This window comes from Carcharodon carcharias, chromosome 12 (genome assembly GCF_017639515.1).
Source record: "Carcharodon carcharias isolate sCarCar2 chromosome 12, sCarCar2.pri, whole genome shotgun sequence".
In the NCBI taxonomy this organism is placed as follows: Eukaryota; Metazoa; Chordata; class Chondrichthyes; order Lamniformes; family Lamnidae; genus Carcharodon; species Carcharodon carcharias.
The window spans coordinates 95,742,248-96,318,963 of NC_054478.1; the positions used below are offsets into that span (position 1 = coordinate 95,742,248).

The 576,716-nt window shown below is 41.8% G+C and overlaps 1 protein-coding gene across 3 annotated transcripts; it reads left to right on the plus strand.

Moving 5' to 3' along the window:
- Positions 1-43,306: 43,306 nt before the first annotated feature.
- gulp1b (GULP PTB domain containing engulfment adaptor 1b) lies at positions 43,307-472,186 on the plus strand. Of its 3 annotated transcripts, XM_041200977.1 has the most exons (14): positions 43,307-43,409; positions 111,415-111,483; positions 142,157-142,291; positions 244,762-244,926; positions 267,618-267,693; positions 307,502-307,563; positions 338,552-338,623; positions 389,770-389,868; positions 399,173-399,310; positions 402,491-402,607; positions 411,567-411,659; positions 453,463-453,598; positions 454,086-454,180; positions 465,987-472,186. In XM_041200977.1, the coding sequence occupies exons 5-14, from the start codon at positions 267,666-267,668 to the stop codon at positions 466,056-466,058; spliced, it is 912 nt and encodes a 303-aa protein (XP_041056911.1). In that variant the 5' UTR covers positions 43,307-43,409; positions 111,415-111,483; positions 142,157-142,291; positions 244,762-244,926; positions 267,618-267,665; the 3' UTR covers positions 466,059-472,186. The 3 variants fall into 3 exon arrangements, with proteins under 3 accessions (XP_041056911.1, XP_041056912.1, XP_041056913.1); XM_041200978.1 differs by lacking the exon at positions 244,762-244,926; XM_041200979.1 differs by lacking the exons at positions 43,307-43,409; positions 111,415-111,483; positions 142,157-142,291; positions 244,762-244,926 and adding an exon at positions 204,174-204,213.
- Positions 472,187-576,716: the final 104,530 nt, after the last annotated feature.

Consider the following 576,716-nt stretch of genomic DNA (forward strand, 5'->3'; position numbering starts at 1 on the left):
CAAGGAAATTCAAACTTCCTATGGTCCTCAGAATGAGGGCCCCAACCTCAGAAGAGGTGCATGTGGTGTTCATACTCAAGGACTTCCTGACCCATGAAAAGGCCACACCAAAATAGTGCTGGGTCAGGAAGGCAAGGTAAAATGGAATTTTCAGTCAAAAATTCCAAATTTTTGATCTTCCTGACCCCATTCCTGCCTCTATCAGGAGATGAAAATCTGGACTTCTCTGGCAAGCAGTAACAGCAAACTCTCAGAAGAAAGGCTGTGAGCACCATCCTCTCACTTAGGCATGGCTACTGCTGTTCAGTTTCACTATTAAAATGCTTCCCAGCCTGTCAGTTTCACTGAAAAAGCACTCCCCGCTGTGCACTTGCCTAGTTGACCCTGCTGAGATGCTTACAGCTCAAAGTCTGTGTGCTGGCCATTGAAACTGGAATCTTTGCTTAAAACAGCAGTTAATTACATATTTACATATGCTAAAACTAAAGTAGTCGACAGCACCATTTAACTAATAGAGAGAGGACTATGTATATGTGGCATGAAATAATGACTGTCAATTTGTTCCACATGTACTTATGACTATGACAATACCCATCTACATATAGATTGGACAAATTAGATTGGCAAAGTAGCCAGGATGATGAGTTTATTGAATGTCTTCAGGACAGTTTCTTAGAGCAGCATGTTTTAGCACTAACCAAAGAGCAGACTATACTAGATCTGGTAATATGCAATTAGACAGGATTAATTAATGACCTCATAGGGAAGGCTCCCCTAGGTAGCAGTGATCATAATTTAACTGAATTTCATGTTCAGTTTGGGGGAGAGAGGAGTGGATCTAAGACTAGTGTTTTAAACTTAAATAAGGGCAATTATGAGGAAATTAAGACAGAGCTGACTGATGTGAACTTAGAAATTAGGTGAATGGATAGGTCAGTAGAGATTCATTGGCAAACATTTAAGGAAATATTTTTTAATACTCAGAAAAGATACGTTCCAGTGAGAAAGAAAGACCCTAAGGGAAGGACACACCATCCGTGGCTAACTAAAGACGTTAAAGATGGTATCAAATAAGTGTATAATTCTGCAAAGCTGAGTGGACAAGACTATAAAGAACAGCAAAAAATGACTACAGAAAAATGAGGAGGGAGAGTATGAGAGAAAGCTAGCTAGAAATATAAAACAGATAATAAGAGTTTCTACAGTTATTTTAAAAAGTAAAAGCGTGAGTGTTGGCCTTCTAGAGAGTTAGAATGGGGGATTAATGAAAAATAAGGAAATGGTGGATGAATTGAACAGATATTTTGTGTCTGACTTCACTGTAGAGGATACAAATAACATCCCAGAAACAATTGTGAATTAAGAGGTGAAAGGGAGGGAGGAACTTAAAACAATTACAATCACCAGGGAAAAGGTATTGACAAAATTATTAGAACTAAAAGCGACAAGTCCACATGACCACTTTGGCAGGAAGAATAGAAAAGCAGCATATTATTAAATATAAAGAGATAGCAGAACTCTGAGGTCCAAATGGATCTGGGTAACTCGATCCATGAATCAAGAAATGTTAGAATGCAGGTTCAGCAACCACTTAGGAAGGCAAATGGAATGTTGTTGTATATTGCACATGGAATGGAAAATAAAAGTAGGGATGTTTTGCTACAGTTATAATGTTGGTGAGACCACATCTAGAGTACTGTGTACAGTTTTGCTCTCATTATTTAATAGGGGATATAAACGCGTTAGAGACTGTTCGGAGAAGGTTCGTGTGATTGATATCTGGGATTAGGGGTAGCGGTGAGGGGATTATTTTATGTTTTACATAATTATAAAGACCCAAATTTTGCACTAAATGTAATGGTGTAGTTATCAGCACTCAGCAACTACCAGCAACCACACAATTACATTTAAACACAGTAATCAGAAAATTGCTTTCCAAGTATCCCTACTCCTCCAGATGTTCAAAATATCAGTATCTCACAGCAATGGCTGAATGAAGTTGCTGTTCTTATATGATAGATATATGCTAAACTTATAAGAAAGGTTAGGGCTCACCCATTCCTGTGTATGTAATCTTTTCATGGCATGATAAGTCATAATTATTCCCACGCAACCTCTCTGGCACTGAAAATTTACTTACAAAAATTTAGAGTGTCATTCCTCCTGATGTTAATTATTACTGGAAAATTGAAAAATCAAAAATCTAAATACTTATTTTTAACATTTTCCTTCTGTCTCTTTTACATTTCTTAAACCATATTTCATTCCCTTTTCTTATTTTGCTTTACTGCACGGTTTCTCATTGAATTAAATATTCCACTGGAATCTTCCTGGTTCAGACTCTGTTCTGCTAATGAAGCAATATTTGATTGGATAAGGAGTTGCTTATCCTGTGCATGCAGGTCCCTAGATCACCTGCAGACAGCACTGTGTCTAAATAGCTCACGAATTGCAACAACTTGTCCACAGGAAGGCTGGCATCATTCATTCATCACTGACCACAAATTTGAACCAGAGTGCTATTAGAAAAAATGTAAATTTATTTTAATGATTAAAACCGCTAACGGTGGCCAATGCTGAGACTGCAGTTCTAGAATGAAGATGAGGCCCCTCAATGATGAGGCATCCTCAAAATGCAGGTAGAATTTCTTTAGGAAAGCTGGAGCTAGGCAGGCAGGGCTTGGCAAACGGAAATAATTGTCATGATACACCACATGCTGTCGCTGCAGTGACAGTCATTGCCACCAGAGGGGCCCCTATGTGAGCCATGGGAGCGTCCATAAAGGAGGTCCTCCGGAACATGTTGGGATGCCACTAATGTTTAAGGTTGGCTGAAAGATTTCACTTTTTAAAAATTTGTTCTTACATGGGTGTTGTTGGCAAGGCCAGCATTTATTGCCCATCCATAATAGCCCTTGAATTATGTGACTTGCTAGGTCATTTCACAGGTCATTTAAGTGTCAGCCACATTACTGTGGATCTGGAGTCATTGGTAGGCTAGACCTGCAGTGATAGCAGATTTCCTTCCCTAAAGTACACTACTGAACCAGATGGATTTTTATAACCATTAACAATAGCTTCACAGTCACCATTGTTGAGACTATCCAGACATATTATTTGTGTTTAAATTCCGCCAGCTGCTGTGGGATTTGAATGAATGCCTCCAAACCATTAGCCTGACCCACTGAATTACTAGTCCAGCGATATTACAACAGCACCACCATCACCCCTTTACATCACAGTATGACAGACATGGCTATATGAACTGAGCCTGATTACCCAGTGCCTCAGCATTTGCTCCACATAAAGTCATGGCTTCAGAAAAATACAGACTATGGTATCCATTTGTTAAAAATAAAGCATTATATTCCCTTCGTTATTTTTGGTTTAATGGTTTTCATTTTTCAAAGTTATTCACTAGTTTTTTGTTATGTTCCTCCTTGTTATCTGCATTTTTTTCATTCATTCTACCTTTTTTAGCATTTGGCCAATTATCTGAATCTGGTGTTAATCTAACTCTACCTTTTTTTCTTTTGTGATTTTCAACTTCTACACTATGTGAGCTTTGTCTCCCTCTCTCTGATTTGTTCAGTCTTATATCACTTATAATATCACTTTTCATTTTCTTTCACCATGCATCATAGCAAAAGTTACAACGACCAGCAATCAGTGTACATTTTTACACATCCAGAAGATTAATTCTCTCCACCAAGCCTTGTGTAGACAGAAAACTGACTGTCCCATCAAAATAGATCATCTTTCTTCACCTAAATTTCACCAGTTCCCCTTCGGATGTCGAGAAATCAACTTCTAGTCAAAAAATAGAAACGGTGAAAAAGTATTAGTGAAAAAATTGAGCAGTCAATCAGGCATTGCGATTTTCTATAACATTTTAGTATCAGTTATGTGCCACCCAGTATATAGGTGTACAAGCAGTTGTATAACTGAAAATCCAATGGAAACAACATTTTCTAAATTCTAGTTCTATATTTTAAGCCTTGAAAAAAATGTAAAGGATTTTGTTTGATAAAAGCAATGCATTGGAATGTTCTACCATATTATGCTTGGCTGTTTGGAAAAAGTACAGCATTTGGATATCTATTACCAGTGACTGCAATAGAAGGTTATTCTGATAGCATTAGATGAAGAGGGATGGAAGAAGGATCAGGTGAAGCATAAACACCAATGTGGACCGGTTGAGCCAAATGGCCTGTTTCTGAACAGTACATTCTAAGTAATTCTATGAAGTAGACAGTTATGAGTTCCTTGCTATTAGCAAATCAAAATAAGATATAAAGCGTAGGTACAAACTACCATCCAGAATCTAAGGAAAGACAATGTGGCTGTTGCAGAGTACATACTCTGCCCCTACTGAAATAAACAAAATTGATAAGACTTGGAAATAAATTCTATCCTTCATGTTGAAAGAGATTTACAGAAGTAATGAGGCAAATAGGAACATTAAGAAATAGGTACATTAAAGTGGTTTCCATTTTTAAAAAGGCCAGAAAAATGGGATCAAATTAACTTCTATCAACATCCATAAAAAATAAACTTTTTGTTATTTTATTTCACTCAATATGAGGAAAATTGCAATTTCAGACCTTTTTACAACCGGAAGTGATTAAATTCAAGAGTGGGATGGACATATTTTTGCTAACTTTGATTCTATCATATAATAATCATTCAAGGGTTATGTAAAAATGTGGAATTATTATAATTGATTATATTATTGATATAATTAATATCAATATTATAATTAATTAAAATAGGGAGATCTAATTTTCAACTGCAAGCAGAAGAGCTTTGAGAATTTTCAATAAGTTTCTTATTAGCTGCAAGCTATTCAAAGAAAATTTCTCATTTCCACTTAAAACTGGGGCAGTTAAAGATCTCAAAGTTCACAATTGCCACAATCATTTTTCTAACCAGGTATAAATAAAATTGTGCTGACAAATTAGTGCTAAAACGTAATTCAATATTATTGGAAATATATCAGCTTACTGTTTGTCTGTGGTGAAAGACTTTCAAGAAAAAAAATGAATAAATTATTGCCAACTTTCTTCACAGCTTATGAAAAGGCAAAGATTCAAGGTTTTCTGTGTTTGGTACAAATTTTGTCAGCATCTGTTACACAAAATGGATTAGTAACAAATTGAAAGAGCCATTTGAGCTACTGACTATGCTATAGTGTATCATGACCACTAGGAGGAGAGCAAAACCAGTGAGGGACAAAGACATCTGCATCTCCTGAGTTCCAGAGAGCAGATGGTTCGCTGCATAATGAGGCCAGCTGCAGCAGAGTCCATTGCATCCACGCCAATGAGAACTCTGAGAACAATGGTATATTCTGCTTTAAGTGCCTTCTCAACTCCCATAGCATCCTCATCTTGCTTGAATTCTGAAGAAGAGTAATTCAAAACACTCAAAACATTAACTCTGTTTCTCTCTCCACAGATACTGCCAGACCTGCTCAGTTTTTCCAGCACTTCCTGTTTTTATTATACTAATTTTGCTGCCTGACATGATGTGCAAGCTACTCATTGTGTGCCCATCGACCCTCTTGCTTTCCACTCCACCCTCTCCCTTCCCTCACCTGAACCATCCCCTTCTGATTTTATGATTTTTTTTTCTGATTTCAGGTATCCAAGAACCGCCACCTGCCCAGACACAGCAACCTCACCCAATTTGACATTTGGAGCCGTCAGCTCAAATACTGACTGCGCAAACTTTGGGGACTAGAATCGAGATCTGCAGGTGTTGTGTCACTTGGAACGAGCAGCCTGCAACCAGGCCAGGGGGAAAGAAAGGGTAGCTTCCATGCCAGCACTTCAGATGCTGAGGTCGTGCATGAGTTCTGCCGCAAGGAACTCAGATGAGGACTTTAACTTGGCGGCATACAGGAGAATGCTGATCAGCATGCATGATGATATGCTAGGTGCTATGCAAGTTCTGCCAGACAGCCTCTTGTTATGGTCAAGGAGTATAGTCAAAGAGTATGGAGGAGTCCAACTCCAAGTGGCAGAGGGCAGCACACAGGGCTTGGAGTGTGGAAGTGGTGATCAACTACATGACTGCACTTGCAAATTCAGCAAGGCAGTGTCTGATGATGGAAGTCTCAGCTTCTACTACAGCGCAGGCAAAATCCACCCAGCATCTCAGTGCTGCAGTGGAAACTCCGACAGGGGTCACGCAGGCTCAGACTTCTGTCATCATGGCTGAGAAACTCCGTGCTCAAAGAAGCATGCAGGCTGTCATAGTCCAGCAAACAGATTAGTAAAATTGCTGACATGTCACTCAGGGGAAATGACAGTGACACAGTAGAGCATGAGCTTGCTGTCCTCTCTTAGAATGACAACCTTTGTGCTGTCATCACTACCACTCCAGCAGTGCGATTGCTGTTGCCCCTCAGCAAGCCAGCTCAGACTGGATGGTGCAGTGCCCTGGAGGTAACCCTGCAAGGTGATCTACAGTCTCTGCCAGTGAAAGCTTTCCACAAGCCATGCTGTAGCCACTGGTGTGGCACCATGTGGGAGAACTAGGATGGACACCAAGGAAATGCTCACGGTTGTGTAGCTCATTTTTACTTGTATAATTGGATGTGATGTTTGATAAAGACATCATGGCAAGGGTTCGTGGTGTCTTTTATTGCAGGAATAAGGCTAAGAGGTCAGTGTGATGGAATGTCACAGATCAGTGGAAATGTGGGGTATAGTGGAGCAATGGTCACAAAGAGATGCCATCTTAAAGGAACCAGAGACTGAGTAGATGCTAACCAGCAGGCTGTCAGGAGAGAAACCACCCAGAGTGCCTTTCCCTGCCTCCTCCTCTTCCCCCTCTATGCATAACTTCCCTGCGTCACAGCCTCTGCTCCATCTCTCTGTCATGTTGGAGACCCAGAGGCACTCCCTGCCCATACCTGTTTCAGCCTTTGTGTTGACAGAACACCAAATCTGCTCCTGCAGATGTGAGCCAAAATCACCTTATATCGGATGCCTGGTTCTTTAACTAGTGCTAGTGAGGGGTTTTCCTCTTGCAGTTGAAGGCATGATCTTTATTGTGTGGATAGGACATGTGTGCAGTGGACCTGCATAATCCAAGATTCAATAAAGTGCCTGAAATCAGCTAGAATGGCTGTTTGACATCACGACCTGACCAATTGGAAAGTTTCTAGTGCATGCACTTCACATAGACACCAACAGCTTTCTCAGCTTCCATTACACCGTCGTCACTAGCACTATGGGGCCAAATTTCTAGCTCGAGAAATTTCAGTTGAAGAAAAAATTGACAGATGAAAAGAAAATCAGGACATTTTTTGAGGTATTGTGAGAAGCTAATGGTCAGAATGTACAATCACAGAGTGAAATGTTCCCACTGCCAGATCATACCCACTATATGTCACACAAAATGCACCTTTAACATTGAAAAGGTCGATACAATGTCACCTACAGGAGAAATGTGTACTGCTAGTACTTTTAATGAGTTTTCAATTAAATGTGTGACCATATATTGAATTTAAGATATATAAAAGATAAATGATTTTTATGATTAACATAAATTACACTTTACATCTCTTGCACTCTCTTTCATATAGATGCAGATCATGAAATGCTCCATGTTTTGCTCCATCTTTTCAAGTGAATCCTGGTTCCACAAGATATATGAATTCTTAATGATCCATCACTCAGAGTAAGCTGCACTTCTCATCTCCAACCGGAGCTCTAAGTGAACCCATCATTCATTTCAAGAATGATGAGCAATTACACTTCATAACCTCAAAGGGATATTCAGTTACATTCTGTTTTTCATAATATAATTTTCCTATTCTTATAAAGTAGTGTTTCCTCTGGTGTGCCATGAACAGTAGCAAAGGATAAGGTTTCAAACATATTTTAAAGTAGCTATTATGTGAAGTTGTTGACACTCATGGCTATTATAGTAACAAAGGGGACAAAATTATGCAAGGCAGATAATATTGTACATGAATTTCAATTAGCATAAAATATTTCAGGAATGTTTAGGCATTATTTATTTATGATAAATATGTACAATTTTTGTGCAACATTGTTAAAATAAATTTTAAAAATCATACTTTTCCTGAGTAGAGTTTCTAACCTATTGATTGTGTAAAGTTTTGAGCTAGCCTGTCATGATTGTCCTCACAAAACTTATTGATTATTTTTGTATGTAGCAGCACACTGAATCCTGAGAGCCAACTATCCTTACAGTAATTCTGCTATCATTGTCTGCCATTTGATGATCAATGCAAATGCTGTAAGTACAGAGGAAGTCTCCAGTCTCACTGGTTATTGAGACAAGGCCTGGTGGACATACATGTTTCAAATTTATTTTGGTTGAGTTTGTATCTAAGCCTATATTTTATTCTTGGGCTCTAAATTCAATCATTGTTTTTCATTTTTGATCAGATTCTTTGATTGTATATCACTGTACATTGTTGGGCTTTCCTTTGATCCAAGGACACAGTTGGCTTGTTAGACTGTAAAAACTTGTGTACTTAATACAGATGTTTGAATTGCTCCTGTTTTACAGATGATATCTTGTAAATTAAGATTTCCACTTTGGGATGTGTATCGCTCATTTTATTTGAACTTATGTACAAAGAATGATTTGATTTGTTGCACAACTCTCCTATGCTAAATTGCAAAATTCCATTTGATATTGATTGATGTTATCCAGGAAGGAAATCATCTGAGGTATCGCAGAAATGCTTGGTTCCACACCAGCAGAGATAAAAGAGGGAAATTTAGCACAATAGAAGAAGTTTTCTGAAAGCTTGTGGCCTGGAGAGGTCATCAACTTCTCTCTCGCAGGAAGTTAGTTTTGGAGTGCAGACCGGCAGAATTCATAGAGCAATATCAGCTACTCTGACAACATCCTGGCTGGAGTACTGAAGATTTGTGCTCCAAATCTAGCCACACCTCCTTCGAAGCTGTTCAGGTACAGCTACAATGCTGGCATCTATTGGACAATGTGGAAATTGAATAGATATATTCTGTCCAAAAAAGCAGGACAAATCCAATCTGTCCAATTACTGCCCCATCAACTTATTGTTATGACCAGGTGAGAAGGGTGAACTGGCTCCTTCTCAATTGGTCACAACAAAGGATGAAGTTTCTTTCTCATGAGGATATGCCTTTCCCAAATTAAAATGTATTCAACTATTTAAGCTATGAGCAATAAGCAGCCAATCAAACAAAGTTTTCTTGAGTCAAAAAAACAGTAATTTTATTAACTACTAGACCCAAGAAAAATAATAAAAATGTGGTGTCAACCATTTGGTCCCCAAGCAATAATTTGGCCCACACAGGTATGCAGGCATTAGAAAAAGGGAGAGTTAGAGTCCAATAAAAAAAGGTTAAAGAATATACAGTTAAATATCCTTTGATTGTCCTTGAGGCATAGATTTTAAACGTTGCAGTCAATTTAGGTTAGATAGTTTCTAAGATGCGGTCAGATGTAGAAGATGTTGCAATTATTACGAGATCTTGGTTCACTGGTAGGTTTCTGGTAGAGTTGGCTCCTCGAACCGGGTGACACACTTGTTCCAAAAGAGAGAGAGGGGGAGAAAGAACAGCCTTTAGCTTGGTTCCTCTGCTGAAGACTTTCTTGACACCACCCTTGTCACTTGCAATCTCTTCTTACCTTGAAATACTCACCCATTGTGTATTTTCAAGAGATTTTGGGTATATCTGTCTGTGGCAGGCATTGTTTCGATTTGCATTTTTCAGATCTTTTCCTCAGACAGTTACGAGCTTCAATGGATATCTAGATTATAGGAAATGTCCCTCTCTTCACAGTCCCCTGAGAGTGATGTTTGTTTCTCAACTTCACCTTGGAATGTAGCCTTGCATTTTAAGCAGTTTGCTCTGCCTCAGTTCAGATTACAAAGTTTCCAGTCAGTTGAAGGTTGAAAAATTATGTTTTTAAAAATACAGGGACATAGCCTCATGACACAATTCTCAATCATCAGCAAAGTGATGGAAGTTGCCATCTACAGTGCTATCATTTACTCACCAGTCGGCTCCAGATCTCATTTCATCCTTGTTCAAACATGGACAAAAGAGCTGGATTCCAGAAGTGAGGTGAGAGTGACTGCCCTTAATATCAAGGCAATAGTTGACTGAGTTTGGCATCAAGGAACTCTAGCAAAACTGAAATCAATGGGTATCAGGAAAAACCCTCGACTGGCTGGAGTCATATGAAGGAAGACGTTGTGGTTATTGGAGAACAATCATCTCATCACCAGGGCATCGCTCAGGAATTCCTCAGGGCAATATTCTAGGCCCAGCCATTTTCAATTGCTTCATCAATTATTTTCCCCACCCCATCATAAGGTCAAAAGTGGGTGTGTCTGCTGATGGCTGCACAATATTCAGTTTTATTTGCCAGTCACTAGATAATGAAGAAATCTGTGCAGCATGACTTGTAAATCATTTAGGCTTGTGCTATTAAGCTGCAAGTAACATTCCTGCCACATAAGTGTCAGGTAATAACTACCTCCAATAAGACAGAGTATAACCACCTCCCCTTGGCACTCAACAGGAGTACCATTGTTGAATCCTCCACTATCATATGTCATGAAGAGATATTAATGTATATAAGGTTATTAGAAATTTTTAAAATTGGAGTTGTAGTAGGGTCTGTGTCTGTGTGTGGCTTAATTGGATTAAAGCCAGCTAGTCTGGGTGTTTGATGTATAGTAGTTTGAGATGTTAATTAGATAAACATAAGGCTAGAAGGTAAAGAGTACATTTGTATTCGTTGAATAAACCATTCAAAGGAAGGGAGTAAATTCATGCACCTAGCTGGGAGGCACCAAGCAATGTGTTTATATTCTGAATAAAACTGATGCTATGAAAGGGGATTTATTGTTAGAAGAGGTGGCGTTCAAAGACCTAGTGATACAATGAGAATTTGCTTTCAAGGGGAAAGTTAGGTATAAACAGAAAGGAGTTTTGTTTGTACAGGTCAGAGGCATGTAAGATCTAAGCAGCCTGTAGACCTTACAACTGTGTCTACAAGGAAACCAACTTGCAAGGGATCTCATTTTGAATTTATAAGATCAAATGTTCTTTGCTTGGTGTCTGTTTAAAGCCTATGGGCTATTGTTGCCTTGGTGAAAATTTACCTGGGAGTGATTAATTTGGAGGTTTGTTTAAAAGTTATTATGGTAGTAATCTGTAGAAATATGCATGTGGTTAATTTCCTATTAAGTTAATAAATGTTTAATTTAGTTTATATAAAAAAAAGTCTTGAGTCTTGCTGGTTTCATTTCTGAACTCAGAGCTGTACCTCAACCATATCAGTTGTTCAAGGTTCCCTCTGAGATTTAAACAACTCAGCCTTTACCAACTGCTGTGTCATAACACATCTTAGACATCGCCATTGAATGGAATTCTGACCGGACCAGTCACGTAAATACTTTAGCTACAGGATAGTAATAATAAATAAAGTTTATGTTTAAAAAATCTCTAAGAACAATTTGCTACTTGCTGGAATTAGACTCCATGGACTGTGTTTTATGTGCTCCTGCTGGGCATGTTTTAGGCAGGGATGACATGAAATAGGGTGGGTGCTGCTTTACCACATTCCCACCCACCTCCGAGATCATCCCCATAATATGGAGGTTGGAGGCGTGCAGGCGCCAAAATCAGCAGCCTGCCTGTTGTATGCAAATAAGTAATCAAGGGTCAATTAGGCTTGCTACCAAGTCAATTTTATGGCGCTGCCCACGCCATAAAATGTTTGGTGTGGGAAGTCAGGTGGGAGTGGGCAGTGGGCAGCCTGATTTTTTTAACAAAGTTCTTCAATAGGTGAGAAGGAAGGATAGGGGTTGATCTTCAGTGGCGTGGGTGGGCTTTGCCGATCAGGCGTGGCCCCTCCTAAAATTGAACATCCCTCCCTTCCTACGTGCCTGTAGCCTTAAACCTACCCATTCCCCTTCCTCACCACCCCCTCCCTGACCTGCCCAAACTTTCCCTGCCCAAGACCCCAGGCCTGTTTGCTCTGGGGATCCATAGGCCTTCCTTCTTCTCTTGCAGCCCCAGCAGCAGCCACTGATGTGCTCTTGGTATTGCTGGGACTGATGGAGCTGCCGACCAGTTAGATTCATTGGTAGATCCAGAGGATGGGACTTCCTCCACAGTAAGGGGTGGAAGTGCCACTGGCCCTCGTTTAGCTGCTCCGCAATGCTTCATGGCTGTGGGACAGATCAGTGTGGAGCACGTCGGCTCCGTGCCGACTTTACTTCCGGGGGCAGTGGGATTGCGGGGGTTGACAAGCCCACGTTATTCCATGATTTCAATTGTTCTCTTTTAAGGTCAGAGAGGTTGAGTCACATTACAAGAACATAAGTCTCATCATAAAAGCTGTCTTTGCATCATTAAGTACCCATCCTAACTAACAGTGGCGAGATTAGTGCAAACGCAGCAATTTCTTGACATTCATGGGAAGGTTGATGTCAAGCTACCATTTTTGTGGGGTTAGTGGTGAGTATTGCAAATTTTGCAGTATTCTTTGGTGATTCACAACTCATGCGATGTCTCTTCCTCGCTACAAATTATACACTAATAACAGCAAGTGTGTTTAACCGCAGAGAGCTTAGGAAATTCTAGGTCAGTGTTGTGGAACATTCATATAAGCAAGTTGTCCTGTTACAACAAACATTTAACTGAAGAAGCGAAGAAAGAAATAGGTGTTTTACATTTTAATATGTCAGTGACATATAAGAGAGACCTTCTGCTTGGATGGTTATCTCACACTTGTGGGGCAGAACTTTCCCATTGGTGTGCGGGGGCAGGCCCTGCACATCCGCACGTAAAATACCGCACAGTGACGTCGGGCGAGTGTCCCGACGTCACCGCATGCCATCGCAATATTTCGTTGGGCGGGTGCGCGATAATATCCGCTGCGCGGTCATCATTAATGAATGGGCCACTTAAGGCCCTTGACTCACCAATTGCGCCAATTTTTCAACACCTGTTCAATCTTCAGGTCAGCACACGAGTGCAACAGGTTGGCGGGTACGACACATTTGCAAAAACCTCATCCACGAGTGGGATAAGAGTACTTACGGGGTCGCAAGTGTGCTCTATCAAGTATTTTGATTTTTCAAAATTCTTGAAACTTGCCTGTGTGATCTGCAATGCTTCAAAACGCATACCAGCTGTTTTGTCTGGACTCTTAACCCTCAGGTCAGCACTCTACAGTGAGGAATCTTTTTTGGGCCTGCAGGGTTCAGGAAGCCTTCCCGTAGCCTAGGAATGGGAGCTGAACTCTCCATGAAGGCACCTCCTCTGAGGAGGAAGGGAGGTCCAGAAGGGGGAGGAGGCCAGGAGTGCACATTCAGCCTCCAGGGGAACCACCTTTGGGAGGGCAGGCGCAGGCACTAGGGGCGCAGGGCCAAGTGATAGACCAAAGCAGAAGGGGCCGCAGAAACACCACTATCCTGCTACCACGGTATACAGGCGGAGAAGCAGCTATCTCAATATGTCTGAGGTGCAGTGCCGAAGGAGGCTCAGTCTCTCAAGAGAGACAGTTAACTATATCTGTCAGAGGATTAGGCCTGAAATCTCCGCTAAACATGTGGGTGGACACCCCATGCCAATGGCTCTGAAGGTCACAACTGCCCTCAACTTCTTTGCCTTTGGCTCCTTCCAGGGGTCGGTGGGTGACCTTTGCGGTGTCTCCCAATCAGCTGTCCATGCTTGTGGCAGTTTACAGACACTCTGTTTAGGCATGCATTGACCTTCATCCACTACCATTGGGACAAGGCAAGCCAGACACAGTGAGCCAGAGGTTTCGCGCCCATTGCTGGCTTCCCCTGTGTCCAGGGTACAATAGACTGCACATATGTGGCCATCAAGGCACCAGCAGGTGAGCCCGGTACCTTTGTCAACAGGAAGCGCTTCCATTCTATGAACGTGCAGATAGTGTGTGATCACAGGATGCTGATTCTACAAGTCTGTTCAAGGTACCCTGACAGCTCCCATGATGCCTACATCCTCAGACACTCCAGGTGATGGAGCTCTTCAGTGCTCTGGCTCGGCTGGATGGATGGCTGCTGTCCCCTCAGACAGTGGCTCATGATGCCTCTCTGCCATCCAAGAACAGAAGCTGAGCAGCGGTACAATAGGAGCCATGTCTCCAGAAAGGCTGTGGTGGAGAGAGCCATCGGTCTTCCCAAGATGCACTTCTGATGCCTGGACCGCTCAGGGACGGCACTCCAGTACCCCCCAGATCGTGTGTCACTGATATTGGTTGCACAGTGTGCTCTCCACAATCTTGCGCTGGAAAGGGGGGACACAGTTGACGATGAAGACGTCGATGCAGTGGCTGCGGCTGCACACGATGTGTCCAGCAGTGAGTCCGAGGATGAGCACGCACAGGGGAATGCTGAGGGGGTAGATACTGAACCGGGCATACTGCAGGGAGACAGGGGCACCTGGGAGGCTTTAATCCAATGAACCTTCAGCTAGCACATCATAGATGGACCTCCAGGACGAGCCTGGGTTGTAGGCTCCATACTCGACACCTAAGTGCCAAATCTTCCAGGTTAGGAACAGTAACTAAGGGCCATGTTAATAAAGCTCAATGTCCCACAAAGCACTCCTAGCATTTTTGGAAACCATACGCATGCAGAAGAAAAGAGGTAACCTCATCCATGGTCACGTGTCTGAATTTAATATCACAGGCAAAGAAACTTAATGAAACAAAATGACAAGGGTGTTCCAATTCAAAGCAAATCATAAAAACCTCATCTCAGGCCAACACAAAAGCACCAGTGATAAACCTGTGGTGTGCCTAAGGTGTCTTATGTTTACGTTTCCAGGTGCTACGTCTTGATGCTGACCCCTCACTGGGAGTGGCATCCGAGACAGCCTGCTGACTATGCTGCCCTGTTAGCCTCGATGACCTTGGCGGTCATCCTCTGGCCCGTGGAGCCTGTGCTGGCCCCGCCTGGGAGGGATCTGCCAGTTCCACAGCTGGCATCTTCCCAGTCATCACAGACTCACCGGATGCTAATGTCACCGGGACAGGTGCAGAGGAGCTGCCGCCCCACTCCAGAGCACCCTGAGAGGTGCCCACAGGGATGCCAGCAGCTGCTGCGCCAACATGAGGTCGCTTCGGACCTCCCTGCTTACCGTGGATGGATGGGCACCGAGCTGGGAAACTTGGTGCCCACATCATCTCCCACACCGGCACTGACCAGCTGAGGTCAATGCCGATGTGAGGGCTTGCTGGTCAGGGCGCATCCCCAGGAAGCTATTTTGGGTCTCCGGGAGGAGAGTCTCCACAAGAGTCGCCACTCTCTCCACCGAGGACTCATGGCACTCAGACATGGGGCTCGTTGCTTTGGCGCTCGTCCGCGTAGACTCCTCCACCACAGATACCAACCTAAGCATAGCCTCATGTATCAGCACCAGATGCTCCCACACACCTGGCCGCATTTCATGCTCCTGTTGCGTTGCAGATGACTCCCGAGGCACATCATCAGGCAGCGACTGAGCATGTGCCTGGTGCCCTGCAGCCCTCCCACTGCTGGCGCCATGGGCGCTCTCTGTCTCTGCCAGCTCCTCTAGCGACTGTGAAGTGCCCTCAGCACTGTGCCCCAGGACACTAGCCGATGTTCTAACTCCCAACGAGGTGGTAGTATCTGCACTGGCATCTGTCTGACAGAGATGGTGTGACACTGGTGAGACTTCAGACCCCTCGGGTGTGAGAGGGGGCCACTGCTGCTCCTCCTCCCGGCCCTGCTCCGCTGATGCTGGAAGGAAGAACAAGGACATTAAATCAGTTAACATGGAGACAATGACAAAATGTATCCCTGTCACCCAGATCTTTATGCGCTCATCCTTCCATAAGCAAGGGTCAAGCCATGTTGCAAAATTAAATCGTTTAACATTCAGCACTTCTATTGCTCACCACTCCGCCACCTCCACACAGGCATGTTTCGTCATGTGGGGGGGGTGGGCCTCCTCCTCCCGTCATGGGGAACCAGCAACTCCCACCGTGCTGCCATCTCCTCGAGGAGGGCAGCAAAACAATCATCAGAAAAACGAGGGGCACACTGGCCCTACCCTCTGGCCTGGCCTGCCCGATGGCCTACCCTCCAGACTTGAATAACCTCCATTGCCCCTTTGCAGAGCCCTTCACCCAGCCATTGCCTGCAGCCTTTCCAAGGCTGCCAAGCCTTCCTTAACACAGGCCACCGGGTCACCATTGGACCTAGTGGGCTGGGCACACCCACCGCTGCCCGCCCGCTCCCGCTATGCACGGGAGTCATGAAGCATGCTGGGTGGGCCTTAATTGGCCCGCCCACATAATATGGCGGCGCGGACCCAAACACGAGCTGTAATCAGGTCTGCGTCCGCCTGCATCCACTCCCGCTCCCACTCTGCCCCATCCCACCATCTAGAAAATTCTGCCTGTGGAATAAACTCAACCTTAGGAAATTAAGTATTGGTCCCAAGGACCCAAAGTTAGTATGATTTCACCATTATTAGTAAGCCGACACAATATATTGGCCTAAAATGATTTCACGTGTTAACTGTAATATTATTTGAATATTACACCAAAATCCTGATGATAACAGTTTTAAACAGTGTAACCAAAAATGACCCAAAAAGCCACATGAAGAAACCTGAACAAATTTACAACTGCAAATGAAGCATCAGTGAATCTCATTCTTACTTTCATAGAGAGCAGTCTCCGTTTATAATTAGTTTACTTAACTTTAAAAATGATTCCTTCCAGATTTACCATTTGTCAATTTTATTCCTCAAGTACTTGCTGTTGTTAGCATTGCAAACAAGGACCCAAGATAAACATAGAAAGTTAAACATTACTATTATCTCTTTTTTCCTATGTTTTTCCTGGCCCCATATTCCCACCCTTCAATTTTGCTAGTGTTTAATTTTAAGTTTCCTGTCTGAAACGCTCACATGCTAGCTTTTATAGTTTCAACTTCTCACCGACATTTTAGCTTGCCAGGAAATAAGTTTGTATGTGTATCTGTATACATGCATGTTTGTGTACACTTCTCCCTCTCCTTTATTTACTCTTTAGAAGCATGAAACTCTTGTTTGGGGAGTGTGAAAATGCAGACCTTTAATGTACGTGATTTCTGAGATTACGATTCGGTGAGCAGGTGTTTAATTAGAAAAAAAATGGAGATTCTTTGCTAAAAGAGAGCTCCTGCTCGAGATATTTCTGCCCATTCAGTAACGGTAAATATTTGGTCTGTTATACACTTCAGATAGCTAAAGATGAAAGGTTTAACTTATAGAGCAGAAATCAGACAGCTCTTCTGCCAATGCAATACTTCACTGGATATGAGTCAAAGATAGAAGTACAGTGTTATATTGCAGCTCTGTGGCAAGCCAGAATGTACTTCTGTTTCTGGGCACACACAGCATGCATATCTAATAAGCCCACTGCAACAGAACTGAAACCTTGCAATATCTGCTCTTGGATCTATATTATGGCTTTTACAGAGGAAATTCACAAAGACTCCGAGACACAATTGTAACAAATAGTGTCAGATATGGATTATCATTAAATTGCAGAGTAACGTTATGCATCGTAACATCAAAAAAAAATTACACCTAGATGCAAATTAACAGTTGAACCAAAAAAATAAAACAAGTGGAATCTTTTTAACCAGGTAGCCTAATAACATCAAGGGTGAAAAATGATCAGGACATCAGTGAGTACATAACACTTGCAAAGGAAACCTTTACAAAAATGTCAGACCTTTTCATAAATAAAAACCTCTATGGAAAGCAGAATTAGGTTACTAAAGTGCTACATCTAGTCAACATTACTATTGGAGTGTAAAACTTGGAATATAAGCAAGACAATGCAAAATAAATTAACAGCATCGAAGATGTGGTTTCTGAGCTGTATGATGAGGATTAGCTGGACAACACACAACGAGTGAGGACATTTTGAGGAAAGCAGGCACACAGGAAGAACTTTTGCAGATCACCACCAAGAAACAACAAAATTATTTGGGAATATACTTCAGTGAGAAAAAGTAGAACATTTAGGTACTACCCGGCAAAATTGAGGGTAGTAGAGCAAAAGGAAGAGAAGGCAGGAAATAACTGACAGTTTAAAAGCAGAACAGATATAAGATTTGAGAATAACACAAAGATGTTGGCAGCAGTCAAAGACTGTGAAAGTTGGAGAGCTATGGTCACTGACATTATAAAACATAGTGCCTGAAGAAGGGTCTCCCTTCGGCCATTTCTATGCTTATTAACTAGTTTATCTGACATAAACTCATGATATTTTGCTCTTAATCTATGAAACAACAGAGAGGATATAGGTTGTTAAGATTAGATCAATATTTTAATGTTTCATTCATTTAGCTTCAGGGCAGTTTAGGCAAATACTTCATGCAATTTTCTCTCATGACATAACATAAAATTATTTAAAAAAGAAAGAAATTGTATTTGACAAATTCATTATGTCCTAAAACATTTTATAGCCAATCAGATACTTTTCAACTTTAATTAGTGTTGTAAAGTAGGAAACATGGCAATTAATTTGTGTATAGCCCAGTCTCATACACAATAATGATATAATGACCAGATAATCTATTTTAATGATGTTGGTTAAGGGATGAATATTGACCAAGACATCCTGCTCTTCATTGAAATAGTATCACCTGACTGGGTAGACAGGGCCTCAATATAATGTCTCATCCTCTGCCAGTGTAGCATCCTGTCAATTCTGCACTAATGTATCAGCTTAAGTATGTGCTCAAGCCTCTGGAGAGGGACTTAAACATACAAACTTCTAACTTAGAAGGGAGTGTGCAACCTTTGAACCTAGGTTGATACCGAATAGAATGATATAGGGAATTATGCATAGTCTGTGGAATGAAAGAGATTAATGGGTCAATTGTCCTTTTCCTCTCCAAGCATTTTTGTACATCTCAGATAAATTGTTGGCCTGGATTTTGAGGTTGTAATGACAGCAAAACTGTCAGCATTCATTATTATTGCCTTTAGGAAATTGACAGTGACTACTGGCATCCACACACGTGCAATTAAATGTGAAAATCCAGAATTTGCCATCAGTGATTCCCTATTCCTCCAGATGGTACGATGTTGAGATCCCCACAGATGGAAATCAATTGAATTAACATGAACTTCCACTTTTATGCTGTTCATCTCATTGTAAAAACTCATTAAAAAGTTGCATCTTGTTGAATGAGGTGTAACTGGATTTTTAACGGTGTACTAAATTCATAACTGCTTCTAAACAAACTCTCTGGCCCTGAAAAGCCAATTCATATTTGTGGACTGTTGAATTTCTTCATTATGCTAAAAATGCTCTACAGGTTTTTAATGTAATAAAAATTATGTATTTTACAGTTTTTCAATTACATTACAATTTCTTCCTTATTCCCATATGTCCCAATCTTTATTTTGTTTTCTATGAAAATTGTAAACAGTGAGTGATAATCAGTGCATTTTACTTTCTGGTTTGCTGTATGTGAGAATCCGTCAATGTGATTAGCTGCTTAGCTCACTTGATGATATCTCTGTTGCTGAATGCCAGGGATCCCTTATAGTTGGCGCCAGAATCAAATTAACATCAGGAAAGGTGAAATCTACACTGTAGAAATTGCTAGATCCTTGTGGGCAGCTTAATTCGAGGTCAGTGGTGACTACGTTACTTCTCCAGTGATTACAAAATTGTTCTATGATGCAACTACTAAGAGGGCATGAAGCAAACTAGAAGGACATTGGTCACTTATTTTGCCCCTGCTCCTACAGAAAAATGAACAAAAAACATTTGTATGCTCTTATCATAGATTATTTTTATTAAATGACATCATTATAGCTTTGAAGCAAAAAAATAAGAAGGACATCATTTACGCATGATTTACTTCACTAATTGTCAGCTATTTCAGATTGATGGCAACAATTCCCTAATAACTTTGTACTACAAGAGCTGGCACTTAGTTTACCAACTAAAGCAATTAAGCTGATTGACATGATCTGACAGAGTTTGACGGCTGCTATTAGTTTGGCGAAAGAGTGCTCTAAACTGATACAGAATATATTGTTTTTTTATTTTCCCTGACATTTTCATTTTCAACTTTCCATCTGATCTCAATATTGTACCATGAAATCCAACCATAACATACGTATAAAGCCTTGAGCTGAGAAAGCATTGCTTCCTGTTCTCTTTATTCACAGCCAGTAGGTGAAAAATCTAAATGAAAATTTGATTAACTGCCCAGCAATTACGAATCTTACAATGTGTACTATTTTACATTTACATCCAAAGAGCAAGTTATAATAAAATATGATGAAATTATGAAACATAAATATTATCCTCTGTCATTACGTGGCCGGGACTTTGAATCATAGATATCACTGCTTGGAAGGCAATTGCTGACTGTTCAACTGGAGTTATCTTCTCTAATTACATCTCCCTGTCCTTTCCCAAATCCGTTTATGTACTTCCTTTTCAAATACCTAGATGATTCAATTTTTAATGCTATTATAATCTCTGTCTCAATAGCTACGTATGCCCTAATGACGCTGTGTTAAAACAATTATTTCTACCATCCCTCTTCATTTCCCTTGATGATACTCCTTAGCCTATGCTTCCTTGTTACGCACTAGTGAATTAACAGAAACAATCTTACATTATTCACATTCTCAACACTTCTGATTAATTTGAAAACCCTGGTTTGTTTCTTCTCTCATCTTCTTTGTTCCAGTGAGATAAGACCAAATTTTGAGAATCTTTCTTCATAATGGTAACTTCTCTTTCTGAGTATCATTCTAGTGAATCTTTTCAGCACTTCTTGCATTGCTCAAATATATTTTCTATAATGGGGGACACCCAGAACATCATGCATTATTGAAATAGTGACCTAACCATTCGTTGTCATTCAAGCACACTTCATACTAAAAAAAAATTCTCCTTCAAAAAAGAAACAAAAATTTAAATCCCTCAAATGGTCAATCTGTTGTAAAAACATTTTTATTTCACTTTTGACATCAAAGGCAGATTTTCCTGTATTAACCTATTAAAACTATCAAAAATGTGAACACAGCCCCCTGCTGAGATAATTGGTACTGGAGCTTTTGAAATGCAGTTAAACATTCAAAATGGGCTTAGCTGTAGTAACAAGCCAATGCAGTTCATAAACAATAAAGCCTATTGAAATTACAAAAACAAAAACACATGGCCATGGTTTTTTTCTAAACTATACCAGATGGCCTGTTAATCAATGCACTCCAGCAGCAGGTGTCTGCTTTTTTAAAATCTAAGTGAAAGCTACAGACTTCTTTTTAATTTTGAAGGGCTGGGACTTAAAAGCACTTCTGATCGTAACACTTAGTGTTCCAAAGCAGTGTTTTCTTCCATTTTGAATACATAATTTCCTATTGTGGAAAGTACTCTAGTGCATCTCAACAGTTAATATAACTCACAATGCTGGAGAATGTAATGGTCAAATTACCTTGGCAGGATAGACGCCTACAATCAATCACTGAAGTAGAAACCTAGCCGTCTTACAATACATCTTCTAACTATTGAAACTGAAAGAACAGGTTTTTTTTTGTATTTGAAAGCCTGTCAATGACAGGAGCAGGTGACTGTTTCTGTTTGTTCCTCTAATGTAATGCAGTGTTCTCCTAATGATAATGTAGTAATAATATGCCAATGAATGAAAGATTTTATGCAAACTCCACATCCTCATCACCTTTACTTTCTCTATTCACCCTGGACAATAGCCTTAAAGTGAATAGCCTGATCAGCCTTTATAAGGGGAAAAGGGTGTGAATGTGATAGTTGGCTGGCTGACTGTTGAAATGAGATGTGTTGGTGGGGCATGGGTTTCTGATGGAACTCCCAAATGGCTGCATGTATACATATTAAGTGAAGTGTGTCTGGTTGAGGCCATTGTGGATTTCTCTCACGGACAGTTACATGCAACATGGCCATATCTGGCTCCTTCTCTCCAACCTCCTTTCCTTCCTCCATAGATGCTGGCCACTCTCCACCTTGCCTCTGCTGCCACTTCATTCCTCTCTGTAGCAGGCATGAGAAGGGCACAGCAGACCACGGCAATGCTGGAGACCCTTAATGGGGCATATTGACTGAAGGGCATCTCCAGATCTGTCCAGCCACCTGAACTTTAAACTTGAACAGCCCAATCACTTGCTCCATTATTGCCCTGGTGATGTTGCTTCTGTTATATCTCTCTTCTGACTCAGGCTTCCTCACAGGGATTAGCAGCCAGCTCTACAGTGGATACCTCTTGTCAACCAGCAGCCAGTTGTTGCAGCTCTGTGATAGAGAGAACACCTGTGGCAAATATAATAGGCAAAGAATGAAGGAATCATTCACTCCCTGGATATCTGGTGCAGACATGCATGATCACCTTGTGGTGGTCACAAATTAGTTGGACATTAAAGGAGAGGAAGCCCTTTCAATTCATGAAGACACTTGGTTGATCTGAGGGCGCCTTGATTGCCATATGGGTAGAATCAATCATCTCCTAGACTGTTGCAAATTCAGCCACTGTAGTGAGACTTTCTATGTTTGATTGCTTTCATCCGTGGAAAAATTACTATAATTGGCAGGCTTGGTGGCCTGGGTGATGCAGTTGTGGGAAGCTGGCAGTGTTATGCTGGAGATGTCTTCAGTAGATCCCTGGAAGAAACTGGAGGAAAATAAATTCAGGACTGTGGTAAACTTGAAGTCCACTGGCAATGCATGAACACGAGATCCTTTTCAAGGGTGGCTTTGCTTCAGGAAACTGCAAATGTCAACAATGACTGGTACAAAAGCCCACGCCTCCTGAAGCACTGTTGCTCTGACATGTTGAGGAAGCTCACCCTCGGCTTTTATACCATGTACCGGGATATTCCCTCCTTGAGCTCTGTGTCTATTCCCCTGTCCTTGTATTACTGCTGGTGATGCTCCCCTTCAGAAGTCCAGGCTATCTTTACATAGGTTGCTCCCATGCTACAGTTGAAGGTTGACAGCAAGGAAGTTGAAATGCCCATGAGTAGACTACAAGCCACTTGAAAGTAACTCTGAAAAGTTGCAATTGACTCTTCAAAGTAGTGATTTCAGACTGGCAGAAATAATCCTGTAAGCACAAGTCTTTTTCTGTGGCTAATCACAAGCTTACCGATTTCAGTCTTTGCAACCTTCCCAGAACATCAATTTCAGAAAGCAATCACTCCTTGCTGTGCTTTTGCCTGTTGCACCCTGGTGAGATGCAAAGAGATTGTGAAACCCATGTGCTGGCTGTTAAAGCCAGGATACAAGATTAAAGACATGCTTAATTGGCTCATTGGATATTTTAATTAGTTTCACAATGCCTGCTTGGGAGATCCCCATTTACATCTGTATCCATAAAGGTCAAACCCAGATGATGTCAAGTTCTCAAATCAATGCCACTTTTCAGGTATTTCACCATGTACTTGCATCTGTGCCAACATCCCCTGCCTGTTAAAACTCCCCCCAGCATTTATCTAGTGCCTAAATTCTATTCATGTATTTAAAAAAATGGAATAGAAAAATGGTCTGAGCACAGGTTATTGAGTCACACAAGTACCTAATCCAAAACCAACATTCAATTATCCTTACCTTTTCCTTCCTTCCTCCAAACATCACTCTGTCTAGGCATCTATATCTGTTTTAATGCATGCCTTCATTTTCATAAGAAGCCTTTCAGTTCAGCACCTTATATGTCTTATGAAAATCCATTCATAAAACATCCTTTGTCAATACATTCTATGTCTTTGTCAATTCAAACTAATTCAATGGAATTAGTCAAACTTAATTTTCCATTGTATGGAAGAAGAGATGAAATTTCTCTTTTAAAGAGCGAACTGGGAGGATATAATCAATGACCTAACTAAATAGCATACTCAGAACTTATGTATTTGAAAGTTGCCTTTTGCTGTAACTTCATATATGGGCTTTTAATTACGAACAAATATAGGAAACATATTTTCATTAAGGTCAAAATTTCACCCCAGACTGTCGACGAAGAGTAGTAAAAGATAGCATAATTAAAGAACTTTGATCGAACTTGGTTGAATGCGCACCAGTTTTCTCTGCCAGTACAGCTATAGTGAGCATTACCTCTCACTGCTGTGATAAATACAATAGGTTGAAGGATCAGCGAGTTTCAGAAAATGCTTTCATTACTATCCTTTGGTGTCAGTGTGCAACAGGCTTCAATAAGTGATGCAAGCAAGGAATGCAACAATACTGCCTTAATAATATTACAAAGCAAAGGTCCAAAAGACATTTTAAAAATCCTACTTAATAAAGAAAGAAGATAGTACAGTGTGTTCCTGTTTTGACAATTCTGAGATCTGATTTCAAACATAAATCAGACTGATAGAAAGAACATCTCCATTGTATGAAGACACATCATGAAATTAGTTTTGGGTACTCTTAACTGAGAACTGTAGCAGAAAACTGCAAAAGCTTTTTAAAAATTGATATTACATAAATACTCAGTCATGAGGCCAAATGACTGCCACCATGCTGAATTTAAAAAAATCACATTGTATGAGCAGGTGCTACTTTTCTTTTTATAATGCAATTCGAACTATAGATCCTGCTATAGAAATGTTAGCATCCACCTTTTTTAAAATTTACTTGCTACTGGGATTTGAGTGTCGCTGCCAAAGCCAGAATTTATTGTCCATCCCCAATTTCCTCGAGAAGGTGATGGTGAACCGCTGTGGTCCATGTCCATGTGCTGTAAATACACTCACAGTGCTGGTCAGAAGGGAGGTCCAGGTTTTTTTTAACTCAGAACATGGAAAGAATGGTAATATAGTTCCAAGTCAGGTTGGTGAGTAGCTTGAAGGGGAACTAACAGTGATGGTGTTCCCATGTATCTGCTGCCCTTGTCCTTCTAGATGAGAGAGGTGATGGGTCTGGGTGGTTCTGATAAAGGAGTCTGCTTAGCTGCTGCAGTGCATCTTGTTGATGGTAAGCACAGTGCCTTGGTTTAATGGCATCTGCAACAATGTAGCAATCCCTCAGTATTACACTGAGGTATAAATCTATATTACTTTATCAACATCAATTTCGTTTTAGCAGGTACACAATAAATACAATTGCCACATTGTAGTGTTACCATTTTGAAAATGAGGAGAAGGAGGTGGGAGGTGCAGTGAAGTTTGTTTGTAGGGGAGTAAAGGGAAGCAGGGGATGGAGGGAATATTGCGAGTAGTGCAGGTATGAGGAGAAAGAGAGTAGTTGAGTTGAAAGATAAGATTTTTACTTTGACAACTCTGGTGAGATCATTAAACTACTTCAGGCATTGCGTGTCTTAGCAGCTAAGCTCCTGGCATTAACATCCTCAGTGGCCTCTTACCACACTCAAAGGAAATATTGCCTACAGTAATTTCTACTTCCCTAGGGGAGGATACGATTTTCCTCCTTCTGTCACCGCATGAAGCAGAGCCTCTAACACTGCATCTGAAGTCCTGATTGCCTGCCTGTGAACCTCTTGCAGATATCCCTTCATTTGTGAAGGTTTTTCTGCTGCCTCCAGTCAGATGCTGGCAGCCTTTACATGGAGACAGTGAAACTTGATTCCCTGTTTCAGTCCAAATAGGCATAGAGCCAATGAATACCATGTGTAGAGCTGGCTGCATGCCTGACTCATGAGAAAGCAACACCAACTTCACAGGGTCAGAAAAGTGCTAGAAGCACTCAACAGGTCTGACAGCATCTGTGGAGAGAAAAACAAAGTTTTAGGTCTGTGACGTTTCATCGCTTCAGCATTTTTCTGTTGTTATTTCAGCTTTGTGACATGAGAAAAAACTTTTCAACACAATGAGTGGTTCAGGTCTGGAATGCACTGCCTGTAAGTGCGGTGGAAGCAGCTTCAATCAAAGCATTCAAGAGGGCATTGGATTAGTATTTGAATAGAAACAATGTGCAGGGGTATGGGGAAAATGCAGGGAAATGACACTAGATTATAATGCTCATTTGGAGCAGACACAATGGGCTGAATGGCCTCCTTTTGCTGTTAAAATTCTGTTATTCTGTGATTTCCAACACCTGCAGTATTTGCTTTTGAATTTCATAGCCCCCCTCTGACCATGTGGATTGGCATATACAACCTGCTCCCTGTGTGCCCATTTTTGTATGCAATCAATTTTTGAGGCCATAAACCTGAGAAGTCTCTGACTCCACTGATTCCTATAAGTACTACAATGTCTTGTAAAACTTCAGTTCTGTTACTAGGTGTATACCAGTTTCACACATTTCATGCTTAAGTTTATTAAAAATTCCTTGTATTAATTTTTTGGTAAGATTAATGTCAGACATGGCTCAGTTGGTAGTACTTTGCCTCTGAGTCAGATGGTTGTGGTTTCAAGGCCAATCCAAGACTTGAGTACAAAAATCAATCCCATGCAATAGAGGCTATGCTGCATTGGCAGAGGGTCTTGCAGCATTGTTTTGAAGAAGGACAGGGGGGTTATCCCCAGTGTCCTGGACAATATTTATGTCTCAATCAACATCACAAAAAACTATTTTCTGGTCATTGCCACATTGCTGTTTGAGGGAGTTTGCTGTGTGCAAATAGGCTGCTTTGTTTCTAACATTACAACCTTCATGATCCAGATTATTATGAACTTTCATTTAATACTTTCTATTTAAAAAATGAACAAAAGGTAGCAATAGATGGCCTTCCTCAGGAACACCTGACTTCACTTGTGGATTGAAAGCACGTCTCTGTCTCAAGAGGGAACAAAAGGAACCTTCTAGACTGATGATGTATCAATGACCTTTACTGAAACACATTCCAAAGGGTAATTTCAAAATGAATAGGTCAACACTGGCTGTCTCAAACTCTCAAGCTTAGTCTAATCATCTAGTAGGACAGGATGATTAGACTAAAAAGACACATCACCCTTTGTTTCAAAAAAAGAACTTTGAACTTATGAAAGTCACTTGATGAGGAAACTGTTTTGATTGTTGTTATTACGTGGCAGATGATGAGTGCTAAGCAGATCAAATCCATGAGGGAAACTTGATCATGCGGTCATAACTGTTTTGAAATTTGTATTTTACTTTGTTTAGAAAATTAAATTAAACATTTATTAACAAAAGAAAAGATTTCAGGCACATACATAGGCCTACAAATTACTACCATAATTCCTAAAACCCCTAATTAACCTGGCTCCCAGTTACACCTCCGTTAAAGCAACAGTAAAAAGAAATAGATTTAAACAGACCCAGGCGAAGCAACATGATACCCTGGACAGTGAGTTTCAAAGTGAGCTTTCTCAGATTCAGTTCCTCTAGACAGCAACTTGATGCACAGAGGCTGGAGGCTTTTCGCACTTGTCTTAGAATGTCTTCTCTTCTGACACATGGCCTCATCTCCTTTATACATTTTTCTCCCTTTTAAATGTATATTCCATTGTTATGATATACCTTTGGAACTTTACCCCTCTCATAATACAAATCCTTTCATAGTACTAATTTTACCAGTAATCTTTGGGAAAATAAACACACTGGTTGGCTTGGCTTGGCTTCTTCTGGCTGGGTGTGTTACCATCTCTTTGAAATTCAAACTAACCTAACTTATCTGAAAATGCAAATGTTCCATATACCTCACATTCTAAAATGTCAGCCATGTTTATGTACTTAGCATTTCAAATTTAGATGCATTTTTGATGCATCAAAGCCTCCAGACCAGCTATCTCCAATTCAATTAACACACACACACAGAAACAAATCCAAAATCCCACAATTAACCCACTTGTACAATAAATCACAATAATATGATGAAGATTATATTTTCATGACACCCCCCCCCCCCCCCCACTCCTTACTGGAAAATGAACCACCATAATTTTAAAAGACTGCTTCATTTTCTTAACCCATCTTACATTCCCTCATGTAGTTATATATACATTCACACTACAACATTACCAGATGCATGCATTAACATAACAATAGATATACAAATCCTTGGTATCAACAGAAATCATTTCAGTCCAGGTTTTTAAATGCCCAATGTTCCCTTTGAGCTTCAAACTCTTGACAATGCATCTGTAATTAGATTTTCCCATCCCGCCACATGTATAACCTGTAGATTAAGTGGTTGCTGTAATAAACTCCATCTGAATAGCCTTGCACTTCTGTCTTGAAATTTGTCCAGAAACTTTAAAGGATTATGGTCTGTATAAACAATTGTTCCTAATGAATTGTTTGCAATGTAAATCTCAAAATGCTGCAATGCTAACACCAGACCCAAATTCTTCTTTTCAATCGTTGAATATCTTCTCTGTTTTACAGTCAACTTCCATGAAAACTATCCTTTCAGTTTCTCAATTCCAGTTTCATTTTCTTGTAACAGTATGGCCCCAATGCATCAAGGGCCAACCTAAATTGCTTGGCATAATTGGGTACTATCAAAACTGATCTAGTCAATACAGTTTTCAAACTGTCGAATGCATTCTGACACTCCTGTGTCCATTGAAACTTCTTGATCTTTTCTAATAGTTCAGTCAATGGAGCAACCACACTGCTAAAATTTGGTATAAATTTTCACTAAAACCCACTCATGCCCCGAAATCTAAAAACTTATTGTTTTGTTGTAGGCATTGGGGATATCCACGATAACCTTGACTTTAATATCTCTTGGAGTCACCTTAACATGTCCAATGGTATGGTCTTAATATGTAATTTGCACTATTGCCACTTCACTTTTAGCCAAGTTCATCACCAAATTAGCTCCTTGTAATCGATTGAATAGTTCTTCCAGATGTTGTAAATGTTCCTCCCATATTTGACTGAAAACTATCAAGTCGTCAATATAAACAGCACAATTGCTCAGCCCTGCAATTGCTTTGTTTGCCGGTCTTTAAAATGTTGCAGGTGCATTTTTCACACCAAACAGTATGACATTAAACTAATATAGTCCATCTTACATCACAAAAGCCGATATCTCCTTTGCTCTTTCCAATAATGGTATTTGCCAATATCCTCTTAGCAAGCCGATCTTTGTGATAAACTTTGAGTGTCCCACTTTCTCAATGCAATCTTCCAACCATGGTATAGGATATGAATCTGCTTTTGTCACTGCATTCACCTTTTGATAGTTCACACACTGGGTAGAATCTTACCTATGGTGGGCGGGCTGGGCAGGATGCAGGGGTGGGCGCTGAGCAAATCGCCGTCCACAATCAGCTGCGTGCCGCCATTTTATGCAGGTGGCCAATTAAGGCCCACCCAGCATAATATGCGGCCGGCAGCACTTAGTGTTACCTGTGCAGGTGTGGGGAGGAGGAAGAGTCAGAGCTTGCGCTCTTTTGCATGCAGCAATCTCTCTGAGGCATGGAGCTACCTCAGGGAGATTAAGTAGGTAATAAAAGTTTTTTAAAATAAAGCCAAAAATGATTTAAACATGTCCCCTCATGTGAGAGTGTCACATGAGCTGGAACATGTTTGGAAGTTTACAAAATTTATTTACTAATTTTATAAAACCTTCAGGAAACCTCATCCCTCCCATGGATGAGGTTTCCTGGAAAGAGTGAAGGCCACTTGGGCTCTTCCTCTGCCCGCTATCCTTAAGGTTGGACGGGCTGCATTGTTAAAAAGGTAAATTGCTTTCTTAATGTCCATAATAGGCCGTTGACAGTTTGGCGGGCGTGCAGCCGCTTCTGGCGTGCACCCGCCGAACACAATATTGAAATGATACGTGATGATGTCAAGACATACACCTGACGTCCTCTCGCATCATTTTAAGTGTCGGGCCTGCCTCTGCACGCTGACGGCAATATTCTGCCCATAGCCTTTGTGTTACATTTGGTTTCCATACTATCACAATGGGCGAACTCCAGTTACTGCAAATTGAAGCACAAATTCAATTTCTTTCTGTACTTGTGATAACTTTGCCGAATGTAATCCATAAGGATTATGGATTATCGAAGCTGAAACTTGCACACGCACATGTATAGCTAAATTTGTCATCCCCAGCTTATTCCCACAAATAGCTTTGTGTGACAACAATAGCTTCTCCAAGTCACTTTGACACTTGTCAGAAGGTAACTCAATATCATATTTAAATTTTCAAGTAGCCCTTCATTATCTATTTTGATTAAAGGAAAATCAATTTCAGAATCCTTCATTTCTACTTCTTTCTCCTTATCCACGACCACTAATACCTACTTCTGGTTATCCTCCCTGTCAAAGTACTTTTTAAGCATATTTACATGACACACCCTCTGCTTAGTTGTTCTATCTGGAGTATTTATTAAATAATTTACTTCACTCAGTTTCTTTTCAATCCTATAGGGTCCAGTAAACCTTGCCTTTAATGAGTCACCCAGTACTGGTAACAAAACTAACACTTCTCCCCCAGCAATAAAACTACGAGCTGTAGCTTTCCTGCCTACCTTCATTTTCATCACTTGCTGTGATATCTTTAACTGTTCCCTAGTTAACTCATATGCGTTGTCCAATCTTTATCTGAAGTTTGATACATAATCCAGGAGTAGTTTCTGAATTTTGACCTGCCAATTTCTCATAAATCAATTTCAGTGATCCCCTTACCTCATAACCATAGACTAATTCAAAAGGACTAAATCCAGTCGATGCATTAGGAGCATCGCTAATAGCAAATAACAAGAATGGAATTTCTCAACCCAATCCTGTAGATAATACTGACTATATGCTGTCATCATAGTTTTTAAAGTTTGATGCGATCTTTCGAAAGCCCCTTGTGACTCAGGATGATAAGCTGTTGACCTAAACTGTTTTATCCCCAACCTGTTCATTACTTCCTTAAATAGCTGTGACATGATATTTTAACTTTGATCCGATTGTATTTCTTTTGGTAAATCATATCTTGTAAAAAATTTAGTCAACTCTTCCACAATTCCCTTTGTTGCAATATTTCTCAGAGGTATTGCTTCAGGAAACCTTGTAGACACACCCATTATTGTCGGTAAGTGCTGATTTTGACTTTTAGTCTCAGGAGGGTCCAACACAATCAAGCATGACCCTAGTAAAATGCTGGAATTGGAATTAAAGGTGCTGGCTTAATCACCGCTTGTGGTTTCCCTGACATGTGTGACATGTTCTACAGAATTTGATTACATCTCAATGCAAGCCAGGCCAATAAAAGATGTTTTTGTATTTTCACCAGTGTCTTTCTAATTCCTAGATATCCCCCCATTGGAATTTCATGAGCTATTCGCAGGATCTCATTCCTATATCCAAATGGTATAACAATCTGATGCACTTCCCTCCAGTTTTCATCTGCTGAAACATGATACGGCTGCCACTTTTTCATTAAAACATTACTTTAAGGTAATAACATTCTGGAAGACATTCTGCCTCTGGCTCTGAGTAAGTTGTTTCATATAACTGTTTTATTTGTGGATCCTTTTTTATTGTAACTCTACAACTACCTTGAGCTAAATACCTCAGCTGCGTTATCCTCCATTCTTCCTTCCTGAACAATCTTATAAAGAACAGTGTCACTGATTGGACTTCCACACTTATTTACTCCTTTTAACTTCCTGTTCTTCCTGTTTCAACCTGTGAGCCTGTGATCTTGTTACCACACAATCTGGAAACAATCCAGGATGCACTTTCTACAACACTTCTGTTGAAAACACCTCTATAGACTGCTCAACTACCATAGGCATCACTCACATCTGTGACCCAGCCAAATCATTACCTAAAATAAATTGAACCTCTGCAACAGGCAATTTTCCCACTACTCCAACAATCACCTCACCTGTTTTCCACTTATTTCTTTAAATTTACCTTCCACAATGGAATAGGTTTAGCATCTCCATGAACCCCACTTATTATCATCTGTTCCTGCAACACTCCCTCTGAACAATAAATATCACTATCCCACAACTTTAAGGGTTGCTTAGCTCCTGTGTCTCTTAAAATGTTAATATGCCTACCTATTCCACCCTGTACACAAGAAAAGACTTTCCCTACACATACAAAATCTTGAAACATTTCTGCAACCTGCTCCTCAGAATTCCCTTGGGTAAATTGTGAACACATTCCTCATCTTCACCTATCACTGATTCTTCCCGTTTTACCTGTATGCAAACCACTAGTTTTCTTCAGTGCCCGAACCTTAGAACCCACAATACTTTTATATGCAGAATTTTTCTTCATCCCAATGATCCCAACAGATTTTCCCTGTAATTTCCTACACATTGACTTCATGTGCCCGACTTTATTACAATGAAAATACCTCAATTTTCAAATGTTACTTCTACCCTCATCACCTTCCTTTTTATTCTGAGAAAAAAATTTCCTGGGAACTTCCATCTACTCCTCTTCCCTGATTACCACCTTTCTTTCATCTTCCCACTTTTTATCCTTCTCTGGTTTAAAAAGGTGACAAAAAAAGTTTAGATCTATGAACTAACTCATAATCATCAACTATCTCTGCTGCTTGTCTTACCATTTTAGCTCTGTTCCTCCACATGAGTTCTCATTACCAAAGGAATTGAATCTTTATATTCTTTCAAAAGAGTTGCCTCTCTAAAAGTGCTTATGACATCTCTATCTTTAATGCCTGTATCCGCAACTGAAAATTACTTTGTTTTATTCTCTCAAACTCAATATAAGTTTACCTAGGCTGTTTTCTCATATTCCTAAATTTCTGCCTGCATGCCTCAGCAGCCAACTTATATGCACTCAAAATAGCATTTTTAACCATGTCCACTGACATTTCTTCTGACAGTGAAGCATAAATCCCACGTGCTCCACCCACCAACCTAGATTGTAACAACAATGTCCAGTTTCCTTGTGGCCATTTCATCTGTTTCGCTATCTTCTCAAATGAAATAAAGAACGCCTCCACATCTCTTTCTTCAAACTTCAGAAGAGTTTGCTCAAATTTAAACATCCCTCCACTATGTTTTAGGTTAAAGGTTTTCTCATCATCACAAATTTCCTCAGCATCTGATGTCTCCTTTTAAAAATCCAGCTTTTTAAGCCTGTGCATGTCTCTTTACTTAATTCTCTCTCCCTTTTCTAACTTCACCATTTCAAATTCCCTTTCTTGTCTTTTTTTTTTCTCCTGCCTTTCTGCCATTTCCCTTTGGAATGCTTTTTCTCTTTCCTTTTCTTTCTCTGCTCTTTCTTTTTCTGCTGCCTCTAGTTCCAATTTTTTTTCATTTCCAATTCTTTTTTCCTTTTTGTTTGCCTCAAATTCAAATTTTTTTCAGTACCTTTGCTTGTTCAAATTTAAGCGTCTTCACTTCTAACTGAAGTCTCACCACCTCCAGCTGTGACTTACTAGTGGCAGGTATCCCCACCAACTTCAAATGCCTTGTCTGCTTTCTTTGCCCCTACAGGTAACCTCAACTGTAACTCACCACCAACTCTGTTAACTTACCCTTTGATACTTTTTGTAACCCAGTCAGAGTTATATATTCTACTTTCAATAAGTTTTAGCCATGGTGATGCTCAACATGGAGGAGCTCTGATTCATCAGCTGAGGGAGAGCCATATGTGAGGAGGTTTCCTTGCCTATGTTTGACCTGATGCCATGAGACTTCATGGCGTCTGGAGTCAATGTTGAGGTATGCCTCATGGCTTACGGAGAGTGGAGAAGAAGAAGAGAGTGGCAGAGGTGCCTGACTCGGCAAAGGAGGAGCACCTCCCACAAGATGAAGGTGCAGCAGGGCCTGCTTCTCATGCAGCTGAAGATCCACAGAGAGCCATCAGTCATAGGCGCCTTGCTAGACCCAGGGTCCATAGACAGTGCCTGTCATTCCTGCAGATGACTGAGAAACATTGTCGCCGTAGACTGCACATGTCAAGGGAACTGGTCGGTCACATACACCACCTGCTTCTTAAGGTGGTATTCTTTATCTCTTTCCTTCAGTCTCTCTTCCTTTTTAACTTCACCATTTCAAATTCGCTTTCTTGTCTTTTTTCTTTCTACTGCCTTTTTGCCAGTTCCCTTTGGAATGCCCTTTCTCTTTCTTTTTCATTCTCTGCAGTCTCACCACTTTGAAAATACCTCACACTTCCTGAATTTAAAGTGCCTCTCGTACTCGTAACCTTAAGATTCACCAACCCAACCTAATCAAGGAATTTCAAATATATCCTGCAAAGAGCCCCCAATTTGTTATGACGTGGCGGATGATGTGTGCCAGGCAGTTCAAATCCATGTGGGAAACTTGATCATGTGGTCACAACTGTTGTGCAATTTGTATTTTCTTTTGAGATGTGTGCCCTGAATTCAGAAGTGATAAGACTACCATGACTTCAGAGGTTTTTTAAGAAAACAATATTAAACATTTATTAACAAAAGAAAATATTTCAAGCGCATACATAGGTTTATAAATTACTACTATAATAGCTCCTAAAACCCCTAATTAATCTGGCTCCCAGTTACACCTCCATTAAGGCAATAGTAAAAGCAAACAGATTTACTAGACTCAGGCAAAGCAACATGATACCCTGGACAGTGAGTTTCAAAGTGAGTTTTCTCTGCTTCAGTTCCTGTAGACAGCAACTTGATGCACAGAGGCTGGCGGCTTTTCACACTTGTGTTAGATCTTAGAATGCTTTCTCCTTTGACACCGTCTCATCTCCTTTATACATGTTTCTCCCTTTTTAATGTAACTTCCATTGTTACGATATGTCTTTGAAGCTTTACCCCTCTCATTAGACAAATCTTTTCATAGTACTACTTTTATCAGTAATCTTTGGGAAAAATAAACACACTGGTTGGCTTCGCTTCTTCTGGTTTGAATTCATCTCTTTGAAATTCAAACTAACCTAACTTATCTGAAAATGCAAATGTTCCATATACCTCACATTCTAAAACTTCAGTCATGTTTACGTATTTAGCATTTCAAACCTAGATGTTTTTTTGATGCATCAAAGCCTCCAGCCCAGCTGTCTCCAATTCAATTAACCCCCCCCTCCCCCACATGCACACATGTACACACAGAGAAACTAATCCAAAACCCCATTATTAACCCACTTTTACAATACATCACATTAATATTATGAAAGTTATTATACTTACATGACCATTGTCTGCTTTTGAACCAGCAGAAACTGCTTGCAGATAGGGACAATTCTACAGAAATCCATCAAAATAGTTGCAAGTCAGCCAAGCAGCCAAAGTAATGTACAACAATACTTTAAAAGTGGGAGAAGGACTCCCTCAACCTGTTCCAACTTCCTGCTGACCTAAGAACCAACCTCCCAGGTTACTGAGAATCCTTTTGACTTTTTCTTCAACTTTAAAGCATCAACTTCATCTAAGGAACTATAGGCCTGCCATGAAAGTGACTGATATAATTATAAGTTGCAGCTGTATTGTTTTACCTTCATCTATATCTAATTTTTGTGTACGCGAGAGTATGTGTGAGGCAAATAAGTGACACGTGGGATTTTAGAATCCGGGGCTAGCCTGTGACAATAAGTAGCCTCTTTTATTTTTAAATTCATGATAGGTTTGCTGCTGGAAATTATTTAATTGGAACTCACGCTCTGAGGGTAAGAAAACACAGCACTCTTACATAAACAGATTGATCACATTGGAAGGAAATACATAAATTCTGCCTGTGCCACAATAGTGACTGTACTTCAGAAGTACTTCTTTTGCTGTAAAGCAATTTGAGACAGCCAGTGGTCATGAAAGACACTATGTAGGTGCAAGTCTTTCTTCATTACTTTTCTTCAATTAGTTTTGAAGTCTAATTATAACAATTAGCTGTCTGTTGAATAGATCTCCTTGGTCATGTATCCTCGGGGTAGAACAAATTTACAGTCATAGCTAAGGACAGCTGGTGGTATTGGAGATTATAGCCTCAAAATCCCAAAGGGGAAAATTAGCATATTAACTGCATCAGTTCAAGATTGCTTGGCTAACTGCCTCAGGCTTTTTAAGGGTTGCATGCAAGCAATTGAGCTGACTTGGGAAGCAGATAAACGTCGTGATCTGTAATGGCTGACCCGTTGGGAATCCTCTTGAAAGGAAGGCCGCTGTTGGCTCAAAAAATAATTTTTATAACATGAAAAGCTTTGTTTCAGATTTGACCTAGCAAATGCTTCTTCAGATAGACATAGGATTGCATTCCACCTCTCTATTTATTCACAAAATAGAAATATTATATTATTACTGTTCAAAAAGAACTGAAGACATCTTCAAAGTAGCTGGCTTCTACTTCAAAGGAAATGAACAGCGTATCTGAGCAGCAGCCCTAGGTTGTTTAGTTCATTCAGATTAACCTTTTATCTCCCTGTAATGGCACTGAAAGGAAAGTCCTTGGGAATTGGTTGTTTCACTTAAGCATGATCGAAAGACGCAGTTAAAATATGAAGAACAAAGAGGGTTCCACCTACTTGAGAATGGAAGACCATGTCAGCCACAGGGCTGCTGCAGGAGCCTGACATTCCCCTGTAGATGGCCTTCAGCTAATTCTATGGAAATCTGAATGGCAACATCCCAGAGTGGTAATGGGAAAAACTGATAAAATATTGCAACTGCGTACACCATTGACTTGTGGAATGGGCAAGCAGTGATTGAAGCAATTTCAATTCAAAATAAAAGAAGAAAGAACTTGAATTTATATAGTTTTATACATTTCATCATTTCAGGATATCCAGAAGGTCTTTCATCAACAAATGGATTTAAAGTCAAGGTCACTGTTGCTAAGTTAGTCTTTAAGTTGATATTAGGTTTTTCCAATAATGAATAGTTTGGACAGGGTAGATTTGAAGAGAATGTTTCCATTTGTGAAAGAATCCAAAACTAGATTTTTACATACAAGATAGTCACAAAGATAGATCCAAGAGGAAGATAAGAAGAAATTCATTTACTGCGAGAGTGGTTATGATATGGGACTCCCTACCACAAGAAGTGTGTGAAGCAAGTAACTTAGATGCATTCAAAAGGAAACTAGACGAGTACATGAAAGAAATTGGAATAGAAAAACATGCTGATAAATTAAGATGAGGTAGATGGAATGGGTGAAGACTTGGGTGGACTATAGATTATTGGGCCAAATGGCCTACTTCTATGTGCGATATTTTATGTAATCCTATGTAAAATTATAAAGATATGGAAGCCTCTGGAATTCCTTTGGAACACAGATCATTGCATCCAGGGACAAGCACTATTGTGGTCATGGGTTTTACTGCTTTTGAATCAGAAAACAGCTGATGGTTGAGGGGTCAGATAAACAATGTATGGTGTGGAGTTTGTGCAGTTGCTTTGGTGTTAATAATACTTGGAGCACAAAAACTTTAACAGCAAGATGGCTAGAGGTCTTCAATGCAGCAGTTTGGTAGTGACCGTAACAGAGCTTTTGTAAATCAAATGTACAAACTTATGTAAAGAAATTGGAGCTTAACCAAGTAATGACAAAAAACACAGTACTATAACTTCTTGCTTCTTTAATAAATAAACTCTTCCCTGTGCTATCCAAAAAAGACTTCTTCTAAAGTTTTATTAAAAAAAAACATTGGATTAAACTTTAGTTAAAGATCAAGATTATTTGGCTTTAGTTAAACTGGCCCTTGTGTTTAGATTTTTTTAAAAATTGTGTAGCAAGTTCCTGAAAGTACAAGCTGATAATGTAACACTGAGGAAAACAGCAGTGGCATATCTCCTTAATCAATCGGATTGAAGGATTGTGAAACGAACAGTATAAGGACTGAGAAGAAAGTGTTATATAGCCTGAGTGAATTCAATGTCAAATCAGATACAGAGAAATAAAGAAAGAGGTTGTATTTTAAAAAAGAGAAAAAGGGGCAGAAAGGAATACAAAAATAAAGTCTTCAACAAGAATTAAAACCTGAACGAATGTGACTCTATATATGTGACAGTTACTTTTTAGGGCTGGCAGGCTGCAAATAGCACTTATCACATTGCTAAAGGAATATTTACACTGAAATGGACAAGACATAACTTTCTCTGGCATAGCTGGCATTGTCACTGAAATAAAAAAGTCAAATTGTTTTCAAGCTGTCTGTAGGTAATACTTTAAGAGAAACCTCTTGTTTTCCCGTATCACAGTTATTTTGTAGTTGGTATTGCCCTTTCCTTTCTTACTGTTTATTTATGCATAAAAGCATACTAAGAATACTGATTAAAAATATTTCCCTTATCTGGAAGTATGACTTGTTTTCTTTGGTCTTTCTTCCAGTCCCTTCCATTCTTTCCACTCTCATCTTTTAGGTTTCTGAAAATATGTGATGTGTGGATGTGATCTGCAAATATTTGAATAAAGCTTTGAAGGTATTTGGCAAAATTAAGGAACATATTTTCTTCAGTAAATAGTGATAGACCAAATGTGTATTATTAACTGATTCCTGGTAACTGCTATAACTTAAGGCTATATAGATATTATTTTAATTTTTCTGTTTGTTGAGATTTGAACTCGAGGAAATGCAACTTAAGTATGGAAAATGAAAAGTACTTACAAAACAAAGACATATGAATCAATAGAAAAAGATCAAGGGATAACAGTCATAGCTTTTGTTTTATAACACCTTTTTTAATATATAAAAAAATATTCTAAGGCATTTAAAAATCATGATGGTGGAAAGGCAGGGGTGGCAAAGAAGGCAGATCTAAGAGTAGATTTATAAGATATTTTTTGGAATAAAGTAGAAGGGCAGTGGGATTTAGGGAGAACATTCCAGAGTATGAGAGTGAGAGAATAAATATCTTGTCATCAAAAGTGAAATGGTAGGAACAGGAGTATAATGGAGGCAAGAATAGAAAGAATGGAAGACACATGCTTAAACCCAGAACTGAGATAAGTATCAGTAACAGGGAGGGATGAGGTCATGGAGGGACTTGTAGCTGAGACCAAAGATGTTAAAGTGGATGCATTGAACAATGCAAAGCCAATGAAGACTGACTAATGCAGGGTTGACAGGGATAAAGTCCAGGTAACATGGTTTTAGACAAGTTGCACTTTGTGAAGGACAGGAGGTTAGAGAATGACAAAAAGAATATTGGAGTAATCAAGTCTGGAGATGACAGATTTATGTATAATGGTTTTAGCAGCATTAGAGTTGAAAAAGGACCAGTAGATGATGTTGCAGGAGTAGAAATAAATAGTATTGTTAGTGGCTACGATGTGGGGTTGGAAGCTCTGCTAAATATGAAGTAGAACACTGAGATTGCACAGCTGAATGTGCAGTAAAGGTTGGGGGACCGGGTGAGGTGATTAAGATGCTAAGTTTTTCTTGTGGAAGCCATATGAAATTGTTTTGGTCTTTCTGGTGTTGAGTTAATGGATGTTAAGACTCATCCAAACTTGGTTTAGTGGCCAAAGTTGTTTATAGAGTGGTAGACTTGGGTGCTATCAACATATATGTTAATGCTTACCTGCACATAAAAATGATATCGCTGAGGAGTAGCATGTAAATAAAGAAAAGGAGAGGGGTAAAGATGGAACTTTGGGGTTTACCTTAAATATCAATTTGAGGTTGGAGGGTAAGCCATTGCAGGAAATATGCTGTCTTTGCAGGATAGAAAGAAGTGAAACCAGGTTAAATGGTAGAGGGGTGATAAAGAAGGATAAAATGGCGAATTATGTTGAAAGCCTTATTAATGTCAAAGAGAATGAGGAACCTTGGCCACAATCACAGCCGACATAATTGATGACTTTGTCCAGAATGCTCTTGGTAGTGCAGGCTGTATAGAAGTCTGATTGGAGGGATTCAAAGTACTACGAGAAGTGGGCATGGAGCTGGGTGGTAATGACATGATCAAGAAATCAAGGCATGGACCGTTGGAGACAGAGCAACAGTTGGGGAGAAAGAGTTCCTGAAAAGGGGCTGATAACAATCATTTTGAAAGGTGAAGAGGACAGAGCCCAAGGAGACAGAAGTAATGATAATTTCAGCAAGCTTTGCAAGGGACAATTGTGTGCTGAGAAGTTGGAACAGTAGAGACCCTTGAGGGCAAGAGGTGGGCCGCACGGAGGTAATGAGCTTGGTGAGAGCTGGGGAGAGCATGGCAGAGACACAGGAGGAGCTGCAAGGTAATAGGAATTTGAGGCAAAGACCTTGGGGAATATCATTTTGCTTTAGGTGATGCAGCCAGGTCTGGTGATAGATAACTAGTTCTGCACCAGGTTCATACCAGTCTGCAATTTTATATTAAGGATAAAGAAGTAGGATTTTACCAGGACAGCAATTTAGACGAGAGACAGTGAGGAACTTGGTGACAACAAGAAATTTGAAGATTAAAGTTTGGGAACTGTTGACTGCATGGTAGTACTGAAATAGCTGGTGAACCCAAACACAGTGAATTAGAAATAGGAGTTGGAAACATACAATAAGGTGTCATGCCCAGTACTGGCCTGTCATATTGTGAACTTTCAGGCAATAGTTTTTATAAATTGGACACAAACAAGCTGTCAAGATGACTGCCGTAAGTCATATCACTATCAACATCCTGGGGGTTACCATTGGCCAGAAACTGAACTGGACTAGCTATATAAATACTCTGGCTTACAAGAGCAGGTCAAAGGCTAGGAATCCTGTGATGAGTAACTCACCTGCTGACTCCCCAAAGTCTGTCCACCTTCTACAAGGCACAAGTCAGGAGTGTGATGGAATACTCTCCACTCGCCTGGATGAATGCAGCTCCAATAACACTTAAAAAGCTTGACACCATCCAGGACAAAACAGCCCACTTGATTGGCACCCGATCCACAAACATTCATTCCATCTACCACTGACGCACAGTGGCAGCAATGTGTACCATCTACAAGATGCACTGCAGGAATGTACCAGGCCTCCTAAGACAGCACCTTCCAAACCCACAACCACTACCATCCTAGAAGGACAAGGGCAGCAGAGACATAGGAACACCACGACCAGGGAATTCCCCTCCAAGCCACTCACCATCCTGACTTGGAAATATATAGCCAATCCTCCACTTTTGCTGGGTCAAAATCCTGGAACTCTCTCCCTAACAGCATTGTGGATGTACCTACATAGACTGAAGCGGCTCAAGAAGGCAGCTCACCGCCATTTTCTCAAGGGAAATTAGGGATGGCAATAAATGCTGGCCTAGCCAGTGACATTTACATATTTTGAATGAATAAAAAAAACTTTTAGCCATTTGGGCTGCAGACAGTATCAAGTCTCCAGTGAATTGCTAATTAAACATGGACATACACGAGAGTACCTCACAGCTATTATGAAATTCACAAATTCCTTTGTTTAAGGATGGACCAATAGAAAAGACTATGGATTTTCCAGACTGCCTGCCTCCAGGCTTCATATTGGACAAAGAGGTGGATTAAAACTCAATTTGCGGTAGATGGAAGTGAATGGCCTCTATCAACCTCCCATTGTATCACAATGGCCTCCTGCATCCAAACTAGGCTGGGTAAGCTACAGAAGTGTTAATCAACAACACAAGATGTAGAATCAACGTGCACACAACACTTTAATTAGAAAGGACCTTAAACTTGTGAAAAGCCACATGGTGAGACAGCCATGTTTTCTTTGTCTGTTTAAAAGATCAGCTAAGAGCAGTTTGAAGGCTCTGCTGTATCTCATCAGTTCAGCCAGTCTGTGAACCAGACTTGGAAACTAGCTTTGAGACATCAAGCAGTCAAAGTACTTAACCTTTCCCAGTTTTCAAAGTTCACCTGAAAACCAAATTCCTTGATACACAAGTACAAGAAACCTCACAACCTGCGGTGCATCCTTCACTTTAAACAACCCTCACTTCAACCCTAAATCATTGAAACCATTCAAGTAACCACAGGCCAGCCATGTGGGAGACTGGAAATTATAAATCAGAGACTGAATTAACTGTAATCTGCAAAGGTGCATTATCTTTATTTGTATACAATCTTTGTGTGTGTGCGTGCGTGTGTGAGACCGAGTGTGTTAATTCAGCATGTGTGTGAGAATGAGTAACCTTTATTTTAAACCCTCAAAAGTATGATGCTGCATTATTTAATTGGAATACAGCCTGCAAGGGTAAGAAAAGACACACCTCTTTCCATACAAGGTATACTGATTTCTTGCAGTATGAAAGCAAATACATTATGTCCGTAAAAAAGGCAAATGAATAAGTTGCCCAGAGATAATACAAAGACACCAAGCAACAATGGAAAGACACTTATAAATGAATGATGCTAGAGTAAAACTGAATGTGCAGGTAACTCACACTATCCCTTTAAGCCAGTTCTGATGAAGTCATGAACACAAAGCAAAATATTGCAGATGAATTTGAAACACAAATAGAAAACATTGCAAATACTCAACAGGATGGGTGGTATTTGTTGAGAGAGAAGCACGTGTTGGCTGCCTGTACACTTGAGGCATTCCATGACTGATCCGCATTGCAGGATATCCAGGACGTGAATGACAATAATCATTTTTATTATTTGTTGTTGTGATGATCTAGGGTAAGTCCTCTGCTCATTTCTCCACATATTATTTGCACCCCTCTAAAAAAGAGGCACTTCTGATAGTTTTAAAAAAATGTTTAATAACACTTAGTCAACCCAATGTCTCTGTATTGTTCAATTAAGAAAAGGCATCTGGCAAGGGAACACAAGTCTCTGTATCAAGATAAAAACAAAAAACTGGGGATGCTGGAAATCCAAAACAAAAATAGAATTACCTGGAAAAACTCAGCAGGTCTGGCAGCATTGGCGGAGAAGAACAAAGTTGACGTTTCGAGTCCTCATGACCCTTCAACAGAACTAAGTAAGCTTATATTTCACCCCTCCTATTTTTACATAGTTCTGTTGAAGGGTCATGAGGACTCGAATCGTCAACTTTGTTCTTCTCCGCCGATGCTGCCAGACCTGCTGAGTTTTTCCAGGTAATTCTGTTTTTGTCTCTGTATCAAGTGTGGAACCTAGATTACGCCAGCTACTCGCAACGCTGAGAATGAATAATTTCATACTATTGCTTTCACCGTTTACAGTATAACAATCCTTCAAATAGTGTCAATAGCTATTCAAATGCAGGACTTTCTACTTTGACTCCGACCTTGGATGATCAAGCATGTTTTTTTTCCTGATCAATTTATCAAGCGTTGCGTCGTTTTCCAACAACATGCATAGATATCCCGGCTATAACAAACTCAAAAGTCATGGGTAGAACAGAACTCTGAATGATATGCAAATTGACATGTTGTAAATACGCTATGCCCTTTTCCCTTTAAACAGAATGCACATGATCGCTTTTGAAGCTGGCGCCTTGTCGCTGGGGTCTGTGCCTGGTTTTACGTCATTCAACTTTCCAGCGCCAGAGATTCCGGAGGAGGGAGGGGAAAACCTAGTGATAAACCTAGCAACAACCAAAAAAAAATCGGTGCAACTGCGAATCATCCACAGGAGCAAGACTGAGACAAAGTAGGCGTTACTCGCAACTTTTAAAATCTTTTAGTAGTTGACTACTGCAAATTACTTTTTCAGAGCGTTTTTTGAATTTAGATGTGTCCGGTGAAGCTGTTTTCTATGTGTGTGTGTGTGAGAGAGAGAGAGACAGAGACAGCGCGCGGCTGCAGTGCAGTCCGCTTCTTGAAACTTGAGTGTAAACACCGATTGGGAACAAGTGCAGCCATGGTCTCCAACAGCAAGGGGACAATCTGCCGGCGCTCTGTTCATCTCCGGGGCTGGCCTGTTTAACCAGGAGAAGGGCAGTGGCTGCTGAGGGCGAGAGCGCCTGAGGATGAAAACACTGAGAAACTTCTGCTGGAGATTGTCGGTGCTCCGGCTGTGACTCCGGCTCCAGGTCCCTTCACTGGAACTCAAGGCGCAGAAAGTTACCCGGCGCTCCACTTCTGTCTGCTTTCGGCTCTGAAACTTTACCGTAACCATTTTAAATGTTTCTGTTTGGTGGCAAGGCAATTCATTTAGTGTATGTGGAAGAATAGGCGGTGACGAGCACACTGCGTGCTCGCGCGGCGGGGGAAGCGCGCGCCCCCGTGCTCGGGAAGGAAGCTGTCCCTGAGGCTCAGGAGCTCAGCTGAGTGAGTGCTGGCAGAGGTCCCCCACATTCTAACCTCTTCGCTTTTTAAGTCTGTTGTTTAAAGGGCCTACATAAGTGGCTCTGTCATCTTTGAGGACTGGCTATTTCTGAGGCTGTTATTCAGTTCAAAACCTTTTTGGGATTACAGTTTTAACAGGAGGTATTGGAATATGTTTCTGTTTATATCTAGAGTCTGTAAAATTAAATAACTGCTTCATTAATATTAAATAATTATATATATAGTTATATTTTATATATAATTTGCCAAATTTACTTAAGGAAGTCCAGAATGACAGGTTGGAGTAATCTATATGTTCAGATAACAAAAAGCTCAGTAGAAGGGTGGGCCCTTTCAAGACTTGTACTTCGCTAATGGGTTCATGTTTATAATTGATGGAGTTTAACTGTTAGTATTAAAATAGTGTTTGAGCTACAAGTGAAGCATTTACTCATGCATTGTTTCATGATGCCTGTTTATTTCAAAACTCTTAGAAAAGCGCTAATAACCAGTATAGTCTTGATTTTTTTGCAATGGGGAAGGTTTTGTTATAAAAACAGAATTACCTGGAAAAACTCAGCAGGTCTGGCAGCATCGGCGGAGAAGAAAAGAGTTGACGTTTCGAGTCCTCATGACCCTTCGACAGAACTGTCGAAGGGTCATGAGGACTCGAAACGTCAACTCTTTTCTTCTCCGCCGATGCTGCCAGACCTGCTGAGTTTTTCCAGGTAATTCTGTTTTTGTTTTGGATTTCCAGCATCCGCAGTTTTTTTGTTTTTATCTAAGGTTTTGTTATTGTCTTGGGAATTACTCGCCTTTTGAAGTTGACCATTTACAGCAATGATTAATCATTATCTGTCAAGGGATTGATTCTGCATTTATTCTGATTTTCAGCATGCCAGCACCAGGAAGAGTTATAACAGTGCTGGTGAGAGCTTAAGGAGAATAACCTCCAAGTGATAGTTTTGTTCTGCCTTTGTCAGCTTCTAATGGTGTTGAGGTGATTTTAAACTTCCTTGTCATGCATTTAAAAAAAATATTGTTTTCTACAGACTACAGAGGTAAATGAGAGTCACGTTCTCATTAGCTCTATTCAATGATCACAGCCTGTGTTGAATACAGTACCGCTGCCTGCATTCCATACCCAATTTACATTGTAACTCTGGATGCAACTCTACAGCATGAACAGGGCAGCACTTGGAAAGTGGTTTCACTCCCTGTTTCTCTGAGTAAATCACTAGTGGTGGAAAATGTAAATGATAGCTGCTGGTGCTCCTTGTTGTGATGGTAGCTGCGATTCTTACTGCGTATGAACTGAACATCAGCCTGACTGTACGTATCAGAAAAGTGTTTTTTTTCCTCATCACTCTCAACATTGGAGAAGGTCTGTGGCCAGAATGCTACCAGCAACAGTGGATGTGCGCATTATGTTTTTGAGTAACCTTGTCTGTCTTGCAATATAAATGGGGTGTATTTTGAACACAAATCAGATTATATTGGATGAGCACTTCCATTGGAAGTGATCCTGCAGTATTAATAAGAGCATGAGATCCTGATCCCTTCGTGGAACTCTTGTCCTCCTCCAGTGATGTAAATATACAATGTAGCTTTGGCTCCTCACTTGTATTTCTGCTGAAGTACTTTTTGAACTGCATCATTGGATAAAGTGTACCGGCAATTCATTTGTTGTAGTCAGTATTGTGTTTTTGAAGTTTTCACTGTTGAGGGAACAAAAAGGGAAGTTATCAGTAATGAGTAGTAATAGTTTAAATATAAGCCTCTATTTGTTTCCTTTACTCCAGACTGATGGTGCAGCAAATATGCATCATTTAGTAGTTGGGCTGCAGGGGACTGTTCGGTGTCTGATCAATTTAGAAAATGTTACCTTTAGGAGCCATATGAAAAATGTTAAAGTACGGAATTGTCTTCCTTCTTCAGTAGTAAACATTTCCTCTGTTTTTGACACACTTTGTTGAGGTGACTAGCAATGATATGTAACAATACAAGCCTGAGGGCAGATGATGTGCTCTGTGACCAAGTTGTCAGGTCTCCGTTTCTTTATGCCTGTTGAATGGAGTGCTGAAAGATTTATAGGGGGAACCGATTAAAGCAAGGAGAGTGAAATTTAGAAAGAAATTGGGTAGCAGAAGACAAAAATGATTTGTGAAGGGACAAAAAGGAAGAGCTGTATTGATAGGGTAGGCTAGCATAGACTGAGAGATCATCATGCAGGGCTGCAGATGGCTGGGCTGGGCAGCTGCTGCTGGTGGGTATTTGTCAACTCTATTCTCAGATTTGCTCTATTCGGATTGTTTTCGACTTCTGTCTTTTTCTGATTCTAATCTGTGCTGGATTATTAATCAACATCTTTTTGAACTGTTCAACACAAACTCTGCTAGTGCAGTGCCAGTTGACATTCAGCACCATCATTTAAGAACTTTGTGTGATGCTGTTACTGTCCTTCTGCTTTAGCAGAAGCGATCCCCACATACGTCCTTTGACTACTTTGTGCCTGCGCCTGTAATAATTTAACTCTTGCCTGAATTGGGGTTATTTTAAATTCAAAAATTTTTCTTTAATAAATTCAGTATTTTGGCTATTTGTTAAGTCAGCAAGGATGAAATCAGGCTTGTTACCTTGGTAATTTTTATCAGCTGCCCAGAGGGGGAATTGCAGCTGGTCTATCTTTCAATGTCCGAACAATGGCATTGTGTATATTGCATGCTAGTGCGGCTTTTGAAACAGTGGGAAGACCTGAGGAGGTCAGTCAGTTGTATGGCCAGTGCATCAATTTAAACATTTGAGGTTATGTCAAAAAGAAATTCTCATTCAGTGTTGTTGGAGAGCCATTTTAGAGTAATGAATGGGCAAAGAACAGCATCAAAGCTCACAGTTTTCCAGGTAAGCGCTTGACGCTTGACAGCTCGATGGGCGGAGATTTGGAATCTGATGCTTGGTTGGCACACCATTTTTCTGAGAGACAAAAGTTTGGAACAGCTGTGCTTTGAAAGTGAGTGTAAGGAGTCATCTAAATTTGTCATAAGCCAGCTTGCCATGTTCTTCAATTTTCGCTGTGAAACTAAATTCTGTTCATCCATTGATTTATTTTACACAACACACGTCTGTTGGTTTCACATCATGCCTTGTATCAGTGAGCTTCAAGTATGCCTTCTATAAAAATGACAACATTACAGTACTTAGTTGCTCAAAACGTCACTGTTGTTATGACCAGGATGGGAGGAGCAAGGGAATTTTCAAGCCCCAGTGCTCTGCAGGCCATAATTCAAACGTTTATTTTCTCACTGAAATGACCAGTTGTGCACCTATACTTCTAGCACCCAGAAGAAAAGAAACTCTGACCAGGCTTCTTTCAGAAAGCTCAGAATGATTAATTTATTATAAAACAAAACTCCTTTTAAACCAGTTTCAAGAGCTGGTTGACACACGATTGTAGTCCAGAAACTTTCTTATAACAAGAAAAAAATTTAAAGCTCATGGAGGTCCAGCGCTGTCGGTCTGAAGTTCCATCGGGTGAAGACATGCCGCTGGGCCCAGTAGGTGTCGGCAAATTCATCAATTATGCTTCAGAGTGGAGGAGGGTATAGCTGGACCAATTCTTCCTGTCTCAGCTAGCAAGTCCAAAATTATGCAGACAAACTACACTCAGATGAGGATTATCTGGCTACAGGCCAAAAACCACACACAGTTTCACAAAGCAGAGAGGGGAGGGAACACAAGTCAGGGTAGCCTTCTGTTCTCAGCCTTTCTCCAACAAGACTGAAAGCAAAACCACAGGTTCAAACTTAAGGTTTGCCGCTGCCATGTGGTTGCCTTTTTGCCTTCCAGATTTTCATTAATTAAACTCCTTTGCAATTCAAAACAAACTACTCCTTTTCAAGTACCATATAGCTCAGGTGATTTCTTGGAAGAGGCCTACTTGTTGACTGTTCCAAGGTGAACTTTAAGAAAAAAATTCTTCAGCCTCCAAAGACCAAATAATGCAATGTCCCCATATTTTAGAAAGAGAAATTCAGTTTAAAGTGATATGATTCTAACGCTGTAAGACAGTAAGTGACAACTAGAATATTAGTGCGCATAAAACAAGAGTTTTTTTTTCAAATTTATGAAGGGTATCGATGGAGCAAATAGTGATAGCAAATGTTTTGTTATCCTTGGGCCATGCTATTAGAACTATAGGACCATAGAAAAGTTACAGCACAAAAAGGCCATTCGGCCCATCTTGTCCATGCCAGCCCGAAGACAGCCAGGTGCCCTTTCTAATCCCACCTTCCTGCACCTGGCCCATTGTCCTGCAGCTTAAAGCACTTTAAGTGCAGATCCAGGTACTTTTTAAAAGAGTTTAAAGTTTCTGCCTCTGCCACCAACTTGGGCAGCGAATTCCAGACACCCACTATCCTCTGCGTAAAAAAAATTCTTCCTCATGTCCCCCCCTACACCTTCTGCCACTTATCTTGAATCAATGTCACCTGATTCTAGAATTCTGAACCAAGGGAAACAATTTTATCCTGTCCACGCTATCTTCCCCTCATAATTTTGTACACCTCGATCAAGTCACCTCTCAGCCTTCTTTGTTCTAAGGAAAATAACCTCAACCTATCCAATCTCTCCAAATAGCTACACTTTTTTAACTCTTATCTTCTCTGCCGATGCTGCCAGACCTGCTGAGTTTTTCCAGGTAATTCTGTTTTTGTTTTGGATTTCCAGCATCTGCAGTTTTTTGTTTTTACACTTTTCTAACCCTGGCAACATTCTTGTAACCCTCCTCTGCACTCTCTCCAGAGCTATTATGTCTTTCCTGTAATGTGGTGACCAGAACTGTACACAATACTCCAGATGTGGCCTCACCAGTGTTTTATACAATTCCAACATTATATCCTTACTTTTATATTCTATACCTCTGCCAATGGAGAGCATTCCATATGCCTTCTTTACAACCTTGTCTACTTGAACTGCTGCCTTCAGGGACCTGTGTACTTGTACGCCAAGATCTCTCACTTCATCTACCCCTCTTAGTATATTCCCATTTATTTTGTAATCCCTGTAACTGTTTGACCTTCCTAAATGTATGACCTCACACTTCTCATTGTTAAAATCCATCTGCCACTTTACCACCCACTCCACCAACCCATCTATATCGTTTTGGAGATATGGCTATCCTCTACGCTATCCACTACTCGGACAATCTTTGTGTCATCTGCAAATTTCCCAATCGTGCCCCCCACATTCATGTTCAAATCGTTAATATATAACACAAACAGCAAGGGTCCCAACACTGAGCCCTGTAGAACACCACTTGAGATAACTTTCCATTTGCAAGGGCATCCATCGACCATTACCCTTTGTTTCCTGTTACAAAGCCAACTTTTTATCCAGTTTGCCACATTACCCTGAATCCCATGGGCTTTTACTTTCCTGACCAATCTGCCAAATGGGACCTTGTCAAATGCCTTGTGAAAATCCATGTACACAACATCCACTGCACTACCTTCATCAACCCTTCTTGTCACTTCCTCAAAGAATTCAATCAAATTTATGAGGCAAGACTTTACTTTAACGTGCTGACCATCCCTGACTAGTCCATGCCTTTCCACGTGACAGTTAATCCTATCTCTCAGGATTGATTCTACTAATTTGCTCACCACCGATTCAAGACTAACTGGCCTATAATTGTTTGGCATTTCCTTTGATCCCTTATTGTTTAATGAAGTCTTGGGTAATACTAGATGCACTTCAGTTTGTAGGCAGTGTGAGGCCCATTGACCAGAATGACCGATGAAGTTGAATGCAAGAGAATGTTTATTGCAAAACCCAAAATTGTTATCACAGCTTATGTTCTAGTTTTTTTTCCCTCCATTGCTTCTTGGTTGGAGTTCTTTTACTGACTTGTTTTCAATATCTGTCAAAACATTTACGAAATGTACTGAAATGGCTTCAGATGATTTACTAGTGTTTCATTGCATTTGTACTGAAAGCTTACAGTACTCAAGCTACTTGGCCTATTTTGTCTGTGCCAGCTCTATTAGTCCATAACCAATCCCACTGCCATAGTGCTTGCTCATAATACTGTTTTTTCCCATAAAAGCAGCAGTGGCGCCTGTAGCAATTGTTCCCATTTGGGCATTCTATGTTCCAACAGCCTTTTGCATGAAGAAATTTCTCCTAGTCTATTTCTTAGAGGCTTAGCAATTTAAAACTGTGACTAGAATTAAATATTAACACAAGGAAATATTCTTTCACTATTTGCTCCATCAAAAACCTTCATAACTTTAAAAACTCAAGTGCTTGTACACATTAATATATCAGTTCATTGTCACTTGCTTCTTTACATTGTGACACTTTGAGAAACCTATCTTTTCTGTTTTGTCTTACTCTTTCAATAAGTAATTTTATTTGTTTTTTTTTTAGCAGAATTTAAATTAAATTAATCATTTGACCAGTTGCTAAATGTACACAAATAACTTGGGATCACCTCCAATCCACTGGAATATCCATTTTTTTAAACACAACTTGGTGGCATTCGTAAACATGGGCATCTTCAAGATCATTAGCATAAAAATAAATGTCAGAGATCAGAACTTCAGTGGGTTTAACAATTTATATATGGGCATTTGGGACTATTTTTTCTTCTTGTATTAAGCCAAATAACTATCCAATTTACAATTCATTTTAAATTATATAAACTTGTATTTTAACATTAAATACGGTCAGTATCTATTTGGGTGTAAAAGCGTTTCGGCCTCTTTCTTTAGCTTCAAATAAGCAAAATGCAGGGAGCATACACTGGGAACCAGAGGCTCAAAGCCCACCAAAAATTGGGCCTCTTGTTACCATTGGATTGTTGGTGAGCTTTGAATTCCACACAGGTTTCAAGAGACAGCATACCAGATCCAGAGGGGCGCAGTTGGTTCAACTGCCCCTCAGGTCATTGGAAGGGAGGGAGGGAGGAACCCAGCCCATGCATTCTTAATTATTCATTCACCTATGTTTCCATATTATTCATATTTTCCTTTGTTTTAATGCTGTGCCAGTTATTTTTCCTCTATTCATTTTAATCTGCTCTACCTTGTTCCTTTTCTTTGGCCTTTGTTGCTCTGCTTTCCACTTGGAATTCAAATATAAACTTGGCAGCATTAACTGTTTGTTTTAGTTGACTTCAAGCTTCTGTTGCTTCATGACATATGACTTTGCAATAGCATGTTAAGTAGTATTTGCTTTTCATGGTATTGGTCTCAAGTAATGAAGGGCAAATTTTGATTTGAAGTATGCAAAACAGTGTTTGTACAAACACAGTAGCCTTGAATTTCCTCCATTGCCTCAAGAAACAAACATTCTGGGAATAACCATGAGGCTTGAAAGGTTGTGGAACTTTAGGCATGAGCTCAACTTTCCTTGATCCTATACAGCCATCTATTGTCCCTCTGCCCCAAAGTAGGCTGCAGCCTAGGTTACAAACCTTTGTATGCAAGTTTCTTGTGCTTGCAATTGCTCAAAGGCGCTATTAAAATTCTGAGCAGATTTTTGGGCACGACACAAAACAAGTTTTCAAGAATTTTTAAATGCACGTCTTGAAATAAAAATACAAATTGCAAATACAGTTGTGGCACTGTTTCAAATTACCCTCTGGGATTTGATCAGCTTGGCATTTACCAACTGCTGTGCCATAACAGCATTTATATTTAAGCATATTCTAATTTGATTCACAGGAAATTTGAGTGTAGCTTCTCATTCCGTAGTGGGCATAGAAGTGAAGTGCATTTTCATTTCTAACATCAGGACAAACTAGCTCATGAGTGGCTGGAAACTACCAAATCAATTTGAGCCCATGACCTACAAAATCTTGTTTGTGTGGTCCAACATTAGTCATTTGTTGGGAAATCTATCAAACCTTATATTAAATACACACCTCAATCAGAACATTTTGTCTTATTTAATTGGGAAAGTATATCACCTTGTTTTCTTTATTAAAAATGGAAGTTTATTACTGGTGTTTCCAAACTGCATTCTTGTTACTTCTGGGAGAAAATGCTTTAATATGAACTACTTCTGATGCGATTTTATCATCTCAATGCTGCTCATACCTCTCTGTTCCGATGCATAAAGTCGAGTAGAATTATTATACCATTTGTGATGACTGTGTCTCAGATCATAATCTCCTTTTACATTTTTAAGGAATTTGTAGTTGTACCAAGTATTAGAGTTTGAAAATGTCTTCTGTGAGTGATTTTGGTTTGACATTGAAATGCAGGGGAAGGAGAGGAGAGAATTGGCTCCATTTTGTCTTATTAACAGTCCCTAATCCGAACCAGTTTAGTAAGATAAGGAATTTAGGTTTATTATATACCAGGCTGCTAGTGTAAGAGGGCTGCTCAGATCAATGGTAGAATCATGGAAAATACTTTTTATATAAATGTCTTTGGCTATCTGGGTGCATGTTGTGTCAGAAATTATCTCTGTTAAAATGGATTCAGGGTATTGCTGCCAGTCAAGGTGATATCCAAGCCCTGTCTAGCCTTTGTGTCTTTGGTGTGAATTCTTGATTGGCAGGTCTTTTGCTAAACGCTGGGAATAAAAATGGCAAGCACTCTTAGTTCTCCAGTTCCTGCAGTTCTGTCACATATATACAGGTCACTGTGGTACGGCAAGACTCGGAAGTCAGTAGCGTGTGCTGATGCAAAAGGTATCTGAATAGATTGCCATTATTTTATTTTGATTTAAATAGAACCATTTCAAACAAAGTTCCGAACTGTATTTTTTTCTCTGTTAGGATATTCACTATAAATTGTATTTTTAATACACATTCATTTTTCACCTGAACAATGTAGTTTGTCAATGTAGTTTTCACTGGCTCAGCACAATCTCAGAATATATGCTGAATTGGCTTTATTGTTTCCCAATAAACAACTTATATATTTATTTTTCCCATTTATATCACCTCATTACTATAGTAAAATAGCCCAAAATGTTTAATGTGGAATGATTTACCTTGTTACTATCCTATCCCACATATTTTGCACACCATGTCAAACTTTGGCTGTCATAAGAATAGGTTTGATAATGGAATTTCACTTCACTTTTGCAGAGAGCATGTGACAGAAGAGAGAAAGTATGCCTTTCCTCATCCTGATTTGAGTTTTTTGGTCAAAATAAAATAAAACAAATTAGATTGAAAGCTTCTCAGATGAACTGGCTCTGATTGCCATCAAGTATGTTTTGATAGAAAACATAAACATTCTAATTAACAACACAGATAACTTAGCCTTAGTCATGAGGGTCCATAGGCATCTCTCTCTTGGGGAGAGACAAGTGGTTATTTAGCTTAAGGGGAAGCACTCTGCATCAGACCTCCATGAGCTACCACGGTCAGTACAGGGATTGAACCGGCACTGTTGGCATCATTCTGCACCGTCTAGCCAACTGAGCTAACTAATCCCAACTAAGCTAACCGATCCCCATAACAACAGAGACAGACATGCCCAAAGGGTAGTCACGAAACACTGAATATAATAGGAGCTCATTTTTTATTGTTTATCCTTTCATAGGATGTGTGTCCTTTTCCCCTACATGGCATGGGAGATTCTGTTGAAAAGCATCAGCGAGTAGCTCTAAGTGCACCTTGTAAATAATAAACAATACAGCCATGTTGCACCAGTGGTGGAAGGAGTGAACGGTAAATGAAGTGCCAGTAAAGGACGCTGCTTTCTTGTGCATGGTGGCAAGCTTCTTGAGTGTTGCTGAAGCTGCTGTTATCCAGGCAAGCGTATTCCATCACACTCTTGTTTTGTGCCTTGAAAGTCTTTGGGGATTCAGGAGGAGAACTTGTCACAGAATACCAAGCATTTGACCTGCTCTTGTAGTTAAAATATTTATCTGGCTTATCAGTGGTAACCCCAAGGGCGCTGTTGTTGGAGTTTCAATGGCGCCAATGCCATTCAATGTCAAGGGCCAGTTCGAATACTCCCTCTCTTGTCAGTGATGCTCATTGTCTGGTGCTTATGTAGCCTGAGTGTTACTTGCCACTTAGCAGCCCAAACATGGATGTTGTCCAGGCCTTGCTAATATTATCTGAGGTGTTGTGAATGGAATTGAATACTGTTCAATCATCAGCTAACAGCCCCACTTCTTATGGTGGAGAGGTGGTCACTGATGAAGCAGCTGGAAATGGTTGGACCTAGGATATTGCCCTGAGGAACACCTTTGTGCTAGGAATGATTCCAACCAGTGGAGAGTTTTTTTTCCTCCCATTCCTATTTGCTTCATTTTTTTCCAGGGTGCTATGGTGCCACACTTAGTAATGTCCAGAGCAGTTATACTCACTTAACCTCTAGCACTCACTTAACCTCTAGAATTCTGCTCTTTTGTCCATGGTTAGACTAAGAATAATGAGAGCTTGAACTAAATGTCCCTGGTAGAACTCAAAATGAACATTGGTCTAGTAAGTGCCATTTGATAATACTGCTAGCAACACCTTTGATTGCTTTTCTGGTGTGTCAAGAAGATATAATAATTTTCATAATGTTATTTGGAATTTATTATAAAGTACAGTAATAGTGGGGTCTATGTTTAAGTTGTGTGTGCGTGGGACTTAATTGAATTAAAGACAGCTGGTCTGAAGGCTTTGATTTAAGAAGAGAAGCTAGTTTTGAAATGCTAAATAGGTAAACATGGGTGAAGTTTTATAATGTGTGGTGTAAAGAGAACATTTGCATTTTTAAATAAACCCAGCTAGCTTGGATTCAAAAGAGTGGGTGATGTGTTTCACCTAGCTAGGAGAAGTTAAGAAACAGTGTATCTATTTTTCCCAAAGATTACTGATAATATTGGTACTATGATAGATTTTTATTATTAGAGAAGTAAAGTCCAAAGACATAGTGAAACAAAGGGAATTTGCATTCAAAAGGGAAAATATGTATAAAGGAGAGAAGGCTGTGTGTAAGGGTAGGCATTCTAAGATATAACAACTGTGAAAAACCTCTAGCCTCTGTGCCCAAACTGCTGTCTGCAAGAACTGAAGTTAAGAAAACTCACTTTGAATTCGATTGTTCATTGTATCATGTTACTTTGCCTGGGTCTTTTAAAATCTGTGTTTTTACTGTTGCTTTAACAGAGGTGTAACTGGGAGTTATATTGATTAGGAGAGCTAGGAGTTATCATGGTAGTAATTTGTAGACCTATGTATGTGCTTATCATTATTTCTTTTATTAATAAATATTTAATTTAGTTATCTAAAAACACTCTAAGCCTCAGTGGCTTTTTTACTGAATTCAAAGTCCACATCTCAAAATAAGTACAAATAGTTGTGGCAGTTGCTTCAAATTTCCCTCTGGGATTTGAACAGCTTAGCATTTACCATATGCTATGCCATAACAGGTGATTGAGAGTAGGCTGGTGGGGTGATAATTGGCAGGGTGGATTAGGTCTCCTTTTGGTGGATAGGGCATACCCAGGCTTTGCTATATCCAATCTTCCATTGGATATAGCAAAGACTATGAGCCACAACCAATGTGCTGAGATATTTCTTGATAGCTTGTCGAGTTTATTAAATTGGCTGATGGCTGGCACCTGTGATGGCGGGAACTCTAGGAGAAAATTGCAGTGGATCATCCGGTCGCTGGTCTTGGCTGAAGATGGTTGCAACACTTCAGCCTTGTCTTTTGCACTCGTGCTAGTCTCTGCCATCGTTAAGGATGGGGATGTTCCTGGAGCTGCCTCCTTCTGTTTGTTGTTTAATTGTCTAGTTGTTAGAATACTATTCTCCTGTTGCTAATGGCCAACTGGGCCTCATGGATGTCCAGTTTTGACCTGCAAGATCTGTTCTGAATCCATCCCATTTTAATGCTGATAGTGTCACACATAATGGTGGGCATCCTCAGTTTAAAAATTGGATTTTGTCTCCACAAAGACTTTATGGTGCATTGCACAAGGAAGAATATCCCACCCATACTGTCCTGGATAGATAAATTTGAAACTAGTGGATTGCTGAGGATGTGGTCAGTTAAGGTTTTCCCTCCTGTTGGTGTTCTCACCAGATGCCAATCCGGCACTTAAAACCTAAGGGCTTCTGATTGGAAGAGGATTGCATCACTGAGCTCCTGTTAAACTATTCATCATGGTTGATCCATATCTTACCTCCTTTTTATTGTCTTATTCCAGATCCCTTTATAACCTTGTGTAACAAAATTCTTCCTACCTCTGTTCTGAAATGTTCAACTGGCCTAGCCTCAACAGCTTTTTGAGGGAAAGAGTTACAGATTTCCACTCCCTTCTCCTGGTGTCATGTTTACAGAAATCGCTTCAAAGATATATTCAAAGCTTGTGAACTAGTGTTGTTAGGCCCGTGCCTTACATCTCCTCTCACTACGAACGAACACCAGGAATCTATCAATAAACTGTATCCTGTCATATGTCACATATCCCTTGCACAGAACAGCCTTTGCCCAGTGATTATTTCCCAATGCTACCAAATCAGATGATCACTTCTCTGTCCCGCTTCTGCTATAGATCAAATGTCCCATCTTCAGCTGTATTCTCAGCTTTAAAATGTTAAGGTTTAAAACTTTAAATTGGTCAAGGATTGCATACAATAAATGCTCACAGACAAGAATTGTGTTATTTGATCTTCAAAGCACTCGTACAAATTCAATTTAATAAATGTAAATTTTGAAAAGATAGTGTAGCATTCAAGGTACTGTGTTATATGTGTGAATCTCATACCTATCTCACAATGTGCAGGGGTATGGGGAAAAGGCAGGGTAATGGCATGAGGACATAATGCTTATTTGGAGAGCCGATGCAGACATGATGAGCTGAATGGCCTCCTTCTGTGCCATTTAAAATTCTGTAATTCTACGAATGGCAGGAGACCATTTCCGACAAGCTGGTAGCATATGAAGTATTCTGATTGGCTCAGGTCTCCTAATTATACTGCCGTCTCTAAAATTATTTAAATATAAATAAAGTGCGGTAATGTTCATTACAAACAATATTTATTTTCAATTATATTAACTATACATAAATTGTCTTCCACTTAGGCCATGTACTTATTCTCAGTGGCTGGCTTCTGATTCCCTTTGAACAGTAGGGTTATAGATTACCATTTTGACTCAAGTTGAGATATTGCTCCTAATAAGTCCCTAGGATATTAAAAAGCTAAATACAATTGTCATTTGAGAGAAGTAGTAAATCAACATGTCAGAGAGGTGAGAACATTTAAAGAAGAATACAAAAATGGGAAAGAAGAACCTTGCAGAAAGAAAGAGAGCAAAGTTGGAGACAAATGGAGAAACAGTAGGAAGAAGTCTCATAGAGGCATAACAAAAACAGAATTACCTGGAAAAACTCAGCAGGTCTGGCAGCATCGGCGGAGAAGAAAAGAGTTGACGTTTCGAGTCCTCATGACCCTTCGACAGAACTAAGTAGAAATAGGAAAGGAGTGAAATATAAGCTGGTTCTGCTGAGTTTTTCCAGGTAATTCTGTTTTTGTTTTGGATTTCCAGCATCCGCAGTTTTTTGTTTTTATCTCATAGAGGCATACTGGAAGGAGAAAGAGAAAACGAAAGACAAATCAACTAAGAGAAGGAAACTTAAAGAACTGGTGGAGGAATACCAGTTTACTTTTAGATGGGAAGAATAAATATGCGAGCGTATGCGGAACGTGGTAACATCTGTTCTGATCTTTCATTCCAGCAAAAATTACCAATCTATAGGGAAAATAGAAAAGGAGTCAAGCAAACCAAAGGAAATTTAATAATGGAGTGTGCATGTGCAAAAAGTGCCAAGGTACTGTACAATCAGGCTTGACAGTAACAGAAATAAATGATTGCTTCAGCCCATTTGCTGCTGAAATCTGAATTCATGCCTTTGTAATCTCTATATTGACTATCCCAGTGCTCTCCTGGACAGGCTCCCATTTTCCACCCTACATAAACGGCAGCTCGTTCAAATTCTGCTGCCTGCATCCTAAATCGCACAAAAGTCACGTTCACGTATTGCACCCAGTGTTTGCTGACCTACATCGGTGCCTCTCCGGCAATGCCTGAGTTTCAGAATTCTTATCCTGATAGTACGGTCTGACCGTATTTTTATCCCTCCTGATTTCTGTAATCTCCTCTGGCCCCACAAACCTTGGAGATCTCTTTGCTCTTCCAGTTCTGGCCTGTTGAATATCCTCATTTTAATTGCTGCACCATTGGCCTATGCTCTGGATTTCCCTCTCTAAACTTCTCTACCTCTTCACCTTTCTCTCCTTTTAAAATTTTGTTTAAATCTTGTCTCTTTGACCAAGCTTTCGGTCATCTATCTGAATAGCTCTCACTGTGACTTGGTGTCAAATTTTGTTAGTTCATATTTGAAGCAACATAAGATGCTTTACTATATTAAAAGAACCATAGAAATTCAAGTTTTTGTCCCCACTATAGTAAAGGCAAGAGGAGTAAACAAATCAAGATCTTGCACAGCAAAAGACCATTCACTGCAACTAGCTTCACACTAGTCTCCAAACATCCTACTTCATCAAATCCTATCAGCATATGCTTCTATTTATCACTCTCGAGTGTTCATTGAGCTTCCCCTTCAATGCATCTATATGATTTTCCTTAACTACTCCATGTTTTCGCCAGTTCCACATTCTAACCACTTTCTGGTTAAAGATGTCTCCACTGAATTCTGCATTGGATTTATTAGTGATTATCTTATATTTATAACCCCTGGCTGTAGACTCCCTGCACAAGGGAAAACAGTTCGTCTGTGTCTACCCTATCAAACTCATCCTCAATGATCAAAAACAAAAATACCTGGAAAAATTCAGCAGGTCTGACAGCATCTGCGGAGAGGGATACAGTTGACGTTTTGAGTCCGTATGACCCTTCATCAGAACCGATCGGTTCTGATGAAGGGTCATATAGACTCGAAACGTCAACTGTATCCCTTTCTGCAGATGCTGTCAGACCTGCTGAGTTTTTCCAGGTATTTTTGTTTTTGTTCTAGATTTCCAGCATCCGCAGTATTTTACTTTTATCATCCTCAACGATGGTGGGGGTCAGGTGGGGGGGCAGCATATCACTGCAGAAGAGAAGGCTGAAGCATTTGCAGTCATTTTCAGCTAAAAGTGCTGAGTGGATGATCCATCTCGGCCTCCTCATGAGGCCCCCACCATCGCATGCAGTCTATTGCCAATTTGATTCACTCCACACTCCATGTGATATCAAGACCTGGCTGAAGGCATTGGATATTGCAAAGGTTATGGGCCTTGACAACATCCCAGTGGTAGCACTGAAGACTGGTGTACCAGAGCTAGATGCACCCTTAGCGAAGCTTTTCTCAGTATAACTTCAATACTGGCATCTACCTGGCAAGGTGGAAAACTGTCCAGGTATGCCCTGACTCTAAAAAGCAGGACAACTCCAACCTGCCCAGTTACTGCTCCATCGGTGCACTCTCAATCATCAGCAAAGTGCTAGAAAGTGTCATCGAAAATTTCCCAGGCATGTCCTGTACACAAAAGTGGGACAAATCCAATCCAGCCAGTTACCATCCCATCAGCCCCCTCTTCATCATCATCATCATCATCATCAGATGATGGAAGGATTGTTGACAGTGCTATTAAGTGGCACTTCCACAAAAATAACCAGCTTAATGATGGTTAGTTTGGGTTCTGCCAAAGCCACTCAGCTCCTGACCTCATTACAGCCTTGGTCCAAACATGGATTAAAGAGCTGAACTCAGAGTGAGGTGCGAGTGACTGCCCTTGACATCAAGGCAGCGTTTGTCCGAATTTGGAATCAAGGCGCCCTAGTAAAATTGAAGTTAATGGGAATAGGGAAGAAAGTTCTCCACCGGTCAGTGTCATACCTAGCGCAAAGGAAGATGGTTTTGGTTGGAGAATAGTCATCTCAGTCCCAGGACGTTGCTGCAGGAGTTCCTCGGATAGTGTTTTAGGCCCAGCCATCTTCAGCTGCTTCATCAATGACTTAACATCCATCATAAGGTCACAAGTGGGGATGTTTGCTGATGATTGCACAATGCTCAGTACCATTCACAACTCCTCAGATCCTGAAGCAGTGCATGCCAAAATGAAGCAAAACCTGGGCAGCATTCAGTCTTGGGCTGATAAATGGCAAGCAATATTCGCACCACACAAGTGCCAGGCAATGGCCATCTCCAAAAAGAGAGAATCTGACAATCTCTCCGTGATGTTCAATGGCATTGCCATTGCTGAATCTTTATCAGCATCCAGGATGTTACTACTGACCAGAAACTGAACTGGACCAGCCATATAAATACTGCGGCTACAAGAGCAGGTCAAATACTGGGAATTTTGCAGTGAGTAACTCACCACCTGACTCCCTAAAACCTGTCCACCTTCTATAAGGAGCGTGATGGAATTCTCTCCACTTACCTGGATGAGTGCAGCTCCAGCAACATTCAAGGAGGTCGACACCATCCAGGATAAAGCAGCCCGCTTGATTGACGCCCCATTCACCAAGTTAAATATTCACTCCATCACTGCACAATGGCAGCAGTGTGTAGTATATATAAAATGCACCACAACAACTCACCAAGGCTTCTTCGACAACACCTTCCAAACTCGTGAACTCGACCACCTAGAAGGACAAGGGCAGCACACGTGTAGGAACACCACCACCTGCACGTTCCCCTCCAAGCCACACTCCACCTTGACTTGGAACTATATTAAAATTCCTTCATTGTTGCGGGGTCTAAGCCCTGGAATTTCCTTTTGAACAACATTGCTGGTGAACCTGCACCAGATGGGTTGTAAGAGTTCAAGAAAGTGGTTCATCACCACTTTATCAAGAGCAGTTAGGGGTGGATAACAAATGCTGGTCTTGCCAGTGATAGCCGTATCCCATGAAAGAATAAAAATAACTATCAAACCCCTTCATAATTTTAAAGCCCTTCTCCTAGAGTAGATTAATTGCGAGGACAGATGAGTCCCAGTTTATATTACAAGTTGGTGTATAGAAAAAAACAAAATGTGGAATTCCAAGGAAGATAAATGTCATGAAGTTGTAACTAATTTCTCCCAAAAATGGCTTGTTATCTTGCAAGAATTATTTATGTGGCAAACTATTCAGCTAGATCAGAAGTAAAAACGACAGCTGGAATCACTTTGAAATATATATACATCAACATTGTTGAAATTGCACTGTCCAGAGTTGTGTTTCTGTGTTGATATATATAGTGAATCAATATGCTTAAATTATTTACTTGAGCCAATGGAAAATGTATATTTTTTAATTGTTAGGACAGATTTTAATGTGTTACCCACATTTCTAACGTGAGCAATTTTTAATCCTGTAAGTTTTTTTGCCTGAGATTAAGAGAGGAAATCCACTCGCAGAATTTTTTTTTAACTTTCAAATAAATAATCAATTTTTACTTGATATGATTTAGAAACCGTAGAGCATGTACGTAAACTTAATTGAATAGAGTTTATTCTGATCATGAGGATGAATGGTTCTCATTAATTGTTACTTGACTTTGGACTAATATCAATGCATTTGGCCTGTGGCATTATGTGCAAATTATTAATGTTCAGCCAAGTAATGGGGAAATAATTTTCCTGCTCATGACAATTTGAACTCTGTGGTATTCTGGCAAATATAATGTTAATATAGATTGGCTTGGTGCAACACTTAGACAACAATTCCAATACATAATTTTTGTTGCTTTCTGGTAGGCATGACTGTTTCACCTGCCAATTAAATGTGCAAGTTTAGCCCCTGTTGTTAGCTGGACCATTATGTAGAACTTTAGGTTTCTCATGCACTACAGTGTCTAATTTCCTTCAGCAATTTAAAATGTTGTACTTGTCACTATATTGTTTTCCTTCAAACTCTTCTTTGATTTGATTGAACATTGAATTGAATGATACAACCATTCTGTGTCCTTTTGTCCTTTCAAATTTTTGTGACCGATCAAGAAATAAGCATTCCGCACATGACTCAAATTGCACATTGTTTGCCAAGTGATTCTCAAGTTGTACAACCACTTCTTACCATTGCTTTGGATTGTCAAAGAATGTTTAATTGAGGAGAAAATGTAAATGAATGATATTCTTGAACTTTAATACAAAAGCGAAATACTGCAGATGCTAGGCATCTGAAATAGAAACAAAAAGTGCTGGAGGTATTCAGCAGGCCAGGCAGCATCTGTGGAGAGAAACAGGGTTAACATTTTGGGTCGACGTGACCTTTCGTCAGAGCTCATGAAAATTCTGATGGAAGGTCACCTTGACCTGAAATGTGAACTCTGTTTTTCTCTGCAGATGCTGCCTGACCTGCTGAGTATTTTCAGCATTTTTTTTGTTCTATTCTTGACCTTTGGTCACTTGTAAACCTTGATACAGATTCACATTCCAGTTTGTACATTACTGTACACATAGGTAATAGTAGTTTTACTTTCTCTTTCTTTCCTTTCGCCACCACATCCTGGAGGGAGTTGACAAAGTAAGAGGATATTTACATGGATTTCCTTGTGCAGGAGAGCTTATTTAAGCATTTTCCTTCTCTGTCAAGAAAAGGCATTTACATTTCGCATTGAATTAATTTATGTAAAGTATCAATTTTAAATTACCAAATTTGATTATTAGCTCTTTGTAACATTTTTTAATGAATTACTAACAAATATGTCCTTCCATCATTTATATTGAGTTGGGGTTTTATGAAAATAGGAGTGTCAGGCCAAGTACCATTATCAGCCACATTGATATAAATGTTAACACCCCTAGGAGCGCTGCCAAGAAGTTCAGTATTTGATAGTATTGATATGGTGTCTTGAAATCTATTTCAGTATTCTGAATTAGAGTTCCAGGATCTGTCAACACTAGGGAGGGGAAGGGTTTCATGCTTCTGGGAATACCAACAAGGAAGATTCTGGTCCTTGATCACTAAGGGAGAGAGATACTGGAATTTGAAAATATTTGTTGAGGGAGTTCTTGGATTTAGGGGAGATTCTGAAGTCAGGAAACACCCATAATGTCATTTTATGGCTTGTGAACACAGTGTCATGAGATATTGAAGTGAAAGATGGAGTGCAGGGCCCTGGGATGTAACAGGTGAGGAAGAGAGATTTGAAACACTTTAAAGCCAGAATGTAGCAATATTAGAGATTTTCTTGGGGATCTGGAAATTTTTTTGGTAGACGAGGACAAATTCAGAAGGATTCAAATGGCCCTTGACACATTTGAAGCCATCCTTTCCCTCAGATTCCTCCCTCTACTCATCTACATCTTTGTTACACCAAGTGACTTCGCTTTATCCATCATGTTATTTAAATTATCTAAGAGTAAATTGTCTGCTTAATGAATAGACAGAAATCTGTGTACTAGAGAAAGTTGGCAAATAACCTGGTCCAGATGGAAGGTTATTGAAAGAAGCAAAGTGGATACCAGAATAGTGCAACAGAACTGGAGGGTTACTAAAGTTATGTCACTGCTCAAGAAAGGGGAGTCGACTAAACCAAGAAACTACATATCAGTCAGCCTAAGATTGGTGAAGGGAAAGTTATTGGAAGCCATTATCAGGAACAAAGTAAACTTTCGTTAGGAAAGGTATGGGTTAATCAAGGACAACCAGAATGGATTTATTGAAGGCATATTGTGTCAGACCAATTTGATTGTGTTCTTTGATGAGGTAACAGAGAAAGTCAATCAAGGCAGTACTGTAGATGTGTTATATGGATTTCCTGAGGGCATTTGACAAAGTGCCACATAGGAGGCTTATTAAGAAGATGTATGCCCATAGACACAATATATGTTGAATGATAGGAAGCAAAGGATGGAAAGGGTATGATGGCAGGTGGATGTTTTTCAGACTGGATGGTGGTTTGGAGTGGTCTTCATAAGGGCCAGTTCCGGGTACAGTACTCTTCAATTTTTATAAAGGACCTAGATTTTGTTTTCGGGAGCAGCATTATGGAGTTTGATAAGATGAGAAGCTTGGCAAAGTAATAGATAATAATGATGATGATAGCTGTAGGCTTCAGGATGACAAAGAGTCATGAATAGACAAAAGCATGGCAGATGGAAATCAATGTGGAGAAGTGAGAAGTGATGCAGTATGGAAGAGCTAATATTGAAAAACAGTTTACAAAAAATGGTATGATTTTGAAACATGTAAATGAGCAAATACATTGGTATTCATTTACATTAACCCTTAAAGCGGGGTAAGCAGATTTTAAAGAATTAAAATTACTTGGGTTTATAAATAAAGGAATAGAATATAAAAGCAAAGAGGTCATTCTACAACTTTATAAATCAAAAGTTAGACCTCAGTTGGAGTGTTGCAAACAATTCTGGGCATCACACATCAGGAAAGATATAGAAAGGGTATAGAGGAGATTTAGCAGCAATGAGGGACCTCTGTTACAAGGATAGGTTGCAAAAGTTACAAACAAGGTTAAGAGATGATCTAATAGAGGTGTGCATGATGAGAGGTTTTGATAGACTGTGTAGAGAAACACTATTCCCTCTGGCGTGTAGGTCATTAACAAGAGATTATAGAATTAAAACCATTGACAAAAGATTTAGCAGAGACATGAGGTGAATTTTTTCACTGAACATCGTTAGTATATGGAACACTAACTGAAAAAGTGGTGGAAACTAATTTCATAAATAATTTGAAAAGGATGTTTCGTGAGGATGAGGAACTTAAGAGCTACAGACAAAAGTAAAGATATGAGACGAAGCACTGCTGCTTCAAGGAGCCAGCATGGGCACAACAGGTCGAATGGCTTCATTCTGTGAGCTTTTTATGAGGTGAACAATTTCCTGATAGGCCTACACCAGGAGCACAGAAACAGCAAATTTACCCTTTAGTGCACATTATTGAGCTTGCTGAATATAATAAGCATACATTTTGGCAAACAAAAAATACCTCATAAAACATGTACAAGTTCATCATTTAGGTTGTATTGAATTTCATTAAAAAATTAATTTATTTCTTTCAGAATTGGCTAAGAGAGGGATTCTTTTTATTGAATTTGCAGCAGCGATCAACAGTTACAAAGGAGCCAGGGAAACGTGTTGCTGATCACAAGTGCAGAGCAGATTTACCAGGATGTTACCAGTGATGAGGGACTTCAATTATAAGGATAAATGGGAAAAATTAGGACTGTTCTTGTTACAGAGAAGGTCAAAAGTTGACCTAATGGAGGTGTTCAAGATGATGAAAGGTTTTGCCTCTCACAGGTGTTGTTTATCTCTTAGACATTTATAACAGACAAATACAATTGTTAACAAAAACAGAATTACCTGGAAAAACTCAGCAGGTCTGGCAGCATCGGCGGAGAAAAGAGTTGACGTTTTGAGTCCTCATGACCCTTCGACCCTTAAATCAGCTTATATTTCACTCCTTTCCTATTTCTACTTAGTTCTGTCGAAGGGTCATGAGGACTCGAAACGTCAACTCTTCTCCGCTGATGCTGCCAGACCTGCTGAGTTTTTCCAGGTAATTCTGTTTTTGTTTTGGATTTCCAGCATCCGCAGTTTTTTGTTTTTATAAATACAATTGTTAATACATTTGTGATTTTCATCACTTGCCTGAAATGAAAGCTTTGAGAGACTTTTGGAAAAATTTAAGTATCCTAAAGGGTCATCTTTCACTCTTCAATTCCTGTTAATGTGCAGATTACATGCAAGGAAATTGTGCAGACAGAATATGGTCAGAATGCATGAATGTGGTTTCTAATTGCTAACCTAAACATCTTCAATCGAAACTGGGACTGTTGAGGCCAGTTGAAGCCTTGAAGCAAAAACATTAACAGATATATTAAAGGATGCAAAAGACAGGATAAATTTAAACATGTTTTTGTGAAATATATATTTTTATTGTAGCTCATGGTGCGGACTTTTTGGAAAGCATTGTGACTGTTTTGTGGAGAAAAGATAATACAGCACCATCTAGTGACATGATAAGTAATTGTTACTGATCAAGACAGTGTTCCTGTTTGAGATTGGATCTCCCATTGGAAATGTGTGTCCTATATAAGTTTTTAGATTTTGCACTAATATTAAGGATAAGACTATCAAAGCCCATCATTATTAAGGAGTGAATTGGACAGCAGCTTTTAGAGTATGTATGTATGCAGTTCAAAGTGAAAATCTGGAAGTTGTGATCCCAAGTTACCCTACTCTTTCACCGGTTGTGCTGTAACAGTACCTCACCCACAGACTCGGCATTGAAGTACATGTAAGGGCATGAAGTTGCAGTAATTACCTATTAAGCATGCCAGATAAAGTTAGGTTGGTGCATTAGAAATAAGTGAAATTTTAATGGTGTGATAAATGGTAATTACTGCCAAACAACCTCTTTGGCCCTGAGATTTAATTTTACAAGTATAGAGTCTCATTTTAATTTAGAAGTTAGTGTTGACGATTCAAATTTAAGAACATTTTTTACTTCTTCTACCTGTATCTCCCTACTTTCCCATCTTTATTTTGCATCTTACAAATTAGATTTAAATAATTTACATTACCTGCTTCATAATTCCTGGTTTAGAGTATGTGGGCAGAATTTTAACTGCCATGATCGGGTGGGTTGGAGTACAGGCAAGGGAATAAACTTCCAAAAAAATGCCGGGTATCAGAAGCTCAATGTGATCTAACTCACTTCTGGGTTTTATCCAGATGAGTTCTGAGATGAGTGGGAAGCACGTGTGGAGCTGTGGGGTCAGTCATTGACAATCAAGCTGCCCTTGGATCAGGCTGGAATAGAGATAGTTGAAGGGCTTGCTATAATCTTCTAATCTTCCCTAGATATGGGTAGGTGCCAGAGGATTGGACAGTTGAAGATGTGACACCCTTATTCAAGAAAGGGTCTAAGGAAGTTCCTAGCAACTGCAGGCTGCTCAGTTTAACATTGTTAGTGGGTTACGGTTTTAGGGACAGTCATCTGAGAAAAATAATCAACAGGTACTTGGCAAGATTAAGAAGTGCCAGCACAGATTTGTAAAAGGCAGATTATGCTTGACTAATCTAATTGAATTTTTTGATCAAGTGACAAGGTTGATGAAGGGAAAGTAATAAATGATTTCTCTGGATTTTAAGAAAGGCTTTGACAAAATATCACATAAAAGGCTAGTTTACAACATTCAAACTCATGGAATGGGACTGTCAGTGTCAGTTTGGATGAAAATTAGACTCAAGGTCGGAAAACAGTGAGTTGTGTTAGATGATTTTTCAGACTGTAAGATGGTACACAGTGGTGTTTGCCAAGGTTCAGTGCTAGGACCACTGCATTTTTTGATATTCCAACATCGAAGATATTTTATATATAGAGTCAAATTTCAAAATTTGCCAATGATTCCAAACTTGGAGCTACGACTGACAATGAGGCTGATGCCAACTGACTGCATCAGGACATAGGCTCGCAGAATTTCAAAACACCTTGTAAAACATCAAGCTCTTTGTCTAAATCTTGGGTTGAAAATCCAGCCTTTAATACCATTCACCTGCCAGTAGCTTTTTCAGACTTCACACATACTTTCTGGCCTTGATCAAGCATTCTTACTTCATCATTTTCTTATTACACATCAAATTGTTTTCCCTGTCAAATTTTATCCTCTCCAGCTTCAAGCTAACTCCCATAAGTTTCATTATTTGTATTTTTTTATTCTTTCACAGAATGTGGGTATCATTGGCTAGGCCAGCATTTGTTGCCTATCCCTAATTGTCCTTGAGAAGGTTGTGGTGAGTTGCCTTCTTGAACCATTGCAGTCTTTGTGATGTAGGTACACCCACTGTGCTGTTAGGAAGGAAGTTCCAGGATGTTGACCCAGAATCTATTGTTTCTATTTCACTATCAGTTGGTTATGTCTAAGTCCAGTTAATAAGCTGTTCATTATGGCCGGTGTTGTTCACCAAAATCACTTCTATTCTATTTCCACACGCTAATTAAATGAGGTTAAATGAAAAACATAACACCGCGTTGTACTACAGCTTTTTGTTTTAAGTATCTAGCAATTGTTCTCCCACAAGAGCAAGATTGCTTTGTCTGCCCATGGGCCTTTTTTGGGCTAGCTATCAGTACCTAAGGCTAATTATCCCATTAGCCTTACTTCTATGGAAATGAAACCTTAAGCAATTTCCAGTAAAATAAAACATACAGCACTAATCTATTCTTTTACCTAGTTCAGTCTGACTTTATACTAGGCATATAGCTAATTTCTAACAGGTAGCAGGGCATAGTTACAGGATGGTTAACAAAAAACATGGGAACTTGGGTTTCATAAATAGAGATATTGAGTGCAGAGGCATGGAAGATATGCTGAACCTTTATAAAGTTCTGGTTAGGCCCCAACTCAAGTATTGAGTCCAGTTTAGAAAATAGGGAGTGTCCATAAGAGGATGCAGAGCAGATTTATCAGAATGGTTCCATAGATGGGGGAAGCTTAAATACATGGTTAGGTTGGAGAAGCTGGGGTTGTTCTCCTTGGAGCACAGGAGATTTGAGGGAAGATTTGAGAAGAGTTGTACAAGATTCTGACAGGTTTAGGTAAGGTAGACAAAGAAAAACGGTTTCCTTTAGCTGATGGTACAAGGCCTAGGGGACACAGATTTGAGGTTTTAGGCAAGAGAGGTGGGGGGCACGGTTGGTGTGTGAGGAAGAACATTTTTACGTAGTGAACTTTATTAAGTTGGAACTCGCTCCCTATGAGGGTGGTGGATGAGAACATGGATGATTTCAAATTGGACAGGCACTTGAAAGAGAGAAACATACAGGGCTACATGGATAAAGTAAGGAATGGGACTAATTGGATTGTTTCTCAGAGGGCCAGCATGGACTCGATGAGCTGAATAGCCTCCTTCTCAGCTGTTATAGCTCTGACTCTAGTAGGGGTGGCTGGGCTCTAAAGCAGCATTAAGCATTAGCATGTGGTAATTTCAGTGGGGCTGCCATTTTTGTCAACGTGCTCAAACTCAGCAGCAGGCAGCAATGTAAACATTTGTATGTTGAGTGAGACCAAGTGGGGCTTTAGAGTGAATTCCATTCAAGCTGGACAACTAGGAATGAAAGCAGCGCATAACAAGAGGGATTAAAGTTTGGTTAACAGGTCCAGTAGCAGCACTGGGTTGGGACGAGGTAGGAATTTGCATGGGATGGCTGTGACAGAAGTACCAGTTAGTGAAGCTTGAAGGAAGTGGGCCCAATGAGGCCAATAATAATGCTCAGTCACAGAGACCTCAGAAACAGAAGGGGTTGCAACTCAAGATTAGCTGCAGAGCTTGGTCAGCGGAGGCATTGGAGCTTTGTGGGAATTGGCTCTAGGCCAGTAGCAGGTCAAATAGAAAATGTTTTATTGTTAGCCAAGTTGGCAGCTTTGGGGATTAGTGAACAGAGGAAGTAAGCTTATTAGTTTCCTGGTAGAAACTTTAGGAAACTGTTTTGCAGGCATAAGTATTTAATTTATCAAATGGCAGTGGGGCTGAGAGAGATTACAGAAATTCAGGCAGCAAGTACTGGGAGCTTGCTAGGAAAGCTAACGTCTTTAGATAGTATTTTCCTATTATAAATGCATACAATGGGATTTTCCATATTAAGTACTAACAAAGAAACTAATTCAATATCAGGGCACAAAGTAAGATTTTGTGAACAAGTGTCAGTAGAGTTGGGTTCAAAATGGGTGATAATCAGACTGTGTGTGTAGGCTTAATTCGGTACCATTCTTTCCTTATTTTTATTTTCTAGTTTAATTTCTTTTTAAAATAATTTAAACATTGCAGGAAGGATTATAGCCTGGATGAAGGCTGATGATTTCCAGTCTCATGCACTAACTTTCATCACTCCCCTTCTCCCAAAAACTTGCAGATTTCAGCACCGCCATTGCTACCTCCAAAGACAACAGCCCTTATTTGTCAAAGGCTAGTAAGGCTCAGACCCTTAGGATCACTCCACCTTGTCCAGAAATTCATTGTCATGATGCTCCTAGACGCTAACATTCAGATTTCCACGTCACTAATCTTAGAAGGTAACTCTTCCCCTTTCCTCACCTGTATGTCGGAAATCCCGGAAACTGAACTCCAGCAATCTCAAGAGCTCTCTTCCAGAACCACCTCCCTCATGCCAGATCTTGGGGCTTCATTTCAACTTCTCAGGAACCCTGGAATCAACTTATCTAACACTCCCAGGCTTAGACCCTCTTTACAATAGCCCCAGAGGTACAAATCCCATTTCAGTCTCTCACACCTTACCCCCCTCCCCCCCACCTAGTATTTAGAGGCCTATGGACCACTCTTCCTCATCAATGTTTTTGGGGTCATTATCCATCAGCAGCTTAACTAAACCAGCATAGCTACAAGAAAAGCATAGAAGCTGGATATTCTGTGAAAAATGGCTCAGTGCCTGAGCTGAAGAAACTGACACCATTAGCTGAAATGAGGAGCTTGATGGAGGATTCACCTGGTTGGGACAACCACACCACCGATCCAGGACTGAGCCATCTGCTCAAACAATGGCTCTGCTGCTAAACAAAAACAGAATTACCTGGAAAAACTCAGCAGGTCTGGCAGCATCGGCGGAGAAGAAAAGAGTTGACGTTTCGAGTCCTCATGACCCTTCGACAGAACTAGGCTTTGCTGCTAACCCTATTCAGCCTCTCCATACTAGTACATTGTAAGCTACAATTTGTTATCTACAAGATGTATTGCAGTAATTTGCCAATCTTATTTGAACAGCACCTCACAGTACCGCAATCTGAACGACCGAGCCTCCAGGATTCCTCCCAAACTGCAGTCCATCTTCGTGCCACTAAAGCAGAATTCATTTGCCCATTTGATATTTCATTTACGCTGTTAATTTTGTGCAGTGTACTTTGTTTTTGTTCCCTCGGCAATTCACAAAGTTGATCCGTGGGGTTGGATAAAAAGAAAACAGATTGAAAAGTCAATTTCAAAACAAGATGCTGGAAATACACAACAGATTTCAGCAACTGGAAAGAAAGATAATTATTTACAACTGTCTAAACCTGTCGCCAGAACTAGAACCTGGGATTAAAGTAAGTTCATTTTTAAGAAAAAAATGAAAACCAACTGAATGTTGACTGTTAGAGGAAGAAAAGGCTAATTTTGCTGACTGTATTGTAGGGCAGAGACCAGCCTGTCAACAGGTTTTCTGAAAAGCTGTGAAGAGTTGAAGTATTTGATATATCACAGTTGGGCTTTGAAATTCAGCTAAAAAGACAGAGAATTGGAATTGGATAAAAAGGACAAAAAAAAAGCACCATTATGGAGGGTAATTGAGTGGAAAATGGATGTGATAAATGGAGGAGACAGCTAAGCTTTGAAGTTTAAATCACTGTTTTGGCAAGAGCACTACAGAAAGACCACAAGGAAGATTCAGGTCAGATCTGAAGTTTGCGGGGGACTTAGAGCATTATTGAAAGCCAGTATTGAAAATATTGTACCAGAAGTACAATCGTCTCACATTTCTGAAGCGAGAAAACGTGAAAATAAAATTTCAGACTTCCATTTTTTGGCTTTTGTGAGAAATTCACGTACAGGACACATTTGTGGATCAGTGGTGTCTTTTCACTTGCTGTATGGATGGGGTATTCAGCTTGCAAGTAGCTGTCAGTCTGTTTATTGGAAAACTCAGAGTATTTAGTAATCTTTTGCCTTCGGTGGATTTTCTGTGATGTATTCTGTCCTGAGGGAACTTAGCTGCCAGAATTTTTTCGAGTTAGCTTATTTTGTTGATGCTTCAGCATTTTCGAATAAGTTATTCAACCATAGGCCCTAGTAGAAGCTATTAATATGATGCAAACTTCTTCAAACTTGCCACTGATTTGACCTTAACTATCCATATCTAGAACTTTCTATTTTTAAGATGTCTTTAGCTGTCACTACTACATTACTGGAAATATTGAAACTTGCTGTTGGCTGTTGTCCAAATGGTGCATACCTTGATCAAATATTGATTGTGCTACCTTTCCAAGACCATTTTCATTTCTGATTCTGTAATTTTGCAACTGCAGAATGCTGAGAGGTAGCATGATTACATGTTGTTTGTAGAAGTGTTTAACTCTGCAAACGATATGAAAAATAAAAATTGTAGGTACATTTTGGACATTCAAGGTTGTTTCAGATGTTCAATAGTAGTATCGCATGTGTATTGCTGCATTCTTGCTGGTGTATGAAGCTTGCTGATACCTTTTCATTTTTTGAGGGTTTCTATTGTTTTGCTATTTAAGCATTACTATAGTAAATTATATCATATTTGGTATTTTTTTATATAGTGTTATTTAGTTAGTGGATTAATTATGTGGACAATATGGTAATTGTAAATGTAAATATCAGCTGCTAGGCATATCTGTTTGTACCTGTTTTTCCGTAGTTCTGTTGAAGAGTCATACGGACATGAAACGTTAACTGTGTTCCTCTCCTCAGATGCTGTCAGACCTGCTGAGTTTTTCCAGGTATTTTTATTTTTGTTTTGGATTTCCAGCATCCGCAGTTTTTTGCTTTTATATTATTGTACTAAAAGGGGATCTTGTTTGGAAAAATCTACCTTGGGTTTTAAAGAAATGCTTCTCAAAGTTTGTCCAAGTATTTAAGAATTATACTTTGACATGTGTTATGATCTCAGTGGGAGTCCAGTAACTTTTAAAACGCCTGGTTATTAACTGAAAGAATTATACCACAAGATTTCACATTTTAAACAAAAAACCTTTACTGTGCAAGAGTTTAACAAAGCTGGTACTACTAATTTAACGCTATATTTCATAAACACTTATTCTTTACGCCCGAAAATCTCAAAGAGACACTCCCAGTTCTATTTTTGTTTCCACCCAAGAGTTCTCCTATTCCTTACAGGATCCTGAGGGTTCCTTCACTTCTTCTGGGAACAAACCAAAGTGTGTCGCAGGCTTCAAGAATTAACTTTGATACTCTTCAGCGTTTCTGCTATTCCCCGAGGTATGAGATTTCTTGGGGTCCTTCCACCAGGATCTTGCTACGTGACCTTAACTCTCCTTAAGCAGCTCATGATTGTGGACACCCCAGCTCAAGTATGGGCTTCACTGCCTTCTTGCTTAATGACTTTAAATCAGAAAACATCCTTGGTTACTGATAATCTTTGGGGCCCAATTGCCTGTTTCTGTGATAAATCATACAGAGAAACCCAAAACCAAAAAAAATCCTCCCTGCAATTTATCCCCATGGCAATATGGCACACCTGGGGTGTCCTGGAGAGAAATTTAAACTAATTATCTCCAATTCCCAAACCTATCCTTCTGGTCTGAAAAATATATGGATACTTTACAGCACGGAAAGAGGCCCTTTGGCTCATTATGTCCACGCCGGTCATCAAGCCACTATTTACTTTAATCCCATTTTCCATAGCCTTGTATGCTATGGCGTTTCAAGTGTTCATCTAAATACGTCTTAAATGTTGTGAGGGTTTCTGTCTCTACCACCCTTTCAGGCAAGTGAATTCCAGATACCCCCCCACCCTCTAGGTGAAACAAATTTTCCCCAAATCTCCTCTAAACCTCCTGCCCCTTACCTTACTTAAATCTATGCCCCCTGGTTATTGACACCTCCGCTAAGGGGAAGAGTTTTTTCCTTTCTACCCTATCTATGCCGCTAATAATTTTGTACATCTCAATTAGGTCCCTTCTCAGCCTTCTCTGCTCTAAGGAAAATAACCCCAGCCTATCTAGTCTCTCTTCATAGTTGATCAGTTGCCTTGCAACCTCTCTTTCATCTGGGGAACTTGCATTAATAATTCATATCTCTAATGGGGACAGCTGCAATCTTACCAGACTCACTGGCTCCATTATGAAACTGAGAGAGGACCACCTATTGTTTAATGTTTCCCCACTTCCAACCCTAACCTTATTAAATAAACATAGTCCACCCTTTGAACTGAATTACTTTAGGTTTGTTTGACAGCTTTTCAAACCAGGTGCTTCCATTATCTTGCGTTAGAACTTTCAGTCCCCGAACTAAAAGTTATTTTTCCAAGACATATGAACAAAAATTATATTTTCTCGTAACACATGATTATGCAATGTTGAGCTTTTGTAAAGCTTTTTTTGTCTATTTCAAGCATCAGCAGAAATGAAAGTGAGTGCAAGTTGGAGTGAATCCGAGGAAAATTATCTTCACATACCTAAATCAGAATAGGGCAAGTATAGTTGTGAGGGAGAAAAAAAAACACCAGAGAGTGACCTATTTGTACTTCTGATGTGACTGTGTCAATCTTCTGACACTAAATCAGTTTAACTTTTAACCCTTTGCAGCCAATGTTTTTTTTAATATGGATTTTTAACTTATAGTAGGGCCACTTTAAAGGAGACAAAATGGAAAAACTTGGTAATGTTAATGTACACTTTTTTGGTGATATGCTAGGACCTTCAGGCCTCATAATCGTGTCCAATGGCATTGATGACGTTAATGCCATGGAAGCCTGAAAGTGCTGAAAATGGTGGCTAACCTGCTGCTGGTTAATTCTAGTAGCATAGAAAGGCATGGGCATGGATATGATGTATCTGTGTTGGAAGAGAGTGGCAGATCGCACTGTCTAATGCCAATGTGGTACTCAGCCTGCCATTTTGGAGTTGGCAGGCCTTGTTAATGCCCTCTCTTAAGCACTCTCAGTTTAACATGCATTCAGCTGCATAAAGGACCCCCACACTCGCCCTTTTTAATGGTATAAGCATGGGACTTTTAGGTGAGGTGCTTTTGACTTGCTTTTGTTGCTGCAGAGTTAGTGAAAATACTGTGTTGTTACAGGAGTTCACACAAGTTGTTGGGCTCAGATTGGATTGGCGCTTACTTTACCCAAAGCGTTCAGTAGAATTTCAAGGTCTCTGAGCCAGCGAGCTTGTTCTCAGTCTTGGGGGCTATGTTTGCAGTCCCTCTTGAACTGCAGTAGAACAGGCAGATCGGGCAGTGGCAACAGAGAGAGGAAGCAGTACACGAGTGGAATGAGGAGGGTGGCTCTCAGCAGAATGCCATACCCACCTAGGTTTTTCAGTGAGCACTTGGGCTACCTCCACTTCACCCAGGAGCAGTGCCTGAGGTGGCTACGATTCATCAAGGAGGTGGCTGCTGAGCCACTAGTTATGCTCGTGATTTTTTGAAAAATTGGACACTAGTAGGAGGTATCTGTGAACAACTAATTAAATGCCGATTCCCTTAAAAACATCTCCACATCACTGTTGCTCCAGAATTCTCTGCCTTTCCATCCCCCTGCTATGGGCCGTCTTTACCAAAACCCTGAAATAAAATACATCACAAAAAATTACCCATAACAACTTTTTCCAGCAACACTTACAATAATATGTACAACACTTGACTAGTTATCTCTGCGCATTCCACTTTTGCCTGGTGTCTTGTGGGTGCCTTTGCCTGCCCTAGTGCATTATTGCTGAGGTTCTACCTGTCCCTGGTGTTGCGAAGAAAGGGCCTGCCCACCCTGCCACGGAACTCTCCAAGCAGTTGTACCACCTGTCTCTCGTGGAAAAATTTATGCAGAGAAACATCTTTGACCATAAGTCCATCAGGCAGTGGTCAGCACGTAACATCTTAGAGGCCTTGCGGGAAAAGGAGATGGTGGATCTTGTCGGCTGGCTCCCAGAGCAGACTGTCAAAGCTATTTGGCAGAATGCCTCATCACTGAAACTTTCCAACAAGTACCAAGATGTAGCTTGGCTGGTGGTGAGAAAGGCCCTCCCCATCAGATCCTTCCTGCACGTTGCCCTTGAGGTGGCTGTGGTGGGGAAGAGACCGTTGTTCACCTCCTTGTGGAATGTGCCTCTGCAAAGAAGATCTGGAGAGAGATGCAGTGGTTTTTGTTGAAGTTCATCCCGAGCAGTGCTGTGACACAGGACTCTGCTCTACGGGCTGTTCCCAGCGGCACACACCGAGACAAACATCAACTGCAGCTGGAGGATCATCAACTTGGTGAAAGACGCTCTTTGGTCTGCCCGAAACTTGTTGGTCTTCCAGTGCAAAGAGTTGTCCCCGACCAAGCGTTGCAGGCTGGCATGTTCCAAGGTCCAGGACTACATGCTGAGGGACGCACTAAAGCTTGGGGCAGCCTCCGCAAAGGCGCAATGGGGAAAGGTCACTCTCTGAGACCTTTCTGCCATAGTGCACTGAGGGGCTGGGAAAGGTATAGACCCCTCAGGCTGTACGACTGACAAATGTATGTATTGAATACTAAATGTATCATCATTGTATTGAAGCACCGCAGAGTGCAACATGATGTATGTCGATAACTCCAATACCATTACGCTGCCTGACTATCTGTAATTACCATATTGAAATTACTAATTTTCTTTGATTGTATTGAAGCACCTCGTGATCCATGTGTAAACGTTGAATATGATTGCACGTTTTGTGATGGCCAATTAGAAATATTTTGTAATGTTCTTTCAGATGTTTTATGAATAAAGTATATTTTTCCAAAAAAAGAGTATTGCTGGTGAAAAGCTGCTTGACTTTCACTGAATGAGACTGCAGATGGCTTTTCAGTGCCATCTCAGGAATTTTTGGACCTTGAGGGCCTGTCTTCTGACTGCAGTACATTGGTATGGGCAGCAGTAGCCTGGGCTGGCTGAGAGGCATTTGCGTGTGCAATGCTCTGTCATCCTGAGAGGACAGCAGGTTTGTACCCTCCTGGGGCAGCGCCTCAACAATTCTAGTAATGTATTCAAGGAAGATTGTTGTATTGTTGTGAGACCCTGCAAGCCCCTTTGAGGACTGGTATCCACAGCCATGATAACAGCAGCCTGAGCCTGCATGGTAACAAACAGTGATCTCATGACTTCAGTTTGAAATTCTACTGCAGCACAGGAGTTGGGTTGCTTCCACCTATGTTGCACTGGGAGCTGAGACATCTTCCAACAGATGCTAGAAAGGATATTAGGAAGGACCTAAATAAAGCAGTTAAATTGCTACATGTTCAGAAGAAATTATATGTTTGTGGGATGTGACATCTGGGTCACGCATAAATGGCAGGAAGCAATAACTGAAAAATTGCTGTTTTGATGCAAGTTCCAGAAGCCTGATTTTTTTTTTAAACGGCAAAACACTGTCCGAATTCCTGCTGAAAGAACAGTCGATGATCCCACCCTAATCTTTCTCCTCATACCCATTGAGATTTATTTTATGCCCTTGTAACCTATATGCATAATTGAAGATGCATTTACATTGAAGAACATTTTTTGTCTTGGATCTGCTTCCCAATCTGTTCAGATCCAGTTGCAATCTATTTCCTCTTCTGAATTACTGACTCTTGCAACAATTTGGTCTAATTGGCAAATTTAATTACTGTACTGCTTTGTTTCCGTAAGACCATTGACGAACAGAAGGGGACACATCACTGAAACTGTATCTCATTTATTGAAAAGTTATGGGCTGGATTTGCTATAGAAATAACGATGAGGCTAACAGTGTTAAATATTGTTGAATTGTAACTCGAACAAAGTACTTCCAGCAATTGCACATGCTCAGTTATCAGAAATCAGGAACCTTGTTTTCAGAGTTTAACTGCTCCTGTAGAAGCTAATGGTAACACTCGAGAGACTTGGCATTGAAATACATTGAAGGACATGAAGTTATAGCACCTGCATGACAGATACCACCTACTAAACTTGCCAATAAAATGTTAGGGCTTGCCCACTTGATTTTATGCAAACCTTTAGCAGTGTAATCATTCTTAATTACCTACAATCAACCTCTGTGGCATTGAAAATGAACTTTTATCAATGTGAAGTTTCATTTATTCAGACATTAAAAAAGGCTAACAATAATTAATTTTTTTACCCCTTTTCTGTCTCATTTCTCTCTCTTAATCCCATCCTTCTTTTCCTTTATTTTGCTTTGTTTATGCAATCTGACATTGATTTAAATATTTTTTTATATTTCCTGGTTCAGACTGTGTTGCTCAATAATGATTCTTCAATCTGGTCGAAGAGACACAGTTACTTGCCCTGTTCTCACAGGTCCTAGATCCCTTGCAGAGGGCACCACACCAAAATGGCTTTTTCATCATGGCAAGCTCCAGTGGAAAGTCTTACAGAAAGTCTGTGGGCAAGTGCAATTGAAATGAACGACTGGTTATTCGCTGCTCTGCCCCGGATCTGGTCCATTGAATATTTGTTTTAAGTGATTTTAATGTCCGCATTTTCTTTTATGGATGCAATTTTCTTCTAGCTTCCCATTTTAGTTCTGATGTTCTACGAATATGAAATCTGAGTCAGTCAGATGAATGTATGACATGGACTTTGCATCTTGTGACACCCAAGGAACGATGCCTGAAGTACATGAACAAAGTAGTTTACAATAGGAGCACAAGAACATTAGAAATAGAAGCAGGAGTGGGCCATACAACCCCCCACGCCTGCTCTGCCATTCAGTAGGATCATGGCCAATCTTCTGTCTTATCTCAATTTTCCTGTCCTATCCCCACATCCATTGATTCACTTAGTGTTCAAAAAAATGATTAATCTTTAGTCTTGAATGTACTCCTGGGGTAAAGAATTCTAAAAATTCACACCCCTCTGAAAGTAAAAAATTCCACTCATCTTAGTTCTAAATGGCTGACTCCTTACCCTGAGACTACCACCCCTAGCTCTGGACTCTCCAGGGAGGGGTGACTACCTTTCTGCCATTAGCTGACAATATTATTGATACCAAATCTGTTAAGAGCCGAGGATCTTTTGTTACAAATTTTAAGCATTTGTAACTTTTTTATACTTTATGGCTAAAATAGTTCATTGAACTTGGAGAATTATTGAATTTTTTCTCTTCAAGTATTAGAGATAATAACTCTATATTTTTCCTTTAAACCATTCTATTAAGTGACCCCTTTCCAAGTTGGCAATCTTATAATCCTGTATCCTGTTGTTTGCATCAGGTTTGTTGTGTTGTGCTAAATTTATAACAGTACTGCAACTTCTGGAGTTAAGAATACAATATGCAGGTGACCATAGGAGGATGGTAGTCTACCAGTATAATGGAAATTAAAGATGTATTTCTAGATTTTTCTGGAAATTTGTGCCATTGTAATGGTACATCTATGATGTGGTACCCTTAAATGGTGTAAAAGATATTATGACTAAGTGACTTGTGTCATTGTTTACACCATGCCATATTGTGAGACATTAAGATTGCTTTTGAAGTACCCTCGACATACACTGTTCTAAAAAATAATTATTGTACCTCTGTCCTCAGTTAAACTCAATGGCAATCATGATTTTCCTGGATTAACATTGTTTTTATGCTGCTGCCATTTACATTTATTGAGGTGGATTTTCAACTTCTTGACACTCGTTATATAGTACTTTTACAATGACAGGAGATACCAAAGCACTTCACAGCCAATTAAGTACTTCTGAAACAGAAACAGAAATACGTGGAAAAACTCAGCAGGTCTGGCAGGATCGACGGAGAAGAAATCCACTCTCAGTGCCATGCGCCGCCATATGAACACACTCGACCTCTCCCTCCAGCAGCACCACCGTACCCTTTTTCAAAGCTGCGCGTGCCCCCAGTTTCATTTTATCCTTCGGCTCATCCGACGCCTCAACAAGAAACTTTTTCTCTTTCTCTCAAGTGCTAAGGAACGCAAGCTCCAACAACTCATCGACACCAACACCCATCTCCACCCCTGCCTGTCCCTCCGTCCCCACCCTTTCTTCCAATCCCAGCCCCAGCCATGTATTCACTATACCCCCTGACCTTCCCCTCTCCGATGCTGAACATTCAGTGCTCAGCAAAGGACTTAGTTTCATACCCTTACGCCCTCACCTCAATGAATTTCGGGCTCGGCATGATACTGAACTCTTCTTCTGCCGTCTTCGTCTCCGGGCTCACTTCTTTGGGCAGGAGTCCTCTCCCAGTTCAATGGATCCTTTTACTCATCTCCAATATTCTCCCTCCACCTGGACCCCTCCCTCTGGATTCTTACCTTCTCTCGATCTTTTCATTGAGAACTGTCGGCGCGACATTAGTCGTCTCAATTTCTCTGCTCCTCTCACCCATTCTAACCTGTCTTTCTCTGAACTTACTGCACTCCATTCTCTCAGGTCCAACCCTGACATTGTCATCAAACCCGCTGACAAGGGTGGTGCTGTTGTTGTCTGGCGCACTGACCTCTACCTCGCGGAGGCTGAGCGTCAACTCGCAGACACTTCCTCCTACCTCTCCCTGGACCATGACCCCACCACTGAACATCAAGCCACTGTTTCCAGGACTGTCACTGACCTCATCTCCTCTGGGGATCTCCCTCCCACAGCTTCCAACCTGATAGTCGCCCAACCTCGGACGGCCCGCTTCTATCTCCTACCCAAAATCCACAAACAGAACTGCCCCGGTAGACCGATCGTCTCAGCTTGCTCCTGCCCCACAGAACTCATTTCTCGTTATCTTGACTCCCTTCTCTCTCCCCTTGTCCAGTCCCTTCCCACCTACATCCGTGATTCCTCTGACACCTTACGTCACATCAACAATTTCCAGTTCCCTGGCCCCTACCGCTTCCTCTTCACCATGGATGTCCAATCCCTCTACACCTCCATCCCCCACCAGGATGGTCTGAGGGCCCTTAGCTTCTTCCTCGAACAGAGGCCCGAACAATCCCCATCCACCACTACTCTCCTCCGTCTGGCTGAACTTGTTCTCACGCTGAGCAATTTCTCCTTCAACTCCTCTCACTTCCTCCAAATAAAAGGTGTGGCTATGGGTACCCGCATGGGCCCCAGCTATGCCTGTCTCTTTATGGGGTATGTGGAACATTCCTTGTTGCAGTCCTACTCCGGCCCCCTTCCACAACTCTTTCTCCGGTACATCGATGATTATTTCGGTGCCGCTTCATGCTCTCGTCAGGACTTGGAAAAATTTATTAATTTTGCTTCCAATCTCCACCCTTCCATCATTTTCACGTGGTCCATCTCTGACACTTCCCTTCCCTTCCTTGACCTCTCTGTCTCAATCTCTGGTGATAGACTGTCCACCAATATCCATTACAAACCCACCGACTCCCACAGCTATCTCGACTACAGCTCCTCACACCCCACTTCCTGTAAGGACTCCATCCCATTCTCTCAGTTCCTTCGCCTCCGTCGCATCTGTTCCGATGATGCTACATTCAAAAACAGTTCCTCTGACATGTCCTCCTTCTTCCTTAACCGAGGTTTTCCACCCACGGTCGTTGACAGGGCCCTCAACCGTGTCCGGCCCATCTCCCGCGCATCCGCCCTCACTCCTCCTCCCTCCCAGAAACATGATAGGGTCCCCCTTGTCCTCACTTATCACCCCACCAGCCTCCGCATTCAAAGGATCATCCTCCGCCATTTCCGCCAACTCCAGCATGATGCCACCACCAAACACATCTTCCCTTCACCCCCTTGTCGGCATTCCGTAGGGATCGCTCCCTCCGGGACACCCTGGTCCACTCCTCCATCACCCCCTACTCCTCAACTCCCTCCTATGGCACAACCCCATGCCCACGCAAAAGATGCAACACCTGCCCCTTCACTTCCTCTCTCCTCACCGTCCAAGGACCCAAACACTCCTTTCAAGTGAAGCAGCATTTCACTTGCATTTCCCCCAACTTAGTCTACTGCATTCGTTGCTCCCAATGTGGTCTCCTCTACATTGGAGAGACCAAACGTAAACTGGGCGACCGCTTTGCAGAACACCTGCGGTCTGTCCGCAAGAATGACCCAAACCTCCCTGTCGCTTGCCATTTTAACACTCCACCCTGCTCTCTTGCCCACATGTCTGTCCTTGGCTTGCTGCATTGTTCCAGTGAAGCCCAACGCAAACTGGAGGAACAACACCTCATCTTCCGACTAGGGACTTTACAGCCTTCCGGACTGAATATTGAATTCAACAACTTTAGGTCATGAGCTCCCTCCCCCATCCCCACCCCCTTTCTGTTTCCCCCTTCTTTTTTTTTTCCAATAAATTATAAAGATTTTCCTTTTCCCACCTATTTCCATTATTAAAAAAAACCCCACTAGAGCTATACCTTGAGTGCCCTACCATCCATTCTTAATTAGCACATTCGTTTAGATAATATCACCAACTTTAACTTTAACACCTATGTGTTCTATTGTACTATTGTCGTTGACATCTTTTGATGATCTGCTTCTATCACTGCTTGTTTGTCCCTACAACCACACCAACCCCCTCCACCTCTCTGTCTCTCTATCTCTCCGCCCCCCACACACACACCTTAAACCAGCTTATATTTCAGCTCTTTCCTGGACTCGACCTCAAGTTCTGTCGAAGGGTCATGAGGACTCGAAACGTCAACTCTTTTCTTCTCCGCCGATGCTGCCAGACCTGCTGAGTTTTTCCAGGTAATTCTGTTTTTGTTTTGGATTTCCAGCATCCGCAGTTTTTTTTTGTTTTTATCGACGGAGAAGAGTACAGTTGACATTTCGAGTCCTCAAAATTTTGTTAAATTTTGAAAAATTTGTTAATTTTGCTTCCAATCTCCACCCTTCCATCATTTTCACATGGTCCATCTCTGACACTTCCCTTCCCTTCCTTGACCTCTCTGTCTCAATTTCTGGTGATGGATTGTCCACCATTGTCCATTACAAGCCTACCGACTCCCACAGCTACCTCGACTACAGCTCCTCACACCCCGCTTCCTGTAAGGACTGCATCCCATTCTCTCAGTTCCTTTGCCTCCGTCGCATCTGCTGATGATGCTACTTTCAAAAACAGTTCCTCTGACATGTCCTCCTTCTTCCTTAACCGAGGTTTTCCACCCACGGTAGTTGACAGGGCCCTGAACTGTGTCCGGCCCATCTCCCGCGCATCCGCCCTCACGCCTTCTCCTCCCTCCCAGAAACATGATAGGGTCCCCCTTGTCCTCACTTATCACCCCACCAGCCTCCACATTCAAAGGATCATCCTCCGCCATTTCTGCCAACTCCAGCATGATGCCACCACCTAACACATCTTCCCTTCACTCCTCCTGGCAGCATTCCGTAGGGATCGTTCCCTCTGTGACACCCTGGTCCACTCCTCCATCACCCCCTACTCCTCCTCCCACAGCACCTCCCCATGCAACCTCAGAAGATGCAACACCTGCCCCTTCACTTCCTCTCTCCTCACTGTCCAAGGGCCCAAACATTCCTTTCAAGTGAAGCAACATTTCACTTGCACTTCCCTCAACTTAGTTTACTGCATTCATTGCTCCCAATGCGGTTTCCTCTACATTGGAGAGACCAAACATACACTGGGTGACCGCTTTGCAGAACATCTTCGGTCTGTCCACAAGAATGACCCAGACCTCTCTGTCGCTTGCCATTTTAACACTCCACCCTGCTCTCTTGCCCACATGTCTGTCCTTGGCTTGCTGCATTGTTCCAGTGAAACTCAACGCAAACTGGAGGAACAGCACCTCATCTTCGACTAGGCACTTTACAGCCTTCCGGACTGAATAATGAGTTCAACAATTTTAGATCTTGAACTCTCTCCTCCACCCCCTTCCCGTTTCTTCCCCCTCCTTTTTGTTTTTTCCAATAATTTATATAGATTTTTTCTTTTCCCACCTATTTCCACTATTTTTAAATATATTTCCACCATTGTTTATTTCTACCTTTTAGTATTCCCCTACCCCCATAAGAGCTATCTGTACCTTATGTGTCCTGTCTTCTACTCTTAATTAGCACATTCCTTTAGATAATATCACCACCTTCAACACCTCTTTGTTCTTTTGTCTGTGACAGCTTTTGCTTATCTCCTCCTATCACTGGCTGCTTGTCCCAACAAACCACCACCACCCCCCCCTTCCTTAAACCAGCTTATATTTCATCCCTTTCCTAATTTTACTTAGTTCTGTTGAAGGGTCATGAGGACTCGAAACGTTAACTGTACTCTTCTCCGCCGATGCTGCCAGACCTGCTGAGTTTTTCCAGGACTTTTTGTTTCTGTTTTTGTTTTGGAATTCCAGCATCCGCTGTTTTTTGTTTTTATCTAAGTACTTCTGAAATGCAGTCACTGTTGTAATGTGGGAAACACAGCAGCCATCCTACACACAGCAAGCTCCCACTAACAGCAACGAGATAATGACCAGATAATCTGTTTTAGCGATGTTAGTTAAAAGGTAAATATTAGCCAAGAAACTGGAGAAAATTCTCATTCTACCTCAAAATCATTCTGTGTGCCTTGATCTACAAGTCTCACCAGAAAGTTGGCACCTCCAAAAATGCAGCTGACCCTCAGTAGTTCAGTAGTAATGTCAGTTTAGGTTTTGAGCTGCAGGCCCTGGAGTCAGACTTGAACCCAAAACTGTCCAATTCAGAAGTGACCACGGAACCACGTCTGACACCTTCACTAATGCTGATATTTTTGATCTTGTTACAAAAACAGAATTACCTGGAAAAACTCAGCAGGTCTGGCAGCATCGGCGGAGAAGAAAAGAGTTGACGTTTCGAGTCTTCATGACCCTTCAACAGAACTGATGCTGTTCTGTTGAAGGGTCATGAGGACTCGAAACGTCAACTCTTTTCTTCTCCGCCGATGCTGCCAGACCTGCTGAGTTTTTCCAGGTAATTCTGTTTTTGTTTTGGATTTCCAGCATCCGCAGTTTTTTGTTTCTATCTTTGTGATCTTATTGCTCTCTACCTCCTCAACTTGGGCACCTTGCTTTCATCTTCATCTGAAGATATTTTCAAACATCCAGTAGAATATAATTCCATTGCCTGTTATATTGCTTCCCATTTCAGATTGAATTATTGAATATTATAGCACAGAAGGAGGTCATTTGGCCCATTGTGAACCTAATAGCTTTTTGAAAGAGCTGTCCCATTTGGTCCTACTTTTGTCCCCATAATCCTGCAAATTTAATCTTTTTCAAGAATGTCAAGTTTCCTGTTTGAAAATTGCTGTGAAATATGCTTCAACCCTTCCAGCTAGTGAGATCCACACCTTAACCCTCTGTGTGAAGAATATTCTCCTCATTCATTCCTCTCAAGGTCTTTTGTTAATTATTTTAAATCAATGATCTCTGGTTCCTGATCCACTTACCAAAGGAAGAAATTTCTCCCTACTTGCCACAACAAAGTCCCATACAATTTTGAATGCATCTATTTTGCCTCTCCTCAATCTTTACTGCTCTAAGGAGAACAAATCCAACTTCTCCAATCTCTCAACATAACTGACATCCTTATTTTAGGATTTCAAGTTCTGTCGAAGGGTCATGAGGACTCGAAACGTCAACTCTTTTCTTCTCCGCCGATGCTGCCAGACCTGCTGAGTTTTTCCAGGTAATTCTGTTTTTGTTCCTTATTTTAGGTATCATCCTGGTAAAACTTCTTTGTACATCCTCCCTAAAATGTGATTGCCAGAATTGTACATGACACTTTAGCTTGAGGCCTAGCCAATGGTTTGTAAAAGTTTAGCTTGGCTTCCTTGTTTTTGTGTACAATGTCCCTATTTACAAAGCCAAGCATCCTGTGCATATTCTTAATCTCTTTATCAACTTGCTCTGCCACCTGCAAAGACTTGTGAATTTGCTCCCCCAAGTCCCTCTTGTACCCCATTTCCACTCCTATCAGAATAGTATCACTTGGATTCCTCTCTGTTGTTCCTCCTAAAGTGCGACACTTCATACTTTTTTGCATTAAATCCCCCCTTGTCTGTGCCCTCTGAAGCCTGCTACTGTCCTGGTCACCATTTATGACATTGCCAAGTTTGTATTGTCTGCAAACATTGAAATTATACCCCAAGTCATTTATATATAAGAAAAACAATGGTCTTAAAATAAATTCCTGGGGACTGCATGGCACATTTCTCCAGTTCAGAATCAATTCGGAACCTAGTTTCACTGAACTGGAAAATATTGTTTTATTCTCCTAATACCTTTAAAATTGTTTTATTCATTTGTGTTCTTTTGTTTTAGAAAAATAAATGATTTACGTTAATTTTAAACTTTAAAAATTGGCTGCCTTCCATCTCCAAGTCAGAAAAAAATAGTTTCAAGCAGGTGATCTAAGCTAAACTTCAATATCGCAACAAGGGAGTACAGCACTGATGGAGGTGCCATCTTTCAGATGGAGTATTAACTTGGGGCTCCATCTACTTCCCCAGATGGACTTAGATGATCATATGATGGTATTCAAAGAGCAGGGTATCCTGTCCAACATTCGTCCTTCAACCAACACTATCAAATTACAGTAACTGCTTTATTTATTAATGTTCCAGGGACCAAGTTTGCCTACAAAAATTTCCAAAAATAGTTTCTTCCCTGTAAATGTTTTGGGAGACCCTGAGGACCTAAAAGGTGATATTTAAAAGCAAGTTTATATATTTGTTTGTAAAAAAATGTGACGATTAAGTATGAAGTCTTGAAATATATTTAGGTAAATTTTATCTGACTATTTCTTTTTATTTCTGTAAGTAATTTTTGAAACTTCTTATTTAGTGAGGCGATCTTTCTGACATAGCCTTTACTCTGTGGTTGCAAAGTACAATCTTAAGGTAATGAGGGATCAAAGGCCAGGGAATATCTGAGTCAGGGCACATAGACATACATTTGGCCCTTATTTTAATATTGCTATTTTAAATATAATGTTATTAGAAATTCTTAGGCAATTTCCATTTTAAAGGAAGACCCAAGTAAACTTGTAATGCTGTTGTTACATTGTTCTGCCAGAGGCACTGCAACACCTAAACCTTAGTTCTGTTGAAGAGTCATACGGACTCGAAATGTTAACTGTGTTCATGTCCGCAGATGCTGTCAGACCTGCTGAGTTTTTCCAGATATTTTTGTTTTTGCACTGCGACACCTCATTGTCAAATCACGTTTACATTAAATTTTGATTTTAAGTGCAAACATAGGGATTTATCAAGGAAAAAGTTGACGGGAAGTGTAAGCAGATTTGAGATCGTTAATGTGTCATGTTATTATAAATTTAAACTTCAAATTCTTGATACCCACAACACCTAAAATTGAAAGTCTGAGAGCTGTGCCTCACTTTAGTTACTTCCAGACTATCAAACGTTCCAAAAACCCCCTTGCCAGTCTTCTGGCCTCCACCTGATCACAAAACACCACCTCTTGCTGCCCCATCCCGTCTTACACTAAGTCCCACTTGCCTATCATTCCTGGCTTTGATTGCCACTATTGGCTTCTTGTCCTTTGATGTATTGAATTCAAAGTTCTTGTTTCTGGACTTCTCCATAGCCTAATGCCCCTGCACCAACCCCACTCCAACACACGCAAACCTCTGCAGCCTCTGGTAGCTCTACAGCTGTTATACCCCAGTATTTTGATTTTTGTTCCTTGTGCATCTGACCCACTATTTCATCTTTGATTGCAGATCCCTCAACCATTTCAATCCACACGCTGGAAGTTCATCCCTGAACCCTTTTCACATCACTATTTCACTCCGTTAAAATGCTCAGAGAACCGGTGCAGACACAATGGGCCGAATGGCCTCCTTCCACACCGTAACAATTTTATGATTCTTTGCAGTTCAAAATTTGGTTCTTTTCACAACAGACTAAATCCCAGCTTTTAGTACAAATTTGGCTTTGGCTCATTTTGGAATGGTTACAATTCGGACCTGAGACCCCAATTGTCATGACCACGTAAAAGGCATTTCTTCAAAGTTTTCCTTGAGCTAAGAATTTGTATGTGTGTATGGAGGTATATAGCCATGAATTAATTTTTAAAAAGCCCCTTTTAATATATGAGTTGCTCAATTTAAAAATACCCCAGAGGACATGATTTAGTCTTAAAGAAGATAAAGGTTAGCTCAATACAAAACTACGGCTCAAGATTACTTAAGAAAAAGTAATAAAGCTATTAACTAAAATACAGATTAAAATGCAGATAAAGGAAAAAAAGATATTTAAAGATGAGATTTCAAATCAGCCTCTGAGATATCATTATGGGCCAGTTGTTTGAATTCCTTCTTTCTGAAGTAAAGGGGTTGAAACTTGAGGTGCGGTTTAGCAACTGCAATGACTTCTGCAGTCGACCACTTGGTATTTGCTCTTTTTTAGGTGGACTCAGCAGGTCAAGCAGGCTTTGGGGGAGAGAAGGTTTCTTGTTCCTCATTAGCTCTGCGGTTACGGCACTTGAAGGTGGCCTGGACCCTTTGTGTAGAACAGCAGTTGATTTCTTAATTCTTCTTTGATGCATGGTGAAAACCCCTCTGATGTTGCTTGGAGTTCTGCTTATGGGGGGTGGTGGCGGCGGCTCCTGGCTGTTTCTGCTGAGAATTGTGTGCTGCCATTGTCTCTCACACTACCACTCATGATGGCTTCTTACAACCTTCTTTGTACAGCTCAAAAAACACAAAAATGAGTGCTATGTTAATTTTCAAGGAGTCATTGTTTCAACAGGCTAAGAAGTTAATTACGTTCTGGTCCTTTGAAGTCCCTTCCTGCCTCCAGTTCTTTCAGAAACCAAAGAATTTTTGCACCTTTTTAGAGGATACAATGGACATCCTGGGGGAGTCTTTTTCATTCTAATGACTCTTTGTAGGCAGCTCTAGAGATAATAGTCTGACATGGTTTGAACTAACACACAAAAGTGCCATGTTTTCTGTCTATAGTTTCATTTTGAAAAAGACTTTTAAATTCAATGTAAAGGCTTGTAAACAAAAACATATCTTTAAAACATCTGTACTTAAAATCTGTTATATCTTAATTACAGGTTTGTTTCACAAGGAACTTTCTGAGTCAACTGGGTTTCTATTAAAAACTCCCAAAAATCATATGCCAGCATGACATTTAGTTTTAATGGGTTTGACTCTTGCTTGAAGTACTATGAAAGAACAAACTGCTTGACTTGGCTATGGGTAGAATCACTGTTTTGAATGAAATGATCGCAGCACAAGAGAAAGCTATTTGATATGTTTAACTCCTGCCAACTCTCTGCAAGACCAATTTAGCTAATCCCACTGCCCTGCCCTTTCCTCATAACTCTCCAGTTTTTTTTCTCTTCAGGTGCTTATTCAATTCCCTTTTTTAAAAGCCACAGTTGAATCTGTCACAGACCCAGACCTGTTGAATCTGCCACCACCACTCTCTTCAGGCAGTGCATTCCAGATTGTAACTACTCATGGTGTAAAAAAATGTTCCTTGTGCTGTCTTTGGTTCTTTAACCAACCACTTTCAATCTTTGTTCTTGGGTTCTTAAGCATTCCACCAATGGGAACAGTTTCTCTCCAACAACTCTCTCTGGACCCCTCATAATTTTGAACACCTCAATCAAATCTTTCAACCTCTTCTCTGAGGGAAACTACCCCAGCTTCCCCAATCTATCCATGTAACCAAAGTCCCTCATTCCAAGAACCATTCTTGTAATTCCTTCCTGCAACCTACTAAAGTCTTCACTTCCTTCCTAAAGTACTGTCCAGAATTGGACATAATACTTCAGTTGAGGCTGAACCAGTGTTTTGTAAAAATCCATCATAACTTTCTTGCTTTTGTAGTCTAGGCTTCTATTTATAAAAGCCAGGGTAGCATGTATCTTTTTATCAGCTTTCTCAACCTGTCCTGCCAAGTTCAATGATTTGTGCACATATATACTCGAGTCTCTCTATTCCTTTACCCCATTTAAAATTGTATCTTTTATTCTATATTGCCTCTCCTTGTTCCTTTTGCCAAAATATATCATTTTGTACTTAGCTGCATTAAATTTTACCTGCTTCATATTCATCTATTCCATCAACACGTCCATGTCCAATTGGAGTCCATCACTATCCTCCAAGTATCCTACACTTTCAAGTTTGCCTGCAAATTTTGAAATTATGCCCTGTACACACAAGCCTAAGTCGTGATTATGGTTTAAGAAAAAAAGTTGTTCTGTTACTGATCCCTGGGAACTCCACTGTCTACCTTGCTACAGCTTGGGGAAAGAAAACAACCATTCACCACTACTTTTTCTGTCACTCAACCAACTTTGCATCCATATTGGCACTGTCCCTTTCATTCCACAGGCTTCCTCTTTGCTGACAAGCCTTTTACATAGCACTGTATCAAATGCCTATTGGAAGGCCAAGTACACCACATTAACGGCATCGTCCTCAACAACTCTCACTATACAGAACTCAAACAGATTTCACACTTGACACAAAATTCTTCTATTAGCATTGTATTCCTGATCAACCACACCAAATCATTCTGTAGAATTTTTAACCTACAACAAGTTGGGTGATTAAATTATCTATGTAACTTTAAGACAATTTGTTTTTTCTCTCGTACAAACATATGATGTAGGAGAAGAAACAGGCAACTTGGCCCCTTGAGCCTGTTCGGCCGTTTAATAAGATCATGGTTGATCTGTTTGTGTTTCAAGTTCCACATTCCCATTTAACCCCGGTAACCTTTGATTCCTTTGCCTAACAAGAATCGATTTACCCCCGCCTTAAAAATATTCAATGACCCCGTCTTGAGTCACATAGCCCTCTGAGAGAAAAAAATCTCATCTCTGTCCTAAAAGGGTGACCCCTAATTTTAAAACAGTCCTGGATGCACCCACAAGAGGAAAAAATCCTTTCCTTGTCCATATTGTCAAGACCGTTCAGGATCTTATATACTTCAGTCAAGTCACCCCTCACTTTTCTACACTCCACTGGAGACAAGCCCAGCTTGTCCAACTTTTCCTCCATAAGACAAATCTGTTCATTCGGGTATCAATCTAGTAAACCTCCTCTGAATCGCCTCTAACTCATTTACATCCTTCCTTAAATAAGGAGAGCAAAACTGCACACAGTATTTGAGGTGTGGTCTCACCAATGCCCTGTATAACTGAAGCATAACATCCTTACTTTTATTTTCAATCCATCTCATAATAAAGGATAGCATTCCATTGGCCTTCTTAATTAATTGCTGTACCTGCACACTAACTTTTTGTGACTTATTCATTAGAACACCTAAATCCCACTGTACCTCAGGATTCAGTTTAAGTTATACTCTGCTTTATTATTCTTCCTGCCAAAGTGAACAATTTCATATTTTCCCACATTATACTCCATCTGCCAGATTTTTATCCACTCACTCAATCTATCTATATCTGTCTGCAACCTCCTTATGTCTTCTTCACAGCATATTTTCCTATCTATCTGTGTCACCTGCAAATTTAGTGAACAAGCCATCGCTACCTTCATTTATGTCATTGATATAAATTGTAAAAAGTTGAGGCCCCAGCACAGACCCCTGCAGGACTCTACTTGTCACAGAGATAAAAACAAAAAACTGCGGATGCTGGAAATCCAAAACAAAAACAGAATTACCTGGAAAAACTCAGCAGGTCTGGCAGCATCGGGGGAGAAGAAAAGAGTTGATGTTTCGAGTCCTCATGACCCTTCAACAGAACCTTCTGTTGAAGAGTCATGAGGACTCAAAACGTCAACTCTTTTCTTCTCCGCCGATGCTGCCAGACCTGCTGAGTTTTTCCAGGTAATTCTGTTTTTGTCTCTCCTTGTCACATCCTGTCAATCAAAAAATGATCCATTTATGCCTACTCTCTGTTTCCTGCCAGCCAGCCAATCTTCTATCCATGGTAATATGTTATCCCTTACACCATGAGCTTTTATTTTCTGCAGTAACCTTTGATGTGACATCTTATCAAAGGGCTCCTGGAAATTAAAGTACAGTATGTCCTCAGGCTCCCCTTTATCCACAGCGCATGTTACTCCTTCAAAGAACTCCAATAAATTGGTTAAATATTATTTCCCTTCCACAAAACCATGCTGACTCTTCCTGATTACCTTGAGTTTTTCTAAGTGCCCAACTATAACCTCCTTAATGATCGATTCTAACACCTTCCCCATGACAGGTGTCAAGCTAACCGGCCTATAGCTCCCTGTGTTCTGGCTCCCTTCCTTTCTGAATAGAGGGTTTATATTTGCTACTTTCCTGTCTGATGGAACCTTTCCAGAAACTAGCGAATTTTGGAAAATTAACACTAATGCATCCACTACCTCATTGGTCACCCCTTTTAAGACACTAGGATGAAGTCCATCTGGACCCGGAGACTTGGCAGTCTGTAGTTCCATCAGTTTGCTCGGTACCGCTTTCCTGGTGATTGTAATTTCACCAAGTTATGCTCTCCATTCCACCTCCTGATTTATTGCTATTACTGGAATGTTTTTTGTTTCCTCTATACTGATTCTCATCACTTGCTTCCATTAATTCTGGTTTAACACTCTGCGACACATCAGATTTTGTTAAGGGGGCTTCATTAATGTCTTGACTGGGTAAACTGTTGATCAATTGACTTTTCAAAAATAATTGCCTTATCATGCTCCATGTCAAGTTTTATCTGAATCTTTTTCATAGATGGTCTGTTCAACAGCTTAGGTATCTCGTTAGAGATTGCACCAGTACTTATGAAACTGCTTTGTCTAGTTATTTGACTTGGAATTACAACGTTTCTTAGTGATCTCAATGTATACTTGTGGAGAGTTCTTCCTTGTGCTGTATTTGGTTCTAGGCAACAACTTTACATCTGTGTTCTTGGGTCCTCGAGCCTTCCACCAATGAGAGCCGTTTCTTTCCAACAATTCTCTGTAGACTCCTCATGATTTTGAACACCACTATCAAATCTCTCAATCTTCTTTAAGGGGAACAGCCCCAGCTTCTTCAGTTTATCCACATAACTGAAGTCCCTTATTCCAAACCTAAAGCAAGTCGTACTTTTATAGCTTTAACCTTTCATTGATCTTCATTACTTATTGAACCAAGATCACAATTTAACCAGCCTGTCACATACTATTGAAGTACAAGCACTATCTTGCATTTTACGGTTAAAAGGACTCTGTGGCTATCACATTAATCACATGGATAAAATGTCTTGTGACCAGCATAATTTGTTTGGATTCATCATTATCTTCATCCCTTTCCTCAGAGTTATCTTTGTCATTGGTAATTTTGAGGACTCTGCCTCTTCACTTTTGATAGCTCACTGTACACTGCTACTTCAATACTAGGAATCGGAGCGGAAGCCTCTGTTAACTGTTCGTTGGGCATTCCTGGGATTCTTTGCCCGTTATTGCTTTGCTAATTTTGTCTTCTGCTGTAACAGCCAGATCTACTAAAGGTGCTCTTATCCTCATTCTGCCTGTCTTTAATTCTTCCATTGTATTGACACCTGCATCCAGTTTCTGGACTATTTCAAAATCTGGCTGATCCATCTCATGAAGTTAGTTAAATTTAATTGTGGTTTGCAGGCACATTAATTGTTAATGTTTTCAGTGTGATTAATTTTTTTGGTTTATAAATTTAATCTAAGAAAGATGGTTAAAATTTCTGGGTTTGAAATTCCTTGTGCTTTGTACAATATAATATTTGCTGACCCTTGATCTCTACATTTCACAAGACAGGCCAGGTAAGGCCTGCAGATTTCCTTCACTAAAGGTAATTTGTGAATCTGTTAGGTTTTTACAACAATCTAATAGCTCCATGATCACCATTACTGTTACTAGCCTTTTAGCATTTTTAAAAATGTTTTAAATTTAATTTCTGGAATTTAAATTCCCTGGCTGCCATGGAGGGATCTAAACTCGTGCTTCTAGATCATTAGTCCAGGCCTCTGGATTACAAGTACGGTAATATAATCGCTATACTAATGCTGACAGGGTCCAGTAGCAGGATATGGTAGCATCCATATCAGTAGAATCCGGAGCCATGTTGAAACTTACAACTGGAGAATTTAAATTCAGTTAATTAAATAAAATTCAAAGGCAACTATTTGTTAAGGGGAAAGAAATTGCCATCTGCTGTAGAACTAAACATAACTTCAACAGTTACAATATAATTAGGATCAATGTAAGCTAGAAAAGGCTAACAAAAACTTGCAGATAAGGGTGCTGGGGTGAAAAACGGCAAGCTTTCAGTGAGTTAAGCAAGGATCAATCCCAAACAAATGGTGCAAAAATGTTAACGGACAGCTTAATGAATCAGCAGGGGAGAATCTTCTAGTTGGAGGTGGCGAGGATACAAAACTAAACACATTCCTCCCAGGTGAAAATGGACAGAATTAACAAATGGAGTTTTGCGCAATAAGAGAGATTATAACTTGAAAGAGTAAAATTAAGATGAACAAATGAAGAAAGTCATAATGAATACAGAACAGCTTAAATATAGGATATCAAACAGACTAGTTGATGGTTTAAAAACAAAAAACTGCGGATGCTGGAAATCCAAAACAAAAACAGAATTACCTGGAAAAACTCAGCAGGTCTGGCAGCATCGGTGGAGAAGAAAAGAGTTGACGTTTCGAGTCCTCATGACCCTTCAACAGAACTGATCTTTCTTTACAAGGAGAGGGAAATATAAGTTGGTTTAAGGTGGCGTCGGGGGGAGAAGTGGAGGGGGGGTTGTTAGGATAGGAGCAGATCATCAAAAGACGTCACAGACAAAAGAACAAAAGAACACAGGTGCTGAAGTTGGTGATATCTAAACGAATGTGTTAATTAAGAATGGATGGTAGGGCACTCAAGGTACAGCTCTAGTGGGGGTGGGGGAGCATAAAAGATTTAAAAATAATGTAAATAGGTGGAAAAGAAAAATCTATATAAATTATTGGAAAAAAAAGGAAGGGGGAAGAAACAGAAAGGGGGTGGGGATGGAGGAGGGAGCTCAAGACCTAAAGTTGTTGAATTCAATATTCAGTCTGGAAGGCTGTAAAGTGCCTAGTCGGAAGATGAGGTGCTGTTCCTCCAGTTTGCGTTGGGCTTCACTGGAACAATGCAGCAAGCCAAGGACGGACATGTGGGCAAGAGAGCAGGGTGGAGTGTTAAAATGGCAAGCGACAGGGAGGTTTGGGTCATTCTTGTGGACAGACAGCAGGTGTTCTGCAAAGCGGTAGTTGACGGTATCAGTGGAAACAGTAAGGACTTTTACAGGCAAATGAAAAGTAAAATAATTGTTAGAGGCCAGGACTGCTCTGGAATGAAGGAAGGAGTCCAATTGTTGGTCTTAATTTTGCTACAGTAATTCCTGGCATGAGGCATTATGGTAACATAGATAGACAGGAGGAGCTAGGGTTGTTCCTTTGGAGCAGAGAAGGCTAAGAGCAGAGTTGATGGAGGGATTTAAAATCATGAAGGTTTAGCGCCAGTAACCAGAGAAAACAAATTTAAGCTGAAAGACAAAAGAGGTTATGTGAGAAAAAAACATTTTTTTACTTAAGGAGTAGTTAGGATTTAGATTGCACTGATTATTAGGGTGGAGGATACAGATTGAATAGTAGCCTTCAAAAGGTAATTGGATAAATACAGGAAGCAAAAAAAAAATGCAGTGATTTGGGACTAATTGGATTGCTCTTTGAAAGAACCAGCACAGACCTGAGAGGCTGAATGACCTCCACCTCTGCTGTTTATTTTTCTATGATTCTAATTGCAGAAGATGAAAGTATAATGGAGATATTAAATATTTTGCATTTTTTAAACAAATGATGGTAGAAGTAAGAATGTTAGCATACTAGAGGAAGATGTGAGACAATTGTTACAAATAATTATAGAAAAGGGATTGGCCCTAAGTGCAGAACTGAAGGTTAATAAGTAGATGGGCCCGAAAAGCATGAGCAGTAAATTGTTGAAAGAAGTCAGAGAGCGAGGAGCTAACAGAGGTTTCACCCACAATATTTAGCATTTTCTGCTGTTGGACTGGAGGGGAGTCAATGTAACTATTTGTTGAAGTGAGAGAAGATGAGCCAGTATTTATGACCCAGCTAAGCTGAATGTCAGTTGTAGGCAAACTCTAAGAATCTTTAATTTGAGAATCAATTAGGAAGTGATTAAAAATGTATGGGTTAGCCATGGAGAGCCAGCATAGATTTGTTAAAGATGTCAAGTTTGAAAGCTGTATTAGATCTTTTTTGAGGAAATGGGCAATTTTGATAAAGGTAATATAAGTGGCCTCCTTCTGTGCTGTATTGACTCTGTGAATATATATAGTTTATGTGGATTAGCAGATGTAATTTGATGAGGTAAGTAAGAAGAGGCTCTTTATTTCTACTTATGTTATACATCTAAATTTGGTGGCATAGATTGTAAATTTATTTTATGGGCAGTAAAGAGAGTTAGGGGAAACAGATTTTACTTGGATTGGAGAAAGGCTGCAAATGGCATAACCACATTGGAGTATCTGGGGGATGGTGGTAATGTTACTGAACTAGTAATCCAGAGGCCCTGCTGGTGGAATTTGATTTTATTTAACATGGAATTAAAAGCCAATCTCAGTAATGATGAACATAGAACATTTGAAAAAAAAGAAAATCATTTAGTCATAAATAAGATGTATTTTAATATAAACTACATTGAAACATAAAATGGAATCACTTTTTAGATTCAATTCAACTAAGTTTCTAATCCATGGTCAGATCAGAATCCATTAATGCATCATCCGAGGTGGTTAGCAGACATTATCCCAGCTGTATTAAACTGCTCTGTCACATGTTTCAGGGCAGCAGGCAATCACTCATTCTCGTTTGGAACAAATGCACACATGAAGCAAATGAAAGTAATGACGGTAACAAAAACAGAATTACCTGGAAAAACTCAGCAGGTCTGGCAGCATCGGCGGAGAAGAAAAGAGTTGACGTTTCGAGTCCTCATGACCCTTCTGTCGAAGGGTCATGAGGACTCGAAACGTCAACTCTTTTCTTCTCCGCCGATGCTGCCAGACCTGCTGAGTTTTTCCAGGTAATTCTGTTTTTGTTTTGGATTTCCAGCATCCGCAGTTTTTTTGTTTTTATCTAAAGTAATGACGGTGCCTGGGGCAGATTTCCAAAGACAATGGAAGCATGTTTGAGCTGATGGAGAATGCTGAGAAGCTGCTTCACATTTGTGGTGCTTGTGCAAACATAGGATTGTCGTTGAAGTACTAATAACTCACGTATATTGGATCCAATCTAATTTTATGGAGGATTACAACTTTAGTGTTGTAGCAGCTGTGCAATGTAGTATCCTTTCTATATGCAAAAAACATTTGCATGGCTTTGGCCTGTACCAGATCCAGGAACAAGCAATGGATTTTCCTCTAAGATAAAAGTAAAATACTGCGGATGCTGGAAACCTGAAACAAAAACAAAAATTGCTGGAAAAACTCAGCAGGTGTGACAGCATCTGTGGAGAGAAAGACAGAGTTAATATTTCGAGTCCATATGACCCTTTTTCAGAACTAAAAGGAAATAAATATGTGGTGAAATATATACTGTTTAAGGGGCAGGGAGGTGGTAGAACAGGTGAAGCTTGATAGAAGGCCAGCGATAGGTGGAGGCAAAGGAGCGATAGCAAAAGATGTTATAAACAGAATGTCGAATGGGTGTTGATGGTGGCGACAAAGGAGGTGCTAATGGTGACATTAAGATTAGAAAGTAGGATGAGCCAGTGACAGATGGCTCTAGTGGGGGTGGGGTGGGGGGAGGGGACAGTGTGGGGAATAAAGATTGAAATAGGCTAAAAGGTAGGGATAAAACAATGAATGGAATTTAAAAATGAATAATAGAAATAGGGAAAAATATATATAAAAAAATTAAAAATAAATATTTGAGAAAAGGGGGTCAAAAAGGGGTGAGGTTGGAGGGGAGGGTTCATGATCTGAAGTTGTTGAACTCAATGTTAAGTCCAGAAGGCTTTATTTTTGTCCTCCTATCCCCTTACAATAAAGGCCAACGTGCCATTTGCTTTCTTAATTGTTTGCTGTATCTGGACAAAAGAACTGAACTCCCAAGGTGGGGTGAGAGTGACTGTCCTTGACATCAAGGCAGCATTTGACAGAGTGTAGCATCAAGGAGCCCTAGCAAAACTGGAGTCAATAGGAATCAGGGGGAAAACTCACCACCGGCTAGAGTCATACCTAGCACATAGGAAGATGCTTGTGATTGTTGGAGGCCAGTCATCTCAGCTCCAGGACATCACTGCAATAGTTCCTCAGGGTAGTGTCCAAGGCCCAACCATCTTCAGCTTCTTTATTAATGACCTTCCTTCCATCATAAGGTCAGAAGTGGGAATGTTCGCTGATGATTGCACAATGTTCAGCACTGTTCGCGACTCCTCAGATACTGAGCAGTCTATGTCCAAATGCATCAAGACCTGGACAATATCCAAGCTTGGGCTGACAAGTGGCAAGTAACGTTCGCACCGCACAAGTATCAGGCAATGACCATCTCCAACAAGAGAGAATCCAACCATCGCCCCTTGATGTTCAGTGACACTACCATCACTGAATCCCCTGCTATCAACATCCTGGGGGTTATCATTGACCAGAAACTGAACTGGACTAGCCATATAAATACTGTGGCTGCAAGAGCATGTCAGAGGCTAGGAATAGTGCAATGAGTAACTCACTTTGTGATTCCCAAAGCCTGTCCACCATCTACCAGGCTCAAGTCAGGAATGTGATGGAATACTCCCCTCTTGCCTGGATGAGGGCAGCTCCAATAAAACTCAAGAAGCTGGACACCATCCAGGACAAAGCACTCCGCTTGATTTGCACCATTTCCTCAAACATTCACTCCCTCCACCTCCGATGCACAGTAGCAGCATTGTGTACCAACTACAAGATACACTGTAAAATTTCACCAAGGCTCCTTCAACAGCACCTTCCAAATCCTTGATCTCTACCATCTAGAAGGACAAGGGCTGCAGCTAGATTGGAACACCACCACCTCCAAGCCACTCACCATCCTGACTTGCAAATATATCACCGTTCCTTCATTGTCGCTGGGTCAAAATCCTGAAACTCCCTTTCCAACAGTACTGTGGGTGTACCTACACCACATGGACTGCAGCAGTTCAAAAAGGCAGCTCACCACCACCTTCTCAGGGGCAACTAGGAATGGGCAATAAATGCTGGCCCAGCCAGCGAAGCTCACATCTTGTGACTGAATTTTAAAAAATCTAACCCTTTGTGTTCCTAATAGGTTACACCGAGTTCCATACCTTATAAAAAATATTCCGCTTTTCTATTCCTATAACCAAAGTTAATAACCCCACACTTCTCCAAGTTATACTCCACCTGCAAAGTTGTTGCCCACTGAAGCTGTCTGTATCTGTTAGTAGCCACATTGTGTCCTCCTCACAGCTTGCATTCCCATCTAGTTTTGTATTGTCAGCAAATTTAGAGACATTGCTCTCTGCCCCTTTGACAATATTAATATTATAGTCATTAATATAGATTATTAGCTGAGGCCCCAACACTGATCCTTGTGGCACTCGACTAGTCAGAGCCTGCCAACTTGAAACTGCTCAATTTATCCTGACTCTCAGCTCCCTGTCCATTAAACAATCATCTATCATGCTAATGTATCACCCCAAACTCCACTGGTTTTTATGTATCTTGTGTATTAACCTTATGTGTGGCACCTTTTTGAATGCCTTTTGGAATTCCATCTACTGGTTCCCCTTTATCTACCCTACTAATTATACCCTTAAAAAAAGCTCTAATAAATTTGTCAAACAGGATTTTGCCTTTCTAAAATAATGTTTACTTCTCTAATCATACTGTGCTTTTCTATGTTATATATTGAAAACTACATTATTTATTGAGTGGGCTGAAACCACTGGATAAGTAAAAAAACTGAACATCAGCATAATATTTGAATAACATAAGCAGGAGCTTCTAAGATGGCTGAACATTTGGATAGCTGTACCGTACAAATTTCAAAGCCATTAGAATGGAATCAGGATGTCTAGAGATTGTCTCTGGTGGGCTATCAAGGTGAGTGTGAATAACCCATCTCCTGAACCATTTGCAAAACATTCAGACATCAACTGTGTAACCTGTGTATTCAGCTGGGTGTGGACCAAGCCATTAGGCACAATCACTTAGGACAATGGCTGAGAAAGGAAGTCCTTCAGCCATACTGTAATCATTTCTGAACAATGGACCTGAAAATAGCTTATGACCATATTTGGGTAACTGGCCAGTTTGTGAGGGGAGATCACAACTCACCCTCTTTGTGTTTTAAGAAATTGCTTTCCTCCTCACCAATCAAAAGGGAGTGTAACAGATTGAGAGACCAGAAAGACCCTGAGTGGGGTCTATCCCTTTCTCCCTCTTCCTCTCTTCATTGGCCTCTCCCTCTCTCCCCCCCTCTCCCTCCCTCGCGCTCTCTCTCTCACTCACCATCCTCCCTGTCCCCCGCTCTCCCCCTCCCCCTGTCGCGCACTCTCACCATCCTGCAAACTTGTGCCTTGCCTGTTGTTGGACCGACCACTCACATGGGCAGCATCTTAAAACATAAACCCAGCAGATGCTGACCGCAGAAGAAAAGTTAGAAATTCTCTATCCTGGATCCACTGATCACATACCATTGACTTTTTCTGGACTCTTAAAATATTTACCCTACCTTTCCACTTTGTAACATACTTCTGTGTGTTTGTGTCTTGTATGCATGTTTCCATCCACTTGTGTGTGCGTTTGAGAACTCTGAATGCACATGTGAGTGAGAGTTGGAGCGTGTTTACTATTTTATTTAGATCCGGTGTTAAGTAAAATACTGCTTTTTACTTTTCTTAACTTACAAGCAAACCTCTGTGTGTGCGTGTCATTTATAGTCACAGCACTTAAACAGTTAAACACTCACTGAACTGGCAAACAAATTCTTTAAAAAATACCTGATGTGGTCAATCAATCACAGGAATGGAAAGTTAGGGGAGCCATTCTACCACTTCTCACCTGACTGTAAACAAAGTGCATTGTTAAGACTTCCTTAGCAATAGATTCCAACACTTGCCCAAATGACTGTTACCAGGCAGGCTAACTTGCCTGTAGTTCCTTGTTTCCTCTCTTTCACTACTTGAATAGTGGTGTTGCATTTGCTAATTCTAATCTGCTGGGCCCAGCATATTCACTATCTCTGTAGCTATCCCTTTTCGGCCCCTAGGATGTAGACCATCAGGTCCTGGGGCTTTTTTGGATTTTAGGCCCTTGAGTTTCTGCAGTACTTTTTCTCTGCTAATATTACTTTAATTTCCCCATGTTTACTAGCTCCTACGTTATCCTCTATTTCTGGTGTCTTCGACTATGAAGACAGACACAAAATATTTGTTTCATGTCTCTGCCATTTCATCGTTCACCTGGAAATTTCTCCTGTCTCTGCTTCTAAGGACCAACATTTAGTTTAGTTGCTCCCTGCTTCATATACTTGTAAAAGCTCTTACAATCTCTTTTTTTATATTCATCACCCCTCATGTGAACCGTCCACCTCCCACTCCCAAATTTTTAGTTTAACAACCTCTCTACAATCCTATTTATATGACTCATCAGAACACCGCTCCCAGTCTGGTTCAGGTGAAGACCATAGCAACGTACAGCTCCCTCTTTCCCCAGTACTGGTGCAAGTGCCCCATGAATCGAAACCCATTTTCCCCACACTATCTTTAAGCTATGCATTCAGCTCTGATCTTCTTTACCCTCGTGGCTTGGGCAGTAATGCAGAGATTATTACCTTCTGTGGTTCTGCTTTTTAATTTAGCCCCTAGCTGCTCATATGCCCATTTCATGTAATCCATTTCTCTGAATCAAAGGATTAAAGTTAGTTGCCATCCATGTGCAGATATACATGGAGGAATGAGGTTGTGGAGGCAATTGAGAATGTGAGGGAGAACTAGTGGTAGAGAAAGGGGGGAGTTGAGGAGAGTGAGGGACTGCTGAAGAAGGAGAATTCAGATTATTGGGAGTATGGGGGGTTGAGGCATGCAACAGCCAGCTGTCAAGGTGGAGAAATACAGCTATTGGAAGGGGTTACAATGGTTGGGAACTGCAGTTTTGGGTGTAATTGAAGAAGTAAATTAAGGGTGAGGAAGATTGTGGGGAGGATTGTCAGCCAGTAGTTGAGTAGGAATGAGAAATGCAGTAAGGGGGAAGCATTGAAGTTATGGAGAGGAATGTGTCGCAACTTCCTCAAGTTAAAACATTTGGAAAACTGAAGCCATTGTCTTATGCTCCAGCTAAAAACGCTCTATCCCCTGTACCCTTGCCACTGTTTCCAGCCCCCTCCCCAGCAATTGTCTTGACTTGAACAAGACTGTTCACAACCGTAGCTCCCTATTTGAGAATGAGATGAGCTTCTGACACTATACCCTCTCCATCATTAAAAAAAAAACATGTATATTACATGACTGATATCGCCTGTTTCCTTATTCTCTGAACCTACCTGCCACTGAAACTACTGTTCATACCTTTGTTACTTTCAGACTCAACTATTCCAATGTTCTGCTGGCTGGTCTCCAATCCTCTGCTCTACATACACTTCAGTTCATCCAACACTGCTGGACATATATCCTGCACCAAGTTCCATTCATCCATCATCCGTAACTTCATTATTCTACATTTGGCTCATGGTTCACAAAACTTTAAGTTCCTTCCTGGCCTTGCCTTTGTAATCTTCTCTAGCCCTACAATGCTTTGAGATTTCTCTGTCCTTCTGTCTCGGGACTCTTGTGCATCTCTCATTCACTTCACCTTGCATTTGGCACCTGTGCCATCAGCCATTTAAGACCTATGCTGAAGAATTCTTCCCTAAACTCATCCACCCTTCTCCTTATTTAAGACTCCCATTAAAACCCACCTCTTCAATTGAATTTTTGGTCCTCCCCTCCCAGTAACTCCTGCTTTGTCTCAATTTCCTTTTTTTGTCTAGTACTTCTGTGAAGTGCTTTAAGCTACTTTTCTACTTTAAAGCTGCTATATAAATTGTTGTTGTTACATTATAACTCATTGTAAGCTAGTCCAAACAGTGTAGCTTAAAATTAATTTAGCTAAAGTAGGCTTTATTCATGCCCTTATTTTGAAATGACACCCAAGCAGTGGCTGTTGACACAGCTTAGACATTTGCAGATTGATTCAGAAATATAATGACAATCTACTTTAATTTAACAATGGTATCTGCTTTCTATCACTTGCAAGGTGATAAATTTACTTGATGAGAAGACCAGTAACAAAATAAGGTATATTTTTAAACAGTAAGGAGAGATAAAAGGCTATCTGGAAAAAATTGCACATAACATCTTGTAATGTTTTAATACATATTGGTGTAGATACATTAAATTCATAGCTAAGGAATTCAGTGCACTTCAATGCATTATTGAAGGAATCATTGGTGTTAAGGAATGTAGAATACTCATGAGAATGATGCGAAGCACTTATTGTACAATAAAGATCTGATGGAGTAATTGATGAACATAGAAACAAGTTGGAAACAGGCCATTTGGGCCCAACTGATTCGTATTGAAGTTTGTTGTCTATATGAGGAAATAGATCTAATCACATTGATCTGCCTTGTTCCCATATTTTTTTTCCTTTACTTATCCAATCTGATATGAATGTTGACATAGTTTTTGTCTCAACAAACAATCCTGGAAGTAAATTTGACAGCTACGTAACTCTGTAAAGAAATTTCTCTTTTGTTCATTTTCTATATTTAGAATGAGGGGACTTTGGTAAGTGGGGCATGACAATTGTTCCATCTAGGAGATACGAAGGAAAATATATATATATATATCTAAGTTGGCTTGGCTACTTCATCAAATTATTATTTTCTTTAAATGGACAAATGGCTGGACTGATAAAGTGGCCGCCGCTGACCACATGATGGTCGTTCTGGAAGTTTCTGAGCAGCTTAAACATGGACAAAGGTGAATGCATCAAACCCCTGGACTGTAACACTCTTCCATTGTATAAACATCCTGGCTAAGCCAACACAATGGATTAGCAGATGTGATGTCTGCACTAGCCAGCTACGGACAAAGGCGGAGCTATTTGTGAGTCCTCATCTCCAACATTGTGATAATGTTCTACAGTTCTACAGTTACCTGCTCAAAACAAAGTGGGTTTTAACAAGCTGAATAGCTTGACCTGAAACTACCCTCTCACATGACCGAGACTTGAGATGTTTGAATACCTTTAATTATATAGCTTTTGAATTTTATCTTTAGTTGCAGTTTAACCTCTGAAGAGAATCGAACTCCAGGCTAGCAGCCTGCCTTTGACCTCCACCTCTCTTCAAGCCCTGTTTCCAGAAAGAAGCCTGTATTTCGCCCACAGGGTGAAGTAATTTCCTGGATACAAGAATACTTTGTTGCATCTTCAATGGACTCCACCTGCAACCGAGTTCCTAGGACCAGGACCAGGAATTCTGCCAAACAAAGCCATCTGAAAGAACCTCCATTGGACATTGACGTACTGGACTGTGGACTCACATAAAACTATAATTGTTATTTTAATTGTGGCCTCTGCCCTGAACCCTTTTCTTTCCCTTTTCCCTCTTTTATTGTATGAATGCAAAAAGGGGCAGATGTAACGACACCCCTTTCCCACGTTTTGTATGTGTGTGTGTAAAATAAACCCACCCTCTTATTTTACCTCATCACAAATTTGCTGTCAGGTTATTAATAGAGGATTTGGATCACTCCAAAATGAAAGGTTGGGGAACATAGGCCACTTATAAAAGAGGGAAATCAAAAATCAAAAACACCTTCCTCTTTACGGGTGGGTAGTGCGAGGAGAAATCACGGCTGTTCTAAATTAAACTTCCTCCTGTCCATAACACAATGCAGGGAGAGATTTTGCACTCTGTGTAAGACAAATAGAAGCCTATTGTGAAGTTCTCTCTAATTTACTTTGGAGACTCTTAAGCACGATATGTCATACATTGTGTTATCAACAACACCCCCATCACTGCTTTGTTGCTAATCTCTCTGAAAATGACAGATATTACCACACAGACCAACATCTTATCTTCATGTACTGTTAACTCACAAATAAAGGATAAGAATCATCAAATAATAAAAGTACAATGTATATCCAAGTGTCAAGTTTTGGGATTTCTGATTATTTGATCATGGAAGGTTTTCATTATAATATATATTAAAATAATCAATTAGGTTCGGCTCTCAATAGTTTAAGTTCACAAGACAAACAGTTTTATTAGAAGATACAGACTAGATTCAAATGAAGTGCCTCCTTGGTGTACCTGAGGCAATTGAGTGGCATTAAAAAAAAATCCCCAATAATTAAAGTCACTATCTTCAGCTCTCGCCACAAATTCTATTTCCTAGCCATTGACTCCAAGCCTCCATGTCATCTATCTAAGGCTGAACTGGATCATTCAAAATTTACGTGTCATATTTAACCCCGAGATGTGCTTCTGACAATATATTCGTTCCACTGCCTACTTCCACCAACATGGCCTGACTCCACAGAGATAAAAACAAAAAAACTGCGGATGCTGGAAATCCAAAACAAAAACAGAATTACCTGGAAAAACTCAGCAGGTCTGGTAGCATCGGCGGAGAAGAAAAGAGTTGACGTTTCGATTCCTCATGACCCTTCGACAGAACTTGAGTTCGAGTCCAAGAAAGAGTTGAAATATAAGCTGGTTTAAGGTGTGTGTGTGGGGGGGGGGGCGGAGAGATAGAGAGAGAGGTGGAGGGGGGGTGGTGTGGTTGTAGGGACAAACAAGCAGTGATAGAAGCAGATCATCAAAAGATGTCAACGACAATAGTACAATAGAACACATAGGTGTTAAAGTTATAGTTGGTGATATTATCTAAACGAATGTGCTAATTAAGAATGGATGGTAGGGCACTCAAGGTATAGCTCTAGTGGGGTTTTTTATTTTTTTTTAAATAATGGAAGTAGGTGGGAAAAGGAAAATCTTTATAATTTATTGGAAAAATAAAGGAAGGGGGAAACAGAAAGGGGGTGGGGATGGGGGAGGGAGCTCACGACCTAAAGTTGTTGAATTCAATATTCAGTCCGGAAGGCTGTAAAGTGCCTAGACGGAAGATGAGGTGTTGTTCCTCCAGTTTGCGTTGGGCTTCACTGGAACAATGCAGCAAGCCAAGGACAGACATGTGGGCAAGAGAGCAGGGTGGAGTGTTAAAATGGCAAGCGACAGGGAGGTTTGGGTCATTCTTGCAGACAGACCACAGGTGTTCTGCAAAGTGGTTGCCCAGTTTACGTTTGGTCTCTCCAATGTAGAGGAGACCACATTGGGAGCAACGAATGCAGTAGACTAAGTTGGGGGAAATGCAAGTGAAATGCTGCTTCACTTGAAAGGAGTGTTTGGGTCCTTGGACGGTGAGGAGAGAGGAAGTGAAGGGGCAGGTGTTGCATCTTTTGCGTGGGCATGGGGTTGTGCCATAGGAGGGGGTTGAGGAGTAGGGGATGATGGAGGAGTGGACCAGGGTGTCCCGGAGGGAGCGATCCCTACGGAATGCCGATAAGGGGGGTGAAGGGAAGATGTGTTTGGTGGTGGCATCATGCTGGAGTTGGCGGAAATGGTGGAGGCTGATCCTTTGAATGCGGAGGCTGGTGGGGTGATAAGTGAGGACAAGGAGGACCCTATCATGTTTCTGGGAGGGAGGAGAAGGCGTGAGGGCGGATGCGCGGGAGATGGGCCGGACACGGTTGAGGGCCCTGTCAACGACCGTGGGTGGAAAACCTCGGTTAAGGAAGAAGGAGGACATGTCAGAGGAACTGTTTTTGAAGGTAGCATCATCGGAACAGATGCGACGGAGGCGAAGGAACTGAGAGAATGGGATGGAGTCCTTACAGGAAGCGGGGTGTGAGGAGCTGTAGTCGAGATAGCTGTGGGAGTCGGTGGGTTTGTAATGGATATTGGTGGACAGTCTATCACCAGAGATTGAGACAGAGAGGCCAAGGAAGGGAAGGGAAGTGTCAGAGATGGACCACGTGAAAATGATGGAGGGGTGGAGATTGGAAGCAAAATTAATTTTTCCACCCCTCCATCATTTTCACGTGGTCCATCTCTGACACTTCCCTTCCCTTCCTTGACCTCTCTGTCTCAATCTCTGGTGATAGACTGTCCACCAATATCCATTACAAACCCACCGACTCCCACAGCTATCTCGACTACAGCTCCTCACACCCCGCTTCCTGTAAGGACTCCATCCCATTCTCTCAGTTCCTTCGCCTCCGTCGCATCTGTTCCGATGATGCTACCTTCAAAAACAGTTCCTCTGACATGTCCTCCTTCTTCCTTAACCGAGGTTTTCCACCCACGGTCGATGACAGGGCCTCAACCGTGTCCGGCCCATCTCCCGCGCATCCGCCCTCACGCCTTCTCCTCCCTCCCAGAAACATGATAGGGTCCCCCTTGTCCTCACTTATCACCCCACCAGCCTCCGCATTCAAAGGATCATCCTCCGCCATTTCCGCCAACTCCAGCATGATGCCACCACCAAACACATCTTCCCTTCACCCCCCTTATCGGCATTCCATAGGGATTGCTCCCTCCGGGACACCCTGGTCCACTCCTCCATCATCCCCTACTCCTCAACCTCCTCCTATGGCACCACCCCATGCCCACGCAAAAGATGCAACACCTGCCCCTTCACTTCCTCTCTCCTCACCGTTCAAGGACCCAAACACTCCTTTCAAGTGAAGCAGCATTTCACTTGCATTTCCCCCAACTTAGTCTACTGCATTCGTTGCTCCCAATGTGGTCTCCTCTACATTGGAGAGACCAAACATAAACTGGGCGACCGCTTTGCAGAGCACCTGCGGTCTGTCTGCAAGAATGACCCAAACCTCCCTGTCGCTTGCCATTTTAACACTCCACCCTGCTCTCTTGCCCACATGTCTGTCCTTGGCTTGCTGCATTGTTCCAGTGAAGCCCAACGCAAACTGGAGGAACAACACCTCATCTTCCGACTAGGGACTTTACAGCCTTCCGGACTGAATATTGAATTCAACAACTTTAGGTCGTGAGCTCCCTCCCCCATCCCCACCCCCTTTCTGTTTCCCCCTTCCTTTTTTTTTCCAATAAATTGTAAAGATTTTCCTTTTCCCACCTATTTCCATTATTTAAAAAAAAAATTAAAAAAATTAAAAAAAAACCCCACTAGAGCTATACCTTGAGTGCCCTACCATCCATTCTTAATTAGCACATTCGTTTAGATAATATCATCAACTATAACTTTAACACCTATGTGTTCTATTGTACTATTGTCGTTGACATCTTTTGATGATCTGCTTCTATCACTGCTTGTTTGTCCCTACAACCACCCACCCCCCCCAACCTCTCTCTCTCTCTATTTCTCCGCCCCCCACACACACACCTTAAACCAGCTTATATTTCAACTCTTTCTTGGACTTGAACTCAAGTTCTGTCGAAGGGTCATGAGGACTCGAAACGTCAACTCTTTTCTTCTCCGCCGATGCTACCAGACCTGCTGAGTTTTTCCAGGTAATTCTGTTTTTGTTTTGGCCTGACTCCACATCTGCCTCAATTTATCTGCTGTTGAAACCCTCATTTGTGCCTTTGTTACTTCTGTACTTGACTATTCTAATGCTCCCTTGGTCAGCTTCCATCTGTGCCCTCTGTGCATTTGAGGTGATCCAAAACTCTGCTGACCATATCCTAACCATATGATCATTGCTCTAGGATTACAATTCACAAATGTCTAAAACTACGAAAGAGAAATATCAAGCTAATACTGCAAATGTCTTTAAAGTACCAGTTTCACCACAGCTGGTTGATGGGCAGTGTGGAAGGCTAACTTTTCCTCCATGCCTCAGATAAAATTCAGCACAGTTTTTATTCTGTCACTGGTTCAACTGATCAATATTGAGACTGTAAAGCAAAAATGTTTGTATTTAAGAGAAGCCTGTGATTCCCCAGAGCAATCACTGAAATGTCTCTTGCAAAAGATCGTATCTTGATGAGCCTTTCACAGAACCAATGAAGGGAAGGTGAGAACTTAAAGGAAAAAAAGGTTGAACTCCAGCTGCACAATAACTATGTTGGATTTTGTTTCCTCTTCTTATCTACAAGCCCATCGGCAGCTCAACTGGACTTTTTCCTGAGATTTAGTGTAAATCACGCAAAAGTAAAATGTGTTTGAGCTACATGAATGCAACTGTTATCAAAGGTTATCACTTCTTATTAGCAAAAAATGTTCCTGTAGATTCAAATTTTACTACCTTTTACTAATTTCTGTTGTTCACCTTTAAATACAAGCCCAAAAGAAAATGCCTGTCCAGAGGCAGCAGCAGAAGTCTGTAATCACAATGATGATAGTTACAGTGCCAAAAAGAATGAAGCTGCAATAGGAAGAGTAAGAGCAAAAATAGTACAGAGGCTCTTGCAAAAGGCCAGAAAGGCGAACTTCATTTGTAAGGATATACAGAAAAACATATTGCATGTTCTGGAGAAACGTTAGAAGAGATCAGTAGAACCTCTTCAATTGCATGGCCAGAACTAAGGGCTGGATTTTCATCCTCGAGGTTGCTAATAGGAGTTGGGAAATTTCCTGGCTTGGCTTGGCCCACCCGCCTTGGTAGAAAGTACCTGGAAAGATGGGACTTTCATTGCAGGCTGGGTGGGGCTGCGCAGGTGTGGGCTGCAGTCGGGTCAGCTGACTGCGAGAGATTTGGAAGCAGCTGCAGGGCCTGTTGGGCATCAAGGTGGGCTAATTAGAAGGCCAGCCTTGGTGCTATAGTTCTTTGTCCTGGTTATAATGAAAAATGTAAGGCCCTCTAGCCTTCACCTCTCACATCCCCTCAACCCCCCTCACACACTCCACATGCTTCATCCATGCCACCATATTCCTCCCACCCACACCATATAGCTTCCTATGGCCAGGTATGGCCCCTCATGTCCCCCATGCCAACATACCCATGCTTTTAATGGATGTATGGGCTCTGAGCCAAGAATACATAATGAGGCTTGTATGACAGCCCAGAAATCAGTTAGCCTGTTGAAACACCTGCACACCAGTGAAGACATTGCTTGACAGCTCTAGGACTTTGATCGATGCTGTCAATTGCACAATGTTTAATTACACAAGAGGGGCATGTTAGTGGGGTGGTGAAAAAGGCATACGGGACACTTGCCTTTATCAATCAAAGCATAGATTACAAATGTAGGGAGGTCATGTTGGAGGTGTACAGAACCTTAGTGAGGCCACAACTGGAGTACAGTGTGCAGTTCTAGTCGCCACATTATAGGAGTGATGTGATTGCACTGGAGGGGGTGCAGAGGAGATTCGCCGGGATGTTGTCTGGGATGAAACATTTAAGTTATGAAGAGAGGTTGGATAGACTTGGGTTGTTTTCATTGGAGCAGAGAAGACTGAGGGGCAACCTGATCGAGGTGTACAAGATTATGAGGGGCATGGGCAGGGTGGATAGGGAGCAGCTGTTCCCCTTAGTTGAAGGGTCAGTCACAAGGGGGCATAAGTTCAAGTTGAGGGGCAGGAGGTTTAGGGGGAATGTGAGGAAAGACTTTTTTACCCAGAGGGTGGTGACAGTCTGGAATGCACTGCCTGGGAGGGTGGTGGAGGTGGGTTGCCTCACATCCTTTAAAAAGTACCTGGATGAGCACTTGGCACATCATAACATTCAAGGCTATGGGCCAAGTGCTGGTAAATGGGATTAGATAGATAGGTCAGGTGTTTCTCACATGTCGGTGCAGACTCGATGGGCTGAAGGGTCTCTTCTGCACTGTGATTCTGAGATTCTGAAGATGAGGTTTCAAGTGCTTGCAGTTTCTGGTATTGGTACTTTAAAGGATTTGGGTGATCAACACTTTTATTGGCCTGTAGTGAAACCGTTTTTTTAATAGAGTACAAGTTATCAATGAACTTTTTTAAAGCTTTTTTTAAACACATCCCACTCTTAGTATAGCATTCATTGGTTCTATACAGTGTGTAGTGGATGAATGGGCATGGAAGTTCCATAGCTTGGCATGAGAAGGCCATGGGGGTAAGTGGGAGGCGTGATTAGGCATGGGGAGCATAAGGAGGACCTTTTGAACATACCTTTCAAAATGTTCCCTCGTGCAGACTATGATTCGTAACACATCTGAGGTGCTGTGAGCCACAACTCTTTCAAAAGCTGGCCCAACTCCATGAAAATTGCAGAGGACTAGGACATGCCTACCCAGCAATGGAGCCGGCCAAGTCAAGAATGCAGGCTGAACCATCCCTTAAAAGGCCCTAGTGAAATTTGTAAACCCTGAGAATGGGGTCGATAGTCCCAGAATTGGGTCCTGGCCCACGTTTTTTGCAGGTCCGTCGAATCTCCCCGACTCCACGAAAATCTAGCCCCAAATGTACAGCACAGTTCAAAATGATTGGCCTATGTACAATTGATGATGTCTCTTTCCATTTTTGGAGAGCTGTTGATTCTGTAAAACCTGTTGAATATTAAAATGAAGTTAAATTATGTAATAAGGCAAATTAATCATCATTGACAAATGTTTGAATAAACTACTACAACATTAAATTCTATGCTAAAACGTATAGTGGCTTCATTTGGAATCCAGCTAACCATATTAGTGGAAAACAATCTATTGACAAATCAAATTCAATATCAATGCTCGACATTGGAAGCACTATACCAATGTGATATGGACATTACCATTTGTGTGATTTGTATTTCTTGGCAGGTCTAGGAGCTTACCACAGCATTACCCTTGGCCCTGCAGTCACCTTGCAGGAAAGCAAGAAAGAAAGAGGTATTTATAGAGCACCTTTCATGAAGTGTAACAGTGCTTCACAGCCAGTGAAGTACTTTTAAAGTGTAAAACAAAAACAGAGTTACCTGGAAAAACTCATCAGGTCTGGCAGCATCGGCGGAGAAGAAGAGTTGATTTCCAGGTAATTCTGTTTTTGTTTTGGATTTCCAGCATCTGCAGTTTTTTTGTTTTTACTTTTAAAGTTTAGTTACTGTTGTAAGGTAGGAAATATGGGAGCCAATTTACACACCGCAAGATTCCACAAACAGCAATGTGATAACCAACTAATCAGTTCTTTTTTAATATTAATGTTGGTTGGCTGATATATTTGACCAGGACACTAGGGGTTACTCCCATGCTCTTCAAAGTAGTGCTATAGAATCTGTTACTTATCTTGCTAGTGCCACCCACACCCTGTTTTCAGATTTCTTTCATAACTGAATCTTAGTAGCTGAGGGTCTCAAAGGCCTCTTCAATGGTTTTGATTTTTAGGTAAGTTTTTGATAGCAAGTGCAAGACAATGTAGATTCTGTGAATTATTTCAACTACTAGATTGATTGTATGGTTTCCACAGTAGACCTTTGATGTCCTCAAATTGTGGCAAAGCCCTGCATTGGTCCTCATTTCATTCCATAAGTAATAACCAAAGTTATTGAACTCCAGATGAAAAATAAGATATACTGCAATAACTGTAAAATACTATTGGGTTCAGAGAACCATTTCAAAGCTTGCTATTAAGAATGAGAGCAGGTATTGATTTCTGATACCTTCTTGCATTTGTTTTTATTATGCAACTTTTAATATTGATGACCTTGGACATAATTTGGGGATTGTCAGCTTGCTGCTACTTTTGAGTGCAATGGGTTTTCCAAATTTGTTTGTAGAATTATATATCTTTCGTTTATTATTTGCTGAATCCTCTCCCTTTTCATGTCTTGTGTCTCTTTCTACATATATTTGAGTGTTTTAAAACAATTTGGAAGCAGTTAGAGGGGATGTTGTGTTCTCTTTTCGGAATGTAGGCACATGGAAACAGGAAAAGCTCATTCAGCTCCTCAAGGTTGTTTCGCCATTCAATTACATTATAGCGGATCTGTACCTCAACTCCATTTACCTGCCCTTAATCCATATCCCTTGGCACCTTTACTTAAAAAAAAACTGTCTCTCTCAGTTTTGATTTTTTCAATTAACCTAGCCTCGCAGCTTCAAGGGACAGTTCCAGATTTCCACTGCCCTTCTTGAGCTTCCTGATTTCACGCCTATAAGAATAGGGGCGAGAGAAAATAAGAAGAGATGGATAGAAAAAAATGCAAGATAAGATGAGCAGTGTTTAAAACTGCTCATTTACTCCTCTATCTTGTTGAAGTGACTATTCTTCATTTGTGAACCCAAACTATGATCATCCGTAATGCTTCAAGAGAGTTGTCCTTGGGCTGCTTACATGCAGTTCTGAGTAGCTTGTTCAGCAGGGCATTGGTGTATGGCTTCTGAAAAGATGAGCGAGATAAAGAAATAAATTGATGAGAATTGCTCATCTATGCATAAAAAAAGCAGCAGGCACTTAACAGTGGAAAAGTAATTTACTGACCCATAAGATCTGCAATGTCAGTAGGTAATTGCAATCATAGAACTGTAAACTGTGAAAATAAAGATTGATGCCATATCGAGTACCTGTTATTGCATGATTTCCTCTGATTCTATCCCATACCACCCTGAAAACCTCTTTGCCTTTGAGAAGCAGCAGAACCACTAAAAGGCAAACATGTAAGTGAACAATAGTTTTTTAAAAATGTGCGTGAAATTGGTCAACATCAGTAGCAGAAAGGTAACTGATAACAAATCAGCAGACCATTTTACAGTCTGCCTAAATTTCTTCTCCAAGAAGAGTCTATCAGCTAGATTGATATTTACCAATTTTGTCCCCAAAATTGTTCTTCTATGCTAGCTCTGTGTATATGAGGAAATGGTAAATAATTTGCAAATCAAATGCTAAAATGATATGATTTATAATTTTTTATTGTCTATCTAAATTCATTGTAAGTGCTGGTGCCTCTGACTTAAACCCCACTGTAGACCTTGAGCAGATAATCATGGCTGACACTTCAGTGCTGCACTGTCGGAGGTGCTGTCTTTCAGATGAGACATTGAACTGAGGTTCTATATCTCTTACCACTTGTCCAAGAAGAGTTTTGGGGGTATTGGAAGCGGGGTTCCCAGTGTCGTGCCAACAACCACTTTTTTAAAAAAAAAGTTGCATCCTGATATCTATTCTCAGTGCCAAGTGCCACCATATGTACGTACTAAACCTCTCCAGCAGTACCAACTCACCCTATTTCAAGGCTGTCATTACCCGCAGTTTCATTTTATGCTTAGTGTTGTCTGACCTTAACAAGAAACTTTTTCTCTTCCTTTCAGGTGCTAAGCAACGCAAGCTCCAACAACATAACTGAAACCCATGCCCATCCGGGACCCTCCACACCTTCCTGTCTCTCGGACCCCATCCCTTCTTCTAATCTCAGCCCTTGCCGTGTATTCATCATACCCTCTGACCTTCCCCTCTCTAATGCTGAACGTTCAGTACTCGGCAAAGGACTCAGTTTCATCCCCTTACGGCCCTCACCTCGATGAATTCCGGGCTAGGCACGATGCTGAACTTTTCTTCTGCCGCCTTCATCTCTGTGCTCACCTCTTTGGGCAGGAATCCTCTGCCCACCCCCGTTCAACGGATCCTTTTACCAACCTCCAGTATTTTCCTTCTACCTGGACCCTTCCGTCTTACGTGCTCTTGATCTTTTCATTGAGAACTGTCAGCGTGACATTGGCCGTCTTAATTTCTCTGCACCTCTCACCCACTCCAGCTTGAATCCTTTGGAACCTGCTGCACTCCATTCCTTCAGGTCAAGCCCTGACTTTGTTATCAAACCTGCTGACAGAGGCAGTGCTGTGGAGGTGTACAGACCTCTATCTTGCAGAGACTGAGCGCCAACTCTCAGACTCTTTTTCCTACCTCCCCCTGGAACATGACCCCCCACCGAACATCAAGCTGTTGTTTCCTGGCCTGTCACTGACTTCATCTCCTCTGGAGATCTTCCCTCCACGGCTCCCAATCTCATAGTCTCCCAATCCCACATAGGCTGCTTCTATCTCCTTCCCAAACTCCACAAGCAGGACCGTGCCGGTAGACCCATCATGTCAGCCTGTTCCTGCCCCACGGAACTCATTTCTTCCAATTTTGACTCCATTCTCTCTCCTCTTGTCCAGCCTCTTCCCACCAACATTCATGATTCCTCTGTTGCTCTACATCATATCAATAATTTCCAGTTTCCTGGCTCTAACTGCCTCCTCTTCACCATGGACGTCCAATCCCTCTACACCTCCATCTCACCAGGATGGTCTGAAGGCTCTCCACTTCTTCCTTGAACAGAGGCCCGAACAATCCCCATCCACCACCACTCTCCTCCGTCTGGCTGAACTTGTTCTCTCACTGAACAATTTCTCAATGAACTTGTCCCACTTCCTCTAAATAAAAGGTGTGGCTTTGGGTATCCACATGGGTCCCAATTATGCCTGTCTTTTTTGGGAGGTAAGTGGAACATTCCTTGTTCCAATCCTACTCAGGCCTCCTCCCACAACTCTTCTTTTGGTACATGGATGACTGTTTCGGTGCCACTTCATGCTCTTGTCTGGACCTGGAAAAATTTATCAATTTTGCTTCCAATTTCAACCCCTCACATGGACAATCTCTGATACTTCCCTTCCTTGACCCCTTTGTCTCCATTTCTGGTGATAGACTGTCCATCAATATTCATTACAAGCCTACCGACTCCCGCAGCTATCTCGACTACAGCTCCTCACACCCTGCTTCCTGTAAGGACTTCATCCCATTCTCTCAGTTCCTTCGTCTCTGTCGCATCTGTTCCAATGATGTCACATTTCAAAACAGCGCTTCTGACATGTCTTCCTTTCTCCTTAGCCAAGGTTTCCCATTCACTGTGGTTGACAGGGCCCTCAACCATATCCAACCCATCTCCCACACCTCTGCCCTCACCCCTTCCCCTCCCTTCCAGAACCATGATAGGGTCCCCCTTATCCTCACTTTTCACACCATCAGCCTCCACGTTCAAAGGATCATCCTCCACCATTCCCGCCAACTCCAGCATGATGCCACCACCAAACACATCCCCGCACCACCAAACACATCCCCCCCCACCGCCCCGGTCAGCATTCTCTCGAATGTACCAAAAGAAGAGTTGTGGTTGGGTGCCTGAGTGGGACTGGAACAAGGAATGTTCCACATGTCAACAAAAAAAGACAGGCATAACTGGGGCCCATGCAGGTACCCATAGCCACACCTTTTATTTGGAGGAAGTGAGACAAGTTCAAGGTGAAATTGTTCAGTTGGGACCGTTCCCTCTGTGACACCTACACCTCCATCACCCCCAACTCCTCCTTCAATTTCACCTGCTGCATTCACTGCTCTCAGTGCTGTTTCCTCTGCATTGGGGAGACTAAACACAGACTAGGTGACCGCTTTGTGGAACACCTTTGCTCAGTCTGCAAGCATGACCCAGACCTTCCTGTCGCTTGCCATTTCAACACTCCACCCTGCTGTCATGCCCACATGCCTGCCTTGGCCTGCTGCAATGTTCCAGTGAAGCCCAGCTCAGACAACCCCTTAGGCGCTTTACAGCCTTCTGGACTTAACATTGAGCTCAACAACTTCAGACCATTAATTCTCTCCTCTGTCTTTACCCCTTTTTTTAATCCAATTTTTATTTATTTATGTACTTAATTTTATTTATTATTTTTTAACTTATTGTATTCTTTTATTTATTTGTCAATTTTTAAAATCCATTTTCCCCACACCCCCCTCCCCCCGTCTGTCACTTGTTTTTATGTTTTGCTTTCATGAGTGCTGACCCTTGTTCTGCTATTTTCACTTTCTGTTATCTTTCCTTTGTGCCACTCTCAGCACCTTCTTTACTCTTTACCACTTGCGTTAACATTGCCTTAGTCTTACGTCCATGACATCTTTGTCAATCTCTCCTTAGCTCCCACCCATTCCTGAACTTCTATCTTGTTCCACCTGCTCCACCCCTTCTTAAACAGTATAAAATCCATCATATTTCTACTTCTCTTTAGCTTTGAAGAAGAGTCACATGGACTCGAATTGTTAACTGTTTCTCTCTCCACAGATACTGCCTGACTTGCTGAGTTTTTCTAGCATTTTCTGTTTTTATTTCAGATTTCCAGCATCCACAGTATTTTACTGTTATATTAAAAAAATGTCTAATTGGTTGCCATATTGTTTGTGGACCTTATAGTGCATAATTGAGCTGCCATGCTTTCCTTCACTGCAACAATCACAACAATAATAATTTGTTATTAATAATTATTATTATTATAAAATGTCACAAGGTGCTTCACAGGGTTGTTATAAAGCAAATTGGATTTATAAGTAATTAGTTGTGAAGCGCTTTGCAAAATGAGGTCATGGAAAATGTTGTATAAATGCAAGGCTTTTATTTATGTAATTTAAAAAATATTCTCATCGACTACAGAAGGCACCACAATGGAGTGGGGCAGGCTGGATGGAGCAGAGGGTATTTTCCTGTCCATAATTGTTCATATGCTCATTAGTTATCTGGTTTATTTAATGCTTCTCAGAGATCTAGATAACCTCAGATAACCTCTCTTCAAAATGTTTCAAATTAAACTCCACAATCTGAGAAGAGGCAGACAGATAAATCCCTCGAACAGTAACTAGTTTTTTGTGAACTTTCCATCTTTTTTTAAAAACTGCCAGACAGTTGTCTGAACATGTAACACACCACGGTCGTATTAAATCAAGTTAACTGTTAAGTGACCAACCAAGGAAGTATTTAACTATTGTAATGTGTTAAGCTCAGAGCAGATTTATGTAAGTGAAGCTGGTTTTAGTGCCTCCCCACTGCCCCCGTGATGTCCCTCTGGAGGTGGGAGGCACTTGCTTGTAGGTGAGAAACAAAATAGTTAAATTTAAATGTAACAGGATTTTAAAACTATATCAACTTAACACTTAACTATACCATTTTGTACCAAGAATGGCAGTAATAGAAAGGAAAGTGATGTACCATTCAGGATGTGATTATTTCGAGTCACAGGTTTTAACTTTGACAAACACATCTGCAGGAAATGTCTCCAACTTGAGCTTTAGATTTTAGAACTTGAGACAGAGTTAAAGATAATCTGAAATATCATGGAGCAAGAGTTTGAAGGTAGTCACCTTGCTGAGACATGGAGAGCTGGCAGTCGTAGAGAGACTGTGATAATCCATAGGTCAGAGAACATGAGGGACAGGCTGGAGCAGGAATGCCGAGAGCAAACTAACTTTCTAACAGGTTTTGTTATGACTTTGACTCGGGCCATCAAACATGAGAGTGGCAACTAAAACATGAAGTGGGAGCAGTCTTAACTCCACTTGCTCATAGCCCAATTCTTCTAAATCATTACATTCTCCACTTGGTTACTCATCAGTACATTTGATTTAATACAACCATGGTGCGTTACATGTAACCATGGTGCGTTACATGTAACCATGGTGTGTTACATGTAACTATGGTGTGTTACATGTTCAGATAACCGTCTGATTGGCAGTTTTTTTAAGAAAATCAGAAAGTTCGCAAAAAATGAGTTACTGCTCGAGGAATTTATCCACCTGCTTTTTTTCAGATCATAGAGTTTAATTTGAAACATTTTGAAGAGAGGTTATTCAAGGATCTAGATCCCTGAGAAGCATTAAATAAACCAGATAACTTATAAGCATAAGGATAGGAAAACACCCCCTGCTCCAACCAGCCTGCCCCACACAATTCTGGTGTCTTCTGTAGTCAATGAGAATATTTTAAAAACAACATAAATAAAGGCCTGGCGTTTATACAACATTTTCCATGACCTCACTTTGTAAAGTGCTTCACCCCCCACCTCCAGAAGGACATCATGGGGACAATGGAGAGACATTAAAACCAGTGTCACTTATATAAGTCAAATCCTAGCTTAATACCATACAATAGTCAAATACTTCTTTGGTTGGAGGCATAAAATTTGTTTCTTTTATGAGAGCCACCCTTGAATGATTGAACATCTTACATCATGAAGGGATGGTCTTTGCACAAAGCAGAGCATTCATTCCATACCTGGTACTTGGGGAGCTACTGCGCAAAGTCTAGGAAGTTCCTTCAAATAAGCATTAACAATGATAAGCTATAGGTTATATTGTTTTAATAGAGCCCTTTTACTTGCTTTGATTCTGCGGCATCCCTTTGCTTCCTCTCGCAGCACAGAAAGTGGGTAGAAAACAACATCTGAGCTAAATAGCATAGGTGCCTTTAAGGGGGAGATTGAGAAGTGCACAAAGGGAAAAGGAATAGAATATTCAGATAAAGTTAGATGAAGTAGAACGGGTGGAAACTTGTGAGGAATATAAACACTGGTGTAAACCAGTTGAGTTGAATGTGTTGTTTCTGTGCTGTAAATTCTATGTAACGTTTAATACAGTGTTGACATCATTCCACAATTTGATTTGTTGAAAATGGCAGCCGATGATGTACAAGGTAGCAGTATGTGTACCATGGGCAACAAATAGGAGGAATAGGTTATAAACTGTTTTTGGAGCCACGAGTACCAGTAAAAGTAGGAATTTGTTTGCATTTATATACACCTTTCACAACCTCAGGATGTCTCAAAGTGCTCCATAGCCAATGAAGTATTTGTGCACTGTTGTAATCTAGATGAATATAACAGCCAACTGGCAACCAGCAAAGGCCCGCAAACAGCAATGAGATAACTGAATAGATAATCCAATGTGGTGGTGATGGTTGAAAGGTAAATATTAGCAGGAGACTGGGAAAATTTTGTTGCTCTTTTTTGCACCCATCTGTGGGAGTTGATGGGCTTCAATTTAATATTTCATCTAAAAGATTACACTTCCTATAGTGCTTCAATACTGCACTGCCTATAGTGCTTCAATACTGCACTGAAGTGTCAATCTAGATTATGTGCTCAAATCTTGAGTGGGGCTTGAAATTCTGACCTCCTGACTCTGCTACCACTAAACCAAGGATGACAATGTTTAATTTATTTTTTATTGTTGACTGCATTTCTTACAAGAACAACATTAAAATAATTATTTAAACTGATCTAATTTCACTTCTTTTCAGTAAATAATTAGTGTTCTTGTTCATCTGATTACTTGGCTTTCTGGCTGAAAGGTAATGAAAGCTCTTATTGCTCCTTTGGTTGGAGAGTTCTTGTGAATAATCTGTGGGGTTATTGCTTCCTAGGATTAAAAGAAAGAGTTGCATTTGTAAAGTGACTTTCATGACCACCAAACATTCCAAAGTGCTTTACAGGCAAAGTATTGTCAGTACTGTAATGTGAAAGAAACTCAACAACTAATTTTGCACACAAACAACTCCCATAAGCAATATGATCATGATTAGATAATCTATTTTTTGTGATGTTGATTGTGCAATAAATATTGGTCAGGACACTGGGAATAACTCCCCTGTTCTTCAAAACAGTGCCATGGGATCTTTTCTTTACATCTACATGAGAGAGCAGATAGGGCCGTGGTTTAATTTCTCGTATGAAAGACAGCATCTTTGACAGTGCAGCACTCTTAGTACTGCATTGGAGTGTCAGCCTAGGTTGTTGAGCTCAAGTCTTGGAGTGGGACTTGAACCCACAACCTTCTAGCAGCACCCCATTCTGTTTCACTTTATCTGAAATGTACCTTTTTTTAAAAACCATTTCTCCTAGTTTTTCCCAGCTTGGGAATCTTTTGGATCTTAAAAAAAGTAAGCTCAATTCAACGTGTTAAACTTGATTAAAATAGAGTTTAGTATGTGGTGGTCATCTTCAGCGAGCACATTCTTTGGAATTTGTTTTGTATTATAAATTGGAATGATCATGATTCTGTTTTAATCATCACTTTCAAAGATGAGTGGTGTTCTATTCCTGTTTTACAGTAAATTGACAGAGAAAAAAATTAAAGTTTCCTTGGAATTCACCTTTTTAAGAGTTTAAATTCTAATACTTGCCAAAAGGCAAATCTCCTCCAACTGAAAGTGCAGTTAGTGCAAAAGCGTTGCAACTATTTTTGATCAGATCTGCGTTGCATCATGTTAAAACTGAACCAAACAAGCAACATCTATGTAATGAAAAGAAAATTACGGGAAATGCTCAGCAGTGTCTGAGTTAACAAGCTGAACTTTCCCAGCCCTATGGTGATGGGCTGCCAATATGGGAGGGCAGGCAGAGGGTTCCACTGGCTTCCCGCCACTGTGGTATATTGCCGGCAGCGGAGATCCCAGTGGCATGACAGCCCGCGAATTGAGACACTTAACAGTTCAATTAATGGCCACTTACTGCCCCTGCAGGAATTTTACCTCTGTTAGAGGAGCCCACTGCTGCATGGGGAGATTGCCAGGTAAACGCTGTTGGCCTCCCAGCAGGTTCCCAGGAGGTGGACCCCTCATTGATGGATGCTACATGGCCCACCGAGGGACCTCCCCGATGACAATGGCCCTACTGATGCCCAAGTTGCTGCCTCGGTAACAACCCCTCTAGGTCATCGGGGCCTGTTGGGCATTGAGATGCCCTCTCCTTTGTGATGAAGCCTTAGTACCAACTACAGCCAGTGGTGGCATAGCTGAGGCTGCTGAGCTGCAATTGGATGATGCCCCTGGCTGCAGCTGGCAAAATGCCACCCAGTGTCCAACCACACATTGTAGAGGGGTTGACTCCTGCTTTCGGCCCTGGTGATGGGATTTCAACTTCCTCTGAAAAATTCAGCCCAGCATTTTGGATTGAAGATATTTTATCAAAAATACATCTTCGTACTATTGTTTACAGTTTCAAGGGACATCAGCTCATCGCATTTCCAGAACCACCAAGCTTTTACTGCTGAAATACAAGTTGAGTGTCAGAAGAGATTTTTATATATTTCTCCCTGTAGGCCTCTGCTGTCAAAATTATTTCAGAAAATGCTGAAAATACTCAGCAGTTCAGACACCATTGCTGGAGAGATGCTATTGGACATGCTGAGTATTTCTGCTTTTATTTCATATTTCCAGCATCTGCAGTCATTTGCTTTTGTTTTCTTATTCCTATGAAATAATTTTAGATGTATTTGCAAAATTATGGCCAGATTGTTAGGGTAGCTATGACTAAAATGAATCATTATCTCAGATTCTATATAGAAACTTACCCTGTAATTAGAGGAAGAGAAGAAACATATTGATGTTCTGTTGATTACCATTTAGAGGCAAGATGAGCAATTGGAGCTGGCAGCATTTGCTTCATTGGTAAGACATCAGCCATCTAGAACTAGTGAACATTGCTTTTTGAAATAGAAATGAGTGCACAGCAAATAATTTTGAAAGGAGAAAACTGCAGGATAAATCTATTAGAGCCTTATCCTGAAGTATTTCTCATCTATAACTGGCTCCTCCCCATTAGCCTCCTTGTTTTCGTTTTTGAAGTCCTACCATTGTTCCATGAAAATTAACTTGAGTCTGCAAAGAATCTTGCTACTACAGCATATAAGTGATGGACATTAATAATGTATGTCCCACGTTTGCTGATTCAGAAGGTTACATGTGCCACTGATATTAATGTTTAAAACTTCTCAGCTGAGGAAAGAGATTATAACTTAAATATTTTCTGTTTTAACAACATTTGCATGTTGTCAAATTTGCATCATAATTTGATTGCTTTCTGAAAGGTGTGCTTTCATCAATATTGCTCACATGAAAACATCTGAAAACTTCAGCAACTTTGCACCAAAATTACAACCTGAAGTTTTCTTTTGTCTTTTACACCCCCAACCCTGCCTCTCATGTCCACTGCCCTTGCCAAGTCTTGAAAGCTTTAACTCCATGTTACCAAGGATTTCAGTTGCTATCCAGTGCTTCATTCGCTTCACCATTATCTTTATTCAAGCCTTGACAGCAAGTTTTTTCAGGTTATTTGATCTCCAATATCATCATGACCTTCATTTAATGTTCTTGCATTTGCACCTCCAGTAGGCGCTGCTGGATAGCAATCAGGAGAGTGAACCCTGATCGGTATTCCCCTCCTTGGTTCATTGAGTTGAGTTATGATCCTCCTACCATGGCTCAGATTGAGGTCAGATGTCTTGGAGCAGTCTAAGGATTTTATCTGTAATATTTTGGTCCTTATGACTTCTTTAACCACTGAAGAGATGACAGACCAACCAAACCTGTAGTCCACCATAGCAAAACATATCAGAAATCTCGATTAGAGATATACTTTGCTGTGTTATCGTAAATGTACCTGTTTCATTGTATAATATGTTGTTGAATCATTTTTTGCTTTCAGTCTGCACATAATTATACTAGCATCTTCATTTTATTCCACATCACACATTGCTGACCCTTGAGCAAGATCTAAGAGTTAGATTAAGTAATGCACCCCAAGACTAGAATACATTCTTCAGGGTAACTGTAGGTAGTGAAGTTGTTGTTTCATAATTGCCAAGATCAGTAACTGAAAACACGTTTGAAGAGTTTGTTCATTTGTGGGACTAGCATTAAGCATCTGTAGTTTCTTCCTGATGAAGGTAAAAGCCAATAAGGCTGAATGGTAAACAAAATTCCAAACAAAGTTATGTGAATTGAACCACTTGAGTTTATTTGAAAAGATTTGAACTTTGTCCAAATTTGAGTCTTGAGTGACTTATATGTTGAAATGAATGGAGTTATTGAGCAGCAAATATCCACACAAGGCAATAATGAAACACACAGAATGGTGCTGAAATACATGGTTGTTTTGCATGTGTTTCTTACTGACCTCTTTGAAGGGAGTGAATTTTGATGGCTTTTGTCTGCAGCTTAAATTCAAAAGCAAAATTGTTTGGTGATGAGTATGCAGAATTTTAACTGTTGCAATTGACTGATCAGGATTTTAAGTATGGGAATGTGACAGGATGGGGAATGTGTGCATTTGGTAGTCTAGACATGGATATGTATCAACATGTTTTGAAACATAGAAAAAAATGATGTCTGGATCTGCTGGATTGTGCTGCCCCTTTTTCATTCCATGATTTTTTGTATGTTATGGTAGCCATGTAAGGACATTTGATTGGATCATCTGCTGGTGTTCCTTTTTGTTTGAAGTAGCTATTTTATAACACTCAAAATGCCTTTCAAAATATAAATTTCTGACTTCAAATTATAAATTGTCATTTTATGTAATTATGTACAGTTACAACTAAGAATACCGAACCAACATAGGAGTCATTTTACATATGGATAACATTTGAAAGAATGATCCTTGTGTTTTAAATTGCCCATTATTAAATTTAAAGCTGCTGCGGTATGTTTCATTTTGCAAAAGAATATTAAACATTTTTATATTTCCTAGGGGCACTCAGAGTTAAGGAGTTAAATTGCTATAAAGTTGAGGCATCTAGGGTGAGATTAGCAGATGGCAATAAAATGGAGCACAGCAAAACATTGTTTCATAAGGTTTTGGGAGGTTCCATTATAACGTATTCAATTGTTCATTCAGGTCCATTGTTTGCAAGTCATACACAAGAAAAATAACAAATGTAAGCTGTGCTTGGTAAAACGATGGTTACTTCAATGGTCTGGATAACTATTGTTTACAGCAGTTATTTTTTAAACATTTACCAGTGTTATAGCTTTCTTTGAGAAGTTCAGCTGCTTTCCAAATTTTACTTGTAGGTTCACAATGTAATCCTGAGCTATTGGGGTCTGATTTACAAATTCAGGTACTAAGTGGGTTGAATAAAACGCACATTAACCTCTCTTCTGAGATATCACTTTGTTACCTTGGTAACTTCTGTATCTGATGTTGTTCCTTTTGTTGGGTTAAGGGCTTCAGAATTTGTCTTGCAAATTGTAATTGTGTATTTCAATGTTGTGCTTTAATTTGGATGCACTGTAATATTTCTCAAAGCTCACACTGTTCAACCCTCCCACAACTCTAAGACACAGGAGGAAGTCTTAAAGGTACTTGTAATGTGATGTTAAGTACATTCCACACACCTTATATTGTTAATGTATCCCAATATTGTGGAAGTACTGTATCCAGTTGTTTTAAAATGTTTTTTTTGAGCTCTTGCTCTAACTTTACTGAAATTTACTTTCAGTTGTGAGTATAATTTTTGGTTTTGTATCATCCAAATGGGCTACAAGTAAATATTTGAGCAAGATAGACACTAACCTGAAATGCCTGTTCGTGTTATAATGTATGGTATCAGACAGCAGGTGATAAATGTTTTATCCTTTTTTGCTGTCCATGAAAATGAGCCAAAACGCATAGTTATGCTTATTTATGTGTAATGTTTGCTGATTTTAGCCAATTCGGTCGCTTTACAAGGTGGAGAATGATTTATAGTCAAGTTTAATTTATTTTGAATATTTTCATTATAGTCTGGAAAATGTGCCATTCCCAGGTGCTACTTCAGTATTCGAAATACTGAAATGAGTAACCATAATGGTGAATATATCAAATGCAGTCAATAGTAAAATGATTTATGTTTATTGGTAATATACATCATCTGACTTCAGTCCCCTTCGAGTTTAAAATGGATAAAATACCAGTGTACTCACAAGGAAAAAACGCTTGTAAGATTGAGCTGCACCGATGGGGTGAATCACTCAATGTAACTTCAAGAAACATATGAAAACCTGTCAACTTTGAATGTTCGCTTTTAAGAACTTGCTCTGTGTAAGAAAAAAGTATTAGTTTAAAATTTTAAAATATATGTTGTATTGAATTTAATCATTTACTGTTACAGATCAAATGGGGATGGAGTGGAATGGTTATGACAGTGGAGCTGTTTTGCTGTTAGGAATCTAGTAGAGTGGATTTCCCTCGTGTTCTGCCAAATGTAATGGCAGGACCTGTTTAATATTTCTTTGTCTCCATTTGCAACCAAGTTGAGAGCTGGCTGATGGGCAAGTAGGCATTCGGTACCAAATAGCAGCTATGGAGCAGAGGACTGGAAGGGAGTGATTGAAGGCTCTAACTTGGTTGGGTGGGGGAGGGGGTAGCTGGGGATGGTGAGGAGAGGTTGGAAGGGTACTGGTGAGGAGACCTAAGGCCTTGGGATTAGGGGATAAGTGATTAAAGGGTTGGTGATGGGAGGTGAGTAAAAGGGCTACATAGAGGAGGAGATGGAAAGGTTTGTGTTGGCAAGAGTTTGAAAGAATTAGGGAGAGGGAATTGGAAGAGTCACGTAAGTGGGAGAAGATCTAGAAGTCTGGTGTCTGATTGCATGATGTGAGTGAAGTAATGAAACTGGATCTGCCAGGAAAGTGAAAAGGCACTTACCTCCTGGATCCAGTAGTTGGCGCCTCTGTTTAGTCTATGGGTTTCCCAAGGCCTGGGAAACCCGGTTGGCCAGGGTTAAATTAAAAATACATTGAGCTTCTTATAATATTTGAATAAATAACCCTCCTCCTGTGAGCAGGTTGGTTGACCCCTCCCCTATCCTGCCTCAGTTGAAACCAGACGTGAATGAGTTGAGTTTGGCTTTCAGGTATTTACATGTCTACATGCCACCTGATCCAAGCCTACCTGTTTTTTGGGGTTACACTTTCCACCACAGAGTAAGGACAAATTAAAGTAATTACATTTTACCCTTTCTATACAACTAGGGCAGTGATTGTGTGAGCTTTCATTGCTGTTAATCCATCCCTCACTCTGCAGGCTGTGTTGTGGGATGTGTGAAAGGGGACTTGTTGTATAAATCTACAGTAATATGGTCCAGACTGCTTGAAATGTTCCCAGTTTTAGGCAGAGTCCACTTAATCAAATGATGTAAACAGTCATATGTCTAATCTTAAAATTTTTACAGTACAGCAGGAGGCTCTGCTTTTCTGAAGGAGCTAGCAACTTAGTCCCATTCCCCTGCCATTTACCACAAATACTTGAAATTTCTTTATTATAGGTTTAGCAGGTTACAAACATCTAGTTCATGTTTCGTGTTATTATTTTAGAGGTGTGAAGTTTATTTCTGTGAAGTTTGTTGTTGTAAAGGGTAAGCTAATAAAAATGTTGGACTATAGAGATTGCCAGAACACCTAACTGAAAATGGCAGTTCAGAAGATTACCCATGTTTGTTTAATAAAGTCAGAATAGAAGAGATGGAGCCATAGAACAGCAGGTGGGCTTACTTATCTGGAGAACTGGAGAAGTGTTGTCTACACTGCTTGCAAAGAAGTACAGTAAAGAGATATATTTTGTTTTGAGAGTTGGAGCTAACTTAGTTTAAAACCATTAGGTGAACACTGAAAGGCTACAGAGCTTAAGAAGCTCCTCTGGTTTCAATTTAACTGTATGTTCTGTAGCAGGGGAAGAGGTGGAATACCAAAAAAGTGCTGCTGTTAGGGCTTCGAAAAGCCCTGAGAGCTGATCGGTGCAGCTGGGAGTTGCAGTTTGGATCTTGTATGGCCTACAGCTCACAGAGAAGGCCTGGATCCCGTTTGGAGCAGTTAGGGTTCAGAGAAGTCCCGGGGAGCTGAGAAAGTGTGGAAGGTCATTGGTTCCATGCTGTCAAGGGTTAGGGTTCAGAAGAAGCCCTGGGAGTCATTTATAGCTCAGTGCAGCTGGGAGACAGAAGTTTGGAGAAATCCAGGGACTGTGCCAACTTCATTAAGCTAGTAGCCTGCAAAAGAATTGTGTTTACTGGTAATTAGAGGTTGATGTGCAGCTTTGTGAATCCTGTGGAATGTAGTCTCAGAGAAGAGATTGAGTCATCAGGAGGTGAGCGGTTGTTGAGGCAGTCTGAGTTGGATAGGCTTTTGAGGGAATTCAGAGGCTAGATCTTCAAATGTGAAGAATTGAAATCCCTTGTGAGAGCCTTAATGAGATATTGTGATTCACAGTGGTCACTAATGTCTGGCTGGATTGCTGAGAAATCCATGGGATGTGTCGTGATGACATCTGCCATTTAATGTGCAGTGTGGTGTGTTTGACCACAGTTTGCCTGTCAATTCATATTTACCTCATGTTAATGTTGACTGTTAGAATTATAAGATAAATATTATAGATTGTTTTACTTTTCTGACTTTGTATAGTAATATTTATTTTGTTTGTGTAAAACCGTGAAATATTGTGGCTTTATTCTCCTAATGGGTAAATGAAATTTCAAACTTTGTCTGCTTTAAATAAAAAGTAGTCCCTAACTGGATTATAACAATCCATTATCTTTTTAGAGGCTATTTTAGACCACTTCCACTTTCAGGTTATGTATTCTGATAGTGAATTTTCTTCCTTTCTCTTCCTTTCCTTTCCTTCTTTCCCTCCCCTTCCTTATTGGGCACAATATTCTAACTGGAGTGTAACCAGCAGTTTGTATAGGTTCAATATTGTTTCATACTTCATGCATCTATTTATCAAGCCTAAGATCCCCAGTTCATTTAAGCTTTTATCAATTTGCTATTCACTTGTAAACCCAATGATGTTTTATTAATGCGTAAAGAGCAAAAGGATAATGAAGAAAAAAGTAGGGCAAATTCAAGACCAAAAATGGAAATTGTGTGTTGAGGCAGAAGCCATGGCCGTGATGTTGAATGAATACTTTGCTTTTGTTCTTAAGCAAACATTGTAGTTAGAGGATGGATTAAGCATAGTGTGGGGCAGGGGGTTGGTGTTGGTTAGCTCAGTTGGCTAGACAGCTAGCATGTGGCTCAGAGTAATGCCAACAGCATGGGGCTCAATTCCAGCTGAGGTAGACTTAGGCATACCTCCTGCCCTGTAGCAAAATCAAGGCATAAGCCATGGTTCAGTGATCCTCAATAATCATGGGTGCTACATGGAGAAGAAGTATACTGTGGCAGAAGATGTTAAGGTGTTTAGTATCCTTGGCATTGGACAAATCACTGGGCCCAAATGAAATGTACCCCAAGCTGCTTAGTGAAGCAAGGGAAGAAATAATTCTGACCATTGTCTCCAATCCTTTCTGGCAACAGATACGATGCCTGAGGACTGTTAACACCATACCATTGTTAAAAAGATAGGAAGGGATAGCCAGAGTATATACAGACAAGTTGGCTGTGTTAAAATTATTGGAAAAAATTCTGAGACCGTATCAATCATCTAGAAAGGCACAGATGAATTAAGGAAGATGCACAGATTATCAAGATCACAGTTTAACCAAGAAAACTAGATGGGCAGAAACTGACATTTGCAGAGTGCTACGAGTAAGTCAGGATCAGTGTTAAGGAGCAGCACCCTCTGAAAATGATGTTGAAGTGGTATGGTCAATCTTCAAATCAAAAGTCCTGGAAGCTGCCAATGATGTCTTGGGAACACAGAAAAGAAACCACCATGATTGTTTTCATTGAATCAATGATCAAATTAAAGATATGCTACAGGAGTGCGATGGAATCTGTGGCTTCAAAGCTTGTTTTGATGGACCCTAATTGAAAAGGAAAAATGAAAAGGAAAAATGACCGTCCCAGTTTCTAAGGAAGCAAAAACTGAAACTGCGATTGGAAACCAAAATTTCCAAGTTGACTGAACCTGCTTGACAGATATGAAAGGACACTGATCAATCCAAGCGAAGTAGAAGTCGATGAGTCTAGTGGTGCAATACATGCAGGTTGAAGAAGATGGAAGCTAGATCCAGAAGCTGAGGAAAAGTAAATACACAGTTGCAACAGCTGTTTTTGAAGATAACATTGGTAGATCTAAGTCATCTAGACTGAGTTGAGGAGGGTATTTGTTTTTGATCATTCATGGGTGAATTGACTTTGAGGAGGTGGTGGTGACATGCCTTCTTGAACCGCCACAGTTATGTGCTATTCTTGGTAAAGGTTATGCCTGTGAAGCTCAGGTTGGTTATACACTGCTGTCAGCTGGGGGGTCAGACTAGTTCCTGGAAGGAGAGGAGCAGAAATTTTTTGTGAAGAAGACAGAGCTTTGAAGGACTTTTGTGTTTGAGATTGATGATCTATATGCTGAATGGACTGCTGAGCCAATTTGTAAGATCTGTCTGCAATTTAATGTGTAATTTATGGTTTATAATTGACCGCAATTTGTCTGAATTTAATTTGTGTTGCTTCTGGGTTTTAAGAGTATGGATAGTTAGCTAAGGTAGAATTCAGTGTTTGTTTTGTGTGACTAATGTCGAGTAAAAACTCTTCTGTTTTAAACTGTGGAATCTTGTGGCCAAATTCTTTTAGCAAATAACTGGGATTTTGGATTTCTTTTAAAGAAAAAAAATATTGGCCTTTACCAAGATCGTAATGAGAAAAGTGCAGCATATGCAGCATGGCTGGGAAACAGAAATCTATCCACTGCTAAGAATTCACCATGGGTGAACAAGAGGAACTTGCAACAGAAGCTGCATCGGATGCAAAACTCATGGTGTGCCAATTTAGCCAGAGAGCTTCAAGCCTATGCTGATCAGCATGACACAAGGAATTTCTATAAAGCCCTGAAGATGGTGTATGGCAGTTACCCATTTGGTCTCATTGCTGGCAGACAGGACAGTTATCAAAGAGGCTGGGCTGAGCACTTACGGATCTGCTTAACTGCTCAGCCACCATAAATTGGGCAGCTATAGACAAGCTCCCAGACTTGGAGAGCAAACCTCCTGTTGTGGAAATTGAGAAAACCCTGCATTCAAAGAAAGCTGCATACCCAGGAGACACTTACAAATCTCAGGGACTCCAGCTAACCATCAAACTCATAACTATGTCACAGATTGTGGGATCAACAAACCGTTCCTCAAAGTTCAAGGATGCCATGACTGTTCACTTGTGCAAAGGAAAAGGAGAAAAAAAATGTTACAACTACAGAGGAATCTCACTGCCTGTGTTAGCTGATAAGATTCTAGCAAAAGTTCTACTCAACAGACAGAACACATAGACACATAGCAGAATGTGTACTGTCAGAAAGTCAAACTAGGTTCAGCAAAGGCAGAGACATTTGCAACATGATCTTTACCCTTTGGCAAATACCAAGAAATGTTACAAACAACAGATGGGACTGTACTGTGCTTTTGTTGACCTTACAAAGGCCTTTAACACAGTAAATAGAGAGGCCTTGTGGGAAGTCCTGGCCAAATCTGGATGCCCTGATTGAGTTATAAATCTGATGCAACAGTTTCAAGATGGAATGAAAGCCAGTGTCGCTAATTTGTGGTGAAAACACTGGCCCCTTTGACGATGTGAAGCAGGGATGTGTCATGACCACTGTGCTAGTCAGTATATTCTTTACTGTCACGCTTTCTGGAGCATTTGATGGAAATGTTGTTAGACTATACATCCAATTCAGAACAAATGGCAATCTCTCCAACCTGAGACGACTAAAATTCTCAACTACGGTATCCGAGATTATGGCAGGGGAATTGCTGTTTAACAGTGACTGTGCCCTTGTGTCATACTGTGAACGTGGTCGTCAACTGTTCATGGACTGTTTTTCAAAAGCAGCTGACTATGGGCTAACGGTCAACTTAAGGAAGACAGTGATATTCCACCAATCACTGCCAAAATTGACTATATGCTGCCACTATAACCATCAGTCACACAACTTTGAAGGCTGCAGATAATGTTACATAATTTGGAAATGCCATCTCCAGGAATGTCTACATTGACAGCGAAATAGCAAATAGAATAACCACAGCAAGCTTCACATTTGCCTGTTTACAAAGAGACTGCAAAGGAAACAAGATATCAAACTTAAAACAAAACTTGCTGTGCATAAAGCTGTGGTAATATTTATCCTTCTCCATGCCTGTAAGACATGGACGACTGACTTAGACATATGAAGCAGTTGTACAGATTCCACATGAGACACATACAGAACATCATGGGCTTCAAATGGGAGGACAAAGTGCCCAACACTGAGGTATTTCAAAGAGCAGAAATGTCTGGAATTGGAAGTACTCATCATCAGAGCTCAGCTCAGATAGAGTGGACATTCAGCATGATGATAAAATAGGATTGTTGATTTTAAGTTATTCCAGAACGACTCTGTTTAATATTTAAAAGCCCCAAAAACCTGACTCCTAATTTTAAATTTTATTGTAATCTTATTTATAGCATGACACAAATTTCACAGTACCATCCCATAAGAAATCATTAACATGTATCATAAAGATGAAAAATTCCCCTCCTTCATGATACCAGTAAAATATTGAGAGAACTGCTTTTAGTTGAAAACAACCTTTTTTCAGCAGAACAGATCTTGCCGGAAATGCCACAGCCTAAAGCGTCATTCAGGCCATTTATGTATTTGTTTAGTTTCCATAGTTATCCTTCTACAAATGCTGCCACTTTGGGCAAATTCAAAACCACTTATCTCTGAAAAGTATCACCTTTATAGAAATGTTGCTTTTGTGTCGATTGATCTATGCTCCTATGAGAATGTGCCCAAAAGGGTTAAGATGTTTTTCAAGATTAATTTTCAAGCTGTGGGCGAGTCCACTCAACAATTTGTATCACCCGGTCATTTTTAAATCGCCTTAGCAACTAGTCTTGTTTCAGCCATAAGACCTGTTTACAAGTACTTTTTTTGACACAAATTAACCTATTCTACTTATGTGACAAAACTGGTTGTCCTTTATCTGGTATCTCAAAATAAGTTTCAAATTCTCTTCAACTATTTAATTTCCTTTGTTTTGTCTCTCTTTTTGGAATATCCTCAAGTGTATTGGCAGCCACCAAAACTTCATGCTCTTGAGGAAATCTGCTTCTAGTTCTGTTGCAAAACTGTTCCCTATCCTTTATTTCAGTGTCTAATCTAAACTGGGGCCCCTACTTGCACTTCATTTGTTGGAATTACTACTGTGCAATCTCCCTTATGCACCATCAGAGGATCTTTACAACGCAAGAGCCATTTCCAGACATTTCTAGTACTTGCACTGTGCTTTCTTACTCTGCGCTCTTTCACCCCATTCTACCAATCAATGGCAGTCCCTTGCTTCTTAGCCGTAATCAGCCAATATTTAAACATGTCAGTAGCTTTTCCTGCACGTCCCATGATTGTTTCATCCTTCCATTCACTCGATATGTCACCCGAGTAACCATTCTGGGCAATTAGCCTTAGGAAAGGGTCTTTCCATTCCCAATAACCCTTTCATGGTATATTAAATCTCATGAATTAAATTTTGTCTCTAATGGTCTGATACAATGCCTCAATGCTCTCCACATTTTCACTGAGATTTCAGCCTTCATGAAAGCTTTTCTCTCTGTATTTACAACATTCAAATGTACAGTAAAAATGGGACTAATTGTACTATCTTCTGGAACAGGAAGACTAGCACAAGGAACACAATGCAATGCAGGATTTCACACACAAACTACTTGCCAGGGCCTATAACCTCCAGCCATCTGCAGTGAATGCTTTGCATGAATTGCGCATACCAAGACTGTTGTCTCTCAATTTGCATTCTGGTTGATCAATTAAAATTTTATGCATCATTTTATCCATCACCATGTGATTCCTTTCACAGAGCTCATTGCTGAAAGGATTTCCCGCTGCAGTATTTATGACCATTGTTACAGTCAGGTAAGGAAGAGTTGATAAAAGCAAAATACTGCAGATGCTGTAAATCTGAAATAAAAACAGAAAATGCTGGAAAAACTCAGCAGGTCTGGCAGCATCTGTGGAGAGAGAAACAGAGTTAATGTTTCAAGTCCGTATGCTCTTCAGAGGGGTTGGATTGCTCCCCTCTTTCTCATTGGGCTGGAACAGTTTTTTTTTAAAAAAGGATATGCTTGTCAATTCAGAGTGTTTAACTCTTTACATACTGTGACTGTAAAAGACACAACCAGACAGGTTTTCTTGAGTTTTTGAAAAGAGAATAGTATTTATGTTACGTAACCTATCAAAGTGATATAATAAAAACGTTCAAACTTTCACACATGCAACAACACTTGTTCACACGCACAGAAATAAGTTACAGAGAGGGAGGATAGATTAAGCAATGTAAAGCCCAGTAAGTTAAAGGGGTATACGGATCCTGGAGATTGGTGACTTGGCTTCAGGCTGAACTCTGTGATCCTTCCCGGTTCGGTGTTGAGTCAGTGAAGATGTTGACAGTGTTGACAGTCAATTCATCTCTTCTTCTGGAGTTAGCAGTTGCTGGGTTGAGTTCTTTTTAAAATCTCTCTCTGCAGCACATGGATAGCTAAATAGCAGACAGGGTTTGAACTTGTAGAAATAGGTAGAAAGTGAGATAGAGACCCCCCACACAGGTATCTTGCTTCTTCAGAATCTCAATTGTTTCCATAAAAAAAACAAGTGCTTAAGTGTTAGTTGGCTTGTCAATAACCCAATCTCTCCAATTGTACAGTGACCTACATATGGTTTTGGCTAGTGGATTTCAGTTACCTGGCTTACATGATTTTATCTTGTCTGGGAAAACCCCTTTTGTAGCCAGAGTCTCATTGTCCAAGTGATTATGTCTAATGGATTGTCCCCTCCCATTTGAGAATCCAGGTGATTTTCTGAACACTTTGCTAATAGGGTAGGGGATGTGAGGATGTGCCACCCCATTCACATTTGTTCAAAGCAGTTGTTCCTAATGGGGTTTTACAGACAGGTTGTCTCCATTTTAATGGCTTTGGAATGTAGAAGGCACAATGACACAAATGTCCAGCCATCTTTGACTGTGATTTCAAGTCATTAGAACGTGACTTTAGTCTTTTTAAAAATTCAATTAGTGCTTTCCAGTCAGTAAATTCAGTCATTTTTATGAAGGATAACTTCATGGCACTGTGACGTTCATACTTTCATACATGTTTTTGAACTCAATATTGCAAATTCCCTTCCATATTCAATGGGAATCTGCCTGGCGTCTCAAGTCTGTTCCCTATCAATTTTCTTCATGAGTTTATCTATAGTAACTCTTTTGCCATAATTATGTATTTCTATTGAAAGATTAAATCCAGTTTCTAGGTCTATAAAATATAGAATGAAAACATTTTTGTCTTTGTCCCATACTGTTAGATCCATAGCAACTACGTTGTTAAAGCCATGTGCCTATGAAAGACTTACAATATGATGTGGTGGCATCCTGCGATACTTTTTACTGATTTCACACTTTCGTTGATTTCTTCTATCAGTCTCATATAGTCTTCGTTAACCACACCAGCATTCTTTAGTAGGATTTTTAAACTTTTGACAAGAAGGGTGAGCAAATTGTTTGTATAACTTTAAGACATTTTTGTTTCTCTCTGATTCTTATCACGTGATGTTATTAATACTTGTCTAGCACTCTTATGAGAACAGGTTTTGTTAAGGGGATATAATGTCCTTAGTGGGTAAATTGCACATCCTGACTTTACAAAAAGTAACTGCCTTATTATACTCCTTGTCAAGTTTGATTTGTGCCTTTTTCATAGAAGGGTTAATGAACAGTATAGGTGTATGGAGACTAGATCAGATTGTAAAATGAGTATAGGAATAGGAATCTCATGAGAGCCTACATCAATACTTTATAAAATGGCTTAATGCAGCAATTTTACATTGAATTGCAACGCTTTTTAAGTGACCTTAATAGGTTGTCATCACCACACCTAAAGCAAGTATTACTTTTTATGTCTCTTAATCTTGCACCAATCTTCACTAATTAACATTTTAACCAATCCGTTCTGCATACTGTTGAGTGTAAGTGTTATCTAGTACTGTACATTTAAAGGAATTTGCGGCCAACACGTTGATCATATGACTAAAACTGCTTGTGACCACTATAATTTGTTTGGGTACATCATTACAAAACATCCAAACACATGGAAAAGAAGCATAAACTATGTAAATCAAACTTTTTTTTTTGCCTAATTAAAAATGAACTTTGCTGAAGCAAAAGATGACAACCACAAGTCACCCAATGTCTAGAATTGTAAAGTGATCACAGAGGCATTATATGGATTGCACTGGAGGTATGTCCTAACATGTTGCTCATGGAATCTCATACCTGGGGCTGTCAAAGTCCATTTCAAAAAGGAACTATTGATAGGAAATGGATGTCATTTACATCTTTTTAAACTTACACCTCTAGCAGAGTCCAAGGGCCTACCAAGACAATACCTATCCGGAACAGGATCATTGATATGTATAACTTGTGTGCAGTTTTGGTCTTCTTATCTGAGGAAGGATGTTCTTGCTATAGAGGGAGTGCAGCGAAGGTTTACCAGGCTGATTCCTTGGATGGCAGGACTGACATATGAGGGGAGATTGAGTCGGTTAGGGTTATATTCTCTGGAGTTCAGAAGAATGAGGGGGGATCTCATAGAAACCAATAAAATTTTAACAGTACTAAACAGGGTAGATGCAGGAAAGATGTTCCCGATGGTGGGGGAGCCCAGAACCGGGTCACAGTCTGAGGACACAGGGTGGACTACTTAGGACTGAGATGAGGAGAAATTTCTTCACCCAGAGAGTGGTGAGCCTGTGGAATTTGCTACCACAGAAAGTAGTTGAGGCCCAAACATTGTATGTTTTCATGAAGGAGTTAGATATAGCTCTTGGGGCGAAAGCGGGAGCAGGCTATTGAGTTGGATGATCAGCCATGATCATAATGAATGGCAGAGCAGGCTCGAAGGGCTGAATGGCCTACTCCTGCTCCTAGTTTCTATGTTTCTATAATGACTCTTTCAGGGGCAAATGACTGGGACATTATAAGTCACAAGACAAAACCCAGATCCAGACACCAGATAAACATCCCTTTATGAAATCATTGTGGAGGAAGGAGGTCACACGACTCAAGTCACCATTTTGAAATCACCATATACAGCTGGGAACTCAGAAGCAGGGCTGTGTGCTGATTTAACTCCAACCTGCAAACATTTAACAGCAGGACTCCAGGCTGACCAAGTAGCCTGCAACAAGCCCTCCTTTGAAGCCTGTTTATCTGAAAGTCACTTGCCACTTCCTGCCAAGTAGACCAGGTCTCTGACTGTGAACTTCATCCCATTGCATCACCATCACCTTTAAAGGAATTCTGTATTTCAGCCGTCAGTCAGGAACCCGTCTGAACTGGAACTTCTCTGTGAGGGAACCCCTTCTGGATTTGGACTTTCTGAGCTCTGACAATCTCATGAACTGATGTTCATTTCTGTGGTACTTTTTTTTACTGCTGTTATTCATAGTCATAAAACCCCTCTTTCCTATCCCCTTACTGTACACTTGTATGTGTATGTGTGTGTGAAGTTGTGATCATCCGTCTCCTCCCACCCCCTCCTCCCCACCCCACTATTTGAATATGTGAATAAGCAAAACTTCTGATTTAATCCCAAGAGAGTTTGCTGCGAATCACCTTAAAAATTGACTACACAAAGAGTTTTTGGAATAAACGCCACAGCCTATTTTAAAACACCTCTGCTTAAGGACAGATATCAAGAGAATAAAGGAGTTCAGTTTTGTCTTTTTCTCCTGTCTATAACCACTACCTTTATACACTTCTTCAGAATTCTCTTTGTCATGTGTCATTTTGAGGACCCTGCCTTTCCGCTTTGGGCAGTCCACCATGTCATGATACTTTGAGTCACACCAAAAGCACCTATTAACTGTTCTTTGGGCATTCATTTGCCTATTATTGCTGTTCCAATTTCATTATCTGCTTTAATAGTCAGATTTGCTAAAGCTGCCATTATCTTTATTCTGCCTGTTTTTAATCTTTTCATTGTATTGATGCTCATGTCCAGTATCTGGGTCATTTTAAAATCTGGGAGACACTGTTTCTTCTCTTTGTGTCGCCATGGAATTTACCATTTATTCCACAATGGCTGCAGAATATGATCATTTCCTCAGGAGTTTTTTCAAGGCAGCAGACATCTGATCTGACAGGGTCTCCCTCTCCAAAAACCACACAACAGGCAGAGCCTGTTCATTTCAGACATCTTGGCATGATCCAGCAATTTAAATGCCAGTACCGATCTTGGGTTTTCCCCAAATTAATTTTTGTCAATCTTCTATTCAATCTATTAAAGTCCATTATATACTCCTTCTTGTTTTCCAAGATATGTTCAAACCTGACCAAGCCTCATTAGCATGTAACAAATAGTTTTTCTTGATCACCAAAGAACTCTAATAGAAGTTCCAAACCTCTATCATCATCAAACTGATAGGCATCCATCTCACAAAATACTTCACTTCTAATTTTACACTTGTAGTAAATGATATTGCAAAGACCATTCCTTGTTTTACCTATCGTAGGAATGTTACCCATGTCCATATATCCTTCTCATTTGCCCACTGCTCATGTGGCTCAGACTCCGAGTACATTGGAGGGTAATCATGTCCCAACAATTCACACTTTCTGCTATTTTCCATAATGGCCACTAGGGATTGTAGTTTTTTATCTTAGTTCTCCACTTTCACTTTATAGGCAACTGTCCTCAGCTGCCATGTTAGATTCCAAGAAGGCAGTTAATGAAGTATAGGACAACAGCCATTTTTTTATGTAACATTCATTTACTTAGCCACCCATCGCAAGCATACACCTCCTTAAGCACTATTATTAAATTACTATAGAATTAACATCCAATGGGCTTCTGCAGGGTTCAGTACTGGGAAAAATAATAAATAGTAAGATTCTGAGAAGTGTACAGGAACAGAGGGACCTAGGCATACATAGCCACAGATCCCTGAAAGTTGCAGATCAGGTAGATAAGGTGATCAAGAAGGCATATGGGATACCTTCCTTTATTGCCTGAGTTTGAGAGCAGGGAGATTAGAACTGCAAAAACACAAGTTAGACTGCTGCTAGACTTTTGCGTTGTTATAGTCACCGCATCATAGGGAGGATGTGATCACATAAGAGATGACACAGAGGAGATTTATAATGGTGTTGCCAGAAATGGGAAATGTTAGCTTTGAGGAAAGATTGGATGGACTGGGGTTATTTTCTTTGGAACAAAAGAGGCTGAGGGGAGATGTAATTGAGGTTTATAAAATTATGCAAGTCCCAGGTCGAGCAGATAGGAAGGACCTTTCTCTGTTAGCAGAGAGATAAATAACCTGGATATAGGTTTAAAATAATTGGTTGAATGATAGTGTGTTGAGCAGTGATTTCTTTTTTGCCCAGAGGGCAGTGGGAACCTTGAATTCACTGTTTGAAAGAGTGGTAGAGGGCTCATTGCATTAAAAATAACACTCAGAAATGCACATGAGGAGCCATAAGCTATAGAATGACAGGCTAAGAGCTGAATGTTATTGGTCTGGTTCTTTTTCAGCTGGCAAGGACATGATGGGCTGAATAGCTTCCTTCTTTGGCAGCAATATTTCTCTGTTTAAAATGTATGAACCTAAACACACAAGCTTTTATGCTCCTTTCTTGTTTTAAAACTTTTATCATTGAATGAATATTACCCTTCTCTCTTTTTGCTGATAATGTCTTGCTTCACATTTATTCACATTAGATATCATCTAATGTCTATCTGCTTAACCTGCAAACCTGTCTATCTCCCCCTGAAGTTGTGCACTGTCCTCTTTGCAGCTATGCTTCCTATTTGTGTTTCCTGCAAAAACTGATCATGTGATGCCATGGTCATATTTGGAGAGAGAAAATGGTCTCAACATTGATGCCTAAAGGATACTGGTGAGGAAACACTTATTAGCAAACACAATCTGTTTTTTATTCTTCCGGTATATACTGCCACATCCCCTTTTTCCAGTGCCTCTGTATCCTTTTTCTAATAAGGCAACCAGGACTGCATGCAGTACTCCTAACTGTGGCCTAACTAAGATTTGGTGCAGGTTTAGCAGAACATTCCTAGTTTAGTTCCAGAGGGATAATATTGAAAAGGCTTAGTGCTTGTTTTTTTAAAGACCTTGTTAACCTGTAGCTTATCCTTCAGTGATTGGTGTATTTGTACTCTGTGATCGCTTCATTCCTCCACCCCACCTGGACTTGCACCTTCCAAGTAAGAAGTGGCTTCCCTGTTCTTCCTACCAAAATGCACAACCTCACATTTATGTGCTGAACTTCATTTGCCCCCATTCTGCAAGTTTATTAATGCCCTCCTGTAATTAGTTGTGGTTGCGCTCTGCCTTCCCCCAATTTGGTGCCATCCGCTAATATAGAAATTGTATTTTTGATTGCAAAATCCAAACTTTTAATGTAAATTGTGGACAGCAATAGTCTCAGCACTGGATCTTGAGGAACACCACTTCCTATCTTCGGCCATTCTGAATAACTACGCTTTGTTCATGCTCTCTGCTTTCTGTCTTGAAGCTAACTAGCAATCCATTCTGTCACTTGCCCACTACCTCCACACTATAACCTTGTTATTAGTCTATTATGGGCACCTTATCAAAGGCCTTTTGAAAATATGAAAATTACCTGTTAAATGCTCTACAATTATTAGCTTTACGATTGATCAATTGGTTTTGTGAAACAAAAACACAATATTTGAAATCAATAAAAATCGATCTCTTAGAAATGAAAATGCAAGAGCTTCCCTCGTTGTAGCATTTTTCATGACTCAGGATGTTCCAAAGAGCTTCAAAGGCAATGATTTACTTTTGAAGATGGGATAATCTATTTCAGTTTTATTGGTTAAGGGGCAAAAGTTGGCTAGGGCACTGAGAGAATGTACCTACGGTTCTTTGAGTGTTTCCATGGGACCTCTAACATCCACTTGAGAAGACAGCTAGGTCTTTGGCTTAACATCTTATCTGACTGTTGTCACTTTTGACAGTTCAGCAATCCCTCAGTACTGCACTGAAGTGTCAGTCAGGATTATGTACTCGGGTCTCTGGAATGGGACTTGAACCTACAGCCATCTGACTCAGTGCTGCCACTGACTCTTAGTTTCAGCTAAGAACAGGTGAGCTAAGCTGAATGCAGTTGAGCACACTTGCTGAGTTTTGACTTGGGTTTGATGAGATCACCTGCAATACATGAAGGTTGAAAACTGTTAAAGACCCATTGTTAAACTTTCTGATGAACTGAACTTTACAGAATCTAGCTTTGAGCATCTCTTCAGTAATCCATGCCTTTGATTAATATTTAAAAGAGAAAAATATCAAAGGATATAACAATGGGGCTGGAAAACTACTGTTAGCAGTGGTCAAATGGTCACCTACTAGGCAATAAATACCATACAAAAAGAAAATATTTCCATTTATATAGATCCTTAATACATGTCCGAGAAATATTTCAAGAGTTTACACAATTTTTTCATAAATACAGCCATTGTTATTTAGGGAAATATTGCATCTGATTTGCACAGTAAAATTCCACAACAATAATGCAATGAATGACGAGTTAAAACAAAAGCAAAAAACTATGGATGCTAGAAATCTGAAATAAAGACAAAAAATGCTCAAAATACTCAGCAGGTTATTAGCATCTGTGGAGAGAAAGAGTTACTATTTCAGGTCAGTGACCTTTCATCAAAACTTAGTTGATCTGGTTTCAATTATTTAATTGTGGGAAGAATGTTGGCGAAGGCACCAGGAGAACTTGCTTCTGCTCTTCGAAAACTGCCACGGGATCTTTAACTCCTGTGTTAAAGGCTAATGGAATATTAGTTTAATATCTCATCTGGACAAAAAAAGTACCTTTGTATAGGTGCAGCATTTAATTGCCAGTTTAAAATATTACATGTTTGAGTGCTGGATTGGGTTCTATAATATTAATATGTGGTAACTTTGTATTGAAGTAAGTGGTTACTTTCTTTTAGCATTTTTGTACATGGTTATTTATATTCAATTCAGCAATGCTCCATTCTTGAATGGACAGAAAAGTTGATCCTGGAAATTAAATTTAATTCATAAATAGTATTGTTAAAAGTTTAGAAGTACTGAGGTTGATATTTTCCAATATTTACATACAAAAGGCATGCAAATATTACTAATTTTGCAGGGAGATGCTTGCTTCATGGATGCCTGAAATAGGTCTAATGCAATATTGGCTGTGGGAAATTTTCAGGTTGCTCAGGCAATTGCTTTAAACAGGCATTAGGATCCTTGCCAATGCTAATGGCGGGCCTAAAGTTAGTTTAAGAACCCTTCAACAAAATTGTTCAGCAGTGAATGCAGCATTGTTGCCTTTAAAAAAAATCTGTTTTTATTTCTTTTTCCCTTTTTCTCTCATCCTGTTTATTTTTCCTTTATCTTTCCTTTTTCTCTCCACTTTGTTTCTCTGCATTTGTGTTTTCTTGCTGGGATTAAGGGAGCTCACACCAAAATGTGTTGAGCACCATTTCAACTCGTTAACAAAAGTTGCAAAAAAAAGACAAGCACTTATTAATTCTAAGCCTATAAAAAGTTGAAGGAAGAGGAAAATTCATCTTCAACATATCAACAGACGTGCTGTCGGCATCTTTGGGGATTATCATCGAAGGTATTGCTATGCTTAAGGAGCAATTTAGTTTTTTTATACCGCCAGGCAAAAAGAAACAAATCAAATAAATGATAGCGATGTCAGACATTATGTAATGATATGCAAAGCCAATTACTGACCTGCATTGGGCAGTTTCATTTATAGTGTTTTAATGCAAAAATCTTCAGTGAAATTTTTGTTATGGTGATATGCAATCTGCCTCTTTTGACAGCTGAATTCATGGAACATTAATTGTGAGTACATTCATACTCAGCAGCCAGTGGGGAAAACAGATTCTCATTATAATTTGCAACCCAGGCCATTGGTTACTGAATTTCTTTTTTGTATTTATTCCAGCTGCTGATATTCAGCTAAATGATGGATAACCGATCACTCCAAAGGAAAGGTGGTGTCGTGGAATGAGAACACCCTTTCTTGAGCAGAGGAGTGGGTGGTTTAAACAAAATCAGAGGTTACTTCGAATAAATTCAGGTGAGGCTTTCTGAAATGATGGAGGCAAGGTGATGTACAAGGTGCTGTGTGCTCAGGCATTCTAAGTTAAGAAGAAAAGTGGCATTTACAAAAGATTTTTCTAACATAACTGGCTATTGGTTTCAGGATAATTTTGTTTTGATCCAGGAGTTACAATGAGATGAGAATCTTTGGTATTTAAAAGAGAATTTTCATTGTTCGGAGAACATTTAATGGGTTGCACAATTGATTTTATCTCTAATAAAGAACCGTTTAGGTTCAGTTCAATAAAATAACTTTTGAGATCAGTGATATTTTATTTTGATATTACCTCAATAAAATATGTATTCATATGCAGACAGGTTGATCTGCACTCAAGCTGGTAGGATATTTTCTTCCCTGCATAGGTGTTTGGGAAGCAAAAATTGTAAGTCTGCGAGCAAAACAAAAAAATAAATTGATATATAAGTCTTACCAAAGTAAGTTCCTTATATGTGCAGGCATTTTTTGAAAAGAAAGCTCGACTCTTATTTCTTTTGGCCTAGATCTGTGGACCAACCCAGAATTTACTTATTACCCTGATGGTTTCAAGTAGAAAAGAATCTCAGTAGGATTGCAAACATGTTTTATTGTAGTAGAGGTGTGCAAGGAGAATATAAAAACTTACACATTGAAAGATGAGTGGTAAAATCAGTGACATCCATATTGATTTCATCTTCTTGTTGAATTGAAGTGGGAAAGCCTTGACAGTTCTTAGACAACTCTCATTGTAGATGGCACTATGGTCTGTAAGATTATTCATGTAGTTTATCAGCTTAGATTCATCATGTAGTACTCACCATTTGTCGATATTTTTATTATCTTGCAGCTCAATCATATTAATTCAATGAGGGAACACCAGATTGTAATAAAATGGGTGATCATATGAGAGCATGTTCCTAGATTCTGATGATCTTTCTTGAGAATGAAATAAACTAAATGACTGTCAGAATAACCTTAATCGTAGTACTTTCTATAGGGCATGTTGACAATTGAATCGAAATTTTAACTTTAAAGGAAATATAACTGTTAAAATATTTGCTAGATGATTATTTTTAAAGTTAAAGAAAACAGTGATTCACACACCCTTTTTGGACTCCTACTGAATAAATCATAGCTATTTCTCTGTTCTGCAGTAGCATTTAGTTTTGAAGAAATTGTTACATCACATGTTTTCTGACTAAAGTCATCCTCACCTCTTGTTGATGAGATCTTGATTAGTGTCAGATCACATCCCCTGTATTTGCATACTCATTTACTTCTACCCTTTCAGAATTGGGTTTGTTACTCTACTTTACATAGAAACTAGAGGCAGCAGTAGGCCATTTGGCCTTTCGAGCCTGCTCTACCACTCATTAAAATCATGGCTGATCCTCCATCTCAACGCCATATTCCCGCTTTTTCTCCATACCCTTTGATGCCCCAATTTCCGAAAAATTATTAATTTTTTTCTAGAATATACTCAGTGAGCCTTCTGTGGGAGAAAATTCCACAATTTGACCACCCTCTGAGTGAAGAAACTTTTCCTCACCTCAGTCCTAAATGGCTTGACCTGTATCCTGAGACTGTGGCCCCTGGTTCTGGACTCCCCAGCCAGGGGAAACATCCTCCCTGCATCTAGTCTGTCTAGAATTTTATACATTTCAGTCAGATCCCCTCTCATTCTTCTAAACACTAGTGAATACAGGCCCAGTTGAACCAATCTCTCCTCATACGACAGCCCTGCCATCCTTGGTATCAGCCAAGTGAATCTGCTGTACTCCCTCTATGGAATGTACATCCTTTTTTAGGCAGGGAGACTAAAACTGCATGCAGTGCTCCAGGTGGTCTCACCAAGGCCCTGTATAACTGCAGTAAGGCATCCCTGCTTCTGAACTCAAATCCCCTTGCAATGAAGGCCAATATACCGTTTGCCTTCCTCATTGCTTGCTGCACCTGCCTGTTTACTTTGATTGATTGGTGTACAAGGACACCCAGATCCCTTTGTACATCCACATTTCCCAATATATCACCATTTAAATAATACTTTGCCTTTCTGTTTTTCACACCCAAGTGTATAATTTCACATTTATCCATGTTATACTGCATCTGTCATGTGTTTGCCCACACACACAACTTGTCTAAATCGCCTTGAAGCCTCCTTGCATCCTTCTCTCAATTCTCAACGCTGCCTAGTTTTGAGTTGTCAGCAAATTTGGAAATATTGCATTTGGCTTCTTCATCCAAGTCATTTATCTATATCGTAAATAGCTGGGGTTCAAGCACTGATCCCTGCGGTACACTACTAGTCACCACCTGCCACCTGGAAAAAGATTCATTTATTCCCACTGCCTGTCTGTCAACCAATTCTCAATCCATGCCAGTATATTACCCCCGATCCCATGTGCTTTAATTATGCCCACTAGCCTCTTATGTGGGGCCCTATCAAAAGCCTTCTTGAAATCCAAATACCCCACACCCACAGGTCCTCCCTTATCTTTTCTATTAGTTACATGCTCAAAAATCTCCAGTAGAGTGGTTAAGCATGTTTTCCCTTACATAAACCCATGCTGACTTTGTCTAATACCGTTAATGTTTTCCAAGTTCTGTTACCATGTCTTTTATAATAGACTCTAGCATTTACCCCACTACTGATGTTAGGCTAACTTTTTTTTTTCTCTCCCTCCTTTTTTAAATAGCCACCCTCCAATCTGTAGGAACTACTCCAGAGTCTATAGAATTTTGGAACCAATATTTCCAAGGCCACTTCCTTTCGTACTCTAGGATGTAGATTATCAGGCCCTGGGGATTTTTCAGCCTTTAACCCCACTAATTTCTCGAGCACCATTTTTACTAATACTGATTTTCTTCAATTCCTCCCTCTCACAAGAGCCTTAGTTCCCTAACATTTCTGGGAAATTATTTGTGTCCACTTTTGTGAAAGGCAGAACCAAAATATGTGTTCAATTCTTCCACCATTTCTATGTTCCCACATTATAATTTCCCCCATTTCTGACTGTAAGGGACCTACATTTGTCTTTGCTGATTGTTTTCTCTTCACATATTTATAGAAACTTTTACAGTCAGTTTTTATGTTCCCTGCAAGTTTACTCTCATACTCTACTTTCCTCTTCTTGATCAATCTTTTAGTCCGCTTTTGCTGAATTCCAAACTGTTCCCAATCCTCAGGCTTGCTGCTTTTTCTGGCAATTTTATATGTTTCCTCTTTGGATCTAATACTATCCCTAATTTCATTTATCATCCATGGTTGAGCCACCTTTTCTGTTTTATTTTTGCACCAGACAGGAATGAATAATTGTTGTAATTCATGCATATGCTCCTTAAATATTAGCGTTTGCCAATCCATCGTCAATCCTTTTTAGTAAGGTTCCCAATCCATCATTGCCAACTTGTGCCCCATATCCTTGTAGTTCCCATTTTTTAGATTCAGGACCCTAGTTTCAGATTCAACTTCTTCACTCTCCATCTTAATGAACAATTTATAATTTTATGGTCGCTCTTCCCCAAGGGACCCTGCACAACAAGATTGTTAATTAATCCTTTCTCATTGCACAATACCCAGTCTAGGATAGCCTGCTCTCTAGTTGGTTCCTTAACATATTGGTCTAAAAAACCGTCACATACACACTCCAGGAAATCCTCCTCCACAGTATTATTGCTAATTTGGTTTGTCCAATCTATATATAGATTAAAGCCAGCCATGATTACAGTTGTACCCTTATTGCATGCATCTTTAATTTCTTGTTTAATGCCTTCCCTTACATCTCCGTTACTGTTTGGGGGCCTAAGGATAACCCCCACCAATGTTTTCAGTCCCTTGGTGTTTCCTATCTCCACCCAACAGATTTCATATCATGATTTTCTGAACCAATAAGATACAATGCCTTTAGAGTTGGCTTTTTAACCTTGTTATTCATCTTAGCTTTATTTAGCACTATGACCCCATTTGTCTTTCACCCTTGTTTTTTCTGCCTTCCATTTTTGCTTCTTACTTTCATGTCTTTCAGTTCTATCCTTTCCTTTTCCTCTGTCTCCCTGCTCAGGTTCCCATCCCACTGCCATTCTAGTTTAAACTCTCTCTGACAACACTAGCAAACATCCCACCCAAGGTCCTGCCCAGATGCAACCCGTCCTGTTTGTACTGGTCCCACCTTCCCCAGAACCAGTCCCAATGTCCCAGGAATCTGAATCCCTCCCCTTTACACCATTTCTTAAGCCACGTATTCGCTCAATATATCCTGTTATTTCTATTCTCGTTAGCACATGACATTGGTAGTAATCCTGAGATTACTATCTTTGGCGTCCTACTTTTTAATTTACATCCTAACTCCCTATATCCTGCTTGTAGGACCTCATCCCTTTTTTTAACCTATGTTGTTGGTACCAATATGTACCACAACCACTGGCTGTTCGCCCTCCCCCTTCAGAACGCCCTGCTGCCTCTCTGAGACATCCTTAACCCTGGCACCAGGGAGGCAACATACCTTCCTGGAGTTTCTTTTGGGGCTGCAGAAACGCGTGTCTGTTCCCTTTGCTATTGAATCCTCTATCACTATTGCCCTGCCACTCTTCTTCCTTCCCTCTTGTGCAGCAGGGTCACCCCTGGTGCCATGGACTTGGCTCCTGCTGCTTTCCCCTAAGAAGACATCTCACCCAACAGTATCCAAAATGGTATATCTGTTAGCGCATGGAATGGCCACAGGGGACTCCTGCACTAACTGTCTTCCTCTACTCTGCCTGGTGGTCACCCATTCCCTTTCTGCCTGTTCAATCTATACCTGCGGTGTGACCACCTCACTGAACATACTGCCCACAACAATCTCAGCATCACAGATGCTCTGCAGTGAATCCTCTCATAGCTCCAGCTCCGAAATGCAGTTAGCCAGTAGCTGCAGCTGGGCACACGTCCTGCATACATGGCTGCCAGGGACACTGGAAGTGTCTATAACTTCCCACGTAACGCAGGAGCAGCATATCACAGGTGTGAGCTCTGTTGCTATGACTTCTCTTTAGATTAAGATCGTTAGTTACTCCCTTTAAAGAATACTAACTATGCTAGGGGCCTTATTCCACTCCAAACAGTCCCACTACAGTCCAAAGTCCTCACCTTATTTTGTTTAAGCTAATGGATTGCAGCAGTTTAATTAGTAGAAAAAATAGAAGTACTCACTTGACCCTATGTACCAATCAGCTGCCTCTCCTGTGTCACATCACTTTTTGAATTGTGACGTCACTTCGAGCTCCACTGCCTGAAGGTCCTGAGGGTACACCTCTCCCCTCCGGTCTTGGCCTCTGGTTTTTGCGCCCTTTTATACTGCTCTCGCTCGCCTCTCCTCTCTGGTCTAAAACTCACCTTCTTCCAACTCTAACAGTAACTTTTAGTTAATTGCTCAATTAAAGAAAGGCCAGACTTTAGATAGAATTTAACACTTAATTAAATGCTTACACTCCCTCAGTCACCAATCTCCAACTGAAGCTGTCTGCTGCAGCGAAACCCAGCACCCCTGTTATTCTCATTAGCTGCTTCATCCTTCCTACCCTCCATTCAGCCATTTACCCTCCATTCAGCCATTTACCGTCTAGAATTTGATCTTTTGGTAAGCATATTGTTCCATCAGCCATCGCATGTTCCCTGTTTTCCAGGTACAATTACCTCAACCATAAGTCCATCACTCTCACTTCTGTTTTTTTCTCCTTTTCATGCACTTTATTATGCAACCAAAGCAGAATTGAATCCTTACCAATTGCTGCACATCTACACAACAATTGATATGTACTGCTTCATGTTGGTATTCTGTGTTTGCTCCAAGTACAGCCAAAAGTGCGTCTGCTGATGTGTTGGCTTTGCTGAACATTTCTGTTCTGTTTATCAACATGATTATGGCCTTTAGCACCTTGTTACCTTCTCATTAGTGTTTTAATCTTTCTGGCTTTGGCCTTCTATATAGCGCATGTTAATAATGGCATCAGTACTGGGGTAGAAGGGAGCTATTCTGGTGGGATGGGCATCACTTGAACTTTGCTGGGACTAGTGTCCGGGTGAACCGAATAACTAGGGTTGTAGAGAGGGTTTAAACTAAACAGAAGTGGGAGGGGGGGTGGTGGAGGGAAATTCTGGAAAGGGGATACGTAGGCTTACGAAGCAAAAGGATATGGCAGTTTTGCAGGGCACTATTTACACAGAGTGTGACAGGAAGGAACACTGTACAAACATAGAAAAACAGCAGCCAATAGGGTCAAAGGGGGAAAAATTGTAAAAAGCCAAAAATTAATGGCTCTTAAATGCATGTAATATTCAGAACAAAGTAAATGAATTAATGGCATAAATAGAGTTTAATAGGTATGACCTTATAGCCATTACGGAGACGTAATTACAAGGAGATTAAAACTGGGAACTAAATATTCAAGGTTATGTGACTTTTCGTAAGGACAGGCAGGGAGGAAAGGGTGGTGGGGTAGCTTTGCTAGTACGAGATGGAATAAGTACGCTAGCAAGAAAGGATCTTGGATCGGAAGATGTGGATTCCATATGGGTGGAGGTAAGAAATAGCACGGGGAAGAAGACACTGGTGAGAGTAGTCTATAGGCCCCCAACAGTAGCCAAACTGTAGGGCAGACAATAAATCAGGAGATAATGAGGGCATGTAAAAAAGGCAGTACATTAATCATGGGTGATTTTAATCTCCATGTAGATTGGGAAAATCAAATTGGCAGAGGTAGCCACAAGCAAGAATTCATAGAGTGTATTCGGGACAGTTTCCTAGGACAATATTTTCTGGATCCAACCAGGGGTCAGGCTAATTTGGATCTGGTAATGTGTTATGAGGCAGGTTTAATAAATGATCTCAGAGCAAAAGATACCCTAGGAAACAGTGACCATAACATTGTAGAATTTAGCATTCAGTTTGAGAGTGAGAAACTTGGGTCAGAAACGACTGTGCTAAACTTAAATAAGGGTAATTACAAAGGACTGAGGACAGAGTTGGCTGGAGTTGACTGGGATAGGATTTTTAGCAGAAAAAACGGTAGACATTTAAGAAAATAATTCATGAATCGCAACAAAGATATAACACAGTGAGGAAGAAGGATTCAAGGAAAGGGATAAACCAACCATTGTTAACCAAGGAAGGGGATAAACCAACCATGGTTAAACAAGGAAGCTAAGGATAATATCAAATTAAATGAAAAGACATACAATGTGGCAAAGATTAGTGATAAGCTAGAGGATTGGGAAAATTTTAAAAACAACAAAAGTTGACCAACAAATAATTAAGAGGGAGAAAATAAACTTTGAGGGTAAACTAGCAAGGAATATAAAAACAGACAGTAAGAGCTTCTTTTAAATATATAAAAAGGGAGAGAGAGAGACCAAAGTTAACATAGGCCCCTTACGGAATGAGGCTGGCGAAATAATAATGGGGAACCAGGAAATGGCAGAGTTGAACAAATAGTTTGCTTCAGTCTTCACGATAGAAGACACTAACAGCATACTAAATAAAGGGGCAAAAAAGGAGGAGGAAATAAATACTATAACTGTCACTCGAGAAAAAGTACTAGGGAAACTAATGTGGCTCAGGGCCCATAAGTCCCCTGGGCTCGATGGGTTGCATCCTAGGATATTAAAGGAAGTAACTACAGAGACGGTGGATGCACTGGTCATAATCTTCCAAAAATCTTTAGATTCTGCAAAAGTCCCAGAGGATTGAAAAACTGTCAATGTAACACCCTTATTCAAAAAGTGGGGGAGACAACAAACAGATAACTGTAAGCCAGTTAGCTTAACATCTGTCATTGGGAAAATGTTAGAGTCTATTACAAAGGATGTAATAGTAGAGCATTTAGAATTACATAACTTAATCAAGCAGGGTCAGCATGGCTTCATGAACGGGAAATCATACCTGACAAATTTATTAGAATTCTTTGAGGAGATCACAAGCAGGATAGATAAAGGGGAACCAGTAGATGTAATATATTTGGATTTCCAAAAGGTATTTGATAAGGCACTGCACGTAAGGCTACTTAATAAGTTAAAAGCCCATGGTGTTGAAGGTATTATACTAGCATGGCTAGAGGATTGGTTAACTAATCGAAGACAGAGAGTTGGTATAAGGGCGGCATTTTTAGGGTGGAAACCTAGAGTGGAGTGCCACAGGGGTCAGTGCTGGGGCCTCAATTATTTATAAAATAAATGACTTAGATGAAGGAAGTGAATGTTATATCACCAAATCTGCGGATGATACAAAAATAGGTGGGAAGGCATGTGGTGAGGATGACACAAGGAGTCTACAGGGGGATATGGACAGATTAAGTGAGTGGGAAAAAAAAGTGGCAGGTGGAATATAATGTGGGAAAATGTGAGCTTATGCACTTTGGCAGGAAGAATAGAGGAGTTGAATATTATTCAAATGGAGAAAGACTGCAGAAGGCTGCAGCACAGAGGGATTGGGGAGTCCTTGAGCATGAATCCCAAAAAGCTAGCACATAAGCTCAGCAGGTAATAGGGAAGGCAAATAGAATGTTGGCTTTTATTTCAAAGGGAATGGAGTATAAAAATAGGGAAGACTTGCTAAAAATCTACAAGGCACTAGTTAGACCACACCTAGAATACTGTGAACAATTTTGGTCCCCTTATCTAAGGAAAGATGTACTGGCATTGGAGGTAGTCCAGAGAAGGTTTACTAGGTTGATTTCAGGTATGGAACGATTTTCTTATGAAGCGTGGTTGGGAAGGTTGGGCCTGTACTCATTGGAGTTTAGAAAAATGAGAGGCGACCTTCTCAAAACATATAAAATTCTTAGTGGGTTTGACAGGGTAGATGGTGGGAGGTTGTTTCCCCTTATTGGAGAGTCTAGGACCAGAGAGCATAATCTCAGAGTAAAAGGTTGCCCATTTAAAACCGAGATGAGGAGGAATTTCTTCTGAGGCTAGTTAATCTGTGGAATTCTTTACCGCAGAGGGCTGTAAAAGCTGGGTCATTAAGTATACCCAAGGCGGAGATAGATTTTTACTCAGTAAGGGAATCAAGAGTTATGGGGAAAAGGCAAGAAAATGGAGTTGAGGATTATCAGATCAGCCATGATCTCATTTGAATGGCGAAGCAGGCTCGATGGGCTGAATGGCCTACTTCTGCCCCCTACGTCTTATGGTCTTAATACATACCACTTTAGCACAGACTTCAGGATTGTTGTTTTGCCTTTCTTCTAAGGTTGTCTGTAATGTTTCTGCTGAATATTGACTTTTGTACTTATCTGGGTTCTGTACTGTACTCATTATGCTACTGAATGAGTAATCCAGGAGCTTGAACTAATAATGTAGAATAAATTCAGTGTAAAAATAAATCTGGAAATTTAAACTGGTATCAGTAAATCAAAGAAATGACCATGAAGCTTGAGGGCGGTAACGAGAAGTGACTGAGAAGCATTCTAGGAGAAGTCAGTGCAGTCACTGCAACTCAGAAGGGGATCGAGGAGAAGGACCCATGCACTCAACAGGAGGAAGAGCATCCAACAGAGGGCACTAGTGAGAAATGACTGCGAAGCATTCTGGAAGAAGTCAGCGCAGTCACTGCAACTCAGAAGGGGATCGAGGAGAAGGACCCTTGCACTCAACAGGAGGAAGAGCTTCCAACAGAGGGCGGTAGTTAGAAGTGACTGAGAAGCATTCTGGGAGAAGTCAGCACAGTCACTGCAACTCAGAAGGGGATCGAGGAGGACCCACTGTCAAAGAACAGAATAGCCCCAAACATTACATTGCTGTAGTGATGCTGGAGTCGGGAGGGATTCAGATCCTTGAGACCGGTTCTGGGGAAGGTGGGACCTGTACAATCCGGACAGGCTGCACCCAGGCAGAGCTGGGACCAGTGTCCTTGCGGGGGCTTTTGCTAGTACTGTTGGGGAACATTTAAACTAGTGTGGCAGGGACATGGGATCCCAGGAGTAGGATCAGATAGGTCAGATTCAGATCACAAAAATGGAGGTAGAACATTAGCTAGGGGCATTGTGATAGACTTGGAGTTACAGGAGAAGCAAAGTTTACAAAGTGTCCAGCAAGAGAAATTGATGGGGTTAAACTGTTTATACTTCAATGCAAGGAGTATTACAAACAAGGTAGATGAGTTAAGAGCACAGGTGGACACAAGGCAGCAGGATGTCATTGCAATAACGGAGACCTGGCTATAGGAGGGACAAAACTGGCAGCTTAATATCCCTGTTTATAGAGTCTTCAGACATGATAGAGTAGGAGATAAAAAAGGAGTGGGGGGGGCGGTAGCACTAATGGTTAAAGAATCAATTCCAGTTGTGAGAAGGGATGATATACCAAATGGGTCAACAAATGAGGCTTTATGGATTGAGCTTAGAAATAAAAAAGGGGCAGTCATACTACTGGGAGTATACTACAGACCCCCAAATAGTGAAAGGGAGATAGAAGAACAAATATGTAGGCAAATTTCTGCTTGTAAGAACAAGAGGGCAATAATAGTAGGAGACTTCAGCTATCCTGATATTAACTAGGATTCAAACAATATAAGGGGCACTGAGGGAGAAAAATTCATGCAATGTGTCCAGGAAAATTTTTTCAACCAATTAGTGACAAACCCAACAAGAGGAGATACAATTCTAGACCTAGTCTTGGGGAACAAAGAAGGGCAAGTGGGTGAAGTGACATTTGGCGACCATATCGGGGATAGTGATTTCAATTCAGTTAGATTTAGCAGTACCATGGAAAAGGACAGAGATAAGGCAGGAGTAAAAGCCTTGAACTGGGGGAAGGCAAGTTTGCAGAAATGAGAAGGGACTTGGCTGAGTTGGACTGGACAGCACTGCTGGAGGATAAAACAGTGGAAAACCAGTGGGAAGCACTAAAAAGCGAGATCCTAATTATGCAAAGTAGACATGTTCCCCACAAAAATAAGAGTGGTACTGCCAAATCTAGACCCCCCTGGTTGTCTTGAGGAATACAGGGGAAGATCAAACAGAAAAAGAAAGCGTATGATAGGCGTAAAGAATTAAGCAAAGCAGATAGCCTAGACAGATATAGGAAGTGCAGGGACGAAGTACAAAAGGAGGTAAGGAAATCAAACAGAGAGCATGAAAAAAGATTAGCAAGTAAAGTTAAAGATAACCCAAAGATGTTTTACCAATACATTAATGCCAAAAGGTTAGTTAAGGAAAAAATGGGACCTATCAGAGATGAAGATGGAAACTTGTGTGTAGATGCAGAGGCTGTGGAAGGGTTTTGAATGAATATTTTGTCTCCGTGTTTACAAAGGAAAGGGAGGATGTAGATATAGTTGTCCAGGAGGAACACTGCGAGATATTGGACAGGATAGTCATAAGGAGAGAGGAAGTACTCAAATGGTTGAAATTCTTGAAAGTTGATAAGTCACCAGGGCCAGATGGATTGTTTCCGAGGCTGCTGAAGGAAGTCAGGGAGGAGATAGCAGAAGCTCTGAGGATGATTTTCCAATCTTCACTAGATATGGGGGAGGTGCCGGAGGACTGGAGAAAAGCAAACGTAGTTCCATTGTTTAAAAAGGGGTCAAAGGAAATGCCAAACAATTATAGGCCAGTTAGTCTTACATCGGTGGTGAGCAAATTAGTAGAATCAATCCTGAGATATAGGATTAACTGTCATGTGGAAAGGCGTGGACTAGTCAGGGATGGTCAGCATGGATTTGTAAAAGGAAGGTCTTGCCTCACAAATTTGATTGAATTCTTTGAGGAAGTGACAAGAAGGGTTGGTGAAGGTAGTGCATAGGTGTTGTGTACATGGATTTTAGCAAGGCATTTGACAAGGTCCCACATGGCAGATTGGTCAGGAAAGTAAAAGCCCATGGGATTCAGGGGATTGTGGCAAACTGGATAAAAGGTTGGCTTTGTAACAGGAAACAAAGGGTAATGGTCGATGGATGCCCTTGCAAATGGAAAGTTGTCTCAAATGGTGTTCCACAGGGCTCAGTGTTGGGACCCTTGCTGTTTGTGTTATATATTAACGATTTGGGCGTGAATGTGGGGGGCACGATTGGGAAATTTGCTGATAGCACCAAGATTGGCCGAGTAGTGGGCAGTGTAGAGGATAGCCATAATCTCCAAAACGATATAGATGGGTTGGTGGAGTGGGTGATAAAGTGGCAGATGGATTTTAACATAGAGAAGTGTGAGATCGTACATTTAGGGAAGTCAAACAGTTACAGGGATTACACACTAAGAGGGATATATGAAGTGAGAGATCTTGGCGAACAAGTACACAGGTCCCTGAAGGCAGCAGTTCAAGTAGACAAGGCTGTAAAGAAGGCATATGGAATGCTCTCCTTTGTTGGCAGAGGTATAAAATATAAAAGTAAGGATATAATGTTGGAATTGTACAAAACACTGGTGAGGCCACAACTCGAGTATTGTGTGCAGTTCTGGTCATCACATTACAGGAAGGATGTAATAGCTCTGGAGAGAGTGCAAAGGAGGTTTACAAGAACGTTGCCAGGGTTGGAAAAATGTAACTATGAGGAGAGATTGGATAGGTTGGGGTTGTTTTTCTTAGAACCAAGAAAGCTGAGAGGTGACTTGATTGAAGTGTACAAAATTATGAGGGGAATAGATAGAGTGGACAGGATAAAATTGTTTTCCTTGATGGAGAATTCTAGAACCAAGGGACATAGATTCAAGAAAAGTGGCAGAAGGTGTAGGGGGAACACGAGGAAGAAGTTTTTTACACAAAGGGTAGTGGGTGTTTGGAATTCGCTGCCCAAGTTGATGGTAGAGGCAGAAACTTTAAACTCTTTTAAAAAGTACCTGGATCTGCACCTTAAGTGCTGTAAAATGCAGGGCTATGGGCCAGGTGCAGGAAGGTGGGATTAGAAAGGGCATCTGGGTGTCCTCGAGCTGGTATGAACAAGATGCGCCGAACGGCCTCCTTCTGTGCTGTAACTTTTCTATGGTTCTAAGTTGATGTAAAAACCAAACAGGTTTACTCATGTTCTTTTATGGAAGGAAGCCTCCTGTCCTTACCTGGTTTGGCATATATGTGACTCCAGGCCCAAACCAATGCCTCTTAGCCACCTTCTGAAGAGCCTAGCAAATCACTCTATTGTATCAGTCTATGGGTGAGCAATAAACGAGAGTAACATTCCAATCCTGAGAATGAATTAAAAGACTATAGAAATCTTTTTCTGTCTTTCTGTAAATTTCTTTATTCACACTCCAGCCTGTTGCCTTCATATTTTCTACTTATCTTGTACGCATTCATCAATGTTCTCCTGTAGTCCACCCCAGTGACATTCTCATTTGATTCCCCTGCAGCAAACTGGTGTGCAAACTGGCCCTCCAACCCTAATTCCATAACAGCCTCTAAGGTATGTGCTGTCGCAGTATTTGTACTGGTGGGTGTGAGTGTTAGGTTGGGTGATGGTGCTTCTCCTTCCAGACTATTTTCCTCTCCTTGCCCCTTGACTTGCTCACAGATCCTAACTTTCTGAAAGCACAAAAGCAAAAGGGGAGTGTCGGGATTCGGGTAGGGAGATAGGGAGGACTGTTGTCACTCTCTCTGTAGTTGTGGGGCAGATGCATAAGGCAGCAACTTACTGTCATCCAGAGTGGACTGTGCTACATGTATATGACTTGGTCCTCTGGATTTCCTAGCTTTTGTGGGTGCAATTTTCTTGAAAGGGGGTAGGCAACAGTAATTGATTGTAACCCACTGCTGCACAGTTAAGTGCCTGAGTGGCACTTAATACAGCGGGCCTTCCCGAAAAGAGGTGACGCAGAGCTGTCACCGGCTCTCCAGCCAGTGGGCGAGACCACCGTTGCCTACATTAAGTTCTGCCCATGGGATCAGGTGGGAAAGTGGAGTCAAGGTTGAACTTCAGCTATTGTCTAATTGAATGGCAGAGCAGGTTTAGTGGCCATGTCGCTTATTCCTGTTCCTTTTGCTGATTCTTTTTTGATTGCAATTGTACCTTTGCTTTACCATCTAACCAAACAGTAAGAAAAATCAGCCACTATTTTCTTCATTATAACCTTTAAGAATTTTGAAAATCTTTATCAGACTACCTGTAAACCTTCTATGCACTCATGAAAAATGCCTCAGTTTCACCTGTCTCTTCACATTGTAACTCCTCATCTGGCTTTGTTCATTTGCACATCCAGGTTTTTCTGTTCCATTTCAGAGATTTAAATAAGGTATATTTCCATGCCTTAATCATACTTTCAAGATCTACAAATTCACATATTTATGTGAGTCGTACATCCATTCTGGTAAATCTTTCTATGCCTTCTTGCAAAATCATCATTACAATTTTCAAAATCTCCCAATTTTAATTTCAGCAAATTTAAATTTTAGCTGCATGGACTAGTACCGGGCAAGGGTGGGGGTGAGAGGTGGTGGGGGGAAGCTCCTTTGTGGGACCCTCTTGATGAGGCTTCCTCTCTCGAGCTTACTTGGGCTCCTCAATGTGGTAGGTCTGCCTGACAAGCCAGCAGTGACCAGTGCTCCCTTTTGCCATGTGTCCATCCATTCCACCAGCCTGTTTACGTTTTCTTAAAGTCTATTGTGATTCTTCTCACGAACATACAAACTAGTAGCACGAGTAGGTCACTTGGCCCTATGAGCCTGCTCCGCCATTCAATAAGATCATGGCTGATTTGACTGTAATCTCCCACCTACCCCTGATAACCCTTCACCATCTTATGTATCACAAATCTATCTACCTCTGCCTTGAAACATTTAAAGACTCTGCTTCCTCTGCCTTTTGAGGAAGGGAGTTCCAAAGACTCACTGTGCTTTGAGAGAAAAAAAATTCTTCTCATCTCTGTCTTAAATGGGCGACCCCTTATTTTTAAACTGTGACCCACAGTTCTAGATTCTCTCACAAGAGCAAACATCCTTTCCACGTTGACCCTGTCAATATCCCTACCTCAGGATCTTATTTGTTTCAATCAAGTTTCCTCTTACTCTTCTAAACTCCAGTGGATACAAGCCTAGCCTGTTCAGTCCTTCCTCATAAGATAACTTGCCCTTTATAGAACCATAGAAAAGTTACAGCACAGAAGGAGGCTGTTCGGTCCATCTTGTCCATGCCAGCCTGAGGACACCCAGATGCCCTTTCTAATCCCACCTTCCTGCACCTGGCCCATAGCCCTGCATCTTACAGCACTTAAGGTGCAAATCCAGGTACTTTTTAAAAGAGTTTAGAGTTTCTGCCTTTACCATCAACTTGGGCAGTGAATTCCAGGCACCCACTACCCTCTGCGTAAAAAAGTTCTCCCTCATGTATCTCCTACACCTTCTGCCACTTATCTTGAATCTATGTTCCCTGGTTCTAGAATTCTCCATCAAGGGAAACCCTGTCCTATTCCTCTCGTAATTTTGTTTCTTGGTATTAGTTAGGTAAACCTTCTCTAAACTGCTTCTAATGCATTTACATCCCAGATGTCTCGCCAGTGCCCTGTACAACTGATACGTAACTTCCTTACTTTTGTTTTCAATTCCACTTGCAATAAACGATAACATTCTATTAGATTTCCTAATTACTTGCTGTACCTGCGTACTAGCCTTTTGTAATTCATGCACTAGGATACCCAGATCCCTCTGAACCTCAGAGTTCTGCAATTTTTCACCATTGAGATAATATGCTTTGTTTTTATTCTCCCTGTCAAAATGGGCAATTTCACATTTTCCCACCTTATACTCCATTTGCCGAAACTTTGTCCATTCACTTAACCTGTCTATATCCCTTTGTAGCCTCATGTCCTTTTCACAACTTACTTTCCTACCTATCTTTGTATCATGAGCAAATTTAGCAACCCATACCTTTTGATCTCTTGATCCAAGTCGTGAATATAAATTGAAAATAGTTGAGGGCGCAGCACTGATTCCTGTGGCACACCACTAGTTACATGCCACCAACCAGAAAAATACCCATTTATGGCTACCCTCAGTTTGCTGTTAGCTAGCCAATCTTCTGTCCATGCCAATATGCTGCTCCCTATACATGAGCTTATACTTTCCGCAATAACCTTTGATGCGACATATTATCAAATATCTTCTGGGAATCTAAGAACAGTATATCCACCGGCGACTGCTTCAAAGAACTCCAATAAATTGGTCCAACGTGATTTCCCCTTCACAAAACCGTTTTGACTCTGTCTGATTGCCTTGAATTTTTCTGTGCCCTGCTATAGCATCTTTATTGATAGCTTCTAATATTTTCCCTATGACAGATGTTAAGCTAACTGGCCTGTAGATTCCTGCTTTCTGTCTCCCTTCCTTTTTGAATAAAGGAGTAACATTTGCTAATGGCACCTTCCTTGAATTCAAGGAATTTGGGAAAATTAAAACCAACGCATCAACTACCTGATTAACCACTTCTTTTAAGACCCGAGGATGAAGTCCATCAGGACCCAGTGATTTGTCAGCCCATAGCTCCATCAGGTTGCTAAATACCATGCCCCTTGTGATTGTGGTTTTCTTGAGTTCCTCCCTCCCTTCCAGTTCCTGATTTACAAATATTTCTGGAATGTTTTTGTATTCTCTGTTGTAAAGAACAATGCAAAGTACCTTTTCAATTCATCTGCCATCTCCTTATTTTCCATCATTAATTCCCCAGACTTGCTTTCTAATGGCCCAATGCTTACTTTGTTAACTTTTTTCTCAGTTAAGTAACTACAGAAACCCTTATTATCTGCTTTTATATTTCTAGCTAGCTTTCTCTCCTACTCTAATTTTCCCCTTATGAATTTTTTTGTTAACCTTTGCTGTTCTTTATATTCTTTATATTCACAGTTCACTATATTTGCAAATTTTGAAATTGCATGCTGTACACCCAAGTCCAAGTCATAAATATCAATAAGAAACTTAACAGTTCTAGTACCGATCCCTGGGGAGCACCACTGTAAACATTACTCCTGTCTGAAAAACAGCCCTTCACCACTGTTCTCTGTTTCTTGTCACTTAGCCAATTTTGTATCCGTGTTACAACTTGGTTTATTCCAAGCCTGTTACATTATATATCCAAGGCTTCCTTTTTGTAGAAAATCAGAATTTACTTCGACCCACCTCCCACCCCACCCCAAAGCCCAATCTATGAGATACATTATCTTATCTTCTCTCCACAATTTTTAATGTGAAACAGAGGCTGGGTGATGCTGGTCTGTGCCAGCAGCACATACTGGGGTTGTATCAAATTGGCAGCCGACATTTATTCACCACTCCCAAACTTCTATCCATTGAAGGTCACAGAAGAAAATTTCAATCTCTTCTTAAAGGGCCATTTCTTTGTCTGACTGTCACTTTTTACTTTGCAATTAAAAATCGTGGCCACATTTTCCAAGTCAATGAAAAATAAAAACGGGCCTGGTGAAAAATCTGCTGTTGTAGACAAAGTTTACCCCCTGGACCTTTTAGGATTCACAGAACTGATGTATCTTTCAATAGTGGGTTACATGGGACTGTTATCAACTGTACTGTTTAACTACTACTCATATTGAGCTAGTATTTTGATTTCTGAACGTTATGCTACATTTTCAGTATAGAACTGCTTTCTATTTTTGAAGATGTTTTTTCTTCTTCTTTCACCTGTACATATCCTCCAAGCAAGAAGGTGGAGTATGCGGCACCTAAGTAATCCACAATATTTATCCTTGCATCAGTAACGTAAACATAAACTTGTGGCTCCCCATAGAGTAGGTTAGATTTTTGATTGCTAGCAAGTTGAAGAACTTGTGAAATCTCCATTCAAGCCAATTGAATTGCTGCCCTTTGAGCCTTCCATATGATTAGGAAAGATACTGGAGATATCATTTCACAAATGGGGAGATGGTGGTGTAATGGTATTGTCACTGGACTAGTAATCCAGAGGTCCCGGTGAATGCTCTGCAGACATGGGTTCAAATTCCACCATGGCAGCTGGTGGAATTCAAAATTCAATTAATAAAATCTGGAATTGAAAGCTAGTCTCTGTGTGGCCATGGAACTATTATTGATTGTTGTAAAAACCCATTTGGTTCACTACCGTCCTTTAGGGAAGGAGGTCTGCCTTATCTGTTCTGGCCTACACATGACTTTGGACCCACTGCAATGCCCTTTGAAATGGCGCTGCAAGCCGCTCAGTTGAAGGGCATTTAGGGATGGGCAACAAATGCTAGCCTTGCCAGCGACACCCATATCCTACGAAAGAATAAATTGAAAAAAAAATTAAATGGATTATCTGAATATATGCCTGCTCATGAGGCCCCCAAATTTAGGTGACCAAATCACTGGTGGTGTCTGCATTTAGGATCGGTGACTTGGCAACTGCCATAATAGAGATCCAAGAGCAGATATTACAAGGTTTCAGTTCTGTTGCAATGTCTTATTAGATATGTATGCCATGCCCAGAAAAGAACTATATTCTGGTTTGCCACCAGAGCTGCAATATAACACTGTACTTCTATCTTCGACTCATGTCTCGTGAAACACTGCATTGGCAGCAGAACTCTGTGATTTCTGCTCTGTCATTTAAACCTTTCACCTTTAGCTAACAGAAATAACAGACTAAATATTTACAGTTATTGAATGGGCAGAAATATCTCGAGCAGGAGCTCTCTTTTAGCAAAGAATCTCCATTTTTTTCCAATTAAACACCTGCTCACCGAATTGTAATCTCAGAAATCACGTACATTAAAGGTCTGCATTTTCACACTCCCCAAACAAGAATTTCATGCTTCTAAAGAGTAAATAAAGGAGGGAGAAGTGTACACAAACATGCATGCATACAGATACACATACAAACTTATTTCCTGGCAAGCTAAAATGTTGGTGAGAAGTTGAAACTATAAAAGCTAGCATGTGAGTGTTTCAGACAGGAAACTTAAAACTAAACACTAGCAAAACTGAAGGGTGGGAAAATGGGTTTTGGTTGAAGGAACTTTGTCTTCCTGCTTGATATTTGGAATAACCTGGACACTTTAGTCTCTTCCCACGACCTTTTTTTTAAATTCATATGGCTGGGGAAGCAGATATAGTTTGATGCCGAGGTTGACAATCCATTCAGCTTCAGCTGACGCAGTGTGAATGGGTGTCATGCCACCAGGAATGGATTTCTAAGAACAGTATATGATCCTTGGCCTGAATTGGAAGGCCAAGGTCACGATTTGAGTTGTTCCACTTGTGGAGCAATGGGCTGCATCTTCCCTGACCTGTCCTGAAGTGGCTGAGGGTTGTCCAGATTTTGTAAAAGGGTTGAAATCTGGGACTTCACCACCCGGGTCAGTTACCAGGGTGCAGTTGGTGATGTTTGTAGTCAGCTAAGAGGTGTGCCATTGAGAAATGGGGCTGTCGTCAGTTTGTATGGTGTGAAATGCATTCTAGTAGGGACTACAGGATTTCACACCAGTGCACGGGTGCTTTTGATGTTCTGTGTTAGTGGGACTGCTTTGCTAGCTGCCAGCCGGTAGTGTTCTTTGAGGAGGATAATTTCCCAGTGGATGTTCAATTTGTGCTAGCACAGGAAGCCACTCAAGACATGTAGGTCTTAACATCCCAGAAATAACCCCCGTGGCTTCCCTGAGGTGGAGATCTACTATGTTTGTGTGGTGGCTCCTGAGTGAGGTTGAGCAGCAGTGCTTCTGCTGCTGGGTAGACCAGGTTGAGCGAAAGAGTATCTCATGTGTTGGCTCTGCTGCCCCAAATGGTACCCACCAGTTTCTGTTTGACCTTGGCTCAAGTGTTCTGGAAGTGTTGCTGGTTGTAGTTAGTTCACGTCCCAATACCATTGAGTGTCTACAGTGCACATTTGGCTGAACTGTGAATTGGCACTCAATCACTAAAACACAAGCAAAATATTGCAGATGCTGGAAATCGCAAATAAAAACATAGTGGGTGGAATTCTCCAAGTCTGCTGGTGGTGGGTGTGATAGGTGGCGTGTGTGGAAAATATAGCGCAACTTGCTTCTCAACGGCATGAAGGCAGGTCACGATTGTCTGCTCCGCCATTGGTCGGCGTAAATATATTACATCAGCATATAAGTAAAAGGAGATCCCGCCAGGCTCTTGAAACCCTGCCATATCGCGCTCACAGCCCCTTGCAATCTCAGCATCCCGGTTTGGACCAGTTGCCCCCATGTTGCAGGTTGACAGGGCAGCCATGCAGCGCAATCATTTCTGGCCATCTGAGGGGTGACCAGCAAGCTCAGGCAGAAGGGGCATCAGGAGCTTCCACACACACAGTGACCAGGAGCGACAGCGAGCTGTGACAGGTTAGCGCCTAGTGACACCCAGGGTCTATAGACGCTGCCGGCCATTCCTGCAGATGACAGAGAACTAGTGTCACCAATGACGGTGTACGTCTAGGGACCTGGTGGCTCACATCTGCCACTTACTGCAGGACTTGACGCCAAGGGGACATGGAGGGCATCCACTGCCAATGGCTGTGAAAGTGACCATGGCGCTCACTTTCTATGCTAGTGGCTCCTTTCAGGTCTCCACAGGTGACCTCTGTGGGATATCACAATCCGCCACCCACAAATGCATCCATAAGGTCACGGATGCCATCTTCTCCATGACACACAACTTTGTGCATTTCACTGGGACTGGGCCTCAGTGGACTTCATCACCCGCAAGGGCTTCCACTCACTGAACCTGCAGCTGGTATGCGATCACCAGAAACGCACCCTGCAAGTATGCGCACGGTTTCCAGGGAGTGTGCACGATGCCTACACCTTGAATCACTCACAGATACCTGCAGTCTTCCAGGGTCCACAGAGGCTGCAGGGTTGGCTCCTCGGGGACAAGGTTACCCACAGAGGCCGTGGTTGATGACACCCATGCAGCAGCCTCAGACTGCAGCAGAGCGACGCAATAATGAGGCTCATGCTGCAACTCACAACTTGGTGGAGCAAACCATCGGGATGCAGCAAACCATCGGGATGCTGAAGATGAGGTTCCAGTGCCTGGACCAGTCCGATGGAGCCCTGCAGTACAGTCCGCAGAGGGTGTCACTCATCGTCATCGTCTGCTGCATCGTTTACAACCTGGCACTGCAACGGGGAGACAATCTGGCTGAGAAGGTGATGGAGGAGCTGGAGGTCTCCTCGGGTGAAGAAGCCTCCGACAGGGATCAGGATGAAGGGGTCCTCAGTGGTGATGATGATGGGGATGAGGCTCTCGCATTGGCTAGACAAGGTAGGCGCACTCAGGAGGCCTTCATAGCTGCCAGATTTGTGGAGGATGATGACGACACGCAGTGAGGTGTCCCCATAGATCCTCTCATCACAGTTGTGAAACTTTGACTCCAGTCTGGCTTATGGCAGTGCCAATATCCAATGTGAAAATGCTCCTGTCATGGAGATGCAGTGGAGACCCTAATAGTCAATTGCAGGAGGATGATGAGAACATGCAGAGAGGACACTCCATAGACCTTCACATAGTCTCTGAGAATGTCTGACTCCTGTCTGGCCGAGGGCAGCTCGCTTGCGCTTAATGGTCAGGGCCATTTCAGCAATGCAGGCATGAAACTTCAGACGCATCTGATGCTGTGTCCGCTTTCAGCACCTCAGCCCTTCAGGAGCTGGTGCACAGAATCACTGGTCGCAGATGCTGGTGTGATGGGGCCAGCCCCACCTTAAGGGTGCTGAGAGCACAAAGAGAGAATGAGAGAACTCTGTGGTGCCAGTCCATTACATTCTGGCAGCAATGACCAGCACCACCGAGGTGCAGGCATCAGTAATGTTTCTGGCGAGTGTGAGGCTGGACGACCTTAAGGCTGCACAGAGCACAGGGAGGTGCCCTGGACTGAGACACCTGCCTTTTATCTTGTGCAGAAAGGTTTCAATCTGAGTGACAAGAACACTGCTCATCAGGACAGGGAGCTGCAGGCAGGGAGACATTGTTAGGAGTTTATTGACCACAGTGGACAGTATGTACAAGTGATCAACACCAGTGCCCATGTAGCTGTGCAACTGCTTTCACCTAACTTTCCTAACCCTGCTGCTGTGTCTTGGTTCTCCCCGGACATCCACAGTAGAGGTGGAGGCAGCCTGCTGATTGTGACACCCTGTCTGTGATGTCTTTGGTGGGTATCCTCTGGAGGGCTGAGATTTTGAGTGCCCCGGCCTGCTTTCAGGGTCCTGCTGTGCGGCAGTGGCACCCTCCTCGGCCTGTGGAGCTGGAACTTCTGAGGTCACAGGAAGAGGGGAGTCAGATGGGCCGATCACTCCCAGAGTCACCTGGGTGGATGGCCCCGGAATGTGCACCTGCTGATCCTCCTTCCTTTGGGTGCCCGAGGGCTGACTCCGTGAGTAGAAGGGGTAGCTGGAGGCAGATCAAGCTGCCCAGCTGCCCTCTCATGTACACACTGTTGGAGGCCAACTATGGCATCAGCGATGGAGTTAACCCCGCACAGCAGTGCAGGAGTGACATCCTGGACCAAGGTCTCCATGGCAGCTGCCGTCCTACTAGTGTTGACCTCGGTGCATTGCAATGCCGGAGCTATCGCCTCAGCCTGAAGACGGGCAGATTCCTCCATCGTGCCTTTCAATCTGAGGAGTGCAGCAGACATCCCTTCCTGATGTTCCCGAGCTTGCCTTTGCACCTCCAGCAACTGTGACATGACCGAGTCCAGAGGCTCGTCATCTGACTCGGACTCAGCAATGTTCTGGCCTCCAGCAGTTCTCCGAGTGCCAGGGATGTGGGAAGTCCCTGCCTCCGCCTGCTGTGGAGAAGAAAGTGCGACGTGATCACCAGATTGTGATCCCGAGGCTACTCTAAAGCTAGGTCCCACCGAGGTGTGTGTCTCTGCGCTGGTGGAAGGTGTGGGTGAGCGCTGTGACAGGTCTTCAGGGAGGGTGCCTCCAGATTCCTCTTCAGAGGTTTCTTCGGGGCTTGATTGGAGGCCCTGGATCATGGACTCTGTCGACTGTTTGGCAAATGTGCCTGCGAAAGCAAGGGGAGGTAGTTAATGCATAGCAGTGGCCTGTGAAAGAGGACACATCACTCACAGCATGGTTGTCTGATGGATATTGCACTGCTGGATCCTCACTTGGTAGAGCAGCGCCGACCTCACTGTCAGCACAAGACCGGTCCTGGTCAACGCCGGCCAGCTCGATGGCTCTGTTTTCGAATTCTGTCCAAACTTTGCTCTCTGGCATCCCTCCACCTCTCTGTGACCTTTCCCTCCTGTTTGTCCTGCATGGATAGAGATGGGGAGAGTGTATCAGGATGCCTACCGTGCCAGATAATAAGTATGCCTGGCCTGTGTGGGTGGTGAGGATAATGAGTGTGTGTGTGTGTGAAAGAGTGAATGGTGATGTCCCTTGCACTGGCATTGAGTGAGGGCCCTATGGATGTGTGATGGGTTTGTGAGTGTGTGAGTTGGGAGTGATGAGAATAGTGACTTACCCTGGCGTATCGGAGGAAATCATTCATCCTTCTGCGGCACTGGGTGGCTGTCTTTCTCTGCAGGGTGTCCACGCTGACCACCGCTACCACCGCTTCCCAAGCTGGGTTGGTGACTTTGCTGCCTATCCTGCGGCCAGAGTGGGGGTAGAGCACATCCCAGCGGGCCAATATGTCATCCAGCAGTTGCTCGAGGGACTCGTCATTGAAGCAGGTGGCTGCAGTCTTTTTTCCTCTGCTGGCCATGTCTCCTGGGCAGTGGTGGTGAGATGGTGACAATGAGTCTTTGCTGGCAATTGCCTTTTAAAGATGGCAGCCGACGTCATGCAGCAGCGGGGTGATGGCAGGCGGGTGATTGAGAGCTCGCTTGCCGTGGAAATGGTGTGTTTCATGGGAGTGAATAAATAGTGAGGTGTGCTCGGGATGATGAAGCGTGAAAACTCACCATTTTTGTCGGTGGGTAGGACTCCATTTTACCCGCCTGCTGCCTCACTTAGTGCAATTCTGGGACAATTCTGCTTGGTGTTGGAACCCCTAAGCAGGAGGGCAGCACCTATAGGGAAAGAAACAGATTTGATCTTTCTTTAGAACTGGAAGGAATTAGAAATTTGAATGTCAAAAGAATGGTGCAAGGCAATGGGTAAAGGAGCAAAGAGAAAAGTCTAGAGAATAAATGGCATTAGCAGAATCATCACCACCAGCTGTTGTCTGACAAAATGGGAACGATGATTACAATCTGAAGTTTTTGAAATTGATGTTGAGACAGGAAGGCCGTCAAGTGCTGAATTGAAAGATGAAATGTTGTTCCTTGAGCTTACTTTGAGCTTCATCCAAAAAGTGTGGGAGGGTGAGGACAGTGGTTAGAGTGAAATCGAGAATTTAATTGGAAAATGAATAGAAGGCTAGAATTATGTTTGTGAACTGAAATAAGGTGTTCAGTAAAGTGATCATACTATCTGTGTTTATTCTGTGGAGGAGATTGCATCATGAGCTGTGAATACAGTATACTAATTTGAAAGCTGTACAAGCATTATACTGTTTCACCAGGAAGGCAGGGAGGAGGTGAAAAGGCAGATGTTGTATTTTCTGCAGTTACACAGGGAAGGGCGGGATTGACCCGAGTATTCAATATTTTTGCATACATGCTTAGTCAATTGACCAAATGTACTTCTACCTTTCCAATACAAGAACTGAGCTCATCATCTAATGTCACCACAGTGCATTCACTCATGCACTGGAGAAACACAGATTAGGTAACCACATTGTTGAAATTCTCGAATTATAATCCTGAACTTCCTGTAAATAACCGCTTTAAACCCCATTCTATTATCATTCTGAAGTTTGTTTAGAGTCTCATATACTGTTCCAACAAAGCTCAATGTATACCTCAAAAACAGCATTTCATATTTCTGATTGGAACTCTGACCTGAACACTGACTTCAGCAAATTCAGCCTTTATTGCCATTTTCTTGTGTTTGTGATGTGGAAAAGGACTTTTGGTACCTGGGGAACAAGGATGGATCAGAAATCCACATTCAAACAGCACTAAGCCCATGATGCGGATCTATTGTTTTCTCTCTTTCTGTGACTGCTGTGCTTCATTGATATTTTTGCTTTTAGTTCATATTTGCAAAGACTTTTCCTTCTTTATTACTTTGTGCAGTTCTCTTTATGTGGTCCTATGCTGGGTTTGCTTACCGCTCCCCCAGCTGCTTTTTGCATATTCCTTTATTCATTTTTCTCTCTGCAGCATCTCATTGATTTTTCTATTATCTAATTGACCTCAGTTAAAGAGTTTGCATCTCAATGAAGCTTTCAGCTTTCCATCTCGCCAGGGTATCAGTTGAGTGTTTTTCTCTTCCACGACTGATGTTTTTTCTTTTTTCTTTTTCTAATTTTAGTGAAATGGCAACTTATTTTTCAAGATCCATCTGTGGTGTAGGGTACAAACCCAAAATGTCATAACTTGTCTTTTCTCTTTTACAGATGCTGAAAGCATCTACTGTACATTTTCCAGGCCTTTTTGATTTTATTTAGCGATTCAAGTGTGTTGCATCAAACTTCAGGTTAATGTGGATGGGAGGAGCAGCCAGATTGAGCTGGGTGTTGTTGGCATACAAGTGAAAGCTGAGCCCATGCTTTTGGATAATGTTACCAAGGGCTGGCATGTAGATAATAAATCTTTGCCATTGATATCACTTGGGCACTAAAATAGGCTTTCAGCTGAAATTTGCTTCTCAACAGTTTATCTGTGCCAAGGTGAAGCAGTCATTTATAATTTTGATTGGCTCTGGAAAAGAAGCCAAACAAATATTCAGAGGCTATTTTAATCTTTTTCTGTTGTGCTTCTGCCATGATTATAGACTTAGTTTTTTCTTTGAAAGTCCAAGGGCGACAGACAATTTCCAAAGAGGAGATTGCTGGAGACAAATGAGAGGTTTTGTGACAGGTATAGTCTCAGCAAATGTGCAATGAGAACATAGGAACAGGAGTAGGCTGTTCAAGGAGATCATGGCAGATCTGTGACCTAACTCCATATATCCTCATTTGCTCCATACACCTCTAGTTAACAATAATCTATCAGTCTCAGATTTAAAATGAACAATTAACCCAGCATCAGTTGACATTTGCAGAAGAGAATTCCATTATCCCTCATGTGTAAAGGTGTTTCCTAATTTCACTGCTGAGAGGCCTGGTTCTAATTTTTATGTCTGATAGCCCTGAACTTCCGAACCAGTAGAAATAACTTCTCTCTATCTACCCTTCAATCAACTCATCCTTTAACCTTGTAAATTCCAGGGAATACAATCCTGCTTTATGCAAAACAAAAACAGAATTACCTGGAAAAACTCAGCAGGTCTGGCAGCAACAGCAGAGAAGAAAAGAGTTGACGTTTCGAGTCCTCATGACCCTTCGACAGAACTGACTGAATGTTAGAAGAGGGGTGAAATATATGCTGGATTAAGGTGCTGGGGGGGGGCAGGGGAGAGAAGTGGGGGTGTTGGTGTGGTTGTAGGGACAAGCAAACAGTGATAGGAGCAGATAATCAAAAGATGTCACAGATAATGGAACAAAAGTGTTGAAGGTGGTGATATTATCTTAACGAATGTGCTAATTAAGAACGGATGGTAGGGCACTCAAGGTACAGCTCTAGTGGGGGTGGGGTGGAAAGACTAGCCCGGCATACAAGATTTAAAAATTTTCCAGCATCCGCAGTTTTTTGTTTTTATCCCTGCTTTATGCAATCCCTTCTCATAATTTAACCGTTGGAGTCCATGAATTATTCTAAGAAATCCATGCTGCACTCCTTCCACGGCCACTATATCCTTAATAAAAGCGGAAAGTGCTAGAAAAAACTCAGCAGATCTCCCAGCATTTGTGGAGAGTGGAACAGAGTTAACATTTCAAGTCCATTATGGCTCTTTGTCGGAAGGTATTTTCACCATGACAGGCAGTACTGCGAGGTGTGAGTCTTCAGAGATGATTTTCCGTACCTATCTCTGGCATTTTAATGATCTGTAGATATTGGATCTAAAAAGAATAAAGCAGGGTACTTTGGCGAAATGGCGAAAAGCTAAAAACAGTGGAGGTTCAAAGAGACTTAGGGACCAAAGTGGATGATTTCTCACTTATCTACATTGCAATCTATTTGCCACAATTTTACCCATTCACTCAATCTATCAATATTTCTTTGGTATTTCGTGTCCATCTACACTGCTAACAATACCACCCATCTGTGTGCCATCGACAAGCATGAATATGTAGTCCTCTAACTCATCATTTGTCATTCCTAAACACAGTGAATAGCTGAGGCCCCAACACAGATGACTGTGGAACACTGTTAGGTGTTTTCTGAGTGACAGTGCATTATAAGAATGACTGTTCATTGTCCCTCCATCTTTTGTCCATTTAGCAAATTATCTAACCAGGTCAATAACTTGCCTCCAAATGGAAGTGGGTTTGATGGTGCAAAGCCTATAACAACATTGTGACAGGGAACCATTGGCATACACATACCTGATAAATGTTCACAGAGGTAGTTTCCATTATGCATTTTGACACAAATTTTTTATTAAAAATTGTGAAACAAGATGTAATATTTGTGGACAGTCAACATGTGTCTTAGGCGGGACTCTCGATATGTATATTAACAAGTGTTTATTATGATTCTACTATGCATCAACAATAAACCTTCAACTCTTTTGTATTTTCATCAATATAATTGTGGCATGCAAGTTATTAGTTGCATTAGTTACAATTGAGCTCTTGATTGTGGCAGGATTTTTTTTAGAAAAAGAATTAGAAATTCCATTTTAAGTTCCTTATTTAATTGCTTGACTTTAAAAGCATTTTGAAGCTGCTTCAATTTTGATGTGACTGCCAGGAGCGACTTCTGTGGTCTAATGCTGTGCAAGCTGGAAACTATCTCTGCATGTTTTTGCCCTTTCTGTCAATTGATCTGTTTGTTTGTACAAATGCATTGCATATTAAGCTCCCCTATTAACATCATTTTTAAACACAAATTAGATCTTAATGTTTTCCTCCACTTCTGTATTTTAAAAAAACTGCAATAAATCGATATTAAAGAGATAAGGAGCAAGTAGATAAACTTCCAATCTGAAATTACTAATGACATATGAAAACAGTGAATCAGACGTGCAGTCAGAAAAAAACAACTAGCAGGAAAAGAGAACCAGACCATTTTCTGTCATCATCTTCCTTTTTCCAGTTTGCTGAGTACTTAATAAGGTGTGCGCAAAGTTACAAAATCTACACACAAGTAACTAAATTTACCTATCGAACTTTTACACTGTTCAAATGTGATTTTTGTCTGGAGGCCTTTGAGAAGCTTGAGACATGAGTTCATTCAGGTTTCCAGGTTGTTAGATGAAAAGATTAAAGCCAAATGGAACTATGCTCTGTGCTTATAATACCTAGACATTTTTAGGTTGGCAGCAAGGCTAGCCATGTCCTGAACTGGAATTTGCTATTTTTGGTTATTAATTTGGTGTCTTGTTCTCGTGGTCTTCTACATTATCTCATGTGACAGAGCTAATTGAAACATACTGATCAATTGATGAATGGAATGGATTTTAAATAGTTACTGCAGGTGCTTTTTTTTTATATGTTTATACTGAAATTGTGAAAATGATTCTTCATATAAGCAACATGTGGAAAGATCTACCATTATTGAAGTTTGGAGGGAATTTTAAATAATTATTCATTCATGAGAGGTGCACCAATTATATAATGCTTTTTTAAGATATGGGATATACGATCAAAGTGGTAATGATGAGGACTAATAATAGAAAATGTACTCAATAGGTCAGGCAGTATCTGTGGAGAGAGGAGAGGAGGATTAATGTTTCAGTTCAATGACCTTTCATGAGATTTGGAAGATGTAACAGATTAACAGTATAGGGAGGAACAGGGGCAGGGAAAAGAAGGCAGGGAGGAAATAAAAAATAACGATCTGTGAAGAGGTAATGATTGAATGACTGAAATGGCAACAGTGTGATCAAAGGAGGCAATTAATGAAAAAAACTATTTCTTTCTATTGCAAGTAGTTTGTTGGTTTTAAAGTGCTTTAGGATGTGCTAAGGCAAAGAAAGGCTCTATATAAATGCAAGCTCTTTCTTTGCTGATAATGGACGTAGTGTGATGCAGATGAAATATTAAATGTTTGCATATGATAATGGATTCAAAAATTACGCTGCATTACTTGAAGAGTAAGGAGTTCTCTTAGTGTTCCGACTCCTATATTCAGTCCGCTGAGTAATGTTGACTTGGACTAATTATAGAACATTTTTGGACTCTATTAAGATTGTGGGTCAAGGATTCTATTTAATGACAACTGATCTTATAAACTTGTATATGTGACAGGGATTCGATTGCAGTTATAGAATCTTGGAATAATGCTGCCCAGAAAGAGGCCATTAAGTTCATCGTTCCAATGACAACTCTTTGGAAGTGCTATCTGACGTGTCCGATTCATCTATTCTTTTCCCATAGCCCTGCAAATTTGCCCCTTCAAGTATTTATCCAATTCCCTTTTGAAAGTTTTTATTAAATCTGCTTCTTCCACCATTTTAGGCAGTGCATTGCAGATCACAATGACGGTCTGTGTTTGAAATATAAAAGTTTCCTCATGTCACCACTACTTCTTTTGCCAATTACCAAAAATCCCTATCTTCTGTTTATTGGCCCTACTGCCACTGAAAATGATTTTTCTTTATTTGCTCTTCCTTCATGATTTTGAGCACGCTATCAAATTTCTGCTGACCTTCTCTGCTCAACAGTCCCAGTTTCTCTAGCCTCTCCATGCAGCATATACAAAGCAAGATGGGTTCCCTTGCATGAAAGTTTTACTTTTGACAATTAAATGTAATTGCACAGCCATGAATATTTGATACTGGAATGTTAAATCAGAAAAATTCATTTATGTAAATTCTTTGGGCTGAAAATTCGATTGACCACTGAAGTTGAGTGCAGGGATGCGTGACCAACTTGTACCTATTCCTTCTGACGCAGGCAGCGTGCAAACTTCATGCTGCTCGGTAATTTACATAATTGCAGCATGCAACCAGTGATAAACGTGCATGCTTAACAGGGGGCCCAAGTTTGTTTGAGGCTAGCACCAGTTAAAGCTTGGCTGCACTTCTTAAAACCAGCCTGCATCTCTTAAATGAGAGGTCCAGTTTAATGATAGCAAGTGCTGGAAGTCATTCCAGAAGCTAGTTTGACTTGGCAAAGAAACGGGAATGGAACAACATGCCAGAGAGAGGGCTCTAAGGTTTTCTGATGCAGCACTGGAAGCTACCGTGCCAGAGGCAGCCAGGAGGAGAGCGGTCCTCCTATCTGATGGAGCCAGGGGGCCCTCCAGACAGACACTGTAAAGGAAGTGGGGGAAGATGAAGCAAATTCCAGCAATGTTGCCCCGAGGACCTGGATGTGATGCCGAAATGAGTTCAATGATCTCAAATGACTGGCCAAAGTCAGTGAATGTATCTTCAAATGCCATATACTATCAACTGCACCACTAGCTTCACACACTCCTCAATACACCACACTCCCATCACTTGCCAATGAACAATTTATCAATGACAATTCATGCCTCTCATTCAAATGCTCTACCTCATTCTCACGCACTTAGCACTGCCCCAAGTCTCATATCCACATCTCACAGCGTGTGCACACTACCAGCTATTCAAGTATGACAGCCATATCAACCGGACATGTTGCAACATGTGCACTGCCACACTTTCCTCTCACTTGCAGGAGAAGTTAGTGTAGAACTGCAGGCAATAGCGGCTAACTGGAGGAGCGTTTCTTGCTAATTGATGTCAAGACCTGCTTACAGTTCATGCTTTTGGTGTACACTCACTGCCCCAACTCAAATTACCTCACCAAAATGGCACCAGGAACGGTGCACACAAGAATGTGTGTACAACATGGACACCATTTCATATATAAAACTGAAACTATATTCCTGAAAATTGGACTACTGTGGAGCTGAACCTGTGGGCCATTGAGTTTGTAAATGTAGGTAATATAACTTGTCATTGAAATGCAAGATTAAAAAGAAAGAGGGTAATTCCCTACCATTTTTAATAGTGCATCCAATTTGGAAGTCATCAGGAAGTTTTTCTATAGATTGCAGATGTACTGCTGACTTTGTTTTTACTGATTGCTGTAGCTATTAAGTTTGAGTTGATTTTCAATCAGTGCAACTAGGCATCAATATTTGGCTGTGGTTTAGAATACTTAACCATAGCTTAGAATGCACATAATAATTTCTTAAAGGTACATTGCTATTTAAGTGAGGTACCTTTCATTTCATTTTAATACTTCTGATACATGTATGCATGATTTTTAGTACCCATTTATTTGTCTTTCGTTCTTTCTGATAATGTTTTTATGGAGCATTGTGAGTGAAGGTCTTGCTTCTAATCTGCCAGTTACAACATAAACTATTGCATTTGCTATTATTCTTATATATAATTTCATGAAAATTGCAAAATTAGTTTGGTACATAAAGCATATACTTCACCAAATGCAATTCTTCATCTTTCTTCCCTTTTATTAGTTTTGTCTTCAATTTTCCATCTGAGTACTATTTTTAAAAAAAACTGCTTGTTAATTTAATCTATAATCTATTTTTTAAATTTTAAAATCAAAACATTTCATTATTAAATGTATCACCACAAATACTTCTCTGTTGGCTCTAAGGCATCAGAATTTTTTCTGCCCTTTTTTCACTCCAAGATGCTGGATACAAATTAGGAAGAGGAATCCTGGCTATTTTTTTTTCGCTCACTCTCAATAACTTATCCTCGGCACAAATTCCAGAATTCCTGTATCCAGGAGCTTGAATGAAGATGTCCTGGGAGCTTTATCCCAGTTAGCTTAACATCAACAAGATGAAAGATAATAGAATCCATAAGAGGAAACGGAAAAAGATCTAGAAACCAAAACATATAGTAAAAAATTGCCAGCGTGGGTTTTAAATGGTAATGTAAACTGTGAGGAGAACACAAAGAGGCTGCAGATTGATCAAGGCAGGTTTGGTAAGTGGACAATAAGATGGCAGATGGAGTATAATGTGGGAAAGTATGAGATTATTCACTTTGGTAGTAAGAATAGAAAAGCAGATTTTTTTTAAACGGGAGAAATTTTTAAATGATGATGTTCAGAGAGACCTGGGTGTATTCATACAAGGAACACAAAGTTAGCTCACAGGTACAACAAGCACTTAGGAAGGCAAATGTTATGTTGGCTTTTGTTATATGGGGATTCAAGTACAAGAATAAGGAAGTGTTACTACAATTGTATAGAGCTTTGGTGAGACCACGCCGAGACTGCTGTAGCGGTCTTGTGGAGGTGCTGAGGGTCTTAGCACTGGCTGGAGAGTTGGTGGGAGCTCCACATCACTCCTTTTAGGGAAGGCCCACTGTATCTTGTTCCACTCAGGCACTTGACAGGCTGGCAAGGGGCCTTCCCCTGGGACCAAGGATCTTGGGGGCAGAGGTGCTGCCCTTAAGAGCTGCTGGGCAATCAGAGGCCTGCAGCTCTATTGAACAGCAGCACCACTGGGGAGGAGGTGCCGTCTGTCGATACGACACCTGCCTAAGCCCTAGGCTTGTTGCTAGACCCCATGCCACAGGTGAGAGATGGTGGGAGGGGGACCAAGGGAGAACGATTGGCAGCAAAGGTAGGGGAATGGCCCTCAGTGGGCCCTTTCCTAATGTCTGGTCCCTCAATCAGGCACTGTGTGCCTTTGAACGAGGGACCCAGCTCCTCCCCCCACACCCCCACTCCCCCCAGGAGCCCACAAGCTGCCCTGACGAGGTTTGCTTGTCGTGCTCCCTAGATGGCAAAACCCCACCTGACGCTGGACTAATATCAGCAGTGGTGGGATGAGGCCCTTCAGTGGGTCATGGACTTAATCGGAGTAGAGGCAGGAAAGCAACGGAATCCCCACCCACCTCATTAAATGCCTCCCCCACCATCAAATTCATTATGGGGGAGGGCACAAAATTCTGCCCCATATCTAGGGAAAGATATATTTTGGAGGCTGTACATGGGCGCTTTACCAGATTGGTTCGTAGTTTGAGAGGGTTCTCCTATGATGAGATGCTAAGTAAATTGGGTCAATACTGTCTAGAATTTAGAAGAATGAAAGGTGATCTCATTGAAACATGCAAGATTCTAAAGGGGCTTGAGAGGGTAGACACAGAAAGTTTGTTTCCCCTAGCTGGGGTAATCTAGAACAAGGAAGCACAGCTTCAAGATAAGGGATCAATCATTTAGGACTGAGATGATGAGAAATTTCTTCACTTAGAGGGTTGTGAGTCTTTACCCCCAGAGGGTTGTGGATGGCTCAACATTGAGTATATTCAAGACTGAGGTGGGTAGATTTTTGAACGCTCGGAGTGAAGGAATAGGGGGAGCCCGCAGGAAAGTGGAGTTGAGGTAGAAGATCAGTCATGATAGTCTTGAATGGTGGAACAAGCTCAAGGATCTGACTGGTTTACCCCTGCTCCTGTTTCTTATATTCATTGGCATTTTACCCCTTAGTTTAAATTACATCTCTTCACTTTTCCTACTAAAACATATTGCTTCACATTTCCCTGCATTAAATTTAATCTGCCATGTGTTCGCCTATTCCACCAGCCTGTTTGTTCTCTTGAAGTCTCTCACTATCCTCTTCTCAGTTCACAATACTTCCAAGTTAGGTGCCATCGGCAAATTTTGAAATTGTGGCCTGTAGGCCCATGTCTAATTCATTAACGTAGATCAAGAAAACCAGTGGTTCTGGCACTGATCCTTAGGGAACACTGCTGTCTCCCTTACCCTTGTCCAAAAATCAATAGTTCATCCCTGCTCTCTGTTTCCTGTCACTCAGCCAACTTTATCTCTATGTTGTCACTGTGCCTTTTATTCCATAGGCCTCAACTTTGCTGAGGAGCTTATTACTTTATCAAATGCCCTTTGGAAATCTATATACAACGCATCAGCTGTGTTACCTTATCAACACTCGTTATTATCTTATCAAAACAGGATTTGTGCTTAACAAATCCATGCTGACTTTCTTTAGTTAATTAATCTGTTAATTTTGCTCCAAATGATAGTTTCTAAAAGCTGAGGTTAAACTGACTGGCCTGTAGTTGCTGAGTTTATCCTTGCATCCTTTTTTTAACCTCAGGGAATTCTTTAAAGAGGCAACAAAGAGAATAGGCAAGGTTAAAATAATAAATGCAATATATTTAATTTTAAAAAGGCTTTTGGTAAGTTACCATATAGGAGATCAATGAATAAGGTCAGTGAATGTGGAGTCAGGGGACAAGGAACAGAATGGCTTCCTAGCTGGCTACAAGGCAGAAAACAAAGAGGGGTAAAGTGTTTCAGAATATCAAAGTTGAAAAGTGGGGTCCACGTACAGGGCCAGTGCTGGAACCACCATGTATATATTAATGGTTTAGACTTTGGAATCAAAACACTATTTCTAACTTTGCGGATGACACCAAACTTGGAGTGGGGAGGGGGTGGCGGTGGCGGTGGTTGTGGGGGCAGGATAGTCAATACGGAGGAGGACTTCAACAAATTACATGAAGATATTAATAAACTTCCAGAATGGGTAAATTGGTGAATTAATTTCAACACAGATGAAATGTGAGGTCTTACACTTTGGTAAGAAAAATAAGCAGGTTACATGGGAAACAACAATGTAAATGGAGAAGAGGAGCAGAGGAATCTGGCCGAATACACAAAACACTAAAATTAGCAACACAGATTAATCTCTGCATACTTTTATAAGCATTTATTTACAGAGTTATAGATTACAAGCATGTACCTCCTAATCTACCAACCACAGTTTCAGAATGTGACTATTTATATGGACACAAATTAATGCCCCAACATCTGAATACAATTACTAAACACCTGCAGATGTGTACTTATAACAAGAAACCAGGAAGTTTTACTTAAATTATACCTGGTCAATTAAAGGCAAATCTGGCCCTGGTTTCTGAAACCTATCTGATTTTCCATCACCACCATAATTGTTGTCTTTTTCGTTGGATGTAGAGCTATTTGGGCCAAAGTAATGTTATTCCAATAATAAGAGAATCTGGAAAATGAAAAATGAAACTTGAAGCAATGTGACTGGCACTGCTATACATGTAGTTATACTTGCAGGAACCGGACTCTTCAAACTCGCCTATGCAGGAAATATATCTGAGTTGTATACAATCTAGAAACTAGTACCATATACATATAGAACTGACTTGAGAGTGATTCAACTCTCTAGAGATTAAGATGAATCAGAAAACTGTGCTTATGACATATGTCAGGTGGATAATACAGTTGAGAACCAGGCGGAATATAGAAGGTTCAGAGAAGAATCGTAGAAGCAAATAAGAGAAGCAAAGAGAGAGTATGAGAAGAGACTGGCAGCTAACATAAGGGGATCCAAAAGTCTTCTACCGACGTATAAATAGTAAAAAGATGATAAAAGTAGGAGAAGGGCCAATTAGAGACCAAAACGTGGGTGTACACATGGAGGCTAGTAGCATAGCTAAGTTATTAAATTAATACTTTGCATCTGTCTTTACCAAGAAAGAAGATGCTGCCCAGCTCATGGTGAAAGAGGAGGTAGTTCTGACCCTTGAAGGGCTTGTACTTAAAAATTAAGGCACCACGACTGGATAAGATGCATCCGTGGATACTGAAGGAAGTGAGAGTGGAAATTGTGGAGGCACTGGCCATTATTTTCCAATCTTGCTTAGGTTCAGGGGTGGTGCCAGTGGAGTGGAGAATTGCAAATGTTACAACCTTGCTCAAAAAAGGATGTAAAGATAAACTGAGCAGCCAATTGGTGGTGGGGAACTTTTAGGAATTATAATTTGAGGCATAAATTAATATCACTTAGGAAAATGTGGTTTAATTAAGCAAAGATAGAATGTGTTTGTTAAGGGCAAATCATGCTTAACTAACTTGCTTGAGTTTTTTGTTGACATAACAGGGGTTGATGAGCATAATGTTGTTAATGTGGTGTATGTGGACTTCCAAAAGACATTTGATATAGTGCCACACAACAGGCTTGTGAGCAAAGTTAGCGCACTCAGAATAAAAGGACAGGAGCAACATGGAATTGGTGAATTGGCCGAGTGACAGGAAACAAGGACCTAGCGGTGAATGGTTGTGTTTTGGACTGGAGGAAGGTTCAGAGTGGAATTTCCCAGTGATTCGTGTTAGGACCCTTGTTCTTCCTAATATATATTGATGACCTAGACCTTGGTGTACAGGCACAATTTCAAAATTTGCAAATGATATGAAACTTGGACGTATTGTGAACCATGAGGAGAATAATGCAGAACTTAAGAAGGATGTAAAACAAAAACAGAATTACCTGGAAAAACTCAGCAGGTCTGGCAGCATCGGCGGAGAAGAAAAGAGTTGACGTTTCGAGTCCTCATGACCCTTCGACAGACCCTTAACAAACACATTCTATCTTTGCTTAATTAAACCACATTTTCCTAAGTGATATTAATTTATGCCTCAAATTATAATTCCTAAAAGTTCCCCACCACCAACTGGCTGCTCAGTTTATCTTTACATCCTTTTTTGAGCAAGGTTGTAACATTTGCAATTCTCCACTCCACTGGCACCACCCCTGAACCTAAGCAAGATTGGAAAATAATGGCCAGTGCCTCCACAATTTCCACTCTCACTTCCTTCAGTATCCACGGATGCATCTTATCCAGTCGTGGTGCCTTAATTTTTAAGTACAAGCCCTTCAAGGGTCAGAACTACCTCCTCTTTCACCATGAGCTGGGCAGCATCTTCTTTCTTGGTAAAGACAGATGCAAAGTATTAATTTAATAACTTAGCTATGCTACTAGCCTCCATGTGTACACCCACGTTTTGGTCTCTAATTGGCCCTTCTCCTACTTTTATCATCTTTTTACTATTTATACGTTCTGTCGAAGGGTCATGAGGACTCGAAACGTCAACTCTTTTCTTCTCCGCCGATGCTGCCAGACCTGCTGAGTTTTTCCAGGTAATTCTGTTTTTGTTTTGGATTTCCAGCATCCGCAGTTTTTTTGTTTTTAAGAAGGATGTAGACAGGCTGGTGCAATGGGTGGACAAGTGCCAGATAAAGTGTAATGCAGAGAAGTGTGAAGTGATTCATTTTGGTGGAAGATCGCAGAGAGACAACATAAAATAAAGGGTATGATTCTAAAGGGAGTGCAGGAGCAAAGGGACCTAGATGTTTATGAACATAAGTCATTGAAGGTGGCAACACAGGTTGAGAGTGAAGTTAATAAAGCGTTAGGCATCCTAGGCTATATCAATAGATGCATCGAGTACAAAAGCAAGGAAGTTATTTTAAACCTGTATGAAACACTGGTTCGGCCTCAGCTCAATTGCTTCTACTTCTGGTGGGCACCACACTTCAAGAAGAATGTGAAGGCATTAGAAATGGTGGAGAAAAGATTCATGAGCCTTGTTCCAGGCATAAGGAATTTCGGTTACATAGAAAGATTGGAAAAGCGAATGTTGAGAAGGAGTTGGATTGAGATATTCAAAATCATGCGTGGACTGGACAGATTAAATAAAGAGAAGCTGTTCCAATTGGTGGAAGGTTTGAGAACCAGAGGATACAGATCTAAGGTAATTTGCAAAAGTGGAAATGGCGACATGAAGAAAATCTTCTTCACGCAGTGAGTGGTTAGGATCTGGAATGCAATGACTGAAATTGTGGTGGAGGTAGGGTCGGTTAAGGCTTTCAAAAGGAACTGGATCATTATCTAAAAAGGAAAAACAAAGATTTACAGGGTTACGGGGAAAAGGCAGGGAAGCGGCACTAGGTAAATTGCTCCTTCAGATGATCAGCACAGACATGAGCCAAATGGCCTCCTGTACTGTAACTGTTCTGAGATTCTCAATCCTGTGTCAGATATTGTGGGTTCAAATTCTAATCCAGGATATAAACCCATAATCTATGATGACTTCAGCATATACTAAGAGAGTGCTATGTTGTCTGAGATGTTGTCTTTTGAATGATATATTACATTTGTTCAGGATTTAAAAATTTCCACTGTTGAATATTAACAGGAAGCTCACCAGTGTACTGCCAACATTCACCACTGAAATGATTTAACCGTTGTTTCTGAGAATTTGCTGTGAGCAATTTGACAGCAGAGGTAGTCTACAAAACAACCGTGATGACATTTCAAAAATTATTCATTGGTTTTGAATTGTTTTGAAGCATCTTGAGGATATAATGAAGCACATCACTAATGCAATGTTTTCCTTCTTTAGAAATGTATCAGTCAGAAAGAAAAATGTGACGGTGTTAAGTAGTTTCTATATTGCTGTAGGATTTGGAAAGATATAAATGCCATTGGCATAGAGATTGTCTAGAATTACACTTTTTGAACACCCTTGTTGGTTATCATTGGGAAGAAAATGTACATTTTATGGTTTTGGATTTAAAAGAATAATCTATATTTTTCTGTGACTCAAAAATATATACGTTTTTTAATAATTGATCTTCAGAATTAGAAGGGAACTTGTTATTTTTAATACATGTAACTGAAACAAAACACAGCAAAGGTACATTGTGGGCTCACATCCTTGATTGGAACTTGAAAATATACAATTCTGGTGATAAGTAGCTCCACAGAAATCTAAGTTTCCAGATGATTTCAAAGTGAATTTGAATTGAATTGCAGCTTGTTTAAATTTCTGAATAGAATTTAAACTAACTAATTCAAAAAGGAAAGGTGTTGAGCAAATTTCCATTTCATTGGGTGTCAGGTAAATGTTATTTTGAGAGGCTCCATCAGTTTTATAGTGAAACACTGTAATCAGATCTTATGGCTAAAGCGTTAAAGAAAAGTATCACGTGACTCACTGAAACTGAGTCATTTTTCCTATAGTTAAGAATATTATGATTGGGCAAAACAAGTAATGCTAGAATGTTTTCTAATGAAATTGGTCAGTAATATAGTAAACACTTCCATATTGTAAAACCAAAACAGAAACAGAAATATCTGGAAAAACTCAGCAGGTCTGGCAGTATCAGCGGAGAAGAGCACAGTTGACGTTTCGAGTCCTCATGACCCTTCAACAGAACGAAGTAAAAATAGGAAAGGGGTGAAATATAAGCTAGTTTAAGGGCGGGGGGTGGGTGGGGGGTGTTGTTAGGACAAGAAGCCAGTGATAGGTGGAGATAACCAAAAGATGTCACAGACAAAAGGACAAAGAGGTATTGAAGGTGGTGATATTATCTAAAGGAATGTGCTAATTAAGGATAGAAAGCAGGACAAACAAGGTACAGATAGCCCTAGTGGGGGTGGGGTAGGGTTAGGTGAAGGAATACTAAAAAAGCTAAAAGGTAGAGATAAAACAATGGGTGGAAATTCATTTAAAAAATAATGGAAATAGATGGGGAAAAATCTATATAAATTATTTGAAAAAACAAAAAACAGGGGGAAGAAATGGAAAGGGGTGGGGATGGAGGAGAGAGTTCATGATCTAAAATTGTTGAACTCAATATTCAGTCTGGAAGGCTGTAAAGTGCCTAGTCGGAAGATGAGGTACTGTTCCTCCAGTTTGCGTTGAGCTTCATTGGAATAATGCAGCAAGCCAAGGACAGGCATGTGGGCAAGAGAGCAGGGTGGAGTGTTGAAATGGCAAGCGACAGGGAGGTTTGGGTCATTCTTGCGAACAGACCACAGGTGTTCTGCAAAGCGGTCACCCAGTCTGCATTTGGTCTCTCCAATGTAGAGGAATCCTCATTGGGAGCAACGAATGCAGTAGACTAAGTTGAGGGAAGTGCAAGTGAAATGCTGCTTCACTTGAAATGAGTGTTTGGGCCCTTGGACGGTGAGGAGAGAGGAAGTGAAGGGGCAGGTGTTGCATCTTCTGCCGTTGCATGGGAAGGTGCCGTGGGAGGTGGTTGAGGAGTAGGGGGTGATGGAGGAGTGGACCAGGGTGTCCTGAAGGGAACGATCCCTACAGAATTCCGCCAGTGGGGTGAAGAGAAGATGTGTTTGGTGGTGGCATCATGCTGGAGTTGGCGGAAATGGCGGAGGATGATCCTTTGAATGCGGAGGCTGGTGGGGTGATAAGTGAGGACAAGGGGGACCCTATCATGTTTCTGGGAGGGAGGAGAAGGCATGAGGGCAGATGCGCGAGAGATGGGTTGTACACGGTTGAGGGCCCTGTCAACCACCTTGGGTGAAAAACCTCGGTTAAGGACATGTCGGAGGAACTGTTTTTGAAAGAGGCATCATCAGAACAGATGCGACGGAGGCAAAGGAACTGAGAGAATGGGATGGAGTCCTTACACCCATTGCTTATCTATACCTTTTATGCCCTTTTAATATTCACCCCACCCCCTCTATAGCTATCTGTACCTTGTTTGTCCTGCTTTCTACCCTTAATTAGCACATTAGCACATTCCTTTAGATAATATCACCATCTTCAACCACTTTGTCCTTTTGTCTGTGACATCTTTTGGTTATCTCCACCTATTACTGGCTTCTTGTCCCAACAATCCCTCCCCCCCCCCCGCCAAACCAGCTTATATTTCACCCCTTTCCTATTTTTACTTCGTTCTGTTGAAGGGTCATGAGGACTCGAAACGTCAACTATGCTCTTCTCCGCCGATGCTGCCAGACCTGCTGAGTTTTTCCAGGTATTTCTGTTTCTGTTTTTGTTTTGGATTTCCAGCATCCGCAGTTCTTTGCTTTTACTTCCATATTGTATATGCATAATTTGCATTATGGGAATGTTTTACATTTTGTACCCTGTTATTATTGAGATAGAGTATTAATCAGGACAGATGGGAAATGTTTGGATATATGGTTTTCCATACTTCTGGTTTAGAACCTTTGAACACTATCGTCTGTATCAAATTAATATCTCAAGTTCATTAATTTATACATTAAGTAATTTGTGATACAACGCAATGTTGTTCAATTCATTAACTTGCCACATATGACAAATTGTATTTCTGATCTATAAATTAGAATTGAGTAATAGACACAGTCAATGTACATGTGATCTTTGTGCTCATTCTGAACACTGTAAGCATGTGCACTTTTAACTTTTTGTGCATTTTAAACAGGATGAAAAAGGAGCGTAAGTGTTATTTTCACTTGGTTACTGAATGGTGTTAGATTTATGTTAAATATATACACTTGAAGTACATTTACCTATATTTGAATGTGTGCAAGATAATTTTGATTAAAATTAATGTATGTGACTGAAATTGTGTCACTGTGGCCACAGTCATGGATAGTTAGCAGCCTCTGTCAGCTAATACTGATAGAAAGGAATAAGTTTTCTTGGGATCATTAGTTTTCTGAGAAGAGAATCGTATTGAAAGTGGCATTGATCATTAGAGAGCAAATGTACTGAATCACTAGTTAGGACAAACTGGTTTGATCTCTGCTGCTTTTCATTCCCAATCTGAGCTGCACAGCAGACTGTAAAATTGGAAGGGACAATCACACGTACAAAAGCAGCATACTGGCTGGTGCTGGAAGTCTGAAATAAAAATAGAAAACGCAGGAAATACTTATCAAGCCAGGCAGCATCTGTGGAGAGAAAAAAGAGTTTATGTTTCAAGTCAATAATCTTTCATTAGAACTGGGGAAGTTTGAGATGTAATAGGTTTTAAGCAAATGAAAGTGGGGAAGGTGGAAAAAAAAAGCATAAGAAACTGTCTGTGATAGGGCATAAGTTAACAGACATTAAATGACAGAAGAGTTGCTGGTGCATAGCCAAAAGGAATGGTAAGGAGTTAGTGAAAAAAACAGAAGATGTGTCCAGAGGAGGTGTAAATGGCAGAATAATGAACAGCTGCTGTCTGAAAGCAAAAACTAGAGAAAAATAAGATTAACTCTCTGAAACATGCAAAGAAAATAACCAAATGAGGACAAAGATTATAGTTTGAAATTGTTGAACTTAATGTTGAGTTCAGAAGGTTCCAAAGTGTCTAATACAAAGATGTGATGCTGTTTATCAAGTTTGCATTGAGATCAGAGTGAGAGCAAGGTGGAGAATTAAAATGGTAGGCCACTGGAAACTCAGGGTCATCCTTGCAGACTCAATGGAAGTGTTTCGTAAAGTGGTCACCCAATGAGCATTTGATCGCCCAATGTGGAGCGGATCGCATTGTGGGCAATGAAAACAGTATGCTAAATTGAAAGATGTAAATGTTAATTGCTGTTTCGCCTGAAAGGAGTGATTGGGGTCTTGGATAGTGAAGAGAGAGGAGGTCAAAAGGTGGGTATTATATCCCCTGTACTCACATAGGAAAGGGGACAGGATGTTGGGGGTGACAGAGGAATGTTCTAGGGTGTTGCAGAGGAAACAATCCTTTCAGAATGCTAGAAGCGAGGGGAAGAACTATTTTGTGGTGGCATCACGTTGGAAATGGTGGAAGATAATCTGTTGAACACAGAGGTTGGTGGGTTGGAAGATGAGGATAAGGGGAACCGTAGGGGAAGGGGCAGAGCAGAAATGTGGGAAATGGTTTGGACACGGTTGAGGGTTCTGTCAACCACAGTGAGGAGGAATCCTCACTTGAGAAGAAAGGAAGGACATATCAGAAGTGCTGGTGTGGAAGGTTGCATCATCAAACCAGATACAGAGAAACTGGGAGAATGGAACAGTGTGCTTTTAGGAAGCAGGGTTTAAAGTAGTGTGGTCGAGGTAGCTGTGAGAGTCAGTAGGCTTATACTGAATATTTGGTGATGGTCTGTCCCCAAAAATGCTGGCAGAAATCGAGGAAGGGAAGATTCAGAGATGGGCCACGTGAAAGTGACAGAAGAGTAAAATTAGGAGTAAAGTTGATTAAGTTTTCCAATTCAGGGCAAACAGTAAATGGCACCGACACTCCTCAATGTACTGAGAAAAAAGAATTGAGGGAGAGGGCCACAAGCAGAACTGGAAAAATGATGTTTTTCCACATATTCCATAAAAAGGTAGACATAACTAGGACGCATGCAGGTACCGATACCAACATGTGAAGAAGAGACATGAGTTAAAGGAGTTGTTCAATGTGCATAGAATTAACAACAAAAGCAACTTGCAGTTCTATCGTGTCATTAATGTAGTGAAACATCTCGAGGCACTTTACCGAAGCATTATCAAACTAAATTGGATACCGAGGCAGACGAGAGGATAATGACCAGAATTTTAGTTGTAATGATGGTAAAATTGTCTGTTTGCCACTGTTACCCTGTGAAACTGACAGCAACTTCTGGTGTCTGTACATTCGCAGTTGAGTGTAGAAACCCAGAAGTTGCTATCTGTATTCCTGCAGCTTCATAGGCACACAGTTGAAGGCAGCAATCATTTAGAAAAATCTGAACTGATGGATCTTTTCATTTTAGGCTGTAATATCATTGTTCAAAATCCCCCAACAAGTTACTACTTGATAATGAGGTGCACCTCGGTTTTTAACAGTATACTAAATTATAACTATGTTGAACAGTGTCTCTGACCATGGAAAAATAATTTTATATTTGTATAATGCCATTTTTTTCTATTATAATAATTGCATAGCCTTTTAATATAAGCATTGTTTTTTAAGTTTGTTGATACTTATGTCTCCAATGTGTATGTGTCAATCTTTATTTTGCACTTCTAAAATTTGTAATAAGGAAAGGTTAATCGATGAATGGTACTTGTTTGCTGTCTCTGAGAATTCTTCGGTGTGATTGGGTGCTTACCTTGCATGATGATCTCACTGCTACTGAGATCCCCTTGATTTGGAACCAGATTCATTAATGTTGGGAAAGATTATATCCATGCCATAGGGATCACTAGTTCCTTGTGGGTAGCTTTCTTTGAGGTCAGCAGTGAGTGCTGTTATTTTGCTGCTGAGTGAAATAGCGGCCGTTAAGGTGGCTGACCAAAAGCTTTGTTAAAAAGATAGGTTTTAACAAGCATATTAAAGGAGGAGAGAGGCAGAGAAGTTTGGGGAGGGATGTCTAGATTTTAGGACTTGGGCAGTTGAAAATGCAGGCCAAGTTTGGGGTGGTTAAAATTGGGGATGTGGAAGAGACCAGAATTGGAGGCATGCGAAGACCTCTGAAGGCTTGTAGGGCTGGAGGAGGACACAGAGATAGGGAGGAGTGAGGCCATGGAAGGAGTTGAAAATTTTAAAATTCAGACATCGTCAGACCAGGAGCCAATGTGGATTAGCAAGCACATGGGTGATGAGTGGACAGGACTTGGTATGATTTAGCATCTATGCAACAGAGTTTTGGATGAACTCATGTTTGTGGGGAGTGGAAGGCTGGCTAGGAGTGCACTGGAATAGTTAAGCCAAAAAAATAACAAAGGCCTAGATGAAGGTTTCAGCCGCAGATAAATTGAGACAAGTGTAGAGTCAGGAAATATTATGCAGTAGGATGTTGGTGAAAATTGGCTGTGTGGATCAGAGTTAACTGGGAATATAAAGCAAAGAATAGGGTCAAATTGGTGTATTTTGATCAACAGCATGCACAGTACCCTAAAGACCTCTACCTTTTCATTTTTATAAATGATTTTGACATAGGCACAAGATGGATGATGCTGATGTTTGTTGATGAAGCAGCTTGATGGCAAATGTGTTTCATTACAGCAAATTATGAAGTTGTAGATTATGTAAGGAAGAATGATTCAAATAAATCCTAAAATAGTAATTAACTGGCGAGTAACAGAGATTTTGGAGTGCTGATATATGGGTGCTTAAAGTTGGGAGTACAGTAGAAAAAAGTTGAAAAAAGCTAATGGGATTCTTGATTTTGTACGAAGGAGCATTGAATGTAAAAGGGAGGAACAAGAACAAATAGAACAACTTGGAGAGGCAAGAGGAAATGAAGTGGTACTAAAGAAAGTAAACTTGGAGTAAACCTTGAATAAAGGAAGAGGCAGCCATGGGAACTCTTTAGGAAGTAATGAATGAAGTAAAAGAGAAATGTGTTTTACTGAAAGCCAAGAACAGGCAAGCGAATTATGGGCACCTTAGATGAATGGAAAGGGAAAAAATTAATCTAAAGAAAGATATATATAAGAGATACTTAGATACTAAAGAGAGGACAAAAGGGAATGCAACTAATTTAGAGAAGCTCAAGGAAACCTCAGGAAAGAAAAGATCAAACAAAGTGATCAAGGAATCTAAAAGGAACTAATAGTGTTCTATAGATGCAGAAACAATTAAAAGAAAATTGAAGTGAGGGTAGGACCTCTAAAGGATGAGTAAAATAAACTCATAAGTAATGACAAAGAATTGGTAGAATTATTGAACAACTATGTTGTTTCAGTTTTTACTGGAGGTATCAAAATAGGCACCCCACCAGAGATAGAAAGGGAGAAAATAATTAATTAGTTGACTAAACTAGAAGAGGATAAAACCTCAGCTTTAAATGATATGCACTCATGCATTATCAAGCTAACCTGGGAGGAAATCATATGAGATTACTATGCTGTGATCACCACGCTCCTTTGCACTTACCTCTCCTATATATTCTTGTTCATTCCTTTCACATTCAATGCTCCTTTGTACAAAATTGAGAATCCCATTTGCCTTTTTCAACCTTTTTCTACTGTACTCCCATCTTTAAGCACCCATATATCAGTACTCCAAAATCTCTATGGGGAGAGTTTTCTCCCCATCAGCTGGGCCGGTCTGGAGCGGGCACAGGCGGGCGTGGAGCTGATCATCGCCTGCGATCGGCTGCGTGCTGCCATTTTACATGGGCGGGCCAATTAAGGCCCACCCAGCATGATGTGCGCCTGGTTGCGCTCAGTGCTACCTGTGCGGGTGGAGGGGGAGGCAAATGAGTGCAGAAGTCTCCCCGAGGCATGGAGCTGCCTCAGAGATTAACTCCAGTTTCAAAATTCAAAATAAAAAAGGGTTAAAATCATTTACGCATGTCCCCTCGTGTGACAGCGTCATAAAGGCTGGGACATATTTATCAAATGTTCAAAAAATATTTATTAATTTAATAAACCCTTCGTGAAACCTCATTGGCTAAAGATTATCTGTAAAGTGGGTATTTTGTGGCTAATCAAAGCCTTTATGTAACTACTCCTGTGTCAAATATGCTACTGAACCATTTGATGTAAATAAGCTATCTCATTAATGACAATGCTACTTGGAGAGTGATTTTTTTTTTACATAATGCAATAGTGCACAAGTTCATTTCCATGTGGGCTAATGGCAATGCCGATTTGTATTTGGAGCTTGATCTTTTTTTGTAAAGTCAGTTGGGTAATTCTAAAATCACTTGGGCTGGATATGCACAGTTGTTCTAAATAATTGGACATTTTACAATACAAGATTAAATAGGGTTTGAGTTTCAATGAAATGTAATATTTATGAGCACTGCTTGCTTTAAATATTTCACAGAATTTAAATTCCAAGTTTATTCCTTATGCTCAGATTTCCGAGCCCCTGTGAGCAAGAATTATAACATTGCATAAGAATTGAATGCAGTCTATTACAGTGCCAAAAAAAACATAATACATCTCAAAAACTAAGCTATGAAGGCTCATTGCAGCTTCAGTTCAGAAATTTATTTGGGTTAAATGATTATATCTCAGTTGCATTTTTTGTATTTTACTAAGCATTTCTGCAGCTAAAATAGTTTACATTATATCGCCACTGTCCTCCTGTCAAGCAGAAGTCCAAAACATGAAAAGAGTCTCTGAAGATAAAACCTCTTAAGCCTATAAAGCAGAACATTATTGACAACAGTACCATTAAATTTCTTTAAAGTTATATTTAAGTTAACCTATATTTTCTGTATATGCTTATCTCTGTTGATTTTGAAAGCATTTAAACAGTGATACCAGAGAACTGTATGGAAAAAGTTATTGATTTGGATGGAGCTGAATTTAAAAAAAAGGGTAATCTTCATGAAAAATGTTTCAAGTTGTTTGAGATGGCAAAAAAAAATCCTAAGTAATTTACAGACATACATTGCAAAGTATTTTGACAAGATTTATGTCATTTTTATGAGCTTGCAAGCAATATTTGTAAAAACTTAATGAAGACTCCTTTAACGGACACCGTTAATATTCCAATGCTGAAAACCCTTGGGTTAACATCTATCTCTTCAATTTCTTTGCACCAGTTGCCTTAGTAACCTCTCATAACCACTTTCCCTGAGGGACTAAAATTTATCAAGAAGAAATTAATAAGGGGAAAACATTAATTTCATTTCCTTATAGTGGTGTTTTAAGGCTCTATTAAGCCTTTTATTACACGTAATTTTGTAAGGCTCTGAAAAACCAAATTGTAGTTTCTTTTGAAAAATAGATACCGATTGTCACAAAAGAGAATATAAAGACATTGACCACTTCATCACAATGCTTTCTTAATGAAAATTGAACCTTTAAATCGTTAATGTTCATACATGTGGTGTTGGTGGTACAACCATAGACCTCAGATTTGTTCATCATGATTAGAAAACAAACCCTGCACCAAAAAAATGAATGCAGTACATTGAATAAGGAAAGCAAATGGGAAATATTTGTGTTAAAATAGAAGACACAGGGCAGCAAATCTTTGACTACAACAAGTATTAGTTATAGTCTGATCTTACAGATCATTCTTATTATACAGATTATAATGGCTTAGGTATGTAACTATGTTGCACACAGTTAATGTTTAAAAATGGCTTTGGGGAAGCAGTTATCCTTTGTACAATGTCAAATGCTTTGTTAAAAAGTTTGTTAAAACAAATAATTAAAATTGAATGTTATTTCATTTTATGGTGTGCTTTTGTTTTTAAGTTTCATAATACAGTAAACTCAGAAGTACAGGTTATATCTTCATGTATTTATTTAGCTCCTTGAATGCAGGGCAATGATTTAGACACAGGAAAAGGTTTCTGCCTTTAACCCAAACATCAATAATGTTGAGGTCTAAGGTATAGTTTATGATAGTAAAGGAGACCAAGCTTGAAGTTCAACAAAATAAAAGTACCTGATGCCACCTTGTTGGTAGGCATTTAATGCTGAAGTATATTTTAGCATTTTTCTTAATAATATATGTTAATATCATCAAATTACAGCTCAGTATGAATGGTTTCTTATTGTTTGTGGTATTATGTTGCCTGTTTTGGATTGACCAGTCATTTAAATATTTTGTTTTGGATTTTTGATGGATTTCACCTTTACTTATGTTACTTTGATTCCAGTGTCAGCTCAAGGGGCTCTCGCGCATCCAGCAAAAGTGAGGTCATAAAGCAGGCTAAGCAGCTAATCATGTTGGCGAATTCACATAGACAAAATATTTGGAAATAAAAGATACTGATTATCGGGGACACATTTTAATCATTTTACAGACAGCAAAATGAAGATTTGGATAACTTCATGGAATCAAGATAGAAGCTGAATATCATAAAATTGGAAATAAAATAGTTAATTTAAATCTATGAAATTTTTTTATCATAATGGAAAAACTTGACATTCCACAAATATAAAATTAGATTTTTAGGGCATGAGAGGATGGTGAGCAATAATTTTGAACTTAGCATGTCGTTAAAAGCCCAGTGATATCTAATTCAGCAAAGCACACCTTTTTCAAGGATTTTTACAGTGAGACTATTAATGTGAAAATGAAAGCTGTTATGATCCGCAGCTGAGGTTACCACTGGAGAAGCCTGATCCCAGGGTGGAACCCAGCTTGATTGACCCCAGCTTTTATTTGTTTGTTTAGATACGTGGAGAGTAGCTACTGAACAGAGTCACTGGAGTCAGCTAATGAACTTTTAACAAAAGCGTAAAACATTTATTAAACAAGAAAAGTTGAACTATATTACAATATTCCTTTACCCATAACTATACCTTTCCAAATATATACAGATTTGTAAGGATAATACAAATTACAAAACCTTATCTTATACTTCAAAGTTCATAGTAAGTACACAGTCCATGCACCAATAGGTGACCTGTGGTCAGACACACCACACTCTGAAACCAAGCGACTGGTGCCACCTCAACCAGATGCTATGGATCTCTCATCAACTCCCCTCAGATTCTTGTCAGTGTAAGCCAACCGGTCTCACTGACCTCCGTTTTTCACATGAGGGTTTCTAATCTCCACTCTCGAAGAACTCGCTTTGGAACCTTCTCCCAAACCACACTTTCTCTCAGATGCCTTCTGCAAGGGTTCACCTCCAAGATTTTGAACTCTCCTGATGTTCCTCTTCCCTGGGTCACCACATGCATTCAAGCTGTCTTCCACGCACTCTCTCTGACTCAACCATCAACAGTACACCACTGTTTCACATGCCCATAGTAAAGACTTAAAGATCTTCATCCATCTCTTGGACCTTCTTGTCTCTTGCAAACTGTTCTCGCTTTAAATCTGCTTTCTGCCACTTTTGTCTCTTTAAATCTGAAGTTTGGAGGCTTTCTCTCTGCCCTTGCTCTTAACTTCGTTTAACAGGACCTTTTCCAGGTTCCTGTCCTTCCCTTTGATTAGAAGGATGCTTGGGACTTTCTTCTGTTCCACTCCCCTGGATTTTGGGGTCTTTCCTTTAGCTTGGGACTTGCTATCTGTCCCTCCTAGGTGGCTTCTGTTTGGCAGCTGTCTTCAAACTGCAGTCAAAACTGCTGTTTCTTTAGTTTTTCTGTGTGAGTCTGTGGGAGGAACCTGCCTCTCTTGACTCTTTTGTTGGGCAACAGCCCAGTTTCTCTACTCTTGTTTGTTTAACTTAGCTGCAACAGTTGTAAACCTCTCATTCGAAATGCAGGCACCTTTTAAAGTGAAACCAAAACTCAACTTGACCTTTCTTAACATACAAATGGAAAAATACAATCAAGCTTACACTTTAAAGCTAAAACACATTCCTAATATCCACAAATACAAATGTAACTTACGTAAACTATCTCCTAACAAAGCTCATGTCAATTCAAGTAATTTCTATAGTTTTCCACCTATCGGGTCCTCAACATGAACTGTATAGAGGAGGGAATCACTGACCGCAACTTCTGGATTTCCATGTTTAGCTGCACATGATTGTGCTGAATGGAAATTGGGAGTTCAAGGAATGTGCTGTAACTAGAAGTATTGTCCCTCCCTCCTGTCAATCACTCATCATGTGATGCGAATACTGGGGCTTCAACCAAGAAAAAGCCTTTGTAACAGTGAAGAATCTACTTCATTCATCATGCTTGTTGGTACATTTTGACCCATCTAAAGAGCTGGTGCTGAAGTGTGATGCTTCTCCTTGTGGTATAGGAGCCGTTCTATCACATCAAATGGAGGACAGATCAGAGAGATCAATTGGCTATATTTCAAGAACACTCACCCAGGCTGAAAGGGGCTACTCCCAGCTGGAGAAAGAAGGGCTGTCAATTGTTGTATTTGTTGTCAAGAAATTTCACCAATACCTATATGGGTGACATTTCAAATTGTATCTGACCATAAGCCGCTGACAGGTGCATTCTGCGAAGACAAAACTATTCCGCCTATAGCTTTGGCGAGAATCCAGCGTTGGGCCCTGACGCTATCAGCTTACGAATATACATTTATGCACTGCCCTGGCTCACATATAGCCAATACAGATGCATTTAGTTGTCTTATGTTACCAGGTAGTCTTGCCAATACACCCTTTCCAATAAGAGTTACTGTTATTGTTAAATTTCTTGGATTCATCACCTGTATGTGCCAAACAGGTCAAAAATTGGACGATCAAAGACCCAGTACTGTCAAAAGTCAAAGACTTTGATTTACAAGGATGACCAAGAACACTTGTGTCTGATGACTTACGACCATTTTATTCCAGAAAAACTGAACCAAGTTGTCAAGATGGAATTTTGCTGTGGAGTTCAAGAGTCGTGGCCCCATCACAGGGTAGAGAGTCACTCTTGGCAGAGCTCCACAGTGCACATCTAGGCATATTGAAGATGAAGATGTTGGCATGTAGCTACGCCTGATGGCCTGGAATAGACAATGACATGGAGAGCATGGTTAAACACTGTTCCTTTTGCCAACAACACCAGAAGCTACCTGTTTCAGCTTCTCTTCACCCATGAGAATGGCCTGGCCGACCTGGGCTAGACTGCATATTGACTATGTGGGACTGTTTCTAGGCACCATGTTCCTATTAATCATCGATACACATTCAAAATGGCTTGATATCTGTGAAACAAAAATGCCAGCTTCAGCCGCAGCTATTGAAAAGCTGCGTCATTCCTTCAGTATACATGGCTTACCTGAGATTATTGTTTCTGATAATGGAACAGCTTTTGCTAGCATGGTATTTCAGTGATTCTTGGATTGAATGGCACATAAAGTCTGCTGCCTGGCATCCTTCATCCAATGGTCTTGCTGAAAAGAGCTGTCCAGATCTTTAAAGCTGGTATCAAGAAGATATCTGAAGGTACTCTGGAGTCTCGCCTTTCCAGATTTCTCCTGTTACCATACAACACCACATACAACTACAGGCTCAACACTGTTAGTTACTAATGAAACAACATTTGCATACATGTTTACACTTGGCATTACCAAAGCTAAAGGGGAAGGTAATGCAGAGCCAGGATAATCAAAAATTTAACCATGATCTACACAGTAAGAGACTGGTCTATTATCTTTTCAAATGCAAGTCAAATATAGAATTGTACGTAGATCATATTAGGGCTGGAGAAACATCCCAACGAATGCAAGATCAACCTGTATATTGATGTTTTACCGCCGACTTCTGAGGTGTGTGATCACCCTAGAACTGATATTCCAGACGTATCTAATGAATTGCCCAATACAGAGCTACCCTGTTCCAATGATGCATCCCCCAAGTGCAGTTCCAGATCCCGTTAATCCTATTCAGGAGCCTCCTTCGGTGGAGCTATGCTGCTCTAATCATCTCCACCGAGCTTCTCAGAGACTTCTATAATCACCAGAGGCTCTACAAATGTTTGCTGATTTTTCAGATTTTTAAAAAATTGTAAATGTAAGAAACTTAAAGGCGGAGGAAATGTAGTAACTAGACGTATTTTCCCTCCCTCCTGTCAATCACTCATCATGTGATGCAATTGGGGGTGCTTCGACCAGTAAGTTTATTATGCAGGTAATCCTGTGGGTGGGGCTTCCAATGGAGACATGACGTCTAGCGTGCAAGAATCTCTACATGTCTCCTAAATAAAGTTTAGTCTTTTCTTCATCAAAGCTGCTGCTCCATCAAGTGATTACAGAATGCTAGTTTCGGGATGGTATGTGATTTGGATTGGTGATACTTCCATGATATTGCTACATTTATCTTTCTTGATGGTATATATTACTGGACTGGGAAGTGTTGAAGTCAATTTGATGAGTTTCTGCAGTGTATTCTTGTAGGTGGAACATTTTGCAGCCACAGTATGCTGCTGAGGATAGGGGTTTATTGAGTTGAGTGTCAGGATTACCAGTCAAGTAGACTGCTTGACTGATGGTGTCAGACTTCTTTTGCGGGCAAGAGAGCGGTTCAGGGCCTGTTTCTTTTCTCCTCTTATGCTGTTCTTTAGTCAGTTGTAGAAGAAGTTTAACTATTTCTGGTTATGATTGTCTCTTAAGCATGTGTTGGGGTTTGGATTTTTTCAGTACCTCCCCACTGCAGCTCATATGCCCTTCCATTCCATTTAGCATGTCTGGTTGTCTGAGAGAACTGCCTATGTATTTAGGACACTCAATTTGAAGTATTTAAAAAAAAGTCTTCCTTTTGCTCCAGTTCTTTTTTTGGTTCACCACCTTCAAATCTGTAAATCATTTCAGAACTTAATTGCATAGGCGTTGGCCTGAAAACTGAGGTTTAGCTGGATTTCTGCCACCTCATTGTCATTCTTAGCTTGTCAAAGTAAAGGAAGCTAAATATTCCTAGTCACAAAAACTTTGAATGAAATCCATAAGTTAGGATTGATTCAGTTTACTTGAGTTTTGGTCTAATTGTTTCACTCTGTCAGATGTTTAGTCTAAATTAAATGAAAACAGTAAAAATTGCACCACTCCCCAAAAGAAGCATGAGTATTATTTCTGTCAAATTTAGCTTAATGTTTTGTGTATAATACATTATTCCCCATTAGAAATCACTGTAGGGATAAGTTATAATTTATACAAATTGCTGACTACCTAAGTTTATAATGTGCATCTTTTCTGCATGGTTGTTCACTGTTTTCCACACAGAGAACATCCGCTGCACATGTTTATAAGAAATTATGCTGATGATTAAATATAAGTGTTTGTAAAATTATATAATTCACAGCGTATGCGAAATTGATATACAGCTTTGATATTTAAGCAGGGCTTAAAATATGAGGATTATGTGCAACAGATGGTTTTAGAAACTCTGTAAAAGACAAACTTCAGCTAAACAACTGAGTGAGGTTTAAGTGCATTTTTTAAAAATTCAGATTGGTGACTATCAGGGCCAAGAGAAACAAAGTATACGTGATGAAGAAATGGGCAATGAAGGCATATGGTTAAGAAAAGTAACTGCATGAAGGAAATATATTGCATTAGATATTGATTAAAAATTTCATCACTTTTAATCAAAGCAAAATTATTAGCTGAATCTTTCGTATGTCTTGGCTCGCTGTATTATTAGATCAAGCCATGTTATATATTAAACTTATTCAATATTTAAAACGTGTATCCACAGAATCCAATTGCTTGGTGAATAATGTTTTAGTTCTGAGGGTGTGGATGGTGACATCCATCTTTGTGCAACAGTTAAAAGAATTTTGCAGTTTTACTCTCTGCTGGATTTGAGCTTTATGAAGTCAAGGTCCTAGTAGTGTGAAATTCGCTGTCCCTCTCCAACAGTGGGAGGGAAGTCACCACTTAATATTAGTGCATTTAGAGTTGAATTGAGTTTTACTGTGACTTTTCAATCATTGTCCCTGTTCATCATGTGAAAATGGCTGTATAACTCTAGTGAAAGAGCTTATTTTTCCAACCTCAACATCACTTTGGCAATATAATTTGGTTTCCTTCTTCAAACATTTACAAAAATATCACTCTTCTTCTCTAAAGCATGATTTATTTATTAGCAGTGTTCTGTATCACATTTATCATGCACTGCCATGAATGAAATAAAGTCTGACTCTTTACCTTAAATCATTCATTGCCTGGTGAGCTGATTTCTACTGTTCAGTTGGATGACATACCTTTGGTGATAGAATGGGATGCAAAAAAATGGTACAACATGTTAGCATCGAGTGACAGAATACAAGGCAAGTTGAAAAATACTCGAACCAGATTTCAGATTTGGAGTATTTTAACTCCTGGGTCTTATTTAAGTTTGGCTGCCATGTTTTCCACCCCATCATGTCTGGAACAGGCAGCCCACCCACTTTGTATAATTTCAACTGAGCCTCTTGTGGCCTATTTAAGTCAGGAATGCAACCCCCCAAAGGAACATTGCATTCACCACATTGAGAGTGGTGTTTTGTAGAGCTGCATCGTGCAAGATAAGTTGGAAGTGAACGCCAAGATTGTCCTAAGTCTCCCTTGAAGAAGTGAAACAAAGTTTTCTTTCCCAACAATGGAAGGAAGAATCCCTAAGTTGACTTTCACCAGATCTGGAGAGAGGTGGCTTAAGATCACCTTCAGGCACATCATCCCCAGGACCTGAGAACAATGCAGGAAATATTTCAAAGTCTAATCAAAAGCAGGAAGGCGAGTACAGCTCTTCATTTCTCCATTCCCCTCCATAATGCCTGGTAATTGTAGTTTTTCCCACCCTACCATCCCCCCACCCCAAACATTCTGAACTATACATTCTCCTGTATCAAATCCTGCCACACCCATCACATAGGCTTACTATAACACCTCTTATTCTCAGTCCAACTACATGCTCAGTTCTTGCTGCTTTCAAAGCCTCTGCTAACGGCATTTTTCTCACCAGGTAATTACTGGAGGAGAAAGGACTCGTCTGATGAAAAACAAAATATTGCTGGAAACCTGAAATTAAGACAAACAGAAAATGCTGAAAATACTTAGCAGGTCAGACAGCATCTGTGAAGAAAAACAGAACTAATGTTTCAGGTTGTGATGACCCTTTATTAGGAGATTGCCTGTTGGAGGTTAAGGCCCTCTCCCAGTTCTGATGCAGAGGACAGATAAGTGGACTTTAGGTTCCCAGCTATGACAAAGAATTCTTCCCTCTTGCAAGTAGTAACACAAGTCTAGAAGGCCTGCCAAGGAATTTCAGCATCATGGCTGAAATTAGGGATAAGTCCACTTTCAACTTGTTTGGTATCAACTTCCACTCTGCACTTTTAAGTTAGAGCATGTAGCCAGATCTAAATGTGCTTCAGGTGTCAAAGTTACCAGTCTTTGTAGTTTTGATGAAAGCACAAATGGCTCCCATCTAATACTAACTAATACTAACTCCATCTTGAAGAGACTAATTAACTGAATAGATATGGGCATTCAAGACATCACTCATTTGCTGCAGTTAGTTCTTCTGCAGACCATTGGGACTGATACACCACTGCCACTTCCATGAAGCTGAAGCTCAATGGGAAAGGTATGTGTTTCCGTCTGTCAGGATGTTAGCACATTTATTCCCTTGCCAATCCTTAAACAACAATTGTCATGATACCAGAAGACCATATGGGCCAGTATGCCCTTGTGGTAATTGAAGTGCAATAGTGTGCGGCTGGGCCCTGACAGCTTTGAGCATCCTCTACTCGTAAGCCACTAGCATTTCAAGGATTCCAACATGAGCAACTGCAGCCTTCACCAGCTCTCCTGAAACCACTGAGTAAAGAATATCTTAATGGAAAAGAAAGTAAGTTCTTTGGATACGTATAAAAACAGAAAATGCTGGAAAAACTCAGCAGGTCTGGCAGCATCTGTTCAGAGAGAATATTTGTTAACAGAGTTAATATTTCGAGTCCAATATGACTCTTCGTCTCGAGTTTCGATGAGGAGCCATTTTGGACTCGAAGTGTTAACTGTGTTTCGTTCTCCACAGATGCTGCCAGACCTGCTGAATTTTTCCAACACTTTATTTTTATTTCGGATCTCCAGCATCTGCAGTATTTTGCTTTTATATCTATGGATACACACTTTGTTGAGAGATCAATTCAATACAATTATTGTGTTTGGCATTAAAATAACCACCTTTGTTACATTTGGTACTTTAGACTGCAGTGCCTTTTCATAACAGCTTTTGCATTACAGAATGCTATTTGTATAAAAATTGGCTCAATGATTTCAGTGTTCTTTAATGTGGGTTTAAGAATGTCATGAAACAGGGTAGAACAGACTTAATGCAGAGGGATGCTCTGTAAGCTTTCAGGGTAGGGAAAGGAACATTGTTCTATTCACTAATTCCTGGACTCTGCCTGCAAAATGTTGTGTTCTCACCTTCATTCAATTAATCCTTGTCAGATGATCACACTGATGATGCTCCATCCAACTGCAATTTCTCTGAATTGCCATGTTGTGCAACATGCAGCAACTACAGTGATGCAACAGACTTTGTATGGGGGCATATTGTAGGAAGTTTCTGGATCTATCCTTTGCTTCAGCGGCTCTGTGTAATATGGTCAATGGTGTCCCCGGCTACGATTGTCCCTGTCCAGTTCAAGCATGGGGTTGCAGAAGAGGTATGTATCATTGGCCATGGTTGAAACAGGAAAGCTGCCTCTTGGTGCAATGCCCCTCAGTCATTTGAAGGAATATGTCTCTTGCCATATGGGCTGGGTAAAGCCTTTCATGAGCAGATTCCCTCACCTGTCTTCTCAGGAGTCCATCTGTAGCTCATCCTGAATGCTGAGGCTATTGCTGCTGTTCCCCTTCCTCCAAATGTTCCTCCATCCAAAGCAATGAGCACAACTGTGAACCATGATACGCTGTGAAAGCTTAACTTGGATGAGTAGGGGAGAAAAAAATCAAGCAATTATCTAAGTCCAAAAATTCTTTTGAAACTCATTAAGAATAATAGTGCACAGTCCTCTAAAAACCAAATGTCCTTTTAAATACCCTCTGCAGTGAAACAATTGCTCACTGAAGCCAATTGCTCCAGTTTCACAGTGATTTGGGCATTGAGTGTAGCTCCTAATCGCTCCGTTAAAACTGCAATGGAGTTCTAATGTGCATGCATTTTTGAGGCACCCCAAGTGCAATGGGAAGTTAAAATGGCATCCAGCTGGGAGAGGATGCTAAATCAAAATGCTTGATTTCAAATCCACCTTGTCTTTTTGCTGGGTGGATGGGTTAAAATTAATCCCCCAGTTTTACAATTTTAATGTGTTGCACTGTTATTTTGTATTGGAATAAAATTTAAAAGGAGGAGGGAAGAAGTATAGGATCTGTGTATTATGAGGTGATGTTGGAAAGTTGGCCAATTTCTTCAGAAAAATATTTCTATTGGTCCAGATTTTTGCAGTTGCCAATAGTTTGTTTTTAGCAACCATTTGTTATTTTTACTGGTTTTTATTTCACTTACTTATTTCTGGCTGAAAACTTTCTGAATTATTTGTCACATATCCATTATTTTGGAGCTTCTAACATGACACTGTTGGCTCAAAGTTTTGCTGGAACACATCCTAGTTTCTTGTTGAATGTTATTATGACTGATCATAATGTTCTATTATGATTCTTATGATTTTTAAATCAATCTCTGCAGTGTCACTCTGGAAGTTTTTCTCTGACACTGCGCTCGACTGACTAGAGCTGCTTTGCAATGTTTTTGACTGCTTTGCTAATGCTGCATATATTTTTAAAATTGAATTTGTACAAGAAAAGTACGTTCCCAACTGCTTTCTAATCTTATTTTAAGAATTCATCTAAATCACCCACTTGAGATACATTGTTATGTCTCATTAAATTAATTGTATAGAAAATGAAATTCAGCAAAATCTATAAGGAAGAAGAAATTTTTGGCCTAACCACTTGAAATTGTGCACAAACTGTTCAATGTTCAAACCTGATATCACTCTCATTAAAGAGGTGGGTTGCTTAATTCACAAGACAATGAACACTGAAAATCATGGTATTTCTTTGTCATTTCCTTACACCTTTAAATGATATTGAAGAGCTGAATGACATGGCCAACATTTTGTTTAAAAAAATGTATAAGTCAATGTTGATATTATATGATAATACGTCATGTAAGTATGTGGAATAGTTGCTATTTTTGCTGGTTTTTATCGGTAACTTTACATTGCTTTCACACAGTCCTGCATTAGTGATTCAAGTAGTACAACTTCAAAAGAAAAAATATTGTAATCCATCTTAAGTGACAGAGCACTTTTGGTGGCTGTTATCAAAACCTGGATCCCAATTTGCCCAACCTTTGGACCAAGACAGCATGCAAGATGATGAGTGAACTGAAAATTGAACCATGAACAAATGCAATTTTTAAAGAAATCTAACCCCATTCCATCTTTCCCCTTTCCCCTTATAGCTGGACAATTAGAGATTTTATGATGATATCAGACCTTGTGCTGACCGTTGCAGCGCAAATCACTGTTTGCATGATGCTTGTAAATTAAGTTGACGATTTGAGAATATGCCACTGCTTAATTGAAGTAAATTATCAATTAATGCAGCCCTTTCATAATTCATTTTAGTTCTAGGATTTGTAGTCATCCTCACTCATAAAACTCCTGTTGTATAATAATATTCAACAACTTCCATCATTAAACTTTATTGCAACAAGAAATCTTACTGTATTTTTGCATGAGTGTCATTTAATCAGATTTAATACAGATAGCAATGCTAGCGCTTTGTTTTATTGTATATTAGGTAAGAGAGAGAAATAAAATAATGGCTGCTTTCCATGAAAGCAATCTTAATTACTGGTTGAATTTTAAAAGGGAGACTGCTGTCATTATTGTAGACCTATTTTTTTCAAATTGTAAACATAATGGGAGGAAGAATTTGTTTGTGTAGCACTGCTTTTTCCAGCTTTCATGTGCTGTGGGTGTCACTGGCTAGACCAGCATTCATTGCCCATCCCATATTGCCCTTGAGAAGATGATGGTGAGCCACCTTCTTGAACCGCTGCAGCACGTGTGGCATAGGTACACCAAGTGCTGTTAGGGAGGAAGTTCCAGAATTTTCACCCAGCGAGAGTGAAGGAACGGAGATATAGTTCCAAGTCAGGATGCTGTGATTCTTGGAGGGACACTTGCAGGTGGTGGTGTTCCCATGCATTTGCTGCCCTTGTCCTTTTATGTGATAGAGGTCAGGGGTTTGGAAGATGCTATTGAAGGAGCTTTGCTGCAGTGCACCTTGTAGATGGTGCACACTGTGTGTCACTGATGGAGGGAGTGGATGTTGGAGGTGGTGGATGGGGTACCAATCAAGCTGGATGGTGTTGAGCTTCCTGAGTTTTGGTGGAGCTGCACTCATCAAGGCATGTGGAGAATCATCACACTCTTGACTTGTTCCTTGTAGATGGTGGACAGGCTTTGGGGAGTCAGGAGGTGAACTACTCACTGCAGAATCCCCAGCCTCTGACCTGCTTTCGTAGCCACAGTATTTATATGGCTGGTCCAGTTCAGTTTCTAGTCAATGATGACCCCCAGGATGTTGATAGTGGTGGATTCAGTGATGGTAATGCCATTGAATGTCAAGGGGAGATGATTAGATTCTCTCTTGTTGTAAATGGTCACTGCCCGATACTTGTATGGCACGAATGTTACTTGCCACTTATCAACCCAAGCCTGAATGTTGTCCAGGCCTTGCTGCATATTGGTGTGGAATGCTTCAAAGCAGTGCTACACAGACCTACATAGATTTCCTGGGAACAGACAGCGCTGAGAGTCGCTACCTGTGCAATCCATAGCATTATATCATTGTGAAAACCTGCACAGACCACAACAGGTGCCTGCAACTCTGTGCCTCCAGGGAATCAATGTAGTCTATGTAGCACCACTTTGAATGAATGCTACATGAACAAATTTTTCCTCTATATAACATACTACATTTTTCTCTTCCATTCATATGAAATATGTTGGAAAAGATTCATTAAATATTTATATTCTGTTGATTAAAATTGTTGACATTTTGTGGTTTGGCTAGTTGTTGCCGGCTTGTTATGTTGCTACATGTTTAATCTATTGAAAATCTGTTCTACAACAGAATACGGATGCACTCTAATTAAATAAGCAATTAAAGTATTTCTTTTAGTGTTTAGTTTAATGCTTGAATAGTTTGCATACTTGTTGAGGAAAATGTATCTCAAACATTGGCTTTTTCCATGTGACCTTTTACTGTGCTTCATATACATTTAGTATTTATGTAATCACTTCAGTGTTCCATCAACTATTTGATTGCATTATGTTGTCATAGCTCACTGCCTCTGTGTTGTCAGACTGCTTGTCCAAAAACCAGTCCTGGATGAGCCTCAATTTCCTCCAATTCCAGAATAGGATGACTAAAACCTTGGTCTTCGAACCCTACAACAAACTCTATCCACAAGCCACTGATTTCTTCCCCCCAGCTGGCCACTGTCTTGGGCTCAATCAGGGTGTTCACAATCTTGCTGCCGTACCTGGCCCTGAGCTGAGCTCTCAAATCCATATCCTATCCCTGATGTAGGCCAGCTTCAACAAAGGAACATGGCCATTCTCCACCTACCTTAATTTAACTGTTCCTGAAACCCTCAGCCCTGCTTTTGTTACCTCCAGAATTGATGATCCCAATGGTCTGGATTTTTCCTATGGCGGGTGGGCAGGGCGTGGAGTGGGCGGGGGTGGGCGCGGAGCTGATCGCCACCCGTGATTGGCTGCGTGCTGCCATTTTACGCAGGTGGGCCAATTAAGGCCCGTCCAGCGTAATGCGTAGCTGCTGGCTCTCACCTGTGTGGGCGGGGGGAGGAGGGAGAGTCAGGGCTGCCTCAGGGAGATTGAATAGAGAATAAAACAGTTCAACAAATGATTAAAAATTTATTTAAACATGTCCCCTCATGTGACAGTATAAGATGAGTTGGGACATGTTTGCAAAGTTTGGAAAATTTATTTATTTATTTTACAAAAGCCTCAGGAAACCTCATCCTACCTGTAGATGAGGTTTCCTGAAAAACACGAAGGCCGCTTGGGCTTTTCGCCTGCCGGCCAACCTTAAGATTGCTTGGGCAGCGTTCTTATGTACTTTAATTAATCCCTTAATGGCCTTAATAGGCCTTTAACATTTCGGTGTGCATGCACGCATGGACTTCACGTGGCTGCCAAACAAAATACCGCGCATCATTTTATGCGTCGGCATGTTGGCCCACCCCCACCCGCTGACCGGAATATTCTGCCCAATGATCTACTAGCCAGCCTCCCACTTCTCGTCTTCCAAGACTTGAACTCATGCAAAGCCTAGCTGCCCATATCCTAACATGTATCAAGTCTCATTCACTCGTCAGCCCTGTGTTTACTGGCCTACACTAGCTCCCTGTCCACCAGTGCCTCTGTACAGCATGATAACAGGAAATACTTTACTTTTTAGAATCAAATAAATAATTTCGCATATGGCTTGTTTCCATTTGTGCAATATTATTCGCTTGAAAGACCACTGACTACTTCATTTATTATATAATGGGAGGAAAGACTAAGCTCATCAACAAAAACTGTATCTTTAAATCTCTGGGAAGTTACACAGTTTGCATTTTAAAGCCACTGAAATACTTGAAATACAAATAATTTTCAATAGCTTCCATAATTGAATTGTTTTTGAAAATACTGCTTTTCACATTCTGCCTCACTTGTTACGCATATGTTAATCCTTGTGGAGTTAGCTCAAAGCACATTATGTTTTAACAAAAAAGTAATACTTTATGACAAATTTATTCATTTATTCAACAAATCTCACTCTGTTAATAATATTTTCTTCAAATTTGAGTTTTATGTTTAAGCGTGTATGAATTTCGACTGAAAGCGCAAGACTACATATACTTTGTGATGAATTTAAGAAAAAAGTTTGAACGTTCATGTGGTTATAAGCCCCACAGTACATAGCAACATCTGCCTTGCAGCTGCAAGTCATTAAGCTGAGCTAGAACTTCCTCTTCAGAATTCCAGGCTTTTTCCGAGACCAGTAAGTTGTTTCAGTTCTATATCAGTATATTTCTAAGTCAACGTGAGGTGCTCAATCTTCTCATTTGAGGCACCAGTGCTAAGCAATTGGAAAGAGATTATATTTGGGATTAACAGACAGATTTGCATGCCTGCTTGATACGGATTCAAAATTAGGTCTGTGCTTGGCTTCATGTTGCTGTAAGTAGACTGCTTTCAGATCTCCTTTGTGTCGGGTGCTATGGAAAGGAAAGAGCCAAATATTCTGAGATTTATTGATTGCAATGTTAAGATGAACAGACAGAACGCCAAAGCAATATACAGTACAAACAACTTAGTCAATAAAGCAAAGATTTAAGTGATGTACTATTGTATGTTCCTATGCTGTCATTGTATTCTACTGAAGGAATGTGATGCGGCTAAATTATCCATCAGGTTTACATTAGTAAACTGAAGAATGGTTATTTTGAATCAGATGCTTCTTGGTCATTATTGATAACTGTGCATTTTTAAAAAAATTATGAAGAATTTCTATTTCTGAAAACATGCATGCCTAAAGAGGTCTTAATATTTTTAGTAATTTAATACTTTTAGTGATGTAGTATAACTTGCAGCAGTTTAAAAACAGCTTACAGTTCTCAAGTCCAAGGCACTGAAGTACAGGAGGCTGTAAAATTGTAATTTGGATAGTTAGGTGGCGTGGAGAACATAAATTCAATAAGTCTTCCCTAATTCAGCTAATTACATTTAACCTGTGGATTTCAATTTACACTTACTGTATGTAAAACACTGGCAGTTATCTGTAATTATCTAAGGCGAGTCAACTTGGATCATAACGACTGTGAAAAAAGAACTGTCAATGAATGGTAGATTTTATTATCTGGTGCTTCTTCATGAATCAGATGGATTTATGTTTGGCTGTTATATACAATGATTTATAATATTTTAATTTGTATGTAGACTGAAGATTTGACATTATTGTACTATGTTGTAAAGAAATATGTCTTAAAATGGAATCCTAGCCAATTATTTGAAGTAGAATTTCTCCTGATCGCCCACCATCATGCGGGCATAGAAACATAGAAAGCCTGTTTGGTCCATTATGCCTTTATTATGTCACTGTGTATTTGAAAGAGCTATCCAATTAGTCCTGCTCCTGTGCTCTTTCCCCAGTGCCCTGCAAGTTTTAACTATCCAGTATTTACCCAATTCACACTTGAAAATTACTACTGAATCTGCTTCCATCACCTATTCAGACAGTGCATAACAAATCATAACACAGACCCTGAAAACAAATTCTCATCTTCCATCTAGCTCTTTTGGCAATTGTTTTAACTATGTGCCCCCTGGTTACTAGCCATGTTGCCAGTGAAATCAGTTTCTCTGTATTTACTCTATCAATAAGCTCTCATAATTCTAAACATTTGTGTTAAATCTCCCCTTAATCTCCTCTGCTGTAAGGAGAACAATCCAAACTTCTCCAGACTATCCACATAGCTGAAGCCTCTATTCTCCTGGGACAATTCCAATAAGTCTCCTCTGCACCTTCTCCAAATCCTTGACATCCTTCCTAAAGTGTGGTTCTGAGATTTGAACACAATACTCAAGCTGAAGCCTAACTACTGATTTATAAAGGTTTAGCAAATTTTTCTTGTCTTTACCCTCTTGTGCCAGATTTTCCCTTACTGTCTCCGGGTCAACCAGCATCAGGTGGGCAAAAGAGAGGCTGGAGGGACCGGATTCCTGAATTCCCACCCCCTTTCCTGTTGCCGGCAATTTTGCTTGTCACAGGGTAAGGGGCAGATCATGAGCCCGCATCTAGCTGTCCTGACGTTGCCAGCTCCAATTGCAGAAGTGGGCATTTCAGAAGTCCCACAATTGTCATGAGGACCGGCTAGCTTTTGAAAGCAACATGGATCACAACAACTTAGAGGTGTTGTGAACCTTTGTTTGAAGTGAGGAACCATATGATAGGTAAGTTTAAAGGTGTTGCCAACTTCATATTTCATAATGAAGTGCTGTATGATAAATTCTACATGTTTTTAATACAGTGATTGATGATAAGGTAAGTAACCATTAATTTTAACGGCATTGTGAAAGTGAGAAAGTATTCAGATGTAGGGTACACTACCCAATGGATAAAGTGTGATTTTGCATTGTATACTAGTGAAATTCAGATGTGACTGTGTCAATTGTTCCCTTTGCACTCATGTTTGAGTGCAAGTCTCTGGGTCCCAATGGATTACATCCTAGGGTCTTAAAAGAGGTGGCTAATGAGGTAGTTGATGAGCTGGTGTTAATTTTCAAAAATTCACTAGATTCTGGAAAAGTTCCATCAGATTGGGAAGTAGCAAATATAACTCATCTATTCAAGAAGGGAGAGAGGCAGAAAACAGGAAATTATAGGCCAGTCGGCTTCACTTCTGTTGTGGGGAAGTTAGTAGAATCGATCATTAAAGAGGGTATAGCTGGGCACTCAGAAGAGTTCAAGGCAATCGGGAAGAGTCAGCATGGTTTTATGAAAGGAAAATCATGTTTAACCAATTTATTGGAGTTTTCTGAAGGAGTAACATGTGCAGTGGATAAAGTGGAGTCTTTAGATGTACTGTACTTAGATTTCCAGAAGGCATTTGATAGCGAAGATTACGGAAAAAGAAAGTGCATGGTGTAGGGGGTAACATATTAGCATGGATAAAAGATTGGCTGGATGGCAGAAAGCAGAGAGAATGCATAAATGGGTCTTTTTCTGATTGGCAGGATGTGACAAGTGGCATCCCTCAGGGGTCTGTACTGAGGCCTCAACTTTTAACAATTTACACCAACGACTTCAATGAGAGGAGTGAATACATGGTAGCTAAATTTGCAAATGACACAAAGATAGGTAGGAAAGAATGTTGTGAAGAGGACATGTGGAGGTAGCAGATGCATATAGATAGGTTGAGTGAGTGGGCAAAGATCTGGCAAATGGAGTTTCATTTGGCAGGAAGAATGAAAAAGCAGACTATTACTTAAATGGGGAATGGCTGCATAATTCTAAGGTGCAGAGGGATCTAGGTGTTCTAGTAAATGAGTCACAAAAAATTAGTATGCAGGTAAAGCAAGTAATTAAGAAGGCCAATGGAATGCTATCCTTTACAAGAGGGATTAAACATAAAATTAAAGAAGTTATGCTTTAGTTATACAGGGCATTAGTGAGGCCGCACCTCGAATACTGTGTGCAGTTTTCGTCCCCTTACTTAAGGAAGGATGTTAATGCATTGGAGGCGGTTCAGAGGAGGTTTACTAGAATGATTCCTGGAATGAGTGGGTTGTCTCATGAGGAGAGTTTGGACAGACTGGGCTTGTTTCCATTGGAGTTTAGAAGAGTGAGGGGTGATTTGATTTAAGTATACAAGACTCTGAACGGCCTTGACAAGGTGGACGTAGAAAGGATGTTTCCTCTTGTGGATGAGTCCAGAACTAGGAGGCACTGTTTTAAAATTAGGGGTTGCCCTTTTAGGACAGAGATGAGGAGATTTTTTTTCTCGGAGGGTTGTGTGCCTTTGGAACTGTGCCTCAGAAGGTGGTGGAGGTGGGATCATTGAATATTTTTAAGGCAGAGGTAGATATAGAATCTTGTTAGGCAAGGGAATCAAAGGTTATGGGGGTTAGATGGAAAAGTGGAAATCGAAACATAAGAGCAGCCATGATCTTATTGAATGGCGGAGTAGGCTTAGGGGACCAAATGGTCTACTCCTGTTCCTATTTCTTATGTTCTTATGTTTTCCTTGAACTTTAGCCCAGCTATCTGTTTGGATATTGCAATGCTTTGACAGATGGCTGTGATTCTGGCTGACTTTAAAGGCTTTAATATATTCAACTTTGGAGGTTTTATTGACATAGTTGTTCAATGTAATGTCTTTGTGAATGCTTGGCTGAGTTCCAAACCCACTAATGGATTCAGCTCAGCAAGAGGTGTTGACACAGCTGTCAAGGGGACTGGGAGCTTGGTTATTTTGACAAATTTGTGCAGTTATTTTGACAGATTTGAGTAGTTATAAGAATTATGTTTTTGAAGTACTGTTTATTTATCTTGATGGATTTATGAGCTCCTCGACTTGCCAATGTGAGTAGATGGCTTGTGATTTCTCTATATAGTGGATACTGGGTGAGTGGATTTGGGGTGGGGGGGGGGAGTAAAGGTGTATAGGGGTGAATAGAGGGTTTAAAGGGTGAGGGGGTGGTGAGAATTACAAGGCCTCACACTCCTCTCCAGAACTGGGCTGACATCCCAGTAAATGGAAGCGGGCCCTTTAACCTGGCCACGTGGGCATCTTCCTGCATTCGCATCTGCGGCGGTGGCCCTGACTCCAACCCGTCCCCGCCACCAGCCATGAAATAGTGGCGGCAGGCCCTTTCGGTCAGGAGGTGGGATCGTAATGTCGGAAAATCCCCCAACTCCCGATTTACAGCTCCCAAGGTGAAAACCATGCCCTTTTCCTTATTATAAAGCCATTGATCATGTGTTTTTGTTAGCAGCTTCTCGATTTCTCCTGTCACTCTCAAAGAGTTAGGTAAGTAAGACCCCAGCCTCACTGTTCCAGCATCCGCTTTAAAATTGTACAATTTAGTTTATATTGTCTTTCTTTATTCTTCCTTCCAAAATGCATTACGTAACACTTGCCTGTATGAAATTTCATCTGCCAAGCATCTACCCATTTCACCAGCCTGTTTATATCCTCCTGAAGTTACTGATTCGCTTTACTGCTTATTACTTTGAGTTTTACGTCATCTGCAAACTTTGAAAATATGTCCTGTGCACCCAAGTTCAGGTCATTGATGTATATCAAAAAGTGCAATGTCCTAAGTGGCTTCTGCTGATTTTTCATTGAAGTTGTGGGCAGGGGCCTCAAGGAGCCCCTGCAGAAACTCTAACTCCCAATTCCTGCGCATAGGCTTGTTATTCAGTACAGCAGCTTCAAAGTTAGATCCAAGATATGCCAATCCTGTTGTGATCTTTTGAAAAATGTTAACTTGAGTATAATTTATGAGCTTCGTTCAGTAGTTAATTTTTGTTTTTCAAGTCATAATAGGTTAGTTTCATGAGTAAAGAATACTCAACCATCAGGTAATAAAATTGTAATTTGTGTGTAAAACATAACTTCCTCCTCCTGCAGGTACCATGCTATAAGAGGATGCTGGCGACCATGGACTTCCATTGGATTGGTCCGTGATTATGCTTAGCAAAGTACTGCAGTAGTTTGACCCCGAATCTCTTTTGCTCTTACTGCCTGCCATCAGCGGTATTGGAAGGATTTGGAGGTTGGTAAATCAACCTGTTTGGCCACGTTATGAACGCACCTTCCATGGCCATCAAGCCTTGGAGTAGGACTTGAACCCAGAGCTTCTGGCTTAGAGGTAGGGACGCTACCACTGTGCCACATGACCTCCATTAAACTATAACTTAATGGAAGATAAGTAAGAAAAAGATGTACACAACAGTCTCTCCTGTACTATTGTTGCTATTGGGCTCTCACTCTGTTATTCTTTACTTCTGTACTTCACACTGTTCCTATATGTGAACCCTTGCATCTTATATCACTGGTGTGTTTTCACTTGTGCTGGTACTTAAATAAGAATATCATAGCATCACAAGGATAGTAAATAAAGAGCCTGTTCAGTTCATTGATGACTTTTGCCCCATGCTTGCACGGGATCCCACTGGCCTTCAAGAGTAGGCAAAGTAGTACTATAGAGTACCTTGTTTTTGGTTTCAACTTCCAAACAAATTGATTAAACAGTAATGGAACAGATTAATATCAGCAGAAAGGTAATGTTATACTACCTTGCTATAGAGTAGAATATAGTGAATGGTTTGCAAGTTTAGTGCAATTGTAATTTTTATGTTGTCTTTTAAACCCCTTTCCTCATCAATGATAGAGGATGCCTGGATTATCAAATTTTCTTCAGAGATTTCAGATTAGGCTTAGTAATTTGAAAAGGCAAGCAAATAAATACCCCCCAAAACAGCATTTGTAGTTGAACAATTATTTAACTAAATTCAAAAAGGCCAATATATCAGATAAATCAAACATCGGGTTTTTTATTAACTTATGACAATTGTTACTTGTTGTAGCTTTGGGCTGATTTTTCCCAAGCCTTTAATTATGGGTTTGGAGGCAGGGTTGGGGTAGGTGGCTGGGAAGGCAAATAGTTCAGCTCCCTGATGCATTCTCATTGCCAGAGAAGTTTCCCGGAGTGACCTGATAAATGAATCGACTGCCCGCAGAGGTGGGCAACCAATTTGCATGTTTAACACCCTAATCAGGACTGTTTTAGAGGACTTGCTGGCATTTTGCTGAAGGCAGAGCACCCCTCCCCCTGCTAAGCCCATCCGCTCAATGGAGGTATCCTCCTTGTGGTGGCCTGGTGGATTATTGAGCTGCAGGCTCCATCCCTCAAGGAGGGAGACACCAGCAGCAAAGGTTGCACCCACAGGTCAAGTGCTGCTGCCTGAGGGGGTTTCTCTAGTCTAGTGAATTTTTACTTTAAATTTATGCCTCCATTTTGAGGCACCCTTGTGTTCTCAGACCTGCCTCAGCAGCATCCACCTCTCCAACTGGGGCTGCCAAGGCTCTAGAGGTGCTGGCTCTCTTATTGGTCTGGCAGAATTGCAGGGCTTCCTGCTATCCTTAATGAGATGGCGAGCACGGAGGTGACTATTTAAGAGACCATCTTTGGGGAAAATAGCTCAGCCGATTTGGCTCCAGCAAACATGGCTCGGGACCCCCATTTGGTCCCAGGCATTGAGGCGCTGCAGCCCATGGGAAAACCCTAACCAATAGATCAGAGAAAACTTCTGATAGACTTAACTCCTTATATATTTTAACAATTAAATAAGCATGAGTTAACCTAAACTTTAGATAAAACTACTTCCTTTTTTTTGCCATACTGTCACCATAACATTAGAAATGTCAGCACTCAGTAGGGAGAGGTATTTCTGACAGCATGATGTCATAATGCTGTTACTTTTCTCCATCAGTTCATTGGACAGCATAGTTGATCAAATTTTATGGAACATTTGCAGTGACTTTTGATAGCCATCTTTTGTAAAATAAGGGTTTCTCCACTTCTGCTATAATGCTTTCTTGTTACTAAGTAATCTGTACTTTCTTCAAATGGTCAGCTTCACAATTTTAATTGGCTCTCAAAATCAGCATTAGTTTCCTGATAATCAGGTCTGTCTGTGTAAAATGTAACATAACTTCAATTTAAAAAGTGCTCTTAAACTGACCTTAACAATAGCAAATAGGATATTTTTCCTTGCTGTACCATTGACTTGAGAAAGATTAAAACTAATGGTAAAACAAATTATATTTAGCCTAATTATTCCAGTCACAGTAACATTTGAAAAGCATTTCTTCATGTGATTCCTATTTATACCATTTTCACAATTGTTTCAATAATTAATCTTCACATGGAGTAGAACAGCAGCTGGGGCTCCCTTATGAACATTGCTTTATTTAGCTCATGATTCAGAACAAAAATATCTGTTGGAATTCACCAGTGATGAATGGAAAACCTGGGTACGTAACTGAAGATCCAGTGCACTTTTAACAAAATACAGCAAGAAAGATTACTAAAACAAAACAAAAATACCTGGAAAAACTCAGCAGGTCTGGCAGCATCTGCAGAGAGGAACTCAGCTAACGTTTCGAGTCCGTATGACTCTTCAACAGAACTAAGTAAAAAAAAGATTACTACTTTAAAACAGGGAATTCCATACAATGCCTTGATAACCTCAATCTGCAACTGAGTTTTATACACCACATCCAGTCACCAGCTGTTTACATCCATCTCTGCCAAATTGCCTGTCTCCACCCCTGTTGTTGCTAAGACTGGTAAATGTATCATCTATACACAAATTTGAGTGCTCCAAAGCTCTCTTGCTGATTTTCCAGCTTCCACACACAATGAACTTGGACTTGTCCAGATATTTGTTGTACAGAAAGTGTGCAGCCATAAGTCTGTTAGCTCCTCTTGCTAGATCCTTGTCCCCTAACTACTAAGTTAACAATTTCTTGCTGATACAGAACTTGAATATTGCTGAAAAGGGAGACATGTTGCTGAAGCTACTCACGTGGCACTCAGCACAAGCGCAAAAGTGACATTTTAAGCAATCACAACAACATCTTCTATTGCATAAGTTGTTGTGATTGTTTGAAATTTGGCATGCATGCATTTGTCCCGAAGGGGCAGAATGAAAAGTTTTGGCAACACATCTCTCTTTTCAGCAATATTGAATGAACATACCTCATTCTTAATCTTTTAATGACTTGCAGTATTCTCCAACCTTATAATCATTTCCTCCTGAGTACTCCTGTCCTCTGATTCCAGACTTCGGATCTCCTTGGATTAGTCAGCGAAGTCAGGACAATTAGCCACCTCAGTCTTTTTCTCTGGGGCTCATTTTCTAAACCTTTTACTGCCTCTCCACTTTTAAAAACTCTTCATAACTCATTTGTTAAACCTAGTTTTTAGTCATGTTTACCTAACTTCTCTCTTCCTGGCTTCCATATGCTTATTTGTGAGGTGTCTGGATGGAACATTTCTTTAAGGATGCTACATGAATGCAAGTTGTGATTGTTGTGGTTAAGTCTGGTAGTGGTTGGGTAGTTGACTCTGAAACGACAGCTAACTATCTACAAATGAGTTAGATAAAATTTTTAAAAAGGGAAGATGAAACTCTGCAAAATTTTGCACGTTAGGAAAAAACACAAGCAGAATGCTGCTGAACTGTATAGTCAAATCACTTCTACAGGCACTAAGCCAAAACTGCAGTCTTCTGAACAAATCACTTCTCGAGTACTAACTAACTTTGGTCATCAAGATACCAAGCAAACATTTATTTCTGGATGAAGTACATAAAAGAGCAACTGATTTGTTCTTTTAATAGAGAGTTTTAAGAGTGGAATGTAGCAACATTAACTCTTGAAAAGAGGTGGCCAATAGCATTCCAGTGGTTTTAGATAGTAAATGGGCTAGAAAATATAAATCCAAAAATTGCCTTCAATAACTCTTCAACAGTGGAACTGCTGTGAGTGACAAAGGCACAATAGCAAACTTTGTTTCATATTATTTGCGCAGAGATTAAAAAACACAAGAAATTCCCACTGGTCTAGCAACAAGAAATTAAATCCTTCCTCTTTGAAGCTATGAACATTGACAATCAAAAGTAGAACAAGGTAACAGAGACTCAAACAAACCAAGAGTAAATTTAGCACAAAAAGCAAAATGCTGCAGATGCTGTAAATCTGAAATAAAAATAAAAAATGGTGGAAATGCTCAGCAGATCAACCAGCCCCTGTAGAGAGAAATGGAGTTAAAGTTTCCGATCAAGATGATCCTTCATCAGAACCGCAGAAAGATAGAAATGCATTAGGTTTTGAGCCAGCAGAAATAGGGAAGGAATGGAAAGAACAAAAAGGAAGGCCTGTGAAAGGATGGAGGGCAGAAATTAAATGGCGAAAGATTTCATGGTGCTAAAGCCAAAGAGAGTGGTAATGGGTGTAGTAAAGAAGCAAAAGATGTATCCAGATGAGGTGTGAGTGGCTACATAACAGCCACCTCAACATGAAGGGATAAAGAAAAAAACAAGACAAGACTGAGCAGCAAAAAAAAACACAGAACACGATAGAGCCAGAGGTTATTATTTACAATAGTTGAACTTCATGTTGAGTCCAGAAGGCTGTAGAGCACCGAGTCGAAAGATGAGGTGCTGTTTCTTGAGCTTATGTTGAGCTTCATTGAAACACTGTAGCAGGCTAAGGATAGAAAGGTCAGAGTGGGGCCAAGGTGGAGGATTAAAATGACAAGTGACAGGAAGCTTGGGGTAAATGTCAGACTGAGTGATCAATGCGTAGGATTGTGGATTCAAAAACCTTAGAATAATCTTGGATATGTAATGGCCAAGTATTTTTCTTGAAGACTCGCTCATAAAATTCTATCTTGTGAATGTTCTGATACCAGTAGTAGAAAAGGGAAGTATGTAAATATAATTTAAGTTCAATTGATGACATTTTTCACATTATAGTGCCATTATGAAATGGAAAGTTAGGTTTTGAGGGTAAATTCATTTTATTCTTTTCCTGTTTTTTTTTCTCTCTTCTGGTTTCCTTAGGCGTTCTGCCCACCAAGTTCAACTGACAGGACAGATAGACTTGCTATTATCAAACCTGCATCAATGCCATGCTGAAATGTATAAATTGGTCAGGCATTGCTCCCTGTCATGCTGATGTATCTTCATCTATTCTATAGTAAAGCCCGTGGCCTTTGCTCAAGACCTTATCCATCTGGTGACCACAAATTGAGTGGAATAAAGGTTTTAAACTTGCTTCTCATCCTTCACCATGCCACTGCAATAATAAGGATACGTTTTGAATAATTATAAATGCATAAAACTTGGACAAGTTTAAATGTATTGAATGGCTAGTGCTATTCATTTCCTAATGATGGCAAAATCTGGCCAATAGAATTTGGATGCGTTCTCAGCTTAACATCAGCATGGTTTTAAGCTTAGGCAGCATTGCATAGGAAGTAGAGACAACACTTTTTTCCTTTGCTTAATCGCCCAGTGTTAACAGAGGAAATAGATGCAAGCACCTGCTGGAATGGTAGAGATTCAGATACTCCCAAGAACCCTACCAGGGACCATTATTTCATTTGATTTCAAATGTACATATGGCTGTTTTCACATCATTATAATTCAAAAAGTAATGTTATCATTTCTTGTTGCTAGACCAGTGGGAATTTCACATTTTTAAAATCCCTGCAAATTTGAAAAAAGTTTGCTGTAATACTTTTTGTCATTGTTAGTAGCTCTAAAGCTGCCATCCATATGTGAAAAATGACAGAATGCACAAAATGTCCACGCAGAGTGACTTCTGTTTGAAGGTGTTCGCAATTATCTAGACTGTGCATGTATATTTGATTTTTTTTAAAAATACATTAAATTTTACCTTGGGGAATATAGCTGTAGCAAATATAGTTATGGTGGCATTGAAAAAAATGTAAAATCAAGCTGACGGATGTCAAAGAATTTGTTACAGCTGTTTTTTTGTCCAATCACAGATCTATCCTGATGGGCGATTCTTTGATTTTTTGGAAACTTGATCGAGTACATGAACAGTACAAATATAAAAGGATGTTAATAAAGGAGTTGAAGCAGTGTGACAATTTAAATGTTAGCGACTAGCAGCTGAAAAATTGTTTTGTACATTTGTATATTATGCAATTGATATTCAATTTAACTAATTAGGTTCATGAGGAATTAAGTTTTATTGGGTCTGTTAGTTTCATTAGCTTGCAAGGTGAATCTTGGTCGTTTGTTCACTTCCCACTCGAATAAATGATAAGAAAACATAATGGTTACTTATTTATTTCATCATTACAAATGAGTAAATCCTTCAACAACAGGAGGATAGTACTTCCCCATCCATACAGAGTTGCTGGCATCAATTGCAAAAGGTCATCCTTGTTAAATGTGTTTTGTGAGCTGCATTATTATTCTTTCTCTAATGTGTTTGGCTGAACTCCTGAAAGTTGCTTTGTACATTTGCACAGGGGAGGTTTTAAATGAAACTGGTATCTCATTAGGCTGACTGGGTAGAATTCATTATTGATCAAGGTTCTGCAAATCAGCAAGGGCAAGAACCAGACTCATAAATAGGTTTGCCTTCACTGGATGACTCGGATATTCTTTAGCAAGTGAGGTTGCCTAGAAACAGATTTTATAGTGCTCTTTCAGAACAAAACATTCAGTTGTAAGAACCAAAACAGCTGAGTGTTTTTAAATCCCAGACCATTCTGTACACAGCATAATATATTTTTTTTGACTAGCATGTTAATTCACTAGTTATCTGGATATTTTTATTTGTGTTTTGTAAAACGCATGATTTGAAAAAATAGTAATTAGAATGGGTCTGAGCTACGTCAAGGAAGCAGTACACAGAAATCAAACATGTTAAAGCAGTAAGGATTAAAGATTTAAAGTTACACCAGTTTGTGCAGGTTCCATTCTGCAGGCTCAGTTCAGGTCCAGGTTAAGTTAAGAATGTAACACAATACTGTTTTCAAATATAGCATGATTAACCTCTGTTGAGAAAAGCCACATTGAGTAGTTACCTTGAGAAACAAGCACAGCAATTGAAAAAAACTGTTTATTGGCTGGTGTTTAGTTCTGTTGCCTATATAACTTAGAGGTCAGCATTATATCAAGCTGATTTTTCACTACCAGGTCTACAGAAAATCTCTACCACAAAATCGAGGCTGCTGCCCTTAGTAAGAAATGTGCATCAACAAAATAAATTTAAACTTTTAGAAAGAGCAATAATGACAAAATGTGTCTGTTATTAGTTTATATTGTTGATTACATTTATTGTGCATGCTGACATACATATAACGTAACGTACATATAGCAATTAAGAACAAATAGGTAATAGTTTAGACTTATTTAGAAGAAAAACTGGTGGCTATTCATGTCTTACTTTGTTAAAACTAGTTCTTAATTCCACAGAAGATGAGGGAAGTAAAATTCCTATCTTTTTATGCCTGTGTGCTCCCTGACCATTGGCAGAATTGTCTGTGCCTACTGGCGTCGGGCATGCTTGGTGGCATGAGCGGACAATATGGCAAGAAGGCCAAAAACCAGTTTCTTGACATTGTGAAACCAGTTTGCGATGGCTGCTCAGCCCATCAATGGCAGGCTATGTTTCCTGCCATCAGACATGGGAAATCACATTGTAATACATCTGCATATCATTATAAGCCCAGCCTGCTGGAATCATTCCCCCCCCCCCCACCACCACCACACCCCCGGCTGAATTGAGCATCCACGTCGGTGTGATTGCACGCTGGTGCAGAACACATCTTGATAAGTGCGACATGAGAGCACGGCCAGGACTTAGCGACCGGGCCTTGCTCTCATTGCAGACATCCGAGGAGCAGAGGATGCCGGAGCCCCACACCAATGGCACACTTGAGGAACGTCAATGGCATCCTGGGTGGATTCTCATGGACATGGCTCTGCTGTGAATCAGGCTACAGAAGTTGGAAGGCACTTTTGAGGGTCTGCTCACTAAGGATAATGGTCAATGGGATGGAGAGGAAGTATTGGGGGACGGGAGAGGAAGATCTAGGATCGACTGGGAGAGGAAGAGGTGTCAGGATGGGGTGAGGTTGGGTGGTGGGGAGGTAATGAAGGTGTCAGGTGGGGGATATTGGGAGGGCAGGGGGAGGAGGGGGTAATGGGAGAGGATGGCAACTGGGAAAGTGGGCGTAAGGTGTAAGGAGGGAAAGGTGTTTGGAGGGGAAAGGAGTGCAGAGAAGGGAGGGGGTCCATGGGAAGGAAGGAATGTGGAAAGAGTAGGGAGTCCGTGGAGAGGAAGGAGTGTGGAGAGGGTAGGGAGTCCATGGAGAAGAAGGAGAATGGAGAGGGAGGAAGTCCGGTGGGGTGAAGGGGTGCCGAGAGGGGAGGGAGTAAGGCTAGAGGAAGGAGACAGGAAGGGTGAAGTGTTATGGCACAACTGATGGTAACTGCTGAGCTGCTCAAATCCCAAAGGGAAACTTGAAACAACTGCCACAACTGTGTTGGAGTTTGTATATTTTGAGATGCATGCCTTGAATTTAATAGTAATAAGACCACTGAGTGTTGTTGGTTTCTTACAAAACTAAATTAAACCTTTATTAATAAAAGAAATTATTTTAAGCACATATATAGATCTACAACTTACTAATATGGTAACTTCGAGATCCTCTAGTTAATCTAACTCCCAGTTAAACTTTTGTTAAGATAGCAGTAAGATGCACAGATTTTAAAAGACCCAAACTAATTAACACACAATACCCTGTTTGAATAGTTGAATTCAGAGTGAGTTTTTCACAGCTTCAGTTCCTTGTAGGCAGCAGCTTAGTACACATTTTCCCCGTTAAATGCTAATTCCCATTGTTTCACTATGTTTTTGGACTTTACCTCTCTAACAATCAAATCTATCATAGTACTAATTTCACCAGTAACCTTTGGGAAAAATAATCATGATGTTTCTTAACTTCTCCCGGCTAGGTGAAACATTTCACCCCTTCTTTTGAATTATAGCTAGTTTGGTTTATTTAAAAATGCAAATGTTCTCTTTACACCTATTGTTACCTACTTAACATTACAAATCTAGCTTATCTTCTGGTTCATCAAGGCCTTCAGACCAGCTGCCTTTAATTCAGTTAAGTCTCTCTGCACCCCGCCCCCTCCACACACACACACCCTGACCCATAGACACAGACCCAACTATTACTCTACAATAAATTCCAATAACATTATGAAAATTGTTATATCTTCCTGACATCCCCGTCCGTATTAAAAAATGAACCATCATAATTTAAAAAGAAGGCTTCATTTTCTGAACCCATTTTCTTACGTTACCTGCTATACTTATTACACAATTACATTACTATATGCATGCATTAACATAATATGTACACAAATCCTTGGTATCAACATAACTCATTCCAGTCCAATGTCCAGGTTCTAAATGCCTAATTTTCCCTTTAAGCTTCAAACCCTTGACAATGCATCTGCAATCAGATTTTCTCATCCTGCCACATGTATAGTCTGTAGATTAAATAGTTGCTGTAATAAACACCATCTGAATAGCCACCAGGGGTGTGAAGGGAAGATGTGTTTGGTGGTGGCATCATGCTGGAGTTGGCGGAAAAGGCGGAGGATGATCCTTTGAATGTGGAGGCTGGTGGGGTGATAAGTGAGGACAAGGGGGACCCTATCATGTTTCTGGGAGGGAGAGGAAGGTGTGAGGGCGGATGCGCGGGAGATGGGCCGGACACGGTTGAGGGCCCTGTCAACCACTGTGGGTGGAAAACCCGGTTAAGGAAGAAGACATGTACATCCATCCATTGTTTTATCTCTCCTTTTAGCCTATTTCAATCCCTTCCCTTCACTCCACCCCCACTAGGGCTATCTGTACGTTGCTGGTCCTGCTTTCTACCCTTAATTAGTATATTCCTTAGTTAGATAATATCACCACCTTCAACACCTCTTTGTCCTTTTGTCTTTGGCATCTTTTGGCTATCTCCACCTATCACTGGCCCTCTATCCAGCTCTACTTGTCCCACCCTCCCTTTAAATTAGCTTATATTTCACCTCTTCCCATTTTTCCTTAGTTCTGTTGAAGAGCCAAATGGACTTGAAACGTTAACTGTGTTCCTCCCCGCAGACAAAAACAGAATTACCTGGAAAAACTCAGCAGGTCTGGCAGCATCGGCGGAGAAGAAAAGAGTTGACGTTTCGAGTCCTCATGACCCTTCAGCAGAACTAGTCAACTCTTTTCTTCTCTGCCGATGCTGCCAGACCTGCTGAGTTTTTCCAGGTATATTTATTTTTGTTTTGGATTTCCAGCATCCGCAGTTTTTTGCTTTACACATCAAAGCACCCAGTCTAGATGGCTTTAATCCAATTAAGACACACCCACATACTAAGCCTCTTAAAAATGTTCCAATAGCATCATATACTTTAATAGCTTCATGACAATGATAAGGCCTCCATTTTCTCATTGAAATACTGCCCTTAAGGTAATATCATTTTGAAGTATATTTTGCCTCTGTTTCTGATTAAGCTGTTTATTTGCGTATCCTTTTTCTGTAACTCTACCAACTGCCTTGAGTTAAACACTTCAGCTGTATTGTCATTCAGTCTTTCTTCTTGAACAACTTTATCAAATACAGTGTCAGCTAGATGGATTTCCACACCTTCCCTCTGCCTTTGAACTTCCTGTTGTTCTTGTTTCAACCTATGCGCCTAGGATCTTGATATCACACAATCTGCAAACAATTCAGGATGCTATCTCTGCAATGCTTCTGTGGAAAGCACTTCTACAGGCTGTTCGACTACCATAGGCATCACCCAAATTTGTGATCCCACTATATCATTACCCCGAATAAATTGAAACCCTGCAATGAGCAATTTTTCCACTACTCCAACAAACACCTCACCTGTTTTCCACTTACTCTTTAAATTTACCTTCCACAATGGCATGGATTCAGTATCTCCATGAACCTGCTTATTAACATTTGTTCCGACAATATTTCCTCTGAACAATAATTGTCACCATCCCACAACATTTAAGGACTAGCTCCTTTGCCTCTTAAAATTTTAACATTTTTACCTGCTCCACCCTGTACACATGGAAAGACTTTCCCTTCACACAAAAAAATCTTTAAACATTTCTGCAACCTGCTCCTCAGAATTCTCCTGGGTAAATTGTGAACACGTTCCTACTTCTTTACCTATTACCGATTCTTCCTGTTTTACCTCTACACAAACCACTGGTTTTTCTTGTGCCTTAACCTCAGAACCCATGGTACTTTTACTTCCAGAACTTTTCTGTACCCCAATAAATCCAACAGATTTTCCCTGCAATTTCCAACATACTGACTCCATGTGTTCAACTTCATAACTTCATTACAATGAAACACCTCAATTTTCAAGTGTCACTTCTACCCTCAGCTCCTCTCTTTTTATCTTGTGAAAAAAACTTCTTGGGAATTTCCACCTACCCTTTCTCTTCCCTGACTACCCCACCTTCCTTTCACCTTCCCATTTTCTATCCTTTTCTGATTTAAAAAAATGACGAAGAAAGGGTTAGCTCTATGAGCTAACTTACAATCATCAGCTATCTCTGCTGCTTGTCTTACTGTTTTAACACTCTGCTCCTCCACATGAGTTCTCATTACCAAAGTGATTGAATCTTTAAATTCTTCCAAAAGAATGACCTCTCTAAGAGCTGCATATGTTGTCTGTATCTTTAATGCCCTTATCCACCGGTCAAAATTACTTTGTTTTACTCTCTCAAACTCAATATCAGTTTGCCCAGGCTGTTTTCTCATATTCCTAAATTTCTGCCTGTAAGACTCAGGAACCAACTCATATGCACTCAAAATAGCCTTTTTTACCATATCATAGTTCACTGACATTTCTTCTGACAGTGAAGCATAAACCTCGCGCTACCCACAAACCTGGATTCTGACAATAATATCCAGTTTTCCTGTGGCCATTCATCTGTCTTGTCTTCTCAAAGAAATGAAAAATGCTTCAACATGTCTTCCCTCAAGCTTTGGAAGAAGTTGTACAAATTTAAACATCTCCCCACTGGGTTCTGATCTGGACATAAGTCCTTCCTCACCTACTGGCATCTCTTTTTTAACTGCCAGCACTTTGACCTGGAATTATCTCTCTCTCTTTTCCTCTTTCTACCTTTTTCAACCTCACCAGTTCTAATTCCCTTTCCTGTTGTCTTTCTCTCCCCTGTCTTTCTGCCTGTTCCTTTGGAAATGCTCTTTCTTTTTCTTTTTCTGCTGCTATTCCAAGTTTATTCAGTTCCTTTGCTTGTTCAAGTTCAAGCTTCTTCATTTGTAACTGAAGTCTCTTACCTCTAGCTGTGGCTCACTGGTGTCAGATATCACTTCCAACTTTAAAAGCTGTGCTATACCTTTGACCCTGTAGGTAATCCCTATTGTAACTTATTCACCAATTCCATTAACTTTATTTAGATTTTGAAAACCATCCAACATTATAACTTCAACTCCCAGACAAGCCTTAGCAACTGCCAAAGCCATATTGCGGACTCACCACTTAAAAAAAAAACTTCACACCAGCTCTCGAATTCAAAGTGCTCCTTGTACTTGTAACCTTAAGAGTCATCAACTCCAAACCAATCACGGAATCTCAAATATATCCTGCAAAGAGCCCATAATTCTTGTTGTGGCATAACCGATGGTAATGACTGAGTTGCTCAAATCCCAAAGGGAAATTTGAAACAACTGCCACAACTGTTTTGAAATTTGTATATATTTCAAGACGCATGCCTTGAATTCAAGAGTAAATTTTTTAGCTCAGTGGGTGAGCACATGCCCAATCCAACTGAGTGTTAAATGACATCAGGCATGCGTCCCGCCATCATTGCGCACTTGTGCAATATTTCGGTCGGAGGGTGCACGCTTGAGTCAGCAGTGCGCCTGCTGACAATTAAAAGGCCTATTAAGGCCATTAAAAAGTTAATTAAAGGAAATTTTTTTGCTGCCCGTCCAACCTCACGGCTGGTGGGCAGGAGGAAAGGCCAAGCAGCGTTTGCACTTTTTTGGAAACCTCATCCACAGGCAGGATGAGGTTTCTAAAAACACACAAAAATAAAATGAAAACTTTATTTTTTTATTAATAATATGTCCCTGCTCCTGTGACAGAGTCACATGAGGGGACATAGAAACATAGAAAATAGAAGCAGGAGTAGGCCATTCAGCCCTTTGAGCCTGCTCCGCCAATCATTATGATATTGGCTGATCATCCAGCTCAATAGCCTGCTCCCGCGCTCTCCCCATATCCTTTGATCCATTTCACCCCAAGAGCTGTATCTAACTCCTTCTTGAAAGCATACAATGTTTTTGCCTCAAGTACTTTCTGTGGTAACAAATTCCACAGTCTCATCACTCTCTGGGTGAAGAAATTTCTCCTCACCTCAGTCCTAAATGGTCTACCCTATATCCTCAGACTGTGACCCCTGGTTCTGGACTCCCCCACCATTGGGAACATCCTGCATCTACCCTGTCTAGTTCTGTTAGAATTTTATAGGTTCCTATGAGATCCCCCCTCATTCTTCTGAACTCCAGCGAATATAATCCTAATCAACTCAAACTCTCCTCATATGTCAGTCCCACCATCCCAGGAATCAGTCTGGTAAACCTTCGCTGCACTCCCTCTACAGCAAGTACATCCTTCCTCAGATAAGGAGACCAAAACTGCACACAATATTCCAGGTGTGGTCTCACCAAGGCCCTGTATAATTGCAGCAAGACATCCCTGTTCCTGTACTCGAATCCTCTGGCTATGAAGACCAACATACCATTTGCCTTCTTTACCGCCTGCTGCATCTGCATGCTTACCTTCAGTGACTGGTGTACAAGGACACCCAGGTCTCGTTGCACATTCCCCTCTCTCAATTTAAAGCCATTCAGATAATAATCTGCCTTCCTATTTTTGCTACCAAAGTGGATAACTTCACATTTATCCACATTATACTGCATCTTCCATGCATTTGCCCACTCACTCAGCTTGTCCAAATCACACTGAAGCATCTCTGCATCCTCCTCACAGCTCACCCTCCCACCCAGCTTTGTGTCATCTGCAAATTTAATAGCTGAGCACGTGGAAAACAGTGGCAGAATCGGACAGAGTCAGTATGGATTTATGAAAGGGAAATCATGCTTGACAAATCTACAGGAATTTTTCGAGGATGTAACTAGTAGAGTTGATGAGGGGGAGCCAGTGGATGTGGTTTATTTCCCTCATCTAAATCATTAATATATATTGTGAATAACTGGAGTCTCAGCACAATCCCTGCGGTACCCCACTAGTCACGGCCTGCCATTCAGAAAAAGACTCGTTTATTCCTACTCTTTGTTTCCTGTCTGCCAACCAGTTTTCTATCCACTTCAGTACACTACCCCCAATCCCATGCGCTTTAATTTTACACGCCAATCTTTTATGTACGATTTTGTCAAAAGCTTTCTGAAAGTCCAAATAAACCACATCCATTGGCTCCCCCTCATCAACTCTACTAGTTACATCCTCGAAAAATTCCTGTAGATTTGTCAAGCATGATTTCCCTTTCATAAATCCATACTGACTCTGTCCGATTCTGCCACTGTTTTCCACGTGCTCAGCTATTAAATCTTTTATAATGGACTTTAGAATTTTCCCCACTACCGACATCAGGCTGAGTGATCTATAATTCGCTGTGTTCTCTCTGCCTCCCTTTTTAAATAGCAGGGCTACATTAGCTACCCTCCAAATTGTTTCATGTTTCAACACATGTATAAAATTTTTAATATTTAAAAAATATTAATATTATTATTTTAAAAATCAGTTCATTCCCCTGAGGCTCTCTGCCTCAGGGAGATTTTGTAGTACATACTTGCTTGCCCGGTTCACGCTCCTCCCCCAACTCGCACAGGCAGCACTGAGCGCTGCTGCTCACGTTTCACAGTGGGTGGGCCTTAATTGGCCCACCAATGTGAAGTTACCTTCTGGACCCGATTGTGGGCTGCAGTCGGCTTCCTGACGACCACCCCCCCCCTCCCTTGTCGAGCCCACATGCCAGGGGCAAAATCCTGCCCCAGTAGTAATAATACCACTAAGTATTATAGGTTTCTTACAAAAGTAAATTAAACCTTTATTAATAGGAGAAATGATTTAAGCACATACATAGGTCTACAAATTATTACTGTGATAACTTCTAAATCCCCTAGTTAATCTAACTCCCAGTTACAATTTCGCTAAGGCTACAGTAAGACACACAGATTTTTAAAGACCCAAGCAAAGTAACACACAATACCCTGAACAGTTGAATTCAAAGTGAGTTTTTCTCAGCTTCAGTTTCTTGTAGACAGCAGCTTTAGGCTTTTCACACTTGTGTTAGATCTTAGAATGTCTTTCCTTGCACACAGATTTCTCTCCTTCATATGCATTTCCTCTTTTGAATGCAAATTCCCATTGTTTCACTGTCTTTAGACTTTACCTCTCTAATAATAAAATCTGTCATAGTACTAATGTTATCAGTAATCTTTGGGAAAAATAAACTCGCTGTTTGTTAACTTCTCCTGGGCTAGGTGTAACATTTTACTCCTTTGGAATTCAAGCTAGACTAGTTTATTTAAATATGCAAATGTTCCCTTTACACCTACTTAACATTTCAAACCTAGCTTATCTCCTGTTACATCAAAGCCTTCAGACCAGCTGCCTTTAATTCACTTAAGTTCCACACACACATACACACACACAAATACACACACACACACACACACACACACACACACACAGACTCCACTATTACTCAACTTTACAATAAATTCCAATAACATTATGAAAATTATTATATCATCCTGACAGGAAGGAGGAAGGCTGGCTGTGGGGAAGGACTGAGGGTGGCAGAGGGAGTCGGGAAAGGGGCCCAGGTGAAAGTGTAAGGGAGGGCTCTGATCAGTCCATGACTGCCTTCTGGGGAGCAAACTGAGGGTGGGTGTGGTATGAGGGAATGGTGAGAATGACTGAGGGCAGAGTGAGGCAATAGGGTGGGAGGGTGAGAGTTCAACGGTAGCAGTAGACGAGATGGCGAGGGTGGTTGGTGAGGGCTCTGAGGCAGGCACTGACCCTGGGTGTGTGAAGGAGGAGGTCGGGGAGGTGAATGTGGATGGGGGTGGGATTTTCAGGAAGGAGGAGAATGTGTACGTTCACCTGGACATCCCCGAAGGAAAAGGGTTGTGGCTGGTAGGTCACGAAGGGGAGGTGGAAGGTGATGCCAGGGGAGTCAGCTGTGATGAGGGAAAGGAAGTGGGTGTCTGGGGGAGGGGTAAAGATGAGGGTGCTTGTGAAAAAGTGAACCAAGACCGTGTTTTTCTAAATCAAAAGTGAAATGATAGTTGTGATGAGCAAGATCAGGTGCTGCATGGGAGTGTGATCATTGGGTGGGCGGAGATGCAGGTCAGCTCAGATGGACAACTGAAAGTGAACCCCAGCAGGCAGCATTGAAAATGCTCAGGACATCGAGGTGAATGTGATACAGGAACGATTCATGTGAGTGGGAGAATGCTTGCACGAGGCCCTGTAAGGCTCTGCCTCACACACAAACCTCTCACTCCAGAATCACTCGTTGGCCAGCTGCTCCCTCTGTGGTGACAGAGGATGAGGTTGAGGGGATCACAGGCAAAGGGGACTCGCAGGGAGAGGACAGCCTCTGAGATTCCTGAGTGGATGACCCAGGGATGTCCAGCTGCCACTCCTCCTCCCTTCAGTTGCCTGGGCACCCCAGCCTGACTCCTTGAGGGGAAGGAGCACCTGGAAGGATGTCATGCTGCTCCATTTCCTTCTTGCACTGCCACTTCAGGAACTCACCCGTGGCTCCCGCAATGGAATGTGGGTCTGCACACATCACTGCGTTCTGCTTTACCAGGGTCTGCATGGCATCTACCATCCTTCCCATGGAGATCTCTATTTAAGCACGTGGGCACCACTTCATCAGAGAGCAGATAGGCGCACTGCTCCCACTTGCGTGTCACTCTATTGAGGGCTTTCAACAGCTCAGCGCAATATTTCCACCATCTTCTGACTCTGCAGGATGAGTTGGAAGGCCAAATCCAGAGGTTCGTCATCTGACTTGGGCCTTACAGATGCCTGATCTCCAGCAGCCCTCCGAATGTCGGGCAGCTTGCACGAACCTGCCTCCTCCTACTGTGGACATGTGGCCGTGCAGTGACCACCAGATTGTGAACCTGAGCCTGCTTTAGATCTAGGTCCCACCAAGGTGTGTGTATCTGCGCTGGTGCAGTGTGTGGGTTAGCGCTGTGACGGGTCTTCCAGACTGCTTTTTTCCAGCTCATCAATGGATAAGGTGCCCTCCTAGCTGGGTGAGGATCTGGATGGAGCTCAGGGACTGGCTGGCTGAGGATGTCAGTCACTTGGCAGAGCTCCCTGCGAACCAAAGTAAAGATAAGTAGTGTATGTCAGTTCGGTCAAAAGCAAGAGAGAGAGAGAGCACTTATGTTTGTGTTTAGAAAGGGATGATTTGGTGCAGGATCCTCAGGGTGTTCGCTGCCGACCTCCCAACCACTGTAGGCACGGTCCATGCCCTCACCAGTCAGTGTAATGGCACACTCCTCAAAGTGAGTGAGGGGCTTAATGTGGGCCACTTGACTCCTGGTATGGGACCTCTCCCTGCTGATATGAGCAGGCTTCACCTGCATGAAAACAGATGGAGAGAGTGTGAGCAAGACACATGGAATGTTTGTGTGGTGAGTGGAGCCATGGACAAGATGAGGACATGAGCTCGAGAGGGTGTGAGCCTGATGGAGAAGTGAGGGTGTGTGTGAGAGTTAGTGGTGTTGTCCCTTGAGGTGTGAGATCCCTGTGGATGTGTGTGTGTGTGGAGTTGAGAGTGATGAGAAAAGTGTGTCCTGGCGGAATGAGACCAATCATCCTGAAGTGGCACTGGGTGGCTGTCCTCTTTTGCAGGGCATTGGCGCTGACCATTGCTGCCACTGGCTCCCAAGCTGCATTGATGATGCAGCTGCCCACCCTGCAGCCAGAGCAGTGATAGAGGACATCACAGCAGGCCTCCATAGTGTTCAAAAGGCACTCGAGGGACATGTCACTGAAGCAGAGGGCTGCAGTCTTTTGCCTTTTGGGGTCAGCCTGTCTTTCGTGCGGCAGTCGTGGGCTGGAAGCACTGAGAAGTACGCACGCAGCTGCCCCTCAAATGTGCCTGGTGTGATGAAGCGACAAGGTAATTGCGTGGTGGGTGAAGGAGAGACCGCCCACCATTGAAACGGCGTATTTCCTGGGAATGCATAATTAATGCGGCAGGTTTGGGATGAAACGGTGTGAAAAGCTGGCATTGCAGCCGATGGGTAGAAAGTCATTTTACCCGTCCACTACCGCACTTAGTGCAAATCTGGGACAATTCTGCCCCATGACTGCATACTTCCACCTCTGTAATGTTGGCTCCTTCTACCTCCTCTGCCCACTTGTGGCTTAAATCTAATTCTTGCTTTTGGTCGCAGCCGATTCAACTATTCCAGTGCTCACCTGATTGGCTTCCCTTGGTAAACTTCAGTTCATCCAAAACTCTGCTGCCCTTATCCTAACTCTCATCAAGCCCTGTTTACCCATTACCTTTGTGTTTGCAGACCTATTTTGGCTCCCTGCCCAGGCACACTTAAAGTTTAAAATTCACATTCTTGTATTTGAAGTTCTCCATGGCCTCATCCCTCCCTGTCTCTATTGTGTCCTCCACATGTAGAACCCTCAAGTTTCTCTTATTTTAGCCTTTAGTGCATGCCTAATGTCCATCCCACCATTGGCACTGTACCTTCAGCTATTGAGGCCCTAAGCACTTAAATTCCCACCTAAGCTTCTCTGCCTCTGTCACACTACCCACCCCGTCCCCAACCCACCCCCAAAAGGATGTTACTTAAAGCCTACCTCTTTGACCAAGTTCTTTTGTTAGCTACCCAAATATCTCCTTACATGGCTCAACATCAAAATGCATCTGATACCTCTCCAGTGAAGTGCCTTAGGATGTTTTGCTGCGTGAATGGCATTAATAAATGCAAGTTTTTGATGTGCAACTCAGATGTGAATTGGTAAGAACCTCCTATTTTCCAGTTTGGTTAGTTTTTCACACTCTAGTTAGGGGACTAAAACTCATTGGTAAATAATAGGCAGCTCTAAATACTTGAGTTTTTGACATTTTAGACATGAAACTCCAAACCAAACCCCCCCCCCCCCCCCCCCCCCCCCCCCCCCCCCCCCCCCGCCACTCCCCCACACCCTGGTATAACAGGGGTATATTTATTGCATACTACATGCTGCAACTGAGGTACTGTCCCATTGCTCTTAGTAAATCAGAAGTTTTATAAGAGAAGTATTATACAAGGTAACGGGGCACTGATTTATCAGTGGTCGAAGTGGCATTGTATTCTTCAAAGACTACAAATGACACCTGGCTCCCACTGAAAGTCTGCAAGTACTGGTCCAGAAAGAGTGCAAATAAGAGCTCATGAAGCATTATAGTAGTCATTGTCCTTACAGAGAGTTTTTGAGTTTTGTGAAGAATGGGACAAAGGCTCCTGCATACCCCAAGAATTGGGTGTGATTCTACAGTCAGAAAGCACAGTCAGAAAGTATGAGAGCAAACTTTTTGTTGCATGAATGGCATTATATAAATGCAAGTTTTTGATGCACAACTCAGATGTGAATTGGTAAGAACCTCCTATTTTCCAATTTGGTTAGTTTTTCAAACACTAGTTAGGACTGCCCTGCTCATAATTCTTCAACTGCCTGTGGCTGTGTGTGTTTTAAATTTTATTTAAATTTTAATAACATTTCAAAGGAGCCAGTGAAGCAGGTGTGCTCCTTCAACTCCACAGTCACTGCAATAGACACACTTCCCCACTTTGTCCACTCCGTCTCCTCTCCTGGGACTCATCTTTAAGCTTATCCATAAAATGTTAACGAGGCTCAAGGCCCAATTTTTGGAGGGAGATCCCGATGTTTGGCAGTGAGAGAATGTCCTAGGAAGTGGATCCTTGGATCCAGGGACTGGGAAGAAGGATTTTAGAAGCAGGGAGTAGCGGTGGAGAGGGCCTGTGATTGTTGTGGAAGAGAAGCCAGAATGAAGATGTCCTTGGGCCCATTCAGACCATTAGGCTACTTACTGTGGCCCTGACTTGTCAGATTTCTTCAGCAGCCTGTCTGCAACATTTTTGGTTAATTAGGCACCAGCTACCCATCAATTTATTGTTGTCAGCTGCTCCCTTCAAAGTTCTTGCCTTAAAACCAAGCTGCTCGATGCTGGCAAAAACTGGGCCTAAAACACATGCAGCCACAAGTGATTGAAGAATTATGAGCAGGGCAGGTTCTGTACAGCATAAACTAATTTTACAGATTGTCCTTCAGTATGCATAAGGCCCTAATTTAAATATGCAAAGCTTAACGCCTAGGACTGGAGCTGACTAATTTAGTAGGGTTGCAAATTTGGCGCAAGCCATTCTGCCTCAAAATTTGATAATGCAGTGTATGTTTCACTCTTGGAAAGAATTTGCTAAACAAACAAATGAAGCATCATTAAATACGCCAAGCTTATTACAGCTTTATTTTTGAGATAAGTTACCTTTTAAAGCTCAAAAATAATTAGCCTGACAATGAGGGCTTATCCTGTTTGACATGGATAGCAGCTAATCATGACAAATCTGATTATTCAAATTCGAGTTCCAGGTAAGTTTAAATAATATGGTGAAATGCACTAAAATCCTCTAACTTCTCCACGAAATAAAGAATCGCTGTTTTATATTGCAAATGTCAGCAAAATAAACCATAGGTGCAACTAATTATGAATGTTATCCAAGTGTAAAGTAGAAATAAAGAAGTTCATGATAGAATAAAATAGTTGTCAATAATTTAAACTTGAAATTTGCCTGAAATAAAACTCTTGAGGGGGGAAAAATCTGTTTGTGAAGCGACGCTGCGTCAAATCCCCGGGGAGAGGCAATGATATTGATGAGGAATGCCGCGTAAATAGCAGCCCATGGCGCTTGCCTGCCCCCAGGGGATCAGAGGATCAATGTAAGCCTGTGTATAGTGCCACTATCTGCAGCATTACATGAACAAATTTCTCCCCCTGAGAATTTAACCTTTTGTCTCAACATCTTTTTTCAAAAAAGCAAATAAACTTGAATCCTCACAGGATTCTGTTTAAAGTCAAATAAACCTTCTGGGGTATACTGGAAACGCTTGAAAAATACACATACTCAGACTGTACAAATGTGATTGGTAATTCACTTCCACTGTTCTATGGAAAAAATGCATCCAGGCATAACTTGGGATTGGATAGGCTGAGGCTTTAAAGCAAAAATTAAAATGCATTAAAATACATTTTACTTTAAATATTTACAAGATTATTCTAGGCTTTCACGTATAAGCTTGAAATGTAATTTTTGATTATTTTTATTTCAAAATCTATCCAGGACACTAGAAATTCCACTTTTATTGGCAGGTTCTTCTCATTGGTTTTATTTTAGGATCCATCTGTTTTTAGTTCTCCTTGCTGGTTTTCAGGCTGCTTTCCTCACTCCTGAGTTCCTGGCAAAAATGTGACTCTAAATAGACAAAGAAGTGACAATTAAAGGAAGCAAGTATTACATAACAGGAGATGGATCCAGATGCAAGACTTTTAAAATAAAATTAGTAAAACCCCCAAGGTATTTCCCATGAGGAGTCAAAGCTTGTATAGTGTTGCAATACTTTGTATTTTGTTCTGAAAATACTTTGACAATTCTTCCAAAAATAGCAGACAGCGAAACCTGGTAATGTAATAACAGTAATATTTAAAATATATTCAAACTGGAGATGGTTTCCAGCTCCATCTCTACTTACCAAGCCCCTCTCTTCTGATTTCACTTGTTCATTGTTAAATTTTTTCTTCCATCTAAATTCTTGTAACCAATATTCATGACCATCCACTGGACCTTGCTATCTCACATGAATTTTACTCCTGTGACTTCAGTTACTGACAAGACCCTCTCTGACTCCTGTCTTGTATCCCTTGTCACCCACTTTAACTCCTTCCAACCCATTTCCTTTTCTGTCCTTCCCAGGAATAAAAAAAACCAGGATTTTCCCCACCACCAATCCTTTGCTTAAGGCCATCTTCCCTACTCTCAGCTCCAGTAATAAAGAGCAAGGGGCTCAGCTCAGGGACTTCTTTGTGATTGAGGCTATCTGTTTGGCTGTCCCTGAAGCTTTCTTTGCCCAGCGCACCCCCCGCGCCACCAACCCTCAATCACTGCTTCCCCTTGCCTATGAAGCCAAACCTTGACCCATGTGTGACTTCACTCTCTGGTGAGCTGGCACCTGTGCTATCCCCGCCCCACATCTGTAATGCTGGGGACTTCAGAAGGACACCAAGATGGATCATTCACTTGACACTTCTGGTGGAAGCTGGTTGCAGATGCTCCAGCCTTGTCTTTTGCACTGAAGTGCTGGGCTCTGCCATAATTGAGGACAGGGATTTTTGTGGAGTCTCCTGCTCCCATTGGTTGTTTAATCATCCATCACCATAGGGGTGGTGGAGGGATTGAATGTTTAAGGTGGTGGATGGGAACGCAATCATGCAGGCTGCTTTGTCCTGGATGGTTTCAAACTTCTTAAGTGCTGTTGGAGTTGCACTCATCCAGGCAAGTGGAGAGTTTTCCAACACATTCCTGACTTGTGCCTTGGTGGACAGGCTTTGGGGAGTTAGGAGGTGAGTTACTCTCCACAGAATTCCTGGCCTCTGCCTTGCTCTTGTAGCCACAGTATTTATATGGCTAGTCCAGTTCAGTTTCTGGTCATTGGTAACCCCCATAATGTTGACAGCGGAGAAATCAGCAATGGTAATGCCATTGAATGTCAAGGCGAGATGGTTAGATTGTCTTTTGTTAGAGATGGTCTTTGCCTGCCACTTGTGTGGCATGAGTGTTGCTTACAATTTGACTTAGTAGATCATGAGACTCTATGGATTGTGCTCCAAAAATTTTGATTCCAAGGACCCTCATCGCTTTCCTGCAACTAATTCATGATGATTTGACTGCAGCCATTTTGAGTGGGACATCTGAAACGAGCACCTTCAAAATCGGTGTCAAGCAAGACTTTGTGATATAGCCCTCATACTGTTTACAATCTACCTGACAGTGGCTATTTACCTCATCAAAGATCAACTGCTCTCTGGTGTGAGTATTAAATGTCACCTGGATTGAAAACTCTTTAACCTCAGTCACCTCCCTGCCAAAACTAAACTGACAACTGGCAACATGATCTACAGTTTGCAAATAACCACAGTGTTATTGCCCACTCTGCACCAGATTTGCAAGCTGTTCTTACTCTCTTCAATTCTGCATACAAGAAATTGAGCCTGTCCTTGAATGTTGCCAAAACAAAACGCGTATGTGAACCCACACCTGGTCAGCCAAATATTCCACCCCCGATTTCTGTTGAAGAAGAGACTCTGGAATATGTTGAGTACTTCCCATATCTTGGAACCACCTTTCTCAAAAATGGTGAGGAGATCCAACAACAGATCATCTGTGCCAGCTCAGCCTGTGACATAACTAATCCAGGAGCGTTTGACGACAAAGTCCTCCACAAGGGAACAAAAGTCCTAACATAAACTGCATTTGTCATCACCACACTCCTGTAATGCAGTGAGACCTGGACTGTGTATCAGTGGCAAACAAGAGTCCTAGAGAAATTCCATCAGCAAAGCCTCCACCACATCCTCTGGATTCAATGAAGGGACAATCGAACAAATGCTAGTGCCCCTCTTAAAGTCAATTCCACAAGCATTCTGGCAAAATCAATTTATCTGGACTGAAAACCGGATGGCTGAAAGTATCTCCCCCACCAGACCATGTTTACACAGCTCTTGAATGGCCACTGTTCCAGGGGAGGACAAAGAAAATGCTTCAAGTACACTCTGAAGCTCTCCTTGAAGCACAGCAGTTTTGACATTAATGACTGAGAGGAGCTTGCTACCAATCATTCAGAATGGGGACAACTTGTCCAGTCTCCCAAGGTCCCCAACATCATAGATGCTAGTCTTCAGCCAATTCGATTCACTCCACGTAATATCAAGAAATGGCTGAAGGCACTGGATACTGCAAAAGCTATGGGTCCTGACAATATTCCAGCAATAGTACTGAACACTTGTGCTGCAGAACTTGCTGTGCCTCTAGCCAAACTGTTCCGGTACAGCAACAACACTGGCATCTACCCAGCCATGTGGAAAATTGCCCAGCTATGTCATGTACACAAAAAGCAAGACAATTCCAACCCAGCCAATTACCGCCCCCATCAGTCTAGTCTCGATCATCAGTAAAGTAATGGATGAGCTCATCAGCAGTACTATCAAATGGCACTTGCTTAGCAATAACCTACTCACTGACGCTCAGTTTGGGTTCTGCCAGGGTCACTCAGCTCCTGACCCCATTACAGCCTTGGTTCAAACATGGACCAAAGATTGATCTCCTGAGGTGAGGTGAGAGTGACTGCCCTTGACATCAAGGCAGGATTTGACCGAGTGTGGCATCAAGGCACCCTAGCAAAACTGGAGTCAATGGGAATCAGAGGGAAAACTCTCCACTGTTTGGCGCCATACCTAGCACAAAGGAAGGTGGTTGTGGTTGTTGAAGTTCAATCATCTCAGTTCCAGGACATCATTGCAGGTGTTCCCCTAGGCCCAACCATCTTCAGCTGCTTCATTAATGACCTTCCCTCCATCATAAGATCAGAAGTGGGGATGTTCACTGATGATTGCGCAATGTTCAGCACCATTCGTGACTCCTCAGAAACTGAAGCAGTCAATGTCCACATGCGGCAAGACCTGGACAATATCTAGGCTTGGGCTAACAAGTGACAAGTAACATTTGTGCCACACAAGTGCTGGGCAATGACCATCTCCAACAAGAGAGAACCTAACCTTTGCCCCTTGACATTCAATGGCATTACCATCACTGAATCCCTCACTATAAATATCTTGGGGTTAACAATGACCAGACACTGAACTGAACCAGCCATATTTACAACAGCAGGTCAGAGGCTAGGAATCCTGCAAGTCAGGAGTGTGAATGTGATGGTTATTCTCCACTTGCCTGGATAAGTGCAGCTCCCACAACACTGAAGAAGCTTGACACCATCCACAACAAAGCAGCCCGCTTGATTGGCACACCTCCCACAAATGTTCACTCCCTTGACCACCGACGCACAATGTGTACCATCGACAAGAAGCACTGCAGGAACTTACCAAGGCTCTTTAGGCAGCACCTTCCAAACCTACAACTACTACCAGCTAGGAGGACAAGGGCAACAGATAGATGGGAACATCACCACCTGAAAGTCCCCTCCAAGCCACTCACCATCCTGACTTGGAAATATATCGCCATTCCTTCACTGTCGCTGGGTCAAAACTCTGGAACTACCCCCCTAATAGCACTGTGAGTGTACCTACAGCACATGGACTACAGCGGTTCAAGAAGGCAACTCACCACCATCTTCCCAAGGACATTTAGGGATGGGCAATAAGTGCTGGCCTAGCCAAGATGCCCACATCCCGTGAATGAATTTTTAAAAATCAAGCTGCATCACACGTTGATTCTTAATGATGAGGCAGAGTGGTGGCAGAGGAACGAAAAGGAAGCAAACACTGCATTCTGCATCCCACCAATTCGTGGGACATCCTGCCCCAAGTGTTCAAAAGCCTGTGAGTCAAGAATCAGCCTGTTCAGTCACATGAAAACCCATGGCAGAAACTCAGCCTTGAGTAGGCATCATCTTTAAATCCAATGGCAGCTGAGGAATGCTGCACCATATGATGGAAGATGTCCTTACGGTGAAGAACTTCGTCTCCACAAGTGCTGTGCAATGGTCACTGCTCCCACGTCATTAACAGATGCATCTGCAACAGTGGATTGGTGAGGATGAGGTCACTCTTGATGGCTTTCTCATCACCTGCCTCAGGCCCAGTGCAGTAGCTATGTCCTTCAGGAATCCGTCAATATTGTTGTTACCGAGCCACTCTTGGTAATGGGCATTGAAGCTCTCTACCCATTCTGTACCCTTGCTTTCCCTCAGTTCTTCTTCCAAGTGGTGTTCAACAAGGAGGAGTACTGATTCATCAGCTGAGGGAGGGCAGCAGATGCCAATTAGCAGGAGGTTTCCTTGCCCATGTTTGACCTGATGTCAGTAGACTTCATTGGTATCTGGAGTCAGTGCTGAGGATTCCCCAGCCACTCTTGCCCCAACTGTATATCAGTGTGCCACCATCTCTGGTGAATCTGCCCTGCTGATGGGGAAAGGCCATACCCAGGGATTGTGATGGAGTAGTCTGGGATATTGGCTGTAAGTTCTGATTAGGTACCTATGGCTATGTCAGGCTGTTGCTTAACTAGTTTGTGGGACAGCTCTCCAAATTTTGGCACCAATCGCCAGATGCTGGTGAGGAAGACTTTGCAGGTCAACTGGGCAGGGTGTCCTTCTGCTGTTTCAGATACCTAGGTCAATGTTGAGTGATCCAGCAAGTTTTATTCCTATTTGACTTTCCTGTCATGGTTTGATACAACTGAGTGGCTTGCAGGGCCATTTCAGAGGGCAATTAAGAATTAACCACATTTCCCTGGGTTTGGGGTCACAGATAGACCTGACCGGGTAAGGGCCAGGTGGATTTTTAACAACAGGTTAGGTTTACCAGGCTGCTTCTCCAGTAGCATTACCATTACACTATCATTCCTAGTTTTCAAAATTATTTGAGGAAAAAGAGAAATTTTAAAACCTTTATTCAGATAAAAGAGACATGTTGTACAAAAGCCTGACTGTCTTAACTACACACTTGTATCTTTTGTTTTGTATTCTGTAAATGTTAGAAGGTCTTAGGTTATTTCTCTCTCTCACTCTATCTTTAGGCTAACAGTTTGATTTTTAAACACCACCAGTTGAATTTTGAACTCAATGCATTATCTCTTGTGCTTTACTGACCAAATTGTTTACCAAGTAATTGTCCGGGGTAAATTATTCTTGCCTAAGGATGTACTAGATGCCTAGTTTTGGTTTATTTGAACTTTCCAGCATCAAGTGGTCCAAATTATTTTGTGGTTATGCTATCAGTTCCCTGCTAATTTACAAGTAAGCCCATGAGTACCAAAATTATCAAATAAAACATCACATCAGACCATGAAATTGTGAACTAATATTACCATGCAAACACTGATGATAGAATTAGCAGTATCTTTAATATTAAACAGATAGCATCTGTGTAAACAAATTATTGGCCAGGGTTTTTCAGAGATGGCAGGGGGCCCGGCACTGGGGCTGAAAGCAGACGGAGGACCCCACTTCAGTGGGTTCTTGGGCTGCATCTTACTGGCAAAATCCAATTAAGTGGCTGCTGCCAGAGCTGACTTCCTATTAAAGATAGTGGCTCATTTCCCCCAAGAGCTGCCAGCTCAATCAGAGGGCCAGCAGCTTAGCAGCCTCAGCAGCACCATTGCTGGAAGTGACCAGGGCTATGGCTGCACCTGGAGGAAGAGGATTCATCGATGGATGCGTATTCTCATAGTAAAGTGGCATCTGTGGGTGCTGGTGCTAGTTAGCCGGGCCTTGGTCCTTGGAGGGGTGGGGTTTGTTGATTGTGTACGGTACTGATACCACAGTGGAGGCTACATCCATTGGAAGTCTCTTCATGGGCCAAAGTGCCTAAAACAAAACCTCCTACACTCTGGCATCCACTAGGATGCCACCAGGGTTTACCTGGTGCTTTCCACACATGGCAGAGGGCCCTCTGAGCTGCTGATAAAATACCAACAGAGGCCAAAAGAGGCTCTTACATGGCTGACTTGGGCTCCGGGCTGATATGCTGTTCCATCTTTCCCACTGCTGGCAAAAGGCATGACGGTGGGAAAGCATCTGGTGTGTCACTTTCCCACACACTTTTGCTAGCTTACCTGCCTCCAAATCCTTCCACAAAGGCCCTCTACAATCCTGGCCAGTGTTTTAGGTCTTTACAGCCTTCTGTACTCAACATTAAGTTAAATAATTTCAGATCATAACCGTTGCTCCCATTTTGTTCAGTATTTTAGGTTTTCTTTTGACAGCAACTGTTGGTAATGATGCTGGTATTCCCATTTACATCACCTTTGGACACGTCTTTTGCTTCTTTATTTGTTCCATTATCATCCACTTTTGCTCAGCAAAATCACTCAAATTGTTGTCTAATCTCTCCTATCTTTCAACTATCTCAGACCTTCCCTTTTGTTCTATCCTGTCCCCCCACCTCCCACCCCATCCTTCCCCTGCCTCGCTACAGTCTTGATGAAAGGTTATCCACCTGAAACGTTAACTTTGTTTCTATCTCCACAAATGTTGCCTGCCTTGCTGAGAATTTCCAGCATGTTCTGTTTTTATTTAAGATTTCTAGCATCTGCAGAATTTTGCATTTGTAAAATTGCTCAAGGTACAATTTTAAAGTGGGTGCAAAGGGCCCTGGAGCAACACTTGCACATTCATTGCAGATGACAGGTTGAGAAAGCAGGTAATAAAGCATACAGGATCCTAAGCTTTATAAAAGGGGCATAAAGCACAAAAGCGAGGGTGTTATGATGAACCTGTACGAAACCCTGGTTTGGCATTAACTGGAGTATTGCGTCCAATTTGGGGCACCACATGCTGGGAAGGATGTGAAGGCATTAGAGAAGGTGCAGAAAAGATTCACGAGAATTGACCTGGGGATGAGGAATTTCAGTTACATGGATAGACTGGAGAAGCTAAGGCTGTTTTCCTTGGAGAAGAAAGGATTAAGGGGAGATTTGTTAGAGCTTTTCAAAATCATGAGGGATCTGGACAGAGTGTTCTGAGAAGGGTCCTTTTACCTTAGACTCTAGTCATGGGGCTTGGTTCTTTGACAGACTGCAGACATACTCTGCTATCTGCTTAACACTTGTTTATTAGTACTACATTTTAACAGGTTACAGAGTCGGCATGTTGCTCCTAGGCATGATTCTAACGGCTCTCTCTGGAGAATCTAACATATGGCTGACTGGTGTCAGTGGTACCTCATCATCTACATCTTACATTAGCACATCCATCTGTTAACCCTTTATACTACAAGAGTAGAAAGGGAGAAACTGTTTCCTTTAGTGGAAGGATTAAGAACCAAAGGGCACTAATTTAAGCTGATTGGCAAAAGAGGTGATGGAGACATTAGAAAAAAACCTTTTCATGTAGTGTGTAGTTAGGGTCTGGAAATCAATGTCTGAAAGTGTGGTGGAGGCAGATTCAATTGAACCCTTCAAAAGATTATATTCTAGACATTTGCAGGGCTATGGGGAGATGATGGGGTCATGGGTCTAGGTAAGTTGCTCTTTCAGAGAGCGGCCATAGACACAACGGTCCTAAAGGCGGTCTCCTGTGCTGTAACCATTCTGTGTTTCTATGCCTGGATATACAGTAATTGATTGAATTAACATCTGTATTTACAAAGGAGTTTGGGTGTATCACAGCAGCTCTACTTCAGATGGTCTCTATGTTACAAGTAGTACTTAAATGTGTAAGATTTGAAGAGATCAGTTTATTTTAGATTAGACTTGTTCTGATTGTTAAAGTAACTTTGAAAAGCAAGTCTGTATTAAGGTCTACTTAGCTCAGTTTATTGCTGATAAGCTGATATAATATCATAATATCATAATAGCTGATATGCTGATAAGGTTCCAGGTTGAAGTTCCACTCTAGGGCTTGAGCACAAAAAATCAAGGCTGACACTCCAATGCAGTCCTGAGGGAGCATTTCACTGTAGGAGGTGCCATCTTTCAGATGAGACGTTAACCCAAACCCCAACTGCTTGCATTTGGTGGATGTAAAAGAATCCAATTTGAAGAAGAGCAGGGGAGTTATCCCTGATGCGCTGGTCAATCTTTATCCCTCAATCAATATCATGAAAAATACAGTTTATCTGATCATTTTCATGTAGCTGTTTATGGGAGTTTGCTGACCGCAAATTAGCTGCCACATTTCCTACACTGCAACAGTGACTACACTTCAAAAAGTACTTCATTGACTTTAACATGCCTTGAGGCGACTGGTGGTCATGAATTGCTCAATATAAATGCAAGTCTTTCTTTCTTTAACCATGACTGTTTTATCCTTATATGAACCCATCTGTCTAAGGTGACACAATAAAGTAGATATCTCTCCTGAAACCCCTTATCTTGCCCCCCCACCTCATTTTGAATTGTCTTTGAGATAATTAAGCTTCTTTCCCTGTAACTTTCCCCCTTCAAGATAGCTAACATTTCCGTTCTCAGAAGCTTAACTCTTAAATATAAATGAAGGCAAAGCAAATTTCTTCGGTACAATTTTAGCCAACTAAGTTGGACCATTCTAGCCTTGATGTTACACTGCAACCTGCATTTGGTCACAACAAACCTGGGTGTGTTTAGCTCTTGCAATTAGTTTGGAGTCAGAAGCTAACTGTAAAACACTTTGACCTTACATTACACAGTGCTATCCTGTTTGCATCAGTCTTAATGTTTGTCCTCATATAAAAGCAAAATAACGTAGACACTGGAAATCTGAAATAAAAACAGAAAAACTTGGACATATCAGCAGGTTTGGGTGTACCTTTGGCGAGAGAAACAGAGTTCATGGGCCAGATTTTGGCAACAATGAAGCCCCAAAGTCAGGATGCAAAGTAAGTGGTGAGGCTAGGGGTGGAAGCGAGGAAGCAACGTTGTCTGGCCATCCAATTAACAAATGGCAGGTGGGGAAGCGCCAATTAAGGGAAGTGGGTGGATCTTCTACACTATTGGCCCAGTCAGAAGTCTGGCAACTTTACTGCCTTGGCTGCACCACTGAGAGAGGTGGTTGCTGCTGAGGCAACCAGGAGAATGTGAGAGCACCTCCATTTTGAGGAGTCCCCAGAGGGGTGGCAGAGAGTTTTTTTTTGAGAGGGTATTGAACAGAGGGAAAACCTCTCCAATTGTGGAATCAGTGCTGCAGGGGGGCTTTTGTCACTGGCGGACCACTCCTAAGGCCATGGAGCCTCTGGCTCCGATGACTGCCCACCCCATGGAAGCCGTTGTGAGGTTGCTTCCATATGCAGTTAATGGCTCCCCCATGCAGCAGTGGCAGCTCTGCTGTGGGCAAAATGCTGGCAGTCCAGGAAAGTGGCCTTTGATTATGCGTACTGGCTGCCTGCCTCCAGCCAGCAAGCAGCTGAACCACTGGGAAACTTCTCCAGTGGTGTGACTGCATCATGGACAATCAGGACTGTCATTTTACCAGTCAACCTGCCCCCCAGCCCAGTGCCTCAGTGTTGGTAAAATCCCAACTAATCTTTCAGATCGATCACCTTCCATTTGAGCAGAAATTCCACTTTTCTCTCCACAAATGCTGCCAGACTTTTCCAGCCTTTTCTGTTTTTACTTAGCTTTTTCCCTTCCTATTTTCTTAGAATTTGAGCACGATTTTTGGAAACACCATTGTTAAGAAATCTCTGGGCAATTTTAGGGTACCTTTTAGGTCACATCTCAGACTGAATGATTGGATGGTTATCAGCGAAGTGACCGACAGCAGAGCAAGGCAGCGTGGAATTCACGCTTTGAATGAATAGTTCAATTATAGAATGTGATGGCGGTAAGAGGGAGTGATTGCAGCAGCCCTGGTAGGAAAAGGAGAGTAAAGGGAAGGTGAACAGTTAAACACAACTACACCAAAGCGGCACAAAAGATTTGGAGAGGAATGGCATTTCTGCTGAAGGTTATGTTTTCCCCGCAAATCTCTATTTCTCCTTGACTTCATGGTTTGCTTTCAGAATTGCTGCTTTTCGAGCTTTCTTTCTGTTGCTGGCCACCTTCCCTCCTTTTGTAGCCCAATTCCAAACTCCCCAATGTCACTGACCTCATTCACAAAACATCCACTATTCCACCCTGTTCATGGGAGTAAGGTAGGTGACTCAGAGAAAAGAGGATAGCTGCCAAAGAGACTTGATAGTCATGGAGAAAAGGAAAGTGGCTGGATACAATGAAGGAAGGCTTGGAGAACAGGTGAGGGCAAAATCAGGGAGGGAAAATATAAATTGCCAGAGTGAAGGAAAACCAAATAGCTATGAATGGAACAAGGAGTGATGTGGATAACGAATGGAGGATAATGGATAACTCAAAGGTGATAGAGGATGAATTAATTATCTCACTGAGCAGACACATGTAAATGAAGGAATAAGATGAGGTGGTTAGATAGAGATTGCACTGTGACAATGAAGGTGAGGTGGAGAGGAGATTACATGGACTATGTAAGTATGACAACAGACAGGCAGTTAGCAGATGGTATAAAGTGAATGATCGAGAAGTAACAGATATAACAGAAAAGAAAAAGTGATTGAAGAATGGGAACTGGAGCATGTGGAAAGGACTCAATGTTCTTAACAGGCTACCTGGATTGCTGAAATCCCATAATGTCTGTGATTACATCCCTCACTGTACTTATTACCTGCATAAAACCTTCCAGCCTCCAGACCCAGCATCTTGCAACTGCCCCTAAATAGCTTTCTCGCAGGACAGAAATTTGGATGTTTCTGTTTATGCTCTTGGAACTTTGAACAAGGATAAGATCATTTTTACCAAGAAATAGAGGAACGTAATGCAAGCCCTTTTTAGTTTAAAGAGACTTCAAGGAGCAAATATGTGCACGGTTTGTGGAGGTGTGTAAAAACAATAACAATAGGGGAATTATGCTAGGTAATTTCAACTTTCCCAACATTATTTGGGATAGACATAGTGTTAAGGGCTTGGATGGAGTGGATTTCTTGAAATGTGTACAGGAGAACTTTTTAGGTCAATATGTAGAGGATCCAACAAGGGACGGCGCATTGCTGGACCTAATTCTGGGGAATGAAGCCGGACAGGTGGCTGAGGTGGTGGTGGGTGAGCATTTTAGCAATAGTGACCTCAACATGGTACAGTTTAAGTTTGTTATGGATAAGGAAATCGACAAGTTGCAAAAAAATATTTTGAATGGGAGGAGAGTGGATTTTAGTGAAATAGGGCAGAATCTGGCCAAGGTAGACTGGGAACAGTTACTTGTGGGGAAATTTACAGAGGAACAGTGGGAGGTGTTCAAAAAGGAAATGGAGTGAGTACAGGCTCAACATGTTCCCTCTAGGGTGATAGGAAGGAGTAACAAGCCCAGAGAACCATGGGTGACCAGAGATATTCAGGTTACGATGAGAAGGAAAAGAGAGGCTTTTAGCAGGTACAAGGGAAGCAAATCAGCAGAGGCATTAGTGGAGTACAGAAAGTGCAGGGTGGAGCTTAAGAAAGCAATTAGGAGAGCAAAGAGGGGATATGAGAAAGCTCTGGCTGGTAAAAGTAGGGAAAATCCCAAGATATTCTATAAGTATATCAATGGGAAGAGGATAACCAGGGAAAGAGTAGGGCCCATTAGGGACCAAGGGGGCAATCTATGGGTGGAGCCAGAGGACATCGCTAGAGTGTTGAATGAATACTTCACATCCATCTTCACCCAAGAGAATGAGGATGAAGGTATCGAACTCGGGGAGAGAGACTGTGAGGTGCTTAAACAAATTGATATAGGGAGTGACAAGGTATTGGAGGTGTTGGCACGCTTAAAAGTGGACACATTCCAGGTCCAGATGATTAATGTCCCAGACTGCTGAGGGAGGCAGGGGAGGAGATCACAGGGGCTCTGACCCAAATTTTTAATTCCTCTCTGGCCCCAGGAGAGGTGCCAGAGGACTGGAGAACAGTGAATGTGGTTCCTCTATTTAAGAAGGGTTGTAGAGATAAGCCAGGGAACTACAGGCCAGTGAGTCTCATGTAAGTAGCTGGGAAACTATTGGAGAAAATCCTGAGAGAGAGAATCTATCTCCACTTGGAGAAGCAAGGTTTGATCAGGGATAGTCAGCATGGCTTTGTCAGAGGGAGGTTATGCCTAACAAATTTGATTGAATTTTTTGAGGAGGTGACCAGGTGTGTAGATGAGGGTAGTGCAGTTGATATAGTTTATATGGATTTCAGCAAAGCCTTTGACAAGGTCCCACATGGGAGACTTATAAAGAAGGCAAATGCACATGGGAGACAGGATAATTTGATAAGGTGGATTCAAAATTGGCTTAGTTGTCGGTGGCAAGGGTGACAGAAGAATGTTTTAGTGACTGGAAGCCAGTGTCCAGTGGCGTACCACAGGGATCTGTGCTGTGTCCCCTATTATTTGTCATTTATATAAACAACATAGATGTCTAGGTGGGGGGTATGATTAGTAAATTTGTGGATGACACAAAGATTTGGCCGGGTGGTTAACAGTGAGGTTGAGTGTCTTGGGCTACAGGAAGATATAGACCGGATGGTCCAATGGGCAGATAAGTAACAGATGAAATTTAACCCTGAAAATTGTGAGGTGATACAGTTTGGAAAGAGTAATTTGACAAGGAAGTATTCAATGAATGGCATGACACTAGGAAGTTCTGAGGAACAAAGGGACCTTGGCGTGTGTGTCCATAGATCTCCAAAGGCAGAGGGGCATGTTAGTGGGGTGGTGAAAAAGACAAATGGGACACTTGCCTTTATCAATCGAGGCATAGATTACAAAAGTAGGGAGGTCATGTTGGAGTTGTATAGAACCTTAGTGAGGCCACAGCTAGAATACTGTGTACAGTTCTGGTCCCCACATTATAGGAGTGATGTGATTGCACTGGAGGGGGTGCAGAGGAGATTCACCAGGATGTTGCCTGGGATGAAACATTTAAGTTGTAAAGAGAGGGTAGAAAAACTTGGGTTGTTTTCGTTGGAGCAGAGAAGATTGAGGGGCGATCTGATCGAGGTGTACAAGATTATGAGGGGCATGGACAGGGTGGATAGGGAGCAGCTGTTCCCCTTAGTTGAAGGGTCAGTCACAAGGGGGCATAAGTTCAAGGTGAGGAGCAGGAGGTTTAGGGAGGATGTGAGGAAAACCTTTTTTACCCAGAGGGTGATGACGGTCTGGAATGCACTGCCTGGGAAGGTGGTGGAGGCAGCTTGCCTCACATCCTTCAAAAAGTACCTGGATGAGCACTTGACACATCGTAACATTCAAGACTATGGACCAAGTGCTGGTAAATGGGATTAGGTCCATAGGTCAGGTGTTTCTCACGTGTCGGTGCAGGCTCGACGGGCCGAAGGGCCTCTTCTGCACTGTGATTCATTGAACATCATTAGTGTTGAAACTATAGAGGAATTGGAAGAGAGCATAACCAGGGAGGGCTCATTTTATAATTTCCTCGATATACCTTCTCATATTTGCTCTCTCTTACGTACACTGGCACACCATCTGACTGTTGTTGTATAAGAATTGTTTGAAAGGATTTCTTGCAGCCAGCATTGTAATATGTTACATTTTCTTTTTTTATAGACATTGAATGACAGCCAGTATTTCGAGTGCCCAGAACAAGCAGTACTACAAAACACTGCACCATTCTTGCCAATTGTTGCAGGCAACAGCACAACTACATCCTCCCCAAGAACTTAGATAATGAACTTGAGGAACTCGAACTAGAACTGGGGGCACTGTTTAAAAGTAAGGGATGTCCCACTTAAGACTGAGATAAGAAAGTTTTTTTTTTTCTCTGAGTCATTAAATTATGTAATTTTCTTCCCACAGAGCAGTGGGGCCCTTGTTTTTCCTGATATATATTCATGATCTAGATCTTGGGGTGCAGGGGACAATTTCAAAGTTTGTGGATGATGCAAAACTTGGAAACATTGTAAATTATGAGGAGGATAATGTAGAACTTCAGAAGGACATAGACTAGTTGGTGGAGTGGGCAGATAGGTGGCAGATGAAGTTCAATCCAGAGAAGTGTGAGGTGATTCATTTTGGTAGGCAAAACATGGAGAGACAATATAAAATAAATGGTACAACTCCAAAGGGTGTGCGGGAACAGAGGGACCCGGGTGTCTATGTGCATAAGTCATTAAAAGTAGCAGGACAGGTGGCGAAAGCACGCAGTATCCTAGGCTTTATTATTAGGGGCGTACAATATGAGGGCAAGGAGGTTATGCAGAGCTTATATAGGACACTGGTTAGACCTCAACTGGAGTATTGTGCACTGTTCTGGGCAGCACACTTTAAGAAGTGTATGAATGCATTGGAGAGAGTGCAGAAGAGATTTGCAAGAATGATTCCAGGGATGGGAATACATTGGAGAAGTTGGAATTGTTCTCCTTGGAGAGAAGGCTAAGAGGAGATTTGATAGAGGTGTTCAAGATCATGAGGGGTCTGGACATAGTAGATGGGGAGAAACTGTTCTTGCACGTCAAAGGATCGAGAGCAAGAGGGCACAGATTTAAAGTGATTTGCAAAAGAAGCAAACGCAATGTGAGGAAAGACTTTTTCACACAGCGAGTGGTTTGGGCCTGGAATGCACTGCCTGGAAGTATGGTGGCGGCAGGTTCAATCGAGGCATTCAAGAAGGCATTAGATGTTTCTATTTAAATAATCAATGTTCAGAGTTATGGGGAACAGGCAGGAGAATGGCACTGAGTCATAATGCTTATTCAGAGAGCTGGTGCAGATGGACTGAATGGCGGCCTCCTGCACTGTAACAATTCCGTGATTCTGTGGGCCATTGGATGTATTCAAGGCTGAGTTAGACAGACTTTTGATTGACAAGGGAGTTGAGGGAGCAGGCAAGAAAGTGGACTTAAAGCCACAGTCAGATCGATCAGCCATGACCTTATTGAATGGTAGAGCATGCTTGAGGGGCCAAAGGGCCTACTCCTGCCCTTACTTCTTTTGATCTTAATATCTTAAAGCAGTCAGTGTAAACATGAAGAGGAGCAAGTGGTGATAAATGTTAGAGATTATCTGCAGGGTCTCCCTGCAGCAGCTGATATGCCTCTTTAACTGTCTGTAAAGGCAGTACTTCTCGGTGATTGTCAGACAGCTGGGCCTGTAGATCTGGTTGCTAGGATAATGATGAGTGTAATTTTTCTATTAATTGTACCATCTGAGGCCTCTGTGCACTTCTTGCCACTCTTCTATGATGTCTTGTGATAGAAAGTAATAGAAATGGTGAGCCTGCTGACCCAGTTTCTGACAGTGAAATAACTTTCATCAGCAAGAAATCCTACCCTGTTCTCATTTGGTCCATTTAACTTACTGTTCTGTCTGGTTTTCTAAGCTGCATGTTTGCTTATCTCTAGCATTCAAAGGCACAGATAAATTCTGAGATATTCCAGTGGTCAGGATAGTATTGTGACTCGTTAATCCTTTGATAAGCATAGTGAGACTATATCAGACCAAGCTATTCATAATAGATAGAGATAGAAGTACAGGAACAAACTGAATGGAATAGTGGTTACACTGTGGGAGGCAGAGGTCCTGTACTTCAAAGGTTCACTTTATTCATCTTCAATACTGTTCATAGATTTTTTAAAAATCCTCCAAAATTCCTCCATCTTGCCTTATGTCCACTTGCTTTACAACCAGTTTCTCTAGTATGTGCGTGATCAACTCACAGCAAGGGTGGGATTTTCCAAGCCACGCTCTAAGAGCAGTGATAAAAGCAAAAACCAGCGGATGCTGGAAATCCAAAACAAAAACAGAAACAGAAATACCTGGAAAAACTCAGCAGGTCTGGCAGCATCGGCGGAGGAGAGCACAGTTGACGTTTCGAGTCCCCATGACCCTTCAACAGAACTAAGTAAAAATAGGAAAGGGGTGAAATATAAGCTGGTTTAGGATGTGGGTTGGGGGGGGTTGTTGGGACAAGCAGCCAGTGATAGGTGGAGATAACCAAAAGCTGTCACAGACAAAAGGACAAAGAGGTGTTGAAGGTGGTGATATTATCTAAAGGAATGTGCTAATTAAGAGTAGAAGACAGGACACATAAGGTACAGATAGCTCTAGTGGGAGTGGGGGAATACTAAAAGGTAGAAATAAACAATGGGTGGAAATACATTTAAAAATAATGGAAATAGGTGGGAAAAGAAAAATCTATATAAATTATTGGAAAAAAACAAAAAGGAGGGGGAAGAAACGGGAAGGGGGTGGGAATGGAGGAGAGAGTTCAAGATCTAAAATTGTTGAACTCAATATTCAGTCCGGAAGGCTGTAAAGTGCCTATTCGGAAGATGAGGTGCTGTTCCTCCAGTTTGCGTTGAGCTTCACTGGAGCAATGCAGCAAGCCAAGGACAGACATGTGGGCAAGAGAGCAGGGTGGAGTGTTGAAATGGCAAGCGACAGGGAGGTCTGGGTAATGCTTGCAGACAGACCGAAGGTGTTCTGCAAAGTGGTCACCCAGTCTGCATTTGGTCTCTCCAATGTAGAGGAAACCGCATTGGGAGCAACAAATGCAATAGACTAAGTTGAGGGAAGTGCAATTGAAAAGCTGCTTCACTTGAAAGGAGTGTTTGGGCCCTTTGACGGTGAGGAGAGAGGAAGTGAAGGGGCAGGTGTTGCATCTTATGTGGTTGCATGGGTACGTGCCATGGGAGGGGGTTCAGGTGTGGGGAATGATGGGGGAGTGGACCAGGGTGTCACGGAGGGAATGATCCCATGGAATGCTGTGGTTGGGGGGGGTGGTGGTGTTGGGTGAAGGGAAGATGTGTTTGGTGGTGGCATCATGCTGGAGTTGGCGGAAATGGCGGAGGATGATCATTTGAATGCGGAGGCTGGTGAGGTGATGTGAGGACAAGAGATAAATGTCCTCACTTATCACCCCACAGCCTCTGCATTCAAAGGATCATCCTCTGCCATTTCCGCCAACTCCAGCATGATGCCACCACCATACACATCTTCCCTTCACCCCCCGGCGGCATTCTGTAGGGATCGTTCCCTCCGTGACACCCTGGTCCACTCCTCCATTACCCCCTACTCCTCAACGCCCTCCCACGGCACCTACCCATGCGACCACAGAAGATGCAACACCTGCCCCTTCACTTCCTCTCTCCTCACCGTCAAAGGGCCCAAACACTCCTTTCAAGTGAAGCAGCATTTCACTTGCATTTACCTCAATTTAGTCTACTGCATTCGCTGCTCCCAATGCGTTTCCTCTACATTGGAGAGACCAAAGGCAGAATGGATGACCGCTTTGCAGAACACCTTCAGTCTGTCCGCAAGCATTACCCAGACCTCCCTGTCGCTTGCCATTTCAACACTCCACCCTGCTCTCATGCCCACACGTCTGTCCTTGGCTTGCTGCGTTGTTCCAGTGAAGCTCAATGCAAACTGGAGGAACAACACCTCATCATCCGACTAGGCGCTTTACAGCCTTCCAGACTGAATATTGAGTTCAACAATTTTAGATCTTGAACTCTCTCCTCCATCCCCACCCCCCTCCCGTTTCTTCCCCCTCTTTGTTTTTTCCGATAATTTATATAGATTTTTCTTTTCCCACCTATTTCCATTATTTTTAAATGTATTTCCACCCATTGTTTATTTCTACCTTTTAGTATTCCCCCACTCCCACTAGAGCTATCTGTACCTTATGTGTCCTGTCTTCTACACTTAATTAGCACATTCCTTTAGATAATATCACCACCTTCAACACCTCTTTGTCCTTTTGTCTGTGACAGCTTTTGGTTATTTCCCAACAACCCCCCACCCCCCATCCTAAACCAGCTTATATTTCACCCCTTTCCTATTTTTACTTAGTTCTGTTGAAGGATCATAGGGACTCGAAACGGCACCTGTGCTCTCCTCCGCCGATGCTGCCAGACCTGCTGAGTTTTTCCAGGTATTTCTGTTTCTGTTGTTGCCTCTAAGTGCAGTGGCCTGTGGGAAAAGCAGTGTTTTTCCCTGTGGGCACAATGGTGGATTTCCATGCCGTATTGTCGGCTTCCTGCCTCATTAATTATGCAACAACAGGTAACACATCAGATTGTAGGCGGACAACATCTGATTTGCTTGCCCCGCTGTGACCTCATTGGTTCTGTGCTCCTGGTGCCATATTTAAACCACATCTGCACACCGCCTTCTCAATGTCTCCAGTCCAGAATATCCCCAGGGAAGAGATGGCTCCAAAAGGCAAGAAGACTGCTGCTCCCAAATTTGGTGGTGCTTTGCTGGGCCACCTGCTGGATACTGTCAAGGCACGCTGGGCTGTCTGGTACCCCAGTAATGGCCAGAGAAGGTCAACCAATGCTACCACTCTGGCTTGGGAGGCAGTGTCTTTGGTGGTCAGCACAAATGTGGTGCAGTAAAGGCCTACAATCCTGTACAGAAAGAAGATGAATCATCTCATCCGGCAGACTAAATCAACCATCTCATAACTCTCAACTCTCACACACTCAAACCCTTCAGGCATTCACAGGATGACACTCCACAGGTAACTGACACACTGCCAACTCAAGGGACATCACCACTCACTCGCTCACACACTTTCACATCACTGTCTGGGCTCGTATCCTGTGTAAATCCTGCCCCCATCCTGTGTACTGCTTCAATCACCAGCCACACAAGACAGGCATTCTTATCATCTGCCTTGGCATCTGTCCTGCTCACAGTCTCTCCATTTGTCTTTATGCAGGACAAGCTTGCACAAAATAGGAGGGAGAGGTCCCAGACGACAGTGGGCAGTGGCCGAAATTAAGGTCCTTACTCCATAAGAGGAGCAAGCCATCGCACTGGCTGGAGAGGACAGCAATGGTGCGATAGGCAGCGCACACCAAATGAGGACCCTGGACCAGCTCATCCCTCAGACAAACATACTGAGAGCTTTGTGCTATCTTCCAGTTGCTGGCCATGCACTAATTATCTCGCTTTGATAAGCACCCCTGGAAAGCGCCTGAGGGCATCCACTAGCGATGCCCTCACCCCCAGCCCCGATGACACATTGCACGAGGAACTAGAGAAGAACACCATTCAATACCTATCACAGTGCTCACCCACACCGTCCACCAGCGCAGAGCAACACATTTTGTCAGGACCTAGTTCTGGAGTAGCCTCAGGGTCACAACCTGGTAAGAACACAGTACAAAATCTGGTCCACAGCAGATGGAGGCAGGGACATCCTAGGTGGCTGGCCCTTGGAAGACTGCTGGAGGACAGGATTCTGCTGAGTCCAAGTCTGATGGTGAGCCTCCAGACTTGGTGCTAACTCAGTGGTGGAGCTTCAACAAAAGTCAAGGGAAATGTCAGGAAGGGTGGTCAGCTGTTATCCACAGATTGCAACGTACGATGGAGGAGTCCGTCCAACTTCAGCCTAATGTGATAGCACCGGCATGCCAACGCACCGAGGTCAAAACTGGTAGGATGAAGGCTGCCCATAGCCCCTGGTGCAGTGAAGGACCTGCACTCCATTGGTGGCATCCATCAGTGGCTATGTGAGAGGGGTTCGGGGCAGCTGAATCTCACTTCAGCTGTCCCTTCTCTAGGAGTCAGCCAGGTGCCCTCAGGCATCCATAGGGAGGGGGACTAGCACCTGGACACCCTGGGACCCAGGTGACTCTGGAAGTGTCCAGCTGATCCCAATCCTTTCTTCCTGTGACCCCATCACCGCCAGCACCACAGGCTGAGGAGGGTGCACCTGCCCCATAGCAGGAGACCCAAAGAATGCCGAGACCTTCGAAGTTTTGGCCCTCCAGTGGACGCCCACCAAAGCCATCGCAGACAATAGGATGTAGCAGTCAGTAGGCTGCCTCCACTGCTGCTGCAGACATCGGGGCTGCACCAAGACATAGCGGCAGGGTTAGAAAAATGCAGGAATATTAATATAATAGTGGCATGGGTGTTAAACACATGTACATAATTTTCACCAATGTAAATAGAATCGCACCCATTTCACATCTCCTCTTGTGTATGCCTCCTCTTAATGTTGAGCTGTGTTGTTGTCCATCAGGTGTGACACCTCTTCCCCCCAGTTATTGCAGATGTTGCCTCTGGTTGACGTTGTCACCTTCCATATCCTCACAGTGTGACTCTGCTCTAGGATCATCTTGAACATCAGTGATGCTTTGTCGTTAATGTCAAGTCTGCCAATGTTCACATGATGTGCTAGTTCATGTCATGTCCATTCTTGGCTGTTTAAGATTGAGGCTGAGGTGTTCACCATTTCACCTGCATTATTGAAAGGTGAAGGTTTCATGCCCAGGGAGAAATATCCTGGAACTCCATTTCCTCACTGTCATCTGGCAAGATTTCCAATCTGTGAGCCCTTACTCAGAGCTCTTGTTTGCTCCTGTCTGCCTTGTGCTTTGCTGACTGTTCGAGTGCACAGCTGCTAAGTTCAGTGAGAAGTATGAGCATTTTCCCACCTTAAAGTGCCGGGGCTGGCACTGTGCTGGCGTTTAACCTTACAACCTTCAGCCTTTCTCGTCATGTAATTGTCTGCATTGCAGCCACAAGCCTCTAATTGCAAAGTAGAGATGTACAGCTGTGCTATACATTCTGCGTAGCGTCCCCTCACCTAAACCCTCGCAGAGGTCAGCGATGAGAAATCAAAATATTGACGGGTTGCGGTCAATGGAGCCTTTAAGCATGGTCTAGAAGTACAGATGGTAGATTTAGCCAATGTTGAGGGCAGCAGTGGAATATGAGCGAGGATGTAGTGAACCAGAAAGGTGCTCTCTATTATCAATGAAGTGTTACTTTGAGGGCTTCTGATGTCTTTGTATTTTAGAGTTGACAAGGGCCAGGGCTGGCCATGAGGTCAGATGACTGAACTTTGTGATCCTCAGGTGGTCCAAATATATGGAAGGTCAGGATGAGTGCAAGTCCGCACCCCTAAGTGAGAGTGCCAGATGTCAATGTGATGGAGGAGGTGGCACAGAGGATTAGGTGATGACAAAATGGAGTTGGACTTACGTAACATCCTTGGCTGCCTCAGCCCAAGTATGACCTTTCACCATGGAGGTGACACAGAAGGCATCGTCCCTATGGTGCAGATGGATCTCCTTGAGAAGCTTTGTCGGACTGAAGGCGTACAACTATGAGTGCACTGAGGATTGTAGAGCAGCTCCTGCCTCTACTAAGCTGCCACGGCAACTGGGATGCTGCAGAGATGCTAGAAGAGGTAGTGACTTCTATCTTGTGATGCCAGAAAACCCTCGTCCAGGTTGGACCTCCTCTCAACAAAGACACATTTAACTGACCCTTCATCATCCTTCAATGGAACAGGACAATGATTAGCCAAACCTGTCAGTACTCACTCTCTGATTGAAGTGCACAGTTGCAATGAGAGGGTTAGTAATGCTGGTGTTCATATGGGCCCATGATAGAAGGCATTTGTTCAAGAGATGCCCACTACAACTTTCCTTCCTCCTTGTGGAATCTGGTGGCTGTCAGGGCCTCATGTGCACACCTGCCTCGTCTGTCCCCTGCAGCCTTGATTTCCTAGAATTCATCACCCTCATCCCTTTCGACATCCTTCACATTGGCGGAGATGTGCGGCTCCTCCATGTCGGCAATTAGCAACTCCTCCCCCTTTTGCATCGCCAGGTTGTGCGCCGCGCAGCAAACCATGATGACTGTGTGACCCTCTGGGAAGTGTGATGGAGTGCTCTGCAGATCTTTGAAGTCATCGGAATTACATCTTCAAGATGCCAGTGCCCTGCTTCACCAATTTTTCGGTATGAGCAATATGAACATCATTGTACCTTCTCTCAGCTGGATTTTGTGGCCACCGCAAGGGTGTCATCAGCCACAGATTTTGTGGGTACCCTTTGTCACTGAGGAGCCAGCCCTGGATACTGTGTGATCCTTCAGAGCTGTCGGGAATCTGCAATCTACTCGATGTATGAGTTGTGGCGCCTTCCTGGGTATCTTGCACAAATCTGCATGATTTGTTTCTTGTGATGATAGACCAGCTGAACATGAGTAAGTGGAAGCCTTTCCTGTTGATGCATTGGAATGTCTGTTGTCAGGGAGATTTTATAGCCACATGAATGCAGTTGATGGCATCCTGCACCTGGGGGAACCTGGAATTAGCAGCAAAGCCCAGTGCTCTGGTGTCCTGGCTCTCTTGGTCTCTTGCAAAGTGCACAAAATTGTGGGCTTTTGCAAAAAGGGTATCTGTCACCTCATGTATGAAGTTGTGTGTGGAAGCTTGAGCGATCCCACAGAGGTCCCCTGGAAAGAGCTGCTCGCATAGACTTTGAGCAACGATGACCTTCGGAGTCACTGGCAATGGATGTCCCCCCAGTCCCTCTGGCAGAATGTGGCAAATGAGAGTCACTGGATCCTTGGACATGTGGAAGCATTGGCGACACTGTGTCTCGCACATTTACAGATAAGACATGCACGTTGTATGCTTCCTCAGTCTTGAGAGCTGCCTATGGGCAATGCTTCTGTTAGCCTCATCCTCTGCATCTGGAGGGTGCCCTGCTGCCCCTTGCTCGTGAGCGTGTAGCTCCTCCCTTTGATGAGTCGGTTGCTGCAGACGACACTAAGGTTGGAGGAGTTACAGATAGTGAAGAGGATTGTCAAAGGATACAACAGGATATAGATCGGTTGGAGACTTTGACGTAGCAATGGCAGATGGAGTTTAATCCGGACAAATGCGAGGTAATGCATTTTAGAAGGTCCAATACAAGCAGGAATTATACAGTAAATGGCAGAACCCTTAAGTGCATTGACGGGCAGAGGGATCTGGGTGTACAGGTCCACAGGTCACTGAAAGTGGCAACACTGGTGGATAAGGTAGTCAGGAAGGCATATGGCATGCTTGCCTTCATCGGCAGGGGTATTGAGTATAAAAGCTGAGAAGTCATGCTGCAGCTGTATAGAACCTTGTTTAGGCCACACTTGGAATATTGCGTGCAGTTCTGGTCACCACATTACCAGAAGGATATGGAGGTGTTGGAGAGGGTGCAGAGGAGGTTTACCAGGATGCTGCCTGGTCTGGAGATTATTAGCTACGAGGAGAGGTTGGAGAAACTCGGATTGTTCTCACTTGAGCGATGGAGATTGAGGGGCGACTTGATAGAAGTTTACAAAATTATGAGTGGCATGGACAGAGTAGATAGTCAGAAACTTTCTCCCAGGGTGGAAGAGTCAAATACTAGGGGACATAGATTTAAGGTGAGAGGAGAAAACTATAAAGTTGATGTGCGGGGCAAGTTTTTTACACAGAGGGTAGTGAGTATCTGGAATTCGCTGCCAGAGGAGGTGGTGGAAGCAGGTATGATAGTGGTGTTTAAGAGGCAGCTTGACAAATACATGAATAGATTGGGAATAGAGGGATACGGACCCTGGAAGTGCAAAATGTTTTAGTTGACGGGCAATACGATCGGCGCAGGCTTGCAGGGCTGAAGGGCCTGTTCCTGTGCTGTACTTTTCTTTGTTCTTTGTTCTTTGTTCAATCGCAATCTTCTCTGCCTTCTTTCCTACCTGTATGTGATTATGCAGGCAGCAATAAATCCAGCCTCTGTCTTCCTGAAGTTCTCCTCTCTGCAGCATCAATGAGAAAAGATAAATGAGTCAGCCTGAGCCTCCAACGGCCCTATTTCTGAAGGTAACTAGTGTGTGACTATGGGTTCAAGGGCTTGGTTCCAGTGATGGCACCTATTCGCCACTGAAATCCTGGCTAGTGCAAGGAACATTTTAAGGTGCACCTCCCCCCTCCCCCCCTACCCGGCCCACTTTACATGACCGACTGCTATGAGATTGTTTTGGCCAATCGCTGGGATCCTCAGTCAGTGCACTGTTACACCACGCTCTTTGTAATACTCATAAGGTCTAATGGTCATTGAGGAAATGAGATTATTTGAGGGAGTTTGAGACTTCTCATCTGCGAGCCTGCCAAGGCCAACACTGTGAACTCTGCAGCTCATCCAGACACCAAAATGCTCTAGACCATGTTATCGCTCTGGGCAATTGGCATGCGTGGGACAAGGGGTTAAAGCAAGGAGTTCAATTTGTTCCCTGATTCGTCATTAATCTCTCACGAATGCGCTTTATTATTTCACTCTCCTGATTCCTGCATTGTCATTGAAAGGCTCCTAACATATCTCAGCTGTGTACCTCTCCTCATTTGGGAATACACAGTTCAGCTGGGTGCCCCTTTAATTGCTCCCCCCCCCCAGTGCAGTGCACCACTCCTCCAAGTAGCCCTGTGAGCCCTCACCAATTGGGTTATTCCTCAGTTTAGTTTTGTGCTGTGCCATCGATTCAGGTTGCAAGATGGTGGCGTTGAGATCTCACTACCAGACCAGCTTGGACCCTCCATTATGTGACTCTGGTAGTCGTTATCATTATCCTGGAGGAACATAATGTTCAGATTTCCCCCTACCCAATAATTCTCAAGACCCCCCCCCCACCCCCCCCACAGTGCTTTATGCCATTTTGATTTTGGAAGGATATCAGTGTGTAATCCCCTGAATAGTTTAAGGTAGATGTGCCTATGCCCCATTTGGACATCACCCCTCCTCATCTTGAGGCCTTTTGTACAGTGAGATATTGAGCCCCCACCATCCCCCCACCCCGGCCATGAGACCTTTGAATAGCCCTATATGACCTTTTCCCATCTACAGCCTATCCTGCCTGTAAGTGTGCCATCCGCAGCCCATTATTAAGCTAGAAACCCCCCAGATGCCTGTTGTCTCGCCCACGCCCTGCACACAACATGCTGGGCATGACTGACACTTGACTAACACGTCCTTTCCATCTCTGACCTGGAAAAGGGAAATCTTTGCAAGGTTAGCAATGTAAACTGAAGCGCTTCTTCGCTATGCCATTTTCCCAGTCTGGCCCCCCAACTTGCTTATGTTCCTCTCTAAGCCACGCTTCCCTATTCTGTTCTAAATGCCGCTTGCAACCTACACCCCTATATTCATGTGTCAGAGTGCAATCTTCACCACTATTCCTCTCCCCCAGTGCAGGCCTTGCCCTGTGACCCCTTACACACGCCCTACCTCTCCACCCTCTGCCGCCTTACTGCTAGCCTGGTTGGAAGGGCCTTGCCTATGAAAGCCCCTGGAAACATGATAGTTCTGCCTGCAGAGCCTTGTGTGGATTCTGAGGTACCGTGAGTGCTGTGTGATGCACGGTATGCGAACAAACCTAAATGTCATCAGCAAAGTACAGGCTGCCAAGCGCACATTGCTTACACCTGGACGTGTCAGTCTAATCAGAAGCCGATGTGCCCTTTTGATCCAACCTGGGGGTGGGGGTGATTCCAGCAAGCAGCCACTATAATGAATATGCATGACCACCAAATGTATTAAATTTAGATTCCCGACATGGCGTGGCAGAAAACACCATTGAAGTCAGGCTTAGGCGATCGCGACCTGTTTTCCAGCCATCATAAAACTGATATTTTTGGTGTCTCACGATATTTTCCACTCCCGCCTGCCATGACGCCCGCTGTGGGAGGGAGTGAAAAATCCCGGTCCAAGTGTCTTTGATGCTAATGACTCATATGTACTCTTTTGCCAGAGATCACCCATTTTGTCTCAGCTTGCCATTGTCTTAGAAAGGTTTTATTACACCGTTGTCGCAATTATGAGTTTTATAAGATTGTTACCTGTTCTGAAGTCTGCTGACAGCAAGCCTGGGTGGTTTGGTTGTTAGAGATTAATGAGGGCCCAGATTGTTTTACTTGGAAGAAAGTGCAAATACACTTGGAGACAATTGCAGCAGCCAGTGTGCCAACTGTGGATAGATTGTGAGTCTCCAAAGTCCCAGAAATGTGCTAAGAGTATTGGGTTGTGTAAACAGTTGTGCTTTCAATAGTCTGTTCATTCGAAGATAAGAAAGTTGGAATCTCAAGGATAGCTAATTGGCATTTCTACCTGGATACAAGGCTTGTGTTATTTATTTTGCCACGGAGATGGAGCTCGAGAGGGGAAGGGTCTAAAATATCTCTGAAAATCCCCAGACAAGATTCATCTGCCAGGATCCGGGAGAGCAGGAACAGCTATAGCCAGTAAGATGCTGTGGTTCACCATGCAGGACTGTGGATGGGAGCTTGTATTTGGACTGAAAAGACTGAATTCATGATGAATTAAAACGAGGCTGGAAGCTTGTGCTAAAGGAAGAACCTCCAGGGAGGAGGGAGTTAAAAGTTCCCAGGGTGCAAAAGGATAAGTATAGAAGTAAATACTCAGGAGCTCAGAATCACCTTGGACTAGTTCTAAGGGAATTGTTTGTCTACTTAAAGGATGGTGTAAAGTATATCTGTGAAATATGTTTTTGGTTGTGCTAAAACAAAAAGGGGAATGTTCTGTTTTGTGGGTTAAATATAAGTTGCCTACAAAGATAGTATTTAGTGAATAGTGCTTTGGGTCTTTTGTCACAGTAAAAGTCTTGAAAAGTGTGAAATCTTGTTGTGTCATTCTATCAGTTATTAATTAGAAGTTCCAATTTCTTTTTAAAAGTTATAGATTGCTACGGAGATTGTAACAACATGTACATTGTGGATTGGACGATATATTACCGACATTGCTGAGCTGACTGAGCTGGTGATTCAGCACATATCAAAAACTGAACTTGAGACCTTCCTGAAAGTCCTGTCTTATATTCACGTTGATGTTGTCAATGAAATTATTATGAGGACTTTTAGTATTTTGTTACTGGGGATGGCTCATTACAAGATCATTAAGTTTGCAAGAGAAAGGTGAGCTGAGCCAAAAATCTCAACTTGCCTTTGTGAGATCTAGCGAGCTCATACAAAAATACAGCTGTGGCAAAATTCCAGATGGCAGCAGTTATTGCTCCAGTGTAATTTGTTTTTGGCTGTCCTAATTGTGGATTTACTGAGACTACTAACAGAAATGTTTCTGGATCAAGATGCTGGGTGTGATGAGCAACATTTTATGGAGACTGAAAATGGCAGGCATGATTGAACCAAGTAGCAGTACCAGATCTGCCGGAGAGAAAGGGTGAGAAATGAAACCTTCCTTGTTGGCTTAAATAATAACAACTGCATTACTGGCACAAATAGAAGAATATAGGCAACCACTAGATTCAAGAAAACACCAAAGACCTTCTCAAGACCATCCCAATCTGCAGGCTGGAATAAATTTAAAACAAAACAAAAATACCTGGACAAACTCAACAGGTCTGACAGCATCTGCGGAGAGGGATAGAGTTGGTGTTTTGAGTCCGTATGACCCTTCATCAGAACTGAGACATATGGAAATGATGAAGGGTCATACAGACTTGAAACGTCAACTGTATCCCTCTCCGCAGATGCTGTCGGACCTGCTGAGTTTTTCCAGCTATTTTTGTTTTGGTTCTAGATTTCCAGCATCCGCAGTATTTTGCTTTTATCTTAGTGGAATAAATTTAAGTTTGGACTCCCAACAAAAATCTCACAGGGGTGCATATCAGGAGCTTGGGAACATGCACAGATTCCTTGCAAATGAAGCTCCATGCGAGGAGTGAAAACTAATAAAATTACCATAAAAAGACAGAAGAATTTACATTGTATGAATTGTTGCCTAATTTTTTTTACAAGCAAATAAGAAACAACAGTCAAGAAGAGCAGAGAGGTGCAGAAATAGGCACATGGTGCCAGATTTTGTTAGGGCAGGACATCTTCTGGTGTGCCCAGTCAGTTAGACTTCTTTGGACATATTTAGGTGTTAACATTTATTTCCGAGAAAGTTGCTGAAAGTGCTGCTGATAACAGCTCAGCATGGCACCTGGGAGCTTTGTGAAAAATGGGACAAACTGTATCTCTTTAATCATTGAGATTTAAGACTTGAGAAATAAACAAAGGAAAGGATTGAACTGTGGGTGAATTCAGCATTGAATTAGGTACAATAAAAATAAAGATAAATACAGGAGTACTCAGCAGGTCAGGCAGCATCTGTAAAAAGAGAAACAGTTAGCATTTCAGGCTAGTTACTTTTGTCACTGTCAGGACTAACAAATATTTCAAATACACTTTGAAGCTCTATGAAATATTGATAAAATGTCCTCACTTGTAGTCGCTCACCTCTAAGTACAAACACCCCTTTAAACTGCATTTGCTGGTCACATCTTCTGTATCCCATACTTGGCTGGCTCCCATCACATACAACTTTGAATTAATATTCCAAAGAGCTGAGACTGGAGAGTTAGGTGCAGTCAGCTCATTGCACTTTTGACTAAATTTGTGCCAGCAGCTGACATGGAGCAGAAAATTGGCCCTCTGGTGACATTCTTCAATCAAATGCATATTTACTTAATTGTCTTAACAAAATTCATATTTTCAATTGATTTATTTGCCCTTACTGACTTCAAGCATTAATGTCTGGATGTTTCATGCCACCTCTTGTTACAAGTATAATACTGCTGTCCGTCTCTGTTTTGTCCCTTGTATATTCAGAAAAAACCTCAGCCAGAGCTTGCTTTCAGTCTATGTTGCCTTTTTTTTCAGCAGAACTGCAAATAGACATTTCCTATATTCCTGAAAAGTATGCAAGTGTTCTATAACTGATGTACATTACAGAGATTATTTTCAAAAAATAGGATCAATGCTGATCAATGAATTATTGGACTCATTAAAAGCCGCTCTCAAAACCTCGGCCCACATTTTGCAGTGGTGAAGTGTGGGGGGGGCGGGGGGTGCAGTGTTTGATGGTGAACTGTCAGCATTCACTGTAATTACCACCACCTAACTCCTTTAATTGGTTCTGCCCAGTGTTACTGAGTATTTTAGACTGGATTTCCCTTTGGGAATAATTTTATCGCTTCCACTCTTTAGAGAGACAGAAGTACCTATGCCTACTCATTGCAACCCATTAATTTTAGGCACAGGATTGAAGATGCAACTAGTTGGCATCTTCAGAGACAGCATAGCCACAGTTGACTCTTGAAAATCTCAAGATATTGTCCTGTTGAAATCTTCTGTGGCAGCTGCCATTCCAGAAACAGCTAATATTCTTAGAAGCTGTTGCTGGCATCTTGATGCCAGAACAATCACCTCAACTGTCACTGTCCACATGGTATTCTGCAGGTTGCAGATAATGGACTCTGTCCACTTACCCATTATCTCAACTATGAGTATATAAAATATCTGCACTGTTTTCTTGAGATTAATTCTCCTTCATCAATTGCTGTTTGAAGACTGGGCCCCTGGGATCTGGGCCTTCTGGCTCCTCAGTTGAGGGCACTTGTCTCCCTTCTTCTCACTCCCAAGTCATCCTCTTCATTGTTGTATCACTCAATGACAACCTTGCCTTGTAAGTGTATTTTTTGTGTGTCTTTATTTTTCCACACTTACATTGCCATTGCAGAGATGACAGGATTGGTAGATTTGGGAGTGGCAACAGCTGTTTCTTGAGAAAGGCCCTACCATTGGTGATTGTGCCTAGGTTTGTCTAGACTCCCACTATGGAAATTCCCCCTCTCAGCCCGTTAATCTCTACATCTCCCTTTGCTCCTATAAGACCCATCTTAAAACATGCTTCTTTGGTCAAACATTTGGCCACCTTAATAATCTATTCCCCATTGGTTTAACAGGTGTTTTCTTCCTGCCTCTGTAAAGTGTGTTAGTGCCTTTCTACATTACAGTCCCTATACTAGTGGTCGCAAAAGAATGTGATTACTTGCTTTGGGCCCAATATCAGTTTCTGTTTAAAAAAATAACTTTTTGGAGACTCATTCCAACAATTTCAAGATCTTGGCTTACATATGGCAGAATTCCTCTTGACAGGTAAATGAAAACCAATGCACCCAGGAAGTCAACTCAAGTTTCTGTAGTAAGAGATTCTTCTTTTATTCTTTCGTGGGTTGTGAGCCAGTATTTGTTGCCCATTCTAATTGTCCTAGTGAAAGGAATGGTGAGCCTCTTTCTTGAAACATAGCTGCAGCCATGTCATATAGGTATACCTACAGTGCTGTTAGGCAGGGGAGAGTTACAGGATTTTGACCCAGTTACAGTAAAGGAACGGCAATATAGTTCCAAATCAGGGTGGTGTGTGGCTTGGAGGGGAACTTACAGTTGGTGTTTCCAAGCATCTGCTGCCCTTGTCCTTCTAAGTGGTAGAGGTCGCAGGTTTGGAAGTTGCTGTTGATGGAGATTTGGCGCATTGCTGACATTAGCTTGGTGATTAAATGTAGTTTCATGGGAAATTGTGCAGAGCAGCTAAAATGGCAACAGGAAAATGTCTAAGCTAAGGAGCTTAACTATTAATATTCAATATTATAGTTAATAAGGATATAAACCCTTTTATTTGTTCGCCAACCATCCTTGGTCTTGCTGTGCTATGTGCTGTTTGAGAGGTGGACATCCAGTTTGAGGCCTCAACGACTATTTTATATCCATTTCTAGGAATCATGCAACAGTGGCTGATATTGGAGGGGAGAAAAAGCTAGATTTTGTTCATGTTTTCCTAAATTTTTTCCCCAAATAAACCAATCGCTTTGCATCTTTATATTTACCAAGGAAATACTCAGCTGTCAATAGCTTTACATTACTGTTGAGTGATTTTATAACGAATCTTTCAGATCTGCAAACTTTTCCACAGTAGGGGCCATGAAGGAAATATTTTACACGGAAACTTCAAAAGCAGCAGCAGTGGCTATTTGATTTTCCTGTCCCTGTACAAATGCATTTGACCTCTGTTTTTCTCTGCTGCAAAATAATGCAGCTGAGATCGGGAACTCAGCAAAGTAGACCATCAAATTTGCACCCTCCCACTCTAGTCATAATGAATGGTGCTACACTATGGAGTGCAGCTGCAGCACCCTCAGTTATGCAACTTCCAAATTACTGAAATATTTTAAGGTATATAGCAAGATATCCATTTTGCTAAGCTTATCATTAAAGGTAAGTTACTTGTCGTTTGAAAAATTGATCTAACGTTCAAAAATTGCTTCCTTTTGGACCTAGTAAATTATGTACATGGTAAATATGACCCTAAACCCTAACTAAATTCCTTCTCCTTACAAGAGCAACAATTAAGGGGAGAGTTGCTAGCTGTGTTTAAGATTGAGGTTTTTTTAGAGCACATGTGGTGGGTTTAGCAGGATGGGAGGTAACTGTTTCTGCAGGCAAGAGAAGCAGTAACTAGAGGACATGTATATTTAAGATAATTAGTTGGAAGAAAAAGTCCAGGGGAGAAATTACAACATTCTTTATGCAGCAAGTTGTAATGACTTGGAATGCACTACCTCAAAATGGAGCTGGAAGCAGATTAAAGAGTAACTTCCAAAGGAGAATTAGTTCTTTTTATGCTACTCCTATATCCTTTATTTGTATAGTGACTTTAAGATGAAAAAAATGCTGTAAGGCACTTTAGTGAGTCAGGGGAAAAATGGAAGCTGAGCCAAAGGGGAAGATTATAAGGGATGAGCAAAAGTTTGGCCTAAAAAGTAGTTTTTAAGGCGGTTCTTAAAGGAGCAGTGAGAGATTTAGAAGCTGAAAAGGTTCAAGATCTAAGCAATGAAGACACATCCATCAATGGTAGGACATTTCCAATGAAACAGCTGCTGTCACTCCTCATTTCTGCCATTTCTGTCATCCCTGCAATGGCAATTTTAGTGTGAAAACACCAGTGCAAAAATACTCACTTGAAAGGCATTATTTACTGTGCTAAGAGTTTTCACTGGGTGAAGCACTAATAAGAAAGGAGTAGAGCTATAGAGAAAGAACGAAGAAACCAAACTAATTGAATAGCGCTTTCAAAGAGCCAGCACAGGCATGTTGGGTTGAATGGCCTCTTTCAGTGCTGCATTTATTCTATGATCAACCTTGGCTTTTAAGATTTAATCATGTTCAACGATTGTAGCAGTAGAACATTGGAACTGCATTGCCATTGATCAGGAGAGGGTAATTTATTGGCCCATTCCATCATCAAATTTTTTGCCATTGCAATGTTCTTGACAGTCATATAATCAGTCGTAACGTTTTTGTGTGGTCATTTATTTTCTTAGCTGTCTAGAAGTATGTTTGTGAAGTCTTCATCTTTTTCCTTTCTTTAACCCTTTATGTTGTATGCAGGTGGTTTTTATGTGGCAATTCATGCCTCATTTGGACACAACCATTGTTTTGTTAATATATCCATTACCAATCTTTTTGGTTGCTACATCATGAAATCTTTTGCTATTTAACCTTCCCTGGCCTCCACACTATCGCAGGCCTTCTCCTTTGCTCTTCCTGCCCCCACCTCCCTTCCATTGGCTTAAAAACTCTTACACTTCTATCTTTCTTCAGTTCTCATGAAAGGTCATCGACCTAAAACATTAACTCTTGTTACAGGCAGGAGGGTGGTTAAATTAAAAAGCTCTGGTCTCTCCCCTTACCACCTGTCTGGAAGCAGAAAGGTGTTTTGATTTGCTTCCCCTTTTATAAGTGGTGGCATGTTTCCCAACCCCTCAATTTTGGTGTGATCCAATTTTCTATTAATAACCCCACAGCAAACTCGAGATTGGATGAACTCAGAGGGTTAGCTTATTTGCACACACACAAAATGCAGGAGGAGGGTCAATATGTACTCTCATACAGTAAAAAAGGATGGAAAGATTTACAGGACAAAGACTACTGAGAAAAGATTTATTGTTTCATGTGTGCCCAGAGTACAGAATCAAAATCCAATGATGTATTCCTTCTTGAAATTGACGGGCTGAACTGATGTTGGTTAATTCACTTTTCCAGTAAATTTGTCTTCCACTTTGCAATAAGCATGCAGAGATAAATCAGCCTTGTAGGCGATGGTACAGAAGTTCCAGTTGAAACAGTGTAGATGGGGTGAGGTATTCAGCCTGCCAGAGCATTTTATCTGTGTTGCTGCTAGGTAGATGGAAAAATGGCAGACTGAGCTTTGCAGTTCCACAACGTAATAATACCAGTAGAGGTTCATGTCATATAACTCCCATCTTTCCATAACGCCTTTGACAAATAGTGTGTATTCCTTTGTTTGGGTCCCTGAGGTTGTCAATGTTCCAACCATTAAGTCTTGAATGGGAGGCTGCAAGGTCCTTTGCCATAGCAGACAAATTAGTTCCAGTTGGCCGGGCCTTGCTTATAAAATGTAGATGCCTTCATATAGGTCCCTTTGAATTTTGTCTCTGCAACCTACAGGCTCTTCAGAGATAATGAGTTCTGGGTTACAGGCAGATATAGCTTCAGTCATTTTAAAAAGGGTCCTTGTCTAGTTTTTAACTTTTTGGAAATTAGCCATGAGATGTGTGAGGTCTTAGCCCCCTGGCACTCTTTTTCTCTCCATAGGTGCTACTTGACCTGAGTTTTTCCATCTTTTTTTGTTCATATTTCAGATTTCCAGCATCTGCAGTATTTTTGCTTTTGTAGGTTTATGCTGATTGCCCTTGGATATATTTCTTGACACTTCAGTGCAGAATCATTGAGAAAGGTCAATTTGATGTGTACGTTTGACTTTTTAAAGCTTACTTCTGCCAAATTCTACTGAAGTCAGAGATTTTGTCAGATTCAACACAGTAACCTTAAATTGCGATTCCATATTAATATGCAATTATTCAGTTCTCCACAATGAAACGTTATATGTATTAACAATGGCCTGAATTTTTGCTCCCGAGTTGGGAGTGCAGAGTCAGGAAAATTTCTGGCTCCACAAACCTGACTCGGGAGAAATTGCCTGGACGGTTGAATTTTGGTTTCTGGGGGCCAGGCGGGCTCGTCATCCCAGGAGAAATTGGAGGCAGTCACGGGGGCTTTCAGATGCGGAGGCAGGTTGTGTGAAAAGCTTGTCTCAATACTCTGGGACTTGGTCGCAGCTGTTTAAAAAAACACAATGAAGCAAAAAACAGCCTTCCAGCCCTCACCCCTCACCACCCCCCACTACCCCATACATTCTGTTTTCCCCATCCATGCCAGCCCATGCCACCCTCCTGTCACTCACCCAGCCACCTCCATGGCCCCACCATACCTTCCATGCTAATCAATACCCCTCATACCCTCCATGCAAGCCTATGCCCCTCTACCCATCCCCATGGCCCTTTGTAGCCCCTGTGCCATCTCATTCTAACCCATGCCTCCCACCACCACATTTTGTCCTGACATTCCCCATGCCAGCTCACCCAGTACCCACCATGGGAAGATCTCAGGAGCTAGACTGAGATGAAATAAAATAAAGTTCTAAGTGTCCATTGACGACCACTATCTAAAAAACACTCTCATTCATAAAAATCCATTTGCTACTTTTACATTTCTTCAAGTGCATAATCCCTTAAAAAAACAAGCATTTATATTCATAGCCCCTCATCAAAGACATTATAACCACTTGGAGCTGTCAATCAAACTGTGAACTGACAGGCACCCCACTGTGAGAAGGATAGGTTGTGAAATCAGTCATGCAACACAAATCCTATAATGATAACCTCAATAGATATGTCAACAGACAGAGTGAAATAGCAAGCGTTGATATTTGTTTTAAAGTTCAAAACTGCTTTTTAAAAAAAAATAAAGGCCAGGAGATATAATTGCTTTGATAGCTTGACAGTTCAAGTGAGCTTGGCAGTTCCTGTCAGCATATCCACATTTCATGTGCATTTATCTCTATTTTAAACAAGCCCAAAATGCACCTGACCTCTCCCAAATGTCCCAGGACCTCTCCAAAAGGGTATCCTACCCCTCAAAATAGCTCAGTCAGCTACAGACCTCCTGAAAAGCGTAAAGTGCACAAGTGGTGTTTTGGATATCCCACTAGCAGAAATTAGAACTGTTTGAAGGCAGCTGCATTTTGACATGTGCAGCTCCCTTCGTGAACCACAAATGTACAAACTACAACCTGCAACGTACACTCCCCTGGTGAAAATGGTGGGTGCTGGATTTAGGGATGGGGGCTTCTGGAATTGGGGTTCCAGTGCCATTTTGACTAAGCTGGAGACCCTCTCTGTCTTTACAAAAGTTCAGTCTCTACGTTCATTTCTTACTGTAGATAATCAATATACCATTAAACTAGCCAAGAACTTAAATATTGATTTGGTGCAGGCGATAGCAAGAATTATTTGGTGATACATCGCTGTAAAGGTGAAGGGGGAGTGACTTCCCTTGACATCAAGGCAGAGTTTGACTGAGAGTGGCATCAAGGTGCCCTAACAAAATTGAAGCCAATGGGAACTGGGGGAGGGGGGGATAATTTTCCACCGGCTGTGGCCATAGCTCACACAAAAGGGGTGGTTGTGGTTGTTGGAGGCTAATCAGCTCAGCCCCGGGACATTGCTGCAGGGGTTCCTCACAGTAGCTTCCTAGGCCCAACCAGCTTCAGCTGCTTCATCACTGATCATCCTTCTATCTTGAAGTCAAAGTGGAGATGTTCGAAGATGCTTGCACAATATTCAGTACCATTTGCAACACCACAGATACTGAATTAATCTGTGCCCACCTCAACAATACCAAGACAACATTCAGGGTTAGGCTGATAAGTGGCAAGTAAGATTTGTGCCACAGTAATTCCAGGCATTGACATTCTGCAACTCTCTCCCCACAATATTCAACATTATTACAATCACTGAATCCCTTCCATCAATATCCTGGGGGATTACCATTGACAAGAAACTTAACTAGGCTAGCCATATGACTACTTTGGCTACAAGAGCAGGCTAGAGGCTGGGAATTTTGTGGCGAGTAACTCACCTTCTGACTCTCCAAAGCCTGTCCACCATCTACAAGTTATGAGCCAGGATTGTGATAGAATAATCTCCACTTGCCTGGATGAGTGCAGCTCAATTACACTCAACACGATGCCATAGAGGACAAAGCAGCCTGCTTGATTGGCAACCCATCCCCCACCTTAAACATTCATGCCCTCTACCACCAGCGTACCAGTAGCAGCAGTGTGTACCATATACAAGGTGCATTGCAGCAACTCGCCAAGTCTCCTTCAACAGCACCTTGCAAACCTGTGACCTCTATCACCTTGAAGGACAAGGGCATTAGAAACATGGGAACACCACCACCTTTAAACTCAAGTCACATACTATCTTGATATAGAGCTATATCATTGTTCCGTCAGTGGGTCAAAATCCTGGAACTCCCTTTCTAACCGCACTGTGGGTGTACCTACACCACATGGAATCCAGTGGTTCAAGAAGCTGGTTCAGCACCACTTCTCAAGGGCAATTAGGGATGGGCAATAAATGCTGGCTTTGCTAGCAATGCACGCATCCCATGAAATAAAGAAAGATGTACCTGAGCTTTTTTTCAAATCTGCATGAAACTTTCATGAGCATTTTTGGAGAACTATTTTGCCCAGCCTTTAACATTGCAAATCACTTGCTTGGAACTATAATGAATTATTAATCAGCTGGTTTGTCACAGAGGGGAAAATGATTACAGTGCTTGATACCTAATTATCTGCTAGAAGCCTGTAATCATCACAGAAGAATTTTATGATCTTATGCATGTTTGTTATTTTCAGATAAAAATACTTCACTACTGCTGGTGTTTCAGCTGAATACTTAACAACATGAATCGTGCTTTTAGTAGAAAAAAAGGTAGGTGGATTTCTTGGATTTTTTACTATTACTAAATTGACTGCCAAAATAATGTTTTTGTTTCCTGAGATTGCAAATAATTTCTGTGAATGTTAGTCCATGAAAGGACTAGCGATTAGTCAATATGTTTATTTGAAGAATGTTTGTACATTTCTTTTTTAAAGTGCTTTTATCTTTGGGAATGTTAATTAGCTTAATAGAAAACCATATTGAGTACAAACAGGAAAATGTCAACAGTACCACGATTACTGCCACACTTATTTACAGCTCTCAAGTTGTTTAGAACTTCTAGACTTTTCCCATTGTTATTTATCTTCCCCTAACTAATGATTATTTTGCTCCTAATGTGGGTTCACAACTTACTAGCCCTCAGCATTACTGTTAAGCGTGCCATCTTTTGGATGAAATATTAAATTAGGTCTCTTCCTTCTTGCACCATTAAATGTAAAAGATCCATGCCGCAATCTGAAGAGAAGAGTGTTCAGCTATTATCCTGACAGACATTCTTCTCTCAACCAACACCACTAATAATTGATTATCACATTATTTATTTATCACATTTTGTTGATCGTAAAATCCTGTTCAAATTGTCTGCTGAATCTAGCTACATAATGAGTAAAACAACGTGTCAAAAGTCAATTATTGACTTTTGGTTTGGGACATGCTAAGGGTGTAAAAGGCTCTAATCAAATAGAAGCTCCGTCTTTGTCACCAAAAGTTTGGAACAAAATCTCCAGTTTCAATATAGTATTAGGTTAAATCAATCAAACATAAAATCACCAGCTAGTCTGTTCATGGTTTAGTCTGTTCAGCTTTTCATGTTTTGTTTTATTGTGCCTCACTAAGAATGCTTGAAATAAATTAAGGAAACTAAGTCCAGCAAGTATGTTTTTATGTTGACATTTCCAATAATTTTTCCAAAAATTGCCTTGATTTTATTTTGACTCTGTGCGCTGAATCTATAGTGGTCAGACGGGGTGGGATCTGTTGTGGGCAGGCGCAGAATTTCCCACTACCAGCTAGCTTGCCAGTTTGCCAGCTCTGCCCTGCCTCCAAGCCACTTTCAACAGGCCAGATTGGGGGTGCAGCAGCTACTCACGCAAGCAGCGGGTAGCCGATAACAACAATTAAGGCACCTCCCTCCTGCGCTGACTAGAATTTTTCAGCCAGTGTGTGGGCTCTCTGGAATGACTGAAAAATGGCCAGTGAGAGGAGGGCACCTCCTCGTGGCGGACAAGGGAACTAGCTCTCCAGAAACATTTACCCCACCTCCTCCAGCCACCCCAGTGCCGATATTGAAAGTGCTGAAAGGACGCCTCCATCCTGAGATGCCTTCTCCTTCATTTTCAATCTCTTTTCTGCATCGGCAGGCTGCAACTCCCTAGTGTTGGATGACCTCCTGTTAGTCCCAAGTTCGGGAGCTTGCCCAGAGCGTACCCTCTTGCTACTAATTGGCTATTCCTTTGAAAATCATGGCCGGAATTAAATGCCCTCCCCGAGGCATGTTTGGTGCCTGGCGGGTATTTAATTGAGCGGGAGGGCAGCAGGTGCGACCCTGCCACCTTCCCACCTTTTTCTCAATCAAGTCCAGGGCGAGAAGGCTTGTGGAATGCATTCCTGCCCTGCCACCAATTGAGGCCCTTAAGTGGGAAATTAATGCCCATGCAAGGGCCTCATCCTGCCATTGCTGGCATTCACCCAGCGGCGGGCAGGGCATTAACTATGTGGGGTGCCTGAAAAAGAAAATCCTGTCAGTTTTTCTTGCAGGCTTCCAGTGGGGTCCCTTGTTGTCAGACACTCAGTGCCTGATCAAGGGACTCAGCATTGGGAAGTGGGGAGGTACTGATAGCTGCCGACTTGCCTCCACACATCTCCTCTGTGACACCCACCCCAAGATCCCCTGTTATGACGCGGCAGATGATATGTGCCCAGTAGATCAAATCCATGAGGGAAACTTGATCATGTGGTCACAACGGTTTTTCAATTTGTATTTTATTTCATGATGCCTACCCTGAATTCAGAAGCAACAAGTCCATGAAGACTTCAGAGATATTTTAGAAAACTAAATTAAACCTTTATTAACAAAAGAAAAGATTTCAAGCACTTACAGAGGTCTATGATGACTCCTAAAACCCCTAATTAATTTGGCTTCCAGTTACACACCATTAAGGCAACCGTGAAAAAATAGATTTAAACAGATCCAGGCAAGTCAACACAATACCCTGGGCTGTAGAATTCAAAGCGGCTTTTCCCAGCTTCGGTTTCTTTGGGCAGCAGCTTAATGCACAAATACTGGAGCTTTTCACACTTCTGGTAGATCTTACATAGCCTTCCTAACACACAGCCTCATTTCCTTTATACATGTTTCTCCCTTTTAATGCAAATTCCATTGTTCCCCTATGTCTTTGGAACTTTACTTTTCTCATAAGATAAATCATTTCATGGCGCTAATATTATCAGTAACCTTTGGGAAAAATAAATGCACTGCTTGGCCTAACTTCTCTGGCTAGATATAAACATCCAACCATTGCTTCGAAATTCAAACTACCCTGATTTGCCTAAAGATGCAAATTCTCCTCACTTCATATTCTAAAACTTCAGCCATATTTACACATTTAGCATTTCAAACCTAGCTTCTTTTGATGAGTCAAAGCCTCCAGACCAGCTAACTCCAATTCAATTCAATTCAAAAACAAACACACACACATACACTATCCAAACCCCATTATTAACCTGCATTTACAATAAATCACAATTATATTATGAGAAGTATTATACTTTCGTGACATCCCCTGTCGGAATAACTCACCTGGGGTCTGGGGTCCTTGGTGATCATGGGCCCCTGATTGGCACTTAATTCGGCAGGCCTTCCCGAAAGTAGGCGATGTGGGGCTCCCACTGGCTGGAGAGCCAGCGGGCAAGACCCCTGTTGCCTACATTAAATTCTGCACCATGCGCCTATTTCTGGCAAGGTGTGGGGTCAGGATACGGATTTGATCCCAGTGTCGGGGCCCTAACCCCAAATCAAAAATCCTATCCTAACACTCTCTTTTCTTAGATTCACACTTGATGCATAGTTTATCCTTCTGCACCAGAAATTTGGTTAGTTTCCTACGGGGAAAGTTTACAGACTTAAGATTGTCTGTACTTGCATCCTAGTCTATTTCAGAAGCCAATATTTTCTGAATTATCCTCCGTCTGTTGGATTACTAATTCTTGATAGAATCTCTTTTCAAACCTAACATTTTTTATAGAGCTGTAATAATTTGCAAATGTAATTTATGAACTCCTCTCTTCTACCTGTAATATTTTAAAAATCTTGTGTTTTGTCATGCACACCCTGCACACGTTTTCCTCTTGTGTCATGATTTTTTGCCAATGTTTTTCTGTCACATATTGGCTGGTTAAAAGTGAGACAGTAGCAAATCAGAGCTCGAAGAGTTGGCAAAAATAAATCAAAAACAAATTCAACGTGAGAAAACTGCCAAGTACCTATAAAAATGACAATCGAGCAGTCAACAAAACCCACCAATCAAAAAACCCAAAAATACAGTAAACCAAGCAAGTAAACAAAAATGATTTTTAGAAAATATTGTCAGCTGTCTTTTCTCACTGACTGAAATTTCAAACATTCAAAAAAGGTTTGACAGAAAATAAATTTTAAAAATCACACATTTCGCAATAATATGATTGAAGTTACTTTACTATTGAATTGCTTTTCCTTCTTTTAATATCTGCCTTGAATTTTTGTATTTCAAGCTCTCAGCCTGTCTCACAAGCCTGGTCTTCAGATATTTTTTTCTGGATATTTTTCATGGACAGGTGAGGGGTCTATTTTGAGTATATGCAGTTTGCAGCATTTCCTGACATATATCAATAGGTTCCTCCAAGTTGAAGTGGAAATGTGCCTGCTTTGTTCTATGAGGATTTGAGTTTTAATGTTTGCTTTAAAACACATGAAAGCAAATCAGTGACTGTATTCCTTTGAAATTTTATTTCAGAACTAAAGAGGTGAGTCATAAATTTAAAATTTTGGACAATAGAAGCAGGGGGAATGTGAGGAAGAACTTTTTTACACAGTGAGTGGTAATGACCTGGCACTCACTGTCCAGGAGGGTGGTGACAGTGGAAACAATCAATGGTTTCAGAAGAAAATTGGATGGGCGCTTGGGAAAGAAAAAAACTTGCAAGGCTATGGGGATTGAGCAGGGGAATGGGACTGGTGAGATAGCTCTTTGAGTGACCACCATGGACTCGATGGGCCGAATGGCCTCCTGTGTCTTAAATGACTCAATGACTTCAAGATACAAATAAAAAGAGATGGCATTGGCATTAAAGCTGACAGTGAGAAACTATTAATGAAACAACCAACCCTAAATGACCAGTCAGAAGAACCCCTCAATAAAATAAAAGATTAACTCAGCTAATTAAATTTTCCCAAACATTTTTGTCGTCCATGTATTTTTTTCTCAGTACCTGAATTATATGAATGTTCCAAATAAGTTTTTGAAAAAAATAAGATAATCAAAGATCACAAATATCATTACGAAGCGATTAGATATATCCATTGAACTGTCTTAAAATACTTCTAATTTTAAGACTCCAGTTGATCTCAAAAGTCTTTGCTTTTCCCACCTGGGTGGCTGAATGAATTGACCAAACACATAGGGCAGAATTTTGCCCTTGATGGGCGGGTGGGCCCCACTGGCTTGGCGGCGGGCAGGCAGCCAATCGCCGCTGCTGAAACAGGCACCGCCACCATTTTAAGTGGGCGGGCCAACCGACAGGAAGCGCTATGTGTTCCCAGCACCAGGGGGGAGGGATTCCCCAACTATCAGAGTATGCTCTATCGTGCATGCGCGAAAGAGTGCACATCACCCTGAGACTAAGCGTTTGAAACTTTAAAAATAGAAAAATAAAAAATATTATTAACATGTCCCCCTCATGTGACAGTGCCACACGAGATGGGAGATGTTAAGAAATATCACAAAAACTTTATAAAACGTTTTTAAAACAGACATGAAACCTCATCCCGCCAGTGGATAAGGTTTCATGTTTTTTCAGAAGCCCGCTGGGGCTCCTGGCCTGCCCGCCAGCCTTAAGGTTGCACGGGCAGGGTCTTCAACAAGGTGAATTGGCCTGTCAATGGCCTCAATTGGCCATTGACAGGTCGGTGGGCAGACAGCTGTTCGCGCTGTCTGTCCGCCTTCCTGAATATTTAAATGGGGCGGGATGATGTCAGGGGTTCCCCCCTCACGTCATCCCACGTCATTTTCGCATTGGCGAGCAAGCCCCCAGCTCGCCGACAGAAAAATTCCGCCCATGGGCTGAATGTTCAGGGCCCCCTTAAGGTGTAAACCGAGGCAGGGAACCCCAAAACTACAGGCACTGGCCAGCATGTCAGGTGCAGGATGACGTTCCAGGAGCCAGCCATTTTTTGGGAGACAGCTTTGTGGTTCAGGACGGCCGCTTGCCCCCATGAGGTGAGTAGATGGTTATGCTCAACAGAAGCCTTATTAAAGGTAAGTTTAAATGGCTGACTGGAATTCCCAGTCAGCCTCCAGTTTCCCGATGCGGCCCTGGGAGGCAGGAACCTGGGAGGCAGGAACCTAGCAGCAGGCCACAATGCCAATGCTCCTTGCAGCCCTACAGGCTCTACCTGCCTGAGTGGGGTACTGCCAAACACCGCCCTGTAAAGGGATTCTCCCCCACCCTCCCATAGTGGTAGCCTGGCTGCTTTTTCAGTTTAAATTTAATCAGTTACCCCAGGAGGCAGGTTTCTGAAACAAAAACAAACTCAGCTCCTGATTCCAATCTCTGTGGCAAAAATTTAGCACCATGTGGAGACTGGGCATTTGCAATTTACAGAATCTTACAACGTGCATCAGAAGGATTCTTTGAATTGAAGTAAATGGATGACTCTCTCGAAGGTTTAAAAAAAAGATTCTAGAAAACCAAGACATCAATTGAAGATGACTTCTCAAATGTTTAATTCAGGCATGGTTCATACTTACAATGTAAAAAAATCACTCCTTTCCTACCGTGAACTTACAAACAGATTTATTTTGTTAATGTTTAAAAATACAGCAATGGGGAATCAGTTATTTTTGCACAGTGCAAAAGTATGTCAACTCAGTTCCTTTTAGCAAGTGATTTAAATGAAGTTGGACGACCAATATTAATTGTTGGGCTGCTTTTGATTTTCGTCTATTCATATCACAGGAAAGATGTATGGAAACAACCACTCCTTAATTTTTATTTAAGATTCGGTCTAAAATACGTTGGCATGAACTTTCACTTTTATCAGCGGATGGGCAACAGGTGGTAATCTGCCATTTGTTTCACACACTGCCAAATTTGCTATGACCCCGAAGTAAAAGTCAAAATGTACTTGATTCTCTTGGAGATAGTCAGCCATTCTTAGAGTTTAAAGGCAATTTTCCCCCTGTAAAATTTATAAACTGCATAATTAATCAACTTTGATGTGTCTGTCGAAATGTATGTTTAATGAAGTCCTTGTAAGTTTGCAAAAAATACTTTAAGGTGGGAGACTAGAGGCAGCTGATAATGGGGATAGCAGTGATGTGAAAGAGTAGAGCTTCCAAAAGAATCATGGACATTTGGGGATGGCACTGATAGACACAGTGGAAAGAAATATCTGATGATTCAAAAGCCCAGAAGGCAATTTGAGCTTCATTTCCTTGAATCAGTGCTGCCAGATAAGATAAAAGCAAAATGCTGCTGATGCTGGAAATCTGAAACAAAAACAAAAATTGCCAGAAAAACTCAGCAGCTAGTTCTGATGAAAAGTTATACGGACTTGAAACATTGACTCTGTCTTCCTCTCCACAGATGCTGTCAGACCTGCTGTGTTTTTCTGATAATTTTTGTTTCTGCAAGATAAGGCCACTTACTGCTCCTGAATAGTCCTGCCCAATCCTCCTGGACTCTCCCAACTGCCCCTCTTTTGTCCCACCTCAAGTCTCCTATACTCTTTCCTGGAACCCTTTCTCAATGCTAAAACAAAACACCTAGGTGACTCCTAGTTCTCCATACCGAAAGTTTCAAGGTCCTAATAATCCCAAACTAATGATTTTTCAATGACCAGAGCAATCTCTCCCCAACTATTAGATCCTAGGACCTCTCTTGCCCTGTGATCCCAGATTCCAAGAACAACCTCTCTGCATTTACACTCTTGCCCCCCACCCCTTAAAATTCTGTTAAATCCTAAGGAACCATCCAAGATTCTGGATCCCAGACCTCCTTCCCAGGTCCCGGGGCCAATCCGAATGTTGATGAATTACTGTTCGCAATAATGTTAAGTAATTTGTCCTTAAGAATATCTTCAACTAACCAAGCAGTGTAATGGTTATCAGTTTGTGTGTGTGTAGAAAAATTTGTGTGTGAGCAAGTTAGTGCTGTGGGAGATCAGCTATTGCATACAAATTTCTTGCAAGCAATTGGGTTAAATATTATTCTCATTATACAAATCACAACTGTTCTTCTGATGATAAATTTATGAATAACGAAAACACCCTGGAGAAATCATTAAAGTGTTTATTTTGTGTAAAACATGAGGCAGGTTGAAATGTGACCTCATCACTTTCTTCTGATTCAAGTTTAAAAACAAATTTACATGCACAATATGTTAAATTATCTGCAACTATAATAAGCAGGTACATTAAGCAGCCGAGCATTGATACAACTGAGGAGAAAACACGGGACTGGGAAGTGAATTGGAGCAGCTCTTATTACTTTATATTTTAAAAGGCTAGGCCAGCTACATTTTGTTTATTTATGTATAAACTGGGAACTGAAAAATGTGATAGTAATAGGTTCTGGAACAATTGTGCATTATTCAAGTTTGGAGGGAGGGTCACAGAATGATTCCTAAGAATATTTATTCTAGTCTAGGTGACAATAGGTAAAGAAAGAAAGTTGTAAATTAGTTAAATATTTTCTTAAGCTTCGTATATTTCTTGACATTCAGAACAGAAACTGACATCCTAAATTAATTAGAAGAATGAGAGGGGATCTGATTGAAACATATAAAATTCTAACAGTACTAGACAGACTAGATGCAGGGAGGATGTTTCCCCTGGTTGGGGAGTCTAGAACCAGGGGCCACAGTCTCAGGATATGGGGCAGGCCATTTAGGACTGAGATGAGGAAACATTTCTTCACTCAGAGGGTGATCAACCTGTGGAATTTTCTACCACAGAAGGCTGTGGAATCTGAGTCACTGAGTATATTCAAGAAAGAATTGATAATTTTTTGGATATTAGGGGCATCAAGGGGTATGGAGAGAAAGCGGGAATATGGTGTTGAGATAGAGGATCAGCCATGATCACATTGAATGGTGGAGCAAGCTCAGAGGGCCGAACGGCCTACTTCTGCTCCTAGTTTCTATGATAGTCAGTAAAGACTGGCTGCACCATATTACATGTAGAGATTTATGTGCTAATAATGTTATGATATATGAGATGATATTTATTTACGTACTGATCATCCATATTCTCAGAGCCAAATTAATTGGTAAGTCATTTTCTTTATTACGGGATCCATGTTGTTCATAAATCTCTTTATTGATTTTTGAATTGTGCCCCTAATAAATGTTCAGATGATTCTACTGCTACTGGTGCCAAACCAACCATCTTAAAACATTAACCATATTCCAGTCTTCATGTTGTACTTGGCTTTTGTCAAGTTGCTTCAATATTTATGTACAGCTGCTCAGCTGCTGCATTTGCTTGGTTGTGCCCTAATCTTTTGTGACTAATATGACATATCCTCACTTTGAGGATAACTCTGTCACAATCTTTTGCTTAAATGAACATAGCCTAAAACTGTCTGCCTACTTTTTCCCTAAGGGCCAGCATACGATAGTCATCTCTCCGAATTCAGTCCCCTTATTAATGTTTTATAACTTATCCTTGAAATGATTAAAACTCGCTGTTTTCAAGTTCAACGTTTTTTTATAATACTTTCAGCATTAACTCTCATCACTAAGTTAAATTTGTAAAATATTTCAAGTTGCTATACATGTTTCCCTGCATTGAGCATTACTAATAATTTCTAACTTGTTAGCAAAGCACTAAAAAAGAAATATTGGCCAGGACACCAGGGATAACAACCCTGCTGTTTCTTCAGATAGTATCAGGGCATCTTTTGCACCCAAACGAGCAGATAAATGGGGCCTTGGTTTAAACCCAAAAGACAGCACCCCTGACAGTGCAGTATTCCCTCTGTCCTCCAATGGAGTGCCAGACTTGATTTTTAAGCTCAAGCCCTGGACTGGGACTTGAATCCAGAACCTTGTGAATCAGAGGTGGAAGTGCTACCAACTGAGCCACAGCTGAAAAGCAATATAGTATCCCCCTTTGATGCATGATTTGACATGCTCTGTCAGGAAAGCAGTGTAAATTCGTTCCTCTCAAAGGTGGGTCCCTCTTCACCATTTTAAACAGCTTCATTTATTGACACAATTCAAAATTCAGTTGCATGCTTTGCATTTGAGGTATATAACATGTAACAATTTCATTGTTTCGGTGCTTTTAAAGGTGACCTAAGTTGATTCTGACAATTTAACCACCACATAAAAATCTCCCCAGTGTAACTGTAGTTCCTCACTAATTTTCAAGGCAAGACTGCGTCTCACCTGCTTATGCTAGCTGTGCTGAACATTTTAACACATGCTATTTGATTCTCTTGTCTCTGCAGACTCTATCCAAATCTCAGTTATATCAAATATGCCAATTATTTTAAATTGGAACCAGTATTTTATTCCTAATGCCATAACCAGTTTGTACCCCCCCACCACCCCCACCTCTGAAAAATGAATTTGGTGCCCTCTTGTGGAGCTCCTGGAGGGGTGGAATCGAGCAACAGGAGACGGGTAGGTTGACGATCAGAGGGACTGTGGACTCGGGAAACACCCCTGTTCCTCTGGTCTGAAACTTGCAGTTGGTAACCATGGAAATCGCTGAAGAATGCTAAATAACCCCTCCCTGCACATTGCAGCAAGTTTTGGTACAGAGGATCTTTAGGTGTTAGATCCCTCTTTAACTAGATACTGAAAGTTTATTTTAGATAGCTGCTCGGGACACTAAGTATGGTTCCAAAAAGTAGCAGTGGGACCAGCACCTGCACAGATTGGGACCAGGCCAGTTAATGCTGCATTGGTATATGTTCTGCCCTTATCTTGGGTGTAAAACAGGCACAGCACATACCAATTTCCACCCACCATTCCAGTAAGTTTTGCACTGGTATTAAAATGGCCAAACTTGCACCTCATATTGGCATGCTGCCTAAATCAATAGGAATATTTTCGCATAGTGAGCTTTCTCAAATCCCATGAAAATATTTGGCCAAACCAAAAGAATCTGGTTTCCTGGGCAGATGTAAAAGTATTTATCCATCATTCTTATTTTATAACTCTGTTGAAATATAGGCTTCACTTCAAAGGTGTAGCAACCTTCAGAAAATACACTATCTAAATCTGTAAAAAGGCATAAAGCAGAGTTTGAAATCCATCATATATTTTGTTTTGCAGAATTTACCGATAACTTGCTGCCAGAAATTCTTTTGAAAAAAAATAACGTAAATCATTTGCCCATCCAAACCACTCAAACCAATCAAAATAGTCATTTGGTTCCTTTTAAAAAGAATGAATATTCCTGAGTAGGAAGGCTAATCGTAGCTTTTTTGTGTGTAAAGTAAAAAATAACTATCTTGCCAAACCATTTGAATACTGAATTTATTTTTTTTTATTTCAATTGAACTTCTCTCCATATTTTTACTTACTTTCTGTATGTGACCAGGAGTAACAACGGGTAGAGTTTTCCGGTTGGCGTGTGGGGGCGGGCTTGACACACCAGCACCTAAAACCTTAATGTTGGCGGGCAGTCGAAAAGCCCAAGCGACCTTTGGGTTTTTCAAGAAACTGCATCCACGAGCGGGATGAGATTTCCTGAAGCTTTTATTAAATAACTTAATTAATTTTCATAAATATAAAAACATTCCCCACTCATGTGACACATGAGGGGACATGTTTAAATACATTTTTAAGTCAATTCTTTAACTATTTTAATATCCATTTAATCTCCCTGAGGCAGCCCCATGCCCCAGGGAGATTGCTGCATTCTGTCAAGCATGTGCGAAAGAGCGCTGGCCCCAACTCTCCCTCCTCCTCCCGCCCGCACAGGTAGCACTGAGCGCTACCGGCCGTTTATTATGCTGGGTGGGCCTTAATGGCGGCACGGAGCCGATTGCGGGCAGCGATTGGCTCCACACCCACTCCCGCCCAGCCCACCTGCCATAGGAAAAATCCAGGCTAACATGGGGAAAATAAAGTCTCCTTGATATGGATTAAGCATGTGTGTAGTAAAACTGTTAGTGATCCTGCTCTTTTCTCTCCTTTATTGTTAGCCCACAATATTGAACACTTAAGTTAAAACAATGAGGAAAGAAATTTGAGACACGTCAAGTGTTTGTACGATCACTCTTACAGAGCGTGTTAATTTAGTTATGTCATTCATAGAAAGCAGTCCACAAATGGCAGACCTTTGAATTTTATGTGGACTGCTTATGTCCTTGAGATGTGGCACGACATGAACTTAAGCCCATGTGAAGTTTTGACCAATTTGTGGATTTCTGTTATATTCTGCCTTCCCCATATAGCCTGTACAGGATAGAAACAAGAGTTAACCATTCAAACTTTTGAGCCTGTGATACCTGATTGCTGAAATCAAAACTGATCTGTTTCCTACCTCTGCCCAGCTATCTTGGCTCCTTACCCTCAACACCTTTGACTAGGGAAAAATGTGTTGACCTCAGGTTTAAAAATATTAATTGAGCTATTGTCTCCTGCTTTTTGTTGGAGAGCGATCCACACTTTTAGTATTCTTTTCACAAAGGAGTGTATCATTACTGCTCTCTTGAATAGCCTGGATCTGATTTTTAAGGTTAGTTTCCCAATTCCTAGATGCCCCCATTGGTGACAAGGTTCATTTCAATCTACCCTATAAATTCCTTTCAAAATCCTAAAAAAAAGGCATTAAATCCTGCTCTTAACCTTCCATATTCCTGATAATACTGGCCTAGCTTATGTAATGTCATCTCATGGTCTCACCCTCGGATTCCTGGTAACATTCTGGTGATTCTGCACTCCTTTCAAGGTCAGCAAACCCCTTTTGAAGTCCATGTCCCAGAGCTGTACACACTACTGCAGATGTGGTCCAACCTGGGATTTGTATAATTGTAACAAAACTTCCTCTCTCTTATATTCCTCTCTTCTAATTATAAAGGCTAACACTCAATTACTTCTTGATTTTTCTTTTGGACCTGATTATTAGATTTTAATGATCTATGTGTATGTGCCCCTGAGTCTCTTTGGACCCCACAGTTCTTACTTTTCCATCCTCTAAAAAAATACTCAGATTCATCTCTTTTGTTCCAACATGGATGACCTCACACTTAACCATCTGCCCCAATCTATCAATGTATTTTTGTGATTTTATGCTATTTATTATGGCTCTCTGTTGTATTATCTAAGGCAATAATAAATATACTGAAAATTGAGACATCAATTAAATTGGAAACCATCTGCCCTGCCTTTTTTTACTAATTGGATATGGGCGCTTTTGTAAAATCTTAAACTTGAGAAAATAAAGTACATTATAAGAGGCTCCACTGATGGATTTTATGTAGCTTGGCAACTTTTTTTAGATTACTTTGAGGAACTTCAGCTCTCTACTTTCATATAACTGACCCTATTTAAGTTGTATGTATCATATCAGGTGAAACTATATTAGACCTATGATTGTTGTTGATTTTCTTCTTATTTTTTTGGGTGGATTGGGGAGGGTTTTGTCCTCTTCCCTTCTTCTTCCTCATACTTCTCTTTTTCTTCCTTTCTCATTCTCTTCCAAATGTAATTATATTGAATTATTGCTGTACTGTAAGTTTTTTTTGTAGTTACTCCTTATGACCATTGTTAAAATTTCTTTTCTTCTAAAAAAAATTTTTAAATTGAGACTCTTACTTTCATTTCAAATATATACCTATGATCACCACCTTCCATCTTCTTCCACTATACCAATCTCCCAACCAGATCAATAATTCTTAAATTCCATGAGTTTTAATTTTAGCAATGGAACTTATCAAATGCCTCCTGGAAGTCCATATATATTGAGTCCATTGCCATTCCACTGTTACTAATTTAGTGTTCCCTCAAAAGATTAACTTAAGTCTGTTAAACATGATCTATCCTAAATGAATGTTTGGTCTCTTTAATCAGCTTAGATTTCTGCAAGTGCTCAATTGCTCTGTCCTTAATTGTAGATTGCAATAATTTTCCCGCAACAGACAATCGACAAATCAGTCTATAATTTATTAGATTGCCTCTTTCACTTTTCTTAAATAATGGAATTACATTTGAGTATTGCTGAAAAAAGAGATTTTTTGTCAAAGCTTTTCACTTTGCATTCATCAGGACAATTCGCAAGAATTTACATTTGCAATATTCCAATCAAAAGGGACAATTCCTAAATCAGGAGAGCTTTGGAAGATTATGGATAAAGTATCTGTTACTTCCTTTAAAATCCTCCACTGGAAGACATCAGGTCTTGGGGATTTGTAATGTTTTAGTGTCTTATTTTTTTCTAATACTGTTTTCTGTTTACTTTAAATTTTGTGAGTTCCAGTTGTTGAATCATTATTAATTCCCCTGAAAGAAAGATATATTATCTGCTCCTTCTTTTGTGAGGACTGCCACAAATTATTCAACAAGTTTATTATTTCCTTATTTTCATTTGCAATATTATCTATATTTTAAAGGACCCACATTAACATTGCCCTTTTTCTTTTAATATTGAAATCCTTCAAGTTTCCTTTTATGTTCCTTCTTCAAGCTCTTAATTTTTGCTTTCCTTTGTCGTTCTTAATGTCTTTTTGAGTCACTTGGTCTTGAAATATTCTTTTCTTTTATGCTCTTTCCTTTGATTTTACCTTTCTTCTTTTGTCGACTGTGGTTGTTTTATTTGCTAAGTAGTGCCCCTTAGAGGAATATACTGGACCAGTATTATGTTAAAGTTGCTTTTTGAACACTTCCCACTTTTATCTGTAGTTTTACCAGATGACAGCTTTGAGCAGTTTCATCAGTCTCTTTTTATCATCCTATTCAAGTTATTTGTATCAATATCTTGATTCTTAGTAACTCTGTTAAGCTTCTTTTCAAACCTATCACAGAATTCAATCATATTACTACCATTGTTAGATTAATGTTCCCTTTATCTTACACCATTAACAAAGTCTGGCTGATTGTTCATTATTAAATCCGATATATCCTTAGATGATTCTTAAAACAAATTTTGTTCGGATTCACACAACTTTAGGCCTACTGTATCAGTTTATTAAATTTGTTTTTGGGATGACTTCAAAATTTGTAGATGCTATGAAGCTTGGAAACATTGTCAACTGTGATGAGGATAGTGTTGAACTTTAAAAGGACATAGACATGTTGGTGGATTGGGCAGACAAGAAGCAGATGAAATTCAATGCAGAGAAGTGTGAGGTGATTCATTTTGGCAGGAAGAATATGGAGAGCCAGTATAAAATAAAGGGAGAAGATCTAAAGGAGGTGCAGGAACAGAGGGACCTTAGTGGACATGTACATAAGTCATTGAAGATGGCAGGGCGTGTTGAGAGAGCAGTTAATAAAGCATAATAGTATCTTAGACTTTATTAATAGAAACATTGAGTACAAGAGTAAGGAGGTCATGTTGAACTTGTATAAGACGCTAGCTCGGCCCCATCTGGTTACTGCATCCAGTTCTAGGTGCCATACTTGAGGAAGGATGTGAAGGCATTGGACTGAGTGCAGAGGAGTTTCACAAGAATGATTTGCGGGATGAAGAACTGTAGCTATGAGGATAGATTGGAGAGGTTGGGACTGTTTCCTTGGAGAAAAGAAGACTGAGAGGAGACTTGATAAAGGTATCCAAGATCCTGAGGGGTATGGACAGGGTAAATGTGAGAAACTGTTTCCACTTAAAAGAGCATCGAGAACTAGAAGGCACAATTTCAAAATAATTGGCAAAAGGAGTAAAAGTGATCTGAGGAAAACTTTTTCACCCAGAGGGTGGTTGGAGTCTTGGACAAACTTCCTGAGGGGGTGGTGGAGGCAGGTTCAATTGAGGTGTTCAAAAGAGAATTGGACTGCTATCTGAAAGTAAAGAATGTGCAAGATTACGAGGATAAGGCAGGGGAGTGGGACTAGGTAGAATGCTGTTTCAGAGAGTCAGCGCAGACTCGATGGGCTGAATAGCCTCCTTCTGCATTGTAAAGATTCTGTGATTCTATGTGGGCAAGGCCAGCATTTATTGTTTAAAAGCCTAATTACCCTTAGAGAAGCTTAACAACAAATTCTTGCCCTTCAAAATAACCTGTCATCTTTGGTACAAGAAAGATTTGTAAATTACGTATCTTGACTGTTCACTTCTCTTCTTTGATTTCTCTAGGATTTTTCAGTATTCAGTCCTGTGCTACATCATTTTGTCAGTTTCTTGTTTTGTTGCCCCATTCTAAAACATAAAGTACTTTCTCATTTTTATTCATCTGTAGCGGACAATATTTCCTAGCAAATGAAGCAATTTGTTCTCAGGCCTCTGCTGTCATATTTGACAGTTTTAAGTGGAGGCCTTTGGAAAACATATTGGCCCAAATTTTGCAGTCAATGGCAAAGGAACAGTGCTCGCTGTTCATCTGGCTTACAGCTGCCCCCAGACCTTTTCAACAGCAAATTATGGTTACTAGAGTTCATTCTTAGTACGTCATCCTCTTAAGAGAATCTGTGGTGTGTGTAAGCAAGGCAAGCAACAACGTGCAATCAGTCGGAGTGAAAAATCCTCGTTCAGACACGAGAAAATAAATTAGTTTTTGAGCTTCTAGTGGGCTGTACAGACTTAATGCCAATTTCCCATGAGGCAGACAGGGGGCTATGCACATAGCCTGCATTGTTCACTCTTTAAAAGAAAATAAACTGTAAGGAAGTGAGATGGGTCCACAATGGTGTTATTTAAAGGACCAGGCATCCTGATTACAAGTAAGTAAAATCTATTGAACTTCTAACGCCAGAAAGTGTCTGAGAGTACTCAGGAGTGTTTTCAGAGGTGCTTTTGTGTTTTTGTTGGAGACTATTGTCACACAGCAGCTGGCAAAGGTGTAGATGACCTGTCCACACAAAGGTTACAACAGGTATAGGAACAGTATTGAAAGTGCCTCTGGGCCTGCTGTACAACAAGCAGATGGAGTAGAGGCTTTGGAGAAGATATATTCCGCATCATATCTTCTGCTTAACTTAGTGTGCTTGTCCATGCTGTTTGATGATGTGCCTTCCATAACTGAATAGCTGGGTGCATGTGTGAGCACGAAAGGTTAATGTGAGGCTGGCAGCATTGTGAGGTGAGTGGGGTGAGGTAGAGTAATTGGATGCTGGATGTGAGTGCTGCTTGGTGACTGATGAGGGTGTGCTGCCTTGAGCAGCGTGAGAAGCTGGTGTTATGCTGGGTAGGAGATGTCATCTGAAGATGTATTCACTGGCGTTGACCACCTGTGTGAGGTCACTTTTTGTGCACTGCTGCCAGGTCTTTGGGTCCACGCTGTGAGAGTTATCCTTCCTGGCCAACTGCTATTTCCCTTCTGAGTATCTCCAGGCCCTCTGCGACAATAGAGCAACTCTACCTCTGCCGAACTGCAACAGTAATGCCTCCAGCGTCGCAACTGTCAGACTGGATCTTGCTCCATGGTGCAGTGTTCATTTTTCAGGCATTTCCACTGCGGCAATCTTTATTTTTTTCCCACCTTCCCTTTAAGAGGCAGCCTGCCTTTAAGAAAAAACAGATACCTGCACCAAGTCTTTGGGAAACAACATTAAGACTCCCCCTGCTGTATACAGACCAGCTTGGAGGTGTTGGGGTGAGCAGACGTGTGGTTGGAGGCCTGGATTCCTGCTCTAAAATCATTCAGCTGAAGCGATAAACCACGGCGGGACCCACCCTGAGGGATGCATTAGGCCAGCCAAAAGTCCATTGACTTTAGGTGAGATCGGAAGATCCCGGTGATGGGTAGGGCTGGAAAATCCCACCTTTTGTGTCTAACCATGTCAATCTGAACAGGTATGAACATGCTGCGGATCGTAGCACCGCCCCCCCCGTGTCTAGAAATCAGGGTGACTTAACTTTGCGCCTAGATAAAAAGTTTTTAAAATTTACTTTAACCTTCAATAGTTGAAAAAAACTTCAAAAATAATTAAATTATGAAAGAGTAAGACATACCCGTAAAATTAAATTTTCAGGGCCCGCAATGCTGTCTGGAAGTAATTAAGACCAATCATGCTGTTAAAAGTTTACTTATCACTGAAGGCACTGGCCTAACTTTTTTTTGCTTCTCTAGTGAGGTTCTTTAGGTATATAGGGCAGAATTTTCCATGTGCATTGGCGACAGGCATGTTTAGCGGCATGAGCAGACAATATGGCGAAAATGCCAAAAGTCGGTTTCACGACGTCATGAAACCAGTTTGCAATCATCTGCTCTGCCTGTCAATGGCGGGCTGCATTTCCCACTGACGGACATCGGGAATTTCATTGTAATACATCTGCATTTCATTGCAAGTCCAGCTCACTGGAATCATCCGCTCACGCTGGATCATCGAGAATCACGCTGATGTGTTTCACAACTGTACATAAGCAACATGCACCTGGTGAGCTGCAATTCGCTCAGGACTTCAAGATTCCTTTGCCTACCTTGCTTTGGGCAACACTCACATTCATCAGCGCTAGGCTTAGCAGACAGCACCACATCACATTTAGGGGGTTCATGCGCAGATCTCTACCTACCAGACCAGCCATAAAGCGGGAGTGGCTTTTCAACAGCTGCAAGGCCGGGGCTTGCCTGGGGAAGGGGTAGAAGTTTCAGGCAAGGGAGGAGGCTGCAAGATGAGCGCTGTACTGGGGAAGGGGAGGTATCCCAGGGTGTGTGTGGGGGCACAAGTTGATCTATGCAAGTGGCCTGAAGATGGTAAGAACTGAGGGGGCAGTCTCCAGATGAGATCAGACCAGATGCAGATGTGAGGGTGTGTGTGAGAGAGTGAGTGGTAATGTCTCTTGAGCTGGCAGTGAGTGAGATGCCAGTGAATGTGTGATGGGCTTGAGCCTGTGAGTTTAGAGTGATGAGATAGTTGCCTTACCCTGGTGGCACGGATGATATCATTTACCCTCTTTCTGCATTGGATGGCCAAGCTCTTCTGTGCAGTATTGGCACTGATCACCACTACCATTGCTACAAAGCCAGAGTGATGAGATTGCTGGACCTCCTGTGGCCAGAGCAGAGGTAGAGGACATGACGGTGGGCCTCCATGGCCTCCAAAAGGCATTCTGGGTGCACGTCACTGAATCGAGGGCTGCAGGCTTCTTGCCTTTCGGGGCCATGTCTTCTGTGCTACAGTCCTGGGCTGGAACCACTGAGGTGTGTGCACACGGCTGCACTTTAAATATGGCACCCGGTGTGAGGATACGGCAAGATGACAGCGTGGCGGGCAAATGAGAGTTCGCTCACAATCAAAGTGGCGTGTTTCCTGGGAATGCAAGATTAATGAGGCAGGATTAGGACAATACGGCTTGAAAAGCCGTCATTGCGGCCGGCAAGTAAAATGTTCTTGTTCCTGCCCACTGCCACACTTGGTGCGCATCTAGGATGATTCCGCCCATGGCAAAACTTCATGCTGCTTGTGCATTTTAATGTTGTGTCTCTTAGCAAGACACCAGCATAATGATTCTTGTGGGGGAACAAGGCAGCTCTGATAGCAAATCTGCATTTCCACATTTAACTGCGCACATGTGTATGTTGGATATTGCCATCTGATTGACTCCTTAATAAGTATGGCACCTCCTGCATAATTCCTATAAAATGAAAAAGAAAGACTTGCATTTAAATAGTGTCTTTATGATCACTTGCCCATCTCAAAGCGCTGTGTGTGTGTGTGTGTGTGTGTGTGTGTGTGTGTGTGTTGATAAAGATGTCATGTTGCTTTCCCTTAAAGGCATATTACAACATCCCCCTTTCTTTTTAAGATATTTTCCCCTCTTCAAAAGCAGTATAACTATTTACAATGCATGTTCATGTTTAGTTACCATTACATAAGTGTATAAGACTGATTAATCTATGAGTCTCTAAAGTGTAAAGGTAATCTGCTGGTATACCCAGATCTTGTAATGATAACCTTGTCTGTAGGTTTCTTTGATTGCTGCCAGTAATCTGTGGGGTTGTCATTCTTGGACCTTGTTCCTGGTAGCATTTGGGACCTTGTCCTCAATGCAAAAGGACTGTATGGTGGCTGAGGAGCAGGAAAGGACCAGATTTGTCCTTTGTTACACCTTACCATTACTTGCAATTTGAACTGAGACTGAGCAAACTGCTAAAAAAAAAATCAAGGCACATTCTAAGGTGAAGGTAAGAGACCAATAAATCACCCTCAAGAGAGTGTGAAGAGAGAGACATTTCCTATAATCCAGATACCCATCAAAACTTATAACTGTCTAAGGTAGAGACATCAAAAATGCAAAGCACTGAATATTGAAGCCTTGACTGCCACAGACAGACACACACAAAACCTCTTGGAAATGCACAATGGATCAAGTATTTCAAGGCAAGACTGCCAGCCACTAGAGAGAGATTGCAAGTGACAAAGGCAGTGTCAAGGAAGTCTTCAGAGAAAACAAGCTGAGGGCTACTGTCTCCCTCTTTCTCTTTTGGAAAAGAGCATTACGCAGTTTGAGAAGTGAACTATACCAGAAACCTATCAGCGAACTGAGAAATCATAATAATTGCAACATCTTCCAAACCTGACTGCATCCAAGAAACCAGCTAACGTAAATCGACCGCAATGTTTTATTTCTGATACATGTGCACGTGGGTGCCTGCCCAAATGACTATGACGGCCCAATGCTTGATGGCGTGTTTTTATTATTTTTTTCGAGTTTAGTGGTTAAGAAATTTGCTCCCTCTTTGACTCAAGAAAACCTTGCTTGAATGTCTTCTGATTGCTCACAGCTTAAATAGCTAAATACATTCTGATTTGGAAAAGGCATATCTTCGTGAAAAAGATGCTTAAACCTTTGTAATACCAACCAGGGAGGCTGGTTTTCATCTGGTCATAACAATACTGGGGGCTTGTGGCTGGAATTGTTCCCACAGACTGACAAAAGAATTGGAATGGGAAAGTAAATTGCTCCTTCAAAAGCAATTTAAAAACTGCAAATGTTTTTCTTGGGTCTGTAATACTAAAGAACTAAAATGCCCACATTCGATGTCAATGCTTTCATAAACAGGATGAGATAACAGGCATGAAGTTAAGGACCCTGTCCTTGGAAAAATTAAAAGATGTAGCTAGGCAATTAGAGGTGGAGTTGCACTTGAAAGCCAGAAAAAAATAATTTTAAAAATGGGGGGCAAAAGAATTAGAGGTTAAAATTGAGGATACTGAAACTGATAAATTAGCAACAGAGAAATTAAGATTGGAGCAGTGGAAATGGGAACTAACATTTGAGGAAAGAGAGAGAAAGGCAGGAATGGAAGGAGGAGAGAGAATTCCAGGAAAGAGAAAAGCAAAGAGAGTTTAAATTAAAACAGCTTAAGCTGAGATGGGAGGATCCTACTGTGCCCATTGAAGACACTCCTAGCTGAGATTTAAGGGCTGAGATATTCAAGTTGATTCATTTAAACTCTAAGTTTGACGATGACAAGGTGGATGTCTTAGTTATCTCTTTTGAAAGGTACCACGGCAGTTAAAGTGGCCAGGCCAATGCTGGACCATGCTGTTGCAGAGTGACCTGACAGGAAAAGTTCAAAATGTTTACTCTCTTTTGTCTGAGGAAAGTGCAACAAGTTATGAACAGCAAAAGGGGCTATTTTGAGTGGTATCACTTAGTGCTGGAGGTATATTGTCAGAAGTTCTGTAATCTCAGGAAATGCTTTGACCAGACGTACCTGGAATTTGAATGCCTTAAGTAGCTCACTATTAATCGGTGAGTACAGGTGCTTAAAATTGAGGCCACCTACAAAAACCCTCATGAAATAATTCTCCTCGAGGAGCTCAAAATTTCCATACTCTTCCCAATAAGAACTCACATAGATGAACAGAGGGTAACAAGGGATAGGCAGGCAGCATCCTTGGCTGATGATTATGAGCTGGTCAACAAACCCTCATTCCAAAGGAAACCCTTCCCTCCTCACCCCAACCAACTGAGAAGGAGAGAAGTGGGAGAATGATAGGAAACTGTGCACCCATGGATGAGGAGGAACAGCTGGAAACACAGGGGGCCCTCCTTAGGCCAGAAAGGATGGTGCTGAGAAGAGTAGTGAGGCCAAGAAGCTTGTGTGTTGTAACTGCCACAAGGCAGGACACCTCCACGTTGATTACTGGAGGTTATGGGAAAAATCCGTGTGATTTGTTGGGGCATACAGACCCCAAGCAGAAAACGGGAGTCAGTCAGAGAGCATAGCAGACCAGGCCATGGCTCTGACTGTGGCAGGAAATTACTATGAGTGGGGGTGAGTTTAAAAAAATCCCAGAGTTTTGTTTTAGAAAGAAGAGTTGCCACACTCCCCCAGAATGAGGTGAGTAAGCCTATAGAGATACTGAGGGATACAGGGACCAGCCAAATTCTACTGCTGGGAAGAGGCATGACCTCTCCAACAGAGTGCACTGAGTGCCAAGGTATTGGTAAAGAGTATTCCCTTATACCAGGTGCACCTGCAGTGCAACCTTGTGTCAGGACTGGTGATCCTGGTAGTCGTCCCCATTTTGTCTGTGGACAGACTTGACCTGCTCCTCGGCAGTAACCTGGCAGGATCAAAAGTGATATCATGCCCAGTAGTCTCAGAGAAGCTGACCAAGCTGCAGGAGAAAGAGCTTGGCATTTTCCTGAATGCATGGTAACCTGGTCTAACCTGGTCAGACAAGCTCCATCAAATGAAGCTGAAGTGGCACTGCAGACAGATGATCCTACTGTATGGTTACCTGAGGACCCTAAGAAGGTAATGCGCAGGACTTTCTTGATTGCTGCTCAGCAAGCTGATGTGTTGTTAAAAAAGTTAGTTCAGGCTGCCCAAACTGAAAATGAACCAGAGGCAATCCCTGAATGCTACTACATTAAAAATAAGGTGCTGTTGAGGAAATGGAGACCCCTTCACAGACCTGCAAACGAGGAGTGGACAGTGATCACTGGGTAGTGGCATCGCTGAGATACCGTTGGGAAATATTAAGTCTAGCACATGAAATCCCAATGGCTAGGCATCTTGGTTTGTGAAAAACCCAAGCCCGCATCAGCCAGCAACCTGCCACACCTGGTAAGCACCACAGCCTCCCAGAACCTGCCAGGCTGCAATAAAACCTACACCTATGATTCCCATATCTCCTTTTGGGAAATCACTCAGCAAGGTTCTAGTGGACTGTGTGGGGCCTTGCACAACACAAAAGGGGACTACCAACATATCCTTACCATCAAGATTATGGCTACCCACTTCCCAGAGGCCGTTCTCCTGAGAATCATATCTGCCAAAATAGTGGTGGGGGAATTAACACAATTCTTTACCTGGTGTGAGCTGCCCACTGAAATCCAATCGGATCAAAGCTCAAATTTCATGTCTCGAATATTCCAAGAAGTCATGGGTAACCTGGGCTTAACCCAGCTGAAGTCTCCTGCGTATCCCCTGCAGTCACTAGAATGGTACCACTCAGACCCTAAAAACAAAGATCAAGGCATAATGCCATGAATACTCCCATGACTGGGATAAAGGATTAGGTTTTCTCCTGTTCGCCACCAGAGAGTCACTCAATGGGTCCACCGGTTTTACACCATTTGAATTCATTTTCGGTCACCAAGTGAGAGGCCCTGTGTAACTAAATCAAGGAGAGAATTTTAGAACAGAAGGAGGAAGCCTCCATATTAGGCTACGTAACTGTGTTCAACGAGTGACACACAAGAACCTGTAATGTGGCTGGAGAACACTTAAAAAAAAAACTCTCCCAAACAGCTATGAAAAAACAGGCAGGCAATCATGCCTGGGCCTGACCCATTCAGCCAGGACACTGCGTGCCACTGCACCTACCAATGCTGGGTGAACCCCTAAAAGTCCGGTTCAGTGGCCTGTATAGAGTAGCAAAGAAGCTTGGGGAGGTAAACTACCTAATTGACACCCCAGACTGCAGGAAAAAGCAAAGACTGTGCCACATCTATCTGATAAAACGATAACACACCAGAGAAGGTGACAAGGAACTATCGGTCTGTCTAATAACAACAGACCTGCAGGATGAGAGAAATAGTGAAGATTGGAAGCAAATGTTGGTGAACCCCACATTGAACCCCCTACTGTCCAGCTAGCTAACACAGAAATTCTAGCAAAATTGGACACCATATTCACCCACCTAAATGCAGAATAGTGAGGAGGCCTGACAAGGCTGTCCACTGCTTTTAAAAATATCTGTGGAGACAAGCCAGGCTGCGCTCCTTCAGCTCTACGTGATGTGGATGTGGGAGAGGCCCCTCCCATAAGGCAGCAACCCTATCGTCTAGGTCCAGAAAAGCTGGCCCACGTTCTGGAGGGGCTTAACTACATGCTGGAGCCCCAACTATTGGAGTCTAGCAGCAGTAGCTGGACCTCCCCAGTTGTGCTTGTGCCGAAGCCGGACTTTCCACAAGGCCCTGCATTGACTACCGCAAGATTAATCCAGTGACCAGAGCCACTCCTGCTCGATCCCCTGCCTGGAAGGCTGAATAGATAGAGTAGGTAACACAGCCTACATTACAAAGATAGATTTACTCAAGGGATACTGGTAGACTCTCTTGATCACCTATACGAAGGAAATCTCCACCTTTGTGATTCTGGATGGGTTATACCAGTGTTGATTCATGCCATTTGGACTCAGAAATACCCCAGCCACCTTTCAAAGGCTAATGAACCAGGTAGTGATGGGATTATCCAACTGTATAGTGTATATAGATGACCTCCTAGTGCACAGTGACACCTGGGAAACTTACTTAAAGCAACAGGATGCATTTAAAAGTACCTGTGGAAACAAGCCAGGCCGTACCCTGAAATTAGAGTCAGCTGACCTAGTGGTCAGCATGACAGAGAACTGTTCGCTAAGGATCAGGTGACCTACCTAGGTCACGTGGTGGATCAAGGACAAGTACTACCCAGGGCTGCAAATAAGGTACAGCAGTAGTACAGTTCCCCATTCCCACAGCAAAATAGGGAATCATGAGATTTTTAGAGATGTGTTCTACTGCAAGTTCAGCAGTGTAGCTGCCCCACTGACAGACCTACTACAGAAGAATACAAAAGTAGTATGGACTGACAAATACCAGACAGCTTTCGAGAAGCTGAAAGTAATTTCCCTAAGTGCACCAATGCTGGCAGTTCCAGACTTTAACCAAGCATTTAAAATAGCCATCGATGCTAGCGATCTCAGAGCGTAGGGGCTGTCCTCCTCCAGGATGACAAATCAGAAATAACGAGACCATTCAGGCACTTTTCCAAAAAACTAAATGTACATCAGAAACTATTCCACAGTAGAAAAAGAACCCCTAAGTTTGTTACTTGCTTGCAAACACTTTGACAGAAATGTCCAAAATGGATGCAGAGAGACCACAGTCTATACCTACTACAACCCTTTGGCTTTTGTGGGGAGATTCAAAACTCAATGCAAGGTTGTTCCATTGGAGTTTGTTTCTTCGACCATATTACATTAAAATTACCCACATTGCAGGTAAATTAAATGTGGTTGTGGATGCTGTGTCAAGAATTTAGAGACCCAGATGGAACTGATGGGTTGGTCTAGACGAAGGCTAAGAGAGTGAATAGAAGTGAAAGTAGTTTTTTTTGTGTTTCTATATCTTGTAATGAAATAATGATGAATCTCATTTCATTTCTTTGTGATGGGCGATGTTATGAAGCTATGTCCCTTTGTTTTTTGAAAATATGATTCTTTTAACTGACTGGAAATTTTGCAAGTTGAACTGAGACGGAGAAAACTGCTTAAAAATGCAAGGCCACATCCCAAGGTGAAGGGGTGAAACCAACAAATTCCTCTTGAGAGTGTGAAGAGAGAGACATTTCCTATATCCGATCAAAGCTGTCTGAGGAAGAGACATAAAAAATACAAAGTACTGTATATTGAAACAACAGGCACACCTAAAACCTTTTGGAAACACACAATGGCTGAAGTATTTCGAGGCAAGACTGCCAGCCATGAGAGCGAGATTGCAAGTGACACAGTTTGCATCAAGAAAGTCTTCAGCAGAGAAAGTAAGTTGAGGGCTCTCTCTCTCCCTCTCTCTCTCTTGGAATAAGGGTGTCGCCTGGTTCAAAAAGCCAACTCGAACAGAAACCTACCAGCGAATTGAGATCTCGTAATAATTGCAACAACTCCTGCATCTGATCACATCCAAGAAACCAGCTAACCTAAACTGGCCGCCACGTTTACAATCTACGCCTCAAAGACAATCAAAGGACACTTATCCATATATTCTTTTACGTTTTTTACTGGACTCTAACTTCCTTATTTCTGTGTGTTAGTGCCCTAATGACTGCGTGAGGGCCGAATGCTTGATGTCATATTTTTATTATTTTTCTCACATTTAGTGGTTAATACGTTTGACTCAAGAAAACCTTGTTTGGTTGGCTCCCTATCACTCACAGCTAAATAGTTAAATACATTCTAATTTGGAAAAGACATATTCTTGTGAAAAAGAAACTTAAACCTTTGTTGTGGCCAATTGAGGAGGTTGAATAGTTCACCCCTACCCACCTGGTGATAACAATCATAGGCAATGAACTGGGGTCAGAGTTCCTTGCATTCCCTCAGAATGGTTCAGAGTCAAGAAGGGTATTAGACAGGGGTGTGTTCTCTCAACATTTTAATCACATCCTAGCAGAAAGGGTTCTGAGAGAGACATTTGAACAGGTTGATACCTTCTGCTATCTTGGGTCACTCATCACGTGAGTTGCAGAATCTACCAGAGAAATTCGGAATAGATTTAACAAGGGTCATGGCATTGTGAACTCAGTCAAAGGAGAATGAAGTAGCCACAGCACCTCTTTCACAACGAAAATTCATTTTCTGAAAGCCCTTGTGTGGCTGGTGGCAATATATGGCTGTGAAAGCTGGACCACTAAGAGTGACAAGACTCAAATAAGAGCATTTAAAATGAAAGGACTCAGACGGATATTCTGTTTGTCATGAATGGCCAAGTGAACAAATGAGTGATTGCTCGTGAAAGCTGGTGTTAAAGAGGAACTTGTTTGAGGCAGTGATATCAAGGAAGCTCACATATTTTTGACATGTGATGCAAACAGGAGGGGAGAGTTTGGAAAAAGAGATAATACAAGGAAAAACACCTGGAAAACATGCACAAGGAAAACCCAAGATGGCATGGATGGATAATATCAGAATATGGACTGGCATCTCTACGGGACAGGCAGTGAGGGCAGCGGAGAAATCAGTTGGGATAGATTGTTGATAATGTGGTCAACTCTTGGATTGAGGACAGGGAAAAGACAAGACAAAGACAAGAAACCTCCCCCCACTGACCATTCCCCTCAACCACCAGCCCCAGGCATCCCCAGTTTGCAGTAAGGTGATGACAGTGTCATGTAGGAATTATTTTACATAGTCTCATTGGTGACTTGACAGAAGAAAGGATAAGCTTAACTACATGAATTATTGGAAAATATTTTTATGTCTGCTTATGCTTTCTTTAGTATTTAAAAATGTATTCTTTAGATCATGCTGATATATATCTATAATATAATTGAACCTAAAATGAAGAACTTAGGAATTTTTTTAGTTACAAACAGTATGTGTAAACTTATCCGGAATTTCCTGGTGGAAGGAGCTGCAGCTCCTTATGTTTTTCTTACTTCCTTAGAACATTGAGCTTATTGCTTGTGAAAATTTTCTCCAAACTTACCAGGAACTCACCCACTCACCTTTGAATAATTAAAAGTGTTTCATCTTCTGGAATTTTCACTTTTCCACAGCTTAGATCATACAGCTAGGCATATGGCTTGATACTTTTGAGCTTTTGAACATGTATAACTTGACGACTCTTGATTTTTTACTGCGCCCTGTTTATGTCTAAAGTTTCTGTTCTCAGTGCCAGAACACCCACAGGAACTTCCGGCTCCCATGGAAATAAAATATTTTTCAATTGGGAAAAGGTGTTAGGAAAGGCAGCCCCACGTTACAGCTTACATGCATTATTGATTTAGAAATTTTTATAACTCAGTTGAAATTTAATTCTTTAAACTATTTCCAGTATCATTTTTTGTCCCTTGTTCTTAGGCCTGGATTTTTCCCTCATTGGGCAGGCTCGGTGGCAGCGAGTGGGAGCGGTCAGGAATCCGACTGCCACCCACGATCGGGGCTGGACTGCGCTTTCACGCTGCAGGCCAATTAAGGCCCGCCCAGCATGAAAAGCACGCTGCAGCGCTCAGTGCTGCCTGTGGTGGGGGGTGGAAAAGGAGGGTGAGCATGAACTTGGCGCATGTGTGCGGGTGCACGCTGGAAAAGCTCCCTGAAGCACAGAGCTGCCTCAGTGTGATGATGAGTTTTGAAAAGTAAAAGTAAAGATTTTTAAAATGTTAAAAAACATGTCCCTTCATGTGACTCTGCTCCGTTATGGCTGTTGTCTCCCCGGGGAAAGAGAGAGGGAGAAGAAACCACGGATGAGCAAACATTGCTCACGCAATGCACGATTCTGTGTACAAAGTGCAAGCGCGGTTTAATGTTTCTCGGTTATCAAGCTCGCTTTGTCCTGCGAACGTAAGTTGCGCCAAATGCAGTTAAGTCAAAAAGCAAACCAAGAAGTTGCAAACTGCCGAACTTTAAAAGTTGAGAGTAAAAGACATCCTCGAAGCAAGAAATATCCAGGAAGGGTAGCAAATATACTGGGGGCCTGCTATAACACAGAGTCCACAACACGAGACCACATTATAGATGAGACTGGGTTATCACAAACTCCTTTCAAAAACACCAAGCCATAACCAGAGTAATAAACAAAATGAAGATTGTCATTTCAAATAAATTACATTTTATTTCTTCTGGCAATGAACATGTGAATATAAATGTATAATCAATAATTATTGAGTGGATGGACACATGTTGAAGAAATCAATAATTTTTAATTGTTCACGTTTACTCCTCGCCTGTGCCTTTTCTAGGTGTAGGATGTTCTGAAGTTGTCGCTATAGCAGCAGGTGATTTTTTGTTGGCTTCTAACCATCCTGTCGATTCCCCTAAATAATAGATGCTCGTATGGAATGATGGTAGTGGCATGGTCTCGGCATCATCATCATGTTATTCAGCTTGCTGGGTGTCTTTAGAGTTTGAATCTGCTTCAGTGACCAATATTTCAGTGACCACACATTTATTTTTTTAATCTTATTTGCATTAATGTCATCGGGATCTAATTCAGCTCCAAATTTGGACTTGACTTTGTTTAGATCATAGGCATTGAATCCATCCTAGTCTGCAACTCTCTTCCTGCTTTCGAGCATTTCTTCTTCGGTGAAGCTTTCAAAATTCTCCATGTTGTTGCTGTTGGCTTTTGTCTCAAATGCAGCACCCAGGACATATCTCCAGGGGTTTTTGATCCTATTGTTAGCACTTCTTGCCAGGTAGAGTCGATTATGTAGATTCCCTCTTTCATGTTGAGTTTCTTCAGGCAAGTTGTCAAAATGCCTTTACAGTCCATCACTCATGATCTTCTATAGTTATGTTTGAAGGCATCCAGATGATCCCTTGGTCCAGGGTTGAATTTTTGACATGTTTTTTAGTAATGGATGCATTTGTTGTTCCTATCTCATGTTAACAGGTGTATGCAGGACAGTTGTCAAGCAGCAAAATGGCCTTCAGTAGTTTGTTCTGCCTGAGTTGTTTTCTCATATTTGATATGAATTTACAGTGGAACCCGTCTTTGAAAATTGATGAAGTCATCCAGTCTTGTCACTACTTCAGTATTGACATGGTAATGATTTTAGGTTTAGATGATAGAAGTAGTGTATCCTCCATTGCGTAACATTTTCTTTAATTCAGTGGAAAATGATGATGTGGTTAAATCATCCGCAGCTCATTATTCTCTTCTTATAACAATGTGTGAACTGCCATGCTGGTTCTTGAATCTTGCTAATCATCTTTTGCTGTTTCCAATAATCTACTGGGACATTGGTATTTCCATTCATTTACTGCAAAACCTCTTAACATGATCTTGAATAACAGTACTGGATATGGGTACACCTTCGATTCTGTGCATGATAAACCACGTCTATGTGGCCTTGTTGAGAGGGATGTTGTTGGCTTTTCCGGCTTTAGTTCATGCTTGGCCACCTTCACCCATCTCCCTCAGAACCTTCTTAACTTCCCTTCATCTTCAAACAATCAACCAAGCGTTGTTTCAGCGATCTCCATTCTTTGTGAAATGAATGCTTGCATAGCGCTAATGGGGGACCCTTCTTGCAGCTGAGTGCTTGTTCAGCTAGGAGTGATTAAGAGTGAGCGCTAACAGGATCTATGAGGCCCAAAATGGCAGATCGGGTGCCAAATCAGTGTTGTACACTGAGAGACATCACAATCTATGCACTGCACACTGATCTAGTGCCCTGCCAGGCTTGGCAGACCATGCTGGAAATGGGTTAGCTGCAGTTTTCAGCACTCCGGGCACCTGTAACCATGACTGGCATTACAATGCTAAGTTTTACGGCCCTTATCTCAAAGTCCTGTCAGTTTAACTTCAGTGGTGGGGAAGCTTCTAGAAGCAAAAATTCAGGACAAAATTAATAGACACTTGGGCAAATGCAGGTTAATTAAGAAAAGCCAGCATAGATTTGTTAAGGGCAAATTGTGTTTAACCTAATATGCTGGAGGTTTTTTTTTGTAGAGGTAACAGAGAGGGTTAATGAGGGTAACGCTGTTGATGTGGTGTACATGGACTTCCAAAATACATTTGATACAGTGCATAGTGAGCAAAGTTATACCTCATGGAATAAAAGGGACAGTAGCAACATGGATATAAAATTGGCTGAGTGGCAAGAATTAGAGTAGTGGTTATTGAATGTTTTTTGGGCTGGAGGAGGGTTTGTAGTGGAGTTCCCCAGGGGTCGGTGTTTCGGACCCTTGCTTTTCCTTATATATATTAATGATATAGACCTTGGTGTACAGGATGCAATTCCAAAATTTGCAGATGTGCGAAACTTAGCTACATTGTGAACTGTGACAAGGATAGTTTAGATCTTTTCTTACACTTTTCTGTCTACCCCTTAACTCTTTGACTCCTTTGTCAATCAAGAATCTATCTAACTTGGCCTTAAAAATATTCAATAGCCCTGCCTCCAGTGCTTTCTGGGGAAGAGAACTCCTTAGGCTAAAAACCTTCTGAGAGAAAAAAATCCTAATCTTTGTATTAAATGGGAGGTCCCTTATTTTTATACTGTGTCCTCTAGATCTAGTCTCTCACATAAAGGAAAATATCCTCTCAACATCCACTCTGTCAAGTCCCCTCAGGACCTTAAATGTTTCAATAAGATTATCTCTCATTCTTCTAAACTCCAGTGGATACAGGCTCAATCTTTCCTCATAAAATAATCCCTTCATTCCAGGAATCAGTCAAGTGAACTTTCCCTGAATTGCTTCTAATGCAATTATATCCTTTCTTAAGTAAGGAGACCAGAATTGTACGCAGTACTGCAGATGTGGTCTCGCCAATTCCGTGTACAACTGTAGCAAAATGTTCCTACTTTTACATTCTATCTGCCTTGCAATAAAAGACAGCATTCTATTTCTTACTCACTTACTGTACCTGCATACTAACTTTTTGTGATCCATGTACCAGGACACCCAAAGCAGAGCTCTGCAGTCTCTCTCTATTTAAATAATATACTGCTTTTCTATTCTTCCTGTCAAAGTGGACAGGTTCATATTTTCTCCTGTTATATTTCAAATTTTTGCCCACTCACTGAGCCTATCTAAGTCCCTTTGTGGACTCCATATGTCCTCTTCACAACACTCCCACCTATCTTTGTGTCATCAGCAAATTTAGCTACCATACATTTGGTCCCTTCATCGAAGTCATTGATATAGATTGTAAATAGCTGAGGTCCAGCACTGATCCCTGTGGGACTCCATTAATTACACCCTGCCAATCCGAAAAAGACCCATCTATCCCTACTCTTTGCTTCCTGTTAGCTAAACAATCCTCTATCAATGGTAATATATTACCCCCGAATGCCATGAACTTTGTTGTAGCACCTTATCAAATGCCTTCTGGAAATCCAGGTGCACCACATCTATAAGTTTTCCTTTATCCAAATTGCTTGTTACTTCCTCAAGGAACCTTAATAAATTAATCAAACACGATTTCCTTTTCACAAAACCATGTTGGCTCTGCCTGATTGCATTAATATTTTCTAAATGCCCTGCTATAACCTCCTTCATCCAGAGATTATTACCTTTCCAGTTCCGCCTTTTAATTTAGTCCCTGGCTGCCCATACTTTCTAACCAGAACCTCTCCATTTATCCTACCTATCCTGTCTATGTCCAGGAATGAGGAACTTCAATTATCTAGTACGGAGAAGTTGGGACTGTTTTCCTTGAAAAAAAGAAGGTTGAGTGGAGGTTTGATAAAGGTATTCAAAATTATGAGGGGTCTGGACAGCATAGATAGGGAAATACTGATCCCACAGGTGGAAGGATCAAGAATGAGGGGCCAAAATTTAAGCTAATTGGCAAAAGAAGCAACAGAGATGAAGGAGAACCTTTTTCATGTAGCGAGTAAAGATCTAGAAAGCTCTGCCTGAGAGTGTGATGGAGGCAGGTTCAATCGAGGCATTCAAGAAGGAATTTGATTATTATTTGAAAAGGAAGAATGTGCAGGGTTAAGGGGAAAAGGCAGGGAATGGCACTAGGTGACTTGCTCATTCAGATAGCCAGCATAGACACGATAGGCCAAATGGCCTCCTGTGCTGTAACAATTCTATGATTGTGTTGACATCAGATTTTTCTATGGGTATATTTTGGACTTTTGTAAAAACATTCTTGCCCAGGTTTCGCAGTCTGTGTCAAATGTCTTGCTGTCATTGTTTACCCCATTAATAGCTGCCAAATGAGCTTTTGCAGGCCTTTGTGTGGAGTCTTGCTATCATTTTGGCCTTATTTTCAAGGTTCTGACAGAGACCAAATGGAAGCAGGAGCAGAAAATAATAGGCACTGAGCCCAGAGATCCCGTCTCTGTTTCTGTCCTCAGCCATTTTCATGAGGGTGGGCAAGAGAACGAGCCCTGGAGCTTGTCCACTCATATTAAGGAGGCAATTGACAGTATTAGATCATAAGACCATAAGACATAGGGGCAGAAATTAGGCCATTTGGCCCATTGAGTCTGCTCCGCCATTCAAGCATGGCTGATAAGTTTCTCAACCCCATTCTCCCGCCTTCTCCCCGTAACCTTTGAGTATGTGGGTGCATTGAGACACTGTCTCCGATGAGCTTTTCTAATTTGCAGGAATGTGGCCAGACTTTAGTAGCTGAATAAGCTGAATAGAAGTGTGATTCATGGATTGGAGACAGAAAGAATTAAAAGGTAAATTACATGGGTTTGCCTCCTTTACACTTCATCATAAAATGCTATAACATGAGTTGAGCTCATTAAGTTGAGTCATGTTAGTGCTGTAATTGGAAGATATAATGGCTGTTACAAAAACATGCTTTATGCCAAATAATGATTTTTAATCCACTGGCTGGAAAATCAAAGTGAAGTTTAAAAAATAGAGGTGCTTTTGAAACGCAAACTATAAGTGTGACTTGAGCTTGCAGCAAAGATGGTTACCCAACTTGCATCAATTTACTCTTCACGTTGCAACCCACTGCAATGGAGTTTCCACCTCCACACAGACCCATCAAGGACAATGGTCTCAGGGGAATATGAGTGAGCTAAATATCCTGTCCCCATTAGCAAGGGATCAAGGCCTGGGATATATAGACATGAACGCACCAAGCTACAATAGGAATATGTTAAACCCAATCAGTTGAATGATGGGACAGTGGTAGAGAGAGGCTGCCCAGACATGAACTGATTAAGTTACAAAGGAGAATACCATAGTCACAGTCATGTTTGAATCAGTGGGTAATGGTCATATGATAGACCCACCCTTTGTGTGTTTAAACTTCTGCTTCCTCTGCAATAAGAGGAAAAGCAGCTGAGGTGCTGAAGAGAGAATACCAGAGTGGGGTCCTTCCTTTCTCCCACATTCTCCAACCCACCTTGCAAGCTTCAAACCTTGTTTGCTGACTGTGACCATCCAGGGACAGCCCTGTTGCAGACAGAAACTTCTTAAAAGAATTCAACCCAGCATTCCTGTCTCGAGGAGAACAGCCAAATCAGCCGTCAACACCTTTAAATCAGAAGCATCTGGACCACCAAAGGAAAATCAAAGGATCATCAAATTCAGCTTGAAGCCAGCTGAGTCACCAAACTACAGACTTTATATAAAAACAAAAAACTGCGGATGCTGGAAATCCAAAACAAAAACAGAATTACCTGGAAAAACTCAGCAGGTCTGGCAGCATCGGCGGAGAAGAAAAGAGTTGACTTGGATCATGAGGACTCGAAACGTCAATTCTTTTCTTCTCCGCCGATGCTGCCAGACCTGCTGAGTTTTCCCTGGTAATTCTGTTTTTGTTACAGACTTTATATTCCTTTTAATTCTCTGGATTCTAAAGTTGACACATCTATTCTTCCCACTCTAATCTATCGGTGTGCATATGTAAACTTTGAGTATATTTGCGTGCGAAAGTTGAAGTGTATTATTATTTTGCTTAGATCGGTTTAAGTATAATAAAGCTATATTCTTTGCTAAACTCAAGAAAACCTGTCCAATTTGTTCTTTTACGATCACCTGTAAATAGTCACTGAATTGGCTAGTATCTCCTTTTCAAAAAGAAAACCTGCTGTGGTGAAATGACCCCTCCTCAGCTGATCGTAGTACTGCCCATTAAACCGTGTTTGTCAGCTTTTTACTTCTGGTAACTGGCAAGCTGTCAAGTAAAAGATCAATATTGTAAATGTGGAAAAATCTTCAGATATGTTACAAAAAGTTCATATAATGGATTAAAAAGGCCAAGTATGTTTCACACTATTGAAAGGGTAGCCTAAAATGATGATAATGTGTAACTGTTTAATCTTTTCTCAATGATTTTATGTTTCCACCTCAAACATCTGCTGAGATTGCAGTTCTGAGGTCAGTTTGTTAACTTGGGGAGTTTAATGGACTTTTGTCTGCAGTCAAGTGCCTAATTGTTTTACACATTGTTATGATACAGCAGTTGTTAAAGGCTGAGTTATTTAAAAATCCCAGAGGGAAACGTTAAACAACTGTTATAACCTATATTTTCAATTGGTATATTTTAAGTTGTAGCTCTAAATTCAGGAATAAGACCACCAGTTCTCGAGAGGTTTTTATATTAAATGAAAGGAAACATTAATTTACAAAAAATTAAACACATACACATGGCTACAAATTACTACTATCATAACTTTTAACAAATTCCCAAATTAATCTCCACTAAGGCAACAATAACCAATAAACTTAACCAGACACCAGGCAAAGCAGTTTCACCTTACAAACTCAAAGTGAGGTTCCTTTCTATTTGGTTCCTTTGCAGGCAGTTGTAGGCTTACAGGCTTAGATCTTACATGCTTGTGACCTGCACACACAAACTCCTTTTTGTTATACTCAGCCTTTCTCTTTGAATGTAAATTCTCATTATATCGCCAGGCCCTTTGAACCCCTTTCATAGTACCAATTTTATTAATAATATAAACATTGCTTGGTGTCTCCTAGCTAGGTGCAAGATTTCACTCCCACTCTTGAATGCTCCATTCAACAAAATGCAAATGTACCTTCTACCTCTGTTTACATCTCAAAACTACTGTACATCAAAGCACCCAGACTAGCTGGCTTTAATCCAATTAACAAACACACAGACTAACCCTATATTTAAAAAAAACACATAATACTGTATACATTAATATCTCTTCATGACACCCGCTTCCTATCAAAACCATCATAATTCTAAAAGATGGCTTCATTTTTAATAACCCACCTCACACCATCTCCTATACTTATACCCTATTACATTACCAGATGCATGCAGTGTGTATATATATATCTCAACAGAAATCACTCCAGTTCAGTGTTCAGGTTTTTAAAAATGTCCAATTTTCCTTTAAGCTTCAAGCTCTTAATAATGCATCTGCAAACATATTCTGTCTACCAGCAACATGTACAATCTGGAGATTAATGGTTGTATTCATCAGAGAAGTCTTGCACTTCTGTCTCAAAATTTGTCCAAAACAATTGTTTCTGATGAATTGTTTGCAACATAAATTTCATAATGCTGGAATGCTAACACCAAACCCAAAGTCTCTCAATCGTTGAATATTTTCTCTGTTGTACATTCCGCCTCCGTGAAAAATACCCTCTGGGTTTTTCAATTCCAGTGTTGCTATCTTGTAACAGTACAGCCCCAATGCCTATATCGCTTGCATCAATGGCCAACTTGAATTGCTTGGCATAATTGGGTACTGCCAAAACTGGTGTTGTAGTTAATACAGTTTTCAGACTATCGAATGACTCTTGACTCTTCAGTGTCCATTGAAACTTCTTTTTTATCATGTTCATCCCAAGAGCTTTGTGTTGTAATGAGATCAAATCAGGAAACAATCCAGGATGCTCCTTCTGTAACGCCTCTGTTGAAAACACTGCTACAGGCTGCTCAACTACCATAGGCATCACCCACATTTACAATCCAGCTATATCATTACCCAGAATAAATTGAACCCCTGCAATGGGTAATTTTTCACCACTCCAACTATAACTTCACCTGTCCTCCATTTGCTCTTTAAATTTACCTTCCACAATGGAATAGATCTAGATTCCCATGAACCCCACTTATTATTACGTGCTCCTGCAATCTCCCTTTGAACAACAAATACATTATCCCACAACATTAAGGATTGACTAGCCCCCTTGTGTCTTAAAATTTTAACATCTTTACCTACCCAACCCTATACACATGGAAAGACTGTCCCTTCACACACAAAATCTTTAAATTTTTCTGCAACCTGCTCCTCAGAATTTTCTTGGACAAATTCTGAAGACATTCCCCACTTTATTCCAATGAAAACGCCTCAGTTTTTGAATGCCACTTCTACCTTCAGCACCTTGTTTTTATCCTGAGAAAAATCTTCCTGGGAACTTCCAGCTACTGATTCTCTTCCCTGACTAACTACCTTCCCACTTTTTATAGAGTCATGGAGGCCCACAGAACTGAAAAAGACCCTTTGGCCAACCGAGTCTGGGCCAGTCAAACAAATATCTAACTATCCTAATCTCATTTTCCTGCACTAGGCCCATAGCCTTGTATGCCATGGCATCGCAAGTGCACATCCAAATACTTCTTAAATGTTATGAGGGTTTCTGCCTCTACCACCCTTTCAGGCAGTGAGTTCCAGATTCTCACCACCCTCTGGGTGAAAAAAATCTTCCTCACATCTTCTCTAAACCTTCTGCCCCATACCTTAAATCTATCCCCCCTGGTTATTGGTCCCTACACCAAGGGGAAAAGTTCCTTCCTGTCTACCCTTTCTATGCCCCTCATAATTTTATACACCTCAATCATGTCCCCCCTCAATCTTCTCTGCTCCAGGGAAAATATCCCCAGTTTATCCAATCTCTCCTCATAACCAAAACTCTCCAGCCCAGGCAACATCCTGGTAAATCTCCCTTGCACTCTCTCTAGTGCAATCACATCCTTTTTATAATGTGGATTCCAGAACTGCACGCAAGACTCTAGCTATGGCCTAACCAGCATTTTATACAGTTCCAGCATAACCTCCCTGCTCTTATATTCTGTGCCTCAGCTAATAAAGGCACATATCCCATATGTCTTCTTAACTACCTTATCTACCTGTCCCGCTACCTTAAGGGACCAGTGGACATACACACCAAGGTCTCTCTGATCCTCGGTAGTTCCCAGGGTCCTACCATTCACCGTGTATTCCTGTGTCTTGTTTGTCCTGCCGAAGTGCTTCACCTTTTTATATTAGTTTTTACATTAAACTAAATGAAACGTATTAATTTACAACAAGTTAAACACATACACGTGGCTACAAATTAATACTATTATAACTTTTAACAAATTCCCAAATTAATCTCCACTAAGGCAACAATAACCAATAGACTTGACCAGACTCCAGGCAAAGCATTTTCACCTTACAAATTCAAAATGAGGTTCCTTTCAACTTGCTTCCTTTGCAGGCAGTTGTAGGCTTACAGGCTTAGATCTTACATGCCTCTGATCTGCACACACAAACTCCTTTTTGTTATACTCAGCCTTTCTCTTTGAATGTAAATTCTCATTGTATGGCCATGCCCTTTGAACCCCTTTCATAGTACCAATTTTATTAATAATATAAACATTGCTTGGTGTCTCCTAGCTAGGTGCAAGATTTCACTCCCACTCTTGAATGCTCTATTCAACAAAATGCAAATGTACCTTCTACCTCTGTTTACATCTCGTAACTATTATACATCAAAGTACCCAGACTAGCTGGCTTTAATCCAATGCTGGCTTTAATCCAATTAACATACTCACAAACCTCTATTTAAAAAATAATCATTTATAATAACATTATATACATTAATATCTCTTCATGACAAAATACTTGACTTTGTTTACACAGATGGTTTGAAGAAACTGTTTACTTTGGGAGTTTTCTGGGCTATTCTAGGGCTTCCAAATTTTATAATAGGGCTTGTGAGTTCTGTTCATAAAGTAGATAACGGATGAGGGGAACGAGGTGGGTATGGATGAGGGTGAGGGGGAGGGGTTAAATTGGTCAGAAGGTTTACATTTCTCTGGATTCTGTTGCCTTCCCAATGCAGCCCAAACTCCACCACCCACTCCATTGGAAGAACTGGGAATGGGCCTTTCGATTTGACTACTCCAGCATCACCCTGTTTCTGTCGCTGCCTAGTGGCAAGATCATGTTCAGACGAATTAAGGCCACAGCTGCTGGAAAATCCCATTCCCAAGCAGTCTGGTGACAGTGGGATTAGTCCAGGCTTTCAATTTCTACCTCCAAGATGAAAATCCAGCCCCTGGTGTCTGATCAAGCACAGTGCCCTCTACAGGGGATCTCTGCCATTTATGTTACAATGACACTGGGAAGATTGTTATTTATTTGGCGCCTGTAGCTGTGTTCTTAGTTAGGATTTTATTGCACATTAGGTCAACACAGTATATACTCTGGATTTAAAAATGATGTAAAGTACAGATGTAGGTTCTTTTAATCTGACAATTGCATTTAGCTGCCTGTGCTTTAGTCTTACAGAACAGGAATGAAGTCACTGTAAAGCAGCAAAATTAATGAAGAATTCTTTATAAACTCATTTACAGTTTCAATTCCATAAATTCCACAGTTAACGTCCCATCAGAGGAAGATTCACTCTAAATGTGAAATAAATTCAAACATCAAAAATGCTACTTAGACTAAAACTTAGTCAATTTAATAAAAATCTTTAATATTTTTTGTTATTAACCCTTAAGTTTGTCTCTTGTATAAAATTATTACATCGTAAAGTGCTGCTATGAACAAAACTTCTTTCCCTCCTGACTCATATAGTTATTGAAGTTAACACTTCAAAGTCCAAGTACAGAAAGACAAAATTAAAGGCAGCTGTCCAGTGACATAGATTTGTCAAGATTCAAATCGCCATTGCTGTTGATCATAAGACTGGAATGCAATTGCTTGATTTGCAGCTATTAGAATCAAACATTATGAACTGGATTTTCACTGCGGGGGCAGGAATTGGAAGTCAAGATCTTTTCCGCCTCCTGAACCTGCCCTGGGGAGGGGGGGAAGAACTAATCAGCCCATTTTAGCTCATTCCTGTTTGCCGTGCCTACTCCATTAAATAACATTGTTCGAAGGCCAGCAAAGCACTGTACAGTAAGCTTAAGAAAAACCTTCCTCAGTGAGGCCAAGAAGAGCAGGAGTGCTCCCTAAGCACCACAATGGAAGACCAGGCTCTTTTGCCTCAAGATCCTTCCTCTCCAGCCGTGAGGCTCATAACACTCCCTCACTACGCACGGCACCCCCCACCTGCACCCACCAACATCCCTCAGTGGCTGTTTGCAGTTCTCTGCCTGAAACTGTCAAGCGGCTGAGAAGTGGCATTTCCATTGGCGGCTGTTGTAATCTGTTGGGTCCCTTACAAAGAAACTCTGGCAATTGTTCCCATAGTTTTAGTAACTTTTAAAGTTTGAGATTGCATGATTATTGTTTGCAGTTCTTGTTTTGACAGCATTGACTAATAACTTATTAAGTAAACATGGTTTCATCTGCCCTTACATCTAACCACATAGTGACAATACGTGGCTGTATACCTAAACTTGATATATTTTTGAGTTAATAAACCTGAGTTTATTAAACATGAGTTTTTTAATGTTAAAGAGGTAATTTAAAACTCTGAATTAGATGCACACTTGTGATCATGCTTAACTATTTGTAAATCTCAGTTTATGCTCAATTTATAATTTTCAAACGTGGTTAAATTTTTTATTTTAATTGAACAGCTATATTGCGTGCTAGTGTCTTCTTACCTACATTGCTGAATCATTTATTTTTGTTTCAGATAAGACTTGGATGCATTCACCTGAAGCTCTAACAAAACATTTTATACCCTACACCGTAAAGGTATGTAATGACCAATAATGATCACAGGAAAGTTGAATCAATACTTTGAGGAAAAAACAGCAACAGATCCTTGATAACAAATGTAAATTTTTGGTTAATATGACTGAATGTTGTTTGAAGTTTTGCTGTTTACATTTGGATTGATCTCTGGCAGATCATACCAAATTTTGAAAATGCATCCTGTTAATTCAATCTGTTCTGAATTATTAAATTATTAGATTTGCCACATGGTAGCTATTGGGAATAAAACTTTTAAAGATTTTTTTTTACTATTAGTATGTGTGAATCATTCTGAATATTTAAGTTATATACTTCATATATTGAGAATTTACGTCCTGGAATCTACAGAGTGCACACCTTTGCTTAAAGCATAGAAACTGCACAATTGGAGAACTGACTGAGCTGGCCCATAAAGATGGGTGGTTCAGTTAAGTTAGAAGAAAACAATATAGATGCACTTACGAGATCTTCTACAAAGTTTTACATTCATGCTGGAATGGAATTGAGAGATTTTATTCTGTATCTAGCTCTAGTATGCCTGAGCTGGGAATGCTTGATGCTGATTGCAATAACGTATCATTTTACAGCACTAGATTCCTTACCTTTTTTGCATAAAAAATAAAAGCTATGAGTAGTTAGTATTACCATAAATACCAAGCTGCTGGTGATTAAAAAAAAAAGTTTTGTATGATTTGCTTTATTCTGGTAAGCTTAGTTATGTCAGTCTCTGAAAGAGTGAGAAAAGCTGGAATTGCTTGTCAAGTATCATGACTGGTGATTATTAGGCAATCAGTAACTGCTACTGCAATGGATGTACTGTCTCGTCCACATAGCCACCATAGTTCTGGATTTCTAGTTTCCTTTCAAATTGTTCGATCTGTGCTTTGGATGAGGTGTATCCTCTCACTTTGCCCCAGCAACTCAGGATTGCCAAATACCGGCCCACTCCTTATATCCAATAATCTCATTCAGTTATCATCTGACCCAATCACTCCTGCACTGATGATTCTACTATGCATTCATTAGCTTTATTGAGTTGTACAGTTTCCAGTTCTTAGGCAGAGCATTGGCCAAACCATTTCACCTTGATGATGTCTGTGATATATACTGGGCCGAGTGTGTATGTGTGTGTGTGATTTAGTTGAATTACAGGCAGCTAATCTGGGTGCTTTGATCTAAGAAGAGAGGTTAGATTTGAAATGTTAATTCATAAACATGGGGAAGTTTAGAAGCATAGGTGTCAAGGGAACATGTGCATTTTAAAATAGAACAGACTAGATTGTTTTCAAAGAAGGAGTGAAATGTGTCACCAAGCCAGGTGAAGTTTAGAAACAGTGTGTTAATTTTTCTCAAAACTGGCAAAACTTAGCGCTATGAGAAGGCTTTATTATCAGGGAGATTACATCCAAAGACATAGTGAAACAATGGGTATTTGTATTCAAAGAGAAAGATATGTATAAAGAAGGAGCAAGGGCTGTGTGTAAGGGAAGGCATTTTAAGATATTACAAGTGTGAAAAGCTTCAGCATCTATACCTCAAGCTGCTGTCTTCAAAGGACTGAAGTTAAGAAAACTCACTTGGAAGTCAATGTTTTCAAGGCATCATGTTTCTTTGCCTGGGTCTTTTAAAATCTGTGTGCCTTATTGTTGCCTTAACAAAAGTATAACTGGGAGTTAGATTGATTAGAGGATTTAGATATTATCATAGTCATAATTGTAGATCTATATATGTATTTTAAAATCATTTCTTCTTTTAATAAATGTTTAATCTAGTTTTATAAAAAATAAAAGACTTAGTGGTCTTATTACTATTGAATTCAGGGAACACATCTCAAAATTATACAAATTGCAAAACAAGTTGTGGCAGTTGTTTCAAGTTTACCTTTGGGATATGAATAACTCAGCTTTTACCATTGGCTATGCCATAACAGGCTAAAGTGAAAACCTAGTGCTCTCTGACAATTTAGGGCAACAAAATAAGGCAGAATCCTGTTCCACTACATTTTTATCCTATTTATTGGTGCAGTTATTTTTCATCTGGGTCAGGGTGCAGTCCAGTCTGCCATCCATATCTCTTTGCTCAGGTGATGTAATACGAGGGGAGTTTATTTAGTATTCCACACATTTAAAAGTTTCTCTAAAATAACCCAGACTTTCAACTGCTGGGATTAACGACTCCTCTGAGAACTGAAGAACTTGTGCAGGCGTTTTATTCTTCAATCTTTTCTTCACTCTTACAATTTTTTGAATGTCAAGTTGATCCAACACTTGAACACTGCTCCCATATCGTTTAAGGCTCTTTTAATACTCCACCCCCACCCTAGACTCCTGGAATAGATAGAAGGGAAGGAAAAGAAAGGATGAGCATTTATATTGCACTTACCACAACTTCAGGATGTCCCAATGTGCTTTACACCAATGAAATACTTTTTGAAGTGTAATCACTATTATTGGGAAATTAGGCAGCCAATTTCTGTGCCGCAAACTTGCACAAAGAACAGTGAGATAATGATCAGATAAATACTTATAATAGTGTTGGTTTAGGGATAAATGCTGACCAGGACACCAGGAGAAATCCCTGTTTTTTTTTTGAATAGTGCCATGGGGTCTTTTATGATTTTCTTTTTGTTTGATATACAATTTGACTTCTACCTCCAATCCCTAACCTTTTTCACTCTCTTTTATTTTCTCCTCCTTCCTGACCTTTCTGATTGGGTAAGGATGCAGCTGAGTCTTTTGCCTAATCCAATCCCTCCCCCAATATCTTGGTGGCAAGTCTGGAGTGTTCCTGGGCTGCCCAATTACACTCTTAGTAGTTGCAACAAAATTCTTGCCAGCCAAGAGCCGGTAGGAGTGGTAAAGGCCACAGGACATCACAATGGAAGATAATTGAACTATGGAGTATTTCACAATTTTAAGCGCTACTCCACTTTGGCCCTTCCATGCCTCTGATCTACCTTGAGATTGGCATGGTGATGTTCTACTTTTTCTTCTGGTGGTTCAGGCAAGTGTAGCCCTTGTAAGGAGAGGCGTCTTGACTCAATTATTTAATAATTCCTTCCCAGCAATTTGAGAATCAGTTTGTGGCCATGACCGTAGATATCTGGGACTTCTTCTGGTGAGTGAAACTTTTGGAATTTGGAGGTTTCGGTATATTGCTGTGCCAGAAACACAGAATTGCAAGTTGTATTAAAATACTTTATAAAAATGCTGACTTTCTGTGAATAATTAGACATATTACATAGTAAATGTTCTTGAATTCATTTAGGTTTCAGATGAACTCAGCTTTGCACATTGAACTTCGATAATGGAAGTTCCAAAAGACTTGACACCGGACATGTGAGAAGTATATTTATTTGCAGTTCATTCCATTCAAAATGTATTGCTTTACCCAACAAAATTTTAGTTAAAGCGTGGAAAGTTTAGGTAGTGGCACAGCATGTTTGTTGGATACAGCTGTGCATATGCGGAGATTTCCTACCTTTGCTGTGCCATTAGATTAAGTTCTGGCTAATAGCTGGAATCATTCTAGGCATATTTCATAACATTTCACACTCAGGTAGGGAAATCCTGGCAGTGTGGTTTGCAAAGAGGAAGGGCCAAATTTTTGATCCCAAGTTGGGAGCACAGAGTTGGGGAAATTCCCAACTCCGCAAAGCCAACTCTGGAAAATGTGCCCCAAGCGGTTGGATTATTGTTCCAGAGAAGCAGGCACTAACTGGTATCAGGTCTGCTGTCCCGGGGAAGAGTTTGGAGATAGCCACTGGGGCTGCCAGGTGTCAAAGTGGTTAAAAGGCCTGTCTTGGTTCTCTGGGACTTCATCCCAGTTTTAAAACAAAACTGTAAAACTAAAAGCAGCCCTCAAGCCCTTATCCTTCACACTCTTTCACCCCCCACACAATCCTCATGCCCCAGCCATGCCAGCTCATGCCACCTCATGCCCCACACCCACCACCTGTAGCCCCTCATACCCTCCATACCATGCTATGCCCCTCTGTCCACTCCGATGACCCTCATAACTTCCATCCCATTTTAGTGCCAACTCAGGCCAACCCACGACCCCCATCCACCACTCTTTGCCCTTAGGCCCTTCATGCTAAGTCATCAAGTATCTACCATGGGTAGACCTCAAGAGCCATGGTGAGATGAAATAAAATAATGTCCTAAGTAACTAATACAGATGTCACTGTATGTAAAAAAAAAAAACACCCTCATTGATAAAAGTCCATTCAATACATTTAAGTTCCTTCAGGTACTTAATTGCTTACAAAAATAATAATTTCCTTCAAGTATTCAATCGTTTATAGAGACAAACACTTCTATTCATAGTCCCACATCAAAGAAAGCTAATTCCTTTATAACCACTTGGAGCTGTCAATCAAACTGTGAATATACAGCCCTCCCCCCTCCACTGTTATAATGATAGGTTGTGGAAGCAGTCAAGCAGGAATAATCCTATAATGATTGCTTCAGGCATATGTCAACAAACATCTAGTGAAATTGCAAGCACCAATTTTTTTCAGCTGCAGGCTGGATGTCTTTTTTCAAAATTTAAAGGACAGGAGATTTAGCTGACGACAGCTTGACAGTTCCACAGAGCTTATCTACTTTTTATGCATATTCATGTATACTCTTAATTCCAAGACCTCTCCCGAAGGGCACCTACCTGATCTCTCCTAAAATGTACCTACCTGACCTCACCCAAAGGTGTACCTTACCTCTCCAAAGAACTTCAGTAGGTTCAGACCCTTTCGTCAAATGTCTAAAGTCCACAAGTTGTGCTTCTGAAGCTGACCAAAATGGCTTCTGTTCAAAGGCAGCTGCACTTTTAGATGTCCTGATGCCACTGTGAACTGTTGATGTGTGAAATACCTCTCACATCTGTTTCCTGCCAACCCCCCTTCCCTTCCTCTCCCACCGGGCAAATATGGTGGCGCCATGTTCGAGGTCAGGATTTCTGGAATTGGGACTCTGGCGTCATTTTAGCTAAGGCATGGAGCCTTTCTGAAGTTGCAAAAATTCAAGTGCCAAAGCTTAGCTACGGAGAAGAGGAAGGCAAAGACATTCACTTTAGGGGGCAAAATTTTTAGCTCAACGTGCGGGCAGGCATGTGCCCCACCCGCTCGAGCGTAAAACAACACACATTGACATTGGGCGAGTGCCCCAATTTCAACACGTAGTCACGCGATATTTCTTTCGGCAGGCACACGCCAGATTCGGCAGCGTACCCGCCGACAATTAAAAGGTCTGTTAAGACCATTAAGAAGATAACTGAACAAAATTTTTCGCTGCCCGTCCAACCTTATGGTAAGGCCAAGCGCCCTTTGCACTCTTTAGGAAACCTCGTCCACGGGCAGGATGAATTTTCCTAAAGAAATTAAGGCAGCTCTGTGCGTCAGGGAGATTATCAAGCGCGCACTTGTGCACATGCGCGAAGTTCGCACTTGACCTGCTTGCACTCTCCTTCCGCCCCCCCCCCCAAATCCTCATCCCGCCCCCACAGGCAGTCCTGAGCACTGCCGCTCATGTTTCACACTGGGCGGGCCTTAACTGGCCCGCCAATGTGAAATCTCCTTCTGGCCTCGATCGTAGGCAGTGGTTGGCTTTCCGACCACCCCCGATGAGCCTGCTCGGCAAGGGAAAACTTCTGCCCCAGATCTTTATTTTGCAACTCTGTCTGGGATAGACATTCGTTTAATGTTTGTGGAATCTTACTGTGTAAAATTGGCTGCCATATTTGTTTACGTGACTGCACCTAAAAAGAGTGATTTATTGGTTATAAGATTCTTTGTGGTATAATGAGGATATGATGATGTGCTGTATAAATATATTTCTCTTTCTGTTTCTCCTCCTCCTCTGATTTCCTAGTGCATTTTTTGAAGAATATTCTGTCCTTCCTTTTTATATATTAAGGCTTCACATAGGTCAATGTTATGAGAAACTCAAGATAAAAGAGGAAAGAAAGAGAGGAGTCCATAGCTTTTCACATTATAATCATATTTTCTACAGTTCATAAAGTAAAGACTAATCAGCAAGTGTGTTTTCATGATCAGTCATTTATAATTGCCTTGGTTTTCATTATGAATATGGCACTCAAAATATGGAGTGTTGGCCTAATCAAAATTGGCTGACATATTCCACTCAGAAAGCCCTTATTTCCTGTGTCTGATTTTCACTTTGTTCTGCTTATTCACTGAGGCTCTGTGTACAGTGCCGACTGTTTGTCTCTGTAATAGGCTATATTCTCTGTGAGTGAAATTCATTAGTGCTCTATTGTATTGATTGTTGTGATTACAGAATGCCTTAATATGAGTTCAAATTTCCATTGACACACTTGTACAAAAGGTGTGATTCCATTATATACTGCACTAAAGATTGTAACTGCACTGATTAAATGTATTTTTAATTTTTGAAGAAGATATTATATACAAACATGTTTCTGATCATTGCTTTTATTTCAATGTTAAAGATTATCCAGCAGATTAGAAGAAAAATCTCTATTTACTAAGGTATTTGAGGTACATTACTACCAGTGTTTTAAAACCTGTGGCCGTTAATTTCAATGGCAGTATATATTGAAACACAATAATATTGGAGAACAGGGGAGAAAAGCAGGTTCACAGAGGGCTATTCAACATACAAAATAGTAAAAACAAAAAACTGCCTATACTGGAAATTTGGAAATGAAAACAATCAAGCTCAAATTACTTAGCAGGGCAGGTAGTATCCGTGGAGGAACTGAAATCAATTGCCTGACCTGCTGAGTATTTCCAGCTTGTTCTGTTTTTCAAACATCTGAAGGAGAAAGATAGGTTAACATTAAATATAGATGAGTTCTGATAAAAATTTATTCCCAAAACTTAGCCTGTCTAATCTTTCTGAAATCTGGTTAACTTTCTTGTGTATACAATTTTCTGTTTTCATTTAAAATTTCCAGCGTTTATGCTTTTTTTAAATCTCTGGCTGATTTAAAATTGGAACTGCCCTGGCCCACTGATCTCCAACTCTGTTTCCATATAATTTTCCTTCCATGCATATTTATGTAGCTTAAGATTTGTCTCCTTTTTCCATCTGGAAATCCAGCGATTTGAGACTTTGTAGCCTTCAGTCTTCTGTTGCCATGCCAACATTTAGGTATCCTGCTTCTAACAAAAGCCCATTCATTGCAGCCCCATGGAATGTGCCCTGACAAACCATATGATTTGGTTTATTTCTCATGCTTTGCTCTTTTCCATCCCTCTTTTAAAATATGCAATTTAACTTTCACCACCTATCCTCATTGGCTCCTCCTCTTGCTCCCTGTTTGCTAACATTTCTAAAAATCACTTGCAGATGGTTTGGGAGATGTTGGGAGTGGGGTGGTGGGGGAGGAGATGAGGGTGGGAGTGGGAATGGGGGAGGGGTGTGTGGGTTAGCTTCTTTCCGATTGAGTATCTCCAAATCAATTCATTTACATTCTATTATTGTGAAGACTAAAGCCATTCCTCATGGGATTGGGTTGACTCTGGACACCTTTAAAAATGGCAGGTAACACCTGGATGTGGAAGTACTGCTTCCATTTATTCTGGCAGAAGGGAAGGGCATGAGTCACATAGCTGGGAAATTAAACTCAGCAGGACCATTTGAAATTAGTGCTGAGTTCAAACGGATGCCATCTTGGCTATTCCAAGGGCCTTAGCCAATCGTGTGGGAGTGCCAAATCAATAAATTAGATGTAAACCTTGTGAAGGGCAGATAGGATCTGCTTATGTATCAGTTTTTTAAAAATCCCCTGCTGTTTAAACTTGTAAAAATAAAGCTTAAACTATCAGGGAAAATTAAAATAAAACAGTCTGCTGGACTGCTTTGATTGAAAGGCCATCTGATGTAGCTTAGGAAAAAATGTGACCACTGGTTTCAGAGTTTCAACAGAGCTTTTTTTTAACATTTCTTAAGGGCTGAGATCATTGTAAATGCTTCACTGAGTTTCAGAGATTGTTAGATGTTTATTCTGTTTCATCTCCACATGACTCCTGAGGTCTGCCACTAGTACATACTGGGTGATTTGCTATGGGGTTGCATGGTGATATGAGGGGATGTTGAGATGGCATGGTTGGTGGGTGAGAGGCATGGGTTGGGGCCATGGGAGATATGAGGGACCATAGGTGGGGGTTGGGGCATGATTTGGCATGGAGGGGCTGTGGGAGGGTGAGTGGAGTTTGAGAGGGTGTCAGGGGTGAGAGTTAGAGGGCTTAACAGCTTCTAAAACAACTGGAAAAAAGTTGCGAAGAAGACAGGCCTTCTAACCACTCTGCCTCCATGGCTATGACCTGCTTCTGGGGTTGGCAGGCCCGAATCTATCACATCCTCACCTCTCCAGAGCAAAAATCAGATGTAATGGAGGTCTTTAAACTGAGGCCGGAATGCTGAGTCGGGAAATATTACAACTCGAGCTATGCATCTTGGTAACAAAAATCTAGCCCTGAAAGTCAAATATTAAAATCCCACCTGTGTGGTGTAACCATTTTACCCATTGTTTTGATCCAGATATCTAATGTTATTCAGACCATGTACTCTTTCATTTTGAATAGCGTATTCCATTTTCTTTGTCCATTTTGGTGGTATATGCTGGAATTAAATTATAAGTTTTGATATAAGTCTCGCCTCATCCAGTCATGAATGGTGGTGGAAAATTAAACAACTAACCAGAGGAGGAGGCTCCACAAATATCCCCATCCTCAATGATGGGGGAGCCCAGCACATCAGTGCAAAAAAACAAGGCTGAAGCATTTGCTGCCATCTTCAGCCAGAAGTGCCGAGTGGATGATCCATCTCGGCCTCCTCCAGAGGTGCCTAGCATCACAGATGCTAGTTGTCAGCCAATACTTTTCACTTCACATGATAACAAGAAATGGCTGAAGGCGCTGGATACTGCAAAGGCTATGGACCCTGACAACATTCCAGCAATAGCACTGAAGACTTGTGCTCCAGAACTAGCCGTATCCCTAGCCAAGCTGTTCCAGTACAGCTACAACACTGGCATCTACCTGGCAATGAGGAAAATTGTCTATGTATGTCCTGTACACAAAAAGCAGGACAAATCCAATTTGGCCAATTACTACCTCATCAGTGTACTCGCAATCATCAGCAAAGTGCTGGAAGGTGTCGGCGACAGTGCTATCATGTAGCACTTACTTAGCAATAACTTGCTCAGTGATGCTCCATTTGGGTTCAGCTAGGGCCACTCAGCTCCAGACCACGTTACAGCCTTGGTCCAAATATGGACAAAAGAACTGAACTCCCGAGATGAAGTGAGAGTGACTGGCTTTGACATCAAGGCAGCAATTGACTGAACATGGCATCAAGGAGCCCTAGCAAAACTGGATTCAATGGAAGTCAGGGAGAAAATTCTCAACTGGTAGGAGTCATACCTATCACATAGGTACCTATCACAGTTCCAAGACATCACTGCAGGAGTTCCAAGGATAATGTCCTAGACACAACCATCTTCGGCTGCTTCATCAATGGCCTTCCCTTCATCAAGTGGTCAGAAGTGGGGATGTTTGCTGATGATTGCACAATGTTCAGCACCATTCACGATGACTTAGTTACTGAAGCAGTCTATGTTAAATGCAGCAAGACCTGGACAATATCCAGGCTTGGGCTAATAAGTGATAAGTAACATTTACGCCACACAAGTGGTCAGGTAATGACCATCTCCAACAAGAGAGAATCCAACCATCGGCACTTGATGTTTAATGGCATTACCATTTCTGAATCCCCACTATCAACATCCTGGGGGTTACCATTGACCAGAAACTAAACTGGAACGGCCATGTAAATACTATGGCTGCAAGAGCAGGTCAGAGGCTGGAAATTCTGCAGTCAGTAACTCACCCCCGACTCCCCAAAGCCTGTCCGCCATCTACAAGACACAAGTCAGGAGTATGATGGAATACTCTCCACTTGCCTGGATGAGTGCAGCTCTAACAACACTCAAGAAGCTCGACACCTTCCAAGACAAAGCTGCCTGCTTGATTGGTAGCCAATCCACCACCTTCATTCACTCCCTTCAGCACTGACACAGTGGCAGCAGTGTGTACCATCTACAAAATGTACTGCAGCAACTCACGAAGGTGCTTCAACACTACCTTCCAAACCCACGAACACTACCATCTAGAAGGACAAGGGCTGCAAATAGATGGGAGCACCACCACTTCAGTTTCTCCTCCAAGCCACTCACCATCCTGACTTGGAAATATATCGCCGTTCCTTCACTGTCACTGGGTCAAAATCCTGGAACTCCCTCCCTAGCAGCACTGTGGGTATAGCTACACTACATGGACTGCAGTGGTTCAAGAAGGCAGCTCACCACCACCTTCTCAAGGGCAATTAGGGATAGGCAATAAATGCTGGCCTAGCCAGTGCCTAGGACACTATGCTGAGAATCTCCTGCAGTGATGAAAGAATGGAAAAACAGGTTTTTGGAATGCACTCATTGGAATAATTTTGTCCCTAAAGACGCAGATCTTCACTTCTTATTATTGATTCATTGATCAAGTTTTGCTTGCTGTAAAGCAGTATTTGGAACTTCTAAGTATTTTTAGGTATCAAATGTGAGATGAATGTATTATGGTGAAAGTTTTCTAAACTGTTACACCTCAGATGTGTCAATTTTTGAGGGTGCACTTTGCTCATTAATCAATAGCATGTTGTTTATTTCACATTTACCTAACAAGTGTAAAGAAAAAAATCCTAACAATCTTTAATCTGTCATTATATTTACCTAAGCCACAATTTTTAAACATGTTCTGCTTATCCCAGTAGCTTACTGAAGTTTATTGAGGGCATCACCCTTGCTTCACCCTTCAAGCAGCTAGAAACTTTGCTTCTTATACCTCAAAGTGAACTGTGTGCAGAGATAGAAGGAATAATTTTACTACTGTGCACAGAATATGAAAAAGGAACGCTTTCAAAATGTGGCTAGATATAATATTATGAGGTAGGAAATTTCAAAGGAGTTAAGGACCCAGCAGAATATACAGATAGTTTAAAAATGTGATTTCTGTGCTGAGTCTGAGAAAAAAGAAATGTGTGTGTTCCTAAGCATTTGCAAAGAATGTTATTCTATTATGTGACCTAGCTATTAATTCCTACAAATTCGCTGGAGCTATATAAATGGTAAACCAGTTAGAAATGTGTTACTGTGTTATGTCGATTCCATGGGTTTGTCTCTTGAGGTGCATTCATGAGCAAAGATCAAGACTTGCCTGCAAAATTGAATGAAAATTACTTTTTTTGCTTCCCCTGCTGATTTCAGCTTTTCTCACTAATGCCTCTGGAGGTCCTGACATATCGTGTTTGGAAATCAGCGAAGTTCCCTCATGCTGCAATGATGATTTAGTTACCTAGACATTTGATGGTGCTGCAACTGAATTTCAGACACTGCCCTGAATAGAAACTGAATGTGTACCATCTGCCAAATTATTGTAGGTAAACATAAGCATAAATAACCTGGTTTGAAACAGGTATTAGGCCCTTCTTATATGCAAATAAGGGGCCTTACAACTGTTTGAGATTTCTGTGGAAAAATTGAGATGCTGTGAATGCAACCACTATAGTGCTGGTGCATTCAGGAATACCACCTCTAGGTGTGGCCTAAGCAGCAGTCTTTAAAGGAACTGTGCACGCTCTCATCAAAAGGTTTCCACCCTAAAATCATGGTCTCCTGTCAGACACTGCTTGCCCCCATTCTTCTCGATCTCCATAACCAACCTGACTCCAGGTCTCCCAGCTTTGAGATCACTGGTTTGTGATCTCCTTCCCCAGCAACTCCAGTCCCCCTTGACCCCTGCGACTCAAGGACATCAACCCAGACCCCCATCTCATGGGTCATTGCTGGCTGCCCCAACCCTCAAGCCCAGGCCAGTTATTGCCTCTCCCTCAACACACCTACTTTCACTTACTTGATGGTCACTGCAGCACTAGAAGCAGCCTGATCTTCATTTGGTCTTCTCAGGTCGGCTCATGATAATAGTAATGACTTCTGAGAATCAATATATATGTGTCTCTTCTAAAAATGTTTGATGGGAAGGGCTGCGCAATTGGTAGGAAATATAAATTGCATGTGGAGTCTTCTGATGTCTTTGCTAGTTAAGGTGGTAACCAACTCAGTATCTGGAACAGATTCCCAATAAATATCAATAAAGGAGCTCCTGTAAGTGAGGCAATTATATTTGTGGAAAGCTGACAGCTGGAGTAAGATTGTGGTGTTCTGCAGCTGGTTAGAAATTCTGGGTTTTTCCTTGATTACCATCACCAATTATAGCAGAAAGTTTCAAGAACTTTTCCTGAAAAGACTAAAATAAGTGACTGGATTGTGTCCATGATAGGATAAATATACGTTATCTATGAAGGTAGCCAAATTGATGGAGAAAATGACATTTTCGCATTCTACACTAGTCTTAATGGACATACATGGAAAGTACAATGCTTGGTACACAGGAATATACTGTTCAAAATTCTTAGAATAGCGTAGTAATGATTACTTTGGGTATACATAAAGTTAACCTTTTTTTGGAATAACTTTCTTAATGCAATTTTTGCATTCAAATACTAGTTAGTCTTATTATAGTTATATTAGCATAATTCAACAAAATATGCCCATATTTATAGTATCATTGACTTCATTTAAGCAGCTCTGGAACAAATATATTCCATAGAGCAATCATTGCATCTCTGATAGAGTTATCTTTACAACCCAAACCCAATTCATGTCAGATGCCTGCTTTTTTCCAAAAACAGATGCATTATTAATTGTTTTATCTCAATGCTTATTCCACATGTTGGTGAGAGAATGTGAATCCTCCTAAATTCTTGTCATGTAGAAGATCAGAAATTCTATGCTTCAGTCCTCTTTCCACTTTTAATCCAGGTTAAGCATCCTTCTTACATTTTCATTGCCTATTCCTCTCAGCGTTTTGAAAATCTGGATTGTTTCCTCCAGATAAGCCTGCTTAATGCTGTCTACCTGAGCCACTATTCATGAAGGAGCATAATGTTCCCCTAGTGCTCTGGTCAATGTTCTCTCCTCAACCAAAGCACTAAAAGCAAATTAATTGACAATTCATCTCATTGATTTTTGTGAGATGTTTCTATGGATGAAATGCTCTGGAACAGCCTAAGCTGAACCGCACTTCAAAAATCTTTCTTAAATACGAAGTACTGTAAGATATTTCTGAAAAATGAAATGCTATGTAAATGAGTGCCTGTCCCTTTTTCCTATCTCCCTTCTTAATTTTCTTGCTTTAAAAAATGAACCTGGAAGGTTTTTTTTCATAGTTTAAAACTCTAGAATAATCCTGTCACTCTGCTAAATGATCTAGCTTCTTTTATTTTATGTTAATATTTGGAAAGCTGTAGATGATTAAACCAAGTGAGGATATTTGAATAAAGGGAAAATAGTAATGGAGTGAGGTCACAGAATCACAGAATCGTTAGAGCACTGAAGGAGGTCAATGCGTTGCATTGCTAATGATATTTTTTAGTGAAATTGATGAAAAATTAATGGTTGCAGCATACTATGATTGCTTTTTGCGGTGCCACAGCTCAGTATCTGGATATTGCAGAATATTACTGTAGGTGTTACTGTTCAGAAAAAATGCTTTGTTGAGGATTCTATTTTGTATAATCAACATAAATCACTTGTTGGTTAGCAAACCTACCAGTAAATCTTCAAAGGTTTACTGTAATTGTGTAGCTTTTCTTGCACCGACATTCAAGTGTGACAGTTACATTAATTCTATGTACAGCATTGAAACGAATCACTCAGCCCAACGAGTCCATTCTGATGTTAATACTGCACTCAAGCTCCCTTCTTCATCTATCATCATAATGTATCCACCCTTCCTCATCTAACTCTATCCGCATAATCCTTGATTCCCTGCTGCTTCATGTACTTATCTAGCCTCCCCTAAAATGCATCTGTACTATGCAACTCAACTATTCCCTTTGGTAACAAGTTGCACATTCTCACCACTCTTTGGCTAACGATATTCCCTCTGAATTGCCAATTTAATTTCTTGGTGGCTATTTTGTATTGATGGCCTTTAATTTTGTTATTCCTTGCAAGTGGGAAACCTCTCTCTCTGTCTACTCAAAATCTTTCATAAGTTGAGAGATCCCTATCAAATCACACCTCAGCCTCCTCTTTTTCAAGAGAACAGGCCCAGCTTGTTCATTTGTTTCTCAAAAATATACTTTATTGATAAAAATTGAGAAAATTACATTCCATAACAGTTCAAATTGACATTAGTTAAAGCGCAATACACTTCAGGTTCTTTCTATACAACATGTGACATACTGAGGTGCTTCAATATAATTGCAATTATATGTGATATTTACAATATACAATCAAGGATACAGTTTCCAGTCCCTTGGTAAACAAAGACAAGTGGACCTTAGACAATCTTTTCTTTCCTTAGACAAGCATTTCACTTGCATTTCCCCCAACTTAGTCTACTGTATTCGTTGCTCCCAATGCGGTCTCCTCTACATTGGAGAGACCAAACGTAAACTGGGCGACCGCTTTGCAGAACACCTGCGGTCTGTCCGCAAGAATGACCCAAACCTCTCTGCCGCTTGCCATTTTAATACTCCACCATGCTCTGTTGCCCACATGTCTGTCCTTGGCCTGCTGCATTGTTCCAGTGAAGCCCAACGCAAACTGGAGGAACAGCACCTCATCTTCCGACTAGGCACTTTACAGCCTTCCGGACTGAATATTGAATTCAACAACTTTAGGTCTTGAGCTCCCTCCTCCATCTCCACCCCCTTTCTGTTTCTTCCCCCTTCCTTTTGTTTTTTTTTTCCAATAATTTATATAGATTTTTCTTTTCCCACCTAGTTCCATTATTTTCAAATCTTATATGCTCCCCCACCCCCACTGGAGCTATACCTGGATTGTCCTACCATTCATTCTTAATTAGCACATTCGTTTAGATAATATCACCAACTTCAACACCTCTGTGGTCTTTTGTTCTTTTGTCTGTGACATCTTTTGATGATCTGCTCCTATCCTAACACCCCCCCTCCACTTCTCCCCCCTCCACCTTAAACCAGCTTATATTTCCCTCTCCTTGTAAAGAAAGATCAGTTCTGTTGAAGGGTCATGACTCGAAACGTCAACTCTTTTCTTCTCCGCCGATGCTGCCAGACCTGTTGAGTTTGTCCAGGTAATTCTGTTTTTGTTTTGGATTTCCAGCATCCGCAGTTTTTTGTTCTAATCTTTTCCCCTTTGTGCCTTTGCAACAACTGCCCCAAGCTTTAGATCGTCCCTCAGCATGTAGTTCTGAACCTTGGAATGTGCCAGTCTGCAACATTTGGTCATGGGCAACTCTTTGCGCTTGAGGACTAACAAGTTTCGGACAGACCAAAGAGCATCATTCACTGAGTTGGTGGTCTCCAGCAGCAGTTGTTGTTTATGTTGGTGTGTGTCCCTGGGAAAAGCCTCATAGAGCACAGAGGCCTACATCACAGAGCTGCTTGAGAAGAACGTCAAGAAAAACTGCTGCATCTTTCTCCAGAGTTAAATTTGGTTAGAGTTCCACTTTGCAAAGGCACATTCCAGAAGGAAGTTGGTGATGATGTCTTCCCCACTACAGCCACCTTGAGGACAGCATACAGAGCAGGGTGAGACTCCAGGCATGCAGGAAGAATCTGACTGGGAGGGCCTTTCTCACCATCAGCCAAGCTATGCCTCGGTGTGTGTTAGAAAGTTCTGGCAATGAGGCATTCTGCCACATGATTTTTATTGCTCAGGGAACCTCCGACAGGACCTACCATCTCCTTTTCCTTCAGGGCCTTGAGCTTAATACAGGTGGACTGCAGCCTGATGGACTTGTGGTCAAAGGTGTTTTTCTGCAGAACCTTCTCCATGCAGGATTGGTGGTACGGCATGATGCAAGTGACTGGAGCATTCTGTGCCAATATAGCCAGACTCACCCTTCACAACACTGGGGTTAGGTAGAACCACAGCACGTAGTAACAATTGGTACTTGTGTACTGATGGTCTGTGCACAGCATAGTGTCTGTCAGGATGGGGGTTACTTTGGGTGCATTTCCCTCTCCCCCCCACCTTGTCTAGAGATTTGTACATTGTGTCCTTGCAGACTCAATCCATTTTTGATCTCTAGACAAAACAGAAGATAGCTCGGGTGCACCGATGAGTAGGAGTGGGTATGGGCAAGACCTGCACCATGAAGAGCAACACCAAGAGTGCCTCACACCTGATGACAAGGTCGCTCCCATATACCAAGTTTTGTTTTATCATGGCTACACGCTCCTTCCAGTTTTTAGTGCATGGCCTGGCCCCTCTGAATCACATCCTAAGCACCCTCAGGCTGCCTAACCTGACAGTGAAGGCATCAAAGGATCGGTTAGCACAGTTGCCAAAGAACATGATCTCACTCTTACCATAATTTACTTTGGCTCCCAAGACCTGTTTGAACTGGTTGCAGATGCTCATCAGTCTGTGCACAGACAGCGGATCGGAGCAGAAGACTGTGATGTCACCCCTGTGTAGGGAGGCTTTGACCTTAGTGCCTCTGCTGCCTGGGACTGTCACCTCTCTTATGCCCACGTCCTTCTTGGTGGACGTAACAAAAAGTTTAAAACAGCATACAAACAAAACAGGGGAGAGAGGATAGCCCTGTCTGATCCAGATTTGATCGGAAAGCTTTCCAATATCTGCCCATTGATTGAAACCACTACTGATGTTTATGTACAGCAATTGGATCCAATTGCGGATTCCCTCCCCAAATTCCATTTTGGAGACATCCATTATGTAGGTGTGCGATACTCTATCAAAGGCTTTCTCCTGAACCAAGCTTATGAGGCAGGTGTCCACCCTCTGTACCACACATAGGCAGTTGTATTCCGGAGTAGTACAAGGTCATCAAAGATCCTCATGTCAGGTACAATATAGGTCTGACTAAGGTGAGTCACCAGCTCATAGCAGACATGACTCAATTGGTGATTGAGGAGAGGAAGACTGAATGAGTGCAAAAATGGTAAGTTCTGGCAAGTCTTTCAAGTTTAAATATAGGTTAAGAATCCTGCACTGACATAAAACTAACAATCTTCAAGTAAATTAGACTAGCTTGTTAAATATGGAGCTGCCTGGCAGTGCCAGTTAACTGTCAATCAACTGAAAGCAGTTGGTTCAATTGGTGTTAATTGCTGTTAATTACTTTAGCAGGAAGCTAACCCAGTCAGCGACTCATCAGAGGGTTTATAAAAGAGACAGGCTTTTCAAATCGCATGATCAGTAAGGATTGCATAAAGCAGTGAGAGTTCAGAGAGAGGGAGAGCCCGTAAAGCAGAGGAGAGCCGGGAGTTTAAAGATTAAATCCAAAAGTGACATCACAGGAGTCCCATAAGTTGATTGGTTGGTAAGCATAGGCATTTTTGGACTCGGCATAGAAGAGGCGATTGGGGAGTGACAGGTGAGTTATTGTATCATACCATACTGCAGTAACCACTTTATATAAAGTTTAAAGTATGTCAGTGCAGCTTGGTCATGTGTACTGTGCATCCTGCAGGATGTGAGAAGTCATGCAGGTACAAAATGCCCTTGATGACTACATCTACAAGAAATGCCACCAGCTGCAGAAACTTGAACTGTAGGTTGCAGAATTCAAGCTGTGGCTGGAGTCACTGTGGTGCATTATGTGGATTACTTGGATAGCACATTTAGAGAGGTGGTCACACCATAGCTAAGAGGCACACAGGCAGAGAGGAAATGGGTGATCGCCAGAGTATGTAAGAGAAACAGGCAAGTAGTATAGGAATCCCCTGAGACTATCTCGCTCCCTAACCATTTTTTCCATTTTGGATACTGGTGATTGAGATTGTTCCTCAGAGGACTGTAGCAAGAGCCAAGTTCATGGCACCACAGTAGGGGGAGGCGAAAGAGTGGAAGTGCTATAGTGGTAGGTAATTCCACAGTTAGGGGAGCAGGCAGGCGTTTCTGCAGCCATAGACTTGACTCCAGGATGGTATGTTGCCTCCCTGGTGTCAGTCGATGATGTCACAGAGCAGTTGTAGGACATTCTTTTGTGGGGAGGGAGCCAGAGGTTGTGGTCCACATTGACACCAATGATATAGGTAGGAAAAGGGATGAGGTCCTGAAAGCAGATTTTAGGGAATTAGGAAGGGAATTAAAAAGCATGACCTCAAGAGCAGTTATCTCAGGATTGCTCCTAGTGCCATGTGCTAGTAAGCATAAGAATAGGAAGAGTGAGCAGTTCAACACATGGCTGGAGAAATGGAGTAGAGGGGAGGGCTTTATATTTCTGAGGCTTTGGGAACGGTTCTGGGACAGGTGGGGCTTGTACATGAAGGACAGGTTACACCTTAAGAAGACTGGGACTAGTGTCTTCATGGGGAGGTTTGCTAGTGCTGTCAGGGAGGGTCTAAATTAGATTGGCGGGGGATGGGAACATGAGAAATTCAGAGTGGAGAGAAGAGAAACTGGCAGTGGGAAGTAGAGAAGTATTAACAGATAAGGAGGATATATCAGAGAATAGTATCAAGGTAGATAGAACACTTGGGGGCTTTAATAGAATTGGAGTATGCAATAGTAAGTCATTAGATGGGGTCAGAGTAAGGGGGAAAGTAAAAAAGTCTAAATCAGGGCTAATGTGCATGTATGTGAATGCAGGGAGTGTGGTTAATAAAATTTGTGAATTACAGGCATAAATGGAATTATGATAGTATCGCTATAACAGAGACCTAGCTCAAAGAAGGGCAGGACTCAGCATTAAATATTCCCAGGGACAAGGTGTTTAAGAGAGACAGGAAAGGAAGAAAAGGGCAGGGGGAGGGGTACTAGCAGTATTGATTAAAGATGGCATTACAGCACTGGAGAGGGAGATGTTCCACAGGGGTCAAGGACAGAATCTCTCTGTCTAGTGGTAAAGAATGAAAAAGGTGCAATAACATTGATTGGTGTAGTATGTAGACCACCAACTAGTGGAAGGGATATAGAGAAACAAATCTGCAAAGAAATTACAGAGAGATGCAAGAATTATAGAGTAATCACAATAGACTACTCCAATTAACCAAATATAAACTGGGATAGAAATAGTGCAAAGGGACAAGAGGGGCAAGAGTTCCTGAAATGTAATCAAGATAATTTTTTGCAGCAGTGTGTTTCTGGCCCAATGAGAGAGAAGGCACTGTTGGGCCTGGTTCTCAGGAATGAGTTCAGCCAAGTGGACCAAGTATCAATTGGAGAGCATTTAGTGGGGGACAGTGACTATTGTATCATATGGTTTAGGTTGGCCGTGCAAAATGACAAGGAACAATCCAGAGCAGGGATAATTAATTGGGAGAAAACCAACTTCGATGGAATGTGAATGCATTTAAGTTGTATGAGGTGGAATCAAATGTTGGCAGAAAAGACGGTGGCTGAACAATGGGCAATGTTCAAAGAAAAAGTATTGCAGGCAATGTCAAGGTATATCCCCTTGAAGGGGAAAGGTAGGACAAATAAATCTAGAGCATCCTGGATGACGAGAGAAGTAGAGGTGAAGATGAAAAGAAAGAAGTGCATGTTCAACAGATATTAGGTAGAAAATACAATGGAAAATCAGGCTGATTATAGAAGGACCAGAGGGGAAGTGAAAAAAAACTAATTATAAAAGCAGGGAGAGACCATGAAAAGAGAATGGTAGCTAACATAAAAGGGAATCCCAAGGTCTTCTATAAGCATATAAATAATAAAAGGGTGGTTAAAAAAAAGAGTAGGGCTTATTAGGGATAAAAAAGGGGACTTGCACATGGAGGCTGGAGAAATAGTGGAGTATTTTGCATCTGAATTTGCAAAGGAAGAAGGTGCTACCCAGGCTGAGATGAGAGAGGAGGTAACTGGTATACAAGAAGAGTTTATATTTGTGAAGGAAGCAGTTTTAGAAAGGTTATCTTTACTTAAAACTTATAAGGTACCAGGACTGGATGAGATGCATCCAAAGGTACTGTGGGAAGTGAGAGTGGAAATTGCAGGAACACTAGTGATAATTTTTCAGTTTTCTTCACACAGTGGTGGTGAGAGTACTGGAGAATTGCGAATGTTACATGCTTATTTAAAAAGGGGTGCAAGGATAAAGCCAGCAACTGCAATCCAGTCAGTTTGACTTCAGTGAAAGGGAAACTACTGGAAACTATAGTTCGGGACAAAATCAGTAATCACTTAGACAAGTGCAGGATAATTAAGGAAAGCCAGCATGGGTTCATTAGGGGAAAATCATGTTTAACTAACTTGCTGGAGTTTTTTGAGGAGGTAACAAAGAAGGTTGATAAGGACAACACTGTTGATGTGGTGTATATGGATTTTCAAAAGGCATTTGATACAGTGCCGCACAACAGACTTGTGAGTAAATTTTGAGCTCATGAAATAAAAGAGAGAGTAGGCACTTGGATAAGAAATTGACTGAGTGACAGGAAACAAAGAGTAGTGGTTAATAGATGTTTTTCAAATTGGAGGAAGGTTTGTAGTGGAGTTCCCTAGGGATCAGTGTTGGGACTCTTGTTCTTCCTAATATATACTAATGATCTGGACTTTGGTGTTCAGGGTATGATTTCAAAATTTGCAGATGATGCAAAGATTGGCAACATCAACTGTGATGAGGATTGTCTTGAGCTTCAAAGGGATGTAGACATGTTGGTGGATTGGGCAGACAAGTGGCAGATGAAGTTCATTGAAGAGAAGTGTGAGGTGATTCATTTTGGCAGGAAGAATATGGAGAGACAGTAAAATAAAGAGAGAAACTCTGAGGTGATGAAGGAACAGAGGGACCTTGAATATATGTACATAAGTTATTGAAGATGGCAGGGCATGTTGAGAGAGCAGTTAATAAAGCATATGGTTAGTATCTTAGGCTTTGTTAATAGAGGTATTGAGTACAAGACTAAGGAGGTCATGTTGAACTCGTATAAGACACTAGTTAGGCCTTGTCTGGAGTACTGCATTCAGTTCTGGATGCCATGCTTGAGGAAGGATGTGAAGGCACTGGAGAGAGTACAGAGGAGATTCCCAAAATGATTCCAGGGATGAAGAACTCTAGCTATTAGGATAGATTGGAGTGTTTGGGGACTGTTTTCCTTGGAGAAAGAAAGACTAGGAGGAGACCTAATAGAGGTATTCAAGAGGTATGGACAGGTAAATAATGAGAAACCGTTCCTGCTCAAGAGGGAATCAAGAACTAGAGGGCACAAGTTCAAAATTATTGGCAAAAGGAGTAACAGTGATGTGAGGAAACTATTTTTCACCCAGAGGGTGGTTGGAGTCTGGAACAAACTTCCTTAGAGGGTGTTGGAGGCAGGTTTGATGGAGTTATTCAAAAGGGAATTGGATAGCTATCTGAAAAGAGCGAATGTGCAAGGTTACAGGGATAAGGCAGGTTGGTGGGACTAGACAGAGAGCCAGTGCAGGCTTTATGGGCCGAATGGCCTCCTTCTGCACTGTCAAGATTCTGTGATAATCGAGAGCTGGAGCAGATCTGGAAGAAATTGGGAGCACTGGGGAGATGAAACTTGAGGACCAGGCTTGGGGGCCTATCACTTGCATGAGGAGAGAGCTGGGAGTTGAAATAGACCTGCAGCACACCGGAGTTTAAAAAAGTGAAAAATAAATCAAACTGTGGCATCACAGGAAGGCTGTGTGTTGATTGGCTGGTGAGTTTCTCTTTGCCCAAAGTTAGGGAGTTAGTTTAAAGAGCTGGGAAATTAAAAATTTTAATTTCTAAAAAAGGATTAAGTAAAGCATTCAGTTTTCCAATAGTTAAGTGACATTAACAGAAGGAAAGTGAGTAGCTAGTGAGTTTTCTCTTTTTAGTAAGGTTTATTATCTAAGAGCTTCAGGAATGGCAGGGCAGCTCCGACCATTCAAGTGCACATCCTGACGCTTTCCATTTCCTGGTTAACCATCTGTGCAGGAAGTGTTGTCAGCTGTAGCAGCTCAAGATTCAGGCTTTGGAGCTTGAGCAGCAGCTGGCATGACTGCAGTACACCCATGAGATTGAGGGCGGTGTAGATAGCATGTTTATAGATGTGGTCGCCCCGCAGATTCAAGGAGAGAAGGAATGGGTGACCACCAGGCACTCATGAAGAAACAGACAGGTACTGCACGAGTGTTGCATCTCATTCTCCAAAGAGTATTCAGTTCTGAATGATGCTGAAAGTGATGCCTCTGGCTGCACTCCCCGGATGAACCAAGTCCACAGCACCACAGTTCACTCAGCTGTAAAGGGAGGCACAAAGAAGACTGCAAGAGCAATAGTGATTGCAGATTCAATCGTTAGAGGAATTGACAGGCATATTTGCGGCTTTATTCATGAACCCAGGGTGCTATGTTGCCTCCTTGGTGCCAGGGTCAGGTATGTTACTGGACAGCTGCAGAGCGCTGTGAAGGGGGAGCGTGAACAGCCAGTCATGGTTCACATCAGTACTGGTGATATAAGTAGAAAGAGGAAAATGGTCCTGCAGTCAGAGTTTAGGGAAGCAGGAAATTAGCAAGCAGGACCTCAAAAGTAGTAATCTCCGGAATACTCCAGGTATCGGATGCATGTGAGTTTATAAATAGGAGGATAAAGCAGATGAATTTATGACTGGGAAGATGGTACAGTAGGGGAAAACTTTAGATCCTTAGGACATTGGGCCTAGCTCTGAAGGAAATGGGACCAGTACAAGCTGGACGGATTGCACCTAAACAGAGCAGGGACCAATTTCCTTGCCAGATGATTTACTGGTATGGTTGAGGAGGGCATAATCTAACTTGGCAGGGTTGTGGGAATCAGGATGTAATATTAAAGAGGAATACCAAAGTGCACAGTGCAGTGGGAAAAACAGGTAGCGCTTAGAGTAGGAAATAGTTAGTTATTATGTGGGTCTGGTATAAGGGAGAAAGCAGTAAAGTCTAAATTAGGATTACTGTGCAGGCATGTGAAAGAGTGTGGTTAATAAGATTGATGAGTTGCAGTTGCAGAGCCACGTGGAAATAAGTTATGGCTATAATGGACACCGGGTTCGAAGTTTAGGACTGGGTATTAAATATTCCTGGACACAATATGTTCAGGAAAGATAGGGAAGGGGAAGAAGTATTGATTAGGGAGAGCATTGCAGTGCTGGATAAAGAAGATGGCCCAGAGGGGTCAAGGATGGTATTTACTTGGCTAGAACTAGCGAACAGAAAAAGGTGCAATTACATCGCTCGGTGTAATCTAAAGGCCACTAACTGGTGGGAAAGATGTAGAGGAATAAATTTGCATGGAAATTACAGAGAGTTGGAAGAATTATAGGGTAGGACTTTTGCCCACCCCTCCCCCAACGGGTTGGTGGATATCCCAGCCATTTAACACACCTTTGGAGCCTTAATTGACTGGAGATGGAACTTTTGCCCCTAACTTGGGAGGAAGTCCCACCTTAGCAAGCTGCTAGCCAGTCTGATTGACTGTCAGCTCTGTAGACCCAGATTCAAACGGTGGCCACTGTTGGCACTATAGGCAGTCCCTGAAGAATAGGAGCCATTGGAGGCTGGACTTCAGGTATGTCCAGGGTATTAGAAGGTCTTGGCTGGCACCTTCAGTGATGTGGGGCTGGGGGTGGGGTGCTGAGCTGGAGAGGCTGGAGTGGGGGTGGAGGGAGGCTTAAAGAGAGGATATGACCTTGTGTGGAGCACCAGCTCACCCAGTAAAAGCTGCTGGGCTAGCCACCTGGCACTGGGGGCAGGATGAGGCACTTAAGTGGCCTAATGTGTCACTTCAGAGCCTCCATAGGCCCAAGGGTGGGTAAGCCGCCCAACACTTCAAACCACAGCGCCCCCCCCCCCCCCCCCGCTAAAATAGGAGACAGGTTGGGGTAGGCGGCTAAGTGGGAGACAAGTCAGCTGCTTTATTTTACAAGCCCAGCCTGGCCTTCAAACCCATCAGCAGGGGACTGTAAAATTCCACCCATTGAGTAGTAATAATGGGGGACTTTGATTATTTGAATATAGATAGATATATTATCTTACTATATGTAGTAGTATTGTAAAGGGCAGAGAGGGGCAAGAGTTCCTAGAATGTGTTCAGGAGAATTTTCTACAATAGTATGTTTCCAATCCAACAAGGAAGAAGGCATTGCTAGACCTGGTTCCTAGGAAGTGAGGTGGGCCAAGTAGATCAAGCAAGTGTCAGTGGGAGAACATTTAGGGGGCAGTAATGAATGTATCATAAGGTGTGGGTTGGCAATGGAATAGGACAAGGAACAATCCAGAGTACGAATAATTAACTGCGGGAACGCCAACTTCAATGGGGTAAGAATGGATCTGAGCCAAGTAAATTGGAATCAAAGGTTGGAAAACAATGGACTACCTTTAAAGAAAAGATAGTTCAGATACAGTCAAGGTATATCCCCACGAAGTGGAAAGATAGGGCAAACAAATCCAGAACTCCCTGGATGTTGAAAGAGGTAGAGATTAAGGTGAAGGTGAAAAAGTGTGTTTATGACAGATATCAGGTGGACAATCAAGAACCAGGCTGAGTGTTGAAGGCTCAGAGAAAAATTGAAGAAGCAAATAAGAGAAGCAAAGACTGTATATGAGAAGAAACTGCTAGCTAACATAAAAGGGAATCCCAAAAATCTTCTATTGATGTATAAATTGAAAAAGGGTGGTAAAAGGAGGAGTGGGGCTGATTAGGGACCAAAAAGGGGATTTACACATGGAGGCAGGGGGCATGGCTGAGATATTAAATGAGTACTTGACACCTGCCTTTTCCAAGGAAGAAAGTGCTGTCCAGATCATAGTGAAAGAGGAGGTAGATCAAACACTTGAACGTTTTAAAATTGATAAGGAGGTGGTATTGGATGAGCTATCTGTATTTAGTTGATCAGGCACAAAGAGTAGATGAGATACATCCAAGGATACTGAGGGAAGTGACTGGCCATAATATTTTAGTCTTCCTTAGACTTAGTGGTGGTGCCAGAGGACTGGAAAATTGCAGATGTTGCACCCTTGTTCAAAAATGTGTGTAAAAATAAGCCTAGCAGCAACAAGCCAATCAGTTTAACCTTGGTGGTAGGGAAGCTTCTAGAAATTATAATTTGGGACAAAATTAATAGCCACATGGGAAAATGTGGGCTAATTAAAGAAAGTCAATAGAGATCTGTTAAGGGTAAATCACAGAATCACAGTGCAGAAAAGGCCCTCACAAGGGTCAGTCACAAGGGGGCATAAGTTCAAGGTGAGGGGCAGGAGGTTTATAGGGGATGTGAGGAAGAACTTTTTTACCCAGAGGGTGGTGACGATCTGGAATGCACTGCCTGGGAGGGTGGTGGAGGCGGGTTGCCTCTCATCCTTTAAAAAGTACCTGGATGAGCACTTGGCACATCATAACATTCAAGACTATGGGCTGAGTGCTGGTAAATGGGGTTAGGTGTAGGTAGGTCAGGTGTTTCTCACGTGTTAACTAACTTTCTGGGGTTTTTTTGATGAAGTAACAGAGAAGATTGATGAGGGTATTGCTGTTGTGGTATACTTGGACTTCTAAAATATATTGGATAAAGTGCCACACATCACACTTGTGAGTAAAATTAGAGCTCATGGAATAAAAGGGACAGTAGCAACATTGGTAGGTGTTAGGAAGGCATTAGAGAGAGTGCAGAAAAGATTCACCTACTCCTTCTCCTACTACAGTGTATTCACAAGAATGGTTCTAGGGATGAAGAACTGCAATTTGCAATGATCTTAGCTGATGTTACTACTGGACAAGTCAGATCCCATGGTGGAACCCAGCTTGATAGATCCTAACTTTGAATTTTTGTTTAGTTACATGGAGAGTGGCTACTGAACAGAGTTAGAAGATTCAGCTGATTAACTTTTAACAAAATAATAAAACATTTATTAAACAAGAAAAGATGAACTGTATTACAATACTCTTTCACCCACAACTATATCTTTCCAGATAAATACGTATTCATAAGGATAACACAAGTTCCAAAAATTTTTTATACTCTAATTTTTACAGTGAGTACACAGTCCATGTAAACCAATAGGTGACCTGTAGTCAGATACACCATACTCTGAAACCAAGTGACAGATGCCACCCCAAACAGATGTTATAGATCTCTCATCAACTCCCCCAGACGCTTGTCACACCATGAGTCAACTCGACTCACTGAATTCCGTTTTTCATACGAGAGTTTCCAAACTCCACTTTCCAGGAGCTCACTTTGGAATCTTCTCCCAAACCAACGCTTCCTCTTAGATGCCTTCCACAAGGGTCCACCTCCAGGGTTTCGAGTTCTCTTGGATTGCCACGTACATTCAAGCTTCCTTCCACACACACTATCTCACTGACTCAGCCGTACCAACAAAACACTACTGCTTCACATCCCCATAGTAAAGAATTACAGAATTTCAGCTGTCTTCTTTAAACTGTTGGCTTCTCACAAGCTTATATTGCTTAAAATCTGCATCCTGCAGCTTCTCCCTTTAAGCTTGGTGCCTTTCTCTGTTCCTCACTTTTAATGTCTTAACAGGGCCTTTTCCAGGTTCCTGTCCTTGTCCTTTGACTTAAATGTCCTCTTGGGATCTTTCTTGTTTCACTGCCCTGGATTGGGGGACTATCTTCCTTAGTTTTTGAACCTGCTGTTTGCAGTTCCCTCTCTTGTTCTGCTCCTCGCAGCGGCTTCCAACTGAACTCAAATCGTTTTCGGTTTCTCCCTCTGTGTGTGTGTGTGTGTGCTTGTGGGTGGGTGGTGGGGGGAGAGTCCCTCTCTGGACCTCTGTTGCTATGCAACAGGATTTTACCTACTTTGTTTTAACTTCCCTAAACCACTACCCCCCCCTCAATAGCACAGCTCTCCATTTCAAGGATCATAAAACTCATTAAAAATGCAGGTATCTTTTAAAGTGAAACTAAAACTCAGGTTTTATCTTTTAACCCACAAAATACAGAAATACAAATCAAATTTAAACATTAAAGCAAAAATCGTGCCTAACACCACAAATACACATATAACTTACTTAAACAATCTCTATTTCCGAACAAGTTATGTAGATAGATTAGAGAAGTTTGGACTGTTTTCCTTGTAGAAGAGAAGGTTGAGAGGAGACTTGATAGAGGTATTCAAAATCATGAGGGGTCTGGAAAGAATTGATGAGGAGAAACTGTTCCCATTGGCGGAAAGATCGAGGACCAGAGGGAGCAGATTTAAGATGATTAGCAAAAGAAACAATATGAGCAAAAACTTTATCACGCAGTGAACAATTAGCACCTGGAGTGCACTGCTTGACAGCATAGTGGGTGCAGGTCCAATCAAGCCATTCAAGAGCTAATTGGATTACTATCTGAAAAGGAAGAATGCGCAGGGGAGATGGTGGGGGAATGGCATTAGGTGAATTATTCCTTCAGAAAGCCAGCACACGCACAATGGACAGAATGGCCTCCTTCTGTGCTGAAACCATTCTGTGATTTTGTGACCTTGGACAGAATTTTGTAGTCCACGTTAAGCAGTGAAATTTCAAATTTCCTCCCCCTCCACCTGCTTGTAGATGAGGGTGGTGATGCCTTTCCTCATGCATCCTGACATTCTACTGACCAGAAGCACACACTCATATACTTCCAGCAGGTCTGCGCGATCCAATCCCACGGAGCCAAATGGACCGTGGCCGGTAAGCCATTGTTTCCGGGAGTTTTCCTCGTCTTGAAGGACCCGATGGCCTTTGTTAACTCATCCAGAGCTGGCGATTTGTCCAGACTATCCTGCTTACTGTCATCCAAGATGTCCCTGACAGGGGACAGGAAGGGGTGGGAGGCCGTGCTGTCTGTAAGCTTGATGGTCACCGTCTGGCATAAATTGATTTGCTGACCCTTAGTACGTCAGACTGCGATGACGTTACCAAGTTGTTTTCTTCCTTCAGGCTGCTGACCACAGAGCTCTCTCTCTACCTTTTGGGAAGAAGAAATACGAGCACATCTCATTCTGCTCCATGGAACGGACTCTGGCTTGGAAGATGATCATGGAGGCCTCTGCAGCAAAGAGTGAGGTCTGCTGGTTCTTCATCTCTTGAAGGTCCTTTGACAACCACCCCCATTGACTGCAGCAGGAGCAGATTCTGCATGCTTTTCTGGAGTCAGTATATTTCCTTCCTTCTATCTGTCTGTCTGTCTGTCTGACCTTCTGAATGCCTTTGAAGATGGAGAACCTCTTGATTTCACATTTAGCTTCCATGTCGCTGTGCAAACCCTAAAGTCATCTTGTAGGTGACAGTCAGCCAGGAGGAGACATTGGTCAGAGAAGAACACCAGCTTGATGTCAGTGGTTCTGACAGGAAATGCTGGGGACACAAAAGGAAGTCTATCCTGGAATGGATGGATCCATCTCACCTCAGCCACATGATGAATTATTTTCTTTAAGCATAATCTCTGGTCCTGGTATCATTCTTGTAAATCTTTTGTACACCCATTGCAATGCCTTAACAACTCCCAAGTCTAATCTAAACAAAGTTTAGCATAGTTGCTCTACTTTTCAATTCTATCCTTCTAGAAATAATCCCAAGTCTTGTTTTTTTAAAATAGTCTTGTTAACCTGCATTGCTACTTGTAGTGATTTGTGTATTTGTACTCCCAGATTCTGTTGCTCCTGTACCCCATTGAGATTCCTCATTTCCAAGTAATATGTGACATCCTTATTTTTCTTGCCAAAATGTAATAGGTCACACTTACCTAACCTTTCCTTGTAGGTGCTAATTTTGATGGCGTCTCAAGGGTGATGAGGAATTATTTCTGAAGCAATCATAATTTCAACAAAAAATGTTTAAAAAATAAACTGAATGTATTTCCTTAGGCACCCACAGACAAAACAGCACACAAAATCAGTTTTTTAAAGTCAAATGTTAGTCTTCATTTTCCTGGTGTGCAAAATATTCTTTACCTGTATAAATTTTATTTATTTCAATAAAGTGTTGCAAGACCTTGAAAAATAAGTGAATAAAACCAGATCAATAAAGAATTAAATCCTGACTGACTGCAATATAGGAGTGAGTTTTCGGGGCCCCCACTCCCATTATGCCACAAAAATTGAGGTCGATGACCTGTGGTCACTGCAGTGTTTTCACAAGCCTAACACTGATTATTATCCAGAGTAGCCCCCTGAGTCAAGCAGTCATGCATAGGACTCACGTTATCATTTTTGGATTGAACTGGGAAGATTGTGCGCCTGCTGTGGTGAGTGTCAGCTAGTGGCCCAGCCAAAAATAATACCAAAATTCCTCTATATTTTTGTGGAGTTTTTGAGTACTGTTGCATGCCTCACAAGAGCAACTTGGACTCCTGTTCCTCCCTCCACTCCATGGATCTACTGACCTATCTTCTGGCTTGGAGGCCTTTTGAGCAGAGTGATGGCGTAGTGGTCTGGTGCTAGTGGGCTGCCCTATAACTCCAGCCACAACCTGCCATGCCTATGATAAGGCCTGGCTTGTGATATAATAGCCTAGTTTGAGTTACTGCCTTCTTGTGGGGTGGGGGGCGGATAGGGATGTGGAATGGCAAGGTAGGGAGTGGGTTGGGATTTCCTGAGAAGGTTTACTGAAGGCATTATACCCAAATTTATGTTCATTCAAGCACCCATTTTGCTGATGACAATTTATGCCTGCATTTCCTGCCAGGCTCATGAGTATACACCAGAATGTAAAAATTGGTGTATGCAAACTGGAAGCAGTGTAAACAACTGGGCTCAAGGAAAGTATGGAACTTGTGCCATTTATTCCGTCTTTAGGTATGAAAATTAAAATGTCAACTTATTTAACTATCACGTATGCACATTAGGCATGCTATGTTTATTAACCTGCAATCGGAGAAGCTTTTCAATTTTAACATGACCTATTAATGCCAAAAAATTACATTCTAAGAAATAGAAAATACAGTGCAGATTTCAGTGATGATGAGTGGAAAAACAAATTGTTGAAAATATCACAGTAAGACACGGGAAAAATAACTGTTTCCTGTTGCACCTAAAATTCTGGGCTTTATTTTATGCCCACTTTTAAAAAAAGTAGTTGCTGCTAATTTGCATGCAAGTTCCTAAGCCTGGGTATAGAGCCATTACAAGATCCAAGATGCATTCAGGCATAGATATTGTTAGACAGGCGTTAACAATGAAGGGCATTTAGGTGTAGCGTAATTACATGCATAACGCGCTTGTGTTTGAATTTGCTCGATTGTTAACACTGGATATTTGCTGTAAACATTGATTACATATACCTGTAGAAGAAAAGGCACAGGAGATTCTCAAGATGAGGAGAAGCACCACAATGCCTAGGGAATGCTGTGCTCTTGTGTCTGTCTACCCATTCTCTCCAGTATACTTAGCACTTGTATCAGAATTGCCCCTGGAATTGTTCCATACATAAAGGCATGCACTGTATTCCAAGAGTTATAATTTAGTAAATTTGTCAATAATATGAACAGAACATGCTGTTTTCTATTCAGCACATTGTATTTTGATTCTTAAAAAGGTCAACTTTTTAAAATGTACAGGTAACACTCAGGCATATATGAGTTACATTTTACTTTTGACATAGCAATATGGCAGGGGATGAAACGCGAAGAGGCAATTCACATGAATTACATGCAGTTTGAGATTGGTTTCCATCAAATCTTATTGTTGGAGAAAAAATTTTTGCTTCAGGAAATAGGTATAGGTAGACAGAAGAACTGACTGCAATATTTGGAAGTGTTGAAGTGTTTTGTTCTGTGTATTTGGTTTATACTTTATAAACAGGTTGTTTCTAACCAGACCCCCTATTCTGAATGCTGCATTATTTGAAAAAAGAGTTTTTGCTATCTGTGTCATTCCAGTCAGATCATGAATATATATTAGTACTAGTACTCAGGCAGAAGTATAGCCAGATGATTTGAAGCTGAATGTTGTGCACACATTTGTTCAATAATTACAATTATATCTTTCAGTTTCTTGGCAATGCTGAAGTTGAACAACCAAAGGGTACAGAAATTGTGAAGGATGCTGTTCGTAAACTCAAGGTATGAGTTTTCAGTTTAACTTGGTTTTATTCCTCTTTCGATTCATTATAATTAATTTCTTAACTGAGAGGCTAAAAGTAGCATCTCCTTAAGCCTCAGATGCTCCTAATTTGCTACTGGTTGATACATGAAAGCTAAATTATTTCAATATCTATCGGGGAAAGTGGCTCCTTACAAGTCAGTGCATAAATGTGCTAAGATGCTGAATGTGTGCTATCCTCGAAGAAGGAATTTAAATTCCCACTACTGGACAATTAATCAGTGAAGCAATACTTTCAAACCAATTTAGTTATAGATGTTATTGGTCTATTCATTGATTTATTTTTTATTCTATGCTCCAAAGACATTTCCCATGACCCAAATAAACCTAATCTCATTATTCACTGTTCAAAAGGGGAACAAAGTTAAGTGCATTTTTTAATTAATTATGGTTTTATTGGAATTAGATATTCATCTGAGAACTTTGCAAAGGAGCAAGTCAAAAACTTCACAAAAGTATGCATATGTGAACTCAATACCAACAATCTATAACAAAACCAGAAAATGCTGGAAAATGCAGGTCTAGCAGCATCTGTGGAAAGAGAAACAGAGTTAACGTTTCGAGTCTGTATGACCCTTCTTCAGAGCAAATATTCAATAATCTATATTTTATTCAAACCTTACACTGGTAAACAAATGCATTCTGAAATAAGCCACTTTTGCTCAATAGCTGAAATTTTTGATATTCAAAAAAGCACCTTAACAAAACCTAAAACCTCAGCCTCAACCACTTTCATGGTGACACCATTACATTTGTCCATTGGACTAACTTTTAATGCCTTTATTAAGGATTTTATTTAAGAGCATAAGAAATAGGTGCAGGAGTAGGCCATCTGGCTCCTCAAGCCTTCCACGCCATTCAATAAGATCATGGTTGATCTGCCCCAGGCCTCATCTCTTTCGTGCCAGCTTCTCATAACCCTCAGCTCCCTGATATTTCAAAAATCTATCTACCTCCTCTTTAAATACTTTCAGTGATCTAGCCTCCACAACTCTCTGGGGTAGAAAATTCCAGACATACACTACCATCTGAGAGAAGAAATTCTTTTGCATCTCAGTTTTAAATGAATGTCCCCTTATTCTGTAACTATGTTCCCTAGTTCGAAATTCCCCCACTAGTGGAGACATCTTCTCAACATCTACCCTGTCAAGCCCCTTCAGAATCTTGTACATTTCAATAAGATCACCCCTCAGTCTTCTAAACTCCAATAAATAAAGGCCTAGCCTGTTTAGCCATTCTTGGTAAATCAACCCCTTCATCCAGGAATCAGCCAAGTGAATCTCTTTTGAACTGTCTCCAATGCCAGCCTATCTTTTTTTAAATACAGGGTCCAAAACTGTACACAATACTCCAGGTGTGGCCTCACCAGCATCCTGTGCAGTTGTAACAAGATTTCCCTGTTTTTAAACTCCAATCCCCTAGCAATACAGGCCAAAATTCCTTTTGGTTTCTTAATTACTTGCTGCACCTGCATGCTAACCTTTTGTGTTTCATGCACAAGAACACCCAGACCCCTTGGTGCTGCACTCTTTTGGAGTCTCTCTCCATTTAAATAATAGTCTGTCTTTTGATTCTTCCTACCAAAGTGAATGACCTCTCACTTTCCTATATTAAACTCCATCTGCCAAGTTTTTGCCCACTCACTCAACCTATCTATATCCTCTTGCAGATTCCTTATGTCCTCATCACAACATGCCCTCCCACCCATTTTTGTATTCACAGCAAATTTGGATACATTACACTCTTTCCCTCCTCCAAGTCATTAATATAGATAGTAAATAATTGAGGCCCTAGGACTGATCCTTATGGCACTCCATTAGTTACGCCTTTCCAACCTGATAAAGATCCATTAATCCAAATTCTCTGTCTTCTGTGTGTTAACCAATCCTCAATTCATGCCAGTGCATTACCCCCAATACTGTGAGCTCCTATCTTGTGGAATAACCTTTTATGTGGCACCTTATCAAATGCCTTCTGGCAATCCAAATACATTACATCTACTGGTTCCGCTTTATCAACTCTGTTTGTTATACCCTCAAAGAACTCTAGCAAATTTGTCAAACGTGATTTCCCTTTCACAAAACCACGTTGACTCTGTTTGATTGTGTTAAGCTTTTCTAAATGTCCTGCTATTTCTTCCTTAATAATGAACTCTAGCATTTTCCCAACGACAGATGCTAGGCTGACTGGCCTATAGTTTCCTGCTATTTGTCTCCCTCCCTTCTTGAACAGGAGCATCACATTAGCAGTTTTCCAATCCACAGGGACCCTCCCAGAATCCAGTGAGTTCTGGAGTATTTCGACCAATACTCCACTATCTCTGCAGCCACTTCCTTTAAAACCCTTGGATGCAGGCCATCAGTCCTGGCAACTTGTCTGCCCTTAGTTCCATTAATTTGTAAAACACTTTGCCCCTCATGACAGAGACCATTACAAGATCTTTCCTCCCATTAGTTCCTTGCTTATCTGATATCTTTGGGATGTTTATAGTGTTCTGCACCATGAAGACCGATGCAAAATATTGGTTTAAATTATGTCATTTTCCTGTTCCCTGTTATCAATTCTCCAGTTGCATCCTCCAAGGGTCCCACACTCACTTTAACCACTCTCTTTTCATACACCTGTAGAAGCTCTAGCTGTTTGTTTTTATATTTCTTGCCAATTTCCTCTCATAATCAATTTTCTTCCCCTTTATTAGCTTTTTAGTCATCCGCTGCTGGTTCCTAAAAAAATTCCCAATCCTCTGGTCTACCACTAGTTTTTGCTGCTTTGTATGCCTTAGTTTTTGATTGGATAGTCTCCTTGACCACCTGTGTTAACAACAGGTGGTTCACCCTCCTCATCGAGTCCTTCTTTTTGACTGGGATAAATTTTTGCTGAGCGTTATGAAATACCTGCTTAAATGTCTGCCACTGATCATCCACTGACCTTCCCTTTAGTCTATTTTCCCAGCCCACTTTAGACAACTCTTTCTTCATACCTCTGCAATTGCCCATATTTAACTTGAGGACATTGGTTGAGACCTAAGTTGCTCGCTCTCAAACTGAATTTGAAATTCTACCATGTTGTGATCGCCACCCCCTAGAGGATCCTTAACTACGATATCTCCTATTAACCCTACCTCATTACACATTACTAGGTCTAAATAGCCTGTTCCCAGGTAGATAAAAACAAAAAAACTGCAGATACTGGAAATCCAAAATAAAAAATACCTGGAAAAACCCAGCAGGTCTGGCAGCATTGGCGGAGAAGAGTACAGTTGACGTTTCGAGTCCTCATGACCCTTCAAGAGAACTAAGTGAAAATAGGAGAGGGGTGAAATATAAGCTGGTTTAAAGGGGGGGAGAGAAGGTGGGGGGGCGGTTGTTGGGACATGCAAGCAGTGATAGGAGGAGATAACCAAAAGATGTCACAGACAAAAGAACAAAGAGATGTTGAAAGTGGTGATATTATCTAAAAGAATGTGCTAATTAAGAATGGATAGCAGGACAAGGAAGGTACAGATAGCTCTAGTTCTTGTGGGGATGGGGTGAAATAAGACTAAAAAGGCATAAAGGGTATAGATAAATGATCGGTGGAATACACTAAAAATAATGGAAATAGGTGGGAAAAGAAAAATCTATATAAATTATTGAAAAAAACAAAAAGGAGGGGGAAGAAACGGAAAGGGGTTGGGAATGGAGGAGGGAGTTTAAGATCTAAAATTGTTGAACTCAATATTCACTCTGGAAGGCTGTAAAGTACTTAGTTGGAAGATGAGGTGCTGTTCCTCCAGTTTGCGTTGAGCTTCACTAGAACAATGCGGCAAGCCAAGGACAGACATGTGGGCAAGAGAGCAGGGTGGTGTGTTAAAATGGCAAGCGACAGGGAGGTCTGGGTGATGCTTGCGGACAGACCGAAGGTGTTCTGCAAAGCGGTTGCCCAGTCTGCGTTTGGCCTCTCCAACGAATGCAGTAGACTAAGTTGAGGGAAGTGCAAGTGAAATGCTGCTTCACTTGAAAGGAGTGTTTGGGCCCTTGGACAGTGAGGAGAGAGGAAGTGAAGGGGCAGGTGTTGCATATCTTGCGTTCGCATGGGGAGGTGCCGTAGGAGGGGGTTGAAGAGTAAGGGGTGATGGAGGAGTGGACCAGGGTGTCATGGAAGGAACGATCCCTACGGAATGCCACCAGGGGGGTTGAAGGGAAGATGTCTGTTCTCAGGTAGGTTCTGCAACGTATTGCTTGAAGAAACCATCCCTAATGAACTCTACAAATTCATCTTCCATGTTACCCCGCCAATCTGATTTGTCCAGTTGATATGCAGATTAAAATCACCCATGACAATTGTAGCGCCCTTCTTACATGCCTCCATTATTTCCCAATTTATACTTTGTTCTACAGTGAGGCAATTCTTCGGGGGCCTATAGATGACTACCACCTGTAACCTCTTCCCGTTGCTGTTCCTTACTTCCACCCAAACTGATTCCACATCACACCTGTATCACTACTCACCTCTGCACTGATATCTTCCTCTATTAACAAAGCTACCCCACCTCCTTTTCCTTTTTGCCTATTTTTCCGGAACATCAAATACCCTTGAATATTGAGTTCCCAGTCTCGGTCACTCTGCAGCCATGTCTCTGTAATAGCTTTCAAGTCATATTCATTTATTTCTATTTGTGCCGAAAACTCCTCTATCTTGTTACATATGCTGAGAGCATTCAGATAAAGAGTCTTAAACTTTGACTTTTTACCATTACTACTCATTCTAGTTCCAATTACTGCTGCACTCTTCTGCTTATATTTTCTGCCCCTTCCTGTCACATGTTGATTATCGTCCGCCTCTTCACTACCCTGCACTTCTGCTCCCCCTTTTCTTTTCGATTTTTTACAGCCCTAGTTATATTATTTGCCAGGACACTGGTCCCAGCATGGTTCAAATGAAGCCCATCCCAATGGAACAGCTCTCTCCTTCCCCAGTACTGGTACCAGTACTCCATGAGACGGGACCCATTTCTCTCACACCAATCTTTCAGCCACGCATTTACCTCTCTAACCTTATTTACCCTATGCCAACATGCATGTTGTTCAGGAACTAATCTGGATATTATTACCGTGTGGTTCTGTTTTTTAATTTAGTCCTGAGCTGCTTGTAGCCCCTCAGCGGAACCTCTTTCCTATACCTCCCTATGTCATTGGTACCTACGTGGACCACGATAACTGGATCCTTCCCCCCCCACTCCAAGTTCCTCTCCAGTCCTGAAGAGACGTCCTTAAACTTGGCACCAGGTAGGCAGCACTGTCTTTGCTGCAGAGAACAGTACCTATTCCCCTAACTATGCTATCCCCTATTACTACTACATTTCACTTTTCTACCCCCACTTGAATAGCGTTCTGTACCATGGTGCAGTGGTCAGTTCACTCATCCTCCCTGTAGACAGTGCCCTTGTCCATTTCAGGAGCAAGAGCCTCGTAACTATTGGATAAGGGCACTGGCTGAGGCTCTTCCAAAGCTAAGTTCTGGATCCCCACTTGCCTCACTTGCAGTCACACACTCCTGTCCTTGAGCATGGTCTAAATTTGATGTAATTAAGGGTGTGACTCTTTCCTGAAACACAGTGTCCAGGTAACTCTCCCCCTCCCTGATGTGTCACAGTGTCCGCAGCTCGAACTCCAGCTCATCAGATCTGAGCTGAAATTCCTCAAGCAGCCAACACTTGCTGCAAATGTGGTCACTGTGGATCGCACTGGCGTCCACCAGACCCCACATACTACAGCTGCTACACATCACCTGCCCAGCCATCTCTATTATATTTAATTAATTAATTTTGATGTTAAATACTTTTAAAGTGAATTTTTTAACTGTACTCTTCAGCTGCAGTAGTGTCTCCTGATTTAAACTACTTGGCCAATCAAAAGACACACAGAAGAGAAACCCACCAATCACCTAACTGTTTTCCTTTGATGTCATACCTCAGCACCAACAGGTACAAACAGGCTGAAAGGGCTCTTGGCCACCAGTTTTTAATCTCCCGCCACCACTGCCTTACTCACGCAGGTCTGCTCTCCGTGTGCTGATCTCTTTCAGAAGCTTTTGATGTAAAGTGTTGGATATTTTTCACTAGATCTGTGACCTGAGTTTAGATTGCGTGCAGCCTTAAGGTCTGCAGTGTGCATAATTTCTATAGATGCATCAATGTTCAAATTTTCCAGGTTTAGTTCCCCAATTTGCCTTTTTTTTTATTTAGCTTTTCACCTCTCTTAGGAAATTACAAGGGTTTCAGGTGGAGGGGGAAGGGGTAGGGAATGTATATATTGTGGTGCGAGATTGTGTATCAGGCTAGATGAATAAGATCTTTTCCTGCCATCAGTGTTTGTATGTCCGTTATCAACTGCATTGATGACTTGTGTTTGGTTGTTTTAAATTTTCTATGTTTTTGCAAAGTTATTTGAACTAAAGCTAGAAAACAAATTTCAAAGGTTTTAATAAAGCTTTTGTCAATATTGTATTCAACAGCAACAACAACTACTTGCATTTTTATAGTAAAAAATCCTAAGGTTGTTCACAGGAAGCTAATCAAACATATTTTTGATACTGAGCCACATAAAGAGATATTAGGACAGATAGCCAAAACTCAATCAAAGAGGTAGTTTTTAAAGAATGTGTTAAAGGAGGAGAGCAAGGTAGAGTGGTGGAGAGGTGAGGGCATGATTACTAATGGTGGATTGATTGATTGATAAAAAAGATGTGTAAGAAACCAGAATTGGAGCAATATTGTAGAGTTGGAGCAGAGGACAAAGATAGCAAAGAGTGAGGCTGTAGATGGATCTGAAAACAAGGATGAATATTTTAATACTGAGGCATTTCTGGACTAGAAGCCAATGCAGGTCAGCGAGCAGTAGGATGAATAGGACTTGATGCAACTGAGGATATGGGCACAAAAGTTTTGGATGGGTACAAAAGTTTTGGATGGGCACAAGTTTATGCAAAGTGGAAGATGGAAGACCGGCCGAGGCAGCATTCGACTTGTTGAAAGGTAACAAAGGCGTGAATGAGGGTTTCAGCAGCAGATGAGCTGATTTTGTGTTCTGTAATCTTAAGTATATATTGAGAGAGACACTGAGGTCAGTAATAAAAAGATATGTGAGAAAGAGAGAAACTATATTTCCTGATTTCCTTTGTGAACACTCTGGAAGGTAAAGAAGTATCATGAATATCAAGAAGTAACAAAAGGAAAAGCATATCCTTCAATAAATTGCACTTTACTAATTGACGATAGAAGTTATTCCTTCCTTATCACCCCATAAAGCCTATTACCTTAGAATTGCTTGTGTGTGTATGTATACTAGTTGATCTCAATACTACCATTAGACCACCATCAGGAGGTATAATTACAGTGTTACAATGTGGCAGGTTTACTCAGCAGTTTTCCATTATGTGTGTGAACATAGGAAGTTACAATGGGAAAATTGCCAAAAGAAGTGCACCCAACAATTTGTATATATATGTAAAAAGCATCCCAAGGTGCTTGACAGAGGCAGTATAAAACAAAAAAACACCACCCAGCCACTTAAGGAAATATAAGGGCAGATGACCAAAACCTTAGTCAAAGAAGTAGGCTTTAAGGAGTGTCTTAAAGGAAGAAAGTGAGATAGAGAGGTGTAGAGGTTTAGGAAGGGAATTCTAGTGCTTGGAGCCTAGGCAGCCAAAGGCATGGCCACTACTAGGGGAGTGATTAAAATTGGGGATGTTCAAGTGGCCTGCGTTAGATGGGTGCATATATTTCAAAGGGTTGGGGGGCTGGAAGTGATTCCAGAGATAGGGAGGGCTGAATCCATGGAGGGATTTGAAAATGTGGATGATTGTTTTAAAATCATGCATTGCTTAACTGGTAGTCAGTGTAGGTCAGCGAGCACAGGGGTTGAAAGATGAAGGACATCGACAGTAGAATTTTGAATGAACGCAAGTCTATAGATAGATAAAAATTAAACCAGGAGAATGCAGTCCCACCTAGCTGAGCGACAGTGGAGAGGTGGTGGAGAAGGATGGTGTGGTCAACCATGTCAAAGGCTGTAGATAGGTCAAAAAGGATGAGAAGGGATGGGTTGTCTTTGTCACAATCACATAGGATGTCATTTGTGACTTTGATAAAAGCTGTTTTGGGTCTGTGGCAGGGACTGAAACCTGATTGAAGGGATTCAAACACGGAGTTCCAGGGAAGATGGGAACAAATTTAGGAGACAACAACATATTCAAGGATATTGGGGACCGGATGATGGTTTGCAAGGACGGAGGGGAAAAGGTTTAATTTCTTGAAGAAAGAGCTGATGACGGCAGATTTGAAGAAGAGGACAGATCTTGAAAAAGGACCATTAACTATGTTAGCTAATGTGGGAGCCAAGAAGGGAAATTGGGCAGTCAGTAGTTTGATGGGATTAGGTTCAAGAGGGCAAGAGGTGAGTCTCGTGGACAAGCTGAGCTTGGAGATGGTATGATGGGAGATAGGAGAGAAACTAGAGAAAGATACTATTCAGAGCTATGGCAGTGGGGAGGCTTAGAGGAAGTTTGATCATGCTGGAAAGGAGGGACATGGCAGAGGTAAGTGATTGGATCGTCTCAATCTTGGTGACAAAGAAATCCATAAGCTCCTCCCAAGACAGGGAAGAGGGATTTAATAAGACGGAGATAAAAACAAAAAAACTGCGGATGCTGGAAATCCAAAACAAAAACAGAATTACCTGGAAAAACTCAGCAGGTCTGGCAGCATCAGCGGAGAAGAAAAGAGTTGACGTTTCGAGTCCTCATGACCCTTCGACAGAACTACAACAAACTGTGATTGTTTATTGTAACAGAAGGTAGAGCACCAAATCTTTGCATGCTCCCCCAACCACCTCCAGCTCTAGAGTTCTGTCGAAGGGTCATGAGGACTCGAAACGTCAACTCTTTTCTTCTCCGCCGATGCTTCCAGACCTGCTGAGTTTTTCCAGGTAATTCTGTTTTTATATTTAATAAGACGGCATGCTTACTATTCCAGAATGATCTTGGAATCTAGTGATGAATGGCTAAGCCAGTTGTCCACTATATCCGTTCAAATCGCTAATGTAACCCCCCTGTTTAAGAAGGGAGTGAGGCAAAATGTGGGAAATTACAGGCCGATTAGCCTGACCTCGGTTGTTGATAAGATTCTAGAGTCTATTATTAAGATGAGATTTCAGAATACTTGGAAGTGCATGGTAAAATAGTCAAAGTCAGCATGGTTTCATCAAGGGGACATCATGCCTGACAAATCTGTTAGAATTCTTTGAGGAGGTAATGAGCAGGTTAGACAAAGGAGAGCCAATGCATGTTATCTACTTGGACTTCCAGAAGGCCTTTGACAAGGTGCCGCACAGGAGGCTGCTCATTAAGATAAGAGCCCATGGTGTTAGAGGCAAGATACTAGCATGGATAGAAGATTGCTGTCTGGCAGGAGGCAGAGTGGGGATAAAGGGGTCCTTCTCAGAATGGCGGCTGGTGACTTGTGGAGTTCTGCAAGGATTAGTGTTGGGACCGCAACTTTTCACTTTATACATTAATGATCTAGATGAAGGAACTGAGGGCATCTTGGCTAAGTTTGCAGATGATACAAAGATAGGTGGAGGGACAGGTAGTATTGAGGAGGCGGGGAGGTTGCAGAAGGATTTAGACAGGTTAGGAGAATGGGCAAAGAAGTGGCAGAGGGAATACAATGTGGGGAAGTGTGAGGTCATGCACTTTGGTAGGAAGAATAGAGGCATAGACTATTTTCTAAATGGGGAGAGAATTCAGAAATCTGGAGTGCAAAGGAACTTGGGAGTCCTAGTCCAGGATTCTCTTAAGGTTAACTTGCAGGCTGAGTCGGTAGTTAGGAAGGCAAATGCAATGTTGGCATTTATTTTGAGAGAACTAGAATATAAAAGCAGGGATGTGCTGCTGAGGCTTTATAAGATTTTAAAATAGAATATTGTGAGCAATTTTGGGCTCTGCATCTCAGGAAGGATGTTCTGGTCCTGGAGAGGGTCCAGAGGAGGTTCACGAGAATGATCCCAGGAATGAAAACCTTAACATATGAGGAATGTTTGAGGACTCTGGGTCTATACTCAATGGAGCTTAGAAGGATGAGGGGGGATCTGATTGAAACTTACAGAATACTGAAAGGCCTGGATAGAGTGGACATGGGGAAGATGTTTCCATTAGTAGGAGAGACTAGGACCCGAGGGCACAGCCTCAGAGTAAAGGGAAGACCTTTTAGAAGAGAGATGAGGAAATACTTCTTTAGCCAGGGTGGTGAATCTATGGAATTCATTGCCACAGAAGGCTGTGGAGGCCAGGTCATACAATTGAGTGTATTTAAGACCGAGATGAATAGGTTCTTGATTGGTAAGGAGATCAAAGGTTACGGGGAGAAGGCGGGAGAATGGGGTTGAGAAACTTATCAGCCATGATTGAATGATGGAGCAGACTTGATGGGCCGAATGGCCTAATTTCTGCTCCAATGTCTTATGGTCTTATGGCCTAAGTCTGCATTCTTTGGACTTAAGGGAATAGAGAAGAGAGCCTTACCAGGGGAATGGCTTGTGTATGTGAGAGAGGGTAAGAGAACTAGGGCATCAAACATTGAGAAAATCAGTTGCCACAGAAATATCATGCTAAAGAGAAACCCAAAGTCTGGTTGGGATTTTGAAAGTATTTTTACAAGTGAATTGGGGCAGAGGTTTTTCCAGAGGCAGATATAGAATGGTGTAGAGTTTGAACAGTGAAGGGCGATGTGGTTAGGGAGCGATAAATGGACGTGATCAAAGAAGATACTAAAGGAGTAGCATGGCCAGATGAGATAGCAAGATCAAAGGGGTAGTCATGAATATGGGTTGGAAGTGTACTTGGAGGTTGAGATAAAGGGAGGATAAGATGGCAGTGAACTTAGAGGAGACAGAACATGATGAGTTGGAAAGAGGTTTGAAATCACCTAAGATAAGAAGTCACTTAGTGCAGATGCTAAGAGAGAAAAGCAGTGAAGATAGCTCACTGAGAAAATTGATATGATGTTTAGTGAGCGGTAGAGAAGCAGGATATTAAAAGAGAGATGAGAGAAGTGGAACAAGGTGAGATGTTCATAGGAGGAGAAAGTACCAGAGGAATAGAGAACAAATCACAGTGAGATTTGGTGATAAAAGCCATGCCACCACTGCAGCAGTCCAGGCGGGGCAAGTGGTGAAAGGTATAGCCAGGCAGAGAGGTTTCAATTAGGTGTAGAGTGTCATCACTCCGCAGCCAGGTTTCTGTCAAACCCATTGTGCCGATGCAGTCATTTGTAATAAGATCATCGATTGCAGCAGCAACAATTTATATTGCATCTTTAGCGTAATAACATGGTCTAAGTCTCTTCACAGGAGCATTATAAAACAAACTATGACACGAGCCACAAAAGGAGATATTAAGTTAGATGACTAAAAGCTTGATCAAAAAAGTAGGTTTTAAGGAGTGTTTTGGAGAAAAAAGGAGTAAAGAGGCAGAGAGGTGTAGGGAGTGAATTCCAGAGTGAAGACATGGCCACCAAATAGTGGAGCAACTAAAGTCAGAAATGCTTAAGGGACCCGAATTAGAGGAGCACAGATATCTCCAAGGGCTATGGGACTGGAGGAGGTAACAAAAATAGAGAAGGGTGAGGCCAGGGAGGGATTTGAGAACAAGGATGAGAATTTTTGAAGTCGGGTTTTGCTTGATAGTGAGCCAGTGTCAGTCAGCACAGGGGTGACAAGGGAAGAGGGCCTGGTGCAAGCTAAGACGTGGCAGGTGATGTGTGCCAGGCAGACCAAATCCACAAAAGAAACTTGGCCACGCAATCACAACAGTTTTGCCATTTGTATTTATTATGAGAAGATTTGTGCACTGACTTCAGAAGTAACGAGTCCTTTACTTTAGAGATTTTGAAAATTAAATTAAAACATTTATTAACAAAAGATTTCAAGCACATACATAGGATTACAGTTACTTAATACTATAACAAACTGCAAAATTCCTAACTAAACTGACTCCCAACTACACACCCTTTTTAAGGCAAAGGGGGAGGCAATGGCATAGTGGTATTGTCGCTGGACGTATAATCCAGACACCCAGGGTGATGCTCTGGGAACCCAGTTCGAATCCTGCCACTGCAGATGGTGGAATTTGAGTTCAGTAAAAGTCGAATGATAACCGTGAAACCATTGTTGATTGTTGTAAAAACCCATTTGCTTCACTAATGCCCTTTAGGGAAGTGAATCTGCTGTCCTTATCTGGTCTGGCCTACCTATGACTCTAGACCCACAATGTGGTTGACTCTTAAATGCCCTCTGAACAAGGGCAATTCGGGATGGGCAATAAATGCTGGCTGAGCCAGCAACGCCCACATCCCATGAATAAATAAAAAGAAACAGTCCAAAATAGATTTTAAATTTAGATAGGCTATTCAGCAAGTTTACCACAGGTGGAATTCCAAAGCTGTTTCTCCAACTTTGGTTACTGGACACAGCAGACTTCTGCAAAAGTAGCTGGACTCTTTACCATAAGGTTGTTTTACACGGTCTTTTTAGATCTTACATAGCCCCCCCAGTGTGGCTGTCCATCCTTTTTTATATCTGTTTCTCTCTCTTTAATCTGTAAATTCCATTGTTCTATATGTCTTTGGAAATGTACTTCTCCCATAATATAAAAACCTTTCATGTTGCCAATATGGTCAGTACCTTTTGGGAAAAATAAACATACTGCTTGGCCTTGCCTATCTTGTTAATTGTAAACATCCTATCATCCCTTTGAAACCTAAACAACCCCTTCATTTATCTAAAAATGCAAAATTTCTTCACTCCCTACATGCTGCCCTCATCCATGATTACTCAGTAGCATTTCAAATGTCTTTTACACCTAACCTCTTTTGATAATTTCAAACTTGCAGTCTATCTGATCCAATTCAATTAAATAAGACGGAAAGAACCATACATACTTACACTCATAAATCTACTTTACAATAAACCACAATAATATTATGAAAAATATGATAGCTTCATGACATAGGCAGCAGAAAATTTTGAATGAGCTCAAGTTTATAGAGAGTAGAATGCAGGATACCAGCCAAGAGTGAATTGGAATAGTGAAGTCTAGAGGTAACAAAGATATGGATGAGGCTTTCAGTAGCAGTGAGCTGAATCGGTGGTCTTAGTGATGGCATGAATATGAGGTCGTAAGATCATGAGGATCAAAAGTGGCACAAGGCTGTGAACAGACTGGCCTTATCTCAGGCAGTTGCCAGGGAGAGGAATGAAGTCAGTAGCTAGGGAACGGAGTTTGGAATGGAGACCACACTGCCCAGAATGCATCATGGCTAACCATGGTGCATGACAACCAAGCAGAGAAGGATTTTTCAATCAGCCTGTTAACAAATTGTGTGTGTTTAAGAGAGATCCATTATGAGTAGTTTAGTTTTCACTGTGGTGCTCTGGAATTCTATTACCCAGATTGCACTGTGAAATTCATAATATGACAAAAAAAATGCTAACTGTGACCTGCAAGTGGGGGAAAAATAATCAGTTCTGTGCTTTCTTGAGTATTGTTTGTGAATATGGTTTTTGTGTGGCTGAGGGGGATACTGGGGCCAGGGTTGAAAATCTCAGTTGTTGGTCTGGAATTTTTGCTCCCTTGCATAGGCTGTTTTGAAGCAATTCTATCAACATCAGAATAACCAGCATCAGCACAAATTACATTCAGCCTAACTTGTGTCCAAAATCTGTTGTGCTAGTTTTTAAAATATTGTGTTAGAAGCAGGACCTATCTACAAAGTGGGCTATGCCACTAGGGTGATTTAATCATTATTGGGAGTTGCCTTTAATGCACTTGATTGCAGGTGTTTGAGGAGACGACAAAAATTCCGTTGGAACTTTTGGGAACAAGGATATTAGTGGGCCAATTTTCAAAGATTTTGGCCAGGATTTATTGGTCCCACTGAACTGAATGGAGATTTAAATGGCTCGCCGCATCCGCCGGGGGAAGACATGCCTCAACAGGGTAAAATCCTGACCTTTGTTTTTCTTTACTTACAAAGGAACTGGCTATTGTACCCCAATCTAACTAGTAATTAGTTTTGTATTTTTTTAAAGGTATTTTCAGTATTTTAAAATTGGGTCAGTCACAGGTGGTAGATTGACACTGTGATTTAAAAAGGCGTATTTTTTGTGATAAACTCCTTTCCAGTTTTAGTAGTCAAACTTATCAAGTTACCATACATAAATATATCAAGGAATATTTTTAAAGCAAAATTCTTTTACCAAAAAAAAGTGTTTAAAAACGCTGCATAACTGCACTGGCTCATGGCAAATTTTGTGTTTGGTGATTTGCAAATGAGTTTGAACGGGGACTTGAGGTGTGAAGACACTTTTCAAATTGGATGCAATTTTTGCCAAAATTGATGACTGCAACCTAAGTGGAAACTCTGCCTCATTGTGTTTGAAGTCAGTCAATCAACCAACCAGGCTTGGATTACAGTGAATGATCATCTGTTCAATATCCTAAGATTAAACTTTCAGCAGTGGAGTGAGAAACCTAATTGATTCAGTGCTATACAAGAGCTTCTGCAGGAACTATAAATCCATCTCAGGAAGTAAGAGAGAGGAAAAATTATTTTTAAGAAACTTGAAAATAACAGAAAAAAGGAGGAAGATTTTTTGGGGGAGGAGTATATTAAATTAATAAAATGTTTGCATCTTAAGTAAATATTCCACTGTGGGAGAAGGAAGTATAACACTTTGATTAATGAGAATAAGAGATATGGGGGAAGGCTACTTGCATGTGGTGCAAACTTTGTAAGGTAGATTAATATGCTATATCCATATCTGAAAATCCTACATCCTTCAATATTAGTAAAGTGCGTAATATTCATGTCAGGAGATGTGTTTTTTGGAAGGGTGAATTACAAGTAACAATGGGCAGCTGCTGAGCTGCAAAATTTAGATCAATAGCAGAGGTAGTTTCAGAACTAAGGCAGTCGATTTAGGAGAAGAATTGTGTCTGCATAGCCGACGCCGAATGCCATGTCGTTAAGGAGATTAGCTTGGAAGTTCTGTTCGTACACTGAAAGTATGCAGAGTTGGCAGATTGTGATGTCAGTCAGTGTCTAATGCTGATTTGATGCCTGACCTGGATTTTCAATTTTGTCGCTTTTGCTGACACATTCCTCACATCCACAATTGAACTCTCATTCAGCAGCATATTTAAATGCATCATCATCAAACTTGCAGGTTAGCTACTTATAACTTTCTAGTGGTCTTTGCTGAGTTGGAGAAGTGCAGCATGTTTGGCGGAGTTCACATAAATTGGTAAAGTCTGTAGGGAGTGGGGCTAGTTTCGGGAAGATGCTGTTGCCATTGCAAAGCACCTGAGTACATCACCTGCTCCTAGTCATAGCGGCTAATAGTTGCAGTACCCCATGATTTACAACTTTAGAGGCAGCAAAGAAGACAAACTGCTCACCAAGGGAGAAGTAAGGCGCTCAGGTAGAGGATTTACTGATCTGGGCTCTACGGAGAGGACTTCTCCCGTCTTCACCTAAACCAGGACCAACGTGTTCGGCAACTGCACTTCACCAAAAAGGTGGTCACAATTGTGCCACCTCTTGGAAACCAGATATGCAGCAGAGCAGGACAAGTATGACACTGCCAGTGGTCATCAAGGTAACCGTGACCTTGAATATTTTTGCCAGTGGATCATCTCAGCTGGAGTAGGAGGCATGGCAAACACCCTGCTGTTTGCCGCTTGTCTCTGCAATAAAGGCTCTATAGCCAGTAGAGGGGATATCATTGTCTTTTCCCAAAATAGAGAAGCAGGAGAAGTCCACGTGTTCTGTGCCAGAATAGTAGGCTTCTCCCTGATGCAGAGTGTCATCGACTGCACAGATGTGGCTTTGCAGTCTTAGTAATGAGATGTACTGAAAGCACAAAGGTTACCATTCACTCACTGTGCAGCTTTTATGTGACTATAGCCAGCATTTTATGCTGGTGAGCGCCCTGCCAATCTGCTATGCCAGCAATCTGTGGCACCAGTACCCTGCTCCCCCCTCACCCCACCAACACCCTACCCAACCACATGTGGTCAGCACTTGTATAATGAGAGTAAAGCTGTCAGGATGAGTGTCATCGAGCATGGCATTGGAGTTAGCAATAGAGCCCCCAGTTCTCCACTGGAGTGGATTCCCTGATTCATTTTGGTCGGACTGACCATAATGAAGCACTGTCCTTGCCACCAAAGGGTTTGGCGAGCACCTCAGGAGGAGGAAGGGAGGCAGCCAGCGCATCCATGTTCTAAATAAGCGCATTGTTGGATTCTAATTCTCATGAATGATGCCCCAAATCCCTATTGTTCAATAGTTCCATCCACACCTTAAGATCCCTCTGAGACAGACCATCGCAGCCCCCTCTTGGCCATGATACTGAAATCAAATCCACCACAAAAAGAAATCTTATCTTCATCCAGCAAAACAACCAATACTCCACACTGTACTCAACTTATCATTCTTACGCAGCCTCTTGCAGGTACCTTTGCAAAGCAAAATGCTGCAGGTGCTGAAAATCTGAAATAAAAACAAAAAATACTGGAAATAACTCAGCAGGTCAGGCAGCACTTGTGGCGAGAGGAACAGTTATCATTTCAGGTTGATGACCTTTCATCAGAACTGAGGAAAGGTAGAATGTAATGGGTTTTGAGCAAGTGAAAGGAGGGAGGGGGAAGGAAGAACCAAAGAGAAGACCTGTAATAGGATGGCGGGCAGGAAAGATTAAGTAACAAAAGGTTTCATGGTGCAAAAGCCAAACATATTGGTAATGGGACGGTTAAAGTAACAAAACATGTCTGTTGAAGATATGTGAATGACAGAATAGCAGCAATATGAATGAAAAATGAAGGAATAAAGAAAGAAATGAGAAAAAAACAAACCCACAAAAACAATGAAACAACATGGTTGTTATGATCCAAAATTGTTGAGCTCAATATTGAGTCCAGAAAGCTGTGGAGTGCTGAGATAAAAGATGAGGCACTGTTCCTTGAGCTTGGGTTGAGCTTCATTGGAACACTATAGCAGGCCAAGGACAGAAAGGTCAGAATGGGAGCAAGGTGGAGAATTGAAATAACAAGTGACAGGAAGTGACAGGAAGCTCAGGGTCATGCCTAGGGACTGAATGGAGGTGCTCCGCAAAGCAGTCACCCAGTCTGTGTTTTGTCTTCCCAATGTGCAGTGGAGACAAAATCGTGAGCAGCGAATACAATATACTAAATTGAAAGAAATACAAGTAAATCAGTGTTTCATTTGGAGGGCCTTATATGGTGAGAAGGGAAGAAGTAAAAGGTCAGTTGTTGTATCTTGTGCTTGCATGGAAATGATGAAAATCTGAAGGAATAATACTCAAAACTTGTAAAAGTCAATTTTCAGTGTCAGACAGTTATTAAGACATGTCATACTGTTAAAAGGGTACTGAGGCTGAAATGAACAAACCATTTAGTCCATATCTACTACACATGTACAAGAATATCATGCCATTCACTGCACACTGCACTAGTTTGAGATAGCATTGTTATTATACCTGATTGCTGCTAGTCTTAAAATAAGTTGTTAGATATCATCAGACTTGGCGTATGATTGAAATTATTGCATGTAAAATGAACTGGTCACATTGATAAATAAAAGGCATATTGTCAGAGTTTTATTAAATTTGACCTCATTTAATCCTGCATTTTTTTAAAATAAATTCTTGCTGGGAATTATCAATCTGAGAGTATTAACTTAATCACACAAGTGAACCATTCTGTGTTTATTATTGCTATGAAAGGTATCCAAGTGCCTCACAGCTGCTCTGTGCTCTTTCCAAGTTGTATAACCAGTCTGCCGAGACATTACATAGTATCATCTCAGGCATGCGATGCAGTTGTCATGTTGTTCAGAAAAACAAGCGCTTGGTTATTAAAGTAATTTATTCATAAGTTTTTTGATGTATAATGCATATGTTTTTAAAATAACACAACTTTATTCTTGCCTATAGATTCATGATATAATTGTGCACTTTTTATTTGTGTGTATGAACTCTAAAATTTTGAAACCTTGGCCAGAATTTTCTGTTTGGTGTGTGGGGACATGCATCCCAACGTTACCGTGCGTCATTTTGACCTTTCGTTTGACGGCCGGGCACCGGAGTCGGCTGCACGCATGGCGCACTGTCAAAGGCCTGTCAAGGTCATTATTAAACTAACTAACGTCATTGTCAGGACTGCTCATCCAACCTTAAGTTTGGCAGGCAGGCAAAGATCCCAGGTGGCCTCCGCATTTTTCATGAAACCTCATCCACGGGCGGGATGAGATTTCATGAAGGATTTATTAATTAAGTAAAAATGCTTACCAAAATTTATAAACATGTCCCGGCTCATGTGATACTGTCACACGAGGGGACATGTCTAAATAATTTTATTTTTTCCCCAACTTTACAACTGCACTTATTCTCCCTGAGGCATCTCTGTTTCTCAGAGAGATTTCTGCGCTCTTTCGTGCACATGCCCCAACTTTCCCTCCTCCCCCTGCCCACACAGGTAATGCTGAGGGCGCGAGTCATGCTAGGCAGGCCTTAATTGGCCCGCGCACTTAAAATGGCGGCGTGCACTGATCACAGGTGGTGATCGACTCCACACCCACCTGCCTGCGCCCGTTTCCGACTGGCCTGCCCGATGGGGAGAAGAGAAATCATTACTGGAGAGATCCTGGCTCTGAGTAGCTAGTTAACAGTGGAAGCAAGTAAAAGTAGTTTCACCAAAACGAACAATGAATGAGAGACATTGGAAGGAAATTGGCATGGTCAACCATGTCAAAAGCTGAAGAGTGGATAAAGGAGGATAATGCACCACAATCTCTGAGAGTATTTATAATCTATATTAATGACCTTGATGAGGGTATTACGTGTAATGTATCCAGGTTTGCTAATGATACAAAGTTAGGTGGGAAAGTAAGAAGTGAAGAAAACACAAATGAGACTGCAGAGGGATATAGACCGGTTGGTTGAGTGGGCAAGACCATGGCAGATGGAATAAATTGTAGCAAAATGCAGGAAAAATATTTTAAAAGAATTTTGGATAGTGAGAGACTGAGAAATGTTTACAATCATAGTGACTGTGTGCCCTTGTGCATGAATCACAGAAAGTTAAAGTGAAGCTGCAGCTAGCAATTAGAAAGGCAAATGGTATGTTAGCTTTTGTTAAAAAGAGATTGGAGTATATGCCTAGGGAAATCACATTAGAATTGTATGGCATATTGTTGAGGACACACCCAGAGTTATTGGGTGCTGTTTTGATCACCTTACCTTAAGAATGATGTACTCTCCCTAGAAGGAGTGCAAAAAGGGTTTATTAGGCTGGTTCCTGGATTGAGGCAATGTCCTATAAGGAAAAACTGAATAGATTAGGCATATATTCCCTGGAGTTTAGAAAAACAAGATGTCATTTAATTGAATTGCATAAAATTCTTAAAGGACTTGACAGGGTAGATGCTGAGAAAATGGTTCCCCTGGCCGGGGAATCGAAAATGTGGGCTCAAGGGGCCAGATTTTCGTGGAGCTGGGCCAACTTTGGAGACCTTTAAAAATGGTGGACAGGGTCTGGATGCAGAAGTCACATCCCCCATTTCTGATCAATCCCGTTTTTGCCGGCTGGGGAAGGGGGAGGGTTGTTAATATCAGGCAGGAAACCCGAATACTGCAGGACCACTTTAAATTAGTGCTGAGTTCAAACAAGCCCCATTTCTACTGTTCCAGGGGCCTCGACGATTTTATGGAGGAGATGTAAATTCTCTTGGATAAGGTCTGTTTAAGTGTCATTATCTGAAGCTATTTTAATCCCCCAGCCCTTTAAAAATGAAAGTGCTAAGTCTGCAAATGTCGGTTAGAGCAAAAAAATAGACAACTGCTGGAGTGTATTGATTGGCAGGAAATCTGGAGTAGTTCAGAAAATAAACATTAAATATCTGTTCCTGCAGTTTCAGTAGACTTCCCTGTTGATATTTCCCAAGGGTAGTTATTACAGCCAAACCTGTTGTGAATGCTTGGCTGAATTTTAAAAATCCCACAACCATTTATGTCAGTGGGGTTGGGGGGGAGTTCACAGTTTGACTGACAATTTTAAGAGGCTATTAAAGGATTAGCTTTATTTAATGCGGTTAGTGTATAGGGGTTCATTTTTATGACCACTTAAAGGGATTTAAACTTCTTGAGTGAGGTTTTTTCAGTATCAAGAATGTAGTGAGAGCTTTCTTAGATTGTTAGAAATATTTTAAATCTCCACATGGCTCCTGAGGTTTGCCCATTGTGGATACTGAGTGAAGAGCTATAGATGTGGCACGGGGGTATGAGGGAACAAGGAGTTGCATAGGTGTATGAGGGGCTATGGATTGGCATGGGGATTTGAGGGACATGGAGATGGCATGAGTATATGTGAGGCATGGAGGTGACATAGGATTATGAGGAGGGTTGGAGCTGGTATGAGGGACTTGGGGTTATGTTGGGGGCTTAAAAGCCGTTTATGCAACTAGGCCAAAGTCTTAGAGAACTGAGACGGGCCTTCTAACCAGCCTGCCTCAGCACGCAACTACCTCTGAACTGCCTCCAAAGGCAATGGGCCTAACTCTGTTTCTCTCTCCCCAACCCCACCCAGCTCCCCAGAATGAAAAAATGGCAGGCAGGGTCCCTTTTAAAGGAGACAGGTCTACCACCTCAATGGCAAAAATCTGGCCTTAAGTTTCAGAATGAGGGTAAGCCATTTAGGACTGAGATGAGGAGAAATTTATTCACTCAAAGGGTTGTGAATCCTTGGAATTCTCTATTCCAAGAAGATGTAGATGCTCACTCATTTAAAGTTTTTAAATTTATTCTTTCATGCGATACGGGCATCACTGGCAAGGTCAGCTTTTGCTGCCCATTCCTAATGGTCAATGAGCTGAGTGGCTTGTTCAGCCATTTGATAGGGCAGTTAAGAGTCAACTAAATTACTGTGGATCTGGATTCACATGTAGGCCATACCAGGTAAGGATGGCAGATTCCCTTCCCTAAAGGAGATTAGTAAATGAGATGGGTTTTTACAATAATTGATGATAGTTTCATCGTCACCATTACTGAGACTAGTTTTCAATTCCAGACTTGATTAATTGAATTTAAATTTCTGCAGTTGCCATGATGGGAATTGAACCCTTGTCCCTGGAGCATTAGCCTGGATTACTTGTCCCATGAGATTACCACTATATCACTGTGTCCCCCAAATATATTCACAAAGGAGCTCCATAGATTTTTAGTTACTAGGAATTAAAGGATATATGGGGATAATGTAGGAAGGAGAGCTAAAGTAGAAGATCAACCATGATCTTGTTGAACAGTGGAGTAGGTGCAAAGGGCCAAATGGCCTACCCTAGCTCTTATTTCTTCCATTTTTATGTAATATAATTTGTGACCTTTGGTTAGGGCAGTTTTCAGTGTCTTGAGATGGGCAAAAGCCTGATTAGGGATATTCAAATGGAGAATTGTGAGCTACCTTTGGGAGCTTTGGCGAGGAAAGGGTGAAAGGAAAAGGGGAAGCAACTTGCAAGAGCATGGAGATTGAAGTTAAGTTTTTTGAGGAGGAAGGTGACGTTGTTCATTTTGAAACAAAGGGAAACAGTGCCTGAGTAGAGGCAAAAATTTAAAATACAAGCTATCATGGTGAAAGACAAGGAGGGAAGTTATAGAAAAGAATTGTGTATGATATTTGTAATATTTATTGTTTATTCAACATGACTTTCACATGAGAAACAGCACACACACACAATGAAGATTAAGTCAGTCCTACTTTTGATGCTGGCTTCTGTTTCACTCTGTGGTCGAGGTCTAAACGAGGGTTTTGGGGATCATTGATTCTCTCAAAGTATATAGCTCGAGTCAGTAGTTTCTCTAGACCATTACTCATTATTTACAGCAAATACTTGTACATTTGGACCTCTATACTAGGTTGGAGTTTCTCCTCCTCCCAGATCTCTCTTATTTCTCAGTCATGTGATCTAACACCATTATTAGATCAGCATCATGTGTGCTTTTGATGTTAACCCTTTACTCTACATCTCCCCTAAGTCTTTATCCCTATCAGATGTACATCCTCCTATAGCTTCAACATAGAAATATGTTCTGCACAAATTAGTACAACATTCCAAAGCAAACTTCAACGTAATTGTTAGCAAAATTTAATTGCACTGGGGAACCCTGAAATGAATGATGGAGTGCTTGACTCTTTCAGCAGACACATATTTAATTTAATTTCTAATATAGGTGCTGATGTTGTCTCTGTGAAGTTCTTTTTAGTATTTTGTGAAAATGCCATTGTAATTGAAAACAGATTATTCTTTTTAGGAGAGGGTGTGGGGGGAGGGAGATTGAAACTAATATAAATGAAGCCACTCCACAATTCACATATCAATGTGTACAAATTTAAATATGATATTTAGTATGTCACTTACTTGGGTAATATATATTGTGATATATCATAAGCATAAAGAGGAATTATGGATATGAATTCTCTTCTGTAGCTCTTTATCATATGATTATGTTTTCAATACTGGTGAGATTTTAGTGGTTACGTTTAGAATTGACTTGATATGAATTTTGGAGTAAAGGACATTAGAATTGTTTTAGCATGATGTAACTGAGAGAATATTGTGCACATCAAAGCTATATTCTGTTTATGGTGATTGAATTACACCGTAGCTTTCATCAAAGATGGACACCAGTATGTGACTTTTAAAAATAATTTCAGTGTAAGTTAAATAATTCATTAAAAGCCAGAAACAAACAGTCTGATAGGAAAACAGAGTGATAAGTGTATAGCCAATAACCCTGAAAAAAGATATGGACCCATAACTTGCGCACTCCCCAGCAACGGATTTGGTGGGTTACTCCAAAGATGCGCTGGGGAATCTCTCTGGCAAGTTCCCATGTAAGGGTTTGCACGGCAATTGCCTGGAAGCGCACGCTTCCTCTGGACAATTGCGCTGTGCAGGGAACCATCCGAAAAAGCGATTAAAATCGCAAACTTCGATGGTTCCACTGGGGTTATACCAATAGTTACCCAGAAAAAGTTAGAAGAATTAAAACCTCTTCTAACTTCTGAGTACCTTTTGTAAGAACCCAGACTGATCCCACGGGAATCCCCTATACCAACCCCCCCACCCCCCCCCATCCCGACAACCGCACCTTCCTGGCCCCCCCGCCCACTCCATTGACCTCAGACCCCGACTCCCCACCCCAACCTCGGACCCTGATGTTGGAGCTCAAAACCCCCACTTCTGAACACCCCATCCCCCCCGCCTCCCCAGTCCTCTGCACCCTCACCCGATTTCCGGACCTTCCCCACCCGAACTCCTGACCATCCCCCCCCAACACAGACTTCCAGACCCCTAGCCCTGCCCAACCTCTGGATCCCCCCCCAATCTTCTGGACCCCTGCCCCTACCTCCAGACCCTTGGGACCACCGGACCCCACACCCCCACCACCCCACCTGACCTGCAGACCACCCCCACCCCCACCCTCACTGAGCCCAGAACCTCCGACCTCCGGTCGTCCCGATCTCGGAACAACCCCCCGTGCCAACCTCCAGACTCCGCCCTCCACCCATCCTCCAGTCCCCTCCTCCCACCCATCCTCCGGAACAACCCCTCCCCACCTCTGGACCAGCCCCCCCCTCCCCCCTAACCCTAACCCTGAGGAATTCCTGCAGTGATATCCTGGAGCTGAGATGATTGACCTCCAACAACCACAACTATCTTCCTTTGTGCTAGGTATGACTCCAACCAGTGGAGAGTTTTTCCCCTGATTCCCACTGACTTCAGTTTTGCTTGTGCCCCTTGATGCCACACTCGATCAAATGCTGCCTTGATGTCAAGGTCAGGAGCTGAGTGGCTCTGGCAGAACCCAAACTGGGCGTCAGTAAGCAGGTTACAGCTAAGCAAGTGCCGCTTGACAGCACTGTTGATGACCCCTTCCATTACTTTACTGATTATGGAGAGTAGACTGATGGGATGGTAATTGGCTGTGTTGGCCAATTATATACCAAGGCCAGTTGGCATTTACTGTACGTGTGTAAGTAGTTCCAGTAGTTAATAAAGACTTACAGTTAACCTACTGAAAACTACGAAGACTTCTTTAGACACACCATTCTGTAACTAATACCCTCCCAACAGTGATATGCAGAATTATCTTTCCCAGAGAGCAGTGGAGGCTGTGTCATTGAATTTATTCAAGGCAAAGCTTGGCAGATTTTTGATAGACAAAGGAATCAGAGGTTATATGGGGTGGGGGTGGGAGCATATGACCCAAGTGAAGTTGAGACCACTACCAGATCAGCCACGGTCTTATTGAATGGTGGAGCAGGCTCAAAGGGCGAAATAGCCTACTCCTGCTCCCAAGTCCCATGTTCCTATCTTTTTAAACATGCCATAGAGAACAGCAAAAAGGTATTTTTTTTCAGTTATTAAGAGGGAAGATTTAAATGAAGCTCTTGCCTGTTTGTTTTCATGAAGTTGAATTTTGATCATCTTTGTCAGTTTATTGTATACCAGTACTGTGGAAATACCTATGTGTTATCTGTAAATCTTTACTACTGGCTTTTTACAAAGCATTTTTGGAAATTAGGAATTTGTGATGCACCTTCTGTCTTTTTGTAACACCTGTGTAAATCTTATAGATAACGCAGGCATCCCAGTTTTTATGGGAATTCCCTTTTTAAAATTTGCTCTGCTTTGCCTTTCCAGTGATAGTATTCTGCTCTCTCACTTTCATTAATAACAGTTTGCCAATTTTTCTCTTAAATATCATAATTTGTTCTGTCATCATTCTCACTGAGTCAGGAAGTCAAATCAGTAACAGCAGAGAGAGACAAATGTTAAAACCTGTAGAAAACTGGGAGATGATATGAAACTTGCAATTTATTGGTTTCAGTCTTGATAAGTACCCCACAGTAGGAATTATCTTCAGGCAAATGACCAGTGTGCATTATTTCACCTGTTGAGCTAGATTTATTCAATGTTGTGCAGCAAAGGCAATAAAAGCATGCACAAAAAGAATGCTCCAGAAACAGATACAGCCTCACATAAAGATTTGAGGAGGGAACATTCTGCCCACAAGCTGTATGAATGACAGAAATGTCCATTACTAGAAATTAACTTAACTGTAGTAATAGAACTCCTGTAAGAGTGAGTTTAAATGCCATAACTTGTGTAATGTTGCCATGTTGCAGATTAAATCCATACTCAGATTCCAACCTGATTCTGCAGAGAAGCAGTAAAAAAAACTCCCTGGAGGATCAAGTCTCATGCAAATTGAGTTGAATAGATTGTGAACGTAACTTGTGCTGTGTCAAACAATCTTTTAAAAACTAATCAGTGAGTCCTTTGCATCACTTCAGCATTCATTAAACATACCTGTTGTTAATTTAAATGTGAGGAGATTGTGTGAATGCTGACATCCACATTTGACTGGGCCCACATTGCAGTCACTGCTTTCAAACCAATATTCAGTGTGAATACAACACAAGTCAACCACCATTAGGACTTGTCAAAAGTGGCTGAACTACTGAATTGAAACAGAAAATGCTGGAAAAACTCAACAGGTCTAACAGCATCTGTGGAGAGAAAAACAGAGTTAACATTTTGCTTCTGTATGACTCTCCTTCAGGGCTAAAGAGAAGTAAAAATGTGATGAAATGTATACTGTTTAAGGAGTGGGGGTGGGGGTGTGGGGGTGGGGGTGGGGAGGGAGGTGGAGCAGGTGAAGCTGGATAGAAGACCAGCGATAGGTGGGGGCAAAGGAGAGATTGACAAAGATGCCACGAACAGAAGGACATAGGAGATGATAATGGTAGAGATACAGAGGTAAAGGTGGTGCTGATGGTGGCGTTAAAGTGAGAAAGCAGAATGTGATAATCGCAGGACAAGGGTAAGCACTCTGAAAAGAACAACATGAACAAGTGACAGGTGGCCCTTGTGGGGGGGTGGGGGCGCAGTTGTGGGGAAAAAAAGATTGAAAATAGGATAAAAAGTGGGGATAAAACAATAAATAAATGAAATTGAAAGTAAATAAAAATAAGAATAAGTGGGTAAAAAATATCTACTCACCCTATCTCAAAGCTGTCCTTGCCCCCAGTTTCATTTTATTTTTCGTCTTATTCGCCGCCTTAACAAGAAACTTTGTCTCTTCCTTTCAGCTGCTAAGCTCCAACAATTCTTTGATACCAACACAAAAACAGAATTACCTGGAAAAACTCAGCGGGTCTGGCAGCATCGGCGGAGAAGAAAAGAGTCGACGTTTCGAGTCCTCATGACCCTTCGACAGAACTTGCGTTCGAGTCCAAGAAAGAGTTGAAATATAAGCTGGTTTAAGGTGTGTGTGTGGGGGGCGGAGAGATAGAGAGACAGAGAGGTGGAGGCGGGGTGTGGTTGTAGGGACAAACAAGCAGTGATAGAAGCAGATCATCAAAAGATGTCAACGACAATAGTACAATAGAACACATAGGTGTTAAAATTAAAGTTGGTGATATTATCTAAACGAATGTGCTAATTAAGAATGGATGGTAGGGCACTCAAGGTATAGCTCTAGTGGGGTTTTTTTTAAATAATGGAAATAGGTGGGAAAAGGAAAATCTTTATAATTTATTGGACAAAATAAGGGAAGGGGGAAACAGAAAGGGGGTGGGGATGGGGGAGGGAGCTTACGACCTAAAGTTGTTGAATTCAATATTCAGTCCGGAAGGCTGTAAAGTCCCTAGTCGGAAGATGAGGTGTTGTTCCTCCAGTTTGCGTTGGGCTTCACTGGAACAATGCAGCAAGCCAAGGACAGACATGTGGGCAAGAGAGCAGGGTGGAGTGTTGAAATGGCAAGCGACAGGGAGGTTTGGGTCATTCTTGCGAACAGACCACAGGTGTTCTGCAAAGCGGTCGCCCAGTTTACGTTTGGTCTCTCCAATGTAGAGGAGACCACATTGGGAGCAACGAATGCAGTAGACTAAGTTGGGGGAAATGCAAGTGAAATGCTGCTTCACTTGAAAGGAGTGTTTGGGTCCTTGGACGGTGAGGAGAGAGGAAGTGAAGGGGCAGGTGTTGCATCTTTTGCGTGGGCATGGGGTGGTGCCATAGGAGGGGGTTGAGGAGTAGGGGGTGATGGAGGAGTGGACCAGGGTGTCCCGGAGGGAGCGATCCCTACGGAATGCCGATAAGGGGGGTGAAGGGAAGATGTGTTTGGTGGTGGCATCATGCTGGAGTTGGCGGAAATGGCGGAGGATGATCCTTTGAATGCGGAGGCTGGTGGGGTGATAAGTGAGGACAAGGGGGACCCTATCATGTTTCTGGAAGGGAGGAGAAGGCGTGAGGGCGGATGCGCGGGAGATGGGCCGGACACGGTTGAGGTCCCTGTCAACGACCGTGGGTGGAAAACATCGGTTAAGGAAGAAGGAGGACATGTCAGAGGAACTGTTTTTGAATGTAGCATCATCGGAACAGATGCGACGGAGGCGAAGGAACTGAGAGAATGGGATGGAGTCCTTACAGGAAGCGGGGTGTGAGGAGCTGTAGTCGAGATAGCTGTGGGAGTCGGTGGGTTTGTAATGGATATTGGTGGACAGTCTATCACCAGAGATTGAGACAGAGAGGTCAAGGAAGGGAAGGGAAGTGTCAGAGATGGACCACGTGAAAATGATGGAGGGGTGGAGATTGGAAGCAAAATTAATAAATTTTTCCAAGTCCTGACGAGAGCATGAAGCGGCACCGAAGTAATCATCGATGTACCGGAGAAAGAGTTGTGGAAGGGGGCCGGAGTAGGACTGCAACAAGGAATGTTCCACATACCCCATAAAGAGACAGGCATAGCTGGGGCCCATGCGGGTACCCATAGCCACACCTTTTATTTGGAGGAAGTGAGAGGAGTTGAAGGAGAAATTGTTCAGTGTGAGAACAAGTTCAGCCAGACGGAGGAGAGTAGTGGTGGATGGGGATTGTTCGGGCCTCTGTTCGAGGAAGAAGCTAAGGGCCCTCAGACCATCCTGGTGGGGGATGGAGGTGTAGAGGGATTGGACGTCCATGGTGAAGAGGAAGCGGTTGGGGCCAGGGAACTGGAAATTGTTGATGTGACGTAAGGTGTCAGAGGAATCACGGATGTAGGTGGGAAGGGACTGGACAAGGGGAGAGAGAAGGGCGTCAAGATAACGAGAAATGAGTTCTGTGGGGCAGGAGCAAGCTGAGATGTTCGGTCTACCGGGGCAGTTCTGTTTGTGGATTTTGGGTAGGAGATAGAAGCCGGCCGTCCGAGGTTGGGCGACTATCAGGTTGGAAGCTGTGGGAGGGAGATCCCCAGAGGAGATGAGGTCACTGACAGTCCTGGAAACAATGGCTTGATGTTCAGTGGTGGGGTCATGGTCCAGGGAGAGGTAGGAGGAAGTGTCTGCGAGTTGACACTTCCTCCTACCTCTCCCTGGACCATGACCCCACCACTGAACATCAAGCCATTGTTTCCAGGACTGTCAGTGACCTCATTTCCTCTGGGGATCTCCCTCCCACAGCTTCCAACCTGATAGTCGCCCAACCTCGGACGGCCGGCTTCTATCTCCTACCCAAAATCCACAAACAGAACTGCCCCGGTAGACCGATCGTCTCAGCTTGCTCCTGCCCCACAGAACTCATTTCTCGTTATCTTGACGCCCTTCTCTCTCCCCTTGTCCAGTCCCTTCCCACCTACATCCGTGATTCCTCTGACACCTTACGTCACATCAACAATTTCCAGTTCCCTGGCCCCAACCGCTTCCTCTTCACCATGGACGTCCAATCCCTCTACACCTCCATCCCCCACCAGGATGGTCTGAGGGCCCTTAGCTTCTTCCTCGAACAGAGGCCCGAACAATCCCCATCCACCACTACTCTCCTCCGTCTGGCTGAACTTGTTCTCACACTGAACAATTTCTCCTTCAACTCCTCTCACTTCCTCCAAATAAAAGGTGTGGCTATGGGTACCCGCATGGGCCCCAGCTATGCCTGTCTCTTTATGGGGTATGTGGAACATTCCTTGTTGCAGTCCTACTCCGGCCCCCTTCCACAACTCTTTCTCCGGTACATCGATGATTACTTCGGTGCCGCTTCATGCTCTCGTCAGGACTTGGAAAAATTTATTAATTTTGCTTCCAATCTCCACCCCTCCATCATTTTCACGTGGTCCATCTCTGACACTTCCCTTCCCTTCCTTGACCTCTCTGTCTCAATCTCTGGTGATAGACTGTCCACCAATATCCATTACAAACCCACCGACTCCCACAGCTATCTCGACTACAGCTCCTCACACCCCGCTTCCTGTAAGGACTCCATCCCATTCTCTCAGTTCCTTCGCCTCCGTCGCATCTGTTCCGATGATGCTACATTCAAAAACAGTTCCTCTGACATGTCCTCCTTCTTCCTTAACCGAGGTTTTCCACCCACGGTCGTTGACAGGGCCCTCAACCGTGTCCGGCCCATCTCCCGCGCATCCGCCCTCACGCCTTCTCCTCCCTCCCAGAAACATGATAGGGTCCCCCTTGTCCTCACTTATCACCCCACCAGCCTCCGCATTCAAAGGATCATCCTCCGCCATTTCCGCCAACTCCAGCATGATGCCACCACCAAACACATCTTCCCTTCACCCCCCTTATCGGCATTCCGTAGGGATCGCTCCCTCCGGGACACCCTGGTCCACTCCTCCATCACCCCCTACTCCTCAAACCCCTCCTATGGCACCACCCCATGCCCACGCAAAAGATGCAACACCTGCCCCTTCACTTCCTCTCTCCTCACCGTCCAAGGACCCAAACACTCCTTTCAAGTGAAGCAGCATTTCACTTGCATTTCCCCCAACTTAGTCTACTGCATTCGTTGCTCCCAATGTGGTCTCCTCTACATTGGAGAGACCAAACGTAAACTGGGCGACCGCTTTGCAGAACACCTGTGGTCTGTTCGCAAGAATGACCCAAACCTCCCTGTCGCTTGCCATTTCAACACTCCACCCTGCTCTCTTGCCCACATGTCTGTCCTTGGCTTGCTGCATTGTTCCAGTGAAGCCCAACGCAAACTGGAGGAACAACACCTCATCTTCCGACTAGGGACTTTACAGCCTTCCGGACTGAATATTGAATTCAACAACTTTAGGTCGTAAGCTCCCTCCCCCATCCCTACCCCCTTTCTGTTTCCCCTTCCCTTTTTTTTTGCAATAAATTATAAAGATTTTCCTTTTCCCACCTATTTCCATTATATAAAAAAAACCCCACTAGAGCTATACCTTGAGGGCCCTACCATCCATTCTTAATTAGCACATTCGTTTAGATAATATCACCAACTTTAATTTTAACACCTATGTGTTCTATTGTACTATTGTCGTTGACATCTTTTGATGATCTGCTTCTATCACTGCTTGTTTGTCCCTACAACCACACCCCCCCCCCCCCCACCTCTTTGTCTCTCTATCTCTCCGCGCCCCACACACACACCTTAAACCAGCTTATATTTCAACTCTTTCTTGGACTCGAACGCAAGTTCTGTCGAAGGGTCATGAGGACTCGAAACGTCGACTCTTTTCTTCTCCGCCGATGCTGCCAGACCTGCTGAGTTTTTCCAGGTAATTCTGTTTTTGTTTTGGATTTCCAGCATCCGCAGTTTTTTTGTTTTTATCTTTGATACCAACACCCATTCAGGACTCTCCACCCCTTCCCGTCCCTCTGACCCCATCCCATTTTCTAATCCCAGTCCTTGCCGTGTATTCACCATACCCCCTGACCTTCCCCTCTCTGGTGCTGAACATTCAGTACTCAGCAAAGGACTCATACCCTTACACCCTCACCTCAATGAATTTCAAGCTCGGCATGATGCTGAACTCTTGTTCCGCTGCCTTCGTCTCCGTGCTCACTTCTTTGGGCAGGAGTCCTGGCCCTGTTCAACGGATCCTTTCACCCGCTGCTGCATTTTCCCTCCACCTGGACCCCTCCCTCTGCCCTTTTACCTGCTTTTGATCTTTTCATTGAGAACTATCAGTGTGACATTGGCTGTCTCAATTTTTCTGCTCCTCTCACCCACTCTAATAACCTGTCTCCTCCTGAACTTGCCGCACTCTGTTCTCTCAGGTCCAACCCTGACTTTGTTATCAAATCTACCAACAAGAGTGGTGTTTTGTTGTCTGGTGTACTGACCTCTACCTCACAGAGGCTGAGCGCTAACTTTCAGGCACTTCCTCCTACCTCTCCTTGGACCATGACCACAACACCAAACATCATTTTTAGATAATATCACCACCTTCAACACTTCTTTGTTCCTTTGTCCGTGACATCTTTTGATTATCTGCGCCTATCACTGCTTGCTTGTCCCTACAACCACACCATCCCCCCCACCACTTCTGTCCCCCCACATTCTCCCCCCCACCTTAAACCAGCTTATATTTCACCCCTCTTCTAATATTCAATCAGTTCTGTTGAAGGGTCATGAGGACTTGAAACGTCAACTCTTTTCTTCTCTGCCGATGCTGCCAGACCTGCTGAGTTTTTCCAGGTAATTCTGTTTTTGTTACCAAACGTCAAGCCATTGTTTCCAGCACTGTCACTGACCTCACCTGCGCTGGAGATCTTCCGTCCACAGCTTCCAACCTCATTGTCTCCCAACCCTGGACAACCTGCTTCTACCTCCTCCCAAAAATCCACAAACAGGACTGTCCTGGTAGATTGATCGTGTCAGCCTGTTCCTGCCCCACGGAACTCATTTCTTCTTATCTTGACTCAGTTCTCTCTCCCCTATATCCGCGATTCCTCTGACGCCCTACGTCATATCAACAATTTCCAGTTCCCTGGCCCCGACCGCCCTCTCTTCACCATGGACGTCCAATCCATCTACACCTCCATCCCCCACCAGGTTGGTCTGAGGGCTCTCCACTTCTTCCTTGAACAGAGGCCCAAACAATCCCCATCCACCACCACCACTCCTCAGTCTGTCTGAAGTTGCTCCCTCAATGAACAATTTCTCCTTAAAATTATCTCATTTCCCCCAAATAGAAGGTGTGGCTATGGGTACCCGCATGGGCCCCAGTTACGCCTGTGTCTTTATGGGGTATGGGAAACATTCCTTATTCCAGCACTATTCAAGCCCCCTCCCACAACTCTTTCTCCAGTACGTTGATGACAGTTTTGGTGTTGCTTTATGCTGTCAACTGAACCTGGAAAACTGGATCAATTTTGCTTCCAATTTCCACCCCTCTATCACCTTCACATGGTCCATCTTCGACACTTCCCTTCCTTGACCTTCCTGTCTCAATTTCTCGTGATAGACTGTCCACCAATATTCATTACCAGCCCACCGATTCCCACAGCTACTTCGATTACAACTCCTCACACCCTGCTTCCTGTAAAGACTCCATCCCATTCTTTCAGTTCCTTCGCCTCCGTTGCTCTGTTCACATCAGCTCTGATGATGCCACTTCCTAAAATGGAGGTTCTGACATGTCCTCCTTCTTCCTTAACCGAGGTTTCCCACACTGTGGTTGACAGGCCCTCAACTGTGTCTGACCCATCTCCCGCTCCTCTGTCCTCACACCTTCCTCTCCCTCCCAGTACCGTGTTAGGGCCCCCCTTGTTCTCACTTTTCACCCCACCAGCCTCCGCATTCAAGGGATCATTCTCCATCATTTCAGCCAACTCCAGCATGATGCCACCACCTAGCATATCTCCCCCTCATTCCCCCCTCGTTGGCATTCCATAGAGACCATTCCCTCCGGGACACTGTGGTCCATTCCTCCAGCACCCCCAACACCTTATCCCCCTCCCACAGCACCTTTCAATGCAATAGCAGAAGGTGCAACACCTGCCCCTTTACCTCCTCCCTCCTCACTGCCCAAGGGTCCAAACATTCCCTTCAGCTGAAGCAACGCTTCACCTGCACCTCCTTCAATTTGGTCTACTGCATTCGCTGCTCCCAATGCGGTCTCCTCTACATTGGAGAGACCAAATGCAGATTGGGTGACCGCTTTGCGGAACACCTTCAGTCTGTCCTCAAGCATGACCCAGACCTTCCTGTTGCTTGTCATTTTAACACACCACCTTCTGTCCTTGGCATGCTGCAATATTCCAGTGAAGCCCAAATCAAACTGGAGGAATAGCACCTCATCTTCCGACTTGCACAGCCTTATGGACTTCACATTGAGTTCAACAACTTCAGACCATGAACTCTCTCCTCTATCCTCACCCCTTCTTTACCCCTTTTTTCAATATTCATTTTTATTTTTAAATTTTTATTTTTGATTTACTTTTTTATTTTCATTTATTTTCATTTTTATTCAATGTTTTATCCCCACCTTTTATCCTATTTTTCCCCACCGCTGTCCACTCCCCCCACCCAACCCCCACAAGGGCCATCTGTCACTTGTTTATGTTGTTCTTTTCAAAGTGCTTACCCTTATCTGGCTATTATCACATTGTGCTTTCTTACCTTAATGCCACGACCAATGCCAGCTTTAGCCCGTACCACTGCCATTAACACCTCCTTTGTCCTTTTGTTCATGGCATCTTGGTTAATCCCTTCTTTGTCTCCATCTATTGCTGGCCTTCTATCCAGCTTCACCTGCTCCAATCCCCACCCCCACCCCTTAAACAGTATAAATTTCATTACCTTTTTATTTCTCTTTAGCTTTAAAGAAGAGTGATACGGACTCGAAACGTTCATTCTGTTTTTCTATCCACAGATGCTGTTGGACCTGCTGAGGCTTTCCAGCATTTTTTGTTTTTGTTTCAGATTTCCAGCATCCGCAGTATTTTACTTTTATTTTGACCTACTGAATTAGATGGCTTCTAGCAACTGCAGTTCCACCATTGCTCTCCCTAGAGATGAGTACATGAATCCTAGCTTGTTTTTGATTATAAGTCAAAAATTTACAGCACATTTACAGTACTTTACTTTCATTGCTTTTCTTTCCTTGGGTGTGTTGGAAGAGAAAGATGAAGAGAAAAGAAGGAATGCTAAGGAGATCTACTTGCAGCAGAGGTGGACTATCGAAGGACAAAAAGCTATAGTCCATTATTATTTCTTGCTGAGTCATGGGATATCTACGCAATAGGAAAAGAATTAGAAATCCTATTTGATTTCAGCCAGCCCAGAGTGAGAAGAGTGGGCAAATAGTTAAATTTTGAGGGTGTTGGTTGATGGGGATGAGGTAAAGGGGCATTATGTTTCATGCCATGTTTCCAAGGTGCTCTTGCTCTGTGTCATTTTAACTAAATGGTCATATACAAGCGGTGATATTGTGGCTCAAATGTAGAGTGTAAATGCACCAATTTTTTTTTTAATATCCAAAATCTTTGTTCTTAATTTTCTTTCAATTTTCTGTATCAAAATGAGCAAACTTGTCTGTTAGTTGACCAGCAAAATGGCTATTATTCCAGTCAAGAAGTACAAAATTATTATTATTAAGGGTGAGACCTAAATTAGAGGATAGCTAAATTACACTTCAGGAATTCACTCAGCAGAAAACAGACATCAGCAGCATTTCAATTTGCTGCTGCTAAATTTGAATGGGGAGATTAATGCACTCATTTTTAATAGCAATCTTCCGCTCAAGTGAGTTAGGAAGAAGGAGTACAGACAGTAATTATTTTAATGAAAGGAAGATGTATTCTACTTTAATCTCCAGAGGTAACTTGAAAAGAAAATGAGTTGCCCTACTAGACCTCTGAATCTGCTAGCCCTGCCTCTGTTCAAATCAACAGAAAGACAGATGTGATAACCAACTAACTATGACATCCTGGAAACACTGCAATTGTTGTGCAGTTTAGCAACTGAGAAGCACAGTTAATGACATGTATCATAAATAGTTGTTTACAGGCAACACAAAATTTGCATTGAAAACCTGTAGTCAGTTTAAAAACTTTTCTTAAATTTTTACTTTGTTATAGCTCTTCTATATTTGACTGTATGCTTTAATGATGCTCTAATAAAATAACACCATAGCACGACAGTTACCTTATTTTAAGTGGCATTTAGCATTTCATGGTACACAAGAACATTTAAGCAAAAGGCTGATGAGAAATTTTAGAGCTGCCTCTGAGAAATCAGAGGTTATATTAGTTTTATTTTAGAAAATAAATAGGGTAGAGTTTATGCCGCAATGCAGGCTCTAAATGGTACAAAAACGCTGGCTCAGATCAGACTTAAGATTGAGCATGGGTCAGGATGAACTCTTATGTTGATTATGTATTTAACACAGAGAAGCCTTTTAGCTGAATTCATCATTGTATCCAAACCCCATTTTTTCCCTTTTTTTGGGAGAGATGAAAACACTAAAACTTGGAGCCAATTAGTGTTTAATGAAACAAAGAACTCTAGCAGCAGGATATTGAACTTTCATACAGGAAGTTAGGGTTTGAATACAGGCTGTACCTAAGTAGATCATCTGTACTCTGTGGTGAGATACATCAAAGTTTTCAAACACATTGCTGGATGTAGCCCTTAATCACCGATCAAGTTACCTTGGAATGTGATTATCAGAAAATATGAAGATGTCATTTTCCAAATAAGTGTTTCCCAGCATACAAGGAGCATTAAAAGTTACAACTCATACAAGTTTACTCATTTTTGAAAGAGGAGAGCAATAAGGGGGAATTAACTGAAGGGATTGCCTTATGAGAAAAAGTAGAACAAGTTGGATGTATTCTCAGTGGGGTTTAGAAAAGTGAGAGATGATCTTAAGGAAACATAAGATTCTGAGCCAGCTTGACAGGGTAGATGTTGAGAAAATGTTTCCCCCCATGTGGGATATCTAGAACTAGGGGGCACAGCTTAAAATTAAGGGGTCTCCCATTAAGACTGAGATAATGAGGAATTTCTTCTCAGAGGGCCGTTAACCTTTGGAATTCTGTTCCCTAGAGAGCAGTGGAGGCTTGGTCATTGAATGTATTCAAGGCTGAGTTACACATTTTTTGATCTACAAGGCAGTCAGGAGTTATGGGAGCAGGCAGAAAAGTGGAATTAAGGCCACAATCAGATCAGCCAGAATCTCATTGAATGGCAGAGCAGGCCCAAGGGGCTGAATGGCCTACTCCTATTTTTTATGGAGCCTACAAAATGAGATGGAATCCTCATTATGAATTATTGGGTCATGTTTTAACAAATAATCAAGTCTTTTTAAAAAAAAGCATTTATGTTGTGGTGCCCCATGTGTTTTTGCGGAGAAAAAACCCTATATGTTGTGTGGGGTGATGCCCCCTTTTAAGAACTACGGGCAGAATTTTCCGTGCCCGCTGGGGTCAGGTGAGCTCAACGGCATGAGCAGACAATATGGTGAGAAGGCCAAAAATTGTTTTCACAACATCATGAAACTAGTTTGTGATCGTCCGCTCAGCCCGTCAATGGCGGGCCACATTTCCCACCATCAGATGTAAGGAACCTCATTGTAATACATCTGCATATCATTATAAGGCAAGCCCACCAGAGTCATCCTCCTGCTGCTGGATCATCCGCCCATGTGGGCAGGAAAATAGGCCGGTGCAGAACAGGTCTTGACAAGTGTGACATGCAGAAATCAGGACTTAATACCAGGGCCTTGCTCACACTGCAGACATCCGAGGAGCAGAAGATGCTGGAGTCTGACAGCAACTGCACCCTGGAGGAATATCCATGGCATGCTGGGTGGATTCTCATGGACTCTGCTGTGAAGCAGCCCACAGAAGTTGGAGAGTCACTTTTGAGGGTCTGCTCACAATGGATGATGGTGAGGGGGTGGAGAGGAAGGTCCAGCTGTGTTTGGGAGAGGAAGATGTACCAGGGGTCGGGAAAGGAAGGCCTAGGATCGATTGGGATAGGAAGAGGTATCAGGATGGGGCAGGGTTGGCGGGGGATGGGATGAAGGTGTCAGGGAAATGAGGTTGGGAGAGGGGAAACAAAGGTGTTGGAGGGGTGATGCTGGAAGGGGAGGAACGAAGGTGTCGGGGGGTGGGGTTGTGTGGGGGGAACAAATGTGTCGGTGGGAATAAGGTTGGGGGGGTGAACAAATGTGTTGGAGAGGGGTGAGTTTGGGAGGGGGGAATAAGGTTGGGGAGGGCGAACAAATGTGTCACAGTGGGGTGAGTTTGGGAGGGGGGAACAAAGGGGTCCAGGGGATGAGGTTAGGAGGGGGGGTAACAAAGGTGTTGGGGGTGGAGGGAATACAGGGAGGAGGTAATTGGGAAGATAGCAACTGTGGAGGTAGGTGTAAAGGAAGGAATTTGGAGGGGTGAGGAGTGCGGAGATGGGATGGAGTCTGGGGGGGGAGAGTGGACGGAGTAAGGCTGGAGAAAGAAGTAAAGATGGAGGAAAGAGTCGGGGGACATACTAAGGGTGAGGGAAGAAGTGAGGTTTTGTGAAGGAGTCAGGAAGGGGGAAGGACTAAGCAGAGGGGAAGTCCAGGGTCGAGGGGGGTTAAGGGGTTCTAGGGAGGGACGGGTCCGGCAGGGGGGGATGTCCAGGTGAACGTGCAAGGGAGGGCTCTGATGTGTCTATGACTGCCTCCTGGCGAGTGAACTGAGGGTGGGCATGGTACGTGGGAATGCTGAGAATGACCGAGGTTCTCCAGTATAAGTTTGAAGGCCAAATCCAGAGGTTTGTCATCTGACTCAGACCTCACAGCTGACTCTTCCCCAGCAGTCCTCTGAGTGCCAGGGCGCTTGGCTGAAACTGTCTCCTCCTGCTGCAGAACATGTCTGTGTGGCGATGACCAGATTGTGAACCCAAGCCTGCTCTATGTCCCACTGAGGTGTGTGTATCTTTGCTGGTGGAGGGGGTGGGTAAGTGATGTGATGGGTCTTCCAGGCTGCTTATTTCCAGCCATTCATTGGAGGAGGTGTCCTCCTCACTGGAGATGGAGACCTGGAGGGACTGGCTGGCTGAGGGTGTCAGTTGCTTGGCAGAGCTCCCAGTGAACCAAAGTAGAGATAAATATTGTGTGGCAGCAGAGTCAAAAGTAGGAGAGAGAGAACTCAGAGTTGCATTGAGAGATGGATGATGCAGTGCAGGATCTTCACGAAGGTGTTCACCACCGATCTCTCTGTCACTGCAGGCATGTTCCATGTCCTCACTGGTCAGCGCATTGGCACATTCCTCAAAGTGAGTGAAGGGCCTAATGTGCATCCACCCCTGGTCTAGGACTTCTTCCTGCTGATGTGAGCAGGCTTCTGCTGCATGGAAGCAGATGGAGAGAGTGTGAGCAGGACACATGGCACTGCATGGAATGTTTGTGTGGTGAGCAGATCCATGGACGGGCTGAGGATGTGTGCTCCAGAAGATATGAGCCTGATGGAAATGTGAGAGTGTGTGTGAGAGTTAGTGATGTTGTCCCTTGAGGTGTGAGGTCCCTGAAGATGCATGATGGGTTTATGAGTGTATGAGTTGAGAGTGATGAGAAGAGTGACTTACCCTGGCAGAATGGATGAGGACCATTCCCCCATTAGCAGCACTGGGTGGCTGTCCTGTTTTGCAGGGCATTCGCGCTGTGAACCTCTGTCACTGCCACTACATTCCATGGCAGATTGGTGATGCCGCTGCCCCTCCCGCAGCCAGAGTGGGGGTAGTGGACATCACGGCAGGCCTCCACGGCATCCAACAGATGCTCGAGGGATGCGTCACTAAACTGGGGGGGCTGTTGTATTTCTGCCTTTCAGGGCCATCCTGTCTCCTGCGCAACAGTCCTAGCTGGAAGCGTTGAGAGGTGTGCGTGCGGCTGCACTTTAAATGTGGTGGCCACATGATGAACCAGCGAGGTGATGATGTGGCGGGTGAATAATAGCCTGCCTGCCCTCCATCGAAACGGTGCATTTCCTGGGAATACATAACTAATGCAGTAGGTTTGGGATGATATGATGTGAAAAGCCACCATTGCGGCTGGTGAGTAAAACGTTGTTTTTCCTGCCGCTATCACACCCAGCGTAAATCTGGGATGATCCTGCCCTAGGTTTCTCTGAAAGGAAATTTCTGGTAAATTACCAGGCGGCCAGTAAATAATCGTGTGACCAAATTGCCAGTGAGATTAAGCAATAGAGAAAAATAGCGAATCAGTTAATTATAGGGGTGAATCAATTGTGGGTGTGGATCTGTGTTCAAACAGTTTGGCTTTGAGATTAGACCAAGCTGGCTGCAGGAGAGAAAGCATTTCAAACAGAGTTTAGTTGAAATTTTGTATGTTGGCTAAAAGAGTTTAAAACTCTCATTAACTGAAGGACTCTTAGCACTGAGTTGGACTTTTGGCATGGCTAAGCTAATGAGAGAGAGAGAGAAAAAGCTTTAGGCATAAGACTCCAAGGTTAAAGAAAATTAGAAACAGGCGAGTTCTGACCTGAGGTGACTATGTTTAAGACACTAGACGCTAGGGACATCTGTGTTGAATGGGGAGTCTGGAGCTAATGGAGATTTGAAGGGGCAACCTTGCCAGAAGTAAGCGGAAGGCCTAAGAGGTCTCCACCCTTATCAAAATCTGTGAAGCTGTGCTTGGATCAAGCTGTTAATCTTCTAATTTTTGATAAGTATCTGACTTGAGTGTATTGGGCATGTCAGTCTACTGGGTGTAGAAAGGAAATGTAATTTAAGGAGTTTGGTTTAGATTATATGTAACTTGAGTTCATTGTACTTTTAACATCTTTAACAACGCTGACTATTTAAGATACTGTATTTATTCATATGCAAGTTCTTTGCTTTTTGTGTACTGCTTTTGATTTAAACTGTGAACCTTGTGACTTCACTCTTTTAATAAATACCAGGAATTTTGGATTCTTAAAAAAATAAGAAAAAACATAACTGGTCTCTACCGAGATCATAACTTTATGCTAATCTCATTATAGGACTGGCAAGATTCTGAGCTGTTTCTGAATCATTTCTAAAATTTGGACAGTTTCAGAATGTATTCTGTTCTTTTGTAAAATACTTGTGTCAGAGTGAAAGGAAATAATTTTCTTGAAAGATATGAAATTTTAATGCTGTCCTCTAAGTCTTTGTACATATTTGATTTGGAACATATTTTGAAGTAATCTTTTCTTGGTAACATCTAATTTTAACTGTCTTCTGAAGGCAAAGAAAATAATTATTTTTTAAGAAAAAAATAAGAATTGGCTCAGTAACAGTGACAGAGTAATAATGATGGACAGATGCTCTAAATGGCAGGATGTGTCTGCTGGTATCCTGCAAGGATATTTGTTGCAATCTCAACCCTTCACTATTAATTAACTTCTTAGGTGATGGGATTAAAGGCATGATATCCAAATATGCCATAAGCAAAGATAGGTGACATTGTAAGTGGATGATTTAAGACATTGTAAGCAGTATGGATGGAAGTATAAAATTGTAAAGAGCTAATGATAGATTAAATTGATGGGAAAAACTGCAGTAAATGGATTTCAATGTAGACAAATATGAGGGTATCCACTTTGATCTGATAAAGGATAGAATGGTGCTTTCTAAATGGTGAAAAGCTGGAAACATTGGAAGTCCAAAGAGACCTGGGGGTCCAGATACACAGGTTATTTAAGTGGCATCCTTCCAGAAAATAATTAAAAAGGTGAATGGGATGCTGCCCGTTATATATAGAGAATGATAATACCAAGGGAAAGAAGTCATGCTTCAGCTACACAAATCCCTGGTTAGGTAACAGCTGAAGTACTGAGAGCAGTTCTGGGTATAACACTTAAGGAAAGATATATTGACTTTTGAGGGAGTGTAACACAGGTTTACCAGAATGATAGCTTGACTTCAAGGGTTAAATTATGAGGGGAGATCACACAAACTTGGGATGTATTGGAATTTCAAAGGTTAACGGGTGATTTAAGTTTTCAAGATATTAAGTGGCACAGATAGCTTCTCTTTATCTACTCTATGTCCCCTAGTTGGCGGAACCTAGGACTGTGGCCATAAATTAGAGTCAGACTTTTCAGGAATGAAAGCAGGAAACATTTCTACACAAAGGATGGTAGTGGTTTGGAACTATTCTGCAAATGGCAATTGATGCTTGATTTATTAACTAAAGTGATTTAGGGATTTGGGCAAAGGCCAACGTGATGTTCAGATCAGCCATGATCTAATTGAATGACGGAACAGGCTTGAGGGAATAAAAGGCCTACTCCTGTTATGGTTTCATGACAATAATGTTTTTATTGGTTGCAAACCAAACAAATATTTAAGATAAACACTGATGACCATATTTCATTTCAATTAAATTTTCTACTGTTACTTACTCAATTGTTCCTGAGGCCCTTCTTTCTGAGGACACTCATTATTAAGGTTACTCTTCTGGAGCAACTTAAGAAGAAGAACCAATTTCATTGTGCAAAATATCACTAAAATTGAATGGCGTAAGAGATTCAGCAACAAATATGTCATTGATAGTCTTTATGAATTCCATGGTGGCTACTACTTACAACTTAATGGTAGATGATGATCTTCAGTATTGTTGAAAAAACTTGTTCCTGTGGAAACAGTCTCATTCCTACTGCATATATATTCATATTGTATTTGGGGAATGTAAGATGGCACATTTGAAATTTAGGAGGAACAAAAGAGCCTCTACCTTGTTCTAGAAATTATGGATAAAGGATCCCCATGATGATTCACTTCTCAAATGAAATATTGTAATTATTGTGTCATTGGAATTCTTGACAGCTGGCGGAGGGTAGAGTTTTGATCCCAAAAATTCCATTCGAGTCTTTCTCTCGTACATCCGAAAACATTGTTCTGCTCTTTAGTGTGTAGTAGAAGCAGATCTGCGGTTATAGCCTACAATTATTTAAAACAAAAGTATAATCATTCTCATTATATTATCATTATTTATTGTAAAAGTAGTATAATAGTTGGGTTTGGATAGTTTGTGTGTGTAGGAGGGATTTAATTGAATTGGAGACAGCTGGTCTGGAGGCTTTGACTCATCGAAAGAAGCTAGGTTTGAAATGCTAAATACGTAAACATAGGTGAAGTTTTAGAATGTGAGGTGAGGAGAATTTGCATTTTTAGATAAATCAGGGCAGTTTGAATTCAAAGAGATGGTAGGATGTTATACCTAGCCAAAGAAGCTAAGCCAAGCAGTGTGTTTATTTTTCCCAAAGGTTACTGACAGTATTAGCACCATGAAATGTTTATGTTATGAGAAAGGTAAAGTTCCAAAGACATAAGGGAACAATGGAATTTGCATTAGAAGGGAGAAACATGTGTAAAGGAGAAGAGACAAGTGTCAGAAGGAAGGCCATGTAAGATCTACCAGAAGTGTGAAAAGCCTCCAGTATTTGTGCATTAAGCTGCTGTCTACAGAAATTGAAGCTGGGGAAAGCCATATTGATTTCTACTGTCCAGGGTATTGTGGTGATTTGCTGAGATCGGTTAAAACTATTTTTCTTTTAATGTCACCTTAACCGGGGTGTAACTAGAAGCCAGATTAATTAGGGGTTTTAGGAGTTATTATAGTAGTAATTGGTAGACCAAATTATGTGCTTGAAATCTTTTCTTTTGTTAATAAATGTTTAATTTAGTTTTGTAAAAATCTCTAGAATCTTGGGGGACTTATTACTATTGAATTCAGGGCACACAACACAAAATAATAAGCAAATTGCAAAATCATTGTGACCACGTGATCAAGTTACCCTCGTGAATTTGATCTGCCTGGTACACATCATCTGCTGTATCAAAACAAGTTGGGATTCATCCGGGATATTTGAAATTCCTTGACTGGTTTGCAGTTGGTGAATTTTAAGGTTACGAGTACGAGAAGCACTTTGAATTCAGGAGTTGGTGTGAAGGATTTTTAAAGTGGGGAGACTGAAAAAATGGTTGCATCCATGGCTAAAACTTTTTTGGAAGTAGAATACATAACTCTGGTTTGCAAAAAGTATCTAAGTGTAAGTTAACAGAGTTGGCAGATAAGTTGCAGTTGAGGTTACCTGTAGGTGCAAAGAAAGTAGACATAGTTGAAGTGATAGCACAGCATTTGAAGTTGGAAGTGACACCTGCCGCTAGTGAGTCACAGTTGGAGGTAGTGAGACTTCAGTTAGAAATGATGAAGCTTGAATTTGAACAAGCAAAGGAACTGGAAAAAACTTGAATTGGAGGAAAAAGAAATGGAAACAGAAATGGAGATGAAAAAAATTGGAACTAGAGGCAGCAGAAAAATAAAGGGAAAAAGAGAAATTATTTCAAAAAGGAGTGGAAATGTATGTGGCACAGCAAATGGTAAATGCTAAGTTGCTCAAATCCGAAAGGGAAGCTTGAAACAACTGCCACAACTGTTTTGCAGTTTGTATTTATTTTGAGATGTATGCCTTGAATTCAGTACTAATAAGTCCACTGAGGCTTAGAGTGTTTTTACAAAACTAAATTAAGCATTTATTAATAAAATAAATGATTTTAAGCACATATGTAGGCCTACAAATTACTTCTATGATAACTCACAGATCCCTGATTAATCTTACTCCCAGCTACATTTCCATTAAGGTAACAATAAAACACACAAATTTAAAAAGACCTAGGCAAAGCACAGACTCTGGACAGTCAAATTCAAATTGAGTTTTTCTTGGCTTCGGTTCCTTGTAGACGGCAGCTTGAAGCTTAAATGCTGGAGGCTTTTCACACTTGTCTTAGTTCTTAAAATGCCTGCCCTTACACACAGCTTTCTCTCCTTTATACATATTTTCCCTTTGAATGCAAATTCCCATTGTTTCACTATTTCTTTGGATTGTACCTCTCTAATAATAAAAAAACTTTCATAATACTAATTTTACCAGTAATCTTTGGGAACAATAAACACATGTTTCTTAATTTCTTCTGGCCAGGTGTAACATTTCACCCCCTCTTTTGTATTCAAGCTACTCTGGTTTGTTTAAAAATGCAAATGTTCCCTTTACACCTCATTCTAAAATTTCACCCATGTATACATATTTAACATTTCAAACCTAACTTCTCTTCTTACATCAAAACTTTCAGACCAGCTGTCTTTAAGTCAATTAAATCTCTCTCTCTCACACACACACACCCCCCCACACACACACACACACCAATATTACTCAACTTTACAATAAATTCCAATAACATTATAAAAATTGTTATATCCTCCTGGCAAATGTGAAAACTTGATCTCCAGAGGGAGAAGTTAGCAAAGGAAGAGAGAGAGAAGGAAAGGACAGAGAGTAGCAACTTAAAAAGCTGAACTTTAAAAGAGAGACATCAGATGCTGAGGAAGTTCTGATGATGAAAAACCGTTAACCTAAAACCCAGTGGGGAGATGTTTAAATTTGTACAAGCTCTTATACAGTTTAAAGTAAGAGATGTGGAGGTGTTCTTTATTTCATTTGAGAGGATAGCTAAACAGATGAAATGGCACAAGAAAACTGGACATTGCTGTTACAATCTAGGCTAGTAGGTGGAGCACCTGAGATTTATACTCCAGTCAGAAGATATGTCAGTGGATTATGATGTGGTCAAAAAAGGCTATTTTGAGTTGGCCCCTGAGGCATACAGGCAGAAATTTAGGAATATGAGAAAATAGCCTGGGCAAACTTATATTGCGTTTGAGAGAGTAAAACAAAGTAATTTTAACCAGTGGATATGGGCATTAAAGATAGAGATGACATATGCCACTCTTAGAGGTGTAATTATTTTGGAAGAATTTAAAGATTCAATTTGTTTGGTAGTGAGAATTCATGTGGAGAAACAAGAGGGTTGAAACAATAAGACAAGCAGCAGAGATAACTGATGATTTTGAGTTAATTCATTGATCTAAACCTTTTTTTCATCATCCTTTTAAATTAGAGAAGGATAGAAAGTGGGAAGGTTAAAGGAAGGTGGGTGGTCAGGGAAGAGAAGGGATAGGTGGCAATTCCCAGGAAGTTTTTTCTCCTGGTAAAAAGGAGTGTGCTGAGGATGGAAGTGACACTCAAAAATTGAGGTGTTTTCATTGTAATAAAATGGAGCACACAAAGGCAGTGTGCTGGAAATTACAGGGAAAATCTGTTGGAATTATTGGGATGCAAAAAAGTTCTGGAAATATAAGTACTGTGGGTTCTGAGGTTCAGGCATAGGAAAAACCAGTGGTTTGTGTACAGGTAAAACAGGAAGGATCCATGATAAGAAAAGAAGTGTGAATATGTTCACAATTTACTCAAGGGAGCTCTGAAGAGCAGGTTTCAGAAATGTTTAAAGATTTTGTATGTAAAAGGGAAGTCTTTCCATGTGTACAGTGGAATAGGTGAGAATATTAAAATATTACGAAACACAGGGGCTAGTCAATCCCTAATGTTGTGGGATAGTGATATTTGTTGTTCAGAGGAAGTATTGCAGGAATAGGTGATAATAAATAGGGTTCATGGAGATGCTAAGCTTATTCCATTGTGGAAGGTAAATTTAAAGAGTAAGTAGAACACAGGTGAGGTGATTGTTGGAGTAGTGGAAAAATTGCCCATTGCAGGTGTTCAATTTATCTTAGGTAATGATGTAGCTGGGTCGGAGATGTGGGTGATGCCTATGGTATGGATTGGCACGTGGGATTACAACATTATTGCAATTAGTGAAACTTGGTTGCAGGAGGGGCAGGACTGGCAGCTCAATGTTCCGGGTTTCCATTTTTTCAGACGTGATAGAGGGGGAGGGATGAAAGGGGGACAAGTGGCATTACTAGTTAGGGAAAATATCACAGCTATGCATAAGCAGGACAGCTCAGAGGGCTCGTCTACAGAGGCCATATGGGTGGAGATGAGGAATGGGAAAGGTGTGACCGTATAATAAAGGTGTTCTGTATTATAGACCGCCCAATAGTCAGAGAGAATTGGAGGAGCAAATCTGTAGAGAGATAGCAGACCAATGTAAGAAACAGAAAGTTGTGATAGTAGGAGATTTTAACTTTCCACATATTGATTGGGATTCCCATACTATAAAAGGGCTGGATGGCTTGGAGTTTGTCAAATGTGTTCAGGAAAGTTTTCTAAATCAATATATTGAGGTACCAATGAGAGAGGATGAAATACTTGATTTCCTATAAGGGAACCAGTCAGGTCAGGTGACAGAAGTATGTGTAGGCGAACGTTTTGGGTCCAGTGACCACAATGTCATTAGTTTTAAGTTAATTATGGATAAGGATAGGTCTGGTCCTCAAGTTGAGATTCTAAATTGGAGAAAGGCCAATTTTGTGGAAATGAGAAAGGATCTAGGAAGAGTGGATTGGGATGAGTTGTTTTCTGGCAAGGATGTGTTCAGTAAGTGGAAGGCATTGAAAGGCGAAATTTTGAGAGTGCAGAGTTTGCATGTTCCTGTCAGGATTAAAGGCAAAGTTAACAGGCATAGGCAACCTTGGTTTTCAAGGGATATTGGCGATCTGGTTAAGAGGAAGAGAGAGGTGTATAGCAGGTACAGGCAACAAGAAGCAAATGAGGTACTTGTAGAGTATAGAAAATGTAAGAAAATGCTAAAGGAAATCAGGAAGGCAAAAAGGAGACATGAGGTTGCTTTGACAGATAATGTGAAGGTAAACCCGAAGGGTTTCTACAAATATATTAAAAGTAAAAGGATAGTAAGGGACACAATTGGTCCCCTTGAAGATCAGAGTGGTCGTCTATGTGTGGAGCCTCACGAGATGGGGGAGATCTTAAGCAGTTTTTTTCCATCAGTATTTACTCAGGAAACGCATAGTGTATAAGGAAGGAAGTGAAACAAGCAGTAGTGCCATGGAACATATAAAGATTAAAGAGGAGGAGGTGCTTGCTGCCTTACAGTGAATAAGGGTAGATAAATCCCCCGGGCCTGACATGATATTCCCTCGGACCTTGAGAGAGACTAGTGTAGAAATTGCAGGGGCCCTGGCAGAAATATTAAAATGTCCTTAGCTACTGGTGAGGTGCCGGAGGATTGGAGGGTAGCTCATGTTGTTCCGTTGTTTAAAAAAGGCTCCAAAAGTAAACCAGGTAATTACAGGCCAGTGAGCCTGATGTCAGTAGTAGGTAATTTATTGGAAAGTGTTCTGAAAGATTGGATATACAATTATTTGTACAGCCAAGGGCTGATTAAGGATAGTCAGCATGGCTTTGTGTGTGGTAGGTCGTATTTAGCGAACCTTGTAGAGTTTTTCGAGGAGGTTACCAAGAACGTAGATGAAGGAAAGGCTGTGGATGTTGTCTACATGGACTTTAGTAAGGCCTTTGACAAGGTCCCACATAGGAGGTTAGTTCAGAAGGTTCAGACACTTGGTATCCATGGAGAGTTTGTAAACTGGATTCGAAATTGGCTATGTGGAGAAGACAGAGAGTGGTAGTGGATGATTGCTTCTCAGCCTGGAGGTCTGTGACTAGTGGTATGCCTCAGGGATCTGTGGTGGGACCATTGTTGTTTGTTGTCTATATCAATGATTTGGATGATAATGTGGTAAATTGGATCAGCAAGTTTGCTGATGACACTAAGATTGGAGGCATTGTGGACAGCGAGGAAGGCTTTCAAAGCTTGCAGAGGGATCTGGACCAACTGGAAAAATGGGCCAGAAAATGGCAGATGGAATTTAATGCGGAAAAGTGTGGGGTGTTGCATTTTGGAAGGACAAACCAAAGTAGGACATACACAGTAAATGGTAGGGCACTGAGGAGTGCGGAGGAACAAAGGGATCTGGGAGTTCAGATACATAGTTCCCTGAAGATGGTGTCACAGGTAGACAGGGTTGTAAAGAAAGCTTTTGGCATACTGGCCTTCATTAATCAAAGTATTGAGTATAGGAGTTGGGATGTTATGGTGAGGTTGTATGGGACATTGGTGAGGCCAACTTTGGAGTATTGTGTGCAGTTCTGGTCACCTAACTACAGGAAGGATATCAGTAAGATTGAGAGAGTGCAGAGAAGATTTACTAGAATGTTGCCGGGTCTTAAGCAGTTGAGTTACAGGGAAAGATTAAACAGGTTAGGACTTTATTCCTTGGAGCGTAGAAGAGTGATGGGAGATTTGATAGAAGTTTACAAAATTATGAGGAATATAGACAGAGTAAATGCGAGTAGGCTCTTTCCACTTAGATTAGGAGAGATAAACATGAGAGGACATGGCTTTAGGGTGAAAGGGGAAAGGTTTAGGGGGGAACATTAGGGGGAACCTCTTCACTCAGAGAGTGGTGAGTGTGTGGATCAAGCTACCATCTGACATGGTAAATGCAGGCTCACGCTTAAGTTTTAAGAATAAATTGGATAGATACATGGATGGGAGAGGTCTGGAGGGTTATGGACTAGGTGCAGGTCAATGCGACTAGCAGAGTAATATAAAAACAAAAAAACTGCGGATGCTGGAAATCCAAAACAAAAACAGAATTACCTGGAAAAACTCAGCAGGTCTGGCAGCATTGGCGGAGAAGAAAAGAGTTGACGTTTCGAGTCCTCATGAACTCAAGTTCTGTCGAAGGGTCATGAGGACTCGAAACGTCAACTCTTTTCTTCTCCGCCGATGCTGCCAGACCTGCTGAGTTTTTCCAGGTAGCAGAGTAATATATTTCGGCACAGACTAGAAGGGCCGAATGGCCTGTTTTCTTTGCTGTAGTGATCTATGGTTCTATGGAGGTATTTAGTTCAAGGCAGTAGGGAGAGTCACAGAAAAAAGGATTCACAAATAAAACAGTTATATCAGACAGCCTACTCAGAAATAGAGGCTGAATGTATTCCAGAATGTTATTACCTTAAGGGTAATGTTTTAATGAAAATGTGGCGGCCACATCAAATTGTAGCAGATGAAAGCTGGAGGGAAGTACATCAAATTGTTGTACCATTTGGATGTAGAAATAAGGCACTGAGAATAGCTTTTGAAATTCCAATGGGAGGACATTTAAGAATTAGAAAGGCACAGGCAAAAATACAAAAACATTTTTATTGGCCTGGCTTACATTGAAATGTAATCAAATTCTGTAGAACTTGTCACACATGTCAGGTGATAGGAAGCTAAACAGTGATTAAGCCAGCATCTTTAGTTCCAATTCAAGCATTTGAAGAACCTTTTACCAGGGCCATGATTGATTGTGTAGGCCCCTTCCCAAAGACTAAAAGTGGAAATCAGTACTTACTGACAATAATGAATGTGTCTACAAGGTTTCCTGAAGTGATACCTTTGAGAAATATTACAACAAAGACAATTGTGGAAGAGTTGACTAAATGTTTTGCAAGATATGGTTTACCATAAGAAATACAATCAGGTCAAGGGTCAAATTTCATGTCACAGCTGTTTAAGAAAGTAATGAACAGTTTGGGGATAAAACAGTTTAAGTCAACAGCAGCTTACTATCCTGAATCACAAGGGGCTTTGGAAAGATGGCATCAAACTTTAAAAACTATGATGAGCGCGTATAGTCAGGATTATCCACAGGATTGAGATGGGGGAATTCCATTCTTGTTATTTGCTATTGGGGATGCTTCTAATACCTCAACTGGATTTAGTCCTTTTGAATTAGTCACTGGTCATGAGTTAAGGGGACTACTGAAATTGATCCATGAGAAATTCGTGGGCAGAAATTCAGAAACTACTCTCCTGGATTATGTGTCAAACTTCAGAAGAAGATTGGACAGAATATGTAAGTTTGCTAGGGAACATTTAAAGATATCAGAACAAGTCATGAAAATGAAGGCAGTTAGGAGAGCCACAGCTTATCATCTTGCTGCTGAGGAAAAAGTGCTAGATCTATTACCAATACTGGGTATCTCGTTAAAGGCAAGGTATAGTGGGCTTTACAGGATTGAAGAGGATCTGAGTGAAGTTATTTAATAAATACTCCAGATAGAAGAAAGAAGCAGAGGTTGTGTCATTTAAATATACTTAAAAAGTACTTTGACAGAGAAGAGGACCAAATGGAGGTATTTGTGGTGGTAGATAAGGAGAAAGAGGTAGAAATGAAGGATTCTGAAATTGATTTTCCTCTAATTAAATTGAATAATGAGGGGGTACTTGAAAATTTAAATGTTATATTGAGTTACCTTCTAGACAAGTGTTAAAGTGATTTGGAAGATCTATTGCTGTCACACAAAGCTTTTTGTTGGAATAAGCTAGGGAAGACAAATTTAGCTACACATAATGTGAATGTTGAAGTTTCATCTCCAATAAGGCAGCATCCTTATAGATTAAATCCAGCAAAGGTATCACAAGTACAGAAAGAAATTGAATTCATGCTTCAAAATGACGTCACTCAGTCTAATTGCAGTAACTGGAGTTCGCCTATTGTACTGGTGCCAAAACTGGATGGAACACAAAGACTGTGTGTGGACTATTGAAAGGCGAATTTAGTTACAAAAGCTGCTTCATATCCTATACCATGGTTGGAAGATTGTATTGAGAAAGTAGAACATTCAAAATTTATCACAAAGTTTGACTTGATCAGAGGATTTGGCAAGTACTGTTATCTGAGAGAGCAAAGGAGATATCGGCTTTTGTGACACCAGAAGGAGTATATCAGTTTAAAGTCATGCCGTTCTGGTATGAAAAATGTTATCCTGCAGCAATACCAACCCTATTTAGGTTACTTCCAAAGCTACCATGGAACTGCATCTTTGAGTGAACTTCAGACCTTATTCATTTCATTTCACTGACAATAGAGCTGCTCTCAGTGGCAGTGCATAAAGTGAACATAGTATTAATGAGTCAACTGAAGATTATTGTAATCATTGAAACACAATTTAACAATGACCGGGAGGGACTGATGATGAAAATGGCAGGATCAGGTAAAAACATAATTAAACACATTGCTCTAAAGCCAATTTGATTCTCTAAACCTTGTTATGCAGACAAACCTCACCAGAGTGAGATGTTGAAAGTCACAGTTGTTCATTGGTTTTGACACCATTTGAACTTATCACAAATACAACTTCAATACTTGTGTATTTAAGGATTTTCAAAAGTGCCGAATGATTTTAATACAGTTTCTATTTTCCAGGTTATACTTTAAGGAAACTTATTTTTTTCATGTTGATGTAAGTTATTCTCTAAATTGCTGTTTGAGCAAAACAGAAACTGGAGAACATGGCAGAGGTACAATTTTTACAGCTGCTTTATTTATGTTTTTTACAGTTTGCAAGGCACATAAAGAAATCTGAGGGTCAGAAGACTCCTAAGGTTGAATTGCAAATCTCCATCTATGGTGTCAAAATTTTAGACTCCAAAACAAAAGTAAGTAATTCTATGATTTTGGGCAGTTATTAATGATCAAAACTTAGATAACTGCATTCACAATACGTAACAAATTTAAATCAGAAACTGAGTTTGTGAAAAGCTAAAACTAAAATAAACCCATATTTATTATAAGCATATAGCGATGTAGGGTGTTATGCCTGATCCCAATTTCGGAGAAAAATGTATTGAGCAAACTGTAATTAATTTGATCTATACCATATGGAGGCCTGTGGGGTGGAATGTGAGGTAGTTGAGGTGGGGTTGTCCTGGGCCTTGAAGGAGGAGGTAGTGGTTGGAGGCCTTGGGGTGCAGGGGAGGAGGGGGAGGAAGGCTGGAGGCCTGGGGACGATTTGAAGCTTGGGGCAGAGGGCGCAGGGACGGTGATGGGGAAGAGATTGGATGCCGGAGGCCTTGTGGGGGAGTTCAGGGGATGGGGAGTTGTTACTCCATTTGCAATGGCTGCCCAGGTAGGCATGCTGGATCTAGCTGGTAGGTGTAAAGGCACCACCTCCTAGATCCAAGAGCTTTCACTTGGGTGTAGCTGCCAGGTTTCCTGAGGCTCAGGAAATCCAGCTACCCCTAACTAGATTTGACAAACTGCATAACAGTGAGGCTCACAGGATCATTATAATATTTAAGGGGGAAAGCCAGTTCCTTAAGGTGGGTTGGTCACTCGTCAGAATGGGTCAGAATTCTGATTTTTAAGGATTTAACCTCCTTCAGCCCCATCACCATCTGACCCTAAACCACCCATTTTTTGTGCTTAAAACTCCCCCCCTCAGTTTTTCTGAAGAAAGGCTCCACTTGCTTTGGTTCAGGTAGCTTAAGTGCAGGTTGACAGTGTTGAAGCTTGGAAATGCTTATACTGCTGAAGTTTAAGCAGCTAAAATTGCAAGCGCTTACCAGTGTACCATGAAGCTGCTTGTGCAGTTAAGGCAGTTCTAATTCTCAGATCTTTGGGCTGCAGTATTAGCCTGATCTGAATAGGAAGAAACCCTGCCTCCAATGACTGTTCTACCTCCACAGAGTCGAGAGTGAGCCAGGCTAGCTGCTCAATCATCAACACTGGGGTTCTGTTGACCAGACTGGCTCAGACATCAGATACCAACTCTGCAACTGTGGGTTGATTTAGTTCAGAACTTTCATTACTTGAGTGTGTCGTTTTGAAAGTAACCTGACTCCATCACCACCCACCCATCACCAACAGCACCTATCTCCCAAAGAATATGCTGCTCACATGTGCTACAGTGAAGAATGCTTCCACCAAAGCAACTTATTCTTTAATGGCAATCTTCAGCCCTCTAAGAGATGCTGCCATGCTGATCTTACGTTCCCCAATCAAATGTGCTTAAGAATAACACTTTGGAAAAGTTTTTTATGTGCCTGTCCCCTATTCAAATAGGGGTAGGGGCTTTCCTCACAAAGTTCAACATGTCCTGTTCTGTGACTTAACAACATGATCAAGGGTCAGCAAAATTAAATTTTTTGCCGGATTGTCCAAAAAAGAGCTTTGCAGTTGCATAGCCCACCGTACTGATTTCTTGTAGTAGGGCCATAACTGATTCATTCCTTTTCACAGGCTCTCCCTTTTTTCCTTTTCTTTGCTATCTCTGTCACTCTTTCTTTAACCCTGTTTTATAGATCCTCTCATCTCTTGCCATATTCTGCAATGCCTATTGGTATTAACATTCTGTTTTTAACTTTTTGACATATAAAATCCTCCTTGACTGCTCCTCATAAGTGTGCTGGTGGTATTGCAGCTTACCTGATGCCAGCAGCTTGGAACTCAAAACAAGTTATGTATTTTTTGTATGCTATCCAGCTGAAGCTTGCAGCTTATTAATCTTTAGTTGTCCTGCAGCTGTTTCTTGGTGGCACTACATGCCATAAAATGCCAGTGGTGTCCTCAGCTCACTACTGTCACCACAATATGTGGCCCCAACTAAAAGAGAATTCCCTGGCTGAGAAGTTGAATTCTAGGCTCTGTGCTTCTCTTTGCCTTCCAGTTATGGCTATCCTAAATAGGAGTGAAATTTTCTTCTCCATACATCACTAGCTATTCTCAGCGCACTAACATGTGATTTCCAGGGTTCAGTTTTTGTGTCAGCATGGAAACTCGACTTCCAAACCATACACCTGTGTCGTGACTGATTTGAAACAGGATTTTTGTCTTTTCATGGGTTCACAGTGCAAACCACGGTGGAGTATGGGAGGAGTGTGGGTATGGGGGAGGGCTAGCTAGATGGCCTGCCTCCATTTTTCGTGATTGCAGTCCAGGACCCAATATTGTTTATATGTCCCCTAAACCTTACCCCTCAACCCCTTTATACTCCAATCCCATCCATGCCCCTCAGATCCCCCATGCCCCTTCCATGCCTCCTCCGACCTTGCATGCTGCTTCATGCCCACCATACACCCTCCATAGACACTCACCCAGTATGGGTAGTCCTCAGGAGCCATGCAGTAGCAATAAGAATTATTTTAAATGCAGGTGTAAAAGAATTAAAGCTGAAACCATATAATAAAGCTCTCATTAAAACCTCTGTCACTGATGCTGCAAAAAATCAGTACTCCTATGAATTAAACTTTAACCTCTTAAGTGGCCATTAAGTTGTGTAAACAAACAAACCATGTATGCATAAACCAATAAAAGGCAGATAATGTTACTACTACAACCACTTTAAACTATCAATCATCCCCTGAGCAGTTGCTGAGCTAAGTATGCCACAGATTTTGGAACTCAGCCAAGCATTCATAATGGATGCAGCTATAAATTGCAGCTCCATTGAAGTTGAAAGAACAGATGGTTTTATATTTCCATTTCAAAGCACATTTCCCGTCAACCAATGGAGGGCTGCAGGGGCTTTGATTTTTTTAAACTTTCAATAGGGGAAATTTTTTCAAAGTCAGAGCTACCCTTACATTTACATCACAGTACCAAACATGATGGGAGGATTTACCAACACATTTTCTACATGTTTGAATGCATTATTGCACTTTCATCAGTGGAAAATGTATTGTTATGCATGTCAACACTTGTACAATCTTGGTCAATGTAATGGTCAACTTACCTTTGCAGGACAGAGTCCTATGGTTAACTACTGCATTAAAAAACACATCTGCATTACAGTGCAACATCTAATAGTAACATTTTAAAGTACCAAAGCATTTTGCTCTTGCCTGTCTCAGACTCCTTCTCCCAGTGATTACGAGCTTTCCAAGATTTTTGGGGGCATAAAAATAGCGTATGTGAGGAAATACAATTTTCCTGTGGTACTCACAATGGGGACCTGGCCTCGGAAGAGTTGTGTGTGTGTTTTGCACCCAAACCGTTCCCAACCCATGAATGGTGCAGGGTTGAGAAGGCACAGGAATTTTTTTTCCTCCGCAAAAGAAAGCATGTTTGCATTTTGTGGGCTTTAATTCCCATCTCCACAAGAAGACGAAAATCCGGCCCCCGGGAACCAGAATTCCAGGGGCCCTCCTCCACCGCTGATGAGTTAATTTTATATAGTACATAATATAGTTAGCTATCCCTCCTGGGTTTGTCCATCAGGGACCCAGAGCAACTGATTAATCTCCCAGGTACTGATGTGGGCAACCCAGGAGAAAATAGGAAAGTAGAATCAATGAGTATCAGTGCCAGTTCTAATGATGGAAAGTGGAGCTATGATGAGTGTGTGTGAAGGCTAACAGATATAAGACGTAGAGAGGTCTCAATTTGCAGGTTAGGCTGTGCTGGAGTCTATGTGAGCATAGTAAAGTACCCAAATAATAATGTGGCTCCTGCAGTAGCAGTTTTATGTAAGTATATCTAATAACTTTTCTGTCCAAGTTAGTTCAATTTTTCCATTTGCTTCCTGACCCCTGAGCCTTCAACTCCACCGAACCTTTCACAGCATCTTTTTCTAATTGTGTACCCCACCTCTGAGGGCGCTTGGAAATGCTTGGAAACCACTGTTGGACTTCTCCCTTAATCATTTCTCCCCCTGGCATTTTTCATTGGTGTGTGAGATCCTGTTTAACTTCCCTTCAGCTCCCAGCACCTTTGTCTGTGACAGAATTGATAACCCATCCACGTTGTTCTGGAGTCTCCAGACTTGAAAAATTAATCTCCCAAACACAGCTGTGAACAACTCGGGAGAATAGGGAGTTAAATCATGAGGTAGACACAATGTTAGTCCCAGTCCGTCTGCCCGTCTCTCTCTCTCTCTCTCTCTCCCTCCCTCCCTCTCTCCCCCGTCTCTCTCTCTCCTCTCTCCTCCCCCTCACTTTCTCTGTGTTTAGTGGATGAACAGTACAACAGTAAGCAGTCCTCAGCTCCCATCCTCCACACTTCCTCGACCATGTATATGCCAATAACAGTAGCTCAAATGCCCAAAGAGACTAAATAATCCTAAGATTTTACATAGATTTAAACACAAAAACAAGCCATTTAAGCATAATAATTTTTCTGTGCATTAACAGCAATAAATTGCTCCTGAAAAATACTATTTCAAAAAATCCATCATACAATCACAACTTGACCTTCACAGCAAGGCTGAGGCAGCTTGTATTTTCTAAAGAGCGCAGTGATTGGAGCCTACTCATTTGCTTTCATTGCTTGTTCTTTCTGGGTTTTAAGAACTGCTGCATATAGGAACAGCATGCACATTAATCAGGTCAGGTTGCAATCAAAAATGTAATTGTCCTGACCATTGCCATAATTTTTCTTTCAAAGTTCCTTTTCTGGAGTCCAGACAGTAAGTACCCTGGAATTGTTTTTCCTATTAAGCTAGGGGTGGACCAACAGCATTGAGTCAAATGTCTGGGTTTTTTTTTTCAAAACTGAGCAATAAATTTTAATGTTTTGTTCCAAGTGGAAAGCACTGTAAAATGATTCACTGCTGTTTGTCTTGCATGATGTGTTTTATATAGTTTTAGTTTAATAAGGAGTTACACCCGAGCAAATAAATGAATATGAATAAAGCTTCAATAAATCATGTTATTTTTACGTTAAATGTGCCAGGGTTCTATTCCAGGTATCCATTTGTGATTTGAAATTAATGTGAAAGAAAAGCTGCAAACATAAACAAAAAATGCTAGAAATACTCACTCTACTGATATGTTATGGGACTTGTATTCCAGTGAACACAAGGACAATTGTCACTGCCTTTCCCTGCTGCTAATGGGATGATAATGGGGCAATAGCGTCAAAAAAGCCAGTTGATGGTCTTACTGTCCCATCAACATCAGTCATGCATCTGGATCCATTTTCAAAGGGGCCTAATGCAAAGTATCTAAAGTACCCACCTATTTCAAATGATATGTGCTTTTTAATATGGAAATTGGGATCCTGTAAAGTTGCCATTTTGGGTTGGAACCTGCATGCCCACATTTTGACCAGTTCCATGGACATGAAGAAGTCCACTAAGGAGAACTGCCAAGTTATTGTTTGGGACACCAGAGACATTCTTGCTGCTTTAGGGCCCACAGAACTGCTGGCCCAGAATCCCTACCCTCTGCAATCACGACACTCCCCCCAACCCCTGCAACTATACTTGCTGGCAATCCTGCGGTACACAGCAGTCACTAACGGCCTCAAGTGTACTGTTGGACATCATACGAACACTCTCCATGACCACCCAGGGGGTTGCGCAAGGTCACAGAAGAAATTCACTTTTGCCACGGACCCTATACTCCCTGCATCTATGAATGGCAGTTTTGGTTATACCCAGGAGCAGATCCAAGGGGAGCTCCTCCTGCTCAACCCCTTACGGGCCAAGTAAGCAAAGGTCAGGAACATAGGGCTAAAGTAATGCAAAAAGTTGAACAATCCCTTTGAATAATGTAAAAGGGTCTATATCCTCTTTCACTGCAAATAAAAGTAGAAAACGTTTCCCTCCACACCACAAAATAGAAACCTGTCCTGGGTATCTATGAAGTGACCTAGGGGATGCTTTTAGCCACCATTGAATAGAACACTCTTCACCCCAGGCTCCTAGTGGTGCAGGGAAAAACCCCAAATTAAAGGTTTTCCATTAGGGGTGCTCACCTCTTCCAGCTGGCAAGACATTTCACCACAGTATGTTTGGATGAAAGGCGAGGGCAAGGAAGTGAGCAGTCTACAGCAATAACCTGCACAGGAAATCTCTCCTTGTAGATTGGAATGGCACAGGTTGAATTACCAGGAGGATGGTCAAAGTGTGAGGCAACAGTTCCGAGAGAGGTTTAGGGGCCTCACATCGATGAGCAAATCCACCTGAATGGAATGAGATTGGATAGAATCATTCCACATGATTATCTTCTTCCAATCTTCTTTAGATATGGGAGCGGTCTCAGAGGAATGGGGAATTATAAATGCTACAACCCTATTTAATAAAGGGGAACTGTATCCAGCCAGCAACCATACTGCAATCAGCTTAACATCGGTTATAGACATTAATCTAGGAAAATATTAATTCACCCTTTCAACATTATAACTTCATAATTGAAAGCCAGCATGGATTTTTTTAAGGTGAGTTGTGTTTGATGAACTGATTTGACTTCTTTGATGAAGTAATGGATATGATTGATGAGAGTTTTACACGGGTGTGGACTTTCAAAAGGCATTTGATAAATTACCATCTAATGGATTTAATAGCAAAATTGAAGCTCATGGGATTAAAGGGGCAGGGATTTCCTGGATAAGAAATTGGCTAAGTGATAGATAACAGAGAATAGTGGTGAACCGTTGTTTTTCAGACTGGAGGTACATGTGTAGTGCTTTTCCCTTAGGGTCAGTGTTGAAACTAGTGCTCTTTTTGATGTATATTAATGACTTGAACTTGAGAATGTAGAGCTTAATTTCAAAGTTTGTGGATAACACAAAACTTGAAATGCTGCAAACAGGAGGATAGTAAAAGACTTCAAGAGAACATAATCTGGTGAAATGAGCAGATGCACCCTAGAAGAAATTTAATGCAGAAAATTGTGAAGTGATTTATTTTGGGACGAAGAATGAGGAGAGGCAATATAAACAATGGTACAAATGTAATGGGTATCTAGGAACAGAGACACCTTGGGGTGGAATTAATTTAATCTTTGATTTCTGTCCCATTTCCCTCCCAGCGGTTGTACTGGAGATGTATGCAAGGCCAAAAAAAATCTGGGGCCCTTGATATCCCTGTCAAACCAGCTTGTCTGCTGATGCAAATGAGAGAAAAAAAGCACTAAATAAACTATATTTGTGAATCAGTAGTTTAGCTTATTAGGAGCTAAATACTAAATATTGACACTTTTGATATAATTTGTCCATCTTGTAGCTGATTGCTCTCAGCATATAGAATAGTTCCCATACTTTGTGCTGAATCCCCCCAAAATTGGATAAACCAGCATAAATGATTGAGTAATTTTAAGTGCAAATTACATACAGAATAAATTAAGTTTGTGTTTTTTTTAATGCTGGTGCTGGTTTAAAAAGAACATTGAACAGGAAGCCAGCACCACCTGCAAAGCTGGCCTGGTTTGTGGTTTCTGGAAAGGTTGACAATTTCCAGGTGTTTATAAAAATACAGCTCTCAGTGAGTCTGCAAATTCTCTTACCAAAAAAAACCTGCAATGACTTTGGTATGAAATGTCTGTCTTCCTTTTCCTTTAAAACTTTTGACACTTTGAAGCATGTAACAATTTCCAAACCTTTATGTAGACAGATGTAAAAAAGGCACTAGGGAGGGAAGAATTCTGCAAGAATTCTTCCCCTTTTAACAAGTACAGTTACCACACTTTGTTTCCTACCCCCAACACTCCTCAAAAGCTAGATTTTATTCTGATGGGAATTGTGAAATAAGTTTGCTGTCATTTGTTTCTATGCCATTGTGTTTAATCCTTTCCATGTAACACTCTGTTACATTTTTCTTTGATTTAATTTTCTTATGTATTATTTATATATTTTAAAAAATCTTCTCTATTGTCTACTATTAAATGGAGTTAGGACGCTAGTGCTCTGGAATAACTTATTGCAGCATCAACCACACGTGTAAAACATACATAAAGTAATATGCCTCACATTTGTTTCGTATGTTTAGTTAGTCTTTAGCAATGTTTTATTCATTCTCAAGTGAATATGTTATAATCCTGTATGATATAAAACTTTTAATATATCACAGTTATTAACTTATATCATGGTTCACTGACACATAGTCGACACAGATGGGCAGTGTGTGTTATCACAGCTACCATTGCTTTAAAAAAAAATGAAAATTAAAGTAACCTCCATGAATTTCACCATGCATATTGGGAAACTATGCTTGAGTCCTTTCAAGGTTGCAATTACACCTTGGGTTACTGGTGATGAATATAAACTATGTGAGCCACTCTTTTGAACTCCTAATGTTTTCTAGTGATTCACCGGGTAACTATCCATTATTATCTGCTTGTGTTTGGAATCTGGGAAGATTTAATTGAATTAATGGAAAAAATGTACCAAAATTACACCCCTTGTACGTCACGGGTAAATATTTCACATGAATATTTTGAGCTCATAGGTACCAAAAACAGCCAGCTACCCCAGAGGATTTTCCAATCTATTTGAAATCTTCCCTTGAATTTCTTCCCACCTCATCTGTCTGGTTATCCTATCTTATACAGTGTTTACATTTGTGAGTTGTGGAGATCCAATAGATATGAAGGGGAGAATGCATTTCAAGAGACCTGGATATGAGATTTTGAAGAGCAAAGGCTAAGAGAAGGGGATTTTTTCATAAAAAGTGGAAAAGTAGTCTCAGAAAATGAGGCTAGGGTTTCTTCAATGAGATCAGAGGAAAAGAAATACCTTTGCTGCAGGTAGAAGATGGAGAAAAAATATCCTAACTGTTTTTCTGATTCCAGATCATTTTCAAAATTGAGGAAAATCTTCCACAATGCCTTTGTAGCCAAGTAGTTGATGATTGTCTACAAATCCAATAAATAAACCATTGTCCCAGGGAGAATAATGTGCTGCAATAAATAATATGTTGCTAGTTGTAATGTTGTTGTGGGTTTCCCATGTTACTGCTCCTGTAGTCTTTATGTGATTGAGATAGGTTGAGAATTATGGAGCGTGATAAAGCAGTTTGGGTTGATTAGGGTTCATGCAGATCAAAATGAGACATGTTAATTAGAACAAATGAGGTATGTTAATTAGAACCAATGAGCCTAGTTTTAAATGCTGCCTCCATTCAGAATGTGTAAGACATAGCCAGTTAAGAAATGTTACACTGACTTCAATTTTTGTGACTTGATTTCTTTTCCATTATTTATGATTCTACATGATTAAAATATGCAATTTTTGTTTACATTGCAGGAAATTCTGCATAATTGCCAGTTACACCGAATATCTTTCTGTGCTGATGACAAAACTGACAAGAAGATATTTACTTTTATTTGCAAGGATGCTGAGTCAAATAAACACATGTGTTACGTGTTTGACAGTGAAAAGTGTGTAAGTATGCAACATAATGAACTGTTATCTTATAGGACAAAGTTCCTTCATTAGAATCTGTACACATATTTGTATTTTTTGTAAAATACATTTGTTAATCCAACAAGTTGTGGGTGCCATATGGGCATTCAAATCCAGTTTACTGGACTAGGGCTTCTAGCTGCAACTGCAGCTGCACTGTTTGACTTCATTAACTTCAGGAACACCATAAAAGATGGGATTGTTGCTGGGATTACCGCTGAGGCTGCCAACAGCAGAAGCTACAAGAGGAAGCATGGCAGACCTATGGAGGTTTAAAGAAAGAATGAAAAGGTACAATGCACAAGAAGTCCTTCCAGCCTGCAGGTTTCCTAAAATGCAATGTTTTACATCAACGTGACTGAGAAGCAGTGTATGAAGAGGATACGCTCGAGCACTGACTGTTGACAGCTGGAGGATACGTGCAGTCCTGCCTGCGGCTGTGGAGGTTATGGTGGCACTCAAATTCTGTACTACAGGTTCATGGCAGATTGCAATGGGTGACACTATCCATACAACAAGGTGATAGATGCCTTTTTGCAAGGAGATGGCAGTACTTTACTTTCCCAATGCAGGCTGTTGATCAGGAGGGTAAAGTGCTTGGATTTCCCTAAGCGTAAGGTATACTTGACTGCACAAGTTTTGCATTGTACTTTCCTCTTCACATACTTGACATGCTTTTTATAACAGGAAGAGATTTCATTCCCTGAATATTTAAACAAAAATGTTTGACGGACGTATCATTTGGCAGTGTATCATTTCTTTTTACTGCAGCTGCCTTGAAATCCTTGCATATTGTGACTAAACTAGTCTCGGAGAGGGGCTGCTGCTTATATGGTATTAGCATAATTTGAGCCAGATATTCTGATCACGCATTAAGTGTGTTATTAACTGCCTATTTGTGCTGTGAAATTACCTGGTTTTGATTCGTTGGGCCAATTTTTTTTTAATGCTTGTTTAAAAATACTTTGCACTAGAAACTAGCACTGCTTCCTGGCCTGGTTTGTTGCTTTTCTCAAAGTTTGCCAATTTCTAGGTGTTTATAAAAAGTACAGACCTCGGCGAGTCTACAAGTTCTGTTACCAACAAAAAATAATCTGCAGTGACTTTGGCATGGAATGATATCTTCCTTTTCTTTTCATACTTTTGACACTTTGAAGCTATGAACTCATCATTTAGTTTTGCTTCATTGGGCCAAAATGTTTGGTTTAAAAACACATTTTTGGATCCACGGCAGAACTTAATGCTGTCTGCCCTGGCAAGTTTGGTGGTGCAGGGGCATTTATTTAGGCGGGAGGGTGGCAGGTAGGTGTGGGGGAGTCCCTTATTTAAAGGCACTCAGTGCATGATCAAGGGACCCGTAGCATGAGGAAGAGGGGGGAGCCCACTAACAGCCAGGCCCCTGTCCTTGCAGTTGACAGTCCCTCCTCCTTCCTATCCCATGACCCTCACGCTGTGCCCCCTCCCACCATTACTCACTTGCACCTGGGTCCATCAACAATCCCAAGCCTCAGGTGGGTGTAGTAAGGAGAGCAGCAATCACCTTCCCAGTGGTGCTGCGAAGCACTGAAGAGCTGCTGTCTTCTGATGGCCAGCACCTCTCGGTGGGTGGGATTGCTGCTCCCTTGTTCCTTGACCCCGGGAAAGTTGCACAGTCAAATGACTCAGCTGCCAACTTACAAAAACACACAGACAAAAATCCAAAAATATAGGTCCCCTCACAAACATGAAAATAGATCAGCTTAATATGTGAATGGGACAAAGTATTTTTTTAAATGAATATCCTGATTATGTTAGTACAGATGTACATATGCCTAAGTGAATATCAAAAGCAGCCAAGTTAATTTTTTTAGACACGATAGAATGACCTTTGCCTGAGATTCAAAATGTCTGTTATTAGTTAAAAAAAATGACCTTTCTGCCTCTTTAATGGCATTTTTCACAAAATCCATCCAAAAAAAATGATAAAGACAACAGCTGTACATTATTCATGGTTCAAACAACAGACATGCCAAAAGGGCGTCAACAGGATGCACAGATGGATAGGTCCAATAGAATCTTTGTGGGCATTTGCAGGGCCAATATAACTGTGATTTTAAATAATTAACTTTAAGTATTATTATTGGTTAATATTAATGTAATTTGCAATAGTGGTTCTTAGAAGCTGGGTGTTTCAAAGTAAAAATACTGGGCATAAAGGCATATGGTACAAGACAGGAGACCGACCAGCTGAAAACTGGACTGTCTGGTGTAAAACTGGATGAATGGACACCCTACTAGGAGTGCCAATGCCACATTGCCTATTTGCTATATATGTCCTTGCAGTAGATGTGGAGTTATGTCACCGCCTCATCTGACAAGTCCAATTGATGTCCTTTGTCTGTAAATGTTGGTGTGAGGGTGTCACAATGAAAGAATGAGCATTTTAGGGCCCAGCTGGTATCCCTCTGCTGTGGTGTTTCAACCAAAAAATTAAACAAGGAGGATTCCATAGGGCAACCCATTATGTTAACAAAGTTCCATTGGCATTCAGCCACTAAGTAAATCAGTGCTAACCAGGGAAAAGGAAGCAAAAACTGTTACAAACAGAATTATAATCAATGTGTGCTTGCGATTATATTACATATAATGTCTCCTGTAGTTTTCCTTTTTGAACTTTAAATGTATCATAAAATATTAGATAAAGCTTTTAAAAAGGATGATGTTTACCTATTGAATCAGTAAGGTTTCTGAAAATGGTGATTACCGATGCAATCAGAAAATCAAGTGGCTGTCGTAAAAGGAAAATCAATCAATTTAAGCCAAATATAAGAGTCACAGTGCCATGTTATTCCCAGTTCTGTGAGGATAGGAAGGATTATAAATGTGTTGTTTGCTTTTGTACAAGTTGAATCACCAAGTTTTCAGACTCTGATATATGCTCATTGCATACTAATACAGTGGTTTGAATCAAATATGCAATCACTAGTGTTATTTCCAATTCCAATAAATATGCTTGTCATGAAATTTGTGTCAAAGAGGAAAAGAAATTTATATAGCACCCTTCATGACCCAAGGACTTCCCAAAGCACTTTACAGCCAATGAAGCACTTTAAAGTGTAGTTACTGTTGCAATATCAAACTTTTAGACACCTGTTGAGAATTTTTTTAAATCTGTTTTAGGCTGAAGAAATAACATTAACTATTGGCCAAGCTTTTGACTTAGCCTACAAGAAATTTCTGGAAACAGGAGGAAAAGATGTTGAGACAAGAAAACAGATTGCCAGTTTGCAGAAACGAGTGAGTTTTAATTAGTTATGGTATCAAATGTAATGCATTGAAAAAAATTCCACTTTAAATTGATAAATCCAGAGTATTGTAAACTGTGAACAGCTTGTGCCCAGATGATTCAACACATGGTGGTTCCAGCTCTATATTAACCTTTTCTTCTCAAAGCTTTTGGACGTATTTGCATATCAAATTAATATAAAATTACAATGTTGTTTATCTCTACATATTTGTAAGGAATGTTATAGTGCTATCGATCCAACTTTGTGTACTAACAAAAGACAATTAATTGAAAAAATGCTTTGGGTGAGAAATTCATCTGCTTCCATCGACACAATTTACCTGCATTCCCAGGATCAGGCAGCACCTTAGGCTGCAGTCCTGTGGGTGCCAGAGCCACTAGAAACAATGATATCCTGACAATATACAGCACAGCAAGCTGGTGTGAAACGAGGTCCTGATCTTTTCAGTCGGTGGGTGGGAGCCAACCACCACCTATGATTGGCTCCGCGCCGCCGTTTTACGTGGGCAGGCAATTAAGGCCCGTCCAGTGTAATACGTGAGTGGTAGCGCTTGTGCGGGCAGGGGGAGGAAGGAGAGCAAGGGCCAGCGGTAGAGCACATCAATCTCCCTGAGGCACAGAGCTGCCACAGGAAGATTGAATCACTATAGAAATTATTAAATGAATGGATTAAAAATTTTTTTAAGCATGCCCCAAAGCTTTAGGAACCTCATCCCGCTCATGGATGAGGTTTCCTGAAAAACGTGAAGGCTGCTTGGCCTTTTTGCCTGCCCGCCAACCTTATGGTTGGACGGGCAGCATTAGCAATGACATTAATTATTTCCTTAATGACCTTAATAGGCCATTTTAATATCTGCGGACGCGCAGCTGACTCTGGCACGCACCCGTCAAACGAAACATCATGAGACAGCGCGATGACATTGGGGCACATGCCTGACGTCATCGTGCATAATCTTACGCGTCGCTGTGTCGGGCCCACCCCCACACGCCCGCTGAAAAATTCAGGCCCAGGATATTGGGTAATATGAGCCCTGGCAACATCTGCATTGCCTAGAAATGAAAAAAAAAACAGGAATTTTCCATGATGATTCCTGCTTTCATTTAAAGCTCCAAACATACACATTGCAGGTGAGTAAAATTTATGGAACTCTTTTTTTCACTGGAAAGTGCCTGAAGCACACGCGAGTGTTTTTGGAGGTGTTTTAATACATTTGCCACAGAGTGTTGCCACATCCTCACAAGGATGGCACAGGAGTAGGCGCACTGTCCACACCGAGGTATGGGGGCAGTGGTGACAGTGCCTCTGGATCTGCAGCACCACCAGGAGATTGAGCAGGGGTTATGGAGGAGGAAAGCTCTGCGCTATGCCCTCTGCTAGTTTGGAGCCAGACTCTTTCACACTCCTCAACAGTGACAGGAGGCTGCTCACAGGCAAGCCATTGTGCTGAACATCTCATTGTGCATGCCATCAACGCTCCTGTATGTCACCCCCATCAAAGTCCTGATCTGAGTCCTGTATAGGAGAACCCAGCATGACCTCACCCGTCCACTCCCCCTGGAGAGCTGGCACACGATTCTTCATTTACCCTTCTCCTAGCTGCAGGCCACTTGTGCCCAGATGATTCAACACATGGTGGTTCCAGCTCTCTACTAACCTCCAAGCTGTATGTACTGTTGGCATCTGAGCTGTAAATGTCAGATTGAGTGATGTAGCCTTTTCTTTAGTACTTCGCTGTTGCTCTCTCTCTTCCACCTGGGCTCCTGCAGCTAAGCAGGTGCCAGTTCTTAGTGTGCCAAGGCAGGAAATCAAAGGGTGGAAAGCTGGGGTGAGGGAAGGGGTCCAGTTTCACACAATCTGCAATTTGCTCAACATGTCAGATAATACGATGAGGTGAGCAGGTTATTGGGAAGGGGCATAAAGCTGAAATGCACCATCATCCTCAGTGTTCTCCGATAGCTGATGCAACAGGCTGGGAAGGCCAGTGCTTGATGTTGAGAGCTATCTTCTTCATGGGCTAATGAGAAAGAGGTGTCCTTGTCTCCTGCTGGTTCTGTTCTGCTTCTTTCTGTTGTGTGCCACCTTGTACTGCAAAAGAGAGGGCAGAATAACAGAGGTTGTGTAGTCCTGTGTTTGGCCGACATCCAAGCCATAGCTGAATAGTGGGAGTTATTCACATTCAGTCATGGCTGCGTGGTTGGAAGCATTGGTACATGTGTGAATGTGAGGTGGAGTACCTCGATCTTGGACACGGGTCCTGAGAGCCAGGGAGTGCTTCTGTCTGACTGATGGGGGTGTGGTACATTGAGCCATGCGAGAGGGTGCTGTTGGGGTAGGTAGGAGATGGCAGTTGCATTCACTGATGTTGACAACCCGGGTGAAGTAATTAATGTGGAACTGCTGCTACCTCCCTTGGGTCTAGAAATTGATTAACCTCTTTAAAAGGAGTTTCGCATTCTGGTCATCTGCTTCCACTCCCTTCTGAGGATGGTCCTTGAGAGTCTCCTGGATCCCTGCTGGACAATGGTGTCCTGCCCACTAGCATAACAAATCCCTCCAACACTGCATCCCAAGTGTAAATTTTTTTCAGGAATTCCCACTGTAGTAATCTTTTTTTCTCTATCTTCCCTTTAAGAGGCAGCCTGCCTTCAAGAAAGATAAAACACCATTTCTGCCTTTAAGAAAAATAAAGCACACCGGCGCTGTCCGAGTACTGTTCTGTATTTTGATTATTCTGGCAGAATTAAGAAGAAGAGACCAGCGTTGGATGTGGCCCAAGTTCTTGCCCTGAAATAATGCAGATGAAATGAGTAGTCCAATTTTTTGCCTTACCCACATTGATCTGAACAGGCACAGACATGTCACAAACCATGGCCCCTGCACTGAAAAATCAGGGTGATTAAATTGCGCAGCCATTACAGGGGTAGATGTGTGTGAAACTGCTGCTGTGACTGATGTCAAAAACCAGGCAGGCTACCCTTTTATTAATGCACTTGAAACTGCAAGTGATAATTGTGGCCATTTGTGGTAAGTATAACAATGACTTTTCACCCATTTCATGAATTGCCCTCCCTAATTCAAGTTTAAAAATCAGGGAATTATGATTATATTCCGAATCCCTTCAGATCCAAATGAAAGCCAAAATGTAAGCACAGAACAGCCATACCGGATAGCTTTTGGAGGTGGATAAGGTTTTTTTTCCCCAAAATTTTGTGGGTAGAGTTAGGAAGAGAAGCAGCAACTAAAGGGCATTTTAACCTTGGGTAAGCAAGTTTGATAAGATTCCTCAAATGGGATGAGAAAATACTTCAATAAAAAGGCAAAATGCTGGAAATATTCAGTGATTCGATCTGGATTTAAAAAGACAGATTAATAATTTTCGTGTAAGCCTCGCATCAGAACTGGTATGTATCTAAAATATTAATGTGTTTTCTTCCTTGCATCCTGGGAAGGATTGGTCTGTCTATTTTTCCTTTTATTTCAGTTTCTAGCATTTCTATTTTTTTAATGTTATTTTTAACTTGTGGACCTGGGGCAGAATTTGGGGCAAATTGCTATGCACTGGAGTAAATCTGTTCCAAACAGTTAAGAACAGGTAATAAGAACAGAAAATTCTGGAAGTAATCAGGATTGACAGCATCTTTTAAATAGAAACAAAGGTTAATGTTTCAGGTCAATTTAATCAAAACAGTTAGGAACAGGTATTAGCCTCAGAATAGAAATGCGCTAATAGATTGGGCTGGATGTTGCAGTGCCAGAGCAATGGCACATTTAACCTTTGACATTACTGAACATCGGAGAGGCCCCACAACCTCTAATGTGTGCACACCGTATTGTGCTAATCCAAATGTTGCAGTGGGTTAACAATGCTGCTCCTAAGGGTTCACTACTTCACACGACAAGTATGGAACTGGCATGAATTTGAGCAAATTTCCCACTAATTAGGAAGTAATTCTACTTTTAAATTTAGCGCCTGTATTTTCAGGTGTAAACAGCCCCCATCAGTTCATAAGTACTTAATGAGGAGGTCCGCACATTTTAAAAGCATCGATTTTTTTTTTAACTTTCCTTAACGTAAAACCTTTTTAAAATCTGATAAATCTTGTTAAGAAGTGAAACCTTCAATTTTTTAGCAAGGTTTATCAAACATTTAAAACGTCACTTTTAAAAAATGATTTACCTGATCAAAATTATTGTTCTTTTTAAAAATAGATTTAGATTTATAATTTCGTAAAATTGTTTATATATACTGAAATATGATTTTCCAATTTACCATTGCTGTTTTTTTGTCTGCCTTTTTACTGTCTTTTTTAAGTCTTTGTGGTACAGCCGAAAGCCATGCCCCACAACTGGCTGTTGTTTTTATCCAACCTAGCCTGTGTTGCTGGGCATTGCTGCAACCCACGCAGGGAGGGAATCCTCCCTCAAGGCAGTCGAAATTCTAGCCTTTGGGATCGGGGTAGGTTCATGTGGAGATTTATTCAATATCAGCGGTGCAGTGTTGACTCTCGCTGCTGACCGCAAAACTCAAGCCATTATTTGCGAGTCACGCATTTGCATATTTATTCAAATAATGATTGGTGGTGGAGACAAACTAAAAAATACGCTAATTGGGATAAAAACCCATGAAAACTCAAGGGTCAGTAGGGAAAAAGAAACAATGCAGAAATGGCCTTAAGACTGTTGATTCGTGCCACTTCCTTGTCATTTGCAATAATGCACCAACCTTGTCACAAATGCATGTTATCAGAAAAATTGCAGAGACGTGAGGCAGGATTTTCCAGCCACAGATGGGACGGGTCTACCCTCAGTGATGCCCGCTAGTGTGAAGACCAGAGAATCCTGCCTGCGATGTGAGCCTGTGTCCTTTTTTTATGTCATCATTTCCATGAGCTGACATAAACTCATACTAACAGTGCAAGAATTGGCTACACCCTTCTGTTTTACTCTTGCACAGCTGTATCAAACATGGTTGAGGCACATATTTTGCATGCTAGAATTTTTAATATTGTGGCACATCAGGAGGAAGGAATTTTAAATTTGGACAGATGTGATTGTGCAGATGTATGTAGTTCCTTTAAACTCAAGCAAGACAAAAGGACAATTGAGCATCACTTATGTTTGAGTGTTGTTAGGCTATGTATAGTCCTTGAAGTACCCTATTACAAAAGTTCAGTTTTATAGCTACCATATAGGATGTAAAGAAAGTTCATGCTTCAGCATGTAATTTTATAATGCAATTTTCATAGGAGTTAACTTTATGATTTGTTTTATGTACTTGCAATCAATGATGCAGTTGAATGCATTGTATAATGGATGATATTATTTATGTTGCTGTGTGTAAACACTGAAAAGATTTGCCAAAGACTTTCATCACTGTTGACACACCTTGAACTTGATCTGAACGCATTTGATTGATAAACCCAGTTCACTTTTGATAGCATGACTTAATCCTCAAGACTTGATGCAGCTTCTATTAGCTTGGGGAATGGGACAAATTGTAGTAAGCGATAGTTTGAAAACACATTAAGACAGCAAGTGTCCAGCCTTTACCTCTAAAGCCACATGCGGCATTGTGCATTTGCAGTGCAACCCTCAAAATCAAGACAACTTGGTCCAATTTGCACATTTTTTTTTCGTTGGTGATTTGATTTTTGTGTGTTTGGCGGTTTGGAAAGGGTTGATTTTTGCACAGTTATATCATTGGTGAACAAGACACGTATATCAGCACCTCATTAAAGTTCCTGCTTCAGTGTACATTAGTACTTCCAAATTGAAATATATGCAAATTAATGTTGACAGTGATTTAAACATTAAATATGACTCCTCAGGCATACCTATGTGACCCAGCATGACAAAAGGCTGAGCATTGCTGTTTAAAATTTTACAAAAATGCTCAAACGTTTTGGCCTTGGTATTAACTGCCCCTGCCCCCACCAACTGGAAACTTAGCATGTATGTGGCAAGAATGGTTGGAAGTGACATGTGATTATGCAGGTTCACCTACACATCACACACGCTACATTCCTGCCCATTCGCAACTCCCTGAGAGGAGCACAGTGCATGCCTGCCAGTCAAGCATGTAGGCCTTGCAAGTGAGGGAGAGTGACATCAATGGACACAGTTTCAGTTATTTACCCCTCCTTATGTCAGACCAATTAAGAATAGGAGGACCCAAGGCTCAGTGAAGGAAGAACATTGAATCAACTGTACTGGTTTAAGGGTAATTCTATGTCTGTGACAAGAATCATTAGAAAATCTCATACGAGATACCTTCCCATAAGAACCAGTATCCTGATTTAGTTTTTCATGGGAAAGCCCAAACCCTTATAACAGTTAAAAGGAAAATACTGTGGATGTTGGAAATCTGAAATAAAAGCAGAAAATGCTAGAAAAACTCAGCAGTTCTGGCAACATCTGTGGAGAGAGAAACAGTGTTAACGTTTCGAGTTTGTATGACTCTTCTTCAGAGTTCATGGCAGCATCTTTCTGTCATATTAAATGATGCATTCACTTTTTATGGGATACCTCAGTCACCCAACAGTCAAACACATCACTTTTTCATAAGTTTTATTATATATAAATTAAAGCAGAAAAGTGGGTTCTCACCAATTCATTACAATGGCATCTTTAAGACACTACAAAGTATACTCCTTGGAGGCTTGAAGCATTTGTTAATCACAGCCTCCAAGTATTATGTGAGTGTCCAAATGGATAAATAACTGTTTTCTATGTTGGACCCCATGAAATTAAAGTGGATTATCTCATTGACGGCTACTGGCCTGAGAAGGATGAGCTGCGGGTTGTATCTCCAAATCTGAGGATGGACAATCTGTTCTGCAGCTGCAAATCAACATCTCAAGCACTTACAGATCTTTTTATTTTACTTATTCACAGAATGTGAGTGTTTCTGTCAAGGCCAGTGTTTATTGCCCATCCAAATTTGCCCTTGAGAAGGTGGTGAGCTGCCTTCTTGAACCGCTGCAGTTCATGTGATGAAAGAAACTCCCACAGAGCTGTTAGGGGAGGAGTTCCAAGATTTTGACCCAGTGACAATGAAGGAAGGGCAATATATTTCCATGTCAGAGTTGTGTGGAATTGGAGGAGAACTTGGAGGTGTTGGTGTTCCCAAGTTCCTACTGTCCTTGTATTTGTTCTAGAGGTTGTAAGTTTGGGAAGTGCAGTTGAAGAAACCTTGGCAAGTTGTTGCAGTGCATCTTGTAGGTGGTATACACTTCAGACACTGTGTGCCGCTGATGGAGGGAATGAATGTTTAGGGTGATGGAAGGATGTTGATCAAGCAGGATGCTTTGTCCTGGGTGGTGTCAAGCTTTTTGAGTGTTATTGGAGCTGTACTCATCCAGGTAAGTGGAGATTATTCCATCACATTCCAGCTTGTGTCTTGCAGATGAGGGGTTATGAGGTGAGTCACTCATCGCAGAATACCCAGCTTCTGTCCTGCTGTTGTAATTCCTGACTATATGTAGCTCATTCAGTTAGTTTTTTGGTCAATGCTGACCCCCAGGGTATTGATGGTGGAAAATTTGATGTTGGTAACGCCATTAAATGTCAGGACAAGCTGTTTAGACTTTGTTGTTAGAAACGGTCTTTGCCTGGCACTTGCATGGCACAAATGTTACTTCCCAATTATCAGCCCTAGTTCAAGTCTTGCTGGACTTGTGGGCACAGACTACTTCATTATCTGAGAAGTTGCAAATGGAAGCGTACATTGGGCAGTCATCAGCAAACATCTACATTTTTCTCCATATGATCGTGGTAAATCACTGATGGAGCAGCGGTAGATGTTTAGGCCGAGGACATTACCCTGAGGGACTCTTGCAGCAGTGTCTTAATTCTGCAGTAATTTGCCTCTAACATATACAACCATTTTCCTTTGTGCTAGGAACAACTCCAGCCAGTGGAGAGTTTCCCCCCGATTCCCATTGACTTTAGTTTTATATAGGCTCCTTGATGCCACACTCAGTCAAATACTATGTTGACATCAAGTACAGTTACCTCACATCTGGAGTTCTTGTTTGGACCAAGGCTGTAGTGACACATCTTTTTACGTGGCTCGGTGTCATATTTTGTTTTGTAATGTTTCTGTGAAGCGCCTTAAAGGCCCTATATAAATATAAGTCGTTCTTGTTGTTCTCTTGCGCTTAAATTATTTGGAATGCTAATTTCAAATTTTCAATGGTTTTGTAATTTTAAGATTGCCCAGCAGACCTAGTGTACTGCTATTTGTGCCCAGTTTACCCCTTGTTACAAAATTGCTCCAATCTTATAATGATCAATGTACAGATGTATTATTAGTCTGGTTTTCTGTGGGAATTGAAGATTCCAAATTTGGTTCGAAGGAAAAAATTAGTTTCTATAAAATGTTAGTAGATTTTGGAGCAGCACTTTAGAACCCAGACACTGATGTAGCAAGCCAGCGTGCATCAATGTCAGTTCCCAGCCTTGATAAACGATTAGTAGCAGGAAGGGCAACCAGCTGTAAAACCACTCGCCAAACCCAAAAACTGATTGTTGATATGAAGGTGATCAACCAGCGTTGTAATGGACCCTATGCAACATTGGAAAAGTCGAAAGAGGAAGGAAGGAAGGATGGACCAGCAGTTTCCTGTCTACAAGCAGTACATTTCATTACATATAAATGGAATACCAATCAGGGACTTCCAAAAACCAAGGATTACTTTCTTTCAAGCTCTTCCCTATAGAGCCTGCTGCATACCTGTACAAAACACTAGCTTTTTCATTGATATTGATTGTCGTGATGTATCCCAGTCCCTCATGCACATTAGGTCTCCTCCAATGCAAGTCTTTCTTTCTTTGCCAAAATCAGGCAATTATAGTTTGTAAGTCTGTTTCATGCACATGGACATGTTTATATGGTAAAATTTTTGAGACCATCGTTGTACAGTTTCAAAAATAAAGTTATTTTGCAGATTCAGGAATTGGAAACCGAGAATATTGAATTGAAAAAGAAAGTTCAGGAGATGGAAATTAATGTCAAGGTAACTCAAGGTCCATCATCACCAGTAAGTACAAAAAATGTGGTTACTTATCCCTTTTATTTTTAATCTGCAATTAAAGTACTTAATATTTGGTAGTATAGATTGTACTACAGCTCATTCTAATAGAGAAAGCTTCCTTGCAGTGGGTTTACATATCTCAAAACCTTTTGAAACTTTTGTAATCTTTCCCAAAACCTGTAATCAAAGAAGGTTTTTTTTTAATGATGCAACCCTCTTTTCCTACAGTTGTTGTTGAAATGTAAGTTTCTAAAATAATGAATGAGTTTATGTTTATCATTTTGTTGTGGAACTGTTTTGGTGCAATTTATTCAGGAAAAGTATTTTTTTTAAATGTTATTGTTCTTATTTAGCCTTATGCTGTAGGGCCTAGAGTATGGCCTTAATGGTTGCACTTCTGTTGTAAAACATTTGACTTGATCTGGTAATTAAGTTGAATGCTTCTTCACCATCTTCTCAAATAATGTTAAGCTCTTTTTGAAGAGATGAATCCATTTCAGAACCATTTACAAGTGTCAGCTTAAAAGGAACGATTCGATAAACCTAATACCTTGTATGATGCAAAGATATTTAATGAAAAAGGTTTTAAATTTGAATCCTGCTTTTGAACATGTTTTGTTATTTAAAAAAACCATCTACTATGAAGTGATTTACATCTAACCAGCTCCCAAATTCTACAGATCATCTTCTGCTATTTTTGCCATCTCTAGCTTGGTGTCACACAGATCACTACATAGATAATATTGCCATGTATTGGAAAGTTTGGAAAGATGTCAATGAAGCAAGTTGCTTTCACATTTCCTTTGTTTTATTCTCTCAATTTGATGGCATGGCATTGAGAGCTGTGGCAGCATCATCTTAGATGCTTAAAGCTTTTCATTCAGATACTTGTGATAATTAAAATATTAAAGGAATATCTGGATTTAAAATTGAATTGCATCTTTCAAGTCATGAGTGCAATGAAGGAATCTTTACACGCTGGTGAGCCTCTGCAGTTTGGAACTAAGTAAGCATAGTACTTATTAGGCAACCTTGGATTCATTTTTGAAAGATCAGTGTATCTGAACCTTCAAGTGTCTTTGCATTCTGCTCCTCTTAAAGGTTTACCATTTCCTTTTAGATGCTTTTCCTCTCATTTTTCTCCTAAAATATGTCCACTCACATCTCTCTGCATTTCATTTTTATTTTCAACATCTGTTGTTTAATATATTACCATTTTGTCATCCTGAGGTTGTTTATCATCTCCATAGCCGTTATAATCTTGGCCACCATTTTGTGCCATTTGATGTTGTGCCCTCAGTACTTGAGTCCAGCTCATTTGTTTACACACCCATGGACACACATGCATACAGTATTATCACAAGTGTGCACTAGTTATCAATTTTGTCAACTATAAATTTGTTTCCGCATTTATAATTGCACTGCAATGCCACCAGTGGCTGGAGGGTGAAATTACAGCCTGATGAGTTCACATTAGCACGCTCCATTTTAAATGAGAATGCAAGAATTTATAATGTAAAAGCAGATGCTGGAAATATGGGCCAGAAATTTCCAGGGGGGTTGTGCAGGGCCAGGGGTGAACCCAATTGGTGCCCCCAATCCTGTCCGTGTCACCATTTTATGTTGGCCCGCCCATCATGACACGCGCCCAGAAGCGCTGAGCGCTCCCTGTGCCGGTAGGGGATGGGGATGCATGCAAAAGAGCACAGAGATCACCCTGAAGCACAGAAGTTCCTCAGGGAGATTTGTTTAAGTTATGGAAATTTGAATGAAGGTGGGGAAAAAATTTAACGACTTGTCTCCTCATGTGAAACTGTTACATGAGCTGGGACATGTCCATTATTTATTTCAAAATTTTTTATTTAAATAATAAACCCTTCATGAAACCTCCTCCCGCCCATGGATGAGGTTTCATGAAAAATGCGGAGGCCGTCTGGGCTCTTTGCCTGCCCGCCAACCTTAAGGTTGGACGGACAGCTCAGTTAATTACTTTAATTGCTTTTTAACAGGCCTTTGACAGTTCGGCAGGCGTGTAGCCGAGTTGGCTGCATGCCTGCCAAACTGAATGTCTGAATGACGTGCGGTGACGTCAGGACAACCGCCCAACATCACCATGCGTCATTTTATACGTCGGCGAGCTCACTGACGGGAAAATGCTGCCCAGGAAAAACGAACAGAAGATGTCAGAAATACTTGTCAGGTCAGGCTGCATCTGTGAAGAAAGAAACAAAATGTTAATATTTCAGTTTGATGACCGTTCATCGGAACTGGAAAAAGTTAGAGATCTAAAGCAATTTAACAAGCTCAGAAGCAGGGAAATAGGGAGAGGAGGAGGAAGTAAATAAGAATGTCCAAAATGATGGAAAGTAGATGATATTAAATAACAAAAGGAATGATGGTGCAAAGCAAAAATATTAGCACCATTAAAGAAAAAATGGTATGTCGGGGGAGCTGTAAAAAGCAGCTAAAGAATCATTACCAACAGCTGGAGTCCAAAAAATGGGAGTATAATTATGATATGAAAATGTTGAACTCAGTGTTGAGTCCAGAAGATTGTAAAGTCCCTAATCGAAAGCTGAAGTACTATTCCTCAAGTTTCTGAAAATCTTTATTGGAACAGTGTAGGAAGCTAAGGACAGAGAGATCAGAATGGCAATGGGACAGAAAATTAAAATGACAGACATTCAGAAGCTCAGGGTCATGCTTGCGCTCTGAGTAGAGGCATTCCACAAACCAATCACCCAATCTGCACTTGGTCTCCCCAAAGCAGAGGAGAAACATTGTGAGCAGCAAATACAGTCCCATAAATTGAAAGAAGCCCAAGTAAATCAGCATTTCACCTGGAAGGAGTGTTTAGGGCCCTAGATGGTGGAGAGCAAGGGGGTAAAAGGGCAGGTGTTGGCTCTCCTACATTTACATGGGAAGCTGCCATGGGACAAGGATGGCGTGGGTGGGTAGGGGAGTGGGGGTGTTTGGTGGTTGTGGTGATTGAGGATTGGACCAGGGTATTGAGAAGGAAATGTTCCCTTTGGAATGCTCAAAGAAGAAGAAAGAGGAAGATGTTTGGTAATGGCAAAATAATGACATAATAATCAGGTGGCGGAAATAGCAAAGGATGATGTAATGAGTGTGAAAGCTGGTTGGGTCAGCACAGCGGGAATCCTGTTGTGGTTCTGGGAGGGAGGGTAAGAGCTAGGAACCCTGTCACAAACTTAGCCTCTTGTTCTTTCATCTCTTTCCCATTCACCCAGCTTCTGAGCTTCCTTTAAACCTGTTACATCTCTAACTTTATCTAGTTCTGATCAAAGGTTATCAACCTGAAAGTTTAATTTTGTTTCTCTTTCTACAGATGCTGCGTGACTTGAGTATTTTCAGCATTTTATATTTTTGTTCCAGGAATTTATAATGCTGACATAAAAATTGTACAATTTTAACATGAACAGTGAACTACATTTGTGCATCTGGTCTTGTTTGTCTTCTGCTTCACCTTAAGATTATTCTCAGCCTTGATTACCTTTGTGTATATGTGAAAATGTATCTCCGGTGGCAATTCTCATGATGATATAGAATATGCTTTCTTTTACATTATATAGAATGCACTATATCACAAGGATCACTGATTTATGGTAGTTTAATAATTGAAAATGCTTTTTCTTAATTTCAAAAAATTGTGAGAGTGTTCATTGTTACAGTTTCCACCACTTAAAGCATCCACTTTTAAAATTAGCAGTCATTACTGTTGATAAAGTTATATTATAATTACCCATTTGCATTAATGTCACTTTTGAGATTCCTGATTATAAGGCAGTGGCCGTGGATGATGACACTCGTACAGCAGCCTCAGGCTGCAGCAGAGCGACGCTATAATGAGGCTCATGCAGCAGCTTGCAACTTGGTGGAGCAAACCATCGGGATGTTGAAAATGAGGTTCTGGTGCCCAGACCGGTCTGGTGGAGCCCTGCAATATAGTTCACAGAGGGCGTCACACATCATCGTCGTCTGCTGTGTCCTTTACAACATGTGGCTGCAATGGGGGGAGGAGCCGTAGGTCTCCTCCAATGAAGAGGACACCGATGGAGATGAGGGTGAGGAGGCCCTCAAAGGCAACAATGGTGGGGATGAGGCCATCGCACTGGCTAAATGAGGCAGGTGTGTTCGGGAGGCCCTCATAGCTGCTATATTTGTGGAGGATGATGACAACATGCAGTGAGGAGACTCCATAGATCCTCAAATTGCATCTGTGAAAGTTTGACTCCAGTCTGGTGAATGGCAGCGCACATACCCTCTGTGATAATGCTCCTGTCATGGAGATTCAGTGGAGGCCCTAATAGTCGCTAGATTGCAGGAGGATGATGATGATATGCAGTAAGGACACTCTATAGATGTCTGACTCCTGTCTAACCGAGGGCAGCTTGCTTGCGCCCTGTGATCAGGGTCATATCATAGATTCGTCTTAGAAGCATCTGATCCTTTGTCTGCCTTCAGCACTTGAATCCTTCAGGAACGTAGATGCTGAAGAGATGGGGACCAGTCCCACCTTAAAGGTGCTGAGAGCACACAGAGAGAATGATGGAACTCTGTGACACCTGCCAACTACATTCTAGCAGCAATGACAAGCACCATCGAGGTGCAGGTATCAGTAATGTGTCCAGTGAGAATGAGGCTGGACCATCACTTTAGTCTGAAGGCTGCACAAAGCACAGGGAAGAGGCCCTGGACTGAGACACCTGCCTTTATCTTGTGCAGAAAGGTTTCACATCTGAGTGACAAGAACACTGCTCATCAGAACAAGGAACCATAGGCAGGGAGATATTCTTGGAAGTTTATTTACAATAGTGAACATTATGTACAAGTGATTAACACCCATGCTCAAGCTGTGCAAGTAATTCTTCTTAACTTTCTAACTCTGCTGCTACGTCTTGGTGCCCCCCGGACATCCACAGCAGAGGCGGAGGCAGTCTGCTGACTACAACGCGCTGCCTGTGATGACCTCAGCCGGCATCCTCCGGAGGGTCCCAGCCCACTTTCAGGGTCCTGCTCTGTGACAGTGGCACCCTCCTCAGCCTGTGGAGCTGGAGCTGCTGAGGTGACAGGAAGAGGGGATTCAGTTGGGCCGGACGCTCCTGCAGTCACGTGGATGAATGGGCCCGGAGTGTCCATCAGCCGATCGTCCCCCATATGGGTGCCAGAGGGCCCCAGGCTGACTCCTTGAGGAGAAGGGGTAGCTGGAGTGAGATCAAGCTGCCCGGCACCCCTCTCGCGTACACACTGTTGGAGGCCCACTATGGCATCAGCAATGGAGTTGAACCTGCATAGCCGTGCAGGACCAATACTCTAGACCAAGGTCTCCCTGGCGGCCACCACCCTACCGGTGTTGACCTCAGTGCTTTGGCATGCCGGCATTATCACCTCAGAGTGAAGGCGGACGGACTCCTCCATCATGCTTTGCAATATGAAGAGTGCAGCAGACATCCCTTCCTGGTGTTCCCAAGCTTGCCTTTGCAGCTCCAGCGACTGTGACATGACCGAGTCCAGAGGCTTGTCAGCTGACTTGGACACAGCAGTTTTCTGGTCTCCAGCAGTCCCCCTAGTTCCAGACACCTGGGAATTTCCTGCCGCCACCTACTGTGGGTCAGACAGTGTGATGTGCTCACCAGATTGTGATGCTGGGGCTATCCTAAAGCTAGGTCCCACTGAGGTATGTGTTTCTGCGCTGGTGGAGGGTGTGAGTGAGCGCTGTGACAGAACTTCAAGCAGGATGCCTCCAGATTTCACTTCAGAGGTTTCTTCGGGTCTTGCTTAGAGGCCCTGGGTCATGGATTCTGTCAGCTGTTTCCCAGACATGCCTACGGAAGCAAGGAGAGATAATTAGTGCATGGCAGTGGCTTGTGAAACAGGACATTTCACTCACAGCATGGCTGTCTGATGGATGTTGCATTGCTGGATCCTCACTTGGTAGAGCACCACCCACCTCACCGTCAGCACAGGGACGGTCCAGATCCTCATGGCCACCTGCGTGGCTCTGTTTTCAAAGTCCATGAGGACCTTGATTTCAGGCATTCCTCCACCAATCTGCGACCTCTCCCTCTTGTTGAGTGCCAGCTTGCCCTGCATGAACAGAGATGGAGATAGTGTGAGCAGCACGCCTGCCAGGCCAGATGATAAGTGCGTCTGGCATGTGTGGTTGCTGAGTGTTCCCATGGATGGGATGAGAGCAATGCAGGTGTGTGTGAGGGAGTGAATGGTGATGACCATTGAACCGACAGTGAGTGAGGGCCCTGTGGATGTGTGATGGGTTTGTGAGTGTGAGTTGACAGTGATGAGAAGAGTGACTTATCCTGATGGAACGGAGGAGATCATTCATCCTCTGGCGGCACCCGATGGCTGTCCACCGCTGCCACCACCTCCCAAGCCTGGTTGGTCACGCCGCTGCCCATCCTGCAGCCAGAGTGGGGGTAGAGGACATCCCGGTGGGCCTCCATGGTATCCAAAAGGCACTCCAGTGACACATCGCTAAACTTGGGGTCTGCTGTCTTTTTGCCTTTTGTGGACATCTTCCCTGCAGCAGTCGTGGGCTGGAAGCACTGAGATGTGGTGCGCGCGGCTGGACTTTAAATATGGCGCCCAGCGTGATGAAGCGGCGAGGTGATGCGTAACTAACGTGGCGAGTTCGGGACGATACGGCATGAAAACCCGCCATCGCGTCCGATGAGCAAAATGTCGTTCTGCACACCCGCTACTGCACTTAGTGCAAATCTGGGACAATTCCACCCTATGTCTACAAATAAAAACAATGCTGGAAATCTGAGAGAAAATCAGAAAATGCTGAAGACACTCGTTGGGTTAGGCAACACCTGTGGGGAGTGAAACAGGGTTAACATGCCAAGTCTGTGACCTTTCATGAGGAACCAGTAAAGTTAGAAATCTAGCTGTTTTTAAACAAGTGCTGTGCCAGAGAAAAGTGGAAAGGATGGGAAGAATGAAAGAGCAATGGGAAAGTTTTGTGATAGGGTGGACAATAGGATTGATTAAATGACATAAGGGATGATGGTGCAAGGCAAAAAGAAATGGTAATGAGACACCACAAATGCAAAATTATACAATTTGTGCAAAATGTCTTTCTTTAAAAGTAGCTTACAAGCAACTGGTTAATTAACTTTTAAATCAGTGCTGTTTGTAGCAAATCTAAAGCAGGATTTTTGGTCCCATGGACGGGCGCGCACCTGACTCGAACAGGAGTGAAATCGTGCGTGATGACGTCAGGCGAGTGTCCCAAAGTCATTGCGCACTCTCGCGATCTTTTGATCAGCCATTAATTGGTCAGCCAGCATGAAATTGCAGTCGGGGCCCGATGGTGGGCTGCGGACTGTTGCACGGCCACTCCCAGGCTGAGCCAACGAGGGGGAAGATCCTCCCCCTAATAATTTTCAGTTAGTAGTGTCTTTCACGTATCAGCTTTTTCAACTATAACAAATGCAAATTGTGTTCACATGAATGTGCCTGGACTAAGCAGTGGGCACTCTTATGAAAATAATGTGATTCTGGCTGTGTTTTTCCGGAAATTGTAAATCAGTGGCTTTCATCTATTTTGTTTACTTCCTGGTGTACTTGTATCAGAGACAGCCAGGAAATCCTCAGGCCTGATCAAAGGCAGTGTTGGGAATATCTGTGAAAGAACTGAATGATCCATTGAAGAGATAACACTGAGAGTCCCCAAAAAATATTATGAGGGAAGAAGCAAAATTCAACCTGAGATTTCTGAGAGAGAAAAAGCAAGGCAGAACTTGGATTGATGTAGCGCCTTTCACAATTTCAGGATGTCGCAAAGTGCTTTACAGCCAATTAAATAATTTTGAAGTATAACCATTATTGTTGTAGTATGTAACAGCAGTCAGTTTACACAGCCAGGTCCCATAAACAACTGTGAGAGTGATGAACAGATAAATCTGTCCCATTGAAATTGTTTGAGGAATAAATGTTTCTAAGACATTGCACATTTTCAAGAAGTGCCATGGGATCTCTCATAACCACCTCAAGAGGGCAGACAAGGTTTAATATCCAAAAGATGGCATGTCTGATAGTGCAACCCTTCCTCAGTACTGCACTGAGGTGTCAAACTAAATTACATGATTACATATCTGGAGTGGGGATTGAATCCTCAACCTCCTGATTCAGAGATGAGAGTGTTACCACTGAGCCATGGCTGACACCTGAAAGGGGGTAGTGAAAATGTATTGAACAGAATTCCAACATGAGTCAGGGGACTTTACTGAATAGTTTACTTACTACTGATGTTTCAATATGTTGAAGTGTATATGGAATTGGCTGGTTGAGGAAAGAGTGGGACCATTTTACTATAGAAACAACCTGATTTTTATTTCCATTGATAAAAATTGTCCAAATCATCCGCTTGTTGTTCAAATAGTGATGAGAAAATTTACTCCTGTATGTGTGCTCAAAGAAGTCGGGGGAAAAACAAAACTGAGCGACATGATTAGTTTGATATATTCTTGTTCCCACTTAGTAACGAGAAAAGATTGGATAGATTTGATTCATTGGTCTTACGCAGGTTTATGCTTTGTGGTTTTTCCCCACCAGTTTATGCTTAAGTGAATCAGCATGGTTAATTTACTTTAATTGTCTGGAATTCGCTGCTGTGGTGATATTGGTCACAAGCGGCATAGGTTAGACTATTGTGCTCCCAATCCTCTAGTGGAGGAATGTTAGCCACAATTTGATGAATAAAAACTGAATTTGCCACCACAAAGATAGTGGCAAATTGGAAGCAGTGCAGCCAATGGATAGTTAAACATTCAATGGTTCACTTGTTTATGGTGGAAATTTCAACATAACTTATTAGTTCATTTATTTATATCTAGCAGAAAATTAGTAAAATATATCAATACAAATAAATTTCAGCTGCAGCTGGGAACTGCTGATTTTAAGATGACTGCTGTACTTTTACCCTGATTGACACCATAAAAGTTATTTTGAAACCAATGCAGAAAACAGTCATCGCAATTTCAGTGTTTCAAGGATTACCTCAGTTTCTTACCGATTACAGGATTTAGCAGTGCAAGAAGTAAATATAAATAACATTCACATTTGCATTACGTATTTGCAAAAAATGTGAGCTTTGATCAATGTGACCCAGAACATTTAGAATTTGCATAGCAACGATATTATAGAACAATATTGCATCTTTTAAGTGTGTTCCTGTTATGATTCCTGTATACTCAGCCCACCCATGCCATTCTGTAATGATCTCATATTTGGAGTGGTAATCTCTGGCTTTCATTGAACAAATTCAACTTTGTTGTTTACTTTAATGATGATATAGCTGTAATAATATTCTATTCAGCTATTTTGGCAAGGAAAACCGCAGAATGGCATAAGCAATGGTGGCAGTTACTTATGCCATAAAACTCTGGGACTTGAGCTCCCTAAATCGGCCCGTGCAATTGACACCATTATAATAACACAAATTTCCTGGGACTTTTTGATCTATCTCATTTGAGCCAATTAGAGAAATAGTTCAGATAATTTTTCACACCACGGGGGCATTTCAAAAGTGACACACACTTTCCTGCATTTGGCATTTACTATTTGTAAAACAGTTGTATGAATAGGGAATTATACATTGTTATACTCAAGATAAACTTGGTTATAAGCCCTGATACTGACCATCCAGAAAAGTTGCACATCCACACTTGGCTTGCATTGCATCTACCAGCACATGCTCAGTTTCTCACAACGTATGACTGTGACCAAGATTAGGTGCCATTTTGTGCCCAAGAAATATGTGCAGCTTGATTGAATTTCTATGCCTCTTATTTTTAGCATTGCAGAATATAAATATTTTATTTTAAAACATATCCATTGTGTATTGAATAACCAGCTTTCCTATATTGGGGAATGCTTGAGTGATTGAAGGTAGAAATGACCCTTAAGGTACATCTTATTTATGTTAGTGATTTCAGTGTGCTATCGTGTACAGTTAATTCTTGTTTTTCATGGACAAAGTATCAGAAGGTTTACTAACTGCACTGCATTCAGTTGTAATTTACTAATATAGCTCCTTCCTAACAAATATTTAAGCAGTATTTATGTGGTGCAGAGCATCTGCACGTGGTCTGTGCTAAGTTAGACTCAGCCAGGGTGACAGCAGAGCTATTGCAAATGGACATAGGGAAGGAAAAATGTTAGACTGAGATGCAGTCCTCGCCTCCTCTTGTCCTTGTTAGATCTGTGCTAGTTTTGATTCAGGCAGCAGGAAATGCACCCTTTGGAGTTGCAGTTTCACCAAACTCAACCTTTTTAACAATAACTTACTCTTTGTTGTCATAGGTTTTTTTCTTGACAAAACATAAAGTCATGAACCTATATGCAGTGTTTTCTATAAAACTTTAATTACACCTGGACTTTAGTTACACCTACCCTCACCATAAGAGAGACTAACTTAAATCACAATGTTATATGTTTGGTCACTTTCTGCTGGTATCCAAATTACTTAAGTATCCTTTCTATTAAATTTTCTGGAAGCAGCATCATACCATTTCTATCTAGTTACACAGAAGACTGGCTTTTTAACATTTTAATTTTAGCTGGTCTTGAAGCATTGATGGAAATTGAGGTCTTGAACACAATTATGGACTGCCCATCCTAGAAGTGCAGTCTTAAAAAATTACCATTTACTTTGTGTCCTGCCACAAGGCGTCACTATAACCTCCCAATTGCATCATTTGACTGTTTCGAATAGTTTGCATTCATTTTCAAATGATCCGAACGAAAAATATAATGGGCTTAAACTTCTGCGGAGTGGCAGTCATAGCCAGATTGCTGCTCTGCTCCTATTTCCTTATCTTGAAATTTTTTCGATCCTGGTGCGCCCAACTTTCTGACTCAGGCCAGATGAGAACTGTGCAGGGCAGTGTGCTCCTGAGGCTTTCAAAATTGGAGGCAACGAGGCCACCCCCCTTTTTTATAGCCACAGCTGCTGTAAATCAGTTGAGTTTAAAGGTCCAGTTACTTTCAAGTCAGGGTAAGTGGTTAGATTTTGGGATTGGGGGAGTCAGCTAGTCAGGGGTAATGGGGATGGTTGGGGGAGGGGATTTCAGCCAATGTTGGGGGGTGTGATGGTGTGTTGGTGTTGGCCAGTCAGTGGATGGGGGTGTCGGGCATTTGGGGGGATTGGGCAGTTGGTTACGGGTCGGACCTGGTGAGGAAGTTGGGGAAGTCACATGGGGAGGGTTTGAGGTATACCATGCTGGGGGAGAGCGAGAGAAGTATTGGGAGTCCCTTGGGGGTTCGGGGGTGTGGGTCAGTCCCGTGGGGTTCATTGAGGCTCAGTACAATCGCTAGAAGTGGTTTTAATTCTTTTAACTTTTTCTGGGTAACTATTGATTTACCACAGTTGGAATTATCTGAAGTTTGCGATTTAAATTTCATTTTTGAATTGTTCCCAGTGCAGTGCAATTGCCCAAGGCAAGTTTGCATTTCCCAGGCAATTGCCATGCAAACCTTACCTGGGAACCTCTGGGGGGTGGGGTGGCGTTCCCCAGTGCATCTTTGGGTTATCCCCCAGTTACACTGCCCTGCAGCTCAAAAGTTACAGCCTAATGTTCTGACTGCTGGAATAGTACCTGGAGGTATGAACTGCTAGGTCAAGTTCTAAGATTATGTTTTGTAATTTTATTCTATTTGTTCATGGGATGTGAGCATAGCTGGCTAGGCCAGCATTTATTGCCCATCCCTGATTTCCCTTGAGAAGGTGATGATGAGCTGCCTTCTTGGACCGCTGCAGTCCATGTGGTGTAGGAATACCCACAGTGCTGTTAGGAAGTGAGTTCCAGGATTTTGAACTAGCGACAGTGAAGGAACAGCACCAAATTTCCAGGCCAGAATGTTATTTGATTTGGAGGGGAACTTGCAGATGATGGTGTTGCCAGCATCTACTGCCCTTGTCCTCCTAGGCGGTAGACATCGCAGGTTTCGAAGGTGCTGTCAAGGGAACCTTAGTGAATTGCTGTAATGTAGCATTTACAATGTTTAATACAGAATATGAACATATTCCACAATTATAATGGATCGATTTAAAATTAAAAACATAATTATTTCTACTGTTCAGCAAATTCACATATTTAATGCTTAGTAAAATAAAACATTACCAAAATAATAAATCATATTTCCAAAGCTGCCTTTGGAAGACATTCAGTAATAGTCTGAGCTTAATGTTGAGCTTGTGATGCTCTTCTCCAAGCCAATGAACAGAGAAAGATAAGGGAAGAGTCTAGGAACAAAGTTCAGCATGAAGAACTAGAAACCATGACATGACATAACAGGGGCAGGAGGAGCTATGATGTAAAGCACAGCAGGACCGAGGAGCAGGATATGGAATTTTAACATTACAAATGACTATAACTCCAGAGTAATCGGTGCTCACCAGTTTAATAGCACTGGACCTTGACAAGTTGTGATGGCAGAACTTGAACGATTGTGCAATTATTTTTCATCTTGGATCCGATAATCAATCAGAAGACTATACTTGGGAAAAAAGGTTATTTGTACAATTAGAAAACCAGGTTATGTCTTTAAAGAAGGATGTTTTAATGATTTGTCAGTTTCACTGTCATTCACAAAACATGCCCTGAGTTCCCCGTTGTAAAAATCTCCTTGCTCTAGAACATCTTGCAGCCTTCCCTACCCAGCAGGTGCCCAAGATGCAATCCTAGTTGCATGAGCACCCACCAGGAGTAACAGAGGTAAAGCTGAGTTATTTAAAAATCCCAGAGGGAAACTTTCAACAATTGTCACAATCTATATTTTAATTGGTATGTTTGAGATACAATTCTAAATTCAGGAACCAGACCACCAGTTCTTGAGAGGTTTTATGTTAAACTAAATGAAACATTTTATTAATTTACACAAGTTAAATATATACACATGTCTACAAATTACTACTATCATAACTTTTAACAAATTCCCAAACTTATCTCCATTAAGGCAACTATCTCCATTATGGCAACAGCAACCCATAGACTTAACCAGATACCAGGCAAAGCATTTTAACCTTACCGATTCAAAATGAGGTTCTTTTTACTTTGGTTCCTGTGGAGACAGTTGTAGGCTTACACCTACTTTGATCTTACATTGCTTCTGCCCTGCACACACGAAAACTACTATCGGTTATATCCAGCACACCCCATTGAAAGTAAGTTCTTATGGTATCACCAGCCTCTTTGAACTCCACCTCTTCTAACAATAAAACCCCTTTCATAGTACCAATTTTATTAGTAATATAAACATATTGCTTGGTCTCTGCTAGCTAGGTGCCAGATTTCACCCCACTTCTTGAAGGCTCTATCCAAAAAATGCAAATGCACTCTAACTCTCTTATTTCTCAAAACTAATACACATCAAAGCACCCAGACTAGCTGGATTTAATCCAATTAAGACAAACCCACAGACAAAACCTCTATTTTAAAAGAAAAATATTTTCCAATAATATTATATAAATTAATAGCTTCATGACAGGGAACCTACATCTAATCCTGCATATGCCTGTGGGGTTAGTGGCAGAGGTTCCTGACTGGTACATCCTTATACATGGATGTTGTTCCACAGATTTTTGAGACACAGTGTTATCGGATTCTGAAATCCAATTTAACATTAACTATAAGACTCAGGGTCTGACCAAAAACGAAACCACCTCAGGTATGAGTATATTTAGATAAGGTTCACAAATTTATTAAGCTATCAAAGGAGGTACAATAGACATGATACTTAACAAGGCAGTGGACTCAACCAGTTCACCATGAAATACTGGTCCTCGGTTGGCTGGGGTGTTGTTTCTTCCAAAATTCTTCTTCTGTCTGTTTGCTGCATTGAAAAGGCCTTATTAACCCTTTCCAAATCACAACCGCAGCCTGAACTCTGACTGGTCAAGGCAGTGCATGATTATATTCTGATTGGCTAAGTAAGGCATGCACTGTACATGGTCACTTCCTGATATCCATTCTTACAGGATAGGATGCAAGATTAGCTCAATGTCTCGGATTTTGCTTATTTAGTGTGAATTCCTAATTTAATCAGACACTTATCTTACTGCTTCGGTGTATGTTGTTGATTAGATCACTTGCTTTTAAATGACTGCCTGCCTTTTGAAGGCCTCATGCTGGGTGATATGTTTTACTGTGGCTGTTGTGTTTGGAATGGCTATTTTACTTTTAAAAACAGATTGCAAAGGTATTTATGACTTTAAACAAAGCAATATCAAACTAAGACAGAGGATTACACAGTGGGCAATACTTAAAAATTTATACCAAATGTGTGTAACTTAAGTGAATAGCAATCATCAGTATTTACAATGTGGGTTAGGTAAAATATTCTTACACATTCATTTGGTACAGTCACGAGTGAAAGAAGTCAAAAGGGATTGTATAGTTCCAAAACTAATCACCCACTAACAGAAGTAAAGCCGAATACAAAAAGTAAATTTAGATGCCTTGATTCTGTATTATAACTACACTAAACTCCTAACTCCTACAGTGTTTATTTTAACCTTGGCCACTGGTCCAGCAATGCCTCAATTTTAATATTCTTATCCTTGTTTTCAAATCCCTTTGTGGTTTTGTCCTCTCTGTATTCTCTTTTAGCTCTACAACCCCTTGAGAACTCTGTGTTCCTCCAATTCTGGTTTTTGTACATCCCCAATTTTTATTGTCCCACCATTGGCAGCCATCCCTTCAGCTGGCAAGGCCTTAAGCTCAGGAGATCCCTCCCTGTTTTGCCTCTATTTCTTCAAGATGTGTCTTTAAACCTATCTCTTTGACCTTTGACTTTGACTTTCTCTAGTATCACCTTGTGTGGCTCAGCATCAAGTTATGTTTGATATTCCCCCTTTGAGCACTTTGGGATGTTAAGGGCACTACATAGATGCAAATTCATGTTGCTACATTTGAATATTGTGTTCACAAGCTGACACAGCCTATTAAGTGATCAATATGTTGTCTTTTAGTCTGGGGAAATAAGTGTTTGTGCCTATGAGGTTACAGACCTGCTACACATGGTTTGGGACAGATCAACTACCAGTCTTTGCTGTTTAAGTCCAAGGGTACTGTAAGAGATACAATTTTATTTAAATTCTAAGTCCAAGAGGATGTGTTCCCTCTCACAGCCAAGAGCATTGATTACCATTAAATTTCATAAATATACAAATGTGGACATTACCAATAGTTGTAGTACTACTGAGTGCCTGCCAGTGGTGCTAGTGAACCAACAGAAGTTCATAGCCAGGATTTTCCAGTTGTCAAGAGGGCTCGGCGGGGGCGAGTGGGAGCAGCCATGAAATGGACCTCCACCCGCGATTGGGACCGCACCGTGATTTCACACTGGCTGAGCAACTAATGGCCAGCCAGTGTGAATCACGCACTGCAGCGCCCAGCGCTGCCGGAGTGGTGGGGGGGCAGTAGTGCGAGCACGGAAGTTTGCGCATGCATGTGGATGTACAGAGCTGCCTCAGGGAGCTGAAGATTTTTGTTACATGAGCAGGGACATGTTAGAAATTAGGTGGAAATATGTTTTTTTATACAGACTGATTGAAACCTCATCCCGCCCGTGGATGAGGTTTCGCAAACATGCAAAGGCCACTTGGCCTTTTCACCTGCCTGCCAACTGTAAGGTTGGACAGGCAGCGAAAAATTTCATTTAATTAGAACTTTAATGACCTCAATGGGCCTGTTAAGTGTTGGCGGGCGTGCTGCTGGCTGCCGTGCGGGTCCACCGATTGAAATATCATGCGAGTGCGTGTATCCCGACATCACCTCACGTCATTTTCGCTTGTTCGGGTCAGACACGCGCCCACCCAACAAGCACAATATTCTGCCCCATGTTCAGTCGTGCTGCCAGCAGGAACTTCCAGGTACTCTGTTCTCAATATACAAGTTGTGTGAATCAAAAATATGAAGATTTTAGATTTTAATTATATTTTCAACCATTGTTAAAGCACAACAGTTTTGAAACACATAGAGATGTAAAAATCTACACCTGTAATTCCCAAGATCGAACTAGTTATCGGGTGGTAATTGGACAAGTAAAGAAATAAAAGAGGAATCGAGAGGAGGTATAAATACACACTTGGCTGAACACCTCCAATCCAATCAACAAAGCTGGCCCCAAGCTTCCAGTCACTTTCCACACTACTCTGACCTCTCTGTTCTTGGCTTCCCACACGGTTTGAGTGTAGCTCAACACAAACTCAAGAAACCGCATTTCATTTTTCAATTACACGCTTTAAGACTTTGCAAACTCAATGTTGAGTTCAACAATTTAAGATCATGACCACTGCTGCCCATCTTTTTGGACAGCAGGTGGTGGTAATGTTCTGCTGTTGTCATACCCCTTTAGACCAAATTGTGTTTCCTAACTTGTCCCGTTACCACCCCTTTTTGACTTGCACCATTATCCATTTTGTCATTTAATCTCTTTTTCCTTTCCTGCTGAGTATTTCCAGCATTTGCTGTTTATTTTATCTCTGATCATAATGTTTCCTAAATAATATTTATATACAGTGTTCACTAAACTTGAATTTCAACTGGTTATATTTGTTTAAACTGGGTGCCTATTTCAGCACCTGAAACTAATCTGTTATGATCAAAAAATAATACTATAACTGTAGAAAGGACTCACCATGCATGACAGTGAATAGATTACCTTGTCAAAGTTTGTTGAATTAAATAGTCAGTCTATTACTGAAATCTCTTCTGAATAATTCATTCAAAACATTACCATGAAAATATTCTAAAATGAATGGCCCTCAAATGTGATTTATATAGCGGGCTATGCAGCTGAAGTAAGAGTCTTCACTTCCATAAACCTACTGCAAGTTGCATCTCATCACCATTTTATTTCAGCTAAGCTAAAGTATCTTTTTCTAATGTATACATTCCTGGGCACTATTGGCAAGGCTAGTATTTACTACCCCCCCACCTCCGTATTTTCCCTTGAGAATCTAATGGTGAGCCACCTTTATGAACTGCTGCATCCGGTGTGCTGTAGGCACACTCACAGTGCTGTTAGCTAGGGAATTTCAGCGATATATTTCCGAGTCAGAATGATGTGCGAGTTGGAGGGGAACTTGCAGATGCTGGCATTCCCATGTGCCTGCTGTCCTTGTCCTTCAAGGTGGCAGAGTTTGCAGGTTTGGCAGGTGTGCTGGTAGTGGAGGGAGCAAATATTTTAGGTAGTGACTGGGGTGCCAACCAAGCAGACTGTTTTCACCTAGATAGTGTTGAGTTTCTTGAATATTGTTGGTGCTGCACTCATCCAGGCAAGTGGAGAATATCTGATCACACTACTGATTTCTGTCTTGTAGATGGTGGAAATCCTATTGGATGTCAGGAGATGAGTCACCCTCTGCAGAATGTCAGCCTCTGATTTGTTGTTGTAGTCACAATATTTGTGTGGCTGGCCCAATTAAGTTTCTGGTCAATGTTGAGTCCCAATATGTTAATGGGGATTCAATGACAGTAATGCTGTTGACTGTCAAGGGCAGCTTGTTAGATTCTTTCTTGTTGGAGATGACCATTGCCTTGCCACTTATCAGGCCAAGCCTGAATATTTTTCAGGCTTTCTGCCTGTATGTACAGATTGTTTCATTATGTGAGGAATTTTGAATGCTTTGGAGCACTGTGCCATCATCAGTGAACATTGCTAATTCTGACTCTATGTTGGAGGGATAGTCATTGAAGAAGCGATGAAAATGGTTCGGTCCAGGACACTACCCTGAGGAATTCCTGCATTGATGTCCTGGGGCTGAAATGATTGCCCTCCAACAACCATCCTCCTGTGTGCAAGGTATGGGATATGATCCCAGCTAGTGGAATTTTTTCCCAATTCCCACTGACTTCACTTTTATTCGGGCTCCTTGATGTCAAGGGCCACCTCACCTCTTGAATTCAGCTCTTTTGCTCATGTTTGGAGAAAGGCTATAATGAGATCTGGAGCTGAGTGCATCATGCCATCACTGAGGATAGATTTAATCATGGAGCCCCTGTTCCTGTTAGTTGTTTAACTCTCCACCACCTGCAGGACTACAGAGCTTTGGTGTGATTAATTGGTTTCCGATTGCTTGGCTCTGTCTATAGCTGTTACTTGCGTGGTTTACTATGCATATAGTCCTGTGTCTAACTTCATCAGCTTGGCACCTCATGTTTTGAAATACTTGGTGCTGCACCTGGCAATTCTTTTACACTCCTCATTGCACCAAGGTTGGCTGCTTGGCTTGATGGGAATGAGAGTGTGAGGGATTGCTGGGCCCTGAGTTTGAAGATTGTCGTTGAATGTGATTCTGCTGCTATTGATATCTCACAGCACCTCATGGATGCCCAGTTTTTAGCTGATAAATGTTCTGAACCTTCCCCATTACAAATAGTGGTAACGTCACACAAATTGAAGGTTGCCTTCAATGTGAAGATGAGACTTTGTCTCAACAGGACTATACGTCATCAATATTGTTATGCACAGATGCACCTGCGATTGGTGAGGATGAGGCTAAGTAGATTTTTCCCTCATGTTGGTTCACTTATTGACTTTCACAGGCCCAGACTGGTAGTCTTTTCTTTCATTGCTCAGTCATTGGTGCTACTGTCGAGCCACTCCTAGTGATGGACATTGAAGTCCCCAGCCCAGAATACATTCTGTGTCCTTGTTAACCTCAGTGTTTTTTTTTCCTCCAGAGGATGTTCAGAATGAAAGACTACTGATGCATCAGCTGAGGGAAGGTGATAGGTGGTAATCAGCAGGGGGTTTCCTTGCCCTTGTTTGACCAGATGCCATGGGACTTCATGGAGTTGAGATTCAATGTTGTGGACTCCTAGGGTCACTTCCTACTTACTGTTTACCATGTGCTACCACCTCTGGGATGGGCCATACCCATGGATGGCGATACAGGAGTTTTAGATATTAGCTGAAAGGTATGATCCTGTTGGTAAGATTTTGTCATGCTGTTCCTTGACTAGTCTGTGGAAGTGCTCTCCCAATTTTGGCACAAGTATCCGAGATTAGTAAGGAGTTTTCAGGGTGATCTGTGCTAGGTTAATCTTTGTTGTGTTCAAATCCGATATCAATGTTGGGTGACCCGTCTGATTCTATTCTGATCATAAATTTTTTGTATCGTTTCATGAAAATTTGCTGTTTATTAATATCATAAAAGTGGCATGCAGCTGTGCATTTTCTGTAATTTTATTCATAGAAAATCTAATTTATGTCAGTAACATGGAGGGAAGTATTTAAATTGTTTGTGGGCAGGACAGGAAATTTAAAAGTCAGATATTACACTGGACCAACTGCAATGTATTATATCCAAACAAACTAGGCAACTAATGAGATAATGTCTCCTCTAACCAATTTATACCAGCTAGATGTCAGCTTCTTTAGCTCCTGTTGTTGTTTCTATTAAGGAAAGCCACAGTATGTTATCATTCTGCATATTTTTTGCAGAGTTGAGGTCATGGGAGAAAAGAAGAAATACGAATTCAGTAAAGTACTAAGTACTTCTGTCGTGTTTACTTATTAGCAACAGAACAAAATGTATAGGTCCAAATGATTTTTTAAAAGATATAATACACATTAACCAGATGAGACATTCATGTTGCTTTATTGGAGTAGAAATATAATCAGATTATGGATTGCTACAATCTCATTATTTTCAAGTACTATTTCTGTTTCAACTCTTTCACAGACCATGGAAGCAGAATTTGCTATTTAAAATCTTAAGGTCACCTAAAACTCTGTTGCCCATTTCTTAACCTGCAGCAAGTTCTATTTCCCTTGCGTTCGTAGACCTATATTGCCTCCCTGTCAAGCAGCATCTTGATTTTAACATTCTCATCCTTGTTTTCAAATCTCTCCATGGCTTTGCCACTCACTATCTGCGTAATCTCCTCCAGCCTCACAACTCTCTGAGATATCTGTGCTTCACTAATTCTGACCTCTTGGGCATTCCAATTTTAATTGCCCCATCATTTGTGACCATGTCTTTGATTACCTAGGCCCCAAGCTCTGGAATACCCACCCTACATCTCTGCATCTCTACCTTGCTTTCCTCTTTAAGACACTCCTTATAACTTACCTCTTTGACCAAGCTTTTGATCATCTGATCCCCATCATTATGTGGCCTAAAATACCCTTATTAGTGAGACCATGCCTGGAGTACAGTGCATAGTTTTGATCACCTTATTTAAGGAAAGATATACTTGCATTGGAGGAAGTTCTGGGAAGGTTCATTAGGCTGATTCCTGGGATGAAAGGATTGCTTTATGATGAAAGGTTGAGTAGGTTAGGCCTATACTCATTGGTGTTTAGAAGAATAAGAGGTGAGCTTATTGAAACGTATAAGATTCTGAGGGGGCTTGACAGGGTAGAGCCTTGGAAGACGTTTTCCTTCTTGAGGGAATCTAGAAATAGGGGCATCACATCAAAATAAGGGGTCTTCTATTTATGAAAGAGATGAGGAGGAACTTCTTCTCTCAGGGATTCAGTTAGTGTTTGGAGTTCCTGCCCCAGCAAGCAGTGGAGGGTGGGTCATGGAATATATTCAAAACTGAGTTAGATAGATTTCTGATCGGCAAGGGAGTCAAGGATAATGGGGGAAAGGCAGGAAAGTAGAGTTAAGGCCACAATCAGATAAGTCACAATCTTATCTACTTGTGGAACAGGCTCAAGCGGCCAAATGGCCCACTCCTGCTTGTTATAACATGGCAGTTGATGTGTGCCAGATGGATCAAATCCACAAGGGAAACTTGGCCACACTATCAAAATGGTTTTGCAATTTGTATTTATTACGAGAAGATTTGTGCACTGAATTCGGAAGTAATGAGTCCACTAACACCTTTAAATACTTTAAAAACGAAATTAAAACATTTATTAACAAAAGAAAATATTTCAAGCACATACATAAGATTACAGTTAATTAATAACAAAATGAACCCCAAAATCCCTAATTAACCTGACTCCCAGCTACACACCCCTTTTAAGGCAACAGTCCCAAAATAGATTTTAAATTTAAATAGGCAAGCCAGAAAGTTAACCACAGCACCCACTTGGCAATGGAATTCCAAAGGCTTTCCTCCACCTTTGGTTACTGAACACAACAGACTTCTGCAAAACTGGCTGGAAGCTTCCCCGAGGCTGTTTTATATGTTTTTCGCTCTTTAATCTGTAAATTCCATTGTTCTGTATGTCTTTAGAAATTTACTTTTCTGATAATATAAACATCTTTCATGTTGCCAATATGGTCAGTACCTTTGGGAAAAATAAAGATATTGCTTGACTTTGCTTATCTTGTTTGTTGTAAACATCCTATCATCCCTTTGAAACCTCAAACAGCCCCTTCACTTATCTAAAACTGCAAATTTCCTTCATATCCAACATGCTAAGCCCTCATCCATGATTACTCATTAGCATTTCAAATGCCTTTTATCCCTAACTACTTCTGATCATTTCAAGCTTGCAGTCTATCTGACTCTAATTCAATTAAATAACACAGGCCCATCTACACTGACACCCATAAACCTACTTTACAATAAACCACAATAATGTAAAGAAAAAAAAATTAGTTTCATGACATGCTTCTATTTCTTATGTTAGCTCTCTGCTATTATGGGGAGATGCAGGAATCTGAAACTCTTCTGTTGACTTTGAGTCCCAAATGGGACAGGGAGCTGAGGCAGGAGTGAGCTAAAAATAGCCCGGCTGGCCAGTGTACCAGTTCTCGCCCTATCCCATCCCTGGGCCGTTAGTGCAGAGTCAGGATGGGGGGGGTGGGGGGGGTGCACAATTGAGCTACTCACCCACATACTTTGAGAAGCTGGCATGGCTCATGAAGAGCATAGTGAGGACAATTAAAGAAAGCCAACTTGGATTTCCCAATCGGCATCCAGGTCTCCGCAGATGGTGCGGACCAGCTTAGATGCCTGGAGGTGGTATGCCAGTGGCAGGCCAGCAGAAGCCATCCCTGCCTGCTTTACTGCAAGAGCAGCAATAGGCTGACCTGTAAAAAGGTTCCCCACACCCCCCATCCCCCACTCCCAGAGTGGTAGCCTGGTTGCAACATCCACAGTTTTAATTTAAGATTTAAAAAGGATGGAGAGAGGGCACCTCCATCTTGTAGCCCACTCTAAGCCTGCTGCTGCTTAAAGTTGGAAGAGCTCTGGCCCTTAATTGGATGATGAGCACATCTCCAGGCCAATTAATGTGGTGCCCCTGCGAAAATCTCAGTGAGTGACTGTTTCCACTCGGAAAGCTGGTCGTCACCACAGATTGAAATGTGGTTTTGTTGGGAGGTACTGTATGAATCTGAGAGTCCTGAGGTGTATGTAACCTCCCTGGGTAGCTGGGTGGAAGACTTTATGAAAGGGATGGAAAACCTTTTCAAGTTGGAGGAAAAACAGACAAATTTGTGATCTGTGTTGGAACCAAGGATACAGATATAAGTATGGTATCTTTGAGATCTTACAGATAGACTTTAAGGTACTAGATTGAAAAACAAGACCTTGAGGGGAGGTAATCTTCAAATTGCTTTCCGTGCTGAACAGATTAAGGGGAGGAAGATGATGAAGGATTCCAATTGGCTGCAGGTTCGTGCGGGGGGGAAAGGTTCCATTGTTGGGCATTTGCGGAGAGAGGTCTGAAACAATAGAATGTTATACTGAAGGCATGGCCTTCACCTGGATTGAAATGGCACCAGTGTTCTTCCAGTCAAGTTAAAGAGAATAGTGGTGGAGAACTTAAACTAATGTGGCAGAGTTTGGCGCAATTCTAAATTTGGCACTAGAAAGGGAAGCAGTATTAATAAAGTTGTTGGAATAGAAATTGAAGGCTTCAATTTTGTAGAAGAGAACATGAATTTCAAAACATTTAAATGAGAGCTATTTGGCAGCAAAAACAATCCCAGGAGAGTTAGGGACTAAGGAAGAAGGAACTGCACTGATTGTATACAGAGCAACAACAATAAATGGTGGCCTCTAAGAAGGATGGCGATGGCAAAAGCAGCATGACACCACCAAAGAATCTAGTGATCTGCATCTTATAGGCTATGTATTTAAAAGAACGGAAGTGCATCTTATGTTGCTGAAGCCTTGGTGACCTTGAATAGAGAATCCAGTATCAGTATGCACAGTATTTGAGAAGGCCATTTAACAGAACTGCAGTTGACTTGTTTGAGTGGCTATGTTTAAGTGCTCATTGAGTATTGGGAGGAGCAGCTGTGGTGTCAAGACGTTGTTGGATATTGCAGCCTCATTGAAATTCTTATGGCCTTAATCCTCTGGAAAGGGTGTCTTAATGCTCTCCAACAACTGGCGTCACATCTCTCACTACATTAGTTTCTACTGTTAGCCTAATAATCAACACTTTGAGGAGCCTTTATGGGGGAGGGGGATGTTTAGGCATTGAGTAGAAGCTATCTCAGCCGCTCCTCCAGTTGCAGCGTTGAGGTTTAACACCAAGGCTTGGTGACCAGTGATTCATGAATGCAGTCTGCATGTTTTCTCCTTTGTATGGAATTTAATTTCTTTAATTGCTTCTTACTATTTATTTATTTGCCAGGAACCAACCAGTCGAAAGGAGAGCGCTTTAGCGTTTTTTAACCACACCTTAGCATCAGTGTAACCTCTGAATCACTGAGCAGTGTCTTATGGATAAACATAAATATGCATAGCAGCTGCATCCTATTGTTCAACCATCACAGGTGTCTGTTGACATTCACTGCCCAAGTTTCACAGAGTTAGTGGGCGATCCCTTCATTTGCAAAGCAGTGGTGGGCACCTGATAGGGACATAGCTATGGCGCCCACCTGTTCTCAGGCTGCTGCAAATTGTGATGGGCCTATGAGAGTGCCATGGTCAACCACTTCAGCTGTACCATCTACCTGATGCACTGCAGGAACTCACCAAGCCTTCTTAGACAGCACCTTTCAAACCCACAACCATTACTATCTAGAAGGACAAGGGCAGCAGACATATGGGAACACCACAACTGGAAGTTCCCCTCCAAGCCACACACGATCCTGACTTGGAAATATTTTGCTGTTCCTTCACTGTTGCTGGGTCAAAATCCTGGAACTCCCCTTCAAAGAGCACTGTGGGTGTACCTACATCACATGGACTGCAGCGGTTCAAGAAGGCAGCACACCACCACCTTCTGAAGGGCAACTAGGGATGGGCAACAAATGCTGGCCCAGCCAGTGAAGCCCACAGCCGGTGAATGAATAAAAAAAAGGATATGAGGGGTTGCAAATGGAACTGAAGACTGTGTGATCATCAGCAAATATCATAGCCCCAGATCTTCCGGATCATTGGAGACTGGACTACCCTGGAAGATGCGATGGGACCCCTCAGGAGTCCCAGTGCACTGATTCCAAGTGAATTACTTGGGAAGTTTGAACTTCTGATGGGCAATAAACCTGTTCCCTGAGACCCTCCCAAAATGTCTCCTACTCTGAGTTAGTATCAGAGTCTTCGGACAGTTCTGACTGATTTACCTGAAGTTACCCAGGAAAAATGTTAGACAGATTAAAACCTTGTCTGACACCTGAGTAACTATAGAACTGACCCCAATCACTGTCACTGACTCCCCCCTGACCTTACTTGCCTAGCCCCCATGACCCAACTACCACCCGACCCCCAGATTACCCCAAATGACCCTTTGCCTTCTCTCCAACTCCCCTGACCCAACCTGACTAGCCCCCACCACCTGACTAACCCCCTGAATCCCACTACCCACCTCACCCCCACCCTGTGACAATCCTTCCTGTCCCAACCAGTCCAACCCACCTGCCACTCTACACACTGTTATGATATGGCAGGTGGTATTTGCCAGGCTGACCAAATCCACAAGGGAAACTTGGCCACGCTGCCGCAATGATTTTTGTGGTTTGAAGTTATTACGAGAAGGCTTGTGGGCTGAAGTCAGAAGTAATGCGCCCACTACCACCATTAGAGATTTTAAAGATTCAGTTAAACATTTATTAACAAAAGACACACAAGATTGCAGTTACACATTTATAACAGTTCCCAAATGTTCTACTTAACCAGACTCCCAACTACACACACCCCCTTTAAGGCAGCAGTCCAAATAGATTCCAAATTTATAAATTCATCCAGCAATTTTACTGCAAGTACCCACTGGACAATGGACTTCCAAAGGATTTTAACACAACACAACTTTGGTTACCTGAACAGCAAGCTTCTGCAGGGTGGCTAGAGAATTTTCCCACCAGCCTGTTTGCCTTTCAAGATTTCACACAGCCAGACCTCATGCAGCATTCCACCCTTCTTTAAATATATTCCTCCTTTTTTTGATCTGTAAATCCCATTGTTTCAACTTGTCTTTAGAAGTTACTTTTCCCAGAATATAAAAATCTTTCATGTTCTCATTATGGCCAGCACTTTTGCCTTATTTATCTTGCCAGTTGTAAATATTCTCCATGTCCCTTTGAAAATCAAACACTTCTCCACTTACTTAAAAATGCAGATTTCATTCATACAGTATCAGCTGACCACTCGTTGACTACAGATGTGCAAACAATGTAGCCCACAATCACTAGCCTGGGTATCTTTAGTGGTCATGCCATCTCTGTGTTTATACTTCTTTAAGTTAATTCATGGGATATGGGCATTGCTGTCAAGGCCAGCATTTATTGCCCATCTCTAACTGCCCTTGGGAAGGTAGTGGTGAACTGTCTTCTTGAACTGCTGCAGCATATGTGGTGAAAGTACACCAACAGTTTTGTTAGGGAAGGAGTTCCAGGACCTTGACCCAGTGACCTTGTATTGCTGGGTGCAGTAACTTCTCTAGTTCCACTAGTTTCTCTCATGTCATTGTCATTCATTTTTAATCAGGTCTTTTTTTAAAAATTTCTCTAATAGCACTGCGGGTATACCTGCACCAGATGGACTGTAGTTCAAGAAGGCAACTCACCACCACCATCTTGAGGGCAATTTGAATTGGCAACAAACGCTGACCTTACCATTGATGCTCACATCTTGTTAAAGAATAAAAAAAAACTAAAAGAAAAAATGCACAGGGATGTTTGAGTGAATTGTATATTGAGTGCAACCACGTGCAGTGACTGAAAATAACATGGGGCAGAATTTTCCCTATGGTGTGCGAGGGCGGGCCCTGCACATCCACGCATAAAATGACGTGCAGTGACATCGGGTGAGTGTCCCGACGGTACCACACGCCATTGCGATTTTTCATTGGGCGGGCATGTGATGATGTTCCCGTGCACCCGCCATTAATTAACGGGCCACTTAAGGCCCTTGAGGCGCCAATCGATGCCGATTATTCGGCGCCCGTGCAATCTTCGGGTCGGTGCATGGGCACAAAGGGCAGGCAGGTAGGCCACATTTTTATAAACCTTATCCATGGACAGGATAAAAAGGTTCACTGGGGTCATGAGTGTGCACAGTCAAGTATTTATTTGTGAAAGTTTTTGAAACTTGCCTTTGTGGTCTGCAATCCTTCAAAATGCATACCAGCTGCTTTTTCTGGACTCATAACCTTCAGGTCAGCACTCTGCAGTGAGGAATCTTTCCCAGGCCTGCATGTTTCAGGAAGGAGGCTCCATCTCTCAAGCGAGACAGTTAACTATATCTATCAGATGATTGGGCCTGAGATCTCTGCTAACTGTGTGGGCGGACACCCCATGCCAGTGGCTCTGAAGGTCACAGCTGCCCTCAACTTCTATGCTTCTGGCTCCTTCCAGGGGGCGATGGGTGATCTTTGCAGTGTCTCCCAATCAGCTGTCCACACTTGTGTCAAGCAGGTTACAGACGCTCTGTTCAGGCATGCATTCATCCACTTCCATTGGGACCAGGCAAACCAGACACAGTGAGCCAGAGGCTTCGCGGCCATTGCTGGCTTCCCCCGCATCCAGGGTACAATAGTCTGCACACATGTGGCCATCAAGGCGCCAGCAGGTGAGCCCGGTGTCTTCGTCAACAGAAAGGGCTTCCACTCCATGAACGTGCAGATAGTGTGTGATCACAGGATGCAGATTCTACAAGTCTGTGCAAGGTACCCAGGCAGCTCCTACGATGCTTACATCCTCAGACACTCCCAGGTGCCAGGGCTCTTCAGTGTTCCAGCCCGACTTGATGGATGTCTGCTGGGTGACAAGGGCTATCCCCTCAGAAGGTGGCTCAAGACGCCTCTCTGCCATCCAAGAGAAGCTGAGCAGCGGTACAATAGGAGCCACATCTCCACAAGAGCTGTGGTGAAGAGAGCCATCGGTCTTCTCAAGATGCACTTCCAATGCCCAGACCACTCAGGGGGCGCACTCCAGTACCCCCCAGATCATGTGTCGGTGATAGTGGTTGCATGCTGCGCTCTCCACAATTCCTACGCTGGAAAGGGGGGATGCAGTGGACAATGAAGATGAGTCCAGCAGTGAGTCCAAGGATGAGCACGCACAGGGAAATGCTGAGGGGGTAGACACTGACCTGGGCATACTGCAGGGAGACAGGGACACCTGGGAGGCTTTAATCCAATGAACCTTCAGCCAGCACGCCACAGATGGACCTCCAGGACAAGCCTGGGTTGTAGGCTCGATACTCGACACCTAAGTACAAAATCTGCCAGGTTAGGAACAGTCACTAAGGGCCTTGTAAATAAAGCTGAATGTCCAACCAAGCACTCATTACAGTTTTGGGAACCATCCACCTGCAGAAGAAAAGAGGCACCCTCAGCCATGGTGACATATCTGAATTTATTATGTCAAACAAACCAACTTATTCCAAAAAAAAGAGAATAGTGTTACAAAATAAAACAAATATAAGGACCTCATCTCAGGCCAACACAAAGCACCAATGAAAAACCCGTGGTGTGCCTAAGGTGCCTTTGATTTTGTTTCCAGGTGCCATGCCTTGGTGCTGTCCCATCGTTTGGAGTGGCTTCTGAGGCAGCCTGCTGACTGTGCAGTCCTGTTGACCTCGATGACCTTGGCGATCGCCCTCTGGTAAGTGGAGCCTGTGCTGGCCCCGCCTGGGAGGGAGCTGCCAGTTCCACAGCTGGCATCTCCCCATTCGTCGCAGCCTCACCAGATGCTACGGTCACTGGGAGAGGAGCGGAAGAGCTGATGCCCTCATCCGGAGCGCCTGAGAGGCGCCCACAGAGATGCCAGGCAGCTGCTGTGCTAATGTGAGGTTGCTTCGGACCTCCCTGCTCACCGTGGATGGATGGGCACCGAGCTGGGAAAGTTGATGCTCAAACCATCTCCCACACTGGCACTGACCAGGTGAGGTCAATGCCAATGTAAGGGCTTCCTGGTCCAAGTGCATCCCAGGAAGTCCTGATGGGTTTCTTGGAGGAGCCTCTCCACGAGATTCACCACTCTCTCCATGGAGAAATCATTGTGCTCGGACGTCTGGCTCATTGTTTCGGTGATCGTCCACGTAGACTCCTCCAGCACGGAAACCAAACCAAGCATAGCCTCTTGTATCTCCCCCAGATGGTCCTGCAAAACCGGCCGCATTTCCTGCACCTGCTGCATAGTGGACAACTCCAAAGGCACATCATCAGCCACCGACTGAGCATGTGCCTGGTCCCCTGCAGTCCTCCGACTGCTGGCGCTATGGGCACTCTCTGTCTCTGCCAGCTCCTCCAGTGACTGTGAATTGCCCTCACCACTGTGCCCCGCGGCACCAGCCAATGTTCGAATTCCCACTGAGGTGCTAGTATCTGTGCTGATGCCTGCCTGGCAGAGATGGTGTGACCCTGGTGAGACTTCAAGCCCCTCAGGTGTGTGAGGGGGGCCTCTGCTGCCCCTCCTCCCGGCCCTGCTCTGCTGATGTTGAAAGGAAGAACAAGGACATTGGACCTGGAGACAATGTCAATGTGCATCCCTGTCCTCCGGATCATTATGTGCTCATAATTCATAACCAATGGTCAAACAAAATTAAATCAATTAACATTCAGCAGTGCTTTGGCTGTTGGGAGGACAATGCTGACCTCACTGTTGAGCATAAATACCTGGCTGTGGCACCCCAGCCTTACTGACACCGGTGGGCCTTGGCGCATGGCACCTCTCCAGATCCAGGGCCTACTCTTGAAGCGACTAAGAATTTGGTGATCCGCGCCTGGCCGCCACCAGTCCTCACACGCTCTGCCGATTTATGAGCATTCTTCTCCTGAAAATGAGAGACGAGCATTGATTAGTGCAAATTGCACATGGACTCTCTTCACGCACGGCCCACCCCAACCAGAGTGAGACATATCAGGACTCCAGTGTCTCCTCATCCTGTTGCTGCCAAACATTCACACAAAGATGCTAGGCCTGCTTCCCATCCCCCCCACCTCCACCTTGGACACATGCCACCTACATCACATTAGGCACCACACGGTATATTCTTCCATAGCAAGGAGGCACAAACACGTGGAGCGCAGAGGGCAGCAGATAGTTCGTTGCCACACCACCTTGAAGCTCCCCTCCCAGTATGTCTTCACCCTGATTGGACATGTCCTGGAGTTCAAGCATAGCACCTAGGAGCAGCTCCTCCAAGTTGACCCCAAAACAGTCATGTGGGACTCAGTGTAACACATGCTGCGGGGGCAAAACACATCTCTTCATCACCCTCTCAGGCTGACGTCAGCATGGGCAGTATCTGCTTGCCCACCCAGAAAAGGACAAATGCCGTCAATGATTCAATGCAGTCAATACACTCAGACTTGGCGGGGGCAGGCAGTGGGGCAGCAGGGGGGTTAAGCCGACCTGCTGGGTTACATGACCAGTGCCAACATGGTACTCACCCTGCCAGAGTGTAACAAGTTGTTGAAGCGCTTGCGACACTGGATCCAGGTGCACTGCCCCAAGTAGCGGGAGCTCACCACCTCTGTCACCTCCTCTCAGGCACGTTTCATCATGTGGGAAGCGCCTTTTCCTCCTGTCCTTGGGGACCAACACCACCTCGAGGAGAGCAGTAAGGCAGTCATCCAAGAAACGAGGGGCATACTGGCCCACCGCCCTATCCTCCGGCCTGGCCTGTTCCACTGCCCTACCCTCCAGCCTCGCCTGCTCCATTGACCTACCCTCCGGACTGGCCTGCTCACCAGAAGCCCTCTGGTGAGCCCTTCCACTTGCCGGTGTGAGCAGCCTTGCAGAGGCTGCCAGCGCTTCATATAAACAGACTGCTGGGTCGCCATTGGACCCGGCGGATAATGCACTCCCGCCATCGCCCGCCCACTCCCGCTATCCTCAGGAGTCATGCATTACGCTGGGCGGGCCTTAATTGGCCTACCCGCATAAAATGGCAGCACGGGCAGCGATCGGGTCTGTGCCCGCTCCCACTCCACCCCCCTGTCAAACAGAAAATTCAGCCCATAATTCATTGCTCATGATGCAAATCAGAAAGCTGGATTATTCTTCCTGAACACAGCCTCGCTTTTGGCTGTTTTACCCTGGCACAATGCAATACGGTACTGAGTACATATTCAAGTCCCCTGACTTTAAAAGAATAGGTTCAAATAAGCCCTAAAAGGATGGGGCTAATATTTGGGTTGTTGAACTATAAAGCAAGATTGCCAGAATAGAACAAGTTTTGATTTGATACATATATTTTAAAAAACCCAGTCTGTTTTGCAAAAAAAAGTTTGGCTAATGCAAACGTAAGTAGATTCTTAATGTTGGTTTAATATTATACAGCTATAAGTTATGTCATGTCCACACTTCTTGCAGACGCACAGGCCCAAATTTTCCAATCCCTTCTCAATGTTTGCTGTTATTGAGGGTCACAACAGCATTCGGAATTCTGGAGACACCATTTATACTTCCAGTTTGCAATAAATGGCTTTTTGGAAACACAGCATAAATTGTGAATAATATAAGTTTTGATGTAAGATTGATATTTTGTAGGTTAGGTAGATGCTCTACTGACAGGAAGACATTCTACTGAACACCTTGGATATCTCTGCACCATTAGTGATAACTGTGTCTTTAGCTGCCTGGCCACTAAGTTCTGGAATTTCCCCCTCTTTGACTCTTTACCTCTTTTTATTCCTGTAAGAACTACTTAAAATCTACCTCTTTGACCAAACTTTAGGCCATCTGCCCTAATATGATCATATGTGTCTTGGTGTCTAATTTTGCTTTTCAGCTCTCCTATAAAATACCTTGGGACATTTTATTATGATAAAGCTGCTATATAAATATAAATTGTTGTTGCCTTTGAAATTTTACCTGTAGCTATTCACCACCTTCAAATGGTTAAATAGGTTTGGTGAAGTCCATTACAGAGTAACTGCAGATGGACAGATATGTGATATTTTCTCATTCCATGTTGTCTAATGTAGTTTTTAACTTCCTTTTTTGAAGGAATACTCACGAGACTCTCTTTATAAAGAATTTTTTATTTTATACTGTATTAGCCACAGCAAAACAAAATTGCACAATTACTGAACCTGCTGAGCAATATTTCAAAAAGTGCTATTGACAAATTATGCAGTTGAGGTCATAGAGTGCACTCATAGACACCTTTCTTTTTGTGAAGACCTTTGTTTAATAATTGTATAAGATGAACAGTTTAGCTTAGAAACTGTTCAAAGTGCTGTATTGTAGCAAAAACAAACATTCAAAACACGCTTTGTTTGTGGTTAACTCAATTGGTAAGGGAATCAGAGACAGTCAGAAAATATTATTGCGCTGATTTTATGTTCAGCAGCCAAGAAATGTGATCAACATGTGTCAGCAACCCACAGAGTATCTGCAGGCTGGTCAATTGAGATTTGGTGGTATTGAGGATCTGATCCAGAGTGGCAATCTCTGCAGGGTACCTGAGCTGTTTAAGAGCTGGACAAGCAACAGCATGGCTCTTCAGCAAATCAGGTTGAAGAATCCTCGCTGAAACGCACAGTATCGAAACCAGGAAAAATAAATTAGATTTTAATGATGTACTGAAAGCAAAATAAAAATTGCGAAAGAAAAATGGGATTAAAAACAAGAGATAAAATATACCGGCAAAGTTTTTAAAAATTAAGCATCTCTCAACACTAATAAGATTGTGAAGGAATGAGATTTCGCACTTGTAAATTTAAATTTTCATGGCCAGTGAGGTTGTTTGATAGTAACTATTACTTATCACAGCACTAAAAATTCAGTTACGCCCGAATGTATCAGCTCTAACTTTTCCAGGCACATTTTTGTGGCTAACTAGGTTGTAAGTACCTGAAAAGCAAACTATTGTATTGATTTCAATACCAGATCTATTGGCAAGGATTGTTACAATTCAGTCTATGAAGGAACTGGGGAATCTGACAGCAACTTCCGGTTTGCCATATTTACATGTGCATGTGTAAACAGCAGAAGCTGATGTTAGCTTTAGTCTGTAATAAGGATGAGTGCTTTTCGTCTCAGCGTTGTACAAAATATGGCCTGTTGAAAATGTTGTCCTTATCATGCACTTCAATTTTGAAGCTTGTGAAATCCCATCTTCCATCTCTATTGTTGTTTTTAATGTTAAAACACTGGCTCTGTTTTATCTATCTGTGAACATGAATTTATTATCTCAATAACTTAAATGCTGTCTCAAAAAAATATTGTGATCAACATGCAGTGTTGGTTTGCCCTATTTGTATTATATTTATGTATAATTCAATGTATTTTGATGAGTACTTTGAACAATTTAAATATGGTTTTAATAGGACACTGCAGTATTCCCACTTTCTATATATTTACCTTTAACAAAGCACATTTTGCGATTTTTTGAATATGGTGAAATGAATGTTGGTATTTTTTCTGCTTAAAACTCTTATTTCCTACAGTTTTGACATGGTTAAAAGGGAAAAGAATGGAAAAAAACAGCTGTGCTGAATTTAAAAATTAGGGAATTAGAGTAGACTGAAAGTTGAAAAAATAAGAATAGGACCTGAATTGTTTAGCAACACTGATATTCAAGTTCGAAGATGGTAAGAACATTAAAAATTAGAGTGAATTTAGCAGCCTTGGAAGGCAATTTGCACTTCCAAATGTGCACCATGACTTTTTTCAAGAACGCGATGATTGATATCCCAAAGTAGTGGTGTTGCTCAAGATGGCAATAAGCAACTGGAGCCTAAGGGACTATATATCTACTCTTAGTGGCTGCAAGATAGACAGGTCTGGTTGACGTCAGTTGGCTGCTGCACAGTCCTGTAGTTTTTTTCACTTTCTATTGAATTTGTACCATATATTTTCAGAGGGAGAGGCACTAAGAGGGATCAGTGAAGACATTAGAGAGCTGATTTTCCTCTGCTTTGATGTCTGAAAATATTTGATTTACTGGTGAAAATCAGAGGGCAAAGGGGATCTATGATACGAGGTCAAAGGAGTGGGGCTGCATGTTTAAAATGACTGCAACTCCCAAACACATGTATGTTAGGTCAAGAGTTTTCCACCAAAATCGGGATCTGCCTAGGTAGAGTTGGCAGGAGGAAAAGCAGTCCCTGAATTCTGTTAGTTTTTTTCTCTATTACTTCTGCCTCCACAGGCTTGATTGCTGTTTTCCAGCTCACAGTGGAAAATATGTTCATAAGCCTCCTGTTTGGCATCCGAGTGATTTAGTTGGTCCAATTAAACTTTGGTTTATTGGGTGAACACTTCAACAATCCACCATACCAGGCCATGACAAATGTTTTACATTGGTGATCTCAGATCAAAGTTTAATGGGAAGAGTCACTTGCAAGTGATGCTTGTGGAATTTATCAATCTCTTTGAAATGATGCTGGTAGCGTGTCTGTTGCATTACTGCATTATGTACCTTCAATTTCTAATATTGAGTCACTATTCTGTTGGAGGTTAAAGGTTTGAGGAACAGATTTTCCTTACTCTGTTAGTGCTTGCTAGCATAATCATTGGTGATAAATTCTTTATACTTTGTATGATACGGGCATTGGTAGCAAGACCAGCGTTTGTTTCCCTAATTGCCCTTGACCTGAATGAATTGCTAAGCCATTTCAGAGGGCAGTTAAGGGTCAACCACTTGCTGTGGGTCTAGAGTGACATGTAGGCCTGACCAGGCAAGGAGATTAATGAACCAGATGAGTTTTTACAACAATCAGTGTTAGTTGTCATGGTCTTATATTCCAGATTTTTATTAACTGAATTTAAGTTCCACCAGTTGGCATAGTGAGATTTGAACCCATTTCCCCAGCGCATAAGTCCAGTGGCATTGCCACCACACTACCATGTCCCCTAATCTAATGGCATCAGAGATATGTGCAATAGCTCCTTTTTAAAATTATACTAAGAAGAAACAAGTTCTTTATCTTCTGAACCCCAGCATTTTCTATTGAGAATAGGATGATTGGACATAATAATTAATATGCCTAACTTATTTCCCAGAAAGTGTAACAGAGTTTCTCTCTACCTTCCTGAAGGGTGGATCTGGACTGAGTGGCTCAGGGTTACACCCGGACATTGGGAAAAAATATTTTAACGTTTTTCTGAAAAACACCTTTATATTTCTCATGTTGCTGAATCAACTAAATTCAAGCAATTTTATTTATTAGATATTTGATGCATGTTTAAGTAGAGCATAAAACTGTAATGAACAAAGTTTGGAAACTGTACCTAGTGAATAAGTCAATGTTAATGGCTCAAAATCAACAGTTCCTTCTTTTTCTGTCACTTTCTTCACAGCTGTTGTACATCAGTTCCAGTAACCAACTGCAGTTATGTCAGGGACCATCAACTTTCTTCTGGTCCCATAATATGGAAAAAGTGTCATTTCCTGAAATAGCCTCTTTTACACTTATCCCAACAAGTCCTTCTGGCTCCAGCTTAACAGAGTGTCTACTAACCCCACCTTCACCCAAAAACACCCTTCAACGAACAATGAATGGATTTAGTATTCCACGACCTCGCGTAATTTTAACATGCATGTTTTCTACTAGTTAAAATAAGCAATGCAGTAGAATTGTTATGCATGCCCCTTGAAGTCAATCGTAAGGTGGAGAAGAAATTCAGGATTTCTAGCTTACTGACTTATTTTATACAGTTTCCTAATAGCTTGACATTTTTGATTTGAGTATGTGCATGTAGTATGATTTATATTTTGAGAGGATTACTAACTGATAATGCAATTTAAATATGTGGTCTTGCAAATACTCAACTGAATAATTCACAGTTCTGTATACACTCCTTTTACACACCATCCATGCACGGAAGTTAAAACACCCAATTGTGCATGATGGCAAGAGATACTGTGCATTACACAACCTAGCCAATAGATTGTAATATCCAGTTCTGTGCAGCTCGTTGATACAAAATAAAAAAATACAAGAAAATCTTTTCAATTAACCAATCAAATCACTGTCATTACAATATAATGTTTAGCAAAGTTATTTTTAAGTACAAAAGACAGTTTTATCCTTTAAAAGATACCTGTTGTCATTTTTTAAATGTTTTATCTGTCGCTTATCACAGTTCTTTAAAGAGGAATGGTGGTGTAATTGGTTGCAACATTGTCTTTTCATTCTGTTCAAATCCAAGACAAATTGCAGCAATGTGACAAGTCATGTTTTATTTACAGCACTCATACTCCCACACAGTCTCAAATTCTGTATAACTGACATCAACTTGGAAGTCTCACTGAAACACGTTTTTAGTTTCAACAGCTTGGAAAAAGGAAAATTACTGCAATGTGTTCATGTGAATTGACTTGAGGCATATCATCGGGTTAGCATCTAGGGATTGCATTGAGTCAACTTGATCTTTAAAGCTGTGCAGTTTTGCAATTTTAATATTTTTCATCATAACTAACTGCCAGCTGTGACTAACAACTTATTTACCAGCTATGTGTACAGACATGTAGGTACGCATCTATCTGCAAGTACATGCACACATACAAAGACTTTAGACTGTATGCAGTTTCCTTCTATTTTTATGTATTTTAGTATGTTTCTTTTAAAATTGCAATTGTGATTGCCTTTGAATAATAAAAAGCACCTTAGTGTAATAATTTAAACTATTTTAATCACCACAAGTAACTCTTTATATTTCCACATCAATGTGTTTCTAGTTATTGAAGCAGTTTTATTTTAGTGTTGTATTATACATAAATAAGTGTGTTTGGGCTGGTTTCACTATTATGAGGTTCTGATGATATACTAAAATACAAAAACAAAGTATGAACCTTCATTAAAAATTAGGCCATAATTTGCTGGTGTGGCATTTAACGTCATCTGGGGCAGGATTTTAAGGGTGGCGCGGTTTCCCATCCCACTGCCAAAAACATAAAACCCGCCCGCACTCTGGCTGGCTGGCCTGTAGCTGTTTAACCGCCGAGAAGCATTAGTTGGCTTGAGGTGGGCCTTGCACCCCTGTCTGGAGAGTAAGTCCCATGCCTGAGAGCTGCCAATCAAGTCACAGGGAGATGTGGCCACTGCTGGGGCTGCATCCAGTCCCCAAAGAAGAGGAGCCAGGAGCTGGATAACAGGTAAATTGGAAGGGCTCTTGAAAGGGTCAGAATGGAAGGCTCAGGTAGGGGGAGGCAAGGGGGATGGGAGCTGGGCTGCACAGGCTGGGGGTGGAGGGTAGGGGAAACCTGGTTGGGGGGTGCGCAGTCTTTGGGGTGACCTCCAAGTGAGAAAGGAGGCTCATGAAGAAGGCAACCGTCCCTCTCCCCTCCTTTCTTGCCCGAGGCCCCAGCAGGTTTACCTGCCAGGCTTCCCGCCCATTGCTGATCTCCTCCTGCTGGCTGGATGAGAAGTTTCCCTTCACTGGCGATTAATTGGTGGGTGGATAGGCAGCAGGAAAAACACCCGTGGAATTTTATGGGTTCTCCTGTCTGCGAGCACACTTGCAGGGATCCATAAAATTCTGTCCCTGCTGTTAGTTAGACCTACCCTTGCGAGTTTAGGTTTTGAAAAATCTTGCACAGCAAGTTGCCAAAAGTACAAGCTGATAACAGCACAGTAAAAGAAATAGTGCATCTAGGACCTGAGCAACCAGGGAAAGCAACTGTGTGTCCCCTTGTCCAATCAGACTGAAAGATTATGAAATTGCTAGTACTAGAATGAAGAAAGGAGGTGTAAATTAGATGGCAAAAGTCAATGTCAAATCTGGTACAGAAAGAGATACCGAGAAAGATAGAAAGGAAATAAATTACATTTTCAAAATATTCCAACAATTATTATTGAAGGAGTGAGACTCCACACAACCTCTCTGGCATAGAAAATGATGACCCAAGTGCTTTGGGAAAAGCATTTATTTTCTTTTTGTGCAATGTCCCCTTTAAGATCAAAGTGAAACTGGGAAGTAGTCTGAAAGTTGTGTAATTGGTTTCTTAGTTATGACATCATTAGTTTCCAATAAATGCCCATGTGAACCGAGATTTCTCTGGGGATGAAAGTTGAAGCTAATTGCAGTGGTGTAGGGTTCCAGCGTGTCTTGTGGCAGCCAGTTCAGAATGCAGAATTCATGTGAGGGGAGCAAGCTGAGCTCTCTCCAAATGTACTATTTGTCTGTTTGGCAGTAAGTAGTAAATGCAACTCCAGGAGCTCTTGATGAGGCAATGTGTGGGACAGCTGACTGTTTGTATCAGAGAACCAAACTGTGAACCAGGTGTGTTGGGTTAGTTGGTTAAAAAGAAACTCTGGCTAGTTATACCATCAGAACTGTTGTGACTTGAATGAGAGAGGGTTCACAGACATGCGACTTGTCAATATTAATCATATCTGGCGACTTCGGTTAGAATACGGCTGCCCGTGAAAGTGGCTCGAGGGTCAAATCAGTTGACTGGGAAGTGAGAGATTCTACATAATGGAAGCCAAGTTGGAAAGTGTTTGAGATTGCATGTGATGCCAGATATGTGTGAAAAGTAGTGTGAATGCTTGTAACTATATTTGGTGTATCTTTGTTATGTCAGCTATTTAAATTTAAATTAATGGTGAGGCAGACACCGCCAAAATGTTTTTGCAAAGCTAACAGTAGAATGCGGAACTTGGACAGCAGCCTTTGGATATTTGCACTTAACAGCACTTCTGCTCATCCCCTGAAGTTGCTGTACCATTTATGTATAAATAGCAACAAGTGCCAGTGGCCTCACTATAATTTTGAGGGCACTTTATGGCCATTTGATGTTAGCCTGAGGTTGTTTTGGAACTTGTAAGCTGTTCTTTTATCTGGTATATACATAGCATTTCAGTATTTGAACAACTTCTAGTAACCTTGGTGTCATGAACTTTGCAGAATCCATCAGTGGCTTCCAGAGCCATCGTTTGTTATGTAAGAGGCTAAAAGGGCACGATATTCATTATTATGGAAATTCTTGAGTCTTTTTCTATCATTACAGCAAGAATGACCAGGTATGCAGGAATATTCTTGCTACTATGCTATTGAGAAATTATAAAGACACTATTGATCATTAATTATTTTCAGTTTTAAAGATATTTTTCACCTGCATCAGAATTTTTTGATGATAGACTTCTACATTAGCTTAGTTGGTAAAAGTGCAAAGTGAAGCTGGGCTGTACAGAACAGGAAGTCTCCCAGTTCAATTTCTCTTCTGTGAAGTCACTAAACTTTGATGACACTTCATAGTTGAGCCAGAGTTCACTGGAATATGGGGAAGAATTAGCCAGGATTCCAATTCCAGATCGTTACTTTCTAACCTTCCCAACTAGATGTTCATGTTGTAGACATTGGGTGAGGAATCAGGTTTGGCTGTGATGGCTCCTTTGGTTATATAGCTAACTTTAATTATTTGAGGTGGTTATGGCGAATGGCCATTGTTGTTTTACGGCCTGCCTAGGTACTTGGCTGAATCACTGACTTCAAAAGGAGGAGTAAAGAGACAAAATTAGAAAAGGAATCTTTGATTCTTTTTTCCGCCCTCCTCCTCCTCCTCAATCTCTTCTTCCTCCTCTTCTCCCTCCTAATACCCTCTCCTCATCCCACTCTTCATCATCCCACTCTTCATCACCCCCTCTTCATCCCCCTCCTCATCCCTTCCTCAACCCCCTCCTCATCCATCTCCTCATCATCCTCCTCCTCATCTCTCCTTACCCCCCTCATCCTTCCTCACCCCCTTCATCCTAATCATCCCCCTCTCTTCCCCCATCCTCCTCCCCATCCTTCCTCCTTTTCCTCCTCCCTCCTCCTCCTTGCCCCTCCTAAATTTGGGGCTGCCATCTTCTTTGCTTCCATAGCCATCTGTTGCCTGGAGGCACATATCTGTAGACATGAATTAGCCTGTGCTCTGGTGCACTTTAAATATGGCAACCGGAGTGAGGAAGTGCTGAGGCTACGGTGTGGTGAGCAAATCCAGGCCTGCCCACTAGTGATCCAGCATGTTTCCCTACATGCATTATTAATGGGGCGGGACATGCCAGGGAGTGGATGGTACTGCCCAAAAACCTGTCCTTCACGCCTGCCACTGCACTTAGAGCAACTCAGGGAAAATTACGACCATAAATACCATTCACAGACACTTCATTGCCCACCATGCTAGTGATCTCTTTAGTTTGGAATGATTTACCCTTCACAAATCCACATCATCTTTGGAGTAGCTGTTACTTCTTCAAGTGTTCAGTCACTCAATCGCTGATGGATAGATTCTGTAACTTCTCCACAATTGAGGCTAAATTGCCAAGTCTGTTTTGTTTTTTCCTTCCCTTCTTAAATATTGTAGTGACATTTGCAATTTTTCAATAGAAAGGTAGAATTCCTGAACATAGAAATCTTTGAAAAATTATGATCAACATATCAGCACTTTCCTTATGTACATCCTTAGTTATCTCGGGTGGAAACCATCAGGTTCTGGGGTTTTGCCTCACTTTTTTCTCCATTACTGTTAATTAGAAAAATGAAATTGACTTATTTTTAGTTTTCATTGTATCACTAGTATTTTTTCTTCTTCCTGCTCTGTGAAAATGAAGTACTCATTTGGCAAGCCTGCTATTTTTTTAAATCATCCATTATTCTCACACCTGCATCAACTTTCATGACGCCACAACGATTGTTTCACATCATATCTGGAGTCTTCATATAATGGCTGTGTTTTGAACATTGCCACTCTCATGAATGACCTGAGAGTGCTGGAGATTGAATGCTTTTCATACTACTTCATGGCTGAGCCCAGGAATACAATGTATTTTTATATTAAATAAATATCTGGACTAAAAAGAAAATGCTGGCAAATCTCAGCCGATCAGGCAGCAGCAGTGGAAAGAGAAACAGAGTTAAGGTCAAAGATCTTTCACCAAATTTCTGGTCTCCCTGGGACCTCAGTGTCACAACTTACTTCTGAGAGTTGGGTTTGAAACCATCCTTGTTTTGTGCGATGAAAACTTCTTTCCCCCTCCCCAGTTGAGCTGTTTCAACTTGGTTTCTGGAAGTGACAGTCACAAAGCCAACATGGCCAGAAATTAAATACCTTTGCATCTAAATTGATAAACTCTGTTAAAAAGGCTGCGTAATGGTCAGTGTGTACACTGGAAATATTCTTACTGCCCTTTTACATCTTAAGTTCCCTTATCTGGATCTAAATGCTGCTAAGAATGATTCAGAGCCTTTAATGTTGACAAAAATGGGAGTGTGTTCCAATTACCTAGGGGAGGGTTTATCAGCCTTGATGGGGGCGAGGTCAGAGGCATGGAGACGCAAAGATTTGCTCCAAGATCCGGCGTGCTGCTTTGCCAGCTCCAACAAGTGGTCACACCATTTTCCAAGAGGCAGGATCAGAGGCGAAAGGGCTCCCTCTGCAATTATTAGGTAGCCAATTCACAGCAATCAAACGCCACTTAAGGCCTACTGTCAGAGGCTGACTGGAAAATTTCAGTTGACCCCAGGGCCCTGAGGCATTGAGGCTAGGCCATCTGCCTGGAGACAGCATTCCAGTGGTGAACTAGGAGGGCCTGCACTCCAGACAGGCTATGAGGTCCTCCCTGCTTGCCTTGCCTCAGCTGTGATCACGCACCACTCTGTGAAGGGGTTTCCCTCTCCATTTGGTGGCCTGGCAGCTGAAGATATTTTTAAATGTCAAAGTTTGAAAAGTTGGAGTGAGGATACCGCATAATGGAGACATCCTCTATCTCACTTTCATATCCGAACTGCAAGCAGCCACTCCTTCAGTTCTGGAGGGCCACCTATTGACCTTCCAGCTTTGAAAGCCTGCCTGCAGTCCTTAATCTGACAGCAATTCTATCCTCAAGCTATAAATTGACCAATTCAGGGAACACTGCCGGATGACTGTTCCCCACACATTGCAGGCTTGTGATCCCCTTTTGGCCCTAAGATTAGTGGTTCGAAGCCCATAGGGAAATCCTGCCCTCAGTCTTTCCGTGGACGTTGAGCACATAATTCATCAAACAAAAACCTCTTTTGAGCTTAATGAGACACATGAACTGCTGAACAGACTGACTGCTTTAGGCATAAAGGGTGATAAATTCAACCTTACTTTGTATAGAAGGAAGTTTTACTGATTAGATTTAGATTTACAAATAAGAGCTTTGTGAGTTTTCCTCAGAACATTCCTGAAACACAAAATAAAAACAATTTCAAGTGGAAATTTCTATAACTTTTAACTTTTACTCTGTACCCACACAATGCTGCATTACTCCTGTGCGTTTTATTTCATCCATCAAGATGCAGAATGTTTTGAGATTTTATTGGAGTTGGATTTTTGATGTAGTAGTGTCAGCAAATGCTTACATATGCACGATTTGACATAAAATATTGAATATTAATTACATATTTACCTGTATTAAAATCAACTGTATTGGTAGTGGTAATTATTATATATGTTTCTGCTCATGTTCCGCTTCACTTGAATTATAGAGAGGAATGGCACCTCAGTCTCCGAGCACAGATCTATTTGACATGGTTCCATTTTCACCAGCATCACCTCTTTTACCTACACCATCCAGTAATGGCACAGAGCTTCCCTCTTTACCTGTTAGATCTTCTGAGACCAGTGAGTTTTTTTTAAACTGCTTTAGCATCTATCCCACCTTTTGTATTTTTCAATTATTTGAAATATTTATTTTTTCATCATCAGCTTGAATGTTTTTTGAAAGATGTATGTTGGCAGTGAAATGTATCAGTTGTTGAATTATGATAACTGACATAAATAGCTGAGATTTTTAATGTAACAAAGTTTCTTTCTGGATTGGTTACATATACTGAATTTTATGTAAATTATACATCTTCCATGGTTGAGTCAAATTAGGCTTCAAAAGTAATTTATTTTTGCAACTTCTTTTGCATAAAAAAATTAGCATAAACATTTCTGAAGTTAATGTCAGAGATAGTCCAAAATATTAATTGTTTATGACAAAATAAATCAGTACGTTCCATCAACAAATGTAAAAATTGTGATGATTATGAATTTTCCCTTGTTACCAGATGACTTCATTTGGTTTTGCAAAGACTAAAATTATTCTTTATTATATTCTTTGCAGGAAGAGATATTTTTGGTGCTGAGCCATTTGACCCTTTCATCTCGGGTGGCGGAGACTTTCCACCGGACATTCAGTCCAAACTGGATGAAATGCAGGTGACTGATCCAGTCATGCGTTGAACAATTTGCTTTTTATAGCATAAAGGGCATAATTTTGCAAGTTGAAATTTGGATCTGGAAGCAGAACTATTAAGGGAACCTATTTATGTTCTCCATTTCTTAAATTTGACGAGTGCAAGTACTCCAGAGAATGGAAGGTAATGAGTATATGTCAACATTTTTACAAATCCGTGAGAGACTGCATGCAAATCAGCAATTCAGCTGTGAACTTTTTTTTCAGGAGAATCACTACAGTACGTTGAGCAGAGTAACAGAAAGAGCATATCTTCATAATAATGACAGAATGGACCTGTGACCTTTAAGGTGTAAATTTTGAGAAAATGAACACATATTCTGAATTTTTAAGACGCATGCGGGCTTACTAAAAGGAAGTTACACTTTCCAGTTTCTGATTGCAAAATGCATTTGTCTTCACATAGAATGTATTTTAGGTAGCTCAAGGAGGTGTTTTCAAGGTTATGCAGTAACTTGGAGAGTAAAATTTAAAAGATTCCTTTCCAATTTAATTCTTTTCGATGGCCCAGAGTTTGCAGTCAGTGGCCAAGTAAGGATGCTCGCTGTTGATTTCTAGCAATCTCTCTATCACTGTACAGTGATACTCTTACTGATTCTAGCACTCGGCATTCACAACATGGAGCTGCATCAGGTTATCGGCTGTCATCAGGTAATCCAAGCTGCCAGTCATATTAAAGGATTTTCAAAGGCACCCAACCAGCAAACAAAACACACTAAAATAAAAGTACTTATACAAAATTGTACATGGCATAAATACATTTTTGGGTATACACTTGGGATGAAGATAAAAGCTAAAATATTGAGAAAAAACATTTCTGAAGTTTAAAAAAAGGAGTTTTATAAACCTATTACTTAATCACTTAATACCACTCCAGAAATTTAAAATTAGTTTTTCAGGTCCTGTTCTGTTCATCAAATTTTATTAAGGAGTAAGGCATTTGTAAGAGCAATGTGTGGGTGGGAAGAAGTGGTAATTCTCACTGATTTCAATGATTGCTGTCTCTAGGGAGGAAGCCACAGCTCAGCCTGCGTCAGAACCCTGGGTGAAAGACTGCACCTTAAGGGTTTCCATGCTAATCCATGCATGCCTGACATCCATCCCTAAATTGCAGTCACTTTCACTGGGCTAATGATGGGGAACACTGACAGTTGCCACAAAGCAGCTCCTCCCCACCCGCCCCAGAAAAAGAATCTAGCCATAGAATGACATCGGACATGCAATAAAACTCTGGTCTATTGGCTCCACAGTGATCAAAATAGATAATTGCCTCCTCAATGGTCTAAACTGGTACCTATATAATATTTATGCTGTAGAATCGTACTTCTTTAAAGATAGTTACGCTATAATTTCAAATATAAATACCGTGTTATGTTTAACTGAGCATTCAAAACCAGGTGGATTGAGGCCGGATCAAAGAGTAAAAGTTTTCAAAATCCCAAACCTAACCTCAACCCACTGACCTCTGGGTTTAACAGAGATGGGACAAGGAGTAGCAAAGTTTTGCTTCAATTGTAAAGAACATTGGTTAGACTGCACCAGGAGTACTCTTGTAGTTTTGGTCCCCTTACCTTAGGGAGGATATTATTGCCATTGAGAGAGTGCAGCAAAAGTTCACCAGACTTGTTCCTGGAAAGGCGGGACTGTTATATAAAGAATAATCAGCGAAACTGGTCCTGTATTCTCTAGAGTTTCGAAAATGGGAGGTGATCTCACTGAAACGTACAAAGTACTTAAAGGGATAGACAGGGTAGGTGTCCCCCCGGTTGAAGAGTTTAGTACCAGGGGATACAATTTCAAAGTAAGGGGAAAGTCACTTTGGATCAAGATGAGGGGAATTTTTTTTAACTCAGAGTTGTGAATCTTTGGAATCCCCTACCTCAAAGGGCTATGGAAGCTCAATCACTGAGTATGTTAAAGCAGAGATTGACAGATTTCTAAATACCAATGACATAAAGGAATACTGGGATAGCGTGGGAAAAAGGCATTGAAGTGGATGATCAGCAATGATCGTATTGAATTGTAGAGTAGGCTCGATGGGATGATTGGCCGACTTCTGCTCCTATGTTCCTATGCTCAAACAGCTGATCAGCTAACAGGAGGGAGGTTGAGAATTTGAATATTTTAGTGCAGCTGCCAGGCTCTGACTTAACTTGTTTTTCAGGTTTATCTGTGGTCGGCCAGATTTCCTAAGCCTTGGGAAACCAGGCAGGTGGACGGATGCAAGGGCAGCTTCAGGAAAAAAGCAGATGCCTTTATAGTACTGCTTGTGGGCCAGGAGGATTAGGGGTGCTTCTCCACCACCCCAACCCCACCCTCACCCCGACCCCCACCCCTTCTCCCTCCAGTAAAAAGACACCTGGGTCAGGGATCAGATCCACCTGGTCCTAAGGCCTACTCTGGACTCCTAAATTGGCCTGACTTCCAGGCACGGATCCTATCAAGGCCAAAAGTTGTACCTTTAGAATTTAAACTCCACAGCATTCGGGGATCAGTTGGAAACTCTGCCCTCCTGCCTGTATAAGCCACCCCTGTTAATACTCAGGTATTCACTTTAGGAAAAAACAAATGTATAGAATTGCATTGTTGCAATTTGTGTTGCTACACTCCTCCATGATGAAGAAGTCTTTAATATTATAAGACACAAAGGAACAAACTCTCATTCTGGAGTTGTAAACTCAACAACCAACACTTAGGGTTCTGACCCTGCACTACATCAGTGTTGATGATGCAATGCACTTTTCAAAGTATCAGTCACTAATTAGCCAGAGGCGAGTTCAGCACCAAATTAGGGACATTGGGCACAGGCGGGAGCTAAGCACGGACTGATCATTTAAAAGGAAAATAGCAGCCATGACACTGCTTGAAGTTGTCTTTGGAAATGGATGAGCAGGGAGTGTAGAAAGCAGAGCAGTGGTGCTTTAGGCAGCCATCCACGATGGTTCCATGTTTTTCTGATGTATCTGGCCCTGACCAAGACTGTGACGGACAGGAGAGTTGCACTCTTCCCTCCATCTAGAAGAAGAGTTGTAACAAGCCAGGCCAAGCAGGCATTGCCAGGAATGACAACGGCTGCCAGCAGTCTCACGTTCCTCTCAGGAGTCCAAAAACTCACATGTCACAAAATCAAGCTGCTCAACTCTAACAATGGCAACACTGTGCCACTGCATGAGCGACTGAGTTTAAACATCCCCTTGTACGCAACTTTTTTTACTCCACAGTCACGAATACTAATAACTCATCTATAGCGTGTCCTAAACCTTCCATGTTCCCTAAGCTGACCATTTGAAAACTGCTATATGTTGCTCCCCTTACTTTACAAGGAACTCAACAAACAATTAATTGGAGGTGTGCAGGTTGTCAGCTCTCCCTGTCCCCAACCCCACCCCCACCCTCCCTTTGAAAATCTGATTGTATCACCAAAACATTGGGAATCAGTAACATCTGCCAAGTGCACGATTTTCTTGGCACACCCACACCCATGGACGGTTGAAAATTTAGCCCAAATAGTCAGCTAAATTCTCTAGTTAAGGCCATCATAATGGAATTTTCTCAAGCAAAATCACATGATTGTGGGTTGTCTGTTTTGATGTTCACTTTTGCATTTGTGATTACCTTATGATTATGACAGTTAACAGAATGCCAGTTGCATCCCTCTTCTAGAAAACACTAATGAATTTGAATGTTTTATGTTAGCGTGATATACCTTTTGAAGAGGGAATGTTAGCATCTGAATATACTTAGCAAAATCATACAACCATATACAAACAGCAGCCAAAAATTGCTCTTGGGGCATTGCGGTAGTGGTCCGAATCAACCACCTGAAGGCATCCAAGAAACTCAGAATTCCCCCTCCTGTTCTTTCTTTTTCTTCTTGTGGAGCCAGTGATTTTTGCTCAGCAATTTACCCCACAATGAGAGAAGTTCAACAGAATGAGGAGTTCAATATAACTCCCATCACAAGATGGCATTTTGCGTTTGTATGTTTGCTGTAGCAACATGTTGGATCAGTAACTTCGTATGTTAAACAGTAAGTACTGATAGCCTCATTAGACAAAATTGTTTATAGACTAACCTATTAGTGTGAAAGCTACCAGTTACATACTAGATACAATTCCTTGGGTAAGTGATTGTTCCATTTATTAACTGTTATTAATTCCATTTTGTTACACTATGAAGTTTAGCCATTCCTTTTTATCCACTGATGTCAACTTTTTAACCAAAGAGTATATCTTTAAACCCCCCATCTCCTCCAAAAAAAAACAGCTGCATTAGATCAGGTGAGATGAGCCCTGGGGTTGCGAGTTGGAACGTGCAGTCCTGACCTATGTTCCTAAAAACACAGCAGCAGGCCTTTTCCCTGCTCCTGCAGCTTCTCAAGAATGCTTCCTGCCATATTAGAAACCAGACCTGTCAAACAAGCTAACTTCTAGTCGAGCATCCTGTTATTGAAAAATATGAGCATATCGTGGAGGTAAAGCTCCATGCCATGTTTCACTGAAACTCCATCCCTCCCAATCCACAAAAACCCATCCCTGTGAATATCATGACCAATGTTTCTTAAAGCAACAAAAGTATATGTTTTTGAATGCTGAAGTTAATAAATATTCCTCTTTCTTTAATTCAAACATTTATGAACAATTAATAAACCCATTATCGTAAGTGGGGCGTCTTGGGGTGGAGATCCAACAACTGACACAGTGCCATTAAAAGATTTGCTGCATGCTTGATCAAATACTCCTTCTGCTCTCCTTATGGGTATCCTAGTGGTTTTGTTGCTGCTAATATTGCTGACATTGACAGCAAATATTTCTGTAATCTTCCTCAAAAAGGTACAAGTTGTCATTTATTTTTCAGTTTGAATTTACATCCCTTAATTATTTGCATAATCTATTAGGTATGTAGAGATGTTATTTTCTGCTTATTTTTATGAATGTTATGAAGTTTTGCACTGTTGAAAGTCTCATCTTGGTGGTTCACTCACTGTGCTCAGACTCATCCATTTAATTTGCATTGAGCTCTATGCTAGGTCCTAATTCCTGAAAGATATAATCTTCTTCCCTGACAGATTACCCTACTGTTTGAACACAAGAAATAATGAAACAACACTCAAAGCTCAAATTAAACACAAATGCCTTTACTAGGTTAGAACGATGCAATACATCTATTAACAATACATCTTTTAGTCAAACGTACATTATAATATCATACATACGATCACTTAGCGAGTGGTCAAACTCTCTGCCAATTGTAGTCTTCAGCAGCTGACCAAGCTACTCAACTTAAGCATTGAATCACTTTTTGCAATGATTTTTATACCTTTCTTTCCAAGCTGAGCAAGATGCTTCATTGACAAACGCATCCTGTCCTATCAAAATCCACCTTAAGCTACAATTGTCCAATGAGGCATCAAATTAGTTGTTCAAACTATGATATTAAAGAGTCTTTGACAATGTCCAAATGTATAAGCCTCCATCAATCATTTTCCATCCCTTGTGAATGCATATGCCTTTAAAATCTATATTAGTAGCAGCTGCTTTCTTTCCTGGTCTCACACACATTTTATGACAACTGGACAAATAAACAATCCAAGTCTGTTAAGTTACCGACTTCTTAAAAACTGTTGCTTGGAAAATTAAAGATGGTTTATCTGATAAAGCATATAGACTATGCATGTCTCCTATTTTTATGGATTTCAAACGAAGCAAATTCTGATATCATCAGTCAACGTCAGTTTGTCACTTTGTCACAACTTTCAAAATACTTATATTAGCTAAGCGGGCATTTTACCTCCATGTTATTTTGTGCATGTAGTTTTTCTAAAGTTTTAACTTGGCATCAAAGTAAAATGTAGCTTTGAAGAACATCTTTTTATTGGTTTCAACTTATTTTATAACTTTTCAAGCTATTCCATAGCCTGAAAATATTTTACACGTGACTCTGTTGATCTGTCACTGCTCTTCCCTGGGAATAGCCTCCAGAAACCTGAACCACAAATTTTGATGAAAAGTAATTAAGTCAATCAAAAATATTACAGCTTATTGCATTCTCAATTACACATTGAATCTTTTGGATCTCTCTCAATGACCAACTCAGACACAAGCTGCCATTTCCCAATATTGTTTTGTATTTTAAAATCTTGAATCTTCTTGAAATTCCACTATTTTTGCCACTAAAAGGACGTGAAAACTCATTTGATGCAGAGGGACAATTTTCATTTTGAGTTAGAACTTGAGAATTGGTGAAAGTGTCATCCAAAATGTCGAGTTCCAGCAATACTCAATTCTATGTCTAATTTAGTCTACAAAATTATTCACAGCACTGCATGCAGTCTTAGGTTGATACCAGTGTTGGGAGAAGTCTAATTTAAAGGACCAAGACAATTAAAGGACTGTGTCAAAATAAGTACAGACAAGTTTCAGAACACAACTGCCTATGCTACTCCTGTACACCATTGTAGTTGGAGATGTCTCATAGACATTTACAGCACATAAAGAGGCTATTCGGTCCATCGTGTCCGGTCTGGTCAACAAAGATCTAACTACACTTATCACAATTTCCAACACTTAGCCCATAAACCTGGAGCCTATGTCAACGCAAGTGAACATCTAAATAATTTCTTAAATGTTATGAGTGTTTCTAACTCAACCACCCTTTCAAGCAGTGAGTCCCAGACCCCCACCACCCCCTGAGTGAAAAAGTTTCTCCTCAACTCCCCTCTTAGCCTTCTACCTCTTACCTTAAATCTAACCATGAAACAAATTGTGGTGCAAATCAGGCAAACTGATTTCTGTCTGTTTTCACATTCCGTTATACCCTGCTTTAGGGCACAAAGGGATGTGACGCACACCAAAATGAGCGCTTCTGTATTGGGCTTCAGTACAGGAGCTCAACTTGCAGTTTAGTTTGGTAATTAAGTATTAGCAGAAAATATTTGCAGACTCATCCCCCATAAAATAGTACTGGCCAAACTGCAATCTGTGTCTGCTGTCATGGTTGGGATGAAGTATTATCTAAAGCAAAGCGTAAACATTTTTCAGTCCATGTAAGGACCTACTAAAAGAAGTTAGAATTCACTGTACTCTTGCAATGACTGGTACTTGGGCTTAATATAAACTGAATTCCTCTCAAGACCATTTGCAACTTAGCTGCTTAAATGAATTTGCATACTTAATTGTTTTGACAGCTCAGAATGATAAGTAGTTTAGGTTTATCATAGCATATTATAATACTTGGTCCATCATTAATTTTTGCACTACTTTATCTCTGTTTCTCTGTATATGCATATGTTAAAGTTTAATTAATGAGGAAAAATGTTATATACCTCCCTGTAAGTATGATATTTCTCATTCTTTTAAAAGAAGTTCCACTTGTACACTCACAACTCCCACATGCTGGCCTAATTTTCATTTCTGCTTCTAGTCTGATCGGGCTTGAAGCTATATTTTTTACCATAGTTGTCTCAATGATCTTGTCATTTGTTGCTTTCATGCTGCTGGCAAAAATCTAAAAATGTATCTTTATATGCTGCTTATGTAATAATAGTCGAAGTAATTCATGTTTTGAAAATCACTTTCAGATTAAAAGATGTTATATAAATGGGTCTTTTTTTAAGCAGCAGAGTGGTGGGGATTGCTTTAGTGCATATGATATAAATTACTTAAAGGCGCACTGGTCCTGGGTGATTTTTGCATGTTGGATGACAGAAATTCCACTTTTGTTTGCCAATGGAACATACAAAAGTTGTCTGGTTTTAAGAAGTGCACCGATGATGAGACCTGCTCTTTAAGCTGTACAGGTTTACGTTATTCTTTCAAAATTAGGTATCAAAAAACCTCCTGAATGGCTAATTCTTTATTTGCAAACTAAGGTATTAGTAATATTGTATGATGAGTTATGATTGTTTTCAATTACCTAAAAGCAAAGTTTTAATTATGTGGTATTAACATTTTAGGATCTTGCTGAATTCTGTTGTAATAATATTTTATCCTTTTCTTATGCCTGCCTTTCTGCCTAGCAGCGTCAGCGATGGTTGGTACATTTTATTTTGAATTATTAATCATTTACATGTATACTGGATGTAATCTTTAACATGATTAATTCTACTTACATTGCTTATAATGTCTCCAACAAGAAAAATATAATTAACTCTAAAGCCCCTAGTATAGGCGAAGATAACCAAGACTCTTTGGCCTATTTTGCCTCACCTTGCTGAAAAAACCCAACCTATAACAGCGTCCAGCCATTTCTTAAGTGATTCCAGTGTCCTGGAAACCTGTTGCACCTGTTAATGCTCTTCTCTGTTTTGGTGATATTGTCGTTTGCAGCTTCTACAATATACTTCCCTTTTTCAGGTAGCATCCCTGTGTCTTTCTGCCAGCCCTTGTCTGCATAGAATACAATCTTCCACATGCCAAATCGTATTCGGATAGGCAATAGTTAATAATCAACAAGTTATTAAGTTAGTAATTAGAGGTTAATTGGTTAAGCCAATCACTGGGTGCCTATAAAGGGGAAACCCCCTTAAATGGTTAAGTTGTTGATTTATTTAATTGATCCTTTTTGTTGTGTTCCCAAAGAATATAAAGGGTGATTGAGTCTAATGTGAGTTGGAATAAAGCACTGTCTGAAAGAAGTAAAGACTTGGTTTCTTTCTTACCAACTAGCCAATGATTAATACAATTAGTTCCTGCTCTTTAACATGTAAGATATGAGTGTTGAATTTTTCTTCATGTTGATACAGTATTAGTATTTGGAATCTATTTGGAAACTATTTTGATCAACGGTTAGATTGTTACTAGGCAATGTGCAAGATGTATATACTTATACACTATTTCGAAAATAGTTTCTTCCTCTTGTTTCTTCAGGCTTCCCCTTGCCATGCACCAGTCCACAGACAAGCTGGTCTAATGCCAATGATGCTGTAAAATTAGCTGCCAAAAGCTCTGCAAGAATAAGCTGAATGATTGTTATTCCAGTTATTTCTCCATTCCTGATAAAGTGATGAATAAACTCCAGTGCAAAAGGCATCAAAGCTTAAACATACAAAATTAGCTATCTACGACATGTATCTTTTGAAGGGCAAACACTGAGAAGGTACCAGGTCTATAAGCACTTCACCCTTCATCCTTAATATCCTGTTTTGTCAAGGACAGGATTGTGAGGCTGTACTAACATGGAACAGCTATTCACAGAAAAAAATCAACAGCATTCTATAAGGAAAACCAAGTCCCAGATTTTCGGGACCTGAATCAGGCCAGAAAGGAGGCAAGCGGCTAGGAAAAATGGTGGTGACGTTGAGCCTGCCAATGTTTTGCCTCCATTTCCAGTGTTACCAATCTTCATGAGAGTGGGGGTAGTGCAGGCCTGTGCACTTGCCCTTGCTCCTTGTCAGCCCAATTAACATTGTTTAGGGGCTTGTTAGAAGCCCGTCACTGGAAAGGTTTTGGATCTTCCTGGGGGTGTCCGTCAAGCAGCAGCTGCCTGCCTCAGCCCAGCTGAAGGCAGAGGACCATGTTCAGGGTGAATCATGGAAGCCAGGAAAGTTTCAAAAGGTCAAGTGTACATGTTTATCATAGATTAAAGAGCTTACCACTTTGAAGTCAAAGTTGCAGTAGCTCATCACAGTTTGGAGGAAGAGTTAGCATTAAGAGCTTTGCCAGTTCAAGGAGTTACCACCCTCCAGGCATCAGGCATTGGAACAATGAACAAGTTTGAACTCCACCTGAGCACCAAGAAGGGCACAGCTCGGTATGGGTGCTACACCCTCAGAAATTGAGGCCATCAGAGGTGAGGGGCAGCAGCCTGCACAGCAAGGGCAGATTGCCAGGCATCAGGTGGCCAGAGGGGGGGTGGGGGGGGGGGGGGGGGGGGGGGGGGTGGGGACCAGGGGTTTAGTAGAGGGGAGACACTACCCTGAACACAGAATCTACTGACAGAAGTGAAGCTACTGGGATACTCCTGAGAACCTGTGCTAAAGGAAACTGCAGCTCTCTGGGCAGATGGTCACAGATGCCTGTGCCCTTGCCAGTGGGGACTTTTGCACACTAGTGTATCACTTAGGTGATGGATGGCCTCTTCAACAGGACTGGACTACATATCAGATTTACAGCTAATGGAGAATTGCAGGCTCGGAGGGCAGGGTGCCTGAGCTGGTAAGGCGATGCCTCCAATACCCTCCAGCAGGGGTCTCAGTCATTGTGGTGGTCTGCTGTACTCTCCGTGACATGGCACTCCAGAGAGGTTTGGCTCTTGAGAATGTGAGGCCCTGGAAGGAGCAGCTCATTCAGGGAGGAGGAGGAGGTAAGAGAGGAGCAGCATTGGAGGCAGAGGGAAATGATTCTAAGCAGAGAGGTACCCCTGCTGCATGCCATCCTCTGGGAAGACAATGTCCCTCCTTTCCCTCTTGGGTTCTATGCCCCTGGCCCCAGTGTGACATCTCACTTCCCTGTGAGGCAGTGGCAGGGCTTGGCACAAATTCTTGTCCTCAGGGTAACCATCATCCCCAGTGACTGCCGTGCATATCTGAATGAGTTCCCAACTTCATCTGACCCACCTTCGTTCCTGTCCCCACCAGCTTTAATTGCACAGGAAAGCTGTCTCCATAGCAATTAAGAGATCACCCCACGAAAACCTGAATTTCAGTCAATTCCCACTGGAAGCGGGTTTTCAAAACCGAAACAGATCTGGCTCCTGTTTCCTGCCTCTGTGGCAAAAATCCAGCCCTAAGTTTGTCAGCGTTTACCTTGACAATGGAGGGTGAATTGATTTTTCTGCTCCCAAATTGGGAAGTCTTGTCATTCGACAGAGCCTAGATGGTTCCTGTTATTTTCTTGCTCCCAGCAATAGGTAAACCAGTCATTGTCTGTGTGTATCATTGCATAGCGAACTGACAAATATTATTAATGTCCCCACTGGCCCATTGGAAATATTCATAGACAAACACATTTTAAAGAGATTGCCACCTTCACTGCCAAAGCCACCACCATGTATGCCCTTCAGATCAGCTGGAAGTCCTCTTGCAACATGTCACAGAAATTTCTCACCACTTCACTCAGGAATTGTTCGTAAACCCAATGGAAACCACCCCCTAGTGTCCAAATACCAAATCTCACACAAAACAGCAGCAAATCAATCAAAAAGTATTTTTCTAAAAGGTGTTCAAAAATCAATAGAAGCCTGGTTAATTCTTCTTGTTTTTCTGATCTTGTGTTAACCTGGAGTTATTGCTCAGGATAGCACAGAAAGGAACCAAGCAGCTTGCAAACTTCAGAAATATCCAACAATAATTAGCCTCTAATTATTATCAGGACCTATTTAGATAACTGTTTCACTGATCAAAACAGCTGAACCAGGCTCACATCCCCGACTACACAAGGGAATAGCTGGTATAAGTAACTTTTTATGCATAGTGATCTCTCATAAATTTTGTCCCTTCCTCTAATTCCAAGAAATTAAAAGTCCTGATAAGTTGTCATTTGTTTTACACATCAGTTGTTACCAGGCTTTTACATGAATTCCTAGGTTCCTGCACATAAATGATTGATGTTATGGTTACCTTGCTATATCTACCTTTGTTCCTTGAAGCAGATCTAGCCACAGCTTGATAAGTAAATCTGACAGATTGCAAAACAATCCAATCGTGGCACAAAATGATGTGGGTTCTTTTTGGAGTTTTGACTGCTGTTCATTTTTTAATGGTGTCTGCCTGTTGCTGAAAGCAAGTATCTGCTATAATTATAAACCATTTCCTTTTTTATTATTTTCTAGGAGGGGTTCAAAATGGGACTAACTCTCGAAGGCACTGTATTCTCTCTTGATCCTCTGGACAGTAGATGCTGACATTAAGGAACTGATTATTTTCACATTTGGATCATGAACATAGAGTGCCAGTGAAGTGCCAAAAAAACTTTTTTCTTTTCCATGTTATTTGATAATACCTCCCTTATGTGGATTTTAACTTGATTCTGCTTGCCTTCTCTTCTTGCATCTTTTTTAAAATCTGGTGAGAAAATAGCATAGAAAGATTGCTCATGAGCGATGTTGACACAAAATTTGCATTCTGCTTAACGTTTTTATGGAGCCATCCCTTTGTTCTTTCAATTCTAACATTTTTCCAAGAAAAATCTTTTTCAAATTAGAATCAGCACTGAATTATGAAGGTCCAATTTTGAAAAGGATTTTTACTTTTTAAAAAAAAAGGAAAGTGCTACTTACTTTTCTTCCTATCTATATCTTCAAATGAAGGGTTCATGATGCAAACTGGATCAAGTAACATTGGAGATAATGGCCTGGATTTTCGGTGGCCATCTTGGGAACCCTTTAAAAATGGAAGTTTCAAACCAGACCCCCAGCAATTTTTGTGAACTCGGGGCCCTTCCATAAATAGCAGCACCTCCAGGAGTCGTGGACCCAGTCCCAATTGGGGAGCTAAAAAAAACAGCCATCTGCTTCTGAAATCCTATGATTGATAGGCCATATGTTTTGAAATAGAAAACAAAAATCTTCTCTTTCAGTTTCAACAGACTCCATTGGAACTCTAATAGTTTTTGATAGCTGAGCCCATTATAAATGTTTGACTGAGTTTCAAAAGCTGTGAATCACCTAGCTCAGCAGGAGGTTGAAAAAAAATTAAATCCCTCCAGTGGTCATTCAGTTGTAAAAACAAACAAACATGTTAAATATTGCTGAAAAGAGAGACCATTTGCAAACCTTTTCAGCTGGCACTCATTAGGACAAATGTAAAAATACCAATTTCAAATGATTGCAACAATTTATACCACCGGAGAAAAAGGTTGCTGATGGGTTGGCAAGTTGACTCTGATTCGCTGAGGCATTGCCATGGAGATTCCAATGGGGAGCTGTAAGCTCCCTATACTTCCAGGTAATTCAAAAAGCTCACAGGGGTTGAAAATATTCCTTTTGTTCTCAGAGAGTGGGTCCCTGCATGTGAATGCATGTCACTTCTAGCAAATGTAAATAAGCACATTAATAGCATGACTAATTATCCTAAGTTGCTTGTTAGCTTAGCTAATTGCACACTCAGGATTGTTCAGCAAGTGCTGTCCACTTACAGAATCACATCTAACAGTAGACATTTTGTTTTAGGTTTTGTAAACATAGGCCGGTGGAGTACAGTCTGTACTCTGCCTATCACGAACACCTGGAGGAATATGTTGTTTCTTTTCGATCAGCCAATTGTTGGGACGTATGCCTATGTACCTGGCACATGTACTTATATGACATTGCGAGCTTATTCATAAACCTGCTGAAGGAAGCCATTGACACTTGCGCCACATCACTATATCATGGCAACCATTTTCTGAATCTGTATTCCTTTAACTAATGAACACAGCAACTCGTGCAGTCGAGTTCAGCTTGAATGACACCACGTATGCCTAAATAGATGATGTAACCATGGGATCCCCTCTAGGTACAGTACTCACTGACATTTTCATCGGTTTCCGTGAGAAACACGTTTTTGATGAAATGAGTCCTAACCTCCTGCCCTATCCGTATGTCCAATAAGTAGGTGATGCATTCACTATTTTTGAACCTGCAGCCACATGTAATGATTTCTTTACACACCTTAATGCGCTCCATCTTGCACTTCAATTCGCTTTTGAGATGGAGCAGCCTAACATACTCCCTTTCTTTGGCATGCTAGTTGAGAAATCTGTTCTTGATCTCTCCACTATTGTCTACCCCAAGCCTAGCTCCATCAGTCAGTATATGCATTGGGGTTTATATAGCTCCATATGCTATAAGATTAACCTAATTAGCAATCTTGTAAGTGGAGCTCTAGCTATTTATTCTTCTTGAAATGTCGATGCAACAGTTAAGCACATCAAAGTTATCATGCGGAACAGTGGCTATCCTGATCATATCATTGTTCACTGCATATCAAATAAACTCACAAATAGGCCAAAGGCAGCCACTTTCACACCTGAAAAGTGCCGGTCTATCTTAAATTATCTTGGAAAGTCAAACTAACTCAAAAATTTAAACAGGTTAAGCAAGCTGTTTCATGCTGCTATTATGCAATGGTGACATGGGTGGTATTTTCCACTAATAGGATGCTGCTGTCAGCCCAGAAAGTCATTCTGCCTTCCACACAGTTGAGTAACTGTGTGTGAACATTAGGGACAGTGTGATGCCAGGTATATAGGTCATATGACCCAGTCATTGGCTGGTAGGCAGAGTACAGAATAGCTTTTGAAACTCAGGCAAGCAATCATAATAGGCTCACATGTAAAAATAGACTATTATAGCTACAACAATGGAGCTGAAAATGAAATAACAGATGGCTTGTGTGTTTTAAGCTACATAAGATGGCCTGTCAATCAAATCAGTCCAGGAGCAGATGGCTGTCTTTATTTTCTCTAAGTTAAATCTGAAGTCCAATTACTTTATACATTTAAAGCACTGTGCACATTCAAGTCACTTCAGATCATGATATTAGAGCTCCCAAGCACTGTTTTCTTCAGATTTGAATGCACAATTACACTTATCCTAATGGGAAAGGTACTCAAATACAACTCTACGTCAATCAGCATTTTGTAAGTGTTATGGTCAACCCACATTTGCAGGACAGAGCCCTATGATTAATCACTGCAGCAAAAACACATTTAACTTATAACATAGCATTTAATGATGGCATTTGAAGTTGTTAAAACATGTAACACTTAGCTGTCAAAATGTTCCTGACTTCTTGGCACGCTTCTCCCAAGGTTCCCGAACTCTCAAAAATGGCAGAATTTCAGAAGCCTTCCATAAACAGCTGAACCCAATGAAAATACTGGGGGAGATGTGAGAAACGGACTTCCCCTAGGTCCGTCAATAGTGACCTCAACATCACAGGCCATGTGTGTGAGATTGCAGTCTGACCCTGACTGGAACCTCTTTCTGTCCATGGGAAGATTGCATGGGCAACTTTTCCAGGGGGACTTTCAAAGTTGAAGACCTGCAGACTCAATTTTGTCAATCCCACACCCATTGCTGAAATTTTTAGGACACCTAAATGCGGGCTCAAATGTTCCAGTTCCGGTAATCTAATGAGGAAAAGAGACAATGATAATGCTTTGGAATTTGTATGACCACTAGTAAACGAACTTGTTGGGTAGGATTATCTGCCCATTATTACTCATCTTAAAATTCCTGTACTTTCCCTTTTTACTATTATGTTTACCCAGTGTTGGAAGAGTGTATTTTTATATATGTTTATTTTTCAGTAATGTGCTGAAAATAATACATAATAAGTGATTTTGATACAAGGCAAATTCTTAGTTGGTACTTTTTTGATGTTTGCCTAGGAGGATGATGTAATAACTGGATTATGTGTTGCCCAAACCTTGCTGCTATGATAACTAAATTGTATGAAAGTTAAATTCAGATGTGATATCATTTAGACATTTTGCTATGTTAGAAATGATATATAAATGTAGTTGTTTGTCAAACTAATTTCTTTGATCACATCAGTATTTAAAGTTCTATTATTTCTTATTAGAATATTGTACTGTAACAGTTACTGATTATTTATCTTTTACAACATTTCATTTTGTGAAACAATACAGGAAACTATAGCCCCAATTTTAACTCTAGCCAGCACTTGCATTGGTGGGTGCTGATGCAGGTGGCAAACCATCTCACTTCAGCAATGTGAGGCCTCGGAGATTTTAACTAGCAACATCATCTACCCAAAATCAACAGGTAGTGGTAGCTCGTCAGCAGGTGGGAGCACAATGTCAGACGACAAGAGTCAAGTTGCTGAGAGAGGCCATCTCCCGTTGGGTTGGAAGGCTAAAGCAGCCTCACGTGCTGACCTCTGCCTAAAATAGACATTGGAGCCTAATCAGCAAATTTAAAGTAGCTATTACCAGCTAATATCCTTCTCACCTCCTCAGAAGGCTAGGTTAAAATCATAATTTCCAGAAGGAGAGTGGAACCTCAAAAGTTAGGTCCCACTAGATAAATATTAACTTATAGCCTGGTACCCAAGTTAGAATTGCCTCTTTAGAGCTGGTTTTAAATTGGATGAAGATATGTAGAGATGAGGGAAGTCATTTAGCTCACCCAACTCTTTCTTCCATAAGCACCTGTGGTGTCACTATCATGGAGCTTTTGGACCCATTGCCTTATCTAGAAGACCATTTCAGGTACCAATTACTCTTTGCATGAGGAATGCATTCTAACAGCAGTCCTTTTACTAGTCAGTGCCTATCCTCCTCGTGCTGCAGTTAAGGTTTACTTTGACTCTGCTTTTCTACTCCAATTAATATTGTGTATGCCCATATGAGACCACCTCTTACTCAGTTCATTTGAAAATGAAAAAAATTATGTTTTGTGTATAACTCATTCCTCTAATACAAGCGGATGAGCAGAGGATTGAACACATTTAGACTTCTCCACTCATTTGGCAGTTTGGCTTAGCCTTCTGGTTTGCCGCTCTACAGTAGATGCATTGTGGTAACTATTGCGTATAAGGTCATTTGCAACTCTCTCTCAACCTCTCCTCTAATCAGTTTAATGTCACTGAGCACTTTGTTCCCTTTTTTCTTCCAATGTGTAACATCTTACACCTGAGTTGAATTTCACTTGCCATAGTTCTACACGGTTCCAAAATTGTTTAAGTTCTTCCATAGTTACTTGACTATATCATCAGATTAGACTGGTGCCCTCACCATATTAAGTTGTATCTACAAGATGGATTAACTTGCATTAACTGTTATGAATGCAGCTTACTTATGTAGATCTTAAATACTAAGGGCTCAGTAGCAACCCCAGAGGTATATCGCTCAGTACAACAATTGAGCCTGTCATCACGTCTGTAACTAGTTGCTGTAAGTAGAAATTGCTTCCTCTGTAAGACAACTCCTTATCCGCCTCCAAATATTACCTAGTACATTTAATTTTCAAACATAAAAGCAATTTAAATATTACTTTAAACAATGATTTATCATTTATTGGTTCTGAAAATAAACACTAGTGCAGACCAATTAAATATTAGCAATTATTTTAACTTTATCTCAACTGTAATTTTAGTTGTTTATTATCCTCCCAGGTTACATAGATATGCTTGAAGTGTATCATCTGAAGTGTAGTGCTAGTCTGCTACATGAACACTTTACAAGATGATTATTTTAAATCAAGAGTGTAGAATGAAGGGTAGATCATTTAAACCTGGCATAACCTTTTCAGAATTAAGTATTTCTACAAATTATAACACACAGGTTTCTGCATGCTTTGCCAGTATTTCATATAATTATCTTTCTTGTTTGTAATATGCAGAATCTAATAAGTCTTCCTATTTTTATCTGCACCTGTATCAAATGGCATTTTTCATTTGAAGATTAGTCACATTGTGATGCATTTTAATGCTTTAAAACATATTTATCTGTAATCTGAGTATATTTGCCAATATTTGTTTTATGCAATTTATATTGTGAGGGTGGTATGATGCACCACTGATTATGTTATCAGTGATTTTTATTTTTTTCAGAAATCAAACTGCACCTCTCTTTAAAGTCACTGGTCACAGATTTTAACAAAGTAGAGTTAATTTTACATGCATATAATTGTGTTCCCTTTAGTCCATTTCCTGGTCTTAAATTTACAATGTTGATTGTCAGCATAGAAATGGTGATGGCAATATATGTTTAATTTTACGTATCTGTTGAGGATGACTGCTAATGAATTAACAAAAGTTTGATTTTGTCAAATCGCTAGGGAAAAAGTATAATTTAGATTCATAATTATATCAGTGTTATACCAGTATCTGGTACTATTGAATATACATAAAGATTGTGCTGAACCAAAAAAATGTTACAATTGCTTCATAGATGCATACTGTTGTATTCTCAGTCAGTTTGGAAGTTGGAGGTAGACTAAGCCCATAACACCAGTATATCTTTATAATGTTACTAGTTGTAAAAGTCTCCTTCAATTGCCAATAATAAACTTTTTTAAAAATGTAGATTGACTCATTCACACATATCACACATCAATTTCTCTTCAGAGGTTTTACATGAAAACCATTCTTATAAATGGAAAACTGATAAAATGCTGTTATTTTTCTAATGCTGTACAGCAGCTGCTTTGGTTTGCCATAGAGATACAATTAAAGGAGCTTCAAACATGTGATGCAATCAACCAAACAGTAACTAGACAAAACAAAAACAAAAATACCTGGAAGAACTCAGCAGGTCTGGCAGCATCTGCGGAGAGGAACACAGTTAACGTTTCGAGTCCGAATGACCCTTCAACAGAACTAAGTAAAAATAGAAGAGACGTGAAATATAAGCTGGTCTAAGGGGGGATGGAACAAGTAGAGCTGGATAGAGGGCCAGTGATAGGTGGAGATAACCAAAAGATGTCAGACAAAAGGACAAAGAGGTGTTGAAGGTGGTGATGTTATCTAAAGGAATGTGCTAATTAAGGGTAGAAAGCAGGACATGCAAGGCACAGATAGCCCTAGTGGGGGTGGGGTGGGGTGAGGTGAAGGAATTGAAAAAGGCTAAAAGGTAGAGATAAAACAATGGATGGAAATACATTTAAAAATAATGAAAATAGATGGGAAAAGAAAAATCTATATAAATTATTGGAAAAGTGGGGGGGGGGTGGGGAGGATCGGAAAGGGGGTGGGGATAGAGTAGAGAGTTCATGATCTGAAATGGACTCAATATTCAGTCCGGAAGGCTGTACAGTGCCTAGTCGGAAGATGAGGTGCTGTTCCTCCAGTGTGCGTTGAGCTTCACTGGAACAATGCAGCAGGCCAAGGACGGAGGTGCATTTTTCATACCAAACGGCATGTCCCATGTTTACCAGTTAAGACACGCACACATGCCCACACACACCACTATTTTACAATAAATTCCAATAACATTATATTTCCTGACACAGTTGTAACTGTCCTGACAGTATTGCTAGAAGTAGGTAACAGACAGTCCTTGTGGTGACAAAGTCCATTCCATGTTGCACAGTATATGGCACTACTATCCTGAAAGATGGGAAAGAGTCAACACAGAGCCGGCAGCTCAAAAATAGGCAACTGAGAGGTGCTGTGGACCATCAACAGCTGCAGAATTGTATTCAACCCATAATCTATAATCTCATGGCCTGAAATATCCTCACTCCACCATTACCATCAAGCCAGGTAGTCAATTGTGCTTCAATGAGGAGTTTAGGTGTGCCTTCCAGTAGCAGCACCAGGCCTACCTAAATCTGACATGCAAACCTGGTGAAGCTACAACATTGGACTTACATGTGTGCTAAACAGCAGAACAGCATGCAATAAACAGAGCTAAGTGATCCAACAACCACAGATCAGATCAAAGCTCTGTGGTCCTGCCACATCCAGTTGTAACTGGCAGTAGACAATTAAAAAAAACTAATGGGAAGAGGGGGCTCCATAATTATCTTGATTTGTTGGAACCCAGAAGATGAGTGCAGAAGACAAAGGTGAAGTGTTTACACTATCTTCAGCCAAAAGTGCCATGTGGATGATGGCATCCTGAGCTCCCCACCATCACAGAAGCCAGTTTTCAGTCTATGTGATTTCAAGAAATGACTGAATGCAATGGATAAAACAAAGGCTTGGGGCCATGCCAGCATCCTGGCTGCAATACAGGAGTCTTGTGCTCCAGAATTAGCTGTGCCTTTAGCAAAGCTGGTCCAATACAGCATCAACACTGGCATCCACCTGTCAAAGTGAAAAATTGCCCAGATATGAGCGGTTCACATAAATCCAAACCAACCAATTACTGCCCCATTACTTTACTCTCAATCATCAGAAAAATCATGGAAGGTGTCATTTACAGTGTTATAAAGCAGCACATGATCACCAGTAACCTGCTCACCACGCTCAGTTTGGGCTATGCCAAGACTACTCAATTTCAGACCTCATTACAGTATTGGTCCAATCATGAACAAAACAGCTAAGCACCAGATGTGAAATGAGAGTTACTGCCCTTGGCATCAAGGTAGCATTTGATCGAGTTTGGCAGCACTGAGCCATTGAAATACTGAAGCGAATGGGAATCAGGAGGAAAACCCTCTATGAGCTGGGGCCATAACAAGCACAAAGCAAGGTATTGTGGTTATTGGAAACCAATCATTGCAGCCCAGAACAACACTGCCAGAGTTTCTCAGGGTAGTGTCCTACGTCCAGCCACCTTCAGCTGTTTCATCAATGGCCTTCCCTCCATCATACAGTCAGAAGTGGGGGAATTACTGATGATTGCACAATGTCGGAGGTCCATTCTGAACTCCACAGGAAATGAAGATGCATATGCACATGTGTAGGTACCTGGGTAACATTATGGCTTGGCTGATAAATGGCAAGTAGCATTCATGGCTAGTCAATAATCAGCTACAGCAATGAAGAGTCTAAACATGTACCCTTGACATTCAACGGCGTTATCATTGTTGAATCACCCACCATCAGCATCCTGGATGTTGCCATTCACCAGAAACTTAACTAGACCAGCCATATAAATACACTAGCTAAAAGGGCAATTCAGAGGTTGAGTATTCTGACAAGTAACACACCTTCTGACTCCCCAAAGCCTGTGCACCATCTAGAAAGCACAAATCTGGTGTGTGATAGAATACTCTCCATTTACTTGAGCTTCAACAACATTCAAGCAAGTTAACACCATTCAGGACAAAGCAGCCTGCTTGATTGGCATTGCATTTACCACCTTAAACATTCACGCCTTCCACCGCCAGCACACAGCAGCAGAAGTGTGTACCACCTACAAGTTGCACTGCAGTAACCCACCAAGCCTCCTTCGACAGCTCTTCCCAAACCCATGCCCTCTACTGGCTAGAAGGGGAAGAGGAGCAGGCACATGAGAACACCACCGCCTGCTAGCTCCCCTCCAAATCACACACCATCCTTTCTTGGAAATATATTGCTATTCCTTCATTGCTAGGCCAAAACCCTGAAACTCACTATCTAACAGTGTTGGGTGTAACTACACCACATGGACTGAAGCTGTTCAAGGTGGTGACTCACTATGATCTACACAAGGGCAATTAGGGATGGGCTATAGATGCTGGCCTTGCCAGTGATGTTCACCTTCCTTGAATAAGTAGGAAAATTAAATTCAGTTTTCGGAGTTTATTACAAGCTGAGGTTGGACAGTTACAACATTTGCTTCACCTCCTGCCACAAAATGTATCTCCATCATCTGCAAAGACTTTGATGAATACTCACTATTTGTGTGGATGGGTGCATCAGCAAAAAAACTCGCACCATTTTGTAAAGATCTATTGCGTACACTTTTAGTGGACCACTGAGCAGAGGGCTTGTGGTGTTTTCATAATCAACAGGAGCCTCATGTCAGGAATCTTGATTAAATTATTACACCAGATATAACTCGTCCTACACTAACTTATTTCAATACCTCGGGAGCCATCTTCACAATCAGACAGAGTCCTAGCTCATGACGCAGACTAATTGCTTCATAGGTTGAGAATGTTCAGGGACTCTGGTGGAATTTTCCGTTAAATGAGATTAAGTGTGGTGGCCAGCATTTTCAGCAGCGCCTACCCTGCTGTCCGGAATGATGGGAACACACGCCCGATTCTGCGCTTGGAGCCTCTTTAATATTGCAAAGGCGGGTATTGGTCCGAATCACCTGGCAGGTCGGGAGTTGATTCATGTGGCTGCCATAAACTGGTGGGTTTGAAGATCTGGGTGCCATATTTAAAGGCCAGTCTAACACACAGTCTCTCTCTCCAGCCCACCAGAGAGGTCTGGCAGCAGAAGAGGAAGGCTGAGAACCTGAAGAAGAAGGCACCAGGCCCTCCAGGCTTTGATGAGAGTGGTGCAGGCACCAAGGCACATGCTCTATCCCAGGGATGGCTGCAGGAAGCACAGCAGCCTCATCTCTCTGGCCTGGTGGGCCATTGTGGAGCAGATCAGTTGGGGGGCACCCATGCCCAAAGTGCCATCCAGTGCAGGAAGAGGATAAATGATCTCATCTGCTCTGCCAGGGTAAGTCAACCTTCAACTCCCTCCAATATCATTATGCTTACTGAGTTTGAGGAGGCTGCAGCCAAGCTGGCTGGGGAGGACAGGGTTTGCTCCTGTGGGGAAGGGGAGATTGGCCTCTCCCACCAACTCAGTTTGGATCACATCCCAATCACTTCATCAAATCCTGATATTCACAGTGAGTCATGTGCAGTCTTAACTAGCTCATGCTCATTAGCTGAAACTCTATTTTGTATTTTCTAGGCACAAGCAGATCGAGGCCCACAAGCCAGTCGCACACCAGTGCGAGCCCCCAGGCCATATCAGAAGAGAAAGCTCTGGAAGAATCATCATGGCGCTCACCCACACCCTCCGCCAGCTCAGAAACACATGTTGGTGGGGCACAGATGTAGATTAGGCTCTGCGTCACTTTCTGGAGAACACCTCACTGACATGTCCCCGCAGCAGTCGGAGGCAGGGACAGCCCAGGTCTCCAGCACTCGGAGGGCTGCTGGAAACCAGCCATCTGCTCAGTTTGAGTCAGATGATGAGCTGCTGGAAGCGGCCACCAAATCAATGCTGGAGATACAACGACAGGCAGCAGAACCTCAGGCAGAGATTCTACAGTCACTCAGCAGACTAGAGCGAACGATGGAGGAGTCCGCCCATATTCCATCTGATGTCGTGGCTCCAAAATGCAAATGCCTCGAGGAAGTCTGGCAACCAGCATGGAGACCTTGGTCCAGTAGGTCTTGCCAGATTTGTGCTAGGCCCAGCACTCCATGGCCACACACTCTGGTGGGCACCATCAAGATGTAGGCAACATGGGGATGAGGCATCTTGATGTCACCCAAGGTGCACCATCTCCTGCAGGAGTCAGGCCACAGCCTTCGGCAAAGATGGACATCAGGCGAATACCTGGGGGCCTCCTCTCAGAACACCCCAAGGTGTGCAGCCACTCAGCGCACCCTCTGCCTATGACCCTGTCCACTCCAGCTTCTCAGGCCGCTGAGGGCACTTCTGCCCCTGAGCAGGTGACCCTTATCAGGCTGGGGCTCTCCTTCCCTCCACTTTGCCCGCTTCGTGTTCATCAACTGACCCTCGCCTCGCAGCCCACCCAGGTTGAAATGCTAGTTTCTGAAAGTGGAGGCCTGCATGAGTACCACAGCACAGTGGTGTTCCTCAGGATAATGTAGGCAAAGAGCAGGAGCAGACTAATCCTACATCCCTCTCACTCATTTGTAAATAGGCAGCTGTTCCACGATAAACCCTAGGTCTGGTGAGTCACCCTGGGTGTCTGGGTCTCTCCTTCTGACCCTCATGTTCATGTGGCTCCACCTGACCATGACCCTCCTCCTTGACCTCCTCCATTGCATTAGGACCCCGACAAAGGCAACATTGAGCCCTGGATCCATATCTGCTTTTGCCTTTTCTCTGAAAGGAAACATTGAAGACATTAATGATTCAAGGGGCAAGAAAGTGAAGCTCAGAAGATGACATGTTTGGAAACTGTCAGGGTCCATATTTTCTCCTGTCCTACTTGCATGGTGGCTGATGCTGCCTTGTCCCTGAGACACTAGCACATACATTGAGGTGACCCAGATGGCATTGCAGATATGAGATGAGTGACCCAATCTAGCTCTTTGCTCCAATCTCTGATATGGCATATTAATGACCAGTCAGTTGTTCATGGTCAATGTGTGGATGCCCTTTGGGCCGTTACAAATGTCGATTCTGGTGAACATGTGACAGACCTTAATTGATGAAACGCCATACATGATACAGCTGTGCTTCCTTCACTATTGCCTGCATTCCCAAATTCTACATTCCTATGTGTTATTCTTGAGATGCAGCGACTGTGATGTGAAGCCACTGAGTTCTGAGTAGCTCTTTAACAGTGTGAATGAAGCCATTGGCTTTCATTGCAAGGAGGTCTTCCTCCTTTCTTTCTAAGCAGACCCCTGCTCACTCCTGCAGCAACAAGTTAGAGGTGACCCCAGAAAGGTCCCCCTCAGGTTTGTCCTTCCTCCTCACTATCATTGCATAGCCTTCCCTCCCCATTGCCCCCTTCATGTTCATCAACCCCACCCTCGCCTCACAGACCACCCCCTGTTGAAGTGTTAGTTTCTGAAAGTGGAGGCCTGCATGAGTGCCACAGCACAGTAGTTTTCCTCAGGACAATATAGGCAAAGAGCAGGAGCAGACCAACCCTACAGCCCCAGCAGAGTGGCGTTCATCGCAACAAGACCTGTGCAGCGCTATGGCAGGCATGTTCCACTCACCTTGAAGTTACCAGTGAACTGAGGTCCAACTTGTGCATGCCACCAATTTTCTAACAGATTTGTGGCCGACGTAATTTCCTGCTGGCGTGATGGAAGATTGGAAGGCATGATATGATTCAGGCGTATGTATGTTCCACTCACCTCGAAGTTAACAGTGAACCGAGGTCCGACTTGCACACATCACCCTTCTTCAAATGCGTTTGAGGCCATCATAAGTTTCCGCTGCATGACACAGGATTGGAAGACGTGACAAGATCCTGGTGAGCTGCTCTTTTAATGAGCATTCATGAGATGTTAATGAATGCAAATGGCATTCGTGCCAATAATCGGTGGGATAACCAACCCACTATCAACCCACCATCGGGGGAATTGCAAGCTGTTTTTACAATGGCAGATTTCTGACTTTTTGCCTGCTGCTGGATTCTCTGTTCCCACCATAAAACTCGCCGTGGTTGGGATGGAAGAATCCTGCCCTCTAAAACTAAATTTCATGATGCATCTGCTTAAAGATGAGGAAGAGAGAGAGAAATGTGTCAACCAGTTGTTCTGGTAAAGGGGATGGTTCCAGTTTTTGTTTAAAACAGCTTATTAAACTATTGCATTCTGTTTGAGGATACAAATCTTTGTAGTGTTCATATGTGGTTTCATCTCCTCTGGGAGACCATTGCCATGGAACATACCACATATGTATTCCACATGTTTAGAGGATGTGTTAAAGTACATCTGCCTGTGTATATTCTTATTTTAAGACTATATAAGACAGTGTAAGTACATAAGACAATATATGGACAATAGCAACTGAGAGGTTAAGTAGACAAGTCCTGTAAGACTGCTGCTGTGCTCTGTCTAGAGAGTCATGAGATTATACATCAAATCCTGTCTCATAATAGAGAGTATGGCCAACAGTTTAAGATACGCTACCTTAAAGGTACATGTATATCAAACCACAACGCTATTGAGATGATGTAGGTTGGAAGCTTGATTGTTTTTCATAATCTGGTCTCACGAAAATAGAAGTGATGAGCTGCCAGTGCTAATCATGCTGCATGTTCACAGATCACCACTTGCAAGGGTGGAAACACATAACTCCAGGGGTTATAGTGCTAGGCAGAGCTCCACAGACAGGAGAATCCATTACTGCTGCGGGCCATCTCTTCAGGTGATCAGGGAGGTAGGGTGATTAAACACTAGAGACTGGACCAGGAAAGAAGAATCAGTCAAGCCACAGCTCCCAAGTGCTATCAAAGCTTGAAAAAGCCTGTTAAAAAGCTTTTTTTTTCAGTTTAATTTACCTTTTCAGTCAAGAGTTCATTTTCACCCCTAAATCACAGTGTCATGTGTGAAGCTTCTAGAAAGCCATGGAAGACAGCAACAGCTCAACAAATCTACCATTATAGTCAAGCAACAAACAAGCTACTAGAAATAAAGTCCTTAAGAACTGTGAGATTCTGAATATTTTTCCTGTTACAGGTATTCCTACTAATCTTGCAAAAAGCAACAGGCTGACCACAATATTTCTAATACTGAATTGGAAGGTAGCAGAGCTCCTCTTGAGTTCTGTTCAGGAAACACTTAGAAATCTGTTTTCTGTACCTGGATATTTCAGAACCAGATAAACAAGCTATAAAGTTTAATATTTCTATAGACAATGAAGTCCTCTACAGAGTGAACACTTCAGGTTGATTCAAAATCCAAATAAAATGTGGCCAACACTTGAAGAACAATTATGAGTGAAGCTCAATTTCCAAATTCACCATCCAGAATTCGTAAGAATACAACCAATGGAGACCATTGATCAATTCATAAGCAGATGCAGAGACGAGGAGAGTGATTGCAACTTAATGCAACAGAGCTACCTGATAGAATAATCAAGCTCATGATAGCATCTAGCCCCAGGGAAGCATTCCAAAAATATCTCCTGGACCAACTCAAAGGTTACAGCATGGAAGCATTACTACAAAGCAACCACAGGTATGAAGCCATACTATTGGGTAATCAGAGGCAACAGGTTATGTGTAGTTCATCCACCATTGGCATGATAGCCAACACAGGCAAATCTAGTAATCAATGCAGGCGGTGCAGTCTCACACATGCAACCAGGCATTTCCTAGCTTTTAATGACGTATGCAGCATGTGGCACCAGAGGACACTGGAAGCACCAATGCTGAAAGTGTAGGCCAGAACAAGTAGTTTGACATCATGACAAGCCACAGCCAGAGGCCAAACAGGTACATCATTCCAAGCAACCAAGAATGCGTACCTAACATCGATCAAAGCAAGATCCGCAAAATGACAAACCAAGCTATATGGGTCAGATGATGATGAGCACAACATTGATACACAAAGTGAGCAGACATTAAATACATTGAATATGGAAGAACATATTGGCGCAGTGGTACCACAGAAGCCCTTGCCACCATCCAGATTATATTCCCACTGTTGCAGGAACAGCATAGATTACATGTAAAGCTAGATACTGGTATAGGTGCAAACATCCTTTCAGTTGACCCACTGGAATGTAAGTCCCCACAAAACTGGCAAGTGACAGCTCAACCAAACTTATCGCATACAATGGCTTGGAGATTCTGGCCTTGGAATCCATTACACTCAATTGTCGCCACAACAACTCCCCCTCTGGTCACCCTAGATATTTATGTATCATGGGTCCATGGCAGGCAGGGATCTAACCCTGGTTACAATCACAGCATCAACAGTTCGATGACCAAGTCAACAGGAAACAAGGACATCCCAATCACCTCAGTACACAATTTAATATCTCTACACCCAGGCAGGCTCAAAAGGATTGGAAGTTTCAAGGGTGATGCAGAATCTACTCTGCCATTGACCCGCTGCGTAAATGTAGCATTCACATCCAGAAATAGATGAAAGCCAAACTGGATAGAATGGAGCGAGATGTATAGTCTGAAAAGTCTGGCACTACACTGATTGGTGTAACTCCCATTACATGGTGGTCAAGAGAAATGGTTCCAAATGCACCAGTTTAGGCCCGAGGGATCTGAATGTGGATCCAAAATGACCTCATAAAATTCCCATACTCGAGGAGTTGGCCCCCAAGTTTGCGAAGGCCAAAATCTTCTCTAAACTTGATGCTAAAAACTCGTGGGTGCATTTGGAAAAGACACCCCAGGAGGCAGCAATGTTCCGTACTCATTTTGGGAGTTACTGTTTCCTAAGGTTACTGTTCGGGTTTTCCATAAGCCAGGAGATTTTCTAACAACATGTGGATGGGATTGCATGCGATATCCCAGGATTCATCTGCATAGCAGTGACATTATTGTTGTTGGCAGAAAACAAGGGCATGATCGAAAATTGCACCTTCTGATGGAAGCTGCGTGCAGAGAAGGTCTTGTGTCAGAAATGCAGCATCAAAACAACACAAACATTTTCTGATCCATCTATTCGGACACAGGCATCCATCCTGACCCTCGCAAGCTGGAAGATGTCAGCGCAATGCCCACTCCGCAAGACAAAAATGATCTGCAACGTTGCCTCGGTTTGTTTAATTTCCTTTCACCTTATATGTCTCATTTTGTCCAGAAAGCCTCATCTCTGTGTGAACTTCTGAAGAAAGAAATACTTCTTGTTTGGCAGGAAAAGCACCAGCACATATCTGATGACTTAAAAAAAAATTAACCAAAGAACCATCAACTCTTCAGCCTCTGGTTCTTTCTGCTTGACCGGCATTGTCACATGTGAAGGAGATATACTGATGGACATGCCTAAACATGGCATCTGTGAAAACTTTAATGCAGTGATGGGCTGCAGGCTGCGTAATCTGAGTAAGGTCTCCATATACTGTCTGAAATGACCCAGAGGTGAAGAAATTCAACGCCAAAATGACTTTTAAGGTCACAGGTATCAGATGACCACCCAAACCTTTGGAGGCTATCTCCCCGGAAAGCATTTTACAAATGGATGTGACTGTCTCCTATAGACACAGTCTTCAGAGACATTGTCATTCCAACATCTGCTAAGATATCCTGAACCCTATAGATTCGGTTGACAGGGTAGTGCCTTTGCCTGTCTCTGCCTGCCTGATGTTGCTGTCTTCCCTCTACAGCCCCCTGCTCCACAGCAATTTGCCCTCATGGCACACCTGTCCCTGGGTTGCTGCCTTCCTCTTTCTCCTTCTCCTCCTCCCCTCCTCAATGGAGGAGGAGCCTCCAACAGAATAGCGATGTACAGCACAAGTGTTGTATTGCTCAATGTTGATTGGAGCATTTCCTTTTTGCCACTTACCCTGAGGAAATGCCCTAATGGGAGTTGAAATGTTATGAGAAACAAAATTCAAAATGCTAGCTAGGTCTCCCTGCTAAAGTCAGCCAGAGTCCCACTTGCAACCTTTATATCCATGCACCTTTTTAAAAGCCTATGAAAAAAAGCATACCTCCTGCTGACCCTGTTTCCCTTGCACCCACTACATTATGGCATGCACAGTGTTTTATTGCAGCCAACTGGCCTGTAAACAAGCTTAAAAGCTTGCTAATGAGGTATTTAAAAATGGTGGCCATCCTGCCAATTTTGGTGCCTGCCGACTACCATATTATGGCAGACCAGTGTGATGGCATTGAGTTCACAGCCTGATGTCATGGCGCTGGATTTTACGCAAGCATAGGTCTGCGATAGTCCCAATTTGCAAACGTAAAATCCAATCCCTTAAGTTCAACCTTCAGTTTATTTTGGGTACACAAGAGGTTGTTTCAGACAACAGGCACCAAAATACTGGAAGGCCATTTAAGGTGTGTGATAAGTGAGAGTCAACCATACCACTTCAACACCACATTATTCCAGATCCAATTGACTGGCAGAACATACGGTACATATCGTAAAATCTTGAACCATGAAGTGCTGTCAAATGAAACAAGATCGACACATGGTCATGCTGCATCTTAGAGCAACCCTGATCAGTGCAACTGTTCCCTCATCTGATGAATTACTATTTAGCAGACAAGTGTAAGCAACCCTTCCCAATCATCGCTCCTTGATATTCCCAAGAGTACAAGATGCTTGATCGAAAAGCAGGCTAAGATGAAAGATGCCCACGACTGGCATGGGGGCGGTGAATTACCCAACCTAACTGTTGGACAAAAAGTTTGAGGACAACACCCAACCGATGGCACCTGAAATCTAGCAGAAATTGTCAGCTTATACCCAGAACCAAGATCGTATCAAGTATCAACACCAAATGGCATGACAGTGCAACGAAACAGATGCCAAGTGCCACAACCAGAAATACCTGATAAACCTTATTGCTAGTAGATCGCGGTGTAAAAGACAGCCCAAACATAGCACCCCTACTGACAACCAGCATTATGAAAACATACAACAGTCTCCAAACAAGATCAGCATAACCAATTCTGGATGTATAAATAAACTTGAATGGTGGGTACTGCGTGATGATGATGTACAACTTTATGGCAGCTGGATCCTGGAATCAGACCTTCACTCAAGGTGCAATGAAAATGACAGCAACTTGTTTTTATCAGAGTCCTTCCAAGCTAACATGGGAGGTTAATGGTTCATTGTTGCTCAACCAAGATCAGTGATGCTTTGTTTGATGGGTACATTAAATGAAAAGATTTACCAGTAGCATGGAGCTTTACAGCATCTAGGCTCTTTTTGGATAACTGAGATCACAGAAGAAGGAAGGTAAGACTTGGCATAATAACCAATAGGTTCATATCTTCCTAGAGTTTGCTTCATTGAAATACTGGAGAGGAATTTTGAGGAAGGATAAGAACATGAGGATTAGGGAAGACTGATGCAATCATATGAGCTGAATGTTTTTTTTTCTTCCTGAACAATTGCTATCCTTTTATCTGCAAGAGGTGCTGGGAAAGCAGCCTCAGAACTTTGGTGAAGTCAGATTGAGATCATCTGCTGCACTTCTTTTAATAGCTGAACAAGCCAATTCTAGAAAGGCAAAGTCTACCACAAATGCCACACATGAGATTGTCCCTTGCAATGGTGCAGGATGACCTCTGCCTTGTTTGCAGGGCTGTGTCTGCCTTGGAGTTCTTCCTGAACACATAACAATAATAATGACAGGTTAGAAAACTGCACATACAACCTTATGTGACTAATTCACAGGTCATACAATTTTCCTATGGGTGTTTCAGAACTAAAAGGTGAGATGAAGATACCAGCAATCACAGCCTCCCTTATAATCTGAAAATAAAGCATTTCCTGCTAAACTTGTGAATGAAGTTAGGTCATTGGTTCATTGTCATCCTTGTTCACTGACATTTTTTCATTAAACACCTATTTTGAACATTTGTCCAGCTTCTCTAGATATGTATTCCCATAAGGTGCAAGAACAAAGGCTTTCATTTACTGGTGAGTTACCTCACTGCACCATATAGAGCACTTCTCATTGTCCTTGCACTATTTACTTTGAGTTACCGATCATCATTACTAACTTCTCGTTTACGCTACTGTTCTATTCTTTCATTTTGCCTGGAAATTTCATGCTTCATAATTGTATTATTTATACCAGATAAATGAGTATTTTACTAATGGCTAGTATTACTACAGTTACTTAGCAATTGCTACCCAATTGCCAACCTAACTCACCCAAGACTGCAGAATAAAATTACATGATCCAGCAAATGTATTAAGGAAAACAAATGTTGAATTCCCTAGAGATATTTCACTCCCCATCCCAAGTTCAGAAGAAGACTGCTCATTGCCTCACACAAAAAAACATTGCAAAATGCTTTTCAGTTTTTTTAATTACTGTTTTTTTCCTCCTTCCTCTGTTCATCATAAGCACAGTAGTGTTTCTCCCCTGCAGGAATTTGAAGCAGGATGAATGCCTGAGATTAACCTGAATTGCATACAGTATTGCATCCCTTTGATAGCATCCTGTAAAATAGTGCACTTTATCTCTCTGTGAGGAGATTGTAATGTAAGCATAACATTTAGTTTTAAAAGAAATTTAATTTCTCACTACTTTGCTGTTAATGACATTTTAGTATGGCTGTCTGATCAGAATGATTGGGTATGGTTAAAGTAAGAATATAAGCCATTGCCATTCCCCTTTAGAGATTTCGGCCAGAATTTTTCCCTTGTTGGGCGGGCTCGGCGGGTGCGGGTGGGGGTGGGGGTGGTTGGGAACCCGACCACCACCGGTAATTGATTCCGCACTGCATTTCATGCGGACAGGCCAATTAAGGCCCGCCCTTAGTGGATCGCGAGCGGCAGCTCTGAGCGCTACCTGTGTGGGCCGGGGGAGGATGGAGAATTGGCCTGACACGCTGTTCACGCATACGCGCAAAAGAGCGCTTCAATCTCTGAGGCACTGAGCTGCTTCATGGAGACTGAAACACTTTTTAAAAAATTAATAATGACAGTAAACATTTTTAAAAACATGTCCCCTCTGTCACATGAGATGGGATATGTTTTTAATTCCAAAATGAAGTTTTTATTTAATGTTTATTTGCTTTAGGAAACCTTATCCTGCTCATGGATGAGGTTTCCTAAAAAATGTAAAGGCCGCTTGGCCTTTTCGCCTGCCCGCCAGCCATAACATTGGATGGGCAGTGTAAATTTGAATTTAATTTGCTTGTTAATGGCCTTAAAAGGCCATTCAATTATCGGCGGGCATGTGCCAGAGTTGACTATGCGCCTGCCGAACGAAATATCGCGCAAGTGTGCGATGATGTCGGGATGCACGCCTGACGTCATCGTGTGTCATATTAAGCTCGGGCATGTTGGGTGCGTGCCTGCACGCCAAACATAAAATTCTGCCCATAAAGTTAGTCTTTTCTGCAGGGGTAAAGCTCCAGGTATCTTCAAAGACACTTAATCTTTAAAGCTAAGGCCTTAAGGGAACAACAAGGATGTGGCTTTTAGGATAATGCTTAAATATTGCTTTATCAAAATTGTTAGCATTTTATTTAAATTTTCAATGGCAGAACTTGTGCACTATTTCAATTAACTCTTCTCCTTGAAACAGTTAAAAATTGCCACTAAATAAGTATGCCATATATTTTAATAAAATTAGCCCCATCGGCAGGAAAAGAAAAAACTAGTCCTTTATATTGATGCAATCAAGTGAATGACTGTAAAATACAAATGTTGAAATCAGTTATAATAGGAAATGTTTTTCATCTGTAAGTAATTATAGTATTAAGACATAGAATAAGAATTCAATGTGGTTTTATTTTTACTGTGCTCAACTGCATTAGCTTTATTAGTAAATTAACAACTGATGTTTACAGATTGTAAATACTACATTTGTTCTCCAGACTCTCATGGTTAGTTTTCTTTTGTGATTCCTTATTTAATTTTGAAATTAGAAAAGCAATAGTCTACACAAAGGCTATATTGTATTTTCATAACTGTTGACTTTTAATAATTCAATTGAAAATCTTTGAACAATTATGTTGTTTCTCAGTTTATATCTCCCACATTCATTCTATGAACTATATGATGTCCATACTACATGCAAACGTTCCCTTATAATGTTTTTTTGTTCATTTTATTCAGGTAAAAATCTATTGTTTTAAGAAGTTACTGTCTGAATGAAAAAAACTTAAACTATCATCATGGATAGGAAGCTGATTGAACCATGAAAATTAGCACAGATTGGTGGCCCTATACTATCACCCGTTAGGCCTACATAGAGTGGTGCTATAATATGGATTCAAACTATGCTGACTCTCGAATAAAACACAAAGCTGATGCTAACACATTATGGGGCAATTTTAACCTAAATCAACCATTGAGAAATTAATGGGATCAGGTGAAATGCCGAATTTTATTCTCTGCTAAATTCGGTGGAGTGTAATATTTGGTGAGCTGTAAATCAGCATTCCACCTAATTGTAGGCGTTTCCCAGGAGTTAGTTTAAAATTTTCTCCAATGCCTCACATATCCAGGCATGTCACAATGCATGTAAAATTCATTCTTTTGTGTAGTGTGCATTTGACCTCAATTCCTCCTAAGACATGATTATTGGGCCCCAGAAGGGCATGCAAAATTAAGGCATAATAAATAGTATTCAGTGGATCTGGCTTGATGAAGTTATTTACCCACTCTGGGCATTCTGAAAATCACTAGACACGTATTTACCAACATATGTTCAGTAGTACTGAGCCCCACATGAAACCAAACCAGCTCTAATATTAATGTTTGTATGGCGGCACTCTGAGGCAACATTCTTTTTTTTTCATTTATGGGATGTGGGCATCGCTGGCTAGGTTTATTGCCCATCCCTAGTTGTCCTTGGGAAGGTGGCAGGGAGCTGCCGCCTTGAACTGCTGTAGTCCATGTGGTGTAGGTACATCCACAGTGCTGTTACGAAGGGAGTTCCTGGAATGGACCTAGTGACAACAAAAGAATGGCGATATATTTCCAAGTCAAGATGGTGAGTGACTTGGAGGGGAACTTCCAGGTGGTGGTGTTTCCATGTATCTGCTGCTCTTGTCCTTATATATGGTAGTGGTTATGGGTTTGGAAGGTGCTGCCTAAGGAGCCTTGTGAGTTTCTGCAGTGCATCTTGTAGATCATACACACTGCTGCAATTTTGCATCAGCGGTGGAGGGAGTGAATGTTTGTGGCTGGGTGCCAATCAAGTGGGCTGCTGTGTCCTGGATAGTGTCCAGCTTCTTGAATGTTTTTGGAGCTGCACTCATCCAGGCAAGTGGAGAGCATTCCAAAACATTCCTGACTTGTACCTTGTAAGTGGTGGACAGCCTTTGGGGAGTCAGGAGGTGAGTTACTTGCAGGATTCCTAGCCTCTGACCTGTTCTTGTGGTCACAGTATTTATATGGTTAGTCCTGTTCAGTTTCTGGTCAATGATAACCCTCAGGTTGTTGATTGTGGAGGATTCAGCAACGATAATGCCATTGAGTATCAAGGGGTGATGGTTAGATTTTCTTTTGTTGGAGATCAAGGTCATTGCCTGCCACTTGTGTGGCGCAAATCTGCATGTTGTCCAGGTCTTGCTGCATTTGGACATGGACTGCTTCAGTGTCTGAGGAGTCGCGAATGGCGTTGATCATTGTGCAATCGTTAGTGAACATCCCCACTTCTGACCTTGTGATGGAAGGAAGGTCATTGATGAGCCAGCTGATGAAGGTTGGGCCTAGGACACTACCCTGAGGAACTCCTGCAGTGATGTCCTGGAACTGAGATGATTGACCTTCAACAACTACAACCATCTTGCTCTGTGCTAGGTATGCCTCCAACCAGCGGAGAGTTTTCCCCCTGATTCCCATTGACTCCAGTTTTGCTGGGGCTCCTTAATGCCACACTTGGTCAAATGCTGCCTTGATATCTAAGGCAGTCACTGTCACCTCACCTCAGGCGTTCAGCTCTTTTGTCCATGTTTGAACCAAGCGTGTAATGAGGTCAGAACCTCAGTGACCCTGGTGGAACCCAAACTGAGCATCAGTGAGCACATTGTTGCTAAGCAAGTGCCGCTTGATAGTACTGGTGGTGACCCCTCCCTTTACTTTACTGATGCTGGAGATTGATGGGGCGGTAATTGGCTAGGTTGTGTTGACCTGCTTTTTGTGTACAGGACATGCCTGGGCAATTTTCCACATAGCCGGATAGATGCCAGTGTTATAGCTGTTCTGGAACAGCTTGATTAGGGATGCGGTAAGTCCTGGAGCACAAAGTGTTCAGTACCATTGCCAGAATATTGTCAAGGCCATAGCCTTAGCAGTATCCAATGCCTTCATCCATTTCTTTATATCATGTGGAGTGAATCAAATTGGCTGAAGACTGGCATCTGTGATGCTGGGGACCTCCATAGGAAGCCGAGATGGATCATCCACTTGGCATTTCTGGCTGAAGATTGTTGCAAATGCTTCAGCCTTATCTTTTGTACTGATGTGCTGGGCTCCTCCATCATTGGGGATGCAGATATCTGTGGAGCCTCCTCCTCTAGTGAGTTGTTCAATTGTCCATCACCATTTACTATTCATGACTGGACATGGCAGGATTGCAGTGCTTAGATCTGATCCGTTGGTTGGTTGGATCCGTCTATCACTTGATGCTAGCTTGGCATGCAAGTAGTCCTGTGCTGTAGATTGCACCTCAATTTCGGGTATGCCTGGTGCTGCTCCTGGCATGCCCTCCTGCACTCTTCCTTTAACCAGGGTTGATCCACTGGCTTGATGGTTATGGTAGAGTGGGGGATATGCCGGGCAATGAGATTACAGATTGTGGTTTAGTACAATTCTGCTGCTGCTAATGGCCCACAGCACCTCATGGATGCCCACTCGAGTTGCTAGATCTGTTTAAAATCTATCCCATTTAGCATGGTGTTAGTGCCACACAAGACGTTGGAAGGTATCCTCAATATAAAGATGGGACTTTGTCTCCACAGGGACTGTGCTGTGGTTACTCCTACCTATACTGTCATGGATCGATGCATCATCGGCAAGTAGGTTGGGGAGGATGAGGTCAAGTATGTTTTTCCCTCTTGTTGGTTCTGTCACCTCCTATTGCAGACCCTGTCTAGCAGCTATGTCCTTTGGGATTCAGGAAGCTCGGTCAGTAGTGGTGCTACCGAGCCACTCTTGCTGATGGACACTTAAATCTCCCAACAGAGTATATTCTGCACCCTTTCCACCCTCTGTGCTTCCTCCAAGTGGTATTCAACATGGAGGAGTACTGATTCATCAGCTGAGAGGGCTGGGGAGTGGTACATGGTAATCAGCAAGTAGTTTCTTTGCCCATATTTGACCTGATGCCTTGAGACTTCATGGGGTCCAGAGTCGATGTTGAGGACTCTTAGGGCAACTTCTTTCCAACTGTATACTCTCTGCTGGTGTCTGTAAGGTATGATTCCATGACTTTCTGCAGTCCAGAGAAGAGCTAACATTATCTAAGGCAGCTAAATTAGTGAGGCAAGCTGAGCTTCGGAAGCAGAACCGAGTTTTAATCCAGGGTGAACCTTTGTGGAGGTAGGATGTATAAATAGTTAATGAGTAGAATGAAAGACTTGGGGATAGATGTAATATAAAGGGTTAATAGCTATTATGCTAATAGCTAATATGCATCATCAGTGATGTCAGATCACGTTTCTCTAGAACTCAGGAGATGTTATCTCTGGAAGGAGCCTTGTCCTTATCTTTCTCTGTACATAATTATAAATATTAATAAACTGTTGGAAATTCCTGAATACCTTGTTTTCAGCAGTCTCTGTCAAACACACCCTGGGCCATATTTCTAATATTATGTCAGTGTCCACACATTATGACACTGTACACAAGCTCTTATGTGTATCGGGCAGCCAGCCAAGCAGCTCCTGATGGCTGCGAATCAGCTGTCTTTGGTAGCTTGAGCCTTTGCAATCAGCAATTGACTTCTCTGCCACAGAATTTGTATGTGACCTTGGTGAGTTGGCATCTGTGGTGTCTGAGCTCCATGCATATGCCCGATGATTCACTACATTGTCATGAGTGTGGGATTTTATTAAATGGTTGTTTTAAAACCTTTTTAATTTAATGGTAAAATGGAGTAAGGAAAAGTTTTGTGTGATCTGCTATGAATTCTGCCTAACAAGTCTTTGTGGCTTGGTTACCATGGGGATGGGGGCCCAGGCCAGATGTAAGTGAAATGCACATGCCAGGTTTAATACCTGAAAACAAAGGCAGAAGCAGATGTTCTTGTTATTGTAGTCTTTCTGTCTCAGAGACTTTGAAAAGGAACAGAGAGAGAGAGAGGGGGACACACACACGGACAGACAGAGACAACAAAAGCTGTGAGTAGCAAGGAAAAGGCTTTTCTGTGTAAGCTACCAGGTGGAATGCTTTTGGCAGCTGGTCCTTTAGTAAGCCACAGTGATTTGAGGACACTGGAAGAGTTGCTGATGCTCGGAGAAGAAATCCCTCATTGGAAGAAGTAATGTTACTCAATGTGATTCTCACAAGCACCAGCCTAGATAGTGAGACCATGTGTATTTTAGAGGCTAGGTTAAAGAAAGTTGCTACAATCCACTTAGAGCCCGCTAACTTTTCAAAACCAGATTGGAATTCCTTTCTGAGTGGGCCTAACTGCAATTTGGGAATTCTCAGAAAACAAAGGGAGAAGACATTTGATGGTCGCTAGATGTTATAACTTGTGAAATGGGAGAAGTGAACCCATTGGATAATGGGAGTGACTTTAGACTGCTGAAAAGACTAATTCTGAGCCTGCTGTAAAAGGTATATATATATGCTGCATGGGGTTATTGGTTGTATTAAGACATTAATAAGCATTCTCTTTTATGTAATTCAGGAAGGAATCATATTAGAAATTAGCAAAGTCTGATATCAGGCGGGGAAAGCGGCTTTGACCCGCCAACAGCAATAGCAGCTTTTTCTGCTATATTGTGTGACACTTTGATGAAAACAATGCAAAAGCACAGGTCAAATCACTGGCAGGGCGGCCTCCGATTCACCTGCCCCACCGTTACCTTAGGCCTTCAGGAATCTGGGTGCCATATTTAAAGGGTACCCTTACACGGAGCTAGCACTCTTTAAGAGATTGGAAACTGCTGCAAAATCATAGCTGCCAAACAGAGGAAACATGCTGCCTGCAAATTTAGCAATGCCTCCTTCAAACGCCTACTGGTACTGGGTGGTGAGTGATGCCATGGCCAGGAGTAAGACATGCCAGCCATCCTTCTCATCTGGCCTGACAGGCATCCTGCTTACACTCTCTCCATCCATACTCATGCAAGTCAAGCTGGCACACAACAAAACAGGGAGAGGTTGCAGACTGGTGGAGGAATGTACGACATCAATGTCCTCACCAGACTTTGAAAATTGAGTCATCCAGCTGGCTGGAGATGTTCTGGACCATTCCTAGGGCTCATTTCAGTGAGGTTGGTGGTACTCAACCAAGTGAGGATCCAGCAGTGCAACATCCATCAGACAACCACGCTGTGAGTGAGTTTTGTTCTGCAGTCCCTGCCATGCATTAATTATCTCTCCTCGCTGTCACAGGTACATGTGGGAAGCAGCCGACGGGGTCCACAAGCTAGGTCCTTGACTCCAGCCCTGAGGACACCATTGAAAAGGAAAGTACAGACACCAACATTGAAGACCTGTCACAGCGCTCATCCACACCCTCCACCAGCACAGAGACACGCACCTCGGTGGGACCTAGTTCTAAAGTAGCCTCGGGGTCACAATCTGCTGATCACATCACACAGCAGGCGGTTGCAGGGACTTCCCAGGTTTCCGGCACTCAGAGGACTGCTGGAGGCCAGAAATCTGCTGAGTCTGAGTCAGAGGAGCCTCTGGAATCGGTTATACCTCAGTTGCTGGAGCTGCAAAGGCAAGCTCGGGAACATCAGAAAGGGATGGCTGCTGCACTGAGATTGCAAGGCACGATGCAGGAATCCATCCACCTTCAGTCTGAGGTGATGCCAGCATGCTAATGCACCAAGGTCAACACTAGTAGGATGGAGACAGCCTTGGGGACCTTGGTCCAGGACATCGTCACTCCATTACTGAGGCATTTGCAGACATTCATCAGTGTCAACTTGAGAAGGGGCTGGGGCATCTAGGGCTCATTTCAGCTGCCCCTTCCTCTCAAGGAGTCAACCAGGGCCCTGGGCACCCATCCCAGGGCCATACACCCAGGTGATTCTGGGAGTGTCTGGCCCATCCGAATCCCCACTTTTGACCCCAGCAGCTGCAGATCCACAGGCTGAGGAGGGTGCCACTGCCACACAGCAGGATCCTGAAAGCAGGCCAGGGCCCTCAAGGTCTTGGCCCTCCAGAGGATTCCCGCCAAGGTCACCACAGACAGGGCATAATAGTCAGCAGGCTACCATCACCTCCGCTGTGGATGACGAGGGAGCACCAAGACGGAGCGGCAGTCTTAGAAGGGCCAAGAAGATTTAGTTGCACAATGTGGGCATGGGTGTTGATCACTTGTACTTAATGTTGACCATTGTAAATACACTCCCAAGAATGGCTCCTTGTTATGTTGAGCAGTGTTTGTGTAGGAGGTGAAGCCTTGCTTGCTGCACAAAGCAAAGGCTACTGTTGCAGGCCAGAGTGTAATGTTTTGTGCACAGCCTGGCTTCAAAGTCAGTCTCCAGATTAGTGATGCGTGCACCTCAATGTGGCCTGTGTTTACTACAAGCATCTCATACCCAAGCGTCACTGGTTTTCATGATGTTCTTTGTATGCTTTCAGCGCCTTAGAGGCAGGGCTGCCCCCCACAATTTCGACACCATTCCTGACAAGTGAAGGTGTGGTTCTGAAGGGAACAGGTGATGAAACCTGTAAAAGGATCAAGTTGTCTCAAAGTCCATGTGGCTGCTGTTTCTCAGCAGCACCCCGACGATATGAGCCTCTTCACAGGGTGTATTTACACTGCCTTCAGCCAGACACGTGTCAGACATTCCCAGATACAATGTGAAGATTTCAGGAGTGTCCTCATTGCATCTCGTCATCATCCACCTGGAATCTTAAGGCAACAAGAGCCTCACAACCATGCCTGCCTTGTCTGGCCATTGCAATGGCCTCATCACCTGCATTGTCCCCTTCCAGGACCTCATCACCCTCACTCCCTTTAACTTCCTCCTCAGAGGAGATGTGCAGCTCTTCCATCTCCAGATCCTCCCACTTTGTATTGCCAGGTTGTGTATTGCGTAGCAAGCCACTATGATGCGCAACACCCCCTGGGGAGTGTACTGCAGTACTCCAACAGGTCTGTCCAGACACTGGAACCTCATTTTCAGGATCCATATGGTGTGCTCCTCCAGGTTGTGGCATGAACCTCATTGTAATTTCTCTCACCAGGAGTCCGAGGCTGCTGCGCAGGCATCATCAGCCACGTCCTTTTTGGGTAGCCCTTGTCCCCGAGGAACCAACCCTGCATCCTGTGTGGTCCCTGGAAGATGTCAGGGATCTGAGGCTTGCTGAGGATGTACGGGTTGTGAATGCTTCCAGGGTATCTTGCACAAACCTGCATGATCCATTTGTTATGGTCACAGACCAGCTGAACATTGAGAGAGTGGAAGCCTTTGCGGCTCACTTATTGGACTACTTGTTGCCAGGGAGATTTAGGAGCCACATGAGTGCAGTCGTTGGCACCCTGCACCTGTGGGAATCTGGAAATCTCAGAAAACCCTAGCGCTCTTCCTTCTTGGCATCTCATTATTGTGGCCATATGCCGGAATCATTCCCCCAAGTCATTAACAGGTTTCGGAGGGGCAGTGTTAAATTTTCAAATCAGGGAATACGCAGTGTCTTAGACATGTCAGGGTGTAGCTGGTGTGAACATAGCAGGGAGCCATGTGAACTAATGGCTGCACTGGTCATAATTCTTAAGAAGCAGAGAATAATGCTCAACTTGCAACACAGAATTGCCATCACTGGTACTGGAGAGGCTGAGAGTGGTAGAGCTCTTGAGAGGGACATGAGGCTGCTGGCATCACTTGGGCATTGGGGAACGACTGGTGAATGACCAAGCGCCTTCTGAAGGACTAGAGATGACAACAAGCTACTTTGTTATTGGACAGATTAGAGTGGAGGAACTTCAGCAGATGCCACCACCTGGTCCAAAGTAGGCCAGTGGAGCACAGTGAGGGGCTGCAATGGAAATAAGGTGCTACCCAAGACATCTGGTCTACTGCCCAAGTGTCAGCTACTGTAAATAACAGAGTGCCAGTGATGTTGGAGACTGCACCCATCCAGACACTTGATCTTGGAGATCTGTGCTCTGGTCTACAATGACCCGAGGCCTCACAGTCCCCAAGGCAGTCCTTGGCTTGCTGACATCAAAGTCACTGCCACCGTGAGTTCTTATGCATCTGGGTCATTCCGGGGATCAACTGCAGGCCTGAGACAGATGGGCCCGTGCAGGCACAGGGGGCATTAGGGTTTGCTGTCAATGGATTTCCTCAAGTCCATTGATTTTACCCACACAACCATCATTGTACCAATAGGTCAGCTGGTCAGATTCCTAAACAGAAAAGGCTACAAACATTGAATGTCCAACTTGTCTCTGGACCACAGGCACTGCATTTTGCAGATTTGCACTCAGTTCCCAAATGCTGTCATGGTTCCTTCACCCTGTGAGAGTCTGAGGTGCCGCACTTGTTCAGGCCAATATCCCGAATCAATGGGTGGCTGCTGGGGGTTAAAGGCTGTCTTCTGAGATGGTGACAAGGTGCCACCCAGACATGGATGAAGAGGCACTACAGCAAAACCATTTCCTAACACATGCATTGAACAGACCATTGTCGTCTTGAAGGTATGCTTCCGGTGCCTTGACTGGTAGAATGAGCCAGTGAGGGTGTCACATATTGTGGTCATCTGCTGTGCAATGCACAACATGACAATGTCAAGGGGTCCAGAGCTGGACCTGGAATGCCACTCTTCCTTGCAGGAGGATGGGGGAGAGGGAGAAAGAAGAGAAAAAGGAGGGTGAAGGTCACCTCCATTTACTCTGCATCCAGCTGAGATGCTCATAGATTTTGTCCTCATCTTGGAGACACCCCTGGAGACTCCTCCACTGGCTGCTGCACCCTTGTAGGGCAGCGTCTGTCACAGGGCCTGGCGGGAGGGATAGGTCCTGAGTTGGAGGGGGCAATGATGCAGATACTTCTTGAGGGGTGACCCGTCTCCAGCCTCTGACTGTTTCAGCCCTTTCATGGTGCCCTCACATGCTGGCTGAGGCCACCAGCTGGGATGCAGCTGGCACCCACTTCTTGCATCTCTGTGCATCGGCAATACTAATCGATCCATGCTACAGAGAGTCTCACTCTGTGAAAGTCAGTGCACTGTTCCTCCAGCCACTCAAGTGTGGTGCTGCATATGACTCTCCTCGAAAGTGGCTGCTCTCTCAATGAGGAGTTCATGTACTCAAATCCCTATGTCATGAAGGAGCACATGCACTGCATGACCTTATCTCCCATGGCTCTGCAATGCTTTGGAGATCCCTAACATTCTGAAACTCATCTACCTCTAATACTGCAGAAAGACCCTCCTTGTTTGTGACACCTGAGGCCCAACATTTCCTCCCAGCAAGTCCTCCGTCTTCCACAGGGGATGGCCTACAGCTCACTCTGACTCTTTCCTCCTCCTGCCTATTGGTGATGTGTTGCTTACTCAGTTCTCCCCGCTCTAATCTTGATTCAGGCCTGACCGAGGTGAGCGTGTCTGCACTGCTAGATGTTGGAGGAATAAAGTGATGGTTGTGGCCCTGTGGAGTCTCCATCGTTGAGATGATCAGCATTGACTATACAGGGACACCAAGGTGCCCCTCTGTCACTGTTCCTGTGGGGGAAAAATGTGTTAATGAGAAGTCAGGCTATTCAGCAGATGCATCAGCTCGACCAAACCAATAGTGACAGCAGTTAAGCCATGGCACACATTGGGCAGGAGTTTCTTCCATGCTCTTCACCTTAAGATGGAACAATCAAATGACCCTGATCTTCACAGCCTCCCATCTCAGACAGCCTCTCATGATGACACTCTCAATTCCCAGCGCCGCTTCCTTTATCAGGGTCAGTGTGTGGAGTCCAGCAACACCACCACCCAACCAAGACATTTCCTAAGAGTTATGCACGCTCTTGTCCTACAGGATGAGGAGAGACAGATTTCTGAGATGACAGCCCTCCCTCACCTCTTCCAAAATGATGTTCGCGTGAGCTGTTCCATTTCTCAATGATACCCCCTTCTCTTCCAGACACCAGAAACAAGATTTCTCTCCTGACTCCCACTGCATCAGTTAAAGTCTCAGGAGAACCTTGGTGCCTCCTGTGGATGCCTGCCTGTGTCATTGCTGGTCCTCTGAGCACCCCACTGCTCCATCTCTCAGTGAACGGCAAGCTCAGTCATGGCTGTCATTTGCCTCAGGGTTACTGGGTCCCACTTCCAGACCACTCCCTGTGCCAAACTTTCCCCTGGGCTAATTAGGCCCTTTGCATTTTAAAATTGCATCATGTCCTTGATGTGGATGTGACATGGGGTCAGGAGCATGGAATGTTCCGGCCATCCTGAGTTCCCAATATTAGACAACCCCTTCCCCCACCAATGGATATGCAGCCAATGAGTAGAGCAGTGCATGCCACATCCTGTGAATCCTCATCTGCAGTCATGATCTGACTACTAGGCTCATATATATAAAAACAAAAAAACTGCGGATGCTGGAAATCCAAAACAAAAACAGAATTACCTGGAAACACTCAGCAGGTCTGGCAGCATCGGCGGAGAAGAAAAGAGTTGACGTTTCGAGTCCTCATGACCCTTCGACAGATCTTGAGTGAGTCCAAGAAAGGGGTGAAATATAAGCTGGTTTCAGGTGTGGGGGGGGGGGGGGGATTTGGGTGGGGGGAGAGAGAGAGAAGTGGAGGGGGTTGGTGTGGTTGTAGGGACAAATGAGCAGTAATAGAAGCAGATCATCAAAAGATGTCACAAACAATAGAACAAAAGAACACATAGGTGTTAAAGTTGGTGATATTATCTAAACGAATGTGCTAATTAAGAATGGATGGTAGGGCACTCAAGGTATAGCTCTAGTGGGGGTGCGGGGAGCATAAAAGATTTAAAAATATTTAAAAATAATGGAAATAGGTGGGAAAAGAAAAATCTACATAATTTATTGGAAAAAACAAAAGGAAGGGGGAAACAGAAACGGGGTGGGGATGGAGGAGGGAGCTCAAGACCTAAAGTTGTTGAATTCAATATTCTAGGCTCATATCCCTGACATTGAAGTTTTTAAGAACAGGTCACATTCAAGCACAGATACTCCAATGAGGAAAGCATGGCTATGCTAATCATGTTATATGATATGAATGACTGACAAACGAATCTCAAAGAAAATCTTTTGATAGTGCATTGACAGCTACAAAGTGATTTTTTGTGATGGAGATAGCCAAAGAGATAAAAAGACTGCGTAAAACCAACTCTTAAATAGCGTAAATTAGATATCTATAAAGAACGCAGCTTGCTGGAGGTAAGAAATACGAAAAAAATAAAGACACCTTCTACTATGAGGCTGGCTACATTGCTGATGCTGATTGTAATAGCCAAGAGAAAGCCTCTTCTGGGGGAAAAAAAACAAGATTCCTAAGCTGGTGTATCAAGGATCTACTATTTATTCTGTGGATGCTCATTCCTGGCAAAAACTTGGTCTCATTAATCATCAGTGCGGGAAATTAGATATTCTGACTTTCTTCTTCAATGTCAAAGGATGAATTATTGTCTCAATTACAAACTTCTGAGCACAAAGTCAAAGCGGACGCCCCAGTGCTATACTGAGGGAGTGCTGTACTGCTGGGGGTGTTGTGTTTGGATAAGATGTTAAGCCGATGGTCTAGCTGACGTCTCAAATGAACATAAAAGATCACATGGCACCATGTGAAGAAGAGGAGAGAGGCTCTCCCTGTTGTTCTGGCCAATACATCCTTCAATCAACATCACTAGAACAGATGATCTGATCATTATCACATTGGTGTCTGAAAGAGTTTGCTGGATGCCAATTAGCCGCTGGGTTTCCTGCAAAAGAACAGTAACTACTCTTCATAAAGAACTGGCTGGAATGCATATTAGGATGTTCTGAGGTCTTGAAAAGCACCACATCAATGCAAGCCTATCTTTCTTTTCTTAGGATTGAAGTCAATAGGAAGTTGTATAAAGTATAGCATTTTATTTTTGATAATTAAGTTGGAAAGAATGGTCTTAAAACAACAAGCAGAATGCCAGACCATAATTCAGGTTTTCCAGCAAATTGAACAGGCAATAATGAAATAAAATACTGCAACTAAACTAAATAGTCTCAAAGGTGTTGTGTCAACTACCCCGATGAGTACCTTTCCAGAGAAGGAGAATTTGAACTAAATCAGAGAATCTAACCAGCTACTCACTCCTTTGGTCTATTCTTAGATCACTTACCGTTACTCACTTAGATATCATTAACACTGCTGAATTTTGCCTGGTTCTAAAGGAAGATGAAAACTCTGGACCCCATGCACTCTCATGGCATCAGGTCAAGCATGTGCAAGGAAACCTCCTGCTGATTACCATGTACCACCCTCCCTCAGCTGGTGGATCATATTCCATGTTGAACACCACTTGGAGGAAGCACTGAGGGTGGCAGGGTCTCAGAATGAAGTCCCCCACCCAGAGTGCAATGTCCATCACCAAGGGTGGATCAGTAGCACAACTACTGACCGAGGTGGCTGAGTCCTAAATGACATAACTGCTAGGCTAGGTCTGTGGCAGGTGGCGAGGGAACAAAGAGGGAAAAACATACTTGACCTCATCCTCACCAACCTGCCAGCTGCAGATGCATCAGTCCATGACAGTATCAGTAGGAGTGATCACCGCACAGTTCTTGTGGAGATGCAGTCCTACCTCCACATTGAGGATACCCATCATGTTGGGTGGCACAACCACCGTGCTAAATGGGATAGATTTCGAACAGACCTAGCAAGTCAAGACTGAGCACCCATGAGGCATTGTGGGCCATCAACAGCAGCAGAATTGTACTCAAACGTAATCTGTAACCTCATGGTCTGGCCTATTCCCCCACTCTACCATTACCACTAAGCCAGAGGGTCAACCCAGGTTCAAGGAAGAGTGCAGGAGGGCATGTCAGGAGCCGCACCAGACATACCTAAAAATTAGATGTGAAGCTACAACACAGGACTACTTGCATGCCAAACAGCATAAGCAGCAAAAGGATAGACAGAGCTAAGCGATTTCACAACCAACGGATCAGATCTAAGCTCTGCAGTCCTGCCACATCCAGATCTGAATGGTGGACCATTAAAAAATTCACTGGAGGAGGAGGCTCCAAAAATATCTTCATCCTCAATGATGGGGGAGCCCAACAACATTAAGCTGCTCACTGAACTTAGTTTGCATTCCGCCAGGGCCACTCAGCACCTGACTTCATTACAGCCTTGGTTCAAACATGAACAAAAGAGCTGTACTCCAGAGATGCAGTGAGAGTGACTGCCCTTGACATCAAGGCAGCATTTGAACAAGTGTGACATTAAGGGGCCCTAGCAAGACTGGAGTCAATGGGAATTGGGGGAAAAGTCTCTGCTGGTTGGAGTCATACCTAGCACAAAGGAAGATGGTATTGTTGTTGGAGGTCAATCATCTCAGTCCAGGGACATCACTGCAGGAGGTCCTCAGGGTAGTGTCCTAAGCTCAACTATCTTCAGCTGCTTCATCAATTACCTTTCTTCCCTCATATGGTCAAAAATGGGGATGTTCACTGATGATTGCACAATGTTCAGCACCATTCACAACTCCTCAGATACTGAAGCAGTCCATGTCCAAATGCAGCAAGACCTGGACAATATCCAGACTTGAGCTGACAAGTGGCAAGTAACATTCGCAACACACAAGTGCCAGGCAATGACCATCTCCAAGAGAGGATCTAACCATCACTCCATGACATTCAATGGCATTACCATTGCTGATTCCCCCGCTATCAACATCCTGGGGTTTACCATTGATCAGAAACTGAACTGAACTAGCCATATAAATACTATGGCAAGAAGAGCAGGCCAAAGGCTAGGAATCTTGTGGCGAGTAACTCACCTCTTGATTCCCCAAAGTCACGACCATCTACAAGGCTCAAGTCAAGAGTGTGATGGAATACTCCCCACTTGCCTGGATGAGTGCAGCTCCAATAACACTCAAAGCTTGACACCATCCAGGACAAAGTAGCCTGCTTGCTTGGCACCCCGCCCACCAATATTCACTCCCTTCACCACCGACACACAGAGGTAACAGTGTGTACCGTCTACAGGATGAAGTGCAGGAATTCACCAAAGCTTCTTAAATAGCACCTGCCAAACCCAAAACCACTACCATCTAGAAGGACAAGGGCAGCAGATGGATAGGAACACCACCACCTGGAATTTCCCCACCAAGCCACTCATCATCCTGACTTGGAAATATATCGCCATTCCTTCACTGTTGCTGGCTCAAAATTCTGGAACCCCCTCCCTAACAGCACTGTGGGTATACCTAAACCACATGGAGTACAGCAGTTCAGGGTGGTGGCTCACCACCACCTTCCCAAGGGCAATTAGGGATGGGCAATGATTGCTGGCATAGCCAGTGATGACCGCATCCCATGAGGGAATTTAAAAAAAGTGGGAAGTAGATAAGCTTAGTAAACTTATTTGATTGAGATCAATTCCAAACTATGGCTGATATTTTACTGGTCCTGAGAAAGTGGCTGAGCTGATAAAATACCAGGGAGCCATGTCAGGATGCCACAGTTATGCCACTGGGGAAGTTTCCCGGTGGTAGGCTGCGTGCTAGAACACAGGCTGCTAATTTGAATAATGAAAGGCCAAATTAAGGGCCATTTTCTCAGGTCGTTGACATTTTTCTGACAGCGGAGCAGCCCCCCACAACATGTAGGGAGGCTGCAAGCTACATGGAAATGGCTTCCCAGCAACTTCCCAGGGGCATGTTGGAGCCAGAGGCTCCATGACCTGAAGAAGGGTCACGGCCAGAAAAGGCCACTCCCACAGCACTATAGGTGCTGCTGGAGGGATCTCCCATCCATCCAACCGGTGGGATTACTGCCCTCAAGCAGCTTATTTTTAAATTCAAGTTACCTTCTCAAGGGCACCTCCATCTTGAGGCACATTCGTTGTTATCTGACCTGTCTCAGCAATACTGCCTCTCCCAGTGGAGCTAGTGAAGTTCCAGAGCTGCCGGCCTCACTGTCCTTAATAGGATGATGGCCTTTGGGAAAACTGCTGATGTGGTCTCACTGCCTGCCCATAGAGTCATGTATAGACCCATTCTGGCACACGGCTCACTGCTGAGAAACTTCACTAGCAGTACGACAGCATTGGGGAGATATCTCAATGTGGCTCCATTACCACCATTGTGCTGGGGGTGGTAAAATCCCAAAACCCTGGCCACAGTTTGGAGTTGACTTTTGACAAGCTTCTACAGACTGTGTTGCTCCACTACCTCCCTTGCCCCCACCTAACCCCACCAACCTTCCGATAAAATTCCAGCCTGTGTTTCACCAGTGGTAACTTTAATGTTATCCAAACACTGTCCTCTTACAGGTTGCTTATTCTTCCAGTCAGGAAAGAAACAGCAATCTAGCCAACACAGGCAGATATTAATAGAACTAGACAGAGAGTGAACAGTAGAATGTTGTGTTTTCTGTTGAAAAGGTTATGGCTACTAGCTCTGCCAAGAGAGGTGAATTGAAATATTGCCCACTCTGTTCACTGTCTTCAATCGTATCCCGATCACATCAGGTTTTCATTGGGTCAAACATGTGGTAAAAGGTTAAATAATGTCTAGAAGAATGGGGATCTTGAAGAAGACTGTTAACTTCGATATTCTATTACTATTCATAACCTATGACTGACCAGAAATAGAATTATGGAACCTTCTCTTTCGTTTCTGGACCCTGAGTTAAAAAGACATTCAGAACAGTGAACTTGATGAGGATAGTCAAGTCCATGAGGTAAATGGTCTCCAGGGGCAATCAGATATAGCTAGGCTATAAACCCATCTACAGATTTGATTGCAATAACACAGACCCAAGTTTAAGCCAGACCGTGTTTATGCTAACAACACAAGAGCTTCATGCAATGTTTCACTGATCCTAAAGGCTCCAAAGTACATCAACAATGGGGCTTTGCATAAATATTTTCCCCCCTTGTGAAGTTGTGAAGTTATCTTCTAGACAATGTCATCTCTAGGAATTGAGTCCCTGGAATCTCCAAATGTTCTTGAGCGGAAGAGCCTGGCATATTTTGTAGACGTATTGTGGAAAGACTGACATTCCTTCTATAAGATACATCAAGTTCTTCCTGATTTTGCATACCTGGAACATACTCTATGAAAAAAAGGCACTCTGTTCAAAATGTAACTTAATTTAATTAGAAATATATTCTTCTCTTCCTTTTGACCATCAATTTAGTCAAAAAATCATGGGCTGGGATTTCCTAGCACTGTCATGGTGGGACCCACTTTGGGAGAATTGGCAGCCAGCCAAAAGTCCATATTAAGGGTTAAGAATGTAGAGTTTTGGTTTCAGTTGAAGGTTAATTGGGGGTTGTGTACTTTCAGTTTGGTTTAGTATGCCTGTGTTTGTTTACAAACCATGTTTGAGCTTTTGACAGAATTGACAGGCTTTTAGAAACAAGAAATCCCTGCGGTTGCTATGGAGAAAGTTTCTGAGGGTAGAACTATGCCCTAAGAGCAAAGCTGATGGGTTTTGTTTAAGGGAAAATAAACATATAAGAGAAGCTGACCTGGAGGCTGCAGTCAGCCAGTCTGTTGTGTTTAACCAGAGAACTCGGTTCTGTCTTTAAAGAGAGCAAAAGTCTAGCTATGGGATAAATGTCAAAGTAGTATGTGTGTGTGTGTGTGTATGTGTGCCTGGTGAGTTGTGGCATGTGACTATCAGTGAGGCTTATACTTGGACCAGGAGGTGGTAGGATCTGAGCTATGACATGTGTAGCCAGACCCAGAGAAAAAGGAACTGCTTTCCAGAGTATGTTTAAAAGCCAACAGAGCAAAGACCACAGTAAAATGATTAATCTGAGCTAAGTCTGTTGGATTGAGTAAAGATAGAAGCTCATATTGTTTATGAGCATTATCTTATTTACTCAGTCTACAATAGTCTTTATTGCATTTGTTCAAGTTTGTATTGTACAGAATCTTTTGGTGTTTTGAAGGACCTTGGAGTCCTTATCGTTGGCTCTTCCATGCATTATATTCTTTAAAGGATTCGGTCTATCAAGCCAGATCCTAACAAATGTCTGGCTTGTCCAGTATTCTTATAACTGGGATCAGAACAGAAAATAATGGCACTATAGATAGGCCTTTCAGCATCTGAAAATAAAGTGGTGAGTAATGAATTAGAGGCCATCTGATAAAGAGACAGCATCTGAACTGTGAATCTACCTTTTCTCTTTCAGATACTAATGGATGTGCTATGTGTTTTGAACAATTTCTGTTTTAACTCATATTGCATTAGCAATTCTTGTCATCACGGAATTTTAATGGCACAAAAGGAGGCCATTCAGCCCATCGTGTCTCCACCGGCTCCCCAAATGAGCATTATCACCTAGTGCCATTGGCCTGCCTTTAACCCGTACTCTGCATATTGAATAGAAACAAGTAATCATCTAATACCTCGATTGAACCTGTCTCCACCACACTTCCAGGCAGTGCATTCTAGAACTGAATCACTCGCTGTGTGAAAAAGTCTTTCCTCAGTTTGTATTTGCTTCTTTTGGAAATCACTTTAAACCTCTGCCCTCTTGTTTGCTGTCCTTTTACAAGCAGAAACAGCTTCTCCCTATCTACTCTGTCCAGCCCTCTCATGATTTTGAACAAATCTCCTCTTAGCCGCCTTCTCTCCAAGGAGGACAGTCCCAACTTCTTCAATCTACCTTTGTAACAGAAGTTTCTCATCCCTAGAACCATTCTTGTAAGCCTCTTCTGCACTCTCTCCAATGTGTCCACATCCTTCCTATAAATGTGGTGCCAAGAACTGTACAAAATACTCCAGCTGAGGTCTATCGAGTATCTTATATAAATTCAGTATAACCTCCTTGTTCTTGTACTCTATGCCCCTGTTAATAAAGCCCAGGATACTATATGCTTTATTAACAATCTCTCCACCTGCCCTGCCACCTTCAATGATTTATGCACACGTACACCCATTTGTTTCTATTCAATATGAAGGGGTACATGGTAAAGGCAGGCCAATGGCACTAGGTGATAATGCTTCTGCACCCCCTTCAAAATTTCACCCTTTATTTTATTTTATATTGTCTGTCCATGTTCTTCTTACCAAAATGCATCACCTCCCGGTTCTCCACATTGAACTTCATCTGCCACCCATCTGCCCACTCCACCAACTTGTCTAAGTCCTTTTGAAGTTCTACACTGACCTCCTTGCAGATAAAATACTTCCAAGCTTTGTATCATCTGCAAACTTTGAAATTGTCCCCTGCAAACCAAGATCTAGATCATTAATATGTATCAGGAAAAGCAAGGATCCCAATACCACCCCCTGGGGAACTCCACTACAAACCTCCTTTCAGCCTGAAAAATATGCATTGGCCATTACTCTAGCTAACTATTTTTCAGCCAATTTTGTATCCATATTGCTACTGTCCCTTTTATTCCATGAGCAATGACTTTTCTCACAAGTTCTCAAAGTTTAGTCGTGTGTGGACTTAATACAGATCGATACTCCTTAGAAATAATTCAGCGAATCTTACAGCACAGGAGGAAGCCATTGAGCCCATCACTCCTGGGCCAGCTCTTTGAAAGAGATGCAAATAAATCCCACTCTCCTGCTCTTTCCCCATAGCCCTGCATTGTTTTCCTTTTCAAGTATATGTCCAATTCCCTGTTGGGGGTCATTGTTGAATCTGCTTACATCATCCATTGATACAGTGCATTCCAGACCACAAGTCACTGCATAAGAAAAATCTCCATCTCCCCTTAGTTTTGTTGCCAATTAACATAAACCTATGTCCGCTGGTCACTGACCCTCCTGTCAGTGGGAGTGATTTCCCCCATTTACACCATCCAAGCCCTTTAAAGTTTCAACATTTCTATTAACTCTGCTATGAACTTTTTCTGTTCCAAGAAAGCAAACCAACCTTCTCTTGTCCATCCACAATAACCGATGAGCCTCACCCCTATTTCTCCATATGATTTCAAAATGCTTTATGAAAGTTTGTATTACTAATTCTCTTTGGCTGATGAGTCAGAATAAGGATACGCTAGAAAGAATAAACAGCGATTAAAAAGATACTGAAAAAATGACTGAGGTTGAACGAATGTATACTTAATCATATCCCAAAAGGTGAAAGCAGCCAAGACAAGCAGTTGTTCTTGACTGCTGTTGTTGAACAGAAGAGTACGAGGAAGAAATTTATGTTTTGTGGCAGCAAGAAAAGGGCTATATAGCGAGAAATTGACTCCAAAGGTCAGAAATAGGATTTTTTGCTGAAAATGAGAGTTCTCTATTTATCTGGAGCATCAACATTTATTGCAATTTATTAACAAGAAAGTAGCAGGAGATTTTCAAGTTGAGCCCAAAACAAGCCCACAGTGCAGTGTCCACTCACTGCCACAAGCGGAAGACCTGGCCCATTTTCAGCTTCAGGCTTTGGATATTATTACATTTTACTGGTAAACAGCACGTGCCAAGTAGATACTGTATGGCAGCTTGTCAAATTGGTGCAGCTTAGAATTGTCAACCCTCTGACCGGAGCCTGGCAAGTAGAGCCCACTGGAGGGGAGGGGAGGAGAGGATCCTCAGGGGTGGGGAAGGGGTTGGGGATGAAAATGATTTGGAATATATTTTCAGGGCCAGAAGGAGCACAAATGTTTTTTGGACCCACAAAAATCTAAAAAAAAGGAAAACCTATAGTTTTTCTGAATGGCCCACAGTGGTTCCTTTAAAGATTTGTTGGCCAGGCTTTGAGATCTGGAAAAACTGGGAATAGAATGCATGTTGCATGTTCTGCTCATTTCTTCATTAAAAAATCCAATTTGGGTCTTACAGGCTTAGGACCTCAATTTACAAGTTTAAATTTATTCTTTCCTGTTTAATAGGCTTCCTGGCAATTGAATCAAGCAGTTAGTTGGTTTTCCAAGGCCCTATGTCCATGTCAGCTCTTTCCAAGACCAATTGAGTTAGTTATGCTCTCCCTCTCTCTGCTTTGTTGTCCTCCAAGTGTTTATCCAATTCTCTTTCAAAGGCTACTATTGAAGCTGTATCTAAATATCTGCCACTCATCAAATCCTAAATGCTCTCTGCAAAAAATAAAAAGCTTTTCCTCATCTCTTTGGTTATTTTGCCAAATCACCTAAAAATCTGTGCCCTCCGGCTATCAACCCTTCAGTCATTAGAAACGCTTTCTTTACTTGGTCTATTTAAGCCCTTCATGATTTGAAACACTCTATTAAATCTCCTCTTGGCCTTATCTACTCTCAGGATAATGACCTCAGCTTTGTCAGTCTATCCACTGAACTATAATTCCCCCAATAGTGGAACCATTATAGTAAATCTCTTCTGTACCCTCTCCAAAGCCTTCACATCCTTCCAAAGTGCAATGTGCTTAACTGGGCATAATACTCCAGTGGCACAAAGTAGTGTTTCATTATAGCTTTAACATTATATGAACGCATTTTACTGTGGTCACTGAATAATTGGCTGTTTGGAATGCAGCAAGCAGCACCATGGTGTCCCTTCTTCACCAGCAGTCTAAGTACTTCAACATTGCTTGATCTGTTTGTATCATTTTAAGCCTCCTCTGCGCAAAGTATAAGAGTCCAGTAGCCCAGCATTAAATGCACACTTTTACTTTCCTCCCTCCCTGTTACAATTGATGCATCTATTAAATCAGGACTATGAAAGCCATTTGCCAAATTATGGCACTATTCAAAACAAAGCAGGAGAGTTGCCCCTTGTCCTGGTCAATATGTATTCCTCAATCAACATTACTAAAACAGATTATCCAGCCATTTAATTTATTACTGTTTCTTCTCAAGCACCACTATACTGCAGTACTACACTGTCTATAATATGGTTAAGAGAATGTTACACAATCATCTGCTTCCTGCAAGATAATTTGAAACTGACACCAAATAAGGTATGCAACTTAATTTCTTCTGTGTGTGCTTGCCAAAGTAATAGACACAGAAATAAAGGATTATACCTTGTTTCACTGCTGGATAGAGATGTGGGGCTGGATTTTTATCTCTAGGCCAAGCTAATCCTCCTGCAACAGGCCTGGAGGGGGGGAAGCAGGATGTTGCCAGAGTGTGCAAGGCCTGCTTCTATTCCCAAAAAACATTAGCCTGGTTATTCTAATGAAGTCAACAGTGAAGGTTGAGCTGTATCAACCTTCGATCAATAGAAATTTAAACCAATTTAAACTCCCCTCACCTTACACTCCACCCCTACTCTCGTAAAGTGGATAATGTGCAAAAGTTACAAGCCCTATAACAGTTGGAAGCTGTTGAATAGCCGAAAAAAATTCCCAAAGTAAATAAACAAAGCATTAAGTATTTGTAAACCAATTAGGCAGTCGGATTGTAGCCATGGTCCCATAAAACTCTCAAGTAAACAAACTGACTTCAAAACTGCTATCTGAGCAGATTTGAGGTGAAAACATAACTAATGGGAAAGACTGAACCTTTTGCACATTGGCATCATATGATGTTACCCTTTCATTGATAAAAAGGCAGTGTAATTTCACAGCAATGGGATTACATTTTTTTAAACTCAAGACTTTTTCACACTTACAATGTTGATCTTCTATTTGATAGCTAGCTAGTTGGCAGAAATAATAATTTGGCAAACATATTGGGCTGATTTTCCCCTCCCAAAGCTGAACAAGCTGTTTCAGAAAACCAAAACTAGAGGCAAGTGGGGCTGCAATTTCAAGCTTGTCAGGCCATTCCCATTGGACGCAATTTTGCCTGGGCAGGAAACGTGGCAGATTGCAACCTGAAATGCATTTAAAGTGATCCACTTTGCTTCCTGTCCATGATAATATGTTACCCCCCATCTGTCTTTATTTTGCCTATTAATCTTTTGTGTGGCACCTTATTAAATTATCGCTCATCTCTTTTAGAGTGTTAGGATGTAAGCCATCGGGTCCTGGGGATGTGTTAGATTTTGGTTCCTTAAATATTTCCAGTACTATTACTCTGCTGGTATTAATGACCTTAATTTTTTTTTCCACTATTTTTAGCATGTAGGTTATCCTTTATTTCTAGCAAGCAACTTGTGTTTTCTACTGTGAAAATAGTCATAAAACATATGTTTGATGTCTCTGCCATTTCGTCATTCTCCATAATTCCTGTGTCTTCTAAGGGACCAATATTTACTTTAGCTACTCTTCCTTTTTGTATACTTGTAGAAGCTCTTACAATTTGTTTTTAACATTCCTGGCTAGTTTACTCCAATTCTAATTTTTCTTTTTTTTTCCCAAATCAGCTACTTAGTAGCTCTTTGCTGGTTTTCTAAAATACTCCCAACCCTCAGATTTGCCACTATTCCTTCCAACATTATAAACCTCATCTTTTAATATAATACTATTAACTTTGAAAAAAATCCATCTGTAGTTTACTCAGAATTTTTGTTTCGCAATAGAATGCATTTTTGTTGAACATTTTTTCACTGTTCAGTTATCACCATGCCTTTTAGTCTATTTACCCAATCAGCCTTAGCTCGTTTTCCTCTCATATCCATGTAATTGGCTTTGTTTCAAGTTTAAGATTCTTCTTTGTAATTGGAGTATGTTACTTTCAAACCTAACATGGAACTCAGTAGTATTATGACGACTAGTTCCCAGTGGATCTTTTGCTACAAGATTACTTATTAACCCTGTTTCATTACACAATACTAGATCTAAATAGCTTTATCCCTAGTTAGTTTGCTGAAACAATATGTTGAGGAACTATCATGAAAATATTCTAGAAACTCATCTTCTGGACTACTCTTGCCAGTATTATTGGTCTGGTTTATATGAAGATTAAAGTTCCCCACAACAAATACATTGCCTTTGTTCTACACTCCGAACAATTCTTGCTAAATGCTCAGTCCAGCGGTATAACTGTTAGTATGTCCTATAAACTACTTGCAGCAGTGTTTTCTGACTCTTGCTATTCTTAACCTCCACCCAAACTGATTCTACTTCCTGTTCTTCTGAGCCAAGATCTTTCATTATTAATGCCCTTATGTAATCCTTTACAATCAGGGCTTCCTCTCCACCTTTGTCTGACTTTTTGATACATCTATTTTGCAATGTATGATCTTGAGTGACAGGTTGGTGGTCATCTGTTTAGTCTAAGTATTCAGTCCTAGAGCTTTTTTGATATAGTTGGGAGATTGAAATCGCCTAATGAATGCTTAACTGAACTCCAAAATCCACTAATGGACTCAGCCCTGGGGGGTTATTTACAGAGCTGTGAAGCTTTGTTGGGCTATTTTATAACCATTCAAGAAGTTTCTTTTTTGATGTGGTTTCTTGAATGACTTTGTTTTGACATACTTGCGTTATGATGCAGCAGATGTGTGCTAGGCCAATCAAATCCACCTGATCACACAGTCACAACAAGTTCACAATTTATATTTTATTTTGAGATACATGCCCTGAATTCAGCAGCATTAAGTCCACCAAGACCTTTAGTTTTGTTAATAAATGTTTAGAGAATTTTTTCCCCTCACGAAAGGAGAAGATTAAGCACATACTTAGATCTACAAATTAAATTACTACTATAATAACTTGTAAAACCCTCAATTGATCTGGCTTCCAGTTATACCTCTGTTAAGGCAAAGGTAAAAAAATAGATTTAAACAGATCCAGGTAAGTCAAAATACCCTGGACGGTAGAATTCAAAGTGGCTTTTCCCAGCTTCAGTTTCTGTAGACAGCAGTTTAATGCACAACTGCTGGAGGTTTTTCACACTTCTGGTAGATCTTGTAATGCCTTCCTCTGACACATGGCCTCGTTCTCTTTTCATACATGCATCCCCCAATCCCATTGTTTCCATATGTCTTTAGAACTTACCCTTATACTAAGAGCAACAGGAAAAGATTTATTCTTCCAGTAACCTTGGAAAAAATAAACACTGCTTGGCCAGCTTCTGACTAGATGCAACATCCTACCATCTCAAATTCAAACTACCCCAATTTATCTAAAAATGCTCCTCAGTTAACATTCCAAAAACTTCATCCATGTTTACGTATTCAAATTTCAAACCTAGCTACTTTTGATAAGTCAAAGCCTCCAAACCAGCTGTCTCCAATTCAATTAAATCCCAGAGATAATAACAAAACCCCACTATTACAATAATATTATGAGAGTTATTATGCTTTCATGACAGTTGTTAAAAGGATTAAAAGGATTAAGTGTGAATGGCCATGTTTGATAGTTTTATGAGCTTGTAAGAGGAACAATTCCCCTCCCCCCACCCCCAAGGGAATATAAATGGGTGATTGTTTACTTTAACAATATCATCTGCCAGTGTTATGTAGCTCAGCAATTCTGTACCTAGTGATATTGGAAGAGCGGGTATAGAGGAGGCATGGAGAATGCATGAGTATAGAAAGGGCATGCAGAGCTCATGAGAGCATTGGATGGGGTGAGGGATGAGTGCTATGGGGCATAACAAACATCTGGAGAACTGGACCAATGTCCCAAAGAATGGAGGTGGGCTTTATAACCTGCCTGCTTCTGCATCCACCTGCTCTAGTGCCACTCAGGCCTGCTTCAGAAGGAAATAGCACCAATTCCAGCCTGTACCCACCCCCTCAGGATGAAAAGTCCCTTTGAATGGCCTGACTTTCAAATGTCAGAAAGTGATATTAGGAACTGCCCCAACTCATGGAACCCAGCACTGAGGAGAAAATTCAGTTCATTGATAATGGGCAATTACATCTTCCAATCACATCATTGTCATGGCTCACCTTAATGAACACTGATACAACACATATTAAACTATAAAGAAGGCAAAACCATTTTACTGACCTTTCAAACTGTTTTTGCCTCCAATCCTTTGTTCATGCCTCCACACAGCTAGTGTAAAACCTGACAGCTGCTTCAGTCTGCTCACCCCCCTGAACATTTTAAAAACTTGAGGGGGGGCAGGGGGGGTGGGGGCAGGGGGTGTGGGTCTCACTGGGCCCACACTGTCAATTGCCTTTTTAATAGGATAAGGCCTGTTTTGGGATGTGCTGCCTCTCCTGCCCTTGTGAAAATGGATGAGGGCGCGAACCAAAGTTGGACATCAGTGTGTCTCAACTGGAGGCTATTTTTTCTGGTCCTGATCAGGAAAATAAAAATTTGGCCTGTAGTCTATAGCAATCCTTTTAGATCCTGACTCTCTACAAAAATTAGGGAAAAAATCCAGACCTTTAGAGGCATCTAGTCATGCACTCCTTGATTCTCAATGGCATGACAGGTATTATTATGAATAAGATTCCCAGGAACAAGAAAGTTTCTGCAAATCTTACAAATTCTAAATTGTTAGTTATCTGGTCATTGTTCCAATTCATAGCACTAATGGACCCATCTCACATCACAAGGCATTGACAAAGTTCAGTCAATGGTAAATTTGGTAAATGAAATCCTAAAGCATTACGGGAATTGACAAGTTAACCATTTTATTATCTCTAGCTATAAACACAAATCTATATGTTAAAAAAATAAGCAAAAGCCTTATGAGAATAAACCAAACCCAATTCCTATGTATATGTTCTTGTCACTGATTCAAGATCCACTCCCAAGATGGACACTTGGCTGCCATTTCAGTGCAGTAAAGAAGAATTGGCCAAGTGAGATGTTAATAGGATCCACACTGATTGATGAAGTCAAAAACTAAGATACAGCCTTTCCTTACTGAGAGAGTTTGACTTTGTTCAGTGTCACACTCCTCACATATACTCCTCAGCTATCCCCAATTTGTGTTCAAATACCCATCACCTGTTTCCCTTAACGTAATTGATAAGACATTGACAGATTCCCCATTTTAAATGAAAACTCTTGAAAAAGAAACTTTTTTTTCATCTACTATATCTAACATTATAGTGCCATTAATAGATCCCAAATCCCCCCTTTAAACAAAAAGATTTTCTTTCCCATAATTACAAAGCAATCAAAGAAAATATTGGTCTTCCATATTCTCATTATAACATAAGGCATCCCTCTTCCAGTATATCTAATAATTTCTTGGAGCATGCATCTCTTTGTAAAACAGCAAGAATTGGTGTCTTGCATTCATCCATTTTATTCTGAAAATCTTTTTCCAACATTTCCTTTATGCTAGCAAGGTCAATCCTCAATCTTTTCTCAGCAACATACTTTGTCGAATGAACACTGTCCCAAAGAATGATTATCCAAATAGCATTCTATGGACAAACTTTTGTACAGGATTTCCTTCAGTATGAGGCAAGTACTCTCCCATATCTACTGCTTCTACTAATCCCAGTGTTTCAGCAGCTAAGTTGCTTTTAACTACCCTATTTTATTTGCTTCCCAGGCCAATGGGCAACATTTATTATTCTTTCCTATCAAGAATAGGATAAACCCTGCTGTGCTAGAATATCCGTCTGGAAGATTGGCATACATCACTAAAAATGACTAACCTCGTTCTGGATCATTTCTGAATTTAATTTTTTAAATGTTTTATTTGCTCTCAACTTCAACTGTAACATGTTTCATCATACTCAAGTTACCAGTCAGGTCTAGTCTGAGTGCACAACCAGTTCAACTATCAATCAGACCTAGCGACTTTTTTCCTTGGATGCAAGGTTCTGGGGACTTGGCCTGATTTATTGGGATGCGGTTGATATTCTTAATTATTATTGACTTAAGGTCACTCCCGACTTATTCTGCTTAGTGCCTAACTCTACTTATTTAAAAGTCCCTGAAGCCCGAATTTCTTAATTTTATTTATCACCCATTGCTCCAATTCTGCAGAACCTCCCAACAGAAAATTATAGAGATGCCTGCTAGTTTCTCCTTGTGATTTCAATAAAACATTGCTAGGTCTGCCTTTAGCTGACTACAAACCATTTTCAGCAGGATGGACCTAACTGAGAAATACCATACCCTTGATGCACCTTCAACCCATAAACAGGTGTTTAATTTCCAGTTTCCCTTCTATATTCCCAGCTTCTTTAGTTGGTTTCAACCTTTTGAAATTTCTCACCCTGCAAAAAAAAACGCAGCTTTTATATCAACTGATTTACAGTCCCAGGAATATGTTGCTAAAAGAGCTAAGATAATCTTCAAACTCACTTTTCTGCACTTTTCTGGAGTCCACTCTGATTTCTTGATCACCAAGACTTTCTTCAAAACCCCCGAGCCACTAATTTAGCTTTAGCCTTGTGCCATCAGGAAGTACCTTTTCTGTGCATAACCACCTCTGTGATAAGGCTGGCTGTCCTGTGTCTGGTATTTAAGTGTATACATCAAATTCTTTGCAACTTTTTGTTTGACATCCTTTATCAACTTGTCTAATTTGTTAGTAGCCACTAAAACTTCAATCACAAGGGCTTCTACTTCTAGTGGCATTCCTAGCCTATTCTATTGTCCTCATTCCATTTAAACTACAACTTCTACTCACCCTCTTCTCTTTTTTGATGAATGCTATATGATCTCTCCTTCTTGAGAGTCCCTATCGCAAATCTGATCTTTTCCTAGGATCATGATCACTTTCAAAACTCACTGCATTTTCTGGCCTTCCATATCTCTAATTTTGTCAATCTCTGTATCTTACCTTCTGTCTTTCACCTTGTATATTCAGCCGCCAATGTTTGTATTTGACAGTGGTTTTTTTCTGCTTTTCCTATAAATGGTGGCATCCTTCCACTCTCTGGCCCCCACTGGCATATATGTTACTCTAGTGCCAACTTTGTATAGTTGGCCTTTGGGACAAATAGCCTTCTCCTGTGTTACAGTATCGCTTCATTGTCAATATTCAGTCAGCCCTTTAGATGCCATAAATGGCTCCTCATAATTGTCCAACATATGTATCTGCATGTTAAGTGCATGATGTCTCTTACCTGTAATTAGCTGAGGAATGTACCCTAACAGTTTGGTTGCCATGTTGCAAAATTACTGTATACTGTTTTTCCATCACTTCCTATGACCTTAGCCAGGCCTTTCCCTTCTTTATACCCTTCTCTTTTGTAATATACCATGCCTCCGGATTAAAATTTATTGCTGATGGCTTTATGCAGTGCCTTAAGGCTCACAAAACAGAAATCTCAGTCTTGATAATTGCCTCTCTCATGCAGGGCATTCAAGTGTTCAACTGATCATAGTCTCCTCCAAGGCCTGGGGATGATCCCACATCACCACAAAGGTATTTTTAGATTTCTTCCATAAACAAGTTGATAGAGATTGCAGCCCACAATCATTAGAAGTGAATTCTTCAGACTGCCCACGCTAGGGCAGATGTCAGTTAAGAATTTTTTTGGAAGCATCTCAATTACTGCATCATTTCTTGCACAAACGCCATTACTCAAAGGGACATGTCACTACAGTGTTCATGACTACAATGTTCATATTTTCACACTTACTTTTAAATTCCACATTGATAAGTTCCCCTCCAATGTCAGTTAGGAATTTAGCTGGTACTCCCAGTCCAGTTCCTATCTATTTTTCCATTATCTTGCTCACAATTACCTTTATATCTTTATTATATTACAGCTGACAGACTACCATAATGAAGTGCAAGAGAAATGTTTTTTCCCTCATCCCATACCTTCAAGTCCATTGCTATAATTACATTAACTTGTCATCCAGGTAACACTTTAACCAATCCACTCCACACACTGTGGACATTAACCCATTGCCTAAAAAGCACAATTGAAGGGTCCACATCTAAACACCCATTACTGGACTAAAGCTTTTGGTGACTAGAAGAATTTTTTCTGACTGATCAGTATCATCTTCCCCTTCTGACCCTTCCTTAAAATGTGTCATTTTAAAAACCCAGTTATGCTCTTTCACACAATTCATCGCATAATGTTATTTCAAGTCACATTTGAACACCTGTTCACCATTCCTCCATTATTCCTGGGGTTCATTCTCCTGCCATACTTACCCAATTCTTGTCATTTGTTAGAACCACCAAAAGGGTCTCTTTCCTTATTTCTTTTGTTTGTGGTTCTTTCATGCTGATGTTTGCACCCTATATCTACACAATAGGAATACTGCCAGCATTGAATCCTCCAACTTTTTTGCTACTGCTGAATGTCCCATTGGTGTCATGAAAGGGGCTGCAAATGATTGTTTTCCCAAGAATTTTTAAAGCTTCAGGCATCCATTCCCAAAGTGTATCTCTTTCTGAGAATCTAACTCCAGTCAAGACCAGGAGTCTATGCACATTCAATACTTTAGTACAATCCAGCAATTTGAAAGCAAGCATTGAATTAGAGATCTCCAAATAGAATTTCTGCATCCATTATATAACCTGTTAAATTCTATGATATATTCTTTTATGGAAAAAATGCCCATCCTTCTAAATTTATCAAAGTCTAACCATGCCTCATTTGCATTTAACAGATCGTCTTTCTTATGAATGTTGTCCATAAAATTTTAAAGAGTTTATCCAAACCTTCCTCAGTGTCCAAATGATGAGCCTCTAGCACTGAAAATACTTTGCACCTGATCCTGCTTCAGGTGGAAGCAGAAGTGCCAAGTCCATAGCTTGCTTTTTCTCTGTTAAGGACATAAATTATGTCTACATCTCCACTTCATTCTTCCATTGGTCATGAGCTTCAGCTTCATAGAACAATCGTGGAAAAATTACACCCTAATAATTCACACTTGATTTCAACTATTCTTCTCCAAAATAACTCCAATTACAATCTTCTGTCCGAAAAAAAATCTTAGTTTCCAATCTTCACCTTTAGACCAACCATCCTTTGCTACCAATGGTAATAGAATCCATGCTAGATGATGAAGCCAACACTAAGGCACTCCTTGCTCATGGAGTTTATTGACTTTGTTCTATGTCAGCACTCCTCACATACACCTAGTGTCCCAGCTTTCCCCAATTTATATGTTCAAATGCACATAACAGCGTCATTGATATTAACAAACCTTAACAATGTCATTGACATTAATAAACCTTAACATTCAAGTGATAAGACATTAACATGAGACATTAAGCCAAGACCCAACTGATGTCCTCAAGTAGATGCTAAAGATCCCTTTGTATAATTTTTTAAAAAGTAGGTGGGTTCTCTCACATCCTGACCAATATGCATTCCTCAATCAACATCACTAAAACAGATTATCCAATCATTTAATTCTTTGCTACTATGGAAACTTGCTGTGTGTGAACTGGCTGCCACAATCCCTACAAAATTGATTAGATTTCTGAAGTATTTCAGTGGTTGTAAAGCACTTTGAAAATCATAAGGTCATGAAGGTTCTACAGAAATGCAAATTTTTTTTATATCTAAATTTTTATTCCTGGAAGATTTTTCTTTCGAAATAGAGTACTGTGTTCACATTGGATATAATCAAATAATCAAAGACCAGTTGGAACCTTTGTAAACAAACCTTGAGTAGTATGTTATGCATCATAGCAGCTTTTTATTTGTCAGCAAGTTTAAACGTTTGGTAATAGAAACAAAAATGTTACCTATGCCTTAGGAAATAACAAATTGTATTGGGTAGAAGTTAAACCCTTGATACAAACATTCATTGAATAAAGATTTTAATTAATTAGGTAAATACAATATGGTTATTCTAAGATATGACAGAGCATGTTGTATATTTTGACTGCAGAAAGTAGGAGTTTGTGGATGGCAAGTCCGTCTTAAGCAAACACGTCTGCAAGAGATGTCTCCAGCTTGAATCATTCCAGCTCAGAGTCATTAAGCTGGAATGAGAGTTAGACAGTTTTATGCCAATTATAATCACATTCCAGGGGAAAACATAGGTTCATGGAAGGGCGGGTGTGAATGCTAGGAAGCCAGGTAGTGGGAATTTAGGAGAGGTTAATAAGCAGGTCCCGCAGACACTAGTCCTCTCCAACAGGTATGATGTACTTGCTACCTGTGAGGACAAGGAGATAGACTGCAGGGAGGACAGCCACAATGCATGCCAAGGCACCACGGCTCAGAAGTGGGGAAGAGCAAAATAGAAATGTGGTTTTAATATAATTAGGGAGATGGAGCCAAGAACGAGAATCATGAAGGCTGTGTTACCTGCCCCATTCCAGGGTAAGGGATATCTGATTGGGGCTGGAGAGGAACTTGGAATGGCAGGGGTAAATCCAATTGTAATGGCCCACATTGGAACAAACAGCAAACAACAGGTCCTGATGAAAGAGTAACAGGATTTAGAAAAGATAGAGAAGGCAAAAGAGGAATAATTATCAGAATAGCTGTAATTATTAAAGATAACATAATTGCATTAGAAAGAAAAGGACACATCTGGAAGACAAAAACAGAATCCATATAGATAGAGATAAATGATAATGAAGGATCCATCATCAGGTGTAGACTACAGACTGCCAGGTAGAGAAATTGAGGTTGAGGAAGAAATATGCTGACAAGTTCGGGAACTGAGTGAAAAACGTGGGACCGAATTTTCGGCCCTGTCCAGACATGTTTGCTTAAGACAGACTCACGATCCACAAAGGCAGCAAGCTGTTCAAAAGTCCATTGACTTCAGTAGGGCTGTAAAGTCCTGTTGGCATAAAATTCCATGGAATAATAATCATGGAGGATTTTAACTGCCCTGTTATTAATTGAACAGAAGAGGTAGGAATGTCAAAAGGTTCTTACGATTTTTCTTTACAAGATTCCATTCTAACCAAATATGTTTAAAAAAATCCCAACAAGGGAGGATTCTCTGTTAGCTCTAGTAATGGGGAATGAATCAGAGCAGATAAGCTAAGTAAAAGTAGGGGAACATTTCGGCAATAGTGACCATAATATAATATGCTTAAAGATTATATTGAGAAGGATTTAAGTATGACGGAAACCAAATTAATAAAAAATTGGAGATTGGAGAAAAGCTGATTTTGAGGGACTGAAAATAGAACTTGGAAAAATAAAATGGCAACTATATTTGCAAACAACAATGTAAACAACAATGGGAAGCATTTAAAATGATGTTCAACAGAGTGCATGGGAAAATTTATTACACTAAAAAGAAAGAACAAGCTAAACACAAGTGAGACTCCATAGCTGAATGAAGACACAAGGAAACAGGTGTTAGGAAAGAGGTGTACATTAAGTAATTAGACAGCAGAGGAGTGCATGATAAGAGAGAATATGAAGAGATTAGGAGAAAAATGAAAAAACAATTAGGAAGGTAAAGAGGAACAATGAAATTAAATTATCAATGAACAGAAAACAAAATAGTGGAATATTTTACAGGCATATCAATAAAAAAGGAAAGTTATGATGGGAGTAGGACCATTAAGGGATAGACAGGATAATACCACAAGTAGCGATAGCGTGATGGCAAAAAAAAAAATTACTTTGTTTTGGTATTTACCAGGGAGGTAGAACAGATAGACATGACCTTCAATGATAAGAGGGTTAATGGGGTAAGCACATTTAAAATAAAAAAGGGGATGTATTAAATAAACTAAACAAATTCAAAAAGGATAAAGCCGTTGGTCTTGATGGATTGAATCAAGATATTTTAAAATAATCTAGAGAAGTGATAGCAGATGCATTACTATAGATTGTATCGAACTTTGATACTTACCTTAAGTTTAAAGTGAAGCCGCAGTTCTGGAACTACAGTTGCCAGCAGGCCTCGAGAATTCTGTGCATGCGTTGGCCGGGAAATGGCCGCACATGCTCAACTGGTATCTTTCACATCTTCAGGCTGAGAACCAGCCCTGCACACATGTGAAGTTCATTTTTTTAGACTTGGCTCCAGCCCTGTGCGCCTGCCTAGAAAGAGTGAAACTGTAGGTGAGGTGACCTGAACCGGAGTGCCATTAGAGAGAATATGTCCCAGAGAGCACTACACAGAGAAGGGGATAGGGAGAAGATCCTAAATCAAGAAGAAGGTCCCAAACCAGGGAGTGGGACAGAAAGAGGTCCCAGAAGAAAGTCCCAGGTATGGATAAAGACAAGGATCAGAGGTAGATCCACTGAGTCAGAATAAATGACAGGAGCAGAGGAAAAGGCACCAAGTTAAAGAAAGAGCTGTGGGGAGCAGACCTGAAGTGAAGTAGGCTCAAGAGAGGCCAAGAAGATCCGAGAGGGCAGCCAAAGGTTGATAAGTTCATCCCGGGCAAAGGTACCCGTTTGGCGCAGTGGTGTTCTGCTTGACATGGCTGAAGATCTGAAAGTGTGCTTGGAAGATGAAGTGTACTCAGAGATCCAGGGGAGAGGAATCTCAGAAGGCAAAATTGAACCCCTGGAGGCATTTCCCTGTTGAAGCTGTCCGAGTAGGAGCAATGTTTGGAGAGAATTCAAAGGTGGGTTTTCAAATGTGGAGATTGGATCCTTCTGAGAAAGATAGAGTTTCAGTGAGACTGGCTGACTCATGGTGTGACAAGCATCTGGGTGGGTTGTTGAGAAATCCATAGAATCTGCTTTGGTTGCATCTGTCATTTACTTTGGAGTGTGGTGTGTCTGATTGCAGTTCACCAGATTTATTGCATACTTACCCTGAATATTAGAGTAGAAGATCGATATGGTACATTGTTTTAATCTTTCCAAATTTGTATGTGTCTATAAAGATATAGCTGGGATGAAGGAATCGTGAATATTTGTATTATTTTCTTGAATTTGTATTGAGATCTTTCCAGCCTTTTTGTCTGGTGTAATATAGTTCATTTTTCTTGTTTAATAAATGTTTTGCTCTTTGTGTGAAAAGTTCATCAGCTGACTCCTGGGAATTTGGTCAGTAACTTCTAACCACAGTTTCAAAAAAAAAGTTAGGATCCAGGATCCCCTCTGGAACTTGACTTGCCCGGCAGTAATATCAGCTGGAATCATAACAATATTTAATAATTTGTCAGAAAAAGGTGCAGTGCCTGAGGACTGGCACATGGCTTATGTAATTTCTATGTTGTAGAAGCGGGGAGAACATGCATTAGTTGTAGGAAAAGTAATGGAATCCTTACTAAAGGAGAGAATAGAAGAACATCTAGAAATTAGAACTATAATAATGAATGGACAGCATGGATTTCAACATGAGTTTTACTTGACCAATCATATTGTACTTTTTGAGGAGGTAACAGAGAGAGTAGACAATGCCAATGTAATACATGTAATTTATCTAGATTTTCCAAAGGCCTTCAGTAAGGTGTGCCATAATAGACTAATGCATATGGTCAGAGAAAGGAGTCAGGCAGGGATAAGTGGTGGAATGGATTGATAGTTGACTTCAAAACAAAAAACAGAGTGGGATCAAATCCAGTGTTGAGCTCAAGTAGAGTGAGTTGGCAGGGGATAATAGCATTGGGCCTGAAAAGGTGTGTGTGCGCTGTAGGGAGGGAATGGAGGATGATGGGGCAGTGAAGATGGTGTGCAAGCAAAGGGAGTTAGGGAATAGGGCAGGGTAGAAGAAGAGGAGAGGGATTTTTTAAATTATTTCAGGGGATGTGTGAGTCATTGACTAGGCCAGGAAATTTTTTGGCCCATCCCTAATTGCCTTAGAAAAGGTGGTGGTGAGCTGCCTTCTTGAACTGCTGCAGTCCATGTGGTATAGGTACACCCACAGTGCTGTCTGAGAGGGAGTTCCAGGATTTTGTCCCAGCAATAGTGAAGGGCTGGTCAAGGTAGGAGGGTGTGGCTTGGAGGTGAATTTGCATGTGGTGGTGTTCCAATTCATCTGGTGCCCTTCTCCTTCTGGGTTGTAGAAGTCACTGGTTTGGAAGGTGCTATTGAAGGAGCCTTGGTGAGTTGTTGCAATGCATCTTGTACATGGTACATACTGCTGTCACTCTGCATCAATGATGGAGGGAGTGGGTGTTGTATGTATTGAATGGGGTGCAAATGAAGCAGGAGGCTTTGCCCAGGATGCTGTTGAGCTTCTTGAGCATTGATGGAACTGCACTCGTCTAGGCAAGTGGACAATATTCCATCACACTGCTGACTTGCACCTTGGAAAATGGTGGACAGGCTTTGGGAAGGCAGGAGGTGAGTTTCTCACTGCAGAATTCCCAGCCTATGACCTGCTGTTGTAACTATAGTATTTATATGGCTGTTCCAGTTCAGTTTCTAATCAATGGTAATCCCCAGGATATTGATAGTGGGGGATTCAGCCATGGTAATGCAATTGAATGTCAAAGGGAGATGGTTAGATTCTCTCTTGTTGGAGATGATCATTGTCTGACAGTTGTGTGGCATGAATGTTACTTGCCACTTATCAGCCCAAACCTGAATATTGTCCAGGTCTTGCTGCATGTTGGCACAAACTGCTTCAGTATCTGAGGAGTTGCAAATGATGCTGAATATTTTGCAATCATCAGCGAACATCCCCATTTCTGACCTTATAATGGAGGGAAGGTCATTGATGGAACAGCTGATAATGATTGTGCCTAGGGCACTACCCTGAGTGACTCCTGAAGTGATGCCCTGGGACATAGATGATTGACTTCCAACAACCACAACCATCTTCTTTTGTGCTTAGCATGACTCAAACCAGTGAAGAGGTTTTCCCTTGATTCCCATTGACTCCAGTTTTGCTAGGGCTGCTTGATAAGACATTCAGTCAAATGCTGCCTTGATGTCAAAGGCAGCCACTCTCACCTCACTTCTTGAGTTCAGCTCTTTTGTCCATGTTTGAACTAAGACTGTAATGAAATCAAGAGCTGAGAGGTCCTGGCGGAACCCAAACTTAGTGTCAATGAGTAGGCTGCTTCTGAGTAAGTGTTGCTTGATTTCATTGTCGATAACCCCTTCCATCACTCTGCTGATGATCAAGAGTAGGCTGATGGGGCGGTAATTGGCTGGGTTAGATTTGTCCTGCTTTTTGTGGACAGGGCATACCTGGAAAGTTTTCCACATTGCCGGATTGATGCCAGTGTTGTAGCTGTACTGGAACAGCTTAGCTAAGGGTGTGGTGTTATGATCCTGTCTGATGTTAGTCCTGGACAAGACAGATCCTGGGGTGGAACCTGGCTTGCTAGATCCCAAGTTTTATTTTTTTGTTTAGAAACATGGAAAGTTGCTACTGAAGAGAGTCACAGGAATCAGCTGATGAACTCTCAAAAAAAGAATAAAACATTTATTAAACAAGAAAGGATGAATTATATTACAATACTCCACCCACAATTACACCTTTACAGATATATACAGATTCATTAGGATAACACAAGTTACAAAAACTATTTTCTTCTCTAATGTTCACAGTAAGTACACAGTCCATTAAACCTTTTCTCAGACTCACCACACACTGAAACCAATTGTCAGATGCCACCCCAAACAGATGCTATGGTTCTCTCATCAACTCCCCCCCAGATGCTTGTCACATCATAAGCCAACCAGTCTCACTGAACTCCATCCCGCACATGGGGGTTTCCAATCTCCACTCTCAAAGAACTGGCCCTGGAACCTTCTCCCAAGCGATACTTTCTCTTGGATGTCTTCAACAAGGATCCACCTCCTTCCAATGTTCCTTTTGCTAGATTACCAAATGCATTTAAGCTTCGCCTTCTAGGCACTCTTTCTCTCAGATACTCAGCCGTGCCAACAGAACACCACTGCTTCACATGCCCACCAACCTTTGCCTGTCTCCTCAGATCTTCTGGCTTCTTGCAAGCACCCTTTGCCTTGAGGCTGCTTCCTGCAGTTTGTTTTCTTTAATTCAGAGCCTTTCGCTCTGCTCCTTGCTTTTAATTCTACTGGACAGGACCTGTTTCCAATTTCTGTTCTTGTTCCTTGACTTAACTATCTTCCTGGGGCATTTTTCCACCCCCAATCCCTGGTTTCTGGGATCTTCTGCTTTTATTTTGGGACCTGCTCCCCGCAGCTCCTTTCCTGCCTGCTCTAGCAGTTTCTGTGGAATTGTCCTACCAACTAAGCTAAAACTGATTTTCTGTTTCTCTCTGTCTCTGTTGGCCCCCTGTTACTAGGCAATAGCTCATTGTTCCCTTCTTTGTTCTAATATCCCTAAACCACTTCAAGCGTTGTAAAACCTCATTAAAATGCAGGTATACAAACAAAGCCACTGGCTTGCAGGCAGCATCCCCCAGTAAAAAATACTCTAAAGGAAACCAGACTCAGGTCGCCCTTTTAAACCACAAATAAAATATATAAATTAGACTTAAACTTAAAGCTATAGCATATTCATAAGCCACACAAATACATACATACTTACTTACAACTATCTGTAGTTCCTAACAGCAGCTAGCTCTGGAGCACAAATCTTCAGTACTATTGCTGGAATGTTGTCAGGGCCCAGAGCCTTTGCAGTATAGTGCCTTCAGCCATTTCTTGATATCACATGGAGTGAATTGAATTGACTGGAATCTGTGATGCTGGGGACCTCAGGAGGAGACTGAGATGGATCATCCATCGCCACTTCTGGCTGAATATTGTTGCAAATGTTTCAGCCTTGACTTTTATACTTACGTTCTGGGCTCCCTCATCATTGTAGAGTCCCCTTGTACAGTCAGTCATTTAATTGTCCACTACCATTCATGACCGGACGTGGCAGGACAGCAGAGCCTAGATCTGATCAGTTGTTGTGGGATTGCTTAGCTCTGCATATTGTATGCTGCTTCTGCTGTTTGGCATGCAAGTAGCCCTATGTTGTAGTTTCACCAGGTTGGCACCTCACTTTTAGGTATGTCTGGTGCTGCTTATGGCATGCCTTCCTGCACTCTTCACTGAAACAGGGTAGATCACCCAGCTTGATGGTAATGATAGAGACGGGGATATGTTAGACTATGAGGTTGCAGATTGTGGCTGTGTGCAATTCTGCTGCTGCTGATGGCCCACAGCGCCTCATGGATGCCCAGTTTTGAGCTGCTAGATCTGTTCGAAATCTAACCCAGTTAGCACGGTGGCAGTGCCACATGACACGATGGAAGGTGTCCTCAATATGATGATGGGTTTTCGGGCGAGGAAAAGAGGGGGTAAAGAGGGGATAAGTGGACATAAGGAGATGGAGGATTTAGGAAAGAAGAACGAGAAAGTTGGCTCTAATCGGCTTAGTGATGCTCAGGTAAAGAAGATATGTTAGGATAAGGAGACTTGATTCCAGTCAACAGAATGATACTCAGTGTGCTAGTAAGGGGAAGGGGTTGAAGTGGGGTATATATCTTTAGGATCCATTCATTGAAATGAGAATTGTCGTGGTTGGTTGGGGGAATTAAGTCTTCAGATGTTTTCTAATGGGAGTTGTGTCATTCTGATGTACCAGGATTTACACTTTCTGGAGGAGGAGGTTGGGGCCCTGATTTGTTTTTTCCACAATTTTTTGGGGTTAGGACCAAAAAGCAGTGGCCAAGGCTTCCTTTTTGGGGTGGGCAGTTTATCAGCTGGAAATGGTTGAAGGTTGTTGGCCAGTGGCCATATGGGCTCATTGAGCGTGCAGGGGCTGGTGCATTCCCTTGAGTGGGGGTCATTTCAATAGTCAATTTACTGAAAATGTGTGCACTTAACAGCAAAAGCATTGTTCCCACTTCATTGATTTGGATAGTAGAATAGTTGTGTCTGTTCCCACAGTGTAATCTTAAAAGAGTGTCACAACAGCTTTCCATATAGCAGAAACTTTGGCAGTCAGCTGTGTTTGATAATACATCAAGAATTGCTTGTTCCCACTAGACTTTGCATTGTTTATACCTGACAATAGTACTCTTCGAGAATTGCCTTTTAGAAAGCATTATTACCAAGATTTAAGATTTTGTTTTGCAGAGGAACCGTAATAAATTAGAGCAGACTTGTCAAAGAGGGAACACAATTTTATAAACAAAAAAAAGATAAACCCTATATTTTATAAATAGAGAGCCAGATTTTTTTTGCTGAGTTGTAACAACTCAGCAGAGCTTTAAAACTGGTGGGCAGGACCTGCCACCATTTCTGATAAATCCACTTTTTGCTGTTATGGGAAAGAGGGTGGGGTGATATTCATAGATGGGGGAAACCCACCACAGCAGGGCCATTTGAATCCAGTGCTGAGTTCAAATAGGCCTCATTTTGGCTGGTTCAGGGGCCTTAAACTGCAGTGTTGGAATCATGAATTTATGGAACAGACATTTATGCTCTTGAAGAGTAAATAAGGTTGGTATAACTGTAATGATTTGAAGTATCTCAAATGTCCAGCCATTTAAACATGACAAAAAACACTAGGTCATAGGTGTCAGTGAGAGCTTTAAAAAACTCTGTTCTAGCAGTTCCAGCAGCTGTTTGTTGACATTTCCCTAAGGGATCTTTATGAATGCTTGGCTGATTTCCACAATTGACAATTATCTCAGCAGGAGAGATTCTAAGTCTACAGTTTGATTGACAGCTCAAACAGGTTATTAAAGGATTATGGGTATGAATAGACTTTGTTTGTTTTTATAAGAGATTAACCGCTTGAGACTTAAAAGGTTTGAATGGACTTTCAAGAGTGGAAGTTTTTTTTAAATATAATGAAGGCTGTATTAAATATTTAGAGCTTAATTTTATTTCATCTCAACATGGCTCCTAATGTCTGTCCATGGTGGATACCGATGAGTTGGCTTGAAGGGTTTAAAGGGTCAAGGTGGTGGGTGGGCTGGCATGAGTTGACATGTAGACTATTAAGGGTCAAATTGGTGGGGGTGTGAGGGGGTGACTCTCTGTGGAGACTGTTTTCTCATAAGTCCATTTGCAATTGGAGAAAGAATATGTAATGAAGAATTTGTTGGACTGCTGCCATGGTGGGCAATTATTCAAAATAATAATTTCATTCATTTATTTTTAAAAGATTTTCTTGTCATGCAGATGCCACTGGCTGAGGGCTGAGGGGCCTAAAATGTTCTTTTGCAACTGGAACCAAGTCCCAGAGGACTGAGACAGGCCTTTTAACCAGGCCACTTTGGATTTTGGCCGCCCCTGTAGCAGCCTACGCTCTACTTCCAAGAGCAGCAGGCCCAACTCTATCCTGCCCCCAACTCCCAAGAATTAAAATTGGGCCTGACAGAGCACTTTATACCAAGCTGGGTCTGCCAAGTTGGGAAATTTCTCAACTTCAAATCCAGCTATAGAATACAAAAACAAAGAAGAAATGTCAAGCCATAAAAGTCATTGATTAGATTGCAGTTAGAATGTTATGCCTGATACTGAGTACTTAGGTAGATTAGCAGGGTGGTGAAGGTAAAGAAAGAATTCACCAGCATTATATCAGGGATGCGAGGCTTTAGTTATGAAGGTGCATTAGAGAAATTCAGGCCTTTTTCAGTAGAACCAGTGTTAAGAGAGATTTACCAGAGGTGTTCAAAATTTGAAGGATTTTGATGAAGTAAATCAGGAAAAATTATTGGCACCAGATGATGAGTTGGTGACCATAGAGCATAAGATTAATATCGACACCAAAGGAATGAAGAAACAGATTAATTGCGAGGATTCTTGGGAAATGAATTGGCCTACCAAAACCAAATAGTGGAAGTAGGATCTATGTAATGTATAAACATCTGAAAAAGCAAACAATTAAGAGTCTGGGGAAAAGGCAAGGTGATAGGACTAAGTGACCAACTCTTTCCAAAAACTGGCAATGATAGAATGGGTTGAATGGATTTTTCTGTTCTGTGAAATTCATATTCTTTCTTAGATTTTGTAGAGAAAAGCAATTGTCTATCAAACACACGAGTTGGTAAACTGACTCTTAATAGAATAAATCATTTGTCTGGAAAGCAAGGATAATGAGATCTTGAAGATTTCAAGAATGATGAATAATGTATAAGAGATGTAATGGGAGAAGGTATGTGAAAAATGAGACATTTGTCAAGTCAATTACACTGTCTTTATGAAACTTCCCTACTCCTTTCTAGAATTTGTATACCAAGCCTTCCAGCAATCTCTGATTTTGCTCTTCTCTTTATGAAATTGTTGCTTTGGACATTTTACTTTTGGGTCACAGCTGGAGGAAAAATTCATTCCTCTTGGCTGCATCTAGACTTCCCAGCTTAATTTAAATTCTGACTTATCAAACGACTAATCTTGAATCTCTACTAGCTACTGATGTCACATGGGAATCCATCTCAGAACTCCTTTAGGGTCATGCAATATGGCATCAGAGAGCAACTACAATGCCAAGGAAAATCCCAATTGTGGTCTTAACTCGGTCATGCAAATACATTCCATCTGATTTTGTTACAGTCTCTGTCACTTGCTGGATCTGAGAATTTTGTGTTGCATAGGGGACTAAGAGGTCACTTTTATTTATCAAACAAAACTATTGTGAGCCTGGGAACAAATCTGGAAAACCCATAGACTATCATCTTAAAAATGATGATCAGTATTATTATCCCAGTGTTAGAACTTAAAATACATGAGAAATCACCACTCCTTGCTTAATCTTTATAAACAGCTATCGTCCTTCCCCCCCCGCTAGTCCCCAACCATAGTAGCCCATTCAGTTCATTAATGGTTTCTTGTAAGCTGCTCAGTTTGAACAGAAGATAATGAGGTCAGTGTAAAACATAGTTCTTCCTACAAACTACTAAGAGATTCCATTTTACATACAGAATAGATTGAGACATAGGTCCAATAGCTTTCCCATGACATTTTACAAACTTGCTTCTACTGCTTAGGACCCATGATTGACATGCTCAGTACATCTCTGGAGGATGGGATAGTGTGAACACTATACCTTACACCATTCATTTGATCCTGAAGAAATACAAAGATCAGTCACATTGTTCCTCATGTAAACCAATTTCATTATTAAATACTGATTTTAAAATAGAAAATAAATGTACATTAGAATGGAGAACTGGCTGATCTGGATCAGATTTATTTGTTGCTTCAAATTTGGTTCTGGGTGGGGAAGGGGAGGTGGGGAACCAGATATTTATTAATGGACCAAGCATCAGAGAAGTCGTAATGATGCATCAATTGGTCAAAAAAAAGTAAAGCAAGCGAGTGGCCTACTTTTCACAAGCCCCTTAATGGATACTGATGGAAATCTAAAACTCTATTGAATTTCAGTGACATTTTGTTTTTGATGATGGTACAACCATTCGCTCAAAACCTTTGGAAATGATCCAGAGCCACTTGAGCAGTACAAAAGCGAAGTACTACGGATGCTGGAAATCTGAATTAAAAGCAGAAAATGCTGGAAATACTCAGCAGGTCAGGCAACACGTATAGAGAGAGAAACAGAGTTAGCAGGCTGAATTTTTCAAGGCACATTTAAGTCCCACCACCAGGGCAGAAAGCAGGAGGTGACCTGGTAGGCAGTAGGACCCTGGGGTGAAAGCTTGGCAATGGTGGCCAGTTAAGAAGTCGCTATTGGGGCTGGACCCAATTATGAATGACAGCCCACCTCCAAGAGCTGCTGGCCCAATCAGAGGTCTGGCAGCTCAGCAGTGCCACTAGTGGGCTGAATAATACGGTCAGGTGCAGTGGGCAGGACCCACACCTGGAAGTGGGCGGCCTTCTGACCCCCGCCCCCATCGACCAAGGACACTGTATAAAACGGCAATTATGCAAATTTGGGCTGCAGGGCAGGTTTCCTGGCCTCGAGGTCCAAAGGGAGTGAGCACTCCACCCAATCATTGCTGGAGGGCGGGATGTCTGGTGTCCGAGGTCATTGGCAATGACCCGAAAGGAAGTCACGGCCAGTCATTTAAAGGGCCAACTGGCAGGGGTGGAATCAGGTGACCTAGCAAATGCAAGCCTTATACACAGGTCTGCAGAATTCATTCAAAGTATATAGTGTCAGGCTTGGTCTCAGGTTAAGTGTGAATGTTTTTAATATTTTTCTGAAATGTCTATAGTCTAAGTTATTTCTTGCCACTGACCACAGGTAGCATTCAATTTGAACATGAATCTATTTTCAAGATCTTAAACTAGAGGAGCTGTCTAGTTATAGAGTGTTTTCCTCCATCGATGGCTGAGGCAAGGGGCAGCAAGGAGAGAGGCAGGGAAGATAGACCAAAGCAGCCCCGCGATTCAATGAAGAATCCCTCTGCACCTTCCCCTGGGCTGTGTCCAGTAGATGTGAGCAACTAATGCCAGCTGATGGGAAGAGGATGGCTCTATCGGCCAGACGTGCAGCCTGGGAGGAGGTTGCAGCAGAGCTCAGCAGCATAGGGCCAGTGCAACACACTTGGACGCAATGCCAGTGGGGGCTCCAAGACCTTCTAGGGTCAGCCAGGGTGAGTAAGTCCTCAGTATGTGTAATCTTGTGCCAGGGAGCTACAGGGTCTTATAATCAGTAAGGGAATCAAGGGTTATGGGGAAATGGCAGGAAAATGGAGTTGATTATCAGATCAGCCATGATCTCATTGAATGGCGGAGCACATTCGATGGACCAAATGGCCTACTTCTGCTCCTATGTCTTATGGTCTTATGGTAGTGTTGCAAATGCTGGAGGCTTGTGAGGTGTTTGGAGGTCCAAGGCAGCATCATGCAGTGCCGATGCCTGTGTGCACTTTTTGTTTTGGTCCATTCGGAGATTGGTGGGGAGAGGTGGAGGGGGGTGGGGCAGGTGGGGGGACAGAGGCAGAAGAGCCTATATAGATGAGGAAAGTGGACAGCGCCTTGGCTGCCAAGTGTTGTGCTGATCATGCATTGGCAGGATGACATCAATTAACTTAACAGTGTTAGTCATTGCAATGTTACACCTACTTTCAGGGGAAGTGTGCCCACAATTCCAGGGAGAGAAGGGCAGAGCTGGAGGTGATGTCATTAATCTGGCTCTCCTGATGTGGTACAAGGAAGATGTTCTCCTGCTCTCCTCACCTGAATCCTCTAAGTCGATTGGCAGAGGTGAGATTGGAGAAAGGCACGGGTCTGGTGAGAGAGCAAATGGCTGGAACTGGGACAAAAGGCAAGTGGGAGGTGGATTGATGCTTGGCATGATTCAGTGATTGTTAAAATTCTCATCCTGGTGCTCAAAGCCATGGAAGCTTCCTAGTGGAAAGCTTCTGATGTTGCTACAAGTGCGTATAGTGTTTGTGTTGTGCCATAGTTCATAGTGCACATGCCTGTAATCGTACCGCATTGTGACCCTACACAGCTGTTAAGGTTTCGAAAGCCAGCTAACACCTTTTTTTCTTATCTCTCTTGCTGAGGTGAAGCTTCTTCTGTGGACAAAGATGTCGATGCTGGCCCACTATTTCCCTCTGAGGATGAGGAAGAACCCTCAGAGGCAGCACTGTCACATCCTCTCTCTGCTGTAAGCACCAGCGCAGATACTGGCATCTCGGCAGGGATTAGCGCATCGGTACAATCTAGAGAGTGTAGTGGAGCAGGCCTCAGGCAGTTGGAGGAATGACCAAGGTGATCCAGAGACTGATTCCAAGATTGATGATGAGCCTCTGGAGTCATCTGTAAGGAGGAAGATGCTGGATGTCCAGCGCGAGGTCCATGAAGCTTTGGTGGGTATGCCAGTGGATTGCATGCTCTGGCCTGGCATGTGGAGGTGTCCCTTCAGGCCATCTGCATTGCAATCACCCACTCTTCAGAGTGCCAAGCTTTCTCCACGGACAGACTGGCGACTGTCTTGGAGTTGCAAGCTGAATGTTGAAGATGCAATTGTGGGTATGCACTCTGACCTGCACACCAGCTGTGAGCGCAGGAGCCCAGAGTCAGGTTGACAGGGGAATTGGGAGCCTGGGCACTGAGCCAGCTCCTGGGACCTCACGGGAAGGCAGGGAGGACCAAGTGAATGCAGTGGTGGTGGATGAGCAGCTGGTGCCACCATCTGGAAGCACCTCTCATGGCACTTCTGATGGGGGCAGTCTCTCCTCTCTCCATCTGCCATTGGCACATTCCCTGTCTAGTGCCACGGAGACAGAAGCTCCTCCTGCAACACAACAGGAGTCTGCTAATGTGGCAGGGCCCTCAAGGCCTCAGCCACACAGAGGACGTCCACCAAAGTCATCCAGGGCGAGGGGAGGGGCAGATCAGGAGCCTCCTTCTGGTGCAGCAGCAAGCGAGGGGGAGCACCACACCAGAGCACTCATAAACACATCAGAAATATTCCACAGTGGTCACTGCATGGTTCACATGGGTGCATTCAGTCTGCTTGTTAATGAAATGTATCATCTTGCTTATGTGAATAAACCCTAACTTTACTGTCCCTCACGCAGAGGTTATTTCAATATGTCATTGATATTGAATTTCTTTTGGGAGAAAAACAAGAGCTTTAATAGTTGAAGGTGGGGCAGGATGCATCGAATGGCAAGGACTGGACATGGTATGTGTGTTGACAGGACGGTGACATGAATCTCACATTCCACATGGAGTGACATTGAGACACATGCAGTGCACTCATCCCTGATGCCAGGACTTCAGAACCTATTGGAACCTTTAACTTATCAAGGCATCGCTTGTACCACGGACATTCATGCAATCATGAATGATCTTGTATGTCGGGGTGTTCCCTCACCTCATCTTGGCTCTCAGATGAATGGCCACTATCTGGTGTCCCGTTTTCCTCAAGGGCATCCCCTCTCTGAATGGTGAGGTTATGGAGGGCACAGCGTACCACAACCATGAGTGACACACGTGATGGAGTGTACTGCAATGCCCCTCCTGATCTGTCAAGACACCTGGACCTCATCTTCAGAAGCCCAACTGTCTGCTCTACAATGGCCCTGTTGCTTCTGTGGTTGTCATTGTAGCTCCTCTCCACACCTGTTCTCTGCGTCCTCAGTGAGTCGTGAGTCATCTCTTCAGTGGTAACCCTCGCCACTCAGAAACCAACCATCCAGGGCATCAGGTCCTCTGAACATATCTGGCACCCTAGAGTTACGCAGAACGTACGAGCCGTGGCTGCTGCCCGGGTACCTCGAGTGTACCTGCATTATCCATCGACTATGATCACAGGCCAGCTGGACATTCAATGAGTCAAATCCCTTCCTGTTAATAAATGTACAGGGCTGACCAGATGGAGCCTTTATGGCGATGTGTGTACAGTCTATTGCTCTCTGGGCCCCGGGGACACCTGCAATTGCCACAAATCCTCTGGCTCTTTTGAACTGACTCTGGCATTCCATTGTGAAAGAAATGTAACTCCCTGCCCTTCTGAACATGGCATCAGGGAAGACCTTGATGCAGTGGTGAGCAGCAGGCTGCATAATGCCAATAAGGTCACCACATGCTGCCTGAAAGGATCCTGATGCAAAGAAGCTAAATGCAAGTTACAGCTACAGGCATTGGGAGATTCCCAACACAGTTGGACAAGATCTCCCCTGTCAACATGTCACAAAGAGATGTGACAGTGGCTTGAGAGCCTGAGCCTCCTCTGGCATTGTGTCTCGGACATCTGAAGATAGCTCAGTCTATATACTCGAGGGGCAGCAGAAGCTCCTCTGTGCCTCCGTTGAGGATTCAAGATTGTTTCATCATGTTCTTGGTCTGGCACAGCTCCAACACCCTCATGCACCACCAGTGCATCCTGGACCTCTTGATGTGCCCTTTTTCCTCTCGTTCCCCTCCTCCTCATCATCCTAGCTTCCTCCTCACAGCTTCCATTAAGAAAAAAACAGTTCAGATCAGTACTCTTATTTCCCAGTTTTTATTGTTTGATCGTTCTGGTTTTGCATAGTTAGAGGTTGAGGTGATGGTGAGGGTCAAAATGGGCCTCTCTGCAGGAAGAATAAGGCCTCTAAATGAGAAAAGTTTGCAATGGAAACCCTGCTTTTTGTATAAAGCACTTCCAGCAGTCACAAAACCTTGAACTGCTAAGTTGAAGCTGGAGAATTTAAACCCACCCCTAACAAGCTGCTTGATTAAAAAACGAGAAACTGATCTGGTGCAAAACCCACTCTGCAAGCGTTTTATTCCTCACACCACGTATTATTGCAATCAGCATGAAGATTAATGAGCTGACGTATACTGTTTAATAAAATTTGAATAATGTGGGTGGGCTCCCGATTTCTAGTGATGCCCACCTGACATATTATTCGGATCAGATGTGATGAGGTCGGGCCCAATAATACATATTGGGTAACGATGTGTAAAGCTCCTGTTTTCACAATGTATTATTCAGCTGAGTGTGTCAATTGTGGCCTGCACTCAGAGTAGTAAGTTTGATTAGGGGAAACTGGAACCAGACAGGCAGAACCCGACAATTAGGGTGGGGGGATGGTTGTGGTGCACCAACAGCACTGCTTCTATGGGGCATTCAGTGAACCATGGAGCACTCATCAAGGAAGTCGTCCCAGAGCCCGTTGGGAGTCCACCAGGGCCTGAGTTTTGCTCTTGTTGGGCGGACAGGAAACCATCCCCTGGCCACGATCAGCTTGCAACCGTGATTTCACACAGGCCAGCCAATTAATGGCCATCCAGCATGAAACCCTCCCGGAGAAAGGCTCAGTGCTGCTGGTGGGGATGGGAAGAGGGCGGGAACCTATGTCACTGCGGGTGACGGTGAGCGCTTCTACTGAGCTCCCTGAAGGCAGACAGCTGCCTCAGGGAGCTGTAGACCTCCAAATAATTAAAGAAAGCACAAAAATGCTGCAAAAAAGTCCATGCAACACAATCAAAAACCTCTCAAAAAAACTGTGCCCAGTTATTTCTTTTTGTTTTAAATCCTAACGGAGATCTCATCCCACCCTTGAGTGAAGTTTCATCAAAAGTAAAGCACGCCTGGCCGAATGGCCCGTCCGCCAAACTTAAAGTTGGATGGGTCATGAAAATAGCTTACAATTGGGCTGTTAATCCGCTTAATTGTCAGCGAGTGCTCTTCCGACTTTTGCGTGCACTCGTCAAGTGAAATATTGCGCAATTGCGCGATGATGTTGGGACACTCGCCCAATGTTATCTTGTGTGCTTTTTATGCCCGTTTGGGTTGGGCGCGCGCCTGCCCATGGGACATAAAATTCTGGCCCAGGACTTATCCCTTGCACCAGAAAGTCCTCTCGATGCAGGCAAAATGCCCATGTAGGTAGGAAATGGCCCGTATTTAGACACTTTAGTGACCCAGTTGGCCATCCAGCTTCGCCACCAAGTTTCCCATCACTGGCAATATGGCATAGTGGAAGGAAGACATTGGGCTCTGCTCCCGATGCCTTTCCCTGCCATATTGCCAGCCCATCTGCTTACCCACTGTCTCCAATGGATTGGGAAAATTTAACCTAACATTTCAGGTCGATGACCTTTCATCAGAACATGTGCCACCACAGCTAGAAATGATGAACCCAACTTGCAATTATGATCTAAAAGCAAAATGCTCCAGAGTAACAAGCCCACATAAAAACATAGGGCAGAATGTTCCCCCCCGATCGGGGGGTGCAGCACCATTTTACGTGGGTGGGCCAATTAAGGACTGCTCAGCATGACACCTGCACGGAAGCGCTGGGCACTCCCTGTGTGGTTGGGGGGAAAATCCCTAAACCTGAGAATGTGCTCTTTCACACATGCGCATGAAAAAGTGCACTCATCTCTCTGAGGCTAAGTGCTCAGGGAGATTGGCTGTACTGTCAAAAATATTAAAAATAGAAAACAAATCCCCTTAAATGTCCCCTCATGCGACACTGTCATATGAGTTGGGGCATGTCCATAATTTTTAAAAAAACTTTACTTAAACTTTTAAAAACCTACATGAAATCTGATCCCACCCATGGATGAGGTTTGATGCTTTTTCTAATTCCCACCAGGGCTCCCGGCCTGCCCAGCAACTTTAAGGTTGGACGGGCAGGTCCATTACTTAGTTAAATGACTCTGTCAATGGCCTCAATTAGCCACTGACAGGTTGGCGGGCGCACAGCTAATTTTGCTACGCTCCTGCCTACCTGAAAATTTAAATGGGGCATGATGACGTCGGGAGTTCCGCCTGACATCATCTCACGTCATTTTACATGTTGGCGAGCGGGGGGGCGGGGCCCGCTCGCCGACGGGAATATCCTGCCCATAATCAGTTGTCATGTGGTTTCTGTCCTGTCAAGATATTACAGATGCATTCGTTAGTCTTTACTATATTAATCCATTGGATCCTTCAAGGAGTGTTCTCTTTTCACCATGATACATATGAACCCATGAGCCTAGAAATTGGGCACAATATTCCCATTTTTACATACTACATGACCTAAAAGGCCCCAAAATAGCAGACAGGAAGTGCACTGGTACTTCTGACCAGAAATGTGCTGACCGCCATGTTGGATAAGGACAAAAACAACAGTCCTTAACCGATGCCTGAAACAATGTTCAGTTCTTTGCACATGCAAATAAGGAATCAAATGCCTGCAGGATGTCCCTACTTTAAGATAACTTGCACTGGCATTCTGGGATGCCTGCCACCAGAAACCAAGCTGAATTTGCACCTGCTGACCCAAAAATAAAAATCCCTGTTGCCGCTACCTACCCTCCCTGCATCGCTACTGTTTTTAACCCGCTCCATTGTTGCCACTTCCGAAGCCCGAGTGTCCTCCAATCCCAATCATGAGCTCCAGGAGTTGATTTTAGACTTGATCCCTCCACCACGGCAACAGTGGCCCAGTTTTTCTTCACTCTTCTCCTCTCTGTGCTGAATAATAATGAGGTCCGAAGAGGACCATCAGAGATGTCTAAGACGTCACCACTTTGGCACAGTGTATTTACAGGCATTAGGCAGTGGATACTGGTAGGATTCCTCCTTGTCCAATACTCTGTTTACCAGGACACAATTCCTTATTGAAGTGTAGTTTGGCTGAGGCATGACTTCAGTGCCAATTGCCTGCAAGGTTACTGTTGAAGTTTCATCAGCTAAAGAAGGAAGAGAGAAAATGGGGAACTATAGACCAGTTGGCTTAACATCAGTAGTAGGCAAAATTCCAAAACTTGTTTTTAGGGATGTGGTAATAGGATACTTGGAAATTATTATATGATTAAGAAGAGTCAACATCAATTTAAGATTTATATTTGACAAGCAGAGTTTTTTGAGAATGTGACTAATAGAATGGATAAGGGGGAACAAGTGGATGTTGTGTATTTAAATTTACAAAAAATATTTGATAAGGTGCCACACAAGAGGCCATTATAAACAATTAGGACTCATGGGATTGGGGGTATATATTATAGTATATATTAGCATGAATTGTGTTTGGTTAATGGGCAAAATACAGAGAGCATGAATAAACACAATATTTTCGGGTTATCAGGCTGTAACTCCTCAGCTATTTACAATCAATGTTGATGACTTAGATGAGGGGCCGAGATGTAGTTGCCCCCAGCTTTCTAGCCTGTCATCATGGCCCCTACCACCCTAACTAAATTTGGTTCACTGTGGGTAGCTTTGGTGTCCTTACTTAAGGAAGAACATTCTTGTCCTATAGAGGGAATGCAGAAAGGTTCACGAGTGGTTCCTGTAGTGTATTTTTTGCGATTAAGAGAGGTTTTTTTATTCTTTCATGGGATGTGGGTGTTACTGACAAGTCCAGCATTTGTAGTCCGTCCCTAATTGCCCTGGAACTGTGTGGCTTGCTAGGCAATTTCTGGGGGCAGACCCATTGCTGTGGGTCTAGAGTAACATGTATGTCAGACCAGGGAGGACACCAGATTTTCTTCCCTAAAGGACATTTGTGAATCAGATGGGTTTAAAAAAAATTGATGGCAACCATGAATGGAGCTACATTTATATTAAAGGTTTGCTAATTACATTCAAATTTCATAAACTACTATAGTTGGGATTTGAACCCATGTCCCCAGAACAATAGCCTGGGCCTCTAGGTTACTAGCACAGTGACTTTACCATTGCACCACTATCTCCCACTAACTCCAGCACCCCAAAATTGAGTACACTAGACCTATATTCCCTGGAGTGTATAAGCATGAGAGGTGATCTAATTAAAACATATAAAATTCTTAAGGCCTTTGACAGGGGAGATGCTGAGACAATGTTTCCCATAGTTGGGGAATCTAGGTCATGGGTCATTAAGGATTGAGATGAGGAGAAATCTTTGCACCCAAGGGTTGTAAATCAATGGAATTCTCACCCCCAGGAAGCTGTAGTTGCTGAATCACTGAGCATATTCATGACAGGGGCCAATGGATATTTAGGTACTCAGGGATATTGAGATAGTGAGAGAAGATGGAGCTGAAGTAGATCAGGTATGAATGATGTATTTTGTGTTTTTTCTATCCTTCTTACTTTAGATTATTTCAGCCCTCATATCTTAGTAACAGGTTTTACAGCACAGATGAAGACCATTTAATCATTATGCTTGTGCTGTCTATTTGTTGGAGTAATCCAAAATTAATTCCATAATCCTGCCTCAGCCACTTCCTTTGGCAAATCATTTCTTGCAGCAGCATGCATGGTGTGAAGAAAATTTCCCTTAACCTTGCTCTCCAGTCTCTTTATGAATTTTTTTTATTTGATATAATGCAATCAAGCAGAGTCCACATGCTTTTGTGAAATGAAAATTGTGTTTAACACATTTATTAGTCTTTTGAAGATGTAACAAGCAGGCTAGATAAAGGGGAACCACGAGATGTAGTGTATTTGGATTTCCAAAAGGCATTTGATAAGGTGCCACATAAAAGGTTATACTGCACAAGTTAAGAGCTCATAGTGTTCGGATGGTATATTAGCATGGATAGAGGATTGGCAAACTAACAGGAAAAAGAGTCATGATAATTGAGTCATTTTCAGGTTGGCAAACGGTAACCAGTGGACTGCAGCAGGGATTAGAGCTGGGGCCTCAATTATTTATGATCTTTTTATTGACATGAGTGAAAGGACCAACTGTATTGTAGCTCAAAATAGATAAAAACAAAAAAACTGCGGATGCTGGAAATCCAAAACAAAAAATAAAAAATGCCTGGAAAAACAGCAGGTCTGGCAGCATCGGCGGAGAAGAGTACAGTTGATGTTTCGAGTCCTCATGACCCTTCAACAGAACTATGTAAAAATAGGAGAGGGGTGAAATATAAGCTGGTTTAAGATTGGCGGGGGGGCGGGTGGGGGGCGGTAGAGAGAGTGGGGGGTGTGGTTGTTGGGACAAGCAAGCAGTGATAGGAGGAGATAACCAAAAGATGTCACAGACAAAAGAACAAAGAGGTGTTGAAGGTGGTGATATTATCTAAAAGAATGTGCTAATTAAGAATGGATAGCAGGACAAGCAAGGTAGCTCTAGTGGGGGTGGGGTGAAATAAGACCAAAAGGGCATTAAAGGTATAGATAAATGATCGGTGGAATACATTAAAAATAATGGAAATAGGTGGGAAAAGAAAAATCTATATAAATTATTGGAAAAAACATGGAGAAGGGGGAAGAAACGGAAAGGGGATGGAGGAGGGAGTTTAAGATCTAAAATTGATGACCTCAATATTCAGTCCAGAAGGCTGTAAAGTGCCTACTTGGAAGATGAGGTGCTGTTCCTCCAGTTTGCGTAGAGCTTCACTGGAACAATGCAGCAAGCCAAGGACAGACATGTGGGCAAGAGAGCAGGGTGGAGTGTTAAAATGGCAAGCGACAGGGAGGTCTGGCCGATGCTTGCGGACAGACCAAAGGTGTTCTGCAAAGCGGTCACCCAGTCTGTGTTTGGTCTCTCCAATGTAGAGGAAAGCGCATTGGGAGCAACGAATGCAGTAGACTAAGTTGGGGGAAATGCAAGTGAAATGCTGCTTCACTTGAAAGGAGTGTTTGGGCCCTTGGAGGGTGAGGAGAGAGGAAGTGAAGGGGCAGGTGTTGCATATCTTGCGTTCACATGGGGAGGTGCTGTGGGAGGGGGTTGGGAGGGCAGTGAAGGGAAGATGTGTTTGGTGGTGGCATCACACTGGAGTTGGCGGAAATAGCGGAGGATGATCCTTTGAATGCAGAGGCTGGTGATAAGTGAGGACAAGGGGGATCCTATCATGTTTCTGGGAGGGAGGAGAAGGCGTGAGGGTGGATGCGTGGGAGATGGGCTGGACACGGTTGAGGGCCCTGTCAACTACCGTGGGTGGAAAACCTCGGTTAAGGAAGAAGGAGGACATGTCAGAGGAACTGTTTTTGAAGGTAGCATCATCAGAACAGATGCGACGGAGGCGAAGGAACTGAGAGAATGGGATGGAGTCCTTACAGGAAGCGGGGTATGAGGAGCTGTAGTCGAGGTAGCTGTATGAGTCAGTAGACTTGTAATGGATATTGGTGGACAGTCTATCACCAGAAATTGAGACAGTGAGGTCAAGGAAGGGAAGGGAAGTGTCAGAGATGGACCACGTGAAAATGATGGAGGGGTGGAGATTGGAAGCAAAATTAATAAATTTTTCCAAGTCCCGACGAGAGCATGAAGCAGCACCGAAGTAATCATCGATGTACCAGAGAAAGAGTTGTGGGAGGGGGCCGGAGTAGGACTGGAACAACAAATGTTCCACATACCCCATAAAGAGACAGGCATAGCTGGGGCCCATGCGGGTACCCATAGCAACACCTTTTATTTGGAGGAATTGAAAGTTAAAGGAGAAATTGTTCAGCGTGAGAACAAGTTCAGCCAGACGGAGGAGAGTAGTGGTGGATGGGGATTGTTCGGGCCTCTGTTCGAAGAAGAAGCTGAGAGCCCTCAGACCATCCTGGTGGGGGATGGAGGTGTAGAGGGATTGGACGTCCATGGTGAAGAGGAGGCGGTTGGGGCCAGGGAACTGGAAATTGTTGATGTGACGTAAGGTGTCAGAGGAATCACGGATGTAGGTGGGAAGGGACTGGACAAGGGGAGAGAGAAGGGAGTCAAGATAGTGTGAAATGAGTTCCGTGGGGCAGGAACAAGCTGATATGATCGGTCTGCCAGGACAGTCCTGTTTGTAGATTTTGGGTAGGAGGTAGAAGCGGACCGTCCGAGGTTGGGTGACAATCAGGTTGGAAGCTGTGGAAGGAAGATCTCCAGAGGAGATGAGGTCAGTGACAGTTCTGGAAACAATGGCTTGATGTTCAGTGGTGGGGTCATGGTCCAGGGAGCGGTAGGAGGAAGTGTTTGCGAGTTGACGCTCAGCCTCCATGAGGTAGAGCTCAGTGCATCAGACAACAACAGCACCACCCTTGTCAGTGGGTTTGATAACAATGTTAGGGTTGGACCTGAGAGAACGGAGTGCAGTAACTTCAGAGAGAGACAGGTTAGAATGGGTGAGAGGAACAGAGAAATGAGACGAGTAAGTTCATGCCGACAGTTCCCAATGAAAAGATCAAGAGAAGATAAGAATCCAGAGGGAGGGGTCCAGGTGGAGGGAAAATATTGGAGGTGGGTAAAAGGATCCGTTGAATGGGGAGAGGACTCCTGCCCAAAGAAGTGAGAATGGAGACGAAGGCGGCGGAAGAAGAGTTCAGCATCGTGCCGAGCCCGAAATTAATTGACTTGAGGGTGTAAGGGTATGAAACTAAGTCCTTTGCTGAGCACTGAACATTCAGCGTCGGAGAGGGGAAGGTCAGGGGGTATAGTGAATACACGGCTGGGGCTGGGATTGGACGATGGGTTGAGGACAGAGGGACAGGCGGAGTGGAGGGTCCTGGATGGGTGTGGGTGTCAATGACTTGTTGGAGCTTGTGTTCCTTAGCACTTGAGAGAAAGAGAAAAAGTTTCTTGCTGAGGCGTCGGATGAGACGAAGAATAAAATGAAACTGGGGGCAAGCGCAGCTTCAGAAAAGGGTGCGGCGGTGCTGCTGGAGGGAGAGGTCGAGTGTGTACATATGGCGGCACATGGCACTGAGTGTGGATCTCAGAATGCGACGGGAACAGCAATCCGAGGAACGTTGTATGTCCCGGAGGTACCTGTAATCCTGGGTGGTTTGGAAACATGAGGGATGGAATTTCAGTTGAAATCCAAATGGGGTAAGTTGGAGACAGAGACAGTCACTGAGAAAGGAAATACGGCTGTGAAAGCGGGTTTTAGTAAACACCTTGACAAACACCAGGAGAGAAATAGAAAACAATGAAAGTGAACAAGGCAGAAGAGTGATCCGAAAATCCTGACGGAGAGTAGAACAAACCTTCTTCAACGTAGGCATTTCTTGAAGAGAAGTGGCAGTCAATTAAACACAGATAAAAACAAAAAAAACTGTGGATGCTGGAAATCCAAAACAAAAAATAAAAAACCCATCCCCCACCAGGATGGTCTGATGGATCTCCGCTTCTTCCTCGAACAGAAGCCCGAACAATCCCCATCCACCACTACTCTCCTCCGTCTGGCTGAACTTGTTCTCACGCTGAACAATTTCTCCTTCAACTCCTCTCACTTCCTCCAAATATAAGATGTAGCTATGGGTACCCGCTTGGGCCCCAGCTATGCCTGTCTCTTTATGGGGTATGTGGAACAATCCTTGTTTCAGAACAAAAACAAAAACAGAATTACCTGGAAAAACTCAGCAGGTCTGGCAGCATCGGCGGAGAAGAAAAGAGTTGACGTTTCGAGTCCTCATGACCCTTCAACAGAACTTGAGTTCGAGTCCAAGAAAGAGTTGAAATATAAGCTGGTTTAAGGTGTGTGTGTGGGGGGCGGAGAGAGAGAGAGAGAGAGAGGGGTGGAGTGGGGGTGTGGTTGTAGGGCCAAACAAGCCGTGATAGAAGCAGATCATCAAAAGATGTCAACAACAATAGTACAAAAGAACACATAGGTGTTAAAGTTAAAGTTGGTGATATTATCTAAACGAATGTGCTAATTAAGAATGGATGGTAGGGCACTCAAGGTATAGCTCTAGTGGGGGTGGGGAGAGCATAAAAGATGTAAAAAAAAAAAAATTGTTTTTTTCTCTTTCTCTTTATAATGGAAATAGGTGGGAAAAGGAAAATCTATATAATTTATTGGAGAAAAAAAAAGAAAAGGAAGGGGGAAACAGAAAGGGGGTGGGGATGGGGGAGTGAGCTCACGACCTAAAGTTGTTGAATTCAATATTCAGTCCGGATGGCTGTAAAGTGCCTGGTTGGAAGATGAGGTGTTGTTCCTCCAGTTTGCGTTGGGCTTCACTGGAACAATTTTCCAGTCCTACTCCGGCCCCCTCCCACAACTCTTTCTCCGATACATCAATGATTACTTCGGTGCTGCTTCATGCTCTCGTCAGGACCTGGAAAAATTTATTAATTTTGCTTTCAATCTCCATCCCTCCATCATTTTCACATGGTCCATCTCTGAGACTTCCCTTCCCTTCCTTGACCTCTCTGTCTCAATTTCTGGTGATAGACTGTCCACCAATATCCATTACAAACCCACCGACTCCCACAGCTACCTCGACTACAGCTCCTCATACCCCGCTTCCTGTAAGGACTCCATCCCATTCTCTCAGTTCCTTCATCTCCATCGCATCTGTTCTGATGATGCTACCTTCAAAAACAGTTCCTCTGACATGTCCTCCTTCTTCCTTAATCGAGGTTTTCCACCCACGGTAGTTGACAGGGCCCTCAACCGTGTCCGGCCTATCTCCCACGCATCCACCATCACGCCTTCTCCTCCCTCCCAGAAACATGATAAGGTCCCCCTTGTCCTCACTTATCACCCCACCAGCATCCGCATTCAAAGGATCATCCTCCACTATTTCCGCCAATTCCTTTATGATGCCACCACCAAACCCATCTTCCCTTCATTCCCCCTGGTGGCAGTCTGTAGGGATCGTTCCCTCCGGGACACCCTGGTCCACTCCTCCATCACCCCCTACTCCTCAACCCCCTCCTACGGCACCTCCCCATGTGAACGCAAGATATGCAACACCTGCCCCTTCACTTCCTTTCTCCTCACCCTCCAAGGGCCCAAACACTCCTTTCAAGTGAAGCAGCATTTCACTTGCATTTCCCCCAACTTAGTCTACTGCATTCGTTGCTCCCAATGCGCTTTCCTCTACATTGGAGAGACCAAACACAGACTGGGTGATCGCTTTGCAGAACACCTTTGGTCTGTCCACAAGCATCACCCAAACCTCCCATTGCCATTTTAACACTCCACCCTGCTTTCTTGCCCACATGTCTGTCCTTGGCCTGCTGCATTGTTCCAGTGAAGCTCTACGCAAACTGGAGGAACAGCACCTCATCTTCCGACTAGGCACTTTACAGCCTTCCGAACTGAATACTGAGGTCATCAATTTTAGATCTTAAACTCCCTCCTCCATCCCCTTTCCGTTTCTTCCCCCTTCTCCATGTTTTTTCCAATAATTTATATAGATTTTTCTTTTCCCACCTATTTCCATTATTTTTAATATATTCCACCGATCATTTATCTATACCTTTTGTGCCCTTTTGGTCTTATTTCACCCCACCCCCACTAGAGCTACCTTGCTTGTCCTGCTATCCATTCTTAATTAGCACATTCTTTTAGATAATATCACCACCTTCAACACCTCTTTGTTCTTTTGTCTGTGACATCTTTTGGTTATCTCCTCCTATCACTGCTTGCTTGTCCCAACAACCACTGCCCCCACCCCCCCCCCCAACCTTAAACCAGCTTATATTTCACCCCTCTCCTATTTTTACAAAGTTCTGTTGAAGGGTCATGAGGACTTGAAGCGTCAACTGTACTTTTCTCCACCGATGCTGCCAGACCTGCTGAGTTTTTCCAGCTATTTTTTACTTTTTGTATTGTAGCTCAGTTTACTAAAGATACAAAAATAAGTAAGAAAGCAAATTATGAAGAGGATACTAAAGGCAGTAGTGGGTGTGAAAAACAATATTTTTTCTGCCAGCCGCAATGGCAGGTTTTTGTGCCGTATCATCCACTTCCCAGCACTAATAATGCATTCATGGTAAACACACTGGATTGCTGGCATACGGGCTCAGATTTTCCCACCTTGCCATGACCTCAGTGCTTTCTTGCTCTGGGGGTCATATTTAATGTGCACCAGTGTGCAGCCTGCTTCATGTCTACAGACCAGGACTACTCCACGCGACAGATGTCCCCGAAAGCAAAGAAAACAGTAGCCCCAAATTTAGTGAAGCTTCACACTGGAGCGCCTTTTGGATGCCGTTGAGGCCTGCCACTATATCCTCTACCCCTGGCTCTGGGTGCAGGAGCTCCACCAGAGTCACCAATCTGGCCTGGGAGGCACTGACAGCAGCAGTCAGCGCCACTACAACACAGAGGTGCTCAGCCATCCAGTGCAGGAAGTGAATGAATGATCTCATCCATTTCACCGGGGTAAGTCAACCACCTCATCACTCTCAACACATGCCCCCAAACCATCACACATCCGCAGGGATCTCACACCTCAAGGGCCACCATTAACTCTAACAAACAGGCTCATATCCTCCAGAGCTTGCATCCTCATTCTGTCCATGGCTCCGTTCACCACAGAAATATTTATTGCATCCTTATCATCTGCTGTGGCTTGTGTCCTGCTCACACTCTCTTCATCTGCTTGCAAGCAGGTGAAGCCTGCTCACAACAGCAGGGAGTTGTCCCAGACCAAGGGTGGAGTGGCTGACTTTAGGCCCCTCACTTAATTTGAGGAGCGTGCCATCGCACTGACTGGTGAGGACATGGACCCTGCATGCAGTGACAGTGAGGTCAGCGGTGAACACTCACGTGAGGATCCTGCACCACATCATCTCTCTGTCAATGCAACTGTGGATGTTCTCTCTCCTGCTTTTGACTCTGCTGCCATGCACTAATTATCTCGACTTTGGTTCACAGGGAGCTCTCCAAGTGACCGACACCCTCAACCAGCCAGTCCCTCAGATCCATCCAGGTCCTCAGTTCCATCCAGGTCCTCATTCCCAGCCCAGAGGACACCTCCCCCGATGAAGACCTGGAAATAAACAACCTGGAAGACCCATCATAGTGCTTACCCACACCTTCCACCTGTGCAGAGACACACACCTCAGTGAGACCTAGAAGTAAAGCAGCCTTAGACGCATGATCTGGTGGTCACTGCACAGGCTTGTGTCTGCAGCAGGAGGAGACAGGTTCAGCAGAGCACCTTGGCACTTGGACAACTGCTGGGGAAGAGGCATCTGTGAGGTTGGAGTCAGATGACGAGCCTCTGGATTCAACCTCCCAACTCATCATGGAGAGTCAGCAGAAGGCAAGCAAACATCACACAGAGCTGTTGGAAGCCGTCAACAGAGTGGCACATGCATTGGAGGAGTGCGTCTATCTGCTCTCTGGTGAAATGGTGCCCACATGTGCATGCATGGAAGTCTCCATGGGGAGGATGGTGGGCGCCATGGAGATCCTGGTCCAGCATAACATGGAGATGTGCACAGACCTGCACTCCATCGCGGACCTGCACTCACCCATGGCTACTGCGTAATGGAAAATCAGGCTTGGGGTACGATTCTGGGCAGGACTTACTTTGCATCCCGTTAGCAGGATGTAAATCGGTTTCATGCTGGCGTGCAGTGGGATTCGCGATCTGACATTGCGAACATCATCGGATGATCCCGCTGTGATTTTGCACCGGCATAAAACCAATTTCTGCCCTTCCTGCTGAATCCTCTACCACCACCCCCAACCGCCCCCCACCATGACACCGTTGCAAACAGGAGCAGAAAATTCCTCCTAAAGAGTGTGCAAGGGGAGATGGATAGGTTAAGTGAGTGGACAAAAATTTAGCAGGTAGAGTATAATGCGGAAAAATGTGAGGTGTCCACTTTGACAGGAAGAATAGAAGAGCAGCATATTACTTAAGTGGAGAGACTGCAGAATTCTGCCAGAGGGATACAGAATGGAGCTTGTAAATTAACCACAAAAAAATTAACATGCAGATACAGCAAGTGATTAGGAAGGCAAATGAAATGTTGGCCTTTATTGCAAGGGGGTTAGAGTATAAAAGTAAGGAAGTCTTGCTACAACTGTACAAGACATTGGTGAGACTGCACCTTGTATACTGTGTACAGTTTTGTTCACCTTACTTAAGTGAGGAGTTCAGTGAAGGTTCACTAAGCTGATTCCTGGAATGAATGGGTTGTCTTATGAAGAAAGGATATAGAGGTTGGGCCTATGCTCATTGGAGTTTAGAAGAATGAGAGATGATCTTATTGAAACATATACGATTCTGAGGGGGCCTGACAGGGTAGATGCTGAGAAGATGTTTCCTCTTATTTGGGAAATAGAACTAAAGGGCACAGTTTAAAAATAAGGTGTCTCTCATGTAAGACAGTGATGAGCAGGAACTCCTTCCAAGGGTTTGCCTTTGGAATGTGTTTCCATAGAGAGCAGTGGAGGTTGGATCACTGAACATGTATAGATTTTTTGATCGAAAATGGAATCAATGGTTATGGGGGACAGGCAGGAAAGTGGAGTTAAAGCCATAATCAGATCAGCCATGATCTTATAGTACAGTAGAGCAGGCTCAATGGGCCAAATGGCCTGCTCCAGCTCCAATTTCTTATGGCTTATCCTATTAGATTCTGACTCAGAGGAATTAGACTTTCCCTATTTGTTCTATAATTGTCTTAATAATTTTTTTAAAATTGCATTAAATCTTTTCTTAGCCATCTCAGCTAGAGTGGAAGAATCCCAGTATCTCAAGTCTTTCCTCATAATTGTAGGGCTAAACATTGGACAAGGCCTGTTACCAATATGGAAATTGCCATGGTTGATTACTCCATGTTTGATGAGAATGATTGTGGCAGCACACAAACTTCATACTGCTGCTCATCTCCATGACTGTGATGTGCAGCCCAACACTAAACATGCTGCCAAGTAGCTGCAGGCTTAGCAGGGGACCCAGGTTCATGCTGTTAAATTAAAACTATCCTGCACTTCTTAAAGCCAGCTTGCACCCCTTAAAGGGGAAGTGAATTCTGGCCGCAGCAGGGGCTGGAAGTGGTTGTGAGAGAATTTCTCAGCTGGGGAAATCAGAGCAATGGAGCAGCAGGCCACAGAAAGGGTTCCCTGGTTCTCAGATTCAAAGATGATAGCCTAAATGCAGTAGGTGGAAAGAAAAAGAGTGGTCATCTTTTAGCCTCCTCTAAGAGGTTCTCCAGACAAGCACATGGATAGAAATGAGACCAGATAACCATGGAGGTCAAAGCCATGAGTATGAGGACTTAGCTATAATGCAGGAGAAAAATCAATGATCTCACATGAATGTTCAAGGTCAGTGATTGCATCTTCAAATGCCAGCTCTCACTGATCACACCACCAACCACACGCCCATCATTCTTCCATCATCAATTTCTAGCAATCAAGACTTATGTCCACCTCGGACACTTACTACTGCTGGAAGCTTCACATCCACAACTCACAGCTTCCGCACACTGCCAGCTGTTCCACTATGACATTTTGCAACACATTCAATGACACTCTTCTGTTCTGATCAGGTGAGGAGAGCTTGAATAGCTCACCCCCTTTCCCTCCTCATTTGATCTCTGCAGGTTTTTTTGTCTGAAAAGGATATACTTGCCAATTCAGTGAGTGCTTAACTGTTTACACAGTGTGATCATAAAGAGCTAATTGGACAGGTTTACTTGAGTTTAACAAAGAAAGAGGTTAGCTTTAGTATACTTAAACCGATCTAAGTAAAATTATAAAATATGCTTCGACTTTTGCACACACACGCATGCTCAAAGTTCACACACACAAAAAATAAACTACAGAGTCGGGAAGGATAGGTTGGCCACAATTGAGTCCATAAAACGTGAAAAGGAATGTGCAGTCTGAAGTGTAAGGGATTAAGTCCTCACCCTGTATACTTTTCTTATGAAACATATAGAGATACGCTCATTGCTATCTCTAAAAATTTCAAACTGGTCAAAGACCTAAAATGGCTGAGTCTATGTCTTTCTGTGACCCCAAAGAAACAAAGCTACCTGGCAGTATGGAAGAAACTTAAACCTCATTATCCCTGAAGAGCCAGCCCTGTGGGTTGCACAGATCACATTCAAAGACAGCTATACAAAGGCTATCTGCATTTATTAACCCAGGTTGGCCAATAGGAGTCTGCTTGTCTGCCAAGACAAAGAGCCCCGCAACCTTCTTTTCAATTCTTAATGGCTGAGACATTTAACAATCTTGGGGACCCAGATGAGGGATACACACCCTTTGTCAAAGACAGTGTGAAGAGATGGGAGTCATGTGACATGGACCTCTGGTTTGTGGAACCAGTAATATTGCCTTGCTGTATTCCAAAGTCAGTTTGCCATTTTACCATATAATTAGCAGCATCTCAGAGAAGGAACTCTGGCCAGTTTGGACACCTGGGCCCATCTACACTGCTTCTACAGGAAATTCTGTAGCATCACTTACAAGACTGATTCATCTCTAATGCCTATCTCATTGTTTGAAGTCATCCCCACCAGAAAAGTGAATTATCCAGCATCTGTTTTCAGCTCACCGACCTCTGTGAAGGAATACCCCATTGGACTTTGATTCTGGACTCTTGCTCCATGTGGAACAATATTTCTTTTCTCTGGTTTCTGCACTGTAAAACATTCTTTTCTCTATCCCTCTTTCATTGTGTGAATGCAAAGAAGACAAAGTTGTAATCCTGCTCCCACATTTGGAGTGTGTACAAATAAACTAACTCTTTGATGTTTACCCATCTTGAGTTTGCTCTGGGGTTCTTAATAGAAAATTGGATCACAGGAAAACAGAGGGATTGGGAAATACGCCATTGCTTATAAAGAATAAAATAAATCAAAAAGCCTGTTTGCAGATGGGTGGAGAGAGGAGAAATTAATGCTGTTTAAATTAACCCCCACCCTGTCCGTAACAGAAGTTTGATGACTTGGCTGGCTTCAGACTTTCCTGTTTTGGTTCCAATATTTTTGATTTAATGGGAGAGCTGACTGATTTGATTGTTCTTCTTGAGACGGAAGTGCTGGACTGAATTTTTTTAAGAAGTCTCTGCTTGCAAAAGGGCATCTTTAGATGATCACAAGCAACAAACAGGGCTCAAAGCTTACCAGGCATTATGGAGAAAGATGGTGGCAGGAGGGACCACACTTGGGCCTTCTCTCTAAATGGCTTATCCTCAGTTCTGCTAGAAAACATGTGCTTAAAGCATACATGAGGTTTGTTTGTCTTGCGACCTTCCTTCTCCAACTTCCAGGGGGGTTCCAAAAAAGGACATTGGCTGTGTATGCCAAGGGTCACTTGATTAGTTCATTCTAGAAAGCTATCTTAGTCAGGGTCCATTATCCGATGGCCCATCTCCAACAATTGAATACCTCAAATGATTGCCTTAATGACTTGTTAATAGGCCAGGAGATAGGGAGCCTTCAAACTCTCCCCTGAAGTTATTGTCGTTGATGTGCTTTGAAGGCAGACTGACTCCATTCCGAGTGGAATGTATATTAATGCAAATTGGGGTTAGTCATCTTGGGCTGTGAGTTCAAGTCACTTTAGACACTAGGTGGAATTGTCTATGCCCGCTGGCATGCTCAGCGGTGTGAGCAAAGAATATGGCGAGAAGGTCAAAAATTAGTTTCACGATGTCGCGAAACCAGTTTGTGATTGTCCGCTCAGCCCGTCGATGGTGGGCTGCGTTTTCTGCCATCAGATGTCAGGAACCTCATTGTAACACATCTGCATATCATTGTAAGGCTAGCCCACCACTTTCATCCCCCACACCCGCCCCCCGCTGAATTGTACGCCCACATCGGCTTGATTGCATGCACATAAGTGACATGCACCTAGCGAACTGCACTTTTGCTTGGTGAGGTTTGTTTGCCTACCATGCTTCAGGCAGCACTCACATCAATGCTAGGCTTCACAGGCAGCACCATATCACTTTAAGGGATGCTCACATGTAGGCCTCTACCAACCAGACCAGCCATAAGGGGAGGGGTGGGTGGCTTTGTACAGTTGCAGGGCTAGGGCTTTCTTGGGGAAGGGGGAGAAGTGGCCTCAAATCTTGGAGCATCTGATGCCAATCTGTATTTAAAATTTTACATGTGTCAATATAATAATTAGGAATAAAGCATATGAATTTTTATTTGATTTTAATCCTTGTATTAAGTGAAATATTAGTGTCACTTTGTGTATTTTGGAGAAAAATATGATTGCAATAATGGTTTGAACTCACAAAGGAATAGCTGATATGGATAAACTGTAAGGGAGGGAGAGGAAGGTGAACTGGGGAGGGGGGAGAGGAAGGTCTAGGTTTCACTGGGAGAGGGAGGTGTACAGAGCATGTGGACGGGGGCAGGCAAAGGTGTCAGGGGGTGAGGGTGAGGGGGAGGGGAGTGTAATGGGGGAAGAGTGCAGCAAGTGGGAAGTTGGTGTAAGGGGTGATGAAGGCGTAAGAGGAGTTCAGAGGAGGGAAGGAGTTTGGAGGGGGAAAGTGGTCTGGGGAAGTGGGAGTTGGGGGTGGGAGGAAAGTGTCTGGAGGGGGTAAGGAGTCTATGAGGGGTTGGGGGGGAGGAAGATGCCTGGGGGAGGAAGAAGTAAGGGTGGAGTAGGGAGTGAGGGGTGTGGATTGTTTAACGGGTGGATATCCATTAGAAGCAGAGGATGTTCTATGATTCATGACTGTTTTATTGTTAAACTACATTTCAGTACAAATACCAGTTTCCATTGTTCCCTTCTGGACCCTCTCCTTCTCTAGAAGAAGCCCCCTACTGGGGAAAATCCCAGCTCTTAAATACAGGCTTGAGTGAGCATCACCTGATCTTAATTCACTTTGAAGGTTATCCTGGTTTATTCTTAAAGGGACCTGCATTTCTAACATTGTTAGGGATGTCCAGGTGAACGTGGAAAGGAGGATCTGTGGAGTCGATGGCTGTCTCCTGAGGGACAAACTGAGGTTGGGCATGGTAGGAGAAAGAGCAGAGTATGAGAAGGGGCAGGGGTAGCTGGAAGGGTGGGAGGGTGAGGGTGCATCAGTAGCAGTAGAAGGGACAGCGATGGTGGTTGGTGGGGACTCAGAGGCAGACACGGACCCTGCGGGTGGGAAGGGGGAGATTTGGGAGGTCAATGTGGATGTGGGTGGGATTCTCAGGAAGGTAGGGAATGCACACATTCACCATGACATCCTGAAAAATACAATTAATAGTTATTTGACAGTATACACAAACCCCTGAATATAAGGGATAAGCAGTCCAGTAATGAGAATGACCATTGAATCTTGAAGAATATTAATAAGAGATTTCAAATTTATAACAACTGTGAATCAGTAATAATTGGGCTGGATTTTGTGATCAGTGGTAAGGCAATGGTACTGATGACCTTGTAATAAAAACTGCTTACAAAAATCTAGCAATATCTGTGATATTCTGTGACTTTCTGTGACTTTCCAATTCCCAGCATTAGTTTGGATCTGGTGCCAAGTGAAGGAGATCTCCAGGCATTCAGTAACAGTGATTTCATCTAGCAGAGTAAACACATCGAAGCATTCTCACAGACAGCAAAGCAGGAAGTTAAAAACTACTGAATGCATTCACTTTTGATTATTAATTTTTACAGGTAGTGAAATAAATGGCTGGGAGATAGGCATGTGATTGAGGTGGAAGCTAATATATCATAAGGGTTAAAAAAAACTAAATTGTGGAATTTCTTATTACAGTGGAGCAATTTTGCATTCCACAAATATTAAATTACTCTTTCGGGGCCAATGTGGTTGTATAGCAATAATTATGAACTTCATGCACTGTTAAAAACCCAGTTAAACCCCAATCAACATGGTGTAACTTTTCACAGATTTTTACAACAAGACTCAACAGTGTAAGAGTGGAAATTCTTGTCAGTTCAAGCATTTCTAATTGACTGCAGGCTGAGGGGATCTTCAACAGTGCAACCAAGAAGGAGTGGGGAATCACTGACAGCAACATCTAGATTTCTGCACATAACTGCATATGTGCGGAGCATTAGAAGTTACCGCTAGTTTCAGTGGACTAAAGAAAGTGAAGGCTGAGAGTTTCATCATCATTACCACTGCAAATAGGCCAATATTATTGTCATTCTTTGTAGAAGGTCTAGGAAGTTTCTTTTTTATGTTAAATCACAGAGCATCTGAAACAATTTCACAAAGAGAATAAAATACCAAAAGATCATATAATATTTCAGCTATAAAGAACAATGTTTTCTTTTGTAGCACTTAGAAGAAAAGTGATATATTTCCTGGCAGTTGAATAAGATCAAAGGTATTTTGACTCATTACCTCTACACCCTGGATTATGATCCAGTGAATGTGTTAAGATTGTTTCAAAATGCTAGACAGTCAAAGAGTTTTATTCCATGCACACAGCAAAATAGGATAAATATTAGAAAAAGAAAACTGTCTGAAATCACTCAGACATAATAAATGGCATACATTTTAGTGCCTGGAGATCTCAAAAAGTGTCCTTGACCCACCATTTTCTGAGAACTAAAGTAAATCTTATCTCTATGTCTCAGCTGTCACTAGAGTGCATTGCAGCATGGAACATCTGTCCTTGATTTCAGCGTTCCATAAAATTAACAAAATTTCAATTCCATAAATGCACAGCATTATTGGAAACAGCTTAACCCTCAAACAGTTAACAGTACAATGAACCAAGTTGCAAATCATATCTTAAATATCATTGTCGTCAATGGTAAAATGATGGACATGCAGCAAATCAAATCCGTTGGGAATGGGATAGTTTCATATGATGGCTGAAGAGGCCAATCCGTGAGAAGCAGGTTCGGCCACAAGTGCCGCATATGAAGTGGTTATCGGGTGTCATTGTGGCTTGTTGTTTTTGGTGCTGGTGCTTGCTGCCAAGCTGCTGTAGCCATTAATCGCCTGGTGGCACATGCTGGCCCACAGGTGGTGTCACCATTTCCCTTTGTCATCAGCTAGTGTCTCCCAGATGTAAGAAGCGAAGTTTAGGGGCTTCATGTCAAGCTTGTTGGTGAAGCTTTGGGTGTCCTACTGGTCTTATATCTCTATTGACCTCCTTTCATATGCACCTACCTTCCATTATGTGAATGTGCCTGAGCCACTGAAATCACCTCTACATGAATGATGATATACTTGGGAGCTTTGCCTTTGAGAGGACTGCTGTATTCATGATTTTGTCCTTCCGCAAGATGTCCAGAATGCGCCACAAATAGTGAAGGTGAAATTGTTGAGCTTCCCTTCTTGATAGCTGGAAGTCATCCATGTTTCACAGCCATTCAACTGAGAACCTAGGCTTCATAAACCAGCATCTTTGTGCTAGGAGTCAGCTTATCATTTTTCCTTGCAGGTTTTATGAGTCAGCCAAAATATGGAGATGCTTTCCCTATGCATGCATCAAATTCTGCATCAAGAGACAGGTGCCACCATGAACCCAAGGTAGCAGAACTTGCTAACCACTTCCAGCAGGTTGTTATTTGTGTGATCAAGAGTGGAGATGTGACACTGTCTACCATAACCACAATTTTCTTAGCACTTGTCGTTAAGAACAAGTTACAGATATGGGAGATCTCAGACAAAGATAAATTCTATGACTCTCTACATGATGTTCTGAGGCACATTCCAAATAGCAAGAAGTTATTTATCCCAGATGATTTCAATGCACATGTTGGATCAGACAGATATTCATGGCCTACGTGCCTCAGTTGTCATGGAGTGGGCAATATCAATGGCAGTGGACAATGACTTCTTGAGCTTTATGCCCTGAATAAACTCTGCATCACCAATACTTTCTTTCAGGGTGAACATTGCTACCATGGTATCATGGCATCATCAACTATCTGCCCCATTGGCATCAAAAGGACCTGATTATCACCAGAAGACATGACCTGCCCAGTGCCCACCATACCCATACCAACCACAGCACGGATTGGGACACTGACCACTCACTTATCAGCAACAAGGTGGAACCCCAAATGTTTCAGCGTTCCAAACACAATGTCCTGCTGTACATCAACATCCCGACTACAAGAAATGATGCCAAATACCAGTGCTTCACAGTGGTGCTCAGGAGATTGCTATCTACCATAGGCTACTAGAAAATGCCAATGCTGATATTTATGCCTGAAATGAACAGTTCCAGGAAGCATTTTTCCACATATTTCCCCACCATTTACCTGACTGTCTGTAATTATTCCCGCTGTAGCCCGCTGCTGCACTTGGTTAACTCCATGCCCACCGACATCACATAATTGACACTGGGTTCAATGGGAGTTGAATCTGGTGTGGTTAAATGAGACCCCAGGAGTTGGAATGGCCTGGGCCTTAAACATTGGAGAGTCAGGGAGGCTTGACAGTCACCTCCCTTGCCCTTTCCCAAACGTAATTTTGGGGCTTTATATTCTATTGGCTTTCATCTTGAGGCAAGATTTAAATTTTAATAGCTTGAGTGGTGATGCTTTAATTAAGGCCTGGTTAGAATGTAATTTATAACCCTGATGACGTCCCACCAAACCAGTTCAAACCTGCAACATCACTGAAGTTATTTGGTTCACAAACAATAGTTGCTCTTAAGTTAAAAAACAAATTAGTTTGAAATGGTTTCAGCAGCTGGCTGCTAGGAAAAAAGCTTTGAATTCTTTTCAGCGCTTTTAACTTTAAAAAAAACCATAGCTGTTTACCAACCAATTCCCGTTTCTGAGAAAACCACATAATTTAATCAGGAAAGCTGTTCCATAAATAATAGTTGTCAGGGCATTAAAAATTGCATCAGAATGCTTTTTTGTACACGCGATTGAGATGTTATTCATTGTGCATTAACGGTCTTACAAATTGGCTTCTCAAAGTGAAACTGTGGTCTCAATTTCTAAAAGAAGGGGCAAGTGTGTGCTTAAGCCCTAAAAGAAGATAGGTAGGTGCGTACCCAGGAAGTCTGGGACCATAAAGACCCAGCTGATGATGATGGAAGGGCCACATTTATATAAATGCTATTGGAATCCCAGCCTGACACAACCAAATCCACCACTTGCCTAGTGGACAGAACAGGAATTTGGTGGTAAGAGGCTGTGGCCCAGGTCTCATGGAAGTTTCCTACAGACACTGGGAGGAGGAGTCTGGAAGTGATGAGGTGAGAGGCCAGGAATGGGGAGGCCTAAGCACTCTTCGCCCTGACTGGGGAGAACAGTCCTGCTTCCTGGCCGCCAAGGAGTTGTGACAAATGTGATCTTTTTGACACCTTAACTTGGTTTCTTCTAATGAGTTAGCATCTCCTACCATGGCTTGGCTGTCGGCTTCTAATAGCATTATCAGAGCATGACACTGAGTGTAAAATTAAGCTCCCACCTGTCTTTAGCAGTGGCCTTGGCCAACTTGGAAGTTAACAATGGTGAAATGGTCCCAAAAAAACCCCTCAGTCTCAGCCTCATCTTTAATCCTCCCACATACCATTCTCCCTGGGGCAAGTGGGTTAAAATTAAGGACACATTTTAAAAGGTTTTGGAGGGATCACATCTGATATAGCATTTAACTACAGTTTGATTAACTGTAACAGATGTAAAGGCAAGGGACAGCTCTACAGGCATGAAGCCCAATGTCATTCCATAATTATGACAGCCAGTAGTATTCAGGTAGCTATTCCTCTTCCAAGAACATTTGATCACCTTTTGGAAAGTATCTGCAAAGAATGCCCATCAAAGGAAGCTAAATGAACAATTTGTATGCATAACACTCTCATTAATTTGTTCATAATGTCTGTTGTTTGGTCTTACCTCAGCAATACCATGTCACTGCTTGCGTCTTAACTGTCTGTCTGTAAATGGTTGGTAACCTAGACTGTTATGGAAACAATTGATGTGATTGAAATTAATCAGGTTCTCACATAATGTGCTTGCATGGTTGGGGTTGAGATCACATTATCTAAACAGTTAACATAAACATGGTTAATGAGGTTTATTGAGTTGGTTTTGATTGCTTGAGGGGGACGGAGAGGAATTTTCAAGATTTTCCTTCATTTTATGGTTTTTATGCCTCTTCCAGATGATAATAGCGGAGGGGTGGGTGGGGGGTGGGGGGTGGGGGGTGTTACAGGGCATAGGGTGGTTGTAGGAAAAATCTAATCATCTAGGAATCATGAATGTGGGGCAGGCTTGATGGAACAGCATGTTTCCTACTTTAGAGTCTTAATACAGTGAAAATCCTACAGGCAAATCCAAAGCAAATAAGTTGACTTTTTTTTAAAATCCAGGGCATGTTATGTCAGATTACTTTGTGCATAAGATCAGATTTTAGTTTGTAGATGGTGCTGGTCTATTTTAAATTCTGGCTTTTGTGATGGAATGATATAAAGGATCTGGGGAGCCCAAATCATAACAATCATGATAAAACAACATCAGAACTTGCAAAGTACATATTATACCAGCAAATGTAGCCCTGATATTTAGACTGGACTCCACGTAAAGAATTGCTTATACTCCGTGAAGTTCCTCCCATTCTGGGGAGCCCAAATCATAACAATCATGATAAAACAACATCAGAACTTGCAAAGTACATATTATACCAGCAAATGTAGCCCTGATATTTAGACTGGACTCCACGTAAAGAATTGCTTACACTCCGTGAAGTTCCTCCCATTCGCATGCTTTTAAACCACTCAGGTATTGAGAAACAAATTATGAAACAGTGGCCATAATTACATAACAAAATACCTTAAAATTGGTAGTTACTTCTAGTCCTTTGATCCACCACCATTTTAAATATTATAAATTCTATATATGTAAATGTCGACACAGGGTACTTGACACTAAACAATGTGCTCCTCTTTTAAGTTCTAAGTTTGGCAGTGAGACAGGCTGCTGAAATGATGTATCAATGGAGAGCACCTTCCTGTGACAAACACCCAGATATAAGGAGTTGAATGTTTCCACGGAAGGTGAAGTCCCGCTGCTGGCGCTGAAATCGATGCCTGGGATGGCATTTTGCCAGCGATGGCCAATTAACAGCAAGTTGCCAAAGCCCTTAGCCAGTTAAGGATGGTGGCCTGCTCCTGACAGCTGCTGTTCCAATCAGAGAGCCTGAATGCTGAGGCACCCGCAAATACAAGTAAGTTTATTTGAGGAAGCTGGGGCCCAAATGATTGGGGGTTAGGGGGGGTTGATATGGCAGCACAGGGGCAAACATTGCCATCTGGGAAGCCCCTCCATGGGACACAGAGATTCCATTAAGGAGGGCTACCCTGACCCCCAAAGTTACTGTGAGATATTGGATGGGATAGTCATAAAGAGAGAGGAATTACTCGAAGGGTTGAAATCCTTGAAAGTTGATAAGTCACCAGGGCCAGATGGATTGTTTCCGAGGCTGCTGAAGGAAGTCAGGGAGGAGATAGCAGAAGCCCTGAGGATGATTTTCCAATCTTGACTAGATACAGGGGAGGTAGCGGAGGACTGGAGAAATGCAAACGTAGTTCCATTGTTTAAAAAGGGATCAAAGGAAATGCCAAACTATTATAGGCCAGTTAGTCTTACATCGGTGGTGAGCAAATTAGTAGAATCAATCCTGAGAGATAGGATTAACTGTCATGTGGAAAGGCATGGATGAGTCAGGGATGGTCAGCATGGATTTGTTAAAGGAAGGTCTTGCCTCACAAATTTGATTGAATTCTTTGAGGAAGTGACAAGAAGGGTTGATGAAGGTAGTGCCGTGAATGTTGTGTACATGGATTTTAGCAAGGCAATTGACAAGGTTCCACATGGCAGTTTGGTCAGGAAAGTAAAAGCACATGGGATTCAGGGAATGTGGCAAACTGGATTAAAGGTTGGCTTTGTAACAGGAAATAAAGAATAATGGTCGATGGATGCCCTTGTGAATGGAAGGTTGTCTCAAATGGTGTTCCACACGGCTTGGTGTTGGGACCCTTGCTGTCTGTGTTATATATTAATGATTTGGATGTGAACATGGGGGGTCACAGTTGGGAAATTTGCAAATGACAAAAGATTGTCCGAGTAGTGGATAGTGTAGAGGATAGCCATAATCTCCAAAACGATATAGATGGGTTGGTGGAGTGGGTGGTAAAGAGGCAGATGAATTTTAACATAGAGAAGTGTGAGGTCGAACATTTAGGGAGGTCAAACAGTTACAGGGGTTACACAATAAATGGGAATATACTAAGAGGGGTAGATGAAATGAGAGATCTTGGCGTCCAAGTACACAGGTCCCTGAAGGCAGCAGTTCAAGTAGACAAGGTTATAAAGAAGGCATATGGAATGCTCTCCTTCATTGGCAGAGGTATAGAATATAAAAGTAAGGATATAATGTTGGAATTGTATAAAACACTGGTGAGGCCACAACTGGAGTATTGTGTGCAGTTCTGGTCACCACATTACAGGAAGGACGTAATAGCTCTGGAGAGAGTGCAGAGGAGGTTTACAAGAATGTTGCCAGGGTTAGAAAAGTGTAGCTATGAGGAGAGATTGGATAGGTTGGGGTTATTTTCCTTAGAACAAAGAAGACTGAGAGGTGACTTGATTGAAGTGTACAAAATTATGAGAGGAACAGATAGAGTGGACAGGGTAAAAATGTTTCCCTTGGTGGAGAATTCTAGAACCAGGGAACATGGAATCAAGAAAAATGGCAGAAGGTGTAGGGGCGACATGAGGAAGAACTTTTTTACGCAGAGGGTAGTGGGTGTCTGGTATTCGCTGCCCAAGTTGATGGTAGAGGCAGAAACTTTAAACTCTTTTAAAAAGTACCTGGATCTGCACCTAAAGTGCTGTAAGCTGCAGGGCTATGGGTCGGGTGCAGGAAGGTGGGATTAGAAAGGGCACCTGGGTGTCCTCGGGCTGGCATGGACAAGATGGGTCAAGTGGCCTCCTTCTGTGCTGTAACTTTTCTATGGTTCTATGGTTTACCTGATGGTTTCTCCACGTGGTGGTGGCCAATCCTAGCATGGGCAAAATGCCTGCTGCGGCTGGAAATGGCCATTAATTGGACCCTTAAGTAGCTCAATTGACCAATAATTTTTCCGCTGCTGGTAATATGACACGATGGTGCAAAGACATAAAGCTCCCGTCCTGCCTGATTGCCAAGCCTCCCACCTCCCAGTCTATCTGTACAGGGCTGAGAAAATTCATGATGGCAGTGTGTATCTATGCCAATGACTCATAAAACCAGAAGCTTAAACAAACTGTGACATTTTGGGTTGAATCTTAACTCCCAAAAACTGGCAGTTTGGGGTCGTGTCAGGGATTAAAATGTAAAATCTGTATCAATAACTAAGCCCACCTCAAACATGTCTACTTCCAAATTTAACAGGGTGGCAAGTGACCAATCCAATCTTTGGAAGTAGTTTGCTTATTTAAATATTATAATGAAGTTTGTGCCTTCATTCGAATGATTATTCTAGTTTAACCACAGGCAACCAAGTTTCACAGGTCTCATGGAATTCAGCTGCTGAAAGAAAGCAAGAGATGCTGAATCCATGCGGTAAATTACTTTATGGCATTGCTTTTGGGCTAAAAGGATTGGGGGTGTTTCCTTTAGGCCCAACAAACTAACCAGTAAATCCTCCACCCCACTCTCCAAACCCCGCAACCCGCACCCCCCCACCTCCCCCTGCCCACCCCCCCCACACCCCCACCAACCGCCCCCCAAGATCTGTCTCCTTGTCATACTCACCATCCGACCACTTAGCTACCATTAGAACCCTCCCTGGACTGACACCGGCCTCCCTGTGATGACCAGTAGACACTTCACACCCCTTCTACAATCGACACCAAACCCCCTATGCCACCTTGCCAACCCTGTTGTCGGGACCATCCCCGGCCACTATAATAACCCACCCCTGTGATCCAGATCGTTGCCATGATTGGGAATGTCATCTGCAATCCATAACCCCCTCATGACTGGGATTGATCCCCCATGATCTGTCTGTTCCCTGTGACCATCAACCATCTCCACCCCCCCATCATCCAATCCCAGGGCACCATTGAACACCTGCCCTAGAGCACCATTAGAACCCCCCACTTAAAGATCTGGAGCTGCCCTCTATGACAGGGACCCTATTCTGCAATTGGGAGCCCTGCAATCAGGACTTCCCACTTTGATCCAGACATACCCTCCCACAATCTGGTCCCCAACGCCACCCCACAATCAGACCCAACATCACCAACAACTACCTCACTCCTTCTACTCTCATAGGCATTGGCCCTGTACAGCAAGCTTCCAGCCTGAGAAGCCTCCACAGACTGTTAATCAGGTTAGGTCATGGTGGAAATCCCACTTAAAGCAACCTTGCAGTTAGATTCACCTTACAACTCCCATTCCTTCCCACATCCCACAATGCCCCCCCCAACCAACCCCACATCATACTCCATTCCAGATTAAAATCCAGGCCATTATGTTCATATACAATTATAGTATTTGCTTTTGTCCCTACAAATGGAGAGAATAATATTCTCAATAAAGCAAAACTACAATCAGTCAAGGATGAGGAAGGAGCTCGACACCATCCAGGGCAAAGCAGCTGCTTGGTTGACACTCCAACCACCACCTTAAGCCTTCACTCCCTCCACCACTGGTGCACAATGGCAGCAGTATGTGTCATCAGATGCCATGTAGCAACTTGCCAAAACTCCTTTGACAGCATGTTCAAAACCTGCAACCTCTACTACGTAGAAGTACAAAGGCAGCAGATGTGTTAGGAACACCCATGTTCCCCTCCAAACCCCAGACCATCCTGACTTGGAACTGTATCATCATGCATTCACTGTTGATGGATCCAAACAGCACTGTCCCTACACCAGATAGACAGCTACGGTTCAAGAAAGTGACTCACCTGCACCTTTGTCAAACACAATTCGGGAAGGTCAACAAATGTTGGCCTTGCCAGCAATGCTCACATCCCCAAAAAAAGAATAGAAAAAGTCAAGAGGCGATTTACTTGATGCAAAATTCCCAGCCTCTGACCTGTTCTTGTGGCCACAGTTTTTGGCTGGTGTATATATGGATATTTATATAGCTACTGCTATGGTGTAAATTTTGGATGATATTTTATGGTGATGCCCTGTCATTAACACGTTATTGTAGTATTCCAAATCCTGGAGCTAACAGTGGGCCATTTGATACCCATGGTACAACACCCCATCAGGTTTTCCTCTCCAGAGTTGCACATGCGTTCTAGTGTCATTTCAGAGGAAAAGCCACCCTTTTTTGTTAATCCTATTTAAAAGCCTAGCACCTGGACATACATTGTGAGGCCTTGTAGGGGCAGGTCTGAGATGTAGCAGAACTTCTAGGGCTGACATCCATGAACTCATCCAAAATGCCAGGATTATTTATAAAGGGAGGTGCCCTTAGAATACAGGAGGTCGTTGGGGCAGGCTGATGGGATGTGGGTTTGCAAACAATAGAATTTCTTGGGCTCTCTCATGGGAGGGAACAATAGAGAAAAGGATCCTCTTTTTCTGCCAGCTTGCTGCTTTTAAAGATCCTTACCACCTTGCTCCCATGTCCCTGACAATGCTAAACTCCAGGGATTCATGGACAGAATTGTCAGGTGGAGCTGAGGTCACAATACACTGATGTTGTAGTGACAACAACCACTCCATATCTGTGAACTTCCAATTAAGTCAAGACTTTATCTAAGGATATGCTGGAGAGAGAGCACCTCAGCCTACTGTCTCTCTATGATGCAGGCTTTGGAGTACATGTTTATAATTCTGATCTTCCTAGTTTTCATTGTAATATTTCTCATTAAATTCCTAACTAACCATACTATTCTATAAGCAGATGTGCCCATTGTCTCATTCCTTAGTTCCCCCTTATCTCTTCCTTGTCCTGTTCAGCAATGAATGTCTGTGAAAGTTGTTATTATTACAGCTGCTGGGCTAGCCCCCTCGGGAATGATCCTTGGCCAAGGATCCTATCATACCTGTAGTATTGGCTAAATTTCCCATTATGCCTAGAAAAACCTCTCATAACTACATTTGTCTATTCTAAAGATATGAATGCACATTTTAATATCAACCTTTAATAAAATCATTTCATTTATCTCACTTCATTGACATTAAATTATAAGATGTTGATTCATTTTTAGGCCTGCTCGCCCATAATCCGACCCCTACCCTCCCTACTGTTCATGACCCTGCCCTCCCATTCCCACCTGCAAGACATGACACCTTGAAGCTACTGCCCCGGCCATTTGAAATTTTCGGGCTTAGATGTCTTTCAAATCCAGGGTTTTATGTTATTTCATGTATGGATATATACTGATAATTTCCATTAGTATAAACTAATGATTGCATTTCTGGAACTTCAATCTCTTCAATCTGCTTCAACATGTTATATAGATGAACAAAAATAAGCAGGAGGTATGGGAGATACATAACATTAGCCACAAAAGAAGCAACGGTCTTCACAGCTGGGTGTACTGAAGTGAGACAGCTGGTGTACTGCTGAATGTTTGATGAATCCAACTCAATCTGCAGTAATAAGCCTTTGCCAAGTAAACAACAGTATTCCCAAAAATTATATTGAAAGGAATTCAGAGAGTAATGAACTGTTCAGTATGGTGATTGCAATTGATATTCCTCAGTGTTCCCTCTAATTTTTTCCACCCATGTGTGGAATGAATTTTGTTATTGTGACACAGTGGAAGCGCCCCAATCTCTGGGCCATAAGCTCCAGGTTCAAGTCCCACTTCAGGACTTGATGGCTACGGAAGGTCATAATGTGGTCAAACAGGTTGGTTATCAGCCAGTAAATCCTTCCAGTAGCCTGAAAGCAGGTGGCAAGAGAAGGACTTTCCTGGTCAGCCATACTGTAGAAGGCAGTGGCAAACCAATGCAATACTTTGCCTAGCATAATCATAGACCAATCCAATGGAAGTCCATAGTCGCCAATGCCCTCTTAGAGCTGGTACCTGAAGGAGGAGGGGTATCAATATCAAAGTAATATGTGGACATGCACCACCAGTAGAAACAAGAAAAACTTATATCTAATATATATATTTTAAATGTTACCATAGGTATGGAAGAAGAAAGGATACCACCCCCAAACATTGACACAATAACATGCTAGTCCACAAATTACTAGATTTACTGAATTCAATTTTAAATTTACCATGGTGGTTTTTGAACTAGGAGTCTTGTGGCACAGTGGTAGCATCCCTAACTCTGGGTCAGAAGCTTCGGGTTCAAGTTCCAATCCAGAATTTGATGGCCACGGAAGGTGCACTCATAACGTGGCCAAACAGTTTGTGTATCAACTTGTAAATCCTTCCAATATGCACCAATGACGTGTGTTCAGAGTAAGAGAGTTTCCTAGTCAGCCATGTTATGGAAAGAAATTGGAGCCTTTGCCATAATTATCCAAGGCTCCAGGCTACAACATGTTTGTAAAAATGTATGTTGCTACAGCAACTAGGACTCCTTGGGGGGCCAGTTGGTTCAGTTGTCTGGACGTCTGGTGTGGACCAGGTCGGTGCTAACAGCATGAGGTTCAATCCCCATTCTGGCTGGGGTGAATGCGGTACCTGCTTTCTTGCTGTACCCGTGGTGGAGATTGGGGCACTGTGGGTCAGACCTGCCTTCAAGCAGGGAACAGAAGAAGAAGGCGGCATTTGAACTCATGACCTCTAGGATTTAAGTTCATTACCAAACTGACTACACCACAATACATGAGAGAAATATTTAGATTGTAGCTTGTATTTTAGTCATTTTATAGAAGAAAAGTTGAATTGGCAGTGCAGGTTAAAGACAAGACAACTATTTCAAGTGTTTTAATTTGATAAACTCAAAATAGAAAGAGTTAAGCTTGCCTTTTGATTTCATAGAAAATGAAGAAAATACTAACCTATTTTTCTCACTGTAGCAGTAAAGCCGACCCAGGAAGAAGTGTGGAGACAGCCGTAGCTGGGCTGCGGGATGTAGAGGCGGGCTGTTTAAAAGGCCTGCCTCAGTACTGTGGGGCTTTGTCCTAGTTAACATAAAGGCCCGCCATCCCTCACCCTTCTCATCCCCTTTACCCTCCAAGCACTCGCTATGCCCCATCCATGCCACCTCATACCCGCCACCCACTCCCATGGGCAATCATGCCCCTTAAGCTAATCTCTGCCCTTCCACCCACCCCTTATGTCCCTTATGCCAGGCTCTCCCCCTCTACCCATCCATGTCCCCTCATGACCCAATGCCAACCTCTGCCCTTCCATTTATTATCTGCCGTTTGTTTTCAGAGTGACTGAAATTTCTAATGCCTAACATAAGCACTTGAAAAGTTATTTTTCACTGCAACGTGCTGAAGCTTATCCATCGATTTGTCTTTTAATACCATCATTAATTTTTTTACTTGAAGGTTCCTGCTTCTCCTAAAAGTCTGCTCTTGGCATCAAGCCCAGAATTTCCTGGAGCAATGCGATTAACGTTATATGCTGTATGTTTTGCTGTTTTGTGCCCTGATCCAGCCATTGCTAACTTATTCCAAAATGTCCTGGTTTTCGAACTAAGATATGCCATTGTGATCATAGAGAACCAGAAACAGTCCAACAATTGGCTGATGTTTGCTACAATAAGCTACACATGTTTTCTGTGGCTAGAGATTATAATTGTAAATATAATTGTGAGCAGAACTTGTCATGTTCAATTGAACTAACATCCATTGTGGTACGGAAGAAGGTTGGTGCTCGCGTGAATAAGAAACTGATTTTCACCAAGAAATCTTGGCATCAGCTGTTAAAACAACGTAAACGCCTAAAAGGCCTGATAGTACAAATTTCAAAGCTGGCTCACAGCTTGTTTTGGCTTGTTGATTTAACTCTTCGAGTCTGTATAACTCTTCAACAGAACTAAGGAAAAATAGAAAAGAGGTGAAATATAAGCTGGTTTAAGGGGGGAGGGGGTGGGACAAATCGACATGGATAGAGGGCCAGTGATAGGTGGAGATAGCTAAAAGATGTCAAAGACAAAAGGACAAAGAGGTGTTGAAGGTGGTGATATTATCTCAGGAATGTGCTAATTAAGGGTAGAAAGCAGGACAAGCAAGGTACAGATAGCCCTAGTGGGGGTGGGGTGAAGGGAAGGGATCAAAATAGGCTAAAAGGTAGAGATAAAACAATGGATGGAAATACATTTAAAAATAATGGAAATAGGTGGGAAAAGAAAAATCTATATAAATTATTAGAAAAAAGGGGGATGGGAAAGGGGGTGGGGATGGAGGAGAGAGTTCATGATCTAAAATTGTTGAACCCCCCCCCAAACCAGCTTATATTTCACCTCTTTTCTATTTTTCCTTAGTCCTGTTGAAGAGTCATATGGACTCAAAACATTAACTGTGTTCCTCTCCGCAGATGCTGCCAGACCTGCTGAGTTTTTCCAGGTATTTTTATTTTTGTTTTGGATTTCCAGCATCCGCAGTTTTTTGCTTTTATTTGATTTAACTCTTCATTCAGAATGCACTGAGTCATTGTTCATCAAGGATCTGGACAATGTATTTAAAAGCTGGAACAAATCACCCTTGCCAAGTTCAAGAAGATCTGTGGTACTTTTAACTTTACAGAACCAGACATTGTTTAGTTGGGAACCTCCAGCAATGTCTCATTACAATTGGGGACAGCTGCTGTGTCTAATTCTTATGATGTGAAACTCTGAAGTGTCTGATAATGTGGATAGTTTGGTCAAAAGATATACGATGAAATGTAAAAAAAAACTTCAATCCAGTAGCATTAATGTATATTAAAATTCAATCTCATTTCATTTTAAAATTTATCAACACTGCATTTGTTTGCAACTACAATGGATGAAATTATTTGATGGAGATCTTGCTTTTAAAGTAAGTTGAGCACATTTAGGTGGCTGCTCATTAATGTATGAAATAAAATTGAAACTGACAAGTGATGCCCCTTGGTAGATTTTAGGGAGAAAAGTAAATCACAGTTCGCTGTCTTCATTCGTACATTTTATAGTTATCAGTATGCCCAGTGTGGGCCAGGGCATTGTAAAAATGTTACCTAAAGTGAAAAATGTTCCAGCGTGACAGTCTGCTTCTGACATGGACAGTTATATCAGTGTGTGCTGTGGGTCCCCCTGTGCTGGGAATTTCAGCTCCTTGCTCTGGGCTTTGAGAGCCTCAGTGGTCTGTTTCCATTCTCAGATTAACAGCTGCTGAGATTCAGCTTTGTTGAGACATTAAAACCACACAAAGTAAACTTGTTTTGATTCAAGTCAAAGAGGCAGCCTAGTCTGTTTCAAATTTACGGTGGGATCATCCCAGATTTGCACTAAATGCGGTAGTGGGCGGGTGAAACAACCCTCCAGCCGCAATGGCAGCTTTTGACAGAATCACTGAATTTTAACTGCACTGAAGGAGGCCATTCGGTCCATTGTGTCTGCACCGGCTCTCCAAATGAGCATTCTGACCTAGTGCCATTCCCCTGCCTTTACCCAGTAGCCTTGCACATTGTTTCTATTCAAATAGTCATCTAATGTCCTCTTGAGTGCCTCGATTGAACCTGCCTCCACCACACCTCCAGGCAGTGTATTCTAGATGCGAACCACTCGTTGTGTGAAAAAGTTATTTTCTCGCGTCACATTCGCTTCTTTTGCAAATCACTTTAAATCTGTGCCCTCTCGGTCTTGACCCTTTTCCAAGTGGGAACAACTTCTCCCTATCTACCCTGTCCAGCCCCCTCATGATTTTGAACATCTCTATCAAATCTCCCCTTAGCCTTCTTCTCTCCAAGTAGAACAGTCCCAAACTCTCCAATGTATCTTTGTAACTGAAGTTTCTCATCCCTGGACCCATTCTTGTTAACCTCTCTACATTCTCTCCAATGCATTCGCATCCTTCCTACAATGTGGCACCCAGAACTGTACACAATACTCCAGCTGAGCATCTTATATAAATTCAGCATAACCTCCCTGCTCTTGTACTCTATGCCCCTATTATTAAAGCGCAGGATACTATATGCTTTATTAACTGCTCTCTCCACCTGTCTTACTACCTTCAATAATCAATGCACATATGCACCAAAGTCCTTCTGCTCCTGCACCCCCTTCAAAAATTCACCTCTTATTTTATATTGTCTGTCCATGTTCTTCCTACCAAAATGTATCACCTCACACTTCTCCACATTGAACTTCATCTGACACCTATCTGCCCACTCCACCAAATTGTCTATGTCCTCTTGAAGTTCCACACCATCCTCCTTGCAGTTCACAACACTCCCAAGCTTCGTATCATCTCCAAACTTTGAAATTGTCCCCTGCACACCAAAATCTAGATCATTAATATATATCAGGAAAAGCAAGGGTCCCAATATCAACCCCTGGGGAACTCCACTGCAAACCTTCCTCCAGCCCGAAAAATATCCATTGACCATTACTCTCTGCTTCCTACTTTTCAGCCAATTTTGTATCCACATTGCTACAGTCCCTTTTATTCCATGAGTAATAACTTTTCTCACAAGTCTGTTGTGTGGCTCTATGTTAACTGCCTTTTGAAAGTCCATGTACATCACATCAACAGCATTACCCTCATCGACTTTTCTCTTACCTCTCCAAGCACTCCTGCAAGTTAGCTAAACACAATTTCCCCTTTAGAAATTCATGCTGGGTCTTCCTTATCAATCCACATTTTTCCACGTGACTACTAATTCTATTGCAAATAATTGTTTCTAGAATCTTTTCCACCACTGAAGTTAAACTGACAGGTCTATAATTGCTGGGCTTATCCTTACAGCCTTTTTTGAACAAGGGCGTAATGTTTGCAATTCTCCAGTCCTCTGGCACTACCTCTGGGTCTAGGGAAGACTGATAGATTATGGCCAGTGACCCTACAATTTCTACTCTCACTTCCTTCAATATCCTTGGATGCATCTCATCCGGTCCCGGTGCCTTGTCAACTTTAAGTACCGGCAGTCTATTCACATTTTCTCTTTGTCCATTTTGAACCCTTCTAGTGAGGGAGTTTCCTCATCTGTCACATTGGCCTGGGTAGCATCTGCCTCCTTGTTAAAGACCGATGCAAAATATTCATTTAATACCTCAGCCTGGCCCTTTTGTCCATGTGTAAATTTCCTTTTAGTTCCCTAATCAGCCCTACTCTCCCTTTTACCACTGTTTTACTATTATATGTCTATAAAAGACTTTGGGATTCCCCTTTATGTTAGCTGCCAGTTTTTTCTCATAATTCCTCTTTGTTTCTCTAATATGCCATTTCACCTCCCCTCTGAACCTTTTATATTCCCCTTGGTTCTCAGCTATATTTTCTACCTGACACTTGTCATAAGCACACTTTTTCTTCTTTATCTTAATTTCTCCTTTTTCATCCAGGGAGCTCTGGATTTGTTTGCCCTACCTTTCCCTTTTAATGGAATGTACCTTGAATATGCCCGAACCAATTCTTTTTTGAAGATAGTCCGTTGTTCAGCTACAGTTTTTCCTGCCAACCTTTTGTTCCAGTCTACCTGACCCAGCTCCATTCTTGCCCCATCGAAGTTGACTCTTGTCCAGTTAATTATTCTTACTCTGGATTGCCTATCGTCCTTTTCTATCATCATCCTAAAATGTACAATACAATGATCACTGTCTCCTGAATGTTCCCCCACTGATACTTGATCTACCTGGCCCACCTCATTTCCAAGAACCAGGCCCAACAGTGTGTCTTTCCTTGTTGGATTGGACACATACTGCTGTATTGTACCAAACCCACCACATTATTTATGCATTCCTGGGAAACACGCTGTTTCCATTGGTGGGTGGGCTCTCATTCGCCCGCCTCGCCGCTTCATCACACCTGGCATCATAGTTAAAATCCAGCTGCATGCACACATCTCAGTGCTTCCATACCAGGATCAATGCAAGGAAGATGTCCAAGAAAGGTAAGAAGACTGCTGCCCCCAGGTTTAGAGATGCTCGAGCACCTTTTGGATGCCGTGGAGTCCCACCAGGATATCCTCTACTCCACCCCCCCCCCCCCCCCCACCCCCCCCCACCCCCCACCCCAACTCTGGTCACAGGATGGGCAGCAGCATGACCAACCAGGCTTGGGAAGTGGTGGCAGTGACAGTCAGTGTCAATGCCATTCAAAAGAGGACAGCCACCCCATGGTCTCCTCCATTCTGCCAGGGTAAGTCACTCTTCTCATCGCTCTCAACTCACTCACAAACCCATCACACATCTACAGGGATCTAACTCACTGCCAGTTTAAGGGATATCACCATTCACTCTCTCACATTCACGGCCATTGTGCTCATCCCGTCCATGGGACCATTCACCACATGCCAGGCATACTCATCATCTGCCCTGGCGGGTGTCCTGATACACTCTCTCCATCTCTATTCATGCAGGACAAGCTGGCACACAACAAGAGGGAGAGGTTGTAGACTGGTGGAGGGATGCCTGAAATCAAGGTCCTCACGGACTTTGAAAACAGAGACACCCAGCTGGCCGGTGATGATCTGGACCATTCCTGTGCTGACGGTGAGGTCGCGCTGCTCTACCAAGTGAGGATCCAGTAGTGCAACATCCATCAGATAACCATGCTCTTTCACAGGCCACTGCCATGAACTAATTATCTCTCCTTGTATCCGCAGGCACATCTAGGATACAGCCGATGGAGTCCATGACCCAGGGCCTCCAATCAAGCCCTGAAGTAACATCTGAAGGGGAATCTGAAGGCACCCTGCTTGAAGTACCATCACAGCACTCACCCACACCCTCCACCAGCGCAGCGACACACACCTCGGAGGGACTTAGCTTTAGAATAGCCTCGGAATCACAATCTGGTGAGTACATTGCACTATCTGATTCACAGCAGGCGGCGGCAGGGAATTCCCTGGTCCCCGGCACTTGGAGGACTGCTGGTGGCCAGAAATTTGCTGAATCTGAGGCAGATGACAAGCCTCTGGACTTGGTCATGTCACAGTTGCTGGAGTTGCAAAGGCAAGCTCGGGAATATCAGGAAGGGATGCCCGCTGCACCACTCAGATTGCAAGGCATGATGGAGGAGTCCATCCTCCTTCAGGTTGAGATGATAGCGCCAGCATGCCAATGCACTGAGGTCAACACTGGTAGGATGGCGACTGCCATGGAGACCTTGGTCCAGGACGTTGCTCCTGCACTGCTGCACGGGTTGAACTCCATTGCTGATGCCATAGTTGCCCTCCAACAGTGTGTACATGAAAAGGGCGCTGGGCAGCTCAATCTCACTCCAGCTACCCCTTCTCCTCAAGGAGTCAGCCTGGGGCCCTCGGGCATCCATAGGGAGGAGGATCAGCAGGTGTACCCCCCTGGGGCCATCCATCCAGTTGACTCTGGGAGTGTCTGGCCAATTCGAATCCTCTCTTCCTGTGACCTCCACAACTCCAGCTCCACAGGCCAAGGAAGGTGCCACTGCCACACAGCAGGACTCCTAAAGCAGACCAGGGCCCCCCAAGTCTTGGCCATCCAGAGGAAGCCTGCCAAGGTCACCACAGACAGTGCATCACAGTCAGCAGGCTGCCTCCACCTCCGCTGTGATTTCCGGGGAGCATCAAGACATTGCGACAGTGTTAGGAAAGCTAAGAAAATCTAGTTGCACAGCCCGGGCATGGGTGTTAATCACTTGTACCTACTATTCACTATTGTCAATAAACTCCCAAGGATGTCTCCCTGCCTGTGGCTCCTTGTTCTGATGAGCAGTGTTTGTGTCCCTCAGATGTGAAACATTTCTGCACATGGTAAAGGCAGGTGTCTCAGACCAGGGCCTCTTCCCTGTATTCTGTGTGGCCTTCAGACCACAGTGATGGTCCAGCCTCACACTCCCTGGATACATTACTGATGCCTGCACCTTGACGGTGCTTGTCATTGCTGCCAGAATGTCATGGGCAGGTGTCACAGAGTTCCATCATTCTCTCTGTGTGCTCTCAGTAGCTTTAAGTGGGGCTGGACCCCATATCTTCAGCATCTGTGACCAGTCATGCTGTGGCCTTGAAGGTGCTGAAGGCGGACAAAAGCTCATTGCGTCTAATGTTTCAGAGCAGCATCTCTGTGATATGACCCTGGTCACAGAGCGCGAGTGAGTTGCCCTCAGACAGACAGGGGTCAGACATTCTCAGAAGCTATTTGAAGATCTATGGAGTGCTCTCACATGGAGTTCATGTCATTATCATCCTCCTGCAATTGAGTGACTATTAGGGCCTCCTCTGCATCTCCATGTCAGGAGCATTCTCACAGAGGGTATGCGTGCTGCCATAAGTCAGATTGGAGTCAAACGTTCAAAGATGTAATGTGAAGATCTAAGGGGTACCTCTCTGCATGTCGTCATCATCCTCCACAAATCTAGTAGCTTTAAGGGCCTCCCGAGCATGCCTGCCTCATCTAGCCAATTCGACAGCCTCATCCCCGTCATTGTCACCTTCGAGGACCTCACCCTCATCCCCGTCAGCATCCTCCTCGTATGGAGGACCTCCAGCAAATCCATCTCCTCCTCAGCCAGCTCCTCTCCCCGTTGCAGCACCAGGTTGTAAAGGGTACAGCAGTGTGCTACAAGCTCATTTATCTTATTTTGTATACTGTGTGCATTCAGATACAACACCTTCAGTCCTGTATTTCCCATCCCCTTTCTCATTGTCGTCCCTTTATCTGATGTGCTTGAAGTTAGATTCCTAGCCCTTTCCAAACACTCTGTCCCATTTTGTGTTCTGATATATTTATTATCAATATTGTAAACACTGTCAAAGTTGAGTTTAATTTATGTGAGAAACACAAAATGTTATACTGGACAGCTGCATGGGAAAGGAAACATTTCAAAAATACTTAATCCTTTTTCCCAACTAGCTAACTTCAAAATTGTTTTGGTGTAATTAAGCCAGAGCCACTATTCAATCATTTCTGATAGAAGCACTCTCTCTCTCTCAAGAGCAGTTTTCATGTTGATCAATCTTTAAAATGAGTAAGGGTCTCTGGTCTGGATTCCACCAGCCTGTGGGTTTCCGGTTAGAACCACACCGATGAATTAATTTTCCTCAAAACTGCAGCAGAAAGAGGCCTGGCTATTTGGCAGGGAGTGATAGAAAATCACATGAGTCAGAGGTCATCCATCGACACAAGGTAGTAGCACGATTAGCTTCAGGAGCGACTTGTGGGGCCTTGCCTTTGGGAAAAGTGGGGGCGAGTCCAAGTCAGAGGAGCTGAAGCTTTCCCTGTTGGCCACAATTGCTCCTCCTGGTCAGGCAAAATGCAGAAAGGCCAAAGACAGGAAAAGAGACACAATTGTCAGCTGTATGAGGAGAAAATATTTGATAGTGAAGGAATATGATGATGAGCTGACAACAGGCAGACGGAAATATATATTATATAAAAGGATGAAACTAGCAATGATTTGTTTCTTAATGAAAGAGATGAAGTGAAATAAAGAAGAAAACATTTTATAATCGACACAATGAGCCTTAACATCTGAAAAAGATCTTTAAACAGGAGGTAAAAAATTGTCCCTAATAAAGGAATGGAAAGAAAAGGGAGGTGAAGTTATTAGAGAGGAGGCAAAGACTGCGAAAGCTGGAAATCCTTAATCATAATAGGAAGTTCAGGATCTGTATGAAAGATTGTTCAGTGTCGGAAAGGAAAGGAAATGTTTTGGGTGTATACACTTCATCAAACTGATTAAGCAGGTGAAATGTTTTAATACTAAACAGGCTTTTTGAGATGATAACTTATAAGTGTGCAAAAATCACCATCATTCATAATCCCCTTAAACTGGTGTAAAATTAACAAATCAATCTGCAATAATACATGTGCATTACATTACAAGAAAGGCTTAGGTTTTCCAAGTGGGATTATTTTTATCATTTCAAATAAAAATCAGAGTGTTACAGTCACTGTTAAAATAACATTAAGAAAAATCCAAACAATATCAAACAAACAGAAGCTAGAGAATTACCTGAAAAGTTATAGGAAGTTGGATACTAATGATCAGTTCCTCTCCAAAGTCTTTGAATGTGTCGTTGCATCCCAAATCAATTCCCTCATCTGGTTGTTATCAGCGTGAACAAGATTGTTCCTAACTTTCCCATCCTATTCAACTTCAAGCTGAGCTTTGCAGCAGAAAGACTACTACCTCCATCTGTATAACATTGCCTGCCTCCAACACCAGCCCATCTGTAGTTGAAACCCTCAGTCATGCCTTATTCTGCTTCAGGCCCGCTTGATTTCAATGTCCTCCTGGCCAGCAGAAATTCAATGATCTGGTGCAAGTGGTCAATGACATTGAATGCACCATCATCAATCATACTCTACTAACTGTCCACACCCTCCATCACTCACCTATCTACAATCTCTATTCAGCAGACCTAATATACATTGTTAGGAAATAGAGATAGTTTAAGTAAGTTATATTTGCTGTCTGTATGTGTTAGGAATGAATTTTAGCTTTAAGGTTTAAGTTTGATTTGTGTTTCTGTATTTTTCAGTTAAGAAAGGTCAAGTTGAGTTTTAGTTTCACTTTAAAAGGTGCCTGCATTTCTAATGAGACTTTTGTGATTGTTACAGCTAAGTTAAACAAACAAGGATAGAGAAACTGGGCTGTTGCCTAGCAGTAGGAGTTCAGAGATGATGATTCATCCCACAAACACACACAGAGGAACCTAGAAACAACAGTTTGATTTAGAAGCTGTTTGAGTTCAGCTGGTTTTGAAGACAGCTACCAGGAGAGACAGATGGGACAGATAGCCAGTCCCAAGCTAAAGAAAAGTCTCAAAATCCACGGGAGTGGAACAGGCGAAAGCCCCAAGCAGATCTTCTAGTCAAAGCAAGGACAGAGACCGGGAAAAGATTTTGTTCTGTGGAAGTGAAAGTAAGGAGCAGAAAGGAAGGCTCCAAGATTCAAGCTTAAAGGAAGTAGATTTAAAGTGATAGTCCAGAAGGTCCTAAAAGACGGCCGAAGGCTTGTAACTCTTTGCTTTGGGCATGTGAAACAATGGTGTGCTGTTGACAGCTGAGTCAGTGAGAGAGTGTGTGGAAGACAACTTGAATGTATGTGGTGACTTGGAAGAGGAACATCAGAAGGAGAGTTTGAAACCCTGGAGGTGAACCCTTACTGAAGGCATCTGAGAGGAAGCATCGATTTGGGAGAAGATTCCAAGGTGAGTTCTTGGAAAGTGGAGATTGGAAACCCTCGTGTGAAAGATGGTTGGCTCACGATGTAACAAGAGTCTGGGGCGAGTTGAGGAGAGATACATAGCATCTATCTAAGGTGGCATCTGTCATTGGTTTCAGAATGTCATGTGTCTGACCACAGGTTGCCTGTTGGTACATGGACTGCGTACGTATTGTGAACTTTAGAGTATAAGATAGATCAGTAACTTGTGTTATCCTTACAAATCTGTATATATCTGTAAAGGTGTAGTTGCAGGTAAAGAAGTATTGTAAGATAGCTCATCTTTTCTTGTTACATAAATGTTTTATTAATTTTATTAAAAGTTCATTAGTTGACTTCTGTAACTGTTCAGTAGCCACTCGCCACGTATCTAAACAAACAAATTAAAAGTTAGGATCTATCAAGCTGGGTTTCACCCTGGGCTCAGGCTTGTACAGGGGTAACCTCAGCTGGGGATCATAATAACATTCATATGCTTCATTTCACCCTCACACATTTAGCACTGCTGCAAGCCTTACACCCACATCTCACAGATAACACACACTGTCAGCTTTTCAACTGCCAGTCCCATACCTGAACAGATTGTGCAACATTCACTGACACACTTGCTTCTCTCTTGCAGGACAAAACAGAACACAGCTGGAGACAACAGGAGCAAACTGAACGGTGACAGGCATGCCTACTTGTCCTCAACCCCATGGAGGAGATGGTGCTAGCCATTATTGGAATGGCCATTGTTGAGGATGTGTCCAGCAATGGGACTGAAACCACCAAAGATGACAATATTCTCAAATCTAATCCTTCTTCTGTCAAGAAAACAAGAAATTGTAATATTTTTCTTCTGGTAATAACCCTGGCATATTTTATTGTGTACTGGAAATCAGGCTGTACTTAGATTAAGAGTTAGAGTGATTGCAGAGGTCTAGAGTCAACAGTAAGAGGTGGTTTTGATATGTTAATGAGCCAAGAGGAACTTCAATCATGTTTTTACATAAAACAATAACAGGAATAGTTTGAACTGAGCTGTTTTGTTTCAAAGGGGATATATGGATGTTGTAAAAAGGCGTAAGTAAGGTAAACATAGAGAATGTTTGTTTTTACAAGACTAAGAGCTAATGTGTTGTCTAAGCAAGTCTAGAAAGAAAGCATTTCTGAAGATGCTGGTTGAGACAATGGAGAGATCAAAGGGAATGAATGCATTTAAGGAAATACTGATATCTAGGTGGGGGTAGTTGCTTAGATCTCCCAGAAGACAGCTGGATAGCTGGGCAGAACTCCAAGAAGACAGTGAACAAGGCCAGACCTGAAGCCCAGTTGCTGTCAGCCTCAGAGGACACCCCAAGGGAAAAGGCAGTGTGGGGTAAAATTTATTGGAATTCTATAGACTTTAAAATCTATAAGGAGAGTTGCTGAACAGAAAAACAGAAGGTTAGCTCTGAGGGTATTTAAGTTAAGATTTGTGGAACTGTTTAAAAATACTGTTACCTGTATGAAGCCATTCTTGCATTTAAATATAACTGTGTTTTACATTTTTTTCTTTATTATTTTAATAAATGTTTGTTTTACCATAAAATCATCACTTCCTGAGTTCAGAACTACTCCTCATACTATACAAATTGCCAAAACCATTTTGGCAGCTGTTTCAAGTTTCCCTCTGGGATTTGAGCAGCTTGGCATTTACCATCCACCATGCCATAACACTTCCTTCTCATCCCACACACTCTTCTGATTTACAGGCTGAAGATGGTGTAAGCATGCACCTTCTATTTTCCACCTCTGCCCACCTTATCATTGATTTCTTGTGGCTGTCCCACCATTTGGAGATTTCACTTTTAATCTATCCTGTTTCTGAGCTGGTGGTTGAGAGTGTAAAATCACTTGACAGTGCTTGTCT

What these genes read in the sequence shown, in the direction of transcription:
- gulp1b (XM_041200977.1), top strand. Translation starts at nt 267,666, where the DNA reads ATGAATCGTGCTTTTAGTAGAAAAAAAG. An exon ending in ATGCTGTTCGTAAACTCAAG is followed by an intron (nt 338,624 to 389,769) that starts GTATGAGTTTTC and finishes TGTTTTTTACAG; the next exon opens with TTTGCAAGGCACATAAAGAA. An exon ending in CTCAAGGTCCATCATCACCA is followed by an intron (nt 411,660 to 453,462) that starts GTAAGTACAAAA and finishes CTTGAATTATAG; the next exon opens with AGAGGAATGGCACCTCAGTC.